This window comes from Bos javanicus, chromosome 13, assembly GCF_032452875.1.
Source record: "Bos javanicus breed banteng chromosome 13, ARS-OSU_banteng_1.0, whole genome shotgun sequence".
In the NCBI taxonomy this organism is placed as follows: domain Eukaryota; kingdom Metazoa; phylum Chordata; class Mammalia; order Artiodactyla; family Bovidae; genus Bos; species Bos javanicus.
In genome coordinates, this window is record NC_083880.1 from 62,786,772 (window position 1) to 63,351,666 (window position 564,895).

The 564,895-nt window shown below is 45.1% G+C and overlaps 10 protein-coding genes, 1 long non-coding RNA gene, 5 other non-coding genes and 2 pseudogenes across 27 annotated transcripts; 7 read left to right on the forward strand and 11 right to left on the reverse strand.

Moving 5' to 3' along the window:
• Positions 1–17,472: 17,472 nt before the first annotated feature.
• Positions 17,473–81,716, reverse strand: CDK5RAP1 (CDK5 regulatory subunit associated protein 1). 3 transcript variants are annotated; one of them, XM_061437286.1, is made up of 15 exons: positions 81,614–81,716; positions 79,111–79,245; positions 78,202–78,532; positions 76,533–76,636; positions 75,999–76,033; positions 74,874–74,974; positions 72,558–72,768; positions 70,910–71,030; positions 69,313–69,543; positions 68,156–68,253; positions 67,438–67,493; positions 60,870–61,000; positions 57,877–58,026; positions 53,634–53,774; positions 17,473–20,644 (listed from the first exon to the last, which is right to left on the reverse strand). In XM_061437286.1, exons 3-15 carry the CDS (start codon positions 78,509–78,511, stop codon positions 20,582–20,584), a joined length of 1,752 nt encoding a protein of 583 aa, XP_061293270.1. In that variant the 5' UTR covers positions 78,512–78,532; positions 79,111–79,245; positions 81,614–81,716; the 3' UTR covers positions 17,473–20,581. The 3 variants fall into 3 exon arrangements, with proteins under 3 accessions (XP_061293270.1, XP_061293268.1, XP_061293269.1); XM_061437284.1 differs by lacking the exon at positions 17,473–20,644 and adding an exon at positions 46,959–47,219 and having other exon boundaries at positions 81,614–81,715; XM_061437285.1 differs by lacking the exons at positions 17,473–20,644; positions 79,111–79,245 and adding an exon at positions 46,959–47,219 and having other exon boundaries at positions 81,614–81,698.
• On the reverse strand, positions 46,004–46,076 carry TRNAG-CCC (transfer RNA glycine (anticodon CCC)). Its single transcript has one exon. It is a non-coding gene; the product is annotated as a tRNA-Gly (tRNA).
• A 39-nt stretch (positions 81,717–81,755) lies between the features above and the next one.
• On the forward strand, positions 81,756–86,525 carry LOC133259606 (uncharacterized). Its single transcript, XR_009740463.1, has 2 exons — positions 81,756–82,055; positions 82,174–86,525. It is a non-coding gene; the product is annotated as an uncharacterized LOC133259606 (long non-coding RNA).
• A 173-nt stretch (positions 86,526–86,698) lies between these two features.
• SNTA1 (syntrophin alpha 1) lies at positions 86,699–112,927 on the reverse strand. Its single transcript, XM_061437287.1, has 8 exons — positions 112,505–112,927; positions 109,361–109,546; positions 94,476–94,680; positions 90,867–91,074; positions 90,581–90,711; positions 88,255–88,451; positions 87,356–87,543; positions 86,699–87,281 (listed from the first exon to the last, which is right to left on the reverse strand). The coding sequence occupies exons 1-8, from the start codon at positions 112,812–112,814 to the stop codon at positions 87,189–87,191; spliced, it is 1,518 nt and encodes a 505-aa protein (XP_061293271.1). The 5' UTR covers positions 112,815–112,927; the 3' UTR covers positions 86,699–87,188.
• Positions 112,928–154,898: 41,971 nt separating this feature from the next.
• CBFA2T2 (CBFA2/RUNX1 partner transcriptional co-repressor 2) lies at positions 154,899–299,448 on the forward strand. 4 transcript variants are annotated; one of them, XR_009740464.1, is made up of 12 exons: positions 154,901–155,252; positions 254,990–255,133; positions 257,848–258,089; positions 269,796–269,885; positions 274,249–274,430; positions 275,331–275,584; positions 279,734–279,819; positions 280,790–280,985; positions 284,835–284,903; positions 288,786–288,976; positions 298,640–298,806; positions 298,983–299,448. XR_009740464.1 is itself a non-coding variant. In XM_061437289.1 (11 exons), exons 1-11 carry the CDS (start codon positions 155,219–155,221, stop codon positions 292,690–292,692), a joined length of 1,785 nt encoding a protein of 594 aa, XP_061293273.1. In that variant the 5' UTR covers positions 154,899–155,218; the 3' UTR covers positions 292,693–297,242. The 4 variants fall into 4 exon arrangements, 3 of the variants coding, with proteins under 3 accessions (XP_061293273.1, XP_061293274.1, XP_061293272.1); XM_061437289.1 differs by lacking the exons at positions 298,640–298,806; positions 298,983–299,448 and adding an exon at positions 292,393–297,242 and having other exon boundaries at positions 154,899–155,252; positions 288,789–288,976; XM_061437288.1 differs by lacking the exons at positions 298,640–298,806; positions 298,983–299,448 and adding an exon at positions 292,393–297,242.
• On the reverse strand, positions 172,687–173,762 carry LOC133259610 (small ribosomal subunit protein uS5-like; annotated as a pseudogene).
• On the reverse strand, positions 215,236–215,307 carry TRNAC-GCA (transfer RNA cysteine (anticodon GCA)). Its single transcript has one exon. It is a non-coding gene; the product is annotated as a tRNA-Cys (tRNA).
• LOC133259613 (large ribosomal subunit protein uL22-like) lies at positions 296,305–298,186 on the reverse strand (annotated as a pseudogene).
• A 6,967-nt stretch (positions 299,449–306,415) lies between the features above and the next one.
• NECAB3 (N-terminal EF-hand calcium binding protein 3) lies at positions 306,416–325,380 on the reverse strand. 2 transcript variants are annotated; one of them, XM_061437301.1, is made up of 13 exons: positions 325,173–325,380; positions 323,184–323,208; positions 321,575–321,683; positions 320,594–320,619; positions 320,323–320,420; positions 309,522–309,658; positions 309,116–309,234; positions 308,915–308,994; positions 308,758–308,811; positions 308,125–308,237; positions 307,877–307,954; positions 307,302–307,393; positions 306,416–307,223 (listed from the first exon to the last, which is right to left on the reverse strand). In XM_061437301.1, the coding sequence occupies exons 1-13, from the start codon at positions 325,287–325,289 to the stop codon at positions 307,195–307,197; spliced, it is 1,077 nt and encodes a 358-aa protein (XP_061293285.1). In that variant the 5' UTR covers positions 325,290–325,380; the 3' UTR covers positions 306,416–307,194. The 2 variants fall into 2 exon arrangements, with proteins under 2 accessions (XP_061293285.1, XP_061293286.1); XM_061437302.1 differs by lacking the exon at positions 307,302–307,393 and having other exon boundaries at positions 325,173–325,371.
• C13H20orf144 (chromosome 13 C20orf144 homolog) lies at positions 311,576–314,849 on the forward strand. The gene is made up of 2 exons (XM_061437306.1): positions 311,576–313,480; positions 314,387–314,849. The coding sequence occupies exons 1-2, from the start codon at positions 313,352–313,354 to the stop codon at positions 314,792–314,794; spliced, it is 537 nt and encodes a 178-aa protein (XP_061293290.1). The 5' UTR covers positions 311,576–313,351; the 3' UTR covers positions 314,795–314,849.
• Positions 317,379–319,357, forward strand: ACTL10 (actin like 10). The gene has a single exon (XM_061437303.1). It carries the CDS (start codon positions 317,959–317,961, stop codon positions 319,108–319,110), a length of 1,152 nt encoding a protein of 383 aa, XP_061293287.1. The 5' UTR covers positions 317,379–317,958; the 3' UTR covers positions 319,111–319,357.
• Positions 325,381–326,748: 1,368 nt separating the features above from the next.
• On the reverse strand, positions 326,749–336,230 carry E2F1 (E2F transcription factor 1). The gene is made up of 7 exons (XM_061437307.1): positions 335,833–336,230; positions 331,067–331,157; positions 330,464–330,683; positions 329,510–329,662; positions 328,498–328,612; positions 328,177–328,402; positions 326,749–328,057 (listed from the first exon to the last, which is right to left on the reverse strand). Exons 1-7 carry the CDS (start codon positions 336,091–336,093, stop codon positions 327,810–327,812), a joined length of 1,314 nt encoding a protein of 437 aa, XP_061293291.1. The 5' UTR covers positions 336,094–336,230; the 3' UTR covers positions 326,749–327,809.
• Positions 331,071–365,681, reverse strand: PXMP4 (peroxisomal membrane protein 4). 3 transcript variants are annotated; one of them, XR_009740466.1, is made up of 5 exons: positions 365,398–365,680; positions 359,880–359,942; positions 353,764–353,962; positions 349,080–349,695; positions 331,071–331,157 (listed from the first exon to the last, which is right to left on the reverse strand). XR_009740466.1 is itself a non-coding variant. In XM_061437304.1 (4 exons), the coding sequence occupies exons 1-4, from the start codon at positions 365,508–365,510 to the stop codon at positions 349,432–349,434; spliced, it is 639 nt and encodes a 212-aa protein (XP_061293288.1). In that variant the 5' UTR covers positions 365,511–365,680; the 3' UTR covers positions 348,642–349,431. The 3 variants fall into 3 exon arrangements, 2 of the variants coding, with proteins under 2 accessions (XP_061293288.1, XP_061293289.1); XM_061437304.1 differs by lacking the exon at positions 331,071–331,157 and having other exon boundaries at positions 348,642–349,695; XM_061437305.1 differs by lacking the exons at positions 331,071–331,157; positions 359,880–359,942 and having other exon boundaries at positions 348,642–349,695; positions 365,398–365,681.
• A 5,968-nt stretch (positions 365,682–371,649) lies between these two features.
• Positions 371,650–412,354, forward strand: ZNF341 (zinc finger protein 341). 4 transcript variants are annotated; one of them, XM_061437309.1, is made up of 15 exons: positions 371,650–372,323; positions 378,606–378,716; positions 380,407–380,603; positions 383,575–383,724; positions 386,705–386,956; positions 390,844–391,039; positions 392,413–392,503; positions 394,790–394,983; positions 395,956–396,146; positions 400,972–401,180; positions 405,548–405,644; positions 407,214–407,346; positions 408,999–409,110; positions 409,346–409,416; positions 411,144–412,354. In XM_061437309.1, the coding sequence occupies exons 1-15, from the start codon at positions 372,293–372,295 to the stop codon at positions 411,671–411,673; spliced, it is 2,565 nt and encodes an 854-aa protein (XP_061293293.1). In that variant the 5' UTR covers positions 371,650–372,292; the 3' UTR covers positions 411,674–412,354. The 4 variants fall into 4 exon arrangements, with proteins under 4 accessions (XP_061293293.1, XP_061293294.1, XP_061293296.1 ...); XM_061437310.1 differs by lacking the exon at positions 371,650–372,323 and adding an exon at positions 377,018–377,843; XM_061437312.1 differs by lacking the exons at positions 371,650–372,323; positions 380,407–380,603 and having other exon boundaries at positions 378,648–378,716.
• TRNAG-GCC (transfer RNA glycine (anticodon GCC)) lies at positions 395,292–395,362 on the forward strand. The gene has a single exon. It is a non-coding gene; the product is annotated as a tRNA-Gly (tRNA).
• Positions 412,355–424,200: 11,846 nt separating the features above from the next.
• CHMP4B (charged multivesicular body protein 4B) lies at positions 424,201–468,847 on the forward strand. Its single transcript, XM_061437313.1, has 5 exons — positions 424,201–424,529; positions 463,565–463,742; positions 465,554–465,668; positions 466,668–466,794; positions 467,974–468,847. The coding sequence occupies exons 1-5, from the start codon at positions 424,340–424,342 to the stop codon at positions 468,036–468,038; spliced, it is 675 nt and encodes a 224-aa protein (XP_061293297.1). The 5' UTR covers positions 424,201–424,339; the 3' UTR covers positions 468,039–468,847.
• A 45,760-nt stretch (positions 468,848–514,607) lies between these two features.
• Positions 514,608–514,680, reverse strand: TRNAG-UCC (transfer RNA glycine (anticodon UCC)). The gene has a single exon. It is a non-coding gene; the product is annotated as a tRNA-Gly (tRNA).
• Positions 514,681–541,062: 26,382 nt separating this feature from the next.
• TRNAF-GAA (transfer RNA phenylalanine (anticodon GAA)) lies at positions 541,063–541,134 on the reverse strand. Its single transcript has one exon. It is a non-coding gene; the product is annotated as a tRNA-Phe (tRNA).
• Positions 541,135–564,895: the final 23,761 nt, after the last annotated feature.

Genomic DNA, 564,895 nt, shown 5'->3' on the forward strand with positions numbered 1-564,895 from the left:
TATACATTTCATAGTGTTTGCTCTGGTGATCTACGATTTTCAAAAATCAACAGAGTACAGATAGTTAAATACAAACACGATAAAGCAAGGGCAGGAAAATGTTAATAGAAGAATCTAGGTACTAAGTATACAAATGTTCTCTATAAAATTCTTTCAACTTTGCTGCATGTGTGAAAATTTTCACATGGTACTTGCCTGGTGGTCCAGTGGCTGGGTGTCCATGCTCCGAATGCAGGGGGCCCAGGTTTGATACCTGGTCAGGGAACTAGATCCTTTATGCCACAACTAAGAGTTTGCAAATTGTAACTAAAGATCCTGTGTGCCATAACTAAAACCTGGTATAGCCAAATAAATAACAATTATTATTTTTTAAAAGAAAGAAAATTTTCACAATAAAACTTTGGCCGGGGGGGGTGGGGGGAATCATTGAAACAGTAATGTCAACCTTTCCATGTAAATCATGGTGAGAAGCCAAATGAATGGCTCCTCCTGTGCTGAGACTGAGTGGTGTGTCGGTGGTACCTTCAGCTGGGGACAATTACATCTCACTGAACCCCACTGACACCCATCCCAGCCCATGAACCTGCTCAGAAAAGATCTGCAGGATTCTAAAGGTCAACGCATATCTTGCCCTTTTTCCAGGCTGCCAACCTCAACCAGCTATTGTCACTGAGCGCACTGGAGCCTGAGCCCAAGGTGGGTGTGTTGCCTGCTTCTCCCCCAACACCTCGGGCAGGATCTCAGGAAAGATTCTAGAACAGAGGACAGGACTGGGCCACACAGGCATGTTGCATTTGGCCAGACGTTTCTACTGTGGACTCTGGAAATCACTGTACCTTCTTCACAAGTGTTTAAAAGGGACAGTTCACTTAGCTCATTGTCCCACCCAGGTGACATGGCCATGTGGCTGTCATTATTCACTACTGAATAAAACCCCAACCCTGCTAAGGCATCCCCAAGCACACGGCAGATAGCAGTGAGCAGAGACTGTGCCAGACCTGCATCAACATAATCCTCGAAAAGCCTGCCCTCTCACCTTTTGACACTTGTGCAAATGAGGCTGAGCAGAGTGACTTCACTTGCCCACGCTCACATTGCTCAGTAAGAGGCAGAACCAGGATTTGTTCTGATCCCAGACTCCACGATCCATGCTCAGCATCCTCTCTCCAAAGGCTCTGAGAACAGGGAACCTGATGAGCACAGAATAATGACAATAACCACGGCAGACAGGGCTTCCCTGGTGGCTCAGATGGTCAAGCATCTTCCTGCCATGCAGGAGACCTGGGTTCGATCCCTGGGTCAGGAAGATACCCTGGAGAAGTGAATGGCAACCCACTTCAGTTTTCTTGCCTGGAGAATCCCATGGACAGAGGAGTTCATGGGATCACAAACAGTCGGACACGACTGAGCGACTAACACACACACACACGATAGATAACAATAGTGCTACCAGATGCAAAGTTCCTTTCTAAGCACTTTACATTAATTTACTCGTTTAATCACCACAACAACCTGATGAGGTAGGTGTGATTATTATCCCCATTTTATTGGGTTGGCCAAAAAGTTCATTCTTTCCAAAAGCTGTTATGGAAAAACCCAAGTGAAATTTTTGGCCAACCCAATGCAAGCATGAAAGTTGAGGCACAGAGAAATTAAGAAAGTTGTCTCAGACCACACAGTTTAGAAGCAGCAGAACTAGACTCTGGCTCCAAAATCTATACTCTTATCTGCTTTGCACACCCAGGAAAAGGGGGATGTCATTTCAGGTCAGAGGAGCTCAGGGAGGGTAAGTGACCTTCCCAAGGTCACACAGCAAGCTGCTACAGAACTAGAGTGAAAACTCAGACACCCTGACTCCTAAGATGGCCTTGTTCCCATCCTTCCCAGCTGGGGGCTAAGGAACACGGTCTTCTGTCCCAGCCGGCACCTTCTCTGCTTTCTCCTTATTTAGACTTCTGATCAGTCTAGAGGGAACGTGGGACTGACCATCAGCATCCCTGACCCTCCCATCGTCCACCTTGATGGCCACACAGCCTCCGTCATCCAGCCGGGCTCCCTGGTGCTGGTGGGGTCCAGCAACACCTCCCCCATCTCAGTTTCCTGGGTGAGTAAGCCTCAAGTTCTTCGTTCCCCAAGGAGCTGGGGGCCATTTGAGGGCCCCTCCAAGGCCAGCTGACTGAGGCAGCATGACAGAGGGCAGTGGCAAACCTCGCCACCATGACATCTGCTAACGTTCCATAGCCATGCCTGTTGCAAGAAAATTAAAATACTTTCACACCTGCTCCCCTAAGTCGAGCCCCCATGCTCCCCAGAGATCTCTTCAGCAACTACAGAGTTTTGCCTCTGATACCCTATTGACTCTCTCTTCTGGACATGGCTGCATTGAAACCCTTGTCCACAAAACTAGGAGAAAACTTAGAGAAACAGAGTTCATGGAGGGCTAAATGTGATTGTATTCTCTGCTCCCCAAGAGCGGGGTGACCCAAGCTAGAGAGGGCTGGACCCTGGAAGGAATTCTGGAAAAGACAGCCCCATCGAAGTTTCAACCCGTCTATCCCGAGCCCCGCTGGTGTTCCTACTTCCCACTCCGCAGACCTTGAAATTGGGAAGGCGCTGTGGGACACGACTTAGCACCTAAACAACAACTGTGGGGCAGAAAGGCCGCCCCACTATACGTGAGCTTAGGGCCATCTGCTGTGTGCAGCTGGGTCCTGGGAACTTAGCTGGCATGATTCTCTGGACCAGACATCAGTCATCTCTGGCTGGCAGTGAAAATTCTGGTTTCTGGTTTAGGAGGTAATCGTGTGAATTATGGAGGCTCAGGGACAACCCCCTCAAAACCAAGGGGTCCTCTGGCTTCCAACTAGCGATTCCACCACAAAATGACTCATTGCAAAAGGCCTTCCCTCCACTGAGCTGAGCTTCCCCCTCCCCTCATATCCAGCTCTTGCCTCCAGGAGCACCCAGCACCCCCCAGTGCTCTCTCCCATGGCAACACCCACATATTCGTGGTCTGAACTCACAGGAGCCAGCAGCTGGAGCTGGGGAGAGGATGGGGTGAGGGGGGCTGGCCCTGGATAATGTAAGGTGTTCAGTTCAGTTCAGTCACTCAGTCGTGTTTGACTCTTTGTGACCCCGTGGACTGCAGCACACCAGGCCTCCCTGTCCATCACCAACTCCCAGAGTTTACTCAAACTCATGTCCATTGAGTCGGTGATGCCATCCAACCATCTCATCCTCTGTTGTCCCCTTATCTTCCCGCCTTCAATCTTTCCAGCACCAGGGTCTTTTCAAATGTAGGGTGGGGGTGCAGGAAACCCCTCCATCTGGAATATGAATTCCTCTCCTGTTCTGACCTAATAATCTCCACTCCTTATAGAAACCCCTTTCAAATGCTGTGTTTTCCTCAAAAAATCAGGAATTAAAACTCCAGTTCACTCCGAAGAGGTAAACATTTTTGTTTGGGATGTTCAGGAAAAAATGAGGGGGTTGACAGGGTGTGTGGAAGGACAGAGTGTGGTTTCGGGGTGCAAGTCTCCCAGCTCACTGTCAGCTGAATGGAGCCGTTGAGAGGAGGTGGGAAGGAAAGGGGCGGGGAGGTGTGTTGTGACATGAAGTCACTGAACAGTGCACCCTTCTCCCACCCCAAGCAACTGCCATGACCTAAAAGGGTGATCTCTTTTCTCTGGTAGCATTACAGTCATCCTGGGCCCTTACCCCGCTGGCCTTGAAAAGCAGGTGAGTCTTTTTCCTCATCCTTGGCCTCTCATGGTTCTGAAGGACCCACCCGCAGGCCTGAAAGAAGGCCCTGAGTCACTGATGTGGGGGTGGGAAGCCTCACTCGCTTTCTGGGTGATCTCATCCTGCCCACGGGGGTGGGGAGAACCCTCAGAATGTCAACTTGTCTGTTTCATTCTTTGATACACTTGACAAGTTGGTCCCCGTGAAACTCTGGCCCTGGGGTTTTCTCTGGCCCAACCGGCTTCCTGGTCTGCCCTGCACAGAAACAAAGAATCTGTGAGGCGACCCTTTTTCATGGCCCCCAATGTTCCCCAGTCCCTTCACGAACCTGGTCGTCTGGCTCCAATGCCCTTTAATAGTGGAGTTCCCAGGACTACTCCTGGTCTCCTGTGGGCACCTGGACACTGGAGTCCCCCCATTCCCATGGTCGGAATCTGCCAAGCCAGCAGAAGTGACCTTCCTGTTCCTCTTTCATTCCTTGTAGAAAGAATGTCTGGAGGCCTTTCTCTTCGAGCTTCTGAACTGGAGGGTCCTGCCCCATCACAACAGTGAGCGCCACTGTCTTTCTACTCAGGCCTGCATACCACGCAGAGAGCCACACCAGCCATGCCTGCAGCCCCACACAGACAGCTGGCTTCCACGCTTGAGAACTGTGGAGACCCTGAAGTCTGGGGGGTGCAGGGGGTGGCAGATGGCGGGTGGGAGAGGGGCCACCTGTGCCCTCCTGTTCTTTGCTCAGGCCGCTGGTGGTAACAAGAGCTCAGAGTGGGGCGAGGAAGGGCTTCATACGGAGGTGGGGGTAACATGACAGAAAGTAAGAAAAGGAGAGGCCCTCAGAGGTGGTGGAGCCCACAGCTCAGAGTTCTACACCTGCAGGGGCCAGGTAAGCAACACACCGAAGGAAGCAGCCCAGATCGGGCCTATGGAGAACACGTCCCACCTTTAGTGGGCAGCTAGCACTCAGCTGGGGCTTCCCAGGTGGCTCAGTGGTAAAAGAACCCACCTGCCAATGCAGGAGACAGAAGAGACTCGGGTTCGATCCCTGGGTCAGGAAGATCTTCTGGAGGAGGACATGGCAACCCACTCCAATATTCCTGCCTGGAGAATTCCATGGACAGAGGAGCCTGGCGGGCTGCAGTCCAGGGGGTCCCAGAGTCAGACACGACTGAGCAGCTGAGCACGCATGAGCACTCAGCTCAAATGAGAGCAGGGAAGATATGTTTTACCTTTGAGAGACTCCAGAAAGCTGAACTTTTTGAGACATCGCCTCCTTCTTAGATAACAGCAACAAAATCAAACTTTCCCAAAACACCCTTGTCTTAGTTTGGGTTTCCTGGGAAGCAGACCCTGAGGCAACAGAGAACAGGCACAGAAAGTGGTCCTGCGAAGATGGAGGGGTGTGGCAAGTGAGTCTTCCAGAAATGCAGCGCGCAGTCAGGCTCTTCTGCCCCGTGGCACTCGCGGCCTCCCTCTCCTCCCACCTCCCCTGATGCGGTCTGTCACCCATCACTGTCTACCTAACACCTGCTGCCCATCTCCAGTCTACCCACGTGATTATTTAGCCATTGCCTATGACCCAGCCAGAGGGTGAGCTGCCGAAGGGCAGGGACCCCTGGTCTTTGTTTTTTGTGTTCCTACACCTTGTCCAGTGCCTCCCACCCAGGAGATCCTCAGGAAGTATTAATACATGTAGGATAAACAGTTCAGACGTCACTCACCTCTGAGAAATCACCTGGCTCAGCCTCCTCCTCTTTCAGAGAGACCCAGAGATGTCCCCCGTGGAATTACCCAAGATCACTCTGCAAGTCTCTGGCAGATCTGAGCCCAGAACCCTGGCTCTTTGTTTCCCTGACATGAGCTTTCCCCTGTGCTCCAACTCCAGGACTCAAGTTAGGACTGCAGAGTAAAGGCAGAGGAGTAGCTACTGCTAGGTCGCTTCAGTCGTGTCCAACCCAGTGCAACCCCATAGACGGCAGCCCACCAGGCTCCCCGTCCCTGGGATTCTGCAGGCAAGAACACTGGAGTGGGTTGCCATTTCCTTCTCCAATGCATGAAAGTGAAAAGTGAAAGTGAAGTTACTTAGTTGTGTCTGACTCTTAGCGACCTCATGGACTGCAGCCTACCAGGCTCCTCCGTCCATGGGATTTTCCAGGCAAGAGTACTGGAGTGGGTTGCCATTGCCTTCTCGGAGAGGAGCAGAGAGAAGCTCAAATGCGAAGCAGGCTGAAGGATTTACCATCTGTTCTGTGGCCCATGGTAGCCAGGGAAGGTTCTGGGCATGAAGTGAGCCAATTCATTTTCAAGAAGGGGAACCAATCGTAGGTGGAGGATTGTAGTTACAGATAGTCCAACAAGGCAGCCAGAGTCCAGGTGGGCAAGTGTTAGTCGTGTCCGACTCTTTGCGACCGCATGGACTGTAGCCTGCCAGACTCCTCTGTCCATGGAATTCTCCAGGCAAGAATACTGGAGTGGGTTGCCATGCTCTTCTCCAGGGAGTCTTCCTGACCCAGGGATCAAACCCAGGTCTCCCGCATTGCAGGCAGTTTCTTTACCATCTGAGCCACCAGGGAAGCCCCAAGGTGGTCAAGGATGCAACTTTATCTGGGATAGCAGAGAGGAGGACACACCCAGCCCCGCAGACACCTGCCCACAGCACACTGAGCTCCCCCGCCCTCCCCTCTTGCAGACCTGCTCAGAGAACAAGGCATCCTGCTGCCCAACATCAAGGGCATCTCCTTCGACCAGGCATGAATGGAGCCCTCCGAGGTAAATGCTGGGAAAAGGAGCTTCCTGGGGCCCACGTGGGAGTTCAGAGCTACAGGAGCCATGGGATCCTACAGGTACTTGTCCCCATTCTGCGGAGGGGGACGCTGAGGCTTGGGCAAAGGGGGCCCTCCCTTGACCTTCCTCATCTCACTGTCTTTCACAGCCATACTGGGTGAGCTGCCCCATTTACAGATGAGGAAGCTGAGGCTCTGGGAGTGGGGGGCTCCATGAATCCCTCCAGGAGCCATACCCATGGCTCTCCGAGAGCTTCTAGGCCTTACACAGGTGATCTTAACAATTAGCTCCATGAATTTGACGCTATTACTTCTCCCATTTTACAAAAGAAAGGTAGAGAAATTTGCCCAGGGCAGCAGAGCCAAGATTCCAACTGGGGTTCATCTGACTTCAAAGCCTGTACCCTTAGCCTGGACCACCCACCGTGCTAGAATTGGGTATCCTGACCCCCAAAAACAGGGCTGCTGCCTCTTGCACCTGCTATCTGAATGCCAGGAAGGGAAGATGCTGCCAGAGACCAGAGGGCAGGGAAAACCAGCAGAGGAACCACGGAGGTGATTCCATCGGCATTTGCCAGCTCTGAATCTGCCCCCAGAGTTGCCTTGCCCCTTCGGCCCTCTGCCCTTCCCTCTGTGGGTGAACATGAGAAGAGGCTGATAGGAAAGGACAGAGCTTAGAGCTGCCCTTCATTTCTTTGTTCCTGCCTTTAAAAGACCCCCACTCTTAAACAGCAGCACAGGAAGGGATATTTGGTGCAAGGCAGAAAGAGAATCACAGAACCTCCTGGCTGTACAACCTCAGGCAAGCCACTAGAGTCTCTCAGCCTGTTGTCTCTGTTTGCGTAATGGAGAGAAAGATAGCTCTCCCCCTGGGCCGGAAGTGAGGGCTCCCCTGACAAATAAGAGCAACCATTAAGGCCAACATTTGACAGAATGTGACCCACCACCCCAGGCATACAGTTCGAGCTTCAGGATCGCCAGTTATGCCCAGTCCTGGACCCAGCACTCCCAGTTCCCAGTCCTGACATTCAGGAAACACTAGGAATCTGCTTTCAAGGACCAGAAGTTACTGAGCAGGAGGCAGGAGGGCACAGCAGCAGTTCCTATCACAAAACCCCAGCTCCTCACCTGTGCTGCTCCCCACCCCCAACCTCAGACTCTGCCCTAGATTCAATCCAGGGTGGCCCTAGTGGGAAGGGTTGGCTCCAGGTGACTCTAGCAGGTCAGGGCTGGAAGGGCTACTAGAGGTAACATAGGGGCCCGCCTGCTCAAAAATGATGCCACAAATCCTGGCTGTTGGGGCCAGAACCCGGAAGAATAATCACGGCACAGCTACCACATAACCAGACCTATAGAGGCAGGGGGACTTCCTAGTGGCTCAGTGGTGAAGAATCTGCCTGCCAATGCAGGAGATGTGGGTTTGATCCTTGGGTCAGGAAGATCCCTTGGAGAAGGAAATAGCAGCCCATTCCAGTATTTTTGCCTGGAAAATCCCATGGACAAGACTATATTCCATGGAGTTGCAAACAGTTGGACATGACTTAGCAACTAAAGAACCATAACAACAACCGAGAGGCAAGGGGAGAAAGTGTGGGTGGGCTCAGTGGCTCACTCATTAATTCACTTCTAGACTGTCCCACGCTGTCAAGTTGATGACATATTGTACAGCTCTAGAACGCACCTATACTATAGTGTACATGAATGGCGCCACCTAGAGTTGAGCAGTGCACAACCTGTGCGTCCTTCCACGGCTGCCCTCATCACTCACTCATTAATTCAGGCAATAAATGTGACTGGCTGCTCTGTGCCTGGCCCTGTGCTGAGTGATGCTGAGATACAGATGAGTTAGACCCAGGGCCTAAACTTTCCAGGAGCTCCTATTCTTGTGGGGGGAAAGGGTGCAGGAAGGGATGGATTCCAGCAACATGGTCAGGTCTGGCAGAGGTTTGAGCATTGTGGGTAGGAACAAGTGAAAGGCTCCAATCCACCTCAGGGTGACCCAAGCAAGACAAACCCCAATGCTACAAAAATACGAGAGTCACCTTGATACGAAGGCTTTCTGGACAAGCCCCAAAGACTGGTCTGCCCCTTCACTCACAAACATTCCCGAGACCCTCCTCCCCCTCCACTCTATCCCCCTGTCCAGTCGGTTCCTGACTGTGCCCTCTGGCCACCAGGGGAAGGCATGTCCTCAGGGCATACAGTCCCTCTCGGGTGTGGCAGGAGAGCTTCGGGGAGAGCTGGCTTTGTGCGCCGTGTGGACTGAAGGGACGCATCTTCCTGCTTCTATCCACAGGACTACCTGCTGCTGACCGTTCCAAAGGAATAACCAGTTCTTACTGAGAGCCAGTCCCTCCCCTCAGCCACAAGTGCTTCAGGCCCTTGAGAGTCCGAGAATGGCTACAGTCACAGTGGAAAATCACAGTTGCAGTAAAGATGATTCTTGCTTGAGGAGTCTGGTTCTGAATTTGTTAAGGGGTTCTGGGAAGTGGCCAGGCTGTTCTGAAATGTTTCAATGAAAGGATTGTCTCCCTGGCCATTCCTGCTTTCCCTTAGCCCCTCAGAGAGGTATTCTGAATTCTGTATTCAGTGTCTTAGATGGTGTAAGTGCCTCAGAAAATGGAAAGGGGGCTTGAACTCCGAAAGCCTAGCCCCTGAGAGGATGGGGTGTGGAAAGGATGGGAGGAACATGCGCACACAGGAAAGCTCCCCTGCTCAAGAGGGAGGAAGAGAAAGGAAGCAGGAAAAAGAGTCCCTAAGAAGAGAGGGACCACAGGAGACAGATGTTTGGGAGGCCCTGAGCAGAGAGGGAAGCAGGCAGACCCCCACGCAGGTGAGTGCTTGTGAGACAGCCACACCTCAGAGCTCCCCTGGCCTCAAAGGTGTGGTGAGCAGCAGAGTGATTTTCATGTGCCCAAGAGCAGAGCCTTCAAGGGAGAGATCCAGAAGCATCGTCACCACCAACCTGCCAGCCCCACGTGGCCCAGGCAGAGCAAAGCAGCGAGCAGAGAAAAGCCAGGCACCAGAGGGTTTTGCAGTCTGAACTGTAAACAGCACCATAGTTGCCAAGGATGGAGGGATGGCCAAGCAGAGGGACGCCCCCTCCCACACCTGGGCACCTGTCAAAGCCCACAGCTGGTTGGGCCCTGCCCCAGAAAAAGGCAGATGGGAGAAAACTTCAGACTCTTATAGAGACTCAAAGCAGGCTCTATCTTAGAATGAATAGGTAGTCAGCCGCCCAGGAACCCCAGCTGGCCTGTGAAACTGGAGAAATTGCTGGGGAGACCGTCCTGGGGGCTGATTCTCTACCATACAGCCCAAATTATGGGGGGAGCTCACCAGTCTGCTGCAGGGTCCCTGATGGTAGGAGGAGGTGGGAGCCCAGAGCAGACCACTTGTGAGTTCTTTACCTGACTCCTCAACCTGTTTTACAAGCCTCACCTTGAAGGAAAAACGTCCCCCACAGGAGCCCCCAGTGCAGGAGCCATCAGGAGGACTTCAGGCAGGAGGGCAGGACTGTCCTGGTCTTGGACCTCACCCTTGATGTGTATATGACACACCTAAGATAAGGTGGAGGCTGGAACACGCTTTCCCAGAGAAGACGCGAATCTTTACCCCCAGCCCAGAATTTTCCCACCTGTGTGTGATCACACTGCCCGGCGCAAGGTAGATACTAAGCGCAAAATGATTGAATGGAGACTTCCTCAGGACCCTGGCTTGCTCGTCAGCAGGAATGACCTGTCCAAGCAGGAGAGAGCCTCTCCCTCGAGCCTTAGAAGATCCTCATTCCTCTCCTATGGCTTTACCAGATGCATGTCACTCTGCAGTCTGCAGACACTGTTATCCCATTAAATCTTGTGATAACACTGGGTGCTCCCTGATAGACTGTGAGATCACTCCCATCAGCCAGCAGGGCAACACCACTTCTGATGCTAGAAGTCAAGACAGGGGCTCCAAAGACCACCCTCCTGCTCCCTCCACCCCTATGGTCCCTCCCGCTGCCACCCCCATCCCAGGCCTCAAAGCTCAGCTAAGGAGCAAACAGCCCAAAACACCTCCTCCGCTCACCTGCTCTGGTGACCTAAGATCTTCCCCAAAAAGATCCCCCCTGAAGGTCTTCTTAAGAAATACATCTTTTTAAGAAGTGATTTTCAATTTTTGAAGGCTCATGATCCATGTCTTCAAAGAAAAGCTTAAAAGAAATCTGATACATAAAACAGATGACAAGGGAGCTCCTCTGATAGAATGAGACAGGGGGCTGGATCTCTGCCCTCTGTTGTTCCACTTTCTAATCCCCAAAGTGGGCACCTCTGAGAAGCCTCTATGCTCCATGGAGTAAAGTCACTGAGTCACCCAGGAGGGAGACCACCGAGAACCAAGAGTGTTGAGGGACATGACACAGGATGGACGTGTTTTGACCAACTGGGATAATAGCCTAAAGAATGGGGAGAGATTTATTGAAAGAAAGAAAGGGGCCCAGAAGGAAGAACATGGAAAGCACTGACTCTTCCCCACCCCGACCACTACTCCCCAGGTAAGGGCTCTGATTCCTCCACACCCAGTCCAATGCCTGGTCCAATCCTGTGGTCCTGACCACAACTCCCCAGGTAAGGGCTCTGATTCCTCCACACCCAGTCCAATGCCTGGTCCAATCCTGTGGTCCTATTTTCTAAATAGTTCTCAGATCCATCAACAGTACCACACTGAACAAGGCTTCCACCATCTTTCACCTGGATTATTCCGGCTGCCTTCCCCCTGGACTCCAAGTAGCAGCCAGAATAGACTTTTCAAAACATAAACCGAATCATGTCACTTCCTGGTTAAAACCCTCTAATGGTTTCCAACTCAGAAGAAAATCCATGGTCTTCACCACGGCCCACGAGGCTCCTCCTGACTGGCCCCAGGTCAGCCCTCCATCCTCCTCAGTTTCGTTGTCCTGTGAGCTGCTCAAACACACCAGATCTTCCCTATAGCAGGCTGACCCAAGCTGTTCCCTCTCCCTCAGCCCCTCACCCTGTCTTGGGTGGTTTCTTCTCATCCTTTAAATCAACTTAGGAACCATCTCCTCTGAGAGGTCCTCAACTACTGCCATCTCAGGCTTCATTTCTTTCAAAACTCTTAACACAACTTGTCCTTTATTTCACTGAATTTTATTGGTCTGTTTACTTGGCCTGTGTCTGTCTCTCTGACTATAAGTCATGAGGGGAGAGACCATGGCTCATTAATGTATTCATGGTGCCTGGTACATAGCTGGTGCTTAATAAATGTCTGAGGAATACATAAATAGATGAACTGATGGATGGATGGATGGCTGAACTCTCCTTGCCTCACATAAGGCTGTCACTTTACACACTCAGAGCCACCGTGTCATCTGACTCCCATAATGCCCCATAAGAGAAGCAGGCAAGGAACTGGTAGCTGATTTGACAGTCAGGGAGAGAAAGTGAGGCTCTGAGAAGTCGATCCATTCATTTATTCGACCATTACTTCGTTTGTTCCATGTTTACTGCACACTGAGTGGAGACAGGGATGTACAAGGTGAGTGAGACATGCCCCAGCCCCCAAGAATCTCACAGACCAGGGGCATGAGAAGACAAACGGCACGTCCTAGGTCAAGGCTTTGGTTTCAGGCACATCTGTGCTTGAATCCCAGCCCTGCCACTTTTGTAGAGGAATAGCAGCTTCTCTGAGCCCCAGTCTCTTCATCTCTAAATGGGGATGTGGGTGATGGTAATGTGCTGCCGCTGCTGCTGAATGCAGGTTGTTGTAAGGATGGAAAGCATTTTTTGAGTGCTTATTAACAGGGGTTTGGTGGTTGTGGTCGCAATCTTCTATCTTTTCAGTGTGATTTCCATGACATGATCCTCTCTCCATCTCAGGCAAAGCCAGATCCATCTACCCACCCCAACCCCTACACCCGTAAAACCCAAGCTGGCTGATATGTAAAATGCCATTAGAGAAACACCTATAGCTATATAGGGAGCCAACTTGTTGCACTTTCAAGCAGCAAAATGTAGCCCATGGATGGTAAAGTCACTCAGTGAGAAAGCAGCAAAAACAATGTGTAGCCCCTCAGGGAATGAATGAAAAACTCCTCTAGGCATAGACACATTCAGCTTTGACCTATTAACAAAGCAGAGACCATAGGCCTAACACATTGACATCTGTGGGGCAATTGGGTGGAAAAGAAACAGAGTCAAAACAAAGACATCTGCAAACATGTCTTAAATATTTAACCTTTTGAAACCACTCATGCATCTGTGACAAGATATATTCACATGTATCATTGTGGTAGGATGTGTCAACAGAACTCTGTCCTCCCATTGAAAGCAAAAACTCTAGTGACATTAAAATGTCTCTATGCCTGCCTTAATTCTGGTAAAAGCATTATAAAGAATCCAATATTTCAGTTAAAAAAAAACCCCAAATCCATATTTTCTTATAGCAAATAAAGTATAAATAGTTGCCAAAGTCTAGGAAAACGGTATAAAATCTGAGAGAAAGGTAGACCAAAAAAAAAAAAAAAAAATTCTGAAAAAAATGATGCAAAATTATATGATGATGATGACGGTAGTAAATTATGGAATACTCATGTATGCCAAGGGGCTTCCCTGGTAGCTCAGACGGTAAAGAATCCACCTGCAATGCAGGAGACTCATGTTCCATTCCTGGGTTGGGAAGATCCCCTGGAGAAGGGCATAGCAACCCATTTCAGTATTCATGCCTGGGAAATCCCATGGACAGAGGAGCCTGGTGGGCTACGGTCCATAGGGTCGCAGAGTCAGACACGACTGAAGTGATTTAGCATGCCCACACGCATATATGCCAAGCATGGTGCTAACTGTTTGATTTATTCACCTCATTTGATCCACAAGGCACCCCTATGAAAGGGACAATATTATCCCTACTTTATGGACAAGGAAACGAAGGCACAAAAAAAGTTGGATGACAGCCCAAGGCCACAGAAGAGTAAGTAGCTGAACCAGGATTCACAGACAGGCCTGTCTGGCCCCAGAGCCTGTGCACAGAAATTTTGCCTCTTTCTAAAACACTAACCTTTCACCTTTGATAAATCACAAAGCTCACTGAAAATCTCATGAAAGATATGTACCCTACAAATGAAAATTAACCCAAATTTTACAAGCAACCGAAGAGTTCAGGGAGGTAAGTTCCCTACAGGAGGCCTCTGTGAATTCCCATTGCTGGCAAAGATCTGAGAGCAAGTGCACAAGAGAAGGAAACTGAGGAAGGAAAGCCACACATGACTGACAAGTCCAGGGGACTAGATGACACAGACAAGCATATATTCAGACAAACATACAAGCATGCACACGGCTCTATGCAGGTCACTAAAAAACACCTATGGGACTTCAGTGGTTAAGAATCTGCCTGCCATCGCAGGGGACATGGGTTCAATCCCTGGTCCAGGAAAATACCACACGCTGCAAGGTAATTAAGCCAGTGCACAACTACTGAGCCCGCAAGCCACAACTACGGGAAGCCCATGTGCCTAGTGCCCCTGCTGTGCAACAAGACACACCGCAATGAGACGCCCAGACATCGCAACTAGAGAGCACCCGCGCTTGCCACAACTAGAGAAAGACCATGCACAGCAATGAAGACACAGCACAGCCATAAAGAAATGAATACATTAAAAAAAAAATACCTCTGAAAGGTCAAAACCCTGATGCCAACCATGGCTCAGCCAGTCCTATTAAGACATCTTCACACAAAGGTCATTAAGAATTGGTCTCTGCCTTATCTTCTGGAACTGTGATCCAGCCAAGACTTGGCCGGACTTGAAAGGGCCCTGCTCTTCAAGAATCAGCAGGTCAAATCACTTAGACCTTGGGAACAAACATGTCCTTGTGTGCAGCCTGATAAACCATACCTGCCTGAAATACTTTCCCCTGAATCCTGGATTAGCAGAATTCAAAGGCTGCCCCACCTCCGAAAGTTCAAGGAGGGAGCGAGACAAAGACCTGGGAGGCCCCCAGGGCCTTCAGAGACTGCGTTCCGGATATGCTCCTTCCAGACCATGGAGTTGGATTCATTCCTTGGCACCAAAGAACCAATGGAAGCACTGATATCAAAGTTCACACCCACCAACAGGCATGACAAATTTCACTGAAAAGATGATTCTGTTTCCCTCAAAGGTCCAAGAAAAATAAGAGCCAGGACAGTCGGCTTTGTCTTCTGCTATCACCAGCTACACGTTCTGCCCTCTGAGAAAAGGTCAGCTGTCACTTGTTCTAGGCATCCATTTCAGCAAAGACAAAAACGGGACCTTTGGCAACTGGAACTGGAGCTGAGGTTCACAGTATGAGAACAGGAAGGTTGGAGAGCCCTGCAGCAAAATGCTGAGCCTGCCTGAAGTCAGGGCCCAGCCCAACCCCCACCCCAGCTCCCACTCCCCACTTAAGACATTAACCACCCCATGAGTCCAAATCACCCCCTCTCCCCGACTCTTACATTGTAAAGCTGTGGGAACACCACAGCATGATCATGCCAGGATGGCACCCCATCACAGAACATGGAGTGCTAGGAACCTAACAAATGACTGGGGCTTCTCTAAAATACAGAAAAAGCCTGAGGCCCACAGGATAGGCTTTAGAATTGAGGGAGCCATTAAATGAGATAATAAGTGAGAAGTCTGGGCTAGAGACTGGAAAATCCTGAATACAGATGAGCTCTACAGCAATCTCCTGATACCCTTTAAGCCTCATTCCTGCATGCTAAGTCACTCAGTTGTGTCTGACTCTTTGCCACCTCCAGGCTCCTCTGTCCATGGGATTCTCCAGACAAGAATTCTGGAGTGGGTTGCCATGCACTCCTCCAGGGGATCTTCCCAACCCAGTGATCAAACCCACATCTCTTAGGTCTCTTGCATTGGCAGGCGGATTCTTTACCACTAGCGCCACCTGGGAAGCCCTCAAGCCTCATTCTGGGGCAATTAGGGAAAGAAAAGGGGGCTGAGCAAATCATGTAACAAGCATGTTTAAAGCCCCCAGGCCTGCTTTCATGCTCTTGCCCACTTAAGACACAGTGTACTTTCATCCTGCACCCATCCTTCTCTCCCAAATCTCTGCATGTTTGGATCCTTCATGTCACACATTTCTGATACAATAATGTCAACTGACGTGGAGGCCATCCCTGAACGCCTTGCCTAAAGGGACCCCACACCCTCTCCCTCAGATCCCCCACTGTAGTGAAGGTCACTCAATGCTGAGTGCCAACTATGACCAAGGCATGCCACTGGCACCATGGAGTGACTCTCCCAGACTTCAGCCGTAACACCTAAAAGCCTGCCAGGGCTCGATAATGTATTCATTTCCATTAAGTCTAATGTACAATCCCTGTGAAGCATTACGGCAATGCCATTTCCTGACCAGTAGGACATGCCCAGCACATGTCCAGACACTCAACAGACAATACCTAGGAAAACAAGAGTGCTGACTCATCCCCCCACCCGTCTCAACCAGCAGGGAATGCAAACCTAGACCGTGAGGGGCACTGAAGAGAGGCGAGGTTTTGGGCCCACTTCTGAGAATCCGTCTGTCCTAATCATCCTAAGAATAGATATATTAAAGCACGCGATGAAATACAGATACTAATGAAGCGGAAAGAAAAAAAAAAATACTAGAAAAAAATAAAAAGGAAATATTCGAGCCAAGTATGAGATCATTAGGGGTTTCCCCAGTGGCTCAGTGGTAAAGAATCTATCTGCAATACAGGAGACTCGGATTCAATCCCTGGGTTGGGAAGATCCCCTGGAGGAGGGCATGGCAACCCACTCCAATATTCTTGCCTGGAGAATCCTATGGACAGAGGAGCCTGGCAGGCTACAGTCCAAGGGGTCACAACGAATCAAACACGACTGAAGCAACTTGGCACACGCACTCGTGAAATCATTAGAAAGTTTTCCAAAATTGTAACGATATACAAAAAATGCTTTTGATGGTACTGCTAATTTTTCAAAAGCAAAATAAAAATTATATTCGGTATGCAAAAAAAAGAAATACCAATGCTGTCACTCAGAATCTCTTTTCCCTTCTTCGTATTTCTCTGAACTTTCAAATTTCCTGCCATGTGCTATTTGCATCTTATAAATAGAGAACACAATGCATATGATAGGAAGAGAAGTTATTCAATGGAGGCCAGAATAGATAACTAGTGGGAAGTTGCTATAATAGCCCTGTGCTCTGTGATAACCTAGAGGAGTGGGATGGGGGTGAAAGGGAGGGAGGCTTAAGAGGGAGGGGATATATATAGTTATGACTGATTCACGTTGTTATATGGCAGTAACCAACACAACAGTGTAAAGCAATTATCCTCCAATTAAACGTAAATAAAATGTTTTTTTAAATTTTAATGGTGAGATCCTGGAGAGAACATCACAGGGTTGTGATGTTGAATTTTGAGAGTTCTTTACATGTCCTTGACACAAGCCCAACTTCAGATTCTCTCCCAATCTGTGCCCACCCCCACCCCACGTGGCCCTGTTTTTCATTCTTTTGCCAAATAAAACTTTGTTGTTCTTTTTCAGAATCGTTCTGGTTATTCTAGTGCTTTGGGTTTTCAATATTAATGATAGAATCAGACTGTCAATTTCTAAGAAAAAGTCTACTGGAATTTTTCTTGGGATTGCAATTTGTAAGGAATGCATTTCTTAACAATATTGCACCTTCCAACCCATGAACACGTGTCTCTCCATTTTTTTTTTAAGGTCTGCTTTGATTTATGTCATCAACTCTGTAGTTTTTGACACAAAGACTATTCAGGAACAGGTTTTGAGGGATTTATACCTAAGTAGCTTATTTTTTGTGCTACTGTAAAATATAGTCTTCATTTTAATATACAGCTCTTACTTGTCAATATACAAATGCAATTGATGTTTGTAGTTTCACCTTCTATCCTATTGTCGACTTAAGAAAAATGCACAACATGAGAGTTGCAAGTTAAGTTTTATTTGGGGCACTATGAGAACTGCAGCCCAGGAGACAGCACCTCAGATAACTCTGAGAGACTGTTCCAAACAGGGTAGGGGGGAAGGACAGTATATGTGTGATTTTGGTAAAGGGGGACTACATGAAATCAAGCACGTCTATTTCTTAGAAAGCTTCTTGTGGCCACCTGTTGCAAAGAGCCAACTCTTTGGAGAAGACCCTGATGCTGGGAAAGACTGAGGGCAGGTGGAGAAAGGGGCGACAGAGGATGAGATGGTTGGATGGCATCACCAACATGGACAATGGACATGAGTTTGAGCAAACTCTGGTAGATAGTGAAGGACAAGGCAGCCTGGCGTGCTGCAGTCCATGGGGCCACAAAGAGTTGGACACGACTTAGCAACTGAACAACAACAGTAATCAAAGAATATACTTTGATTTTTTTAAGTTTGTTTTATGGACCAGAATATAGTCTGTTGGTGAATGCTTCATACAGTCTTGAAAACATTCCATTCTACTGTTGCTGGGTAGATTGTCCTGTACAGGTCAGTTGGTTCAAATTAGTTGGAAGTGTTGTTCAGCTTCTCTATGTGTTTGATTTTCTGTGTACTTTTTCTATCAACTGAAAGAAGAATGTTGGTTAATCATTGGTTAACCTGTTGGTTAATCAAAGAAATCTCCAAATGTAATTGTGGGTTTCTCTATTTCTCTTTTCATTTCTGTCAGATTTTCCTTCATGTGATCTGTTGTTAGATATAGACATGTTTAGGATTACTACGGCTTCTAGGTAAACTGACTCTTCTATTATTATATAATGTCTCTCTTGATCCCTGATACAATACCTTGTTCTAAAATTTACATTGGTTTGATATTAAGATAGCCCCTATAGCCATACATATATATTTCCTAATCTTTCAAATTTTTCTTTTTAATCACACTTATACATGCCCACAGTTTAATGTCCTTCAGACACTGGTTGCATCCCCAAGCTGTTATCTGTGCTTCTGACCAACCAGCTACAAACTGAAGGTTCCCATGACCCCCTTCCTTAGGTTTGATTAACCGGCTAGCACAGCTCACTGAATTTAAAGTAACTCAGTTCATAAACTCAGTTTACAAAAGGATATGATAAAGGATACAGATGAACAGCCAGATGAAGAGATGCAGGGCAAAGTCTGGGATGGTCCCAAGCCCAGGAGCTTCTGTTCCTGTGGATCTGGGGTGCATCAGCCTCCTGATGTAAATCTGTTCACCAACCTAGAAGCTCTCCAAATCCTGTACTTCTGGGATTGTATAGGAGGCTCCTCAATTTGGCATGATCAATCATTAACTTCATTTCCAGTCCATCTCCCTTCTCTAGAGGATGGAAGGTGAGGCTGAAATTTCCAACCTCCTAATCACGGCTTGGTCTTTCTGGTGGCCAACTCCTATCCAGAAACCACCCAGGAGCCACCATCCAGTGTCACTTCATTAGAACAAAAGATGCTCTTATTGCATTTATCACTTAGGAATTTACAAGGGTTTTAGGAGCTCTGTGCCAGGAATTGGAGGCAGAGACCAATATACCTATTTTCTATTATCTCATGAGCTCAAATGAAGCCCATTTATCCAGTCCTCTAGCCAGAATAATGGAGAAGGGAATGGCCACCCACTTCAGTATTCTTGCCTGAAGAATCTCATGGACTGAGGAGCCTGATGGGCTACAATCCATGGGGTCACAAAGAGTTGGACACGACTGAGTGACTAATCCTTTCACTTTCACATGACTTGGCTTCCATGGTGGCTCAGACAGTAAAGTATCTGCCTGCAATGTGGGCGACCAGGTTTGATCCCTGGGTTGGGAAGATCCCCTAGAGAAGGAAATGGCAACCCACTCTAGTATTCTTGCCTGGAGAATTCTATGGACAGTACAGTCCATGGGGTCGCAAAGAGTCAAACACGACTGGGCAACTAACACTGTCACTTTCAGCCAGAATATAGAGGAAATCTTACGGAGATTTTGTAGTCCAATGTGCTGCACACTTTCAGCGCAGGGGCTCCCCAGGAATCAAAGAAGAAAACCTAAGGGAAAAAAGGAAGTTTATGCCTGAAAAACTTTACCTCCTTCCCTTACCTATTATTATTTACTCTCAGAGCTTTGGGGTATTTTCCTTTTATATTCTGTTCAGAGATTTAAATTGTGATTAGTGGGCAATATAGCAGGTGGTTGGCTTACATCATCTTGGCTCATGCATAGCCAAAGAGCTCATGAGTTCTTCGTCAAGACAGACCACATGCTGTGACATAAAACAATACTCAACAAATGCAAAAAGTTTAAATACATAACCACAATATCATTAGTTAAAAATCAGTAACAGATCGATACATTAGGAGACATGAGGATGATTCTAAATTAGACTACAAACCTCTAAATAACTCAAGGGACAATGAAAGCAAAAGGAAAATTGGAAATGTTTAATTTTTTAATTGTTTTATTAATTTATTTTTGGCTGCACTGGGTCTTCGTTGCAGCATCCATGGGCTTCTCTTGTTGCAATGTACAGGCTCAGTAGTTGCAGCACACAGGCTTAGCTGTCCCGAGGCATGTGGGATCTCAGTTTTCTGACCATTGGAAGGTGGATTCTTAACACTGGACCACCAGGGAAATCCCTGGAAATTTTTATAACAGAGTAGTCATGAAAAGACAACATACCAAGAATCAAAGGTAACACTTGCCAATATAGTCCTCCCTTACAGTCATTCTACCCCTCTTCTCTCCTCTAGGACTAGGACTTCTGGGATCCAGTAGAGAAAACAGAGGGAGGTGGCAGCATTTGCATCAGAACTGGGGTCTAAAAAACATTAAATCCAGTGTCATAAGTGAAAACCCCAGAAAAAATAACTCATACAAAAATGAATTGAGAGAGAGAGAGACAATTGGAAACAGGATGCCCCCAAGTTGACCTGGTTCATTGTGACATCTTCATATAGAAGCCGTCAAGGGCTGGCACTTACCCAGCCTCCTGTGGGGCTAAGTCTCGGCCAGACTGGAAAGGGCCTACCCTCCAAGAGTCAGCAGGTCAAATCACTGAGAGCTTGAGAACAACCGCATCCTTGTGTCCCGCCTGATAAACCTCATCTGAGTGAAACACCTCCCATGGATCCTGGATTAGCAGAATTCAAAGACTGCCACATCTCCTAAAGTTCAAGGAGAGAGAGACAAAGACCAGGAGGCCCCATCAGAGGTTGCATTCCAGATATGCCCCTTCCAGAACATGGAGTTGGGTTCATTCTTTGGCTCCAAAGAATCACTGGAAACACTGAAATCAAAGTTCACACCCACCAACAGATGTCACAGATTTTCACGTAAAAGGTGGTTCCATTTCCCTCAAAGGTCCAAGAAAAATAAGAGCCTGGACAGTCGGTTCTGTCTTCTGCTATCATCGGGTACACCTTCTGCCCTCTGAGAAAAGGTCAGCTGTCATTTGTTCTAGGCATCGACATTTCAGCAAAGACGAAAATGGGATCTTTGGCAACTGGAACTGGAGCTGAGGTTCACAGTATGAGAACATACTGTGGAGGTTGGAGGGGCCCTGCAGCAAAATGCTGAGCCTGCCTGAAGGCAGGGCCCCAGCCCAATCCCCACCCCAGCCCCCACTCTCCACTTCAGGCATTGAGTCCAAATCAGCCCCCATCCCATGAGTCCAAATCACCCCCTCTCCCCGACTCTTACATTGTAAAGCTGTGGGAACACCATGGCATGATCATGTCAGGATGCACTCAATCAATCACAGAACATGGAGTGCTAGGCACCTAACAGATGACTGGGGCTTCTCTAAAATACAGAAAAAGCCTGACACCCACGGCATAGGCATAGAATTGAGGGAGCCATTAAATGAGATAATAAGTGAGAAGAAGTCTGGGCTGCTGCTGCTAGAGACTGGCAAATCCTGAATACAGACGAGCAGTACATCAGGCTCTTGACACCCTTCAAGCCTCATTCCTGGGGTAATTAGGGAAAGGAAAGGGAGCTGAGCAAATCATGTCATGACCCTGCTTGAAGTTCCCCTGAAAAAGCAGTTCTAGCTCAGGGTAGCACGGAGCACACCTCTGGGCCGAAGCTCATATTTGTTTCCCTTCACTGGTGTCCAGAGCAGGAGTAAAACCTATACTTGTCTCCCGGGGCAGTTTTCTCTGCCTTCAGCCAGGAATCTTTCCTCCTACCTCTTGAACTAGTCAAGTTCTTACCCATGTCAGGTTCTTTGTACTTTTCCAAGCCCCAGACCTCTGCAGGCCTGGACCCCTCATATTTCCCCCATCAGGGATAAAATGTCACTCATCACCTGACACCCTGTCCAAAGAGAACTCACTCCCTCTCTCCATCTTTTTTTTTTTTTAATATCACTATCAGAAGTCAACCTATTAACAGTGTCCCCCACTAAGGTGTGAGCTCCGTGAAGGAGAACCTGTGTGTCTGGCCCACTACCTAGTCCCCACAGCCTACCGCAGTACATGGCAAAGAGAAAGTACTCAGTGATATCCACCGAATGAACGCAGGCATGAACACAGGCCAAGGGTCACTGAGAGCGTCACACTTTTCTTCAGGGATAGGAAAGAACTCACTGACGATCCCATCTCCCTGGCTCACAGCAGAAAGTAACAGTGGGTTTGGGGGGAGATTTGATATCTATTAATAGCAAGAAGATTTGAGTTCAGATCCTAAATCAGCTGGACTTCTTGGCGTCCTGAGGCACATACATAACCTCCTCTCTAGAACTCAGTGTTCTCATCTGCAAAAAAAAAAAAAAAAGGGCATGGAATGGGCTAGACCAGTGGTTCTCAAACCTGGGCCACTCGCCTGGACCATTTGTGGAGGCTTTTTCAACAAATTTCTTCAACTCAACCCTGACTTATTAAAGTATTTAAGAGTTAGGGAAGGGAGGATCCAAGAATTAAAACTTTTAACAATGACCCCCACCCCCAGGTGATAATGATCCCTGCAGGGACAGCCGGTTTTCTCCACTAGGAAAAGAGGGCAGGGCCAGGCCCACACCTGCCCTGAAGACTCCCAGAGAACCTTCCAGATGCTCTGCCCAATGCAATCCCAACTAGTGAAGCTTCCAGAACCAGCTTCATTTGCTTCAGACCCTGACCCACGATCATCCACTCATCTGTGGGTAGGTTGGCGAGTGTCAGTCTCTCTCACTTGGACCATCAGCTCCATTAGGGCTGGGACCCTGTGAGTTGTACACCCTTCTACCGCCTCCAGGAAGAGTGTATATGTGTTAGTCGCTCAGTCGTGTTTGATTCTTTGCAACCCCATGGACTGTAACAGCCTTCCAGGCTCCTCTGACCATGGAATTCTCCAGGCAAGAATACTGGAATGGGTAGCCATTCCCTTCTCCAGGATCTTCCTGACCCAGGGATCGAACCCAGATCTCCCGCATTGCAGACAGACTCTTTACTGTCTGAGCCACCAGGGAAGCCCCCAGGAACAGTGCCTGGTACAATATATATTTGTGGCAATATAGGAATGAGTGAGCACACAGGTCCTTTATGGTAGACAGCTGAGAGGCCTAGAGAGGCAAATATACTCAGAGAATCTCCAGGAGAGGGCTCACCATGATGTTACTACCCAGCTCAGTTGGACTCAGAGCCCTTTATCATGAAGCAGCAGATAATTAGCATGTTACAGGGGACAAAGACTGCCCAGTGAGGGGCGCGTAAGAGGCAGACAATACTAGATGAGTGCAGGGGAATTTCATGTGGCTGGAGAGCTGCTTAAACCCAAGAGAGAGGGACCATATAATCCCTTTGAACTGAATTCTTAACCCAGACTCTTTTTTTTTTTAATTAAAAAATTTTTTATTTATTTCTTGGTTGTGCTGGGTCTTCACTGCTGCATGTGGGCTTTCAATAGTTGTGGTGAGCAGGGGCCACTCCCTACTTATGGCGCACAGCCTTCTCTGCGGGGGCTCTCTTGTTGAGGAGCACAGGCTCTAGAGTGCAGGCTCAGTAGCTGTGGCCCACGGGCGGGGTTGCGCCGAGGCATGTGATACCTTCTGGGACCAGGGATCAAACCCAAGCTCCCTAGAGCCCCTGCTCCGCAGCAAGAGATGCTACAGCAATGAGCATCCCATGCACTGCCACTAAAGAGTAGCTCCCACTTGCTGCAACCAGAGAAAAGCCCAGACAAAAAAAGATAATTAAATGTAAAAAAATTTTTAAAGCTAACAGGCCTGTGAAGATTAAAAAGAAGGGAACAGTTACTTGGCCTGCAGAACATCTCAGAAAGACACAGACATCAAAACCATTAGCAGGTGCTGATCTTGGAAGTCAGCCTGTATCACATCACCCTTATCAGTAGGCTTGGATGGTGTCCCTACATGTCCAAAGACTTTTCCGAGAGACACTGGTCTATAAAAATGGGATGGCGCTTTTCCTCTGACAGATCGGAGGCAGAAGCAGGAGTAAGGCACCTCCTGAAAACTTGTGCCCACCAACACCAACCGATCGGCACCGGACGAGGTAAGAACTCTCAATAAACAATACACAAGAGAAAAGGTCAAAACTCCAGGAGGGAAACAAGCATAGGCCAGCTCGTCAAAGGATAGATGACTTGGGTTCTGTGTTTTGAATCTCTTTCACCATACCACTTTCCGGCTAAAACGTACATTACTCTGCCTAACGCAGTAGGTGTTAACAGGGGCCTGTTAGGCAACTGCTTTTAAAAAAATGGGAGATTTATTACTAGAATTATCAGCAGGCTCCTCTCAAGACAATGTCTAACAATACTGCCATCAACTCAGTCACAGGCACAGAATTTCTTATTTTTCCCTCACAAGACACTTACATGTTTCCTGAGACACTAATTCTAACTCCTCACTGATGAGGATAAAATTAAAAAATAATGAAGAGGTGAGTTTTTTCAAAAGCCAAACTTATCCAATGTGAAGGATTGTCAGTGGATTCCCATATGTCCTTCCCAACATTTCTGCAATAGCAGTTCTTCCTATGGTGTCAGTAAATAACAGGCAGCTTGACTTGGGCCATGCCGGCACATGGCGAAAGTTGACAAGCCCAATTTTACAAAACTTGACTGATTAGGAAATCCAAACAGAGAGGAGCTCAGAGTCTACTTGCTTCACTGAGGGGAAAGGCCCCAAGACACAAACCTCCATGTTACCTAAAACATGAGCAAAGGAAAAGACAATAGACTCCTGGGAACAGAGGAATCTGACCAGCAGGGGAGGGAAGTAATCTCTACTGGGTCACACAGCTGAGCTCAGAGTCAAACAGGGCTCTCCTGCCTGGGTCTAGACCCTGCCTTCTCATTAGCACTGAGGCTCCTCCGCTGCAGAGGATGATAATAATATTGTCTGGTGCCAGATTCGCTGGGAGAATTGTTGCAGATGAAGGGCTTAACACAACTGACCAGTATGAACATGAACCAATACTCATTAAGGAAATACCTATGGACACATCCCAAGAAGTAGAGTGGAGACTTACGCAGCTTACACATTCAGTCACTAAGGCTGCTCAGCGTCAGCCAAGAGGAAGATGCCCCACAGCCAATGGTCAGCGGGAGCATCCAGTGCCCTGCCCACAGGAGGGCCCCAAGAAGTGGATGAATAGGTTAACTTAGTCATTCAATACACACAGGTGAGCTTCCTACATTATGGCTGCCACCAATATCATAGTGTGGACTGACCAGTGCCACCATCAGACAAAGCCAGCGGCTCTCCCAGAACAAGGGAATGGGCTTTAAAAAGAGAGAAGCCCCGAAATGGTCTCACTCATAGGGAGATGACTCCGGCCTTGGTACACTGAGCTAACACGCTAGGATAGCCCAGTGACCAAGTGAGTGAGACAAAGCCAGCGGCTCTCCCAGAACAAGGGAATGGGCTTTAAAAAGAGAGAAGCCCCGAAATGGTCTCACTCATAGGGAGATGACTCCGGCCTTGGTACACTGAGCTAACACGCTAGGATAGCCCAGTGACCAAGTGAGTGGAGGCTGCCAAGCCGAGGGCTGATTCCTGGGGTGGTTTAGTCCTGATCAGGCAAAACTACCAGCTGGGGGCAGACAGTGGGTAAAGGTGAGCATACTGGCCACTCTGTAAACACGAGTTTCACCAAGTAAAAAATAAGAACACAGGCCTTCCATCTCAGCACTGTGCGGAGTTTAGAGCAACTGACATCCATTCACACTCCACAAAGGGACTGGCATGTGATAAGCTCACATCAACAAGGACACTGCTATACATTAGCTGCCTGAAAACAAGGAGAGACCTTGACTACCACAGGAGTGACAACACTCGCAGCTTGATCATTCAAAACACTTGAGTTCCCCAGCTGGTGACTCAGATCACTGAAAGGCTATCTGAATCCGGAAGACTGGTAGGAGAATGTGGGACCGTACAGTTAAGATCTGGGCAGGGCATGGCCTGTACTTAAAGGGTGCCACCAGCCCATAGACACCTCTGCGCAAAGTTAAATAAGCTGTAGAAAAAGGGGCCCTTCCTCAAGATACTGACTGTCATGGGCTAAAACGCCGTCCCTCGAATACGGTATACTGATCAGAATATTGACAATGTGAGTGGCACCTTCCTATAAGAGCTAGGACCCTGGCATGTGCACAACCAATACAAATATACTGGCAGCCCTGTGGTCCACTGGGAATGTGGTGTCTGACTAAGCCTTCCTTTGCAGGTATCGGCCACAAGATGCTGACCCTGTGGGCCTTGGCCATCATGCTAGCCATCCAGGCAGGAGCGCTTGACCTATCGACCTCACCTTCACAGGTGGGAGCCCCTCCTGACAAAATAACCTCTAGGCTTCCCGTTCATTTCCCGATCAGTGTGCCTGACCCACAAGTCCCCAGAATTTCCTCAATCAGAAAAGGCTCTCTACCTCCAAGACGTGCAGCTGGGACCTCAGGAGCCAGATGTTCACCCGTGGCCAAATACCTTGTGTCTAGCAGCAAACTCAATGACTGTAAGTAAGATTCGTTTTACCTGCACAGCTTTGACTTTCTACCCCTTCACACATGCTTTTCATCTCCAAGCCCAAAGGCTAGTTACACCTTCTGGACAGGTGATTCTGAAATAAGAGGTGATAGCCGTATCACCTTTGGGGCTTATTACCAATCAGCTGCCTGGACCCCACTCACAGACATTCTGGTGCAGCAGTACCGCCGCGGGCCGGAGGGCAGTTCAGACAGTGCTACACGTGACAGTTGTAACCCATCAAACAGCGACTTGGTGGTAGAGGCTGTTAATTTCACTGTCAGACATAAAAAAAAAACCTTAAAAGATATGAATATAGAATTAACACCCTTGTGGGGGCTTCCCTGGTAGCTCAGTGGTAAAGAATCTGCCAGCCAATGCAGGAGATGTGGGTTGGATTCCTGGGTCAGGAAGATCCCCTGGAGAAGGAAACAGCAACCCACTCCAGTATTCTTGAGTCGGAAATCCCATGGACAGAGAAGCCTGCCAGGGTTACATTCCAAGGGGCCTCAAAAGAGTCAGAGAAGACTTAGTGACTAAACAACAGCAACACGCTTGTACCCACCACTGAGACGGAGGAATAAAACGGGTCATAGGACTGAAGACCCCTAGGCTCCTACTGGGGCTGCACTGCTCCACCCTCTATCTCCTCTCCTGAGAAGGCCTCTGGCCTGATTCTTTTCCTCCTGCCATTTCTTTATATTTTATGACGTGGACATTCCTTCTCAAGATAAAAACTTGCACTAAGTGCTATAAAGTTTTCTAAAGGTGACCTGCTTGCACTGTCTCTCAAACCTAAACGTTTCTGAGGTAGTTCATTCGTGCTGTAATGAGAAATTCTGGTCCGTTCACTTTTGCTGCAGTATTGTACCCAGTGAATCCTCCATGATTCATGCAGCTAGTGGATTTCCTTTTAAAAACAAAATTGCAGTATAGTTGATACAATGTTTCAGGTGTACAGAAAAATGATTCAGTTTCTTATATATATATTTTTCATATTCTTTGCTATTATGGTTTATCATAAGGTTTATCATAAGATATTGGCTTCCCTGGTGGCTCAGATGGTAAAGACTCTGTCCGCAATGCAGGAGACCTGGGTTCAATCCCTGGGTTGGAAAGATCCCCCGGAGAAGGAAACAGCTACCCACTCCAGTATTCTGGCCTGGAGAATTCCATGGTCTGTACAGTGCATGCGGTCGCGAAGAATTGGACACAACTGAGCCACGATCATTTTCACTTTCATAAGATATTGAATATAGTTCCCTGTTGTATACAACAAGCACATGTTGTCTATCCTTTCCCCCACCCACTTGGTAACCATAGGTTTGTTTTCTAAGCCTGTAAGTCCAGTTCTTTTTTGTAAATATTAAGTATGTTCACTTGTATCATTTTTTTAGATTCCACATATAAGTGATATCATGCATTTGTCTTTGTCTTACTTCAGTTAGTTTGATAATCTCTAGATCCATCTGTGTTGCTGCAAGTGGCATTATTTCATTCTTTTTTATGGCTAAGATTCCATTGTGTGTGTGTGTGTGTGTGTGTGCACATGTGAACCACATCTTCTTTATTCATCTGTCAATGGACATTAGGGTCACTTCCATGTCTTAGCTATTATAAATATTGCTGCTATGAACATTGGGGTGCATGTGTCTTTTTGGTTTTTTGTTCGCTTGCTTGTTTTAATTTCCATTTCTTATTTATTTGGTTGTGCCAGGCCTTAGCTGTGGCACACGGGATCTTCAGTCTTCACTGCACCATGCACAATCTTTAGTTGCAGCGTGTGACCTCTTAGACACAGCATGTGGGATTTAGTTCCCCAACCAAGGATCAAACCTGGGCCCCCTGCATTGGGACTGGGGAGTCTTAGCCACTGGACCACAGGGAAGTCCCAGCATGTATCTTTTTTAATTAGTGTTTCTGTCTTTTCTGGATATATGCCCAGGAGTAGAACCCATGGGTGAAATGGTAACTCTATTTTTAGTTTCTTAAAGAAACTCCATACTGCTCTCCACAGTGGCTGCATCAATTTACATTCCCACCAACAGTGGAGGAGGATTCCCTTTTCTCTACACCCTCTCCAGCATTTATTATTAAATGTAAAAGTCTACATTTATAAATGTAGACTTTTTGATGCTGGCCATTCTGATTGGTGTGAGGTGCAGAACCACACGGATGGAGAACAGGAGATCCAGATCAGCGAGCTCCATTACCTCCCTAGCCACCTCCTGCCCTACACAGCACTTAAAATCAGTGCTCGCTCACTTGGCCTGCCCCCAGGGAATCGTGCTGCAGGTTCCATCATATACCCCTGGTACCCCTGAGGCAAAACTGGGCCTCAGAAAAGAGAAGAGCCTGCCCCAGGCCACTTGGCCTTCAAGGGGCAGAACCTAGACTATATGTATATACTCTGGGCTGCTAGGCTCAAAAGCTAAACTAGGTCCTTTCATGCCATGCTCAAATTGCTTTAGAGTAACATACTCAATACCAGGTTGGTCTCAGGTAGGTGCTGCTGCTGCTGCTAAGTCGCTTCAGTCGTGTCTGACTCTGTGTGACCCCATAGATGGCAGCCCACCAGGCTTCCTCATCCCTGGGATTCTCCAGGAAGAAACACTGGAGTGGGTTGCCATTTCCTTCTCCAATGCAGGAAAGTGAAAAGTGAAAGTGAGGCCACTCAGTCATGTCTGACTCTTAGTGACCCCATGGACTGCAGCCCACCAGGCTCCTCCATCCATGGGATTTTTCAGGCAAGAGTACTGGAGTGTGCTGTCATTGCCTTCTCTGCAGGTAGGTGCTAGTAGAGGCTAACTCCTAAGAGGGGACAGGTATGTTTCTGGAACACCAGGCTGTCCTTGTGGGGAGCAGTGGCAGGAATTGATATTTCGGGGAGGCATGATATTAAATGCCTATGGGTCCCACAACTCAATGGTGCTGGCTCTCCAGCTGGAAAGCTTCCTCTGGCTGAACCGGCTGGGCAGCTAGCAGCAGGATCATTTCTCTCGACCCTTTTCAGATCTGAATGCCACCCTGACCCCGAAGATAGAGAACATGCTGAAGTGCGAGGAGATAAATCTGGCCGGTGTGTTGGGAGAAGTGATATCCACAGTGTCCAACTCTGGCCTGCTGTCTGTGTTAGATCTTACTTCATCCCTTGATATCCTTGGAGGTGGTGGCCTTGGTGGTATTCTGGGAAAGGGGAGCAGCAACAAGTCCCCAAAGCATCCCCAGTCATTGCTCTCAGAAGCCACTGGTGCTGTCAGTGACCTCGGCCAGGGGGCTCTGGGCAGTCTGCCACTCCTTGGTGGAGAGAATGCTGTCAAAGAACTTGTTGACAGCACTGGTCTCTTGACTGGTGACAAACTCAAAGAAACCACTGAGGGCATACTGAACAGTGTGGTGCCAAAAGACACCAACAGTGCGCTCACTGGCCTGCTGGGAAATATCGACTTGGCAGATCTCTTGTTAGGGTAAGTGCTTCCTTGACCCTAATGTCTGGCACAAGACAAAAGCTACTGTTTGGACATACCAATGTTCAGCCCCCAAAAGGGCAACCACGTTTTCATGAAGCAATATTTTAACTCGGTGCTGAAAGGCTATCCTTTTGGGGGGAAATATGATCAAGATTTGTTGACCTTAAAGAACTGGGCCACCTTTTTTTTGAGAGTGGCAGTGATGTCTGTGGAACTGCCCCCAAGAGCCAGAACTATTACGTTTAAAAAAAAAAAAAAAGGAAGGAGGAAAGAAAGAACCAAGTGGGTAAGGGGGCTGGGGAGTCCCTGAGATAGATGGGTGGGTAGGTTGTTAACTGCCTGCTTCAAAGGTGTTTCTCTTGTTACCCAGACTGATTCCTTGAGCCAGGACTGACACTTATACTTGATGCTGTCACTTTACAGATTAGAGGTTGAAAAAGTGACTGTGGAGAACATGATGTCAACCATGACAGGCAACGGGATCCTTGTCCACGCCGTGACTACTGCCTTCATAGGTGGAAACGGGTGAGCCTATTTCCAAATCAGTCAGCTGGGACAGGCTGGACTAGTGACTTAAGGTCTAGTGTCCAAGAGCCAAGCAGAGACAACAACGAGTAAGGCAGGATGGTTGAGGATGGAGCGAAAGGGGCACCAGGCCCAGCTGCCTCTCTCCTCCAGCCCCGAGGAGCAAGGTGGCAACATAACACCACAGCACCCCACTCTCAAATAGTACTAAAATAAAAGCCAGAAATCCAGATCTCCATGTGAAATCTGCATAATTTGATAGATGAGCAATGAAGACAGAAACCATGGAGAACTCATTTCATATCAACATGTACACTGGTCTTAGGGGAAATTCAGTTTAGTTCAGTCGCTCGGTCGTGTCCGACTCCTTGTGACGCCATGAATTGCAGCATGCCAGGCCTCCCTGTCCATCACCAACTCCCAGAGTTCACTCAAACTCACGTCCATCAAGTCGGTGATGCCATCCAGCCATCTCATTCTCTGTCGTCCCCTTCTCCTCCTGCCCCCAATCCCTCCCAGCATCAGAGTCTTTTCCAATGAGTCAACTCTTCACATGAAGTAGCCAAAGTACTGGAGTTTCAGCTTTAGCATCACTCCTTCCAAAGAACACCCAGGACTGATCTCCTTTAGAATGGACTGGTTGGATCTCCAAATATGCCTTCCAAATAATCTTGACCCTCCAAGGAGAGTCAACTCACTCTACAAACACTTTGCTAGGAAGCTGAGAGGAAACAGAGATGGTTAAAATGCCCTCAGGAAACTAGAGATTTAAACACGCATGTGTATACACATTCACTCATCCACCTAATGGGTAGTTAATAACTGCTGCTCTGTACCAGATGCTGTGTTGGGCAGAGGGAAGACTAAAGGCAGGTGGTCCCTGCCTTCAGTGGATGTCAACATTTGGGGGAGGGACAGGTTAACAGAGGAGGCCCAGGGCACCCAGGAAGATGTGAGAGGGGCAAGGGAATCCACACTGGGAAGGAGATTTCTTGGACTAATACATTCATATCCCTGATACTTATCACTGATTAAGCTCCAGCCAGGCCCTTAACTGAGGTAGTCTGAACTCATGAAGCCTCTTGACAACCTCATCAGGAAAGCAGTCCTGTTTCTAAACTAGAAAACCAGTTTAAACCAGGAAAACCAGTTATAAACCTTGCTCAAAGTCCCTCAACCAAACGACAGCAGTGACAGGATTTGAGCCCAGGTGTTCAGCTTCCAGAGTCCATATCTGTGACCACTACAGTTAACAGTGTCAGGGAGAACCATCTATCTTCTCCAAAATATCTGACTCAAAGAAGACCAGGCTCTGGAAAACTGTGGGTTTTTCCTGTCCATTGTCACCCACACAACAGACAACTGGGAGTGCTGGGCACAAAAGTGAACTTGTAATGGGCATCTTGTTACCAGTCAGCCTGGTGCCACCCAACAAAAAAAGACCCTTGAAGCCTGGTTAGGAGGGTGATTTTGACAATGTTTATTGAATACCTTTGAACCAAGCTCTGAATTCTATGCACAGGAGATTGGCCAATGATGGGGCATACTTATTGGAAAGCACCGAGCTTACCGTCACTCAAATAACCTGGTGATTCCCAAAATGCCTATCACTTGGCTGAGTGACATCTTGCAATGGGACCTGGGTTCACCTGCGTCTTGTTCTCCACAGCCTAGCAGGACCTGTAGTCAGCATACTGGGATTTCAAGTGCATGCAGATGTAACTCTGGAAATTGGAATTTCCAGCAACAACACACAATGTGTCAGCCTCCTAGTCCAGGAGAAGAACATCGAAGTCAAGAACGTCAACCTGCAGATAGCAGAGGTGTATGTGAGACCATTTTTTCTCATTTTCTGGATCAAGTGGCCTATATGTCAGGATATCCTTGCTTGTACCACACCTAGAGACCAGCTCAGCCAACCCAGTGGTTTGAACCATCAATAAAGGAGGCCCAGAGAAGGGCCTCTGCTTGCAAATGGCCCACTGGGCCTGAGCACAGCCTTCTCTCACTCTGCCCGTGTTCTCTTTGCTAAGCATACTTTTGTACTCAGTTCTATTTTCCTGCATAAGCAATCCATTCACCTAGATCAAAATTCAAATGACTCAAAAGCCATGCAGTACACGTCTCCCTCTCACCCATATACACCGGCTAATTATCCTTCCTGGAAGCAACCAATGGATCCAATTTTTCCATTGGCTTTCAGAGATATTATTTGCTATGCAACAAACGTGCATGTGTATACACACACAGAAATGGGCTGGTTTATTATATACACTTTTCTGGCCTCTGCTGATATTTTTAAAAATTGCTTGGAATTGGTCATCAGAATATAAGTAGCTTCTTGATATTTTATGGCTGTCTAGTACTCCATTATGAAGATACACTATCACTTACTTAACAGATCCTTATCAAGGAATAATTGTTTTTTTTTCCAGCTACTAACTTTTGTACTCAACCGGTGAATAAGTTCCCAGACAAGTCTGTTTACCACTGTCATGGTATCTGAAGGATAAATTCCTCCCTGTGAGATTGCTGGGTCAGCCCTCTGGCTTTGGTAGTTTTCTTAGGTATTCTTCCATCTTCCTTAGTGACTAAAACTGAAGGCAAAAGAGCTTAGGGAACAAAGTAAATAGCAGGACATCACTGCCATTGGTTCGTCAATGGATGTTGGGCAAATGTTAAGGATCACACAGGTATACATGTGTGATACGTGTTCTCCACGTGTATCTTCCCCAGGGTCACAGGTGTCTTGCCTCTGCCTCTGCCCTTGGATGATACCATCTCTCAATTGCTGACAGTAACTATGAACGAGAATGTAAGTCGTGGGACGGGGAGGGCACTGCCTCGGAGGTCTATGTTGCTGGGGGACACAGGAAGAGGCCCTTACCTCAGATACAGTCTGGTGCTAGAGGGACATCAGGCCTCAAGAGGCCTGTTTCTACGGAAGCATCCCCTGCCCCACCCCCAGCCCCAAATACCCCAGTAGCAGGATAGGATAATGCTCCAGGTTGGGGCAGGAGTAGGGGAGGATGAGCTCTGGCAAAAAGGAAACCAGGAAGTAGGACAGGGAGAAGAGGAGGACAGACGGAAGGGGACAGGAGGACAGGACTGCTGCTCTCCCTTGGCAAAGCTAACGATGAGCCCTTTAACAGATTGAAGGATCAAAATCATGTGGCATTGAGCTCAGTGACGTCAACGAATGCAAGAACTGTGAGTACAAACACCAGACCCCCACCCTCCCCGGCGGGGCTGCCCAGGTCAATGGAGGGAGGTGGCCCAGGCTCCTTTGGATCCTATAGGTGATAGGAGAGGACGGAGCTGTAAGCTGCATCCCCAAGCACCCAGGCTGGAAATGTGGCAACTTGGCAGCTTCGCTGAACCACAGTGACTCATTCTCCAGGACACAGAGCCCCTCTGGAGTCTCTGGTAGCTCCTCAGTCCCAGTGGTGTGCAAAGTACACAGTGTGGAGCTTGAGCAAGGAGCACCCTCACACCAAGGAAGCTGGGAAGCAGAAATTCCCTCTCACGTCTCCTAACATCCAGGAGACCAAGATAACAGGACGCAGTAGGATGGCAGTTGCCAAGACAGTTCAGGCAGGAACCTGTCGACATTTCCCAGGACCCAGAGCAGATGAAATATGGGGCCTGGGCAGCGAGACTCTTTTAGTTGTCACATCACCTTCCTCTCCATAGTCTCCTCCTAGACACATGTGAAAAGCTAGTGAGGCAGCAGGTTTTTGCCTGGGACCAAGGGAGAGGGAGGCGCCCAGGGCACAGCCTCCAGGGGACTGCGGCGCCTCCACAGGCTCTCTTTCCCTCTCACCTGCAGCTACTGGCTTGTTCAACTACCAAGTCAAAAGTCCCAGGACTTCTGCAGAAGGTCTTTCAATCCTCTACTGTGTAAGTGTTCTTTGTGGTTATGAATGGGTTCTGTAAGAGGGCTGGAGACATCCCTGAACTCACCAAATAAACTCCAAATCATGACAAACCAGTCTTCCTCCCTTCTCCGATCCCCAGACCTCCACCTGGGGCGATCTCCAGGCTTCTACCGTAATAGCTGAGTGCCTGCTACAGGGGCCAGCCGTGTTTTCCCTTCCAGTTACGTCTAATGCACAGTGCCTGAGATGCATACCCAACAACGACAACTTTTTCTTGACCAGTAGGATGTACCCAGCAGCGGTTAGATATTCAACAGACTATATTTAAGGAAAGAAAAAGTGTAGACTCTCCCACCCGCCCTCTCAACCACTGAAGGAATGGAAAACTAGGCCATGAGGAGTACTGAAGAGAGGCAAGGTTTTGGGCCCACTTACTCTACTCGTGGGATCCCTCTGCACAGACTTCCCAAGTACAGATATATTTAAGCACAAAGAAATACAAGTATTAATGACAAGGGGGGAAAAAACTGGAAATGAACTAGAAGGAAATAACTAAGCTAACTATGAGATTATTAGAAATGTTTACAAAGTATGAAGGTACGGTTAATTTTTTAAAGCAAAATACAAGTGATATTATGTACAGGCAAAGAAAGACAATAAGGTGAAATATTAGTGATATCCACTTAAAATCTTTCCCCTTCTTCGTACTTCTCTGGACTTGTCAAACTTCCTGCCATGTGCAATCTGCATTTTATAAACAGGGCACAATGTATACAAAAGGAAGAGGAATCATTCAAAGGAGGCAGAATTCCATAGATAAGATGAGCCTTGAGTGTGCTTGACAAGACAGTCATTGTAAGCTTGGGAGAACTGTGAGTTAGGTACAAACACGCATATACACACACATATTACCTGAGGCAACATTTAAATGGAGGAATTCGCTGGAAAATGAAGACATGTAGCTTCTCTTGGAAAATCGGAGGTCTGGGGGACCGAGGGGCACTGTTTCAGGGCTAATCGGCTGGAGACGGCAGTGCTTCCTCCTCTGTAAGGGGCTCCTCTCTCCCACGACTCCCCTACAGTCCCGCAACAAGGGGGCAGGGAGGTCACCTGTGCTTTGTCTTCATGCTCGTCCACTGTGGGGTTCACACGGGGCCACCTCACTCCTCAGCATCACAGATGGGCCTTCAAAGACCCTGAAATTGATGGCAGTCTCACACGATAACAGGGATGTTTCTCTTGTTCTCTCTCTAGGCCTACTTTAACCAAAATAAATCCCCTGTGCCTGGAAGCCATCTTCCTCCAGATCCTAAAAATGTCAACACAGCCGTGATTTTGTCCCAAATGATGCTCAGGGAGATTGTCACTAAAAGCGCCAAGGAGAGCTCTGTCAAGGTGAGCCTCATCCACATGGCCCTTCGACCCTCCTGTTTGCTTAAGTCTAGCCTATCAACCTCTAAGTGTGAGAAGGTAGAAATGCCAAGTGGGTTCTGGAATGCTCTTCCAGAGATAAAGACGATGAACGCTATGGTATACAGATTTTCCCTTAATGATCGTCTAGTTGTGTATATAATGCACTAGGGGAAAGGAGAGAGCAGGGCACAGGGGGAGCAGGAGCTCTGGGAGGCAGAGCTGCTTCTCTCCATTTTACAGGCAACCAAAGTGAGGGAAGCAACTTAACCAACACTCACAGCATGTGCAAGGGAGTGGGTTTATCTACATAGGAGGTATTCACTTGCTTCCTGCCCAGAAAGTGGTAGAAGGCAGGTAGTTATAACAAAATCATAATCTTCAGTACTCTCTATGTGCCAGGCTCTATTTCAATGCTTCCTTAACACAGTCTCCCAAAATCATCAAGTGCAGAGCTATCTGCTACAAGAGCACAGAAAGAAATGGGCTCTAAAATGGATGAGGAGTAATAGAAACACGCTTCTGTGTCATGGGCCCCACTGTCTTTTCGAGAAAGGAAATAAGATAAAGGGAGATGTCTGGAATGAGATGGTGTCTGTGTGCTCCTATCAGCTGTGGCAGCACCCAGCAAGGTGACCAATGCATACCACAGGATCCATACACATCTGAATGATGGAATCGAGCAATGCATGGATATCTCACCATACAACATCCTGCAGCCCTCTCCCTCTCCATACTCTAAAACGATGACTTCTTTACCACAGATAAACAACCTGGAAGCGGCGATCACCAAAATCGTTTACCACCACCTGCCGAACAACAAAATCAATGCCGCCTACTGGGTCACTATAGTGAAGGATGGTGAGAACATAGCCACTGGGCAGACGGTGAGTGCTGAGTAACAAATCGGGAATGGCTGTGAGGAGGAACAAATAGGAGCAGAGGTCCCATGGAAAGAAGAGTGCTCTGGGGGGGAACTACTACCAAAACTCTGGGGGTCAGAGTGCCTGGGTGTCCCTAGGAGGAGGAGGCCAACCAGGCTGGTGGGCTGTCTCCTAAGACCTGGTCGCCTCCACGCCAGGCCTCACCTGTCACCTTGCTGGTCATATCACACCATGACACGTTTGCTGAGTAGCCTGGTGAAGGTATTTTCAACTCATGTTTGTTTTATATTCATGTAGGAAGTCACCATCTCCCATGCAAGTGAGATTTCAAACAACAAAATCAAAACAACCATCAAGACTGACAGGTACGGTCTATAACTACAAACTCCTCTTGCCATTCATCAGCATAGGATGCAATATCAAGAAACCAATTCAGAAACTACTGTATAGGCACAGGGAGCTCAAGCCGGTGCTCCGTGACAACCCAGAGGGGTGGGATGGGGCGAGGGTGGGGGTGGCTCAAGAGGGAGGGGACATACGTATACTTATGACTCATTCATGTTGTTGTACGGCAGAAGCCAACACAATATTGTAAAGCAATTATCCTCCAATTAAGAAAAAAAGAAGAACCCAATTCAAATCACATGCAAAGAATAATGGACAAGGCCTTTGAGAAATACTTGGATTATTACAGGGAAATCAGAAAGTTTTACTCACATGCTGTTATGCACCTTAAATCTGCTCTTTCTCCTCTGTATTTATTACAACATTTTATAAGTGACTTCAAGAAGGAACTGAGCTAATACCTAAACTCTACTTTAGAATTAGTTAATAATTGTTATTTGGAAATAATTTTTCCTTGTCTTTCCTGACAGTGCTAAACACAGCGTGATACCCCCTGAGGCTGTAAGTCAATCTGATTTTTCAAAATATTTATCTATGATAGGTGAGAAATTATTTTCAAGCCAGGCACTCAGTAAAACAGGACTCTACAAAAAAAAAAAAAAAAGTCACGCAGATTGGATCACAGACACAATGTGGAGCAGGACTGCAGGTTCCAAACCTAGGTTCTCTCTGGGAAGCTCTTAAAACCCGGTTCCCCAAGCTCATTCAGTGATCTCAGTCAATGACCTAAAGGCAGGCCTAGAATCTGTGCTCTTTGTGTTGGGTGATTCGGATACACCAGGAAGTCTTGAGGGTCCACAGAAAGGAAGAAAAGAGGATGTGGATTCTAATTACACCTTGGCTCACCAGAGCATCTCACTACCCCCACCTTTATGACACTTGATCTTCCACACACATAATTATACTTTCATTCAACAAACATTTAGTGAGCGTCACTACATGCTGCTGCTGCTGCTGCTGCTAAGTCGCTTCAGTCGTATCCGACTCTGTGCGACCCCATAGACAGCAGCCCACCAGGCTCCCCGTCCCTGGGATTCTCCAGGCAAGAACACTGGAGTGGGTTGCCATTTCCTTCTCCAATGCATGAAAGTGAAAAGTGAAAGTGAAGTCGCTCAGTCATGTCCGACTCCTAGCGACCCCATGGACTGCAGCCTACCAGGCTCCTCCATCCATGGGATTTTCCAGGCAAGAGTACTGGAGTGGGGTGCCAACATGTATGACCCTAAATCTGTAACATGAAACAATGGTGAGGTCCCAGATTCCAGGAGTGATGCTCTAGTTTAAGCAGGAGGACAGGGACAGATTAAAACCATATATAAATTAAGCCCCATCATTAAGAGTCTGGTAACCACACACTGGCTGGAGGCACACAATATGCACTCAGAGGCGAACAGCCTTATGTCTGTGTCCCAGGTGTCAGCCCTGAGACAGGGGGATGTCAGCTGAGAGGTAGACTTTGGGAGTCAGTGTAAGCCTGGGTTGCTTCACCTTATCTGTACTGGGCCAAGCTCTGTGCAGGGGAAGGATCACAGAAGGCATGAACCCTGACCTCATGTAACTACCCACCTAACAGGGAACAGAGACTGATGCAATAGCTATCAACTGACCATGAAAAAGACAGAGGGCAGAAAGCATGAACTGGTAGGCAGACCATGGGTTCACTGAGAAAATGATGCCTGGACTCAGCCCTGAAGAAGGAGCAGGGGTTTACCAGGGAGCAAAGGTGTAAACCAGGTAGAGGAAACAGGACGTTCAAAGGGTAGGCAGCGTGGACTTCTAGGCCTGTTGAGGGGAATGCAAAAGAAGGGAGGTAAACAGAGCACCAGATCCAAGGGGACTCAGAACAGATCCCGAAGAGTACAGTCCATCCTCCGAAATACTCAAACGGCATTTGGCCTGAGGGCACACAGCTGCATCTCAGTGCCTACAGCAATGTCTGGAACATGACAGGAACCCAAGAAACACTGGCCAAGGAGCCACCCAAGGCATCAAAAACCTACTTGAAAGGCCTTTGAAAATCCCCAAAGAATTAGAGGCCTGAGGGATAGATTGAGATCCACCTCCCCACATAGCCTTGTCGAGTACCAGGAAAAAAAAGAGCCCACATGTCCAGAGGAACCCAAGACCACTTTCCACTATGTGAGGACTAGCTGGGAGGCTAGCAGATGTACTAACAAAAACACTCCACCCATCTCTTTCAGGAGGAGGAAGAAAGAGATGTGCTACGTGAAGTTCTGAAGAAACTTCTATTTGCTGTTACCAGTACGTGGAACTAGTAACATGAACACCAGAAAAGTCAGTGTCACTGAAAGGCAGGGACGGGACAGCACCCTGCAGCCTGTGCCGCAGCAGCGAGCAGAGTATCATCTGGTCATTGCGGGACTGAAGAGCACGTTTTTATTTTCAGATAGGGACCGCAGCATCTTGAGATGGCAAAACGTGAAAACCCAATCAAAATGTTTCTTCTCCCGGTCCAAATGAAATCCAGCCCACTGGGTGTCTTCAGAACAGCATTATGCCACTTAGAGGAAAGAAACATGGGCCTCGTCACCTAGTCACATAGATAACAGAGTTTGAGAAATTTAGGAGTATGAGTTCATAACCCTGATGATCATAAAGAGATAGAGCACAAAATGCCATCTAAGCATATTAATGATGAACTCTAGAGGGGTTGATGTATTGCAAATGAAATTAAAAGAGCAAGGATTAATTCTTCTGGTTTCTTAAGAGAAAGAGGGCAGACATGCCAGCATCTCTCTTGGTATCGATTATACCCATCAGATTTCCAGTTAGCTCTAGGGTCCTTGAGAACTCACCGTCACACACACACAAGACTGGGAGAAACTGTGTCTTAACTCAGATCCCTCTGCTGAAGGGGCGGGGGAGAGATTTCCCCTAGAGCCACACTCTGCCCAGAGACATTCTCCAGTTGACTGTGGCTAAAACAACCCACCCTAGCCATTGTTTCTTTCAACTCACATCATAAGATGTGCCTTCTTTTTTTCAGGAAATGTAAATCAATGGAATATTCCACTAGGAGTAATCCCAAATTCTCTAAACAGTGCCAAGCTTCAAGTGCTTAAATCGGTAAGAGAAAGAAATACAAACATTTTCCTTTCACATTAAAGTCCACTCTGCACCTCAGTCTTCAGAGTAATGAATAAGGCCAGTGGGCCCTGGCATCAACGTCTGTCTGGGCTGCCTTACCAGCTCCATCCAGTCTCCCTAGTCTTTCCTAAGCAGATTCATTGCCTACTGTCCCTTTTGTTACCATGTAAGTTCTAACCCTGAGACTGGAAACACGTGCACACATGCCCAGTCATGTCCAACTCTTTGCAACCCCATGGACTGTAGCCCACCAAGCTCCTCCGTCCATGGGATTTTCCAGGCAAGAATACTGGAATGTGTTGTCATTTCCTCCTCCAACGGCTCTTTCCAAGCCAGGTATCGAACCCATGTCTTCTGCATCGGGAGGCAGATTCTTTACCACTGGGCCATCGGGGAAGCCCTGCATCCCCACTACACATTCCCGATTCCTCCACACCACCGCCTTGGACTGTAAAGCCTCTTGTTCTTTACCACCCTGACTCAGACTTCCCCTTCTTCCCATCTACCTAACCTCACACTTAGGGAAAAGTGAAAAGAGAACTTGCTTTCTGAAAAATAGTTAAAAGGATGGAACCTTTATGTAAATTTGCCACCAGGAAAACAGTGAAAGAGGGATGGAACTAGAGAAGATATACGAGAGAGTAAAGAAGTTTAGAATCTCCATCACCCTTACAATGTTCCATTCTTGATAAACATGTCTAATGAGTATGCCATCTGACTGGGAAAACATTAATTTCTTTCATGTTGGCTCAAATTTCAGAAGCCTTACATTCCAATTTTTACTTAATCCCCCAAAGTCCATGAATCTGTGACCAAATCAATTACTACAGTGTAGAGGCTGGTAAAATCAGCACTTGCCTCAATGTTAGCTTTCTACCTCCTACTCTTACGCTCCGTAACTATGAGGCGCCCGCGCGTATCACTTTGCCTCCCGCATTCCGCCTGAGTTAAGGGACTGGATCAGATGAATGCCAACTGTGTTTCAGCTGCAAGTGACAGGAAGCTCAACCAAAACTGGTTCAAGCAACAACACAGAGTATTGGTCCTAACACCAAGGATGGTGCCAACTTCAGAGGTGGCCCAAATGTGACGCCAGAATCCATCTCTGGACTCCAAGTGCTTTGGGGTGGGCTCTATTTTGGCTCCGCACTGGGGGTCCCTCACTATCAGGAACTTCACCCTATTTCTGGAATAACAAATGAAAGTCATCCAGAAGTAACATCTGGGGCTCCCATTGGCCTGAACTGTTCCATGTCCCCATCCTTAAAGCCAGCGCTGTGGTCAGGGGGATGGAGTCCACTGGCTGGCTCAGCCTGTGCCTGCACCAGCTTATGTATTTAAGAGTATAACTAGCTGTCTTTTGTCTCCCCACAGAATGATTTTCAAGCCACAAACTAAACCCAGCACCGGAAGCCAGGGAATGTTTCAGAATGAAAGCAAAGACACTCTGTAATCCCTCTCTATGAAACACTGTGGAAAAGACATCCTTTGGACTAAGGAATTAAGTAGAGTTAATGTTCTCAACATGTCCAGCTATGCTTTGGAATTTCACCAACAATACCCTGAATTAACAAGTGTAAGAAAGGCAGGAATCCAGGGATAGGGGGGGACTTTTCTAATTATCTCACCAATAAATAACCTGTTTTCATGCAGAAAAAAAAAAAAAAGTGACATGTCTTTAATTCTTACAAACAGGAGTTCCATTGTGTGTTTATGACTAGTAAAAGCACTTCTTACTGGGGACAAAAAATTAGTAATATGAGTGATGAGGCCACAAAACTCAGGATTACTTTACAGAGTGCTCTAGGGAACAATCCTGACAATGATTAAGACTTTTCTTCCCATAGCTCAGGCCTCCCCTCCCCAAACACCAAACGTTCTCTTCTGCCCATTGGCCCAAGATGAAAATCACACAGGGGCTAGGCTCCAACTTCCCCATCGTCACATGTTAAAAACTGAAGGGCACAGTCCAAATGCTAAAAGCTGGGTGGAACAGAGCAGATAAGGGTCCGATAATACCATAAACAGGGCAGCAAAGGATCTAGATCCCAGCTCAGGGACTACAGGCCAGGCCAAGTGGCTGAGAGGAAAGCCAATCAATGTTAGGTCAGTAAATGCAGAGAAACCCAGAAAAATACACAACAGGGATAATGAGAAACACAACTCTGAACTCTATACGAGGCAGAGACTCTCTGCCCTATGCCAGTGTCTTGCACAACTGTGTGCTCCAGAACCAAAACAGCTCAGGTTGTAGACACAAAAGATCAGAAAGCGAAGCAAGGCCAGAGACTGGGCGTGCCTTACAGCAAGGACAGCACCGCACAAGACAAAGACCCAATCACACTCTTAATGGGTATGGGGTTCTATTCTGGAGTGATGGTTTGGAACCAGATAGAGGTTGTAGTTGAACACTGTGCCACTAAACTATCTCCTTTAACTTAGTTACTTTTATGTTATGTGAATTCCACTTCCATTTAAAAACAAAAATGGGACTTCCCTTAGAAGGTGAGGGTTTGATCCCTGGTCAAAGAGCTAAGCTCCCACATGCCACACCAAAAAACCAAAACATAAAACAGAAGCAATACTGTAACGAATTCAATAAAGACTTAAAAAAAAAGGTACACATAAAAAAAATTTTAATAAATAAAAAACAAGAAGCCTTCCAAATCACATTAGCAACAAGTATATCAAGTACCCAGATGTTGATTTCTATACCATTCTAAGACTAGAAACAAAATATGAAAAATGACCCAGAACAGCTCAGATGCAAGGAAGAAGGCACTCATACAAAGGCGGAAGTGTGTCAAAGGGATAGAGGGCCAAAAGAAAGAGCTTCCAGAGCTGAAACAATTTGGCCAATGAAATATATAAAGGAGTATTGGATTATTGATCCTGAATATTCATTAGAAAGGATGCGGAAGCTGAAGCTCTGATACTTTGGCCACCTGATGTGAAGAGCCAACTCACTGGAAAAGACCCTGATGCTAGGAAAGACTGAAGGCAAAAGGAGAAGGGGGAGGCAGAGGATAAGATGGTTAGAGAGCATTACCAACTCAATGGACATGAATCTGAGCAAACTCTGGGAGATAGTGGAGGACAGAGGAGCCTGACATGCTGCAGTCCATGGGGTCACAGAGAATCAGACACGACTTAGTGACTGAACAACTGGATTATAACCCATAGAATAAAAAAAATATCTAGCAGCCTATACTAATATAAATAAATGATTCAGTAAATATACAGGTGAGAACAGGCAAATCTCCTGTGCAGAAGAAGCCAAAATGATTTACACAGCTACTGCACCCTTGAGGAGGGAGGGCATAGCTTCCATTCACTAAGCTTCAGCTGCACATGGCGACTTTTCTCCAAAGTATAGAAAGGGGAAAAAAGAGCAACTGTACAATGAAAAAATCTGACAAACACTACCTGAAGCCAGGTGATCAAGGTTAGTATAAACAGTGATAAATCATATTACTAGTATGTACCCTTATGATGGAATGAGAATGGTATTTTACCTTTGTGGTCTTCCTTCCCAAAACACGTAATTCCAATCTAAACATGAGAAAAACATAACAAATCCCAACAAAGGCACACTGCAAAATATCTGACCAGTTCTCCTCAAAACTATCAATGTCATCAAAATTACAAGTCTGAGTCAAGAGGAACCTAAAGAGACATGATTGTAATGTGGCCTCCCAGATGGGATTCCGGAAAAATAAAAAGAGATTAGGGGAAAACTGAAGCTGTCTGAATACGGTATGGCCTTCAGTAAATAATGCATCACTACTGATTTATTGTTAACAAATGAACCATAATAAAGTATTAGAATAGGGAAAACTGGGTACAGTGTATAGAGAAACTCTCTGCACCATTTCTGCAATAATTCTATAAAACTATTTAAAAATTTAAAGTTTATTTAAAAACATGAAACAAAACATTAACAAAAACTAAGAAAAATCAAAGGGCACAGGAGCAACCTGAAAGAGCTCCCAATGCCCAAACTGGGATCAATTTGAGCAAAATTAAATATCAGAGTATAAACCAAAATATAAACACCCATGAGTCCATTCTGACATAAACGATGGAATAAATACATAAATAGGGGGAAAGAGGCATTTTTCCTATAGAATTCCAAATAATACATATAAATAACCCCCCACTTTGGAGTTTGGGCTTAATCCCCACCATCTAGTAGGTGACAAAAGATTAACTTCAACAATGATGTTATATCATGTACACTCTGGTATGATTTGATAATAAAGGCACTAATCATAAGAAAATAGCAGAAAAATCCAAACAGAACTTGTGACTAGTACTTTCAGAAGCATCAGTGATGAAAAACAAGGGAAGACTGAGTAACTTTCCCAAATCACAAGAGACTAAGGAGACATGACAACTAAATGCAATGTGGTATCTTGAATTGGATACTGGAATAAAAAGGTACATTCATCAGAGGAAAAGCTGGTGAAATCTCAATGAAGTTTTGCTCTTAGTGAATAGCAATGTGCCAATATTAATTTCCTAGCTCTGACAAATGAACACTATGCTGTGTGATGACTTAGGAGAATGCTCTATGAACTCACTTTGCAACTTCTCTGAAAGTCAAAAATATTTAAAAATTAAAAAAATTAAAAACCATCCAATGCCTCCCCACTGTATTTAAATAAAACCCATCAGGCCTCAAAGGTTCTGGACAATGCACCTCAAGCCAACCATTCCCATCTCATCTCATATTAGACCAGTCTGTCCCTCCCTGACAATATTTCATCAACACTAAGCTCCCAGTTTTTTTCAACTCTCCCAACTCACCACCAAACTCTTAAAGATGACACCAAGACCTGCCATCCCACATACTCTTCAGGAACCCAGCCACTTCCTATTAAGAGGAGGAACCTAATTTTCCTTTATTTAAATCTGAGTGCAAATGTGAGTTTCTGAAAATCAATAGTAACTCCTCTTTCTTTACCCTGTAAGATTCAGAAGTGAATTAAGTAAAACAAGAATTATAAATCTATGTTAAGGGGTACACAGTGCATTAAGATGTATTTTAGAACAATAACAACAAAAAGGGATGGGATGGTACCCTTCAATGTTTTTGAATCCTACTGAAACTAAATTAATATTAATTGGGCTATTAATAAATTAAGATATTATAATCCTCAAAGCAACCATTAAGGGCTTCCCAGGTGACACAGTGGTAAAGAATTCGCCGCAGGAGATGCAAGAGATGCAGGTTCAATCCTTGGGTAAGGAAGATACCCTGGAGCAAGAAAGGGCAACCCACTCCAGTATTCTTGCCGGCAAAACTGCAGGGACAGAGGAGCCTGGTGGGCTACAGTCCATGGGGTCCCAGAGAGTTGGACACGACTGAGTAATTAGCAATTTCACTTCTCACTTTCACCTACTATACATTAGGCACCATTCTTTTTTCAATGATTGTCTGTTTATTTATTATTTATTTTGGCTGTACTGGGTTTTAGTTGTGACATGGGAGACTTTAGGATCTAGTTCCCCAACCAGGGATCCAATCCAGGCCCTCTGCATTGTGACTGCAGAGTCTTACCCACTGGACCAGAGAAGTCCCAAATGCTGGCCTTTTCCAATCCAGGAAAAAAGTAAAATACAGATACCTGTTGTATTGTTTGAATTATTTACCACATGTATGACTTACTTTTTCATAAAAAGTAAAATAAAATTTCCAAAAGTTTTTCATGTCTTCTGAATAAAGACTGAGGTGAAGAGCCATAACAAATATTTCTTGAGTAGAAGATGGATTTTTTTTTTAATTATTTATTTATTTTTATTTGGCTGCGACAAATCTTAGTTGCAGCATGCAGGATCTTCAACCTTCATTGTGGCATGTGGGATCTAGTTCCCTGACCAGGGATCGAACCTGGGCCCCCTGCATTGGGAGCTCAGAGTCTTAGCCACTGGACCACCAGGGAAGTCCCAGAAGATGGATCTTGAGGACAGAAATCAACTCCCTCAACCATGCCAACAGATACGGAACAGGTTCCCAGCCTGGGATTCCCAAAGGTTGCCATGCAGGTCAGTGGGAAGGTGTAAAAAGGAGATCATAGCCAGACACACAATAAAGGCCTCGGCATATCCTAATATACACAGTGTGTTTTAGAAGCAAAATCTTTCAATGATCACTCTTCATCTGTTAAGATTTTACTGTGTTCCACAGACAGAGCTAAGTTCCTCCCAAGTACAATCTCACTGAACTCCAGATGAGATAAGCACTGTATTATTATCCCCATGTCACATGAGAAAATCAAGGCACAGATAAATAATAAAATAACTACTCAAGTTCACACAACTCTGAAGCAATGGAGCGGGAACTTAGACCAAAGTCCTTCTGACTCCAAATATTCTATACCACCATCTTTTGGATTTTTTTACATGATCCCCACAGAATGACATAATCTTGGCAGATTAAGGAGCCAAGAATGACTCCTCAGAGCCTACTAGAAGGTAATGATGTTTTCTAAACTCCAAATGCTGTCAGACCTGAAGGCAAAGAATACTCTGACAAGCTTTAAAAAAAAAAAAAAAGGGTCCATGAGGGAATTTCTCAGGTAAAATAGTGAGGAGATAGGTAGCTGAGTCAATGTTATCAGACAAAAATGTTAGAAAGATCTAGAGCAGGTTTTCCTAAGCAAATGGTTCTCTCCACCTTCCCTGCCCCTTTTGTCTCCAATTCCTAGGGTACATGAGAGAAAACCAGAGAAGTGTTACAGTCCACAATAGAAACTGGGTTGGAAAACTAGGGAATATCTCAGAGACACTCACCAAGGCAAAAATGAAGTAAAAGTAGATAAAAATGAACTACATAAGGTAAATTTAATGACTGTAAAAGCTGTTCACAAAGCAGCAAAGAAATGCATTTTCCATTTCATAGAAAGTTGCTTCACCACTTGAGGCTTGGCTCCAAAGCTTCGTCTTTCATTAGTGACCACTCATATTTCTCTTCTGCCAGAAAGGACTGACATCAACCACTCAGGTCAGCAATATGCTATAGAGTCCTTCAGAGTGGTCTTGCAGAGAACATGTCCTTTAAGTGTCTGAGAACTGGCTGAGGTGATCTGAAAGAAAACCAATCAGAAGAAGGCAAGGTAACTGGGACTGAACTACAGGGACTTAATGTGAATGGTCTAAAGGAGAGGTCACCAAATGGAATCTAATGGGAGATGACAGGCCAGCATCTCGAGACTGCACAGTTCCTCTCTGCCCCCAGAGACGTCTGATACAATACTAATGTATATAATTTAAGACACAGCATGGTTCCTCTCTGCCCCCAGAGACGACTGATACAATACTAATGTATATAATTTAAGAAGTCCAAAATAGGTCAGTCCCAAACAGCCACTACTCCCTTTTCTCTTGGGAGATGGTCTTCCCCGGAGGCAACCATAAGGTTCATGTACGAGCTGCCTAACACAGACATGCGTGCATTGTAAGTCACTTCAGTCGTGTCTGACTCTGCGACCCTATGGACTGCCAAAGTCCTCTGTCCATGGGATCCTCCAGGCAAGAATACTGGAGTGGATTCTCATGTACTCCTCCAGGGAATCTTCCAGACCCAGGGATCAAACCCGAGTCTCTTGCATGTCCTGCATTGGCAGGCAGGTTCTTTACCACTAGTGCCACCTAGGAAGCCTACCACAGACGCTGCCCTCCCAACCCAAGGCAGCTGTGATCCAGGCTGTATCAGTCAAACACCTTCCTAAGACATTTATTGTGTCAAGATGCATTACTACGAACAAAGTTAGTGTACATGATGGAATTCCAGTTGAGCTCTTTCAAATCCTGAAAGATGATGCTGTTAAAAAGTGCTGCACTCAATATGCCAGCAAATTTGGAAAACTCAGTAACGGCCACAGAACTGGAAAAGGTCAGTTTTCATTCCAATCCCAAAGACGTGCAATGCCAAAGAATGTTCAAACTACTGTACAATTGCACTCATTTCACATGCTAGCAAGGTAATGCTCAAAATTCCTCAAGCTAGGCTTCAGTAGTATATGAACCATGAACTTCCAGAAGTTCAAGCTAGATTTAGAAAAGGAACCAGAGGAAGAGGGATCCAGAGATCAAATTGCCAACATCTGCTGGATCACTGAAAAAGCAAGGGAGTTCCAGAAAAACATCTATTTCTGCTTTATTGACTATGCCAAAGCCTTTGTGTGGATCACAATAAACTGTGGAAAATTCTGAAAGAGATGGGAATACCAGACCACCTGACCTACCTCTTGAGAAATCTGTATAAAGGTCAGGAAGCAACAGTTAGAACTGGACATGAAACAACAGACTGGTTCCAAATAGAGAAAGGGGTATGTCAAGTCTATATATTGTCACCCTGCTTATTTAACTTATATGCAGAGTACATCATGAGAAATGCTGGGCTGGATGAAGCACAGCTGGAATCAAGATTGCCGGGAATAACCTCAGATATGCAGATGACACCACCTATATGGCAGAAAGTGAAGAAGAACTAAAGAGCCTCTTGATGAAAGTGAAAGAGGAAAGTGAAAAAGTTGGCTTAACGCTCAACATTCAGAAAACAAAGATCATGGCTTCCAGTCCCATCACTTCATGGCAAACAGAAGGGGAAACCATGGAAACAGTGACAGACTTCTTTTTTTTGGTCTCCAAAATCACTGCAGATGGTGACTGCAGCCATGAAATTAAAAGATGCTTATTCCTTGGGAGAAAAGTTATGACCAACCTAGACAGCATATTAAAAAGCAGAGATGTTACTTTGCCAACAAAGGTCTGTCTAGTCAAGGCTACGGTTTTTCCAGTAGTTATGTATGGATGTGAGAGTTGGACTATGAAGAAAGCTGAATGCCAAAGAACTGATGCTTTTGAACTGTGGTGTTGGGAGAAGACTCTTAAGAGTCATGGACTTCAAGGAGATCCAACCAGTCCATCCTAAAGGAAATCAGTCCTGAATATTCATTGGAAGGACTGATGTTGAAGCAGAAACTCCAATACTTTGGGCACCTGATGCAAAGAACTGACTCATTTGAAATGACCCTGATGCTGGGAAAGATTGAAGGTGGAAGGAGAAGGGGAAGACAGAGGGCGAGATGGTTGGATGCCGTCACTGACTCAATGGACATGAGTTTGAGTAAACTCCTGGAGTTGGTGATGGACAAGGAGGCCTCGTGTGCTGCAGTCCATGGGGTCACAAAGAGTCGGACACAACTGAGTGACTGAACTGAATTGATGAAGATAAAATGGGTTAAGGCCCAAACAGTGACAAGAGCAAGGCAGAGGGAAGTTGCTTTCAGCACTAGTGAGCTTTTCAAGGAGGTGACCTTTAAGAGAATTTGGAAGGTTTAAAAGAAGGCAGCCAGGCAAAAATCAAGACCCTCCTAAGTGACACAGCATTTTCAAAGTCCCTAACACTAGAACTAAGTCCGAGAGGCAAAAAAAGAGGCCACCAAGACTAGAGGAAAGAGAATAAAAAGAGGACAGAGGACATGAGGTTGGAAAGGTAGCTGGGAAAGACCATAAAAGGCCCTGGATACCCTGTGGCTCCAATGAGAAACCACTGGAGGGCTTATGCAAATGAGTGAGTGATCTGATTTAGAAAGATCAAACTGACTGCTATGGGGCAGGAAGACTGGAGGAGGGCAAGAATGAAAGCAGGAATACGAAGCCTCTGAAATACTCAGGTACTGTTGGTGGGAGTGCAAAACGGTATAATCATTTTGGCTCTTTCTATTATATATACCCAGTTTCCCAGCAATTTCAAACCATATACCCTATAGAAATGCACTATAACGCATACATAGCAGCTCTATTCATAATAGCTCCAAACTGGAAAACAACCAAAATGGCCATCAAAAGTACAATATATAAATTGTGGTATATTCATATAATATGGATAAATACTATCATAGATGAACTGCACAATATCCGTGTTATCAAAAATCTACACTGTATGATTCAATTTTATATCAAAAATAAGCAAAACTGAACTATGGTATTAAAAATTAGGATGGAGGGAAGAAGAGTACGGTAGGAACATGAAGGGGGTTTTGGAGGTTCTGAAAATATTGTTTTTTGATTCAGGAGCCAGTCACATGGATAGGGTCACTTTGTGATGATTCATCAAGTATTAAGTACACTTTGGAGCAATTTTCTACATTTATGATATGCTTCAATAAAATAATTCACTTTCAAAATACAGAAACAAGAAAACGTGTGAAAAGGCTGCTCTAATCTAAGCTAACCAAGAAGACAGCTTAGAGAAAGAAAGAGACCCAAGATATATTCCATAGGTAGAGCTGAAACAGATGAACTACTGAAGGGGAGTACAAGAAAATAAATATCTAGAATGATTCCTATATATTTGGTTTTAGCAACTGAGTGGTGCTATTTGCTGAGATGGAAGAGGCTTCAAAAGAAGAAAATTGCAGGAAAGTGGGAAGAATTCATTCTATTTTGGCCACATTAAGTTTAGGACACAAGAGAGAGAGAAGAAAAATGCAAATCTGGAGAGGATGTGAAGGCATGGAAGCAAAAAGCACAAGCAGCAGTGTGACAGAAGACGCAGACACTTCCTACACAGCCCACACGAGCAGACCGCAGGGACAGGCGGAGACGCGCCGGAGTGGGTGCAAACAGCAACGAGACGGTGAGACGTCACGCGACTGCATCTATTTTCTCTACACAAGATGAGACAAAGACATAGCTGCGACTAGGATTTAAAGACATGAGTGAAGACTTAGGGAGAATGAAGAGTTCAGATCAGTTCAGTTGCTCAGTCGTGTCCGACTCTTTGTGACCCCATGAACCGTAGCACACAGGCCTCCCTGTCCATCACCAACTCCCAGAGTCCACCCAAACCCATGTCCATTGAGTCAGTGATGCCATCCATCTCATCCTCTGTCGTCCCCTTCTCCTCCTACCCTCAATCTTTCCCAGCATCAGGGTCTTTTCAAATAAGTCAGCTCTTCGCATCAGGTGGCCAAAGTATTAGAGTTTCAGCTTCAAAATCAGTCCTACCAATGAACACCCAATGATCTCCTTTAGAATGGACTGGTTGGATCTCCTTGCAGTCCAAGGGACTCTCAAGAGTCTTCTCCAACACCACAGTTGAAAAGCATCAATTCTTTGGCGCTCAGCTTTCTTCACAGTCCAACTCTCACATCCATACGTGACCCCTGGAAAAACCATAGCCTTGACTAGACGGACCTTTGTTGGCAAAGTATTGTCTCTGCTTTTTAATATGCTGTCTAAGTTGGTCACAACTTTCCTTCCAAGGAGTAAGCGTCTTTTAATTTCATGGCTACAATCACCATCTGCAGTGATTTACTGGGAAAATACTGTAAAATTAGGATTTCAGGGCCATGCTGAGCGTTCAACTAGAACTTCATGGCATAAATGTGAACTGAGTGCAGTTGGTGTCTGTGAAGAGACCGTTTCTCGTCCCCCAACAGTTCTCCTCTTCCTCCTCAGTAACAGAATTACCCATTTTTAACTGGGCATGAGGTCATTCAGAATGAAGACCATACTTCCCAACTACTTTGCAGCCTTTTTGTGCAACTTCTGCAAAGTGTCTTGAAAGGAAGAGGGCAAGCCCTTCACCTCTCTTCTTCTTGCTTCCTACAAGCTAGGATATGGACATGGTTGCTGCAACAGCCATCTTGAATCATAAGATGACCATGAGAATGGAGGCCACACAGAGAAGAGCAAAGGATAGAAGCAGTTGAGACCCTTGGTGATCATGGAGCCATCACAATCACCAGTCCTGGACCTTCATATATCTAGATTTTTATGAGAAAGAGAACTTCTGCTTATTTAAACCAGTGTATTCTGAGTTTTTCAGTCACCATCATCGGACTTAACCTATGTCATACAGATTAACTGGGTGCTCTTCCCCAACAATATTCAGCTGTTTTCACGCAGATACAAAGTAAGCAGATAATCATTTTCACCAAGGTTGGAGACTAGCCAAATAAGCACCACAGAAGAAAGGGCAACAAGAAAACGGAATTTATGAGGAAATGGTTCTAGTACAGCCCAGAGACCTTCTCAGTGGAGAGAGATGAGAAGAGCAGACACGAGTGACAGAAACAGCCAACAGAGCCCTGGTTCCAGTTTCTCCTTTATCTTGCTCCCTCCACTAAATCTTACTCGTCGGGTTTATTATGTCACTTTGGAACAACAACAAGAGTCCCAAGTATCACCTTTCTGTCTTTCTTGACAAATGGAATTTTTCCATTTTACAGAAGAATATCATCATTCTAACATTATAACCCAACCCACTAATGTCATCCCTTTTATCAAGTAACCTTTATCTATAGTAGAAAGAGAATAGGAAGAGGCATGAAAAATCAACTTGAAAATCAAAGAAGCAAAATTCAGAAGATGACGAAGAAAATAAGACACTGTCAAAAAGAAAGAAAGAACAAGTGGAAAAGCCTATGAGAGACTTTCCACATCAATCAGGTGGCTACCTAGTAGGAATTCCTCTCCTGAAGAAACCTCTAGGCAATGCTGAAAGTAAGACAATCCCCTGTCCGAACAAGGCCAGAAAGGAATGAGATCACAGAAGTCCCCCACCTACAAAATCACTGATTTTATCAGATGGACAGAACAGAAAAGTTCTGAGCGCTGGTAAAATTTCCAGGCCAATCTACAGAAGTTACACACCAAGGAAATGAGACTCCGTCTGCTGCATACCATGAACCATGGCTCCTATGATGATTCAAGCAGGAGGTGAAGTAACAAGGACGGAAGAGTAGAGGGTGAGGCACCAAGGAACAGGGCAGAGAATATAACTCTGAATGACATCAGTAGAAGAATCACCCTCTTGCCACCTCTCTTTTGCAGATGCCTCAGAGATCAGTGTTGGAAAAGTACTTGTGCTCCTGCCCACTTCATCAGCACATGTCCTGCCAGCCTGGACACATCAGCCACATGTCCTGGCACTGGGGCAAAGTGGACATGAGGAAAACAAAGGAAGATGGCAGTGGCAGACCTGCGGTAGTAAGAGAAGGAAGAGAAGAGAGAAGAAACTCAGGAAGGGGGAATGTCTTCAGTGAAATGAGAGGAAAAAATCCCACAGCCATTCAACTAGACCTATAGTCCAGAGAAGGGAGGCAGGAAACTTGTAAGTTAGGAACGTCTGGGGCATCAGAGACCTCGAAGGGAATGCTCATCTCTGCCAGAGAGAACTATCAACTCACATAAGAACTTACTCTTCCTGGCCTCTCTCCAGCAGAAAACTACTGGCTACTGTTATTCCAACCTCACTAAATTCCCAGAAATAATCCTTTCAGGGCAGGAGAGAAGAGAATAAAACAGAAGGCCTAGTCAGGAGTAGTCTAAAATTTAATTCAAGTGCCCTTGCATTGGTGGGGTTGAGAAGAGATTTTTATCTTACTAAAGAATTTCTCCAGGAAAAAAAAACTTCATTCCCTCAAATTATCCAATCCAACTCCCATTTCAAAGTGCAAGTCAAAAGCACAAAAAGAACCCCTTACCTTCACTAGCACATAGTCCCCAGGCTGAGCTCGGACCCTGAGCCCAGAGTCAGTGGCATCCTCCATCTCTACATCAGCAAAGATCACCTTAAGGTTTCCATCATTCCGGCCACACAGGTCAGCAGCAGAGCGTTTACTGGGCTGCAAAAGGACAGAGGAGAGGTTACGAATTTGTCAGTCATCAGTTGTTGGTCTGTCTCAGATCCCCAAGGGTCTGAGCCATAGAGCACTTTTTAACCAAGGAACCACCTAAGACTAAGTGCTTCACCACTGCTTTACCAACGAGGTCAGTAAATGGCACATGACAGAAACTCAATAAAGTTTTGCTGACAATATGTCCATTTAATAAATGACTCGATCAATGAGTCTTTGATTACAGAATTACCTTTCACAGGAATGAACCTCCAACAGGCTTGATGCCAATGGCTTTTGGGTGATATATTCGGTAAAATGACTCTCACTTCACAGAGTCTCATAGCAATCACTCGGGAATGTTCTCGGGTTGTCTGGCCTGGGTTACAGGTCTCAGTGAATAGAAGACTGGAAGCCAGAGCCTCCATTATAACACATAAACGACTGGCCCAGGAAAATAATAAAATCAGTATACAGTATGCAGTTCTGGGTATTAATCCCCAGAACATACACAAGCCTTTCTCTTCCAGTCATGAGGAAGTGACAAGAACGAAATTCATCCTCAGGCCTTAAATAACCAGGAAATTGGACAAAATACATGAAAAACCTATTTTCTGATATTGGACAACAGACTGTGTAAAACTATGATCCCCAAGAGAAGGAAAACAAATAGAGAGAATCACCCCTGCGTTCTACCAGAAGACATGTGCCAGACCAGAGAACACAAAGTTGGGAGGGAGACCTCAGGCAGAACATGGTGGTTCTCTCTGAACTGAGGAAAAATGGATCAAAGTCCAGGGAACCTGCAATAGCTAGAAACTGCAGAGCAAGTTCTAGAGAAGAGGGGGTGAAAAGCCATGAAGTCAGACAAAGAATTGGTTGGCTGAGAACTGTTTAGCTCCCAGATCTCACACTGGGCTGGGAATCATTTGATCTAGCAACAAATAGTCCTCATTGATTCTTTGGGACATGCAGCAGCAACTCTAGAACCTACAGCCACATCTAGTACTAAGGCCAAACTTTTCCTAGAATAAAAAAACTTTTCTAGCAAAGATTAAAAACAAACCTTAAAAGGATCAGACAAAACCACGAGTAATGAAACTGCTTTTTAAAACAAAGCCCAACACAAATCCCAGACATTCAAAAATAATGTCCAACAATACACTGTCTAACATCCAATCAAAAGTCACTAGATACGCCCAGAAGCAGAAAAATGTGACTCATAATCAAGAAAAAAGTCAATGAAGCAGACCAAGAAATGATGGCAATGATGGGATTATCACAAAGATATTAAACCAGCTATTATAATTAAGTTCAAATACTAAGTTTCAAAAGAAAACAAGAACGCAGGAGAGAAATACTAGATGTTTTTAGAAAAACCAAATGTAACTTATACAGATGAAATATACATCTGAATGTATTAATTCAATACATAATAGCAAATGAGACACTGTCAAAGAATAACAAAACTGAAGACAGAGTAATAGAAACTGAATTATTCAAAGTGAAGCACAGATATAAAAAAAAAAAAAAGATAGGGAAAAAAAAAACCTGAATAGCCTCAGTGACCTACAACACAATATCAAGTGGCTGGACACATGGGCGATTGGAGGAGAGAAGAAAGGGGAGGCGGTGGGAGAAAGCAGGAGGGGTACAGAAAAATATCTGAAGAGTAATAAACGAAAGTTTTCCAAATCTGATGAAAAGTATAAACCCACAAATTATGTAGCCTTGATATATTCCAAACAAAACACAAACAAAGCCATGCCAAAACACATTAAATTTCAACAAAGTGATACAATGACAACACATGTGATACTGAACTGAATCTTTTTCTTATAAATGACGGGTTCTTAGATAAGTGGAGAAACTTAAGTGAGGTCTAAGGACTGGATGGTAATAATCTAACAAGCTTAATTTTCTGACTCTGATGGTTGTACTATAGTTATTTAGAAGAATGCTCCTGTTCTCACAAAACAAACACTTTAATGTTTGGGGAGTTGGGACCATCAGAGCAACTTATTCTCAAATGCTTCAAAGAAAAAAGTTCTTTGTACTATACTGCTACTTTTCTGCAATGTTTGTGACGGCTTTACAATAAATTTTTTTAAAGAGACAGCATTCATGTTCCATGATTTGAACAAACCAACCACGAACATTTATAAGACAAAGAGGGAAACTAGAACATTGACTAGATATTTGAAAATAATAAGAAACTACTGTTGGGACTTCCCTGGTGGTCCAGGAGCTAAGACTCTGCACTTACAATGCAGGGGGTCCAGCTTCGATCCCTGGCCAGGGAACTAGATCCCATATGCTGCAACTAAGAGTTCACATGTCACAACAAAGATCGAAGAGTCCTGTGCTGCCACTAAAAATCCCGCATGCCACTAAAAAAAGACCCTGCATGCCAGAACAAAGACTGAAGATCCCAACTGAGTCTCCACACAGCCAAATTAATTAATTAAATAAAATTTAATTTAATTTAATTATAAATAAAATAAAGACCAAAAAAAAAAAAAAAAACTTGTTTTGGTTGAAATAATTACCATGTGCTCTCCATGGGGCCAATGACGTCATGGACAAAGATTAGTAACCTGAGTACTTATTCATTCAATCAAATGGCAAGTACACTATTCTGTACCAGATCTTGTATGAGGAGAACTGGGGTTACAGTAAGACCTAATTCCTACTGGACAAAATGAGGACTGCTAATAGACACGTTCATGTACGGAGATCTTCAGAATCATAGCTGATACCCTAAATAGCAAAGCACTTATTAAGGCAAACACTTTGGGGATATTTCACCAGCTCAGTATCATCAACCAACAGCAACTGCTGGACCAGACCATAGGAAGATTCCTAGCCCAAGCTGAGCGGATGAGACTCCCTCTCCTGGAAATTTGAATTGGAGCTGAAAAACACAACGTTGGTCTGTGACTAGCTGGAACTATATACCATGAAACACAGAACTATAGGGCTGCTGTACTCTGCCACACAGATGAAGAATCAGGAAAAGCTGACCTGAGGAGAGAAGCAAGTCTGAGCCTCGGGGCTTCCCAGATTGGGTACGGACGGTACCCTCCAGACACCTGGCAGTATTCTTGCCACTGGGCTCCACAATATCCTCCTGAAGTCTTACACAAAGCAGAATTACTTTTGGCTTGAACAAATTTTCCACAGTTACTCATTACTGGAGAGCCTTAACAAACACAAATAAGCAATTGGTGATTCTGAAGCTGCCATATCCTAAGGCATGGAGCAGGACTCGCTCAACTCAGGACTTGTGAGGAGTCACAGAAAGGGCGCTGCCTCTCTCCTTCCCCTTCTCTTCAAGAGCTGAAACATGCAGCCTCACAGAAGGTCAGGTTCTCTAACACCCCTTCTTATCCTAACTGTTTAGTGCACCAAATGATGGCTAGATTCCCAAGCTTGACCATGGAAGACTACAGAAGCCCAAACTTTCTGAAACGCAGTATATTTCTAAGACAGTGTGATTTTTTTAAAGGACTGAAAACAGACAATAAAATTGGTTCTCAAAATACACACAATACTGCTTCCAGAAAGATGCAGCAGAAAAACTTTTCCCCAATCCTTCCACTAAATACAAAAATATCCTTCAGGAATGAAGAAGAAATCAACATTCTAAGATGAAGGAAAACACAGAGAATCTACTACCAGAATGTCTAAAGGAAGTTCTCTAAGCAAAAGGAAACAATAAAAGAAGGAACCTGGAACAACAGGAAGAAACAAAAAACAAATAATAATATGATAACTTGCTAAGAAAATCCCAAGGAACCTACCCAAAAAACTCCTAGGACTATTGAGTTCAGCAAGATCATGGGCTACAATATAAAAATTATTTTTAAAAAATCAATTATTTCTACATACTAACAGTGAATACATGGTCACCCAAAACGAAAAATACAATAGCAATTACAATAGCTAAAAAAAAAATGTATAAATCTAACAAAACATGTACAGGACCTATATGCTGAAAACTTCAAAAACTGGTAAGATAAATCAAAGATCTAAATAAAGGCAGATATATTGTGCTCTAAAAAACAAAAAGACAAACAAACAAAAAATATACATATACACATAGCCTCACCCCCTCCACCAGCACCAGCTGCGTACAACCCACAAAGGATTTGTTGGCTTTTGTTGCTTCTTCTCTGAAGACAGTGATAAGTTCCTCCAAACGCCTTAATTTTACCTCTTCTGGAATATCATCCTTCAACCTGTGATACGCCCGTGTTTTCTATTTGAAAAAAGAGAGATGGAGGTCACCAAGGACTTGTAGAGTCCATTTTTAAGGCAGACATGCTCATCCAATCTGCAATTTACAGACACATCTACAGGAACTCAAGCCACACCATGACGGTTCTCTAGTTCAGAGGCCTTCTAAGAGAAAAAGGTAACAGTGCAATAGTCATATTTTTACAAGGGTTAAACTCTAAATTTAGCACATGAAAACCATAGACTCAAAAATTGTTCTTGACACTTTTATAGCACACATATATTAAATAATTCATGTACCAGGTTTCTGAGCAGCAGTTTTATAAAGACACAAGATGCAAAGCAAGTAAATGTTTATCAATAAGTAACCTGTGAAATAAATTATGGTTTATCTACACAATGGAATATTACACAGCTGTGAAAAAGAATGAGATAGCTCTGTATATATAGTTATGATTGCTCTCCAAAATATACTCTGAACAGAAATAAGCAAGGTACAGATCATCATGTATAGCGAGTTTGCTGTAGAAACAATACATATAAATATACTTATAAATACACGAAATATCTCCAGAAGGTTACACAGTAAGTGGCTAAGAGCAGTTGCCTTCAGAGAAGGAACTGAAAAACCAGGCAATCTCGGAAGAAAAAACAACTACTTTGCACTGCACACTACTTTGATGTTTTGAATTCTATACCATGCACATGTATTACCTAGTCAAAAGATAAAAGAAAAGTTATCCTTGAAAAACTTTTAAATCATCCAAAATCATAGTGTACATACATCTTTATATATAAATATATACATACACACGTTTACACATATCTTTATTAACACAAGCTCATAATAGAGCTGGAGAACCACAGAACTAAACAAGAGGGAAGTCTATACACCAGAGTCTGGACATTCAAACCAATCTGCCTAACTCTAATGCTCTAAGAGAACTACCAAATCCAGAGGGAAACGAAGAACTGGTAGACAATTCTACAACAGAATTATTTCACAGAGCTTACTCTAATTCTGTCTTATTATTAACAATAATAATTTACCTCTGTTGTGCACTCAACTACTATATAGCACTATTTTAAGTGCTTTATATATATTTAATTGAGCTAATATATTGCTTCAAAATAATCTGATCAGGTTGGTATTAACATTATTCCCTTTCACAGATGAAGAAAGCAAAGACTTTTTCCAAGGTCACATAGCCATTAAATGGTAGAGGCACAATTTGACTGTTTGTTCTTACCCACTATGCTACTTGATGAAGTCTCTATGACTTTCACTCTAATCTAGGAATTATTAAACAGATTCCTAAATCAACATTCATAAGCAATGCCTGTAGGACATGCTTCCACCACACACTGAAAACTCATCTCCAGCTCTAGAGTTAAAGAGAAATTTCTCTTGCATATTTGTGACTTCTGATACGAAGCAAATTGGAAGCCAACAGCTCCTCTGATGCTTTATCCCTGAAACAATCTGTAAGAGGCAACAATACACACACTGGCCCACGTACACTGTCTACAGAACACTTGGCAGTGGGCTTTAAAAGACATGAATTAGCTTGGGTGATGAGAGACAGCTGAATGACATTCACAGCTCAATCATTCATCAGACAGCTTTTCCCTGGCCATGGAAGTCCGTCAGTCTCCAGCCCAAACACAAATCAAGTGACCCCTGAGGTGACTGGGAAGATGATAAGAGACCCAAGCAATTCATTCCTGCTATCAAGAAAATAGCAGGCAACCAAGACTACTCCTCTCTGCAAGAAATACACATTACTCGCCCCTTTCTTTCTCATCTCCTTCTGCTTTGTTTTCCTGGGAATTGTTTTATAAGAGAAACTCTGAAGCAGATATCAGTGGGTTCACTTGGCCTAGAAAAATGGAAATTAAAAATGGCTGAGGATGAGACTTCCCTGGTGGTCCAGTGGTTAAGAATCCTCCCTGCAATGCAACGGACATGGGTTCAATTCCTGGTCAGAGAACTAAGATCCCACACGCCGCAGAGCAACTAAGCCTGAGTGCCACAACTACTGAGCATGTGAGCCACAACGAGAGAGTTCATGTTCCGCAACAAAGATCCCATGTGCCACAACCAAGACCTAACGCAACCAAGTATATAAACACTAATAAATATCTTTTTTAATGGTTGAGTATGGCTGGGAGGGCAACACGGAGCTTCCATAAAACAAATCACATCTGTAGGCCAAAAAAGTTCTGCATGTTAGTAAAGGATTTGCAGTTTCTTTTAAAGAGAATGGTGTCCCTCCTCCTTGCGCTTTCAAATTCTAAACAATACTTCTAAATATTCTAATAAAGGGTGGACTCAGTGATAAAAAATTGCCTGCCAATAAAACAGACACAGGTTCAATCCCTGACCCAAAAGATGCCACATGACACGAGACAACTAAGCCCACGTGTCACAACTACTGAGCCTGTGCTCTGGAACCCGGGGGCTGCAACTGCTGAAGCCCAGACACTCTAGAGGCCATGCTATACAATGAGAAGCCTGTGCACGTCAACCAGGGGGTAGACTCTGCTCGCCACAACTACAGAAAAGCCCGTGCAGCAACAAAGACCCAGCACAGCCAAAAGTTAATTAACCAATTACTTTTTAAAATATTCTAATAAAGAGGAATACTAGCAGAAGCAGTTGTTTTTCATCTCAAATTGCTGAACTATGTAAAAGAGTAAATAGGTTTATTAGAAAAAAAATAATGAATGTAAGATCCCTGTGGTTTCTCAAGCAAAGCCTTGCTGTCACTTTCTTTTCTTCCAGCAGTTCACAATCAATCAGAAACTGGTCAGGAATGATGTCTCAGAATTAGAATGAGCTCTTCCCCCCAGTCCAGGACTCACCTGTCTCATGCTATAGGCAAAGAGGAAGCCTATGTTGTACTGAACTTCCCGAAGCAAGGACACTGTCTGAAGGTGATCTTCCTCAGTCTCACCACAAAAGCCAGCAATGAAATCACTGCTGAGGCTCACACCTGTGACACACGACAAATGACAGCATGTCACTGTCACAGCTTACCTTCGAGAGAGGCCGTGGCACTCGGAGATTTCAGAGGGAGGGCTAGTGACTGTACAGCCTTCCCAGAGCTATTTAACCCACGTGGCAAGTGAAACAGAACAATCAATACAGAGCCAGGAGGGACATGACTGCTCATCGACAAGATTCCAAAGCCAAAGCCTGGCTTCTCAGTCTACATTCCCCTCAGCTTCATATCAGAAAAGGTATTTTTCACTTCAAACATTGGATTGAGGGAGAGGGACACAGTAGGAGTCCATATTTTCAAATCTGTCCTGCTTTTACTTTTTTTTTTTAATCTTTTATATTGGGGTATAGCTGATTTACAATGTTGTCAGCTTTAGGTGTACAGCAAAGTGATTCAGTTATGCACATACATATTTCTACTCTTGTTCAGACTGTTTTCCAATATGGGTTATTACACAATATTGAGATCACTGTGCTATAGAGTGGGTCCTTGTTGCTATCTGTTTTATATATAGTAGTGTGTATATGTTAATCCCAAACTCAGAATAACTCTCCCCACCACTTTTCCTCTTTGGTAAACATAAGTTTGTTTTCAAAGCCTGTGAATCTGTTTCTGTTTCATGAGTTCATCTGTGTCACCTTTTTAGATTCCGTATATAAGTGATATCATATATTTGTCTTTGTCTCTCTGACTTACTTTAGTATGGTAATCTCTCAGACTATCCACGTTGCTGCAAATGGCATTATTTCATTATTTTTATGGCAGAGTAATATTCCAGTATGTGTGTGTGTGCGTTTGTGTGTGTGTGTGTGTATACACACCACATCTTCAGCCATTCCTCCATCAAGGAATGAGACATTTAGGGTGCTTCCATGTCTTGACTATTGTGAATAGTGCTGCAATGAACACTGGGATGCACTTTTCTTTTTGGATTATGTTTTTTTTCCAGATACATGCCCACAAGTAGGATTGCTGGATCATATGATAGTTCTATTGGAGAAGGCAATGGCACCCCACTCCAGTACTCTTGCCTGGAAAACCCCATGGGCGGAGGAGCCTGGTAGGCTGCAGTCCATGGGGTCACAAAGAGTCGGACACGACTGAGCGACTTCACTTTCCCTTTTCATTTTCATGCATTGGAGAAGGAAATGGCAACCCACTCCAGTGTTCTTGCCTGGAGACTCCCAGGGACGGGGGAGCCTGGTAGGCTGCCGTCATGGGATCACACAGAGTCGGACACAACTGAAGCGACTTAATACCTAGTTTTTTAAGGAACCTCCATACTGCTCTCCATAGTAGCTACACCAATTTCCATTCCCATCAACAGTTTAGGAGGGTTCTCTCTTCTCCACACTCTCTTCAAGATTCACTGTTTGAAGACTTTTTGATGATGGCCATTCTGACTAGTGTAAGGCGATACCTCATTGTAGTTTCCCTCTGCATTTCTCTAATAATTAGCGATGTTTGAGCATCTTTTTATATGCTTTCTGGCCATTTGTATGTCCTCTTTGGAGAAATGTCTATTTATGTATTCTGCCCATTTTCTGACTAGGCTGTTTGTTTTTTGATACTGAGCTGCACAAGCGGTTTGTCCATTTTGGAGATTAATCCCCTCTTGGCCGCTTCATTTGCAAATATTTTCTTCCATCCTGTGGGTTGCCTTTTTGTTTTGTTTATGGTTTCCTTTGCTGTGCAAAGGCTTTTAAGTTTAACTAGGTCTCATCTGTTTATTTTTTATTTTCATTACTCTAGGAGGTAGATCCAAAAAGTAGTGCTGTGGGAATTCCCTGGCAGTCCAGTGGTTAGAACTTGGTGCTTTCACTGCAACAGCCCAGGTTCAACCCCTGACTGAGAAACTAAGATCCCGCAGGCCAAGCAGTATGCAAAAAAATATATATATATTGCTGTAATTTATATCACAGAGTGTTCTGCCTATGTTTCCCTCTGTAAGTTTTATAGTATCTGGTCTTACATTTAGATCTTTAATCCATTTTTAGTTTATTTTTATGTATGGTGTTAGAGAATGTTCTAATTTCATTTTTTTATATTAGTTGGTGCAAAAGTAACTGCAGTTTTTGAATTTGCTGTCTGACATGAATACATTCTGTATAAATGTAGATGTTACAAATAATTCTAATGTGCATTTCTTGCTTTATGTTTTTTGGGCTAATGATTTATTATATTTTTTATTTTTTTTATTTTTTTAGACTTAAAAAAGTTTATATTTATATGTTTATATATAAAAATTTTATATTTTAAAAATATAAAAATATATTTTTTAAATAAATTTTTAAATTTAAAAATTTAAATAAATTTTAAATAAATTTAATTTTTTAATATATTTTTATTTTAAATTTTTATATTATATAAAAATTTTATTTATATAAAAGTTTATATTTATTTTAGACTATGGAAATGATGTTAGACCAAAAAACCAATTCAAGCAATTTTCTTATTTGAGTTCAAAATGGCTCATAAAGCAGCAGAGACAACTCACAACATCAACAACGCATTTGGCACAGGAACTGCTAACAAATGTACAAAGGAGTGGTGGTTATGAAGTTCTGCAGAGGCGATGAGAGCCTTGAAGATGAGAAGCATAGTGGATGGCTATCAGAAGTTGACAACGACAACTTAGAGAAATCATCGAAGCTGATCCTCTTACAACTTCATGAGAAGTTGCTGAGGAACTCAGCACTGACCAGTCTATGGTTATTCAGCATTTGAAATTGGAAAGGTGAAAAAGTTCGACAGGTGGGTGCTTCATGAGCTGACCTGAAATTAAAAAACCATTGTTCTGAAGTGTTGTCTTCTCTTATTCTACACAACAATGCCGAACCATTTCTTGATCAGACTGTGATACGTGACAAAAAGTGGATCGTATACAAGAGATGACCAGCTCAGTGGCTGGATCAAAAGGAAGCTCCAAAGCACTTCCCCAAGCCAAACTTGCACCCAAAAAAGTCATGGTCACTGTTTGGTGGTCTGCTGCCAGTCTGATTCACTACAACTTTCTGAAGCCCAGCAAAATCATTACATCTGAGAAGTATGCTCAGCACACTGATGAGATGCACCAAAAACTGCAATGCCTACAGCCGGTATTGGTCAACAGAATGGGCCTGCTTCTTCTCCACAAGAAAACCTAACTGCATACGAGACAACTAACACTTCAAAAGTTGTGCTACAAAGTTTTGCCTAATCTGCCATATTCATGTGACCTCTCGCCAACCAACTACCACTTCTTCAAGCATCTTGACAACTTTGCAGAGAAAACATTTCCAAAACCAACAGGAGGCAGAAAATGCTTTCCAAGAGTTCATCGAATCCTAAAGCATGGATTTTTATGCTATAGGAACAAAGAAACACCTTGTTGGCAAGAATGTGTTGACTGTAATGGTTCCTAATAAATATGTATCTGAGTGTAGCTATGATTTAAAATTCAGTTTATATACTAACATATAGTTGTCCAATACTCCCAGAATCATTTATTGAAGAAATTGTCTTTTCTCCACTGTATATTCTTGCCTCCTTTGTCATACATTAACTGACAAAAGGTGTGTGGGTCTATTTTGGAGTTTTCTGTTCTGTTCCATTGATCTATTATTTCTGTTTTTGTGCCAGTACCATACTGTTTTGATGACTATAGCTTTGTAGTATGGCCTAAAGCCAGGGAGCCTGATTCCTCCAGCTCTGTTTTTCTTTCTCAGGATTGCTTTGGCTATTTGGGGTCTTTCTGTTTCCAAATAAATTTAAAACTATTTGTTCTAGTTCTGTGAAAAATGTCATTGGTAATTTGATAGATTGCACTTTTGATAAGGACTGCACTGAATCTGTAGATCGCCTTGGGTAGTACAGTTGTTTTGACAATACTATTCTTCCAATCTAAGAACATGGTGTATCTTTCCAACTGTTAGTATCACTTCAACTTCTTTCATCAATGTTTTATGCTTTTCAGAGTACAGGTCTTTTGCCTCCTTATGTAGGTTTATTCCTGGGTATTTTCCTCTTTTCAATACAGTGGTAAATGAAATTGTTTCATTTCTCTTTCTGATCTTTTTGTTCTTAGTGTATACAAATGCAAGAGATTTCTGTATATTAATTCTGTATCCTGAAACTTCACTGAATTCACTGATAAGCTCTAGTAGTTTTCTGGTAGCATCTTTAGGATTTTTAATATATAGTATCATGTCATCTGCAAACAGTGACAGTTTTACTTCTTCTTTTCCAATCTGGATTTCTTCTTTTTCCATCTCTGATTGCCACAGCTAGGACTTTCAAAACTATGTCAAATAAAAGTGTTTTGTTCCTGATCTTAGAGGAAATGCTTTCAGCTTTTCACTCTTGAGTATGATATTAGTTCTGGGTTTGTCATATATGGCCTTTGTTATGTTGAGAAAGGTTCTCTCTATGCCCACTTTCTGGAGAGTTTTTATCGTAATAGTTGTTTCAGTTTTGTCAAAAGCTTTTTTTCCACATCTATTGACATAATATGGTTTTTACTCTTCAATTTGTGTGGTGTTTCACACTGATTTGCAGATATTGAAAAATCCTTGCATCCCTGGGATAAATCCGATTTGATCATGGTATATGATCCTTTCAATGTATTACTGGATTCCGTTTGCTCTTATTTTATTGATGATTTCTGCATCTATGTTTGTCAGTGATATTGGCCTATAATTTTCTTTTCTGGTGGTGTCTTTTCTTCTCTGGTTTTGATATCAGGGTGATGGTGGCCTCATAGAATGAGTTTGGGCACATTCCTTCCTCTGCAATTTTTGCACTAGTTTCAGAAGGGTAGGTGTTAATTCTTCTCTTAAATGTGTGATAAAATTCATCTGTGGAGCCATCTGGTCCTGGACTTTAGTTGGAAGTTTTTTAATCTCAGTTCAATTTCACTACTTATGACTGGTCTGTTTATATTTTCTTTCTTTCTGGTTCAGTCTTGGAAGATTTTACCTTTCTAAGAATGTGTCCATTTCTTCTAGGCTGTCCATTTTACTGGTATACAGTTGCTTAAAGAAATCTCTTATGATCCTTTCTATCTCTGTGGTGTCAGCTGTAACTTCTCCTTTTCATTTCTAATTTTTTTTAATGAGCTCTTTCCCTTTTTTCCTTGATAAAGGTTAAAGGTTTATCAATTTTGTTTATCTTTTCAAAGAATCAGCTTTTAGTTTCATTGGTCCTTTCTATTGCTTTCTTTGTCTCTATTTCATTTATTTCTGCTCTGATCTTTATGATTTCTTTCTTTCTAACTTTGGGTTTTGTTTGTTCTTCTTTCTCTAGCTGCTTTTGATATAAGGTTAGGTTATTTCATTGAGATTTTTCTTATTTCTTGAGATAAGATTGTATTGCTACAAACTCCCCTCTTAGAATTGCTTTCACGACGTCCCACAGATTTTGGATCATCATGTTTTCATTTTCATTTGTCTCTAGGAATTTTCTGATTTCCTCTTTGATTTCTTTGGTGATCCACTGGTTGTTTAGTAACATTGTTTAGCCTCCACATGTGTGGGTTTTTTACAATTTTTTTCTTGTAGCTGATTTCTAATTTCATAGAGTTGTGGCTGAAAAAGATGCTTGATATGATTTCAATTTTCTTAAATTTACTGAGGTTTGCTTTGTGGCCCAGTATGTGATCTATCATGCAGAATGTTTTGAGTACCTCATACAAACATATACTTCTGAAATGAAACACAACATTCCAACACACTTTAATTATCCTAATAATCCAATAAGGTGAGTACTATTAGTTCCACATTATAGAAGAGGAAACTACAGCCCAGAGAACCTCCACACTATCCTGTCCCATCCAAATGGAAGTTTTAGTGAAGAACACATTACAGTAATTAGAAATTTGTAAAACAATGTAGACACTGTCAACAGATCTAAAAAACTACAGAGTAAAGGGGTATCCAACAAGGACCTACTGTATAGCACATAGAATTCTGCTCAATGTCCTTGGCAGCCTAGATGGGATGGGTTCGAGGGAGAACACATACATATATACACATACAGCTGAATCCTTCACTGTTCACCAGAAACTACCACAACACTGTTAACTGGCCCCAGTACAAAACAGAAGTTTAAAAAAAAAGATATCAATTGCTCCAAAATCAGAACTAATTTAGACCATAACTTTGCTGCTAACGAGCAGAAACAAGGTCTCTCTCATGTTCAGAAACATAAAAACTCTAGAAAAGGAATCTCTTTAGATTGAGGCCACAATCTAATTCATATCTCTGAGTATTTCTAGCAAGACCAAGATATTTGGTCAGAAAGAAGTAAGAGAAAGAGAGAAATGAAGAACAGTAAAAGAAGTGTTGAAGGCAACACCATGTACTTCCACAAGTGTTGCCTGTATCCAACCAAAAAGACTAGGGGTCACTGGTGAAGTAACATGCCCAGCAAAATATGTTTCTTAAATGTACCTGGGATAGATTCTCTGATATGATGAATTAATTCCACATAAGCTTCTCTTGAATACCTGCAATAAAAAAACAAAAAGAAAAAGCTCAAATGAACCAATCTTCTTTAAATGAATGCTATAAGAAGATAATACTATGAATTACTTCACATAATCACTTTACATTCACACAGGACAGTACAAGAGTAAGTTAAAATATTCTAAAGAGCCCTTCAGATCCAAATCCTGTACTGTAACCTAATCCAGAGCCTATAAAATTTTAATTCAAGAATGCAATTTTAAATAGCCATTTTTATGTAACTAAGAAATGAAGACAAATTAATACTTAATATTTCTAAGATTCTTTGCCAATGTGGAATATACGTGGAATACAAGGTAAATCACTAGTTCTTTACAGTGTCATCTGTCACTTTCTCCTTTCAGTCTTATCTTTGCTATACTATTTCCAGAGTAAGTAAACACACAGAAGCTATAAAGATTAAAAGTCTCAGTGTGCCACACAGTAGGTGCTTAATGAGACACATGTTAAACAAATGAGTGATCCAATCCTCAGTCTATACTTATAGAATGAACAAAGCAAGTTATAAAGTCCATCAGTTTACTCATGTGATAAATCTTTACTGAGCAGCTACCATGTGCCACACACTATCCTAGGTTCTTAGACACTGCTTGGTCCTTAAACATGGATTGGTATGGAACACCCCTCCCCAAGCAAATCTGACCCCCTCCGCATGGCCTCCAATACACGGCTGCTTCCACTCTGGGCTGGTAGGTGGATTTGTTTACAGATGTTGTCCCTCTCACGAATCAGTTGCAGTACCTGGTCAAATATAACACATTAAAGGTCATCAAAATCTCACCAAAGAATCACAGAAAGGAATACCACTCCCACTGTTTCTCCACCAAGGTTAATTTTTAAGAATTAAGAGGCTGACAAAACCAAATATATAAACCACCCAAATTCTTTACTTTTGCTCAAGCCATGTTCCGTCTGTCCCAGACATTTCACCTGATGGTATCTCTCTACTTTTACTACTTTTAAAGAGTGAAGAAAGCAAGCAGAGGTCAGATTCAGGTCACGAGGCTATACAAGGACAGTGCCAACACAGATCAGAAAGGAAAAACAGCATTTGTCTCACCTAGCTTATAAACTAATTAGCCCCTTTAAAAGATACAATCAAGAAACTAAAACTAGGAGAAAATACTTGAAAAAATGTATTGACAAATGATTCTTACCAAGAGTACATAAAGAACGTTCACAACTCAATAAGACAAATATTTCAGAGGGGAAAAAGTAGGGGTGGGGCCAAAAGACAGATATTTCACCAAAACAAAAAACTTTCCCAACAACGCAAAGCAGGCAGTGATTATTAACCATTTTACAAATGAAGATGACAAGTTGAAAAGGTCATCTCTACTGGTAAAGAGTTAGTGACAGACAGGGAAGCCTGGCGTGCTGCCGTTCATGGGGCTGCAAAGACTCGGACAAGACAGCAACTGAACTGAACTGAACTGAACTGGTAAAGCAGTGGAAGAGCCAGGACTGAACTCAGCTCTGTCTGAGGCCAAAGTCTAAACTGTTTGCTGCTGCATCACATTGCCTCCCTACCTGCCCTCCCCATACCATCTTGTAATAAAACCTCTCTGCACAGCCCTCACGGTCCACTGATGGCCTCACTATCGATCCTACACCTTCCTCCACCTTGGTGGACTTCAAATCTTTCCATAAGGGGGTAGATTCAGAGGGCAACACAGTAACACACCTCAGGATCCCCCGACCTCTGAGGACAGATGCCTCTGCCACACCCTACTGCCTCCAACCTTTGGCATTCTTAGGGACACTGATGTCAATCTGGCACAGTAAACTATCAATACTCACCTCATCAGGGAAGTCCTTAGGGTGGGGAGAGGTAAAACGAATCCTCATTTCGGGATCTATTCTGGACACCTGATCCAGAAGGTGAGCAAAACGAAGGCCTCCCTGCTTGGCTTTATAGTTGGTGGAAAAGCCACGGCTGAGGTTGGTGGACACTGCATTGTTGAACTGGACCTCTGAATTGTCCCGAAAACTATTAACATTCTGACCAAGGAGTGTCACTTCTTTCAGCCCCTGAAAAAGGAAATATAAATATATTGGAAGCAATTTTAAAACTTGTATGGCAGCGTTATGCCAAATCTCCAACTAAAATTAGCTAAACCTGCGAAGAGTCATCCATAAATATACTCCCTCTTTAACTCAATAATTTCATCTTGGGCATCGTGTCCAAAGAACTGAACTTCAGGATAAAACCATATGTAAAAATCTTCAAAGCATTTTTAAAAATAGCAAAAAAGCTGGATACAAACCCAATATTCAAAAATAACAGCTAATTTATAACACCAAAAATCAAATTATGATACCATTCTGTCCTTTGAATGTTATATAATCATTATCTATGCAGTACTGTTGCCAAAAATATTTAGTCTAAATCCAATCAAGCTTTTACACCTAACTTTCAGTTTACCAGAATTCAGGGGAATATTTTAAATAACAACATGAGGAAACAAACAAATGGAGATATGTCTAATGCATCGTTTAAGACAAAAAACAAAAAAGTGAAAGGACTGTTTTAGGTTAAGAGAGATTGAAGGTATATTATATACAATCAAATGAAACTATATAAATCTTAATGGGATCTTGGCTTAAAAATAGAACAGTAATAAGACATTTTTGGATAATTAAGATATTTTGAATATGGGCTACATGTTAGAATATACTAGTTAACTGTTTCCTACTTATGATAATGGTATTATGGTTATGAAGGGAAAAATTCTTCCTTCTGAGAAGATGCATACTGACAGATGCAGGGCAAAAGGGCCTGATGACTACTACTTACTCTCAAATGGTTCAGAAAAAAGTATATTTATATATCTGCAGAGATAGGCAGATAAAAAACATACGACAAAATGTCAATAATCATGTTTACTAATCTTTCAACTTGTCTGTTTGAAAATCTACACTGTAAAATTTCAGAAAGTAAAAGAAAAATGGTTGCTATAAAGACTATTTTTTATTATTTTATTTTGACATAATTTCAAACTTACAGAAAAACTGAGATGGTATAAAAAACGCCCATAAACTATTTGCCCAGACTCAGTAATTGTTAACATTGTGCCTCATTTCTTTATCATTCACATTCACACATCTGTTCTCTCTACACACACATCAAGCCAGAGAATGGTGGAGCCCAAATTCAAAATCACTTCATTCATGCTCTCTCCATTCTACCGTACTCCCTCCTAAGGAAACCTCTCTGTGGATCTGCCTAAACTTTGTGGGCAGCAACCCAAGATGTATACCCAGGAATTTCTTTCTGGTCAGGTATGGTTCTAAACATGTACAGCTGAGAGACAGCACAGGCTGTAAAACTACAGAAAAGTTGTCCTCATCCTCCAACAAACACACTCACAGCCAGAAGGGCTGGAAGATTTCTCACCTGCTCAGAAAGCTTCCTCACTTCCTCCAGAATGGAGGCAACAGGCCGACTCCTCTCCCGGCCACGTGTGAAAGGAACGATGCAGTAGCTGCACATGTTGTCACAGCCTCGCATGATCGACCTGGGGAGGAAAGCGCCAGAACTCAGTAAAGGAGCAGGACGATCTGGTCCAACCCAAGGAGAAGGTCACAGCTCCCTTGGCATTTATCCTTTAGCTCTGAATTCTCTTGGCAACATGCTCACACAGGACCAATCTGAGATCTAAGAAGCAACAAAGCAGACATTTTTATCTTTAAAAACTATTAGTTGGGAGTTCCCTGGTGGCCTAGTGGTTAGGATTACAGGCTTTCACTGCCATGGCCTGGGTTCAATCCCTGCTCAGGGAACTGAGATCCCACAAGAAACATGACACGGCCAAAAAAAAAAGTATTATCTGATAATCACAGGATGTAAACCAAACTGTAACTGTACTGTGGTTACCCCAGGGAAGCACAGCAGTGGAGGAAGGGGTACAGAGCTTGCACATTTGGACTTTCTACTGTTCATATTTACATATTTTTGAATTCCTTAAATCCAGACCAGAAAAAATAAATATTACCAAAGAGTACATAACGAGTAGAGACCTGGATTTAAAATGTAAGGTTCTGCATCTCTCACTCATTCCTGATCCAAATGCCAAGTATCTAAGCTACATCACTCTCTTTCATTTGTGTCCTATATATGAAAGCCTCAACTTATCTTAGGGAAACAATTATGGATAGCTATGTATTGAAGATGTTCACTGAAGAACTCGAATAAATATTAGCTATTAATTTTTTTATTAAGCATTCCAACAACAGAGTATTGGATAGCCATTAAAATGAGAGGTTGCAAACTTTTTCTGTAAAAAATCCAGATAGTAAATATTTTAGGTTTTATAAACCATACTAATACTGTAGTGGCAAAAGCAGTCACAGGCAATATGTAAACAAATGAGCATGACTGTATTACAATAAAACTTTATTTACAAGAACAGGCTATAAGCCTATTCGCCAATCTGTTACAGAAAATTTCCTAACAAATGTTCATCATTTTAAATAAGAAAACGTATAAAACCAAGTATATCAAGAGCCAATTTTTATGAATAAATACATACAAAGCATACACACGCAAACACAGAGGAAAGAACAGAATGATATACACCAAAATGATAATAGTGTTTATCATTAGGTGGTAAAACGTGTAAGTAATTCTTACTCACTTCTCTATGTTTTTCTATCTTTCCACATATTCTTCAACAAATATGAACTATTTTGTCATCAGATCTTTTAAGTTAAAAGATTAAGGGATGGACAAAAGGATCAGTTAAGCCCAAAACATTTTCTTAAGTAGAAAAAGTAAGAGACGGGAGGGTAGAAAAGAGTCCATATAATATATATGAATGCATGTGCAAAGAATACTTCTGAAAGGATTATATAAGGAACTACAAACACGGCTGCCTCAGAGTTAGTCTAGGAGACTGAGGATGAGAGTTCTGAGGAGTCTTACTATACCATTTTTTGTCTTTAGTTTTACTATGTGCATTATTTTTTAATGTAATAAAGGTAAGATGTTACTTTAAAAGTAAGGAAAGAGAAGCTGACTCCCCATCTCCTGGTCAGTGACTCACACGAAGGCAGAGGTAGCACTGGGGCTCGTCTGGACTGGCATGACGTCAGCATAGGTCTCATCCAGAGACAGCAGCACATTGGCAGCTTGCTGGCCTGACTCAGCAACAGCCAGCAATCGAGGAAGGTCCCTGTAGGCATCTGGGCCAGCCAAAATATCTACCATTTTCTCCCTGTTGAGGATCTCCTCCTTCAGTCTCTCAGCCATGCAGCCTGGGAGGGAAAACAAATACGCTGAGACCCGTTCCCAAATTCATCTGGTCTCACAACTTCTTTCCAGTACACATTCTCTCCAGGTGGATCAAAGGCGAAAGCATAGAAACTTCTCCAGGAATTTAGCATCACTCCTTAAATTTGCCCAACACTCTATACCTCTGGAACCTGCGTATTTCTATATAAGAAAACCAGGAAAAGGGCTCTACAGCAATTCAATTACGTGCCTGACAAAAATTAAACCACCATCCAAAAACATTTCTAGACATGAACCACCTCTTTTTTCAATTGAAAATTACTTGGTACTATAAATAAAAACTATTTTGTGTCAAAAACTTATTTTTTTAAATAAAATTCACCTATATACAACTGTCCTTACACTCTTTTTCTTTCTTGTTGCCCATGTGTACGTGTGTGCTCAGTCGCTCAGTCGTGTTCAACTCAGTGACTCCATAGACTGTAGCCCACCAAGCTCCTCTGTCCATGGGATTCTCCAGGCAAGAATACTAGAGTGGGTTGTGATGCCCTCCTCCAGGGAATCCTCCCAACCCAGGGATCGAACCCACACCTCTTATATCTCCTACACTGGTAGGTGAGTGCTTTACCCACCTGGGAACTCCTCCTATCACCTGTAATACTTATCAAAACCTGTAAAAAATGAGTTATCATCTATGCTGGCATCTTCTATAACCAAGAAAACCATTGCCATTAGTAAAAAAATAGAATTTGAAAGTCCATTTTCTTAGTAATACCCTTTAAAAACATTTAAGAACAATTCTTGATTGTATAATCATGTTTATAGCAGCATCATTCACAATAGCCAAAGAGTGAAAGCAACCTATGTCCATAAACAGATGTCATACATACAATGGAATATTACTCAGCCTTAAAAAGGAAGGAAATTCTGATACATACTACCACCTGGATGAACTTTGAGGACATTGTGCTAAGCCAGTTACAAAAATACCGTATGATTCCATTTCTATGAAGTACCCAGAGCACTAAAATTCATCAAGGCAGAGAGCAGAATGGCTGTTGCCAGCAAGTGAACTGAGGGAGGAACGGGAGAGTCATTACCTAATTGGTATGGAGTTTCAGCTTGGGAAGAAGAAAAAGTTCTGGAAATGGATGGTGGTAATGTGTGCACAACCATGTGACTATACTGTATACCACTGAACTAACTGTGCCTCTGGAAGAGGTTCAAAAGGTAAACCTTTTTATGTTACATATACTTTACTACAATTTAAAAAACAAACTATTTTGGAGATTTCTAACACTCCAAACAGATATATGTAAGTCCTATGATGAAGGAATTGAAATGGAACAAAACATCCTAGCTAATCCGTCCATCTTTCTGCTTCACTTAGTACATTAATCTGTGTAAAAGAATAAGCTCCAACCTTTGTTTTGATCCATCATCAAGAGGACTTAACTATTCCACAATGGACACAATCTATTTTTAAGGTTAAATACATTGACTAAATTCTGGGACCACGAAGGTACCGAATATTTATTTTTGAAATATGCCTCCCAGCTCTCTAGATCAGAGCTGCCCAATAGAACTGTCTAAAGATGAAGGAAATGTGCTTTATCTATGCTGTTCAAACTGGCAGCTACTAGTCAAGTGTGACTAATAAGCAGTCAATATGTGGCTAGTGAGACTGAAGAAATGCATTTTTAATATTATTTAAGTGTAATTAAATTTAAATGACCACATGTGACTAGTGGCTATCATATTGGTCAGTGCATAGCTGGATCTTCACTTGGGCATGTTTTAGGAGTCAAGATGAAAGAGATCTACCTGATAAATTCAAACTGTCCCTTCAGACTCCAAACTCTCTCCTATCCATTACTCTGTGCTACCACAAGCCACATTAGACTAGGAAGGACAGATCACTTGCTGAGTACCTGTTATTTTCCAGGCACTAAGAAAAGTCCTTTTATGAGCTTCATCTCATTTAATTCTATAGCTTCTGACATAAAGTACAAGGGCTGAATGGGATGTATAAGACTGAGAATCTAGCATCTAAGGGAAACTCTAGCGTATGAAGCTACACAGTGCCCAAGTCTCAAAAAGCTCACAAAACCTGCAAATTACCAGATACCTAGAATCCCAATCCTCAGAGGCACTCGGGAGCGGAGCCGTTTGGACTTCAGGGATTTGAGTTGATGTAAACGATTCCAGATGGTCTGTTCAGCCTTCTCCCTACAAAGATCAAAAAAGGTAGACCTGAACCTGAAAATCAACTACAGAGCAACCTAAAAGAGCATGACAACGGGGGGAATGGGAATTCCCTGGTGGTCCAGGGGCCAGGACTCCAAGCTTTCACTGCCGAGGGCACAGGTTTGATCCCTGGTCAGGAGCTAACATTTCACAAACAGTGCAGCCAAATCCATTCCTAAGATGAGTCCTCCCTACACATCTGCAAAGCCTGATGAGCCTTTAAGCCAAACTTAAAAACAACCTATTTCACAAAGACTTCCCAAACTCTCCTTGGTTGGAGAGTTTGTTCTCCTATCACTTTAACTATTCTTTTCCCTGTACTCAGCAATTTCTCCTTTTTACTGTTTTTTTTTTAGCTAGTGCTTTCTGCCAGATGTTAGAGCTATTTGCGTATGTCTTAGTTCCCATATCAGACTAAGTTCCGTAAAGTCGGGCTCCATGGAGGAAAGGTTCATTTCTGAATCTCCCAAAGCGCCTAGTTCAATGTCCTGCAAGACCCTCAGAACAAAAATGCTGGATTGACTGATAATACAGCCAGCTGAGGAAACAACACTAACATGCCATGTACACAGGAACAAAGTAATAAGCAGGGTATGTTCACTTGTGATGGATGCCACCCATCTCTGTCAGAAGAACTCTGTCCCTAGCCACTGACTGGACCTAGCCCTTATGATGTGAGGTACAGCATAAACATGTGCAAGAAAAACCCCAGGAAATGTTGGGCGACTCAGCACACTCTCGGTTTCCTCATCGATAAAATGAGTTCAATAACAGCACCTACCTCAGAGGGTTGTCATGAGAATCAGTCAGTGCACATACAGTGCTCAGCACAGGACCTGACGCAAGGTATACGCTCAGCAAATGCTGACATTCTATCAGTACTATATTCACTTGGAAAACTGCAAACCTGCTGCCTCATCTCCACGGGTTGGGTCACCCTGGCACTGCTGGCTCTGGCATTTTACACAAGATTTATTCACTCTCTAGGTAAAGAATAAATTCCCACCTGATAGAACATGTGACGAGGAGAATCACATCAGCCTGGGTAGAGAGCAAGGAAAAAAGGAAAATTATGATCTTTAAAATCAGCCTTGTAGAATCACTGCCCACAGTCCATTATTTTCCCCCAGATTATGGTGAAACACACATAACATAAAATTCACCATTTTAACCATTTTTAAGTATACAGTTCAGTAGCATTATGTACACTCACACTGTTGTTCAACCATCACTACCATCAACCTCCAGAACTATTTCACCTTCCCCAACTAAAACCAATAGGCATTAAACACTAACTCCCCATTTGCCTTCTCCTCACAGCCCATTTTCAACCTAGTTCCTTGCCTGAGGTGAGCACCACCATAAAAGTTTCAAAAATAACTGCAACAGAAGTACACCTCAGTCCCATACTCCTCACTTCCCTCAAAGGAACTCATTCTCACAAGGCCACAGCCTGTTCCTGAAACTCCACCTAAGAACCAGCACAAATGCAGAATCTCGCCCAGGCCCAGGAAACAGGGAAAGAGGGAAATGTGTATACCTCCTGAAGGTTACTGGTCCGCAGGTAGCCACTCTTCTGTAAGATGGACCAGGCTATCTCTGTGTCATTCACATTCATCTGGCAGCCATAGGTCTCAAGGTAGACTGCAACAAGAGGGCAATTCCACAGGTAAGAAGACAAAAAGGGACCACATGTCTCAAAAGGCTGCCTCCCCAAACGCCCCAGAAACACCTGAGGCACCTGGTTAGTCGCTTAAGTCCCCTGATGCCTCAATTCAGAGACACCATTAATTGCCAGATGTACCCCCTAACTATTAATAATGAAGCCTTTCAGAACAAAAGAAATACTTCATTATATACACACACCAACTATAAGTCAGATCATTTAAAAGTGGGGAAAACATGCTCCTAAGACTCAGCAAATATAGTTATACAGAATGAGGTTCTCCAGCCTCTAGAGATAACAGCAGTGGCTAGAGGGTCAATAAAGCCACAAAATAAAAATGAGGCAACTTCCTAAAATAACTCCAAACATATCAAAGGAAAGTAAGTATGGCTAACATGACATAAAACACATCTGCACAAAGTTTTAAGAACATCAATTTCACACCCAAGCAAACCCTTTCAAACTAAATCCCTCTATCAATCCCTATCCCACCAACACACTTAATCCACAAACCCAAATAAATTCTAAATGGAGCTAAGAGCTGAAGGACAATCACATGAAAACCAATAGAAAATAGCAGTAATTTAAAAAAAAATAAACAATCAGGAAATTTTCTAAACATTCCTTGGCTCCCTTTCTTTGTCTAAAAAGAGAAAACACCAAACTTATGTCAGCGAGAGACAGAAGGGAATAACAAATTTTAAAGGACTACAAAAATCTGAGAAGTCGTGAAGTATACAGGCTCCTCGATTTACCAATTCAATGCCTAGACATTTACTCTAGAAAAAAAATTTTGAAGAAGCAAAACTATCTCTATACGTGTGAATATGTGTATCTGTGTGTGTATACATACAAAAGCACTTTTAGTAGTGTTATTTATAATATAAAAATTTGTGAAACAACCCAATGTCCCAACAATTGGAAAACATCATGGTACAGCATGTGGTATTTTGCAACAACTTTTTAATTTAATTATGAAGACTGGTATTTGGAGGAATATTAAATGAAAATAGCATATTACAAATAATTTGCACCATATGAATGCAACCAAATCATTAAGAGTTATAAACGGAAGCTTTTTTTTGAAACAGTGCAAAAGGGGAGAGGTCTGGTTGTCTCTTGATGTCTTTTCAAATTTTAACACATTTTAACTGAGTGCATTATGTTTTCTAAGAAAACCTCTGCATAAGCATAATGATTTTCTATAGTACCAATTGCAAAACCTGCCTTGTAACTTAGGATGATCTAAAACTCAGAACAGAGATTGCAGGGTTTCCAAAGGTAACCAAAGAGAGGACTCCTCAGGACTTCCACCCGCAATTTGCGTGTATCAGAACTGTTAAGTTTCTTTATATTATTGCTGCTTGGTAGAGGCTGATGATTCCATAACTTAGCAGCCTTTCTACTCTGTTAACCCAACCTTCTACTGAGTTAACCCTGTTAACTCCAAAGCCAGGTCTATAAAAGATCGGTTAAGAATCAGGCCATGAGCACTGAAAGGGAGTAAAGCAGGAAGTCCAAAGAGAAGTAAAGTTAAACCAACCTCTTCTCTGCCTTCCTAAAAGTTCATCCACCGTGAGATACGGGGGTGGGTCCTCCACTTCTGAAGAGGACGGTTGCTCTGGAGGAACTGAAGCACTTCTTAAAAAATCCTGAAAAGTCGGTCCAGTGGCCAGCCTGGAGCTGAAATCCTTCCAAACTCCATCCTCCTGCTGCCTCTGTGGACTGGGACATGCAGAGCTGGGGACACTGCTGTGTGCCCTGCAGGTCCTGAGCAGCAGCCAGGACACAGAGGCCAAGGGCCCCCGCCTCAGACACCTCCGGGCTCGGAGAACACACTGAAAAGGATGCATGGCACTGAAGGAGCCCACAGTCTGCAAGAGGATGACAGACATCGCTAAAATTATTGAGCACTATTCACAGGGCACTGCTCTAAGCATTTGACATATATTAATACATTCAATCTCATAAAAACCCAAGAACGTACTCTTAATAATACTGTCCTCTTAATAGTATTTTAAAGGTGGAAAAACTGAAGCAACTTGACAAATATCATAAAAAGTGCTAGAGATGAGATGCAAATTCAGGCGGTCTATTTTCAAAAATAGACTCACTCAATACTCTGTAATGATCTATATGGGAAAAGAATTTTAAAAAGAGAGCATATATGTACATGTATAACTGATTCACTTTGCTCTATACCTGAAACTAACACAACATTGTAAATCAACTATATTCCAATAAAAATTAAGAGGAGTGACAGAGATGAAATGAGAAGCCTTGACAAAGGCTTCTTGACAAAGTAGCACCTTGAGCCAGGAACAGTTCCAAGGACTTTAAGTGATTAATTATTTAAATCTTTACAGCAATCTTGAGTAACACAGGCAACAGACACTATTATTATCCCCATTCAGAGAGGAGGAAATAGACACAGAGAGGGTGAAGGACTTACCTAAGCTCCCACAGCCAATAAGCAGCAGGGTGGGGATCCAAATAAAGGTCTGAATTAACATAAAGCTGAAGCTGAAGCTCCAGTATTTTGGTCATCTGATGAGAACAGACAACTCATTGCAAAAAGTCTCTGATGCTGGGAAGGACCAAGGGAAAGGAGAAAAGGGTGTCAGAGGATGAGATGGCTGGATGGCACCACCAATCCAATGAACATGAACTTGGGCAAACTCCAGGAGCTGGTGAGGGACAGGGAGGCCTGGCATGCTGTAGTCCATGTGGTCGCAAAGAGTCTGACATAAATGCCACTGAACAATGACAATTACTACAAAGACTGTGCCCCTAACCACCCTGATACACTGCCTCCCCACACTGTGAAAACTACGTAGCATCTTCCTCTGTCTTCCTTCAAAAGGAAAGTATCTGACATGGGGGCACCATAGGCCTGATCAGTGACTCCTTCTACCCTCCAAGAGTTTCACATTACTGCCTTCAAAATTCCCACCCAGACCCTCTCACACATGGCTGGGAGGCATAGAAGATGGCACAACCTTTACAGTGACCATTTTGCCACCTTCCATCAAAATCACAAACATAACAATTCCTAGATAATTAATAAGGACCTACTGTATAGCACAGGGAACTCCACTCAATACTCTGTAATGATCTATATGGGAAAAGAAATTTAAAAAGAGAGCATATATGTACATGTATAACTGATTCACTTTGCTCTATACCTGAAACTAACACAACATTGTAAATCAACTATATTCCAGTAAAAATTAAGAAAACACACACACAAACCTTTGACCAAGCAGTTCCATTCCTAGGTATTTATCCTACAGATAGACTCTTGCGTATACAAAATAACCTATGCCTAAGGATACTTGATGCAGCAGTGTTTCTAACAGCAAAGAAGTGGAAAAGATCTAAACGTCATCAACAGGGGACTGTTATATAAGTCATACCACATCCATACAATGGAATAAGATGCAACTGTTAGAAAGCGAGGTTGAATGACAAAAGCAGGGAAGTAAAGTGCTATACTAGATACAGTAGGCCATCCACAGATCCGTGTAGGAAAGAAAGCATGAAAATTCAGGTACATATTTGTAATGCACACAGTATCTCGAGAAAGAGTGAGAAACAGTGGGTGCCTGATCTTCACTAGCTTCTAAGCTTTTACACGTGCTGTCTTCTCTGGATGTTACATCTTATCTCGACTGACTTAACCAACTCCTACACTACTTTTAGTTTACTTCCTCTTGGACGCCTTTTCAGGCCATCACAGCCAAAGTCTAGAGGTCCTCCTCTGGGTTCCCAAACACTTCTCACTATCACAAGACTCATCACACCTTGCTGTTAATTGCTGCTTATCCCTTATAAGCCAGAGGTCCCTGAAAGCAGGAAACAAATCTCATTCATTTCTACATCCTTGGTATCTCCCATTCTAGTAACATGGCAGGTGCTGTACATGTAAAATGAGACAGACGGGGCTTGTTAATTCTCCAATCTGATCACCTAATGTACATGCTACCAGCACTTAGGAGCAATGCCAACCTACTTTCAAGTGACAGAGAACAGCAGACTTTCAGTGTGAGCTTTAAAGTTACCTGTTTCTGCCCCTTACTTGTGTGACCCTGGGCAAGTCAAATACCTATCTGAGTCACCAATTCCACCTCTGTTGAGAATTAATGATATCAAAACCTAACTTTGCATACAGTAAGTCTTCAGTAACCGCACCTTCTGCAGCCCACACCTCCTTTGTTGGTGGATATTGTTGTTGTTGTTCACTGTCTGACTCTTTGAAATACCACGGACTGCAGCAAGGCCACTTCCCTGATGGTGGATATAGAACATTGTGATTAAGGTCTTAAGAGTAAGCGTCTGACCCAACTGCTTCACCAGGTAACTTCGGGCACCTGGAATCAAAGTTTTGGGACCTTCCATTTCCTCATATGTAAATGGGAATAACAGTACCTATTACAGCATCTATCTCCATGTCTTTTGTGAGGATGAAATGTGGTAATACAAATAAAATGCTTACATAGCACAATGTAGGCGCCTCTGTGCGGCGCTACATTAATTTGTAGTTGACAAAAACGATGTCGACGATTTCGATAGCCTCTTGTCAACATAAGCTAACAATCAAGCATCCCAAACCTTTTACTGGGTGATTACAACGTGATAGGCGGTGCTAGGCGCTTTCCACGGATTACCGTATTCGATCTTCACAGCAAATGTGAGGCAGGTTCTATCACCCCCACTTTTTCACAGGTGACAAAGCTAAGGTTCAAGGGGAAGAGAGGTGACTTGTCCAAGGTCACAAACGAATAGGCAGCGAAGCTAGGGTGAGAATACTCAGAGTCTGACTCTAGGATCCGCGCCATAACCACCGCCCCATTCTCCCCTTGGACACTGCGCATTCCCGGGGCACCGTGGTCCCTCTAGCCCCAGTCATGGGCCACAGGCGAGGGCGCAGGCCACCTTATACGCACGCCGCTCACCTTCCGCAGCCCAACAACCCAGCTTCCAGCCGCGGATTGTCCTCTTGATCAGCAAGCTCCCGGCTCGTCCGTCTGCGGCTGCGCGCGCATACACGCAACTTCCGTTCCGCCGCAATTTCGGTCCAGAGTGTTCCGTCCGGCAGAAGTGCGTCGTCTACAGCGTCCGGGGTGGGCCTTTTCTGGCTTTGAAAATCCTCCGCTGCTTCCCTGAACCAAGTGGTAACCCCCAACCGGCATATGGCAACGGAGCGCTTGAAACGTAGCGAGTGCGAGTTAGCTATGGTCTAAGTGTAAAACACACTGAATGTCGAAGAAAGACGGCCAACTGTCTCATCAATAATTTTTATTTTGATTCAATTCAGTTCAGTCGCTCAGTCATGTCCGACTCTTTGCGACCCCATGAATTGCGTGCTGAGATAATATTTAGGACCTATTGGGCTAAGTAAGTATATTATTTAAGTTAGTTTCAACTGTTTATTTTTCCTTTTTTTTTTTTTAACTGTGGCTACTGAGAAATTTTTAATTATTTACGTGGCTCACTTTCTTTTTCTGTTGGACAGTGCTGCGCTAAAGACTTCGCAATTCACGTTTCCAGCATAGACCACCCCCTCTTGCCGCCCCTGCTGGAGTCACAGACCCAGAGTTCCACTGTCTATGGGGCACCTCCCCTTTGGGTACGTATCGACCGCCTCTAACTTAATACAGAATTCGTCATTTCTACACACACATCCTCACCCAAAACCTGTGTCTTCCCAGTCTTGCCCATCTCAGACCCAAGCATCCTCCCAGTTGCACTAAGAGAAACTCATTTTTGTTTCTTCCCCCTCAGTCTCTACAGAAAGTTCTGTCAGCTCTAACTCCAAAATGTCTCAAATCTGTCACTTTCTATTCTCCCGTTCTACCCCTGTTGCAACTTGTCTCAGGCAACCATTATCTCATCAGAACCGGCTGTAATAGCCTAACTGGTCCCCTTGCTTCTGCCTTTAACCTAGTCTCCTACTGACTTCCCTGGTGGCTCAGATGGTAAAGCGTCTGTCTACAATGAGGGAGACCTGGGTTTGGTCCCTGGGTCGGGAAGATTTCCTGGAGAAGGAAATGGCAACCCACTCCAGTACTCTTGCCTAGAAAACCCCATGGACGGAGGAGCCTGGTGCAGACTACTGCCCATGGGGTCACAAAGAGTCGGACACGACTGAGCAACTTCACTTTCTTTCTTTCCTACTGACTTATCTCCCACACAGGGCCTAAGGGAATGTATTTGTTTTTATCCTGAGGTCACAGGAATTCGCTGGCAAAAAAAAAAAAAAAAGGAATTCGCTGGCAGTCCAGTGATTAGGGCTCTGCCCTTTCACTGCAATGGGCTAGAGTTTGATCTGGATCCCTGGTAGGGAACTAAGATCCCGAAAGCTGCCCAGCCCCACAGGAAAAAAAAAAAGAAAAGTCAGATCACATCACTCCTCTGCTGAAAATTCCCGGTGGCTTGTCATTGCCTTTGCAATAAAATCCAAATTTCCTACTGTGTCCTAGGACCTGCAAGATCCAGCTACTGCTTTCTTTTACTTCTCCAACCCATTTATTTCTTTCTTTTCCTAGCATGATCTCTCTAGTTGAATATACTTCAACTACATAATTTTATTTTGCTTCTTCAATACCCCAAGCACCTATTTATCTCAGAGCCTTTGTATTTAACTAGCTTCTTTCTGGAATGTTCCCCCAGAATGTTTCAAGGCTGGTGCCTTCTTGTCCTTCATGTCTCAGCTTAAATGCCAGCTCTCCAGAGAGACCCTTTCTGACCATCCCATTTAAAATGCTCCCATTATTATCACATCATTTTCTTTTTTTTTTAATCACATCATTTTCTTCACAATACTTGTCACTATCCATAATGATAGCATTATTTGCTTACTTAGCATTGCCTAGTTCCTAGACGTTCAGCTCCCTGAGAGCAGAAACACAATCTGTCTTGTTCATTGCAATATCCCCAGGATCTAGCACAGATCCTGACTCATTGTATGGCTTAATAAGTATGCGTTGAATGAATAAATGACTGCTTTATGTATTAGTTTGAGTTCCCCAGAAGCAGACCTTGTGTATTTGAGTGCATGCAGGTGATCTCAGAAGACACTGATAAGGTAGTCAGAAAATGAGACAGAGAAGGGGAGACATCCAATAAAGAATGTGTTACCAAGCCAGTTACTGAAGTGGGCATCTGGGTCTTAATTCTGTTGCAGAGATCTAGGAAACAGTAAAACACAGATCTCAGAATTATTTCACCCAAAGGGGTAGTTATATACTAGCAGCCATGGTGGAAGTATACTCCTACATATGTTAATGGGGAGGCTGTGGTTTGGGAGAAAGCCCTCTGACTATAAGATGCAGACAATGGCTCCAGCCACTCTGAATTACTAAGACTCTGGGGGCCCTGACAACCCCTGTTACAACTAATCTCTTTGATACCTGATTAGAAGTCTATGAGACTTGTTGGTCCATTTTTAAGGTGAGAAAACTGAAAAGACAAACAGTCATGTGCTGAAGCTCACACAACTAGTATATGGTGGACTGGAATCCACCCACAGGCCAGTCTGATCCAAAAGCACTGTCATCAGCTGACTAGTTCCAAGTCAGACTGGCTGAGTTCGTATTAAGGCTCCAATGCTTATGATAGCCATGGCCAAGTGAGTCATCCCTGCTGACTTTCACTTTCTTTGCATATAAAGTGGCTGCTGTGTGGGAAATATGCTGCACTGCAGGAAGGAGGGTTCGGAAACAAATAAGTAGATCATTTAGGAGCTGTGGCAGCTGTCCAGGGATTGTGGAGTCCTGGGCCAGTGTGGTGTCTGGGGGCAGTGAGGAAAAAACAAACCCGGATTTTAGAAGTTTGAAACATGCCATAATAAATTTCAGGGGCTTCCCAGGTGGCATTAGTAATAAAGAACCCTCCTGCCAATGCAGGAGATGTAAGAGATGCAGGTTTGATCCCTGGGTTGGGAAGATCCCCAGGAGAAGGGTATGGCAACCCACTCCAGTATTCTGGCCTGGAGAATCCCATGGACAGAGAAGCCTGGCAGGCTACAGTCCATAGGATCACAAAGAGTTTGAAACAACTGAAGTGACTACACACGCACGCATGCATAACAAATTTCGTACTGTCTCATACTGCCCTGGGAGTTGATGCTCATTCATCCTGGGGTCCAAAAGGAAAAACATAGAGTAGACCTGAGCCCAACCCACAGTCCGGACCAAAGCCATCCAGCCAAGCCCAGCTTTGAATAGTCAAACTGCAGTCAACATGCAGCCCCAGAAGTGTGAAAATAAATGCTTGTTTCTGGGGCAACAGAGATTGGGGTTGTCTGATTTTTAGCATGCTCCTTCAGATGCACATCAGCTTCAGGTCTCCTCCTTAGAGAAACCTGCCCTCACCCTCAGAGATCAGGTCCCCTCTGGCCTCTCTGATATTTCCATGTGTCTACCCAATCAGAGTCACACATTTGATTGTGAGAGCTTCTGCTGAATTTCTTTCCCCTGCACATGGGGACCTGTCAGGCTTGCTCCCAGCAAAGCAGCTCCTGGCCCCAAGGATTAGCACAGACTAGGTGTGCACTATATATTTCTTGAATAAACAGTGCATTGACAGTGGGCAGATTGAGGTGGGCAAAGCTGGAATATCTCTGCTTACCTGCATTTCCCCAGGGAAATAATTTCAGTTATGGGAAAACTTTAGTATATTTGGAAATAACTTGATTATGTGAATCTAATTTTTCAACTGTAAATTTTATGAAAATACCAATCGAAGGTTTCTAATGAAAATTTGACCTCTGAATAGAGATGTAGGTATAAAATACACAGATTTCAAAGGCTTACTAAGACAGAAAGAATGTAAAACATTTCATTAATGAATTTGTACATTATGTACTGAAGTTCTAACAGTTTGGCTCTATTAGGTTAAATAAAACATATTATTAAAATTGTTTTCACCTATTTTTTCTTACTTTTTAAAAGGTGGCTACTGGAAAATTAGTAATTACTTACGTGGCTTGCATTATATTTCTAGTGGATAGTGCAGGACCAGAAAGTCTCTAAGGTGAACAAGAGGTCAGAAGTCGGAAAGACATCGTTTGAATCCAAGCTCAGAATTTCATAACTGTGTGACTTTGGGCAAGTGTCTCTCCCCCTCTGAGCCTGTTTTCTTACCTGTGAAATGGAGATTGTTGTGCTTACCACATAGGTATGTGATGAGGACCCCGTAAGGAAATGCATGCACAGTGCTGAGCAGATAGCACGCACTCTCCGAATGTACGCTACAATTACTGATGTCATGGTGGTTTTCTGTGGACAGTGCAAGCAATTAAGGCTCATATGTAGCCAGCTGCCTGGTACAGCTTCCAAAGAAACATTCCAAGAAGAACACGCCAAGCATCCTTTCTTCTGCAGGAAACAGGCCAGAGGCTCTCAATGATGGTTTTTAAATAGGTCCACAAATTCTTTGACATTCCTTTTTTCAAGAGGTAGAGCCTAATTCCTCTCCCCTTGAGAGTGGGCTGGGATTAGTGACTCACTTCTAATGAATAGAGCAAAAATGACAGTATGTGACATCCAAGACTAGGTGATAAGAGGCACAGTGGATTCCTCCTGGTTCTCTCATATGTGTCACTCACTCTGGGGGAAGCCAGCCACACTGTCATAATGAGGTGACTATGGTGAGGAACGAGGGCTTCCTGCCAACAACCATGAGTTAGAAATATTGAAAACAAATCCTCTGACCCCAGTCAAGCCTTCAGATGAGTACAACTGACACCTTGATGATAACCTCATGAAAGATCCTGAGACAGAAACAATCCAGCTTAGCCCCTCTCAAATTTCTAACTCCTCAAACTTGAAAGATAATAAATGTTCATTGTTTCAAGCTGCTAAATTTGGGGGTCATTTGTTCTGCAATAGTAGATAACCAATAGACTCTTTTTCCACCCTACGGTTAAAGGTCTGCTCTTCTCTAAGGAAAGGGACTCCAGTCTTCAGTCTGGTCCATCTTGGGACTACAAGGGCCACCACAGGACCACAGGCCAAGGCACAAACCACAGACACTGGGCCAGGCTGCCTGTGTGCTCACAGGCTGTTTATTTATCCAAGAGTAAGGAGGAGAGAGGATGAAGAGAACCTGATGCCCCAAGGTGGTGGAGCTGAGGGGAGAAATGAATGAAAGGCTTCTCTGTCTCTTGCCATGGGCCCCAGGGAGCTCCAGCTTCAGGTGGGGCCTCTGGGGACAGTTTAGGGGCCTCTAGGAAGGCCAGCAGTTGTTAGCTGGGGTCAGGATCCCCAAAGGGGCACATACTAGGCTCGGAATGGTTTCTGTGTACACAAAATATCTCTCCACGAAAGGCACTGGTTGGGGTGGGGGGAGCTGCAGGGACACTCCCCCATCACTGGTGAGATCCGCTGTGTCCTGAGCTGGGTCTCCGCCTTCTTGCTCTTCTCCTCTCCCTTCCCTCAGCCCAGCGGCAAGCAGGCAATCAGCGGAGGGCCAGGTCAGGCCATGTGGTGGACACTCCCTCTTCAGGGCTAATGCATCTGACCACCTCTAGGCTAAGAGCCCCAGACGGGTGACCTTGGCCGAGAGGAAGGAGTGGATGATGAACACCATGGTTTTGGGGCACGAATGCAGGTCCAGCTGCTACGGGGTGAACAGAGAGAAGGGTCAGGAGACCACCTCCAGGAGAGCATCACCCCTCAACCCCTTCCACTCACAATCTCGCCTTCCGCGCCCCCGAAGTCCAGGAATAGGAGACTGGCACCATCGTCCGAGGACATCTGCAGCTTCTCAAAGGGCTGACGCAGCAGCACGGCTCGGGCCGCACCCGGCTCCGCCGCCCACAGCGTGAAGCCGTTGTCAATGTGCACGGAGAGGCTGCAGGCACGGCCGTTCCACGTACAGGCTGTGGGGAGGGCGTGGGCACGGGCACAGCGACACCTCAGAGATTGCAAGCCCTCCCTCCAGTCCCCACTGGCAGCTCCAAAAGTGGGGCGTGAATGCCACCGGGGGTGGGAAGCTCACTGTCTGTCATGCCATTTGTACACCCACCCTATAGAGAGTCACCCACACTCTAAAACACAGAAGGATGAGTGGACAGAAAACCTATACCCCACTTCCAGACCCACAGCCAGCAGCACCAGAGGAGGAAAGGGGAATCTTCAACTCTGCCTTGGACAGGAGGCCCACTCCCTGTGAAGGTAGGCCCACCAAGCCTGGCCTTTGGAGACTTTAAACGCCTACAGACTTCTTGCCCAGTTAAATGTGAATTTCAGATAAGCAATGGGTAATTTGGATCTCCCTCAATTAAACAATTATTTGCTGTTCACCTGAAATTCAAATCCAAGTGAGTGTCCTGTACTTTTTCTGCCAACCCTACCCCAAGTGCCACCTCTCATATCCTCACCAGTGGAGTCACAAAGCCAGGACAAGAAAACCCCTGGGAAGCGAGTCTCACTACCTTCCAGGACACCTGCACATCCGAAACAGAGGGCCCTCGGAGACCCCAAATCCCACTCTTGATCCCCCTCCTGAAGCATCCTAAAGAAGGAAACGAATGCCCCTGGGGACAAGCAGCTCATTACCAGAAAGGCACTCCCATGTCCACCCAGCCCACCTGTCGACACCTCCTGCACACCCTCAGCGGCCCGGTGACAGCCATCCACCAGCTGGCGGGTCCAGGCAGCCAGCTCCTGCGGTGACTCCACGCTGAACAGGTGAGCGTCCACACCGTGGCGCGTGCCCGTGCGCAGGGCAAAAGAGAGCTCTGCATCGTAGGGCACCGAGCCCTTGGAGGGGCCTGAGTGCACCAGCCTGGGGGCAGGGGGCAGAGGGCTAAGCATGAGGCCTCGCAGCAGGGAAGTAGTTCTGGGCCAAGGGGGCAGTGACCTGGGAAGGGACCCTGCGACTCCTTTTCCACCCAATGGGGGGACAGGACGTCCAGATGGTCACTGATGGAGTCACAGGAGACCATCTCCTGCCACCCTCCTCCTGGCCCCCCTCAGCTCCAGCCACTCTAGCGTCTTCAAACACTCCAAGCACACTCCTGCCTCAGCCCCTCTGCTGTTCCCTCTGCCCAGCAAACTTTTCCCTGATTATCTGCATTGCTTTCTCCCTTACCTCCTTCAGACCTTTGCTCAAATGCCAGCTCCTCTGAGAAGCCTTCCCTGACTTCTCTGCCTAAAATGACACCTCAGGACTTCCCTGGCGGTCCAGTGGTTAAGACTGCACTTCCACCTCAGGGGGCCCAGGTTTGATCCCTGGTTAGGAAACTAAGATCCCACGTGCCACACAGCCAAAAAATAAAAATAAAACAGCGCTCTCCCCTATCACTAGCCGCACTTTTCCTTATGGTACCAGAAATTATACTTACTTTTTACTGTTTCAGTTGGCTTTTGATTGCCTTTTTCTCTAGAATATCATCAAGGGTACAAATGTTTGTCTAGCTTGTTCACCGCTATAGTCCCAGAAACTAAAACAATGCCTGGCACAAAGTAGGTGCTTAGTAAAGATTTGTGGCCTGAATTAATGAATCACTTGATTAGGTAGAACGTTCATGACCTGCTCATCCCTAGTAGGCAGCAGGCTCCTGACACGTGTGCCGGAACGCATTCTGGAGTGAGGAGACGTGAGCAGCAAGGGCCCACACCTCTCAGCTTGACTCCCACTTGCTGTCTAACCTTGGGCAGTTCACCGCCCCTCTCTGGGCAGCAGACCCCAGAGTTCTATACCTTCGCCCTCTTTGGTCCTCACTCCACAAGCTTTCTCTTGTAGCTTCAGTTCCCCCTTGGAGCTGTTTCTGATGCCCAGTCTCCTACTTGGCAGCCCTAAGCAACAAACTCACAAGTTCCCCAGTTTCCTACCCAAGCTCCCTACCTACCCGCCCCCCACCAACACTGTGAACTCGACATCTTGATCCAACCTCCTCCCTTTGCACTCCCACCCCCACTCCTACTGCCCACCCAGACACCAGCTCCAAAACTCCCGTTCATCCATTCATCAGGACGCCTCCCTCACCCTCCCCATCTGGCAAGTATGAAGCCTGGTTAATTTTCCCACCATGTGTTTCCAATGCAAATGCGGCCTTTCTTCCCCATCTGCTGCCTCTACCCACCTCCACTGTCTCTCCAGCATAACTTCTCCCATCCCCCTCCTCCAGTATATTTTCCGCATGGCAGCCACACAGATCTTTTTTAAAACAGGACCCAATGAGACACCTCACTCCCAGGTTAAAGCTCTTCTCACTCTGTCTGCCACAGCTCTTAAGATAAAGCTAACAGCCCTTATCCAGGCAACAGAAGCTCTGCAAGATCGGGGCTGCCAACTCCCTGCCTTGTTTCTCTCCACTTCCCAGACAGAGTCTACACCCTGGTTACGGCACACTCAGAGAGCTCCATGAAGCTGCGACAGCTCTGCATGCTTCTGTCCCTCTGACTATATTGTTCCCTCTGTGTAAGATGCCTCTCCACCCTTCCTTAAATGGCAAATTTCTACCCACCTGCCAAAGTCCAGCTCAGATGTCATCTTCTACCTGAAGCCTTGCCCCACCCCCACCTGCAGGCCAGGTAGAGTTAAGTGGTTCCTACACTCTGCATTGTAAAGGCTGTTCCCAGGCCAGTCTCCTCACCAGGCTGGGTCCTCCCTGAGGACAGAGCCCTCTGGGGAGTGTCTTTCATCTGAACCAGGCAGCACCTGGACATTGCACCTGGACAGAGCAGGTGTCAATGGGTGAGTGACTGATAGGACCTCATATCCTTCTGTTCCAAGTCCCCATTTTACAGATGAGGAAACCAAGGCCCAGACTGGGCAGAGACTCGCTTCAGGCCACCTGGGGAATAACTCAGCATAGAATGGGGCTGGAGTCCCCAGCCTCTGAGGTCCATCTAGAGCATCGCCCCCCAAGCTCTGGGTGGAACACACAGTCCTGCCCTACCCACAGATACCTGGTGGTGATAAGAGGGGCAGTACGCGCCGGCCGGCTCAAGGCCTCACGGGTCTGGGGCAGACAGCTGTAGAGGAGCAGCTCCTTTTCGGTCAGCAGGGCCAAGGTGGGTGCTGTGCCCCCGCTTGGCAGCTGCAGGAGGCAAGGCAGCAGTGATGGGGGATGGGGAGGGGAGAAGAGAGGTGAGAGGGCCAGGGCGGGGTGAGGCAGTGAGGGGAAATGGGAGTGGGGTCGCCTCTGGGAGAGGGGAAGGGAGCGGAGGAGGGGTCCCCAGGCCCGGTAGGCACCTGCTCAGTCAGCCAGCCGATCCGCTTGATGTCCTGACTCCCGGCTGTGCTGGTGGCCGACAGCAGCGCCTGCAGCTCATCCTTGACCCGGGGCATCAGCGTGTTGACCTGGGCTTGGATGGCAGCCGCCCAGGACTTGGCGCTAGCCTCATCCTTGGCCCTCAGGAAGAGGGTATCCCGGCCATCGGCCGAGCAGATCTCCAGATACCTGCAGGCACAAGTGAGGTAGAGGGGAGTCCCATCCACTGGACAGGTGCCCAACCCTGAAACCTGAGCCAAGGGACCCCCATCTACCCCAAAACCAGAGGAAACCACAGGGGATGTCCACGAGAGAATCAGGAGCGACTCCCACTGCAGGGCTCCGGCCACAGTTGTTGGGCCTCATGGGGTTTATCTATCTTATCTTATCTTGGGATAAGAGACTATATCTCTCTCTCCAACACACATACACATACAGGCATATATACACAAATACACACACTCCAAGTGTAGTAGTAGTAGTGTTAGTCGCTGGGTCATGTCTGACTCTTTGAGACCCCATGGACTGTAGCCAGCCAGGCTCCTCTGTCCATGTAATTTTCCAGGCAAGAATACTGGAGTGGGTTGCCATTTCCTACTCGAGGGGATCTTCCCAACCCAGAGATTGAACCTGTGTCTCCTGCATCGGCAGGTCAATTCTTTACCACTGAGCCACCAGGGAAGCCCCGCTACAAGGCACACTGTATGGTTAAAAAAGAAAAAGCCAGGGTATGGCGAAGGGAAAGGGTGGGGAGACAAAAAGCCACACAGGCAAGTGTAAGGGGACGGTCCCAAGGCGTTCCAAGAAGAGTCAGTGTCAGGGAAAGGACCTTCAAATGTTCTGTGGGGCTTTAAAGAATCACTCCCCTTTGGTATTTCCGTAACCAGTGAAGTGGGGCAGAAACTGGAGAATGGCTCACACATATCCATTCCAATGCCTTCACCTCTGCCTTCCTCCACCACAGATCTCCCCTGCTGCTAGCACTGGCCATCAACCCAATTCTGACTGATGAAATAGAAAGCGAAGTCTTTGAGGAAGGCGTCCCTTCCCAACTGAAGCGTTCCTAGCTGTGGCCGTTAGTTTCCAAAGATGGCCTCCACCAAACTCATCTCTCCCTATATGCACAGTGTACCTCCCTCACAAAGAGGTGAAGCTTATTTCTCCTCTCCTTGACCATCTGACTTGGTTTGACAGACAAAATGTGGCAGAAGTGCCATTTTGGCATTCCTAAGTGATCACAAAATCCAACTACCCCAAGGTCACCTATGCTAAGAGGGAAAACAAGCTAGCCACGTGGAAAAGCCCTACAAAAAGAGGAATGCTTAGCCAGCTGCCAGCTGTTCCAACACCCCTGCTGAGGAAGCAGGCACATAGGTGAAGCAGCTATCCTGGATTTGTAGCCCCTGCAGATGGCACAAGGAACAGAAGAACTGCCTGGCTAAGCCAGGCCAGATTACAGAATTGTGAAAAATATTAAACTGCTATCTTCTAAGCCACTAAACTTTAGGATGGCTGTTCATGCAGCAATAGAACAAAATACCAGGGGAACAATTCCTTTGTCTTTTGCCTTCTTCCTGTCTAGAATATGGACACATGCGTAGAGGTGCAGGCACCAAGCTATTTCCAAGAAGAAAATCCATACTAAAAACGGCAGGAGGGGAATTCCCTGCCATTAGGACTCCATGCTTTCACTGCCAAGGGCCTGGGTTCAATGCCTGGTCTGGGAACTAGGATACCATAAGCTTCATGGTGCAACCAAGAAAAAATTTTTTAATAAAAATTATAAAAGATGGCAGAAGAAGAAGCTGGAAGCCTGATGCCTTGAGGGTATTCTTGACCATCAATTGCAGCCTAAATAGCTGACTGCTGGATTTCTTTTTTACGTATGTGTGTATTTATTTTTGGCTGTACTGGGTCTTCATTACTTTGCACTGGTTTTCTTTCTAATTGCGGCAAGCAGGCGCTGCTCTCCATTGTGGTGCTCAGGTTTCTCATGGCGGTGGCTTCTTGTTGCGGAGCACAGGCTCTAGGCACATGGGCTTCAGTAGCTGCAGCACCTGGACTCGCAAGTTGCAGTACACAGGCTTAGTTGCTCCACAGCATGTGGAATTCTCCCAGACCAGGGATGGAACCCAGGTCCCCAGGTCTCCTGCTTTGGCAGACATCTTCTTATCCACGGTGCCGCCAGGGAAGTCTTGGACTTCTTTTTAAACATGTGGAAAATTAACTCCTCATTTATTAAGCCATTGCTTGTTGGGGTTTCTGATGCCTGCACACCAATGTAATCTTAACACTAAGTAAAAGTTCAAAACATCTTTCATTATGCTTTAGTTAGCGAATGGTGCTCCTTTGACTGGGATATTGTGCTGATATGGGACCCCAGTTATATTCAAGTTACACGTGTGTGCACAGGTCAAGCACACGTACATACATGCATATACACATATGGATATTAGCACAAAACATACAAACACATATGCACATCCCTGCCTGTGCAAATGCTCACATATACACACAAACACTTACATTTACATGCCATCCACATGTACACACATATAGAAATACAGGTTCACACATGCTTCAGGTGATGTCTGGGATCAGGCTGGGAACCACAACTAACCTAAAGTTCTGTGAGTCGCAGGAAGGACTGACACCACCTCACCTTCACCCAACACAAAAGGTCCCTAAGTGGAGCACCTGTAAGTAACCTGTGAATCTCTAGTTCTTGCCTCATAGAGGAGGCTGGGGCTAGGGCATCAAGTAGGGATAGGAGGTCTGAATGCTGAACATTAATCAGACCCCCCTGGCCAATTTGGGCATTGACTGGGCATTAAACCTCAGCTGTAATTAGCACCCAGAGCACAGGCCTCTTACCCCCACCCCAATACTGCACACCTCATTTGATCAACATGGACTGCATTCACCACTGCCATCACTCAGGTAGCTTCTGAAGCTGAGAGGGCTACCTGGAATGAGGCAAGCTCCATTCTCTTCCTGGCTGTGTGATCTTGGGCAGGTTACTTCCTCCCTCTGTCCTCATCTATAATAGTGGGGTGAAACAATAGGACTTTGCTCATAGGGCTGCTGTGAGAGTTACATTCAATTGTGCATGATAAGTACTCAATGATGCTGGCTAGTATCAATCTTATCATCAATGTTAGGGCTGCTCAGCTGTGAGGGATGGTAACCTTCCATGGCCCTGAGTGAAAGTTACCAGGTATCTTGGAACCTCGGCAGAGTTAGAAGAGACTTGAGGGGATCACTAAGTCTGATATCCTTCTTTCGTACGGGAGAATCTAAAGGTTAGTGAGAAAAAGGGTCTAGTTCAAGGAGAACCAAGACTGGAATCCAGGACTCCTCTGCAGACCAAGTTCCTCCTCAGATGTGAACTACCCAGAGGAAGAAGAGAGAAGAAAAGCACACCATCATCCCCATAACTTCACTCCTGTCTCCATTCAACAAGCATTTCTTAAGCACCTACTACGTTCGGGCATTGTGCTTGTCACTTGCAACACAAGGGATCTTTCCTTTGGCCCCACCACCTAACACGAGGGCACGTCTGTCTGAGTCGCCCCCTATGCTAGGCTTACCTGGTTTCTGGGTCTGTAGGGGTGCACCTCCTTGACACATATGCCATCTTCAAGGACATGTGTTTGGCATCACGGAGGTCCCGGGGTGGGGGGCCAGGGGAGGAAGGCTGCCGCTGAAGGGGTGAGGCAGGAGGCGAGTCCCAGCCAACCGAGGTCCCGCTGGCAGAGTTCTTGAAATATGGTGAGACCTCTTTCATGTACTTGACTGGTTAGGGGAGAGGTCAGCAGTTACCACCATGGCGTGGGCTCCCATGTAGCACATGTAACAGCTGTCACTGATTCATTAAATTTTAATTTATGTCCACTTCCCTTCCCTGGTGGTTCAGATGATCCACCAGGAATCTGCCTGCAATGCAGGAGACCTAGGTTGGATCCTTGGGTCAGGAAGATCCTCTGGAGAAGGGAATGGCTATCAACTCCAGTATTCTTTTTTTTCAACTCCAATATTCTTGCCTGGAGAATTCTGTGGACAGAGGAGTCTGATGGGCTACAGTCCATGGGGTCACAAAGAGTCGGATACAACTAAGTAACCAACACACACACTTTCACATCACTATCCTCCTCTAGGCTAAAGTCTCTGACAGGGCTGCATGGTAGAAAATTCTGGATGCAGGCCAACATTCATCCTTTTGCCTTTGTTATTCATAGACCCATGGCCACCTGGTGGACTACATTTCACAGCCTCCTTTGCAGCTAGGTATGGCCACAGGACTAAGTTCTAACCCCGTAAGTTTAAGTGTTTAGAGTTTCAGAATGACCGCTTAAAGAGAATGGGCAGCAACCACAACAAGGCAGTGAGGAGCGCCAAGACAGGATGCAGGAGACAGAAGTGCCCCCACTGTCCCCTGTTTGCCTCTCTCTCTTCAGTCTTCTCATCTGCTGAAGGAGGGGCTGCATGAGATAGTCCTGCGGTGGAGGCTGCCAATTTTCCTCCAAAACAGTGATAACCTTCCAACTTAAGACTTCAATTTGCAGGTTCCCTTGCAGCTGTAAGTGCCCACGTGACCAAGTCTGGCCAACAGGATGAGAACAAAAGAGATGTGTTAGGCTACCAAGTCCTGCCCATTAAAAAAGGGGGCACGCCCTTCCTTTCCCTGCCTTTTCCCCTCACAGGGTTGAGCTGGCTGAAACACAGACCGGTAGAGCACCATCTTGACCAGGAGAACATGAGCCACACTCCAAAAGGCTGACCGATAAAACAGAAGTAAATGGATGCTGAGACTTTGGAGATACCACATCAGACTTGAACTGCTACCTGAGAAAGCAAGGAGCTTCTGTTATATTTGTGCCTGTACTTAGTCCTTCAGCCTGACTCTTTGCAAACCCATGGACTGTAGCCCGCCAGGCTCCTCTGTCCATGGTATTTCCCAGGCAAGAATCCTGGAGCAGGTTGCTATTTCCTTCTTCAGGGAATCCTTCCAACTCAGGGACCCAAGCTGCATCTCCTGCACCGGCAGGTGGATTCCTTACCCCTGAGCTACCTGGTAAGTCCATGGTAGCCATTACCAATCAATTAAAGCTGATTGATAATAAAATATTTTGGTCCCTCTTCCTCTATCAATTAGCTGGGTTTGGCTACAAATAATAGAATATATGATACTAGTGCCTTAAGCAAGAAAGATATTTATGATTTCATGTGACAAGAAGTCTAGAGGAAAGCAATGTCAGGGTTGGTTCAATGACTCAATGACACTGGATCCCGGATGGGCATCCCTACCACTCTCCCAGCCTTCCCCTCATGACCACAGGATAGCTGTAACACAGTCCAGCCAATGATCCCTTACCTGACCAAACCAGGAAGGAAGGAGATAGGCAGCAAAAGCTCTGTCAACTCATACCTCCCTCTTATCAGAGAGGTAAATACTTCCATGAAACCTTGTATTTCATTGGCACAATTGGACTGGCATGCCAACTTCTAGCACAATCATTAGTAAGAGGGAGTAGTCATGATTGATTTAGACCAATCACAAGTCAGCCTCTGGGGCTGACTGAACATTAAAGTGAAAGTCACTCAGTCGTGTTTAACACTTTGCAACCCCATGGACTGTAGCCTGCCAGGCTCCTCTGTCCACAGGCTTCTCCAGACCAGAATACTGGAGTGGGTAGCCGTTCCCTTCTCCAGGGGATCTTCACAAGCCAGGGATCGAACCCATATCTCCCACACTGCAGACAGATTCTTTACTGTCTGAGTCACCAGGGAAGCCCTGGGGCTGAGCAAATTAAAGCAGGCTCTGGTAGCATGGAAGAAGGGGAAATGGTTGAAAGGCAGGCAACCAAGGTGTCTACCACATCTGACCCAGCATCTGGACTGTCCCCAATTCTGATGAGCAGCAGTCTCCTTGTCTCTGAAATGAGCTTCTAGGAGGACAATGTATATGTCAAGATGGTTGAAAGTCTTGCCCAAGGGACTTCCCTAGTGGTCCAGTGGCTAAGACTCTGCACTCCTAATGCAGGGGGCCTGGGTTTGATCCTGGTCAGGGTACTAGATCCCACATGCTGCAAGTAAGACCTGGTGCAGCCAAATAAATAAATTATTTTTTTTTAATGTCTTGCCCAAGCACTGGTCTCTCTTCTCCCTGTCAGGCTGTCCCCTCGGCTGCCCTACTGAAGAATGCCTATGCCTGCTAGCCCTGGGACAGCCTCTCTTCCTCTCTTCTCAGCCACCTCTACCTCCACGGCCATCTGGTTTGTTGGCCATCTGATGCCTGCAGTCAAGGCCCAGTCGGTATGCTCTGGCTGTGAGTGGACAGACCAGGAAGTAGGGGGAATGAGTTCTTGGCTCAGCTCCCTGGAAGAACCAGATAAGAAGTTATTTCTGTCACAAGAGACTGCTCAGATAAGATCCAAGGCAAACAAGGGTGAAAGTGAGAGGGACGGTGTTGGAAAAGAAGTTATGCTGAAAATAAGAGCAGAGTTTTTTTGAAAGAACTAAGCCTAGGTCTAAAGACTGGGAACTTAGGCTAAAAATGACTCATCCTCACCATTACAGCAATGACTTTCCCTAAGACTATGTCTCAAGGGGTGATAGAGGTGGGACACATCACAGTCTCTCTGTCAGTTAAACCATTTTTTTTTTTAAATCCTACTTTTTTTTCCTCCTTGCTAACAGAACTCTAAGCCCTAAAGGCTGGGCTTCTCCCCAGCTCAAAGGGAAAATCTTAATTGGTTGAAGCTAATCATGATCATTCCATCCTTTTTAATTGTGATTGGCCTAGAAAGGGGCAGATAATACAATTCTGTCCAATGAGCTGTGAGGGAAAATATACTCCCTTCCCTTCCTCTCCTCTAGCCTTTAGAAGTTGCTGGAAAGCAGGGAGTTTGTTCTAAAGCAACGATAGTCACTTGGACCACAGGATTGGGGTCCACACATTGCAAAGCCGTAAGTTAATCTGGAACCATGCTGACTTTAGGTATTCTGGAAGAAAACCTATTTTCTTCAATGTTTAAACCTCTTTGAATGGGGTTCCTGTTCCTTGCAGACAAAAGCATCCTCACTAATGCAGCACCCACCCATCCCCCACCCCCACTCAGGGTGCAACTGATATATCTCCCTACTATATTTAGCTACTCCCCTCCCTTGCTCAAAGCCATGCTCTGGCTCCCCGCACTCTTCATCCAACTTCAAGGTTTTCCAGGACCTGGGCCCTGCCTACCTTGCTGGCTTCACCTCCAGCCACATCTAGCCCTCTAATCCAATCATACTGACCTGCTCAGAGCTCTCAGAAGGTGTAGGAGCTTCCAAATACCTTTGAAAATGCAGTTCCCCTGTACAGAATGACCTTAGTACATGGTTAGGGGACAGGTATTCTCAGACTTGAATTCCAGCTCTGTCTAGCTGTGTGGCCATTGTTGTTGTTGTTAAGTCACTAAGTAGAGTCCGATTCTTCTGCGACCCCATGGACTGTAGCCCACCAGGCTCCTCTGTCCATGGGATTTCCCAGGCAAGAATACTGGAGTGGATTGCCATTTCCTCCTCCAGGGGATCTTCCCAACCCAGGAACTGAACCCACGTCTCCTGCATTGGCAGGTGGATTCTTTACCACTGAGCCACCACGGAAGCCCCTGAACAAGGTAATTCACCTCCCTGTCCCTCAACCTGAATAACAATGTATACCTTAGAGAGACAGTGAATTAAATGAGATGATGTGAAACACGACACAGGTTCTGCCCACACTCCTTAGAACTCTGCAGTGCTTCTGTGTGTTGGGGCTTTCTTTCTCACCAAACTGGGAGCTCCTAGAGAACAGAAGGGGCTTCCCTGCTGGCTCAGATGCTAAACAATCTGCCTACAGGAGACCCGGGTCTGATCCCTGGGTCAGGAAAATTCCCTGGAGGAGGGAATGGCAACCCACTCCAGGACTCTTGTCTGGAGAATTCCATGGACTGAGGAGTCTGGCAGCCTACAGTCCATGGGGTCACAAAGAGTCAGACAGAACTGAGCAACACACACACACACACACACACACACACACAAACACACACAAAGACGACATAAATGGGGTTTGATTCGAACTCAGAGTCAGTGTTCTGGGAATGGAGAAATGAATGCCAGGACAGAAAAGATTCATTCAACGAGAAGTTGTCACAGCCCAGGAGGTCCCAGCTCAGCCCAGACATTGCCCCTCAAGAAAACCTTCCCGGATGCCCACTAGATCCTGCACACCCACCACCTCTGCAGGTCCCTAGATCCCACTTCCCTATATGTCCATGTGGGAATCTGTGTCCTTCTCCAGGTTGAGAGCATGGGAGGGCAGGGACCTTGACTGACTGGTCTCTGTATCCCTAGAATTACAGCAGGGATCTCTGACGCTATGTACTCAGCAAATGGACATTTGTCAGTTTTGCAACCAAAGAAACTGCTAGAGGCCTTGCTCGCTCAGGCCATCCTGGAAGTGGGTCCTCCTTCTCCTTGCCCACAGGAACACACTATAAATGGACAGCACACCAGCTGATGTCTGAAACAGGGCTGGCATTTCACAAACCAACTGGCCCATCCCAGGGTGGGGGTGGGGTCCTGAGGGCCCCGGAGTGTGGCCGTAAATAGCCCAGCTCTGAGGTCTCCTCCCTGCCTCTGATTTCTGCCTGAGTCACCCGACCAAGCAGGGCGGGGCTGCCCAAAGGCAGTGGCCTGGAGAGCTGAGGGCAGGAACGTGGCCATGTGGCCAGGATTCTTTGAGCCTCCAAGTATAGACCCAGTTGGTGTCCACACCCTCTCCAGCCAAACTCTGGCCCAGGAACCTGGTAAACAGTGACACTTGGGCCCTTCCTCCTCAGGGAAGCAGAAGCAGACACACACAGGACACCCTGCCCTTTCCAGAGGCCCCGACTCCCAACTCTGCCAAGGAGAGAAGCCAGCACTGACCCCAGGGAGCCAGGAACAGATTCCACAAGAAACACAAGGAACTGGGAGTTCCCTGGTAGCCTAGTGGATAGGATTCTAGGCTTTCACTTCTGTGGCTCGGGTTCAATCCCTGGTTGGGGAACTGAGATCCCGCAAGACACATAACATGGCCAAAAAAAAATAAAGAAAGAAAGAAACACAAGGAAGAGAGACAGGGCAGGACCCTTTGCCTGGCCCAGGACAGTTGGGAGGGAACCTATGTGCTGCAGAGAGAATGGGATAAATCCGTTCTGGCTCAACACAGCACACCCAGTGCATATCCTGGTGCTCAATAAAGGTGTATGACTGAATGTCTTGGTTTTGAATCTTGGCTCAAGCCTGTCCTCTAAGCTCAAACTGTTCCTTGTCTGTTCAGTGGGTGGTCACTTACTTGCCCCTGCCTGAAAATACATGATCCATCCACTTGCTTACTGTCAACAGCCTCTCTCCTCAATACAAAATGTAGGTTCCACGAGGGCAGGGGCCTGTTTTCTTCATTTATTAGGATATCCCCAGCATCTAGAATAGTACCTGACATATCCAGGTAATCAGTAAATAAGAAATACATTAAATAAACGAATATTGACGATCCTGAGGCTTCCCAGGCTAGAGATATTGAATTGGGCTCTCAAGTAATGCAGGCTTGTGTTTAACTTCCCTGTTCTGTGACTTTGAACAAGTGACTTGACTTCTGTAAGCCTCTATTTCTGCATCTTTAAAATGAGAGTAAAATATATCTACCTCCTAGCATACTGAGATCCACACTTGTAAAGCACTTTGCCCTGCCTGGCACAGAACAGGTCTTCAGCAAATCGTAACGTGGCTGGTTATTATTTCTGCTGCTGTTCTTAGTACGACAGTATAAGGAGATGAACACAGATGAGAGACAAAGATTTCAGTCCAGATCCTGTCACTTGCATCCTGGCCTTGGCAAGTTCTGATGTCTCTCTGAGCCTCAGTTTGCCTGCCTATATAATTGGCACTGATATGCCAGCTCTCTAAGTAGGGCATTGTGAGGATTCAAGTCCAGGCTGCCCACCTGTCCACTCAGGATATCGTGACATCCCTTGGGAAGGGATGGCCTTTGAGGTCCTGTTAGCCCAGCAAGGCTGGACTATAAATAGTCCCCAGTCATTGGCAGGCCTGCAGCAGAGCCGCCTGGGTTGTCTGGGGCAACACTCTGGGGAATAAAATCTCAACTTCCACACCCTTGTGCAGTCGTGTCCAACTCTTTGCGACCCTATAGGCTGTAGCCTAGCAGGCTCCTCTATCCATGGGATTCTCCAGGCAAGAATACTGGACTGGGTTGCCATGCCCTCCTCCAGGGGATCTTCCCACCCCAGGGATCAAACCCCCATCTCTTACGTCTCCTGCATTGGCAGGCAGATTCTTTACCACTAGCGCCACCTGGGAAGCCCTATATGTGCAGTTTAAGAGGCACTATCTATCAAGATCCTAAAGGCACACGAACACTTTGAACTTGCAATACCCTTTCCAGGAATCCTCTTCAGATAAACGTTCACAGGTGCATGAAGGGGACATGACACCATTGTCTATGGTGCAAGAAGCTAGAAACAACATGAATTCCTTGAATATGGTCTTCCTAAATACAAGAAGTGAGTTCTTTGGCAGATCACTCAGTCCTGTTCACAGCTCTGTCCCCAGTGCCTACATCGAGTCTTGGCATAGAACAGGGCCTCAGGCTATATTGGTTAAATGGACATCTGAATCCCAATAATGGGATATTGTGCAACCATTAAAGAGAATGAAACAGAGCTACATGAGCTGAGTTAGAAAGAGGTCCTCAACTTGCTCAATGATAAAAACAAATATGGAAACTTCTCTCTGGAAGTGTTTGAAAATATTAGCCATGGGTACCACTCCAGTGCTCTTGCCTGGGAAACCCCATGGACGGGGGAGCCTGATGGGCTGCAGTCCATGGGGTCGCTGAGAGTCGGACATGACTGAGTGACTTCACTTTCACTTTTCACTTTCATGCATTGGAGAAGGAAATGGCAACCCACTCCAGTATTCTTGCCTGGAGAATCCCAGGGACAGAGGAGCCTAGTGGGCTGCCGTCTATGGGGTCGCACAGAGTCGGACACGACTGAAGCGACTTAGCAGCAGCAGCAACATTAATCTATGAGAAGACAATTGCTTTGCACTTTCCTGAGGTTTTTTTATTTGTGCTTACTCACTCAGTCGTGTCTGACTCTTTGCGACCCCATGAACTGTAACCTGCCGGGCTCCTCAGTCCATGGAATTCACCAGGCAAGAATACTGGAGTGGGTTGCCATTTTCTTCTCCATTTTTTAATTTAGGTGTATATTATTTTTGACATTTTTAAAATTCTATTTTTCAAAAATATACCACATTCCAAACCATCTTAGCTAGGATTCAAAGACAAGGCCCTCATCAACTCAAGAAGCCTACTAGGATCTTAGTAGTGGGAGAAAGAAGCACTTATTAAGCATCTACTATATACCAAGCATGAAAGCTCAAATCTCACTAACACATCATCACTTAACCACACCAAGTCAATGAGACTGATCCATTGTTAAACTGTTCTATTTAACAGTTGAATAAATTGAGTAAACTGAGTCTCACATGGATGACATGGCTTGCAGTGCAGGATAAACACTGAAGAACATGGGCTTTGACATCTGACAGATCTTACTTCAAATTCCATCTCTGCCTCTGTGTAACTTTGGGCAAGTAGCTTCACCTCTACAAGTTTTAATATTCTTATTTGTACAATGAGATGAATAATGTACCTTGAATCATAGGGGTGGTTTTGAGGATCCAATGAGAAAACATACAGAAGGCATTTAGCACAGTATCCAGGACATTGTAGGTGCTCAATAAAGAGCAGACATACCAACACTATTATTAACATTCTTATCATTACTGTTAGAATTCCCTCCGCTACCATCAGCAACCAGCTCATATTGTAAATGGAGGCCAAAACCTGCCCCCAGAGTCCCACAAGCATTTTAATCAAAGATCCAAGGAACAGGCCAGAGCTGATTAAGCCAAGTTTTGTCTGTGGGGAATCATATGGCCCTAAGCCATGTATGTGCGCAGCCAAATTAACGTTTTCTTGAGAACAATGATTAGAACAACAGGTTTTTGCAGTCATGGAGGGGACTGGACAAGGGCTCCATTCACACCTCTGTTCCCAGGACAAGAGTCCCTCAGGCACCTCTCAGGCACAGCTACACTCACCTAAACTGAACAGGGTGACCTCGGATTAGCTGCATCGGTTAACAACATCCCACTTTTGACAGTGGTGATATATGGAGCCAAATTTCAGGCAGGATATCAGGCAGTACCCATCTGCCAGAGGACAGGCTGGCAGGGACCTGGTCTTGGAGTTCTGAGGACTCATAACGGAAACTCTCAGGAGTCAGTCAAATCCAGCATGAGCCTGGAACCCCCTTTTAAACATTTACGAAAGTCAACTGCAACTGAGCAGGTTAAAGGCAAAGTAGAAAGAGTCAGAGATGTCCCCTCCTAGGGATCACTTCCCCCAAACTCACCAGCATCTAGGCTTGGCGCCAGGTCTGGGGATCTGAGACAAACTACACATGATTCCTGCCCTCAGAGACCTTCAAGTTTACTGGAGAAAACAAAAATTGCTGCTGCTGATACGATGATGACAAAGGTTGACATTGATCAAATGCTTACCATGTGGAAGATACCGTGCCATAAACTTCAAATGCACTGTCTCATCCTTATAAATAGCAAACAAAATAAACATAAATGAGTGCCTACTTATGCACACTGGCCTCAGCACATAACATGCCTTATTTCTTAATCTTGCAAACTACCATGAGAAGTGGGTATTATCCAAGGCAGGGTCAACAGCGGCCTCTGCAGTCAGAGAAACCTAGGTTTGAATTCTTTTTTGTTGTTGTACCGCAGAGCATGCAGGATCTTAGTTCCCTGATCAGGGATTGAACCCCTGCCCCTTGCAATGAAAGCACAGAGTCTTAACTATCAGAATGCCAGGGAAGTCCTTAGGTCTGAATTCTGAGTCTGCCAATTTATTAGTTGTATGACTTAAAGGAAGTTACTTATTTTTAACAAATTTGGTGACTTTGTCTGTAAAATGGGGATTATAGCAATTCCTACTATTCTTTGTATTTTTATGTACATACTATTCTCTGCCTGTATCTTTTTAAAAGCCTGATCTTTATGTGAGGTGAACCTTCTCTTCTTTGTACAAAGTACTAAAATTGACTTTATCCATTTTTGTCCTTTAGCATTATTTTTTAATGCATCAAAGGCTCCCTGTTGCCAGCCTTGCTGGGGGGCTGTGGAGGGAATGGAGGCATTTGACCATCCCTCCCTTTTCCCCCAGGCACAGTCTCCAAGGGCCTGGCTCCAGATCCGTGCACACAATGGGCCTCTCTAAGAAGCAGACAGATGAGTAACTGGCTGCCAGCTTGGGCCCAGACTGTGGTCACAAACACATCCCTGTAACTGAGAATAGGCTCAAGACACTTGTGCAAAATCCTGACCTCACAGAAGAAAAGGTCCAGAAGGCAGGCTGGGGTTGCTGAGTCCCTTAGGCTGGGGGTATAGGGTTCTGGCTGGCAACAACAATTTGCCAGTAACAGTTTTCTTTCTAGGATGTTGTCAGACAGCTCTGTACTCACCAAGCCCCAGACCTCAGGAAAGATGCCCTACTACCCTGCCAAGTTCACATCCAAAGGATAGGCCATGGCTCCTTGGAAAGTGAAAGTGAAAGTTGCTCAGACGTGTCCAACTCTTTGCGACCCCATGGACTATACAGTCCATGGAATTCTCCAGGTCAGAATACTGGAGTGGGTAGCCTATCCCTTCTCCAGGGGATCTTCCCAACCCAGGAATTGAACCTGGGTCCCCTGCATTGCAGGCGGATTCTTTACCAACTGAGCTATCAGGGAAGCCCTTGGCTCCTTGGAGGTGGCCTTAAGGAGTGGGATGAGGGCGGGGAAATTCTGAACAATGTGATCACTGATTGGGTGCTGGGGAGGAACCTAGGCCCAGAGAGGCTTCTAGGAGCTCTGGTTCCAGACTGGGGCAGCTGCCTGTTCTCCACAAACTCCCCCAAGTCTCAAGGACCAGCCACAACCCAGCATCTTAGCTTCCTCACATCTTCCAGGCTCTTCAGATCACCCATGCAATTCAAAGATTCTTGACCCCAGTTTTCAGCCCCAGCCCTTTGCTGCCTTGGGTGGAATTATCTCCTTCTATAAGCCTACTGGAGAGCAGCTGAGACAGACTTCAACTACGAAAAAGCTGGAAAAAAAAAAAAACTAACAAGAAGGCCACAACATCAAGTGCATGTGTGCGTGCTCAGTCATGTCCATCTCCTTGCGACCCTGTGGACTGCAGCCTGCCAGGCTCCTCTGTCCATGGGATTCTCCAGGCAAGAATACTGGAGTGGGTTGCCATGCCCTCATCCAGGGGATCTTCCCGACCCAAGGATCAAAGCCTCAGCCTCCTAAGGCTTCTGCATTCACAGGAGGTTTCTTTAATGCTGAGCCAGTTGGGAAGCCCCACAACCTCGAGACTCTTCTTTTATCCAAGCCTGCTTAGGTCAAACCATCATAATCTCCCTTCTGCTCACGGCCCCAGCCTCCTTGCTGCCATTCTTTTCTCTTTTAATATTTATTTATTTATGTGGCTGCCTCGGATCTTAGTTGGGGCCCACTGAATCTTCACCGCATCAGGAGGGATCTTTCATTCGGTGCACGGACTCTTGTTGCAGCACACAGGCTCAGTAGGTGCCGCGCACAGGTTTAGTTGCTCCGGGTATGTGGGATCTGAATTCCCCGACCAGGGATTGAACCCACATCCCCTGCACTGGAAGGTGGATTTTCAACCACTGGACTGCCAGGGAAGTCCCTCCTTTCTGCCATTCTGCACCTATTGTTGCCTCCTTCCAAACCGGGTTGATGCTGTAAAGCCCAAAGCTGACCATGTGAGCCCCTGCTGAAAAACCCTTGAAATAGCTCTCTGTTTCCCTCCAAATTCCTTTATTCTAGCACTCAAGGCCCTGCAGGATCTGTCAATCTGAATAGCCTCCTCTTTCTCCACCCACTTCCTCACACCTAAGCTCAGATAAAGCTGAATTACTTCCCAGGCAGTTCCCCAGGTAAGTCAAGTCATTTCACCCTTCCCTTTTGCTCAGACAACTTCCATTCCTGGAATGCCCTTTCTCTATCCCATTCACATCTCTGCTTATTGTTCATAAGGTGCCAGCATCCCTCCTCCAGGAAGTCGTTCCTGACCATTTAGAGAGAGGAGACCACTGCTTCCTCCCACCTCTAGGCAGACTCCATCTCAGCACCCATGACAAGATGGTGATCTGGTAGGTTTGCTTAGCTATCTGCTCCATGAGACAGAATCCCCTTGAAACCACTGAGTAAAGCAGTATAAAGGGAGGAGGAGAGAAAGAGAAATCAGGAGAGCGCTTTCATCCAAAAGGGAGGAAAAAATACGCGAAGATTATAAACAACTTTATGCCAAGAAATTTGGCAGCTTAAATGAAATGGACAAATTCCTTGTAAGACATAAACTACCAAAACACATTCAAGGAAAACATAGATCATCTAAATTGTCTTATTAAAGACATCATGACTTCCCTGGCGATCCAGTGGTTAGGACTCTGCACTTCCACTGCAGGGGGTCTGGGTTTGATCCTTGGTGGAGGAGCCTGGTGGGCTGCTGTCTATGGGGTTGCACAGAGTCGGACCTGACTGGACAGCGCGACTCCAGTGACTGGAGAATCCCAGGGACTCATGGGGTCGCACAGAGTCGGACCTGACTGAGGCAACTTAGCAGCAGCAGCAGAGAACTAAGATCTTATATGTTGCAAAGTGTGGCGGGGAAAAAAAAACTTTTCTATAACGGTAACTTCCCTGGAGACTGCTGCTGCTGCTAAGTCCCTTCAGTCGTGTCTGACTCTTCGCAGCCCCATGGACTGCAGCCTACCAGGCTCCTCCGTCCATGGGATTTTCCAGGCAAGAGTACTGGAGTGGGATGCCATCGCCTTCTCCGCTGGAGACTGCTACCAAACATTTAAGCAGGAAATAATACCAATTCTATGTAAATGTAATGGGACAGGAGAGGAGTTACTAACAGAAAAAAGTGAAAATATTAGTCTGACTCTTTGCAACCCCATGGACTGTAGCCTGCCAGGCTCCTCTGTCTGTGGAATTCTCCAGGCAAGAAAACAGGAGTGGGTAGCCATCCCCTTCTCCAGCCTACCATGTGCCAAATCCTATGCTGGCAAGAGACAGGCCAGGCTCCACCCAACAGCCTGCAGCAGGGCTTGCCAAGGAAAGATCTTGCCCAGAGAAAAGTTTTAGAGAACACAAGTTCCAGAGACCCTCAGTCCTGGGACAGTATGTACACTATATCTCTTCCCTTCTCTATCTGCACTAAACATTGCAAATCAATTCTAGCTCCTTTCTGCTGAGTTCAGATAAGACCTCTCAGTGTTTCCAAATATGGAACTCCCAGGAGCCACCAAGGAAACTGACACTCAGAATGAAAGCTGTTGGGTATCTCTGATCTAGCTCAACCCCAGCAGATATGAGATCTGAGGCCCAGAGAAGATGAGGGTCTTGCCCAAGGCCAGATTAATTACAGAGCAGACAGGATTGTAGATGCTGATTTTTAAATGGCTTGTGTGGAATCAGTTCCGTCGTTCAGTCGTGTCCAACCCTTTGCGACCCCATGGACTGCAGCACACCAGGCTTCCCTGTCCATCACCAACTCCTGGAGCTTGCTCAAATTCATGTCCATCAAGTCGGTGGTGCCATCCAACCATCTCATTCTCTGTCATTCCATTTTTAGACAGTGTTCATGTTTTGTACCCCCATTCAATAGAGGGCTCTTTTAGGCAGGCCCTGGGTCCAGTTTACCTTCTACCCCAATGCTCTGCACATCGGGTACATAGTAGGTCTCTGGAAAGGCATCTTGGCTTTAATGAGGAAGGAATGGAATGAATGAGGTGTCAGAGGCATGGGTATTAGCCCCAAAACCAGGAAATGCTTCAAATGTCTAACACTCAGAGACACTACCTTCTCAGAATGACCCACACTAAGAACCCAGAAAGAGACATTCTCTACCTAAAGATGAGGAGGGGAGGGGGACCTCAGTGTAGATTAGAGACGTATCTACAGTAGAAATTTTACCATCTATGAACTAAATTTTCAAACAGCAGAGACTAAAAGAGCTTTTCAAGTCAACCGAAATATGACATTTTGATGAATTTCAACTATTTCAAACTGCATTACTGGCTATAAATATCAAAGTGATGAGGCATGTGGAAAGAAAGTCTCCTATATCCATCTCCTTTATGTGTGATCTCGTTATTTAACTTTGCTGTTAAAATATGATTGATATCCTTAAGCTTTCAGGGATCAATCCCGCAGAGGCAGCTTTAAGTGTATATTTAAAAATGCAACAGCAGCATTTGAATAGACACACAGTACATTTAAATAAATAATAAAATGTAAAAATAAAACGAAATGAGAGAGAATCGAGGTCAGGGCCATAAGAATGCCAAAGATCACCCAGGCATCCAGAGCCTGTTGGTTTCTGTGGCCTCTTGGAGACATCTTTGGCAACCTATCAGGACCTGGGCCTGGGCCTCAGCGAAGCAGCTTCGTTGGCCATGGCATTCTCCATCAGCCCCCGCCACCTCCCTGTGCCTGTTCTGGGCCAGGAGCCAAAGACACATTCCTCGGGCCCCCATGGTTTCCGGAACTGACAGAGTAGAATTTGATGAATGGGCTGAGCAAAGCAGAAACCTCCTGACAGAGATGGCAAAAGGCAGAAGCGGGACCACCCCAGCAAGAGACTATAACAAGTGATGGGAAACCGAGGCCGGGAGAAAGCAAAGGTCTCATCTAAGATGACACAGTGAGGGGAGAGTGGCAGGGAGCCACCAAGTTTCCCTCCCCTCCAAAACACATTCCTCTTGGATCCTAGCTAGAAGTAGCCAATGTCCTGCTACATAAAGGCCAAGTACCCTCCCAAGGCAGGATGGGTCGAAGGGTTCTAGGGCCCCTGGGTGATAGGAGGATTCAGAGTTGAGAGCTCCCCTGGTTTCTCAGGCAAGATTCTAAGTCTCTCCTTCCCTAGTCCCCACCCGATTCTTCCCCTGTGTCACTCACCGAGTGGCAGTTCCTACCATGGATCTTTCATCCTAGTCCCACAACCCAGCAAGGCTGAAGTTATATCCCTGCCCTACAGATGAGAAAACTATGGCTCAGGGAAATGAAGTGACTCATCCAAGGTCAAACAGCTAGGGAGTGGGAGAGAGGAAATGAAGTCCAGATCTGCCTGGCTCTGAAGCAGCTCTATCCCCACCACACCAATATCTCAAGGCAGGTCTCCAAGTTCTGTTTCTGTTTTCAACCCTGCCCACCTCCCAGACCCCACTGGTTGAGGCCTGGGGGGGATGTAGGGAAGAACTGAACACCCCTGGGTCCCCAGTGCTTACCCTCCAGCACCACCTCTTTGCCTGTCTTCTTCAGGACTTGCACCGCCTCGTCATGGGTGGCAGAGGAAAGGTCCTCCCCATTTACAGATAGGATGGCATCCCCCACGAAGAGGGCCTCCGTCTGGTCAGCTGCCAGGCCCTTGAAGATCTTGGAGATGAGAATAGGCATCTTGTTCTCTCGGCCCCCTGGACAAGCACAGAAAGAGGAAGAAATTGAGGCAGACACCCCAACACTTGTGAGTCATGACAAGGCAAAATTATTTCTGAAGGTCTCCCACTGTGTCCAGCCCAGTACTGGGAAAGCAGCAGTGTGGGGCAAAGAGAATCTCAGAAAAGAGCCTTAGAAGTTTGGGGCACTAATGACACCTAAAAGACATTTTCTAAATTTATAGTGTTATAATGGATCTTTTGGGTAAGTGCTTTGGGTGGTCACCAGTGTTTGAAGAACTTACAAGATGCTTCAATAACTTCTTCTTATTTTTTATTTTAAGTGAGTTTCCCATAATGGGGAAACTCACTGATAACCTCTAATTGAGAATAAAGATAGAAGTCAGTTACTGCTATGGCCACAAAGCTGAAAGCTTCACAACCTAGGTCTCAGCATGGAAACCAGGGCTTTAAAGTCTAGAGATTTCAAAAGCCTATCTGAATTGCATCTCTGATGCAAAAAGACAAAAACATTTTACCATGTTGCTTTATTTATAATCTCTTGAATGTCCTTTTAAAATAATAAACAGTGATAACAGTTCACATTAGTTCCACATACCAAGTGCCAAGCACCATGTTAAATGCTTTCAATCTTGTCTCATTGCATCTTCACAACACCCAATCACACAGGCATGCTCAGATTCCTATTGGGAAGGTTGAAGTGTGGAGAGAAACCCCTTGTCCAAGGTCACCCAGCTAATTAGTGGCAAAGACAATATCTGAACCTAGATCTCCAGGCTCCAGAATCAACACTCTTAACCCTCTGGTAGGCTGCAAGTCAGGCCTTCAGATACCACACTATTGCTCCATCCTCAAAGATGAGGAACAAGTGGCCCAGAGAGAGGCGGTCATAATTTCAAGGTCACTCAACAGACTGGTGGCAGAAGTAGGACTGGAATGCCTCTCTGGACCCCCACATAGGCCCAGCAGTTTGCTCACTGCAGTGCGCAGAGCTTGAAGCCTAGGAAAGGAAGGAGTTTCTATTTAAATTGAGTTGGCCAAAATGTTCATTTGAGTTTTTCTATAAGATGATATGGAAAAGCCCGAATGAACTTTTTGGCCAACCCAGTATCTATCTGCCCTCTTCCACCTGAAACTAAGGACTTCAAGTCAGTTTGAATCCATGGCCATTCCTCGATGCCTCGGGCTGGGCTGGACCCTAAAGGAGAGGTCAACACACCAACAGGAGTCCAGTCTCCATCCATAAAGAATTGAATGGAGCTGGTATTCCCCGACACCTCCTAAAAGTCCCTTTACCCCCACCTGGGAGTATGAAGCTAGGGAGTAACTTTATGTGACCTTGAAGAGTCCTCTTCCTCTCCAAGACTCAGTCTATCTACAAAATGGAACGCTATATGAACATTAAGTTCCTTCCTGCTTTAACACAGAGTGTACAATTTCTGCATTGATCTGTTGTCCTATCCCACGCTGGTGTTTGAGGGCAAAACAGGTGTCCACTCCCTGGCTTTCTCATTACCCCGCTTTTAGATCCCTTTGGTTGGTTGCATGGAAGTTTGCCCTTTCCTGGGGAAAAATCAACTTCTCTGAACACTCTTTAGTGACTTGATAATTGAGGTTCAAATCCCAGCTCTGTCACTCACTGACTGTGTGATCCTAGGAAAATCATTTTCCTTTTCCTTTTCATTTTTTTTCCAGTTTTTTACTTTTCCTTTTCAGTTTTTTTTTGTTTGTTTGTTTCCTTTTCATTTTACTTTTACTTTTCAGTTTCCTCACCTGCTAAATGAAGATTATACTTCCTATCTTTTAGTACTTGTTGCCAGGATGAAGTGGATCCTGAGCCTAGAGTACTGGGCATAGCACTCAGCACACGGTGGTAGCCAAGTCACCACCATCCCCACCCCCTCAGGAAGGAATGGTGAACGCAGCGGCTGGGGTGTGCAGACTTTTCAGCACCAGGTTAGTTACTCTGGGAGTCTTTCCTGACCTTCATTTTTCCTCTCATCTAACAGCAATAACTATCTAGGCACCTATTATGTGTTGGCAGAGTGAGTATTTTGGACACCTATTTTCATAGAAACATCCCAATTCTATCACTACTCTCATTATATAGTTGAGGAAACTCAGGGCCAGAGATGGGAAAGGGCTTCCCAGGTGGCACTAGCAGTAAAGAACCCGCTTGCCAATGCAGCAGACATGAGAGACGTGGGTTTTATCCCTGGTTTGGAAGATCCCCTGCAGGAGGAAATGGCAACCCAGTATCCTAGCCTGGAGAATCCCATGGACAGAGGAGCCTACGAAGCTACAGTCCATGGGATCTTACCACACAAGTTCACACAGGTGATTCTGGACTTCAGTCTGGGTTGCACCTTAAAGAAAGCTGTCAGTGCTGGGGCTGAAAGCCCATCTCAGTGCTGTGATGGTGGACACTGAGGACTCTTCACCCACACGTACAGGTTTCCTAGGTGCTCAGATTCCCAGGTCCTTTCCGGCCCCCTGTCTGTGAGCCCAGCCCAGTTGGCACCTCCATCCCAGCCATGCTTCCCACTCCAGACCTTACCCCTCCTTCCCTTCTACTTTGACTGTATCTTGAAGACTTCCTCTTCCTTTCCCTAGTAGCACCCCAGGCCTCAGTCTCCCTTCTCTATCCTTTGCTCTCCTGGGGTCCCTCTTGTCCTTGATACCCATGCAACTCCTGAGAGGCAGTCTCAGACCTCTTTGCCTCGGCACACAACTCCCCACCCACTTGTCCTTGGCGTGCCCCCAAAGCCGTCCACACCTGTGCCTTCTGACTGAGACCTCAAAGCCCTCTCCGACCTTGGTGCTCTGGTGCCCTCGGTTCTGTCCTCCCAGACGCCGTTACCCCGGACAGAAGTCCACCAACTCCACGTCCTCAATACGCTGCCAGCCCCCGCGATCCTTGCGCCTTAGCGGTCCCACAGACACCAAGATCCGTGCCCTCGGTGCCCCCGCGCCCACCTTTGATGCTGATACCCAGCCCGCCGGCGTCGGCCTTGCGCACCGTCACGCGGCGCGGCTGGAGCAGCAGCGCCTCCGGCAGCGGCGGGGACGCGGCGCCAGGTTCGGCGGCGCCGTTGAGCTGCGCGGGCTCCGGCTCCCGCTGGGCACCGGGCTCCGGTCCCGGCTCGCCGTCGGCGGGGCTCACGGTCAGCGCGTCCTCTTCTAGACTGAGCAGCACCCGCTGCCACCGCTCGCCGCCAGCCCCCGAGCCTGCCCCGGCGCGCAGTTCCAGCAGCCCGGTGCGCGGGGCGCGTCTGTCTGACGCCATCTTCGCCTCCGAGCCCCCGGGCCGCCGCGCTCGCCCTGCCCGCGCAGTGCCCGGCCCGCTCCGGCCCAGCGCCCAGAGCTGAGGGCAGCGGGGGCCCAGCTGGGCCAGCCGCCACCCTACCCCAGGCCGCGGGGGTGGAGCCTCGGTGGGCGGGGCTGTATGTGGGTGCGGTTAACAGCGAAGGGCGTGGTCACCCGCAAGCTAGAAGGGGCTGTGGCGGGTTCCAAGAGCCAGAGGATATTCTGTGAGACTGCATGACTTTGCCCACAAAGGTCCATATAGTCAAAGCTATGGTTTTTCCAGTAATCACGTACAGATGTGAGAGTTGGACCATAAAGAAGGCTGAGCGACGAAGAACTGATGCTTTCGAACTGTGATTCTGGAGAAGACTCTTGACAGTCCCTTGGATAGCAAGGAGATCAAACCAGTCAGTCCTAAAGGAAATCAACCCTGAATATTCATTGGAAGGACTGATACTGAAGCTGGAGCTCCAATACTTTGGCCACCCAATGCGAAGACCCGGCTCATTAGAAAAGACACTGATGCTGGGAAAGATTGAGGGCAGGATGAGAGGGGACGACAGATGATGACATGCTTGGATGGCATCACCGATTCGATGGACATGAGTCTGAGCAAAATCTGGGAGATGGTGATGGACGGTGAAGCCTGGCGTGCTGCAGTCCATGGGGTCACAAAGAGTCGGACACGACTGAGCGACTGAACGACAACAACATGGGCATGGGGACATAAGGGTGTCCGGACGGGACCCAAAGTTAAGGCAATGAGAGCGTGAAGTGGGGTGGTCGGGGCCCTGGGGGCCCGGCTTCGTGCCCGGGCTGGACCCTAAGATCCTGGGCAGGAGACAGCCCGGCGAAGCCGTCGAGGGCCGAGGCCGTAGCTCGCAGCCATGGGATCACGAGAAAAAGAGACAGAACCATGGATCGTGGTGCGAGGCTTTGGGCTTTAGAGTGGGGCTGCATATGGCGGAGCGCCGGACTGCAGGGACACGGCTTGAGTTTAAGAGGTAGACCTCGAGCTGCAAGGGACTTCTCAGGCGGGCGGCTAGTGCAGGAGATTTGCCGGTTTCCGACTGTGGGGCGGGAACTCTAGGCCTCAATTACCTCATCTGTGAAATGGGGGTCCTAATAACCCCTATAACCCTCACAGGGACTGTGTCAGGGTTATATCAGTGGGGAAATATATTTTACTCTGTGAATCTTATGCAATCAATATAATCACTTTTATTTGTTGAATCCTTACTTTTACTGAATCCACTTTTTTTATCTGTTGAATTGGCCAGGCCTAGATCTGAGCATTTTCATGTGTTTTCTCAGCTTTACAGTAGCCTCGTGAAGTAGCTACAGTTAAGAATACTCCCATTATACCGAAAGGAAAATTTTGATTCAGAAGATCTAATTGGCCCAGTTCACACATTTGTGAGTAGGGCAGAGCTGGGATTCAAACCTAGTCTTGTCTCACACCAGTGCCTGGGCACTGATCCTGGGCACTAGACAGATGAGGTGTGATCATTACCAGAAAAAACAGACTACCTCACAGACCTCAACCAGCCCTCATATCTGCTCCTTGTTTCCATCTTCCACTCCTACCTGGGATGCTGTTGGACAATAAATAGGGCCACATCCGTGTATAGATTCCCTGCAAGTAGAATCTTCCACATAAGATACTATCAAGGGGAAGAACAAAAAAGCTCACAAGAAAACAGGTGGAGTGGTACAGAGGAGCCTGTTTTCAGGGCAGGAATAGAGACCCAGACAGAGAGAAGAGACATAAGGACACAAGGTGTGAGGGGAAGGAGGGGGTGAGCTGAACTGGGAGCACAGCGCTGACATGCATACACTACCATGTATAAAACAGAGCTCATGGAAAGCAGCTGAATAGCACAGGGAGCTCAGCTCGGGGCTCTGTGATGGCCTACAGGGGTGGGATGGGGGAGAGGAAGGAGGTTCAAGAGGAAGAGGAGATATATATACACATACATACACATATCACTGGTTCACTTTATTGTACAGCAGAAACTAACACAGCATTGTAAAGCAATTATATGATTACTCCAATAAAGAAAGAAAACAGGTACATATACAAGTTGTCCTCATCAAACATCTGTTTGCAAATAACTAGGGATGAACCCAAGTATCCAACAATTTGGGAGTGGCTCTACACCACTGAAAACCTCCTAAGGCTACATGCATAATGCAGATGCATTATATGTGCATGTACATATAAAAATAGATGTCATTTGTGCAGTTTGCTATATACATAGGTACATGAGCTGGCTGATTAATATACACTGTCATTTAAACTTCACATGAATTCTGCTCAGTCTGTATATTATCCCCATTTTATAGGTGAGAAAACTGAGGCACAGCGCTAGTAAGAACAGTTCTCTGTGCAAACCTTGGGTCTGTCTGGCTTCCAAGCTCATATCCCCCCTACTCCTTTCTGCAACACACATAGCAGCAAAGGATGATTTCACAGTTCATTCGTTCAATCAGTAATGCCTATTGACTATCCACTCTATGCCAGACACAGTGGTCGGTGTATAAATAAGTAGTTGTAAACAAGATAGCCAGTGTCTCACCTCGTAGGACATACAGTCCACTGTGTGGAGGGGAGGATCTCATGGTGCTTAAGAGCAGGAGCTTTGGATTCTGATTTTCCGAGTTCAAATCCCTACTGTGCCTTTTCTTCCTATCTTTACTGAGATATAATTGACATGTAACACTGTACCACTTTCCAGCTCTGTGGTCCTGGGTGACTTTTTTAACATATAAGCTTCCATTTCATAATCTATGATATAGGAATATTAAAATTTCTCTACCTTGGATTATTATGAGAAATACATAAAATAATATTCATAAACCACTTAACATAGTTCCTGTACTACATAATTAGCATTCAAAAATATGAGTTATTGGACTTCCCTGGTGGTCCTGTAGTGAAGACTCCATGCTCCCACAGCAGGGAACACAGGTTCAATCCTTGATCATGGAACTAAGATCCCACATTCCTCTAGGGGCAGCCAAAAAACAAAACAAAAAAATGAGTCATAATAATCTCGGAAAACAGGCATCAATCAAATAGCTTTAAGTTAGAGTGATAAGTACCAAAACACCATAGACACAAGTAAAACAAAGAAAACCTAGGGTCTGACATATACCCGATACTCAATAAATATTGGATAAAACCCAAATGAACTTTTTGGCCAACCCAATATATAGAAGAAAGAGACAAAGTGAGAAAGAAAGGAAGAAAGAATGGGAGGAAGATAGAAAGAAATTTAACACTATATATACACACATATTTATAATCATGGAACTAAGATTCCACATTCCTGTGGGATCATATATATATGTGTGTGTGTGTGTGTATGCATTGATATTTTTAAAATATGCTTTTGCTTCAAGATTGTAGAGGAACCTGAGAAAATTGAGGCTAAACAATGATAAAAGAGAACAGCATTTTATTTGGCTTTTGAAAGCTTCATTCTGAAGGAGGGGGGATTGGGGGGAGGGAGGTGGAATCAGGCAGGAGGCAAGAAACCAGAGGGAAGATGAGATTCCTTTCCCAGGACCAAATCCGAAAGCCAGATCCTTAAAAGTCACCCCACGTACTGCCCTGCTTAAAAAAGACTTAATGAGCCCCAGACAAACTTGGTGAGAAAGAGTTCCTCCCCTGGGGGACTGTTTCCTATGGTTATAAAGAGAAAGGAGGAAGGAGAGCGGTGATGTGTATAGAATAAAAGGAGGCTAGCAGAGAAGGAAGAAGGATGTAAAGACAGAGAAAACAGTGGTGTGTGTGCACGTGTATATGCGTGTGTGTATAGATGTGTACATGTATTTTTTCTGTGTATCTGTCAGAGAGAAAGAATGTATGTATGTGTCTCCATGATCATGCAGTATGGGCAATGCCAATCAGCTGTGCCCCCGTCAGTCCACTCACAGCAGTGCTATAGCTGGAGGAATACACTACCCCTCCACTATGTCAGCTGGTGCCACTCTGCTGTGGTTCAGAAATTGACCTTCCAGACACACACAGGCAGGACTGGCTCCTCACCAAACCCCAGGGCAGAGCTCCCAAGAGAAACCAGTTCACTCTCAAGAGATAAGAGAGAGGGACAGGGAAAGGAAGGAGAGAGGAGCAGGTCAGTTCACCAGTCTCAAATTCCCATAGAAGGTTCTGCAGGCTCAGGCTTTTGGACCAAGAACCTCAGGCCCTCATCCAGACAAGGAGGCCTCTGTGCTTCGGCTCCTAGGCAAATAGCAGAGATTCCTACACTCCTGGCCTCCCAGACCCAGTGAAGGCTGTAATAATGAGAGTTTACATAACCAGCATGCTTTTGTGGATCATCTCGTTTAACCTTCAAGCAAATCATAGGTCCTGTTATTATCCCCATTAGGCAGATGAGGAAACTGAGGTTCAGCGACAGGAAGTACTAAGCCCAGCAAGTCTGGCACCAGAGCTCGCTGTGACACCATACTGCACCCAGGGAGACATTTGGATCTCTGGGATCCAAAGAGGGTGGGAGATTTCCAAAATCTAAAACTGTGGTATCTTGTGGGATAGGAATCAAACCAAGTGCTGCCCTTACACACCACGTCTTAATCTTCTTATACTTTGTGAGGCAGGCACTGTCATCTCCATTCTACAGGCCAAGGCTCAGAGACAGAAAGCAATTTGTCCAAGATCATATAGCTAATAAACAACAGAGCCTGGGTATGAACCAAGTTATTTCTGATTCGAAAGTTTTGGCCATTTCTGAGCTACCCTAAGATCCAAGTTAAAATCAGACTCTCAGAATGTTTAGGGAATTCAAATTGTAGGCTTGTGGAATTTAGAATAAAGGAATGTTAGCATCCAAAAAGGAGAAGGCAATGGCACCCCACTCCAGTACTCTTACCTGGAAAATCCTATAGACGGAGGAGCCTGGTGGGCTGCAGTCCATGGGGTCGATAAGAGTCGGACACGACTGAGGGACTTCACTTTCACTTTTCACTTTCATGCATTGGAGAAGGAAGTGGCAACCCACTCCAGTGTTCTTGCCTGGAGAATCCCAGGGATGGGGGAGCCTGGTGGGCTGCTGTCTATGGGGTCGCACAGAGTCAGACATGACTGAAGCGACTTAGCAGCAGCAGCATCCAAAAATCTTGATGTGGGGCTTCCCTGGTAGTCCAATAGCTAAGATTTGGGCTCCTTATCAGTTCATCTATTCACTCATTCAAAAATATTATTAAGTCTCTACTCTGAGCCAGACACTGGCTTTTGAATTTATTCACTCAAAAAATATTTATTAAATCTCTACTCTGAGCCAGTGAGGTGCTGGTCATAGACCATGAACAAGATGTATATAGTCCCTGCCATAATGGAATCTACAGTCTAGTGGGGGAATCTTTATTAAGCAAACATGCGTGCCTGCTAAGTCACTTCAGTCGTGTCTGACTGTTTGCGACCCCATAGACTATAGCCCACCAAGCTTCTCTGTCCATGGGGATTCTCCAGGCAAGAATACTGGAGTAGATTTCCATGCCCTCCTCCAGGGGATCTTCCAGACCCAGCGATCAAACCTGGGTTTCTTAGGTCTCCTGCATTGACAGGCAGGTTCTTTACCACTAGCGCCACCTGGGAAGCCCTTATTAAGCAAGAAAACAAGTCAAATAACTCCCAAAACTGATGCGTGCCTGGAAAAAAACTAACAGGGCACAATGATGGAAAACAGCAAGGAGGACCTATTGGACAGTGGTCAAGGGAAGGGGTATATTCAAACTAAGATGTAAAAGTTAACAAGGATCAAATAATGCTGAGAGGAAACAGCCTGTGTCAAGGCTCTGAGGTATGAAAGACCTTGGCTTCTTTGGGTGGTTGTAGTTTAATGGCCAAGGGAGAAAGTGCAGAGAGGTCATGGGAGCCAGATAATGCAGACCCCATGAGGCAAGGAAGGCATCCAGAGTATTCCAAGCTGTCAGGCACTGGAGGGTTTTCGTAGAGAACTAACATGGTTTGCTTTATGGAGTTACCCTTTATTTTTATTAAGTATTTAAAATATTTAGGGGGGGACTTCCTTAGTGGTCCAGTGGTTAAAAATCTGCCTTCCAATGCAGGGGACCCCAGGTTTGATCCCTGGAGGGGGAACTAAGTTTCACATGCTGCAGGGCAACTAAGCCCGTGTGCTACAACTACTGAGCCCCTGCACTCTAGAGCCTGGACTCTGCAACAGGAGAAGTCCCCAAGCACAGCAACAAAGAGCCCATCAGCCAAACTAAAATATATACATACACATTTATAAAAAATTTAAATATTTAGGAGAATTCCTTGATGATCCAGTGGTTAGGACTCTGCTCTCTCGCTGCCAAAGGCCTGGGTTCAATCCCTGGTCAGGGAATTAAAATCCCCCAAGTCAGACAGCGTGGCCAAAAACTAAAAATAAATAAACTAATAATTAATTAAACATTTAAAATAATGGAGACATCTAGCTAATGTGTAAAGAATAAGAAAACAAGGACTTCCCAGGTGGCTCAGTGGTAAAGAATCCACCTGCCAATGCAGGAAGATGTGGGAGACTCAGGTTTGATCCCTGGTCCAGGAAGATCCCACATGCTGCAGAGCAACTAAGCCCCTTCCCCTCAACTATTGAGCCTGTGCTCTCGGGCCCAGGAGCCGCAACTGCTGAAGTCCCCACACCCTAGAGCCCATGCTCTGCAAAGAGAAGCCACTGCAACAGTTAGAGAGAGTGGCCTGGGCTCATTACAACTAGAGAAAAAAGCACAGCAGTGAAAATTTTGAAAATTAAAAAAAAATTTTTTAATAAGAAAATAATCATGTAAATAGCACCCAGTTTAAAGAATAGAACATAATCAAACCACCTGTGACAAGCACCCCCCTCCTTTATCACATTCCCACATCCAGAGACGATTTGCTCTAATCATGCCCTTATATTTTGTTACAGTGTTAATGTATATGTATGAATCCTAAAAAATCTATTGTTTTACTTTTTTTCTTTTTTTGCCTGTGCTCCTAGCTTGTCGGATCTTGGTTACCTGACCAGGGATTGAATCCAGGCCCTGGAAATGAAAGCACCAAGTCCTAACCACTGAATCACCAGGAAATTCCCTATTTTTTAAACATCTTACAAATGAACATTTCTCCTTCTATTATTTAGAAGTTATATCATCTAATTGTATTCACTCCAATCTCTGATCTTCAGTTACTCTCTTTCAAAGTATTTGCTGAGTTTGTTTAGTGTTTTAATGCTAGTTCTTTCTTAATCCCGCAAATTACATACCATGGTCACTTTATACAGTCAGTGTCTATTCAGCAGTACATACATGTTCACCATTTTCTTTACTCTTCACTCTTTCTTGCATCAAAATTTTCTTTTGGGACTGTTTTCTTTTTTTCCGATTCCAAAGAAAATCTTTGAGAATTTCCCTTAGTGAGAGAGAGAGTATGCTAATGGTAAACTCTCTGTTTTCCTTTACCTGAAAATATTTTTATTTTACGCTTTTATTGAAAGAGAGCTTCATTGAGTAGAAATTCTAGGTTGGCAGGTTTTCCCCCTAGCATTAAGGATACTCTGTCCCTGGTCTTCTGGCTTCCACTGAAGCTATTGAGAAGTCAGCTGTCAATCAAATACTTCTTTCTGTACATAATCTGTCTTTGGGGCTTCCTTTCAAAAACCAGCAACCCAAATTTAATCATGAGAAAAACATCAGACAAATCCCTATGGAGAGACATTCTACAAAATAGCTGACCAGTTCTCAAAACTGTCAAGGTCATCAAAAATAAGGAAAGTCTGAGAAACTGTCAAGAGGCAGGGATCAAGATGATCCCCAAGGAAAAGAAATGCAAAAAGGCAAAATGGTTGTCTGAGGAAGCCTTACAAATAGCTGTGAATAGAAGAGAAGCGGAAGGCAAAGGAAAAAAGGAAAGATATACCCATTTGAATGCAGAGTTCCAAAGAATAGCAAGGAGAGATAAGAAAGCCTTCCTCAGCAATCAATGCAAAGAAATAGAGGGAAATGATAGAATGGGAAAGACTAGAGATCTTTTCAAGAAAATTAGAGATACCAAGGGAATATTTCATGCAAAGATGAGCACAATAAAGGACAGAAATGGTATGGACTTAACAGAAGCAGAAGATATTAAGAAGAGATAGCAAGAACACAAAAAAGAACTATACAAAAAAGATCTTCATGACTCAGATAATCATGATGGTTTGATCACCAGCCTAGAGCCAGACATCCTGGAATGTGAAGTCAAGTGGGCATTAGGAAGCATCACTACGAACAAAGCTAGTGAGGGTGATGGAATTCCAGTTGAGCTATTCCAAATCCTGAAAGATGATGCTGTGAAAGTGTTGCACTCAATATGCCAGCAAATTTGGAAAACTCAGCAGTGGCCACAGGACTGGAAAAGGTCCGTTTTCATTCCAATCCCAAAGAAAGGCAATGCCAAAGAATGCTCAAACTACTGCACAATTGCACTCATCTCACACGCTAGTAAAGTAATGCTCAAAATTCTCCAAGCCAGGCTTCAGCAATATGTGAACCGTGAACTTCCTGTTGTTCAAGCTGGTTTTAGAAAAGGCAGAGGAACTAGAGATTGAATTGCCAACATCCGCTGGATCATGGAAAAAGCAAGAGAGTTCCAGAAAAAATCTATTTCTGCTTTATTGACTATGCCAAAGCCTTTGACTGTGTGGATCACAATCAACTGTGGAAAATTCTGAAAGAGATGGGAATACCAGACCACCTGATCTGCCTCTTGAGAAATCTGTATGCAGGTCAGGAAGCAACAGTTAGAACTGGACATGAAACAACAGACTGGTTCCAAATAGGAAAAGGAGTACATCAAGGCTGTATATTGTCACCCTTCTTATTTAACTTATATGCAGAGTACATCATGAGAAACTCTGGGCTGGATGAAGCACAAGCTGGACCCAAGATTTTCAGGCAGTCAGTTCAGTTCAGTCGCTCAGTCATGTCTGACTCCTTGAACACCCCATGAATCGCAGCACACCAGGCCTCCCTGTCCATCACCAACTCCCAGAGTTTACCCAAACTCATGTCCATTGAGTCAGTGATGCCATCCAGGCATCTCATCCTCTGTTGTCCCCTTCTCCTCCTGCCCCCAATCCCTCCCAACATCAGGGTCTTTTCCAATGAGTCAATTCTTTGCATGAGGTGGCTGGTAGAAATATCAGTAACCTCAGATATGCAGATGATACTACCCTTATAACAGAAAGCCAAGAGGAACTAAAGAGCCTCTTGATGAAAGTGAAAGAGGAGAGTAAAAAAGTTGGCTTAAAACTCAACATTCAGAAACCTAAGATCATGGCATCTGGTCCCATAACTTCATGGCAGATAGATGGGGAAACACTGGAAACAGTAACAGACTTTATTTTGGGGGGCTCAAAAATCACTGCAGATGGTGACAGCAGCCATGAAATTAAAAGACGATTGCTCCTTGGAAGAAAAGTTATGACCAACCTAGACAGCATATTAAAAAGCAGAGACATTGCTTTGCCAACAAAGGTCCATCTAGTCAAAGCTACAGTTTTTCCAGTAGTCATGTATGGATATGAGAGTTGGACTATAAAGAAACCTGAGTGCCAAAGAATTGATGCTTTTGAACTATGGTGTTGGAGAAGACTCTTGAGAGTCCCTTGGACTGCAAGGAGATCCAAGCAGTCCATCCTAAAGGAAATCAGTCCTGAATATTCATTGGAAGGACTGATGCTAAAGCTGAAACTCTAATACTTTGGCTATCTGATGGGAAGAACTGGCTTATTTGAAAAGACCCTGATAATGGGAAAGATTAAAGGCAGGAGGAGAATGGGATAACAGAGGATGAGGTGGCTGGATGGCATCACTAACTCAATGGACATGAGTTTGGGTAAACTCCGGGAGTTGGAGATGGATAGGGAGGCCTGGTGTGCAGCGATTCATGGGGTCGCAAAGAGTCAGACACAACTGAGCGACTGATCTGAACTGAGAAACTGTCAGAGCTAAGAGGAGCCTAAGGAGACAGGACATCTAAAGGAAATGTGGCATCCTGGATGGGATCCTGGAACAGAAAAAAGACATTAGGCAATAAAAACAAAATTTTTTTAATTAAAAAAAAAAAAGAACTTCCCTAGTGGTCCAGTCGTTAACACTATGCTCCCAATGTAGGGGGCACAGGTTTAATCCCTGTTCAGGGAACTAAGATCATGCCATGAGGCAGGGTCGAAAAAGAAAACAAAAAACAAAAACAAGGGGGCTTCCCTGGTGGCTCAGTGGGAAAGAATCTACCTCCCAACGCAGGCGACATGGGCTTGATCCCTGATCCAGATCCCACACACCTCAGAGCAACCAAGCCCATGGGCCACATATGGAGCTTATGCTGTAGAGCCCAGGAGCCACAAGCACTGAGTCACCACACTGAAACTCCTGAAGCCCGTGGGCCCTAGAGACGGTACTCTGAAACAAGAGAAGCCGCTGTGATGAAAAGCCCGCACACTGCAGCTAGAATAGCCCCTGCTGCCTCGACTAGAGAAAGTCCAGGCACAGCCAAGATGACTCAGCACAGCCAAAAACAAGCAAATACAATTATTAAAAAATAAAAATCAAGAAAACCTCTAGCCTATGTCAACATCAAAGAAAACAGTCAAAGTATCCAACAAATGTGTGTGAAGGTCTACTCTTAATTGGTCAAGGAACTGCACCCTCAGATCACAAGACAGAAAAAGGTAAAACCTATATTTTTTTAAAAGTTAAGAGGTTGTTTAACAAAATAATTCCAGGGACTTCCCTGGTGGTCCAGTGGTTAAGAGCATGCCTGCCAACGCAGGGAATATGGGTTCGACTCCTCCAGGAAGATCCCACATGCCGAGGGGCAGCTAAGCCCGTGCTCCACAACTGCTGAGCCCACATGCTGCCGAAGCCCATGCACCCTAGAGTCCGTGCTCTGCAACAAGAAAAGCCACCGCGGTGAGACGCCCACACACCACAGCTGGAGAGCAGCCCTCGCTTGCTGCAAAGAGAGAGAGCTCACTGGCAACAACGAAGACCAAGTGCAGCCAAAAGTAAACTAAGTAAATAAATGTAAAAAAATAAAAACAATTTCAGTTTTAGGGTTAGGCAGTTCCTTAAATGTTATAAAGCATAGTTATCATATGATCCAGCAATTCTATTCTTAGGTATATGCCTGAGAGACATGAAACCAACTGATGAGTAGATAAACAATGTGATATATTCATACAGTAGATTGCTATCAAGCAATAAAAAAAGAACAAGGTACTGATACAGGATACAACAAGAAAGAACCTCAAAAACATTGTACTAAGTGAAAGTCTCTCAATCGTGTCCGACTCTTTGCGACCCCATGGAATTCTCCAGGGCCGGAATACTGGGGTGGGTAGCCTTTCCCTTCTCCAGGGGATCTTTCCAACCCAGGGATCGAACTCAGGTTTCCCATATTGCAGGTGGTTTCTTTACAAGCTGAGTCATAAGGGAAGCCCAAGAATACTGGAGTGAGTAGGCTATCCCTTCTTCAGGGGATCTTCATGCCCAGGAATCAAATCAAAAGACCCTGCATTGCAAGGTCTCCTGCAATGCAGGCAGATTCTTTACCAACTAGCTATCAGGGAAACCCAAGTGAAAGAAGCCGGTCACAAAAGACCGCATACTGAATGATTCCATTTATGTGGAAGGAATAGGCAAATCTATATCACTAGGCAAATTTTTAGAGACTGAAAATAGATGGGCAGCTGCCTAGGCTCGGATTGGGAGAAGAGAGTCTATCAAGAGGTGAAAGGGTTCTTTCTTTCTTTAACTGGGGTGTAGTTGCTTTACAATGTTGTGTTAGTTTCTGCTGTGCAATGAAGTGAGTCAGCTGTATGTATACATATATCCCCTCCCTCTTGGGCCTCTCCCCCTCCCCACCCATCTAGGTCACTGCAGAGCACTGAACTGAGCTCCCTGTGCTATACAGCAGCTTCCCACTAGCTATTTTGCACATGGCAGTGCACACACATCAATTCAAATCTCCCAGTTCATCCCACCCGCTCCCCTCCTCGTGTCCATGTCCATCCTCTAGTCTGTGCATATTGGGTCATCTGTACTATACTAGCAGATTCCACGTATAATGTGTTAATATACGGTATCTGTCTTTCTCTTTCTGACTTACCTCACTTAGTATGACAGACTCTAGGTCCATCCATGTCTACAAATGATCTAGCTTCATTCCTTTTTATAGCTAAGTAACACTATGTGATAAAAATGTAATGAAAATCCATTTAGAGTATGGTGATCGTCACACAACTCTGTAAATATAATAAAAATGATTGAGTTATACATGAGTGAACTTTATGGTAGATGAATTGTATCTTGGGCTTCCCAGGTGGTGCTAGTGGTAAAGAACCCACCTGTCAATGCAGGAGATGTATGAGACACAGATTCGATCCCTGGGTCGGGAAGATCCCCTGGAGGAGGGCATGGCAATCCGTTCCTGTATTCTTGCCTAGAGAATCTCATGGACAGAGGAGCCTGGCGGGCTACAGTCCATGGGGTCCCAAAGAGTTGGACACAACTGAAGTGACTTAGCATGCATGCAAATTGGGTCTCAGTCAAACTGTCTATCCATAGAGTTTCAGTTTAACTACAATTAAAAATTTACAATTTTCAGAACCAAAGATTCTACTGTCATACTTGACTCATATTCTCCAATATGATAGAAAAGGTCTAAAATGGATAATACAATAACTCTTTCCAAAAATGTTTGAGATTTACATGTAACCATCCTTCATGAGTTGATTTTCATGAGTTGATTTTCATGAGTTGATTTATTTTCATAAGTTGTATGACTCAGATGTTGCAGAAATACTTGTGCATGAAAATAGTTTTTGCTCTACCCCTTTCATTCTTAGCTGCTCATAGTGTATTTTTAGGTTTTACCCAGCACTTTTAGATTTTTTTGAGCAAAAGAGTTGTTCAGAAAAAAAAAAAAGAAATAGAGTTGTTCAGAGTTATCTAATCCACTAAACTGCTGGCTGATTTATGCTTTTAAAATAACTCTCTGGCCACCAAATAGAATATGGACAATATGGGGGGAGGGGGGGTGGATTAGAAACAAGGAGAGTATTTCGGGAGGGAGGCCCTAGAGAGCCTCACTAGCCCTGTTTCCGGAGCCCAGTATGGGTCACTCACAAAGGACACTGTCAACAAGCAGGAGCCAGGCTGATGCTGGGGGTCATACGGATTCCACAGCCTAGTGGCACATCTGGCAGGTGCCAGCAGAGGGCAGCAGAGAGCCAGGGCTGCAGAGTCGGCAGGCTGGCCATCCAGCTCTGGCACAACAGAGGGAAATCTAGAAGAGGGTGGGAGGCAGGCATCCTTGAGGTTGCCACTTCTGAAACATTTTCTTCTCTTCTGCAGATCAGAATTACAAATTCACTTCACAGATGGTGGTAATTATTATTGTAACCATATTATACCAGTCACCATTTGTTGAACCCAACCCAACAGCACACTCTCAACCCCCCTCAGTGGAAAGAGAACCCATTTGGGTGTCAGACTGACTTGGCCTCAACCCTGGCTCTTCCATTAACATCGAATGTGCGTGTTAAGTCGCTGCAGTCATGTTCCACTCTTTGCGACCCTATGGACTATAGGCTCCTCTGCCCATGGGATTCTCCAGGCAAGAATACTCGAGTGGGTTGCCATGTCCTCCTCCAGGGGATCTAACTGACCCAGGGATTGAACTCACATCTCTTAACATCTCCTGCATTGGCAGTCGAGTTCTTTACCACTGGTGCCCCACTAACATCATACGACCTCTAATAGCTTTCTCTTCGGAGAAGGCAATGGCACCCCACTCCAGTACTCTTGCCTGGAAAATCCCATGGATGGAGGAGCCTGGTAGGCTGCAGTCCATGGGGTCGCTAGGAGTCAGACACGACTGAGCGACTTCACTTTCACTTTTCACTTTTACGCATTGGAGAAGGAAGTGGCAACCCACTCCAGTATTCTTGCCTGGAGAATCCCAGGGACGGGGGAGCGTGGAGGGCTGCTGTCTATGGGGTCGCCCAGAGTCGGACACGACTGAAGCGACTTAACACCAGCAGCAGCAGCAGCTTTCTCTTTGAGTCTACTTTCCTTGTCTATAAAATGAAGATAATAAAACAAAACGTTGGAGGGCTCTGAGAGAATTAAAGGGGCTCTGTGTAGGTGCCTAGCACATGGGAGGAACTCCATAAATTTCAATCCCTTCTCTGGCTTCTATAGATTATTTTATTTAGATGAACGTTATTGATGTTACTCAATGGACGTTCTCTTGGTGCATACTCTATGCCTAGATCTATCCTGGGTACTTGGGGACACATGGGTGGATCTCCTGGATTGGCAGAAGCCAGGAAAGCACCCACGAAGACTATCTGGATTAAAAGTCAGGGTTCCAAATACCTGTTGCCTTGCATTAAATTAATGTTGCACCCCTCAGTTTATGACCTTGGGCAGGTGATCCTATCTCTCTGAGCCTCAGTTGTATCATCTATAAAATGAGGATAGTTGCAGTACCTAGAGGATCAAGGTGACAATTAAGTGTACAATGTACAGCAAATGCACAAAGTAAGTGCTCAGTAAATTTAAAAACAAAACAGTGTCAGGAATTCCCTGGTGATCCAGTGGTCAGGACTCAGTGCTTTCACTTCTGGTGGCCTGGGTTTGATCTTTGGTTGGGGAACTAAGATTCCTCACGTGGTGGGGAAAGAAGCAAAAACAAAAATTAAAAAACAGAGTTAGCCTCCCTTAAAGTTACCTCTCCTTTTACTGCTCACTTTGGCCACCAAACACCTCCTCAGATTTACCAAAGCAAGATGGCATAAGAGAGGGGAAAAAACCCAGCATCTGAAGACTCATTCTATCACCGACCCACTGTGTGACCTTGCACATTCATTTGGCCTCTCTGTTCTTCAGTTTCCTATCCAAAAATTGGGGTCATAACAGTAGATACCTGTTAGGGTTTTGTGAGGGTTAAATGAAGATAATACTTAGAAATTCTTAACACAGTGTCAGACAGAGTAAGTGCACAATACATGTTCAGTTGCTAGTATTATTATTATCAATATTGTTATTGTTACTACTACTATCCTACCATGCTATCTTCCACATCCACTCTGGCATCAACTCCTATGGTTCAGCTTCCTCAAAGCCTCTCAAAGCAGTCTCCATCCTCAATTCCTGAGCCTAGCCCTGTCTATCATTTCAGGCTTCTATTAGGGGCTTATTAAAACACCAATTGCTGAGCCCCATTCAGCCATTAATAAACCCAGAGTTTTGATTCAGTGGGTCTGCCATAGACTCATTTGCATTTTTAGCAAGTTCCCAGATGACAATGATGCTGTGGTCCAAGAATTATCCGTGGACAACCTTGACTTCTGAGCTCTTCTCAGCTTCTCTGATTCAGGAGTCTCCCACCCAACCCTTCTCCGGCCAATGGTCCCAGAACTGGGGTGACTTGGGGGTGGAGATCATTCAATGAGGGTCAGAGGTTACAGACTAGGCTATGAAAAGGGGATTGGCCTCTGGTTCCCCCATTTGTTCTTCACCCAGCCCCCTCCCCAACACACACACACACACACACACACACACACACACACACAGCTCTTCTCTGCCCCTCCTGAGGAATATGTATACATACAGCTCTTCTTCACCCACTCCAAGAAGAGTTTCAAGCTGTGGAGGGAGCCCCCCTGGGCTCAGAGCTTACCCGTCCTTGTGCTGTGTCCAGAATAACCCTTCCTTCCTCTCCGCACAGATGTTTCATTCTCCCTCCTCTCTGGTCTGAAATTCCCTCAAAAGCACTCACTAGTAATTTTTCCGAATCACAGTAATTACCTCATTACTTTGATATTAATAGACTTCACTTGGCATCAAGGAGCCAGTTGAAACATGCCCAGACCCTGTGTGGGGAGATGGATTCCTGGAGGCAGGACCTCAGGAGGGCCGGCCTGACTGCAGTCCCATGGCTCAGCTCCGCTCACCTCCCTCCCCACTGCCTTCTCCCTTCATGCTCTTGCCCACATCAGAGACTATTCTGGAACCACAGACTTATGAGAAACAGCAGAGGCCAAACCATCCACTCCCCAGAGGCCTAGAGTCTCCCAGCAAAATAGTGGTGCATCCAGAGGAAACCCAGGGCTCTTGATCATCCAGAGCAGCCTGTTCCCTTCCTTCCCTCAGCTACGCCGAAGATCTGACTTGGAGACCCTCTGAAACCCAGCCTGGGTGAGGAGGCAGGGGTGACTCCTAACCTCCTAATAGTAGTAATGAATACTTACTGAATATGGTTCATAAACCTTCCAGGTGATAGCTTATTTCATCTTCATAGCCTCCTAGGAGATAACAGTTCTCATTTAACCCATTTTACAGATAAAGAAACAGAGTCACAGCCAAAAAAAAGGTTGCGCAAGTGTAATTGGGGGCGTCCTTGGGGAGGACTCCAGGACTGAATCAATCACCTACAGATGCTCTGGGATCCTCCTCTCCCCACCCTGAGGCTTTCTCGTCTCTAGCAGCACCTTCAACCTCTTCCTCGTTTCCAGGGACAACAGTGAGATTTAGTTCATATGTATTGAGGACCAACTCTGTACCAGATGCTTTCCTTGCCTTGTCTTCCCTCTCCCTCAGGACTGTTCTCTATGATAAAGATTTAATTAGCCCCATTTCGGATGAGGAATGAAAGTTTAGGTGATCTGCCCAAGGACTCACTCTCAGTAATAGATCTGGATTAATTCAGGTAGGCCTGACTCCCAAGCTTATTCTTCTATCCATGAGACTCTCCTGCAAGCACCCTCCTCTGTAGGCTTCAGCTTCCCCACCTGCAGTAATCAGAGGGGCCATCAGTGAGGGCCTCCTGAGGGCCAGGCACTGGTTTGCCACAATCCCTCCATGGCCCGTTGCACTTGATCTTCTTAGTATATTTGAATTGGTGACCTGTTATAAAAACAGAGCCATACTCAGTCACATCTCCCCACCCTCAGATGGATGGTAAGTGGGTTTCCAAGTTCAAGGCTCTCCAGGAACACTGCTTGGGAAACTTCCTCCACAAATAGCACAGGGGGGAGGGACAGTTTCAGCAGAAAAGCTATGCAGGGCAAGGCAGGCCAAGGCTGAGAATGACTGGGCAGCCAGAGACTAGACTAGCCAAGCTGGTCAGGGAGAGGGGGGGCAGGGAGGCAGTATAGAGGATCCTTTGTCAGACCAGAAGCTACAAGGCTGCCCCATCCCCACCATCTGGCTCCAGCTCCAACCCAGTGATGCATGATGGGGGAAATGGGGGTGGGGTGCTGGGGGCTGCCCACCTGCTCTGCCTCCTGGGATAAACCCAACCCAAGACCTCCCAGGCCCATCTGGCCAACATATCCCCGAGCCCTGACTACCCCTGGGGACTCCTTTCGACAGGCTGGAATTGGCCGGGAGTGTGGCCAGCCTGTCAGGGTCACAGGTCACTGTTAATCTGCTAGAACAAGGGAGGGCAGGCAGGCAGGTGGGCAGGCAGCCAGTGTGGGCAAAGCCCTGGCAGTTCCTGCCTTCTGCTCTGGTGGTCTCGGAGGGAGATTTTCCTCTTCTGAAGTCAGGGAGGTGGGTTAGAAAGAACACAGACTCTAGGAAAGTTGCAAAGGCTCATATCTAGCTACCTAGCAATTCCTCTTCTAGGTAAGGACTCCAGAGAAACTCTCACCTGTATGCTCAAGATGTCATTGCAACACCATGTGTAATAGCTGAACACTGGCAATAACCCAAACACCCATCAATAGGTTCTGGTAAGTCCCCCACATATGAACCTTCAAGTTTCGAACTTTCAAAGATAACAAATGTGCATTGCATCAACGTCAGGCGTGAGTGAAACTGCAGGTTGCCCTCTGTCTCCTATTGTTGATGACCCTTCCATTCTAACATCTCCCACCTCCTCTCCATCCTCCAGTCAGTCACTCTTCTTGCCTGCTCACTCGATGCCAGCCCTGATATGCTAGCTGTTGTTCGGTACTACTGTACTTTTCAAGATACTGTACTATAAGATTTAAAATGTTTATTTGTGTGTGTGTGTTGGTTTGTTAGATATTATTTGTGTAAAAAGTATTATAAACCTATTACAGAGTAGTACTATATAACCAATGGCGTTAGTTGGGTACCTAGGCTAACTCTGTTGGACTGACAAATTGGACTCATGAATGTGCTTCCTGAAAGGAACTTGTTCTTAGGTAGGAGACTTACTGTATAAGAACCTAGACCATTTGCTCACTGTTACTCAGTTATTGGGTCTGAGAACTGAGGTCCCCCTATGTCAACAGGACTTGACCATTTGTTCCAGGAAATTCTTGCCCAGAAAGATAAGACTGTAAACCAGTAAATAACTTTGCTATTTGCCTCAGGAAATTCTTGCTAACCAGTTTGTTTGGGCAAAGTTTGCTCACCTTGGCAAATACCTCTCTTATCAGACGTCAGTTCATTTGTCGAAGTTTCAAGAACCTCTTCTCAGGTGTCCACCAACTCCAAACTGTTTTGTCACAAACTTTGCACAATCGCAGCCAGTTTTCTGCTTTAAAAGACTTCTACTTGGGAATTCCCTGGTGGTCCAATGGTTAGGACTCCTTGCTCTCACTGCTGAGGGCTGAGATTCAATCCCTAGTCAGGAAACTAAAATCACATAAGCTATAAATAACCCTATAAGTGTTCTTCCCTGATCACCCTTTTTTTGAGGCACTAAGACTCCCTGGAGATACTGCTCCCCCTTACTGTTATTTAGTCACTAAGTCGTGTTCAGCTCCTTTGCAACCCCGTGGACTGTAGCCCACCAGGCTCCTCTGACCATGGGATTTTCCAGGCAAGAATACTGTGGTGGGTTACCATTTCCTTCTTCAGGAGATCTTCCAACCCAGGGATGGAACCTGAGTCTCCTGCATTGGCAGGCATATTCTTGACTGCTGAGCCCAAGGGAAACTCACTGCCCTTGCTGCAACAGATTTCATTAACTCAGTTTTACCTAAGAGCAACAGATTTTCCTGGTGGTCTTTCTAGAGAAGTTGACAATAGACAAATAAAATGTGGTCTCTTTATATGACACAATTACTACAGGTAAAGAAATTGAACTAGAAATGGATGGATCTTGAAAAAGATAAGGTGAAAAATTCAAGTTGCAGCAAGATGTGGCAAACAATGTGACAAATTACATAACACTTTTAAAACACACAAATAATATTGTGTATGATTTTAGGACAACTCATAAAAAGGAGTACAATTATAAACAATGCATGGTGCTTGTGGAAACCCAGACTCAAGGCATTTATGAAAACCAAACTCCCCCGTGGAGGGCAGGAAGGGCAGTGGGATAGAGGAGTAGAGGAATGCAATGGAATGGAAGCTCTACTGTTTTATCACTTCTGTAAAAAACGAAAATAAAAAAATTTGAAAAAACTTGTTTAAAATGGTAGTACTTGATTATTTGGGGAAATAGGTACTCATGTGATCATTTCATTTCCAAAAATTGTTCTTTTTTTTTTTTAAACTGTCTACTGGTCAAAAGCTTACTCTTTAAAAAAATTCTAGTAGAACATATAAAACATGAAATTTACCAATTTAATAATTTTCAGTTGTAGAGGTGTGTGGCTCTTTTTTCCTTTTTTGAGAATAATTGCTTTACAATGTTGTGTTATTTTCTGCTGTACAATGAAGTGAATCAGTTATATGTACACACATATCCCCTCCCTCTTGGACCTTTCTCCCACTCCCCCCACCTCCCATCCCACCCATCTACGTCATCATAGAGCACCAAGCTGAGCTTCCTGTGCTATACAGGGGGTTCCCACCAGTTATCAATTTTACGCATGGTGGTGTATATATGTCAATCCTAACCTCTCAATGTGTCCCGACCTCCCCTTCCCCTGCTGTGTCCACATGTCTGTTCTGTAGGTCTGCTTCTCTATTGCAGTTCATTCACATTGTTATGCAAACAGCACCACTATCCATCTCCAGAACTTTTGCATCTTTCCAAATTGAAACTCCATACCTATTAAATAATAACTTCCCACTCTTCCCTCCCCCATCCCTGGCAACCACTATTCTACTTTCCATCTCTATGAATTTGACTACTCTAGGGACCTCATATAAGTGATATCATACCATATTCGTCCTTCTGTGACTGGCTTATTTCACTTTGCATAATGTCTTCAAGATTCATCCATGTTGTGGCATGGGCTAGAATTTCCTTCCTTTCCAAGGCTGAATAATCAGTTCAGTTCAGTTGCTCAGTCATGTCTGACTATTTCTGACCCCATGGACTGCAGCACACACTGTCCATCACATACTCCCGGAGCTTGTTCAAACTCACGTCCATTGAGTCGGTGATGCCCTCCATTGTATTTATAGACCACATTGTGTTTATACATTCATCCATCAATGGACACTCGGCTTGCTTCCACTTTTTCACTCTACTGAATGATGCTGCTATGAACATGGGCGTACAAATACTGTTTGAGATCTTGTTTTCAGTACTTTTAAGTATATACCCAGAAGTGAAATTGCTGTATCATTGGTAATTCTATGTTTGATTTTTCAAGAAATTACCATGCCATTTTCTGTAGCAGCTGCACCATTTTCCATTCCCACCAGCAGCAAGTGCACAAAGGTTTGAATTCCACATCCTCACCAGCCCTTGTTGTTCTCTGTTACTTAACAACAGCCATCTTAGCGGGTGTCTGGGGCTTCCCAGGTAGCTCAGTGGGTAAAGAATATGCCTGCAGTGCAGGAGACACAACAGACACAGATTCCATCCCTGGGTCGAGAAGATCTCCTGGAGAAGAGTATGGCAACTCACGCCAATATTTTTGCCTGGAGAATCCCATGGACCGAGGAGCCTGGTGGGCTAAGTCTATAGGGTTGCAAAGAGTTGAACACGACTGAAGCGACTGAGCACAGCACATTGGGTGTCTGAAGTGGGCTTTTTTTTAAGTGCAAATAATCTTATATGCTTTTCTATATTGAAAAAAAGGGGGGGGGGAGTAAAAAGGAAAGAAAGAAAAAGTAAAAAAGAAAGAAAACATTTCCAAAGTTAAAGAAAGGAGGACAGGTTGGCTCAAATCCATAATCAGTAGTTAGATGAACAGCAATGAACAAACACCACTTCACCTCTCTGAGCCCCAATTCTGTTACCTAGGAAAATGGAGGACTAGTAATCCCACTTCTAGAATTAAGGAAGTAACAGTTGTGAGGATATTCATGCAAAGAACGGAATCTGGCCAGAAAACCAGTACATCTCCCTGCAAAAGTCGGGAACCAGGATCTGCGTGAAGGAAATGGAACCTCACTAGCCCCTTACTGAGGGCCAGGCACTTCCAAACTTTAAAGTTCTCCCCATTGTTCAGAAAAGAAAGTGAAGGTGCAGAGGGTCCAGGGACCTGCCCATAGTCACATATGGCAGAGTGGGGACCTGACCCCAGACTGAAACTCTCAGCCCCTGCTTTGTATGTGACCTGATCCTAATCCCAAGTGTTCACTGGAATAGGGCCCTGTAGATCAGAAAGTTTGAGTACCTCCATAACTGTAACTAATATTTAAAGAGCACTAGTCCTATGCTGGCGGAGAAGGCAATGGCACCCCACTCCAGTACTCTTGCCTGGCAAATCCCATGGACGGAGGAGCCTGGTGGGCTGCAGTCCATGGGATCGCTAAGAGTCGGACACGACTGAGCGACTTCACTCTCGTTTTTCACTTTCATGCACTGGAGAAGGAAATGGCAACCCACTCCAATGTTCTTGCCTGGAGAATCCCAGGGACAGGGGAGCCTGGTGGGCTGCCGTCTATGGGGTCACCCACAGTCAGACACGACTGAAGTGACTTAGAGGCAGCAGCAGTCCTATGCTAGGGCTTCCCGGGTAGCTCAGCTGGTAAAGAATCCAGCCACAATTCAGGAGAGCCCAGTTTGATTCCTGGGTCAGGAAGATCGCCTAAAGAAGGGATAGACAACCCATTCCAGTGTTCTTGGTCTTCTCTCGTGGCTCAGATGGTAAATAATCTGCCTGCAAAGCGGGAGACCTGGGTTCAATCCCCTGAGAGGGGCATGGCAACCCACTCTAGTATTCTTCCCTGGAGAATCCTCATGGACAGAGGAGCCTGGAGGGCTACAGTCCATGGGGTCACAAAGAGTCGGACACGACTGAGCCACTAAACACAGCACAGCAGTCCTGTGCCAAGCACCACTCCAAGCTCTGAATACTCACAATCACCTTGAGTAAGTGTACTTCCTGCTCACTTATTTGGAAATGGAGTCTCAGATAAGTCAGATTTGCCCAAAGTCCCACAGCTAATAATAGTGTCTGGTCTATATGGCTGTAAAGCCACAACTGCCCCACTAAGTGGAAGACTCAGGATTCGAACTCAGAACACATCAGGACTCTAAGCCAGTGCACATTCTTGGTACCCTCTGTCTCCCAGGGAATGAAGTGGCCTCACCTTGCTCCCAGTCCTGGGCAGAATGCAGGGAGAGGCTTCTCCTTCAACTTGGAGGCTGGACCTGCCATAGGTGCTTTTTAGGCCACAAACCGTTTTTTCTTTTTTTGGCCACCCCATGTGGCATGTGAGATCTTACAGAGATCGAACTCACCTCCTCTGCAGTGGGAGTGCAGAGTCTTAACCACCGGATCGCCAGGGAAGTCCCAAGAAACCATTCTTTGAAAGCAGGGGAAAGAGTGCTAGGCTAGAAAGATTATGAATAATTATTAATACAGTCTAAATAAGTAAATATTAAAATAAGAAAACAATAATAGCTGACCTTGAGAAGTTATCTATGTACTAAGCACACATTGTCTCACTTAATCATTTAATTCTGTCAAGAATGCTATTGAGAAAAGAAAAAAAAAAAAGAATGCTATGAGGTAAGGTTGCTCTGTTTGCATTTTGAAGAAGTAAAAACCAAGCTCAGAGCGGGTAGGTACCTTGCCTGACATCACACAGATGTCAGGTGGTAAAGTCTAAAGAGGCCTGGTGACCTAAACCTTACCCTCCCTGATGCTTCCTGGGGGACGTTGGGAAAGTTAAACGCACTCAGAGCCTCAGTTTGCCCAGATGCAGACAGGGAGAAAAGACAGAGAGGACAGGACCATAGAAGCATGGCGCCATGCAGTTCGGTGGACTGGGGCAGAGGGAAGCAGTATGCTAAAGACTGTGAGCGGAATCTAATTAAGCCTAGAGGTAGGAACTTTTCTTAGTCGCATTTCACAGATGAGGACTTAGAGGCACAGAGAGGTTACATAAATGCCCAGTGCCACATAGCTATTGGACACAGATTTGTCAGAATCAAAAGGCCTCACTTTGTGACTGCTAGACCGGAAGTCCGTCAGCACTTTCCTTATCCAAAACCAAAGACCTTAAATGCTGTGTGAGGTTTGGACTTTTTCTCTCAAGATCTGCACTATCCAGTACAGTAACCATTAGCCACCTATGAAGGTGAAGGTGCTTGTCACTCAGTCGTGCCCAACGCTGTGCAACCCCATGGACTGTAGCCCACCAGGCTCCTCTGCCTATGGGATTTTCCAGGCAAGAATATTGGAGTGGGTTGCTATTTCTTTCTCCAGGGGATTTTCCTGACCCAGGGATCAAATCCAGGTCTCCTGCATTGTGGGTAGGCTCCTTACCATCTGAGCCACGAGGGAAGCCTATATAAGCCACAGGTACTTATTTATAATTAAATAAAACTAACAATTCAGTTCCAGTGTAGCATTTGCCATGTTTCAGGTGCCCCGTCTCCATATGTGGCTACTGACTATATAGACCATTCCTGGCAACCCACTCCAGTATTCTTGCTTGGAGAATCCCAGGGACGGTGGAGCATGGTGGGTTGCCGTCTATGGGGTCGCACAGAGTCGGACACGACTAAAACAACTTAGCAGCAGCAGCAGCAGCATCCAAGAAACCTCTGTTGGCAAGTGGTGATCTAGATGTTGCAGAGGGAAGGCATCAACCAGTAGCCGCAGCAGGAATGTCACCAGGGTAGGTCTTTGTGCTGCAACCATCACTAAGGAGTCAGGAAGGGAAACAGGCAGGTACCCAGGAGGTGACAGTGACCAGGTTATGGTGAAGAGCCTGAACCCAGATGGCAGCGGGGATAGAGAAGTGGATGCCAGGAGGGAGAAGGGAGATATTCCCAAGAGTTCAGCTTTCCTGGAATACCCTCCCTGTTACTTGCTGTGTGGCTTTGGGCACTGTGTGCATGCCACTTCTCTGAGCCTCAGTTTCTTCAACTATAAAATGAAAATAATTAAAGTACAAGCTGGGAATTCCCTGGCAATCCAGTGGTTAGGGGCTTCCCAGGTAGCTCAGTAGTAAAGAATCTGCCTGCCAATGCAAGAGACATAGAAGACACGGGTTCAATCCCTGGGTTGGGAAGATCCCCTGAAGGAGGAAATGACAGCCCACTCCAGTATTCTTGCCTGGAGAATCCCATGGACACAGGAGTCTGATGGGCTACAGTCCATGGGGTTGCAAAAGAGTCAGACGTGACTGAGTGACTGAGCATTCTCACACCAATAGTTAGGACTCCACACATCTACTGCAGGGGGCACGGGTTCGATACCTGTTCAGGAAACTAAGATCCCTATGAGCCACATGGCACAGCAAAAAAAAAAAAAAGTACCAGCTGCACAAGGGTTGTTGTGAATTTTGAATGGCTGATGTGAATAAAGCAGAGCTTTTCCTATCTATAATAAGGGACCAGCTTACTGTTTCCAATCCACCTGTGGACTGACATTTTATAAAATACAATGAAAATGAATTATTTGAAAAATAATCACATGCTCGAATGTCAGAGCAATGTCAAATTGCCATAAAACTTCTAGACATTCTTTTCTTACTCATTGTGCAGTAACAAACAGTTTAGGGACTTACAGTAGCAGTGATTATAGATCACTTGGTTTCAAGACTGGCACGGTTAATGGCAGCCATTGCTATCATTAATAATAATACTGATGGAGCAATGAATAATAATTGTGGGGATGGGGAGAAGAAGGGGTCTTGGATGATACCCTATTGTGGCTAATACTCACAAGGGGGAAGGGCAGGACCAGCCCAGATACAAGTCACTCCAGAGTTCTCTCATTCAATGCAGTAGGGAGAAGACTACAGAGGCCACAGGACTGACTGCAGGTGATGTTGTCTTGTCATTCAGTCGCTAAGTCATGTGTGACTCATTGTGACCCCATGAACTGCAGCATGCCAGGCTTCCCTGTCCTTCACTATCTCCCCGAGTTTGCTCAAACTCATGTCCATTGATTCAGTGATGCCATCCAACCATCTCATCCTCTGTTGCCCCCTCCTCCTGCCCTCAATCTTTCCCAGTGTCAGGATCTTCTCCAATGGGTTGGCTCTTCATATCAAGTGGCCAGAGTATTGGAACTTCAATTTCAGCAGCAATCCTTACAAGGAATATTCAGGGTTGATTTCCTTTAAGATTGTCTGGTTGGATCTCCTTGCTGTCCAAGGAACTCTTTAAGAGTCTTCTCCAGCACCACAGTTCAAAAGCAATTGATGCTTTGGCACTCAGCCTTCTTTACGATCCAACTCTCACATCCATACATGACTACTGGAAAAACCATAGCTTTGATTATAGGACTTTTGTAAAGTGATGTCTCTGTTTTTTAATACATTGTCTAGGTTTGTCAGAGCTTTTCTTCCAAGGAGCAAGCATCTTTTAACTTCATGACTTCAGCTACTGTCTGCAGTGATTTTGGAGCCCAAGAAAATAAAGGTAGATGTGGAATTGGGGCCTGGCTCATCGAGAGGTATACCTCTGGGCTTGTTATTTTTACCAGCCTTGCTGCAGATGAAACTCAGGTGTTACGACTCAAAGGTGGAGAAATGGATCCTTTTGCGATAGTCTTTTCAACTGAATGCCTGGGTGAGGGGCAGGTTCCAGATCCCAGCTTTTCCACCTTCCTGGCACAGGACCTTGGTACATGCTGTGCGTCCCCTCCCCCTGAGCATTTTTCCTCCTTTCCCCTGGTTACTCCCACTGATCACTAAGGTTTTGCCACGCCCCCTCCATAGCTGGTTTTACAGGGAGGTTAGGAAATGGCAACCCACTCCAATATTCTTGCCTGGAAAATCCCATGGACGGAGGGATCTGGTAGGCTACAGTCCATGGGGTCGCAAAGAGTCAGACACGACTGAGCGACGTTTACTTTTACTTCCCAATTGATAAGAATTTCAGATTCAGAGTTCTATGAGTTAGAATTTCACAACCAGAGAATTTTATTGACTGGAATTTTATGGCACCAGAAAAGTATTGATTAGCATTCCATGGTCCCAGAATTCTATTACTTAGAATTTCATGACTTAAGAATACCATTGATTCGAATTTCATGGTTAGTGTTCCGGTAATGAATACTTCCCCCAGATACCAACACAGACTGCTCAGCCCTCTGCTCAAACTGTCACCTGTCACCTTCTCAGGAGGGGCCTTCCTTCACCTCCTTATTTCAGATTGTCTGTCTGCCACTTGCTCTGTTTTATTTTTCTGCATGGTGGTGATCACCGCTCAACAGACCAAACTCGTTACTTTCTGCCCCCTGTAATAGAATGTGAGAAGATCCACTGGACAGGGATTTTTGATATGGTTCACTGCAGTATTCCCAGGGCCTAGACCAGTGCCTGATGCCCATTAAATGCTCAATTAATATTTGTTGAATGTTTATAAATGAATCAACTGCAGAATTAATAAACTGTTTTAATTATTACACAGTTATCATATAATAATTTTTAAAAGCGTGACTGCCCATTTATCCACCTTCCTCCTTCAGCATGCTGCCTCTCACTCATTGCCTCAACTTACAATGGAGAGGAGAATGCCTCTCCTTTATCTTCACTGCCTAAGACAGGGTTCTCATTTGAATCAAGATCTATAGGCTTCAAGGAGAGGGGAAGGAATTGAAATGAAGGACAGACAGAGATGAGTCAAAAAGGAGATGTCCTAACATCTGCTGCTGCTGCTAAGTCGCTTCAGTCGTGTCCGACTCTGTGCAACCCCATAGACGGCAGCCCACCAGGCTCCTCTGTCCCTGGGAATCTCCAGGCAAGAATACTGGAGTGGGTTGCCATTTCCTTCTCCAATGCATGAAAGTGAAAAGTGAAAGTGAAGTCGCTCAGTCATGTCCGACTCTTAGCAGCCCCATGGACTGCAGGCTACCAGGCTCCTCATTCCATGGGATTCTCCAGGCAAGAGTACTGGAGTGGGGTGCTATTGCCTTCTCCAATATCAGATCAGATCAGATCAGATCAGTCGCTCAGTCATGTCCGACTCTTTGCAACCCCAAAATCGCAGCACGCCAGGCCTCCCTGTCCATCACCAATTCCCGGAGTTCACTCAGACTCACGTCCATTGAGTCAGTGATGCCATCCAGCCATCTCATCCTCTGTCGTCCCCTTCTCCTCTTGCCCCCAATCCCTCCCAGCATCAGAGTCTTTTCCAATGAGTCAACTCTTCGCATGAGGTGGCCAAAGTACTGGAGTTTCAGCTTTAGCATCATTCCTTCCAAAGAAATCCCAGGGCTGATCTCCTTCAGAATGGACTGGTTGGATCTCCTTGCAGTCCAAGGGACTCTCAAGATTCTTCTCCAACACCACAGTTCAAAAGCATCAATTCTTCGGCGCTCAGCCTTCTTCACAGTCCAACTCTCACATCCATACGTGACCACAGGAAAAACCACAGCCTTGACTAGACGAACCTTTGTTGGCAAAGTAATGTCTCTGCTTTTGAATATGCTATCTAGGTTGGTCATAACTTTCCTTCCAAGGAGTAAGCGTCTTTTAATTTTATGGCTGCAGTCACCATCTGTAGCGATTTTGGAGCCCAGAAAAATAAAGTCTGACACTGTTTCCACTGTTTCCCCATCTATTTCCCATGAAGTGATGGGACCGGATGCCATGATCTTCTTTTTCTGAATGTTGAGCTTTAAGCCAGCTTTTTCACTCTCCACTTTCACTTTCATCAAGAGGCTTTTGAGTTCCTCTTCACTTTCTGCCATAAGGGTGGTGTCATCTGCATATCTGAGGTCATTGATATTTCTCCCGGCGATCTTGATTCCAGCTTGTGTTTCTTCCAGTCCAGCATTTCTCATGATGTACTCTGCATAGAAGTTAAATAAGCAGGGTGACAATATACAGCCTTGATGTACTCCTTTTCCTATTTGAAACCAGTCTGTTGTTCCATGTCCAGTTCTAACTGTTGCTTCCTGACCTGCATACAGATTTCTCAAGAGGCAGATCAGGTGTTTTGGTATTCCCATCTCTTTCAGAATTTTCCACAGTTTATTGTGATCCACACAGTCCAAGGCTTTGGCATAGTCAATAAAGCAGAAATAGATGTTTTTCTGGAACTCTCTTGCTTTTTCCATGATCCAGCAGATGTTGGCAATTCAATCTCTAGTTCCTCTGCCTTTTCTAAAACCAGCTTGAACAACAGGAAGTTCACGGTTCACATATTGCTGAAGCCTGGCTTGGAGAATTTTGAGCATTAATTTACTAGTGTGTGAGATGAGTGCAATTGTGCGGTAGTTTGAGCATTCTTTGGCATTGCCTTTCTTTGGGATTGGAATGAAAACTGACCTTTTCCAGTCCTGTGGCCACTGCTGAGTTTTCCAAATTTGCTGGCATATTGAGTGCAACACTTTCACAGCATCATCTTTCAGGATTTGGAATAGCTCAACTGGAATTCTATCACCTCCACTACATCAGGAACCACTAATTTTTTAGGCCTCGAATGTTACCATCACCTCCTCCAGGAAGTTCTCCCTGATGGCCAAATTAACTTGGCTCACCTGTCAAATGCTCTTCAACTTTCATGCACATTGTCCACAGCACTCTGTACTTAATTTGTATTTCAAGATGTGCTGTGTGATTGATATCTGCAGATAAGGACCACATCTGTTTTTTACCTCATGCGAGGACCAGTGCATAGCACACAGAAGGTGCTTCAACATACTTGTGAAATGAACGTATGAACACCGTATCACACTCCTGCTGGCAGAATGGAAAGTGACATGCTAGGATCAATAGCTGTCAAGGGTCAGGGGATGTCAGAGGAAGAAAGACCCTCAGGAGACCAAAGCTCCCTCTGGAGTTATCTATAGGGTTAAGGGGAGGATAGGGTAAGCAAACTTTTCATATGTCAATGGACAGATAGTAAAACATAGCCTGCCTGCTGTTGTAGCAATCATCCATAAACAATATGTAAACAGTAAGCATGGACGTGTTTCCAAAAACTTTACTTAAGGATGCTATTATATAATATACAATAGAATTTATAAAGCAGACGCTTTACCATCTGAGCCACCGGAGAAGTCAGAATTTATAAACTTCATATAAGTCTCAAATGTCAAAGTAACATCTGACTTTGGTCTGTTCAACAGTTAAAAGGTATAAACAGTACAATACAGCAAGCAGCTATAACATTAAAGTTTTAAGTGGAAAAGGTGGGAGATGGAAGTGAAGAAGGGGCATTTTTGTTTAAATTTGCAAGGTTGAGCAAGTCACTTAACCACTCGCAGCCTCCTGTTCCTCCTTTGGAAAAGGGTGATAATGAAGTCCTTAGTTCCCAAAGCAGTTCTGAGGATTAACTGAGATAACGCCTTCAACCCAGCCAGGCGGGCTCAGCATGAGCCACTGGGCTGCTATTGTTAATAATAATCATTATTATTATTACCAGGGGGACTTTGGGAGGAGCCAACGGAAGGACATATGCAAATCCCACAGCACAAAGTCTGGCACCCAGAAGACCTCCATAGAAGATCCTAACCTCCCCTGGCCTCTACCCCACCTCCACCCAGCCTAGGTCACTGGAGATAGACCTCCCTAGCATCCTCCACCAGCCTCCCAGGCTCTCCTGCTCCCCACAGGCCACTTTGGAGACAGAGAAGGTACCCACGGCAGCTGGCAGGGTGCGGGGAGGAGGGTTCTGACTAGGCCCCCCGCGTATTGTCTGAGCCCGCCGCCCGCCAGCCAGCTGATGTCCTGAGTCCCGACACCAGCTGGCCCGCCCCACCCCCATCCAGTACTCCTTCCTCCCAGGTCCCTCCTTGTCACTCAGCCTCCATCCCCACCCACCCGCAGCCTAGAGTCAGGGTGTGACCAGAGGGTCTGAGCTTTTGTCCCCCAGACCATAGGCTGATTTGCATTCCTGTAGCAATTTGCACACCCTATTCTTTTGTAGAGGCTAGACAACTGCAAAGCCAACAGGGTCCTTGGGTTTATTTTATTTGCGAGGGGTTTTGAGAGCTGACTTTGGGTGTTCCCTTTCAGCATTTAGCACTTTCTCGTTCTGGGACCTTGGCCACTCAGATCCTTAGTTTCCTCATCTGTAAAATGGGTACAATAACACCTTTCTTATTGAGTGGTTGTGGGGAGTAAATAGGGGCTTCCCAGGTGGCTCCGTGGTAAAGAATCTGCCTGCCACGCAGAAGAGGCAGGTTCAATCCCTGGGTCAGGAAGAGAAGGAAATGGTAGCGCACTCCAGTATCCCATGACAGAGGAACCTGGTAGGTATAGTCTGTGGGGTTGCAAAAGAGTCAGACACAACCGAGCAACTAAACAGCAGAGGAGTAAGTAAGGGAATGCATGCAGTGTGCCTGGCATAAAGTATGTGCTCAACATATGACAGTTTTTTAAATATTTATTTATTTGGCTGCATCGAGTTTTAGTTGCTGCCTGGGTTAGGATGCATGGACACTCTAGTTGTGGCACATGGGCTTCTGAGTGCACAGGCTCTGTGGTGCATAGGGTCTTAGTTATCCAACCAGGGATCGAACCTACATCTCCTACATTATAGGGTGGATTCTTAACCAGTAGACCACTAGGGAAGGCCCAACTGTTACTACTTAAACAGAGTAGCACCCTCATGTCTTAAGAGCCAACTGTTAAAACTGGTGCCGTTCCATAAGACAGCCACTAGGCATGTGTGGCTATTTAAAGTTAAACAAGCAGTAAAGAATCTACCTGCAATGCAGGAGACATAAGAGATGCTTGTTCAATCCCTGGGTCGGGAAGATCCCCTGGAGAAGAGAAAGGCAACCCACTCCAGTATTCTTGCCTGGAGAATGCCATGGATAGAGGAGCCTGACGGGCTACAGTCCATGGGGTCCCAAAGAGTCAGACAGGACTGAGCAACTTAACACAATTAAATTATAATTACAGGTAAACTGAAGACCAGAGAAGGGGACAACAGAGGATGAGATGGTTGGATGGCATCTCTGATTCAATGGCCATAACTTTGAACAAACTTCGGGAGATTGTAAAGGACAGGGAAGACTGACGTGCTGCAGTTCATGAGGTTGCAAAGAGTTGTACACGACTGAGTGACTGAACAACAATTAAATTAAATTGGAACTTTAGTTCCTCAGTCTCACTAGCCTTGTGTTCTGGTGGCTGTCGTCTTGAGCAGCACAGATATTAAACATCCCCATTAGCAAAGAAAGGTTAGACTGTGTTGATTCAGGCCCTCTAACTCCCCTGAGCTTTTCTCGCTTTCCCCAAGGGGGCTCTCTCTTCTGCAGTCTTTCTCCCTGCCCCCATCAAGGTAATGACCTTGGTGAGTGGGTGTTCTATTGTTCTCAGCACCTGGGATAGAGGGTGGAGAACAGGTGTGGAGCTGTGCCCTGGAGCACCGAGGGGGTGGGCGCAAACTGTCCTTGTGCTAAAGCAAACAGCTGCACCCAGCTCTGTGCTGGCCACCAGCAGGAGCCTCCACGAGCCCGGATGTCGGTGAGGGAGGGGAGGTTCCGGGTTTCCATCCTCACCATCACCCAGAGGTGGTTTAAGGTCACACAACAGATCAGCGCCTCAGATGAGCAGCTTCCAGCGCAGCTGACACCTGAGGAAGGTGTGCCAGATGGGAGGCCTGGAGTGCAGGGGGAGGGGAAGATTAGCAACCTCTCCAAGCCACGGCTCAGCTGCACCAGAGATTGAAAGGCGGAAATAGGTCACATTCAGACTATTTCAAACCAGGTGGTCCCTGGGGTTTAACAACCATAGCAAGAAATGTACTCAGTTCAGTTCAGTTCAGTCACTCAGTCATGTCCAACTCTTTGCGACCCCATGAACTGCAGCACACCAGGCCTCCCTGTCCATCACCAACTCCCAGAGTCTACTCAAACCCATGTCCATTGAGTCGGTGATGCCATCCAGCCATCTCATCCTCTGTCGTCCCCTTCTCCTCCTGCCCCCAATCCCTCCCAGCATCAGGGTCTTTTCCAATGAGTCAACTCTTCACATGAGGTGCCCAAAGTATTGGAGTTTCAGCTTCAACATCAGTCCTTCCAATGAACACCCAGGACTGATCTCCTTTAGGATGGACTGGTTGGATCTCTTTGTAGTCCAAGGGACTCTCAAGAGTCTTCTCCAACACCACAGTTCAAAAGCATCAATTCTTCAGCACTCAGCTTTCTTCACAGTCCAACTCTCACATCCATACATGACCACTGGAAAAATCATAGCCTTGACTAGACGGACCTTTGTTGACAAAATAATTTCTCTGCTTTTCAATATGCTATCTAGGTTGGTCATAACTTTCCTTCCAAGGAGTAAGCGTCTTTTAATTTCATGGCTGCAATCACCATCTGCAGTGATTTTGGAGCCCAAAAAGATAAAGTCTGACACTGTTTCCACTGTTTCCCCATCTATTTCCCATGAAGTGATGGGACCAGATGCCATGATCTTCATTTTCTGAATGTTGAACTTTAAGCCAACTTTTCACTTTTCTCTTTCACTTTCATCAAGAGGCTTTTTAGTTCTTCTTCACCTTCTGCCATAAGGGTGGTGTCGTCTGTATATCTGAGGTTATTGATATTTCTCCCAGCAACCTTGATTCCAGCTTTTGCTTCTTCCAGCCCAGCGTTTCTCATGATGTACTCTGTATATAAGTTAAATAAGCAGGGTGACAATATACAGCCTTCACATACTCCTTTTCCTATTTGGAAATGTATTGGGTTGGCCCAAAAGCTTGTTTGGGTTTCCATCCTGGCTTACTGAAAAACCCAAACGAACTTCTGGGCCAGCCAAATAAATCTTGATGTGACTGTCAATTGTCATCTCCAAATCAACATCCCTAAAACTGAACTCACCCTTGTCTCCAGGAGGCATCTGTTCATTTTATAGTTGTCTCCAGCTTAGGCAATGGCTGCCCCATCCTTTCAGCTGTCCCAGCCCAAACCTTCAGATCAACCTTGATCCTTCTCTTTCCGCCACCCTACAAAGGAGCCCTGGCTTCCCAGGAGATACCAAGCTGATCCCTGGGTTGGGAAAAACCCCTGAGAAGGAAATGGCAACCCACTCCAGTTCATGCTTGAGAAATCCCATGGACAGAGGAACCTGGTGGGCTACAGTCCATGGGATCGCAAAAGAGCTGAACACAATGACTGACTAATCACACACACAAAGAAGCCATCAGCCAATACTGTTGGCTCTGCTTTCAAAATATACCTTGAATCTGACTCCTTCTCACCTTCTCTGTCTTCTTCGCTGCAGTAACCCCAGTGCTCAGGACAATGCTTGGCACAAAGTCAATGTTCAGTGTATGAAAGAAGGAAACACAGGCTCTGGGCTAGAAACCATGCTAATGCAGTGTTCATTTCTATAGGTATGATGCAGTTCATAATAAAATGTCTAAAAAGAGACCAAAATAAATAAAGAAGTGATGAGAGGACTTTCTGGTAGTCCAACGATTAAGAATCCACCCACCAGTGCAGGGAATGTGGGTTCAAGCCCTGGTCCAGGAAGATGCCACATGCAACAGGGCAATTAAGCCCAGGCAACACAACTATTGAGCCCGACTGAGGTCTGGAGCCCCTAAGCCATAAGAGAAGCACAGCAATGAGAAGTCCATGGACAGCAATGAAGACCTAGCACAAAGTGAAATTGAAGTCGCTCAGTCGTGTCCAACTCTTTGCGACCCCATGGACTGTAGCCTACCATGCTCCTCCATCCGTGGGATTCTCCAGGCAAGAATACTGGAGTGGGTTGCCATTTCCTTCTCCAGGAGGTCTTCCCAACACAGGGATCAAACCCGGGTCTCCCACATTGCAGGCAGACGCTTTACCATCTGAGCCACCAGGGAAGCTCGACCTAGCACAACCAAAAGTAAATAATAAAAACTTAAAAAAAAAAAAAAGAAGTTTTCCACTGTCCACCCTGGACAGTGGAAGCAAGTATAAAGAGGAAGGCATGGACTCAGGGGCATTTACTGGTGATGTCAATGGAATGGTGATTGGTTGTGGATGTTGACAGGAGCAAGCCTTTCTCTCATTGCCTGTCGGGCAGGAGGTGCACTGGTTTGGGGTAGCATCTACTTCTATTGGGCACTTCTGAGTCTTGGGGATTTACTCACTCTCGGGAATGGATATTGGCCATTAGCAATTGTCCGCAGTTTCATCTACAAATTCGGAAATGCTGTAAAATAATTGTAATACCCATTGTTGGATGAGCGTGCTCAAACCCTACAGGTGGAAAAAATGATTTGTTAAAATTGAAAATCCTGCTATTATTTGATCCAATACTTCCACTCTGAAAAACCTACTTTAAGAATCAAAAAAGAGGAAAAGCTAATGCACAGTGGTGTTCAATAAGGCATAATTTGTCATTGAAAAAATTGGATTCTACCACAAGAAGAATATTATGAGACCATCAAAGAATGTTAATGAGTAGTTTCTAGTGACATGAAAAAATGCTGATAGTGACATGAAAAAATACAGATAGAAAAAAAAAGATAATAGTGAAAAAAAGCTGGATGCAGAACACATTAACAGCATGGTCTGAGAAGACTGTACAGTGAAATGGTGAGAAAAATTTAATTCTCAGTGTTGAGAATTGAGTGGTTTTCCTTTTCTTCCAGACTGTGTTATGTAGTATTCAAATTCCTCACCTTGAGTTTGCTCACTTCCTCCTCAATCATAAACAATAGTGAATTTTAATGATATAACTTGCCTTGTTCATCTCTCCCTCAGGGAACTCTTGGGCTCTTCAGCCTCCAATGGAGAAAAAACTTTGCTTATTAGAAAACTCCCAGCCATACCAGGTATTTCTCTGGTGTATAGATAGGCTTTCTAAAGCACCATGAGCATTTCAGACTCCTGTTTACCCAACAAGGATCATATACCTTTAAATTGCTTCCCCTCGTTGACTGTCATCTGGCCAGGCCTTGTGTTTATCCTATGTTAGTGGAAGGGCATGGTCAGGGCAGATGGCAGGCAGCGAATATTTCTCTCTGCCACCCATCTTCATCTTCCTTGTCACCAATTAAAGAAGAATAATTCATTTGGTTTGGACAAGAAATAGGGTCCCCAGCAATTCTTTAGGTTTACTGAGTCTACCATTATATTTACTACTGTGAGCAGGAATCCCTTAGAAGAAATGGAGTAGCCATCATGGTCAACAAAAGAGTCTGAAATGCAGTACTTGGATGTAATCTCAAAAATGACAGAATGATCTCTGTTCGTTTCCAAGTCAAACCATTCAATATCACAGTAATCCAAGTCTATGCCCCAACCAGTAACGCTGAAGAAGCGGAAATTGAATGGTTCTATGAAGACCTACAAGACCTTTTAGAACTAACACCCAAAAAAGATGTCCTTTTCATTATAGGGGACTGGAATGCAAAAGTAGGAAGTCAGGAAACACGTAGAGTAAATTTGGCCCTGGAGTACAGAATGAAGGACGGCAAAGGCTAATAGAGTTTTGCCAAGAGAACGCACTGGTCATAGTAAACACCCTCTTCCAAGAACACAAGAGAAGACTCTACACGTAGACATCATCAGATGGTCAACACCGAAATCAGATTGATTATATTCTTTGCAGCCAAAGATGGAGAAGCTCATACAGTCAGCAAAAACAAGATCGGGAGCTGACTGTGGCTCAGATCATGAACTCCTTATTGCCAAATTCAGACTTAAATTGAAGAAAGTAGGGAAAACTACTAGACCATTCAGGTATGACCTAAATCAAATCCCTTATGATTATACAGTGGAAGTGAGAAATAGATTTAAGGGACTAGATCTGATAGACAGAGTGCCTGATGAACTATGGATGGAGGTTCGTGACATTGTACAGGAGACAGGGATCAAGACCATGCCCATGGAAAAGAAATGCAGAAAAGCAAAATGGCTGTCTGGGGAGGTCTTACAAATAGCTGTGAAAAGAGAAGTGCAAAGCAAAGGAGAAAAGGAAAGATATAAGCATCTGAATGCAGAGTTCCAAAGAATAGCAAGAAGAGATAAGAAAGCCTTCCTCAGTGATCAATGCAAAGAAATAGAGGAAAACAACAGAATGGGAAAGACTAGAGATCTCTTCAAGAAAATCAGAGATACTAAGGGAACATTTCATACAAAGATGGGCTTGATAAAGGACAGAAATGGTATGGACCTAACAGAAGCAGAAGATATTAAGAAGAGGTAGCAAGAATACACAGAAGAACTGTACAAAAAAGATCTTCATGACCCAGATAATCACGATGGTGTGATCACTCACCTAGAGCCAGATATCTTGGAATGTGAAGTCAAGTGGGCCTTAGGAAGCATCACTACAAACAAAGCTAGTGGAGGTGATGGAATTCCAATGGAGCTATTTCAAATCCTGAAAGATGATGCTGTGAAAGTGCTGCACTCAATATGCCAGCAAATATGGAAAACTCAGCAGTGGCCACAGGACCAGGAAAGGTCAGTTTTCATTCCAATCCCAAAGAAAGGCAATGTCAAAGAATGCTCAAACACACAATTGCACTCATCTCACATGCTAGTAAAGTAATGCTCAAAATTCTCCAAGCCAGGCCTCAGCAATAGGTGAACCGTGAACTTCCAGATGTTCAAGCTGGATTTAGAAAAGGCAGAGAAACTAGAGATTGAATTGCCAACATCCGCTGGATCTTGGAAAAAGCAAGAGAGTTCCAGAAAAACATCTATTTCTGCTTTATTGACTATGCCAAAGCCTTTGACTGTGTGGATCACAATAAACGGTGGAAAATTCTGAAAGAGATGGGAATACCAGACCACTTGACTTGTCTCTTGAGAAACCTGTATGCAGGTCAGGAAGCAACAGTTAGAACTGGACATGGAACAACAGACTGGTTCCAAATAGGAAAAGGAGTACGTCAAAGCTGTATATTGTCACCCTGCTTATTCAACTTCCATGCAGAGTACATCATGAGAAACGCTGGACTGGAAGAAGCACAAGCTGGAATCAAGATTGCCGGGAGAAATATCAATAACCTCAGATATGCAGATGACACCACCCTTATGGCAGAAAGTGAAGAGGAACTCAAAAGCCTCTTGATGAAAGTGAAGGAGGAGAGTGAAAAAGTTGGCTTAAAGTTCAACATTCAGAAAATGAAGATCATGGCATCTGGTCCCATCACTTCATGGGAAATAGATGGGGAAACAGTGGAAACAGTGTCAGACTTTATTTTTCTGGGCTTCAAATCACTGCAGATGGTGATTGCAGCCATGAAATTAAGAGACACTTACTCCTTGGAAGGAAAGTTATGACCAACCTAAATAGCATATTGAAAAGCAGAGACATTACTTTTCTGACAAAGGTCCGTCTAGTCAAAGCTATAGTTTTTTTCAGTAGTCATGTATGGATGTGAGAGTTGGACTGTGAAGAAAGCTGAGTGCTGAAGAATTGATGCTTTTGAATTGTGGTGTTGGAGAAGACTCTTGAGAGTCCCTTGGATTGCAAGGAGATTTGGTTCTCATGATCTTAGTTCCCTGGCCAGGGATTGGACTCCTGCACCCTGAAATGGAAGCAGTCTTAACGACTGAACCGCCAGAGAAGTCCCAGAAAGTTGATTTTTTTTAAAAATTCATTTGGCTGTGGCAGGTCTTATTACAGTATATGGAATCTTCATTGTCTTTTGTGGGATCTCTCTTTGCTGCTCATGGGCTCTTTAGTTGCAGCTTGTGGGCTCAGTTGCTCAGCAGCATGTGGAATCCTAGTTCCTGATCAGTGATTGATCCTGTGTCCCCTGCATTGCAAGGCAGATTCTAGACATTGGACCACCAGCGAAGTTCCCCAGAAAGTTGATTTTTTAAAAGCGCAATCATAAGATCTGGAGAGTGCAGGATGGGAAGTGACTGCTATTAAGTATGGGGGCATGTCTCTTTGAGGTAATGAAAATGTTCAAAGCTAGGTACTGGTGATGGTTGTACAACTCTGTGAGTATACTGAAACCATTGAATTATGCCATTTAAATGGGTGAATGTAGGGTATATGAATTATATCTCAATAAAGCTGTTAAGAAACAATCATATAGCTAAAGTGATAGAACAGTGATGATCTCCGGGTGGAGTATTAACTGAAAAGGGACAGTACAGAGCCTTCTAGCGTGGTAGAAATGAACTTTATCTTGGTATAAGTAGTGGTTACAGGGTGTTAAGCCTGAAACAATTCATCAACATGTATGCTTGAGATTTGTGCATATTGGTGTGTATGTACCTTGCACTTCAATGGTTTCACTTTTATTTTTTAACATTTTTTATTTGGCTATGCTAGGCCTTTGTTTCAGCACATGGAATCTTAGATCTTCAATCTTTTTTTTGCAGCATACAGGATCTTAGTTCCCTAACCAGGAATGGAATTCGTGACCCCTTCAGTGGAAGCGTGGATCACCAGACCACAAGGAAAGTCCCTATACAATTTTTTAATATTCTTCTCCATTATGGTTTATCATACAATATTGAATAGTTCCCTGTACTATACAGTAGGACTTTGTTTATCCATTCTATACGTAACAGTTTGCATCTACTAACCCTGAACACTCAGTCCATCCCTCCACTACCGTCATTCACGCTGCTGTGCCTACCAGAAATGTGTCCCTTTTTAATGCTGAATAATGTTTGCTTGAATGATGATTGTACCATAGTTTATCCATTCACTAGGTGAGGAACACTTAGATTTCCAGTTTTTAGTAATTTTGAATAAAACTGCTATTTACAACCATGCACAAGTTTTTGTGTGAACATAAGTTTTTAAATCAGCTTCGAATTTCCAGGATAATCCCAATTAGACCATGATATATTATCCTTTTTGTATGTTGTAGAGTAAAATTTGTTAATATCTGGTTGAGGATTTTTGCATTGTAAATACTTATTAATTTTCCTGTGACTTCTTCTTTGACCCACTGGTTATTTAGAAATACTATATATTTTAGTTTTCAAGTGGTTGGGAATTTTCCAGATGTCTTCTCTTTTATAAATATTTATTTAGTGAATGCATTGATTCTCTCCTTTCCTAACGATGCTTGTATGACTCCCAAGGGCATGTGTTGGGGAAGGGTTTTAAGGGGGCTGACTAGAAAGGCTCTTTGTACTCTCACAGATGCCTGTGCCTACTTCCACTTTAATATTTCCCTTATTTATTTAACAGGTATTTACGGTGGGCCATCTCTGTCCCAGACACTGGAGACATAGTGGAAAACAACAAAAAGGAAATTTTTATGGAGCTTGAGGTCTATAGAGGAAGATGGATAGTAATCCAAGAACGGGAAAAATACATGCAAAATGACAAATGGATTCTGTGCTACGAAGAAGAGCTGCATAGTACTACAGGAGTGGACACTAGGAGGTCTGACGGGTCTGGAGGGTTTCTCTGAGGAAGTACTAGATGAGATGATGCCTAACGGGTGTATAGGTGTAAAGTGGGGGCTGGTAGTGAGGAGGGAAGAAGGGGCTCCCAGAGGCGACGTGAGGCTAGAGACCTGGTACACAATGGGAATCACATCCTGTCTGACCAGCCTCAGAGCAATGGAGAGGCTGCCATAGAAGTAAGCCAGATTTGACTTGGCAACGACAGACAAGACTTTGGGAAGAGTTGAAAGTTTCTCAGTTGCGTCTGACTCTTTGTGACCCCATGGACTGTACAGTTCATGGAATTCTCCAGGCCAGAATACTGGAGTGGGTAGCCTTTCTCTTCTCCAGGGGATCTTCCCAACCCAGGGATCAAACCCAGGTCTCCTGCATTGCAGGTGGCTTCTTTACCAGCTGAGCCACAAGGGAAGCCCAAGAATACTGCAGTGGGTAGCCTTGGAAAGAAGTGGAAGCCCCTTTCCTTTCCTTCTACCTCTGGAGGGGAGCTCTTGTGGTTCCAGACCTGGGGGCTTTGCTGATCAGCAGGGCCTGTGAATGTGTGTTTCTAAATCAGTTTCTCATTTCCAAATGACATTGACAGTAGCCCACTTTGAGAACCACTGAGTTACGGGCTAGTTTCTCACTACATGTTTAGTAAATAAATTCATACTTATCAGCTTGAATGTGATATTGTGGCAGAAAATTCTGTTTAGCCTCTTTGACCAGGCAACCGCTTCATAGTATGTGGTCTTAGGCAAGTTAATTATTGTCCCTACTTCCTTCCTTCGTTCTGCTGAATTTTCCTTTAATTCAGCAAAAATTTCTTAAATATCTACATCATAAAAATACTTCAAATGTTGCTCAGTTATTATATCCAAATAGCTAAGTGCCAAGACAAGGCAAGGCAGTATACAGCAGGATTCAAACGGTAATAGAATGCATTAGCAAGACTTTTTTTGAGCACCTACTTTGTGTTAACAACTTCCAGGCATGAAGGGTAGAGGCTCAGTACTGGGAAGGAAAAGAGATTAACAACAAAAAAAAGAAAGTGCCTATAATAATAAGTATAACATTTAAAAAATGTACCAGGCATTGTACTTTTCATGCAACATCTTTCAAGCTAGGTACTATTGTGAACTACTTTCCTAGGCTTAGAAATGTAGGATGACTTGTCCAGGGCTGTATAGCTGGTAAGTATGGAGCTATAATTTATATCCACTTTGTCTGGCTCTGGCATGTGGGCTTAAATTTAGCACAATTTTAGAGTGTACATAGTATGTAGGTGTTAAGAAAAATTATCCATTTATCCAAAACTTGGAAGTAAAGCAAAAGAATAACTATATGGAACTTGAATTTGCTTTTTCAGTTAACAAGTATGTCTTGGCAACCTTTTATTACAAGTAGATTTACCTACTTTTTAAATGTTGCATATTAGTCTCCATAGTTTGTTTTACTAGTTTTCCACATTGGACATTCTAGTCAATTCCACTTTTTGTTGTTGTAAATAATTCTGGCATAACCTTCTTTCCTACACAATTTTTTGTGCACATGAGCTAGTATTTCTTTGGGATGGAGACCCACAGTGGAATTTACAATCTATTGCATGAAATATGGCAACTCATTGTTTGGTGTTGTCCTGATTATTAGAAAGACTGAGCAGCTTTAAAAAATGTTTATTAGCTATTCAGATTTTATTTTCTGTGCATTGTCTATTTATTGTTTGTCCATTTTTCTATTAAATTGTCTTACTTTTCTTATTGGTTTTAAGAAGCTCTTTATTTATTTTGAATATTGATTTTTTGTTGAGTATGTTGCAACTATTTTATCTCAGTCTTTTGCTTGCAAAAGACAAGTCTAGCTAAAAGAACTTTGCTTTTGGTATCTTTGTATATAGAAGAGTTTGGAAATTTTAATCTCTTGTTTTAATTTAGAGACTTTGGGAGGCAGAATACTTCAGAGTAGTTCAAAGTACTGGGTCTTAAGTCACAAGTTCCTAGCTTCCAATCCCATCTCTGCTATTTGTTAACTGTACCCAGTGAGCAACCTGGTTGGTGGGAAAGCCCTATTCGCTTGTATAGAAGAGGGGGAATAATAATACTTCTCTTGCTCATTGTAAGGATTAACGGGATGGAGTGTATAAAAATAGCTCGGTAATAATAATGACAGCTAACAGTTATTAACATTATGATCATGACATTTTAAATACTTGGAACACTTTCGGGGGAAGTGAGTTGCCTAAAGACAGGCGCAAAGGCGAAAGGACCTTAACCTGGAGAACTCAGGTGAGGCATTGCGCCCTCCCCCCCTAAGCTCCGCCCCCTAGGGCTCCGCCTCTGGGTTCTGGCAGTTGCCTTGGCCACAGCTGGAATCCCTAAGCCTGAAGAGTGGAACTTGCACGTGATGGGCGCGCGTGACGCAAGGGGGCCGGGACTGAGAAGCAGGGTGCTCCGGGATAGGGTAGTAGGTTCGCGCGGAAGGGGCGGAGCAGGTCAGGAGGCGAGGTTTAGCGGGAGTCGGTCTAGGGGCCAGGCTTCCGCGTGCGTTGGTCTGGCGAGCGAGAACGCGCGGCGGGGGCGTGCCCGGCGGGCGGGGCGGGGCCAACTAGGGGGCGGGGCGGCGCGCGGCCTAACGGCGGCGGCGGCGGTGGCGGCAGCAGAGTCTCTGGGGTCGGCTAGCTTGGCGGCTACAGGTCCCGCAGCGGCGCCTGCGGGGGACCCGGGCCGCGAGTGGAGGCGGAGGTGCGCGGCAGCGGCGCTGGGCGATGGTGGGCGTCCCTGGAGCGGCCGCCTTCCAGCGTAAGCGGGGCGGGAAAGCGGGCGGCTGAGGGGGGCGTGTGAAGGCCTGCAGCTCCACAGGCGCGAGCCGGCGCGAGGCCAGGCTGGTAAACTGAGGCCCCAAGAAGGGCGGCAGATCCAAGGTCACCCTGCAGGCCGGGCCTTCCCGGGCTCCTAGGGCCGCCCAGGAGCCTCCTGCACCGCTCGAGAGCTCGGAGCTCGTGGTGTGCGCGAGTCTTTGGGCACCGCGGCCTCGGAGACCCGGCCGGGCCGGCGTCCATCTAACTTGCCGGCGGACAAGGATTGTTTTGTTCTCCTGGCGCCGGGGCCACTAAGTCCGGCCCTAGAGAAATATTACACACATCCAATTTCGAGGGATGTGTGGCGGATGGTGGAAGAAGCGAGGATGGCCCCTCTGAGGGGCCTGTTGAGTGCAGGCTCAGGGGTCTGACTGCCGGGGTTCACATTGCGGCTCCTCCGCTTACAGACGGTGACCTTGGGTCTCTCTGAGCCTCAGTTCCCCCTTCTGCAAAATGAAGGCGAGAAGAACATCTCCAGCCCTTCCCCACCCCGGTTCAGGGTTTTGTGAGGCCAAATAGGAGGCTTGATACGGACTCTGGCACATACAGGCGTGTAAACTGTCATTATTGTAATCGCTGTTAAACCTCATCCAGGGTGAACCTCACTCGGGAAAGCTCGAAATTCAGCTCTGATTGTGTATTTATTTGAGATTTTAATTTTATTTTAGGTTAGTCCTGCTTTATGATCCAGTTGTTTTTCTTACCTTCATTTCTCCTTTTCAGCATTTATTAACTGTACCTCCTAGAAATGTGAGATCTTTGGAGGAGGTGTGGGTCTCTTAATAAAATTTTCATTGTTTCTTGTTAGCAATAATAGCCGTAATAGCCAACATTTTTTGAGCAACAGGCAGTTTGCATTCTATTCATTTGGTACTTATTAAATCATTTATTAAATAAAAAGAACCATTTTGGCCCTGGGAATATAGCAGCAAACTAGATAAACCAGACTCAAGATTTGAGTTTTAGCTGGGGGAAGGGAGAGAGACACGTTCAATGAGGAAACAGATAAATCCGTTTTGCATGTTTTCTGTCATTTAATCCTGGTAACATAGATAAGAATTAAGTATTTGTATATGCCCATTGTGCAGAGGATGAAGCTGAGGACGGGAGGAACCTTGTGGATTTAGCCTCAGAGCTCAGGTTCTTCCACCCATAAAAGGGGGGCTTTACACAACCTCTCTTCTTTGTTTGATGCCCATTAAATGTTGGATTGAAGAAATGCAGAGTAGGTAGGTGGACCCAGCTAATGCCTCTTCATAGTCAAGTCTGCAGTTGCTGCTTTGGAAAGTTTAATCTATTCCTCTTGGAGTTTAACTCAGCAGAGACTAGCAGAGGTGACCTTTAGGTCTGACAAAGTTACACTATCTCTGTATAGTGGAAGGACCTTTAATATGAACTTAGATTTTTTTTTAATGCCCACATCCCTTTTATGCAGTTTTCTGTTTAAGCTCTAAAGTACAATTTTTTGGTTCTGTTATGTAACTGAGGTTTGTTTTTTGTTTGTTTGTTTATAGTCTTCCTAAGAGAATTCTATATAACATTTCTAGGCAATGTGCTTAGTATGTTTTTTTTTTTTTTAATCCAGAAGTATTTATAAGTTGCATTAAAATGTTGAGAGACTTTGTTTTTTTCCTGAAGAGAATTTTTTAAAATGAGGTTCTCATGATACAGTTAGGTTCTCATGATACAATGTATCTCATGATACATTGACCATCTGCTAAGCACCGGGACCTTGAGCTGATGTAGGGCTTCCAAATATAAATAAGAGCAAACTCTTACCTCTCTGAAGTTCACCTATAATCTTGATTGGCTAATGTTTTTTAACTAAAGTGCTAGGCAGAGAGAATGGAGGAACTGAGTCCCTGGAGGAAATAGTCTAGAATAGTGGCCTCAAATGGTTTTAATGTTCTTTGTATCAGTAAATATGGTTGAGTATGCACACACATTATGTGTGTTTAAGTTACTATTACATTGTTGACTGTACTGTCTATTATGTACATTTTATAACATGTGCAAAAATAGACGTTTTACAAAAGGATGAACTGAAACAAATATAAGTAGAAGTTCCAGTGTTTGGCTTTCCACACCCCAATGTGTGAATAGTAACTGTGCTCCCTGTGGTGGAGACCACTGATCTTGTAGTTCGACCTTCCCCTCAACCCATGATGTCTGTTGAAATTCAGTTCTGAAGTTGTGCCTAGATTGAAATCCTGGGGTCTAGTCCTTACTAGCTTTGAGACTTTCAGCACTACTTAACCTTCCTGTGCACTTAATTTTCCTCTCTTGTAAAATTGAGAAGAGAGTTCCTGTCATCTCCTTTTCAGTTTTACTGTGATGACTTACTGTGATGTACATATTAGTAGAATGTATGTGTTAATATATGTAGAATACTTACACTGGGCCTGGCATACTGTTTTGAGTGCTGTTAGTGGCTAAGGATACAGATGACTTGGAATCTCACAATCTAGTAGAAGTGAAGTGAAGTGAAAGTCGCTCAGTCGTGTCCGACTCTTTGCGACCCCAGTCCATGGAATTCTCCAGGCCAGTATACTGGAGTGAGTAGCTTTTCCCTTCTCCAGAGGATCTTCCCAACCCAGGGATTGAACCCAGGTCTCGCACATTGCAGGCAGATTCTTTACCGTCTGAGCCACCAGGGAAGCCCCAATCTAATAGAGGTCCCGTACAAATACATGGATAATGATAAAGTGCTTTAAGTTCTCAAAGTAAAGGCTTTTGGGAATGCAGAGTAGGCACATTGTAATTGTTCTTTGAGGGTCCAAGTAAGGTTCAGGTAAGGAGGTGACATTTGGAAGGAGAGGGACTTTTTCCAGGAGAATGAGGCATGAACCTTATTGGCTGAGGGTGTAGAGTGGAAACTGGGGGCTCTTGAGGGCTTGGTGAGTGGTTCTCCAGATCTGGACCTGTGGGAAACCTTGTTAATAGATAACAGTGAGTTCTGGCTGAAGTTATGCCTGCCAGGGGCTGGATGGCAACGAAACCTGTCCTCGAACTTTTCACAGCACAACAGCTCTTTCCTCTCTGGTGGCACTCATTCTGTCTTCTTACCATATCTTAAGATATGAGTGTAAACTCCTAAGTATTAAGTTCCTTGAGGGTTGTGATAGTATCTGCATTATTGTGATTTAATTTGCCTAGTAGGTAAGTGCAAAATCCACAAATGTGGAGAAAGATACATAAATTCTTGAACCTAAAAGATTTCTGAACAGTTACAAGTGGGATGATAAATGACCATACTCAATTAGTGAAAAACTCACCCATAAATATTTTATGGTAGATAAGCAGTACTCTTCAAAAGGGGTGAGAACTGTCCCATTCAGTAACTCTTTCCTTATCTGGCACTTAGCCATTAGGATGAAAGAAGAGATGTGAAAGTGCACCAGGAAGACTCTCTGAGGTAGAATTAGGTCCCTTCTGTTGGCTCCTCCAGGTCCACTCTCCATCCTTTGCCACCCTGGGAAGCTGACTTACTTAGACTACATCAGCTGGCTTTCTTCCCATCTGAGGATATGGAATTTAATTATCCTGCTCCCTTCCTATGAGTGTTGTCTGTGTCTAGCTGTGTCCCTTGTTATTCTTCTGAAGGTAGTTCTCCCTACATGCATGACTCGCTCCTTCTGGTTTGGAAAGTTGGTATTTCCTTTGTTCTTCAGGCTTAGAGGTACCCTCACTAGTCCTAGGGTACTTATTCGAGCCCAGATCATAGCAGATTTAAAAGCAGCAAATGCACTTGGAGAGGAGAGAGGCTATTCCAGGTAAGAATACTGACAAGGAGAAACTGGGTCTCGTCTTTTCCCCTGGGTCATCACCTGCTGTGGCACACTGGTGTGTTCAGTCAGTTTTCCTCCCGGACTATCATGATATGAAAAGAAAAAATGGAATAAGATTAAAAACATCTATAACCTGTGACCACACAATAAAGACTAGTAAATTGCAGTTAGTAGCCTGTTTAAAACGACAGGGATAGACATGAGATAGGGCTTCCCTGAGAGCTCAGTTGGTAAAGAATTCGCCTGCAATGCTGGAGACCCCGGTTTCATTCCTGGATTGGGAAGATCCGCTGGAGAAGGGATAGGCTACCCACTCCAGTATTCTGGGGCTTCCCTTGTGGCTCAGCTGGTAAAGAATCTGCCTGCAATGCAGGAGACCTGGGTTCAATCCGTGGGTTGGGAAGATGCCTTGGAGAAGGGTACCCACTCCACAATTCGGGCCTGGAGAATTCCATGGATTGTATAGGCCATGGGGTCCCAAAGAGTTGAACACAACTGAGCGACTTTCACTTTCATACATGAGATAGGTTGTTTGGCATAATGGAAAAAGCAGAATTTGGGTTTGAGGTTCCATTCTACTGGGAAGTTACTCTACCTCTGAGACTCAGTTGTTTGTTTATTTGATCTATAAATGAGGTTAACCCTTGCCTCATAATAATGATGACTAATATTGAATGTTTATTTTGGGCCACCTTTTGCCTTTTAATACTTTTGTTTATATATCCTGTTTTACAAACTAGGAAATTGACTCAGATCTCACCTGTGCATGCTAAGTCTATTCAGTCATGTCCGACTCTGTGCAGCCCTGTGAACTAGCCTGCCAAGCTCCTCTGTCCATGGGATTCTCTAGGCAAGAATACTGGAGTGGGTTGCCTTTTCTTCCTCCAGGGGATCTTCCTTACCCAGAGATCGAACCCGCATCCCTTACATCTATCTGCATTGGCAGGTGGGTTCTTTACCACTGGTGCCACCTGGAAATACATAGAGCTAATAAATGAACAGTTTAAAATCTAGATCTTTTGTGACCACAGAGCCTGACTTCTTAACATTAAGGTAGCTGCTGAAAGCTTTTAGACTGGAAAGTGAAAGAAAGTGAAGTCGCTCAGTCGTGTCCGACTCTTTGTAGCCCACCAGGCTCCTCCGTCCATGGGATTCTCCAGGCAAGAATTCTGGAGTGGGTTGCCATTTCCTTCTCCAGGGGATCTTCCCGACCCAGGGATCGAACCCAGGTCTCCTGCATTGCAAGCAGACACTTTAACCTCTGAGCCATCAGGGAAGCCTTTAAACCAGAAAGGTGGTTTAAATAAGAGTACAGTGGATGCATGTAGCACTAGGATAAAGATGAGTTAATTCCCTGAGTTCATACTTCCTCCAGGGTAAGGAAAACAGGAGGAAAGATGAGGAAGTAAAATTTCTTACTGCTGGTTTTAGCCTCAATTCTTAATTTTAGGGTATTGTTTTGAACTTCATAGAAAGTGATCATTCAGTTGTAAAGATTTACTTAAGATCCCTGAAAGTTTAAAGGCTGAGGGAGACTCTCTCCCCTAGTTATCGTTTCTGCTTTAGTAAAATTACAAAGAGGAGGGGTCTTTCTGGCGCTGTATTGACTGGCCCCATGTGCAATATGAGCTAGTATATTTACATGTGACAGAGTCTGTCTCTGGGTTTTATTATGGCTGGTTAAGTAACTTTTGCCTCTGTCTCTGGTTTTTGTCTCAGGCCTCTCCAAGGCCTTGAGGCTATCTGAAATTATAGCAGTTGGGGTATCATAAATTAAACTTGTAAAATGAGTCTATAGCAGATATGTCAACTGAATCTGACTTTAAGTCCAGTTGAATTCTTTAACAAAAAAGTCTTTGCTAGATTTTCTGCTGGGGGGCACTTTTCATATATGTTGTACTCAGTTGTGTCCAACTCTTTTTGAACCCATGGACTGTAGCCTGCCAGACTCCTCTGTCCATGGAATTTTCTATGGCAAGAATACTAGAGCGGGTTGCCATTTCCTACTCCAGGTGATTTTCCCAACACAGGATCAGACCCAAGCCACCTATGTCACCTGCATTGGCAGGCCAATCTTTACCACTATGCCACCTGGGAACCTCCTTTCATGTATGTTATCTCTGTAATTCTTAAAACATCCTTGAGAGGGAGTTAGTATCTCTGTTTTACAGATGAGAAAATAAGTCTCAGAGAAGTTAAATAAATTCCCCTAGGTCACAGAGTTAACCAGTAGCAGACACACTATTCACACTTCTTTCAGTCCTGATAACTGAATTCACTGAGATCTGAGTCCAAAACCCACGTTTTTCACTCTCTGCCATGTGGCTTCTTCTTTTCACTAGCTAAACTATACGTTTTTAGACATATGTTCCCAAGGATCCCAGTGTTCCCTGAAGATACTTGATTTCCCGTCATTTTTCTTCAACACCTTTCTTTCCCTAACATCTTTTCTTATTTAAAAATATCCTGGGAATGGATATGGTTTAAAGAGTGCTGTATTAGATCTTGGTCTTGTTTAGAGGTATTCTGAATTGGCCTTAGCCCTGAATTAAAAACAGAAAACAAAAAGGCAGCAGAAACTCTCAGCAGCCTTTACCAATTCATCCCATATGTTTCCTGATTTTAGCAGTGAAGCACATGATGGCAGTGAACATCAAAAGCCCAAGAAATGTCCATGCTAATTTTGCATGGCCCTGTGAGGATCTGTCAAATATGGATCATCAAATATAGTATATGGACTATACAGTGAACCTTTACTTTGGAATGTGGCTCTTTAAAATATGGTTCTGCCCCTCTATTTTATATTCCTGTAATTAAATGCAGAAATCAAAGTAAAACTCAGAGGTACTCGAAGCTAGGTATCCTTCTGTCTGAATTGATAGCTTTGGAGTTGGCTAGACCTTTCAATTAAATTAGCTGATGGCGACAAATATGTAATCTGACCTCTCCAGCAATTCAAGTGAAATGTTAATACCAGGCATAGCAGAGTTCCCTTGACACACTGCTTTGACCTTTTCCTCTCATACAGATGTTTCCCTTATTCCTTTGTTAACTTAGCCATCTCAATGCAAAGGTCCTGCCTGCTTTTAATTTTTTGAAGCCACATGAGAACAGACATTCAGATAGCACAGATTTATTCATTGTTACCTTATATCCCTAGAGGTTCACTAATCAAAATCACCATTTCCTCTATTTCACATAGTTTTTAGCTGGTTTACTGTCTCCTTACCACTATCCTCTCCCTCTCCCATCCCCCATAGAAGTTAAAACACTAGTGATATTTTTTTCCACCAAAAATCTGGCAGTATTTCTTTGTCCTTAATATTGAGAAAGTGATTATGATTCATTTTGTTTCTCTCTTGAGAAGTTGCATCAACCTTACAGGGCAGAAGCTGGCAGAAAGCAAGTCTTAATGGCCTAAATTAAAAGTAGCAGTGGCTTAGAAGAGGCAGGTTCTGAGGTGGGGAAGAGGAGATGATGGTCTTAGCTCCTCTGGCATTCATTCACTAGCTGCCTGGAGCTGCTAGGAGCTTAGGAGTTCAAGTTTTCATAAGCTCCTCCTTAAGGGCTTTTCTTTAGTTGTGGCTCATGGGCTCAGCAGTTGTTCTTGGGCTCAGCAGTTGCACCTTAGGGGCTTAGTGGCCCCAAAGCATGTGGGATCTTAGTTCCCTCACCAGGCATTGAACCACCATCCCCTGCACTGGAAGCTGGATTCTTAACCACTGGACCACCAGGGAGGTCCCTATATTCTTTTTACCTATGCATATTAATTTTTGAAACTAGAGTAAGTTACAAATATGATACTTCTTTACCCTAAATATGATAATGTATATTTTCAGTAAACTAAGACATTCTCTTATGTAACCACAACAATGTTCTTTCCCAAATCAGGAAATACAGATTGGTTATAATATTATTATCTAATATACTGACTTTATTCAAATTTTGCCATTTGTTTCAGTGTTTTTTATAGGGAAAATTTTTTCTAATCTAGGATCCAATCCAGGATCTGCATAAAATATTTGTTTAATCTCCAGTCTACTTAGTTTGAAAGAACCCTTCAGACTTATCTTTCATGATCTTGTCTTTTTTGAATGGTATAGGTTGTTTATTTCAAAGAGTGTCTCTCAATTTGAATTTGCCTTCCTTATGAATAGATTCAGATTATGCATTTTGATGGGAATATTGCAGAGTAATGTTATATCCTTCCCATTGCATCATATCAGGAAGCATTTGATATCCATTTGTTCAGTACTGATGATGTTAACTTTGATCACTTATTTAAGATGATGTCTGTCAGGTTTTTCCACTATAGAGTTTAATGTTTTCCTTTTTAATTAGTAATGTTATGGGAGACGGTGAGTCCATGTAAATACCTTGATTTCATCAAACTTTTATCCAGTAGTTGTAACATCTGTTGATGTTTGCCTGAGTCAGTTATTACTATGATGGTTGTGCTTTCATATTACAGAACTGTGCTTTCAGTTTTTATTTTTTGCTTTTCAGCTTATCAGTTTTATTCTTTGCTTATTGGTTAATATTCTGCTGGAGAGCGTTTTCTTACCTTTATTTGTATGTATTAATATGGATTCATATTTTATGCAGTAGGTCATAATCTGTTACTGTCATTATTTTTTGTGGTTTTCACATTGTCCCAGATTCGGCAGTGGGAACCCCTTCAAGCTAGCTTTTGACAAGTTCCTAACATTCTTGAACCAGTTCCTTTTTGGCACAAAAAAGATGTTCCAGGCTTATCTTCCTACCTGAACTTTGGAATCAGCTATTTCTCTAAGGTGTTTCTCTCCTAATTTCTGTTAGTGGAGAAAATTATTTAGAAATCAAGATCTAGTTCCTATGTATGCTCATTGCTATAGGTTGTCATTGCTTTCAGATCCTTTCAATGGGCAGAGCTAAGAAATCTATGTCTATATATACACACATATATATATACACACACATATACACATACATATATATACACATATATCTAAGTTTATTTTTATTTTTATCTAAATATAATAAAAACTGAAACTGAGCAGAGAGCTCCTATGCCCGCAGTACTGAAAGCCAAACTCTGACAATAGGAGTTTGCAGCGAAGTATGGATTTCAAACCCACCTGGTCTTTGAGTTAGGGTTATGTTTTAGAGGAAGAACAAAGAGGCTGGGACTAATTGTTATGTGGCATTACTGTGACATTTCTTATTTGTAGTTTTGGGAAGTCAGGATGTCTCTGGTTTATGATTCTCCAGCCAAAGTGGTCCATGGCTCTGGGACCATTCATCTTGTGCTGGAGAAGCAACCTGAGTTTGTACGTTAATGATGATGTTCATAATAGCAATTTTAGTTGCTTAATGATGTTGTCAGTAATAGCAGTTTTAGTCATCTGACTTTTGTTGATTAGTGTTCAGTTAGCACAAGCTTGAGTACTACAAGAGAGGGAATCAAATTTTGGATAGAGAGATTGATCATAAACTTGATAAGGAAACTTGGTTTCAGAATTGTGTGTTCAGACTAACACCTCCAATACCACAAAGTTTATTTAGCCTTTATCTTATTTTTCCTGTATTTTTAAGCCCCTTCTCTTACCTAGGGATTGTAAACCCGACTCACATAATCCATAATGTATTTATTTGTCCAAACCTAGAATATACTGAAAATAGCTCCAAGATTGCTAACCCATGTTACTATGAAATTCAGTTTATAAACCTCTTTGTTTATAGTTTTTTTGTCTTTAGTCTAAGGGTATGTGGTCAGTATATTGAACTCAGAAGTTACTTTGGGATAACTTCTCAGTGATTTAAGAGCATTGAAACATGTATACTATCATATGTGAAACAGATCACCAGTCCAGGTTCGATGCATGAGACAGGGTGCTCAGGGCTGGTGCACTGGGATGACCCAGAGGGATGGGATGAGGAGGGAGTTGGGAGGAGGGTTCAAGATGAGGAACACATGTATACCCATGGCTGATTCATGTCAATGTATGGCAAAAACCACTACAATATTGTAAAGTAATTAGCCTCCAATTAAAATAAATTAAAAAAAAAATTAAATGTAACAAACATACTAAAAAATAGATGTAACTCAACTTATAGAAATTTGATGTATCAGTTCAGTCGCTCAGTCGTGTCGGACTCTGTGACCCCATGAACTGCAGCACGCCAGGCCTCCCTGTCCAACACCAACTCCCGGAGTCTACCCAAACCCATGTCCATCGAGTTGATGATGCCATCCAACCATCTCATCCTCTGTCGTCCCCTTCTCCTCCTGCCCTCAATCTGTCCCAGCATCAGGGTCTTTTCAAATGAGAAGTCAGCTCTTCGCATCAGGTGGCCAGAGTATTGGAGTTTCAGCCTCAACATCAGTCCTTCCAATGAACTCCCAGGACTGATCTCCTTTAGGATGGACTGGTTGGATCTCCTTGCAGTCCAAGGGACTCTCAAGAGTCTTCTTCAACACCACAGTTCAAAAGCATCAATTCTTCGGCGCTCAGCCTTCTTCACAGTCCAACTCTCACATCCATACACGACCACTGGAAAAACCATAGCCTTGACTAGACGGACCTTTGTTGGCAAAGTAATGTCTCTGCTTTTGAATATGCTGTCTAGGTTGGTCATAACTTTCCTTCTAAGGAGTAAGCATCTTTTAATTTCATGGCTGCAATCACCATCTGCAGTGATTTTGGAGCCCAGGAAAATAAAGTCAGCCGCTGTTTCCCTATCTGTCTGCCATGAAGTGATGGGACCAGATGCCATGATCTTCGTTTTCTGAATATTGAGCTTTAAGCCAACTTTTTCACTCTCCTCTTTCACTTTCATCAAGAGGCTTTTTAGTTCTTCTTCACTTTCTGCCATAAGGGTGGTGTCATCTGCATATCTGAGGTTATTGATATTTCTCCTGGCAATCTTGATTCCAGCTTGTGCTTTCTCCAGCCCAGTGTTTCTCATGATGTACTCTGCATAGAAGTTAAATAAGCAGGGTGACAATATACAGCTTTGACGTACTCCTTTTCCTATTTGGAACCAGTCTGTTGTTCCATGTCCAGGTCTGACTGTTGCTTCCTGACCTGCATACAGGTTTCTCAAGAGACAGGTCAGGTGGTCTGGTATTCTCATCTCTTGAAGAATTTTCCACAGTTTATTGTGATTCACACAGTCAAAGGCTTTGGCATAGTCAATAAAGCAGAAATAGATGTTTTTCTGGAAGTCTCTTGCTTTTTTGATCCAGCAGATGTTGGCAATTTGATCTCTGGTTCCTCTGCCTTTTCTAAAACCAGCTTGAACATCTGGAAGTTCACGGTTCACCTATTGCTGAAGCCTGGCTTGGAGAATTTTAAGCATTACTTTACTAGTGTGTGAGATGAGTGCAATTGTGAGGTCGTTTGAGCATTCTTTGACATTGCCTTTCTTTGGGATTGGAATGAAAACTGACCTTTTCCAGTCCTGTGGCCACTGCTGAGTTTTCCAAATTTGCTGGCATATTGAGTGCAGCACTTTCACAGCATCATCTTTCAGGATTTGAAATAGCTCAACTGGAATTCCATCACCTCCACTAGCTTTGTTTGTAGTGATGCTTCCTAAGGCCCACTTGACTTCACACTCCAGGATGTCTGGCTCTAGGTGAGTGATCACACCATCGTGATTATCTGGGTCATGAAGATCTTTTTTGTATAGTTCTTCTGTGTATTCTTGCCACCTCTTCTTAATATCTTCTGCTTCTGTTAGGGCCATACCATTTCTGTCCTTTATCAAGCCCATCTTTGCATGAAATGTTCCCTTGGTATCTCTAATTTTCTTGAAGAGATCTCTAGTCTTTCCCATTCTGTTGTTTTCCTCTATTTCTTTGCATTGCTGAGGAAGGCTTTCTTATCTCTCCTTGCTATTCTTTGGAACTCTGCATTCAAATGAGTATATCTTTCCTTTACTCCTTTGCTTTTTGCTTCCCGTCTTTTGACAGCTATTTGTGTCTATATATATATATATGTATGTTGGAGAAGGCAATGGCAACCCGTTGGAGAAGGCAACGGCACCCCACTCCATTACTCTTGCCTGGAAAATCCCATGGACGGAGGAGCCTAGTAGGCTGCAGTCCATGGGGTCGCTAGGAGTTGGACGCAACTGAGCGGCTTCCCTTTCACTTTTCACTTCCATGCACTGGAGAAGGAAATGGCAACGCACTCCGGTGTTCGTGCCTGGAGAATCCCAGGGACGGGGGAGCCTGGTGGGCTGCCGTCTATGGGGTCGCATGGAGTCGGACACGACTGAAGCGACTTAGCAGCAGCATATATATATGTGACTGGTTGGTTTTGGCACATAGTGAAATTTAAATATTTTTGTCTTGTGAAAAAGGCAGAGTGATTTGCTGTTGAGTGGTTGGCCTTTGAAATTCCAAGTAAGGAATTTAAGAGTGCTCATTTCTCAGATATATTTGTAGGTGAGAACTGTAGGTTGCCTTTTTTGGAGTTTTGGAATGGGGAGAGCATTGGAAGGAAGTAGGTGGCTATGAATGAAAGTCAAGTAGTAGTGACTGCTGGAGTGAGCACTGTCAAAATAATGAAACTAATGATTAAAGAGAGAGAATGGTTTCTCTGAAAACAGGGTATCCCTGTAAAGCCTCCTCAGAGAGGTTTAACCCAGCAGTTGTTAGGTGGTTTAGCTAAAATTTCTTAAGCAAATACTGAACCAAACTGAGCATAAATATTGTGATAATTAACTATTCCTTTTTCCCCCAGATGTGTAAACGGAGTAGTTTAGTTTTTCTTTCTCTTTTAGTCATGTTTTTGAGGTATAATTTACATATAGTAAACTTTATTCTTTTTTAAGGGTACAGTTCTGTGAGTTTTGACAAATAGATGCAATTGTAATCATCACACCATCCAAGATATAGATTATTTCCATCATCCCCAATAGTTACCTCATGCTCCTTTCCCTTCATTTGGCAGCCCCTACTAACTACTATAGGAGAAGGCAATGGCACCCCACTCCAGTACTGTTGCCTGGAAAATCCCATGGACGGAGGAGCCTGGTAGGCTGCAGTCTATGGGGTCTCGAAGAGTTGGACACAACTGAGCAACTTCACTTTCACTTTTCACTTCCATGCATTGGAGAAGGAAATGGCAACCCACTCCAGTGTTCTTGCCTGGAGAATCCCAGGGACGGGGGAGCCTGGTGGGCTTCCGTTATGGGGTCACACGGAGTCGGACATGACTGAAGCGACTTAGCAGCAGCAGCAGCAGCAGCTAACTACTATACTAGTTTTTGCCCCTCTAGTGGTTTCTATCTTTCTCTCTAGTTTTTTGCCTTTTCCATGTCATATGAATGAAACTGTACGATATGTAGCCTTTGTATCTGATATCTTTCACTTACTATAATTGTTTGAAAATCATCCATGTTGTATATATCTGTAGTTCCCTTTTATTGCTGAGAAGCATTCCACTGTATGGATATATTGTAATTTTTTAAATCAGTCTGTCTACTAGTTAATGGACATTTGTGTTGTTTCCTGTTTTGATGATATGAATGAAACTCTAAACATTTATGTCTTTTGCACACATGTCTTCATTTCTCTTGGGTAAATACTTAGGAGTGGGTTTGCTGGGTTCTAGGTAATTTCGTGTTTAACATCTTAAGAAATGCCCAAAGTATTTTTTGAAGTGGCTGCACTGTACCATTTTGCATTTTTACTAGAGATCTATGAGAGTTCCATTTGCTTGTTGGGTGTTTTACTTTTAGAATTAGTTGTTAAAGAAACAGTGTATTTGGGTAAAATCAATTTTGGTTGTCTTGTTTCTACTTAAAGGCATATTCTCTTTTATAATATAGAGTCTGTCTTCTGTTGGAGTCAACACAGTCATTTCTTATTTACATATCATTAACAGAAATAATAGCAACTACCACTTAAATGTCAGAATAGTTTTCACACATCTGATTTTTACAGCAATCAGTGAGTAGTAGTATTCTCATCCTCTTATTTCATATAAAGTTCAGGAGTAAGGTGATTTGGTCACTATCACACAGATAGAATGCAAGGGTGTAGGTTTTTGGGAGTTGAATCTGTGAGGGGACGTTGTTTTCTTTTTGGTTAGATGTATAATAAGTGAAAACATGGGTATCATCCCAGTGCTTCCTTTTATCTTCAGCTCACAAGCAGTGCAACCTTGGACAATTCATATTTGGATTTTGAATGGCTTTTATCATCTGTGAAAAATGGACAGCTATACCATCCCTGTCTACCTGACAAGATGAGAATCAATTGAGGAATTGTAAAAGCATGTTTTAGACACTATTTGTTATTAGATCAATGATTTTGTAATGCATGAATATATTTTAGATGTTTAAACAATACAGATAAAGTAAAAATCCCCTTTATAGTCTTAAGTGAAGCTGTTCATGTAACAACTATATTGTGGAGCCGTTAGCCGCAGGGATGGTTCTAGGTGCTGAGGGGCTTCCCAGGTGGATAAAATTCAGTCCCTGTCTTCAAAGATCTTCCAAAAAAAAAAAAAAAGATCTTCCAGTTTGTCTTGCCCTGTATGTCCTAACATAGATTTTTGTTGATTGCTCTTGTAGTGAAAGCTTTGACAACTGGGTTTTAATTAAGTTCAGACAGTGATTGTCCATCTTTTTCTCTTATAACTGATGCTGTTGGGGAGAGTTGTATTGGGAAATACTGAAGCAAAGATTCTGGTTCAATTGATGGAGGTAGTGAACTTCTTGGGGAGGAGATGGGATGCCAGACATGCCTCCGAGCCACTGAGCACATTAACTGTAGTCATGGATACCAATGCTTGAATTGTTCTGAGCGTCCTATAGGTCTCTAAATAGTCCATGCTAATTTTGTGGCTGTTGGACTCTAAGGAATGATTAGATAAATAAGGAGAGTTTCCATTAAAGCCATGGTTTTTAAATAGAAATTTGAAATCCTAGAATCAGTTGTTGATTATCTTTTTCTTGAGCCTCTTGGTTCTCTTTATTCTGCTAATTGAGTTCAATAAATCATTTATTTCAGGGGCTGAAATGGCAACCCACTCCAGTATTCTTGCCTGGAGAATCCCATGGACAGAGGAGCCTGATAGGCTACAGTCCACGGGGTCGCAAAGAGTCGGACACGACTGAGCGACTTCACTTTCACTAATATCTGTATTCTACTGTGACCCAAGCTAGTTATACTAGAAGGTGAACTTTTTTTAAAAAGATACTTTGTTTATTTAGTGGTGGCATGTGGAATCTAGTTCCCTGACCAGGGGAACGTTTATTAAGCCCCTAGTACAGGACACTGGCAGATATAAAGAGAATTCTAAAGTGCCAGAGAAGTTTAAAAGTTGTTCAGTGGTGGAGGGAGGAACAGATTGATGTTTCATTATCAATGGTAAGCAGTAATAATAGCATGATAAGAACCACCACCGATAGGCATCTGACCTAACGTATGTGCATGTATGTATGGGTGTGTTTCAGAAAAGGCTTCTCCAACAACTGTTTAAAAAATATCAGGTTTTGGTCTGGTAGTATATTTACATAATTCAACAATTAAAAGGTACAAAGGTTATTTAGTGAACTGTCTCCTTCACCTCTGTGCTCCAGCCAACACTTGCCTTCCTTGGAGGCAGCTAGCATTACTAGTTTCTACTGTATCCTTGCAGATATATTCTTGTAGGCCGTATAATACCATAGATAAAAGAACTTCCACTTTCTGCATTGTATTTCATTGTATGGATGCATAATACTTTTTTTTCTACAGTCCACTACTGATGAACATTTTACATGCCAATCTTTTGCTGTTAGAAACAGTGCTGCATAGCTTTGTAAAAGATGCCATTTCATAAATCTGCTGACTAGATTCCTAGAAGTAGAACTGCTTGGACAAAGGGTACAATTTGTATAATTTTGATAGATGTTGCCACATTACTCTCCAGAGATGATATATCAATTGTTTTTACTTCTAACAACAAAGTGTGTGACCCAAGTAAAGAAAGGGTAAGAGATGGGAAAGCTGAGTCTGGACCAGGTTTTGGGGGAGGGATTGAAAATATGTTATTTAAAGTATAAAGTGCTAGGTGAAGAAGGGTAGAAGAAGATGAGAGTAGAGAACCAGGCAGGGAACAGGTTTATGCTTGGATTTTATTCCGTAGCTAATGGAGAACAACAGAAAGGATGAGGGAATGACGTCGTTACAATTGTATTCTAAGTAGAGCACCCTGGTGGCTCTGTGAAGTTGCATTTGAACGGACAAGACAGAAGCAGTTAAAATAATTTTGGTTAATGCAATAGCTTTGTCAGACCATGTGTTTCAGTTTGGGGTTTGGAAACTAGAAGGGATATAGTGTGCTAAGGGAGATAGAGGATATGGATTTAAAAGAGGAAGAGTGTATCTCACTGAAAGTAGCAAGAAAGGCTTCACTGAATATTACTTAGTTGCATTTTGATGGGTGGGTCCATCTTGGATTGGTAAATACAAAGAGGGAGAAATGGAATAAAGAAAATCATGCCAGGGCCTGATACTGGAATAAGCCAGCAATAGGCAAACTTTTTCTATAAAGAGCTTAATAGTAGATATTTTAGGCTTTATGGAACACATAATGGATTCTGTCACATATTCTCCTCCTCTTTTTTTTTTTTAACAACTTTAAAAATATAGAAATTGCTAGCCTATAGCCATTACTGAAATAGGCCATGGGCAAGGTTTGTATAAGAGTGGGATGGGAAATGGCCTTAGTTACTAACTCTTGGTCTGGAAGGTACAGGATGTACTAATACAAGCAAGAGTAAAGGCAGGTTGAGGCAGAACTGTGGGACACTTTGAATATCAAGCTAAAGAATTTGTTCCTAGGTTAGACTCACTGAGGAATCATCTATCATATTGACTCTGAGATGGTGACATTTTGCCTGGTACTGTAAGCTTACTGTATTATCAGCTGTAAAAAGCCTGGCTGGGAGAGCTGTCTCGTGTAGACATTTGTGTTGCATGCATATACTGCTGATGAATTGCCCGATATTAGCATGAAGTACTGAGTGAGGTCTTACCCACTTACTGGGGCTTTCCTGGTGGCTTAGTGGTAGAGAAACTCTCTGCCAATGCAGGAGACATAGGTTCAGTTCCTGGGTCAGGAAGATCCCCTGAAGAAGGAAGTGGTAACCCACTCCAGTCTTCTTGCTGGGAAATCCCATGAACAGAGGAGCTTGGTGGGCTGCAGTCCATGGGGGGTCACAAGGAGTTGGACATGACTCAGTGACTAAACAACAACATCTCATTTTATGAAACTGCTTTTATCAGCACAAAGACCAAGACTAGGTACTCTGCTCTTGCTGCCTCTAAGTCCTTGAACTCATTTTGAGCACCTTATGTGTACACAGTGGGTGTGCAGGTTTTTGTTGAGGCAAAAGAATGCTCTAAATATAGGAAATTCAACAGATAAAGGATCTCTGAGATTCTTCTCATTCCACAGTTTGTGTGTCCATGAATTCAAAGGCAATAAATCCTGAGGAAACCCTCAACATAAAATCCTCAGACCATCCACCAGACATGGTATCTGACAACCTTTAACAACTGCTTCTTTATTCCTTTTGGTGGCCAAAGTGAATAGGATAACTATGCAGACTATTAGGGCATGCAAAGTTTGGAGACAACAATTTATCAGTCATGTTTTTTTTTCTCTAGCTTCATTCACTTTATTCTTCTCATATAAAATTATGTGGTAGCTACAGCTGGAGCCTGGGTCCTCTGCACAGAGACTCTTTACAAGATGGTCAGTGAATTCTGATACAGAGACTTAGTGAATACTGTCTCTTTCTGGAGATCAGGGATGAGGTAACTGTGAGTCTTGGAAATGGTGTCAAAAATGGCCTTGGTGAAGTTGCCCAAGGTGGCAGTGCAGCCCCTGGCAGAGGAGAAGGAGTCATCAATGCCAGCCATCATCAGGAGCTTGGGCACAGGGGCTGAGACAGTACCAGTGCCCCTGGGGGCAGGGATGAGGTGCACCAGCAGAGAGCCACAGCGGCCAGTCACCCTGCAAGGGACCATGTGGGGCTCCAATCTTTTTCCCCCAGTAGCCGTCTCATCACACAGGGATGATGGAGAGCTTGGCCAGGATGATGGCTACCTCCATAGAGTACTTGATGCCCAAACTGACATGCCCTTGAGTAACTCCCGACGGTGACAGATGCCTTGAACCTGGTCTGCTGGTCAGTACAGGTCTGCTTAATTAAGGGATGCTCCCAGGAAAAAGTGAGCGATCTCAGATTCCTTGATAGCAGAGAGAAGAAATAGATCTCCTCCAGGGACTTGATCTTCATTTCTTTGACCAGGCAGCCCAGCTTGGTAATGGGGAGCCACTTGTCCTCTCGGCCTTGCCTCTGCGAGGTCCACGGCCTCTGCCTTGGCCTCAACCCTGGCCCCAGATGCCACTGCCAAAGCCTCCGCAGAAGCTACCATGGCCTCCCATTCCAGGGCCCCCGGGGGCCTCCTCCGGGCCCTCCCACAGCACCAGCGTCATCTGCCATTTGGTGTTTTTACAGAGAAGTGCCATCTTTTCTAATTAAGGCTGTTATTTCCATTTTGAAGCAATTGAAATTTCCCAGTTTTTTAAAGCACATGTTGGTTGTGGCAGTGAAAGCTGTAAATGCAGTAATCAAAGCTTTTTTGATTGTAGCACATTTTCAGATTTGGAACTAAGTCTAACAGGGTTATATGGATGGTTGATAAAGATTATAAACTTAGAAGGATCTATTAAGACTTATTTCAGAAATAAGAAATTGGGATCCCATTAGGGCTTAATTGGTTTCACTTCAGTTTTTACTTGGAGGCTGCTGAAGAGTTAATTTATTGTGCAAGGGTTTGGCCGTGTGTGGAGCACAGATTTATTTTAAGGAAAGGATCTCTTTGTATGTTTATGCATTTGTGAGATCAGTCCTGTTTACATATGAACCCGCTTCTCAATTATAGGGAAAACAGGCAGACAGTTGATGCCAATTAAATATTAGAACATGACACTGATTTTGGTTCCACACATTAAGGGGGAAAACAGGGCTAAAGGTTTTACTAAACTTACCCTGAATGCTGACATTCGAAAATAGAAACCATTGGGGAAAGGTCTGTCAGTAACAGATGAGTAAATTTTTCTCATTTGAATAGGTCCTTGTATCTAGTTAGATATTAACAGTATTGTGTAGTGAGAAAGGATCTTTAGGTTGATTTTCTTAACACTTAGGGGCTTCCCTGGAAGCTTCACGTTCTAGGAATTCTGGTTCTAGGTGAGTGATCACACCACTGTGATTATCTAGGTCGTGAAGATCTTTTTGTATAGTTCTTCTGTGTATTCTTGCCACCTCTTCTTAATATCTTCTGCTTCTGTTAGGGCCATACCATTTCTGTCCTTTATTGAGCCCATCTTTGCGTGAAATGTTCCATTGGTATCTCTCATTTTCTTGAAGAGATCTCTAGTCTTTCCCATTCTATTGTTTTCCTCTTATTCTTTGCGCTGATTGCTGATTAATTGATTAATATATTCAGGTGGTGATTAAGTATTAACTAAGTGTGTTAGCTAGAGAGAAGAGGGTGGTGGGGAGTGCAGTTAGATGCAATGGTTAGGAAAGACTTCTGTGATCAAATGCTATTTGAGCAAAGACCTGGAGAAAATAGGCTGCTGCTGCTGCTGCTAAGTCACTTCAGTCGTGTCCAACTCTCTGGCAGCCCACCAGGCTCCCCCGTCCCTGGGATTCTCCAGGCAAGAACACTGGAGCGGGTTGCCATTTCCTCCTCCAATATGAAAGTGAAAATAGGCTAGCCATGTGGATATCTGGAAGAGGAGCAGTCAGCAAAGGGAAGCAAGTGTCTAAAGCTCTGAGGAGGGGTATGCTCGATAAGTTCATGAAGCAGCAAGGAGGCTGGTTTGCCCAACAAACTGGAAACACTGTAGGGGCCATAGAGGTAGAATGTCAGAAGGTAAAGCGGAATCAGAGCGTGTGGGGTCTGAAGAGTCAGGGAAGGATTTTGGATTTTCTAAATGAGGTAGGAGACTGTTGGAGGGTTTTGAGTAGGGGGAGACCTGATCTCCTTTATCTATCTTTTAAAGAGTTCACTCTGCTCTTGGAGAAAATACTAATGGCAATGGTGGAAGCAGGAATGTAAATTCAAACTATTGTAAATATAAGAACAAGAAAAATTATTGCTATGGGCCAAGAGAGAGAAGTTGATTTGGATCAGAATATTTATTAATGGGGGAGGTAAGGAGAAATCGTTGAATTCAGGATATTTTGAAGGTGCAGCTGATAGAATTTGCCCCAGTGGCTTGGCTAGAATTTGCCTCAGTGGGTGATTGTGTGTCAAGGATGACTCCAAGATTATTGACTTAAACTGCATCTTTACTGATTTGAGAAAAACGAGTGTTGAGAAAGACTGGGGAGATGGTTGAAGCCCCAGGTAAGTTTAGGCTGGGATGGGGAACCAAGAATTTGAAATGGGACATTTTGTATATGGAGAAGGCAATGGCACCCCACTCCACTACTCTTGCCTGGAAAATCCCACGGACGGAGGAGCCTGGAAGGCTGCAGTCCATGGGATCGAGAAGATTTGGATACGACTGAGCGACTTCACTTTCACTTTTCACTTTCATGCATTGGAGAAGGAAATGGCAACCCACTCCAGTGTTCTTGCCTGGAGAATCCCAGGGACGGGGGAGCCTGGTGGGCTGCCGTCTATGGGGTCGCACAGAGTCGGACACAACTGAAGCGACTGAGCAGCAGCAGCAGCATTTTGTATATGAGGTATCTGTTAAATATCCAACTGGAGATGTTGAGTAGACAGCAGGCTATGTGAATAAGATGATGGGGAATTCCCTGGCAGTCTAGTGGATAGGACTCTGTGCTTTTACTGCCTGGGCAGGTTCATTCCCTGGTTGAAGAACTAAGATCCTGCAAGCCACACAGCTCAGTTTAAAAAAATGGTGAATGAAAATAGAGACTGGACCTAACAAGACCTTTGCAGTGAACAGATGAATTCTCTTTATCATATGAATGTTTGTAAAGCAAATTATTTGGAATTTAGATTATGCAGACTTTTCTGGTGTTTTTGTGAGAGCTATTTGACAATGAAGTAATATATTAGGAATTTATTGAGAAAGTTCCTGGGTTCTTCTTTGCAAAATCTGTGGCCGAAATTTATTAGACTTTGTATATATTTAATTGGCAATTCCCAGGTGGCGTCAGTGGGAAAGAATCCACCTGCCATTGCAGGAGATGCAAGAGATATGGGTTTGATCCCTAGGTCTGGAAGATCATCTGGAGGAGGAAATGGCAACCCATTCCAGTTTTCTTGCCTGGAAAATTCCATGGACAGAGGAGCCTGATGGGCTACAATTCGTAGGATCACAAAGAATTGGACACATTTGAGCACGGACTCATTGTAGATTTAATCTACTCTACCATAGTTTATATTGTCGGTTATTCCATGTAAAATGATCATAGTGACCTTAGAAGATCTGTATGATTATTAAGTATATTGTGAATTATTTGAAGGAAGAAAGCTTTAACCATAAACATAAAGCTTTATGTTTTATCACATATTTGTAATTTGTACCTACATTGAAAAATAGTGGTTTACATGAGGATTTCATATAGATTATTTTATTCAATGCTCACAACAGGCTGATTTGTACTGTTGCCATATCCCACTTTACAGTTGAGAAAACAGAGGCTGCATGGATAATGAACTGACACTCAGGGCATGTCTCTCTGTTTAGGTAGTAGAGACAGGACCTGAACTCCTCAGAATTATATAGACTAACTCTGTTAGCTACCATGTTCCATTTCTCTGCTATGCTGAATCTGTGATAATTTATTATAATAAACTATAATTTATTATAATAAATTTTAATTTATTATAATTATATAATGTTTGAAAGAGAGTTTACAAAAGTAACTTGACAGTCTCATAAAAAATTTATAGCAAATTGTAGTCAAAAGTAAAAATACCATTTCACCTCATCACTGAAAGTTTGTATTTCCAGACTTTTTGGAATACCTTTACAGACATCTGTAAGACATATGAATGTATAATTTATTTTATAAATGGAATCATAATATTTTGTGGAGTCTTTCTAATTTCCAGTCAGATGAGCAATCCACAAAACCATTCTGTCAGACCTTTGCTTTAAACAAGAGCAAAGACATTTATCTCTTCTGCTATCTTAAGTACCTTGGAACATATTTTTATGAATGACTGCAGCTTTCAGTATTGATTTGTTCAGTGTTAGTAGTGAGATGTCTTCAAAGTGATCATACCTTTCATCTCAGAGAACTTTGCAAATGCTCTGTGAAAAAGGCAAATATATGACCAATTGCTTCTTGAGGTTGCCAAGAACCGTTCAAATCCTTTTCCCTTTCTCAGAAAGTGCAGGCTGGTCCACTTCGGAGCAGCTGGCTCTTGCAGATGCGCCTGTTACCTGTAGTTGTAGGAGATGATGTCTCTCCATGTGTCTGGTAGTAGAAAAAGGAATTAATGAACTTGTAACTAAAATAGAACAGTGCCAGAAGTGAAAATAGGTCCTTTCTGCTATTGATGACGTAGAGAAGGAAAGCTTCAGGTGGATCAAACTCTCCAGGCCAGTCACAGGAATCTTGCCATTTTTAGCTCATTAATGCCATAAAGGTATTTTGGTGATTATTTTCACCAATGTAAACTAATACATATGACAGATCATGCATTTTGCTTTTTATTTATTTATTGTTTTTTTAACTGAAATACAGTTGATTTACAATGTTGTGTTAGTTTCTTATGTAAAGTGATTCAGCTATACATATATTATTCATTATAGTTTTTTACGAGATAATGAATGTAGCCTCCTCTGCTGACAGTAGGATCTTGTTTGTTTGTTTTATGTATAGTAGTTTGTATCTGCTGACCCCAGACTCCCGATTTATCCTACTGCCACCTTTAAGGCTTCCCAGGTGGAGCTAATGATAAAGAACCCAACTGCCAGTGCAGGAGACATAAGAGACGGGGGTTTGATCCCTGGGTTGGGAAGATCCCCTGGAGGGAGGGCATAGCAACCCACTCCAGTATTCCTGCCTGGAGAATCCCATGGATAGAGGAGCCTGGCAGGCTACAGTCCATAGGGCTGCAAAGAATTGGACACGACTGAAACTGTTGTAGGAAAGGGGACCCCTTCCAGGGCCTGAAACTGGGCTCTTGTCTAACACTCAGAAATGAATTGTCCGAGAAGACGCGTGTGCTGACAAAGCAAGAGATTTTATTGGGAAAGGGTGCCCGGGTGGAGAGCAGGAGGGTAAGGGAACCCAGGAGAACTGCTCTGTCACATGGCTTGCAGTCTTGGTTTTATGGTGATGGGATTAGTTTCTGGGTTGTCCTTAGGCAATCATTCTGACTCAGAGTCCTTCCTGGTGGTGCACGCCTTGTTCAGCCAAGGTAGATGCCAGAGAAGGATTCTGGGAGGTGGTTGGACAGGTGGTGTCTCTTTTTGACCTTTCCCAAACTCTTCTGGTTGATGGAGGCTTATTAGTTCCCTGTTCCTTACCAGGACCTCCTGTTGTAAAACAACTCATGCAAATGGTTACTATAGTGCCTGGCCAGGGTGGGCGGTTTCAGTCAGCATACTTCCCCTAACAAAACAACTTAGCACTCACACATGAGATCTAAGTCAATTTCCTAGTTTGTAAAAGAGGATATATATCTAACTTAAAAGGGAAGGATTAAAGGCAAAAGGTGGATATGATGCTTGTCACGGTTCACTTCAGTTCAACTCAGTCTCTCAGTTGTGTCTGACTCTTTGCGAGCCCATGGACTGCAGCACGCCAGGCCTCCCTGTCCATCACCAACTCCTGGAGTTTACTCAGACTCATGTCCATTGAGTCAGTGATGCCATCCAACCATCTCATCCTCTCTTGTCCCCTTCTCCTGCCTTCCATCTTTCCTAGTATCAGGGTCTTTTCGGATGAGTCAGTTCTTCGCTTCAGGTGGTCAAAGTATTGGAGTTTCAGCTTCAGCATCAGCCCTTCCAATGAATCATGGTATCTGCCCCAAAATTAACATTTCAAATAACTAGTAAATATAGGCTTACTAAAATAATGATTAAGGAGGAAAAAATAACTACGTGCCACGTACGCTTTTGTGTGCATCCCAGGCATCTGGGAAGCTTGTTAAATACAGCTTCTGGGACTTCACCTTCCAGAAATTTAAATTCCAGAATTTAGGATCAGGTCAAGAATCTGCATTTTTTCATCAAACTTCCTCAGTTCTTTTAGGTGGTCTAAAGACTACTTTCAGAAATACTGATTTAGAGTATCTAAACCTGATAAAGACCATCCAAATCTAAATGGAGAAAGCATTAGGGGGAGGAAAAATTATTTTGATATAGGACATTGAAGTAGAGTTAAAGTGAAAGTTGCTCAGCTGTGTCCGACTCTTTGCAACCCCATGGACAGTCCGGTTACAGTCCGTGGGATCACAGAGCTGGACACGACTGAGTGGCTGAGCACATACACACCTAATTTAAAGTCCCATGGGGAGAATAAAAAAATCTCAATTGTAAAGTTTCTTAAGTGTAAAACCAAGAAGAAACTCTCATTTTTCACATGTTTATTTGGCGTTATTTCTTAATTGAGTACATTTACTAGTATTGATACTGCCATTCTTAATATAATGCACTGACTGCTGGGAGATAATGAGCTCATTTTACTAGGATTATCTTCCTTTAAATGCTCTGAATTAAGTAGTTTGTGAAGTGGTTAATGATAACCAAATTTGTAATCTAGGATTTCACACTTTATAACAATTCTTTAGCATTATTACTCTAACTTCTTTGACATTGTTGTATTTGTGTTTTGGATATGAAAAATATATTTTAACATCTTATAGTTAAGATGACGTTGGTCTTCACTTTTGGCAATGAGATGAAAATGCTGCCCTGGGCTTGCCTGATTGGTGACTAGGGTTCTAGCACGCTGCATGTGATGGGTGTGCAGAACCAGGTGTTTCACTCTAAGTGCAGCTGTGCCGTCTGTGGGAGCAGGTGGACAGAGTCTGTGTCATCAGGAAAACACAGCTGGTGAGACTTATGAGACGAGGTAATTGACTGCTTTTCCTCAGCTATAGCTCTCTCCAGTCATCTACACTTAAGCACAGCTTTTACCTGTGCACAGATGTTGCCTTTGGTCAGGAAAACAGCAACAACCCAAGTGAACAAAAAAGTGTACATTTGGCTGCTTGTGTATTTTGGGGATTGGCACTGAGAAGGATAATTTAAGGTTTTATTTTTTTACTTTTTGTTTTTACTTACTTGAGAGTATTTCCAGTTTATCATATTAACTTCTCTGAGAGTTCCTTGTAAGGATAGTTAAATATAGTAATGTTTATATATAGTTTATGCAGGCTCCTTTCTCTGGAGAACTGGGAAGTAAGCAAAATAAAGCAAAATGTCATAGATCTCAAACACTAAATATTGGAAGGGAAATAAAAAGCTCTAGAGTCATAGATTCTTAGAATAGACTTACAAGGAATTATTTCTGTTTCACATGTAACAAAACTATGACTAAGAGAAAATAATTCCTCAGTACCAGAGCCTGATTCCTTAGAGAACTGGATTAAAATTCAAAGTAACTTGTAATTCTGAAAAAGTGGATCAAATCCAGTGGTATTTTACAAAGAGATAGCAAAGTGAATGAGCCAACTGAATATAGGGAGCAACTAGTTATATACATAATTTCAGTTCATCTGAGACTGCAGTCTAAAAATTAGCTTATATTGGTGTTGTTTCGGAAAGAATCATCCCACTGGGTTGCATGAAGGGAGCCAGGACTTTGCTCCTTCCTACCTAAGGTTTAACTTAATATTTATGTACCTCAGTTTAAGAGATCTATGTGAACAGCATTTGAGAGATTCAAAGAAGATCCCTAAATGTGATTAAGAAAAAAGAAACTCCGATTGATGAAGAGCATGCATGGTGGATTGATAGGCCTTTTGCAGAAGCTGGCTGGCTGTATGCCTCTTCACTTCAGACAAGATGGTCAGGCAACATCAACTTTACCTTAGCCATGAGAAAAGTAAATACACGTTGTCTGTGCTGAGGCTAGCAGCATCATTGTCACCTGGGAGCTTTTTAAAAATGTAGAATCTCAGGCTGTGTCACACATCTAGTGAATTTGCATTTAATAAGATTTCCCCAAGTAATTCGTATGTACTTAAATATTTGAGATGTACTGGGTTAGTTCAGTTCAGTTCAGTCGCTCAGTCGTGTCCGACTCTTTGCGACCCCATAAATCGCAGCACGCCAGGCCTCCCTGTCCATCACCAACTCCCAGAGTTCACTCAGACTCACGTCCATCGAGTCAGTGATGCCATCCAGCCATCTCATCCTCTGTCGCCCCCTTCTCCTCCTGCCCCCAATCCCTCCCAGCATCAGAGTCTTTTCCAATGAGTCAACTCTTCGCATGAGGTGGCCAAAGTACTGGAGTTTCAGCTTTAGCATCATTCCTTCCAAAGAACAGCCAGGACTGATCTCCTTTAGAATGGACTGGTTGGATCTCCTTGCAGTCCAAGGGACTCTCAAGAGTCTTCTCCAACACCACAGTTCAAAAGCATCAATTCTTCGGTGCTCAGCCTTCTTCACAGTCCAACTCTCACATCCATACATGACCACAGGAAAACCCATAGTGGAGTCTAGGTAGACAAGGTGACTTTTAGATGACTTTTTAAAAATGTTCCTTCTTTTCTCCTTTTCATAATACTGTGACTTCCTGGAATTCAGAATCAGGGTTTGAACAGAGAAGTGAGTTACTCTGTTGCTTATGTTAACCATCTACATGGATTGGCTTTGGAATATCTAAGGGGTTTTCAGACTGAGTTCTTGAGTAATTGGTAACATTTCTCTCCCTTTGTTGTTGTTTCTTCTGGAACTTGTTTTAGATGGATGTGCTACAAACATGCAAATGTTCTCATTTTCAAATAAAACACTTTTGTTGCAAACTCATTTTTAGGTTTTTTCCCTCTCATCCATAGGCAATGGCCAAAAAAGAGAACAAACAAAAATACCCCAAGGCTCTATCTTAATAGGAAAGAAGTGTGTGCTTAGAGAAGGGCCAGTTTTAGGCTTGCTTTGCTAGAAGTGAACTGGTTAAGTTATACCCAAGTAATTGTATGATAAGGCACAATTTTTCTTTTGGTATTAATTTGAGAAGCAGGTCATAAGCATATTGCTATGCATAAGTCAGAAAATAATACAGGGAATAGTGTTTTTTCATTAACAGCTTTATAATAGATGTAATTCACATACTATACTCTTTTAATGTGTACAGTGTAATGAATTTTAGTATGTATACAAGGTTGTGCAGCTGTTGCCATTGAATACCGGGACATTTTCATAATCCCCAGAAGAAACGCCATACCCATTAACAATCACTCTGCATTTTCCCCCTTTCCCATCCCTTAATCTATTTTCTGTCACTGGATTTGCCTGTGTGAACATTGCATATAAAGTGTTAGAAACAATTTTTGGCTTGTATTATAACTCTTTTCTGAATTACTTGTCAATATTTAGGATTGGGAAAACTACAGTATTTTGTGACTGTCAGTTTTTTGTGACTGACTGCTTTCACTTAGCATGATGTTTTTTGTTTTTCCATGTTGTAGTGCATGTTAGCACTTCATTCCTTTTTATGACTGAATAATATTAATTGTATGATACGCAGTCAGTCCTCATCAATCACAGATTCTGTATGTGTGAAACTGTATACCTGATAAAATGTTTGTATCCAAAAATCAATATGAGGTGGTCATTTTTGGACATGAACAGTGAAAAATTTTGAGTTGCCCAGCACTCAAATTCCCAGTTGAACTTGAACATGCATGATAACACTCTGCCTTCTTTCTTGCTTTAGTTCTCATACTGCAAACAAGTTGTTTTTTTGTGTGTGTTTTTTTACCCAAACAAGTTCTTTTTGTGGTCTATTTAGTGCCACATTTTTCACATTTTTCTGCTGTTGGTAATTTTTCTGTTTAAAATGGCCCCCAAGTGCTGTCTGGTGTTCCTAAGGAAGACTGTGATATGCCTTAAGGGAAATATATGTATGTTAAATAAGCTTTGTTCAGGCATGAGTTATATTGCTGTTGGGAATGAATTCAGTGTTAGTGAATCAACAATATATTAAATCAGATGGCTTTAAACAGAAACACATAAAACAAGGCTATATATTGATCCATTGATGGAAGTGTTTTGACCAGAGACTCGAAGGAACCTAACCCTGTGTTTATTTCCCCTGGGAGCAGTGGTTTGGTATTTGGTAATTCAATGTTTGCAGTAGCTTTACAGAACACAACTACTGTGAAAATGAGTATATGCTGTGTCTCATTTTTACTTAAATCTTTATCAGTTGATGGAATTTGGCTTGTTTCAACTTTCTGGCTAATAAGAATTGAGTTGTTATAAACATTTGTATATGAGTTTTTATATGGACACACATTCTCTGTTCTTTTGGGTATATACCTAGGAGTGAAATTACTGGGTTATATGGTAATTCTGTGTTTAACTTTTTGAGGAACTGCCAGGTCCCTTTGGAAGAGTAGCCAACTATTTTACATTCCCTTTAGCAGTATATTTGGATTCCAGTTTCTCCACATCCTCCCCAATACTTGTTATTATCTGTCTTTTTCTTTATTATAGGCATCTAGTGGGTTGGAAGTGGTGTCACATTGTCATTTTGACTTGCATTTCCCTAATGGCTAACAGTGTTGAGCATCCTTTCATGTGTTTATTCATACATCTTCTTTGAAGAAATTTCTAGTCTTTGCCCCAAAGATAGCTTTTTTGGAGGAGGGGGAATATCCAGGATTCTTGCTTGGAGAATTCCATGGACAGAGAAGCCTGGCAGGCTACAGTTCATGGGGTCATAAAGAGTTGGACAGGACTGAGTGACTAACACACACACAAAATATATATATATATTTGGTTATGCCGACACATCTTGCAGGATCTCAGTTCCCCAACGAGGGATCAGACCCAGGTCATGGCAGTGACAGTGCCGATCGTAACCACTGGGCCACGTGGGACTCCTAAAGATGACTTTTTAATGAAATCAAAACATCTATTTGATGAATAAATTTATGTCAAAGCTGAAAATTTTAAATTGTCAACAACCCAAATTCAGAGTTATAAATTAGCTTTTTGCAAGATATTGATAGATTATTGATTAAAAATTTCAAATTGATTGTAATATAGGAAGTATACCTCTTAAAGCCGTATTTCCATGTGAAAGAGGACTGTGTTTTCAGTATGGTTTTGAGAGGAATTTAGCCCAGTCTGCTTCTTTGTGGTTGGAAGACTTAGAAAGTTCTCCATTTTGCTTTTCTAGCTTGCATTGCAATATTTAGGGTCAGAGTTGGGCCACAGAGCCACATACTCAAGGGAGTACAGATGTGTATTTGAATGGTACACAACTCCACACTTGAATAAGGCAGATTTCCACACTTGCCATATCTGAGTGTGTAATCACCCCAGCGTTTCCTAATTTTGTAAGATCAGTTGGTAGTAAGCTGCTTTCTTGTTCAGGTCTTCAGCTGTGTTATTATTACAAGACTTATGGGACCTTGTTGAGCCACTACCTCTTTGTATGTATATTTGGTAAAGTTTGCTAAATCCAGGAGCCTTTTGAAATTATTCTCCTTTATCTCCTACCTACAGTTATTATAGATCATTTACTTTGTGTGTTTTATAATAAGTGTGTGTTTACTGGTTATTTAAATTTTATTTCTGAGTTTGGGATATTTGTGAGTTGTCCAGATTTTAAAAAGCAAACAAAATATATGTAGCATAGTTTTCATGAAAAGCAGAGAGCTAGGAGTTCTTCAGAAGACAAGCTTTTCAGGTCTTAAGAAACTTGATGCCTTGTGAGAGGTGTATGGCCTGTACACTTAAGTAAATAAGTGCGGTTCAGATGAGGACACATGAATGGAATAAAAGAGATAATCAGTAAAAGTTGCATGTGGAAGATGTCATCTGAATCAAATCTTGAAGGATAGCTTTCAAAGAGCAGATCATGAGTGGAATCCAGGCTTTTTGATTGGCTTGATATGTTCAGTTGGCTGCTTTTCCTTCTGCTTTGAATCAGAGGATTCCCAGATGAGGCCTTTATCAACCTTTGATGCAAGTATTAAGTTTTATTTTTGCCCCCAATACTTGTGTGTAGAATTAAGACTTTATGACTTATAAGTTGCTTCTTAAGTGGTTCTTCAACCTTTTTGCCAGTATTTTGTATATAACTAAGTTCAGTCTTCCTGAACATGTCCACTCTTGAGGAATTTGCTCAAGAACCAAACTTAATTAGCCCGTATTCAATACCAAGGTATTATCCATATCTAGGCTCATGGTGCCACCAGTTGACTGGTGTGAGGAAATGTTTTAATCTTTCTCCCCACCCCCACCCCCGCCCCCTCCACCGCTAACTTGCACTGCCCATGGCCTAGTTATTTTCAGATTATAACATTTCTCTCATATTCATGCTCTTTTTAGTAATCTTCCATTCCTCTGGAAACTCTAGTTTTATTACTGTAGGACATCTTCCCATCTCCCCTGTTTACTTTGTTCTCCTTGCGAGTTAAAAAAAAAGTAAAAGAAAAAAACTAGGCATAAGATTACTGCCACTATCTTTGTATCAAGAAAGAAGAAAGCAGTCATATTAAGGGAGAATGTTAGCAAAGGCTCAGAGGTAGGAAAGCACAAGATATGTGCTTTCTGTACAGAATGACAGAAGCTCTAATTTAGGCCAACATGTATCTCATATACTACCTAGACATATTGTTATTGTATAGCCTCCTGATCTTGTGTCTGGGGATTTCGAAAATGCATTTTCGTTGGATTATTGCCCCACTAGGAAAAAATTTCAGTCTGTTGCAGTTCCACATTTGAACTGCTTCATTCTGGATTCCTCATCCTTGGACCTTTCTAATAATTTCTGTGGTCACACTGGATCTGATCTGTTCCTGTGCTAAGTGAAAGCACACAAGCTGTGTAGGCATAAATGAGAGGCATATGGGAGTGGTGTAAGAGGAACTCTAGGAGTCTTCATATGCCTGGGTGGGGAGGCTAAACTAATAGCTCCCAGCAGTTCTTCTGAATCAGACATTGTGGAGCCAAGAGTCTAGCATTTGGAATTCCACTGCCTGTGCAAAGGGTCTGTCTTTTATCCTCCAAACCAACATTTGTTAAATGGCTAATGACCCAGTGGACCTGTTGACAACAGAGGAAGGAGGCTGGCAAAGATCATATTTAAAGGAAAAAAGAAAGTTCAAAGGTACAAAAGTAAGAGCAAAAAGGATTTGATCCTATCTTCACCTACTCTTTATTATTATTTTTTAACAATGTATTGTGCAGAATTTTGAACATACATTGATAGTAGATAGAATAGTGTAATGAACCTCCATGTACCTTACCCCTCAGCCCCAGTAAGCTGCAATTACCACACTTAATGAGCGGAAACCAGAAAGAACTCTGTTGAGCCTTGGGTTTGGTTTTCAGGCCTCTTTAGGTCTTGTCACCTTTAACCTTAAGCCATCAAACTCCTCTTTTCTCTGTTTTAGCACCTACTCTTTATAGAACACTGAGGAGTAGGGCAGTACTTAATCTCTAATAGCTCAAGGAACTAAGTACTGCTGTTTAAGTATAGTTATGAGGGCAGAATAGTGTGATTAATTCTGTCAAGGGAGGACACTGTGGAGAGGGCTTAGAAAGGCTTTATTGAGAAAGTGGCATTTTGAATTTACTGTAGAAGGTTGAGGCATGGGAGTATGGACTGGATTCCTGATCCCAGATAGCAGTGTAAGCAGTCTATTAGTTCTTTTCACTGGACTGTTCAGAACATGACATTTTTGTTTTATTTCTAACACAAGATATATTTTAGATGAGCTTTTCCTCCTGCTTTAAGCAATTTAGAAATATAAGTCAGTTTCAGATATTTTTTTGATAAACTGTCTGTCTCCTTGAATGCATATTAAGATAAATTATTTAAGGTATGTTAGATTCTTTTGAGAAATACCATTCAAGCAAGCTGAGCCAAGTTGATTGTCTGGACAGGACTTGTGAGAGGATGTGGGCTTTGTCGGGATCTCTTGTTTCAGTTGTATTTATCAGTGAAATAAGCCAGGAGAGCAGTCTGACTTTTGCATTTTGGAAAGCTGACAGGCCAAGGGGAGTGCACCGTAAACAGCGTGTTATAGATGAATGAGGTATGGAGCTAGCCCAGCACCTTCTGCCTTGTGCTCTGTCCTCTGTTGTTTCTCAAGGAATGACTCCTCTTTGTGTTTCATATCCATGTTACTCTCTGCTTGCAGAAGATGTTTGGCTTGTTTCACTGTCTTCTCATATCCAGCTGTTTCTAACTGCATGGAATCCTCAGGGATCTACTCACTCCCTCCTGAACAAACAGTGCTTCTTCCTGACTCTTTTTAAAACTTTTTATTGCTTTTTTCCTTCAGTTCAGTTCAGTCGCTCAGTTGTGTCCGACTCTTTGCGACCCCGTGGACTTTTTTTCTACATATACCTTGTTTTGTTCTTTTACTTTTTAAGAAGTGGAGGTATAATGAACATACAGTCACCAAACATGTTTAAAGTGTACTGTTTGAGTTTTCTTATAGTTATATGTGTGAAACCATCACCACAATCAAGATAGTGAACATATCAGTCACTGTCAAAAGTTTTCTTATGCCTCTTTGTTGAAGAGTAGCTCCTCCTCTAGGCAAATCTGCTTATAGATTAGTTTGCATTTTCTAGAATTTTACATATATTTATATTTTATATAAATGAAATAATACTGCGTATCTTCTCTCTCCCCCTCCTTTTCCTTTCTTTCTTCCTTGTCTGGCTTCATTCATTCAGCATAACTATCTTAATATATTGTTTTATGTATCCGTAGTTTATTTCTTTTTATTGTTTTAGTATTCACTTGTATGGATATATCATTAGTTTGTTTATTCCCCTCTTAATAGATGCTTGAATTGTCCCCAGTTTTTGGCTATTGTAAGTAAGTAAGGCTGCCTTTGTAAATACACAGGAATGGCATGGCTGGATCGTGTGAGTGTTGTCTAACTATTCAAGAAATGGCCCAAACTGTTTTTTCAAAATTTTTTCATGTACATTTACCATCCATATTTTTTCCATGGTGAAATGTCTATTTAAATCTTTTACCCATTTTAACAAATTGAGTTGTTTATTTTCTTATTGAGTTTTGAGTTATTTATGCTGGGTGAAAGTCCTTTATCAGATATATGGTTTGCAGATACTTTCTCCCAGTCCGTAGCTTGTCTTTTTGTTCTCTTGGTAGTGGTATTTAGTTGCTAAGTAGTGTTCAACTCTTTACAACCCCATAGACTATAGCCCTCCAGGCTTCTCTGTCCATGGGATTTCCCGGGGAAGATGACTGGAGTGGGTTGCTAGTCCCTTCCCCAAATTCTGTGGATCTTCCTGACCCAGGGATTGAACCCAAGTCTGTGCATTGGCACACAGATTCTTTACCACTGAGGCATCAGGGAAGCCCTTTGTTCGCTTAGTGATTTTTTTTTTTTTGGAAGAGTAGAAGCTTAGAAATTATTTGAAGTGCAGTTTGTCAATTTTTTCTTTTATGGACTGGGCAATACTTTTGTTGTCATATTTAAGAAATATTTGCCTAACTCAAGATTGCAAAGATTTTCTTTTATGCTTTCTCCTAGCAGTTGTGTAGTTTTGGTTTTCCATTTGGGTCTGTTAATCCTTTTTTAGCTCATTTTTCATATGGTGTGAGGTATACATCAAAGGTCAGTTTTTTGCAGTGAATGTGTAGTTTCAGTGGCAGTTTTGTGAAAAGGCTGAACTTGCTGTGCTGGATTGCCCTTACTCTTCTGTCAAAAATTGTTGTCCAGGGACTTCCCTGGTGGTCCAGTAGCTAAGACTCCGTGCTCCCAGTGATCAGCTGTCCATGTATGTGTGGGTCTATTTCTGGACTCTCTTTATTTATGGCTGCCCTGAGTCTTTGTTGCTGTGCATCGGCTTCTTCTAGTTACAGAGTGCAGGGGCTTCTCCTTGTGGTGGCTTCTCTTGTTGCAGAGCACAAGGCAGTAGGGCATGTGGGCTTCCGTAGTTGCAGCTCTCGGGCTCTAGAGCTCTGGTTCAGTAGTTGTGGTCCAGGGGTTTAGTTGCTCTGCAGCATATGGAATCTTCCTGGACCAGGGATGGAATCCATGTCCCCCTGCCGTGTAGGCAAATTCTTAACCACTGGATCCACCAAGGAAGTCCTCTGTTCTGTTCTACTGATATGCTTGTCTTTATGCCTCTTCCATGGGATTTGATTTACCATAATTTAAAATCAAGTAGTGTTAGTCCTCCAACTGTATTTTTCTTTTGCAAAATTGTTTTGGCTGTTCTAGGTCCTTTGCATTTCCAAATAAATTTCAGGATCAATGTCAGTTTCCACAAAAAAAAAAAAATGCATGCTGGGATTTTGCTTGGGATTACATTGAATTTTTGGGTGGGGAGGGAGGAGAATTGACATCTTAACAATATTGAATCTTCTCATCTGTGAACACAGTATTTAGGTTCTTTTATTTAGGTCTTTGTTAATTTTTCTTAGCAATGTTTTCAAATTTCAAAGTATAGGTCTTACATATCTTTGTCATTTATTGAGTATTTTACAATTTTTGAGACCATTTTTTAAATTTCCGCTTTTGATTGCTCATTGCTACTATGCACAAATTTTTGTATATTGATTTTTGTATATTGATCTTGCATCCTAAACTTTAATAAATAAATTCACTTACTATAATAGCGTTTTTGTAGATTTCATTGGCTTGTCTATACCATCTGCAGCTAAAGAGTTTTGTTCTTAAGTATCATTTGATTGATGACTTGCTTGATTGTTGTATTCTGTACTGTTGTTAATGTTGTTCTCACATCTCAGGGTACCCCTATAGGTTTTCAGGTCCTCTGAATCCTTCCTCATTTTTCAGGGTCAATTAAGTTTGCTTTAGTTACTCATTTCCCTCTGGTCTTTACATCCCCGTTAAGTTGACTTCTTCCTGAACTTAAGGACTGGGACTCCTTTTGAGCATCTTTGTATTCCTCAAAATGCCTTGCTCAGATGTATCATAGGTGCTAAAATGATTAGTTGATTATATGGTTAATTCAGCAATACCTGAACCGTGAACTTCAGATGTTCAAGCTGGTTTTAGAAAAGGCAGAAGAACCAGAGACTGAATTGCCAACATCTGCTGGATCATCGAAAAAGCAAGAGAGTTCCAGAAAAACATCTATTTCTGCTTTATTGACTATGCCAAAGCCTTTGACTGTGTGGATCACAATAAACTGTGGAAAATTCTGAAAGAGATGGGAATCCCAGACCACCTGACCTGCCTCTTGAGAAACCTATATGCAGGTCAGGAAGCAACAGTTAGAACTGGACATGGAACAACAGACTGGTTCCAAATAGGAAAAGGAGTACGTCAAGGCTGCATATTGTCACCCTGCTTATTTAACTTATATGCAGAGTACATCATGAGAAACGCTGGGCTGGAAGAAGCACAAGCTGGAATCAAAATTGCCGGGAGAAATATCAATAACCTCAGATATGCAGATGATACCACCCTTATGGCAGAAAGTAAAGAGGAACTAAAAAAGAGCCTCTTGATGAAAGTGAAAGAGGAGAGTGAAAAAGTTGGCTTAAAGTTCAACATTCAGAAAATGAAGATCATGGCATCTGGTCCCATCACTTCATGGGAAATAGATGGGGAAACAGTGGAAACAGTATCAGACTTTATTTTTCTGGGCTCCAAAATCACAGCAGATGGTGATTGCAGCCATGAAATTAAAAGGAGGGTTATGACCAACCTAGATAGCATATTCAAAAGCAGAGACATTACTTTGCCAACAAAGGTTCATCTAGTCAAGGCTATGGTTTTTCCAGTGGTCATGTATGGATGTGAGAGTTGGATTGTAAAGAAAGCTGAGTGCAGAAGAATTGATGCTTTTGAACTGTGGTGTTGGGGAAGACTCTTGAGAGTCCCATGGACTACAGGGAGATCCAACCAGTCCATTCTAAAGGAGATCAGTCCTGGGATTTCTTTGGAAGGAATGATGCTAAAGCTGAAACTCCAGTACTTTGGCCACCTCATGCGAAGAGTTGACTCATTGGAAAAGACTCTGATGCTGGGAGGGATTGGGGGCAGGAGGAGAAGGGGACGACAGAGGATGAGATGGCTGGATGGCATCACTGACTCAATGGACGTGAGTCTGAGTGAACTCCGGGAGTTCGTGATGGACAGGGAGGCATGGCGTGCTGCAATTCATGGTGTCACAGAGTTGGACACGACTGAGCGACTGAACTGAACTGAAGGATGATGATGAGTTTCTGCTCCTGCCCATTGCTCAAGCACTGATTTGACTGGTAGACAGTATGGCCTGTACATTCTAGTGTAGGCTTATGCCCAACCATTTTGATATATTCACTGCATGAAACCCCCGGCTTTCCCCTAGCCTTAGTTTTTTCCACTCCCCTTGGATATAGATGCATTTCTCCCTACTTAACTGAACTCAGGACCCATCTTTCGTCTCCATGAAGCACTACTTGCTTTTTGCTTAGTTGGAACAGACTTTTCTTGTCATTTTTGGTGATTTTTATTTTATATCTCAGATTATTATATCTGGTGCTATATGTATATTTATTCCCTATTATCTTATAGTCATATTGAAGGCAGGGACTTGCCTTAACTATTTTTGCATCTTAGTGCCATGATATTCTCAAATTTTAGTGTATAGAGGAATCGTCTTGAGAACTTATTAAAGTTTGGATTCTTGACCTGCTCTTCCCCATTCTGATTCATTGGATTTAATATGGGCCTGGGAACATGCATATTAACAGACTCCTTGAGAGAGTTTAGTTAGGCAGGTGGGCTAGGGTCCCCTATGGTTTACAGCATCTGTCAAGCTCAGTACCTTGTCTTGTTCTTCAGAGCATATAATATGATCTGTTGATTGAGTAACTAAATCAGTGGTCAGTCAAAACCAATAATCTACTCATTGGTATGTCTACTAGAAGTGATCTTAAAATCTGTCAAGATTTATTTTATTCCTGGCTACCTAATATTCTATAGATTTTGGTGAGTTGTATGAACTCTTTGGACCCTCAGTTTAAAGTGCCCTTTGACTTATTTTTTTAAATTTCTGATTAGTCACTCAATTATCCTATGCTGAAAGCTGATTATAGACATATATGCATTTGAGTTTTGTTTTTAATCTATGTCTTCTAAAAATAAGCTGTCTTTAGCATAGCTTTCTTACAGAAAACAATACATTCAGACTTTGTAGGAACTAATAGAAGTCTTTATAATTCTTAACTTGCCTAATTAAATAATTTCTATGGATACAATGTGGTATTAGTTATTGGAAAACAAGTATAATTTAAGATTTTTCTGGTGCACTGTGGGTGCTTAAGATAAACATTAAATTAGCAAAGGGAACACATAAGGCAGTATGTGATGTGGGACCAAATGAATTGTCCATGTATAATAGAGGTAAGTAATTACTGGAGTTCAGAGAAGAGAGAGAACCTGGAAAGAGACTTGAGAACCTGAGAAGGTAACAGGAGCTGAACCTGAAGAATTCTGGAATTTGATGAGAGGAGTAGGGCATCCTAAGAGGGAAAAACATACAAAGATTCATTTTTTAGATGAAAAAAAATGGAGGCCCAGAAAAGGAAGTGTCAGGTGAGATACTGGTCTCCCCACCCCACCCCCTACTCTTTCTGTTTGTTCAGCATTGGGATGTTTCCAGTGTTACCAAGTAAAAGACAGGTAGTGTTACGGTAACCAGGTGTCAAAGCACTGAAAGTTCCCAGTTTTAACTGTGATAATCTGAAAGTTTAAAACCAAATTTTTTTTTGTAAAAGAATTATTAATTTGACAGAGTTGATGTTTCATTAGTACATATTTAGTTTGCATTTTCAACAGTACGTTTTCAGAAGTAAAAGAGAAGTTGGAATAATAATTAAATATAATAATTTTGTATTGTATATTCCTTGAAACCATATTTATTGTGATGAGTACATGTCTGAGGATATCTAGTAGTCAATTCTTAGTTCTCATCTTACTAGAAGAATTGACTCAATTGATCATACTATTTGTTTAGTTTCTAGAGTACCACCATACTGTTATTTTTCCTCCTATCTCACTGGGAAACTATTTCTTCTCAGTTTCCCTTGATGGTTCCTTCTTTTCTTCCTGATCTCTTTATGGGCTCCTAGAACCCAGTGCTCAGTCCTTGAATTTCATGTGTTTATCTATATTTATTCCCTTCATGAACTCATGGCTTTAAATACTATGCTGACAATTCCCAGATTTATATATTGAGCCCAGATCCCTTCCCAGAACTCTTGATTGGTTTGTCCACTTGTCTTCATGACATCTCTACTTGGATATCTTATAGCTGTCTCAAACTAAAAAATATCTAAATCTGAACTTCTGACCTTCCTCCTCAAATCACATCTTCCTTCCATCTTCCCTGGCCTTTAATCAGAAACCTTGGAGTTATCTCTGATTTTTAGTATATGTATTAAAATACATTTAACATAAAATTTACCATCTTAACCATTTTTTTTTAAATTGGAGTATCAAAGAAGGCTGGGCACTGAAGAATTGACACTTTCGAATTGTGCTGGAGAAGTCCCTTGGACAGCAAGGAGATCAAACCAGTCAATCTTAAATAAAATCAGTCCTGAATGTTCATTGGAAGGACTGCTGCTGAAGCTGATGCTCCAGTAGTTTGGCCACTTGATGGGAAGAGCTCACTTATTGGAAAAGACACTGATGCTGGGAAAAATCGAAGGCAAAAGGAGAAGGAGGCAGTAGAGGATGATATGGTTATATACCATCACCAACTCAATGGGCATGAATTTGAGCCAACTCTGGAAGATAGTAGAGGACAGAGGAGCCTGGCATGCTGCAGTCCATGGGGTCGCAGGCTTAGTGACTAAACAACAGCAGCAGTAATTACTTTACAATGATGTGTTAGTTTCTGCTGTTTAACAACATGAATCAGCTATATCCCTTCCCTCCCCCTCATCCCACCATCTTAAGCATTTTTAAGCTCGATGTGTTAAATACTTTCACATTGTTGGGCTGCAGTCACCACCATGGAGCCACATAACACTTTTCATCTTGTAAACTGAAACTCTGTACCTTTTAAGCAGTAACTTCCCATTCTCTCCATCCCCTAACTCCTGGCAACTACAATTATACTTTTTGTCTCTAATTTTAACTACTTTTAAGTACCCCATATTGGAGAAGGCAATGGCACCCCACTCCAGTACTCTTGCCTGGAAAATCCCATGGACGGAGGAGCCTGGTAGGCTGCAATCCATGGGGTTGCTAAGAGTCGGACACGACTGAGCGACTTCACTTTGACTTTTCACTTTCATGCACTGGAGGAGGAAATGGCAACCCACTCCAGTGTTCTTGCCTGGAGAATCCCATGGACAGAGGAGCCTGGTGGGCTGCCGTCTATGGGGTCGCACAGAGTCGGACACGACTGAAGCGACTTAGCAGCAGTGGCAGCAGCAAGTACTCCATATAAGTGAAATGCATAGTGTTTGTCTTTTTGTGAGTTCCTTACTTCTCTTAGCATAAAGTCCTTAAGGTTCTTCCATGTTGTAGCATATCACAGAATTTTCTTCCTTTTAAAGGCTGAATGGTATTCCATTGCATGGGTATACCACATTTTGCTTATCCATTCGTCAGTGGACATTTGGATTGCTTCTGTGTTTTTTAGCTCTTGTGAATAATGCTATTATAAACATACGATACACGTATCTTTTCAAGACTCTGCTTTCAATTCTTTTGGGTATATACTCCAAAGTGGAATTAATTGTGGGTTCAAATGGTAATTCTCTTTAATTTTTTAGGAACCTTTACTGTTCTCCACAGTACCATTTCACATTCCCACCCACAGTATATCCTCTTTGGAGAAATGTCAGTTCAAGTCCTTTGCCCATTTTTCAATTGGGTCATTTGTTTTGTTGTTGTTGTTAGGAGTCCTATATATTAATCTGGGTAGTAATCTCTTATCACATATATAATTTGCATACTCCCATGCTGTGGGTTGCCTTTTTACTCTGTGGATAGTGTATTATGTACAAAGTTTTTAATTTTTTATGTTTTTTTGTTACCTAGCTTTTAAACAAAAATGTTCAATTTTCTGTGTAACTTTTATTTTCATTACCCACATTGACTCAGGAGATCATGTTTGCTTCACCTTGAGAATATACGCAGAATCTAAATAACAACTTCAGTCCTGCCATTCTGGTCCAAACCACAAACACATCTGACTTGGCTTAGTAGAGTTGCATGCTAGTTGTTTTCCCTGCTTCCATTCTTGCCCCTCGATAGGTTTTGAACATGGCAGCCAGAGTGATTCAGTTTAGTCAGGTCTTATAAATTCTCTGCTTAGACCCCTGTTAATGACTCCCATTTTACTCAGAATAAAACAAGAGTTTTAAAAAAGACTTTCAAGGACTTCCCTGGTGGCCCAGTGGTTACGACTCAGTGCATCTACTCCAGGGGACATGGCTTCAATCTGTGCTTGGGAAGCTAAGATCCCACAGGCTGTGTGGTGTGGCCAGAAGCAGAGACTTCCAAGCTTTCTGTGTTCTACACCCATGTGTTACTCCCCCTTGATCTCTAGACTCATACCCTACTGTTGATACTTTTCCAGCTCCAGCCACATATCTTCTTGCAGTTCCCTTTTCAATACTCTAGTCCTTGTCTTGTGTTAGGACCTTTACCTAGATTGCGTTTTGTTCACCTGCCCTGTGGTTCATTTCTTCACTTCCTTTCTCAATGAGGCCAACCAAGCTACCCTATTTTAAATTGTATGCCCTTCCCCATGGCCAGCTTATCGCTTTCTATGTATTTTACTTATTTTGTTTATTGTCTGTATCCCCTTTCTAGAATGTAAGTTCCAAAGGGGACAGGGATTTTGTCTGTTTTATTTATTGATATATTTCCATTGCCTAGAACATTGTCAGGCGCATGGGAGGTGTTCGGTAAATATTTGTTGAATGAATGAATGGAAGAGGAAGCAGAGTACCCCGTGTGATCCTTGCTTTCATGCAGTTTTCAGTTTGTGGTTTGCTTTCTCTAAATGAAGTTGACTACATTTTCCTTACTTTTTGGTTTGGCTTAAGTATGTGTAATTCAGAATCTTTGTGAAATTATAGGCATTTAAGCTTTGGGGAGCAGTGTTTGTTAAAGACAATGCTATCTTGAGTTATGTTTTGAATGAAAGGAAAACTGTAAAATATTAAAAAAGTCATGTGCATGCATGTGCCAGGAAAGGTGATGATATGACCAGTTTTTGAAAAATACTGTTAGGTCACTTTGGGTCTTAAATCATTGCTATGGAACTCTTTAATTAGATAATGTTTCATTTCCTTGAAGTAAAAAGCAAATTCTTTGGCTTATAAAGTGGACTCACAAACCAGATTATTTTAGCTCTCGTTAAGATTATTTATCTTCTTGTAATCTACCATAAAAAAATCTTAAATTTCATTGAAACCCAGAATTCTGTGGTAGAAATCACATATGGAAGACTTTTGAACAAATATCCAGTGTTGAAGCAAACGTAAATAGTAGATATCATATTGATGCCAACTGAGGAAATATGATTAGACTTAGTCAATAAATAAATCTGTTAACATAATCTGCCATGTGCCAAATGAAATAATGAAAGTATTACTGTAGGAGGGTGCTTTGTTAAATGTCCTACAAAGGCCTGTGTCTTCTCTGCAAACCTACCATGTGGTAAACACTTAATAATGATTGGGAAATAATAATAAGACCAAATTTCCTATCACTTAAATTGTTTATCTGAGGGAGGGGGTATTTACTTATACATAAAACTTTAATAAGATGGCTAATATATCTTGTCTGTTAGTGGCTGACACTTTTTCTTTTCTTTTTCCTGAATATTTCCAGTGATTCCATAATAGAACATTTATATTTTGATGGTTTTTTAACTTAAAACTTTAAAAGAAATAGCCATACGCTAAAGGAAAAGGAATTTTCAATTGATATGAATTTTGCATTTCTGTTGGTTTACTCTAGAAAACTAGCTCATTGCTGTATTTTCTTTGCAATTAAAAGTTTACAACTTGTAATAGCAGAGGAAAATAAGTTTACATATCTCTCTTTAGTTTCATTTCAGAGCTAGAATTTGTTAAAGATATGAAATACCAGGACTTATTAAGAGAGTTTTCAGGGAATGTGGTAAAAGTAAAATTTTCAATGAAAATGCAAGAGAAAAATGGGATGAACTGAAGAATTTGTAAGGTTTTCCAGCAGAATGTATGAATTATATATTTATCTGTAGATTCTGTAGTTACTTTATAAAAGTAGAAAGCTATCATTAACCTTAGTATTTTGTGTCTCCAACTGAAATATTGATTGTGTGCTTGAAATACCGAATGATTTAAGTTTTCTTATGTTTCATGCTTCCTAAGTTATCAAAAGATAGAAAAAAAAAAGACTACCTGGCAGAAATTCAACTTAGGTGTATATAAAAATGTTATGGTCACTCCCACATTTGAGCAAAAGAATTTGAACAGAACTAGTTGTAAAAAATTTCTCTGAAGTGACTATTTTCTGACTAACTTTTGGTATAAAACCAGAAACACTTTCCTGAAGGGTAAAAAGAAATAATCCCAATGTATCAAGTGGGAAATCATAAGGAAAGTAGCATCTTTGTATTATTCCAGTTGTTGTATAAGTGCTAGACCAGTTGTGAGTTTTAATCTGTACCTTATGTTCACTTTTACCTTGAGAACTGGGAATTTAGATCTCTTTAACTGCTTGTGTGGTTTTTGGACATTAGTTTCCTCTAGGTAGTAATAGGGGCTTCCCTGGTCATGGTAGTTGTAAAGAACCTACCTGCCAGTGTAGGAGACATAGAGATACAGGTTCAATCCCTGGGTTGGAAGATCCCCTGGAGGAGGGCATGGCAGCCCACTCCAGTATTCTTTGCTGGAGAATCCCAGGGACAGAGGAGCCAGAGGAACCCTATAGTCCCCAGGGTTGCAAAGAGTCAGACGTGACTAAAGCGGCTCAGTACATGTACAGGTAATAATAGACAGGCTTCAGCAATAGGTACTTGTCTTAATATTAATAAAACTCATATTTTAGGCTTTTCAACCTCAAATTTGAGTACCTGAAGAATATATAGATGTATTTTTTTAAATCTTTCTAAGTGAAGTGAAAGTCGCTCAGTCGTGTCCAAACCTTTGTGACTCGATGGACTCTACAGTCACAAAGAGTGATTCCATGTACAGTCCATGGAATTCTCCAGGCCAGAATATTGGGGTGGGTAGCTTTTCCCTTCTCCAGGGGATCTTACCAACCCAGGACTTGAACCCAGGTCTCCCACATTAAACATGACATCAAAATCAGGCAAACTTCTTGTAAGAGCATAATCGCCTCAAAATAATCAAGAGAAATTACCATGATATATTTTTAAAAACCTGTTTAAGTGTGAAACTTCCTGAATGGTGGAGTAAGGGGCTTGGCAAATTCCTTCCTCTCAAATTTTTGCAGTTAAATCTGGGCGGAATTGTTAAAAGCAGCCATTCTAAAACTTGTCCTGGCTTGTTCCCAGCAGCATTACTCAACAACCAAAAGCTGGAAATAGTCCAAATATCTATCAGCTAGTAAATATAAAGAATGTGGTACATCCACCAATAGAATACCACTCTGCAGTAAAAAGTAATGAATATTGATACTTGGATGAACCTCAGAAGCATTGTATTTGAGTTACGGTAGTCAGATACAAAAGACAACATATTATGATTCCATTTATTTGAAATGTCCAGGAATGGTTAATTTATAGGAGCAGAGTAAGCAGATTAGTGGTTTCCTAGAACTGTGGGTATAAATGGGATTTCATGTAAAGGACCATAAAGGATCTCTGGGGAGCAATTGAAATGTTCTAAAATGAGATCGTGGTGATGGTTATACAGCTCTATAAATTTACTAAAAATCATTGAATTATACATTTAAAACAGGTAAATTTTATGGTAAGTATGCTATGCCTTGGACTTCCCAGATAGTGCAGTGGTAAAGAGTTCACCTGTCAGGCAGGAGACTGATCCCTGGGTCGGGAAGATCCTCTGGAGAAGGAAATGGCAACCCACTCTGGTATTCTTGCCTGGGAAATCCCATGGACAAAGGAGCCTGGTGGACTGCAGTCCATGGGATGGCAGTGTTGAACTCAACTTAGCAACTCAGCAGCAGCAGCAGCATGCTATACCTCAATAAAACTCTTACATTGGGTTCCCCCTACCTCCACCATTCTAAAGGAGTGGCCCAAGTATAGCACATTTCTGCAAATGGATTGACTTAAATGGCTTTTTTTCGGCCTATTCAATTCAGGTATTCTGAGAGCTTGAGGCCAGCAGGAGATAGAACACTGGCTTTGTTTGATCTTAGGCACCTCAATGACACTAACATTGTATGTTTTAAAATTTATAAAATAGGATTCAGTAAATACCCAACTTTAAAAAACCTGACAAGAATTTGGACATTGAGTTTTGTCATTCACATAAAGTCTTCTGAAAGATAGAGCTGTAGATTGTAGTAACTTGACAACTCTTGTACCTTCTTGCTAGGTATTCACCCCTGGGATGAATGATACCTTATCTGGGACAAGGCAAGGGTAGCAAAAATGGTCAAAATGTTTGGAGAAACCAATTCTAAGCTAGTAGTTTCTCGTAGTTATTAACAAAGTAGTCTTGAAATTATTAAAAGTTTTTGCCATTTCAAAACAGTAGCTTTCCCATAAAAATTCTTGGAGAGAACATAACTTGATTTGACCACAGCATATTTAATAGGAATTTAATCCAACTTTTCAGAACTTATCCTCTCCTTGCTCTATTTTTTAAAACTTTTTTTTTTTTTAATTAATTTTTGGCTGTGCTGGTCTTCATTGCTACAGGGGCTTTCTCTAGTTGCAGCAAGTGAGGCTACTCTTCGTTGCAGTGGACAGGCTTCTCATTGCACTGGCTTCTCTTGTTAGGCAGCACAGGCTCTAGGCACGCGGGCTTCAGTAGTTGTGGCACACAGGCTCAGTAGTTTTGGCTCTCGGGAACTGTGTCCCCTCCGTTGACATGTGGTTTCTTATCCACTGCACCACCAGGGAGTCGCCCTTGCTCTATTTTAGTTAAATGAACGAGTTGGATTTTTGTTTTGTTTTGCTATTTCTTTTTGGCCACATCATGCAGCTTGTGGGATCTTAGTTCTCGGGATTGAACCCAGGCCCACAGCAGTGAAAGCACCACGTCCTTACCAGCAGACCACGCAGGGACTCCCAAAGTGGCAATTGGATTAGATTCTTTCTAACATTGATATTCTGTGGTTCAATCCTGTTAAATTATTTTTGAAGCAATTAGGAAATTTCAGTTTATCTAACAAATAAACATTGAGTATGTTGATCAAAATATACCAGTTGTCCTCAGAGAATAGTAATAGAGACTCAGGTCAACAAAAAACGGAAAATCTTAAGTACTAGTGTGGTATTATGTTAGGCTTCTTGGACAGCACTGTGAGGGGCCGATTGTCAACTCTGCTTGCTTTGAGAATCATCTCTCCATAAGGGAAGGCCTCTAAGATAAATCTTTAAAAGATAAATCCTTTCCCAGGTATGTAGAGAAGAGCTTATTTGAAGTGCTCTTAGTGAAGGAAAATGGTTGGTACTCTGATTTGAGTAGAATACCTGTGTATCATCCCTCGTGCCTTAAAATACAGGGTAATGTGTTGGTTTATTCTAGCAAATGAAAATTCCTGTTTCATTTATTTTCTGTTCCTCTGATCCATCAACTTTAAAAAAATCTACTATCACAATCACATTGAATTCTTGATTTTAAATAATGATCCACAGCTTGTTACAGTCTGATTTGGTCCCAAAAGGGTCGATGATTCAAACATCAAGAGAATTGTTTCAGCTTTGTTTTCAAGATCTCTTGTAAATTTGATTGCTCCTCTGTTTTTTCTTTTAAAGTTGACACAAAATTCTTATAAGCTTTGTAATGGTAACTATGTAAAGCAAATAATCAGGAAATTATGAGATTTTTAATAATAGTAAAACAGGAACCTATACGTAGTCACATAAACTGGAAAGTTAGAATATCTTGTTTCTGGAGAACCTCCAAACATCTCTTTCATTTTCAGGCTATTTTCAGGTTACTAGACTACATGGAAAATAAATTTAAATAAGACATAGAAACAAAGAAGTTTAAGCAAGAAGCAAAGCTATGAGACTTCCTAACACCTAGTTTGATATCTGATTTGACAGATGGAGAGGGTTAATGATTTAGATAATATACTTAGTAGCTGAATTGGCACAGGTACTCCAGGCTATTTTTATAGAATTGTGAGAGAAAATTAGTATCTCTTAAAATGGTTGTAAATAACCTAAAAAAGAGGACACTCCGTAGTCAGATCAGCTGTATATTTCTTTTTTTTTTTTTCAGCTGTATATTTCAAACTTTAAACATCTGTTGTCTCGTCCCATGGAACTGAAGATGAGAGAGACAGCTTTTGTCCATTGAGGTTTTTGCAGGATTGTCTGACATGGAAAAGCTGAGACAAACTGGCCTGTGTTATCTTCTTATTACACCCAATAAAGCTCTGTGTGGTCTAACCCCTTGCTTGTCACACAACTTCAGTCTCCTCCTGCAGATTTAATGCTGTCTAGTCATGCCAACCTCCTTCCACTTCTTCAAACTAGCCATGCATCAGGTTCAGTTCACTCAGTCATGTCCAACTCTGCGACCCCACGGACTGCAACACAGCAGGCTTCCCTCTCCATCACCAACTCCTGGAGCTTAGTCAAACTGATGTCCATCGAGTCGGTAATGCCATCCAACCGTCTCATCCTCTGTCGTCCCCTTCTGCTCCTTCCTTGAATCTTGCCCAGCATCAGGGTCTTTTCAAATGAGTCAGTTCTTCATATCAGGTGGCCAAAGTATTGGAGTTTCAGCTTCAGCATCAGTTCCTTCCAATGAATATTCAGGGTTGATTTCCTTTAGGACTGACTGGTTTTATCTCCTTGCAGTCCAAGAGACTGTCAAGAGTCTTCTCCAGCACCACAGTTCAAAAGCATCAATTCTTTGGTGCTCAGCTTTCTTTATAGTCCAACTCTCATATCCATACATGACTACTGGAAAAACTATAGCTTTGACTAGGTGGACCTTTGTCAGCAAACTAATATCTCTGCTTTTAATGTGCTTTCTTCCAAGGAGCAAGCATCTTTTAATTTCATGGCTGTAGTCACCATCTGCAGTGATTTTGGAGCCCCCCAAAATTAAGTCTGTCATTGTTTCCATTGTTTCCCCATTTATTTGCCATGAAGTGATGGGACAAGATGCCATGATCTTAGTTTTCTGAATGTTGAGTTTTAAGCCAACTTTTTCACTCTCCTCTTTCACTTTCATCAGAAGCTGTTTAGTTCATTGCTTTTTGCCAAAAGTGTGGTGTCGTCTACATATCTGAGGTTATTGATATTTCTCCTGGCAATCTTGATTCCAGCTTGTGCTTCATCCAGCCTGGCATTTCACATGATGTACCCTGCATAGAAGTTAAATAAGCTGGCTGACAATATACAGCCTTGATGTACTCCTTTACCAATTTGAAACCAGTCTGTTGTTCCATGTCTGGTTCTAATTGTTGCTTCTTGACCTGCATACATATTTCTCAAGAGGCAGGTCAGGTGGTCTGGTATTCCCATCTCTTGAAGAATTTTCCACAGTTTGTTGTGATCCACCAGTCAAAGGCTTTGGCATAGTCAATAAAGCAGAGGTAGACGCTTTTCTGGAACTCTGCTTTTTCGGTGATCCACCAGATGTTGGCAATTTGATGTCTGGTTCCTCTTCCTTTTCAAAATCCAGCTTGAACACCTGGAAGTTCTTGGTTCACATACTGTTGAAGCCTGGCTTGGAGAAGTTTGGTCATTACTTTGCTAGTGTGTGAGATGAGGGCAATTGTGTGGTAGTTTAAACATCCTTTGGCATTATCTTTTTTGGGATTGGAATGAAAACTGACCTTTGCTGGTCCTGGGGCCACTGCTGAGTTTTCCAAATTTGCTGGCATATTGAGTGCAGCACTTTCACAGCACCATCTTTTACAATTTGAAATAGCTCAACTGGAGTTCCATCACCTCCACTAGCTTTGTTCGTAGTGATGCTTCCTAAGGCCCACTTGACTTCACATTCCAGGATGTCTGGCTCTACGTGAGTGATCATACCATCGTGATTATCTGGGTCGTGAAGATCTTTTTTGTACAGTTCTCTGTGTATTCTTGCTACCTCTTCTTAATATCTTCTGCTTCTGTTAGTCCATACCATTTCTGTCCTTTATTGAGCTCATCTTTGCATAAAATGTTCCCGTCAGATCAGATCAGTCGCTCAGTCGTGTCCGACTCTTTGCGACCCCATGAATCGCAGCACGCCAGGCCTCCCTGTCCATCATCAACTCCCGGAGTTCACTGAGACTCACGTCCATCGAGTCAGTGATGCCATCCAACCATCTCATCCTCTGTCGTCCCCTTCTCCTCCTGCCCCCAATCCCTCCCAGCATCAGAGTCTTTTCCAATGAGTCAACTCTTCGCATGAGGTGGCCAAAGTACTGGAGTTTCAGCTTTAGCATCATTCCTTCCAAAGAAATCCCAGGACTGATCTCCTTCAGAATGGACTGGTTGGATCTCCTTGTAGTCCAAGGGACTCTCAAGAGTCTTCTCCAACACCAAAGTTTAAAAGCATCAATTCTTTGGCACTCAGCCTTCTTCATAGTCCAACTCTCACATCCATACGTGACCACAGGAAAAACCATAGCCTTGACTAGATGAACTTTTGTTGGCAAAGTAATGTCTCTGCTTTTGAATATGCTATCTAGGTTGGTCATAACTTTCCTTCCAAGGAGTTAGCGTATTTTAATTTCATGACTGTAGTCACCATCTCCCGTAATTTTGGAGTCCAGAAAAATAAAGTCTGACACTGTTTCCACTGTTTCCCCATCTATTTCCCATGAAGTGGTGGGACCGGATGCCATGATCTTCGTTTTCTGAATGTTGAGCTTTAAGCCAACTTTTTCACTCTCCACTTTCACCTTCATCAAGAGGCTTTTGAGTTCCTCTTCACTTTCTGCCATAAGGGTGGTGTCATCTGCATATCTGAGGTTATTGATATTTCTCCCGGCAATCTTGATTCCAGCTTGTGTTTCTTCCAGTCCAGCGTTTCTCATGATGTACTCTGTATAGAAGTTAAATGAACAGGGTGACAGTATACAGCCTGGATGAACTCCTTAATGTTCCCTTGGTATCTCTTAATTTTCCTGAAGAGATCTCTAGCCTTTCCCATTCTATTGTTTTCCTCTGTTTCTTTGCATTGATCAAGAGGAAGGCTTTCTTATCTCTCCTTGCTATTTGGAACTCTGCATTCAAATGGGTATATCTTTTTTTTTTCTCCTTTGCCTTTTGCTTCTGTTCTTTTCTCAGCTATTTGTAAGGCCTCCTCAGACAGCCATTTTGCCTTTTTGTATTTCTTTTTCTTGGAGATGGTCTTGATTGATCACTGCCTCCTGTACAGTGTCACGAACCTCCCTCCATAGTTCTTGAGGCACCCTATCAGATCTAATCCCTTGAATCTGTTTGTCATGCCATGCATGCCTCTTCGCATATATCCCATCCCCTCTGCCTGAAACACTCGAAATACTCTTCATCTCCTTTTGAAAAAGAAGCCTAGTTCACTTCATATCTTTTAATTATTCACTTTATCAGAGAATTCTCACTTCCCTCACTAACTCTCACTTTATCCCCTGATGGGAGGTCCATAGTTCCAGTCTTTTTCTAATTTTTTCCCCTTTATGTTAATAACAGTGGTTCCCACCTTTTTTTGCACCAGGGACAGGTTTTATGAAAGACAGTGTGCCCATGAGTCAGAGCTGGGGGATGCTTTCAGGATGATTCAGGTATATTACATTTGTTGATCAGCACCGCATCAGCTCCGCCTCAGATCATCAGGCATTAGATTCTCGTAAGGACCATGCTATCTATATCCAAATGTCACTGCTGATCTGACAGGAGGTAGAGCTCAGGCCGGAGAAGGCGATGGCACCCCACTCCAGTACTCTTGCCTGGAAAATCCCATGGATGGAGGAGCCTGGTAGGCTGCAGTCCATGGGGTCGCTAAGAGTCGGACACGACTGAGCGACTTCACTTTCATGCATTGGAGAAGGAAATGGCAACCCACTCTCAGTGTTCTTGCCTGGAGAACCCCAGGGATGGGGAGCCTGGTGGCTGCTGTCTATGGGGTCGCACAGAGTTGGACATGACTGAAGTGACTTAGCAGTAGCAGAGCTCAGGCAGTAATGAGAGCAATGGCTGTAAAGACAGAAGAAGCTTCCCTTGTTCGCCGCTCATCTCCTGCTCTTTGGCCTGGTACCTAATAGGCCATGGACTGGTCCTGATCCAATGGCCCAGGGGTTGGGGACTCCTGCTTTATTTACTGTTTATTATATATTTATGTGTATGATAATTAGAATACTTTTCCCTCCAACAGACTGCAAGCTCTTTGTGGACAGAGACTATATTTTTGTTCACTGTTATATCTCCAACATATAGCATAATGCCTGGCCCAAGTAGGTGTCTGAGTCTTTCTAAATCTACTCTGTTGCAATGAGACCATAAAAGCATAGTTTTATGTATAGAGCCAGATAGTAAACATTTTTGGCTTTATGGGCTAATACAATCTCTGTCTCAACTCTGTTGTTGTCATGGAAAACCAGTTATAGATCGACAATACATAGACAAATGAGCTATATAAGTTTTAGTAAAACTTTATTTACCAAAGGAATAAAGAATTTACCAAAACTATAGTCTGCTGATCCCCACTCCGAATAGTCATCTTCTAAATCATTTTTGTGGACCTGAAAGTTCTCTCATTATGCAGTCTTGCAAACTTTCCTGAAAGGTTTTTTAGATGATTTCATTTTTGTATAGTACATGTTAGAGCAGTGATTTTTTAAAAGACTGGTGTTAAAATATTTTTTCTTTCAAAATATAATCTTTAAGATTTGTATTTTCTTATTATTTACTTGTATTATATTTTTTTGCTTTCCCCAATTTAGCAAGTATACTTGTAAATTTAATTTTACATTTCTGTTTAAGTAAAACATTATTCTTTATATTAATTTAAAAATAAAAAACTGGGGGAACTTCCTTGACAATTCAGTGGTTACGCTTCAGGGGCACAGGTTTGAACCCTGGTCAGGGATCTAAGATCTCACATGCTGTGCAGCAAAGTAGAATAGAATAAAGTATTTGGTTTCGGGGTAAAGTGTAGTTTGAAATTTTATAATGTGTTAAATTAAAAAAAATATATAATCTGATGTTTGAGATGAAATATAATATTGTTTTTAAATGACAAAGAAGATTCCAAATATGCAAGTAAATATGATCCACAGTGGGGAATTCCCTGACAGTCTAGTGATAGGACTCCGTGCTTTCACTGCTAATCCCTGCTCAGGGAAATAAAATCCCACAAACTTCATGGTATGGCCAAAAAAAAAAAAAAAAGAAGACCATCCACAATGAAAATGTAGTTGACTGTAAGCATCAGTCTTTATTGTTATTTTTTGACACCATTGTTTTGAGGATCTAGAGTCATCTTTATGTGCTGGATGAGAGATAGTTTTAATCTAATGAGTCCAACTCAAAGGTCTGGATTACAAGCATATTTGTAGTATCATTTTTAGGCTTCTCAATTGTATGTTATATATTTTTTAAAAAACAATTTTAAAATTTACTTATTTTTGTGTGTGCTGGCTCTTCGTTGTGCGGGCTGTCTCTAGCTGTGGCAGGCAGGCTGCTCTAGTTGCGGTGTGCTGACTTCTCATTGCCGTGGCTTCTCTTGTTGCAGAGCAGGGGCTCTAGAGCACGGATTTCAGTAGTTGTCACAGGGACTTTGTTGCCCCTCAGCAAGCGGGATCCTCCCAGACCAGGAATTGAACCCATGTCCCCTGCATTAGCAGGCAGACTCCTAACCACTGGACCACTCGGTGAAATCCCTACTTTGTCTTTCAGCAGTGGCCCATTATAGATATGAAATGAACATTATTACTGATACATCACTAAAAATAACAATTTAAAATAAGTTACTGTTCAGTACCACCACCATGGCAGTAGTTGTGATCAGAGTAAGAAACCAAAGGAGAGACTGTCATGAGCATCTTCGTTAGAACCCTGTGGACTGCTGCACATGTTCACTTAATACCCCAGAGTTTTCAAACTGTTTTGTTGTCAGTGGGGACTTTTTTCCTTTTTGATAAGTGCTTATTTGGTGTTATAGAACATTTATAGTAAGTTGCAAGAATCATAAAACAGACCCTTGTTCACCACTTGTTAACATTTTGTCCCATTTGCTTTATCATCATTGTGTGTGTATTAGGTATATATAATTTTTAAAACCACTCTGAGAATATGTGAAACAATGTCCCTCTTGCCTCCAATACTTAAATGAGACAGTGTCTAGATAATCTTGTTTTTCATCAAGTTTCTATTCACTCGTCTACCATGGTGATTTTCTGCTTCCATCATCCTTTCTGTTTTTATAGGTTGACATCTGCTAGAAGGGATTGCTTTCTTTTCTTCCTTATATATTGATGGATTTTTAAAATTCAATTTTTATTTCACATGTTATGCTTTAATCTATTATTGCCATTTATTTTGATGCTCAGATTGTCTCTCAGTTGACCACAGTAGCCCTTTCTAACTGGCATCAGTATCTTTTTGACATGCCCTCATCATTTCTGAGTAGTCTTTTATTTTCTTACATAAGATGTTGCCTGCTTATTTTGTATTTTCCTGCCCAATCCTGGATCAGCCATTCCTCCAGGAAGCTCTGGTTTTACTAGAAAATGTGGTTTAGATATCAGGATCTGGATTTAAGATATGTTCATCGCTACAAGGTGTCATTGCTTCTAGACTCTGAGTGAACAGGTAGGAAGTATATGTATGAATGTGTTTGTGTGTGTATTCCTATGTCTATATGTTTTTATTATAAAAATTTGTAATATAGTGTGATATATAATATAATAGCCATGTGTTCATATTGATACCTCCAATTCAAATCTAATATCCAGGGGCATATTCTAATTTTCCTATAGGAGGACATTAAAAAAAATGTTTGTTCCTCCCCAAGTTTTTGGTTGCCCTGTGTGGCATTCAGGATCTTAGTTTCCACCACCCACCAGGGATTGAACCCATGTACCCTGCAGTGGAGGCACAGAGTGCTAACCACTGGACAGCCAGGGAAGTCTTGGGAGGACATAAAAAAAATCCTTTGAAAATTTCATTGTAAAGCAACCAACTAGCACCTGTGTTCACTATTCCTGATAGATTGCACTATCATCCTTTATTTTTAAAAGCTGATGACATATCAACTCATGATGTAGTCAGTGAAGTAAATGTTAAACCTCATGTCAGACTTCAATTCATTTTGTCTGAGTTGCTTTAAAAAACTGTCTCTAGACATGGATACCAAGGGGGAAGGTCAGGGGAAGGTGGGATAGGATGAATTGGGAGATGGGGATTGACATACACACACTGTTGGTACTAAGTATAAAACAGATAACTAATGAGAACCTACTGTATTGTACAGGGAACTCTACTCACTGCTCTGTGGTGACCTAAATGGGAAGGAATTTTTTAAAAATGGGGATATCTGTATACATATAGCTGATTCACTTTGCCATACAGTAGAAACTAACACAGCATTGTACAGCAAGCATGCTCCAGTATAACTGTTCAAATCAGCCTGCCCATTTCACCCATCATTGGGCACACTTTAAAAAAAATGCTGTCTTTATTTTTTACTTTGTGTTATGGAAAATATCAAACAGACCTAAAAATGGACCCTCATGTAAGTGAACACCATGCTGCAGTAGTCACCAACTCAGCTTCTCTTGAAGGAAATCTTAGATAGCGTATAAATTTATCAATAACAATTTCTGTAAAACAAAACAAAATTTCTGTATATCTCTTATGAAATACTTTTCTTAAAAATATAAATAATAAAAAATTTAAAACAGTTCTTTAGTATAATTAAATTTCAAATGAGTCTTAACAAATTTCCCAGTCATAGGTTATTTTTTATGGTTCTTTCAAGTCGGAAGCCACATTAAGTCCACATAGTGCGTTTAAGTCTTTTATTTCTCTTTATTTATAGGTTTCTCCTCCAGTTCCCTTCCTCTGTCTCACCCTTTTTTCTATAAATCTAGGTTGTTTGCACTATAGATTTCTTCACATTCTGGACTTTGCTAATTGTACTTCCATGCTGTCATTAACACGTTCCTATATTCTCTCAATGTCCAGCAAATCTGTTGTTAGATCCAAAGGCTTAATCAGCTTCAGACTTTTTTTCTTTGGCTGCACTGGGTCTTCGTTGTTGCGTGCAAGCTTTCTTTAGTTGTGGCGAGCGGGAGCTACTCCAGTTGCGGTGCGTTTTCTTCTCGTGCCAGTGGCTTTTCTTGTTGTGGAGCACAGGCTCTAGTCTGGGTGGGCTTCAGTAGTTGTGGGCACAGGCTTCTTTGCTCCATGGCATGTGGGATCTTCCCAGACCATCTGTCAATCAAACCCATGTCCCTGGCGTTGGCAGGTGGGTTCTTAACCACTGAACCACTAGGGAAGTCCCTGTATTTACTTTTTTTTTTTTAATCATGAATGCTTCACAGGTGATGGTATACTTCCTCTAGGAAGTATTAATGGACCATCAATGTCCATATATCTCTCATCTCATATGAGTGGCAATTGATTTATTACCTAGATTAATTTTTTTCAACACGGATTTGCAAAATGATTGTATTGTAAGTACATACGTACCTCAGAGATAATTTCGGTTCAGTTCTAGACCACTCCCATAAAGTGAGTATCACAATAAAGTGACTCACATGAATTTTTTAGTTCCTTAGTGCATATTAATGTTTACACTAAACAGTAGTCTATTTAAAGTGTGGAGTATCAGGCCTAAAAAATGTACATACCTTAATTAAAAAATAGTTTACACATGTTCCCCATCCTGAACCCCCCCCTCCCACCCATGGCAGATTTATGTTGATGTATGGCAAAACAAATACAATATTGTAATTAGCCTCCAATTAAAATAAATAAATTTAAATTAAAAAAAAAAAAGAGCAGATATAAGTTAAAAAAAATAGTTTATTGCTAAAAATGCTAACATCACCTGACAATGTAAGATTGCCGGTCATTCACTTTGTTTAAAAAAAAAGAGTAGTATATGTAAAGTGCAATAAAATGAGTTATGCCTGTATATAATTTTTTCATTTTAATTGGACTATTTCAATAGGGATCAGCTTTCATTTCCTAGAGGTACAGCTCATATAGGAAAGCAGGTAAAATGCTTGATATATACTGGTTTCAGAATAATGAATTGGTTCCCTAGTATCCTCAAAAAGGTGAAAAATCAGTTTTTTTCTAAGTTCTATTCTAAAGTCATGAATGTAAGTATTTTGCTTTGTTTCAATCCATTGCAGTTATTACTATTTTACTGATGCCCAAATTATCACATTTTAGTTAGTGGGAGTCTCTTCAGGTTGGCTTCTAAGTCCCTTGGACCTAACTCCAAAAGACTTGGATAGCTTAATTGATTTCTGATACGACAAGTTTTGTACATTTCCTGCCCTATACCTGGAGTCAACTGCTTTTCTAAAGAGCTCTGCTTCCTTTTAGTGGGAAATGGTATTTAGGAACTGTAGTCTGGGTGCTAGAAGTGAAAGAACCATCTTTTTTTCCTTTTTAAAATAATACTAGATTTATTTATTCTCTCCTGCACTTATTATAGGTCAAAATTCCAAGGTATTTTAATTGGGTGATTGTGGTTAGTTATATGAACAAGTTAATGCTGGCGTTGGCAAGAGATTTCAGTTCTTTACCATATAGACATCTTAGGGCTGCTGAAGTTTTTATGACGTGGTGGCTGGCTTCTCCCAGAGCTAGTGATCCAGGACAGCCAGTGGCATCTTTTGATTCATTTTTCTACTGGGCAATAGGCTATAGTTTTCTGGCTGTGAATCCAGACTACTTGGTGCTGACACTCGCTTTGTGGGCTAAATAACCAAGTTATGTAACTCTTTGTGCCTTATTTTCCTTAGCTATAACTTTGCGATAATGATAATATTTAGAAACTTTATAATATAGGGTCTTTGTAAAGATTCAGACAATTAAAACTGTCTCTGGCGTTTAATACGCATGGTAAGCACTCAGCCGGCTGCTGTTGCTTCTATTACCACCCCCACTGGGATGGAACTACAGACATGAAACCTAGTCAGTAAGTTGCCCTTGACAGAAATAGTCTTTCTTCTTCTTTGCCCAAAATTGCCATGACTGAAAAATTGTTTACAGATTCCAGATATTCCAAGTATGATAGAAAAGGGTTAGAGAATCATAGCCACACCTGTTTTGATTATGTACATGGAGGATCTTTCATTCTTAATCTGTGTTCATGGAGACTTTAGTGCAGATACGTGTTGATGTAATGTGACCAGGAATCAGCCAAACATTCCCCCTGGTAACTTTTTGTTTTAAAATACTGATTTTCAGGGAGTTTTAAAAAAATGAAAAGGAGGTCCCGTGGACCTTTCACCCAGTTTACCTCAATGGTAATATTTTGTGTGTCAAGTACAATGTCAGTTTTTGATGATCAATTTTCATTTAGCAATAATTGACTAAGCAGCTGTTATATGCTAAGTATTTGGAGGTATAAGTGATTAAACTCTGACCTTGAGCAGCTCAGTCCTCTTTGGGTTCTCATTGTTAATATTTCTAAATGTATGTTTTGTCTTTTCATTGTTGAAGCTTGCATAAGCGGCTCCTTAGTGTTAAGCATTATGTTATTTCTCACATTCATATTTGCCTTGTTTTAAAACAATTTTTTGAATTGTGTCTCCGTCTTTCATTTATAATCTTTACAGCATCAGAACCATGTTGCCTGCATTGTCTTATTTTAATCACGTGCCAGTTTTGCAGTGCTACCAAGTCTGGATCTGAGAGGCGGCTTGTGTGATTCATTTACATATATTTCTGTTAATATAGCTCCCCAAATTAATTTTCAACTTTGCATTTTACATCCAATTACATGTTCGTTTTAAGAAGGAATTTTTCATATGTAGAATTTTAAAACTGGTTCAAAGAGCAGAAGCTATTAAACAATAGCAGAAACCAGACAATATGTAGGACTTTAAATAGTAATTGTTAAACATTTGAATGTTCCCAAAAATATGAGTCTCTGTGTCAGTGTGTGTTTCTACATGTTATTCCACTAGGGACTTGCACAGATAGGTTTTGCATAATATCCTTGCTGTTATTGTCAGCCATAAACAAATTACACGTATTTAACAAGTTAATGTCAGATTGGCCAGGAGCCACTGGGAGGTGTGTACTTAGTGACATCAGCTGGCAAAGAGCCCTGGTAACAGGGAGGGTTGGAAGGGTAGTGGAGGGAGAGGAAGCAGGAGGGAGGGAGAAAAGGAGAGAGACAGAGAGACTGACTGTATCTGGGGATTCTGGCAAGGTGAAGAGCTGGTCTGTTTGGCAGGACCTTCCCATCTGGGATCCATCTGTGTTTCCCTGGAATGGGACAGGCAGCTCTAGTCAGTGAGAAATCGCAGATGTGAGAGAGCTGACACATGTCCAGCTAATGAAAGAAGGAAGAAGGCTGGTCTCACATTGGGCTTTGAAGATTAGGAGGAGAAAAAGAGGAGCTTTTCTGTATCTATCTCAAATAAATTTGGTATATTTTAAGACTCTGGATTGTTACAACCTGGGCATTTGGGGTAAGTACACTCTAGTTTTGGGGGCTAACATGGGCAATTATTTATTTCAGATTATGATGATATGAATCTTTTGATATTTGATGAGAGTTTAGCCTTTAGCTACTGTTATTTTGATACTTCATTTAGTTCATATTTTTACTGTATCATTTTTCACTTCCACCTTTATATTTGAATGCCATGCTTTCTTGAATGGAAACTTTAATCAGATGTTACATATGAATTCTATGGCTAGATATAGTCCCACAAATATTTCTTTAAGGTATTCTACATTGAGTCTTTCTGTGATATTTTGAGGGAAATTTTTTTCTCCTTTAGTATGCATAATACGAATAGTGTTAAAAAAAATGACTCATAAAATACTTTCTTATTGTCACATTTTATTTCAACATATTTGGGTGAATTACAGCTAAAAGATAATTTTAATGTATTTAGCTCTTTGTTTTCCTCTCATAATTTCTTCCTATCTTGTTTTCTTCTGCTTACTTCCTACATGCAAAATAAATAACATCGACAAACCTGATTTGAATTGTAAGTTTGGAGTAGTTTTGTGATGCAGTAAATTCATGTGTAGTTACCTACTGTGTTCTGTAGTCCTTTTTAGTTTGTGATCCATAATTTAATTTTTTTTTGGCTATTTCTGTACATTGTATTCATGTTTTTCCAGGCCCCCTAATTTGGACAACTATGAGAAGAGCATGGGTTTGGGAATTAGACATACTGTACAGCTCTTATTTGCTAGTTCTCTAATCTCAAGCAAGCTACTTATTCTCTTTGAGTCTGTTTTCTGAAATTCCTGCCTTATGTCATTATTGGCGAGATTTGTCTGGCACATAGAAGGCATACAAGTTAGTTTCAGAACTTTCTAGATGTTCATTATTTTGCTGTGATTGTCTCCTAAATCTTCTGCATTTTTAACTTCAGGCTCTTAGACTAAGAATAGATCTTATCTATGTAGTTTTCAGGGTACTTTCCTCTCACTTTACTTACCTTCCAGATCATTTGTTTCTGTTACAAATGTTGTATGCCATCTTTTTTCCTCACTGTGATTATAAATGATTTGGAAAGTATTCTAAATATTGTAATGCAAATGAACCTGTTTTATTATATCAGAACAGAACTTTAAATTGTATTTCTTTTCTTTCAAAATGCAAATAGGAACTTAAAAAAGCACTTTATTCCTTAAAAATTCTTCAGTCTTCACTTACGTTAGTTGGGTAATTATTTTAAGAGCACAGTATTAGTACAATACTGTTCATTTTCTTCTTTCAGTTTTGCAGTCAGATTTCTTTAGCTGGGGGGAGAATTTGTAAATGAACTTTTAAAATGCATATTCTCTTACACCCAGTTGATTAAATGATGTAGTAACAAATTTCGAGTTTCTTTTTTTGATAGGTTCCGGTGTTCAGAGTCTTTGGAGACTTGTTTGAATATTTGAGAGGGTATAGGATTTATATTGAATTTAATTGATACTCTTTCAGTGAGCAAGCTCTTTTCATTGTACTCTAAATGACGTGCTCCTAGGTTGAGTGGAGAGAAAAAGACTTAATGCTGAAGTGTAGTACAGGTTAGGGTCTACTGTGAAGTCATTCTCATACTGCCGCATGTCCTTACCAGGGATGCTTTTGATGCTAGAGTTTCAAGAAGCATATGAAACGATAAATAATATGCATTTTAATATGTGGAGTTACTCTGACTGCAAATAAGGGTGGCTTATTAAATATCCTGCTAGGGCCAACACAGTTCAGGAGGATAGCTGCTTATTACTAAGGCAATAACCAATATTTTTGACTTGAATATTAGAGAAAATTATAGTATTGGGTTGGCCAAAAAGCTCATTTGGGTTTTTCGGTAACATCTTATGGAAGATGTTCATCTTTCTGAAGACTGTGAAAGCTTTCAAGAAACTTTCTTACTGTAAAAAGAGGAAACCACCTAAATTGGCTTCCAGGAATGACCCAAAAGAAAGAAAGAAAGAATACATGTACACCCGTGGTAGATTCATGTTGATGTATGGCAAAACCAATACAATATTGTAAAGTAATTAGCCTCTAATTAAAATAAATAAATTTAAATTAAAAAAAATAAAAATATATATATTGAAAAAAAAAAAGTGAAGTCACTCAGTCATGTCCGACTCTTTGCGACCCTGTGGGCTGGAGCCCGCCAGGCTCCTCTGTCCATGGGATTCTCCAGGCAAGAGTACTGGAGTGGGTTGCCATTTCCTTCTCCAGGGGATCTTCCCAACCCAGGGATCGAACCTGGGTCTCCTGCATTGCAGGCAGACGCTTTATCCTCTGAGCCACCAGGGAAGCCCCGGGAATGACCCAACCAAGGCTTATTTTATAGCAAGGGGCCATGTTGGGTTGAAGGTATTTACAACAATAATGTCAGTAAACTAGAGAAGAAGATAATGACATTTAAATTGCATCTTTGGAACATAAAGAAGAGTGCTTTTAAGTTTGAATGAATATACTTTATACGTAACTGGAAAAATTCAAGTTGATCTGAAAGTCTAGTTGGATCATGCATTGAAGGTTTTTTAAGGCCAGTAATGTTCATAAGTCCCCAGTGAGTACCTATTGAGAATGCTAGGACCGAAAGGGATCTTAAGGATAATCTGGTCAGTTGCATTATTTTATAGATAAGGCAAGTTGAGGAAGGGTGATAGAGTGGTAAAAAGTCAGCCTGGCCCAGCGTTTATTACCCTGGTTGGTAACTGAGCTTGGACTGGCATCGTATCCTGAGTTTCCAGGACATTGATTTTACAGTTTTTCATTGCCCATTGTGTGTGATAATATGGTAAGAGATAAAAAGTCTTCTAGAGGAAGTAAAATGAACTCAAATGAGTAAGTCCTGGAAATTACTGCCAACTCAGGCAATCAAGAGAATCTTCAAGAAGAGTTAGCGTTTGATTAGAATTTAGAAGGACAGGAAGAACTTGGACTCCTCATTTTTTTTTTGGAAGAAGCACAGTGGATAGATGAAAAAGTTCACCTTTCATTAGCTCCAAGTGCATTAACTCAGACTTTGTCAGATACATAACTACACAGTGTTAATTTCTACTGTGTTTTCAATTTGCCTAGCTGTTGTTGCTGCCTTTCCAAATCCAAGAGTAATTGTTTTTTTCTGAGATAATTATCTATATACATGATACCCCCTACCCCCTTTTTAAACTTAAGATTTATACAAGAACTCTATAATTTAAAAGGTTTCTACTTAGGTGGACTGTGTGAGTTGTTTAATTTTCCCTCCAAGTTCAAGTCAATAAATACAGGAATTAGGAGTGGCTGTGTCTTGCAGAAAAACAACCCACTATAACTGGGTTTTTATATTCTCACTGGTTGATGGGCTTTCCAAACAGTGTTTACCTTTTAAGATCTATGTGGCGTCATATTTATGCTGGGAAACTTAAAATGTATATGGATTTACTTTTCTCAAGCATGCCAAAACTTGCAAAAGCCACTCTTTGTGCTTTGTTTAAAGCAATGGCTAGCAGAAATCCTGTTATCATTCAGTCTTGAGCAGCTTGTTAGAGACGCCTGGCAAGGTGGAGTGCAGGTCTATATGGAATATATATGTGCATATGTCTGCAGTTGCTTCTCATAGCTGAAGTTCTGGAGTAATTAGGGTATGTATTTTCATTTGGTTATGCTAGTTAGGAGAGGTGGGGGAAAGTCAGTGAAAAGATATGTAGGCTTTGGCATTAGACTGTGTAACCATGAGCAAATTTAACCATCACTACTGACCCCCAGTTTTTTCCCTTGTAAAATGGGAATAAAGGTAGCTATTATTGTGGGCTGTAAGAATTAAGTTAGAAAGTAGCAAGCATGATACTAGCAGCATAAATACTCAATCAGATTTACCTTACCATGTGATTTTTCTCAGTTCCCCTAACATCGAAGTTGCAGTTAAAATGTGTTTCTTGCATTTTTAATAAGCCTCGCTTCAAGCTGACAGGGAGCCAGCCCTGCTTCCTTAACTAATTCTTAGTCATGGGAGAAGGGTGTGTAGAGAGAATGCATCAGCCTTAACTCAAACCTGTTGCTGTGTGGCAAGCTGTTAGTGCTTAGGGACCTTGGTTACTTGCCCTGCTGGAAGAGCTGGGGGATGGGCCTCTTTGAGGGTGACAGATGTGCCCTCTGCTGCCGGCGGGCGCGTGCCGGCTCTGTCCCTCTGCTCCCAACACCAGGTGCAGCCATTGTTCTGGCTGGTCTCTCTTCATCCGGCCTCGTCTGTTACTCTGCTCTTTCTAGCTCATTGTTTCTGTAGGAAATTAGCATTAAAAACCCATCTGAAACCCCCATGTCCCTCAACTGCAGGTGACTGTTATTGGCCCCAGCTGCCACCCTTGCGCTTGATTACTTCCATATGGGTCTGTGCAAAGAAGTAGTAGCCATTTATTGATTTCCACCACAACCCCCACCTCTATTACTCAAAGTGTAATACCCTGAAATCTATTAGACCCCCAATAGGCTGTATAGCTCAGTTGGCACTACAACTGTGATGAACGTTTTACAAGCAAAACTAATTATGCCCTCTTTCTCCCCCTTTACCACCTCCTACGTAAATATTAAATGTAAAAAACCAGAATGTCATTGTGGAATAGTAAATCTTTTAAATGTCTGGAGAAGAATCTTTCTGAGTAGGAAAGCTTTTAGATTTTGGATGGGCTTTTATGGAAAATTTTAGTCATTGCTTTAAATATTTCATACCACACCCATAACATTCAAGCAAACCATGGCCCAGTAGGCCCCTAGGGTGGGGGTGGGGGGACACAAACATTTTGGTCATCTGCTCTTTGGTTTATTAAATTTAGTCAGGGCAGGCAGGATGTTAGTAAAGGGACCTAGTTTTAAATAATAATATATTTTGTGGAAAACTGCACACATTTAGAACTAGCTAAGTCCTCTAATTTTGTATCATTTTGTTGTTTGCCCCACTATGTTTGCACAAATTTTTATTCCAGTTTATTTACTCCAATAAATACCACAGAGGGGAGATTGGCTTCCTGGGCTTTTCTTCCTTCATCAATAAATTATGTGTTCTATTTTGGTTATTGGACTAAATCAAGATTATAATGTATAACAAGTTACCAGACTTAAAACCCTAAATCAAAATTGTTACATGGACAAAGTCACTACCCTTACCAGTAAAGAGAATCTGGTCCTGGTGGCCTTTACAAGTAGACAACTCAGAAAAATCAAGGTGGGGATAATTGACTAAGGTATTTTGACTGCTGATTATTTAGATGTGTCAACTCAGTCTTAAGGTAAACTCTTGAGTTTATAATATTTCAAATTAAGTTATTTAATCTGATATATAAAGTACCAATTTCAGTGTTTCAAATTTAGCTTTGTGGTGCTTATAACATAAGTAATTACAGAACATAAAGCCATTTCTGTTGGAGAAGTGTCCTTTTGCATTTCTTCCTTTTTTCCTTTTCCTTTCTCTTCAGGAATTTGGAGCTTGAAAAGTTCCTGGAGGCCCTGGCAGCCAACATTTTACCGGATAGCTCCTTTGGAGGCAAGGCTCCAAGTCAAGCTGTATGATTGTGTTTAGAATGGTTTACGATTTGTCATTTTTGAAGAGTCTCTGGAGCGCGTTTAGATTTGTCCCTCACTTAAGGAATGAAGAAATAGAAGGTTAGAGAGATCAAGAAAGGAGAGGATTGAGGTTTGAAACTGAGTCTTCTGACTCCAAATTAAGTGTGGGGCTAGTAAAAGTTAAGGCTGATTGTAAGCATGGCAGATGTTACTGTCTTGGAATGTGCGTATGTATTCTTAGTTTTTCTTCCTTTATTAGTTTTTCTTCTTGATGCTCTGGAAGAACAGAATTTCCCTTTAGTGGCCTTTCTGAAGAGAGAAATATGATTCTTCTTTTACTGTCTTAGAGATTTGCAACCATATGTAGAATAGATAGCCAGCTGGAATTTGCTATATCGCTCAGGAAACTCAAACAGGATCTCTGTATCAACCTGGAGGGGTGGGATGGAGAGGGAGATGGGAAGGAGGTTCAAAAGGGAAGGGATATATGCATACCTATGGCTGATTCATGTTGAGGGTTGACAGAAAACAACAAAATTCTGTAAAGCAATTATCCTTCAATAAAAAAATAAAAGAGATTTGCAATCTAGTATGAGATAAATTTTCTGTTCATCCCTTTTAATGATGTAAATTGTCCTATACCATTCACGGGTCCAATGCCATGATGAAGCTGGCACTGGCTTTGTTTTTGAATGAGAACTGTGATTTCAAAAGCAGTGTTCTTGGGTTGCCCCAAGTAGAAAAGCATGGCAAGTGACCATGTATGCTTGTATTGCTCAGATCACATTTATGATAGAGATTCTTCAACAGGACTGGGATTGGGGTAAGGCAACTGAGATGCCTAGGTGAAGAATATGAGGCACTCTCTAAGGGAGGCACTCAGCTAAGGAACAATCTCTTACACCTAATTTTTAAAAAATGTATCAGGGACTTCCCTGATGGTACAGTGGATAGGAATACACCTGCCAAAGCAGAAGACATGGGTTCGATCCCTGGTCCAGAAGATTCCACATGCCACGGAACAACTAGACCCATGTGCCGCGACTCCTGAGCCCAAGTTCTGCAACTGTTGAAGCCTGGGCTGCCTAGAGCCTGTGCACTGCAACAAGAGAAGCCACTGCAATGAGACGCCTGTGCACCAAAGTGAAGAGTAGCCCCCGCTTGCCATAGCTAGAGAAAGCCCTCACACAGCACCGAAAATCAGTGCAACCAGAATCTTTTTTTTTTTTTTTTTAAAGGTGTATCTGGAAGGGGGGCAAGAGAACCTGTGATTGGCCTTGGGAACTTTAATTTTGGGAGTCTGTTTTAAACACTTTCGTGCACGTTTTTGAAGGTCGTTCAGCTTTCTTGGTTTGTTACATTTTAATGTACCACTTAATTTTTTCCCCTCATATTTTGCATACACAATATATACAGTTAATAGGATAACTGAAATTATGGGCAGTGTGAGGACAGACATGAGAGAATATCCCACACTGCATATTTCCTGCCTTTTTGAGGGTGATTGTTTAATATCCTTTAACTGCATCCTTCTATGTCATCTTCCTGTAGCTTTACTCCCATCTATATGCTGATGACTCCTAAAGTTACACTTTAAGTCATGTTTGTCTTTTGAACTCCAGGATCCTCTCATCTTGCTGCCTCATGACTGTTTCCACATGGCAGACTTGCTGACTGTGTTGCTCAAGTATACTGCAGCTGTAGTAATTTCCCAATTTTATTAGTTTTTAGAAAGATGTGTTAACACTTTCCACTGTGTTTTCAGTTTCTCTTTGCAGTTCTGTCAGATTTTGTTTTTGAACCTGTGTTGTTGTGTACATACTTTGTCCAGGATCATCATATTTTCCTTAGGACTCATTTCTTTATCATTTAGATAATGATCTTTTTTGTCCCCAATAGTGCTTTTTTATTAAAATCTGTTTTCTCCAGTATTAATATTGCTAATTCATTTGTCTTTTTTTAATGATTTTTTCTTAACCTTTCAGTATTATTATGGTTTTAACATGACTCTTATGAATATCAAATATGCAGATTTTGTTTGAATTCAATCTGAAAATATTCTCTTACTTGGTAACGTTGTTCAGTTGCTCGGTTGTGTCTGACTCTTTGGGAGCCCATGGACTGCAACACACCAGGCTTCCTTGTCCCTCACTATTTCCTGAAGTTGGCTCAAACTGACGTCCATTGAATCGGTGATGCCATCCAACCATCTCATCTTCTGTCATCCCCTTCTCCTCCTGCCTTCAATCTATCACCAGCATCAGGGTGTTTTCCAGCGAGTTAACTCTTAGTGAATGAGTTTGATACGTTTAAAGAGTAGAAAAGTGGCCAGTGTAGTTAAAATGGAGTAGATGATAAGAAGGGCTTCCCTAGATGGCTTAGCAATAAAGAATCCGCCTGCAATGCAAGAGACACATGAGACATGGGTTTGGTTTCCGAGTTGAAAGGATCCCCTGGAGAAGGAAATGGCAACCTACTCTGGCATTCTTGCCTGAAAAATCCCATGGACAGAGGAGCCCAGCGGGCTGTAGTCCTTAGGGTTGCAAAGAGTTGGACACAGCTGAGCTACTTACTGAGCATGCACGCACGGATGAAGAGAAAAGGATAAAGAAGTTAGAGAAATAGGGAGACAGCTCCTGTAGAACTTTGTAAATCAGGGTGAGGAATTTGGATCTTGTTGGTAATAGTGAAAGGGCTATCAGTGGGGTTGTAATGTGGTCTGATTTATACTTTATGAGGGTTATTCTTCCTGTGATAAGGAGAAGGAGCTATCTGGGGGGGATGACTGAAAGCAACAAGGCCAGAAGTAAAAAATAAGTTTGGATTATGTTCATGACTTGGGAGATAGACAGGAGATGATTTGATTATGATTTGGATGTAAATTGAGTTTTCTGAATTTGTCAGTGTATTGAATTTTGAGAGAAGAGTGCTTTCAAATAATTGTCACATTTGTTCTCCTTGTTATTCATCCATTCATTTAAATACTTATTAAGTACCCATCGTGTGCCCAGGGACTCTTCTAGGCATTAAAGTTATATCAGTGAATGAAGCAAAGACCCTGCCCTTGTGGAAATTAAATTCTACTGGGAGAGACAAATGGTAAAGTTGTTTAATAAGTAATATATGTGACCTCAACTATATATGTTGTATATATTTAAAATGTCTGAAATATATGTTACAAAAATGGGAAGTGCTAAGGAATAAGGGAAAGAGTTTAAGAAGATCCAGGCTAAGTTGAGGCAGGTGTGTGTGTGTGTGTCAAGGGTAGTTAAGGAGAGTGGGTGTGGGTGTGTGTGTAAAGGGTAGTTAAGGAAGGTCCCTGCTGAGAAGGTAATGGTTTTGAGAATGCAAAGGTAATAAATATAAAAGTTCAGCATTTTTTTGCGGCACGTTGTGCCTCTCACTTTTTGAGTACTTATTATCATGAAGATTGAAGATGATAGTTGTTTATGGAGTACAGTCTTGACTCTGTGAAGTTGTGTTCATCTTTTTGAGCATAGGCAAGGACTCATCAATGGAGAAGGCAACGGCACCCCACTCCAGTACTCTTGCCTGGAAAATCCCATGGACAGAGGAGCCTGGTAGGCTGCAGTCCATGGGGTCGCTAAGAGTCGGACACGACTGAGTGATTTCACTTTCACTTTTTACTTTCATGCATTGGAGAAGGAAATGGCAACCCACTCCAGTATTCTTGCCTGGAGAATCGCAGGGACAGAGGAGCCTAGTGCGCTGCCATCTATGGGGTCGCACAGAGTTGGACACGACTGAAGCGACTTAGCAGCAGCAGCAGCAAGGACTCACCAAATAAGAGCCTAAAGTATTTGGAGTGAGCCTTTAAGAAGTATAGGTCTTGGTGCGTGTGAAACATTCATAAATAGTTGGGGAGTAATTTAATAACAGAAATATACTCTTCTTTAGAAACAACTTGCAATGTCTTTTTGCTTTGACATTCATGTATATCCAAATGGGGTTTGAAGTGGCATACAATGAAAGATTAAAAAGAAGGCAGATTAAGAGCCAAGGATTTTGGACAAGTATCCTAAGTGGAATTAAGTTCTTGCCACTCAGTGCTGCATTAAACGTTTAGCTAAAACGAAAAGGGAAACCCCTAGGTGTTGACTTCTCATCATCTGGATAGAGGATACATGCTTAGGAGAGCCTTTTATCCTGGCTTAGTGAATCTGGGAAGGTGTGTCATGAAAAGATGATACCCAGGTCACTTCTTTTGGAAAAGGTGAAGAGTCCCAGTAAACTTAGAGTTCAGAAGTATATAAGACTGATGTCTAGATTATACAACATAATCTGTAGAAAATGAGATTAAGATTCCTTTAAAAAAATTTTAAAGCAGGAAAGTATAACTTGTTTGTCATTTTTGATGATGGAGACTTCTGGGCAAAAGGTGAATTTCATGAGGGTAATCTTAGGGTTGAGAAGACCATTTTGAGATGATGGGTGTAGTATAGGCAAGAGATGATGAAGGTCTGTATTTTGTTTGTTGTAGTTGGAGTAGAGAGGGCCAGAGGATTTGAACTTGGCAGGGAGTGGGTGGAGGATGCAAAGTAATGATTGGTTTTAAAATATAAATGAAAAGACTGAGCCAATCAGTTGTTGTTTTAAATGCAGCCTATGAAGGGTTTTATGAAAAAGGGAGGTTAGAGTCGCCAGTCCAGGTTCCATGCAGGATACTGGATGCTTGGGGCTGGTGCACTGGGACAACCCAGAGGGAGGGTATGGGGAGGGAGGAGAGAGGAGGGTTCAGGATGGGGAACACAGGTATACCTGTGGTGGATTCATTTTGATATTTGGCAAAACTAATACAATATTGTAAAGTTTAAAAATAAAATAAAAAAAATAAAAATTAAAAAAAAAAAGGAGGTTTAAAAGGGTGAATAAACCTTCGGTACTGTATGTATTTTGTTAGATATTTGGGGGTGGCAAAATAATTTCTAAATATTTCTAGCAACTTTATTTTCAGTTTTTTCCTGCAAGATGAAAAAGTAAATCCTAGAGTTCTTTTTGATTGAATTAGCAGACCATATGGTGTTTACACAGACTGACTGCTACACAAGGTAGCTGCGTTATTTTTCTCTTTCAGGATATAATACTTAACCTGATGCCATGTTCTGAAACATTTATTTTCTAGTGAACAGTATGTGAAGCAATTACTCTAGTAATTGTATTTTTTCTTGATGTCTCAGTTGATGTTACTCTTTGTGTAATGTTTAACCCTACTTGTTTACTTAATCTTTTTAAAAATTAAATCTTTAATCTGTATAGTGCTTTCTAACCTTTTCACATCATAGCACACAGAGAAACTGATCAATTCTGATTGGCCATCCCAGGCTGAGTAAATCATACCTCAGTACACTCATGACCATTCATACCTCTCCAGTGTGCCTTGCCACACAGCTGGGGAAACTGCCTTATAGAAAGATTCTTATACTGCTTTTCTTTCTTTCTTTTTTTGGCTGCTCTGTGTGGCTTGCAGGATCTCAGTTCCCCAACCAGAACTTAAACCCAGGCCATGCCATGGCAGTGAAAACCCAGGATCCTAGGCACCAGGGAACCCTCCTCCCCACCCCCCCGCCAACGCTGCATTTTAGTTAGCTGAAGTTAGGAAAGAGTTATGGTCTATAGCGTGTATCAGATATGACAATGAAGAGCTCAAAAGAACTCACATGGGCTAGTGGAGAGAGATGGGCACACAAAAAAAAGTTAGGTGGTACAGTACAACAAATGACATCTTATCAGTGTTTATAAGGAGTCGTGAGAGTGCAGCTGTGGGAAAGTTTAATTCTGTCAAGTTGCAGTTGAGGAGTATCTGGGAGGACAGAGTTCCTGAGAACAGGGAAGACAGGGCAGTTTAGGGAGAGAGGACAGCCTGTTTGCAGCCTTTATGCATCTTCAATTTCTGTCAGAGATCTTGCTCCTCTTACTGTATAAGAAGATTTTGAAACGTAAGAAGTTTGCTCTAATGGCAGATACAGTTATCTGCCCTGCCAAAATGCCCATTTACTTTCCATTTATGTTGTTTGGATTCAGTCCCTACTCTAATCCAGACTTATATTTGTGTTGTGCTTTTAATTTTCAAAGCTTTTTATCCCCCCATAACAGCTCCCCAGGGGCAGGAAATAAAAAACAGGTGGTAGTCTTTTTATTTTTATGGAGGAGAAAGCTGAGACATCATCATCATATCAGCATTTTTGTTTTCCAGGTCATTAAGAAGCAGGAATAGAATCCTGAAGAGAAATCCCTCTGTGATGACTGTCAGTTCCTAGATACAGTTTTTGTTCTTTGCTTAATTACAGAGGGTGCTGTCCAAGAGGAAGAACCTCTGGGCACAGCTGGAGTGCGGACTGCTAGGGCAGTGACCAGGGGGGAGTCAGCAAAGCAGACGGCATGGTTGCCGATCCCAGAGCTAACAGTCTGACATCTGCAAGCTGCAGCTCTAGTCATTGGTCACAGTGTATTTACGTACCTGCTCACACTTGGTGAGGAATCACTGAGTCTGGAGGAGAAATGGGACTATATAAGAATATACAAGAATATGTCACTAGGACTTCTACTCTGTGTTAGGTAGAGTTGTCCATGAGATTCCATAGTTGGTAGTTGTCCCAGTTCATTTATTGCTATGTTTATTCCATCTTCCTTGTACCAATTTTAGTTTAATGCCAGAATAAGATTGAGCTATCTTAACAGATGAGTAGGTGCTAATTGCATCACTGTGATACTTGCCAAAGAGATTTTGTTTTCTAGTTGCTTTTGATCTGTTCTATCTTTCAGGCTCTCTTGGAAAACACAATACTTGGTTATGTTTTAGGGTATCATTGATAAAAGAGTCATTTCAATGAGTGGTAATGGCTGTTGACCCTTTATATTTGTATCTGAACATTGTATTTATCCATTTTTGTAAAGGTACTTGAAATTTGGGCTTCCCTAGTAGCTCAGATGGTAAAAGCACCCACCTGCAATGCAGGAGACCCAGGTTCGATCCCTGGGATGGGAAGAACCCCTGACGATGGAAATGGCAACCCACTCCAGTATTCTTGCCTGGAAAATCCCATGGACGGAGAAGCCTGGCAGGCTCCAGTCCATGGGGTTGCAAAGAGTCATATAAGACAGAGATTCACACACACACACACACACTTGAATATTTTAGAAAATAGTGAAGAAAAGGGCTTATTGGATTGTTAGTTTTGAGGAGTTGTTTTAGGAGGAAAAGGATGATCTTGGTGTGGAGTTAACAGTTTCAAAATCCTGAAAAAAAATTTTTTTAATGAGATAATCAGTGCATATGTTTTAATCTGCTAAATTTGTGGTAATTTGTTACATGGAAATAAAACAATTTCTTTCCTGTTTTATCATGAGTAGATGTCAGGTAGTACATGAGGGTCTAGGACATTTATTTTTTCTTAATTCTTTGAGCTCTTTTTTTTTGGGTGGGGGGTCGTCTTTTATCAGAAGCCTCTCTGATTTTGGCTGAAGACGTAAATGGGTTCCTACATAATAACTTTTACTTTTCAGTCTCACTTCCCCAGGACCCACTTCAGCTACAGATGCTTTATAGTTACCATCATATAATTGTGAGGATGTCAAGTACTCTAGAAGAATATGAAGTCTGTGTGCTGTGATGAGTGTTCATTTATTGTATTCAATACTTTGTTACAGTGTGCAAAATTCATTGAGCCTTTTAATAATTCGTTCTTCCAGCATCTTTCAGTTTAGATTTCTTATGTTATAGTTATGGTCTCTGGAGTCCAGCAGAGCTATGGTTTCTTTTGGGGTAGGGAGTGGGTAGTGTTCTTGACACACAGCTTGTAGGACTTCAATTCCCCAACCAGGGATTGAACCCAGGCCACAGTCGTGAAAGCCCAGAGTCCTAACCACTAGGCCAGCAGGGAACTCCCAAGCTGTCACTTCCTAACTACTGTATATGGCATTGAGCATAGTGTAACTTCCCCAGAGCCTTAGTTTCTATTGAGTAATGATGATGGTTTTTCCTGTCATTTTGGTGGTGTTGCATAAAGAAAATATTTATAGAATGCTCAGTACAATTCTTTGCACATAATAAATATTATGTTGTCATTTACAAATGAAAATAGAGGGTAATGGGAGATATTATTGTTGCCAAAATTTGCTTCCTGACTTCTCCTTTCGAGCAAGAAAGCCTGGCTGAACTCAATATATTGGATAAATTGGAAACCTGATTCCTTATCAGTATGAATTAAGAAATCAGATGCCCATGAACATGGGCATCTGAAGGCTTTTAAATCAGTTTTCCTTTGTTATCAGTTGCTTATGTTTATATCCATTGTTAAAGTGGATGGCTGCATGATACAGATAACATCAAAATATCACAAGTTAATGTAAGAATAATGCAAACTGTTACAGAAAAAACAAGGTAAGATCAAAAGTACATGACCTCTCTCCTGCCCCACTCCTTTCCTTTATAGCTGACTACTTTGGTGTTCGTACACCTAATTCAGGTTTTTCCACACCTCTAAAACTGTAATGTTTTCAAAGCAGTTTATGTGATTGAATTTACTTAAGAGTATTGCTTTCCTTGGAAATAATTAGTTTTTAAAAATAGATCCTAGGAGAGTAGTAAAGAATTGAGAAGTCACATCTAAGAATAGATAACTGGGGCCTAAGTTGAATTGGAAATGAGATAAACAACAACTATTTACTTGTTAAAAGAACCATAGGGGAATTTTATTAAATGAACTTCTGCGTGCACCCATTTGTTAGTTTCCCTTTGAGCTTTCAGCACTTTATCCATATTGCAAGGCTGTGGAGTTGCTATATTCTGCAGCATCACAAGGCTGGCATAGCAACTCTCTGCTTGCATTGCCTACAGCTATCATCCAAAGGGGCCAAACACATGGCATTGTAGTGTTATTTCCAGATGTCATTTGATGACTTAGAGTTTAAAGAAAGGTATTTGCTCTTGAACAGGAGAAAAAATTGTTACTTTGGCATAAGGTCTATCTTGGCACCATTCCCACATCTGTTATTGATTAGGAGTGAATGCTGGTCAGTCAGAATGCAAGAGTGGCAGCCGATTATCAGGCTCACTCTTCAGGGTGACATACTTAAGGAAATTGCAAGGGTGTCATAAGCTGGCTGAGCAAAAGATGTGAAAGACCCTCTGATAGATGTACAGAGACTTGATGTACAGAGACAGTCTGAGTGGTTTCCACATGCCAAGAAGATATCATAACATCTGCATGCAGAACCTGTCCTTAGAGTGGGCAGTGGAATAGGTAGTAGGATCCTTTCTTGCTGATTTTAAAATAGATTTGATTAACATAAAATGTGCAGATACTGTGTTCAGTCCATTGAGTTTTTAATAGTTGTCTACTCTTGTGTAACTATGCTGCTGCTGCTGCTAAGTCGCTTCAGTCGTATCCAACTCTGTGCGACTCCATAGATGGCAGCCCACCAGGCTCCTCTGTCCCTGGGATTCTCCAGGCAAGAACACTGGAGTGGATTGCCATTTCCTTCTCTAATGTATGCATGCATGCTAAGTCGCTGCAGTCGTGTCCAACTCTGTGCAACCCTGTGGACTGCAGCCCACCAGGCTCTTCTGACCACGGGATTCTCTTGGCAAGAATACTGGAGCGGGTTGACATTTCCTTCTCCATTGTGGAACTATAGTCTTCAATTTTAGAACATTTTAATTTATCAGAAAATTTCTGTGTATCTCCTATAACCAGTATCTCACTTCTTCTCTTGTATTTCCATTAAATGGAGTCATGCAGTGTGTATTCTTCTATGTCTGATTATTCTGGTTTTGAGTTTCATACATGTAATTTCATAAATCAATGGATCATTTGTTTTTAATGTTTAATGTAGTATTCTGTTGGGTAGATTTCAATTAGTTACCTATTGATGGACATTTGAGTTGTCTCCAGTTCTGGCTCCTATAAATGTCTATATAATTTTGTAAATATACTCTTGAGTAGATGTATGCATGTTTGTTGTTGTTTAGTCGCTCAGTCCTGTCTGACTCTTTTGTGACCTCGTGGACTGTAGCCCACAAGGCTCCTCTGTCCATGGGGTTTCCCAGGTGAGAATACTGGAATGGGTTGCCATTTCCTTTTCCAGGGGATCTTCCCAACTCAGGGATCTAACCTGCATTGCAGGCAGATTACCACTGAGCCATCAGGGAAGCCCATTTAACATTATAGGAAACTGCTAAATAGTTCTTTAGTAGTCCAAAGTGGTTGTACCATTTACACTTCGCCCAGCAATTTGTGAGAATTTCATATGGTTCATATCCTTACCATTTCATCTTTTTTAGCAATTTTAGTGAGTTTATTTTTGGTAGCTCCTTGTGATTTTAATGTGCTTTTCCTTGATTAATGATGTTGGCCACATGTATATATTGGACTTTGCTACGTCTCCCTTTGTGAAGATATATTAATCTATTCCATTTGCACAATCTATATTCAAATCCCATTGTCAAAATGTAGATTATTTGTGTCTTTATTGTTAATTTGTCAGAGTTCTGTGTGCATTCTAGATATGAGTCCCTTGTTAGATATGTGAGCTTTAAATAGTTTGTGTTATGCATGGCCCATCTGTCCATTATCTTAATGATGTCTTTTTAAAAAATTCCCTGTTTTTGGTGGTGCTAGGTCTTTGTTGCTGCATTTTGGCTTTCTCTGCTTGCAGAGAACAGAGGCTATTCTTTACTTGTGGTGCATGGGCTTCAGTAGTTGTGGCGCACGGGCGTAGTCGTCCGTCACCCAGCATGTGGCATGCATTGCAAGGCAAATTCTTAACCACTGGACCATCAGTGAAACCCTTAATGACATCTTTTGATGAATAGAAAACCTTGACTTCGTAAAGTCTAATTTATCAATTAAATATTTTTTAATAGTTTTTTTATAGTTTGTGCTTTTTTTCTTTTGTGACCTGCCTAAGGATTCTTTGCTTACCGTATGGTCACCGAGATATTCTTCTGTTCTTTTTCTAGGAACTTTGTGACCCTGGGTGTTAGTCTGAGCTCCATGTTGCACTTGTGTTTGTGAATGGACTGACATAAAATGGAGATTTTATTTTTTTTCCTACTTGGGTGTCCCCCACTGAATTGATTTGGTACCTTTTCTAACAGCCACTTGCCTTTGAGTAGTTTGTCCTCTAACCTTTTTTTTTTTTTTTGAGGTTGTTTTGACTGTTCTAAATGCATAACATATCATGTAAATAAGTTCTTAGTGTCTATCCCTCTTGTCTTTGTTTTTTAATGCAGAGATATTCTTAAATTTCTAAAACTTAAAAAATTGAGAATATACTTTTTATGTGGTTGTAATGAAAAGTTGTAGAGTAATGAATGCTGTTGCACAGTATAATTTCTTTTGTGCTTAAAATATAAAGGCATATGACAAATTATTTTAAAATAGAAGAGTGTTTTGAGTTATCTCCCATTATAAGCAAAGCTAACATTTACCTTGTTTTTATTTGGATTTAAATCCAAGTTGAAAAGTTTGGGTTCTAATTTCCCATCCTGATTTATTTTTTTAACCTAATTGTTCCATTATTAGGAAAATTCAATAATTCTTTGTAACCCACTAACAAATGCCTGAGAGTTGACTTAAACAGGTTTTTAAAAGTTAAATAAGCAAGTGTGTACTGGACTTGGCACTGGGAATATAGCAGTAATTGAGACAGCCATGGGCCCCAACTTTCAAGGGGCTTACTGTATAAGAGACAGAGGCTGGCCTCTTCTGGGGGGGCGGGGGAGACAAATTATGCATTTGGGGACTGTGTGACTGTGAACAGAAGTTTTTTGATGTTCTTTGTTTCAGGCAGCTGATAGAAACATCAAAACCATCACCTAAGGAAGTGATTTTTTTTTTTTTTTGCCATTTGGGTAGAACAATATCCAGCATAGATAACATTGCAGTGTTTTTGTTTTGTTTTTTAATGAAAATAAGGCCTGAAGCCATGGTATACAGCATGAACATTGGAATGAGTGGGTGTGTATGTCTACAATTTTCTTTGTCTATTATGTAGTTACTTAGTGTTTTGCACTTTCTAAATTCTCTTTACAAAGACTTGTTTTATACTGTGATTGGTATTGTATCTCAGGTTCTTTGTTTTTATTTTTTTTAATTTTGGTTTTGTTTTGTTTTAATCCAGAGGAACCAGAGGTGTTAGCCTGTGTTTTAAAACTCAAATTTGATAGTGGTACAAACAGCTGTCACACTGAATAATTGTCAAGTCATTCTGAGGGTTTCTTTTGCTCACTAATCTGTAGGTATAAATCTGGGTTTTAACCACATGTGATTGGTAAAAATTAGTTCTTGGGAGAGTTTATGCTGTGTGAGCCATCTGTTCCCTGTTCTCAAACACTGAATGAAGTTAGCCTTAAGATTTTCAAACCATTGAACTAAGATGTATATTAGGAAGGTAGGCTGAATGAAATCTCTAGAAGAGACACTTGTAATTTGGGATCTATATGTGGACACCACTGGATTTGGTTGTAGAAGCATTAATATATGTGTATATACTCTTCATTTGGTGGACAGAAGTCTTCATTTTTAGCTGATTCTCAGTGGTGACCATGAGCCAAAACAGGATCTTAAGCTGATAGTACAATATGATTTGTGTTTATAAGATTCAGCTAAATCTTCCTTTTTGTGTACATCCCCACTCCATCTTGGACTTCCCTGGTAGCTCAGTTGGTAAAGAATCTGCCTGCAGTGCAGGAGACCCAGGTTTGATCCCTGGGTCAGGAAGATCCCCTGGAGAAGGAAATGGCAACCCATTCAGTATTCTTGCTTGGAAATTCCTTTGGACAGAGGAGCCTGGTGGGCTGTAGTCCAAAGGGTCGCAAAGAGTCTGGCGTGACTTAGCAACTAAACCACCACCCACTCTCTTTCTATTTGAGGTTCCCTCCTTTGATTCTTGTCATCCATGTACACCATGGACTCTTTCTGGGTTAGAAGTGTGACTTCATTTTGTATTCTGAGCACTTAGTACAGTACTTGGGTCATGTTAGCCTTTAGCAGTGATGGATAAGATGAATCATCATGGTAACCTCTTGCTTTAAAAATGGCAGTACTACCTTCAGTTCAGTTCAGTTCAGTTGCTCAGTTGTGTCCGACTCTTTGCGACCCCATGAATCGCAGCACGCCAGGCCTCCCTGTCCATCACCAACTCCTGGAGTTCACTCAAACTCATGTCCATCGAGTCGGTGATGCCATCCAGCCATCTCAACCTCTGTCGTCCCCTTCTCCTCCTGCCCCCAATCCCTCCCAGCATCAGAGTCTTTTCCAATGAGTCAGCTCTTCGCATGAGGTGGTCAAAGTATTGGAGTTTCAGCTTTAGCATCAGTCTTTCCAAAGAACACCCAGGGCTGATCTCCTTCAGAATGGACTGGTTGGATCTCCTTGCAGTCCAAGGGACTCTCAAGAGTCTTCTCCAACACCACAGTTCAAAAGCACCAATTCTTCAGCGCTCAGCTTTCTTCACAGTCCAACTCTCACATCCATACATGACCACAGGAAAAACCATAGCCTTGACTAGATGGACCTTTGTTGACAAAGTAATGTCTCTGCCTTTGAATATGCTATATAGGTTGATCATAACTTTCCAAGGAGTAAGCGTCTTTTAATTTCATGGCTGCAATCACCATCTGCAGTGATTTTGGAGCCCAGAAAAATAAAGTCTGACACTGTTTCCACTGTTTCCCCATCTATTTGCCATGAAGTGATGGGACCAGATGCCATGATCTTAGTTTTCTGAATGTTGAGCTTTAAGCCAACTTTTTCACTCTGCTCTTTCACTTTCATCAAGAGGCTTTTGAGTTCCTCTTCACTTTCTGCCATAAGGGTGGTGTCATCTGCATATCTGAGGTTATTGATATTTCTCCTGGCAATCTTGATTCCAGCTTGTGCTTCTTCCAGCCCAGCATTACCTTTTATTAAAAACAAGTTCTGTTTTTTCCACATTTTCTTCCAGTTTTGCCTACAATTGTATTTATGTTTATTTAAGTTTATGTTACTTCCATAAATACATTATATATTCTCTTTTCCTTTACCTTAAGGCCTTACTATGTTGTCATTATTTCAGTAGAAAAGTATACTCATAATGTGCCTTGTTTTTATCACATATCATTATTTCCATGAAATCTTGTTGCCATTTACCAGTCTTTTATACAAGAATACTATGGTACTAATTTGAGAAGTCTTTTGTTTCAGTTTATTCATTACCATAAAGTTGTTCTAGCCACGTGGTAATAGGCTTTTCCCAGGGTCAGAGCCACAAGCTCCAAAGTCTTGTCTGGGTCTCATTTTCTTTGTCTGGACAGCCTGCCTATATGGCTTTTTAGCTTAAATTTCTTTAATTTTGTACACCTTATTTTGGGAGGGGTAACTATTTTATTGTTGTTGTTTTAGTTGCTAAGTCTTGTCCACCCCCATGGACTATAGCCCACCAGGCTTCTCTGTCTATGGGATTTCCAAGGTAAGAATACTGGAGTGGATTACCACCTCCTTCTCCCCGGGATCTTCACAACCCAGAGGTGAAACCCATGGCTTCTGCACTGCAGGTGAATTCTTTACTGCTGAGCCAAGTCAAGTATAAGAACTATTTTTATGAATCAATAATTTGAATACAATGTTTAATAAGGTTTTAGGATATTTCTTTTTGAGTTGAGTATGTTTATACAATGTCTTCATATTTTATGTTTCATAAAGCATAGTAAATATTTTGAAATCACCTTGTTTCTAAAAAAAGATAAAATTACATATAATTAAGAATGAATTATTTGTTGGATTTAAATAATGAATCATAGAGGGATGTTGATTGGATATATTTAAAGCCCTAAGTCACCTTCTTTGGATTTAGGTGGCAACCAAGTGTTCACCAGCAATGCATTTTGAAACCATTTCATCAGATGTGTTCTTTCTGCAGGAAGTTCTGCTGTAGTATGCATTTATTTCCACCTGCAGAGGACAACTGTGAAAAATGCTATAAGCACTTTGCTGTACTCCTTCCACCAGCCATACCATGCGTTAGTTATGAACTTTCTATTTCCCCTTCTTGATTGTGTACTCTAGTCTTAGTTGTTGTTGTTGTTGTTGTTGTTTTTTGAGGGGAGAGGTGTTTAAGTATCATTTTTGGATTAGAAGATTTCTTCTCAACCCATTAGGTAAACTGTAGCCAGCTTCTTCAGCTGGCTTCTTGGTAGGAACAGTAGAGTTAGTAACAACAATAATAGTGGATGATATTGATGATGACAGTGTTGGTGTTTTTGTAAAATGGTTTGCAATTTAGAACAGGACTACTCACTTCATTGCCTGATGACAAAACAGGTTGTAGAGAGGGGCAGATGTCATTGTCGGTTTTACGTAGACAGTGAACTACTGTTTTAGGTGTGCTTATTTGTTTAAGCGGTTACTGTGTACAGGAAAATGATACCCTGTAAACCCACAGTGAAGTTTTGACAGGTTAACTGGCATGCCTTTGGTCATACAACCAAATTACTGGGATTATAACCTAGGGCAGTTGGTCTGAATTAAGAACCTATTTTTACCCATCTGTGCTGCTCATGTGGAGAAGGACTGGGATCTAGGGCTTCTGACTTTGAAGTCTTGGTTTTCCTGTCATGCTTCCTATTTCAGGTAATCTGTCCCATTGTTCCCTGACCCTAAGTGTTTGTCAAAATTTTTGTTTCTGTAATTAGGTCACTGTAACTAGATCATACTGCTTGTGTGTAAAAGAAGACTTAATATGTTAGGAATGCTTGGCAGCTCATTGGGTATCTTATGATTCCTCTGTAGAAAAGAAAATCTAGTGAGGAGAGTAAATGAAAATATTTCATAAGCAGTGTTCCAAAAGAATTCAAGAAATTGGTATTTACTTGCTGTGCCTGCTATATCCTCTGTTTCATTTTCATGCTCCTTTACATACTCTGTGTCCATGTGAATCAATTTTTAAAATAAATAATTGTAATCATACCGCATATATAACTTTATAGAAGGCTTCCCCCTCCATAGTTTTATTTTGTACTCATGTTCCAAGTGTTGAATGATCTTTATAATTATAATTTGTAATGGCTTCATAATTCACATTGTTTAATTAACCATTCCTCTGTGGCATAGATTGTTTTATCCCTTGAGTTATTTTCTTAAGAACAAATTCCCAGGAGTGGGGTCACACAGTCAAATGGTATGAACATTTTTCTGGCAAAGAAATCATTTTTTAACCCCAGTAGCTGAAGTGGTACTTGGAAATATGTTTATTTCTGTGTTTTTTCTTTCTAGTACATTACTAATCAGATACTGGAACTAGAGGAAGATAACAAGCATATAGATAGTCCAGAAAGCCTTACAGTATGAGCTGGAAATATATCAGTATTTTCTCCCAGCATCACTAGCCATTTTCTTACACTTTGGCAGAGTGATGGAGGACTGGCTGACTGAGGAAATGTGGAAAATTGGCATTAAAACCTTGCCTGTGGCAAATTGAAAGTTAACTTTAGAAGAAAAGCTTAACAATAGAAGAAAGGCATGATTATTCTTCATGGTTAATTATGAAATACAGATTTAATCCTTTCGTCCTTCGTTGCGTGTAAGACTCTATTTGACTATTTGCCCCCTTTCCCTAAAAAGGTCGATATTAATGGGTATCTTACTTTACCATGTGCAGACAGACTGCAGGTATATATACACACACACACACACACACACACACACACACGCTCATGTAATCCTATCAACACTGCAGTTAAGTATTATTATTTTTGTACATATTTTAGAGTAAACTGAGGTTCCTATTGGTATTGGTTCTTTGCCCAAAACAGTGAAAAAATGCTCATCATATCTTTCTCTGAAGGTTTTAAGCAGACACTGGACTCATGAAAGTCATTCATATCTTACAGCAGATCCTTTCATTGGGCATGGATTCAAAATTGTTAAAATCTTAAGATCCTTCATAGTCAGGAGTTTCTAAAATCAAAAGTACTTTGCCATAGGGACTGATATAGAGAAGGAGAAATAGAAAAGATGCTCTGAGTCAGGAAAAAGTCCCCACAGAGTCCTGTCCTGTCCCCACAATGGTATGTATTTTGACTCTTTAAAGTTTTCTTTTCCTTAGAATATTCATAATTAGAGCACAGAAATTTAGGATTATCTCAGTGTGGAAGCTGTGTACTTGATTGCTAGCTTCGTAAAAGTATATGGGATAGTCTCATAGAATTGTCTCTACCTAAGTCTAAACTTCACTACTAAACTGTGATTAATACTCTTTGCCTTTGTTGACTGGAATTAGTTTTAATTACATTCTCTTAAGTGGAACTTGTATGGAAAATATCTTAGATGTTTCCAAGACCTAAAGTTGAATTGTTTTACATGTATTTCATTTTAACTTGTTATGTCTGGGCTGTTTTGGCATTTAAAGCCATTAATCTTAACATTTGTATCCCAAGGCAAATGAGAGGCAGATGCTCACATCTGGACCATTTGTTCCAAACATTGTTTCATTCATGTAGGTTAAATTACACTAGAAATTTTTATAGTGATGAAGTTAGGAATTTAGAGTGAACCATTTTTTCTCATTGAAAGGGAGTGTTGTCTGTAATTTCAATAGAAATCTAGGTGTGAATAAATAGACACACACATATTTTTAAAATATTACCATTGTCATTCAGCTCATATTTCTTTATTGTTCCTTTTTTCTGGCCTGTTTGAAAGGCTTATACTGCCTGATCTTTTTCTTTATTCCTCAGTTTATTATTAAGAACAACACTGTATTTAAGAGTAATAATAGTACACCCTAATCAAGCAAAGTGATTGCATCATGCACGGATGGTTCGACATTAAGGCCTTCAAGGAGGGAAAAAATTCTATAAATAGATCCCTTCCCCACATAAAAAAAGTGTTCGATTAAACTGAAGACCTATTTCTAATAGAAACAAATAAAAAGGAAATTTGTTGTTGATAGAAACTTAAAGGGTGTAAATGTATAATGTATGGCTTTAACTAGAACTGAAACTTAATGATGGTGAAGACAAACATAGGACAGTTTGGGGCCATGGGAAACACACAAATGAATACTGATGTAGAACTTCAGGGTTAGAAGTCAAATGCCCAGACACAAATATCACGAGGAGGCTGAGGAAACACCCCCTTTAGTCTTTATCCTTTGTGGGGCTATTAGTCTTGATTCTGTTTCTGCCAGATGCATTGTAATAAAGCATCTTGTTTATATATATATCTTATTGCATTTTTTTTAAGATTTAGGCCCATAAAATGATCAGTTAATATAAATTCTTTTTATTTTGAGCTTAAAGGAACTAAGAAGGAACAATAAATCAAAACTATCCCCCCTGCCTTTTTTTTTTTTTTTTGGCCATGCTGTGTGGCATGCGGGCTGGAATTGTAGTTCTCCAACCAGGGATCGAACCAGGGAATTCCCAAAACTATCCTGCCCTTAACTGATCAGCCCAAACAGTGCTAGGTCATTATTGTTCAGATTTCTCTCTAATTGAGTTTCTTTTTGTGGCATGCAGTTTGTGCTAGATTTTTCTATTTTTATTTCATTTTCGCTTGTCAGCGGCAGCCCAGCAGCTGGACAGTATTGACAGCATTTTATAAACAAGGAAACGGAGACTTTACAGGAAGAACTATTCCTACTATTAAAGAGTTAGAAAAGTAACAGAACCTCAGTTTGAATATGAATCTGTCTGAATCCACAGACCATGTTTGTTTTTTCTTGGTGTGTCATATTTCTACATCAGAGCTGTCCAGTTGAAATACAATGCACGCCATGTAGGCTTATAATAGGGGGCACATAATGTAAAATTTTCTGGTAACTTCATTAAAAAAAAACATTAAATTTATTTAGTTTCATTTTTTCTTTTTTAAATTATGAGATTATCATAATTATCATATTTTTTAAATATGATAACACATTTACAGGAGACTTGGAAAGTATAGAACAATGTTACATGTAGTTCTACTATATATTACAATTATTTTTTTAAGTAGATAAGTGAAGACTTAGTTTGAGCTTCAATATCAAACTCTCAAAAATTAATAGAATGAGTATACAGAGAAGTAGAAGGATATAGTAGACCTGAAGAGCACTATGAACCAATTTAGCATAATTAAGATTTATACAATTTTCATGCAACAGTAGGATACAAGTTCTATTGAAGTTCTCATAGACTATAAACTCAGAGACACTTGAACATACCCAGGGACATAAAACAAGGTGCAAAAATTTTCTGGTCTAAAGGTATTAAAATCATTCAGTGTCTGTTCTCATATCACTGTGGGATTATGTTAGAAATCAATATCAAAATGTATTTGAACAGAACCCACGTACTTGCAAGTGCAATGTAACATTTACCAAGAAAGATCTTTGACTTAGCCAATTTGAAAGCATCGATTCCTCAGCACTCAGCTTTCGTTATGGTCCAACTCTCACATCCATACATGATTACTAGAAAAACCAGAGCTTTGATCAGATGGACCTTTGTTGGCAAAGTGATGTCTCTGCGTTTTAATATGCTGTCTAGATTTGTCATAGCTTTTCTTCCAAGGAGAAAGTGTCTTTTAATTTCATGGCTGCAGTCACTGTCCATAGTCATTTTGGAGCCCAGGAAACTAAAATCTCACTTTTTCCATTTTTCCCCATCTACTTGCCATGAAGTGATGGGACTGGATGCCATGATCTTAGCTTTTTGAATATTGAGTTTTAAGCCAGCCTTTCACTGTCCTCTTTCACCTTCATCAAGATGCTCTTTAGTTCCTCTTTGCTTTCTTCCATTAGGGTGGTGTCATCTGCATATCTGAGGTTATTAAAATTTCTCCCAAGCAATCTTGATTCCAGCTTGAGAGGTTGAGTTTTAGATTGTATATAGTAGGGGTAACCTTCACCTCAAGGCGTGATGCTGATCAAATGTAATTTTAAGTCATTCTGTTCATGTGAAAAATATTAACTTGATCGAGACTTGAAACAGATGGTGTGCCGTTGAAATAGATAACTTTATTATTCCAAATAAACATTTGTGGAGGCTGAGAAGCAACAATCCATATTTCACTTTTCCTTATTTACATTATCAAGTCAGCTGTGTTGCTGCTACTTTTAACTTGCATTAAGGTTATCAACACAGTTTTGATGTTGGCAGGCAATTAAAACATATCCTTAAATTTTTTAAATCATTAGCATTGGAAGAGACCCTCCAGTTACTTTCAACATGTAGTGGTATAATGGTTGTTAATACATTGCTGATGGATAGCTGTCTAATGATATCTCATACATGAGTCATGTAACGGAGCACTTTCTTAGTTGTTACTTCTTTGGCTTTTCGACACCTCCCTCCCATGTTACAGATGAGGAAAACCGGATTCTGGAGTGAATTGTACAAGGTCCCATGGCTGATAAATTGGCAGAACAATTAGGATTCAAAGCCACATCTTGTAGTTTCATGCCCAGTCTTCTTTCTGCTACAATAGCCTGCTTTTGACTCTACAAAGACTTAAATCTCCAGCTGGTTTGAAATTTGGTCCGTTTGTCAGACTGTCCTTTTCTTCCTACCTTTGCTGCAAACTAGCCTTTTTGTCTTTGTTATATATTCTGATTCAACTAAGAGTCTTAATTTGCGAGAGGAAGGAAGATTATATATTAACTGTTTGATATGGCCTAAAGCACTAACCATTGTGCTTGACTTGTTCCAGTTAAGTTTTGAAATGAGATTTATGTACAGTCTGTTAAAGGCCTTTGTATCTTTGCTACAAATACTACATTAGTTTTAGGCTTCTTTGTAATTTTTTCTTGTTTGTTGATGGTTTGACAAAAGGCGAAGTTTTTAAATACTCGGTTTTGAAAGGTGTTTTCTTTTTTTATTTTTTATTTAAGTCTATTTGAATTATAATGTATTAGTTGCTGCTGTACAGCCAAGTGGCATGTTGATATATACATGCTTTTTCATATTCTTTCCCAGTATGCTTTATCACAGGATAGCGACTGTAGTTCCCAGTGCTATAGGAGGACCTGATTGTTGTCTATTCTGTACCAGTTTGCATCTGCGAATCCCAAACTCCCGATGCAAACCTCTCCCACACCCCTCCCTCTTGGCAACCACCAGTCTACTCTTTATGTCCCCATTTCTATTTCTTAGATTCCACATTTAAGTGCTATCGTATAGTACTTGACTTTCTCTTTCTGACTTACTTCACTTTAATGTGAGAGTCTGTAGTTGCATCCATGTTGCTGTGAATGGCATTATTTGGTTCTTTTTTATGGCTGAGTAGTATTCCATTGTATATATATACCACATCTTTTTTATCCATTCATCTATCACTGAACATTTAGGTTGCTTCCTTGCTTCAGTGGACACAGAGGTGCATGTGTCTTTTTGAATTATAGTTTCGTTTGGATATATGCCTAGGAATGGGATTGCTATATCATATGGTAATTCTGCTCTTAGTTTTCTGAGGAAGCTCCATACTGTTTTTGCACAGCATCTTACATTTGAACTTACATTCCCACCAACAATGTAGGATTCCCTTTTCTCTACACCGTCTCCAGCATTTGTTATTTGTAGACTTTTTAATGAGGGCTCTCTGACTGGAATGAGGTGGCACCTCATTGTAGTTGTGACTTGCATTTCTCTAATAATTAGTTGAGCATCTTTTCATGTGCCTATTGGCCATCTGTGTATTTCTTCTTTGGAGAAATGTCTCTGTAGGTCTTCTGCCCTTTTTTCAGTTAGGTTGTTCTTTTGTTGTCAGATTGTATGAACTGTCTGTATATTTTTGAAATTAATCCCTTATTGGTTTCATTGTTTGCATATATTTTCTTCCATTCTTTGGTTGTGTTTTCAGTTTGCTTAAGTTTTCCTTTGCTATGTATGAGTTTTTAAGTTTGATTAGGACCCTCTTGTTTATTAAAAGAATATATTCCAACATGAGTATTTGTATATTTAATTTTGAAACTCACAGTGTCTACAGTTTGAAGGATTATAGTCTTTACTTGGCTTCTGTGTTTTTCCCATTTCCCTGGCTGCTCATTTTCTTTTTTCTTTTTTTTCTTAATTTTCTTTTCATTTTTATTGAAATATAATCAACATGCAGTTCTGTATAAGTTTAAGGTGTTCTGCAAAATGACAACACAGTGCTGCTCATTTTCTGTCTCCTTTTTTAGTTTCTTCTCATCTTGCATGATCCCCCAAATTAGAATACCTAAAAATCAGTCCTTGAACCTCTGTTCTTTACTCACTCACTCTAATATAACGTTTCAAGCTTTAAACAGCATCTGTGTATCATCAGTTGACAACATTTAATCACGAGCTCACACTTTCCCACTTCATTTTCAGACTTTTATATCCACCTGCCTGTACAGCATCCCCACTTGAATATCTACTAGGCATGTCTAAGTTAGTTATGATCTCAAACTATACCTCCCACCCCGTCTTCTTTTCACATTTTCCCCCTTCTCAGAAAATAGCAACTCCATTCTTCCAGTTGCACAGGCTAAAAATCTCAAAATTGTTCCTTGAGCTTTGTCCTCAGCAGTAGGATATTTTGTGGATAGATACTCACCTATTTTCAAATGAATGAATGAGAGAACACTAAAATTCAGATCAGGAAAAGTTGCTCAACCTCCTCCACTATTAAAGGGCTGAACTGTAAAAATGTATTTGTTGGAGTCCAGACCCCGAGTACTTCAGAACGTGACTGAATTTGGAGGTAGGGTCTTTAAGGAGGTAATTGAGTTAAAATGAGACTATTAAGGTTGTCCCTAATCCAGTATGACTGCTCTCCTTATAAGAAGGGAATTCAGAAACACAGATGTCTTCAGAAAGAACATGTGAAGACACATGGAGAAGAAAGATACAAAGGAGAGGGGCTTCAGAAAAAAACAACCCTGACAAAACCTCAAACTTCTGGCTTCCTGAATTGTGAGAAAGGAAAAATCTCTGTTGTTAAAGCTACCGAGTCTGTGATACTGTGTTATGACAGCCAAACTAACATGCCAAAAAGAACAGTTCCATAAAATTCAGCTATACACTTTTTTTAGGGTCGCACAGAGCCAGACACAACTGAAGTGGCCTAACACACATGCATACGCTTTTTTTTAATATTCCAATGTAGGCAAATAACACCTTTCTTACCACGTCCTTTTTTCTGCCCTCCTTTGTTGTCTTATTCATATTTCCCCTGAGAATCGATTTGCACTGAAAAGGATTTGGTAAATAGAAGATGGACATGGGTGACTAATCGTGGCTGTCCAGAACTGGGAGCTGAAAATATCACCAGAGAAATGCAAAGTAGAATGTTCTGTGAAACAGTATGGACAAATTGCAGAACGTGGGAAATGGTGAGAGTGAGGAGCTTGTAAACATGCTATAAACCTTTGACTTTATGACTAATCCAAAGAAACTGATTAGTAACTTGAAGAAGAGGATGTGCGTAAACTATTAAAGTATGAATGAGTATATAGTGTATAAACAGTCACTGTCCTGTTTTTAAATTTATTTTTCACTGAAGTTTAGGTGATTTATATTGGAGAAGGCAATGGCACCCCACTCCAGTACTTTTGCCTGGAGAATCCCATGGATGGAGGAGCCTGGTAGGCTGCAGTCCATGGGGTCGCTAAGAGTTGGACACGACTGAGCGACTTCACTTTGACTTTTCACTTTCATGCACTGGAGAAGGAAATGGCAACCCACTCCAGGGTTCTTGCCTGGAGAATCTCGGGGACGGGGGAGCCTGGTGGGCTGCCGTCTGTGGGGTCGCACAGAGTCAGACACAACTGAAGCGACTTAGTAGTATAGGTGATTTATAGTGTTGTGTTAGTTTTTGCTATGTAACAGAATGATTCAGTTTTACACATAAATATTTTTTCGTATTCTTATTACAGGATATTGAATATAGTTCCTTGTGCTATACAGTATGACCTTGTTGTGTATCCATTCTCTGTACGGTGGTCTGCCAAACTCCCCATCCACCCCTCCCCCGTATTTCCTCCCTCTTGGCCCCAAGTCTGTGGACTGTGTCTGTGAGTCTGTTTCTGTTTCATAAAAGAGTTCATTTGTGCCATATTTTAGATTCCACGTATAAGTGCTGTCATATGATACTTGTCTAAACAGTCAACAAATCTTATTTATTGTAACTAAATAGTTTTTAAATCCATCCCCATTTTTCCATTCCTACTGCTGCTCCTATCCAAGGCCACAGTCGTCTCCCACTATAATAACCTTGTAAGTTAGTCTCTTCCTGTATCATGATCTCACCATTTCCCCAACTGTAGCTAGTGATCTTTCTTTTCTTAGGACATATTTCAAGTTTACAAAATGGGAAAAAAACAGTATAACAAACACCCATGTACCCACTGTTTGTCAGATTTTAATGTTTTGTCTTATAATTTGCTTCAGATCTTTTAAAGAAGTGAAATGTTAGAACTACAGCTTGTGACTGTACCTGATTCCATACCTTTCCTCCCTTTGCAGTAATCATTATCTTGAATTTGATGTTTATTATTCCCTTGGCTTAAAAAAGTACTTTACTACATATACATATGTAAATGTAAATCAATCCCTTATCACATAATTTTAAATGGTTTTTATAGAAGTATCCTACTATCCCTATTTTTCGTACAACATACTCTTTAGCAAGTATGGCTACACTGTTTGGGGATTTAACTTTTCAATACACAGAGCTTTAATTAGTTCACTTATTTTAACAGTCTTCACTGTTTTTTATGAATAAGCTACAATTGTCTATTCTCTGTTGCTGGACATTTATGTATGTAAATTTTGTATATTTTAGTAATTGCTCATCAGGTTACACCAAAAGTCTTGCGGGCATGTAGTAAGATTTACGTTGAATTTATTAATTAAAGTGAAGTGAAAATATTAGTGAGTTTTCCACCCATAAGTATGACAGATCTTTCCGATTATTTGTCTCCTTTCATGTCTTTCAGTCTACTCATATTCTTTATAAAGATTTTATGTATCTTGAGTTATGTTTATTTCTAAGTGGTTTATAATTGTTGTGTATTCGTATCTTTTTGAAATTACTGTTTATTTGCTGGTACATAGGAATGTAATTTTTAAAGCTGTTCATTTATTTTTGGCTGTTCTGGGTCATCTTCGCTGCACAGTTTTCTCTAGTTGGAGTGAGCGGGGGCTACTCTTGGTTACGGCGCAAAGGCTTCTCTCGTTGCAGACTCCGGGTTCTCGGGCATGCTGGCTTTTGGTAGTTGTAGCATGTGGCTGCAGTAGTTGCGATTCCCAGGCTCCAGAGCACGGGCTCAACAGTTGTGGCATACGAACTTGGTTGCTCTGTTGCACGTGGGATCTTCCTGGTCCAGGGATCAAACCTGTGTTTCTTGCATTGGCAGGCGGATTCTTTACCACTGAGCCACCAGGGAAGCCCAGAAATGCAATTAATTTTTAAAATACTAGGCTTTTATCTAGCACCCTTCCTAAACCTGCATTTTTTTTTCTAATACTGGGTGGTAGAGTCTCTTGGGTCGACATAAAAAGTTATCTTGTGTGTGCAAAAGGATCATTTTATTTATTTCTTTCCAGTCCTTATACCTGTTACGGTTGGCTAACAGTCCTGCTGCCATGACTTGTGGTGGTGGTGTTTTAGTCACTAAGTCATGTATGACTCTTGTGACCCCATGGACTGTAGGTTGCCAGGCTCCTCTATCCATGGGATTTCCCAGGCAAGAATACCAGAGTGGGTTACCATTTCCATTTCCAAGGGATCTTCCTGACCCAGGAATCGAACCCACTTCTCCTGCATGGCAGGTGGCCTCCTGCATTGCAAGTGGATTCTTTACTGCTGAGCCACCAGGGATTCCTACTATGGCTTAACTCTTGAGTAAATATTGAAAAGAAGCATTGATAATGGACATCTTTTTCTTTGAGAGTTGAAAGGTGATGCTTATATTTCACCAATAAGTATATGGGTTTTTAGAGGAGACCCTTTATCAAGTTAAGGAATTGATCTTCTATTTCTAGTTTTATTCATGTTTATAAATGGAATTGGGTTTTATTGACTGGTTTTCTATAATTGTAGAGAGATCTTAAGGTGGATTTATTAAAAGTGATTTTTATTGGAGTATAGTTGATGTATACAGTTGTGTTAGTTTCTGCTATACAGCAGAAAAAATAGTTACATTTATACATCCACTCTTTTTTAGATTCTCTTCCCATCTAGGTTATTACGGAGTATTGAGTAGTTTCCTGTGCTATACTGTAGGTTCCTGTTAGTCATCTGTTTTATGTTTGCTACTGCTAAGTCGCTTCAGTCGTGTCCGACTCTGTGCGACCCCATAGACGGCAGCCCACCAGGCTCCACCGTCCCTGGGATTCTCCAGGCAAGAATACTGGAATGGGTTGCCATTTCCTTCTCCAGTGCAAGAAAGTGAAAACTGAAAGTGAAGTTGCTCAGTCGTGTCCGACTCTTAGAGACCCCATGGACTGCAGTCTACCAGGCTCCTCATTCCATGGGATTCTCCAGGCAAGAGTACTGGAGTGGGGAGCCATTGCCTTCTCCCATAGTTACCTATGCTGTGCTAAGTCACTTCAGTCGTGTCCGACTCTGTGCGACCCCATAGATGGTAGCCACCAGGCTCCGCTGTCCCTGGGATTCTCCAGGCAAGAACACTGGAGTGGGTTGCCATCTCCTTCTCCAGTGCATGAAAGTGAAAAGTGAAGTGAAGTCGCTCAGTCGTGTCCGACCTCAGCAACCCCATGGACCGCAGCCCACCAGGCTCCACCGTCCCTGGGATTCTCCAGGCAAGAACACTGGAGTGGGTTGCCATTGCCTTCTCCAGTGCATGAAAGTGAAAAGTGAAAGTGAAGTCGCTCAGTCGTGTCCGACTCTTATCGACCCCATGGACTGCAGCCAACCAGGCTCCTCCATCCATGGGATTTTCCAGGCAAGAGTACTGGAGTGGGGTGCCATTGTTTTATGTTTAGTAGTGTGTATATGTCAGTTCCAGTATCCCAATTTACCCCATTCCCCCTTGGATACCATAAGTTTGTTTTCTACATCAGTGACTATTTCTATTTTGTAAATATGATCATTTGTGTCATTTTTTAGATTCCACATATAGGTGATATCATGATATTTGACTTCAGTACTGTGACAATCTCTAGGTCTATCCATGTCACTGCAAATTGCATTATTTCATTCTTTTTAAGGTGTTTTTCAAAAATCTGTTAATGTGGTGAATTATTGGACTTTCTAATATTAAATTATCCTTACATTCTTAGATAAACTCAGCTTGATTGTAATTTTTAAAAAATACGTTACTGGATTTGGTTTGCTAATTTTCTTAGCTTTATTGTGAGATAATTTATATATAATAAAATACACTCATTTAATATAAAAAATTTGAGTTTTAGCTATTGTATGTAGTTATTTTAACATTGTTACCATCAAGATGTGGAATATTTCCATCACCATAAAAAGATTTATCATGCCTCCTAATGTGCCCCTTGTGGTCAGTTTCTTCGCATCGGTACCAGGCACTGATCTGTTTTTTGTCACTCGTTCTGTCTTGTCTAAAGTTTCATATAACTAGGATACTATAGTATATAGTTTTGTTGTGTGTCTGGCATCTTTCACTTAGCCTAATGCTTCTGGCATTCGGCCATGTTGTTGGATGGTAGTATGTTCCTTTTCATTGATGTGTTACACTTTGTGTTTCTTTGATGGCTAGTATGTCTTACACCTTTTTATGTCCTCACCAGCCATTTATATATCTTCTTTGAGAATTGTTCCTTCACATCTTTTTGTGCATTCTTAAAATTGGGTTGTTTGTTATCATCAAGTTGTTAGAGTTATTTATATGTTCTGGGTTATCTTTGTTTCTGGTGTCAGATGGCACTAGTTGAAGACAGGGAAAGGTGGGATGTGGGAAGGTGGAAAGGTGGGAAAAGAGGGAAATGAGCATAGTCATGAAGCAAGTGGTCCTTCACAGGTATGCTAGTCATCTTTGAGGTTCTCCATTTAGATCTGTCTGAATTTTGGAAGAACATCAGATAACTAGCCTCCTTTTTGCAGCTCTTCAGCTTCATGTTGTTAGTGTTTTGTCTTTAAATAATTTTTTTTCTGTTTTAAAATAATTTTTATATGTTATTTTCTTTCACTGTCAATAGTAGAAGTCTCTTCACATCCAGGCTTTAGAAAATAAAACATTATTCAGATGAGCCACTTTGGTGGATGTGGTTTTTTACAAAAAGGTTTATAGGCATAAAATAAAAAATAAACTAAGAATTAGGCATTTGAATTTTTCCAGTTTTTTAATCAACCATAGTAGAGATCAGTAAACTGTGGCCCACTGCCTGGTTTTGCAAATAAAGTTTTATTGGAACACAGCCCAGTTCTTTGTATACTGTCTACTGTGCCACCACAGCAGAGTTGAATAGTTGTGACAGAGAGCATATGGCCCAAAATGCCAAAAATATTTACTGTCTTGCCCTTTACAGAAAAAGTTTGCTGATCCCTAACTGTAGAAATGTATTAAATTAATTTTTCAATGTATTTATGAATGTGGAATGGAAACATCTGTTTTTTTTCAATCCTTATCATTAGTATATGGTAAAGCATTTATTTTGTTTCAGTTGGGTTCTGTTTTCAAAGTCCCTTGTAAAATACTTTCTAGTAGTTTCTTTACCTGAATACTTATGCCTCTGTTTTTGTTGAATAATAAATTATCTCTCATTGTAAACAATTATTCCTGGCTATCACTGCATATGAAGCCTGCATGTTGTTAGAAAGTTGAATGTGTTGTCAGGTTTGTGGCAGAGCTACAAGAACGGGAAATGCTTATCCTTATAAAGCCTATAAGTGCGACAGTAATTTTGATATTCTTTCCATGATCTTTAAAAGATTAAAATAGTCAGTTTTGGAGATGCTTCTTACCTGATGGTTACACATTTAGAACATTTACCTATCCTTGACAATTGTTAAAGAGAAATTGTGGTCAAGAAAATCTTTTTCCTGATTTTTCCTTGGTCTGATACCCACTTTTGGGACAGCATTCAAACCGTACACTTCATGCTTTTTGTCCAGATGTGCTGCAGGACAGCCCATGTAGCCTTCCCAGTAAACTACCTAATGGTCTATAAAGACTTCCCTGGCCTTCATGAATTAAGTAATGCTTCTACTTCTTTATTTTCTTAGTATTTTGTACACATTTAAATATATCTGTCTTTCCTGTGACTCAGGGTCCTGTCTTCTTTCTCTCTCTCCCAGAGTCTTGCAGATACAGGGCAGTTGGTATTGTGGAAACTAGAGCACCTCAAAATTCAGCTACAAATGATTGCAAATAGTTCAGTTATATATCAGTAGAGAATTGTTTCAATACAAATGTACTGTGGTACACTCCCACAATGAACTGTCATGAATTGATTTTTTTTTAATTACAGTATAGTTGACTTACAGTGTTGTGTTTCTGTTGTACAGCAAAGTGAATAAGTATACCTATACTTATATACAGTCTTTTTTAGATTCTGTTCCCATATAGATCATTACAGAGTATTGGGTAGAGTTCCTTGTGCTATATATAGTAGGTTCTTATTAGTTATACAGTATATATTTATACTATGCTATATATGTTTACCAGAGAAGGCAATGGCACCCCACTCCAGTACTATTGCCTGGAAAATCCCACGGATGGAGGAGTCTGGAAGGCTGCAGTCCATGGGGTCGCTGAGGGTCGAACATGACTGAGCGACTTCACTTTCACTTTTCACTTTCATGCATTGGAGAAGGAAATGGCAACCCACTCCAGTGTTCTTGCCTGGAGAATCCCAGGGATGGGGAAGCCTGGTGGGCTGCCGTCTATGGGGTCACACAGAGTCGGACACGACTGAAGTGACTTAGCAATATGTATTTACTATATACCATAGATATTTAAATATACTATATATATTTATATATAGTAGTGTGTATATGTCAATCCCAATTTCCTAGTTTATCCCTCCCCCACCCATCATTCATTTGTTTATTTAAAAAAAAAAAAGTTGTGGAATTAGAACTTTCAGGACATGCTGTTAAATTAGAAAATGAAACAAAAAAACAAGGAGCAATACAGTTTGTATGTGGTATAGATCAGTTGCCTGTTGTTTTATGCTACAACAAACCATGCTAAACCTTAGTGGCTTATAAATCCATGAGACAAGAGGTTCTGTTCTTGCTCGTGCTCATTTATTCATATGTCTGAAAGCAGTTAACTACAGATCATACTCATTAGGTTAGGCTCTTAGATGTTTGGGGATCAGCTCATTTGTAGAGAGAAAGAATGGGTGGATATACAAGAAACAGATTTAAGTGGTTTTGAGTGAGATGTGGGGTATATAGGGACAGGAGCAGGGAGTATTTCTTTTTATATCATATATTAATTTTTGAACAATACAAATATATGCTTATTCATACAAAAAAGAAAATTATCTACCTAACCTCTGCCCACCCCACCCCACCCCCATAGTTCTGTTTAAACTATGACAGTTGTTTCTTAGTTAGGAATCTGATTTGTTTTAAAGAACTGGTAATGACTTCCTTGGTTCACCCTGTTTGGAATGATCAGTATTCCTGTGCTATTTATCTGAAAGATCTATCAGTTCAGTTCAGTTCAGTTGCTCAGTCGTGTCCAACTCTTTGCGACTCCATGGACTGCAGCATGCCAGGCCTCCCTGTCCATCACCAACATCATGAGTTTACTCAAACTCATGTCCATTGAGTTGGTGATGGCATCCAACCATTTCATCATCTGTCGTCCCCTTCTCCTGCCTTCAATCATTCCTAGCATCAGGGTCTTTTCAAATGAGTCAGCTCTTCACATCAGGTAGCCAAAGTATTGGAGTTTCAGCTTCAGCATCAGTCCTTCCAATGAATATTCAGGACTGATTTCCTTTAGGATGGACTGGTTGGATCTCCTTGCAGTCCAAGAGACTCGCAAGAATCTTATCGATCACCACAGTTCAAAAGCATCAATTCTTTGGTGCTCAGCTTTCTTTATGGTAAGAAAGTATAACTATAGTATAGTAAGATCTATATTCAGCTTATTTTTCTCAGAGATGATAATCAGGAGCACTTGATCATATCTTCTTCTCTCTAGAACTTAGCATAGATTAACATCTCAATGGCCAAGTAAAATCATTAACAGGGTTATTGGGAGGGTTTATGTCAGAAACCATAGTCACACAGCAAGTAAGTGATAGAGCATCCTTCATATCAAGCTCACCTTCTTTCAGCTAAAGTTCATTCCCCTTTGCAGCTCTGGGGTTTCCACCTCTTTCCAGTTGTTTGTGGGCACTCCTTCCCCTCGCATAGTTGGCATTTGTCTTCTCTCTTATTTATACTTCTTGTATTTGTTGCTCCTTCATCAACCTGAAAGTAATTTTTTTAAAACTGTAATAAAAAAAAAACTAACGGAAAAGCAGTTTATAATGACTTGTAAATGCCCTCATTTGTGGGCAGTTTATCATACAAGATTCTTCCCAAGTAGGACTTAGTTACACAGGATGTTTATGTTTGTGTTTAGCATTACTTTCTCTTAAAGCTACAGAATACTTCTGCCCTTTAGTTTCATGTTTGATTCTTCAGCCTCTTATGTGGGGGATATCACAGTACCCTCACCCAGAGAACTGTTCATCATTTTTTCTTTCTGTCAGTTTTCTGTTTTCGTGACTCGCTTAGCACCTTTCACAGTGGAGGGGTAAAATCATTACCCATACATAGTTTCCCGTGTTTGTCCTTCTTCTTTAGCTTAAGTTGTTTGGCGTTATGTTGTTAGGTGGTGAACCATCAGTGGTTTTGCAAATTCATGTGATCACATTTCCAATATATCCAGATATTTTAAATAATCAAAGCACAAACTCATAGAGTGACTGAATAATTACTTTGAACTTTAGAATCTGTGTTTTAAGATCTAGTTGAACCTTTCTGATAAAACTAAGGGTTAATTTAATTTTCTAGGACTGAATACTTTGTCTCTTTAATGGTTCAGGCAGTGGTGTTTATGGCTCAAGTCAGGCTTAAGAAAATAGAATTTCTTCTGTTTGAACTTTAACGTTCTCTGGAATTGAAAAGAGCTCAAAATATGGTTGATTCTTTCAAGGGATCCAGCTAGATGTTTTATAAAACATCAGTTTTAAAAAAATTCAGAAATGATGTCATTCTAAAAGCGATTGGCCACCAAGCAGAGGGTTAAAGTGCCTACTTTGGAATATACTCCTTATCCACCATCTGAACAACTGTTGCATTTATCAGATTATGAACCAGGATAGAACTCTCATGTTATCAGGTGCAGTCTTGCTGCCCAGCTTCCAACACAATATCATCTTACATTATACTTGGTACTTTTGCAACTGTTAATTCTTAGATTTTTTTTCCATACAATATCACTGAGGTCGCATGGACTGTTGATCGTATGCTCATTTTCTGTGGGGAACAAATGTCAATATTAACTTGGACATAGTCACAAGACGAGTTAAGTGATAAAATCAGGCACTAGTCTTCATGTTTTCTAATCATTATTAGTATTCTTTCTTAAAATAGCTTCTTGATATCCAGCACTAGCATTATCTCTAATCCTTACAACAGAATGAGGCCCAGAAAAGTGAAGTGATTTAATAAAATTCACGCAGGCTGTTAGAATGACGGTTCACACCAAACCCCACCTTTCCGTCTCTGTACCCACACTCTTCCGACTAGACAGTGTTGTTGCTTGAAACCTGAGGCATATCACTAGTGTTGCAGGTTTGGGAGTAGTGATGTGAATAAAGGATAGGTAGTTTTAACCTATAAACAGTACTCTGGAGTTTGGGTTTTTCCCATTGTCTAAGCTTTCACTTGGTATATAATTCAGTGTTCTGCAGTTGGGCTGCTCTGAGTTTTTCGTTCTGCCAAGTGCTTAGTGCTAAAACACATCTCACTGCTAAGCCCTCCTCGGGCCTTTGGCGCCCTTGCTGTAGAGGCAGGTGGTTTGAAGAAAGGCTCCCTCTAGGTTGTTGCACACTGTACACAACACACAACAGTGCGAGACAACTGTCAGCTCCTCCCTTCTTCTCTCCTCTCACCCTCCAGAAAGCTGGGCCCAGATGGAAGAGCTGGAAGCATGTCAACTGCACTCTGAAGGGCATTGAGAAAATACTGTCAGGAAGAAAAAGGCAAACGTGATAGCTAATTAGTCCACTCATCAGACAGGACTACCATCAATTTCATCGTGAAAATGTCCCGGACAGAGAGATGGAAGGGCTGGCAGAGTGTTGCCCACATGGCTCTCAAAGAGGATTTTTTTTGTCAGGGCATTTGTAACTTGGGATTGCTACCCTGATTGACTGTACATACTCATTTTCTCTCTCCCCAAAATGTGGCCACTGCAAACTAAAGTAGAAAAATTCTTTGGAGGGATATTTTCCTCATGAGAACGTGCCCTTCAGTGTACAAAGATTTGCCTTTTTGCCAGGGTCATGAATGCTTTTAGATATACTGTATTTATAACTATGATCTCAGTGAAGGAAAACTTTGATGTAATATTCTCATTTTTCTATTTCTTGTACTTTGAATTTAGCAGTTATTGGAGAATAAGTGCATGGTACTTAAGTGAAAAGCTTGGAGTGGCTGAGAGGAACATAGCTCAACTTAAAGGATATTATGGTAGCCCTGACCCTATTTTAACCAAGTAGGTAACAAGTTTCCTTTAATGGGAAAAATAACCCTCTGAAGGTATTAGAACATTACTCTTCAAGTCCTATTCATATTAGCTCAGACCTAATTCTAATGTCAAGTTTAATCTACCCAATCTGATTTTCTGGGATTTGTTGCCATCGAGTATTGTCAAACAGCTATAAATTGTCCTTGTGGATGAAGTAGCCTGTGTTTAGGATCACCTCTACTTTTATTTTGGAGAAGGCAATGTTACCTCACTCCAGTACTCTTGCCTGGAAAATCCCATGGACAGAGGAGCCTGGTAGGCTACAATCCATGGGGTCGTGAAGAGTCGGACACGAGTGAGCGACTTCCCTTTCACATTTCACTTTCCTGCATTGGAGAAGGAAATGGCAACCCACTCCAGTGTTCTTGCCTGGAGAATCCGAGGGACGGGGGAGCCTGGTAGGCTGCCATCTATGGGGTCACACAGAGTTGGACACGACTGAAGTGACTTAGCAGTAGCAGCAGCTACTTTTATTTTTTGGACACTCATCATAAATGACATGCCTGGTATCAGAGATGTTGTCTGAGACATTGGAGTGGAGACAACATCTCCACTCTTTTTTCATATTTAGAATAGTTGATATATATAAACATGTATTTCATCATCCATAGTAATTTATATAGTCGACTATGATTCTGTTTCCATTCTATTGCAATTGATGTTCACTTGTCTGGATAGTCCCAAATTAGCTATCCACTCCCCACTACTTTGATTAATTTATTAGAAGTCAAGAAAGAATGCAGTTGAGATAAGCTGAATTCATAAGCTGGTTTCTTTCTTTCCCAGCCACTGTTCTCACTGTTAACCCTTGTGTCACATAATCCCTTGACCTCGCTGCCTTGTCTTAGATTCCTAGGATTGCCATAACAAAGTACCACAAACTGAGTGACTTAAAACAACACTATTCTCTTACAGTTCAAGAGGCCAGATGTCCAAAATCAAGGTATCAGCAGGGTTGATTCATTCGTGGCCTCAGAGAAAGAATCTTTTTTATCCTTGTCTTCTAATTTTAGGTAGTTACTGACAATTCTTGGCATTCCTTAGCTTGCAGATGGCACTGTTCCAATCTCTGCCTCCATTGTCACATAGTGTTCTCTCTGTGAGCCTAGGTCTGTCTTCAGGTAGACTTCCCTCTGTCTGTCTTTTCCCTCCTCTTATAAGGACATGGGATTTAGAAACTACTCAGATAATCCAGGATAATCTCCTTCCCTCAAGATCCTTAATTATGTCTTCAAGGACCTTTTTTTCCAAATAAGGAAACATTCACAATCAAGGAATTAAGAGGTGAACATATTTTGGGCAACCACCATTCAGCCTATTATACTAAGTAATCATCTTCATAACTTCTTAGTCCTCTGGGTAGATATGTTGGTATTAGGTTGGCACAAAAGTAAGTACAGATTCAGAACATGAATTATAAATTATTGTAACCAGGCTCAAACACATCTTTATTAATCAAAATAGGAACCATTACAATCAGCACATACTTGCCAAAGAGAAAGAAGTTTGTTTACTCCTGTAGCCGAAAAACCCGTGCTTCGGAATTTGACCAACTCTTGGAAAGCATTTTCTACCTCCTGCTGATTGTGAAAGCATTTTCCCTGCAAAAAGTTGTCGATGTTTGAAGTGGTATTTGGTTGACAAGAGGTCAGTGGAGGATGAGGCAAAACTTTATATCCCAATTCATTCAACTTTTGAAGCACTGGTTGTACAACGTACAGTCGGAAGTTGTAGAGAATTGGGCCCTTTCTGTTGACCAATGCCAGCTGTAGGCATTGCAGTTTTCGGTGCATCTCATCGATTTGTTAATGGTTTGGCTGGGATTCAGGAAGCTGTAATGGATCAGACGGGCAGCAGACCACCAAACAGTGACTATGACATTTTTTGGTGCAAGTTTGGCTTTGAGAAGTGCTTTGGAGCTTCTTGGTCCAACCACTGAGCTGCTCATCACCAGCTGTCATATAAAATCCTCTTTTCGTCACATGTCATAATCCAATCAAGAATGGTTCATTGTTATTGTGTGGAATAAGAGAAGACAACACTTCAAAAAATGACGATTTTTTTGGACTTGGAGTCAGCTCATGAGGAACCTGCTTATCAAGCTTTTTCACCTTTCCAATTTGCTTCAAATGCCAAATGACCATAGAATGGTCGACGTTGAGTTCTTGGGCAACTTCTCATGTAGTTGCAAGAGGATCAGCTTCACTCATTGCTCTTGGTTGTCGTTGTCAGCTTCCAATGGCTGGCCACTGCACTCCTCATCTTCAAGGCTTTCGTCTGCTTTGCAAAACTTGATCCACCCCCGCACTGTGTGTTCATTAATTTAAGAATGTATTCCACTGCTGCTGCTGCTAAGTTACTTCAGTCGTGTCCGACTCTTTGTGACCCCATAGACGGCAGCCCATCAGGCTCCTCCCCCGTCCCTGGGATTCTCCAGGCAAGAACACTGGAGTGGGTTGCCATTTCCTTCTCCAATGCATGAAAGTGAAAAGTGAAAGTGAAGTCGCTCAGTCGTGACCGACTCTTAGCGACCCCATGGACTGCAGCCAACCAGGCTCCTCCATCCATGGGATTTTCCAGGCAAGAGTACTGGAGTGGGGTGCCATTGTATTCCACTATCAAACAGCAAATTTCAACAATGCAAAAATGGCAATTACATTTGCACCAACATAATATTTCAGATTGTTGTCACTGTTTTTATTATTTTATAGAAAATTCTGACTTCCATTCCTTTTATTCTTTACAGTGGGTGCTGACAAAAGGGTGCCAGCGATGCCTGGATCTCCTGTGGAAGTGAAGATACAGTCAAGATCCTCCCCTCCCACCATGCCGCCCCTTCCACCAATAAATCCCGGAGGACCCAGGCCTGTGTCATTCACTCCTACAGCACGTGAGACCTCTTAGTTGCTTGGGTTTGTGGTTTACAGTGACGTTTGGATCTAAATGAATGTCATTAAGTCTTCTATATTCACTGCTCAACATTTTCTTAATGGCTATTAACAATACACACATATATTTGGTGGTTTCTTTTTCCCTCAGAGAATAGTACATAACTCTTTCAGGTACTTGGAAATTTAGTAGTATAAATATTTTGTTTTCATATTTTTGACTTAAAAGTATCTATTTTAATTTCTTTGACTCTAAAAGGATGAATTTTCAATTATTATACTGGTTCATAGGATTCAAAGTAAATTTTATAAAATTATTGAACTACTCCACGAGTGTCATGGTAAGGTTTTTTTACAAAAGAAAATGATTGTTTTATTAGTTTAGTAGGGCTGCTTTCACAAAATTCCAAAGACTGGGTGATTTAAACGACAGAAACTTATTTTTTCACAGGTCTGGAGGTTAGAGGTCTAAGATCAAGATGTCAGCAGATTGGTTTTTTCAGAGGCTCTCTCTCTGTCTTGAAGAGAGCTGCCTTCTTGCTCTGTCATCTCATAGCCTTTCCTTGTGCGTGCGCATCCTTGATGCTTCTTCCTCTTCTTATAAGTACAATAGTCATGTTGGATTACGACCTAGGTTCATGACGTCATTTAACCTTTAAGGTCCCTGTCTCCAAATACAGTCACGTTCTAAGGTACTCTGGTGATCAGAACTTCAACACAGGAATTTGAGAGGGTGATATAATTTAGTCCATAACAATCCTATTAAGACAATAAATGTATAATAAGTTGCTCAGCCTTATTAGTCAAAAAGGAACTAAAACCAATGTAGTATTGTGTACACCCAAGAATGTTCAGAATGAAATAGAACATCAAGTCTTGGTGAGAGTATGTGTGAAGCAACTTGAACAATACATTGTTTATAAGAACGTTTTTTGGTACTATCTACTAAAGCTGAATTTCCCCAAACCCTGTAACAAATTTAGCCCTAAAACCTCAATTTTAAAAAGAAGATTTAATTATTTATAGTCCCAAAACATTTGAAGTTAAGTAACTGGCAACTGGAGCAATTTGAGCCAGAATTTATGATATGAAGTTTGGTATCTTTTCCCCTTAATTTCTGTAATTTTATCTCATAGTTAAACAGCCTTAGATAAAGGTAGTATCTTTGAAGTGAAGCAGATTTAAATCTAGACTATCATTCAGATTTCAAGATACACACTGTAGAATTCTATGTGTATCTGTATGTGTAACTAAATTGAGCCCTTTTGACCTCCATACTTGACTGTTTAGGGGTGAATATGTGTTATTTCAGAAAATGTGATCATGCCAAGTAAGTATCAGAGTGGCCAAAAGCATGGTAATGTATTATATTTATGAGTTGCTTCAAAAGAGGGCAGCTCTCCAGTAGCAGTGGGCCTTTCTGTGAACACCTTTGCAGCTAATTTTCTGAATTGCTGAGGTTGAGTGTTAAACCTTCCTTGCCAGTAGTAGCTCTAATGTCCTTTCCTGGAAGACAGTAGAAAGATCACCATCTTTTTTCTCAGCCTGTTAACCCTCTATGCAGTGAGCGTTTTAGCAACATTTTAATATATGCTTTGATAGCTAATTATGATATACACAGATGTATATTTATCAAGAATTGGACAGTCTTTCAAGGCAGTGCAAATATAGCAAGAACTAAGTATAATTTGGTAAGTAAAATAAGGGGCACATGTACATAGCACAGAAAAGTTATGAAATCTAGTAGGAGCAATATGCATGCGTGCTGAGTCGCTTTTGTTATGTCCAGCTCTTTGCGACCTCATGGACTGTAGCCTGCCAGGCTCCTCTGTCACACAGTCTGTCAAATAATGCTTCTTAATACAGGTGATGTGTTTTTAGACATTGTTTTATTTTGCTAAATTTTCAGGCCTGGAAATGACTAAATAAAAATCTATTGACACTTAGGCATATTTATTTCATTCATCAGGGAAGAAGGGACTTTGCCTCCAAGACCATAGCTCTAGAGCTGTGTTCCAGATTAAAACTACAGGAAATCAGTGTTCAGAACAATGGGCAAATAGGAAAACTAATTAATCACATATATTATCATTAGAGCAGAAATATAGAATGGAAGTATCCCATATGGTGTCTAGAAGACGCTTGGCACTATCAAGGCAGAGAAAAACAGATTTTGATGAACGTGAATATTCTGAATGGTCAAAGAGATACATATATATCTCATTGTAGGAATAAATCAATAAACCTATGGGGTAGGAAAAAAAATATCATATTAACGCAACTCTCTGCTTTCTGATAATCTTGTTCAAATGCTATATATTTAATTGACCGCTTTGCTTCTTTGGGAGTCTGAAGTTGGGATCAATGTCCTGTTGGAAATAGATTCTACCAGATTCTGCTCATGCAACCCACTGCAAGAAGTCTTAAAAGCTACCCTTCCTCCCCACCCCCAACACCTGCAGAAGTTAGATGTCCCTTCTCTTTGCTCTTGTGGCTCTCAACACTCCTCTCAACATGTCTATGTTACTCTGTTACCGTTTTTTATCAGGCAGTCTGTCTCATTGTAAAGCAGTGTTGTTGAGGGCTGAATCAGTGTCTTCTATATGCTTTTATCCTGTGAATTACAAAATTCAAATCAATAAATGAAAGAGAATGCAAAAATAAGAAATTAACAGGGATCATTGTGATTTGCACTTAAACCAAGTTTTTCTTTTAGTGAGCAATGGCATCAACCATTCTCCTCCTACCCTTAACGGCGCCCCATCACCACCACAAAGATTCAGCAATGGTCCTGCCTCTTCCACATCATCTGCACTAACTAACCAACAGTTGCCAGCCACTTGTGGTGCTCGGCAGCTCAGCAAGTTGAAACGCTTCCTCACCACTCTGCAGCAGTTTGGCAATGACATCTCACCTGAGATTGGGGAGAAGGTGCGGACTCTTGTTCTAGCGCTGGTGGTAAGTACGGCATCACTGTCAATGACTGCTTTGAGTATGTGGCTCAGAACTGAAGCCAGCAGAGAAATTTGCGCATACTTCTCCTCATTCCCAAACTTGTAGCAGTGTGGTAAATTCTACAGTCTAGATTAATTTGTAGAATAGTATTGAATCATGGATTTCAGTTGTGGATAATGTTTATCAATTTAATTCCTTTAAGCAACTTTGAATTTGTCTTAAAACTAAGTTTCAAGAGATCCACTGAGGTTCCACTAAGTTTTGTTACTTAATAATATATTCAGTGCCTGGTGCATTGTTTCCTCATACAAATACAGTTTCTTTAGGATTTTCAAGGTACACATAATTTTTTTTTACCTATACTGAGGGACGAATCCATACTATAAGTTAGAGATTTTCTTACATTGACACCTGGGAGGGTTCAACTCTCAGTATATGTAAGAGAAGAGCTACCAGTTCTTAATGTTTGTAAATTGAATTCCTCAAGATTTACCTCAACTAAAAGCACACTGTGCTCCTGCATATTAGCCTCTTATGTAATAAAGATGATTCACACAACTTGGCAGTTCTCAAAGTGTAATTAGTGAGCCCTTGGATTTCTCAAGACCCTTTCAGGAAGCCCAGGAGGTCAAAAGCATTTTCATAATAATATTAAAGTATTACTTACGTTTCGACTCTTAATTCTCTCATGACTGTTCAATGAAATTTTCTAGAGATTATATGATGTAGGATATTGCAACACATTAAATGCAGAAGAATCCAGCTCTCTTTTATTAAGTTATGTAGCAGAGAGGTTTGTATATCTGTATTATACATAATAGTGTGTATCTGTAAACCCCAAATTCTTAATCTGTCCCTCTCCCACTTTCCTCTTTGGTAGACATAGTTTTTAATCATAAACAGATATTGGATTTTATCAGAAGCTTTTTCTGAGTCTATTGAGATGATAATATGGTTTTTATTCTTAAGTTTGTTAATGTCATGTATTACATTGATTGATTTCTGATTATTCATGGTGTATAATCCTTTTAAAGTATTGTTGGAATTGGTTTGCTAGTATTGTTGAGGATTTTTCCATCTATGTTCATCAGTGGTATTAACCTGTAGTTTTCTTTTTTTGTAATATCTTTATCAGGGTGATTGTCACCTAATAGAATGAGTTTGGAAGTATTCGCCCCTCTGCAAGTTTTTGAATAGTTTCAGGAGGATATGTGTTAACTCTTCTCTAAATGTTTGGTATAATTCACCTGTGAAGCCACCTGGTCCTGAACTTTTGTTTGTTGGGAGTTTTTTAATTACGTATTTAATTTCATTACTGGTAATTGGCCCACTCATATTTTCTATTTCTCCATAGTTCACATGGCAGATTGTATGTTTCTAAGAGTTTGTCCATTTCTTCTAGGTTGTCCCTTTTGTTGGCATATAGTTGCTGCTAATAGTCTCTTACAGCCTTTCATTTTTCTGTGGTATTGGTTGTAACTTCTGCTTTTTCATTTCTTATTTTATTGATTTGTGCCATCTCTTTTTTTATTAATCACTAAAGGTTTATCAGTTTTATTTATCTTTTCAAAGAACCAGTTCTTAGTTTCATTGATCATTTTTTAAAATCTCCACTTCATTTATTTCTGCTCTGATCTTTATGCTATTTTCCTTCTGCTAGCTTTGGGATTTGTTTTTTCTTCATTCTCTAGCTGCTTTAGGTGTAAGCTTAGGTTGTTTATTTGAGATTTTTCATATTACCTGAGGTAAATTAGTATCACTGTAAACTTCCCTCTTAGAACTGCTTTTGCTGCAACCCATAGGTTTTGGGGTGTCATATTTTTATTTGTCTCCAGGTATTTTTTTTTTAATTTCCTCTTCGATTTCTTCAGTGATCCATTGGTTGTTTAGTAGCATATTGTTTAACCTCTGTGTGTTTGTGTTTTAAAAGATACTTGATATGATTTCAGTTTTCTGATGCTTTAATTGCCCAGCATGTGATCTGTCCTGCAGAATGTTCCATTAGCACTTGAAAAGAGTGAGTATCCTGCTGCTTTCAGATGGAATGCCCTATAAATATCAATTAAGTCCATCTGGTATAATTTGTCACTTAAGACCTGTATTTCCTTATTGATTTTCTGTCTGGGTGATATGTTCATTGATTAAATAGAGTATTAAGGTTCTTTGTGTCTGTTAACATTTGCCTTTATGTTGCTCCTGTGTTGGGTGCATATATATATTACAATTGTTCTGTCTTCTTGGGTTGATTCTTTGATCGTTATATTTGGTGGGTTTTTTTTTTGGTCGGGGGGAGAGAGGTTTGGCCATGCCACTCAGCTTGTGGAATCTTAGTTCCCCGACCGGAAATTGAACCTGAGCCCTCGACAGTGAGAGCATGGTATCCTAACCACTGGACCACTAGGTAATTCCCAGTCACAGTCTTTAAAGTCTATTTTGTCTGATACGAGTATTGCCACTCTGACTTTATTTTGATTTCTATTTGCTTGGAATACCTTTTCCCATCTCCTCTCCTTCAGTCTATATGTGTCTCGAGATCTGACACATACCTCATGCTCAGTCACTTAGTCCTATCTGACTGTACGCAACCCTTTGGACTGTAGCCCGCCAGGCTTAGGCAGCATATATATGGGTCCTGTTTTTGTGTCCATTCAGCCAGTCTGTCCTTTGGTTGGAGCACTTAGTTCATTTACATTTAAGGTAATTATCAGTATATATGCTTATGTTGCCATTTTGTTCATTGTTTTTTGGATTTGTATTTTAGGTCCTTTTTTTCCTTTCTTCTTTTGTTCTCTTCTGTGATTTGATGACTATCTTTGCTGTTGTGTTTGAATTCCTTTTTTGTGTGTAGATATATTACAGATTTTTGTTTTGCAGTTACCATTAGGTTTTTGTATAGTGGTCTCTCTCTCTCTCTATATATATATATGCACATGCTTGTTTTAAGTTGCTGATTTCTTTCAGAAGAGTTTTAGATACTCTGCATTTTGTACTCTGCTCCCCTCATGATTACTGTTTTGGGTTTTATATTTTACATCTAATTGTTTTATGTGTCCCTTAACTGCTTATTGTGGATATGGAAATGTTGCTACTTTAGTCTACCCCACCCTCCAGGAGCTTTGTGTATGGATGATTTCTTGCCTTTATTTATATTTGCCTTTACCAGTAAGCTTTTCCATTTCCTAATTTTTTCATCACTTTAAGTGTATTGTGCCACTCCTCTTTTTTTAGCAGTTTTTGCTAAAAAATCAGCTGATAGCCTTACTGGAGTTCCTTTGTATGTTATTTGTTACTTTTCCCTTATTGCTTTTAATATTCTCTGTTTATCTTTAATTTTTGTCATTTTGTTTACAAATGTGTCTTGGTGTGTTTTTCTGTAGATTAATCCTGTATAGGACAGTGCTTCCTGGGCTTCCAGGTTAAAGAAGTTTTCAGCTATCAACTCTTAATATTTTCTCAGTCTCTTTCTCTTTCTTCTCCTTCGGTGTCCCCTATAATGCAAACATTACCGCACTTGATGTTGTTCTAGAGGTCTCTTACACTGTCTCCATTTCTGTTCATTCTTTTTTCTGTTTGGTAGCAGTGATTTCCATACTTTGTCATTCAGCTCATTTATCGATAATTCTACCTCATTTAGTCTACTATTGATTCCTTTTAGTGAATTTTTCATTTCAGTTATTGTATTCTTCACCTCTTTTTGGTTGTTTTTTATTATTTTCTAATTGTTTCTTGAAAAGTTCTGCTTTATTGCTCTGTGTATCCATTTTCCTCCCAAATTCTTTGATCATCTTTACAGTCATTATTCTGAACTCTTTCTTGGGTGGATTGCCTATCTCTACATCACCTGTTCTCCTGGGGTTTTATTTTGTTCCTTTGTCTGAAACATTCTTCTGTTGCCTCATTTTGTCTACGTTTCTATTTGTATTTTTTTGTATGTGGTAGGTTAGTTACATTTCCTGATTCTGTAGAAGTAACTCTCTGTAGGAGATATCCTATGCATCCCAGGAGTGCACTCCCCTCTCGTCATCCAAGGAACAGGGGCCAACTGTTCTACGGTAGTGTCTGGCATGCGTTTGCAGACTTGGTTTTTATTTCCTTACAAAAGTTTGTATCCATAACAATTGTTTTTACTTCTCAGTTTTATTTTCAGAGATAGTGATTATTGATAGATGTAACCCACAATAATTAGAGGGTTTACGAGACTATAAAAGTTTATGAACTGCTGCTTTAAAACATTACTCAGTATTGTGTAGAAGAAACCACTTTCATACAAGGCAAAATGTAATAAATGACTTCTTTATCATGCTAGATTCTATCCCTGTTGTTTTGTACAACTGTGGTTATTAGTGGTGGTTCATTATCATTGCTGTATAATGTTTCATTGTAGAAATATACCACAATTTATACTGTATAAAAATATTTATTTGGGGCTGTGTCGGGTTGTCGTTACCACACAAGGACCTCCTTTAGTTTCAGCAGGTGGAGACTACTCTGTATCTGCAATTCATGGGCTCCTCATTGCTGTGATTTCTCTTGTTGCAGAACATGGGGTCTAGAGCAAGGCTTTCAGTAGTTGTCTTGCACAGGCTTAGTTGCTCTGCAGCATGTAGAATCTTCCTGGACCATGAATCGAACCTGTGTCCCCTGCATTGGCAGCTTAACCACAGTTTATAGTTTTCAATGGACATTTGAGTTTCTTACATTTTGAGGCAGCATCATAGGTCCCCCAACACCACTCCCACGTTTCGAGATTTGCTAGAATTCTCGGGATTTGGCATATTGTTGTGCCCAGAGCTGAGATTTAATACAGAAATACAATAAGAATACACAGCTGGATCAGAAAGGTGAGACACAGTCAGGATCTGGAGGAATCCATGTGTAGGCTTCCTTTTTCCCCTGTATCCCATCTGTGAAGATAACAGCAGCATATGTGTGATGTTTCTACCCAAGGAACCCCATTAAACACTCAATGAGTGGGCACATAGGCACTCTGTGCAGCATGTATGAAACTCCAGACTCCTAGAAGGAAAGTTAGTGTTGAGCATAAATCAGAGCTTGTAAAAATAGTACTGTCATCCATTGAGGGAAGGTGTTTTTGTTTCTTTGTTTGGGGTGACGGGGGGGTCTGTTTATTGGTCAGATTTTAGAGTACCATGGAAAAGTCTTTCTGACTCTAGACTAATAAAATTTACCTTAAATGTCAAAATGAGTTTGAACATAATTGGAAGCAAAGTAGACATCAGAATTTGTCTGATGCCATTTCCAGCAGCAAATTACTTTAAGTAGCATCTGCTTAATTTCAAGAGTAAAAGGAAAAAATGACAGCTCATTTGCACATGCATGCACACACAAAACGAATTTTTTCCAGCTATGAGCTATGAAAATATACATTTTGTTTGTTTGTTTGGAGTCTCTATCTCAAGGAGAGCAGAGAAGACTTGAAGAGAAAACATCTTGAGGATACAGTGGAGTGGTTTGCTAGTCCTCGACAGTGAAAGTGTTAGTTGCTCAGTCATGTCCGAATTTGCAAATCCATCAACTGCAGCCTGCCAGGCTCCTCTGTTCATGGGATTCTCCAGGCAAGAATACTGGCGTAGGGTGCCATTCCCTTCTCTAGGGGATCTTCCCGACACAGAGATCGAAACTAGGTCTCCTGAATTGCGGGTAGATTCTTTACCATCTGAGCCAAACGTAGATATAGCCAATTGTCTCTTTTAAATGGTTGTGCTTGGGTTAAAGTTTCATTTTTTTTCTCTTTCAGATTTTTTAATTGTTTGATCATGAGGTGGTAAGATACACATAGCACAAAATTTACCACCTTAACTGTTTTTTTTATCTTAACCATTTTTAAGTGCACAGTTCACTGGTACTAAATATACTCATTGTTGTGCAACATCAACCACCATCTACCTTCAGAAGTTTTTTTATCTTTTGGAACTGTAACTTGTGCCCTTAAGCAACGATTCCCTGTTTCATTCTTTCCTCAGCTCTGTCAGCCATCATTCTACTTGACTACTCTAGGTACCTCATATTAGTGAAAGCACAGTATTTATCTTTTTGTGGCTGGCTTATTTCACTTATATAATATTGTCAAAGTTCACCCTATTAGTCTAGAGTCATGTTGTAGCATGTCTTACAATTTTCTCCCTGTTATGAGTTAATACTTCATTATACACACACTCACACACATACACACTATGTTTTGCTTATGCCTTCATCCATTGATGAATACTTGAGATGCTTTCACTTTTTCAGTTATGAAAAGTTTTGTATCAGTGTAGGAAATTATAAGTTCCTAGACACCAGTCAGTGCCCCAACCTTGCAAGCAGGCTTTCCTAAGGTTAGCAATTGTTGACCAACTATATTGTCTATTCTGTACAAAGGCCATTGTAAATAATGAGCATTTTTATGTATAGTACATGTATGCAAGCATTGCACTGAACAGTGGAATTGTGATTTCATAGGCTATGCTAAGTCACTCCAGTCGTGTCCCACTCTGTGCGACCCCATAGACGGCAGCCCAACAGGCTCCCCGTCCCTGGGATTCTCCAGGCAAGAACACTAGAGTGGGTTGCCATTTCCTTCTCCAATGCATGGAAGTAAAAAGTGAAAGGGAAGTCGCTCAGTTGTGTCCAACTCTTAGCGACCCCATAGACTGCAGCCTACCAGGCTCCTCCATCCAAGGGATTTTCCAGGCAAGAATCATAGGGTATACATGTATGTAAATTTAGTATATAAAGACAAATTGTTTTTCCAAGTTTATGCCAGTTTATATTCTCACATATTGAGATTTTCACTGAGATCAACATCTTGGGGCTTCCCTGGTGGCTCAGTGGTAAAGAATCTACCTGCCCAGTGTAGGAGAGTCGGGTTCAATCCCTAATCTGGGACAATCCCACACACTGCAGAGCAGTTAAGCCCATGTGTCACAACTCTTGCACATATGCCTTGGAGCCTGGGAGCCACAACGTGGCACCCACGTACCACAGCAGCTGAAGCTGGTACATCCTAGAGCCTGTGCTCCACAAGAGAAGCCACTGCAATGAGAAGCCTGTGTACTGCAACTAGAGAATAGCCCCCACTCGCTGCAACCGGAGAAAAGCCCACACAGCAACAAAGACCCAGAATAGCCAAAACTAGATAGATAGATAAATAAAAATAAATAAGCTTATTTAAAAAAAAAAAAAGATCAGCATTTTATGCAGACATAGGCAAATGGATTTGTGGACACAGTGGGGGAAGAAGAGGGTGGGACAAATTTAGTAGCATCGAAATACATACGTTACCATGTGTAAAACAGATAGCTAGTGGGATATTGCTGTATAACACAGGGTGCTCAGCCTGCTGCTCTGTGAAAACCTAGAGGGGTAGGATGGCAGGGGTGGGGAGAGAGCCTCAAGGGTTAGAGGATATATATCTGCTTATGGCTGATTCACATTGTCGGACATTAGAAACCAATACAAGATTATAATGCAGTTATCCTCTAATTAGATTTTTAAAAAGATGAGTGTCTTAGTCCTTTTGGGCTCTTATAATAGAGTATTAAAGAATAGGTGGCTTATAAACAACAAATATTCATTTCTCACAGCTCTCAAGGTTGGTAAGTTCAAGATCAAAGTTCAACATATTAGGTGTCTGGTGAGAGCCCACTTCCTGGTTCATAGATGGTCTTCTCACTGTGTCCTCACAGGGCGGAAGAGGCAAGAGAGCTTTCTGGGATCTTTTTTATAAGAGCTCTAATGCCATTCATTAGGGTTCTGTCCTCCTGACCTAGTCATCTCCCAAAGGCTGTGCTTCCAAATATTGGAAATGAAGTTTCGGTGTAGAAATTTTGAGGGCTTACGGAAACATGTAATCTATAGTAATTGGTATTGAAACTATATTTGGAGACAAATGTTTGTTAAATTTAATATCTATTTGTTGTTAAAAAATGCACACCTAGCAGGAATTTCCTTAATCTGATGACAGTTGTATGTATAAACCGAAAACCTTCAGCAGACCTCTGCTTAATGGTGAAATTTCAAAAGCTTTCCCTCAGATAATAGGAACCAGATAGAAAGTCTATTCTCTGTAAACCTGAACATTATAGCCTAGTAAATAAGATATAAGGATTGGAAAAAGATAAACAAAACTGTCATTATTTGTAAATAAAATGATTGTCTTATGCATGTTGCATTTGAGCTTACCAGTCTGTTCTTTTTCCTGTCTTTTTTTTCCTTTTTCCCTTTTCTTTTTCCTTTTTTCTACCCTCTTGGTGAAAACTTGTCTAATTTGGTAGAAAATTAACACCTTTAGATTATTATATTTCCCCAATCCGTGAAAGCCTTATTTGATCTTCTATTTACGTAAGGAATGGTTAAGATTTTGGCAAGCATGTATAAATGCACAGTCATTCCATGTGGAGAAAGCTTGCTTAGCAAAGTCAGAAAAGATCACATAGGTAGCATAGCCAGAGTTTAGTTCACCTGTGTGCATTTGGTATTTCTGTTGTGTAAGAGGTAAGGTCCTGGTTGTCCTTAACTATACCAGGAAGCAAGGGTGGCAATTTCCACTGCAAGGTAAAGATAAATGTTTTCTACTCTGGCTACTTATCTGGAAAATACACATTCTGGAAGGTAGTTTATGCCTTAAACTAGACAGTTCCTTTGACTTCCCAGTATTTCTCCTTGACATTCATCCTAAGAAAATGACAACCAATGTGCACTAACAGTATTTATAAGGCCAAAAAAAATTAGAACCAGCTAAATGTTCTATAAATGCCTGAGTAAATGACAGTACCTCAGTTTAATGGAATATGATATGGTCATGTCCAGTCTGATTCAGAGATGTAAAAAAAAAGGTGTGTGTAAGTCACTCTGGTTGAGTCCGACTCTGCGAGTCGAACCTGGCTGCTCTGTCCATGGAATTCTCCAGGCAAGAACTCTGGAGTATGTTGTCATTCCCTTCTCCAAGGGATCTTCCCAACCCAGGGATCAAACCCAGGTCTCCCACATTAGCAGGCAGATCCTTTACCATCTGAGCCACCAGGGAAGCTCCAACAGAAAGGTAAAGTATACCTATTCTTCCTGACAAATACAGCAAAAAAAAAAAAGAACAGTTACATAAAGCAAAATTAAGACTCTTGAAGATAGAAGAAAGCAGATTGGCTAGTGATCTTGAGACCCAAGGAAATACATAGCAGTGAGTTCCCTTGGTTTTATGCTTTCATCATATATCCTGGATTGTGGTCTGGAGAAATCAGTAACAAGGAAATGCTGATGAGCACAGACAAAAGCAAACCAAAAACCACCACCACAACAAACCCACCTCTTTCTAGCCAAAGGACTAGGAAAGGATCTTCCAAGTAAGGTAGAAAACTTTTAGACAAAAATCACTCTATTGTAGTCGACCAGCTCAGGAAAAAAAAAAATAATAATGTACAACCTTCCCTCTCCCATAAGAGACCTAGTGGGGAGTCTGAGCTCCCACCACTGCCCATCAGTAAGGAACCCCTCCTTCCTCTTCTGATCAACAGGTTGAGTGGGAAACATGGGATTATACCGCAGCTGGCAGTTTCAGAGATTCTCCTGTTCTCAACGGCACAGTGATGGAGGATGCCTCAAAAACAGAATTTTTTGACAGGGGTTTTGAGTCAGCCATCATAAAAATGCTTCAGTGAGCAGTTACACAAATGAAGAAATACAAAGGTCTCAGCAAGGACATAGAAGGTATAAAGTAGAACTAAATGCAAATTGGAGAACTGACAAATATAACGAAATTATAAAAATTCAGTGATGGACTCAACAGTAGACTGGAAAGAATCAGTAAACTTGAAGCTAGAGCACTTGAAAAAACTACCCAGTCTATACAACATAGAGAAGTTAAAAAAAAATGAATAGAACCTTGGAGATTCGAAAGAGGTCTGAGTCATAGTAGGAGGAAAGAAAGAATGTGGGGCTAAAATAAAGGCTGAAAATATAACAAAAGACCTGTATCTATAGATTCAACAGCTGAGCAGACCTCAAACGAGACATCACATCTGAGGAATTCCCTCGTGGTCCAGTGGTTAGGACTCCATGCTGTCACTGCTGAGCACCCTGGTTCAGTTCCTGGCTGGGGAACTAGAAAACCCCACAAGCTGCATGTCCTGTTCTTTGTGCCCCATGGACTGTAGCCCGCCAGGCTGCTCTGTCCATGGAATTCTCCAGGCAAGAACACTGGAGTGGGTTGCCATTTCCTTCTCCAGGGGACCTTCCTGACCCAGGGATTGAACATGGGTCTCACATATTGCAAGCAGATTCTTTACTGTCTGAGCCACCGGGGAGGCCCTTCTCTTATACTTAATTTTTGTTCCCTGATTGTCAGTAGATTTGGTTGCATTATATACCTGTCATTTACAAAATCAGGCACTCAGGTTTAAAAGGAATTTTTTTATATGAAATGGGATAAGCTGTTGAAACATTTTCATTTAACCTGGTTAAATTTGATACATTCTTTTTTCTAAAGAAATATTTTAGTTTTTACTCAATATTGTATGCTATATTTGGAAAATCAAACATAATTTCACATCTAGAAATAACTACTGTTGTAATTTTCCTTCCAGATACTTAAAATATTATATAAATGTGTGTTTTTTTCAAAAATGTATTATTAGAATATACCTCTATGTTACTGGTTTTTCACTTAGTATATTATAGGTATCTTGCTTCATTTATGCATACAAATCTACCACCCTAAGTGTTCTAATGTATTATGCATTATAATAATGCATTATTAATAATAAATAATAATAAATGCATTATAATTTTTAATGCAGTATTGTGTTGGTGGACCTATATATTTTCCATCTCTTCTTATTAAGAAGCAATACTTTGCTGATGAATAATTTGTGCGGTATATGTTACGTCTTTGAACACTTGATGATTTTATATAAATAAATCCTTGAAGTTGTCATTGTTCTTTTAGGCAAGCAAGAATTCAGATTAATGTTTTGTTTTTAACTTAGTATGCTGTGTTTTAAGGAATTGAAGTAAAAATAAAAATGGTTTGTGAACTTTGAAGAAAATATTTGTATTGTTATATTCCTCTTAGAGAAGCTGAGAATCCTAGTTTAAAGAAAGACTTGAAAAAATACTGGGGAAATGCTGAAAAGTTGCCTGGGAATACTAAAATTTAGCTAGTGGAAGTCTGCTCACTTGGAGGTACTCTGATTTGTAAACAGACCACTTGAAGAGCACCTATTTTTGTTATTAACTTCCAGCTTAGAAGATTTAGGGAACTGATACTAGGAGGTAGGCAGAACCAATGAAGAAATGAACTGAAGAAATGAGGCTCCAAGTCATTAAGTTGATACTGTGGACTAATTTGGGAACTGTTCAACTGGAAACACTGTACCCTTGGTTACTTGTACCTAAGTTGACTTGTGATGAGCCCCTCAAGACAGGGGACCTCAGTGCCATTCTTCACGGGAGGAATGCAATGCCCTATTTTGCCTAGGCTGCTGAACCTTATGGGGAACTTACTAGATTTGGGACAGTTGAGAAGAAAATCAAAGAGGCTGGATTTCTTTCATAAAGGAAACAGAATCTGGTTAACTTTTGAGAGGGATCTGGGTTCACAATAGTGCTCTTGGAATTATCCTCATTATTTCAAAGGGCTCAGCACTGTCAGATTTATGTTAGGATAACACTGTCCAGTTTTTGAAGTTGAACAGTGTTATTTTCTTTTTTCAGAACTCAACAGTAACAATTGAAGAATTCCATTGCAAGCTCCAGGAGGCTACAAACTTTCCTCTTCGTCCTTTTGTTATTCCATTCCTCAAGGTAATTTTTATAACTACTGATTGTAAATTATCTTCAGCATTTCCTCAAAGCTGCTACTGATCCCTCTTCTACGATCTCCATCAGGGCAGCTTGCCACATTTTCATGTCTATGTTTAATTGGAGGCTGCTAGAGAAAATGTGAGTGCCGTTTTCAGATAAGGTTCATGTTTGGTGAGATGAGAGTTGCAAAAGCCTTGAGTTGTGGTTTATATGCAGACACTGTTGATGACACACAGAAGGAGCAGGTGGGAGGTGGGGAACAGGAGTGGGTGGGCTAGAGGTGTGTGCATGACACGGTGGTTGGGCTCTTGGCAGAAGAAGTAACTGAACACTCTCTTGGTTGTGGCCACCGGGTAAAGAGTGTGTGTTATCAGTGGAGGCTGTCAAAACAGAGGCCTTTGCAGTTAGGACTAATCCTAAGGGTATGTGGAAGAGCATGTGGGAAGTCATTATTTGCTTCTCTCTTTCCCCCATTTAGTCTAGTTTCTAATTATGTCCTCTGAAATTAATTGTCCTCTGGATCATACCTTTTGGGGAAATTGTTTAAAATTATTGTGCATCCCTGATATGTGAGTCCGGGTTAAATTTACATATAAAAGATGACAATTTTATTTTGAATTAATTTTGTGCTCACAAAAAAGTTTTAAGATGGTACAGTAAAATTCAGATTCTCTGAATGTTAATATTTTATCACATCATTATTATTCTATAATTTTTTCCACAGAAATGTTTTGGAATAAGCTGCAAGCATGATACATATGAATACTTTAGTATAATTATTGAATCTAGAAAGTAACATTGATACAGTATTATCTATAGATCTTATTCATATTCACCAGATGTCCCACAAATGTCCTTTTTAGCAAAATGTCCTGATTTTTGGTCCCACATCTAATTCAGGAGCACATGTTGGATTACACTGTCATGTCTCCCTTCAGTTCATTTTAATCAGGAACAGCTTCTCAGTCTCTTATGATCTGGATTTTAAAGAGTGTGTGATTTTATAGCATATACTTCAATTTGGGTTTTTCTGATGGTGCTTTATGATTACAACAAGGTTATGCATTTATCACTGCATGCTGTCAGGAGACATAGATGTTCATTTGTCTCGTAATTGGTGGTGTTGATTTTGATTAGTTGGTAAAGGTGGTGTGCCACTGGTGCTATTTTTCCCTATTAAACAGTAATTTTTAAAAGCAAGAGACACATTAATGCATATACATGTATTGATGAACCTGTTTGTAGAGAAGGAATGGAGGTGCACACGTAGAGAACACACTTGTGGACACAGTTGAAGGGAGAGAGTGGGACAAATGGAAAGAGTAGTGTTGATATATATACACTATCATGTTCAAAATAGGTAGATGGTGGAGAGTTGCTGTATAACACAGGGCGCCAAGCCTGATGCTCTGATGACCTCGAATTACAGCTGATTAGAGTGGTTATATAGCAGAAACCAGCACAACATGGTAAAGCAGTTTTCTTCCAATTAAATAATAAATTAAAAAAAGAACAAGTGATACTATAACTCATAAAGATGTTTAAAAACTGAACCTGTGTCTGTGACACAATTTGAATTGTATTTAATTCAACTCATTAATGAGGGAATCTATAAAGTGTTATAACCTGTTCAGGAGAGAAGCCAAAGAATGTACATTATAGATCAGGATTGTTGCTAAGAATATGCAAACAGGGAATTCCCTGGCCGTCCAGTGGTTAGAGCTCTGCCCTTCCACACTGCAGGGGGCACAGTTTCGGTCCCTGGTCCAGAAATTATGATTCTGCATGCCACAAGGTGTGGCCAAAATAAAAATATGCAAACAAAAGTAAAATTGGCTGCTTCTACAGTGGGGCAAGGGAAAAGTCCCTAGAACCTTTGCTGCATGTAATTTTATGCACGTTCACAGACAGCAAGTTTTTGCATTGCCATCGAAAGGTTAAGTTGCAGTGTTATAAAATAGGTCAAAGGCAATGAAAGGCTAGGGTCAGACACCATTGTATTCTAGACCATGCACAGTTTGGAAACTAATGACCTGTATCCAGCCCACTACATGGTTTTACCAAGCGCTAGAAAGAAGAATGATTTTTACAGATGAACATTGGGATCGGTTTGATGATAGGAAATACTTATTTTCAACCCCAAATAAGCTAAAAATGTTATCCTCAGTCCATCGCTAGCAAATGAATTTCATTCTTTTCATTAATAGTAGACTATTAACAAACAAAAAAAAACTGAACTCAAATTTTTTATATTTTGACTTTTGTCAATACAGTATTTGTGGAAATTTAATTTCTCTCCTTTATCACAATGTGAGTACTCACATAATATCAGTTCTTGTCTCGACAAAATAAATATGCCCCTGTACCTTCTTTATTTCCTAAGAAAATGTAATAGCATCAAAAGGTTGAGTCAACTTACTGAAGTACTGATTCTAGTGTTTGGGGTTTTTTAAATGAGAACAATAGAGACACGCAAGGAAATGCACAGGTCTCCATGCACAGCCTGTGTTGGGCTCTTTTCTGATGGCATTGACGCCTTGGGCTCTCAGAGCCGTCTGGGATGCCTTTTTCAGCCTTGAAACAGCTGTGTGAGTTCTATCTTGGTCTCTTTTCTGTATATCAGAGCCAGTAGATAATTATTTCCCCCAAGACTCCAGAATCAGAGAGATTTGGGAAATTTGTGTTAATAGGAAACAACATTTTAAAAAATTCATTAAAGGGCACATGTCACAAGCGTAGAGATCTAACATTGTATATTTTCCAATTAAGTTTTTACAGTTGCTACAAGATTGAAGTTATAAAATAGAGAACTTTAAAAGTGTTTTATATCATCAAATTCTCTATTCTTAACTAGTTATTTTGGAAAACAGCATGAGGTAGGTTGTTCTGGCAGCTTTTTGGCTAGCATTTGGGTTTTTGTCAATTTATTTCTGCTTTAAAACAGTCACTAATTATGGTGCTTGCTAAATTAACTGTTGGTAAAGGGATGAGTACTTGCATGTATTAAACTCTCCTTTCACTTGCTCGTCTGTTTCCCTTGGGATAAAGGCTTATTATGAGCTCAGTCTGAGTTGTTTTAAAATTTGAGGGAAAATATAATTATTTTTTTAATTAAGTATGGGGAAAGTATATTTTATACATGAAGGACTTATAGTTAAGTTTAAAGGTGCACAGGGTTTTTTGTATGATTTGTCTCATTAGAGGTTTAAGTGTGAGGAGAAGGAAAAATAATCAGTACATCAATAATTATCCTTTTACAAAATAAGGGAATGTGCTCAATGGAGCAGCACAGTAAGAAATAGATTCTGCCCGTGGGACACCTGTGTATACTCAGATACTACACTAGTCTAAGGCTTGTTGCCCCATTCCTATCACTCCTGTTACTTTTTTCAAGACCCCATGTTCCAACTAAGCCAGAATAATTGCTGTTTACAGAATTCCATGGCAGCTCTAAGAGAGAACGGGAAGGCAAGGTTTTTGTGCTATCAGAATGTCCTAGGATTCAGAAAAGAGTGAAGTGAAGTCCCTAAGTTGTGTCCAACTTTTGCGACCCCATGGACTGTAGCCTACCAGGCTCCTTGGTCCATGGGATTTTCCAGGCAAGAGTACTGGAGTGGGTTGCCATTTCCTTCTGCAGGGGATCGTCCCAACCCAGGGATCAAACCTGGGTCTCCTGCATTGTAGGAACCAGGACTTAAAATGAGAAAGGAAAGAGTGAGTGCCTCCTATTCCCGTGTATATGCTATGTATATGCTAAGTCGCTTCAGTCGTGTCCGACTCTGTGTGATCCCATAGATGGCAGCCCACCAGGCTCCCCTGTCCCCGGGATTCTCCAGGCAAGAACACTGGAGTGGGTTGCCATCTCCTTCTCCAATGCATGAAAGTAAAAAGTGAAAGTGAAGTCACTCAGTCGTGTCCGACCCTCAGCGACCCCATGGACTGCAGCCTTCCAGGCTCCTCCATCCATGGGATTTTCCAGGCAGGAGTACTGGAGTGGGGTGCCATTGCCTTCTCCATGTAGGCATTACTAATTCTCTAACTGGTCAAAGTGTTCAAAAATGTTTAAGTTTTGCAACTATTATGTTCAACAAACCTTTATTGAGCTTTGACTCTGTACTGGGGCCACAAAGATAAATAAAGCACAGTTTCTTGCTTAAAGGGATTTAGATCTTGTGGGGACAGTAGACAAGTTAATAATTTAAGCTCAGTATGATGGGTGTCATATGAAAATTGGACTAACAAGGAGAGAAGGGCTTTTGTTTTGTGTCATCCTGTTTGTGAAAGCCTTTGGAGGTGCAGAGGCCTATGTGTAGGGCCCAACACTGGGAAAACTGCCTTCCAGCCCCTGCCTCTTCTTTTCAAGGCCAACCTGCCTCTGCTGCAGCGAGAACTGCTGCACTGTGCTCGGGCCGCCAAGCAGACCCCATCCCAGTACCTGGCTCAGCACGAACACCTTCTGCTCAACACAAGTATTGCATCTCCTGCTGACTCTTCTGAGCTGCTCATGGAAGTGCATGGAAATGGAAAAAGGCCCAGTCCAGAAAGGTAAGCCGAGAAGAGCTGCTTTGTCCTTGATTTTCTGGAACGGCTCTGAGCTTTCCCTTTCTTGTGAAAGAAAAAGAACTGGATGACTGTGGTTATATATAGGTATGGACTCAGAATTTCTAAGGCTAGTTTTGCTTTGTCACAGCATCAGGCAGCAGAATGCTTTTCAACTCTTCAAATGACTCTGTACACCCCTGCTGATAAATTCTGCTCTCAAGTATTCTGTGTGTCCACTGCTCCAAAACCATAGAAAATATAATCTTGTTTAAGGCATTTTTTTCTGATGTAAAGTCTTATAAACGTGTAATCACTTTACTTTGAAAATTGAAATTATATTAATTTAATTTATCCTGGAAATTTATGTATGAGTATCTAACACTATTTTCTATGGTTTGTTGAGGAAGCAACATTTTAATAACAGTGGAAAATTTGCTACAATTGAAGCAAATGACTAAAAATCCTACCAAATCACAAGTATATTAATTATGTGAGCTTTTTCCCTCCTATGTGGAGAATTGACTCTTTCCAATACTGACCTCCACAGTAGCAAATTTGACATTGAACAGCATTTCTAAACATAGTTGAACCCATAATCTTCGATAGTCCTGTCAAGTAAGAAAATGTGTCATCTCCTTAATTTCTCCTTTGCTTCATGAGGTTGAGACGTTTCTGCTTGGTGTGGATGGGTTTGACCTCTCCTCTTATGCTGGGATAAATCAGTGGTTGCCTTTATCTGCCTGGCCCCTGAAGACATTTCAGTTCATGCCTCATCTCACACTGTTCTTAACATCTTCCTGTTTGTGAAAATGCACGATACATAGCACACAGTAGGTGCCTAGGAAATGTTTGCACCAACACTCGCTGACAGGCTCAGACGTGTACTTGCCCGTTCTTCTACAGGCGGGAAGAGAGCAGTTTTGAAAGAGACGCAATTGCTCCTGAGCCTCCTGCCAAGAGAGTGTGTACCATTAGCCCTGCTCCCCGGCACAGTCCTGCCCTCACTGTGCCCCTCATGAATCCTGGGGGCCAGTTCCATCCTACTCCTCCGCCTCTTCAGCACTACACCTTAGAAGATATCGCAACTTCCCACCTATATCGTGAGCCCAGCAAGATGATAGAACATCGAGAAGTTCGTGATAGACACCACAATCTTAGTAAGTGGCATAAACAGCACGATAATGATTTAAATTCAGATTGAATTCGTGGTTTTCTTTCCTTCTTAGTGATAAAATACTATCATCATTGCTTTTTTTCCCACTGATAAAACAATATCATACATGAAAAGAATGTTAGAATTACAGTATTCTCATTTGAAATTTATCTCAATTCATACTTTGTTTCTATTATCATTATAGGGTGGAAGTGGGCTAAACATATTTTAGGAAATACACAGTGAAAAGCACTTAAAAATAAAGGGGTATTATTTATTCTGATACATTTCAGAAGGGAAATGGAGAATGGCAAAGTGAGATAAAATTACATTTAGGAAATCTGGGTGAAGGGTATATGAGAATTCTTTACTCTTGCAACATTTCTGTAAGTCTGAGTTTATTACAGAGTGAAATGTTTTAGAAGTTAAACAACAAAGATGTAAAACGTGGTGAAAGGTACAGAGACATTTAGGTCAGAGGTGAGGCATACCTGAAATTAAATCTTGATTCTGCATTATAACTAGCTGTGTGATCTGATGCAAGTTGCATAGGCTTTCTGTGCCTCGGCTTACTCATTTCTAAAATGGAGAGAAAACCACCCCCTGTGCTGGGTCATTGTCATGTGCCAGGAATGCCTGGCATATGCGTCCTCAGCAACCATTAAATTTAAGAAAAAAACAAAAAGTCCCCTAGCAAACCTCACCTGAGATCAGTTTTGGTTTTTTTTTTTTTTTAATTAAATTTTTTTTTCAATTATGAAAGTATGATAACATTTACAAGAGACTCAGAAAATGCAGAGTGAGATCAGTTTTGAACAAACCTCTTTGTCATGTACTCATGTAACTTTACTGCAGAAGGTTCTTTGCAGTTGTTCTGCTGAGGTGTGTCAGAGCAGAGAACCAGAGGGCTACTAGCTTCCAGGATTGCCCATACATTTCCATTTGTAGGTTGCCCTGTGGAGTAAAAAGTTGCGAAACATTTGCCTGTCCCCCTCTGACTTAGACTCACTGTCATCTTTCAGAGACTTGAACCACAGTAGGGCTCTGGCTTCATGCAGTGGTAGCTGAATGGTGAGGGCCGTGACAGCAGTGATGTTCTCAGCCGCCAACATTTACTGAGTCTTAAGTACTTAGATTGTGGTATATGTCGGTTGTCTCAGTTAATCCTCACACATGGGGCTCCATGGAGTTTACATCTTTTTATACATGAAAATAGACAGAACTGTGGCCAGAATCACATAGCTAGAAAGTGGCAAAAACAAGATTCTGACCCCAGTTGTCTGATGCTGAGAGCTTGGCTATATTCCCAGTATGCTATGATGCCTCCCTTTGCAGCTGTTCTGTATGTTTCATTTTGTTAAAAATGAGACTTCCTATTGATTTCTTCTATATTCATACAAGTTTTTTTGCCATTTGAATCCATTAGAGAGAAGTATGCCACAAACTAGCTATAAGTGCATTTTGGTCAGGTTTTCCTTATATTTCTACCAGTTTTAGAAAGAGGTTTTTTTTTTTCATCTTGAAGTGTTCTGCTCGAAAGATCTTTTAATCCTCTACCTTGATGGTTCTGTTTTACAATCAGCCATTTGTCTTCCAATCTGGATATCAGATCAGTCGCTCAGTTGTGTCCAACTCTTTGCAACCCCATGAATCACAGCATGCCAGGCCTCCCTGTCCATCACCAACTCCCGGAGTTCACTGAGACTCACGTCCATCGAGTCAGTGATGCCATCCAGCCATCTCATCCTCTGTCGTCCCCTTCTCCTCTTGCCCCCAATCCCTCCCAGCATCAGAGTCTTTTCCAATGAGTCAACTCTTCGCATGAGGTGGCCAAAGTACTGGAGTTTCAGCTTTAGCATCATTCCTTCCAAAGAAATCCCAGGGCTGATCTCCTTCAGAATGGACTGGTTGGATCTCCTTGCAGTCCAAGGGACTCTCAAGAGTCTTCTCCAACACCACAGTTCAAAAGCATCAATTCTCCGGCGCTCAGCCTTCTTCACAGTCCAACTCTCACATCCATACGTGACCACAGGAAAAACCATAGCCTTGACTAGACGAACCTTTGTTGGCAAAGTAATGTCTCTGCTTTTGAATATGCTATCTAGGTTGGTCATAACTTTCCTTCCAAGGAGTAAGCGTCTTTTCATTTCATGGCTGCAGTCACCATCTGTAGTGATTTTGGAGCCCAGAAAAATAAAGTCTGACACTGTTTCCACTGTTTCCCCATCTATTTCCCATGAAGTGATGGGACCGGATGCCATGATCTTCGTTTTCTGAATGTTGAGCTTTAAGCCAGCTTTTTCACTCTCCACTTTCACTTTCATCAAGAGGCTTTTGAGTTCCTCTTCACTTTCTGCCATAAGGGTGGTGTCATCTGCATATCTGAGGTCATTGATATTTCTCCCGGCAATCTTGATTCCAGCTTGTGTTTCTTCCAGTCCAGCGTTTCTCATGATGTACTCTGCATATAATTTAAACAAACAGGGTGACAATATACAGCCTTGACGTACTCCTTTTCCTATTTGGAACCAGGCTGTTGGTCCATGTCCAGTTCTAACTGTTGCTTCCTGACCTGCATACAAATTTCTCAAGAGGCAGATCAGGTGATCTGGTATTCCCATCTCTTTCAGAATTTTCCACAGTTTATTGTGATCCACACAGTCAAAGGCTTTGGCATAGTCAATAAAGCAGAAATAGATGCTTTTCTGGAACTCTCTTGCTTTTTCCATGATCCAGCGGTTCTTGGCAATTTGATCTCTGGTTCCTCTGCCTTTTCTAAAACCAGCTTGAACATCAGGAAGTTCACGGTTCACATATTGCTGAAGCCTGGCTTGGAGAATTTTGAGCATTACTTTACTAGCGTGTGAGATGAGTGCAATTGTGCGGTAGTTTGAGCATTCTTTGGCATTGCCTTTCTTTGGGATTGGAATGAAAACTGACCTTTTCCAGTCCTGTGGCAGACTCTGTAATTTTCTCCAGTCCTCTTTTGAAAACATATGCCATAATAAAATAGTTCGTACCTAATCATTTCCCACCCCTCATTTTTAAACAAATAAACTGTAACACTCCCCTAATTTATTCTCCTAAAATAAAATTTATGGATACTATCCTATGGACAGAGGAGCCTAGCAGGCTACAGTCCATGGGGTAGCAAGAGACAGACACAACTGCACCACTACTACTACATAGCCTGCCTTAGTGCCATAATTTTAGGATCAGTATTCTAAAGTAGGATATTAATATGTAACAGAGTATTTTATAATATGTTAGTGCTCAGGCATGACTTCACAGAAAGATATGATGAAGTCAGCAGATGGTTGCACAAATGCAGATTCACTATGAACACAACGCCTGTAAATTCAGACTGATGACAGGTCACAAAGTGTTGGGCACACGTGAAGTGACTTAGCATGCACACAGTTGTGCTACATTGATGATTCAGAGACCAGGAGTAGTGGTGACATAGATGACATGATTTTTCAAAATAGTGGATAATTCAGTATACCCTTGATTCACACAGTCATGGCATTCTTGCAAAACCATGCGACAAATAATACTTGGTACAGCACCAACTCTGTTCATGGCGACTAAGTGTATTGTGCCGCAACCTTGCCAGTACTTAGTATGGATGACAATTTTTCCAATAGAGATGTCACATTATCTTCGTGAACATTTTATTTACACTATGTGACTACTACTGTTTGAATATCTTTTCATATGTTTATAAATCATCTCTGCTTTTTTTGTCTGGGACGTAACCATTTATTTCTTTTAACTACTTTTCTTCTGGCCTACTTGTCCTTCATAATTGATTTGTAGGAGTTTTTAATACACTCTGTGTAGTGATTTCTTGTTGGTTTTATGTCATTTTGTGGTTTTAAGTCATCTCTGCTTTTTTTGTCTGGGACGTACCATTTCTTTCTTTTACCTACTTTTCTTTTGGCCTACTTGTCCTTCATAATTGATTTGTAGGAGTTTTTAATATACTCTGCATAGTGATTTCTTGTTGGTTTTATGTCATTTTGTGGTTTTAAGTCATTGTGAATCATTTGCCTTAACAGTGTGCTCATAGCTAGTATGAATCAATGTATTTACTTGGTAGAATTCTGTTTACTGTATTCTTCCCTGTATCTTCTAATTTAATTTCTAATAGGTCTAAATGGAGGCTATCAAGATGAGTTGGTAGACCACCGTTTGACAGAAAGGGAATGGGCTGATGAATGGAAACATCTTGATCATGTAAGAATTCTACAGTGTATAATTTTCCTAACTACTTACTACTTTTCATCCTAAATATTACTGAGAGTAAGAGTGTATATGCTTGAAGTGAACTTAACCAGAGCTCCAATGTCTTTGCAATAGTAGCTGATTTATCTCCTACTCCCCAAGCTAAAGTGTGAAGAATAAGTCCCAAATCTTTGTGGTGGGTTTTCATTTTAGGTCATAATCAAGTGAAACTCTGTAGTATAATGGTAAAAAATATAGGTTTATGAGTGTTAGGTCCCAGCTTTGCCACATCCTACCTTGGCAATGGTAGGAAGATAGAAAAATTAAGTCTAAAAATGGTGAAGGAACTTGCCCATTACCATTTTTAGGCTTAATTTTTATATATTAAAAAAACTAATGCTATGTTTAAATTTACAGGGGAGTTAGAATGATATACAAGGTGCTTGTCACAGGGCCTGGTATAGTAAATGGAGCTTTTCTAAATACAAATGAGAATTAGTACACTGGCACAGAATGTAAACCTAAATTTTCTGCTCCACTGGAAAAGAGAGTTTCCCCTCTCACTTAAAAGTGAAGAGAGGATGTAATAGTTCCTTAAAATATACATACAGTAGCTTCTCCTTTCTGAGTGATGTTGTCTCTGAACCTAATTTCTCTGATTGCTTTCTTACATAAAGCTGCTCTGGGCAAAGATTATACTGTGCTTTCACCATCCTCTGAAGAATCATATTATAATGAGACTGGCTGCTTCAACCATGAAGAATCCAAAAAATACTAGTTTGAAATCTTAAAAAAAAGAAAAGTATGTGTATATATTTAGAGAGAAACAGTAAGATAGGCTTTCCATGTAAACTCTGTTGCTAAATCTGTAAGATTCTCAAGCCTTTACTCTGTGTATTTTGTTTACCTCTCCTCGATATTCAATGTTGATTGTCTGGATGTCCTTCTTCTGTGGCTCCACCTGACCTCCTGCCTGGCTCAGGCCCTCAACTGCATTATGGAAATGGTAGAGAAAACAAGGCGCTCCATGGCAGTCCTGCGGCGCTGTCAAGAATCTGACCGTGAAGAACTCAACTACTGGAAAAGACGATTCAACGAAAACACAGAGATGAGGAAAACAGGGAGTGAGTTGGTCTCCAGGCAGCACAGTCCTGGGAGCGCAGATTCTCTCAGCAATGGTAAGGGGAGAGTCTTTTTAGTTGGCAAGGGAGGCTTTTTATATGTATCTTTTGTTCTTGTTGCTATTTTTTATATTTGAGGCTTTTTATATTTTTCTTTAAAAGGAAGATGGTACTTGATTGTGGAATTATAAAGACCTTGGGAATCATGAACAGTAAATCACAAAATATGTCACGAACTTGGTCAGTATCTGATATGTTCAAGAAATGTTGTCTTCCCCACATAGAATGATTTTATTCTGTTTTATTCTGTTTTCAACTCTATACTGTATATAAGTATGGGGTGATGTTCAGAGAGTGTTTGAACGTTAAATTAAGCCTGCTGCTAAGTCGCTTCAGTCGTGTCTGACTGTGCGACACCATAGACGGCAGCCCACCAGGCTCCCGTCCCTGGGATTCTCCAGGCAAGAACACTGGAGTGGGTTGCCATTTCCTTCTCCAAAGCATGAAAGTGAAAAGTGAGAGTGAAGTCGCTCAGTCGTGTCCGACCCTTCGCGACCCCATGGACTGCAGCCTACCAGGGTCCTCCACCCATGGGATTTTCCAGGCAAGAATACTTACTAGCTGAATGTATTTGGGACATCTCATGTATATCACATTCATTCATTCCTTATAGTAGCCCTCAAGATATTCACCTCAGCTTCCGTCTGCTTTTCCCCATTCCCTGTCTAGAAAAATACCATTTATCAACCTCTGCCTGGACAAAAAACCAAGTAGTTTTACTGTACCAAGCTGGGTCGTCCCTTCCTGCCTTTTCCCATACTCCTGAAGCAGTAGAGATGAAAATTGTTGAGCTCTCAATCCAGGATATATCCAGGATACCACCTGAATCTATTCCTCCAAAAATGTTCCCTTGCATTCACCTAGTGGCTGAAAAAGTGTCCTGTCCAAAGGCATGGCTAAATGAGGGGCCACCTGTGAGCAGACTGTTTCACCTAGAATTCTAACAAAACAATTGTTAGATTGATAACCCACGGTTTAGAGGTGAGGGGGAATCACCTCCCATATGCCTTCATTGTGGTATCTGCCACATCTGGGTAGGATGTGCCTTTAGGCATATGTGTCCTAACACAGGAAATAAACCATAAAGTGGAAAGACATGGAGGAAGGGAATCCCTGGGCTACTTGGGAGGATCCCAAACAACAGTGGGCCTTTCCAGGCTGAAATAGCCTGGAAAGTAGCCAGTTCAGACTAGAATAGCCCAGAAGCTGGTTGGAGATTTCTTCAAGAAAAGGGAATTTATAATGTATTGACACCACAGGAATAGAGTTTGAGATTGAATTTGAAATAATTACAAATTCAATTATAATTATTGATGTAACAGAATTTGAGTATTGGGGGAGGGGAAGAAGGAAATTTTTATTATGTCTGGTGGGCTGAAAAAAGAATGAAATTCCTTCCCACTGAAAAGTTTAATCAATTAATAATGCTTGCAACTGAAAGATCAAGGTGTACCAATATTGAAAGAATCAGCTGAAAAGGACTTTACCATTGTTACAGCAGAAAGTATATATATGTGTACATACATGACCTACAGAGAGGTGATGCTCCTGGTGTGGTTTGGGAGACCTTAACTGTGAACAGTGGGTTCTAGGCCAGGCACTTCTCTTCAGTCATTAATCCTGGATGCCCCTCAGAACCCATCTAAGGACCTTTGGAAAACTCCCGATGCCATGGCCCCAGCTCCAGAGGTTCTGATTTAATTTGGCTGAGATGGGACCTGGTCTCCCACAGTGGAGAACCATTTCTTTTTGTTTGGAGCAACCTCATGAAGTTGTTTTGTTTTTTGTTTTTTAACAGTCAAACTGTATGGCTCATTGTAGAAAATACAGAAACATATAAAGAATTTACTAGTTCATCATCCCACACTGAAGAGCTTTGGAATGTATCTGAGAATTCTGTATTACAACTTTCTGTTGATTTCTTTGAAAACATAACTGCGTATTAAACATGTTTCTCATATTGAAGATTTTATAAACAACATTTTAATGACTACAATATTCCACCATGTAAATATACTATTATTTTTTTAAGCCATTCTTATTGTTGAACTAAAGGTTTTTTGCTTATTTTTTGTTTTATGGTAAGTGATATAATATATAAAATCTTTATAGGTGGGAATTTTTCCTTCAGGATACCCTTAGCTGTAAATTAATGAGTTATGGATACAGGCGTTTTGTTCACTTGATCTTGTTTTGTTTAATGGATGAGATAGTTAATATGGGGTCAAATCTAACATTTTATTTGTAGTTTTTCCTTGAACTTGATCCCTTCCCAGGGCACAATAAATTTCATCTATATTCAACTTTTATGTGTTTGCATATTAGCTATCCAACTTTAAATTCTCCAAATAGTTTAAATTTTCCTACCATCAATTGATACCCATCCTTTACCTGTTAAAATGAAATAACTATCATATGATAATTTTGTTAATACTTAAATATTATACTCTTAAGTATTATAGTTTTTCTGACTATGTTAGTTATCACTTTTGGTAATAATAGTTGTATGGACTCTTACTGTGTTCCTGCCAGTGCTAATAAGCCTTTTATATGTGTTTTCAAGCCTGCCCATGGAGATAATAGGAACTGCCATTAGATTCATCTACAGATGGCAAAACTGAGGCTTAAATAAGTTAGAAACTTGGCAGAAATAGTCCTACAGCTTATTAAGTTTATTCCAGACCAGCATACATGCTTAGCAATTAGGATAGCTTCCCAGTGTAATATCAAACTTAATTATTATAGCTTCAGAATGTGTTTTAATATCTGGTAATATTAGATCCCCTTCACTTTCTTGGGTATATCATTTCTTTTTTTTTTTTTAATGGAATTTAAAAGAATGAACTGCGTTGCAAAAATGTCAAGCAGTACAGAAACATATAGAATGTGGAAATCTTCCCTATCCCACTTTTTACCTCCTCCGCTTATTAGCAAATTAGTGTTCCTAAGAAATTTTGTATGCCTATGCTTAAAGATAATTTGTTTCTCAATTTTTTATTTTGAAGTTTTTTAAACACGTAGAAATACTAAGAGAGCAACAGCACAGTGACCAGGCATGTGCCCTGTGCCTCAGTTCACCATTAGTTCACGTTGGCCATGTTGGCTTTCTCAAGTGCTTCATTCTGTTTCTCCTAAGAACTAGAGCATCCTCTTACAGAACCACAGTTCTTTCTGTCCCGCACTTCTGATCCAAATACTTGCATTCTCTGTCTGACCTTTGATTAATAGCTTCTGAAACTCCAGTTTTCTTAGTAAATGAGCTGAAAATGTTGACTTCTGGAAATACCATGAAGATACCACATATTTATCCATTCATATGTTGATGGACACTTAGGTTGCTTCCATATCTTGGCTATTGTAAATAATGCTGCTATGAACGTTGGGGTGCTTATATCTTTTTGAGTTACTGTATTCATTTTCTTCAGATATGTACCCAGGCATGGAGTAGCTGGATCATATGGCAGTTTTTAGGTTTTTGAGGAACTGCCATACTGTTTCCTATAATGTCTGTACCAGTTTACATTCCCCCCAACAGTGTACAAGGATTCCCTTTTTCCTCACACCTTCACCAACATTTGTTATTTGTAGTCTTTTTGATGATAGCCATTCTGATAGGTGTGAGGTGACATCTCATGGTTTTAATTTGCTTTTCTCCAATGATTAGCAAGTGAGCATTTAAAATTTAAGTGTACTATTATAACCTGATTTTATTTCTTGTCAGAATATTTTTTCCAGTAAATGAGTGTATATGTTTGAATCTAAGTGGTAAATGAGAGTTTTCCACAAAAGTAAAACATGCCAATTATAGACAGTTCTGCGCTATGCTGTTTCTCTCTCTCTCTGTAGATTCTCAGCGGGAATTCAACAGTAGGCCGGGAACAGGATATGTACCTGTGGAGTTTTGGAAAAAGACTGGTATGTCTGTCTGCTTAGGGGTCACATGTACTCACTGATTTGAGTGTAGAGTACATATTTGTGAAAAGGTGATTTTCTCATAACTCCCTCTGCAAAAAGCTCTAGGCCCCTGCTTCTCCCCCTTTAGGTGTCCCCACTTCTGGACTGCCTGTTGTGTTCCTTGCTGGTTGAGAATTTGTAGTGACTCTGTACAGTCCACCCAAGTCCTTTTCACCGCTTCTACTGGGAGGCATTAAGTAACCGACTCTTCCCTATTTATATGCCCGATTTCTGGAAGTATAGCTTAATTCATTTCTGCCTGTCCTCATCACTGTCTTCTCACATTCCCACATTTGGTTCAGTCGGCTCTTCCTTTCACCTTCACTGTCTCTAGCTTCATCAAGACTGTTCTTGCTAGGTGTCATTTTCTACAAGAATAAGGGAGGGTAGGAACTGCTTGTTGTGGAAGGACGGGGATTATGCTAACCTCCTATTACCTTATCCAAATACTAGTCTTTTTTTCCTTCTTGCCTCCCTTTCTCAGTGAATTAATAGTTTTGGGGTTTCTCCCTAAGAAAAAATTTATTTCTACAAAAAGATTAATACCCACTTAATTTTAAGACCATAATATAAACAAATGGACAGACACATCACGTTATGAGAAATACAGATAACTCTATTGCAAAATGTTTATTTTCACTGACAGTCAAGAAAGTACAAGATAATGCAACCCTGACCAATTAGCCCCCAAAGTCTTTAACACCTAATTATTGACAAAATTTTAGAGGACCCTGTTAATTTCACTAAATAATTCTTAATAGATTAATGATTAAAAATTAATGAATAATAATACTTAATGAATTATTAAGTATTACCACCTGTGAACACATGGGTATTTTGAAATCATTTGTCACTTGCATGCTTTTGACTCTTTCCTTTTAGAAGGAAATGATCCAGGGACTTCCCTGGTGGTCCAGTGGTTAAGACTCAGAGCTTCCAGTGCAGAGAGAACAGCTTTGATCCCTGGTTGGGGAACTAAGATTGCACATGCCGCATGGCACAGCCAAAAGAATTAAAACGAATTTAAAAATGATCATAAAAAGGAGACTGACTGGTTTAGCGGTTGAGAAGCGGCCTACCAATCCAAGAGACATGTGTTTGATCCCTGGTCTAGGAAGGTTCCACATGCGGTGGGGGCAGCTAAGTCCGCAGATGGCAACTACGGAGCCCACGCACCCCTGAGCCCATGCTCCACAGCAAGAGAAGTCACTGCAGTCAAAAGCCTACCCACCACAACTGGAGAAAGCCCGTGCACAGCAGCGAAGACCGAGTGCAACCAGAGATAAATAAATAAGTTTTTAAATAACAGTAATGATATGGAATGACTCCCTACAATCCATGGTTGTAAGGAATGATCCAGATTTAGACACAAATTGTTAAAGAAGCAGTGATATAAAAAAGGGCTACACCAAAGCCTTTGACTGTGTGGATCACAACAAACTGTGGAAAATTCTTCAAGAGATGGGAATACCAGACCACCTGACCTGCCTCCTGTGAAATCCGTATGCAGGTCAAGAAGCAACAGTTAGATCTGGATATGGAACAACAGACTGGTTCCAAATAGGAAAAGAAGTACGTCAAGGCTGTTTATGGTCACCCTGCTTATTTAACTTATAGGCAGAGTACATCATGTGAAATGCTGGGCTGAATGAAGCACAAGCTGGAATCAAGATTGCTGGGAGAAGTATCAATAACCTCAGATATGCAGATGACACCACCCTTATGGCAGAAAGCGAAGGAGAACTTGATGAAAGTGAAGGAGAACTTCATGAAAGTGAAAGAAGAGAGTGAAAAGCTTGGCTTAAAACTCAACATTCAGAAAACAAAGATCAGGGCATCTCATCCCATCACTTCAATGCAAATAGATGGGGAAACAATGGAAACAGTGAGAGACTTTTTTGGGCTCCAAAATCACTGCACTGCAGATGGTGACTACAGCCATGAAATTAAAAAACGCTTGCTCCTTGGAAGAAAAGCTGTGACCAACCTAGACAGCATATTAAAAAGCAGAGACATTACTTTTCCGACAACGGTCCATCTAGTCAAAGCTATGGTTTTTCCAGTAGTCACATATGGATATGAGAGTTGGACTATAAAGAAAGCTGAGTGCCGAAGAATTGATGCTTCTGAACTGTGGTGTTGGAGAAGACTCTTGAGAGGCCCTTGGACTGCAAGGAGATCCAACCAGTCCATCCTAAAGGAAATCAGTCCTGAATATTCATTGAAAGGACTGATGCTGAGGCTGAAACTCCAATGCTTTGGCCACCTGATGCAAAGAACTGACTCATTGAAAATCAAGACCCTGATGTTGGGAAAGATTGAAGGCAAGAGGAGAAGGAGACCACAGAGGATAAGATGGTTGGATGGCATCACTGACGCAATGAACATGAGTTTGAGTAGGCTCCAGGAGTTGGTGATGGACAGGGAAGCCTGGCATGCTACAGTCCATGGGGTCACAGAGTCAGACACAGCTGAGCGACTGAACTGAACTGGAGCAAGGGAAAGGCAACCTAGGAAATGCCCACCTGTCAATGAATGATTATGTGAATTTACACTGTGGCACCACGGAATATTATCTTACCATTAAAACTAATTTGGAAAACTACATAGCACTTCAGAAAAATCTTTGCAGTTGGCAGTGGGGAGGTGTATATTATATTACCAAGACATAAAGTAGAATTATGGGAAATGAAAATAGTTATCAGCATCACCCTTGACATTTGGGGTGAAAGCTTTTCTTGGCTGGAGCAATATGATGGAAAGTTCTAGGTTGGCAGCCTAGAACACTGTGTGAACCCCCTTTGAGCCTCGGCTATGTGCAAGAACCAAGCAGTAAGGGAGTTTCCTTAGGCTTCACGGTTGTCCAGTCTTGTGGACTCGGAAGGAACATCATTCACGCTGGGACCCGGGACTGAGGCTCAGGTGCATACCGTATGTCACCTGGAGTATACTTCCTGTGTAAACTAAGCAGGGTTTGATGGGAAGAACTGATCAGGATCCAGCTGGGGTAATGGCAGCTGGGGATTTTGTAGCCCACAGCACCTAGCAACCTTCCCAGAACTATATCTTCAGGCAACATTTCTCCACTGAGTTCAGTCTTCTGTACCTAACTGCCTCCTGGTGATTGGTACCTGGATGCACCTCAGCCTAATTGCTTACCTCCACACCAGCATTTTGCTCATTATCTGTTTCAATGCACAGCACTTCCATCTTCACCTCCAGACCCTTAGGTGCACCAGCCTCATTCTATCTCACCCCCTCCTCTGTGTTACTTGCTCCCACCTACATTCAGAATCTCTACTTATCAGCCAGATTATTGACCAGCTTCTCAGTTGGTGTCTCTGCCCTCACTCTTTTCATTGTGTGTAGATCCCTTTAGGGTTTCACATTTTCTTTAGAAGAAGGGCCAAATTCCTTAGCGTGAAATGCAAGACTAGAAGATTCCTTTCCACCAACCCTCTTAACCGTGACACATTTTCCTGATCCTCCTCTGCCACCTACAGACCTGACCACCTTTCCCCTTGGAATTCTTGTCCCTGGTAATGACAAGTATCATATCCCCTCAGCCACACTTACACTTGATCACGGTTGTGAAAATATGTTACATCTCAGTCGCCAAGGTCTCCTCAGCACCTTGCACAGTGCTGACAAGTGATTGGGTCTGCAGACCCAACAAATGATCGCATGAATAGACAAGTGAAGATAAAAATAAAAGTGAATGCCATTGTCATAAGTATTTTTAGAAGAAAAATCATGTTTCACCTCTGTCCCTTCTTTGAAATGATGTGGAGTAGGAGGGGAGAGATTTCTCGGCCAGTTGATTTTACTGTCACTTTCTTCCAGAAGAAGCTGTGAATAAGGTGAAAATTCAGGCCATGTCAGAAGTACAGAAAGCTGTTGCTGAGGCAGAGCAAAAAGCCTTTGAAGTGATTGCAACCGAGAGAGCTCGAATGGAGCAGACAATAGCAGACGTCAAGCGGCAGGCTGCAGAGGACGCCTTTCTCGTCATAAACGAGCAGGAAGAGTCAACAGAGGTCAGAGCGCTGGGGGCTGGGGCTGAGGGGACCAAGCCCACTGCTTTCCTCTCAGGTGCTGGGCAGTAAGAGCCAACAGTCCTCTCTTGAACTAGAGAATTATAATTTTTATTCAGTTTCAGAGAGGTTTGTTTCTCAATTATTATATTCTTACATAGTGGCTCATTATATGGGTTTAAGTTACGAGAAGTCTCTCTTGAGAAGTCTCTCTCAAGTTTGGGGAACTACGTGACAACAGTGACCACCACTGCCTGAGTGGTGCCACACACAGAGCTCAGCGTGTGTGTGGTCTCTGTGATCCTCACAGGGGGATGTGGGTGTTGTTGGAATCCGGCTTTACCAGTGAGGAAACTGTGATTTTGGGAATTTAACTGACCTAATCCCACATCACTGAAGCCAGAGAAAGGCAGTGCAGGGTCCTGCAGTATCCAGTCTGTTTACAAAGAGGCTAGTTATTTCATGGATTGAGGGGATAGATCCGGAAGGCCTGCCTGACTGCCCTGGGACATGGTGGTGCTTTGTACTACTATGAGGAAAAAAATAATTAAAAGGCACATGACAGAAACATCCTAACAGCCCTTTCAAATGTAATGAAATTTTTCTGTAACTTTGATTTCAGTTACTTTTCAGGTTTAAGGCAAACTTTTAAGTCCTGAAACAAGCCTGTTTCTATAAGTAGGTAAACCCCATGTACTCTCTGGGATATTCCTAAGGTTATAAAGAACTGAGCTTTTTTGTTGGTGGTGGTTTGTTTTTTAAACGACAGAAATTTTATTGTCTCATCCTCCTTAAATCTTTTTCAAAGAACAGTGTTAAGCATGATGATGTGAAGATGAACATGCCTATCATGTGGCCGTTGAGAAAGGATGTGGGCAAGTCCTGTTGCAGCCTTTCCAGCTGAATTGGAAGAAAGTAGTTCCTCTGACTCTCCCCTTTCCCTTCTCCTCTCCTATTTGTTTCTGTTGTGTATTGGATTCATTATAGCCACCCATATCAATATCTATATTCAGGGCACAAAGTGACTTGCAGGTGAGGCACACATTGGCATCCATCCCTGCAAACTTTCCTTCCAAAACAAGGCAGGATAGCAGGGCGTATGCTCTGAGTGAGTTTATGTTGGACCAAGAGGGCTGGTTTCCTCCAGTTCACTCAGAAAGTTCTGCTTGATATCTAGAGGTAACCCCTGGAGTTTTTCGTTCATCCTGTGAGAGGTAGTTCGGTAGAGCAGAAGGAGCCCAGGAGCCCTGAGCACTCGTCCCAGTTCCCCTCACACTAGCAGCGTTCCCTTCAGGGGTCAGCTCCCTCTCTGTATAGTGGGTGGGTAGCAGCCCCTATCCTGCTGGGCTCATACTTTTTAAGGAAGATACAATTAGATCACAGTTGTGGAAGTGTTTTTAAACTGCAGTGCACTGTTCAGACAGAAAGGATTTTATTAACGTTGTTAACACCATCGGTGTGGCAGCTCCTACTCTTGCAGAGCAGCTGCCTCCTCTGAGGCCAGACCCAAGCATCTCCCTTGGAATGACATCTCAGGTAGAGGTCCCCTTCTGTCCCCAGCCTAGATTTCCTGGCAAACGTGATGGGCTAGCAGTTGAGTGTAAGATAAGAATCATTTCTCCTTGGAGCCAGGTTTGAAATAAGGTCAGGAAACTTTGGGATGGGCTCTGGGTCATTCTGATACAGGTGTTCCCCAGGCTACACGTGGAGTAGTAACTGACATAAACTGATGGCCCCTGCTTGTCAAAGGATATCCTGGAATACCATCTCTGACTTCCCTGGCCAGTAACTCAGAAGATTTATAACCTTCCCCCATAAATTATAAGGCCTGTTTGGCCATGTACTTTGCTCCATCTTTGAGGAATGCTGATTTGAAGGGTGATGACCACAGTAAACCTTTCATCATGTTTCTTGGCAAAGCCTTTTGGTAAAGTCAGGGCAAAGCCACAGAGACAGGGAATGCAAATTGTCCTTTTCACCCTGGCTTCTCAGTGGTGGTCAAGGTGAAAGCACCATTGCTTTAATCCTCTGGCCCAGTTTGAGATGTTCTTGCAGACTTGGACAGAGGAAGTAGAGGCCTATGTTTCCACAGCAGCTCCATGAAACACATTCCCCACAAACAATACTGTTTGACCAAAGCATTGTCTGGAGTCAACCTACCAGAGTGTGAAATTTTCAGGAATACAGCTTGCTTAAGAATCTGTGAAGATCCTAAGAATGACTTCTGTCCCTGATTCTGGTTCTCCAGTGTTGGTGTTAGCAAGGTTGGGAAAGTCCCTGGAGTGTATTTCCTGAGAAGCCTGTGGTGTTGGAAGGGATCTTCAGTCCTTTCTGTTGCTCTTTGAAACTAAGTGTGTCCCTTGAGAATAGTAGAGCCAGGAGGCCCAGGTCCCAGGCTTTGCATAGCCACGTGATCATTTTACAAGCTCAGACAAGTCCTGCCCACTGGCCCTCAGTGTCCTGTCTATCTATACAGTGCAAGAGGTGGGGGACCTCAAGGTCCTTGTTTGCTCTTATCATTTGTTTGTTGTTGTTGTTGTTGTTTGTTAGTTGTTTTTACACTTGAGGAAGAGACAGCATCTTCCTTGATCATCAGGCCAGGCCTCATAATTGGCTTCTGCCATCCTGCAGAGCCTGCAGGGGAGGGCGCAGCTGGCTGATCAGATCCATAAGTGGGTCGTGGAGACCTTCGGTGTAAAACACTCGTGTGTCAGGGAGGAGAGTACCCAGGGGCAGGTGTGGGAGCAAAATATAGGAAGAAAACTCCCTGACATAGACCTGGGGCCTTAGGTTCTGAGGTATTACAGGGGCTCCTGTAAACAGACCGGAAGTAGTCCCATGATCCCCAGCCCACCTCTGATGGGATGTATCACTGAACGGAAAATGGGCACAGCGAGTAGCACAGCTTCCCACACTCATGGTCACCCAGCCTAGTACCCACGCAGGTGACCTTTTTTTTTTAAAGATTTCAGGTGTTGTCAGTGAACACAGTCAAGATCATTTCTGCATTGCAAAGGGTAAGAAGGAAAACTGTCCAAGCACATTTGTGGTCTTGGAATAGCCAGCTATGATGTGGGAGCCTGGTTTGGTTTGGTCATTGAGGATTAAAATATGAGTCAAAACGAGGAGTTGTTGCCTTCAGCAGGACTTGCTCCTGCCCTACAGTGCTGTGTGCACATGTCTTCACATCCCCTCATGTCGCTGTCCCCGCAGCCCAGGGCAGGTGGTCTTCCTGTAACACAGAAGAAGTAAACAGCAGCAGCAGCAGCAGGGCAGGCAGCACAGGCACAGGTGTGCGCAGCTCCAGAGCCCACACCCTCCCCACACGGCCCCGCCGCCTCTCCTGCAGAGGAGCTGGCACGTGATGACAGGTGTGCCCCCCAGGATCCCAGCAGCTGACCGATGCCTGTGTCTTGCAGAACTGCTGGAACTGTGGCCGCAAAGCCAGTGAAACCTGCAGTGGCTGCAACATCGCACGATACTGCGGCTCTTTCTGCCAGCATAAGGATTGGGAGCGGCACCACCGCCTCTGTGGCCAGAACCTGCACGGCCAGAGTCCCCACAGCCAAAGCCGGCCCCTGCTTCCTGGAGGGAGGGGCTCCTCAGCCCGGTCCGCCGACTGCAGCGTCCCCAGTCCAGCCCTGGACAAGACCTCGGCAACCACCTCACGCTCCTCCACACCAGCGTCTGTGACAGCCATCGACACCAACGGACTCTGAGCCCCAGACTCACTTCCCCCGGCAATCTCAGAGCATGACAGAACTCCACACGGAAGGCTGGCTATGTGAAGCAGTGCCAGTCGCTGTTGGGTCATCATCCAGAAGAGAAGTGGAGGCAGGCAGACTTGAAGCCCCAGCCTGTCCACACACTTGTCCATTTCCCACCTGTGTGTGCATGGCCGCTGGCTGGACCTGACTCCTCCATAGCTTCCAAGCTTGTTCTTCTCCCAGCTAAAGCTGGCACGGCCAGCCACTTTTCCATGTAGACCGCCAGCTCCTCCCTGCCTTGTGAGCAAGCCGACTGTCAGGTGTGCCCAGTCAGGCTGGAAGCAGCTCACCCCTTCACCGTCTGCTGCTCCAACGTCCTCCCGCAACAGAGGCCTAGAGACTGACAGCAAGCTGGGAAGGAGGGCTCTCTTCCACAGGGAGTGGCTCCTCTTGCCCCTGAACAGTTCCCTGAGCCCATTTCCACCCTCAGCAGGTGCCACTGATTAGTCCCTGGGGACTTGGGCACGCAGAAAGCAGCACTCAGGACACCCTCGTTGGCCCTGCCGTTCAGACGTAAGATTTTCAGAAACCACAGGAAGAAGTCACCATTTCAGTAAAAACACCCATAATAAAAAATAAAACTTCCACCAAGCATCACAGATCATGTTGGACAAGATTGTCCAGCCTGGCTGGCTGTTTTAGTTTGGGACCCATTTTTTTTCTCTCTCTCTTTTTTAATTTTGCTTATGCAGAAAATAGTTTTCAGCGCATGGATTGGTCTGAGGGAGAATGAGACTCAATTATGGATTGTCTCTTCTCTCTGAGCATGTTGGCCAAACTAGTGTCATCACATTATTGAATGGATCATCTGTTGGAAATGCAGAAACTTTTGTCACCACTTGGCTCTTTGCACAGTCGTCTTGTTCCCTGTCCTTTTATTCTCAGACCACGCATGTCCAGATCACTGGGTGGATCTTCTTCCCGTGGTCTCTGTCTGGCGCCTCTGAAGCCATAGTTGACCCATAGGATGTGATGTGGTGTGGCTATGACTTGCCTCACCAGTCAAGGCCTGGTCACTTCTGAGCGAACCTTTTGGACCTGAAAGAATTCTTCAGACTTTGTCATTATGTGTCCTATGTCAGTTTATTATTGGGCATACAATCCTGTTTCCCTTCTCTAATTCTGTTGATACCTACCCTCTTTGAGCTAAGAAAAGTTTCCTGAAATGTGACAACCATTTGTGAGAGCCTGACCAATTTTTCTTCCTGTCTTCAGGGAGTTTTTCCAGCTGCTTACCTGATTCTCCAAACATGACACCACCTGTACTCCCTTTAAAATGTTAGGAATTGCCACACACGTTCTTCCTTGCCATTCAAGTTTTATTGGGAGCCCAAGGACCCTGACCCTCCCCCTGTCCAACTCCAAGCCTTTAGCACCCACTTGCACCAAGGAATGAGTTGGTTGGCCCTGCTCCTGCCGACCCTTGAAAGCTCAACTTTAGATGGCCATTTTCTGCACATTGCCCAGAGTGAATCGAAGGCTCCCAGTAAGGTATCAGCATAGGTACCGTTATCCTTACGTACAGGTATGTCTTACTTTAAACACTAAGTCCCAGGACCTCCCTAGTGGTCTAGTGGCTATGCTTCTGTGCTCCCAATGCAGAGAGCCAGGGTTCAATCCCCGGTCAGGGAACTAGATCCCACAAGCTACAACTAAGACCCAGAGCAGCCAAGTAAATAAATAAATAAAAACGGTAAGTCCCTAATTTATCTTACTCAAGGATTTTCTGTCTTAAACTCAGTATGAGGCACCATTAAAATACCCAGACTTCTGCTGTGTAAAGTAAGGTATACCCAGAGAAAGAATAACAGAATAGTTGCTTTATTGTTCAGCTTTCCTTTAGTTGCAGCAGTCGAGGTATCCTGCCTAACAGATGAAATCAGAACCTCAGACAGGAGTTGCCTGCATTTCCCTGAGAAGAGATGTCCCATGAGAGGCGGTCACTGAGCCTATAAATCTGGTGGCAGCAAGAGGGTGTCTCACAGTGTCCACTGGGTCTGACCTCAGCTCCCTTTTTCGTCAGCAGGTTAGATGAACACCTAGGTGTGTCCTGTAAGTCTTCAGTGGCTGAGCCAGGGTAGCTCAGGTTTTTTCGGGTTGGAATAAAGAGCCAAAGCCAACCGAATACTGTTTGTCAGACTGGATGTCAGTCTCTACAGCTGTGGTTTAGGTTTAGTGTGCAGGTAGGTCCTAGCTGACTTTTGTGGACTGTGGATCCAACGACAGCTTTATTTTCAGAATTTCTGTAATGCTGTTCTAAACTGCTTTAGAACAGCTCACATGCCACCCAGAGGCCAAGCTAAAGATTTCCGCAGTGTTCCACATTGTGGTTCAGATCTCAGGCCTGGTGCTGTATTCATTTTGGTCAGTTTCACATGTCGGTTGCTAGGGCATCTGTCCAGAACTTCCTATTTATATGTGAAGAATCCCTTTCTCCAGCTGCCTCTCTTCTGAAAGTCTCAGCTCTGGTTGGAGTTGGGAGGAGAAGGGACACTGTCTTGGAATGCAGTGAGGGGACTGGAGGGCCAGGGCTGAGTCCAGGTTCCCCACTTGTTTTCCGTGTCTGCTGATAACCATATTGATGGTGCAAATTCAGGCTCCCCCTTTCATCTAGTTAGACTTAAAGTATCTTACTGTAATCAGACTGCTTAGATGACCAACCTTTATAGTTTAAGGGGGCAAAGACAAGACATAGTGGTGGTCCTGAAGGTCTTGCCCAAGTGGTCCTGGGCTCTTCGTGTTATCCTAGGGATCAAAGGCAAGTGTGACAAGCGGTGGCACATCACTCTCCTCTGCCTAGTGAGGAATGGCTGCAGGAGCCAGAGAAGACCGGAAGTAGCCAGCATGGGAGCTGTTTTAAATGTTCTGAGGGAAGCTTTAGGGCCGGATCCTCAGAGCTTCAATCATCCTCTGGGCCCCCACTGCCTGCTCCACCCAGTGGTGAAAACAGACTCAGGTTCATTCCACCTGCTCGGAAGTGAGCAGCCCTCCTCCTGAATGTGAGAGCTTCCCCTGGGGGCATCCTTGCAGCTCTCAGGATGGGGCTCAGTCATGCCACCCTGAGGTCACAGAGCAAATGCACCTTCTCTTGGACAGTGCTGAGTCCTGTGTGTGTCTCAGTGGATTTTAGTCTGGAAACAAGACCCATCACCCTGGCAAAGGTCCATGCCTGGCGCTGGCTGCTGCGGGCCCTCTGCCGTGTAGATGACTTTTGCACATCTGGACCAGTGGCTCCACCTGGAGCTCCTCACTTGTTGGTGTCAACGTGAGCATCTTCAGCTTCTAGACAGAAAATCTACACTTCACTTTGTACAGCCTTGTCCCAAAGTCAGATGGATCCCCAGTGCTGTCTGTCACCTGCTTGCAAAGGGCAGACCTTGTGGGCAGTTCCAGAAGAGATCTCAGCAAGTGGGCTTGAAGTTCCAACAACACAATTAAAATTGTGTGGTCATGAGTTCTTCAGGATGAAAGCATGAATAATGACCACATGGCTGTTTGTCCTGGAAACTGTAGATGAGATTATGGATTGAGTAAATCATTTAAAATAGAACTCATCTTCGAGGCTTTCTTCAGAACTGATTTCCAGGCTCCCAGGACAATAGACTAAGCCAGATTTCTTAGATTTTTTTTTTTCCTTAATCAATTTACAGAGAACTGGGTGGTAGCAGTAAGAAAAACCAAATGTAAGAAAAACCAGAGAGAAATGGACTGTTCCAGCATGGGCCAACCAGCCAGCTGTTGGGACTCCGTCTGGGGTGGGGTGGGGGGTTACTGGGCAAGCTGTTGAATAGGGCCCTTTCCAACTCTGCGTGTCTGTAGTTCTTGTGAAACCAAAATGTTGACTACCTGCCTCTTTGCCCACGTGCATTGACGTGCTCAATTCCAAAGACGATGGTGCAGGCAACCTTTTCCATCATGAGCCAGGAGAAGGTTGAGGCCTGAGGGCGGCCTTTGCCTCCCCGCTTTGCCTCCATAGCCCCAGAGATGGCGCTTCCCCTGCTACCCCATCTGGTCAGACCCACAACTGCCCAGTGTACACTCATTGATGCTTATACCAAATAGGGCATGTGCGGCTGGCGGCTGGCAGGGACAGCCCCGGGCCTGCGTTGGAGTTGGCAGAGAGAAGCGGCAATAAGCATTAGGCGGATGGCTGAAAGTGCTGTTTGGCTCAGAGGCCTTCAGTCCACTTTCACAGCTTTCCAAGTTCCTGATGAGGCTACAAAAGCTCCATCCACAGAGAAAGCCAATAATGTAAATAAATCCAAAACTGAGCTTCCAAGCGTGGTTTTTTTAAGGGGGATGATGAATGTGAAACCACCCACAGGATGCGGTAGAGTTGATTTTTTTCTGTGCTTTGTCATTTTACTCTGATAGGAACTTTTGTTACTTAACTCTGTGCATAACTTATTTAAGGTACTGTATAAATGAACCAAAACTGTTAAATATGTATTTAGTTTGTTCTACTTCAAGTAGTCAATAAAAAGGCTATATTCCTTTTCTGACTCAAGCTGGAATGGGATTAAGAGGGAAGGTGGTGCGTGGACTTGTGTAAGACATCCTGCCCGCAGGTTTCTACATCCCCTCTGCCTTGTTCCTCGATCTGCTAGGAGGTGGTTCCGGCTGCTGGAACTGTGGGAAGCCAAGTGCCAACAACAGCACACAGATCTCCCAGCTCCGTGTCAGCCCTTCACCATTAAGTGATCTTTCAATGAGGAAAATAACCAGAGAACGTTTGAAGAGTAGGATAGTGGCTCTGTAGGTCCTTTTTCTTTTCCAATAACTTTTCCTTAAACATTTTTTTTTTTTAACTTTTATTTGCACTTATTTTTTGCGGCATTTATTCCCGGGCCATAAGAGTTTGTTTCTTCAGTTTCTCCTGGGATAGCTTTTTCTTCTGTGCAACCTCCTCTTCTGGTTTAGGAACAATCTGTTCTTTTTCAATAAGGATCATCTCAATGTGGCAGGGAGAGCTCATGTAGGGGTTGATCCGACCGTGAGCTCTGTAAGTCCTGCGCCACATCTTGGGGGCTTTGTTCACCTGGATGTGCTCAATGACCAGAGAATCTACATCTAAGCCCGTGAGTTCAGCATTACTCTGCATTTTTGAGCACGTGCAGTAAAAATTCAGCACTCTTTTTGGGTCACCGACCCTGCGTCCAGCCCCACTGTTTGGCCTGTGCACACCTACCAGCTCCACCGTTGTAATGACGGAATGGCACACATTGCTTCTTTAAAGTGACATCCTTCAGATACTTGGTAGCTTTTCGGATATGCATACCCTTTATGGCCTGGGCAGTTTCACGAGTGTTCTTAAAGTGAACACGAAGATTTGAACCTCTTGATTTGCATGATTTTGTGGGGTTTTCTGGGTCAAGTGAATAGCGCACCATTTTTAGGGGTCACCTCAGGCCGCTTACTAGAAAAGCTCCTTAAACATTTTTTAACATACCTGGATTTGGGAATATTCCTTTTTACACTGATGTTAAATCATAAATAAGTTCACTGTTGCCTTCATGTTTATTTGCTTACTAGTTGTATGATCTAATCAAGGCCGTGTTTTTGTTTGTCTGATGTGGCCACACCACGCGGCTCACGGAGGATCTGAGTTCTACCCGGGACTGAACCCCGGTGCTCATCTGTGAGCATGGAGTCCTAACCCCCAGACTGCCAGAGAGTTCCCTCAGGGCCATGGTTGTCCTTAACGCCTCACCTCCTGTGGGGCAGTTGGGTTGCTTTCAGGTTTTCCCTCACGTACTAAAGTGAACATTTCCTAAGCATGATTTCCTTCTTTGGGGTAATTTTCCAGTGGGATTTCTGGAACTGGACATTTCTTGGGTGTTTGACTCTGTGTCCAGACTGCTTCCCCTGAAAGCTCACCAGCTTGCTGTGCCTCCAACAGGTCCGATGGCTCTGAGGTGACCTGACTAGCTGAGCCATGAAGGTTGCTGCAGGCACACCTGTGCATGTGAGGTCTTGGGCTGTCCGGTTTCCTGGCCAGAGACCATTTCCCATGGGCCCGACTGGCCCCAGCCTCACTCCTGTCACCCAGATATCCATTTCTGGAAAGTAAGTAGCCCTAGAACTCCTACTGAGCAGCCTCGCCCTAGAGGCTTGTTGGCGCCATCAGCTTCACGGGCCCCCGAAATGCAAAGGGAGGAGTTGGTTACTAGATCTCAGGGTTGGGAAAAGGATTGTCTTGGCCCTAGAAGGCAAGATGGGGGCTTAACTGATCTTTCATGCAGATGGTGCCAACTGCCAGTCTTTCTCATCAGCTGCCCAGCACTGTCCTCCACCACCCAGGGGATCTCAAGCCTGTGATTGTTAAGTTAAAACCACAGTAGTAATTCAGTAGAGGAAAACTGCTCCATGAGGGCAAAAGAAATTCCAAAAAGTCAGAAGTTTAAGGGACTGTGGCACTCGGCTTTGAGTCTGTACAAAATGAAACAAAACCACCGGGACCTCTCCGTGAAGCCAGGGCGCTGGCTTTGGCCTCAGTGAGAAGGCAAGCAGGGGAAACTGACCAGAGCCTCTAATGTCTGCTCTCTCCTGGGGCTAAGGTCAGATTCTCCTTACTCCAGAGGTCAAAGAATACCTGGACTGAAGAATTAAGATGATTCCAGGTTTGTATTTCCTGGGATCTGGCAGAAGCAAAAATGCAAATCCTGTAGAGAAGAATATTAAAACTACAATCATATTATTACATATCAACCAAGTGTAAGTTGTCCATGAACTAAAGTTCGTATCCAAGCAAATGAGCTGTTAGGAGCAACAGCAGCACGAACAATAAACTGATTGAGTGCTCACCCCAGGTGGTGCTAGTGGTAACGAAACCGCCTGCCAATGTAGGAGATGGAGACGTGGGTTCGATCCCTGGGTTGGGAAGACCCCCTGGAGGTGGGTCTGGCAACCCACTTCCTGCCTGGAGAATCCCATGGACAGAGGAGCCTGGTGGGCTACAGCCCATGGGGTTGCAAAGAGTCGGACATGACTAAAGTGACTTAGCACACACGCACACAACTTGGGTTTGACCCAGAGGTGCCCGGGAGAGGACAGCCACCCCAGCAGTGTCTGGACTCTCCTGGCAGGGGCGATGCTCCAGGACATCTGTGCTGAGGCCATTCGTCAAGCTTGTGAGGCCACCTGCTCAGATGTATGGTGTCGAAGGTCACTGCGCCACTGCTCTTTATTCTGCTGCATGTAAACAATAAATCAGAGTGAGTAGCAAAAGAATTGTTGAGATTGTCACAAACCTTGAAGGAACCTGAAAAGGCTGCTTCTATTATGAATCCTTATGTAAAGCGTTACATTAAGGTAAAAAGCCTAAGTGATGCTATAGCAAAAAAGGTTTTCTCCCCTCTCAACCAGTTGGGTCAACTTGCTTGCAGTAAAGGCTTGAACAATCCTCCCTGGAGCCATTGCTACTATGATGAGTCTCCACTGCAGAGAAGGACCTTATACAGTTTCCACTGCAACTCCTTTAGATGAAGCTGCTGCTGCTGCTGCTAAGTCGCTTCAGTCGTGTCCGACTCTGTGTGACCCCATAGAGGGCAGCCCACCAGGCTCCCCCGTCCCTGGGATTCTCCAGGCAAGAACACTGGAGTGGGTTGCCATTTCCTTCTCCAATGCATGAAAGTGAAAAGTGAACGTGAAGTTGCTCAGTCATATCCGACCCTCAGCGACCCCATGGACTGCAGCCCACCAGGCCCCTCCGTCCATGGGATTTTCTAGGCAAGAGTACTGGAGTGGGGTGCCGTTGCCTTAGATGAAGCTACTCTTACTGAATTAAAACCTGTCCTAGGGACTTCCCTAGTGGTCGAGTGTCTAGGAATCTACCTGCCAACTCAGGGGACATGGGTTCCATCCCTGGTTCGGGAAGATTCCTCACGCTTAGGTGCAGCTAGGCATGTGAACCACAACTACTGAGCTGCAACCCCTGAAGCCTGCACACCACCCTCTGCAACAAGAGAAGCCACCGCAGTGAGAAGCCTGCACACCGCTAGAGAGTAGCCCCTGCTCGCTGCAACTAGAGAAAGCCCATGCACAGCAATGAAGACCCAACGTCAGTTCAGTTCAGTCGCTCAGTCGTGTCCGACTCTTTGCAACCCCATGAATCACAGCACGCCAGGCCTCCCTGTCCATCACCAACTCCCGGAGTTCACCCAGACTCACGTCCATTGAGTCAGTGATGCCATCCAGCCATCTCATCCTCTGTCATCTCCTTCTCCTCCTGCCCCCAATCCCTCCCAGCATCAGAGTCTTTTCCAATGAGTCAACTCTTCACATGAGGTGGCCAAAGTACTGGAGTTTCAGCTTTAGCATTACTCCTTCCAAAGAACACCCAGGACTGATCTCCTTCAGAATGGACTGGTTGGATCTCCTTGCAGTCCAGGGGACTCTCAAGAGTCTTCTCCAACACCACAGTTCAAAGGAAAGCATCAATTCTTGGGCGCTCAGCTTTCTTCACAGTCCAACTTCCACATCCATACATGACTACTGGAAAAACCATAGACCCAACATAGCCTAAATTTAAAAAAAGAAGGAAAGGTCCTGAAGAGCTTTCTAAGTAAAGGCCAAGTATTGAAACTGGAAGTTAAGACTGATCCGTCAGTCGTGGGTGGAATGATTGGAGAGAAATATGTCTGCAAAAGTCAACATTCAGAAGTTGAGCAAAGCAATGCAGATTTTCTGTCAGTGGAAATTCTTTTTTTTTTTTTTAATTCTTAATCTTGGAGAAACAATAAAGTGCTTCCTGAACAGAAAAAAAAATTTTTTTATTTAGACCCCTGGGATCTGGGACTTCAGATACTGTTATTATCAGATACAGAATATAAAATAACTATGGAACCTTAAGATCGTGCTGGGAAAAAAATAGCAGAAAGTAAGAGACTGACTAGGTAGATTTGAAGATCAGTTCAGTTCAGTTCAGTCGCTCAGTCGTGTCTGACTCTTTGCAACCCCATGAATCACAGCACACCAGGCCTCCCTGTCCATCACCAATTCCCGGAGTTCACTCAGACTCACGTCCATCAAGTCAGTAGTCTTCTCCAACACCACAGTTCAAAAGCATCAATTCTCCGGCGCTCAACCTTCTTCACAGTCCAACTCTCACATCCATACATGACCACAGGAAAAACCATAGCCTTGACTAGACAGACCTTTGTTGGCAAAGTAATGTCTCTGCTTTTCAATATGCTATCTAGGTTGGTCATAACTTTTCTTCTAAGGAGTAAGTGTCTTTTAATTTCATGGCTTTGAAGATAGGGGAATACAATCATTGAAATAAATACTCTGTGCACTATTGAACAGCAGATTAAATGAATCAAAATGAGTGAAGCATTGCTGTACGTGTCCTTGACAGAGAGAGACAAGGAGATGGAAAAAAGAGTTGTTCCCCTTTTGGAAGGTAGGTTTCAAGGAAACAGCCCTTCCAAATTTTACCAAGAATGCAGCCAAGAACCCTACTGCCTCAGTATAAAGGGAAATAACTGGCCTGAGATGATCCAGTCTCAGAATGAGCAGACATGCATCGATCTAAACCATCCTGTTCGTCTGTGCTTGTTCCTGATGCTGGAATTTCATGGTACTGAGTTGGATGTATCCCCTCCTCCATATCCTCCCTCCCAAGACCGTTGGGGAACCAGCAACAAACCACCCCCACCTTCTCCGGAGCAGCTTCATTGCCTGGTGCCAGGCGCCCCCTTGTGGCTAGAGTCAGATCTGCTACCTCCCTCCACAAGCCGGCCTCCTTTCCAGGGAGCGGATCCCTGCACCCTTCCCCTTCCCCGTTCGCACAAGCCTTTTCTGAGGCTGCCTATCTGCCCCATGAAATTAGCTGACTTTCTCTGGGCACCGCCTAGAGAGTTCCAGAAATGATCAGGACTCGGCACCCCCACCTTCCAAGGGCTGAACTCTGAAAAACCCACATCAGATGCCCCCTCCACCTCGCGCGATATGCTTCCATGGATCTTGCCGTCTCCTCTGCTGTCCTGCAGCCCCAGGGCTTGGCCTCGCTTCCTCGTCAAAGCTGCCACTGTCCTCCAGCCCCAGCCTGATTTCCGTTACCAGAGAAAGTGGGAGATTTCACTCAGCTCAGCGATGTTCACGTTTGACAGCAAGCAGCTCTCCGTGCCAGGGAGCAGACCCAGCTGTGTGACTCACAGCAGGCACTTGCTTGCTCAGCTTCTGGTTCTTCCCGTGTAAATCGGGGAAGCTAATGGTGCCTTCGCCACCAGGCTGTTGTGAGGTGAAATGTGATCAAATGGGAGTCACCCCCAGCTCTCGAAGCTCGTCAGTAAAGAATCTGCAATGCAGGAGACCTGGGTTCTGTTCCTGGGTTGGGAAGATCCTTTGGAGAAGGAAATGGCAACCCACTCCAGCATGCTTGCCTGGAGAATTCCATGGACAGAGGAGTCCACCAGGCTACAGTCCATGGAGTCACAAGTTAGACACAACTTAGTGACTACACCACCACTACCCAGCACAAGGCCCACCACCCAGGAAGCCCCTGTGAATGCTGGCTGCCATCACAACCTGCTCTCTCTGCCAATATGTGACATCCTTGAGGATTCACCTTTGTCCCAGTATCCCTCTTGAAGGCTGATGTCTTTCTCAAGTCGTATTCCTTTCAGGGATAGCATTTTTTGGCCACGCCTCGAGGCATGCAAAGAAATCTTAGTTCATCGAACAGGGATGGAACCCATGCCCCCTGCAGTGGAAGCACAGGGTCCTAACCACTGGGCAGCCAGGGAATTCCTTCTTGAAGGCCTTTTGTTGTGAGCCATCCGAGTCTTTGTTAAGGGGACTTGGTGTGCATGTTTCTCTCTGAAAGCTGGAGGGGAGTGGAAGCCACCCAGACTGCTGCTGTCTCGCCAGCACCTGGCCTGGCCCCGAGCCAGGCCCCAGGTTTTGGTGTGTGAAGGTGAGTCACCACAGGTGGGAGGAAGGTGAGGAGGCAGGTGCAGGGAGTGGGTGAAAGGGTGGGTGTGGCAGCTGGCAGGAGGAGCTGGGATCTCCCAGCTTCACTGCTCTGCCCACTCTTGCCCCGGGTGCTGTCACCAGCCTCGGACATTTCACCATCCCCAAAGCAGGGGCCGAGTGGTTGTTGAAATGAGCTGAAGAGCCAACGAGAGTGGGGCACTGAGGGCCAGGAGTGGGAAAGCAGGTCAGACCTGATGGCTTTGACCTGCTGCTCCAAGGCTAGGGAGGCAGTGGACGGGTAGGGGAGTGGGAGGGAGCAAAGGCCTCGAGGGGAGTGGCTGAGGTTGCAGACAGCCCAGCTCAGCTGGAGTGTTTTAGGGAGAGGAGGCTGCACGTAACGGGAGTGGGTGTTGATTGCTAAGAGCCTTGAATGCCAAGTCGAGACATCAGACTTGATCTGATGCTAAAAGCACTGAAAGGTCTTAGCCAGAAGGGTGTGGTCACCACGGCAATGTCTGAAAACACTTCCCCCCACCCGTCTGTTCCTTTCTGGGGAAGGAACTGCAGAAGGGAAACCCAGAGAAAAACCTGCCACAGTCATCCCAACCAGAGATGAAGGTGGTCAAGACCTGGGGGCCTAGAGGGAGGGCAGGATGGAAATGAATGTGGCCTTTTGAGAGTTCAGTAGACACACGAGAAGGCCTGGGGCCCTCCGTGCCCCCACAGCCCCGGCTCAGAACTTCATTCTCCCTGTAGCTGGAATTCCCAACTCCTCCTGTCCAGCTCCACCCTGCCCACAGCACTCCCCTGTCTGGTGACGCCCAGCTCCCCATTCCCTGAGAGACTGATCATTCGGAGTCCCCCCAGCCTGGTCTCCCTGCCCACCTCCCATCCCTGCTAACCTGGTCTCCCTGCCTGCCCCCCATCCCTGCTAACCTGGTCTCCCTGCCCCCCCACCATCCCTCCTAACCTCGTCTCCCTGCCCCCTCCCATCTCTGCTAACCTGGTCTCCCTGCCCCCCTCCCATCCCTGCTAACCTGGTCTCCCTGCCCCCCTCCCATCCCTGCTAACCTGGTCTCCCTGCCTGCCCCCCATCCCTGCTAACCTGGTCTCCCTGCCTGCCCCCCATCCCTCCTTACCTCGTCTCCCTGCCCCCTCCCATCCCTGCTAACCTGGTCTCCCTGCCCCCCTCCTATCCCTTGCACTCCACTGTTCCTCCTCCTGCTCCCTTTGTCTGGAACATTCTCCCTGCCTGTCTACCCCTCACCTCTGTCTGGAGACCCATACTCATCTTTCACCGCTCTAACCCAACATCACCATTTCCAAGTGGCCTTAGACCCTGCAGGACTGACCCTCCCCTCCCCTGCCAGGACCCTCCCCGCTCCAAACGTTCAGCCACGGAGGAAGGATGCAACCCATCTTTTTCTTGTTTTTAAATTAAAAAGGTGTTAACTTCCGAACTCCATCACAGGGTGAAACAGGCACCCACTTGAGATGTCAGCCTGAGCTGAAGAATTTCAGCATTCTGGTTCAAAGGCAATGAGAAGTTTTTTAGTGTTGAGGGTTTGCTGTTGGTGCCGTTTTCGTGGAGGAAACAGAAGGAATCAGAACTGGGCAGACAGCCAGATTACTTCCTCCTAGATGGGCTTCTCTAACAAGATAGACCCTGACTCTCCTCCAGCCACCCAGACCTGAGTGACTCAGGTGCTGGCAGCACTTTCTAGGAACTGCCAGGAGTCCAGGAAGTGTGGGAGCCTGCTGGCCAGGGGCCCCCAGAGACCCCTGTGCTGGTTCCTGGCCTGGGCAGCTAGGCCAGTGGGAGCAGCTGTCTGTGCCTGCAAGTCTGAACTCCTACAGGGATCCCTGGAGAGAAACCTCCCACCCTAGGGCATCTATCCTGAGCTGGCCGTGCCTCAGTGCCCAGCCACGACTGGCACCAGCAGGGCAGCCAGGTGCCTTGGTGAAATGGCACTCAGCCCACTGGCCAGCCACCCCTTAAAGCCTACCGCAGCTTCCGCAAGATGCAGTGCTTTTGAGGCCCGGCTGCCTCCCTGCCTTGGCCTTGACCTCAGCCCACCTCTGGGCTCCCTTCCGTTCAGTGAGGCAAGCTCTCCCCAGTCTCTGAACCTCAACTTGTACATTTCTTCTGCCTAAATGCTCCTGACCCCACACCCTCCAGACCAGGTCAAGAGGCCAACCTGTGCTCTTGTGCGGCCATGTGCCTCCCCGCTAGAGCCCACGACCTGGATAGCCCTCTCCCACCCCTCTTCATGTCAGTCACCTCCCTCCATGCCCCAAGTCCCTTCCCTCAGGACGGCTCGAAGGAGGTCCACGTGGCTGGAGGACTGACTCATCCAGTATTCTCCCGGAACTGCCCTCTGGCGCTGTCAGGCAGCAGGGCTGGTGACAAGTCCAGCCGGGAAGGGCGGGGGTGGGGGGGTTCTGTCTGGGGACAGGCCTTCTCACAGGGACCAGCCGTGCTCTTTGGGCCTTGAGAGGGCTCTGTGGTCTGTCCCCACCTTCATACCACACCTTGCTGGTAAAGGAAGGGGGTGAAGCTAGAACCCCCAGGATTTTAGGGGGGTTATGGCAGAGCCCATGTCCACTCTCCTTTCCCAGGAAAGATTTCAGAGCTAGGCTTTGTGGAGTGAGAAGGTCCTGAATTGAGGGAACCCGGACTGGCCATGATTAAGCTCCCACTATCCACGGGCACAGGGACCAGGCCGCCTTGCTGAGAGAGAGAGAATGGAAGCAATGCCAGAGGTGACCACTGCCTTTATTGCCTCTGGGCTGGGGTTCAGAGGTATCTGGGGGCAGCAGGTGACTCTGGGCCCAAATTATTGCTACCTAGCAAGGTCACCCTGGGGCTTCCCATAGTGCCCTGAGTAAGGGTGGGAATAAGCATGCAAATAATATGCAAATAACATGCAAACCAATCCAGGATCCTCTGGAGGGCTCTGGTGCAGCCACGGGTGCTGAAAGCGTCAGGAGCTTGCCGGCCCGGGAAGGGGGTGGGGACCCCCAGGTCCTTTGCCCACACAGCAGACTGATCCAGCCCAGTCTTGGGGATCGAGGTCGGGGGCGGGGTGGAGGACAGTTCCTGAGCATCAGTCCTGGCTCTGCTGCTGGCTGGGGAAGAGCAGAAGCCTAGTCCCAAAACAGCAAGAAGAAAGCAGGCACCCACTAGGTAGCCAGACAGCCCCAGGCCAGCTCAGAGAGGGAAGGGACCTGCCCTGGTCACACAGCAAGGCAGGGGCATAGGGGACCAGAATCCAGGCCTCCTGAGGCCAGAGTATCTCAGAGGCCGAAGCTATAAGCAATAAAACACACTGTTAAAGAAAGAGGAAGCAAGCAGCCCAGTCTCTGATCCCTGGGCTGTGAGACTCTCCACCAGCTGGCTCTGGGAGGCTCTGAGAGCCAGGCCCCAATTATGGAGGTGGCAGCATCCTGGTCTTGAGCTGAGTGGAGCTGACCAGTCCAGAAGCTCCAGGAGGAGGCAGGCAGGGCTCTGGGGTCCTTGGCTTGTGCAGATCAGGCTCAGTTGTTATTCATAATCCACCAGGAGGCTGAGGGTCAGAGGTTGGGAGTCAGAGGCCATCAGGTGCCCACTGCCCTTCCTCAGAGGGTTGGTGGCCACTGCCCACCTGGGAAGAACACAGTGGTGAGGGTGTCTGGAGCCCGCAGATGGTCAATGAGGATGCGCTGGAAGGCCTTACTGCAAGCGGACTGCTGGTGCCTGGGGAGGGCCGCAGAGGGGACCGAGGCCGGAGCTGGTCCCAGTGACCGGGACCACGTGGTTAGAAGCGCCCCACTCCCGCCCGGCCCTGCTGCCTGGTTTCAGATCTCGGTCCATCCTCGTAGTGGCTCTGAGCCTCAGTTTTCTCCTCCGTGAAATGGGGTGCAGTGTCCACTCATACCATGAGGATTACATGCAGTCACACACAAGGCACGTGGCGTGGGGTGTGGCGTGGTGGGAGCTGTGTGTATGCACCGAGCACCTACCTGGCACCGGGTACTGTGTTCAGTTCTTTACATGCCAGCTCGTAAGGGTGACAAGAGGATGGACTTAGCATCGCTCCCATTTTCAAAAGGAGGCCACTGGGGCTCAGAGGGCTTAGGTAGCTCTCCTGACGTCACAGAGCCAGTGACTAGGAGAGGACTTGAACCCAGGCGTGGTTCACTCGAGGTCCCACAATAAACGTCAGACCACCGCTCCTACCTTCTCCAGGAAGCCTCGTCCTGCCAGAACTCGTACAGGGTGAAGGAAGCCTTGTCCAGCATCTTCTGGGCAGACACACTGCAGGGCCAAAGAGACGGCCAGGCCAGGCCAGGCCTGGGCTGCCACCACCCCTACCCGCCTCACCAGGGGTGTTTAATGAGAGCCCTGGCCCAGGACACCCAGCCCAGCATTCCTCCCTGCCCGTCCACCCCCCACCTTGGCTGGCCACCACCCAGCTGAGGACTCACTGCAGGCAGTGGCTCTGGGACCCCGTGAAGTCCACGTAGCAGCACAGGGCATGGTGGAAGTCCTGCAGGGCTTCCTCTGCCACCTGCACCTGCCTCTGGGCCACGAGGATGTGCTGGCAAGAAAAGCAGCCTGGTCAGCTGGGGTGGGGCAGGGCAGTGGGTGAGGGCCTGCTGTGGCCTTCAGGAGGGCCCTGCCCTTCTTGGCTTGCACCAGACCCAGCCAGCCCTGAGGTCGGGCTCCTGCCCCCACACAACCCCCAGCATTCCTGGCTCCATCCTCCTCCTGTTGCCAAGGTTACTGCCTCGCTCCAGCCACTGGCCGGCTCTCCTGCAGCACCGCACCGCTTCCAACTGCCCCCTTCAGTTTCTGTCCACACTGCTCCACACACCCAGCTTTCAGAACTGTAGGCAAGGGACGCTGATGCCCATGGAGGGACAGAGTGCTGCAGAGTCACGAAGCAACAACCAGAACCCCGCACCTGCCCGCCAGGCCTGGGGAACAAAGGCTGGGCCAAGCCTGGAGAAGGGGCTGTATGTACAAGACAGAGGCCAGGGGTGGGTAGCCCCATGAACCTCCTTGCTTCACGGCCTCCTCCCAGCCCCACACCAGCTGCCTGCCCCTCCCAGACTCACCGAGCTGGGCCCCTTGGTCAGCTCCTCTTCATGCAGGGGTTCCAGCCGGGGGGCCTGTGAGGGATGCAGAGCGTGGGCCGGGTCCCCTGTGTGAGCCTGCCTTGTGTGGGTTCCAGACAGTTCCCCCACCACAGGGTGGTAGCCGCACAGCGCTCACCTTGCACTCCAGCTGGTCGATGAGCTCCTGGAGGCGGTTGATCTGGAGCCGCCATTGCATCTCAGCCTCGGAGCTCTGCCCTGGGGGTCGGGCACGAGCCCCTCAGGCTGGGGGCTTCTCGGGATGGATTGAGGGCGAGTGGAGGAGCAAACGCTGGGGCCCCGGGGGATACGGTGCCCTCCCACCCCGCCGCAGACACACCTGTGTTGGAGGAGCCAGGAGACCAGGTGGACGACCGACTGACACTCCGCAGGGCCCTGCGCCCTGCCCGCCGGCTGCCTCGGGGCCGGCTTGGCACCTCCACTCTCTCTTCATCTGATCTGAGGGGAGTGGAGGGTCAATCCACTGCTCCCAGACCCGTGGGGCCAAGCACTGGGGCCCCAGAACAGGCCTGGCCCCAAGCTTCAGGACATTGAGGTCCAGCTGCAAAGCCAGCCACGCCTTCTCGCCCTCTCCTGACCTCCTTCCCTAAGAACAAGAACTTGGGCTCTGGGATGCCAGAACTGTGGAATGTGATGGGAGCTGAGGGACCCAATACATGGAGATAACGGACATTCATGAACTGGACCCGCAGGTCCAGGTGCAGGCGGCCGAGCGCCTCACGTACCGCGGGCCATGGGCCTGGGCCTCCAAAGTGTCTGACGCCCCCTCCAGCGAGCTCTGCAGGGCCTGGAGCTGGCTCACCGTCTCCCGCAGTAGGAAGCGTGTCACAAACTGGTCTACCTTGGAGGCCCGCTCATACTCCTGGGGAAGAGGGGGGCATAGTTGGCATTTCCTGGCTCCAAGCATGTATTTCTGAATGGGGAGCTGACCTCTGCGCCCCACCCCCTACCCATCAGAGCACCAGTAGCAACGTAAAGAGCAGAGGCCTGCAGACTTGGCATTAACAGGGCCCGGAGACTCCGGGGGGCAAGCAAACCCCAGACCCCGTCCTTGTCTGGGCCCGGCCTCTCACTAGGAGGGATGAGGCCAATGCCCAGAGAAGCGTGTCCCATTCTCTGGGCCTCAAGGCCCCATCCCTGTTGGGGCCACCACTTTCAGCCAGTAAGGCCCCAGGCATAGCTAGACGGGGTGTGGGTAGGGGCTGGGCCAAGGCAATTTTGACACATGAGGCAAAACGGTGTGATATGGCCCCAGACTCACCAGCTGGCCCCAAGCTCACAATCTTGGCATTCATCCATTCATTCAATCACTCACCCACGCACCCCACATTTACTGAGCACTTCTTACAAGAAGCTGTAGATACAAGACAGCGGGTCACATACCCCAGCGCTGATCCCTGTCTACACTGCCATTTCCCCTAGCCTTTGCCCAGGCAGGCAGAGACAAGGAGGCTGAGCATTGCCAGGCCCTGTGCTGCCCACTCGGAATGCCCAGACTCCCCAGCTACCTTCATCTCCTCGTGCCTTCCTCGCCTATAAAACAGGGGTGGTAACAGCCGTCTCACTGAGCTGCTGAGAGGCTCCAATGAGTTATTTCCTACATAGGGCTCAGCCTGCTATCTGGTACATAAGTTCTTAATAAAGAACTGCTGTCGGGACTTACCTAGTGGTCTGGTGGTTAAGAATCCACCTACCAATTCAGGAAACCCGGGTTTGATCCCTGGTGATTGAACAAAGATCCCACATACTGACGAACAGCTAAATCCATGTGCTTCAGTAACACTGAAGCCCAAGCACCACAACTAGAGAGTCCACGAGCTTTTAACGAAACATCCCACAAGAGGCAACTAAGATCCGACACAGCCAAATAACAATAAAAAAAATAAATAAATACTTTAAAAAAAAAAAAAAAAAAGAACTGCTGTCACGGGACTTCCCTGGTGGTCCAGTGATTAAGAAGCCCTGGTCAGTCGGGGAACTAAGACCCCACATGCCACACTGCCATTGTTTTTAGTCAAACGTAATACTAACAAGAAACCTGCCCACTTGTACATCTAACAGTCATAGATTTCCTGAGGGTCTCCTCACCAACACCTCCCTCAGCCCCATATACACACTCGGTCCAGGGTGGGAGTCCCAGGGAGCTGAGGTGACCCCTCCCCAAGGGGCCTCAGAGGCAGCTTTGTCTCCCGCCTGTGACCTGCCTCAGTTCAGCCGTCAGACGGGCAGACAGAGTGGCGGCAGGGACCTCTCATTCTCACACGGGTCAGTGGTTTCTCCGAGCCACTGGACTTCCTGGCCATTTTTTGAGCTTCCTGAAATCCGTCCGATAAATTCCCTTTCTAGTGCTTACGGTGACTGATCAGTCTCTGTTGCTTACAAAGACCCTGGCTGACACTAGCACCATTGCGTGCCAGGCCCTGTTTCCAAGCAGCTTCATTTAATCCTCATAGTAATTTACAGGAACCATCACTGACCCCCATTTTGCAGATGAAAAGACTGAGGCCTACAGAAGTGGATTACCTTGGCCACGGTCACACGAGTGTCAGAGTACAAACTCAGGTCACAGAAATTCCTCTCTCCTCACCACGAAGCCTTTTCATACTGTTCACAGGGTTCTCAAAGGGAGAATACGAGAGCAGGTTGGCCTTCTCTTCTCCAGTGGACCATGTTTTGTCACAGTGTTATTGAGTTACGCAAGTCCCTTTGCCACGGCAAGGCTGTGATCCATGTGATCATTTTAGTTAGCTTTCTGTGATTGTGGTTTTCGTCCTGGAGGATGTGGGACTGTAGCTCTTGCTTATTCTGTCTGCCAGACATCCTGGAGTGTGAAGTCAAGTGGGCCTTAGGAAGCATTAGTACAAACAAAGCTTGTGGAGGTGATGGAATTCCAGCTGAGCTATTTCAAATCCTAAAAGATGATACTGTTAAAGAGCTGCTGCACTCAACATGCCAGCAAATTTGTAAAACTCGGCAGTGGCCACAGGACTAGAAAAAGTCCAGTTTTCATTCCAATCCCAAAGAAAAGCAATGCCAAAGAATGTTCAAACTACCATACAATCGCACTCATTTCACATGCTAGCAAGGTAATGCTCAAAATCCTTCAAGCTAGGCTTCAACAGTAGATGAGTCAAGAACTTCCAGATGCTGAATTTAGAAAAGGCAGCGGAATAAGAGATCTAATTGCCAACATCCATTGGGTCATAGAAAAACCAAGAGAATTCCAGAAAATTTTCTGCCTCATTGACTACACTGAAGCCTTTGACTGTATGGGTCACAACAAACTGGAAAATTCTTAAAGAGATGGGAATCCAGACTACCTGACCTGTCTCTTGAGAAACCTGTATGAAGGTCAAGAAGCAACAGTTAGAACCAGACATGGAACAACAGACTGGTTCAAAACTGGAAAAGGAGAATGACAAGGCTGTATATTATCATCCTGGTTATTTAACTTATACACAGAATACATCACGTGAAATGCTGGACTGGATGACTCACAAGCTGGAACCAAGATTGCCGGGAGAAATATCAATAACCTCAGATTATACCAATCTAATGGCAGAAAGTGAAGAAGAACTAAAGAGCCTCTTGATGAGGGTGAAAGAGGAGTCTGAAAAAGCTGGCTTAAAACATTCAAAAAACTAAGATCGTGGCATCCAATCCCATCACTTTGTGGCACAGATGGGGAAACAGTAACATTTTATTTTCTTGGGTTCCAAAATCACTGTGGACAGTGACTGCAGCCATGAAATTAAAAGATGCTTGCCCCTTGGAAGAAAAGCTATGACCAACATAGAGAGCACATTAAAAATGAGAGACTTCACTTTACTGACAAAGGTCTGTATGTCAAAGCTATGTTTTTTTTCCAATAGTCATGTATAGATATATAAGAGTTGGACCATAAAGAAGGCTGAGCACCAAAGAACTGATGCTTAGAATTGTGGTGCTGGAGAAGACTCTTGAGAGTCCCTTGGACAACAAGATCAAACCAGTCCATCCTAAAGGAAATCAACCCTTAATATTCATTGGAACAACAGATGCTGAAGCTCCGATACTTTGGTCACCTGATGGGAAGAACTTACTCATTGGAAAAGACCCTGATGCTGGGAAAGATTGAAGGCAGGAGGAGAAGGGGGAGACAGAGGATGAGATGGTTGGATGGCATCACTGACTCGATGGACATGAGTTTGAGCAAGCTCTGGGAGATAGTGATGGACAAGGAAGCCTGGCATGCTGCAGTCCATGGGGTTGCAAAGAGTCGGACATGACTAGTGACTGAACACCACCATCACTAAGCACCTTACCAGCCATCACCTCACTAATCTTTAGCCCAGTTTTACACTGAGAAACCAAGGCCGGAAGTCACAGACAGAGTAAATGGAGTCAAGATTCATCTGTGGGTTCTGGCAGGAGCAGCTCGGAGCCTGGAGCTGATGAGGTCAACCCATGAGGTCACAATGTGGTCCCTGGGACAGAGCCAGGGCAGGGGGCCCCCAGCCAGAGGGCAGGGCAGAGGCAGCACGTGCTGGGGTCCCCAGTGGTGACCAGCCCTGCCATGGGAAACAACAGTTCCCACAAGAGAACCAAAGTGCCCAAGCAGGCCCGCAAGGAGAAGCCACCTGACATGGACAAGGCCCGGCGCAAACGGCAGTTCTTCAACCACCTCAAGTGGAAGAAGCCCAGTGTGAGTCCAGGGAACAAGGGGCAGGGGGGTTTGGCGGACCTGGACAGGTAGGTGGGCAGGAGCGGATGCTGGGGGTCTAGCCACGTAGGGAATTGAAGGGGTTGCATGTGTGTGCTAAGTGGCTTCAGTTGTCTGACTGGTTGCAACCCCACGGACTGTAGCCCACTAGGCTCTTCTGACCATGGGATTTCTTCCCAACCCAGGAATGGAACCCACATCTCTTCTGTCTCCTGCGTTGGCAGGCGGGTTATTTACCACTAGCGCCACCTGGGAGGCCCCTATGGAAGGCATTAGAGAACCCCTGTTGAGGCCGAGGTCTCAGGAACCCACGTGGGTGTGGATGGGGCCCTAATAACCCAGAAGAGAGAACAGGTATCCCAGAAACCAGGAAGTGGATGAGACTTGGGAGCCTAGGAGGGTGTGCAGGAGACGGTTCTCCCAACCCGGGACAGATGGGGGGAAGTCCCAGCATGGTGAATCAGCCCTAGCGGCTGCCACTGGGGCTATGGGCACAGGGAGTTCCCTTATCCCCCGCTTTCCATTCCCCAGCTTCAAAACGTGTTACTTTCCCCTCTCTTCAACTAGGCATGAGGCCCTGGGGTGGGTAAAGGGTCCCAGCATCAAGGCTGGAAGGGCAGACAAGGGAATCTCATAAACTTGATCGGAGTCAGATCTCAGGAAGCCAGCCTGGGGTGGGTGAGGGTTTCCAGGGCGGGAGGCAGGGGTCTTGGGAGATGGAGAAGGGTGCCTGCCTCCCCCACCTCCCCCTACCCAGGCTGGGAGGACAGCGGGTACCCAGGAAACGAGAGAAGGCGGGCTTCTGGGAGACAGGACCCGGGTGGGTGAGGGTCCTCGGGAGGCAGGCGTGCGGAGCTCGTTCCCCTCATGCCCCCGCCCTACCCCCAGACCAAGATCGTGCTGCTCTTCCCCCTGGACAAGCGGCAGCAACTAGCCGAGGCGACGGCGGGGCCCGGAGCGCGGCCCGAGCGGGCGAGCGAGGCTGCGGCGGACACCCCCACCGGGCCCCCGGCGACGGCACCCATGTTGCGAGGAGCTGGCGACGGCGCTGAGCGGCGCGAGAGCGCGCGCGCGCGCGAGATGAAGAAGATCCTCGTCCTGCTGCTGCTGCTGGACGCGCGGCTGCAGGAGGAGGGACGCCGCGCGGCGGGCGGCCCCGGGGGCGGGGCCAAGGCGGCGCAGGGCTGGCAGCGGCTCTACACGCGCCTGCTGACCGAGAGCGAGACCGACTGCGAGGCCGAGGCCGCCGAGGAGCAGCCGCGCAAGCGGCGCCGCTGTCCCCGCCCGCGGCCCTGAGTGCCTGGCCCGGACCCCCGTACCCTGGTCCGGCCCAATAAAGAGCGCATAGCAACGCTGGCGTCTGTAACCCAGTCTGAGGCGTCGGGGCGTCGAGACAGGGTCGGGGAAACTGAGGCCCAGAGCAAGACAGGGAAGAAAAGCGAATGGGGGGCGTTGGGGGGGGAGGGGGCGGGGCGCAGAGTCATGGCCGTGGCCTGGGGCCAAGGCTGGTTTTGCTTTCTTCTTTCTTCTGACCCAAGTGTCAGAGCCCCTGTGCCGCCCTGGAGAGGGAGCACCCTACCACAGTGGAGCGAGGGTTCCCCTCTCCCTGCGACTCCTGGCCGGGGTCAGATCCCGCCACCAGGCCTGCAGATCCGACGGAAGAGAGCTTGGGCAAAGTTAGGCCTGGCCACGCTAGGAGGAGGAGGGGCCTGCTTCCAGCAGAGGCCAGGCAAGTCCAAGAGTCTCCAGCACTCAAATCTTTCCTAACTGAGGGAAAGTCCCAGGCAAAAAGCCACCACCGTGGGGAAGAACTGAGAAGGCCCAGAGTCAGCACAGTTTGAGCCTTAGACTCACATCCTGCCTGTGTGAGCACCCAGGAGGAGAGACGGGTCCCTGGTCCTCTGACCCCTCAATCCTACCCCACTGTGCTTGATGACCCCCAAGGCACCTCAATCACCAATCTCCCCACCTACCCCACCCCATCCTCTTCCCCACACTGCAGCCAAAGAGGCTTCTTCCAAACCACTTATCTATAGGGCAATTCACACTTCTGCTCATAAGCTCACACTGGCTCTCCACTGCCCACAGAGAAACACCCAAACTTATTATTAGAACGTACAGGCCCAGATCCCCAGCCCCAGTCTTCCCCTCTGGGGCTTCTTAATGACTTCCACTCTCACTCCTGCTCTGGCCATACTGCCACTTGTGGTCTTTGATTTAAGGTTCACCTCCCTAGTTCATCCACAAGAGGCCCGGCACGCTTTCTGTGGGCAGGACCCAGCTGCTTCTCACACTCCTGGGTCCCAAACCCAGCACCAGACCCTAGTCATCCTTGTCCCGTCCAGCCATGCCAAACCTGCAGCCTGCTTTCCGCTGGCGATCAATCTCAAAATGCCCCTTTGGGGAGGGGGGCGCGATGCAGAGGGGTGAAGGTCCCAGCTCACTAAAACCACAGGTACAACTTCTCCTGAAGGTACACTTTTGTCAGTGTCAACACCACATCGCCTGCATCAGGCTGGAGGTTGCACTACCCATCACATCTCCCCCGCTGCTCTGTGAGAACTGACCCTTTCCTACCATCCACATGGTTGCAATCAAGGTAACCACCTTCTTCAATGTGGCCACATCTCCTGGCATAAGCAACAGGCCCAAGCCCAGTCCTATCAGTTCCTTCCCTGGGTCTGTAATTCAGGAACTGTTGTTCAGTCGCTCAGTCATGTCCAACTCTTTGCAACCCCATGGGCTGCAGCATGCCAGGTTTACCTGTCCTTCACTATCTCCTGGAGTTTGCTCAAACTCATGTCCATTAAGCCAAGGATGCCATCCAACCATCTCTCACCCTCTGTTGTCCCCTTCTCCTCCTCAGGAAATGTAGGAGACAATTTTTTCTACAGGAACATGCACAGGCTGAAGCCAGCCTTGAGAAGAATATAAACACAATGCAGAGCCCAATGCACCTCTGAGTCCCCCACAGCCTGGCAGCCAGACCCTGCTTCCAGTCTTTCCCTAAAACCTGCTTTCAGTCTTGCCCTTAGTAGATATAAAACATACAAGGCTCTTGTGATAAAATCCGTATTTTAACTTAAGCTCACCTGAATAGGTCTTCAACTTGCAACCATAATGGTCCTAAAGAGAAAAAAGAGACTCTGCAGAGACATGACATGGCCTGTTTCCTGTGTTGGGGGATGACCGCCTTTTAGAGGAAGTAACTGAGCCCAGGGTGAGATTCGGACTCAGTACACAGTGAAGGCAGCCTCAGAATTGAGTCACAAACTCAGACCCATGTTTGTAAGCCCCGAAGGTAGGATCCCTTTGTGGGCTACCTGGGCCCTTGAAAGCTAAGCTCACAGAGATCTTCAGAGTGGCTGGAGATCCATGATTAAGAGCTTGCTCTTGGAGAGAGGCTGCACGTTTGCCCAGAGGTCATCAAAGTGGTTTGGGGAAGCAATTAAATTGGTTGTGCTGGCCCCAGGTGGCTCAGTGGTAAAGTATCCACCTGAGAACGCTGGAAACTCAAGAGATGCAGGTTCAATCCCTGGGTTGGGAAGATCCCCTGGAGTAGGAAATGGCAACCCACTCCAGTATTCTTCCATGGAAAATTCCACGGACACAAGGGCTTGGCAGGCTACAATCCATGAGGTCGCAAAGAGCCGGACACGACTGAGCATAAACACTGAGCACAGCTGGGTGGCTGAGGCCATATCCCTTAATGTCAAAATCATTACCATTGGCCCTGTCCCAGGAGACAGGCTGGGTCTGGGCGTTTTCATCTGGGTAGAGGCTATGGAAGCACAGCAGATGCTGAGAACTGAGGTCACAATGAATCCAATCCAAGTTCTTTTCCTTGCTTCTTTGACCACCCCCTCCCACCTCCACTAGGAACCACAGTACTTCAGTCATGCCCAGTTGAGAAGTGCCAGGAGACCGCTGGAGGCGCAAGGGTCGGGCTGGACTCCTGGGTTCCCAAGGGGAACAGATGTCTGGATAATATTGCCACAAAGGCCTTTTATTCCCAGAGCTGCTCCTGGAGGCTTCTCAAATCTCTTCAAGGATTTGGCCCACCCCTCTCATCATCCGTCTAAGCAAGGGCTTAGGGGGCGGAGCCGCACCCTGAGGCGGGTCCTCAGAGAAAGGGTGGGGCCTTGAGCCGGAAGAGGGGGAAGACGGCCCGAGGCCGCTAGGGCCCAGCGAGGGCGGAATCTGACTCTTGAACCAGAGGCCGGCCCTCAGGCCCAGGGGCGGAGCCAAGTCAAGGGCTGAAGAGACCTCAGGCCAGAAGAGTGGGACCTCGGGACCAGAGGAACTGAGCCCAGAAAGGCGGGGGACGTGGGCCCAGGAGGTAGAGCTGCGAGCTGAAAGGCGGGCCTCCATCGAGGCCAGCTGAGACTCGGTTCTCAGGCCGAGGGCGGGTCCGAGCCTTCGGGGCCGAAGTTTTGACTTCACGGCTTGCCGGCCGGAAGATGGCTTCGCTGTCCAATAGTCGCCGAGTCCGCCGGCTGTCCTCGCTGGGCCACGTCGCGGTGGTCGTGGACCAGGGTTCCGGCTTCACCAAGGCGGGCTTCGCGGGAGAGGAGCAGCCACGCCTGGTACTCAAGAGCTCCAGCCTGGTGCCCAGCTGGGACCGGCCCGTGCTGCCCGGGGCGCCGGGCTGCGAGCTGGCGGGCGGCGTGGCGCGGGCACACCCCATCAAGCACGGCGTGGTGGTGGACTGGGAGGCGTTGGAGGGGTTGTGGGAGCGCCTGCTGGTGGGCGGCCTGCGGGTGTGCCCGGAGGAGTGGCCGGTGCTCGTGAGCGACTCCCCATCGGCGCCGCCCGTGGGCCGCGAGAGGGTGGCCGAGCTGCTGTTCGAGGCCCTGGCAGTGCCCGCGTGCCACCTGGCCAGCACCGCCTTGTTGGCGCTCTGCTCCGTCGGCGCGTTCAGCGGGCTGGCCTTGGAGGCGGGCGCGGGCGTGTGCCATGCCACGCCCGTCTATGCAGGCCACTCGTGGCACAAGGCCACCTTCCGGCTGGATGTGGCTGGCAGCACGCTGTCGCGCTACCTGCGGGACCTGCTGGTGGCAGCAGGGCCTGATCACCGACTGCAGGCCCTGCCCCACAAGATCATCACACAGCTCAAGAAGCGCTGCTGCTACGTGTCGCTAGACTTTGAGGGTGACCTCTGTAATCCTGCCCGCCACCACCCAGTCAGTTTCTCCTTAGGCAGTGGGTGCTCTGTCTGCGTTGGCCGCGAGCGCTTCTGCTGCCCAGAACCCCTCTTCCAGCCGGGTCTGCTAGGCCAGGCTGAGCCGGGACTGCCCATCCTGGCCTTCCGAGCACTGCAGAGGGTGCCCGCGACACTACAGACACGGCTGGCCAACACCATGGTGCTGGCCGGTGGCTCCACGCTTTTCCCTGGCTTCCCTGAGCGCCTGGAGCTGGAGCTGGAGGCCCAATGCCAGCGGCACGGCTGTGGGACACTGCAGCCGCGCCTGGTGGCCAAGCCTGGGCGCGGGACAGCGGTATGGACGGGCGGCTCCATGGTAGCCTCGCTGCGCACCTTCCAGTGCCGCTGGATGACCCGGGCCATGTACCAGGAATGTGGATCCAGGCTGGTGCACGAAGTGTTCCACTGAGTCCTGCTGGACGGGAAGGGTGGTGCCATAAAAGGGGGCGCTGCAGAGGCAGACGCTGGGCAGGCTGAGCGCAGCTGTCCGAGGCATCGAGTGGCAGATAAAAACCTCAGTGATTACAGCTGGCAGAGTCGTGTGGTGATGGGTCACCTTCTACCCCTTTCTGTGCCAGGAAGGGGTGATCAGGAACCCTGGGGCTCTTACTTTGAGCTGCAGTGTGAATTCCCACTAACCAGTGCCAGTTCAGAGAATGCCAGTAGAGCTGCCCACCCCCAGGCCCTGTTTCCATGGCAACAAGGAAGGTGCTGCCCCTACTGGTGTCCAGGCCACAGATATGTAAGTCATCATAGCATACCAACCCCCCATCATGTAGCATTCAGATCCCTATCCTGTGCCAGGCCCCAAAGGTGACCCTTAGAAAACCTACTCGACCCTATGTGAAAGCAACCAGAAGGGGAAGCCCTGTCTCAGCTAATCATTAACTCACAAAGAGCCTCAGTTTCTCCTTCTGTAGAAATGAGGTCAGACACAATCCCAAGCCTGCTCACTGCTCCCTCCTCACCCCCTCACTTAGAGCTACGGGACAAAGAGAGGTGGAGACACCTCTTACAAGGAACACAGAAAGGGAAGGGTAGCTTTCGGTGTTTTTAAAAATACCATCCAAGGGCCTGGAGCCCTGGCTGTGAGCACCGTTTATTCTGTGCACGTGTCCATACTGTACACAAACATGGTGCACACATGCCCGTCTGCTCACGCATGCCCTCAGGCTGTCCCCCACCCCCTGCCACCAAGCTCTACACACCGGCATGGGCCTGGGGATGTGTGTGAGCATGCCCTACCCCCAACCCATCCCTGCTGGGAGCTGGGCTTGACACCCCACAACAGTCAGGTCTGGTCAGTAATAAAAGCAGCAGCAGCTCCACATATGAAGTGACTATTGTGAGCCAGACAGAGAGAGAGCAAGACAGACACAACTCTCTGCCTTCATTCTACTTTAATTGTCACAACGAATGTCTGGAGGTGGGTTCTATTAATATGCCCAGTTTACAGATGAGGAAACTGAGACCCAGAGAGGTAAAGATGCACAGCCAGAAAGTGGAAGCCAGGCCTCCAGCCCCACAGCCCTGAGTCCAATGATGGAGGCTCCCACAGCACAGCAGACACCCCCAGCCCTCATCCTGCCGCCCCCCCGCAATCATCAGCCCCTCCACTCACCAGCTTGGTGGTGTCCATGGCAGTGAGCACAGCACAGTTGAGCGACTCCAGCGCCGCCAGCACAGGCCGGTAGACGCCCAGGTGTTCAGAGAAGTAGTCTGAGGGCAGAGGAGATACTCAAAGCTTCCTGGGGTACATCCCCCCATTTACAACCTAGAATTCCCCAGCAGCCAACCAGGCCTTATGCTCTGAGCCCAGCCCAGTCTGCTCCATCAGAACACCAGCAACACCCACCTGCCCAGGAGACAAACACCCCCATGGGCCTACTCACCGCACAGTTTCTCCGTCTCCAAATTGCTGCAGGGAAAAGAAAAGGCATCCTTCAGACCCTGCTGGTAAACTAGGACTGACTTTGAAGCCAGCGGTCCTTTCCTCTCCCTCCCCAGCTCAGCCTGACACAGAGGCGACTTCTGACTCCACCCCACGTTATGCTGCTCAGTGGACAGAGACAGGGTGCTACCAGCCTACCAAACAGTGTCTAAGGAGGAAAATTCAGTCCCACTCTCAACCTCCAAGCGGATTTCAGGCTGGGGGAGACAGATGTAGACACAGGCCAAAGAGGAGTGGTTAGATCTGGGAAGGAGAAGTCAGGTCTGTGGAAGCACAGAAAAGGCATGGAGCATCTATACGTCAGGGAGGGCTTCCTGGAAGAGAGGCTCCCTGAGCTAGGCTTTGAAGGACAAGGAATTTGACTGGCGTATCTGGTGGTGGTAAGGTAGCAGCAGTGCAGACAAAGGTCTGGCCCAAGCCTCAGAAAATGGGAGTGCATGGGAGCCTAGAATTTCTTTTAAGGAGAGCGGAGTAGGGGGAAGGGAGAGGGAGGGATAGCTGCACACACGTGTGCACCCACGTGAGGAAGCAGGAGAAGGCAAGCAAATTCGCACGAAGGCCTGGACATGTGGGAGCACCTGCATCCATGGGTGGGAGCAGGCAGGGCCCAGCTGTCCCCAGGCATCCGCTGGTCGCTCAGCAGGAAGCGGGAGTATTGGGGGGGGTGCCTGTGGGCTGAACCATAGGTGGTGATTCAGGCCTGGCTATTTTGGGGTCCCAGCTGGAAGCAGTGTGATGGGCAGGACTGGAGCCAAGGAAGGGGTAGGTAGGCGGGTAAAGCTGGCACTTAGCCCTGGCACTCCTTTCCCCGTGCTCCCCCAATCCTCCATAAGGAACCCAAGCAAGAAGGGGACACAGTGGGGCAGGGACAGCCTGGGCTCACATCTACACGCGGCGTGTGCACCCCAACCCCCATACTCACTCAGCAGGATGCCCATCAACACCACTGAACAGCTCTCGCAGCTCCCCGGGACTGAGAACCCCATCGGCAAAGTAATTCTTGAATTCTTCAAATGAGAGCTTCCCGTCATCTGAGGGGTGGGGGTGGGCACAGGGAGCAGAGTCAGTATCTCTGTGCCCTGGCTGCACCCCTGCCACCCAGTGGAGACCCCCTGAAGGCTTCGCAGTATCTCATAACCACCCAGCCAAGTGAAATGGGATTCTGGGCTGCAAAGAAGGCCTGGCTGTTGGGGACCAAAGGGTTGGGGCCCCCAGAGGTGCCCACTTCAAGCAACAGGGCCCACTCTGCAGGCACCCAAGGGACAAGGCAGTGCATATGTGGCACTCGGCAGGGACTCAATGTTTGCCAAATGGAGAAATAAATGAACAACAGCCTGGGGCACAGTCAGATCATGGCAGGGCCTAGATGTCACTTGGAGGAACCAGGACTGGGTCTTTGCCCGCATGGCTCCTGGGTGGAGGGGACCTCCGTGCTCTGGACCCAGGCCCTTCACAGAGAAGCCGCAGGGAGTCAGATGAGATCTTCCTAAGAGCAGGGCCCCAGTAAGAAGCAGCAGATTGGCTCGGGAGGGAAAGACCTCCCCATCACAGAGGCTGCCTCCCCATCACCGAGGCTGAGAGCATAAGAGCACTGGCCAGAGGCACCGGGGATTTGGCCTGTGAGGTCTCTAAGCAGATGGAGTGGGAAAGTGGAGCCTGAGCCTCCCTCCCCAGACGGAATGCTGTGAGCCAAATGAGACCACGTGCCCTGCTCAACCAGCTGAAACAAATTTGAGGAGATCCAGGGAGAAGAGGCAAGAGGTGGGGACCCAGTCCTCTCTCAAGGAGGCCAGGTGAAGGTGAGGTCAAAGCTGACAGGTGGTCTCAGCTCAGACCCTCCACTGGCCCATCAGGGCACCGTGGGCTGCTCTGAGTCATCTGTGGGCAGCAACCTGCCTGCAAGGTCCCCTGATGGCTCATGCTTTAGCTTTCCAGATTTTGCCAGGCCAGCATCTGAGACTGCCCAGGACTCAGGGCATCGGGGGAGCTGACTCCCTGGACCTAGCTCTGTCCCGCCCACGCCCTCCCTGCAACCAGGTGGTTGGTAATATGGAAAGTTACTGAGCTCTCTAAGAATCTGCGATAAAATCCCCCACGGCCCTGGCTCCGTGACCACACCCTTCCAAGCCCCTCACAGAGGAAGCCTGGAAACAGGCATCGCATAGACCAGGGTTCAAGGCCCAGCACCTCCAGCAGCCTGCTGTACCTCTCTGGGCCTCGGCTCCTTTGTCTGTGAAATGGGGTGAAGACTTTGGCAGTGGTGAGGAAAACAGGAGGTCACGCAGGCCAGGACACTGCGTGAAAGTCAGCCCCCACTTCCAGCCTCTGGCTAAACCACATTTCCTCCACTCTCCCTGCTGCCAAACTGGATTCAAACAAAAATTTCCTCTGAGAAGGACACCTGGGTTGATTCTTCTGATTCGGGTCCTCTCAAGATTTCTCTCCATTCTCAACTGTGCCCCAAACCCTCCCCGGAGCCTCTCTGATGCCCCTCAACCCCCAGCATGGGACTCAGGGGAAGCCACACTCACCATTCTTGTCTGCTCGGCGGAAAACCTAGAGGACAAAAGGGCAGAGCTGGGAGCTGGGAGCTGGGAGCCCAGAACCGCCCCCCAGCTCCACAGAGCCCCAGCTGGCCAGACTGCCCCCTGCATCTCCCTTCCTCCTGCCCAGCTTGGTCCCAGCCCCCTGCCCAGCTCAGCCCTCCAGGGCCTTTTCCAACAAGGGGAAGAGCGCACAGCAGGCCCCGCGGCTTGCTCCCTTCTCCCGCCGGGCCTGGCCTTGCGGGGGGTGCTCCAAGCTGGCTCTCCGCACCTTCACCTCCCACACCCCCGAGTCGATCCTGAGTTCTTTCTGATACATCAGCCCTTGGAACGGTCCCAGCTTGAGGCAGGTGGGGAGACGGGCCAAGATGCGGCCGGAAGATCCCGGGCACGCATCCCAGACCTGAACCCCAACTCTGCATGGTTCGTCCCAGACTCTGCCCACTCCAGGCTGGCGGTGGCTAGCCCTTCCTTTGTGGGTGCCTGTTTACTCAGTAACATATCGGGGAACAGCCCAGGGTTAACCCTTCCAGGGCTGGGTCTTCCTATGAGGCCGACTCAGTACAAGGGTCTTGGGCAGGCCCATGTGCATGTGTGTGTTGTACATGCAAGGGGAGTAAGAGGCACAGAAAGCAAGGGCGGACAGATGGTATTTATGGAGAAACAGACAGGAAAGACAACAGAGGTAGCAAAGTGGAGTCCAGACATGGTCCCCGTCTCCCCTAGGGACCAGAGACTCCCTGGTCACCCAACACAACCCAGCAAAGGGCACCAGCAGGTCTGGCAAGGAGGGGCAGGCCAAAGCCTGGACAGAGAGCCCTGGTCTGCTCCAGATTCAGAGTGCCCCTCCCCTCGGGCTGCTTTCTCGGGAATGAATGTACTCCCTGGCCTGAAGCCTGACTCACAGAAGGCTGCCACCAGCTCACTCGGGATCACAGAGCCACCCAGGGTGGCCTGGCCGGGACAGACATACTGGGGGTGGGGGTGGGGGCTGAGAGAGAGGGAGGGGTTCTAAGTGAACACTGAGGACATCAAGGGCCACACCCTAGTGCACCCCTGCCTCCATGTGTGAGCTGGAACACATCCCTAACCCTCCAGGCCTCGGTTTTTCCATCTGGGAAATGGAAGGGTCAGGTCCCTTCCAGCTGAGAGGGCTCTGGCCAAGGTGCTGAGTCACTAGGGACAGTGGGGAGGGGGCAGGAGAACAGCCTTTCCCACCGGAAAGGGACCTCTGGGAGTGGGGACGCAAGAGGAACAGGACAGGCTGTGCACAGGGGTGAAAGGTGGGGAAGGGGTGCAGGTGAGTGACCCAGGCCAGGCCAGGGAGCTCCAGGTAGGTGCTCATAGGGGCTGCAGGGCCACCTGCCAGGCAAGGGGAGGGTGTACAGACCACAAAGGGTGAGTGTGGGCAGCGCCAACCAACTCTGGGATCCCATAGCCCTTGGGTGGGATCTGAGGGGATCCGGGTCAGCACTAGGTCAGGAGTCAGGGGTGGGGGGCTGCTTCCTCTCCCAGGCCCCCTTGCCTGGTCAGTCCAGCCTGGGGCTGCCAGAGACGGGCAACGTGGCCACTCCCGTGACCAAGAGTTGACAGCCCCCACCCGGCCAGACACATACATGGGGTGGTTTGGGGTCGGGGGGGCCGCGGGGGCAGTGGCACTGAACCAGAGGCAAGGAGATATAAGCAGAGAAAAGAGTGAGAGCCAGAAGACGGGACACAAAGGCAGCGAGATAAAGATAAGGGAGACACACGGAAACAGAGAGCAAGAGAGAAATCGTGAGAGACCCAGAGAGGCCGAGGCAGAGACCCCAACAAACCTGGAGGGAGACACATGGACATGGGGACGGGGAAAATCAGAATGAGCGAGGGCAAGGAGAGACAGTGAGAGGCTGTCCACAGAGACCGGGAGCGACCCCGCGGGAGAATGACCACCCCCAGGGCTACAGCGCCGGCACCCCCGGCCCGCTCCCCACTCACGTCCTGGAAAAGCGCGTGTCCGGCGGGCCCGGCGGCTGGCGCGGGCGCGGGGGGTCGCGGGGGCTCGGGCGCGGGCGGCCGGATCAGGCACACGGTGAGCAGCCCCGCGCACGCCATGGTGCCGCCACCCGCTTGGCTCCGGCTCGGCTGCGGCTCCGAGCTCTGGACGCCGCCGCCACCGCCGCCGCCGCGGACTTGGGGGGACGCGCAGGGGGGGCGCCCGCCCATCGGCGCCGGCGCGGAGGCTGAGAGCCCCGCCCCCCGCAGCTCCGCCCCCGCCGGGCGGGCCGCCGACCGCCCCCTCCCCGCCCAGCTCCGGCCAGCGCTAGAGCTCGGCCCTCCGCACGCCCGCACGCCCGCCCGCCCGCCCGCCTCCAAGGCCTCAGCTTCCCCGTCTGGAAAAGGGGAGCAAACTCCAGCCTTTAGGGCGGCAAGAGCCGCGCGATGCAGAACCCCAACACAATGCACCTCTGCGACTCCCCATTCTCCGGGGGTGGCAGCCACTGGGGAGAAGTCACCCAAGGGGTCACTCCCTCCTGGGGACGGGCTGAGCGAATGATGGTCGGTGTGGAATATTACACAGCTACGAACAGGACGGGAAGGGACCCGCTGAGGGCGGGTCCCCACATCTTTACGGGGTCCAGTGAACTGCGGAAGCACCGGTGCGCCACCTGGTGGGCAAAACCCGCAAGCACCTTCCCCTGTGAGTGTATCTTCTGCAAAATGGGAGTAAGGGAAGACATTGTTGTGGGCACTGACAGTGAGGGCTTAAAAAAGGGGTTGGCTCAGAGAAAGCCCACCTAAGAGCATGCTAAATAGATCCGTGTGGACAGTCTGCCAGTCACCCTCCACTCTCAAGCTCAACTTAGACTTCCCTCCCCCACCATGGGGCCCCCTCTTCAATCTATCATCCCCCGCTGCAGCCAGAGGAAGCTTTTAAAATATAAAAAGGGAGCATCACTCCTCTCACACTCACCAGTTCTTTCCCCCTGAATAAAGCCCAAGACTGAATGTCTCTCCACTCTGGCCCTCACCTCAGGGCTCCAGCCACCCTGGTTTCTCTCAGGTCCTGGGCCCATATTGCCTTCTCCTGCTTGGTGTATTCTGCTTCCTTCTTAATTTCTACTATCCTACAGCTCTAGGTCAGACACCACCTTTTCCAGGAAGCTCTCCCTGATTTTCTCATTTGAGTTTCCTCCAGCAGATTCTGAGAGCTCCACAAAGGGAGGGAACACATGTCCCCAGAATCTGACACAGAATCAGCTGGTTGTAATTATCTGCTGCCTGTTTACAAATGTCCAGAAACATCTGGAAGGAGCATAGCCAACTGATCAGGGTGGCCTCTCTGTGGCTGGAAAAAAGGGAATTCATTGCTTACTTTACTGGACCAGTTTTTTAATTAGGGTAAAAAAAAAGGTGATGAAACCGATCATTCTTGGGGCTGTGAGGCTCAAATAAAATGAAGCCAGGCAGGGACAGGGAAACGAAAAGTAGGGAACGGTCACCACGCCAGCAACCTTGACCTCTCCCCGCCACAGACCTGCTCCCAGTACACAGTCCCCAAACTGGGCCCAAACACCATCAATATATTTATTAAAACCAAAGCAGAGGGAACAGAGCTATTAGGAAGGCAAATCAAAGTGCAGATTGGAGGGTGGGGCAGAGCAAGAAGTGGGGTGGAGGGGGCACTTCAAATGCCACAGGAAGGGCCCCTGTGGTCTGGGCTGGGGGGGGGAGGCCCTTCACCCCACCCCTCCCGCCCACCCTGTCAGTGAAGGTCCCCCACTCACCTCTCCCATCTCACATCCATCCTGGGGGCAGCTGGGGCCCTGCAGTGACCCCATGGGGAGGGACCACCCCCTCAATCCACCCATGGCTGTCAGTCAGTCAGTCTGTGTCTCCCTCCCTCACTTTCCGAATAAATAAACCACTCAGGCCTCAGCTCCTTCCGAGTGGGGCAAAAAACAGCTCAAGGACCCCTGCCGTCGCTCAGGGGTAAGGGAGTCGCGGCACCAGTCCCACATCCCTCCTACCCTTTGCTGATGCCCCAAGCTTGCCAAAAAGGCCTTGATAAATAAATAACGCTCCATTAAAGCTTCAATCAGAAAAACCTTTAAGACGATAGAAGTGCTCTCGCTGTCCTGCCAACAAGCAGGCCAAGGCCTCGCCACCTGGCCTGGTCAGCAGACAGGATTCTGGGGGCAGGTGGCCACCCTGGGCCTCGTGGGGCCCCTGGAGCAAGAAGACCAAAAGTGCAGTTAGAGCCCCCACCACGCGCACACATGGACTCATGCACACACACGTGGACACACTGGGGCGTGTTTTCAGTGCACGCACAGATGTGTTCACCTTCATTCCCCGGGACATGCACACACACATGCTCACACACCACTCACCCCATGGACACACACGTCGGGGGTTGGGTGCATGCACAAACACACCACAAACAGAATTCCCTTCCTGGCTTGCTCAGCCTCCTGGCAGGAGCCAGACTCCAGAGCTAGAAGCCACTGGAGGTAGGAGAGAGGGGCATAAATTAAACGTTTCCAATTAGGCTAGGACGGCCAGGGGCGGGGGGCTCCAGGGCTGCAGAGACGGGGTGGGCATCTCAGGAGGCCCTGGTCCCCCTGAGCCCCGTCAGAAATCCAGGGGAGTGAGGTCCCCAAAGTCACAGTCGAAGAGGTCTCTGATGCCCTCACCCTCCTCAAGGCCAAAGTGGTAGTCGAGGGCCTCGTGGGGGGGGGACAGGGTGATGAACTCCTCGGGGAGGAGGCTGGAGAAGTCCTCCTTCACGTGCTCCAGGAGTGAGTCGGCCGCCACGAGCGGGGATAGGCGGTCCTCGTCCACGGGGGCCCGCAGGCCGCCCATCCGGGAAAGCAGAGGTTCTGGGGAGACGGGTGAGCATCACAGGCCGGGGACACCCCCGGCGGGGAGGGGCTGACACACCTGCCCACCCACCCGGGAAAGGGGCCCAGCCTACCCCGCCCACCCAGCCTTCACCAACCTTGCTCCAGGCTGAGCAGGGACTGACTGGGATCTGTGGCAGGGGATGAGCGGGGTGATGATGGTGGTGGTGGCACCGCAGTGGCAAGGTCAGCTGTCCTGTCCTCCTCCCCCGAAGCTGCCCCCTGGGACGGGGTCTTTCCAGGGCTGGTTCCACCCACACTCTCCTCAGGGCACAGGAAAACGTCGATGGGGCCTTGTTTGCTCTTAAGGGAGATCTGAAAGTTCTGGGTGGAGGTAGCAGGCAGGGTAAACTGAGGCTCAGCTGGACTACCAGCCCAGCCCAGTCCACCCTGGTCCAGTCTAGACTCCCAGGTCTCACCTCCGAGGAGTCCACGGCTTGGAGCTGGGTCTCAGGGGGAGCCTTGATCACCATGACCATCTGCTCTGCAGGGTCTGCGATGCTACGAAGGTCCTGGCAGGTCACATAGGCCAGGGTTGGTGGAGTCAAGGACCATATGATCTTTGGCCTTTGGGGGCCACCCACCCAGAACACCTCAGAAGGCAGAGCCCATCCCTGCCTAGTCACTCCTGTCCTCTGCATCGCCCACTCCAGGGCCTGGCACATGGTCTCAAGCAGATCTCATGCCCTTGAGCCTGCTTCTACATCTGTACAATGAGATCACTCTACCTATTGAATCTCAAGGTAATGATAGCTGCCTATAATCATTTCATAAAAATTACTTAAATCCAGGTATAGTCCTAAGAATTTATTCAGACCCATGACCTTGATGTCAATTAGTGTGTGTGTGTGTGTGTTAAGTTGCTCAGTCATGTTTGATTCTGTGACCCCATGGACTATAGCCCACCAGGCTCCTCTCTCCATGGAATTCTCCAGGCAAGAATACTGGAATGGGTTGCCATTCTCTTCTCCAGGGGATCCTCCTGACCCAGGGATGGAACCCGGGTCTCCCACACTGCAGGCAGATTCTTTACCGTCTGAGCCGTTATCTCCAAAATGTATAAACATAACTTCTTTCAAAATAAAGTTTCTATTTTTGCAAATAAAAGCAACTCTAACCTTGAAGCTACAACTAGGTACTGAATCCCTGTATTAAATGTTATCCCTGTGTTAAATAAATCAGTTATTACTGATACTAGCTTTTCTAATTTTAATCTGTACAGCTTTGAAATAGGATTGTTTTTCCCCTTTTCCAGAGGAAGCTGAGACTCAGAGAGGTTAAATAACTTGTCCAGTGTCACACCGTGAGTGAATGCTGAGCCAGGACCAGTATCCAAAGCCAGAACCCTCTCCTAAATCCAGGGCCCAGGGTAAGGCCCTCCACTCCCACTTGGATGGGGCCCTGATGACCCTCCAGGCAGTTCAAGGATATCGTTGGCTGTCAGCATCCTCCGAGAGCAGACGCAGCTGGGTGCTGCAGATGTGGAGCAGGTGATCCAGCTGCTGCTCACTCTCCTGCAGTTGCTGGAGGTCCTGGGTCAATCCTTCAAGCCGCCCGCTGATCCCCACCGTTGCATGGCTGCCTCTGCCGGGAGGCAACAGGAGGGGTCAGCAGCTCCGCAGCCCCTCTTCCCTGGAGCTGTGACCCTCAGCAACCAGTCTGCTGCTGCCCCCTGCCCCTCACGGCCTGGCTCCTCAGCCAGGCTTCCAAGGCAGACTGGCTGGGTTCAGAGTTGGGCCTGAATGTCTGTGAACACCCACGTGGCCCTTGTAGGGGGCTGGGTAAGTACACAAGGATAAGACATGCCGTGGAACACTCTGTAGTTGTGCAAAAAGACATGGATGCGTTAGATACAAAAAATGGAAGCATTTGTAAGACATATCAAGTGAGAAGAAAATAAATAAATAAATCGATGTAGAATGGAATATTTACCCAAAACTGAAAACGCAGACGTGTCAGAGTGGAGTAAGATGACCGGGGAAAGAGGTGAAAACGGGAAAAAAAAAAAAAAACAAACAGCTGTGTTAGCCAAGCTCATCAACGGCAACAGAAGCCAGAGCAGTGGTCACCTGGGTGGTAAGAGGAAGGGACAGTGTCTGGGAAGAGGCACAGGGGAAGTTTCTGGGGTGTTGGAAATGTTCCTTATCCTTATCCAGATGGTGGTTACCCAGGTGAAGAAATGGAAAGTTGAGCTGCGCTAGATATGTAAGATTTGTGTTCTTTCCTGCATCCATCACCTCACGGAAGCCAGCTCTCCTCTCTAAACCTCGGTTTGCCCAGCTGTTAAGATGGGGACGCAGGCAGCCACAGCAGGTATGGCTCTCAGCTCCTCTGGCCCGGCCCACCCTGGGCCTCCGCCTACCCTCCTGTCCGGCCGGTACCTACAGCCACTGGATGTGGTTCTTGGACTTCTTCGCGATGAGGTGGATGCCCTCCAGGACGTTGGTGATGTCGTAGATGCGCCGTTTCTGCACCTTCAGCACCTCTGCCGCCCAGTTCAAGTCGACCACTCCATCAGCCGAGCGGCTCAGTAATTCCAAGAAGCGTTTGGTGGTCAGGTTCAATGATGTTTCGTAGCGTGACTTCTCCCCTGGGGACTTCACACCTGGAGGCCAGGCAGGACAAGGTCCCTTAGCACCACCCCCAGCCACACTGGGCTCCCTGGCAACGGCAGGGCAGGAGGATGGTAGGGTGGGGGTGGGAGGGGGCAGATGGTTCCTTCCCTTTGGTGAGGCCAAGCAGGGAGGCCCCATGACTGCTGCCTGCCAATCACAGAATTCCTCTTCCGGCTGGGGAACTTCCCACCCGCTAGGGCTTGGGGAAGCCATGCCAGGCGGCCACTCCAGCTGCCCCTTGGGGCCCCCTGAGGCCTGGATCAGACCCAGGCCTGACAGACCAGAGCTTACTCTGCAAGCATGCCTGTCTGTCCACGCCCCCTCAATGTGGGTCTGGCCAGGGGGCCTGCCCGAGCCCAAGCCCTGGGGGTACCTTTTCCTGGGTGGCGGCCTCTGCCCCGAGCTGGCCCACTGCTCTCAGCCAGGTATTGATGGTCAGTTTCCAGGTTCAGCCTCCGCTTCACCTATGGCAAAAACAATGGGAGGATGCCCAGTAACCAGGAGAGTGGGGCCACAAGAGACCTGGCTGAAGACCAGGTGCTTCTGGGCAGCCCCCTGCCCCAGTCACTCTACCAGGATGCCCAAGAGTATGAGTGAGGGGGAGGTCCCAGGCAGCATGATCCTACCCCGCAGGACAGAACACTCAACTGGAAGGCAGAAGTTCAAGCCCCAGTTCCGCCACTACCTCCCTGGGGGACCTATGGTAGTCTGCAAACTTTTTTGCTTCTCCTCTTTTCAACAGATGGAGCCTAACGTTCCCTTAAGTATGGGCCCGATCTGGTGACTCGCTTCTAATGGACAGAATGTGGTGGAAGTGACGGTATGTCACTTCTGAGACAGGGTCACACAGGCACTAAAGCTTCCTCCTTGCTCTTTATTTGATCCCTCCCTCGTGGTTGGAGCTAGCGGCCATGTCACGTAGGCACTCAGATAGCCCTAAGGAGGCCCAAGTGGCAAGAAACTAAAGCCCCGCCCCCAACAGCAACACGGGCAGGCTTAGAAGCATATCCTCCAACCCTGGTCATGCCTTCTGATGACTGCAGCCAGGCCAACATTTGGCATTAACCTCAGAAGAGGTCCTCAGCCAGAAGCACCCAGCCAAGTCACGGCTGAATTTCCCACCCTCAGAAACCATATAACAAATGTCTGATGTTTTAAGCCATTGGGATACTGATCCCCTGAGTGAGTAACTACCTCTCTCTGGTTTCTGATTTGTCTGTGAATAAGGCAGCAGAATCATGGCCCCATCTTACAGGTAGGACAACTGAAGCCCAGAAAGACTCAAGGTGATACAGGCAGGAAGTGCCAGAGCCAGGATTCCCGCACGAGAATGGAGACTGCCCTGGGGATTTCACAGGCATCTCTCTCATATCCTGACCCAAACCAGCTATACCTGCCCCTCTGCCACCCACAGGGTTTCCTGAGCTAGAACCTGGTTCAGGCCCACCCACTGCCCTCATCGCATCTAGCTGCCAAAATTCCCGTCACCACAGCCACTGGCACCTCCTATCTGGACCACCCGGCTTGTCTTCCCGCTGGTCTCCCTGCCTCCGTCTGTCCCCTCCACCTTAGTCTCCTCATCTGCCACCACTTCTCCCACAGGAAGTTCTGCGGAGCTTCTGAGTTTCCTCACAGACCTGCACCGCCAAGCCTTAGCCCATGCTGCTCCCTCCCTGGCTGGCCCTCGCCTCCCTCCCTCCCTCCGAGTTCACACCAACGCTTCCCCCTCCAGAGAGGCACCTTACCCATCACCTCAGTCTTTCCAATCAATCGCGCAATAGAAACTGAGCCTCGCAACCGTTTCCCACATGGTCTCTCGCCAGAAATTTCTGCAGGTGTTTGTCTCACCCAGAGGCCAGGGAGCCCCTCAGAGGCAGGCACTGGGTCTGAATAATCTCTGCACGTAAGGTCTGGGCATCAGCATGTTTGCTGAATGAACCGCCCCACATGCTGCCAGACTCAGACACACCCTCTCACGCAGGCACCCATAGATTTTCTCAGGTATCTGCCAATATCAGAGCTAATGCATGCTGAGTGCTTCCTGTGTCCTGAGCACTGCTAGGTAACTGCTTCACCTGCGTGTGATCACCCACAACCTCCAGCCGCCTTGCAGCAGGGGTTCTGATGACTTCCACTTCCTCAGGAGTCTGCACCTCGCAAAGGTCACACAGTGAGAGGTGGAGTCAGGATTCGAACCTTAGTGGGCTGGGCAGAGGCTCATCCGGAAGCCAGGCTCCCACAAGCCAAACCACAATGTACCCGCTCTCCAGCCTCGCCCCAAAGCCCTGAACCCTAGCATGCTCCAGCCAACCGCACCCTTTGCCTCCTTCCTGCTCCCTCAAAAGGGTGCCCAAGCTGAAGGTGGATCCATGCCACACTCAGGCAGACGGATGCCCATCTCTGCTGCTGTTCTCCAGAGATGCGGGCACAGGGACCCAAAAAGCAGGGATGAAAGAAATCCAGATGACTCAAATACCTATCCATGGGAGAGGCCACAAAAACTGGTTCATCCAGCCCTTGGAATACCACACTGCTGTCAAGAAGGATGGGGGCAGGTTGATACAAAACTCTCCCAAAGACATATTGACAAGAAAAACACGGTTATGAAGCAATGCATTTATGTGATCCCTTTTGGGGATTAAAAAGCTCATGAAACCATTTTCTCGGCTTCAGATTGTATTATTATAGAATCCATTTCAGTAGTAACCTTGGTATCAGGGCGAGGACCACGAGGAATTGCTGCCTTGTCTCTAAAGCGGGGATGATGCGCTATTGGCACACAGAAGTAAAGGAAAAACTTCAATTTCTAAAACTTTAGAAAGATGTCATAACCACCTTAAAAAAAGAAAAAAAGCAGACTCTGGAAGAGAAAAAAGGAAAAATGAATGGGGCTGGGGATCTTGTCCCCCTCAACTTTCTCATCTCTTCTTCTATAGTAAATATGTATTATATTCAGTTTGTTTTTAAGAGCCATGACAACGGGGGAGACGTGGACAGAAAGAGCCGGGAGTAATGGGTGAATTGCACAGAGCCTTGAAGGCAGGAGGTACTCAATGAATGCTCACTGTGCAGAAGCTGAGCCTGCAGCTTGTTTCAAGGACTGCCCCCAAACAGATGCTAGTGCAGAGGGAGAGTGGAGGCCACGGCTCAGATAGCCAGCGGCTACTCACAGGCACGTTAGGGGGTGTTGGACAGCAAAAGCTGAGCCCATGTTTCTGAACAGCAGCAAGGTGGTACCAGGCCCTAGCCCTGCTCACGGCAGAAGACACGTACTAGCCCTTAAGTACTGTGATGGCAGAGGCTCTTTACATGCCTCTGTGCCTAGAACCTCAGAGGCACTCAATAACAACTGCTGAATGAATGGAATGCTCAGACCCAATGAGGCTGCCCCTGACACCCCGGGTGTGGAGCAGAGGGCAAACCTCCTGATCCCAGTCCCTGGCTGTCCCTCTAAGCCTGAAGCTCCATTGCCCAAGGGCAGGGCAGCCCTAGGCCTAAGCACCTGTCAATCAGCTAAATAGAGGCTACTGGATCAGGCTCCAAGCTGGTACCTGGAGGGACAGGTTGCTGGGGTATAGGAGACCAATCAGGGGACTGACCCTGTGCAACTTCCCTCCCTCTCACTTATTAGGAGGAAGGGACCCTGGGCTTCCTTCATCTCTAGTAGCATCTCCAGGAAGTAAGGCATGCCAGCAGTTAACCACTCAGGAAATCTGGACTGGTCCCACCACTCATGAGCTGACTCACCAGGGAAGGTTCTAACATCTCTAAGCCTCAGCTTCCCTATCTGTAAAACGGGAAAGTTGTTGACAGGGTTAAACGAGTTAATTGGGTAAAGTGCTTGGCACATGGCCGAACTCACAAAACAGTCTCAAAACAATGGTGCCTCCTATTGTTATTATTAGCATCTCAGTGATTCCGGAAGGACGGACATACTGGGCAGGGGGCCAAAGGGGTCGGGGGAACCTTGTTGGGATGTCTCAGGGACCAGCTGCTACCCAGGCCTCCGTCAGCAGTTGGGCTTCCACCTCCTTGCCCTGGGCCCTGCCTCCCGCCTCAACTTGCTCAGCCAACTGTGCTGAGACCCCATCCTGCCTGCCCATCCATGCCCTAACTCTACCCACAGGCTGCACCAGTCAAACTGGTCTCCACACCCTGTCCTGCAGCCCACAGGACCAAGCTCTAGGCCTCCGCCCCCGCCTTCCCCCCTCCCCCTAATTCAGACACCTCTCTGGGCCCCCTAGTCTCAACTGTCTTTAGCCTCTTGCTGTGCAGGGAGCACTTTATCAAGGGATCTCCCTGGAGCATTTACTCTCTCCTGGCACTGGGGGCCTCCTCTCCAGCTCCCAGAGGCCTAGCCCACCCAGGACTTCCACTGGGGCCCGGGGGTCTGCCTGCCTGATTAATGAGGTTCCATGGCAACCAGGGCCTGGGAGGGTGGAGGGTGGCAGATGGAAGGACAGGCAGAGGGAGGGGATCAGCAGCTGGCCCAGTCACCCCCGCCCCTGCAGAGAAGGCCTCCCAGCCAGGCAGCCTGTCCCCAGAGGCCCAGAGGGCCAGGCCTGCACCTGGCAGTCCCAGAGGCAGGAAGGAGGGTCTCCTCAATGGTTCTTCTATGGTCTGGTCCCAGAACACCCCCCTTTGACCTCCCCAAGCAGCCATGCCCACCACCCAGCCACAAGTTCTGGTCTGAAGCCAGCAGGCCTCAGTTTAAATCCCACTTGCAGCCCTGTGACCAGGGGGCAAGCCACTTCCCCTCTCTGGGCACAGTTCAGATGGGCACAGTGACAACACCGAGCTCACAGCATGGATGTGAGTTTTAGCTGCCTTGAAGTCAGCCAGAGGCCTGGCATGCAGTCAGCGACAGCTGAATACACGTGGACCATTATTATCATTGAGTCTGCTCCGGCGAGGAAGCTGAGGCCCAGAGCACAGAGCAGCAAACAAGGACTGGCCCGAGGTCACCCCGCACCCCAGGGCGGAGCCCTGAGGCCCAACCCAGGCTCGGCACCGCCCAGCCTGGGCGCTTCAGCCCACCCTCCCCCGCCCCCGCTGCCGCCGGGCCAAACATCGTGCCCCGCCCGGGTCTGCGCGGGGGTCCAAGGCATGCACTCGGCCCAGTGTCCCTGGTGTCCGTACCGGCGGGCGGCCGAGCGCGGGGCGCGGCGCGCTGGGTGTGGGCCGGGGCGCCTGCGGCGTGGCGAAGAGCAGCAGGTCAGGGTCCCGGGGGCCGGCGGCGGGTGCGGCGGGGCCGGCGGGGGCCGGCGGGGCGCTGGCGTCCTGCGCGGTGGAGATGATGACGATCTGCGAGGAGTCGAGCAGCCGCAGCGCGCCGGCCCCGAGCAGGGCCTCCAGCGCCGGCGCGCAAGAGCCGCCCGCGGGGGCCCCGGCCACGGCCATGGCGCTCACGGCCCGCGCGGCGCGGGTGGCAGTCGGCGGCGGCGGCGCGGGCCCATGGCGGCAGGTCGAGGCGAGGGCTAGATCCCGCTCCGGATCCCGCTCCGCCCCCGGCCGCCGCTGCCTGCAAAGTCCCGGCCACTTTTACGCGCCAAATCCTTTTTGCCGCGAAAGAGCCACGAGCCGCCGAGCGCTACCACCATTGGCTGCTCGGGCTGTGACGGAGGCGACGGCGACGGTGCCCATTGGCTGCAGCGCACCGTGCCGGCGGCGGAGGGCGGGACGGGGCGGCGGCGCGAGGCAGCACGGCCAATCGGGGGTCGGGGCGCGCGCAAGCTTTGTCGGGGCGGTGCCAGGCGCGTTTGCACTCCCCGCCCTCAGAGGGGACGGCCCCTGTCCGAGGCGTGGTGGCCCCACCCCCTCCCCGACGCACCCCCATCTGCCCGATGCCTCTAAGTGGAGACACTGAGGACAGAATGTGCATTAAGCATATCAACGTCAGCAGACCCCACGTGACTCCGAGAACTCTCACCTGTGGCCCCAACACCCTCGGCCAGATCTCTAGAAACTGCCCCTCCTCTCTTCTGGGTTCTCAGGCCCACCTCCAAGCTCCGGCCCATCTCCCTCAACTTCCTCACCAAAGCCGTTCACTTTCAAATCGTGTGGCCACCCTATTCCTCTCACCCAGAGCCCAAGCAGAAGGGAGCTGTCAGAAAATGGGGAGGAATGTCTGGCCTACTACAGCTCTGGGCTTTTCTACAAGCCCTCCTATAGCTGGAAACTCCAGTACTCTATGCACAATTTCTGCTTGAACTGATCCACTCATTCAACAAACGTTTTGAGAGCCGGCTCTAAGCCCCATTCTTGACTCCTGGCGCTAAGGAACTCACAGTATAGTGAAAAAGGGAAGAGGGAAACAGGTACAAGCATTTACAACATGATGTGGAATTTTCACTATTAATTCCATGTTAGATCTCACAAAGGGAGGAGGTGAGTATGCTGAGCATGAAAATGCATTTAATCCGGAGGCCCTGGGACCTCTCCATCAGCCATTTCTCATTGCTCAGATCAGCTGATTTGAGCAATACTGTCCTCTCCTCTATGCCAGGCTCTGTGCCAGCACTGAGGGCAGAGATGTAAAAGGCTTGATGATTTCTATGAACTTGCCTGCCATCTGGTGGGGACTGACCCATCAGGGGAAAAAAAAAGAAAGCTAAGACGCAATCAAGAATGAGATTCCTAGGCCCCATATAAATATCACTTCTTCCAGGGAGCACTCAGGTATTGAAGTTACTGGCTTCCTCCATTGTCCACCCCAACCTCTGTTCCAGCACTGAGCGGGCACACTGGATCTCTTTATCTGCCTTCCTTATCAGACTGGGAGCTCCAATAGGGCCTCTTCCCAACACTGGCCTGGTCCACAGGAGGTGCTGAGAAGGGCTGTAAAAAGAAACAAGCTCACACTGGAGGCTACCTGGAATGTCCCAGGTTTCAGAATCACCTGGGTGCTTGTTAACTATGGGCCCACCCCATCCCTGCCAATTTAGAATCTAAGCGCCCAGGAGTCATTTTCACAAGCAAACTTCTACCCTCATGCCAGGTGGTTTTCATGTACATTCACACTGGAGAACAAATCAGTGTACTTGTATAACCAAAATGTGTGGGGCAGCCTCAAATAACAGCACCTTGCAGACACTTCATAGCCTCAGTTTCCTCATCTATAAAATGGGCTCACTGCCATTCCCCCACCTCACCTTCCAGGGTTGCCATGTGGATGAAAAGTACAAGGGATCTGAAAGTGTTTCAAAAACCATTAAGATGAGGTGGTTTAGGAACACACCAGGAGTTTCTTAAGCAGTTTGTGAAATTACTCATCGCAAATCCCAGACTATATGAGCACTAGAAGAGATCAGAGAGACTAAATAAGCTTCTTACAGTACAGAAGGGAAAACTGAAGCCCATTCAGGAGTGATACCAGCCAGTGACACAATCTGGCAGGCAATGGATTTCCAGCCCCAGGGTTGGCCTGTCCCCCTCCTCCCTCCTCAGTTCGAGAAGCTCCCACTAGAATGGTAGGTCTCACTCTAAATAGCCAAGCCAGATCCTGACAAGAGGGTGAGAGAAGCCAGCAACATTCCCACTCCAGAGGGAATTCACTTCCTTCACACATTCCCAAAGGGGCTCAACAACAGTAGCATTCATTCTGTGAAGCTCTTTCATCCCCAACAGTCATTCAGCAAACATTTATCAGGTACCTATTATATACCAAGCACTGTACTGGTTGCTGGTGAAGGAAGACAGATACCATTATTATTGCCCCATTTTAGGATGAGGAAACTGAGACCTAAAGGGCATGAGCTTATCTAGCCAATGAAAAAGCTTATTATTCAGACTTAATAAGACCAAAGCCTGGGGATTTTCAACACCCTGCCCTCCCTAAAGTATTCCAGTACACAATCTCCTAGGTCAAAGCAGGTGCCCTCCTTCCCACAAGCTCTCCTGTCCTCCTGTAGCAAAAGGGAGTAGAGCAGAATTTCCAGTGTGAACTCAGAGATAAGGGCCTTCTGCATCTATTAATACCCACTTGAAAGCCGCAAAGGCTTTCTAAGATAGAGCCTCTTAGCCCCAAGCCCGAGGTATCCTGATAAGCCTGTTCTCAACAGTTTTCAGGCTTCAAAAAAAAATCCACAATTACTGGGCAGCCATTTCCACTGATGATCTCCTTTCGACCTGATAAATAAGTGAAGCTCATTTATCTACATGGCTCAGGAAGGAGGCTCAGAGAGGGGCACTCGCTGCTCAAGGTCACACAGCAAAATAGAAGTCTTCCTCTGTAAAACCCAGGGCCTGCCCTTCATGTACAACCCCTCTGTAAATACCTCAGGGTCAGCCTCAGGGCTGTTAAGAGTACAATGTGTGGTTTCCAAAAGGTATTATGTGGACAGTGGCTTAATTAACAGGGGCTCACTGTCCATCTCCACCTTTCTCAAGTCCTAACTCAAGAGAAGTCCAAAGGGGTAGAAGCTCCTGGAGCCACGATCCTTTGCCTGAAGATCTCTTTCCTAGAGGCAGGCTGGTGGAGGAGTGATAGCCTGGGTTTCTAAATCAGGTGGATGTAAACGAGAATCCGAGTCTGTGACCTTGGACAAGTCAATTCACTTCCTCTGAGCCTCACTCATTCATCCACTCCCCAGTCTCCATTCAATATTTACTGAGCCCCTGCTATGTATCCGACATTGTGCCAGGTGCTTGGGGGACAGCTGAAAGCAAAACACTCATCTCTGACTCCTGGAGCTCACCCTCCAATGGGAGAGTCAGATTTCTTTGTATCTGCACAATATGCTCATTAAGAAGTTTGACAAGCGACACAAATAGTTCAAAGCTATTTATTCCGCATACACCAACTCCCCTAAACGTACATTCATAGCTTAAAAAAAAAATCTCCAGACATGAACATCCCATTATTATAAGGAATACATAATTGGGAGAAATGATTCTGTGGGGACTTCATTTTATTAAGAGGCACAGAGACATCCATTGTTGAGTTCTGGCAGAAGGAGGTGGGGAGTTTTATGTCTGCAACATTACATTCGTCTCGAATGATCCCTTGTCACTACGCTGAATGGTTTGACTGACGGTTTACTGTCTCTGGAGATGTTCTGTCACGGTGCCAGTCCTGGCTGTGTCTGAACACAGGCCTCTCACCCATTCGGGAGGCTGTCTCACATAGGAGCAAGCCTTGGGAGTTGGGCAGACCCCTACTGTGTGGCTTGGCCAGATGGGTAAGTGATTTACCCCCATGAAGAGCTCTGATTGCCTCCTTGGTAGAACAAGGGGCAGGGGCTCCTCAACAGAATGGGTGTCCGGGTTCAATGAGAAAACAAGACAAGCAGAGTTTGCAAACTGGCCCGCAGGCCGGATTTAATTTGCTCAGGGTATTCTTCCCCTGAATTATGAATTAGTTTTTAAAACAAATTTTAAATTGGGACATGCTATAGAAAATTTTCACTTTTCACTTTCTTGTATTGGAGAAGGAAATGGCAACCCACTCCAGTGTTCTTGCCTGGAGAATCCCGGGGATGGGGGAGCCTGTTGAGCTGCCGTCTATGGGGTCGCACAGAGTCGGACACGATTGAAGCGACTTAGCAGCAGCAGCAGCATAGAAAATTTTAAATATTTGGATTTTTAAAAATTTTTGGCTGTGTTGCATGGCTTGCAGGATGTTAATTCCCTGACACCTGGAATCCTAACCATTCGATTACAAGGGAACGCCCAAATGTTTGGCTTTAAAAAAAAGTAATATCTGGCAATGCCAGGTAGGCCATCAGGGTACTGAGCAAGTGCTGTCCCCCATTTAGCCAGAGCCTTGGCCCTCCAGGCAACCAGTGTCCCTGCCTGGCTTGCCTCTCATGATGACCTTATTTGCCCTGCCACTCTGAGTTTGCAATCCCTAATGCCTGTGCCCAGCACTGAGTAAGCATCCAATAAATGTTAACTACTCTTAGGAACATTACTAGAGCACCAGCACAGCTCCTCTTTGCGGAAGACGTGGATGTGGAAGGGAAGGGGAGTGGGTGTTCATGGGGCTTCGTGCCAGCCAGCAGTTGCCTGACTATGTGGCCTTGGCTCAGTCTTTGGTCATCAGCCAGTCCAAATGTCCAGCCGGAGGGTCCAAGGTCAGTGGAAGTGGCTAGGCTTCTAGTCCATAAGTGAGCCTCCCTTCCCTTGCACCCCCATTATTCCATGAGCTCCAGCTCTGGGGACCCCCTCTCCTCTCCAAGGCCCACCCAGTGCCTCTTCCTTTCTCTGTATCACGCCAGCCTCTGCAGTGGGATTATGCTTTTCCAAGCAGAAGGAAGAAAACCTGACAGGGTGGCCATGCCTGCCCTGACCAGTGCTGCAGTGAGGGGCTGGGGAGCCCTCAAAGCAGAAGGGCTCTGTTTTCTCACCTGTAAAATGGGGATGGTAATAATAACGATCACAGTGTTCACTTTATAGGCCTGCTGGGACATTAACTGAGTTATGAAAGCGCTTAGGGCAGTAGTTGGCACGTAGAGAGCCCTCAATAAATGTCAGCAGTTACTAAGAATGAAGGCTGAATTATGGGAGCAGCTTGCCTACATCTCCTCCTAATTTTTCCAAATGAGAAAAGAAAAAAACTTCTTGTTAGGCTGCAGAACGAGTTTTCAAGCAGCAATCCATGCACTGCTTCCCAAATTTTATTAGGCTCAGAGACAAGGAGAAAAACACACTTGGACAGCAATAAAGTGTGTAGATGAGACAATCCTATATTCCACTGATTCTCAGACCATTTTCTAAAAATTGATTAATATTTTTTTTGGCTGCACCAGGGGGAAGGTGGGAATCTTAGTTTCCTGACCAAGGATTGAACCCGTGCCTCCTGCAGTAGAAGCACAGAGTCTTAACCACTGGACCGCCAGGGAAGTCCTCTCTCAAACTTTCTTTTTTCGTATTTAACAGCTCTGAAAGTGAGGTGCAGCATACAATCAATGGCATGCCCATTTTTAGTCAGCAGCTCTTCTCCTTCCTAGGGGCTCAAGATAAAACGTTGTGCCTCATTTTGGAGGGTGTCTTGGAAGTTGGAGACAAGGTGGCTGAAAAGCACGGGCCCCGGGGCCTGCCCCGTCAGAGGCCTCATTGTTCTCATCACCTCCAGCCTCCCCAGCACATTTGAGGCCGGCCACGGTGGAGCGAGTCGCTTTTCTCTCATTTTGCTCGTTTTCTTTTCTGACACCTGCTGACCTGCATTTGGTCCCGGGGTTGACAGCACATGGCAAATGCGGTCAGGGAGGGGAGTAGCGAGAGCTCACGAAGAGAAGAGAAAGGCTTTTCATAATATATTAAGATATTCAGAAAGGAGGAGCCTGAGATATTCTCCCTCCCTCTCCTCTTTCTTTTTTTTTTTTTGAACAACAAAAAAAAAAATCCCTGCTGGAAGCCAGAGTTATATATATGCCAAACAGGCCAGGAAACCCAGCAGGCCTCCTGGAGCTGGCAATGAACCGAAACAGGGGCATTGTGTCCAGGCCACTGGCTGGCTGAGGGGCATTGTTAGGGCCTGGCCCTGTCTGGGAAGAGGGGGGCGCAGGGGGCAGGGGGAGTGTGTTCCCATGACTCCCTGGGGAGTGACAACAATCAAGGCCAGCTGCGAAGCTCGCATGCCAGCGGCCCGTGGGCGGGTGGCTGGCCCCAGAGGGGCCGTGGAGGGCTGCAGGGGGCTGAAGAGGCGAGGGGAGGCGGCAAGGCCCAGGTCTGTTTCTCAGCTGGGCGGGGGTGGGGGGGTCATTTGCTATACCCGTCTCTCTCATCCCCACCTCCAGAAAGTCCCGGGCCACTGAGCCACTTTGCAAATGATACCCCAGATCTGCCCACTTCTCTCCACCCCAAGGCCCCACCCTGATCCAGGCTGCCATGGTCTCTCACTGGGACCCCTGCCTGGCCTCCTCACTGGATCCTGGTGCCAGCCTGGCTCTCTACGTTCTGTTCCCCACACATAGCTAGAAGGATCTTTCCAAAATGTAAATCACATCACAGCCACATCACTCTCCTGATTAAACCTGCCAAAGGCTGCCTGTCAAACTGAGAAGAAAACCCAAACCCCTCACTCTGGCCCACAAAGCCGGCCTGATGGGCCCAGCCAGCCTCTGGGACTCCATCTCCGACACTCCAGGAAGCCCCCACCTGCCACTCTGTCCCAGTCTCACAGACCTCCTGCAGGCCCTGGAATGCTGTCAGCTGTTCCCTCCTTAGGGCCTGCGCACTTTGCAGCTCCTATGCCAGGAACAGCCTTCCTCTACCTCTCAGCATGGCTTGATCCCAGAGCGAACAACACCTCCTCAGAGAGGCCTTCCCTGGAAAACAGACCTTGCTGCTCTCTACTGCACTGCGTTCCTGGCACCTACCACTGAACTGTATATTCGTTAGTCTTCCCTCCCTGGCTGGTAAACCCCAGGTGAGCAGGAACTGGTTTTTTCATTGCTAAACCCTAGCCTCCCATATCACCAGGTACATAGTACCTAGCAAGAACTCAGCCAATATTGATTGTTGTTGTTCAGTTGCTAAGTTGTATCCAAGTCTTTGTGACCCCATGGACTGCAGCATGCCAGGCTTCCCTGTTATTCACTATCTCCCAGAGTTCGCTCAGATTCATGTCCATTGAGTCGGTGATGCTATCCAACCATCTTATCCTCTGTCACCCCCTTCTTCTCTTGTCCTCAATCTTTCCCAGCACCAGGGTCTTTTCCAATGAGTCAGCTTTTCGCATCAGGTGGCAAAGTATTGAAACTTCAGCATCAGTCTTTCCAATGAATATTCAGAGTTGATTCCCTTTAGGATTGACTGGTTTGATCTCCTTGAAGTCTAAGGGAGTCTCAAGAGTCTTCTCCAGCACTACAGTTTGAAAGCATCAATTCTTCAGCGCTCAGTTTTCTTTATGGTCCAGTTCTCACACCCATACATGACCACTGGAAAAACCATAGCTTTGCCTATACGGACCTTTGTCGGCAAAGTGATGTCTCTGCTTTTTAATACGTTGTCTAAGTTTGTCATAGCTTTTCAGCCACCCTCAAGCAGTTCTGAAACTGTGATGCATGAACCCAAGTTCCATGAACTTGGACAGGAAAAAAATTACACCTATATTTTCACTAGTCTCTAACTGAAATGTAACATTTCCTTCCATTTTAAATGTAGGCAACAATCCAGAGGCCAATTAGCAGCAACTTGGGACTTTATCACCAAGAGAAATCACAGCTAGTTCCTTATCACAGCTGCCCCAGGGATCCTAAGATACTGTTCATGCTTATGACACCTGTGACATCCTGGTAGCTTTGGACCTGCCACTCCATCTTTTAATCTGATGTGTTTAAAAAAGAACACACAGGGCTTCCCTGGTGCCCTGTACTCTTTCAGTAGTAAAGAGTCTACCTGCCAGTGCAGGAGATACAAGTTGGAGCCCTGACCTGGGAAGATCCCACATGCCTCAGAGCAACTAAGCTATTGTGCCACAATTATTGAGCCTGTGCTCGAGAGTCTGGGCGCCGCAACTACTGAAGCCCGCGCACTGTAGAGCCCATGCTCTGCAACGAGAGAAGCCACCGCAATGAGAAGCCTGCGTGCTGCACCTAGAGAGTAGCCCCCGCTTGCCACAGCTAGAGAAAAGCCCGAGCAGCAGTGAAGACCCAGCACAGCCATAAAAAATATTACTAAGTCACAAATATAAGAAATATTATTATCTCAATATTCAATATAATTATTGTCTCTTATAATTCTATTTATGGTTTAAAAAACAGCATTCTTAAAAAAAAAAAAAAAGAATTCTTGAGAAGGGTCTAGAGGCTTCACCAGATGCCAAAAGGGTTCATGACACACATAAAAAAGACACCCTAAAAAGGAGTGTCGTGAAAGAGCTGAGGTAGGGAGTTCCCTGGCAGTCCAGTGGTTAGGACTCTAAACTTCCACTGCAGGGGGCCCAGGTTCAACTCCTTGTTAGGCAACTAAGATCCCACAAGCTGGGGAGCGTGGGTAAAAAAAAAAGAGCTGATGACGTATGACTTTGATCTCTCTCAGCTGACATCCAGCCCATGAGACGCTGAAGGGAGAGCTCAGAAAAGCAGGAGAGCAAGGCTTCCAACAGGAACCTCATGACCTGCATTTCACTGCTGCCTGGTCCTGTCTTGTTCATGAAATCATGAACACACAGCCCTGCAACAGAAAGCAGGAAGCCCTCTTGAAAATCAGTACTCAGAGGGGAGCCCAGCTTTCCCTCTGTCCTCTAGCTGGGCCCCTGTGGCCTCCAGTCCCAAGAGTGAGTTCTGCAGGAGGCCTCTGGTTAAACTTAACACACTCTCATCCAAGATGTGGGCTTTCCCCATGGCTCAGTGGTAAAAAATCCACCTGCAACGCAGGAGCCACAGGTTCAATCCCTGGGTCAGGAAGATTCCCTGGAGGAGGGCATGGCAAACCACTCCAGTATTCTTGCCTAGAGAATCCCATGGAGAGGGAAGCCTGATGGGCTACAGCCCATAGGGTCACACAGAGCTGGACATGACTCAGCACGCACGCACCCAAAATGCTTTTCAAGACTGCAAAAGACCCTCTCTATCCCTATGAATCTGCAACAAGATAAGGGAAGGAAAACAATTTTTTATAAATACCCTCATAGAAAGCAACCCACCTGCAGTCACAGATTAGTTCCAAGAGGTGGACACAGCACAACGTGCTGGTTTAGGAGAGTGTCAGGTTTAAAGTCTGATTCTCACAAACCCAACACACACTCATGAGAGTGGGAGAAGCGAACAGTGTGGACAGAAACACCATCTCCAGGATCCTTTCTGGAGCCTGCCGTGAGGAAGGCGGCAGTCGTGAGAAGCCGAGGAGGCAGCTTCTTGGAGCCTGGGTTTGTGAATCATCACTCTCACGTGGGTTCCCCGAATAACCTCTAATTTGGGAGAGGAGCAGCAGAAGGGCCCCAAATTCACTTCAACTTTGTCCTTCCCCTTTCAGTTGGAGTTCCGTGGGCATTCATGTTGGGTGTCATCTACGACAAGACTCAGGACATCTAGGATGATTCATCTTCATGCTGATCTGCCCGAGATATTTGGGGACTTGGGGGTGGGGTTGAGGGGGACAGGAACTGCCTCAAAGAAAGGACTCCCTTTTTAAAAAAAAAAATAATACTAACACTGACTTTTTTTTTTGGTCACGCCCCACGGCTTGCAGGATCTTAGGTTTCTGACTAGGGATTGAACCCGTGCCCTTGGCAATGAAAGCACCAAGCCTAACTACTGGACCGCCAGGGAATTCCAGGACTCACTTTTGTATCAGATTATTGATCAAAGAGAAACCAAACATGCAGAGAACAAGGAAGGAGTGTCCAAGAGTTCTTGAGATGACAGTGCAATGTAAAAGCTTCTTAGAGGACAGAGATGGGTGGTTGTGCAGAGAATTTCTCAGGAAGGGTGCACTAGAATGGATGGGGGTGCCCCTGGCTGGGGAGGCGGTGGGTAGGTGGAGCTGAGGTTCAGGGGGAACTTGACTCTTCCTTATTATACCTTTGTGTACCCATTTACATTTTGCACTATTGTGTATGCATTATTGCTTAAAAATTTTTGTTTACAGCTTTGCAAGTTAGAGACCTCATAGGAAAGTAGCAGGTGCTTAGTTGACACATATTAAAACACTGCTATTTCAGGAACTAGCATTTATGGAGCGCCTACTGTGGGCCAAGGGCCTCTGGCAATCCCAGTTTTCCAGGTCTTACAGACACGGAGGCTGGGCCAGGAGGGAGCTGAGTGGGAACTCCTCCCAGGAGCCGGGGCTCTAGTCCTGCCTGAGGACCACACCACCTCCCTCCCTGGAGTGAGCAGTTGGAGGCACCAGATGCTTTGGCAGGATCCAGAGAGATGCCATCTGTGAGGGGAACCTATTCTTAGAGAGCAGAGACAGTGGGTGGGGGAGCCAGCCAACCCCCAGCGGCAGTGGGGGGACGTCGGGAGGAATGGGGGGCAGGCAGCCAAGGCTTTTACCTTCAGCTGAGGGGTGGGGCAGGCCAGGTTCAAAGCAGAGTGTCCGTAGTCTTTGGGGCCAAGCTTCCTTTTACATTTGGAAGATACATTGGAAACAGCAGCAGGCATTTATCGAGTGCTTACTTTATATGCTGTCGTATCATTTAATCCTCCACACCACCCTCCAAGGCATGTGCCGTGAGAATGGCTGTTTAACAGATGACAAGACGGAGGCCCTGAATGGTTAAGTCACTTACAAGGAACCAGTGGAGCCAGAACTGAGCCCAGACACTCTGGGTTCCAAAGCTGATAGCCTTAACCACCAAGCTCTGCTGCCCCTCAACTCGCTGCACCGGGGGCAGTTTTAGTTTGGGTTCCCCCAAGAGCAGACCCCAAGATGAGGATGTTGAATGCAAGCAGTTTCTGTGGGAAGTGGTCCCGGGAAGCAGTGGTAGGGGCACGAGGAAGGAGACAAGGGAGGAGGTGTTATCACGTGAGTGACCGCTGTGGGTGGCCGGAGCTCAGGCTTGCCGGGTGCTCTGGAGCCAGCGTGGAGCAGGCACCTGGGAGTTATCCCACCCAGGGGCAATCGGAGTGCAGGAGTGGGGGTCTCCACCCGTCCCTGGTTGATAGCTGCTCCCAGGATGTATTCATCTCCAGCACTGCAGGTCTGCGGCAGGCTGACAGAGCAGGTGCCGAGAGCAAGGGAAGAGCCCTCAGGCAGAAAGACTCAGGGTGGCAGGAGGATGGCTGGTGTGCACTGAAGTGGTAAGTTAGACAGGATATGGGTGGGGCACTCCAGCATCTGCTTTAAAACCCACTTGCTGTTCGCTACCCTCTCCCCTCCCCACAACCTCAGGGCCTCATTCAGCCTCCACAGAGTGAACTAAGGGAACTTCAAGACTACCTTCTCTAAACTGGCAGTACAACATCGTGCCTGAGAATACACCGTTTAGACTCAGACCCAGTCCCACCTTCATGACCTAACAGTTCTGTGACATAGCTTCCTCATTCATCACATGGACTACTGGCTGGACCCTGTCATTCCCTACCACCTTGTTACTCAAGCTCAGAACAGCAGCAGCCATCACCCAGGAGCCGTGAGAAACCCAGAATCTCAGGCCCCACCCCAAACCCACTGAATCAGAATCTGCATTTTAATAAGATCTCCAGTGACTCATGTGGATATTTCTACTAGTAATTTTAAAAATATAAAAAGAAATTTAAGTATGCCTACTCCAATGTGTTTGATTTGTTCAGCTTGGTGGTTTAAAAAAAAAAAATCAGTTCTGGCACACACACAAGTCTCCAGTTCACCAGGTCCCTGTCCCTCCCGACTGCATAGCACCCAGAACATCATCATTTATGCCTCTTCCCAGGCCCCTATAGGCATTTGAGTGTGCACCCCAATAACTAGCTAATTTTGCATAGCATAGTTTAGGTTTCTAAATTTAAGGCACTGAAAAAAAAAAAAAGAGCTTTGAAATAGCATAGATCTGGTTTGGCTGTCACACGAGTTGTATTGCCTTTGGCAAGTTACTTCTCCGATCCTCAGTTTCCACATCTGTAAAATGGAGATCAAAATATGTACCTGCAAGGTCATTGTATGGGTTAAAAATAATAATGTGCAAAGCACCCAGGAAGGAGGAAGGAGGAGTTCACCAGGTGGATGTCATTAGTAGCTGAAGCAGCCGTCATAGTTACACAAGTCCAATGTAGACACCAGGTATTACTATGATTATCCTCATTTTAGTAGAAACTGAGCCTCTGAGAAGAACCTTCCCCAAGGTTACACAGCAGTCCAGTGGGGACTCAAACCCAGGTCCTCCAGCTCTGTATCTGCACTGTCCACTAGAATTTTCTGCGAGGATAGAACGTTCTAATCTGTGCTGTCCAATACAGCAGCCACTAGCCACATGTGGCTGCTGAGCACTTGAAATGTGACTGGTCCAAATTGAAAAATGCTGAAAGTGTAAAACACACACCTGATTCTGATGACTTAGTATAAGAAAAATAGAATGTAAAATATCTTATTAATTTTTATATTTAATACACATTAAAATGATAACATTTGAGAAATACTGGGTTCAAAGATATAATTAAGGTTAATCTCTGCTTCTTTCTCTCCCCACATTTTTTTTTTTTTTTTTTGGCCATACCTCGTGGCATGTGGGATCTTAGCTTCCCAACCAGGGATAGAACCCATGCCCTTGGCAGTGACAGCGGAGTCCTAACCACTGGACCACCAGGAATTCCCTCCACTTTTTAAAAACTGTGGCTGCTAAAAAAAGCTCAGTCACATATGTCTCACACTGTGTTTCTGTTGGACAGTGGAAACACTGGAGCTTCTACAATAGAACACCCAAGGCAAGGAACTGAGTATTGTCTAAAAATGCATTTTTGCAACCCACTGCCCATCAGCCAGAAGCCCTCTTTTACAGAAGAATGGTCAGAGAACATACCCACCAGAAAGAGACTTCAGTGCCCTCGTCTGGGCTCGATGATCCCTGAGGCCCAGGGTGGGGTGTGACCTTCCCTGGTCTCTCAAGAGTCAGCAGCCATCACCGTGCCCAAGGCTCCTCAGCCTGATTCGATGGCTCGTTTCACTATTCAAGAGTACCTAATGAGAACTGATAATCAGTGCTTCCATTTTGCCAAATGGAGCCCTGGGCTAACAAAAGTTAGTCTGAGACCCCAGATCTTGAAGAAGTAGGAGCCTCTGGGATGGTTAGCAGGTGGAGCCAATCTCAAACCGCGGCTGGATACCTCCGTCACCCGACTGGGGTGCAGGAGCCTTCCTGAGCACCTGGGGGCCCTGTTACTTGGAGGGTTGGCTCTTGTTGTAGATAAAGAAGTCCGAGAGGTCGTGCCACACGTTGCTGTCCTCGTACAGGTAGGTCATGGACGACTGCAGCGAGGGCTGCAGGGTTGGCCGGTGGTACTCGAAGAGCCACAGCACCAGCCCCCACACCAGCCCTGAGAACCATGGAAACGGGTCCAACCTGGGTTCAGGGATGAAGCCCTTCTCCACGCCCAGGCGGCACAGGGCAAATAGGACGCGGGATAGCAGGTACATGCTGATCTGTGGGAGGGAAGGATGGGGTTAGAAGTGGGCCCAGCCACTGGGAACCTTCCACCCACCCCACCCCACCCCACCCCATCCCTTCCCCTTTTCCCCCCATTCTCCTCCCCGACCCCGCCCCACCCTGGAGTGCTGCCTGTGCACTGGATCAGGGTTTTGCAGAGTATGAGCAAGGTGATTTGAAGTGGTTTGCAGCAGGCATTTGAACATTACTGTTTATGTCTTTTTTTGTTAGCAGTATTGCATGGCAAAAAGGATCTTATTTCTTCAACCAGGGATTCAAACTATATCCCCTGCAATGAAAGCACCCAGTTTAAACCTCTGGACTGCCAGGGAAGTCCCACTATTTATGTCTTTTATTATTCTTTTTAATTAAAAATTTTGAACAATGAATATATTTACATGGCTCAAAACTAAAAGGTAGCTTAATGACAAAAAACACAGCCCACAAATGAAAAAAAATTAATAAACTGGATTTCAACAAAATGCAAAATTTTTCAGTTGTGAAAGTCCATGTGAAGAGGTTGAAAAGAAAAGCTACAGACTGAGAGAAAATATTTACAAATACATATCTGACAAAGACTCATGTCTGGAAAATATTTTTAGAAACTCTCAAAACACAACAGTGAAAAAAAAAAGACAATCCAGTTAGAAAATAGGCAAAAGACACAAACAGATATTTCACTGAAGAGGTTAACACAAAAAGAAAATAGACACATGTAAAAAGGTTCAGCTTCATTAGCCATTAGGGAAATGCAAATTAAAACCACAATGAGAGGGACTTCCTGGCAGCCAGTGGTTAAGACTCTAATCATCCCATGCAGGGGGCCCAGGTTCCATCCCTGGTTGGGAAATTAGATCCTGCATGGCACAGCTAAGACCTGGAACAGTAAAATAAATAAATAACTTTTTAAAAACCACAATAAGCACTACACACCTATCAAAATTTCAAAAATCTGAAATGTAACAAACCACATGCCAGCTTGAAGGTGAAGCAACTGGATCACACATATATTCCTGATAGGAATGTAAGATAGGACAATCACTCTGGAAAATACTTCGTCAGTCTCCTCTAAAACTAAATATATATGTACCGTGTGTATGTGCTCAGACCCTGAGTCGTGTCTGACCCTTTACAACCCTTTGGACTGTAGCCCACCAGGCTCCTCTGTCCATGAGATTCTCCAGGCAAGAATACTAGAGTGGGTAGCCATTTCCTCCTCCAGGGGATCTTCCCAACCCAGGGATCAAACCCATGTCTCCTACATTGCAGGCAGATGCTTTATCTCTGAGACATCCGTAAAACCCTTTATGTATCATATGACCCAGGAATTGCACTCCAGGTATTTATCACAGAAGTGAAAACTTAAGTTCACCAAATACATATACAAGAAGGTTCTGAGCAGCTGCATGCCTAATAGCCAAGAGCTAGAAACAACCCAGATGTCCTTCCATAGGTACATCCATACCATGGAACACTACTCAGCAGTGAAAAGGAATGAACAGCTGATACAATAACTTGAAAGAATTGCCAGGAAATTATGCTGAGTGAAAAAAGCCAACCCTCAAAGATTACATACTATAATGACTCCATTTACATAATATTTTTTTTAATTGAAGTATAGTTATTTACAATGTTGTGCTTCAGGTGCATAGCAAAGTGATTAAGCTATACACACACATATATGTACGTATATTCTTTTTCAGATTATAAAAATTTTATATTATAAAGTATAAAATATTGAATATACTTCCCTTACTAATTATTGTTTATCTATTTTATATATAGTAGTATGTGTTAATTCCAAACTCCTAATTTATGCCTCCCACTTTGGTAACCATAAGTTTGTTTTCTATGTCTGTGAGTCTATTTCTGTTTCATAAATAAGTTCATTTGTATCATCTTTTCTAGATTCCACATGTAAGTGATATATTTGCCTTTTTCTGTCCGATTTCACTTAGTATGATAATTTCTAGGTTCGTCCATGTTGCTGCAAATGGCATTATTTCATTCTTTTTTATGGTTGAATAATATTCCTCTGTGTGTGTGTGTGTGTGTGTGTGTGTGTGTGTGTGTGTGTGTGTACACTACATCATCTTTATCTGTTCATCTGTCGATGGTTGCTTCCATGCTTGTAAATAGTGCTGCCATGAACACTGGGGTATATGTCTTTTTGAATTAAGAGTTTTTGTCTTTTCCATATATATGCCTAGGACTGGGATTGCTGGATTGTATGATGACTCTAGTTTTAGTTTTTTAAGGAATCTCGATACTGCTCTCCACAGTGACTGCACCAATTTATATTCCCACCAACAGTACATGAGTATTCCGTTTTCTCCACACCCTCTCCAGCATTTATTATTTGTAGACTTTTTGATGATGGCCATTCTGACTGGTGTGAGGTGACATTTCACTATAGTTCTGATTTCCATTTCTCTAACAATTAGTGAAACTGACCATCTTTTCATGTTCCTTTTCCTGTGCCTGTTGGCCATCTGTATGTCCATCATGTAACATTTTTGAATGGAGATCAGAGCAGCTGTTGCCAGGGGTCAGGGAAAGGAGGGAAGGGGGAAGGAAATGGGTGTATCCAGGATTCCTAGAATTTGGAATTTCATAGACAAGTGAAATTTCTATCAAAAAAAAAAAAAAACTGGGGAAACTTTCCCAAAATACAAAATGCTCATATCCACAGACTCTTCCACTCCACGTCTAGGAACTTACAAACAGACCGACACAAGTGCAGGAAGGTGTCTCAACAAAGATGTAGACTACAGTGGATGTGTGAGGTCAAACGCTGAAGAGCCCCTAAACGTCCATCCAGAGGACACTGTGAAATCAAGGCTGGTCCATGCCATCAGCAGAGAGCTCTGCTCACGTTATAAAGGATGAGGCACTGACAAGAGAGGCCCCTAAGATACACGGTTACATGAAAAAAAAGAAAAACGTACTATGATCTCGTTGGTGGAAAACTGCTGCTATGACCACTGATACAAGCACAGACAAGTTCTGAAAGGCTATACAAAACAGTTAAAATGACCATCTATATACATGTACACCTGATTCACTTTGCTGCATTGCAGAAACTAACACAACACTGTAAATCGACTATTCTCCAATTGTATGTATGTGTGTGTGTGTGCTCAGTCATGTCCAACTCTTTTCGACCCTATGGACTGTAGCCCTCCAGGCTCCTCCGTCCATGGGGTATTCAGGCAAGAATACTGGAGTGGGTTGCCATGCCATCCTCCTCCATGGGACCTTCCTGACCCAGGGATCAAACCCACATCTCCTGCATCTTCCTGAATTGGCAGGCAGATTCTTTACCACTGAGCCACCTGGGAAGCCCAATACTGCAATAAAAATTATTAAAAAAAAAAAAAAAAGTGTTTCTGGGCAGTGGCTGGACAGTTAGAGGGGGAGAGAGACTCTTTTTCAATTTATTTTCTAATTGCATCATGTATCCTAAGCATCCAGAAGTGTGCCAGGCACACAATGAGTGCTTAGTTTGCATTACTTAAAATGTGAAAATAAAACAATTATTTTTATAATTTAAGACTATTTAAGAAATTTGAGGGAGGCAAATTAGAAAGACTGCCAACTTTTCATATAGCTCAAGAAGGATGCTAAAACAGCAGCAGCAGCAACAGTTAGCATTTTATCATTATCTCATTAAAAAATGGAATTTTTAACCAAGAAAAAGGGCAAGTTGCAGAATAAGAGATAATTCTTCAAATGTAGTAAGTTTCGTTTTATGAAAATCTTACTCATTTTTTTTTTCTCATTTCACTGCAGAGTAGTGTTTGGGGGCATGTTTTGTTTTATATTTTTAAATCTTTGCCCCAGAGAGCTGCATGGTACTCCAGCAAGGTACCTGGTTAACAGAGGGGGAAGTTGAGGGGGAAGTGACCTTCCCAAGGTCACACAGGGATTGGTGAACTACAGACCCTCAGATATGGCAGGGAGCCATGAGCTCGTCGTCTTTGACTCCCATCCCCAACTCTATACCTGAATCCTGCCCCATCCCTCAGCCCTCTCCCTGGCCCCCGTTCTGGGAAGACCTTTACCTGGCTGTTGATGTTATTGTTGTTTCCAAACACTAGCAAGCCCCCGATGAAGGCAGACACGAATGAGTGTGCCTGGTAGGTCTTGCCCTGGACGTGGGACTGCAGGGCACAGAGTCCCTTGTAGAGGAACACAAACCTGGCCAGGTTCCAGGAGTGGGTGTACGTGGCCTGCAGGATGGCACGCAGCTTCTCCCGGAGGCTGCACAGACACAAGAAGCCACCGTGAGTGCAGGCCCAGCCGCTCCGGGGCATCCACCCACCTGGCATGCAAAACCGGCCCAGGCAAGGAGCCCACGGGCCCACGCTCATTCAACCCCGGGCCTCTGCCCTCCATGCCCTTAAGGGCTGCTCCCTCCCTGGATACAGGCTTTGACTTCACGCCATCTCCTTGAAGAGGTCTTCCCTGACTACCCCGCCACCTTTTTCAAGAGGTCTTCCCTGACTACTCCACGTATAAGAATGCCCACTGTATTCTGTTCCCTTATCCAACTTTTCTTTTCCTTCAGAGCTCATATCACCACCTGACATTTACATACTTGTTTATTACCTCCCCCCACTCCCACCTCATCCCAGTGGAAGCTCCCAGAGAGTGGTGTCTATACCTCACTCACTCATCCTCAGTGCGCAGAGCAAGGCCTGGCACATAGCGGATGCTTAATACATTTGTTTCTGGAGTGAACATGTGAAGGAATGAATGAGTGAATGAGTGACTACATACTATGTGCTGGATCTGAGGATGTGAGTCTGAGAAAAAGTAGATCTGCTTGCTGCCCTCACAAGGTTTATGATCTAGTGGGAGAGGGAATTACGAAATGAATACTCATAAAACAAAGGTCAAACTTTGCCCTGATAAGCAATGATGCCAGGACGTGAAGGAAGAGGTCAAGAGGGGAGAGGAGTTGTACTGGGATCAACACGAGCAGAGGTCCCGAGGAGGGACAGAGAGTGGGGAGTAAAGGAACAAAGACAGGTCATTAAGCCCTGAGCAGAAAATGTGTGAGGCAAAGGCTGTGAGGGAGAGGTGGGACCATGGTAAGATGCGTCTTTAAAAAAAAAAATTATTTATTTTTGGCTGGACTGGGTCTTTGTTGCTGCTCGAGGGCTTTCTCTAGTTGCAGAGAGCCAGGGCTGCTCTCTAGTTGCAGTGGCTTCTCTTGGGGAGCATGTGCTCTAGGTGTGTGGGCTCAGTAGTTCCTGCACACGGGCTTAGTTGCTCCAAGGCATGTGGAGTCTTCCCAGAGCAGGGACTGAACCCATTGGCAGGCAAATTCTTTTCAAACACCAGGCTGCCAGGGAAGTCCTACGCTTTGTCTTTATCTTGAGAGAAGTGAACCTTTAGTAAGGCACATGGTTTGACTTATCTTTTCACAATCGCTAGGGGGCAGTGAGGAGAGCCAAGGAGAGGAACCAGGAGACCAATTCAGGCCCAGCAACCACATGTGCCCTCGAGGCCTGAGGAGGGCCTTGAAGTGTGTCAGCTGGGGCCTGGGAAGTCTGCCAGGCAAGGGGGGACAGCTAGGAGTCAGCGAGCTCTCATCCCACAGGGACACGGGCCTACCACTGCCAGTTCTAAGGCAAGCTGCATTTCCTACTTTCCAAGTGTAGGCACTAATACTGCCTTGAAAATGTTTCTAGAATCTGAACACTTCTCACCTCTATGCCACCATCAAGGTCTGGGCCACCAGAGTTGCTCAGCTGGATTATTGCCACTGCCTCCTACTTTACACCTATTTCTGCCCTTGACCCCTAGCAGCAAACACTTCACTTTCTCACTATTAAATTTAAGTCAAATAGTGGCATGTCCACAAACAGATTCTTACGACAATTTCCTATTCCATTTAGAGGAAATGCCACAGGGGTAGGAGGAAGGTTCAAGAGGGAGGGGAGACAGATATATATACACACACACATACACATACATATATATATATACACACACACAAATATATAGTATATGCTCAATAAATCTAAGTATATATACATACATACATATACTTATGGCTAATTAGCATTGTTGTGTGGCAGAAACCACCAGAACATTGTAAAGCAATTATCTTCCAATTAAAAATTTAGAAAATTAAACAAAAAGAAGAGGAAAAGGCAAACTCTTCTCTTTGACCTAATGCTGAACAGGATGGGCCCCGGTTCAGTTCAGTTCAGTCACTCAGTTGTGTCCGACTCTCTGCGACCCCATGAATCGCAGCACACCAGGCCTCCCTGTCCATCACCAACTCCCAGAGTTCATTGAGACTCATGTCCATCGAGTCAGTGATGCCATCCAGCAATCTCATCCTCTGTCATCCCCTTCTCCTCTTGCCCCCAATCCCTCCCAGCATCAGAGTCTTTTCCAATGAGTCAACTCTTCGCATGAGGTGGCTAAAGTACTGGAGTTTCAGCTTTAGCATCATTCCTTCCAAAGAAATCCCAGGGCTGATCTCCTTCAAAATGGACTGGTTGGATCTCCTTGCAGTCCAAGGGACTCTCAAGAGTCTTCTCCAACACCACAGTTCAAAAGCATCAATTCTCCGGCACTCAGCCTTCTTCACAGTCCAACTCTCACATCCATACATGACCACAGGAAAAACCATAGCCTTGACTAGACAGACCTTTGTTGGCAAAGTAATGTCTCTGCTTTTGAATATGCTATCTAGCTTGGTCATAACCTTCCTTCCAAGGAGTAAGTGTATTTTCATTTCATGGCTGCAGTCACCATCTGCAGTGATTTTGGAGCCCAAAAAATAAAGTCTGACACTGTTTCCACTATTTCCCCATCTATTTGCCATGAAGTGATGGGACCAGATGCCATGATCTTCATTTTCTGAATGTTGAGCTTTAAGCCAACTTTTTCACTCTCCACTTTCACTTTCATCAAGAGGCTTTTTAGTTCCTCTTCACTTTCTGCCATAAGGGTGGTGTCATCTGCATATCTGAGGTTATTGATATTTCTCCCGGCAATCTTGAGTCCAGCTTGTGTTTCTTCCAGTCCAGCGTTTCTGATGATGTACTCTGCATAGAAGTTAAATAAGCAGGATGACAATATACAGCTTCTTTTCCTATTTGGAACCAGTCTGTTGGTCCATGGCCAGTTCTAACTGTTGCTTCCTGACCTGCATACAAATTTCTCAAGAGGCAGATCAGGTGGTCTGGGATTCCCATCTCTTTCAGAATTTTCCACAGTTTATTGTGATCCACACAGTCAAAGGCTTTGGCATAGTCAATAAAGCAGAAATAGATGCTTTTCTGGAACTCTCTTGCTTTTTTCATGATCCAGCGGATGTTGGCAATTTGATCTCTGGTTCCTCTGCCTTTTCTAAAACCAGCTTGAACATCAGGAAGTTCACGGTTCACATATTGCTGAAGCCTGGCTTGGAGAATTTTGAGCATTACTTTACTAGCGTGTGAGACGAGTGCAATTGTGCGGTAGTTTGAGCATTCTTTGGCATTGCCTTTCTTTGGGATTGGAATGAAAACTGACCTTTTCCAGTCCTGTGGCCACTGCTGAGTTTTCCAAATTTGCTGGCATATTGAGTGCAGCACTTTCACAGCATCATCTTTCAGGATTTGAAAGAGCTCAACTGGAATTCAATCACCTCCACCAGCTTTGTTCGTAGTGATGCTTTCTAAGGCCCACTTGACTTCACATTCCAGGATGTCTGGCTCTAGGTCAGTGATCACACCATCGTGATTATCTGGGTCGTGAAGATCTTTTTTGTACAGTTCTTCTGTGTATTGTTGCCATCTCTTCTTAATATCTTCTGCTTCTGTTAGGTCCATACCATTTCTGTCCTTTATCAAGCCCATCTTTGCATGAAATGTTCCCTTGGTATCTCTAATTTTCTTGAAGAGATCCCTAGTCTTTCCCATTCTGTTGTTTTCCTCTATTTCTTTGCATTGATCGCTGAAGAACGCTTTCTTATCTCTTCTTTCTATTCTTTGGAACTCTGCATTCAGATGCTTATATCTTTCCTTTTCTCCTTAGCTTTTTGCTTCTCTTCTTTTTACAGCTATTTGTAAGGCCTCCTCAGACAGCCATTTTGCTTTTCTGCATTTCTTTTCCATGGGATGGTCTTGATCCCTGTCTCCTGTACAATGTCACGAACCTCCATCCATAGTTCATCAGGCACTCTGTCTATCAGATCTAGTCCCTTAAATCTATTTCTCACTTCCACTGTATAATCATAAGGGATTTGATTTAGGTCATACCTGAATGGTCTAGTGGTTTTCCCTGCTTTCTTCAATTTAAGTCTGAATTTGGCAATAAGGAGTTCATAGTCTGAGCCACAGTCAGCTCCTGGTCTTGTTTTTGCTGACTGTATAGAGCTTCTCCATCTTTGGCTGCAAAGAATATAATCAATCTGATTTCGGTGTTGACCATCTGGTGATGTCCATGTGCAGAGTCTTCTCTTGTGTTGTTGGAAGAGGGTGTTTGCTATGACCAGTGCATTCTCTTGGCAAAACTCTATTAGTCTTTGCCCTGCTTCATTCCGTATTCCAAGGCCAAATTTGCCTGTTATTCCAGGTGTTTCTTGACTTCCTACTTTTGCATTCCAGTCCCCTATAATGAAAAGGACATCTTTTTTGGGTGTTAGTTCTAAAAGGTCTTGTAGGTCTTTGTAGAACCGTTCAACTTCAGCTTCTTCAGCGTTACTGGCTGGGGCATAGACTTGGATTACTGTGATATTGAATGGTTTGCCTTGGAAACGAACAGAGATCATTCTGTCGTTTTTGAGATTGCATCCAAGTACTGCATTTCGGACTCTTTTGTTGACCATGATGGCTACTCCATTTCTTCTGAGGGATTCCTGCCCGCAGTAGTAGATATAATGGTCATCTGAGTTAAATTCACCCATTCCAGTCCATTTTAGTTCACTGGTTCCTAGAATGTCGACATTCACTCTTGCCATCTCTTGTTTGACCACTTCCAACCGGTTACCCCCACAATATTCCTCTCTTTGTTCTCTCCCCTGCAATCCCTCTGCTCCAGCCTCCTCAAACTCACCAGGTATGATCAGCCCTCAGGGCCTTTGCACAGGCTGTTCTGTTGGTATGAAACACTCCTTCCCTTGTTACCCACGTGGCCAACTCTTCCAGCTCCTTCAAGTCTCTACTTAAAATGTCACTTTCTCAATGAGCCCTTCCCTATTTAGCTCTGCAGCCTGCCCTTCCCCCAGCACTCTGGATCCCCTTTCCCTGCTCTACATTTTCTTTCCTACAGCCCATATAATATTCTAACATACCACATACTTTTTAAATTTATTATGTTTATTTTCTGCTACGCCTTTCTGCTAAACTGTCAGCTGTACGAGGGAAGGGATCATTCTCTGTTTTATTCACTGCTGTATCCCCAGCACCTAAAGACAGTGTCTGGCACATATTAGATGCTCAATAAATATTTACTGAAGGAATGAATGAGTTTAATTGAAAAAAAATAATTTGGAGGACAAAAACTAAAACAAAAATAAATTTAAAAAAGAAAAATACATAAAGAAAGCAATCTTCACGACCTGGATTTGAGCAGCAGGCAGTCCATGTGTGATTCTTATAAACTCCAGGTGAAGTTAGATACATTAAAAACTAAAACACAAGTTGGTTTTTGAGAAGCTCCTTGAGGGAAGGTATGGAAGATCAGAGAAAGGCCAAGAAGTTTGAACAAGGAAAGAAAGTAGGTCATGGTGAGTTTTCCTGAGAAAGTGATCCTCAGAGAACTGGTATGGGTTGCTAGGAAGGCATAAAGATGGGGTAGAAGAGGAAAGGGGATTCCTGGTGTGTGTGTGGTGGGTACTCATGAGAAATGTAAAGAGGTGGAACCACCTGTTGCACATGAATGAATGGCAGCGAGTCTTGGTGCCAAGGGCTCCCCATGCTGGGGGTTGGAGAGAGGGGGGAATGTCCCTGAGGTCAGACTGCAGGGGGCCTTGAATGCCACACCTGGAAGCTGGCTTCTCTGGAGAACATCAAGGAGCCAGGAGCTGGCGAATTTTCAAGATGGGATAGTAGAATCAGACTTGTGCTCTAGGAGATGGTGGTGTGGGCAGGTTGGACCCAACCTGGAGGCTACTGGGCAAGTCCTGGCACGATCTTGCCCAGTTTGAAGGGTGTGCAGAGGGGACAGGTACCTGCCACTCCGGAAAAGAAAGGTCATGACCAGCGCGTGAGGGGCCCGGATTTTGGCTCCATAGCTGTAGAAACAAAAGAAAATGGTTAAGGCACCACTGCACCACTGTTTCTTTCTGAGCTCTCTCTTTGACTCCCTGTGCCCCCTCCTCCCCTTCCCTAATCCTAATATCATTTTGGGAGGGAAACTAACGCTGGCTTTTGAGTTAGATCTGGGTTCCAAGTGGGTCATACAAAGTAAATAGTATCTGGTACCAAAGCCTTGCCCTGTTTGGCTCTATGCTGCTGCTGCTAAGTTGATTCAGTTGTGTCCGACTCTGTGCGACCCCATAGACAGCAGCCCACCAGGCTCCCCGTCCCTGGGATTCTCCAGGCAAGAACACTGGAGTGGGTTGCCATTTCCTTCTCCAATGCATGAAAGTGAAAAGTGAAAGTGAAATCACTCAGTCGTGTCCAACTCTCAGCGACCCCATGGACTGCAGCCTACCAGGCTCTTCCGTCCATGGGATTTTCCAGGCAAGAGTACTGGAGTGGGTTGCCATTGTCTTCTCTGGTTTTGCTCTATAAACTTGGGTAAATCATTGAATGTCTGAGTCTCCCTTCTTCCTTTAGTAAAAAGTATTGCCTGTTTCAGAGTTGTTTCTGGCAGTTAAGGACCTAGCACATGGAAAAGTTCCTCATTCAACCAGTACTAATGTCGCTACATTTCTTTTTTTTTCTTTATTGGACTTGCCCTCGTTCCACCAAGTTCTCCAGCTGTCTGGCCCTGACCTTTCCAGGCTACGAGGTCTAACAATCTTTGACAGTCTCCCTCAGACAATGGTCATGAGCCCCATATTGTTGTCATATGAGTATCTGTGAGGCTTGTTTCCCACCGCCCCCCCCAAAGTATTTATTCATTTTGGCTGCACTAGGTTGTAGTTGCAGCATGTGGAGTCTAGTTCCCAGACCAAGGGTCAAACCTGGGCCCCCTGCATTGGGAGCATGCAGTCTTAGCCACTGGACTGCTAGGCAGGTCCTTGTGAGGCTTGTTGGAAGCAGCAAAAGACTGGGAGGAAGCCTGTGTCCATCCACAGGGGGCTACTAGGTAAACACATAATGGACCCATGGCAACCAGTGGCATACACAGAGCTGTACGTGAACCAGGAAGCTCTAGATATGCTGTAGGCTTGGTTAAAGCAAGGTGTGTAAACTTCTAAAAAGCTCTAACTTTTTATGCCTTTTGTGAATATGCTACCTAATTTTGTAAAAAATCAAATAAAAAGTGTGATCAAATGACAGCAGTGTTACTGCATGTGGTGGCCAGGCTGAACGGCTTATTTCCTCACTGCCTAGCGGTGGGTGGGCAGGGCCCTCCTCTGGCCCCCAGCAAGTTTTCTGCCCTGCCTTCTCCAAAGGCATGTCTTCTTACCCTGAATAAAGAGGCCATTGGCCTCCTCCAGCTGGCCAAGGTGAACAGGACCCTGCCTTATACCTCAGACACAAATGGAGCAATGCCCCCAACTGCCTACATGTGCCTGGCCCCCTTCCCAAACTACTCAGACTCTGGTGGGAGCCAGCTACTGCCACTCACAAGATCTCTCTGTGTCCTGAAACACGGAATGCTCTGGATTAAAAAGGACTGAAAGGACATGATAGGGACTTCCCCAGCAGTCCGGTGGTTAAGACTCTGTGCTTCCACTGCAGGAGGTGAGGGTTCGACCCCTGGTTGGAAAACTAAGATCACATGTGCCGTGTGGTGTGGCAAAAACAAAACAAAACAAAATGGTCATGACCAAGGAAACGTCAGAGCAGCTCTGAATACAGACCTTCAGTCCTCTTCCATATAAAAGAGAAGTAAATGAAGGACCATGGCAGATGCAGTATGATATCCTGGAAGATCCCTATCTAGACTATCTTCCTGTAGAGGACATTTAGGGGACAACTGGGACCATCTGCCTATTAACTAGACAGCAGTCAACATTATAGGATTATGATTCATTTCTTTTTTAATCAAAAAAATTGTATACACCTACATTTTTGTACTTTAAAAGAAGTTTTTTAAAAAATTTATTTTTGGCTGTGCTGGGTCTTTGTTGCTGCGTGGGCTTCTCATTGCAGTGGCTTCTCCTGTTGCAGAGCATGGTCTTTTGGGCATATGGGCTCAGTAGTTATATTTCCTGGTTCTAGAGCACAGGCTCAATGGCTGTGGCTCATGGGCTTAGTTACACCACAATATGTGGGATCTTCCCAGACTAGGAATCGCACCTGTGTCTGATGCATTGGCAGGTGGATTCGTTACCACTGAGCTATGAATTTTCCTCTCTGAGCCACAGTCTTCTCATCCAGAAAATGGGTACAGTGGCAATTCCTCCCTTATACGCTTATTCATTCAGTTAATATTTAAAAGCCTACTTATACTAAGGAACAAAACAGATAAAAACTTCTGTCCCCATGAAGCTCATTTTCTAGTGAGAGAGTAGAAAATGCGTAAGTGATGCATAAGGGATGCGTAAGTGAATACTTAAGTGTCAGGTGGTGATAAGGTCTATGGAGGCAAAGTCAGTAGGGAAGGAGGTGGAAGTTCAAAGATTGCCTCATTGAGGAGGTAACAATCAGAAGCCTGAAGGTGAAGGAGTGAGCCAGGCAGATATTCACGCCAGTACAACCATGATTACAGCAGCCAACAGTTATATACATACCAGGCACTATGCTGAGCATTTCACAATACCAGACTACCTGATCTGCCTCTTGAGAAATTTGTATGCAGGTCAGGAAGCAACAGTTAGAACTGGACATGGACCAACAGCCTGGTTCCAAATAGGAAAAGGAGTACATCAAGGCTGTATATTGTCACCCTGCTGATTTAACTTATATGCAGAGTACATCATGAGAAACACTGGACTGGAAGAAACACAAGCTGGACTCAAGATTGCCGGGAGAAATATCAATAACCTCAGATATGCAGATGACACCACCCTTATGGCAGAAAGTGAAGAGGAACTAAAAAGCCTCTTGATGAAAGTGAAAGTGGAGAGTGAAAAAGTTGGCTTAAAGCTCAACATTCAGAAAACGAAGATCATGGCATCTGGTCCCATCACTTCATGGCAAATAGATGGGGAAACAGTGGAAACAGTGTCAGACTTTATTTTTCTGGGCTCCAAAGTCACTGCAGATGGTGACTGCAGCCATGAAATTAAAAGACGCTTACTCCTTGGAAGGAAAGTTATGACCAACCTAGATAGCATATTCAAAAGCAGAGACATTACTTTGCCAGCAAAGGTCCGTCTAGTCAAGGCTATGGTTTTTCCTGTGGTCATGTATGGATGTGAGAGTTGGACTGTGAAGAAGGCTGAGCGCCGAAGAATTGATGCTTTTGAACTGTGGTGTTGGAGAAGACTCTTGAGAGTCCCTTGGACTACAAGGAGATCCAACCAGTCCATTTTGAAGGAGATCAGCCCTGGGATTTCTTTGGAAGGAATGATGCTAAAGCTGAAACTCCAGTACTTTAGCCACCTCATGCGAAGAGTTGACTCATTGGAAAAGACTCTGATGCTGGGAGGGATTGGGGGCAAGAGGAGAAGAGGACGACAGAGGATGAGATGGCTGGATGGCATCACTGACTCTATGGACGTCAGTCTCAGTGAACTCCAGGAGTTGGTGATGGACAGGGAGGCCTGGTGTGCTGCGATTCATGGGGTCGCAAAGAGTCGGACATGACTGAGGGACTGATCTGATCTGATCACACATATTGACTCAATTCTCTCGACAGTATGATGGAAGTCAAAGTGTTCGTTGTTTAGTCTGTCCAATTCTGTGACCCCATAGACTGTAGCCCTCCAGGCTCCTCCGTCCATGGTATTATCCAGGCAACAATAATGAAGTGGGTTGCCATTTCCTTCTCCAGGGGATATTCCCAACCCAGGGATCGCACCTCGGTCTCCTGCATTGCACGCAGATTCTTTACCTTCTGAGCCACCAGGAAAGCCCAACACTATATTGAGAGGGTAACAGGCAGGAAGGCCAGGGGTCCCCAAATGGAGGAGACAGACTACAAGTGTCAGACATTTTAAACTATCTCTTAAGTGGCAGAAGGAAACAAACAAGTGTTAGATTTCTTCCCCTCCTCTATACAAATTTAAAAAGGTTTCTTTTAGAATTCTGTGTTGCCATGACAACACCTGGTTCCACCAGAACTTAACTTTTCTCAAACCTAGATCTAACCGATCCGGTTTTTCTTATGGAAATCTTTGCCTTAAGCTATGTTAATGAACTACGTATCTACCCTAGACTCTGTCTTCCTTGTAGAAAGAAATGGCAACCCACTCCAGTGTTCTTGCCTGGAGAATCCCAGGGACAGGGGAGCCTGGTGGGCTGCCATCTATGGGGTCGCACAGAGTCGGACACGACTGAATCGACTTAGCAGCAGCAGCAGTAGCTACATAACATCCAACTAAAGACTAGCAGGGAGCACTCCTGATGATGATGTCTATGTCAGAAGCTTTCTCTAATTCTTTTATACTTTAAAAAAGCTTTATTACACAAAGGCTCTGAGTGATCAAGCCTCGTCACTGGCCCCGGATTGAATTCCTCTCCTCCGGAGGCCAAGAATCCTGGCGTCTTTCATGGCTCAGCAACAACCTTTCAATATAAGTACTATTATCAGCCCCATTTTATAAATATTGAGGCTTAGAGAGCCTAAATGAGTTGCACAAGATCATGCAGGTAAGGGGCACCAGTACTCAAACTGAGGTGATCACATCCACACCACCACGCCATGCTGCCACTAAAATGCCAAGTCCAAGAACATGCAGATTTTTGTTCCCTTTGTTCTTTGATGCTTCCCCAGTTCTGGCATTGTAGGCTCTCAATAAATGATAGCGTTTATGCATAAAGTTTAAAGGAAAATGAGCTCCAGTCCTGGCGCCAACCAGAGGAAATGACCTCCTCTTCTGCAGGTCTGATGACCAAATTGTAATCAGTTTGCTTGGCAAATACTTGCAGCTTCAGTTACACTGGTCACACCTGCGGCTTATCAGAAGAGGACTTAGCAGTAGAATCTTTTTTTTTTTAGCAGTAGAATCTTACAAAAGAATGAGAAGCGGGATGAAAGTCCAGGGCAGCTTAATGAGGGGAGCATAGAGAGGCAGAGCCGCAAGTCTTGCTAGAAGGCAGAGTCCAGCTTCCCACTGTCCAGATGGAGCCACGGAAGCCAGATAGGCCCAAGGGCACACAGCAGCGGGAGGGGGAAACTGGACCCAAATGAAGGGATACGGGGGCTGGCATGGGAAATAGTCAAGACAATAGGGCCAGGCTGCAAAGCACGGAGTGCCTAGAAAAAGCGTAGTTAGACCCCCGGCTCAGAAGGCGCACAGAACCCAAAATCCAGCGCCCACTGCGCCGACAGTGGACACCAAGACCTAGAGACACACTAGGGCTGCTCAAGGGCGCACAGCGCAGCGGCGCCGGTCCCAGAGGCAGCTTCTCCAACCCCACCAGATCGATCCTTCAGCCCCTGCCCAGCCCGATGACCCCACTCACACTGCCCCGTTCCGGAAGCCCTTAAGCATGGCCAGTGCTGCGTGGTAGCGGCGCTTGCGCAATAGTGCGTTGATCGCAAAGAGCAGAGCCTGCAGCTGCGGTGGGGCGACCATAATGCAGGCGTCGCTGAGGGTGGTAGACACGGAGCAGGACTCACGCCCTGACAGCCGGGGTTGCTATTGCACAACCCTCAGTAGGGCTGGAGGTGCCGGATGGTGCCGGACATTGCAGCCGCGTCTTTGAGCCCATAGGATGTGTCTGCTGTCACTCATACGAGCAGGGCCGATCACAGAGCTCACTCAACTCACCAGGGGAATGGGACGCAAGCACTCTCCCGAAGAGCGGTCTGATTGGAAGAGAGGGAAAGCTCGTAGCCAATTACAATGGGCTCCGTCCAATTCGACCGCAAAAAGGTTAGAAACGTATTCCTGGATTTGTCCAATCAGAAATCAGTTTCCCTGGGACTTAGAAGAGGTGTGTCACCTGTGAGCTTGGAAGTTTTTTGAAAGAGGAGCCACCCTCGGGAGAGTAGGGATGGTGACACGGGGAGGAGCCAGGCCTTAACTGTACACAGGACAATTCTGATTGGTTAACATGGACTACCAATCTTCTCAGACCACAAATGACTTGGCACCTTTACCTTTTTGGTTTCCGTATGTTCTTAAAAACCAAACATTTTCTCATGGTCCGCAGAAGACTGTATGATCTGGCCCCTGTTTTCCTCTCTAATCTCACACCTCCAATCTCCTTTTGTCCCTCTCAGTCACTTCTCTTCGGCCAAACTAGCCTCCTTGCTGTTCCTTGAGCTTGACGCTCCTGCCTGAGCGCTTTTGCCTTTCTTTATCTCCCTGTTTCCTATGCATCACCCCAAGTTCTTCCCATAGCTAACTCCTTCTCAACGTTCAGGCTTCAGCTCAAATGCCATCTCCTCAGAGAGGTCTTCCTAGATATCTCAGAACATTGAGTGGTGACATTTATGTATGATGTCACTGTGTGGAGATGTCATTGGATAGCGGTTACACATGGAGTGGTAGCTGTGACTTATGAGGGTTTCCCCGGGTACTTGGGCCATCTGGTATTTATCTGTGACATTATTGCCTAGGTCAGTGTCAGAGGATGATGTCAGAGGTCAGTGAGAAGGAACTATGCTGGCCCTATTTTACCATTGGGGTTTCCCCTGTGGGTCAGCAGTAAAGAATCTGCCTGTAAAGCAGGAGACAGGCGATGCAGGTTCGATCAGGGAATGTCAACCCACTCCAGTATTCTTGCTAGAAAAATCCCATGGACAGAGGAGCCTGGCAGGCTACAGTACATAGGGATGCAAAGAGTCAGACATGACTGAGCATGCATGCATGCATTATTTTATCACTACAACTGGAGTTTCTTTTTGGATGGGGAGGGGGGGAATGGTGGGCTAATTTATTCAATTAATTTTCCCTCTGAAAATAGCAACATTGGATAAAATATAAAAAAATATGCTCTGAGAAACACCAAATCTGAAAAACCTGGGGGAACTCCTAGGCCAATTATTACGTGAAAGCTGGTAACCAGATATTTAACAGGAAGATTGGAATATTGGAGCACCAAAGCTATTATGACTTGAGGGTTTTTGCCAATGTTGAACCTGTGGATTTCAGTTCTCTAGCCACATAGGGCAAGAGGGACAAAAATAAAAGTCCAGGGCCTATCCGAAGTGGGGAGCCTAACAGAAGACTCTCCTCACATTAGGCTTAAGGGTTTCACCCTTGTGTTTGTGAACATGCTACACATCCTACACCTCCAACCTGAAGGGAGTTAAGAAAAGGTTCCCTTGATACTGAGCAGAACAGGTTTAATTTTTAATATTAATTATTTTCACTTATTTTGGCTGTGCCAGGCTTACTTGCAGCACACAGGATCATCAGTCTTCATTGCAGCTTGTAGAATCTTTTAGTTGTGACTTGCAGGATCTTTAGCAATTGCAGCATGCAAACTCTTAGTTGTGGCATGTGGGAACTAGTTCCCCAAAGACTGGGCCCCCTACAATAGGAGTGCAGAGTCTTAGCCACCAGACCACCAGAGAAGTCCCTGAGCAGAACAGTTGAAGGAAAAGGAGCAGGGAATATTTTAAAAACCCTTCTTTAGGGAGTTGAAAACATTGATGAGTACTTTTGTGTCCCAAGGAATAGAGTCTGGTAGCCCAAGAATTCTCAAGCCATGAACTGGGAAACCAGTTTGAAGTGATAACTGGATTGCCCCTAATTATCACTGGAAGTGATTGGTAATGCCCCCAAACCTTGGACAAAAGCAAATGGGAAGTCTTTCTGAAGAGGGCACATTTATCTTTGCCTTCAGGGAAGCACCACAAATAATTTTTCAAAGTGACACCAGCACACAGTCAGAGATAACCAGGAACCCAAGACTTCATGAAGAAAAATACAAATACAACATATGGGAGGAACAGGTCAACACAAACTTCAGGTATTATAATTCACAGACAGGTTTTAAAAACTTTTGCACACAAGACTTAAAGTTAGATAATAGCTACAGGAAGCAGAAAATTAATTTTTTAAAAAACATAGAAAATTTGGAAAGGAACCAAACAGAACTTCTGGAAATATCACCTGCTACTCCCATGAAGAATCAGCCACTGATCTCTGACACATGCCCAGCAACAGGAGATGCTATTTGGTTGGCAAACTGTTTGGTCCAGCAAATAGACCTTTCTCATAGAGATTAGTAAGTTTCTGCCATCAGGGAGCCTGGGGTAAAGAGTTGCCATATGAGGACACTTATCATTGCCCAGTGACACTTTTTTGGTACGTAACTCTGAGTTCCTCAGGGTTTGTCCTATTTCTTCACCTTTGCTCTGTGAAACTGAATTTATTTAATGAGCACCTGCAGATTATTTGCTGTATGTTAGGAGGTATTTCCTAATGGCTTTATTAACCAATTCATTCTCATCTAATTATGGGAACTGAAACAGAGAAACAAAGTAACTTGCTTAAAATGATTTAGCTAATAAATGATTGGAATCCAGCCCCTTATTCCATTTTTTGATCTTACCTGCTGTATTAGTTTGCTAGGGCTTCCATAACAAAATACCATGAACTGGGTGACTTCAACAAGAGACATTTATTTTCTCACAAATTTGGAGGCTGCAAGTCCAAGATCAAGGTGTCTTTAGATTTCCTTTCTTTCAAGGCCTCTTTCCTTTCCTGAATTCAGTATGCCAGCAAATTTGGAAAACTCAGCAGTGGCCACAGGACTGGAAAAGGTCAGTTTTCATTCCAATCCCAAAGAAAAGCAATGCCAAAGAATGTTCAAACTACTGCACAATTGCACTCATCTCACATGATAGCAAAGTAATGCTCAAAATTCTTGTTGAAGCCAGTCTTCAACAGTATGTGAACCATGCACTTCCAGATGTTCAAGCTGGATTTAGAAAAGGCAGAGGAATCAGAGATCAAATTGCCAACATCCGTTGGATCATAAAAAAAGCAAGAAAATTCCAGAAAAACATCTACTTCTGCTTTATTGATTATGCCAAAGCCCTTAACTGTGTACATCACAACAAATTGTGGAAAATTCTTCAAGAGATGGGAATACCAGACCACCTCACTCTTGAGAAACCTGTATGCAGGTCAAGAAGCAACAGTTAGAACCAGACATGGAACAACAGACTGGTTCCAAATCGGGAAAGGAGTACATCAAAGCTGTATACTGTCACCCTGCTGATTTAACTTATATGCAGAGTACATCATGAGAAACGCTGGGCTGGAAGAAGCACAAGCTGGAATCAAGATTGCCGGGAGAAATAGCAATAACCTCAGATATGCAGATGACACCATCCTTATGGCAGAAAACGAAGAAGAACTAAAGAGCCTCTTGATGAAAGTAAAAGAGGAGAGTGAAAATGCTTAAAATGCAACATTCAAAAAACTGGGATCATGGCATCCAGTCCCATCACTTCATGGCAAACAAATGGGGAAACAATGGAAACAGTGGCTGACTTTATTTGGGGGGCTCCAAAATCACTGCAGATGGTGACTGCCACCATGAAATTAAAAGACACTTGCTGCTTGGAAGAAAAGCTACGACAACCTAGACAGCATATTAAAAAGCATAGACATTACATTGCTGACAAAGTTCTAGTCAAAGCTATGGTTTTTCCAGTAGTCATGTATGGATGTGAGAGTTGGACTATAAAGAGAGCTGAGCACTGAAGAATTGATGCTTTTGAACTGTGGTGTTGGAGAAGACTCTTGAGAATCCCTTGGACTGCAAGAAGGTCCAACCAGTCCATCCTAAATGAGATCAGTCCTGGGTGTTCATTGGAAGGACTGATGCTGAAGCTGAAACTCCAATACTTAAGCCACCTGATGTAAAGAACCAACTCGTTGGAAAAGACCCTGATGCTGGGTCTTTTCTGGCAATTTGATCTCTGGTTCCTCTGCCTTTTCTAAAACCAGCTTGAACATCGGGAAGTTCACGGTTCATGTACTGTTGAAGCCAAGATTGGAGAATTTTGAGCATTACTTTACTAGTGTGTGAGATGAGTGCAATTGTGCGGTAGTTTGAGCATTCTTTGGCATTGCCTTTCTTTGGGATTGGAATGAAAACTGACCTTTTCCAGTCCTGTGGCCACTGCTGAGTTTTCCAAATTTGCTGGCATATTGAGTGCAGCACTTTCACAGCATCATCTTTCAGGATTTGAAATAGCTCAACTGGAATTCCATCACCTCCACTAGCTTTAAGGAAGTCAACCCTGAATATTCATTGGAAGGATTGATACTGAAGCTGAAGCTCCTATACTTTGGCCACCCGACGCAAAGAACTGACACATTGGAAAAGACCCTGAACCTGGGAAAGACTGAGGGCAGGAGAAGAAGAGGGCGACAGAGGATGAGATGGTTGGATGGCATCACTGACTTAATGGACATGAGTTGAGCAAACGCCAGGAGATAGTGAAGGACAGGGAAGTCTGGCATGCTGCAGTCCATGGGGTTGCAAAGAATCAGACATGACTTAGCAACTGAACAACAATATTTAGTGAATATAAGAAAATGAAAACTGTGATTTTTGTGATGATTGCTTTGGATGAGGCTAACATAGGTATTTAAGAAAAAACAAGGAGAATATTTAAAGTGAAATCTATGGTAGTCCACTTGTAGGAACATATGACCATGTTCATGGGAGAGATCGTTTTTTAAATTAATTTTTGGCTGTTCTGGGGCTTTGTTGCTATGTGTGGGCTTTCTGCAGTTGCGGTGAGCGGGGATTACTCTCTACCTGTCCCGCGAGGGCTTCTCATTGTGGTGTCTTGTTGCACAGCACAGGCTCTAGGGAGAGGGGGCTCAGTAGCTGTGGCTCACAGGCTCCAGAGCACAGGCTCAGCAGTTGTGGCGCAGGCTCTTAGTTGCTCCTCGGTATGTAGAATCTTCCTAAACCAGGGATTGAACCTGTGTTCCCCTCATTGGCAGGTGGATTCTTAACCTCTAGACCACCAGGGAAATCCCATGGGAGAGAGAGATCATGATTCTTGGCCACCTCCATGGTTCGCCTCTCCCTCCCAAGCACATCCCAACTCTTTATTGTGACCCAAGTATACTTCTTTGAAACATCATACCTTGTAATTAAATAATCTTTTAAAAGATTTAATGTCTGTTTGCACCCCCTCCACCAACTTAAGGGAAAGGACCACTGTATTCCCCGAGCAATTATAGAACTTCAGTTCAGTTCACTTCAGTTCAGTTGCTCAGTTGTGTCTGACTCTTTGCCACCCCATGGACTGCAGCACGCCAGGCCTCCCTGTCCATCACCAACTCCGGGAGTTTACTCAAACTATGTCCATTGAGTCGGTGATGGCATCCAACCATCTCATCCTCTGTCGTCCCCTTCTTCTCCCGCCGTCAATCTTTCCCAGAATCAGGGTCTTTTCCAATGAGTCAGTTCTTCGCCTCAGGTGGCCAAAGTATTGGAGAACTTGGTACATAATAAGTCTCCAAGGAGGGGCTGATGGAACATAAAGGAAGATGATAGAGAGGTCTGTGTGTGTGATGGGGGATCCAAAGGAGGCAGGAGGATCCCTGGGAGACCAGGATGGGTTTCCTGTGAGGTTGGGCTGGGAGGGTTGCTGAGGTGGGTATTGGGGGTTTCTATAACAGAAATGGGATCCTCCAGAGCCAGGGATGGAGGCCTGTGTGAAGAGAAAATGGAGGTTCCCAAAAAGTGGAAGCAGGGGGTTATGTATCAGCCAAGGGGAATCTCTGAGATGATGCGGGCTTAAGACCAGGCAGAGAGGAGATTCATGTGGGGAGAGGCCAGTGGCTCCCAATACGTAGAGATGGTGGTTAGTGTGGGAAGGGGAATGAGAAGTCTATGACAAGGGACGGGACTCCATGTTGCACAGTTGGCCAGTAGTCCTGTATTAGGTGGAGATGGGGGTCCTTGCAACCAAGTTGCGTGGTCCAGATGGGATAGGAATAGGGGTTGGTGTTGCAAAGGTGGGGATACCGTGTACTATGCAAGTGTTCGGTCCATGTTGCCGAGTTGTGAGGTGGCACGCAGTGGGACAGAGGTCTGTGTCATGAGAGCTGGGAGTCAGTCCAGTGAGGGGGACAGGGGTCTAGAAAACAAGGTTTGGTGGCGCCTCTCTGCGGCAGAAATGGGATTGGGGGGGATCAAGTGAGGCCGGGAGAGAAGTCCATGTGCACCGCTGACAGGGTCATCAAGGCGGGGCTGGGACAGTCCTGGTATCCCGGGGGTACCACGGGTCATTCCCGGCTTTCCGGGATGGTGAGGGGGCTCGGCGGCGGCTACCGGGCGCCCCCTGGCGGATCCGATCCCGCCGCCGCCGCTCCCACAATGCTTGCGTAGCCCGGCTTCGGGCTTCAGTAGCAGCGGCGGCTCCAAAATGGCGCAGACTATCTTCGAGGCCCTGGAGGGTGAGCGGCGGCGGGGCCGGGGGAGGCGGCTGTTCCGCGTTGTGCCCCCTCCCGCCGCGAACCCGCCGCGCCGGGCCCAGGGCGCGTGGCGGCCGCCGGGCGGAGGGCATCGGGACCGGAACAGCCGCGGAGCGGGAGGGGCAGGGACGGGAACAGCCGCGGGAGCCGAGGCCCGGCGCGGGTGGGGGACCGAGGGGCCTGAACAGCCACGGAATTGAGGCTCAGTGGGGCGGGGGGGGGGCGTCTCGGGAATGGAACAGCCGCGGGAGCCGAGGCCCAGCGGAGTGGGGGGCCACGGGACAAGAACAGCGGGAGAGGGAAGGCCGGGGGGGGGGGGGGTGGGCACCGAGACCGGAACAGCCTGGGAGGGCTGGAGCCGCGGGGAGGGGCGGCCCGGACCGGAACAGCTGCAGCCGCCAGGTCCCCGGCGAGCTGGGCGCGGGGAGCAGTGTCCTGGAGGGAACAGCCGGGGGTGGGGTGCAACCAGGCCTGGAACTGTGTGGGGTGAGCTAGGCTGCCCCGTGGATGCGAGGCTTGGGAAGGGCTGCACCCAGTGGGAACATGGGGATTTTCCAGGCAAGAATACTGGAGTGCGTGACTAACACCCTTCTCCGGGGGATCTTCCCCACCCAGGGATCTAATCTGGGTCGCAGAGATTGTGGGCAGATTCTTTACCGACTGAGCCATTAGGGAAGCACCTGAAGAACTTGCGTTGAGCACCAACTGTGTGCTTTGTGCTTTGGCATAGTGCCTCTAATTCGGGCCAGAAAAGGATTGATGCCACCCGAAAGCAGCAAACATTGGGTGCCTACTTTGTGTACCTTTCTGGGGTGCAGGGTCGTAAAAACCCACATCAAGAAAGGATGGATGCCAACGGTGTGGTTGGCCGGGTTACCGAGTTCGCAGACCCAAACCAGCAAACACTGGGCACCTGCTGGTTATCCTGTGCTCTGTCAGATCCTAGCATGTGAATGGCCCTCAGGCTCTGGGAATTGTGAGCTTTGGAGCCAGGCAAAGGCAGAGGTCTCAGACCATAAAGAATCCGCTTGCAAGGGGGGAGACCTGGGTTCACTCCCTAGGCTGGGAAGATCCCCTGGAGGAAAACATGGCAACACATTCTGGTATTCTTGCTTGGAGACTCCCCATGGACAGAGGAGCCTTGGCGGGCTACAGTCCATGGGGTCACAAAAAATCAGACAGGACTGAGCAACTCCACACAGCACAAAGGTAAAGGACCTCCATGTGCACTTGCTGGGAGCTGGAAAGGAAGTCTTGCGGAACTCAGAGCCGGGCACAGAGTTGATGCAGGGGCGATACAGATCCAAGAATGCTCTTAGAGGAATGGGATGAGCACACACGTAATCAGAGTGCAAACTGAAAGTAGGCTGGACTCGTGGTGTTTGGCTGAGGCTTTGAGTCCTACAACTCCTCAGGAAGTCTCAGTCGCGTGTCTTTTAACTTTTGGAGGATCAGAATTCTTTCCCCAAAACCTCCCTAAAAGTTAAGTTTTAGGAATACTCATTGGTGAGGGACCCAGAAATTATATAATTATAGAAAAGATAATCAGTAAAAGAGGACAACCTCAGCTGACCTTCAGTGCTGTGATGGGAGGACCAAGTCAGTGGATGAGAGGCCAGTAGGATGAGGTGAGGTCTACTTCCTCTTTAGGTTCAGGGACTCCCTCAGTGTTTGAATTTTCACTGTAAGAATGTGTGTATTTTTGTGTGTGTTTTTAAAAAAACAATTTTGCTTTTGGCTTTGTTATTTATTACTTTACCTTTGCGCTGGGTCTTTGTTGCTGCACAGGCTTTCTCCCGTTGCAGCAAGCAGGGGCCACTCTAGCTGTGGTGCACATGCTTCTCATTGCCGTGGCTTCTCTTGTTGCAGAGCACAGGCTCTAGAGTGTTCAGGCTTCAGGAGTTGCAGCTCTAGGGCTCAGTAGCTGTGGCTTACCGACTTAGCTGCTCCAGAGCATATGGAATCTTCCCAGACCAGGGGTTGACCCTGTGTCCCCTGCATTGGCAGGTGGATTCTTAACCACTGGACCACCAGGGAAGTCCTGTTTGTGTGTGTGTACTGAGTAATAAAGAAAATAAAGGAAAAATCAGTTCCTTGGACTGTGTGATTATGCTGGGGTTGGAGAAGGGGAGCAGAACTGTGGGGATCCAGAAGTGACCCAGGCAGTGGGAGCTGCAAGTCCAAAACGCCTTGGGGTAAGAGAGGTCTGGGGTTCACAGGTTCATGTGAGCAGCTGGAGATGATGCTTCTGAACTTTATCTTGGCGTCAGTATGGAGCTAAGAAGGAGTTTTCAGCAGGGGGCTGCACAAGCTAATGTATGTTTTATAAAGTTCACCCTGGCTGCCCTGAGAACAGACAGGAGGGGCCAGAGTGGCAGCAGGGAGCTGAGACCACGGCAGCCGTCCTGCTGAGAACTAATGGTGGCCTGGGCCCCGAGGACAGCTGGGGGATGGAGAGAAAGTGGATCTGAGAGATCTTTGGGAGACAGACTAGGCTAGACTTCCTGAAGGGCTAGAAATCAAGGTGGGAAGGGAAATAGGTTAAGGAAAGAATCAGGGGTTGTCCCAGGGGCTTTGACAGGGTGGGCGGTGGTACCCTATTCTTACTGATGAGGATTACTAGGAGAGGAACAGACTTAGGGGTGAGGAACCACACATTTAGTTTGAGTTTTAGATTTGTTGTTCTTCAGTTGCTAAGTTGTGTCGGACTCTTTGCAACCCCATGGACTGCAGCATACCAGGCTTCCATCTCTTTCAGTATCTTCTGAAGTTTGTTTAAACTCATGTCCATTAAGTCAGTAATGCCATCCAACCAACTCATCCTCTGCCCTCTTCCTCTCCTGCCCTCAATCTTTCCCAGCATCAGGGTCTTTTCTAATGAGTCAGCTCTTCGCACCAAGTGGCCATAGTATTGGAACTTCAGCTTCAGCATCAGTCCTTCCAATGAATATTCAGGGTTGATTTCCTTTAAGATTGACTCATTTGATCTCCTCGTTGTCCAAGGGAATCTGAAGAGTCTTCTCCAGCACGGTAGTTCGAAAGCATGAGTTATAGAGGCATAGGTAGGCAGCATTTTTATCAAGCACTTTATTTTTTTAGGGCACTTTTAGGTTTACACAGTTGAGAGGAAGATGCAGAGACTTCTTTGATCTTACACATTCATAACTTCCCCTTTAATCAACATAACTCACCAGAGTGGTACAGTTGTTACCAAGAGTGAACCTGCACTGATACATCGTAAGCACTCAAAGTCCATCATTTATCTTTTTTTTTAAAAAATTATTTATTTTTGGTTCTGCTGGGTCTTCATTGCTGCACGTGGGCTTTTTCTAGTTGCGGCGAGTGGGGGCTGCTCTTCGTTGTGGTGTACAGGCTTCTTATCGTGTTGGCTTCTCTTGTTGCCAGCACAGGCTCTAGGCTCTCAGGCTTCAGTAGTTGTGGGTCATGGCCTCTAGAGCTCCGGCTCAGTAGTTGTGGCCCACAGGCTTGATTTCCCCTTGGCTTGTGGGATCTTCCCGGACCAGGGATTAAACCCATGTCTCCCTCATTGGCAGAGTCTTACCCACTGGACCACCAGGGAAGTTCCTATCATTTATCTTGAGTTTCACTCTTCGTGTTGTACATTCTACTGCACAACTGTATAATGACATATCTACCATTGTTCTATTAGCATATAGAATATTTTCACTGCATTAAAAATTCTCTGTATTCTGCCTGTTCATCTGTCCCCCCACCCCCGCAACCACTGATCTTTTTATTGTCTCCACAGTTTTGACAGGCAGTATTTTTCATTTAATTTTTTAAATTTTGGCTACACGGATCTTCATTGCACTGTGTGGGCTCCTCTAGTTGCCGCCTGTGGGATGTTAGTTCCCCAACCAGGGACTGAACCCACATCCCCTGCATTGGAAGAGGGATTCTTAACCTCTGGTCCACCAGAGACGTCCCAGGCAGTACTTTTTTAAATTAAACTTTTTATTTTGAAATCTTTTTGTTTCTGTAGCTTCACATGCAGATGTAGAAATAATACCGGAGATTCTGTTTATCCTTTACTTGGTTTCCCCCAATGTAACATCCTGTAAAGCTATCCTATAATATTACAACCAGTGGCTCTACAGAACCATCCTTTCACTGCAAGATGTTGCTCTTTTTGTAGCCACATCCACCTCTTCCCCTGCTCCCCATCCCCCATGTCTGGCACCCTGATCTGTTGTTCTCTGTTCTCCATTTCTTTCTTTTTTAAATTGGGGGAAAATTGCTTTACAATGTTGCGTTGGTTTCTGCCCTGTGACAACACAAATCAGCCATGATTATACATATATCTCCGTTTCTAAAATACTATCATTTCAAGAGTGTCATGTAATTAAAATCATAAAGTATATAACCTCTGAGAATGGCTTTTTTCACACATTGTAATTCCATGGGATTCACCCAAGTTGTGTCTTATATCAATAGTTTGGCCCTTTTTACTGAGCGAGGCTCTGTGGTGTGGATGAACTGCAGTTTGTTTAACTATTCACCCCCTGAAGGACATCTGACTTGTTTCCAGTTTTTTACTGTTATGAATAAAACCGCTATAAACGTTCAGGTACAGGTTTGCACACAAATGCTGATGTGCAATTTCACATCATGATCGAAGATTTACTGAACCTCGTTCTGGGGAGGATGGACCCCAAAATGGTTTGACACTCAAGATAATAGGGAGAACTAGATGAGGGTGAGTGAGGATTCTCAGGGAGAGTGGAAGAGTGAGAGGCGAGAGAGAGCCAGACAGAAGGAACCCTTCAAAACAGAAATATGTAGGAGACAGACAGGAGAAGAAAGTGAAGGAGGCAGGGAAGTAGCAAGTGGAAAGATGGGCAAAGACCCAGGAAACTGGCGCCCTGGAGCCTTGGAAGAGGGTGTTTCAAGAAGGAATGTCCAGTGCTGCTGGCTGCTCTTTGGTGATTCTGGTGGACTGTTGGGGGCTTAAGCCCCCCCTGGAGTGGGTGGAGGAGGATTGCAAAGTAGCCAGAGAAGATGGAGGGTGTAGACAACTCTCAGTGGATGCTTGATGTTGAAGGGAAGAGAGATGAGAACATGGGTTCAATGGAGTCTGTCTAGAGAGACCTGAATGTGTGTAGCCGCTGATGAGAAGGAGAGGTTGTGGGCACAGTGTGAGAGGGGCCAGCTGGTGGAGAGTGGCGTCTGCAGGAGCCGGAGAGGATGGAGAGAAGGCTGGCCTCAGGAGGTGCACAGCCCGTACCGTCACAGGGAGAAGTATGGATTCAGTCTGACTGCAGGATCAAATGGTTTTCAGTGAGGGGCTGGGGTAGGTGTCCAGGTCAGAGCTGAGAGGTTGACTGTGAGGATGGAGAGAAAGAGGCAGCCCTCTGGGTTATTTGGGAGGGAGGTAGTATGCCTTGGGGGCCACTTAGGTGTGAGGGGGCCTGTCCTCCAGCTTGTGACTTGGCTGGACAGCGTACTACTGAGAATCGCAACAGTGACAGCTGATTGGAAAACGTAAGTGTAGTCAACTTCTCAAGAACTGCCCCCAACCCCTGACCCAAACCCAGATTGCGCTGTTTATTGAGGACCTGAAAAAATAAGCACACATTAGAAAACAGGAGAAGCCCAAGTACAAACAGACTTGTGGCATTGTGGGGTGTGGTTGGGGAAGACTCAGTAACATGATTTCCAGAGGGGTTATTGCCCTTTGGATTAGATTCATCCATGAGTAAGAGAGAAGCCCAACCTAGCACTGGCTTAAACAGGCTAGAAGTTTATTTCTCTCGTGTGGGAGTCCAGAAAAAGGCCCCCTACAGCTGTGACAGTGGCCGTGTTCTACCAGTCCCCAGAGGCCCAGGATCTAGCCAGTTTTTTGCCCTGCAGTGGCTAGGGCCTGGCCCTTGTCCTCATGATCTGGGATGGCGGCTGGACTTCCCACCATCATCTTCTTGTTCTAGGAAGCAGGATGGAGGATCAGACAAAGAAGGAGGTCTCCTACCAGGTAGTTTTTAAGAAAACTTCCCCAAAACTCCTATTGGCCAGAACTTAGACATTCTCTAGCTGCAAGAGTGGCTGGGAAATGTAATCTTTCTTTTGGGGCCATGTTTCTAGCCCCAAATATTGGGTTCTGTTATAGTAGAAGCAGGAGAGAATGCATATCAGGGCCTGGCCAACCACTTTTGCCATCGGAGCCTTGCAGCGGGTCTGGCTTTTAAGGGTGAAGTCACAGCAGGATGCTGGGTTCACCTTCCAAAAAGACTGCTTTTCTTTCTTCAGGAATGGACAATCAGACTGTCCTGGCCGTCCAGTCATTGTTGGATGGCCAAGGAGCAGTTCCTGATCCAACTGGCCAGAGTGTCAGTGCACCCCCTGCTATCCAGCCACTGGGTAAGTATCTGCTCAGGTTCATCAGTGGGAAGGGTAAGGGGCTTCCTGTGGAAAACAGGTGGGGCTGATGGGGGGTGTGGGAGTGAACTGCCCACTGTGGTCCCCAGGTTGTCCTCCGATGTCTGAACCCTCTCCCTTTCCTCCCAGCCTGGATCTTCAGGCTCAGACCTTTCTCTGCTTAGCTCTGAGGCCACTGGTCCTCAATCCCTTAGTAAGTGTGGGGATCATGACAGAGAATGACTAGGAGCCCTGATGTTTCTGCCTTTGACCCAAAGTAGTTCCTCAGCCTCCTCACTGTGACACTAAACATGAGTCTCTCCAATTTACAACTCAGGCTCTTGAGACAAGAAGAGGGCTTTTGTTAGAGCCCTGTATGAGTCTGTGTGTTCATCTATTCATGCTACAAAGATTTTTGAGTACTTGGGAACCATGCTGGGGAAAGAGAGATATGCACCTAGTTTGAATCCATGCTCCTGAAATTTGGCTCTGTGACCTTGGGCAAATGAGTTAACCTCTCTGAGCCTCAGTTTCCACGTATGTATAATGAGGATGGTAGTCCACCTCATAGTAATCTTGTGAGGGTACTTGGGATTTGGTTTTAGCTGTTGTAAATAAGAAATGCAAGTTTCTTGTAATTTGTGCACGATTAACGTTTCTCTGTGGTATGAAGTCCCAGTGACTCAGACCCCTTCTTCTGTATGGCTCTGCTGCTCTCAGCATGGGTTCCAAGATGGCTGCTCCAACCTCCCACTTTCATTTCCACACTCCAGCCAATAGGAAGGGAGGAAAGAAGGAAGTGGAAGTCACACCCCTTCCTTTTAAGAGAAAATTGTAGGGACAGAATACTTCTTCTCTTATCCTATTGGTCGGAGTTTAGTCACATGATATGTCTAGCTGCAAAGAAGTCTAGGAAATAAGTTCTTTAACTAGATGGCCATGTTTCTCACTAAAATTTATATTGTTTAAGAAGGAAGAGTGAATACTGAAAATTTTGGCACAGTACATAGCCTGTAGTGGGCCTTCTGTTATGGGTGGTGTTAACTGTAGCTAATCTTTCATTTAGTTTTGCATGCATTCAACAGACATCCACTGAAGTCTTCCTATGTGCCCAGAAAATATTGTAGTAATGGTGGTAAATAAGACATATTGCCTTCCCTTGCAAAATATGGTGGTGATGGGGAAAATGTGATGAGAGGTTTGCTCAGAGGAAGGAACTGTGAACATTGCTTTAGGAGGGCTGCCTGGAGGAGGTGACATCTAGGCTGAGCCTTGCAGAATGAGTCATTCTGGGAGAGGCAGCTTGGCAGGGGGAGCAGGGGATACAGAGGCACCCAGGAGTGTGATCATGCAGCCCATTTGGGGACTGGTGAATAAATAAATTCAGGCAGGATAAAGATTCTGACTGTCTCAACCTTGAAGCGAAGCCACCTTACTATTTCCTGATTTCTCATTTTTTTGATACCTGTGTGAACCTGGCTGGATGTTCCTGAAGGTGCTGATGTGATTTGAAAGCTCATGGGAAGCACAGAGTTGATGCTGGACCCTCAAGCACTGAGTGATGGAATGCCATTAGTTTGCCTTTCTCATGGTCCAGCCATGGGCCTCCCATTTCTCACTGATGCCCTCTCCTTTTTTGTTGCTTTTTTCCGTTATTTTTCTCCTTCTGCTACTCTGCGGGTGTGATCCTTAGATGATGAGGATGTCTTTCTCTGCGGGAAGTGTAAGAAGCAGTTCAACTCGCTTCCAGCGTTTATGACCCACAAGAGGGAACAGTGCCAAGGGAGTGCCCTGCCCCTGGCCACAGTCTCACTGGCCACCAACAGCATCTACACACCTTCGGCAGCACCTTCAGCCATCCAGCAGGCCCCGCCTCCTCCCAATCGCCAGGTATTCATTCATTCGTTTCGTTCATTCAGCTTTGAAGTCTTTTTTGAGCACCCACTGTGTGTCATGCTCTTTGTGGGCACCAGGGGTACAGGAGTGGACAGAGAGACCAGGTCACTGCTGCCGTGGCAAAAGGTAAGATAGACACCACCCAAAACACATGTGGAGATGGACTTCTCCCAGGACAAGTGCAGAGGGGGGATACCAGGACAGGGCTGGGAGGTTTTGCCCTTTTGTCTGTGATGCTCAATGGGATGAGCTCTGAGAAAAGGTGACATTTGTGCAGAGACCTTGGGAGGTGAGAAATAGTCATGCAGCATCTTGGGGAAAGAGTGTTCTGGGAGCAGATCAGCAAGTGCAAAAGCCCTGAGGCGGGAGTGTGCTGGATTTATTCCAGGAACAGCAAGGAGGTGAGAGGGGCTGGAGCTGAGTGAGTGAGGAGGAGGGTAAGAAGTGATATGTCAGAGAGGCAAGAGGGAGACCCTGGCAAATCGTGTGGCTTTTACTCTGCATGAGATCCGAGCCATGGGAGGGTTTTGAGCAGGAGAGGGATATAGTCTGATTTATGGAGAAGGAAATGGCAACCCAGTTCAGTATTCTTGCCTGGAGAATCCCATGGACAGAGGAACCTGGCAGACTACAGTCCATGGGGTCACAAGGAGTCGGACACGACTGAGCGACTGACAACAACAGCAACAAATACTTCAGTTAGATCACTGCAGCTGCTGTAGAGACCAGATTTTTTTTGTTGTTCAGGAAATAACTTTTTATTTTATATTGGAGTCCAGTTGATTAACAACATTGTGTTACTTTCAATACAGCAAAGTGATTCAGTTTTACATATATATTTATCTATTCTTTTTCAAATTCTTTCCCCATTTAGGCTGTTATGTAGTACTGAGCAGAGTTCCCTGTGCTATAGGATAGGTCCTTTTTGGTTATCTATTTTAAATATAGCAGTGTGTACATGTCAGTCCCAAACTCCTTAACTGTCCCCAACCCTTACCCCAACAGATTTTGATGAGAGTCAAGAGAAAAGTCCAGAGACCCATTGGGAGACTACTGTATAAATCCAGCAGTGGGCGGTGGTGGGTGGCTTTACCAGGATAGTAGCAGTGGAGTGGAGAGAAGGGATGAGACTTTAGAAATATTTTGAAAGTGGAACTGGCCGAGGCAGTGGCTGGATTGGATGTAGAGTGTGAGATTAAGAGGAGGCAAGTGTGCCCAGAGTTGGAGTTGCCATTAACTGAAGTGGGGAGAATGTGGAGGAGATTTGGAGTTCAGCTGCTCATGTTGAATTTGAGATGCCCACTGGACCTTTAAGTAGAGGTGATGAAAATGCAGACAGATAGACAAATCTAGAGGTCAGGTAACCACGCTGGGGGTATCTGGAGAAGCTTCCAGAGTCCTCAGTCAGGAACACAGTTCTAGAGCAAAGACACCATGGATGGGAGCTCAGAGGGAGTAAAGAATCCCCATAAAGGAGGCTGGGCTTGTCCCAGGATGCCAGGTCATGGGGTTAGATTTCCCTTTAACTTCCTCTTATCTCTTTCTTTCTCTAAAATGAGGGGTCTCCAACTTCCGGGATCTAATGCCTGATGATCTGATTAATAATAATAGAAATAAAGTGCACAATAAATTTAAGGCTCTTGAATCATCCAAAACCACCCCCCTGCTCCGTACCTAGTCTGTGGAAAAATTGTCTTCCATGAAACTGGTCCCTAGTGCCAAAAAGGTTGGGGACTGCTGCTCTAAAACATTAATCTTTCCCCCGTGGTTGTATACACATAATTCTTGCCATCAGGATAAACACTCTCACCCCTAGATCCCTAGGACAGTGTGCACTGAAACTTTTCAAGTTACCACAGACGCTTTCTAACACAGAACATAGTTGTTTTTCTCACTTCTTGATTATGAGTTTCATTTAGTAGAAGATGTTCCTTCTTTCCTGACTCCCTTTCTATTTTCAATAGAAGAGAGGGAAATTCTTCCAGTCCTGGGCAAGGAGAAAACCTTAGCACACAATCAATTGGTTAGGGGCAAACCCAAATCCCTCTGCCTAAGTGAGCTGGATGGACATGGAAATGATTTCCCATTTTTTTTGTCTCAGGCTAATGCATATAGCATTGTAAAAATACGTGTCACTGTCTTTCCTAGCGGTGACATGGGGTGCGTCCCTAACCTGCCCAGGCTGTCCTTGCTTGGTTGAGGGCAAGGACTTCTGTTGGAATTGGGGACTCATTTGCTGCTGTCCCCAGGGGTCCTATAGACAGGTGACTTAAGAAGATGCCAGAAAAGAATGGCAACAAATAAACAGAACACCCTTTGCATTTACAACGGGAAAGTCACTGCATGTTTGACACCTTCTTGTAAGGTCTGCCATTCATCTTTGCTGTTAACCTGAGAGCGTATTAATATATTTTCACATACTTACTGAAGTACCCACAGGAGTTACATAGTAGTATTGTTTGGATTTTTAAAGATGAGAATATATAATGTACCTATTATTATAAAATTTAATTTTCCATGCAGTACCTCTTACTTGCCTTCTGTAGTATTCTATCCATGACTATATTACATGTTTTTAAATCTAGCCTCCTATTGATGGACATCAAGGTTATTTCCAGTTTTTCACTATTAGAAAAAAGGCTGTGCAGGGTACTCTTTTTTGTGTGGACTCCTTGTGGACAGGTATGAATGTTTCTCTAGGACAGAGGTCAGGAAAGATTGTTGCTGGATCATAGGTTATAGACGTTGCAGGGAGGTGTAACTTATTCTCCTCGTTTGATAGATGAGGAAATGCAGATTGAGAGAGGTGGTGTGACTTTCCCAGGGTCATGTGACAGGGAGCAGTAGCAGAGGTGGAGATGGAATCTAGGTCTGTGGGACTCCAGACCCAGATCTTTTCTACCATGCCGTCTGCTTCCTTCCAGAACGTCAGACATGTTCTTTCCGTGTCTCTCTCACTGTCCAGATCTCCACGTACATCACAGTGCCCCCGTCCCCGCTGATCCAGACCCTGGTGCAGGGGAACATCTTGGTAAGCGATGACGTGCTCATGTCCGCCATGTCAGCCTTCACGTCCCTGGACCAGCCCATGCCCCAAGGCCCCCAGCCTGTGCAGGTAAGGAGGTGGCCAGTTTCTCACAGGATCTTGATTTTTGGTCAGCAGGTTGATTCCTGCAGATTCAGACTCTCATAGAAAGAAAGGGGCTTGACCCCAGCTCTTCTTCAAGCTAAGGAGGACTGTCTGCTCTCCCTTGGCCAGCCCTTCTGTGGATGGGGAAGCTGATGTGTTCAGCTGGGACCCACAGCCTGACTTTGGGGTTTCATAGCCATAGTCCAGTTCTTTTGACTCGTACTTTTATTCTTTTTTTTAAAAATTACTATATTTTTTAAAATTTTGTCTGTGTTGGGTCTTCATTGTTGTGCGCACAGGCTTTTCTCCAGTTTGGGAGATTGGGGGCTACTCTTTAGTCGCTGTGTACAGGCTTCTCATTGCAGTGGCTTCTCTTGCTGAAGAGCACAGGCTCTAGGGTGAGCAGGTTTCAGTAGATGTGGCTCGAGGACTCAGTAGTCAAGGCTCCTGGGCTCTAGAGCACAGGCTCAATAATTGGGGCACATGGGTTTAGTTGCTAAGCGGTATGTAAGATCTCCCTGGATAAGGGGTCAAACCCGTGTCCCCTGCGTTAGCAGGTGGATTCTTTACCACTGAGCTACTAGGGAAGCCCTTCTATTTTTATTCTTTGTGGAAGTGTTCCATGTCCATTAGAAAAACACTAGAAAGTACACAAAAGAAAAGTTTTTTTTTTTTTTAAGTTTATTCTTAATATCGAAAGAGACAGGGCAACCGACTGAATTTGCAATTCTTGGTTGGATTCTAGATAGGGTGTGGGGGTTTGCAGTGAGGGAAGCCTTAAAGGCCTTACTGGGACACTTAGGGAGATTAGAATATGGAGGAATTTGAATATTTTAGATAATAGTATTATATCTGTTCAATTTCCTGTGTGTGTTCATCAAATTGTTACATAGGAGGATGTCCTTGTTCTTAGGAGATGCATCTGAGTAGTTTTAAGGAATCAAGTGTCATGATGTTTGTAGCTAACTTTCAAGGGGCTTAACAGAACGCAGGAATATATGTGTGTATATGTACACACACATGTGTACTGCAGATGCGGCAAGATGGTAACAACTGGTGACTTAAATGAGGTAGAAAGAGCATTCATTGTATTCTGTTTGCAGCCTTTCTGTAGGTTTGAAATTCTACAGAATAAAAATTGGAAAGTCAAACAAGCACTCTTACTCCCTCCACTGAGAGAAAACACTACCAAAATTTTGGTGTCTGGGTTTCCTGACCTTCGAATGCAAATAGAGATAGAAATAGCTTTTTATATAAATATGTTTAAAATATACCCATCTATATAAATGGATTTATATGCACTGTTCTGGAACTTGCTTTTCTTACTTTGTTTGTGCACTCAGTTGTATCTGACTCTTTGTGATCCCATGGACTGTAGCCCACCAGGCGCCTCTGTCCATGGAATTTTTCCAGGCAAGAATACTGGAGCCGGTCGCCACTTTCTACTCCAGGAGGTCTTCCTGGCCCAGTGATTGAACCTGAGTCTCTTCTATCTCTTGCGTTAGCAGGCGGATTCTTTACCACTGCACCACCTGGGAAGCCCTTTCTTACTTTGCTTTTTGTTTAACATCGTTTTCTATCTATGCCTACAACCCTGCATCAGTATTTACTGAGGTGTTCCTCGGAACAGTGGCTCCCTGGGATTTTCCAGTAGAAAAAGGATCATTGGTCCAAGCAGCCTGAGGTGGAAGCATTGCACTTCTTCCCTTGCTGTGTCCCTGGGTTTTTCCTTCAGTAAATACTTCAGAAATACTTTTGATTTTGTCAACCCTGATTTTTCCCCCGACATATTTGACCATGGAACCCAAGGAACAGCAATTAAGAGAAGCACCCTTTATTGAATACTGATCAGCACCATCACTGTAACAGCCACAAAGGATTCTGTTCCATTCCAGGTGGGTGGACCATCCTGTCTTTAGCCAAACTTCCAGTGGGAGGACATGTAGTCGTTGCCAGTTTTTGCTATTATAAAAATGAGAAGTAACATCTGTGTATGGTTATCTTTGCCTACCTGGTTGATTTTTTTTGTAGAATCAATTGCTAGAAGTCAGTGGCTGTGTTTCAAGGATCCACAGCCACCCACACATTTCGTGACTCTCTAGAAAGACTCCCAGGACTCAGGATGCTTGTGCTCTTGGCTGGTTTAATGTAGAAGGATACATAGCAGGACCAGCAAGGAAGAAAGACCCAGCAACTGGAGTCTGCAGGAAATCAGCATTCTTCCAAGTCTCCAGCTTTCTTTGCCTCAGGAAAGTGGGGAGAGGCTGCTCGGGGGCATACAGCATCCTCCAGCAGTCAAGAGTGCCCAGAGTTTCTGCCAGGAAAGAACACCTCTGACTCTAAGGCCAGGGCTTCTGTTGAGGATGTCATGTAGGCTTCCAGCCACAGAGCACAATTCCAGATACCCAGGTGGGAAGGAGCTGTTCACCATAAATCACATTGTTGTGCAAACTGTCTAGGTAGTTGGACACTAGGGCCAGTGCCCCAGGTGGGCAGAACAGCCTTAGCAACATAGGGAACCTGCAGGACTTCCCTACAGTCCAGTGAGTAAGACTCCGAACTTCCAAGACAGGGAGCGTGGGTTTAATCCCTGGTCCACATGACACACAGTGCAGCAAAACAAACACAAAAAACCGGGGAACCTTCTACAAGGCAGGTTCTCAGATGCCAGTTCAGAGCCAGACCTACAAGCAAGCCCTTCTAAAGACAGCAACATTAGGCCCGCTCTATGAACTCATTCTGTACTAGCTGGGCCATTTTTGCTGACTTTCATAGAGAAAAAAGACAGCAATACCAGACTGATGGCTCCTTGGAATTCTCCCATGATTTGGTTTCCATGCCTGCTCTCTGCCTTTTCCTCTCTTCTTCCCACATGGCTGGCTAAGGCAAGTGTCCTTCCCTGCTGATAAATCAGACAGCTGGTATCAGGAGGCTGTGACAATTTAATTTTCTCTTGTGATTTCAGAGTAACCTGAATATGCATCCTGCACCAAACTACCTGGCCCAGCCTCCACCTCCTCCTCCGCCCCCTCCACCGCTGCCTCCGCCCCCACCCCCTCAACCCCCACCACCCCCACCCCAGAGCCTGGGCCCCGCTGGGCGTCCGAACCCTGGCGGGAATGGCGTCGTGGAGGTGTACAACGCCACAGCACCCCTCACCGGGAGTGGAACGGTAGAGATCCAAGCACTGGGAATGCAGCCCTACCCACCCCTGGAGGTGAGCAGACGCTGGGGCTCAGGGTGAAGAGGGGAAAGCTGGTCATAGTCGTCACGGATAACCTGAGCCTTTTCTGATGCCAGAGATACTGTGGGGGCAAAACCAGCTCAAGCTATCATACGTGTAAAAGTAAAATGCACCCCATGAGAAGGTGGAATGAAGCAGGGGTTATAGCAGAAATACAAGCTGCCCTCAGGGAGCTCAGGACAGTCAAGAAAATACCTGCCTTTGGGGAAAGGATTCCAAAATTATATATGTGAGTGTCTCATATGTTTTAGCAAGCTAGGTGTATCAGTTAGCTATGGCTGTGTAAGAAATACAGTATATGGGGAAAGGTGTTTATTGTTCTCATGTCTATGGTGGTCAGCTTGGCAACTGCTGATCTTGGCCGGGTGCTCCCACACGTCTGGAGGTTGGCTGACTGGCTGCTGCTCTAGAGTGGCCTGCTGCTGCTGCTAAGTCACTTCAGTCGTGTCTGACTCTGCGCAACCCCATAGACGGCAGCCCACCAGGCTCCCACATCCCTGGGATTCTCCAGGCAAGAACACTGGAGTGGGTTGCCATTTCCTTCTCCAATGCATGAAAGTGAAAAGTGAAAGTGAAGTCGCTCAGTCGTGTCCAACTCTCAGCGACCTCATGGACTACAGCCTACCAGGCTCCTCCATCCATGGGATTTTCCAGGCAAGAGTACTGGAGTGAAGTGCCATTGCCTTCTCCACTAGAGTGGCCTAGGGTGGAATAATCAGGTGGGGTGACCCAGCTCTCCTCCATGCATCTTTCCTTCTCAAGCAGGTTCCCCAGGCATAGTCTCACCACAGTGGTGGACGTGCAGTAATGCAAGCAGAAATGCTCAAGACTTCTTGAGGCTTAGGCTTGTAAGTGACACAGTGTCACTTCTGCTGGTGAAAGCAGGTCACAAGGCCAGCTTAGGTTGAAGGAGTACGGAAATAGATGCCACCTCTCGATGGGAAAAACTGCAGGTCACACTGGAAAGGGCCTGGGTACCAGAAGAAGTAAAGAGTTGAGGCCATTCAGTCAGTGTACAGGATACCTTGCTTCATTGCACTTTGCAGATGTTGTGTTTTTTGTCGAGCAAGTCTACCAGTTCCCTTTGTGTCTCTGTGTCAAAATTTTGGTAATCTTTACAACATTTCAACCTTTTTCATTGTTATTGTATTTGTCATGATGATCTGTGATTTTTGATGTTATTACTATTACTTGCTGAAGGCTCAGATGTGGTGGGCATTTTTTTGGCAATAAAGTCAAAAAATTTTTCTTTAATTAAGATACATACATTTTTTTAGGATGTAATGCTATTGCATACTTAACAGATTACAAGATAGAGTAAACATAACCTTTTTTTGTAAACAACTTTTTTTCATAAACATAACTTTTTTATGCACTGGAAAATAAAAAAAAAAACCTTGTGTGACTTGCTTTATTGTGATATTCACTTTATTGCAGTGGTCTATAACTGAACCCACAATATCTTCAAGGTGTGCCTGTGTCATATATACTATATTAATTCCCAGCTGAAGAGTTTCGAACTATAAGCAGTGTACTCTCAAGGCACTGAGACTTCAGAACCATGCCACGCTCAAGTGCTAGGGGGCATGGTTATGACAGAAGGAGCGTGCCTGCACCTGAGGTCACATTATCTCAGACTCACTCTAGAATCCAGTCGTACAGACATTCTGTTAGGTAGTCTCTCTGAAAAGAGAAATAGACTGGAGGAAAATTCCACCACCAGCCCTGTAATGTTATACCCTGCAGGAGGATTTTCCCTACCCTGGGAGAATAAAGCAAGGACTTGGCTGAATTTTTAAAAAATTAATATATGTGTATGTATGGCTGAGTCCCTTTGCTGTTCACCTGAAACCCTCACAACATTGTTTGTTGATCAGCTATACCCAAATACAAAATAAAAAGTTAAGAATCTAATTGAGTCACCAATTGATCAGTAAAAATGACTTGTAAATTTTGTATTTAAATATTTAAATAAATATTATTTTAAAATTTAAAAATAATTTAGCTAATGAGATGCTGCAAGGGTGACGGTGGCCTCATAGACAGAGGGGCCAGCATAGGGATAGCTGCTGTTACTGACTTTTCATGTAGACAAAAAGTGCTCTCTGAAAACAGCCTAAATCGTCTTTGATTTTGCATCCTTGGCACCTAGCAGAGACCTGGCCTGTGGGACACCCACAGTTGGTATCTGAAACACGGTGCTTTGACCTCAGTTTCAGAGAAGAGACTCTAGAATGGGAACTCCACTTGTAGAGCTGTGAGGATAATGAGAACTAACCCAGTGGCAGTCATATCATTGCTCAGGAATGACCTGGATGGTGGATGAATTCATTCACTGTGACAAATATTGAGTGCTGTATTGGTCAGGAAAATTGAAACCACTCTAGGTATTTCTTTTTTTTTTTTTTTTTTCACTCTAGGTATTTCTAACAGAGGGATTTCATACAGGAAGTTAAATCTGTAGGGCTGATGGAAGGGCTGGAGGAGTAAAAGGCAGCGTTAGCAAGAACCACTCGTTTTCAGGGTCACTGTTGTGGCTTGGCCCTTGTAACCAGGACACTGTACTTGGTGAGAAAACTGTAGGATTCTGTTGCTGAGGTTTCAGCTGCCCTGCCGTCCTCGGGGCTGGTAATCAGGAGGGGAATGTAGGGTTCAGCTTGCCACTCCAAAACTCATGACTGCTAACCTGCCTGTCTCCCAGCATGGCTGCCAAGGAGAACAGTTTCTACCTCCCTTCTGCCTTCAAATCTCATGCAGATGCTTCTCATGGGCAGAACTTAATTTGTGTTCAGAACTGTGCTGGCAGGAGTACTTGAGAATGTGGTTTCAAGCTTGCCACCTGTGCATTTCAGGGGAGAGCATGGGTGCGTATAGGAAGTGCCAGGGGCCAACAGGCAAGACCCGGCAGAAGCACCTAGTGGTTCTGTATTAGATGCCTGAGACCTCCAAAATTGAATTCATTCATTCAGCAAGTGTTTATTGAGTGCCCACTCTGTGCCAGGCATTGCTCTAGGCCTGGGAATAGAGGAAGAAACAAAAGCAGAGCAGAAGTCCCTGCCTGCATGAAACTAGGCAGATAATAGGGTAAGTAAGTAAAATGCATAATTTATTAGATAATGATGCATCTAAGGAGAAAAATGAAACAGAGGAGAGGAAGTGGAATTTTGGGTAGAGCAGCCCAGGAAGACCAATGAATGATAAGTAGATGAAGGAATAAATGAATTCTTTACAATACCCAGTGTCATGATGTGAGCTTAGTGGTCACTGAATTTGGGTGGCTCAGAATTCCTTTGGTAATTTCTCATGGCTTCAGTGTCGATTCCTAGTCAAGGGATGCCTGCTGGTGTGGCATCAGGCAGAGTTGGTTAAGAAGTGGAGTTGCTTGTGAGGGCATAGACCCTTCTGACTTCCTAGTTCTCCTGTGCAAGAAGTCTACTACTAACAACAATAATAATGGCCATCACAACAGCTGATGTTGATTGGGTACTTACTACTTGCCAGGCCCTCTTCTAAGCTCTATCCTCATACGGGGTTGCTATAATTAGCAACCCATTTTACAGATGCAGAAACTGAAACAAGTTAAAAGACTTGCCCAAGGTCACTTAAATGATAAGTGGCAGAATCAGGATTTGAACCCAAGCAGCTGGCTCCAAAGCTCCATCTGGCCTGCTGGCTTCATGGAATTCTATTCAAAGGGGTCTTGGGAGTGACTGGGGGGACTGAGTGAGGTGGAGGAGTTAGGGTGGTGATGTAGCTGTGGTGGCTGAGATCAGCCAGGGCCACAGTGAAGGTCCCACTACCTGGGGCAGCTCTTCCCCTCCCTTCCCAGGGCACTCTCCCTGACTCTGCTGTCCTTGTAGGTGCCAAACCAGTGTGTGGAGGCTCCAGTATACCCCACACCCCAGGTGTACAGTCCTGGCAAACAAGGATTCAAACCAAAAGGACCAAACCCTGCTGCCCCTATGACCAGCGCCACCGGGGGCACAGTGGCCAGCTTTGACTCCCCACCATCACTGAAGACCCGACGGACCAAAGGTCCCAGTGGACTCCCAGAAGGTGGGCACACAGCCCGTCGTGGCATCTCTCCTCAGCATGGATGTACCTGTCCACAGGCTGCTTAGTTCCAGTCTTGCGTTTTGTGAGAGTTAGGATTAAGTTTGGTTGCATGTAGTGGAAAATCCAAAATAGGAATGACTCCAAAATGGTAGAATTTTGTTGTTCTGTGCAAAACAAGTCCAGAGACAGGCAATCTGGAGTTTGTATGCCTATGTAATCACCAGGCACCCACATTTCTTCTATTTTTCTGCTCCATCATTCCTAAAACATGACTTTTGTTCTTAGGTGCCTCATTGTGTAAGATGGCTGCTGAAGCTCCAGTCATCAAATTTCATATTCCAAGCATCTGGAAGAAAGATAAAAGAAGCATCTCCCAGCTCCCAGAAGTTCTAAGCATGATGCTTTTGCTTACATTTCATTACATTTCACATGACCATATCTATCTCCAAAGGAAGCTGGGAAATGTCTCTTTTAGCCAGGAACATTGATGCTCCCATTACGTAGGGGATTTGTGAAGAAAGAAAAAGGGAAGAGTGGGTATTAGGCAGGCAAGCAGCGATGTCTGCCACCCTGTTAGAGATGCTAAGTATATGGTTGGGGACAATGTCAGAAAGTAGTGGTAGTAGGGAAAGGCAGAAGAATTGAGAGTTTTCAGGGGCTTCCAGCCCCTTCCTTCCTTTCGCAAATGTGTTGAGCATCTGTGTGCCAGGCTTGGTGTCAGAACTGGAAATCTAGCATCTTGGGTCATGATTTCCTTACCCTTAATTACTCACAGTTTAATGGGAGAGACAGGGAATAAATAAATATTTATGGGTCACTCTAGAAAGGAGATTAACAGAGTACTGTGATTGAGAATACTGGATAGAGACTGGAAAATGCTGCTGCCTATCTGTCTGGGGATGAGAAGGAAATGGTCTCGTGACTGTCTGAGGGACAAGCATTTTAGGCAAGGAGGACAGCAGGTGCAAAGGCCCTGAGGTGGGACCATGTTTGAGGTCTTTCGAGGTTAGCCAGGAGACCACTGCAACTAGATCATAAGAATAATAGGGATGGTAGGAAGTAGAGGATGCAGAGCCCCATAGGCCACGGCAGAGAGGGTGGATTTTATCCTCCGGCAGAAGGGAGTCTTTGAGGGATTTGCCTTGCTTTCCCAGCCAGAGCATGTCCTGGAATTTCTTCTCCCAGGCCCTGCGAGAGACTGACCTGTGCTTCTTCCCCAGCCTGCCCATGGATGTAGACCTCCTAGGATCTGGGCTGTCTGGCCCTGGGTCTAGGGCTGGAAGTTGCCATTGGTGCCTACAGTTGTGTCGCCAGCCTCACCGTCCCCTTCTTTGTCTTTTTCTGTGTGTGTGTCTTTTTTAATTTTTCATCAGCTGCAGGGAAGCCAAAGGCTCAGAAACTCAAGTGCTCATATTGTGACAAGTCATTCACCAAAAACTTTGACCTGCAGCAGCACATCCGAAGGTAACTGGGCGTGGTGGGGCAGGTGGCCCCTGGGCAGCCCTGGTGGGGAGGTGGGATGGGGAGTCCACAGTGGAAGCAGTGCTCCTTTCCCCTCCCCCTTCGCCTGGTGGTGACCAAGGCCCCAACTGGTCTGTCATGGTTCCTCTGTCCAGCTCAGGATGATTTTGCCCTTTGCTTCCTCAGTGGGAAGGATCTGTGGAGCCTGCCTGCCCTGATGAGGAAGGTCCAAGGTGGGAATGGAGGAGGCAGAATTGACTTGAATGGCTAGGGGGAGGGCTTTATTGGTGGGAGGCGTGCCTCAGCGCTCACTTCTGTAGAAAGGCCTGACCTCGGGGTTAGTGATGCTCTATGAACGTGCCTCTGCAAGTTCTCTGCTCGCTCAGTACTAACCATGACACCCCTTGTCCCAAGAACATGCAAGGAGCCCCTCTGGGCCTCAGGTTTTCCATTGTGAAGTGGAGGGGTGGTCTCGTTCGATGTTTCTCATAGAGTGGAACACTGGGACATAAGATGATTTTAGGTGGTTTGTAAATATGGCTATTGAAAATTTCTGAAAGATAGAGTGAGAAAATTTTTTTCAATTTCTTTCAGTCAGAGGAGAAAGCCTCAATTAGGTGTGGTCTGTCTTTAACACCTCGCACAGTTTTGTTCATCTTTTATTACAGAGAGAGAGGCGGGGAAGGGAGGGAGAGATAGTGCCCAAGATTCCAGCCATGGCAGGCAATAGCTTCTCTGTAGACCAGGGTCTTCCAGCCTATTGAGATTCTCTGTGGGGGCTGCCCTGTGCCTAGAAGAATGTTCAGCAGTATCCCTGACCTCTAACCAGTAGATGCCAATAGCCCCTCCTCACTCCTCAGCTGTGACATCCCAAAATGTCTCCAAACATTTCCAGATGTCCCAGGAGGGAAAATCGATCTCTGTTGAAAACCACTGGTCTACAACCAGTGCTTGTCAGTAGAACTTTCTGCAAAGATGGGGAGACCCCAATAGGCGCTGTCCACAGGGCAGTGGACATATGGCTGTTGAGTACTCGAAATGTGACTGGTATGACTGAGAAACTGCATTTTGGTAACTTGATTTATTTTCGGCCATGCTGGGTTTTGTTGCTGCACAGGTGCACTGGCTTCTCCTTGCAGTGGTTTCTCTTGTTGCAGAGCACAGGCTCTCTAGGGTACCCGGGGTTCAGTAGTTGCAGCTCCCGAGCTCTAGAGCACAGGCTCAATAGCTGTGGCACCCAGGCTTGGTTGTTCCGCAGCATGTGGGATCCTCCTAGATCGGGGATCAAACCCGTGTCTCTTGCACTGGTGGGCAGTTCTTTACTACTGAGCCACCAGGAAAGCCTGAGAAACTGAGTTTTTAACTTGATTTTATTTTAATGAATTTAAATTTAAATAGTCCCACGTGGTTTATGTCTGCCATAAGGATGATGCATCTATAGATATTAATAAGATTGTTTTATGAATAATTGTGTTTTTTGTTACTTGTGTTTATGACAAGCAGTTTTGCATATATAATAACAACAGGAGGCTTCATTTTTAATTATTTTCAGTTCTTAAAAAGTGCATTGATTTGAAGGAAAGTTTTAAATAGTTATACAAGTGCTGTGCTGTGACAGCTAGGACGTTTTCTCCTTCAAGTAACAGAAAATTCTCCACTTAAACAATTGTTGTTCAGTCTCTCAGTTGTGTCAAACTCTTTGCAACCCCATGGACTGCAGAACGCCAGGCTTTCCTGTCCTTCACCATCTCCCAGAGTTTGCTCAAACTCATGTTCACTGAGTTAATGATGCCATCCAACCATCTCATCTTCTATCGTCCCCTTCTCCTCCTGCCGTCAGTCTTTCCCAGCATCAGGGTCTTTTCGCATCAGGTGGCCAAAGTACTGGAGCTTCAGCTTCAGCATCAGTCCTTCCAATGAATATTCAGAGTTGATTTCCTTTAGGATTGACTGGTTTGGTCTCCTTGCTGTCCAAGGGACTCTCAAGAGTCTTTTCTAGCACCACAGTTCGAAAGCATCAATTCTTTGAAACTGTTTTATCTCACAGCTTGAGATGGCCACAGAGAAGGTCTGCTCCAGGGCTGGTTGATTCAGCCACTCAGTCTTGTCACCAGAAGCCCGGGGTGTGTCTGTGCTTGCCTGCCTCAGTAAGAGGGCTTGTCCTCACGGTCTCAGGATGGTGGCCCACAGCCTCCAGATGCTCTGCCTGGGCCTTCCTGGTGGTTCTGAGCTCCTGAACTGAGGTCACAGTCCCTACACGCGGGTGCTGACAAGCCTTGTTTTCCGCAGCCACACTGGTGAGAAGCCCTTCCAGTGCATTGCATGTGGCCGTGCCTTTGCCCAGAAGTCTAACGTCAAGAAACACATGCAAACCCACAAGGTGTGGCCCCCAGGACGCAGCGGTGGCACCGTCTCTCGCAACTCTGTGACGGTGCAGGTCATGGCTCTGAACCCCAGCAGGCAGGAGGACGAGGATAACACAGGTGGGCAGAGGTGACCACTGTACTGGGCAGCGTCTGGCTGGAGCCTCCCTGTGCAGCCCTGGGGATGAGCAGAGCTGGCCACAAGCAGCTCATGGAGGGGGTGTTCTGTGCAAGCAACATATGCCCACTTTTCTCTGGCCTGCCAGTGGGAACTGGCCCTACTGTGTTGAGCTATTCTGTGCGTGCCTTCTGAACTCTTGTGAGCTCTGGAGAAGAACCCATTTCTTTCAAAACTCTTGTAGTGCCTAGCACCTAGGGTTCAACCATTGAGCAAACATTTATGGAGGCTTACTGTGTGCCAGAGGTCTTCCCAGGTGGCTCAATGGTAAAGAATCTGCCTGCCAAGCAGGGGACTCAGGTTCGATCCCTGAGTTGGGAAGATCCCCTGGAGAAGGAAATGGCAACCCACTCCAGTATTCTTGCCTGAGAAATCCCATGAACAGAGGAGCCTGGTGGGCTACAGTCTGTGGGATCACAAAGAGTTGGATACGTCTTAGCGACTAAACCAGCACGACCACCGTGTGCCAGGCCCCTGGGCCTACAAACTTGAGGTCAGAGGCCCCTGTCCTCAGGGAGAGTGAGGGAGGAACAGCTAAACACATGATTGTACAAGGAGCTGGGAGGCATCGTGAGTTCAGCTGGGGGTGGCAGTCAGGGTCGTTAACAACCGCAGGGCGGTCTAGCGTGTCTGAAGGGAAGGCCTGCAAGGGGAGACTCGATGCAGGGCTCTTCATCCATCAGAATGTCAGTGTTCAGTAGTTTGGCCCCTGGAATGGCTGTGTCCCTGTGCCCCAGCTGAGCGTGAGTGCAGGGCCTCGGTACCACGTCCCACACTGAGCCCATGGTTGGTGGCGGGTGAATACAGCACAGCACGGGGAGGTGTCCTGGGCATCTTTCCCGGGTGGCGTGGCCCTCTGCCCTGACCCTTCCTCTGTCTTTCTCAGTGACTTTCCTCCCTGGCTTTCTCCACAGGGTTGGGCCAGACCCTGTCTAGTGCCCCGCAGCCCCAGGCCTTGCCCACAGCCGGCGAGGGGGAGGGGGACAAGCTGGAGGCCAAGCAGGTGGTCCTCATCGATAGCTCCTACCTGTGCCAGTTCTGCCCCAGCAAGTTCAGTACCTACTTCCAGCTCAAGTCCCACATGACCCAGCACAAGAATGAGCAGGTAGGTGAGGGGGTGGGAGCCGGGGTGGGGCACAACCACCCAAGTCATGAGCCTTGGCTGATGCTGGGGTCTTGAACACGGCCTAGAAGGGGACAGGAGTGGGCCTCGGTTGCTCTGAGCGGCCATGTGACCATGATGGGCTAAGCTTCCCCCTCTGTCCTCCCTGGGTGGTGCCAGCTTTTTGGGCCATTACGGTGCTTGCCTGAGGGAGGAAGTCCACCTCTCAAGGGTCATATAATGAAGGAATCAGACACAGGAAGAATTCTTGCCACTTTGAGAAGATCTAGTATGTAAAAACCCGCCTATGGGGATTTGAGACTACAGCCTATTTTTTATTTTTTTCCATTGAGGTGTGATTTACATACCATAAAATTCACCCGTTTTAAAGTGTATGCTTCAGTAGTTTTTAATCTATTCATAATGTTATACAGACATCATCCCTGTATTTCTAGAACATTTTTTTTTCCAAAACATTTTTATCACCCCAGAAACTTTATACCCATTAGTGTTCACTCGCCCCTACTCCCAGACTCAGGCAACCACTAACCTGTTTTCTGTCTCTATCGATTTGCCTATTCTGGACATTTAATATTGGAATCATCTAGTATGTGGCCTTTTGAGATAATATTTGCATTCATGTTATAACAGGTATCAGTACTTTATTCCTTTTTATTTTTGAATCTTTTTATCAGTTGATAGACATTTAGGTTCTTTCTACTTTTTAGGTATTATGAATAATACTTTAGTGATCATTGTGTACAAGTTTCTGTATGAACATGTGTTTTCAGTTCTCTTGGGTATAAACCTAGGAGTGGAATTACTAGGTTATATGGTAACTCTATTCCAGTGTTTATTTTTTAAAAGTAATTTTTGTTAGTTATTTTTTCTCCCTATTAAAGTATCATATACCCAATATAGAATTGGGAAATTCAGAAAAGTCTGAAAAATATATAGATTCACATTTACTATTTATTATATGCTAAGTACCCTGCTAGAGGGCTTCCCTGGTGGCTCAATAGTACAGAACCTGCCTGCAATGCAGGAGATGCTGGTTGGATTCCTGGGTCAGGAAGATCCCTGGAAAAGGAAATAGCAATCCTCTGTAGTCTTCTTGCCTGGGAAATCCCATGGACAGAGGGGCCTGGTGGGCTACAGTCTATGGGGTGGCAGAGTCAGACGCAACTTAGGACCGAGTAACAACCCTACTAAGGTTCCTCGCATTCAGTACTTTACTTACTTCTTATAGCAACCTTAGAGATAGGCATTTTCAGTGTATCCAGATGAAGAAACTGAGGCTGAGAGAGATGAGCGATCCATCCAGAGTCACGATGCCAGTTAAGTAACTGAGGCAGGATTCAAAGCCAGTTCATTTGACTCCAAACCCCTTGTCATAACCAGGTTACAATATATCGTCCCAGGAATCCAGCACTCAGTGCAATACATTTTGTAGATTTCCTTTCCTTCCTTCTCTTTTTTCACTATGCCACATGGCTTGTGTGTTGTTAGTTCTCTGACCAGGGATCAAACTCATGCCCCTTGCAGTGGAAGCATAGAGTCCCATCACTGAACCACCAGAGAAGTCCCAATGGCTGGATTCTTTAAATCCCCTATTATTGAACATTTAGGTTATTTCCTGAGTTTTGCTATTATAAACAAAACCATGATGAATATTGTTGTAATCAAATCTTTGTCCACATTTCTGACTTTTTCCTTATTATAGATTCTTAGCAGAGAGATTGATGGAGTTAAGTTAGACTATCCTTGGGGGGAAAAATCACCAAAAACTTTTACTCAGACTCACTTAAACAATTAGGAAGTTTGTTATCTCACATAATAAGAAAACCCAAGATAGGGCAACTCAGGCCTGAGACAGTCGGTTGACTCAACCCCGCATCAAGGGCCCTATGTCTTTCTAATTCTGTCTCGACAGGGCATGGCCCTGTCCTCTGCTGGTGGTTCACCTGTGGTCCTGTGATGGTGGTCACTTTTTCTAGGCAAAAGACCAGACACAGTATTATCCATGAGCATAAAGGGGTTATATTAATAATACCTTCTGTGTCTTCTTTAGGAGCAAGGAAACCTTGCCCAGAAGCCTTCTGTAGCGCTCTCATTGGTCAGAGCCCATGCACCTGCTCTGTCATTTAGAAATGCATGGTTAGGCTGCAAATAATAGATAACTGGCTTACTGGTTAGGATTTCTTTTCTCTCTCACATCATAAGAGGTCCATAAGTAGGTAATACTGGGCTTATCTAGTAGGATTCTCCTGGCTTTCTGCTCTGCTGTCTTTAGCATGTGGCTTTCATCCTCAAGGTTGCGGAATGGCTGTCACATCTTCAGTCATCACATCTGTATTCCAATTAGGATAAATGCAAAGAACAGAGGGAACTTCTCCTAGGAAGCTTTTGCCTTTGTGTCCAGGGAGTGATGCCCTCCCCAAACATTACTGCCTACATACCATTGGCAAGAAATGGTCGCATGACTGATGTTCGATGTAAGGGAGCCAGGGGATCAGCTGGGCATCTTCCCACTCTGAGCAAATCAGAGTTCACTTTGTTAGGAAGAAGAAGCCTTCTTCCTGCTTTGTTAGGAAGAAGCGTTGGAATTTATAGGCAGCCCTGAGTGTGTCAAGCAACTGTGACTGTTTCACAACCCTATGAGGAAGAGTGTGTGAGTGCATATGTGCTAAGTCACCTCAGTCATGTCCAACTCTTTGCAACCCTGTTGACTGTAGCCTGCCAGGCTCCCTGTCCATGGGATTCTCCAGGCAAGAATATTGGAGTGGGTTGCAATGCCCTCCTCCAAGGGGATCTCCCAACCCAGGGATCAAACGCGCATCTCTTACATCTCCTGCTTTGGCAGACGGCTTCTTTACCACTAGTACCACCTGGGAAGCCCCATGAGGAGTGTGTACTACTTATTAATGTATACCTTTTAAAATGTTAAAAGCATATCTTTCATACAAATAACTTAGTGAACTTGAATCAGAATTTTGCTTAATTCATTAATGGCGGAACTGGAAAAATGACAAAGCTGGTCAAAAGATGGTGCGGAACACTAATACCTATATCTCTGTGTAACTGTGTCAGTAAAAAAAAGGAATCCTGAAATAAATTACTAAGTTAGATACAAATCTGGTTTATGTCCTTCAGGGCAATAAAACCTCTGGAGTTTAAAAAAAAAAAAAACAAAACCCTCTGGAGTTATCTTTTCTACACGACAAAAATAATTTATATTGGATCAGTTTTCAAGTTAACATTTAACTTTAGAGAGTCTAGGTTCTGATCAGTAATAAACAGTCAAAACAAGTGACATCACCCAGAGAGTGAGGTGACCCTTAGCAGCTTAACTGTCTTCACCTAACTGCTTGCCAGACAGCACTTCTCAAAGTGAGGTCCCCAGCCCAGTAGCTTCAGTGTCACCTGGGTGCTTGGCAGGAATGCACGTGTTCAGGCCACCCAGACCTGCTGCGTCAGATTCCCTGGAAGTGGCCAGTCTGCTACTGTGATGCAGGCTCCAGTTGGAGAGCCACCATTCTCGCATAACATTGAAAGGATGGGATGCCATCTTTTCACATCTTTTCAAGATGTTATCATTCCAAGTTTTGGATAATTTTTCTTAAATATGCCCAGTACATACAGTATAAGAGGGTTCCCTTTTCTCCACACCTTTTCCAGAATTTGTTTGTATATTTTTTTGATGATAGCCATTCTGACCAGTGTGAAGTGGTACTTCATTGTGGTTTTAATTTGTGTTTCTTGGAATCTAGAAAAATGGTGCAGATGAACTTATTTGCAGGGCAGAATATAGACGCAAATGTAGAGAACGGGCTTGTAGACACAGCAGGGGAAGAGGAGGGTAGGACAAATCGAGAGGGTAGCACTGACATGTATATGCTGCCGTGTGTGAAATAGACAGCTAGTGGGAAGCACAGGGAGCTCAGCTCGGTGCTCTGTGGTGACTTAGGGGTATGGGGGTGGGGTGGGAGGGAGGCTTAAGAGGGAGGGAACACATGGATATATACATGATGACTTAAAAAGAAATGCACAGTTTGAGAGTTAAGTTTTATTAGGGGCAAAACGAGGGCAGTCCGGGAGGCAGCACCTCACATAGCTTTGAGAAACTGCTCCAAAGAGGCAGGGAGGGAAAGGTCGGTATATATGAGATTTTGGTGAAGAGAGAGTACATGCAGTCAAGCACATATTTTTTCCCAGAAGGTTTCTGCTAGGCTTGTGAAGCTTTTGCTAGTCACGAGGAATAGTCATCACCATGAAGGATTTTAGTGCTTTTCTAGATATAGGGAGATACAAGAATTAGGCTCATAAAATCAGCTCCTAAAAATACCTGAAGACTGTCCTACTAGTTTTTCCTCGAGCATAAAGTGCCTCATTTCTGCTTTCCACCCTGAACTCCTTTCAGGGGGTGGGTCAGCTGTAGCAGCACATGATTTAATCCTTATTAGAAGTAGATGGCAAGTGCCCGTGGCAAGTGCCAATTTGTGGTTGACATACGTATAGCCGATTCACATTGTTGTACAGCAGAAATGAACACAGCATTGTAGCAATTATGCTCCAGTTAAACAATAACTAAATTAAAAAAAAATAATATGTATGGTAGAAGCCAACACAATATTGTAATTATCCTTCAATTAAAAATAAATGAATGAAGAAAAAATAATAATAAATCCAGGGCTCCCACAGCAGGGGAGCAGGGGAACAGCAGTTGAGTCTTCTATGAGCAGTGTTGGAGGTGGATACCGCAGGGCAGGGGACCACAGTGGAGGCGGCTCTCCAGCCTGCCCTCACCTGCCCTGCCTCTTCCCCCAAGGTGTACAAATGTGTGGTCAAGAGCTGTGCGCAGACCTTCCCGAAGCTGGACACGTTCCTGGAGCACATCAAGAGCCACCAGGAGGAGCTGAGCTACCGCTGCCACCTCTGTGGCAAGGACTTCCCCTCGCTGTACGACCTGGGCGTGCATCAGTACTCGCACAGCCTCCTGTCACAGAACAGCCCCAAGAAGGACAGCGCCGTCTACAAGTACGTGATCCCCCTTCCCTCTCCCCGCAGGAAGCCCAGGGGTCCATTCCCTTGGTGGTTCCAACTGTTCAGGTCCAGTGGGACATCTCAAAGGGGAATCTGAGGCTTCAGGGCCCAGCCTGGGGGAGTGGGTTCTGTGCTTTGGCACTGAGGGGGGAGAAAAGGTGGGCCCTCCTTGTATCATTCTTCAACTTGGCAGACATGCAACCTAAAAAAATAAAATCTTAAAAAAGGGAAGCCAATTTTTCCTTGTTCATAGTGGAAAAAAGATTTGTTTTTCCCTAAAGTAAAATATTATGAAAATAGTATTTTGTCTGATAATCTACACAATTTAGATTACATGTAGAACGGTACACTGATTTTTTTTTTTGGCTGCACTTGGTCTTGGTTGCTGAGCACAGGCTTTCTCTAGCTGTGGCAAATGGGGGCTACTCTCTAGTTGCGGTGTTCAGGCTTCTCATTGTGGTGGTTTTTCTTGTTGCAGAGCATGGGCTCTGGGGTGCGGGCTTCAATAGTCGTGGCTCATGGGCTTAGTTGTCCCACGGCATGTGGGATCTTCCTGGACCAAGAAGTGAACCTGAGTCCCTGCATTCATTGGCAGATGGATTCTTAACCACAAGACCGTCTGGGAAATGCTACATCGATTCTTAAATGAAAAAATGCACAAGTGTGTATTTGAAAGCAAAAATCATAAAAATAAGATTGGTATGTTTTATAATTATAAAATTTAGGTTAAAGTTGGAGCTATATGCTGATTCTTAGAATGGGACAAGGAATGAATTAAATGTGTATTTTATTGGGGGTAATTTTTCTGACAACCCTTTACATGGCTGTAGTCTTCTGTTTCAGTCATAAAGAGGGCCCTTTAGCAGAAATGATGAAGGGCTCCCTCTGTTTTGCCATATGCTTTTAGTCCTTAGAACTTCCAATCATTCTCTTTGGATCCATTGATCATGTAATTGTCCTTGTCATTCTTGTTGGAGCTACTGAGCCTGTGTTCATCCTTGTAGAGTTTCCCTTCCTCAAGAGCTTTCTGGCTCCTCCTCCAGAATCCCATTTGCTGATGGTATTGTCCAGCATCACTTCCATGACTTGGAGGAACCCCTCACTGTTGCTCTCCATTCATTTTGCTGTGCATTAGCCTTATGTCATTTGGGAGCAGCTGCCTCACAAAATCTAGCACATGGGGATAGGTATTAGTGGGGGAAAAAAAAATAGGAGTTTTTGTCCAGGGACTTCCAGTTCATTAGTGAATATTTTCATGTTAGAATGGTTTTGCTTCTCTGTTCAGACTTGTATCTGCAGGGAGTTGGCTGATGACCTCTGTTAATGCATGCCCCCCACCCCAACCCTGTCCCACCTCTAGCTCTTGGGGGAGGCTTCTGGGGTTCAGAAATAAGTAAATACAGACTTTGAGTCTAGAATGCATGGACTGCTTAGGGAGACAGGAGTGTATATATTCTTACTATATGCTGTGATAAAATGCTGTCATAGACATATATACCCACGGTGAGAAGTAGGGCAAGGGACAGGATCCCAGGAGCAATGATATCTGAACTGGGTTTTGAAGGATGAGTAGGAGTTTGCAACTGTAAAGATGGGAAATAAAATAGCAAGTGGTTTAGAATAACTGTTCTATAGAATGGAAGTAGGAGGAGATGTTTAGATGGGGCCTGGGAGAGAAAGTGGGGGCCGGAGCCTGAGGATCTTGTAGAAGCCACAGGAGCTTTGAGAAGCTGGCAGGGGAACTGGGCTCAAGAAGTGGGGTAAAGGGCATCCAACCCTGGGGGAGATTGGGAAATGGGACCCCAGGGGCAGGAAAGCCAGGTGAACTCTGACCAGCTAAGGGGTGATTTCTGGATAACGGTGCATAATTCCCATTTGTAGAGAGCATTTGCTTTTGCCCTTCCAATCTGTGGAATTTCTAGGAGTCCCTGTAGCTGTGTGGCTCTCTGGAGCGAGATGCCAAGTAAAAAGAAGTGAGTTACCTGCAAGGTGGCTTGACCTGACTTAGTGACATTGAGTCCTGCCTTCCTGGGAGGTAGGTGGCATCAGTCAGTTCAGGTGGCTGTAACAAAATATTATAGACACATGAGAGAGAGAGGGTGCCCTTTCTCTCTGGTCTTTTGTTTTCTTTCTTTCCTTCTTTAGCTGCAGTGGGTCCTGGTTGTGGCATCAGAATCTTCTGTTGCAGCTTGAGGGTTCTTCATGGTGCCATGTAGGCCTCTCTCTAGTGGCGTGGACCTCTCTCTAGCTGTGGCAGGTGGGCTCCAGAGCACAGGGGCTCGGTAGTTGCAGGGCGTGGGCTTAGTTACCCCTCAGCATGTGGGATCTTAGTTCCCTGACCAGGGACTGAACCCACATTCCCCGCGTTGGAAGGCAGATTCTTAACCACTGGACCATCAAGGAAGTCCCTGCTCTTTTCTTATAAGGGCACTAATCTCATCTGGAGGCTCCCACTCTCATGATCTCAGCTAGACCTAAGCACCTCCTGGAGGCTCCATCTGCAAATACCATTACACTGGGGATCAGGGCTTCACCATATGGATTTTGGAGGAACCTAGTTCAGCCCATAGCTGTGGTATTCTCCCCATTGCAAAGATGAGGACATTGAGGCTCAGAGAGGAGACATTAGCATTCCATTATACATGGATAGGCTGTAATTTATTTAACATGTCCCGTACTACAGGTTAATTGGGTTATTTCCAGTTTGTCATTATTATAAACAACATTACAGGGAACAACTTTGGACCTGTATCTTTGCTCATTTGTAAATAAGTTCCTAGAAGTAATTTTGCAGGTCAGAGATCAAAGAAGGGTTTACAAAAGATTAATTACTACCTGAAAAAATAAATTTATGTGCATACAATGCAGTATTTTAAAACTACGGAAGTGCATAGAATGAAAAGGAATTCCCTATCCATCCTGACCTACTTCCGCATCCCACAGGCAATCACTTTCACGAAGTGTTTCTTTTAAACTTACTTTGAGGGACTTCCCTCGTGTTCCAGTGGCTCAAAGTCCAAGCTCCCAATGCAAGGGCTCCAATCCTTGGTCAGGGAACTAGATCCTATATGCCATAACTAGAGATCCCGCATGCTGCGACTAAGACCTTTGCGGCCAAATAAATAATATTAAAAAAAACCCTTACTTCGACATAATCTCAGACTTCTAAGAAAGTTATATGACTAGTACAAAGAATTCCCATACATATCCTTCACCCACATTTCCCAGGTATTATAATACTAACCACACTGGCTGTATCACTTTCTGAGCTTTTTGAGAATAATTTGCAGACACCATGCTCCTTACCTTTTCTCTTTCATGTGTATTTTCTAAAAACAAGGATAACCTCTTCCATAAAAGCATAGTGTAGTTATCAAAATCAGGAAGTTAAATCAATACAATTCTATTATCGCATTTATAGACCTTATGCAGAAATTTCCAATGGTTCCAATAGCATCTTTTATAGATGAAGAAAAAACTTAAAAAAAAAAAAAAAAACTTTTTTCTGGTCCCAGGGTCCAATCCAGGATCACACGTTGCATTCGGTTGTCCTTGTCTCTTCAGTCCCCTTTTTGCTGAAACAGTCTTTCTGTCTTTGTCTTTATGACCTTAATATTTTGAGAGAGTAGAAGCCAGGTATTTTGTAGAATGTGCTCAGTTTGGATTTGTCTGATTTGACCTCAGGGTTGGTCCAGGATCGACACTTTTGGCAGGAGCATCACGAAGCGACGTTGTGTCTTTCTCAGCACATTGTATCAGGAGACACATGACATGGGTTTGCCCTATTGCTGGGCGTGTTACCTTGCATGACTTAGTTAGGGTGGCATTTCTGGCAGGGAGCTTTCATTTTAATGATCTTGCGAAACTGCCTCCCCAGCAAACCTGTGCCTCCTGCCACCAGAGCCTGAGCCATTCCCATCTTTCTCCCACCAGCTCACAAAGTCTCTGCCCTCCTGGTAGCATGGCTCCCACCCCACCCCTTCCTTCTTTCTTGCCATCTGCAGGCATTTAGCTTGTGGTTTTCAGGCCGTGGCCCGAGGGGGAGTCCCCTGGACCCACCACAGGTGCAGCCTGCCTGTGGGTTTCCCACATGGCCCTGGTGTACAGATGGCAGGGCCCACAGTTCCGTTTTTAGCGTGAATTGCCCACCTGCCTCTAGCTTTGCTCATTGGTACTGCACTGTAAATGGGCCCATTTGCTGGCCAATGTTTTCATGGTGGGAAGACAGTGGGGTCTTTTCTTTAGTGTGGCTTGTGGCCTGAAACTGCTGTTTTGTGGGTATGTTAACCAGTAGGAGGGGTGTGGCTGGTTACCTCCAGCCCCGTGCAAGCTCTCTCACCTCTCTGCTCCTCCCCTTTTAGGTGTGTCAAATGCGTCAACAAGTACTCCACACCTGAAGCGCTGGACCATCACCTGCAGACCGCCACTCACAACTTCCCCTGCCCGCACTGCCAAAAGGTGGGGACCCCTGCCCTTTCTGGCGAGATGAAAGTAGGGGGCAAGAGGTGGTGGAGCGAAGACCCCACTGTCTCCTCCTCTCCTGCCTCAGCATGTGCAGGCCAAGCTTGGGGGTTGTCTCTGCAGACAGCACTTCTTCTTGAGGAGTGAGAGCTCTACCTGGCCTGTCTTACCAGTTGGTCACCCACCCTGGCTGGCCCGGGGTTGCTACTGGGGCCAGGCGGGCCGGCCAGGCTGTGGAGTGAGGACTCTCCTGGGCCCAGGCCCAGCATGCAAACAGCAGCCTTCAACTTCCTGACATCTTATTATCCTGGTTATTACCAGTTCCTTTTTTACAGTGGATCTAGAATCTCTCACTAAAGCCCTTCACACCCATCAAAAATCCAGTCAGGGTTCCATTTTTCACTTTTCCCCAAAACATAATTTTTGTCGAGTTTGTTTGAATCAGGTCCATATACTGTGATTGACTGATCCGACCAAAGTTTCTATTAATCTACAGATTCCCCCATCAGTGCTCTTTTTTTTTTTTCTTTAAATGTGTTTGTTGAAGAAGCTGGGCCTTTGGTCCTGTGGAGTTGCCTGAAGTCTGGATTTTGCTGATTGCACCCCCTGGTGTGTCTAACTGGTTTCTTTGTTCTTCTCATTTTCTTACCACCTTTCATGGCAGATTTCCCAGGACAGACAGTCCTGGTTTCACTTCGGCCTCATTGTACATGTTTCTAATTTTACAGCCTAATTTGGGGATTTGGAATTTGTGGTCTGAATAAAAGGTATCATGAATTAGCAAGAACCCTGTGCCAGATGTGGTTCTGAGGATTCTATCTGAAACTGACTCATTTAACCCTAGGAGGCTGGCATACTATTTTACAGACAGGGAAACTAAGGCACTGAAAGATCATCCAGCTAGGAGATAATGGAGTGAGTAAGTAGTTAGGTCTGTGTCCTTGACCACGAATCTGTATCAGATGAATGAGTACCCTTCCTATGCCTGGGGAGGAAGAAGAATTTGGCTTCCGTGTTTTCTGGCTTTTTTTTACCTTTCCATTTATTTCTTCAGTTACGTGTTCATTTCTTCATTCATTCCCCTGCTTGTCAGTCATTTAACTCAGGCCCTGTGCTGGGAAATGAGAGCTCCTCTCTGCCCTCTGGGAGATCTTGTGTGAGCAAAGAGCTGTTATTCAAATAGGTTAGATGCTAACTTTAAAAGTGTGGGTGGACTTTCGAGGCATTGAGTGTGTGGCATTGAGAAGTCACGGAGGGCTTCATGGAAGCAGTGACCTGAGTTGGGTCTTAAAGTTTGAGTAGGAGTTTGTCCTGCTAAGAGAGAAAGTCTCTCTGGGTAGAAACAACAGCGTGGGCAGAAGCTGAGCCAGCCTGTCTTGACTGGTCTTATGGGTGAGTAGTGGGAGCCATGAGCTTCTAATGACTAAGCTGGGCTCTGTGAGCCTTGACCCCTAGTGGGCAGAAAGAATGGTGTTTCCATAAGAGCTGGTAATGAGGGGCCCCTTGAGCTCGTAATGTGGTGCGAGTGGTGAGTCAGACCTGACACCAACTCCTTTGTCCTGCCAGGTATTTCCTTGTGAACGGTACCTGCGGCGTCATCTGCCTACCCACGGCAGCGGGGGCAGGTTCAAGTGCCAGGTGTGCAAGAAGTTCTTCCGGCGGGAGCACTACCTCAAACTGCATGCTCACATCCACTCAGGTGGGTACCCGCCCCCCGGCAACTTCTGCTCAATCCCCAACTCCCTCCCCTAGACACCTTTTCAGCTCCCCTTTCCATCCCCCTCTGGCCTTCCTTCCCAGCTCCTTCAGCCTGCTTCCTCAGCATCCTCCTGCCCAACCCCTTCCTTCTCTTCATTCCCCACCCCATCTCCTTCCTGGCCCCCTACCCATCTGCCATCTCAAGGGAACAAGAGGTTCCCACCAACACTGTAGTAGAGACGAGCCTATGGAGGCTGGTGGAGGGACTCCTGGCTCTGCCTCTAGGAATCATCCCCTTGAGACCACTCTGAGCCCCTGGGACTGGGCCCGCTGTTCTCGATACAGAATTCCTTCCCACACCTTAACCTTTTTAATGACTACAGACCGTTCCATTGTAATGATCAGAATTACCTCAGTCATTGGATTGGCATTTTTCAAAAGTACTTATTCATCTTAGAGAGGAGGACAGAGAGGAAATAATGGCAGGAAATAAAACAGCCCAATCATAGACCTCTTCCAAAGGGCAGGTTGTGACCCCCGACCCCTGTCAGACGAGAGCTGCTCTCCATGCCCCACCCCCACCAGCCCCACCCATGAAATCTGCAGCAGACGATTTGGGGTGACTGAAGTGGGCCATACTGCTGAGCTATGGAATCTTAGTCCCCCAAACGCTAAGTGTACACCATGAACCTCAGTTTTCTGATCAAGGACTTACCTTATGGTTTGTTGTGAGGATTCAATCAGATAAGATGTAATCGTCCCCTCCTGTGGGCTTCCCTTGTGACTCAGCTGGTAAAGAACCCGCCTGCAATGCAGGAGACCTGGGTTCGATCTCTGGGTTGGGAAGATCACCTGGAGAAGGGAAAAGGCTACCCCACTCCAGTATTCTGGCCTGGAGAAGTCCATGGGGTCACAAAGAGTTGGACACGACTGAGCAACTTTCACTTTCATTTTTCACTTTCTCCCTTCCCGTCGGACCCCATTTCAGTAAACGTCAGGACTGTCCGCCTTGTCACCCGTGCCTCAGGCTCATCCTTGACTCTCTTCCTCTCCTGCCCCACAGCCAGTCCATTGGCAAGGGCTGCCGGTTCTGCTTTCTCAGCATCACCTGTGCTTGGCCACTTCCCATTTCTTGTACCAGCCTCCTTCCTGCCTGAGCCCACACCGCCCTCAGTCTGCTCTCCTACCGCGATCAGATCCTGGCCCTCCTCCGCTCGGCCCCGCTGTGGCTTCTCATTCGGCTCAGAGTAGAAACCTTGGCTTTCAGGCCCTCCCTGTCGGGCCTAGCTGCCTTGACTTCCTCTTCTGCCTCATGTTCCCTTCCCTGCTCCTTCCACTTTGTTCCTCAGACACACCCCGCACCCTGCCTCTCCTCCTGCCTGGACTCACTCCCAGTGTCTGCCAGGCTCACTCCTTCACCACCTCAGGGCTCACCTCAGGTGTTGTCTCATCGGAGAGGCCTTTCCTGCCCCTCCTAACTGAAGCAGCCCCCTCGTCTCCTTGGCAAAGCAAAGTCCTGAGGAAGGAGAGAGAGGTCTTCCCCAGGCCACCTCTCTAAAGGAGTTGCTGCCATCTGGTGGGGACCCCTGTGCCCCAAATTCAGACTCCCTCTCAGGGCACCCTGGGTCCCCCCAACGGGGTTTCCTCCTGCAGGTGAGAAGCCCTACAAATGCTCAGTGTGCGAGTCTGCATTCAACCGCAAGGACAAACTGAAGAGACACATGTTGATCCATGAGCCATTCAAGAAATACAAATGCCCCTTCTCGTGAGTAGAGACGACCCTGGGTAGGAGGGGCAGGTTTACCAGCTGTGGGGTGGAAGGGGCCCGGGGCTGAGGGCGCGAGGCCCACTCACCTTTTGTCCTGTCCCGGGTCCTGCCTGGCTGCCTCACTTCCCGCCCTGCTTCCCTGCCCAGCCCCCAGGGTATGAGGGCTAGCAGAGTGGCCAACAGGAGAGGCCTGGGCTTAGCGCGCTCCCCTGACCAGCGTTTTGGGTTCTAGGACACACACGGGCTGCAGTAAGGAGTTCAACCGGCCAGACAAGCTGAAGGCTCATATCCTCTCTCACTCCGGTAAGTTGCTCCTGCACCTGCTGGGAAAGTCTGGTTCAGCTCGAGCCCCCTGGGCAGGACCCTGGAAAGAGCGGGCATGCCTCATGAGACTTAGTATCCCTGCCTGACACCTTCTAGCCAGCAGACTCTTGCTCCCATGAGCCCCGCCTACGTTTGGGTCCTCAGGGTGCACAGAGGTGAGTCAGCCACAGCCTCCAGGTGGAGAAGGGAGCTGACTCATGAGATGACTGTATCAGAGAAGCACCCACTGTGATAGAGATGGGGTCATGTGGGAGGGAGATCCGATTCTCAGTGGGTCCAAGATAAGGCCAGACGGGTTCCTTGGTCCCCTCAGCAGAGAAGGGCAGCTGGGATGTGGAGTAGGGGTCTTCACGTCACTCCTCAGTTTCCAAGGGGCTCCACGGAGCTCCCCATAAGATTGCTGCTGCCCTGGAGCAGCTTGGCTGGCTTCCCACATCCATGTACCATTTGCTCTGGAACACAGTTTCTCAGTGTCAGCACTATTGCTCTTTTGAATAATTCTTTGTCGTGGATATCTGCCCTGGGCACTGTAGATTGTTTAGCAGCATTTCTGCCTCCAGGGGACAAGCCAAGAAATCCCTGGGTAGTAAAGTCACCCCTGATGAACAGCCACTGGTTTCCAGAAAGGATCTAGTTTGAAATCTGGGAGAGTAGATTGAGGATTTAGAGACAAAGAGGCTAGGTTGGATTCTTGGCATTACCACTGTCCTGCTGGGTGACCTCAGGCAAGTTTCTGCCCCCTCTCTGAGCCAGCATTCTAGGGAAACTGAGGGGGCCGTGGCACAAGCTGTGTGTGGGATGGAGTTGACTTCACAGTGGCCATGGAGGCACCAGTGACTGACCCAGTGAGTGATAGCTGAGAATCTACCACGTGTCAGGCACTGGGGGTGCCATGAGGGAGCCAGGCAGAGCCACACCCCACTCTCCTGGGAAGCTTAGCATTTAGTGGCAGAGATAAAAAGTGAACAGCAAACAGATAAGTATATTACACTAAAATATGCTGAGTTCAAAGATGGAAATAAGCAGAGTGAGAGGGCAGAGAATAAAAGAAGTGGGTGTCAGGGAGGACTTCTTGGAGGAGGTGACAGAAAAGCTGAGTCTGAGAGATGAAAAGAGCCAGGAAATGGCTTCCAGGGTGAGAGAGCAGCAGGGGTGAAGCCTTGAGGCAGGGAAGAGATTGGGGAGTGTTTGAGATGAGGAACGGTGGGCAGGGGTCCTAGAGCTCAGAGAGCAAGTGAGAGGAGTGGAAGGGGCTGAGAGGAGAAGGGGCTGGTCAGCCACACGCAGCTCCGTGGGAAACTTGAGGAATCACTGGAGGGTCTGGAGCAGGGGAGTGTCATGGAGGAGTTTTACCAAGACCTCTCTAGGTGCTCTGTGGGGAGTGAGTGGTGTGAGGGGGCCAGGGTGAGGCAGGCCAGCCAGAGAGGGGAGAGATGATGGCGACCTGGCAAAGTCAGCCACAGTGTGGGGGCTGAGCTTGCTGTTCCGGCAGAAGGAAAGAGCACACGGAGAGGCTCAGAGGCAGGAGGCTAGCACAGGAGAAGTGGCGGGGGGAAGGTGGGAGCTACAACTGGTGGGAGCAGGGCCCAGGTCACACCCCTGCTCACAGGGCAAGCTGAGAAACCGGGTTTTACTCCCAAGTGCCGAGGCAGCCGTGTAGGGTGAAGAGTCTGGGCGCCTCTCACGGCCTTCCCCTCTCTCCCCAGGCATGAAGCTCCACAAGTGCGCCCTGTGCAGTAAGTCCTTCAGCCGCCGCGCCCACCTCGCTGAGCACCAGCGTGCCCACACAGGCAACTACAAGTTCCGCTGCGCTGGCTGCGCCAAGGGCTTTTCCCGCCACAAATACCTCAAGGACCACCGCTGCCGCCTCGGCCCCCAAAAGGACAAGGACCTGCAAGCCCGGCGGCCCCCCCGGAGGCGGGCAGCCCCCCGCAGCGGCAGCGGCGGTGGGCACAAGGTGGTGACCCCCCTGCCTGACCCGCTCGGGCTGGAGGAGCTGAAGGACACAGGGGCCGGGCCCATGCCCGAGGCCGCCCCAGGCAAGCCGCCCTTCTCAGAGCCAGATGCCGTGCTGTCTATCGTAGTGGGGGGTACGGTGGGGGGCGAACCTGAACTGGTAGTGCCTGGGCATGCCGAGGGCCTGGGCTCCAACCTGGCGCTGGCAGAGCTGCAGGCAGGGGCTGAGGGCTCGTGTGCCATGCTCGCTGTGCCTGTCTACATCCAGGCCTCGGAGTGACGGGCCCATGATGTTTGCTCCTGCGTCCTGCCTGATGCTCATCTTTAGGTCCAGAGCCACTGGGAGCAGACCAGAGAGCCTTCCCAGTGGAAGTGAGCCATTGGTCAAAGTCCTTTTGGAACATCATCTGTAAACCCCGGCCCAAGGCCGCCTCTCTGTGTCCCCTGTCCTGCCGGGAAGCCCTGCACCATTCTGGGATCCAAGGCAGCTGAGCCTGAGCGGCCCAGGGTCTGGCTGGTCCAGGCTGGTGGTCGGGCTGCCTAAGAGGGAAGACGGGGCCGTCCCATCCACCCTTCCTCTAGGCTGCCAAGGGGCAGCCTCTAACTAAGCTGCTGAGGCCTGAGATGGTTAGAACCCTTATCTGGTGAACCTTTTCACATGCAGTTCCTCCCAGCATCCCCAGATGACTCTGTAATGTAGGCATGTAGGAGGCACTCGAGTGTCATGGTTAGAGTGGAGCTATCAGCCAGATCTGGCTTCAGATCCAAGCACTGACACTTACTTGCTGTGTGACCTTGGGTAAGTCACTTCCCCTCTCCGAGCCCCACATTCCGTGTCTGTACAATGGGGCTTATGACAGTACTACCTCATAGGGCTGTCATCAGGATCCAGTATGATGAAGTGTGCAAAGAATTTGGCATAGTGCTCAGCACTGAACAAGTGCTCAATAAATGTTTTTTTTATCAAAAGTGACTCAGGCCCTACCTTTGGCAGTTTATTTCTTAGCTCCTAGGTGGCAGCAGCGCCCCCTCCAAAGCACGTAGGGGCTGAGGGGTCCCTTGGCTCCTCACTCACAACTATCCTGCCCCAATAGCCACAGAGAGGTTTGATGCATCCAGAACAGTTATTTTAGATCATGACCCATGGAAACCCCCCTGAGGAAGGGGTTTATAACTCACTTTTGAAAACGCAGAATCCTGGGTCTTAGCCTAAAACCCTCTGTGATCAGAAACTCTAACCAGAGCCAGAGGACCATCTTCCCTGGTGGCTTAGACAGTAAAGCGTCTGTCTACAATGCGGGAGACCTGGGTTCGATCCCTGGGTCGGGAAGATCCCCTGGAGAAGGAAATGGCAATCCACTCTAGTACTATTGCCTGGAAAGTCCCATGGACAGAGGATCCGGGTAGGGACCCTGGTAGGGCTCCATGGGGTCGCAAAGAGTCGGACATGACTGAGCAGCTTCACTTCACCCTCGCGTCCAGCATTGCCTTCCCCGTCTCCAGCTAGCAGGGGGCAAGCACACCAGGCTCCCTGGGAGGCAGGGGGGAGAAAAGGGGCCTTGACCGGTGCTTTCTTATTTATCTTCACCACCAGCTTGCTGGGCCACATTGCCTCAGGTGCAGGAGAGGCCTCTGAGGCTCGAGATGAGACAGGACGGGATTTGAGACGACTGTCGGGCACAATCTAATCACGGAGTTTCCCTGAAGAGGACATCCCTCAGACATCTGTATGTGGGCCTGCGGCTGGAGCTCAGAGCAGGGCTGACTTCCCCACATCCTCAGGAGAGGGTGTGATGCGGTGGGAGGGATGAGTGAGGCAGCCTTGCACAGCAGAGGGGGTGAGGGCAGTAAGTGTACCTGGCCCAGCCGTCAGAAGGGCTAGGGGAGGGACTGGTGGGGACAGGATGTCTCAGAGGAGGAAGTAGCCTTTGACACAGAGTGTTTGATGTATGGGTAGATAGAAGAAGGCATGTCAGGCAGAGCAGGGCATGAGCAAAGACATTGAGGTGTGACAGTGATTGAGGCCTGGGGCTGGTGTGTGGTCCATGGTGACAGAGATTTGGGGGAAATGGGTCAGTCACGATAATCACTAATTGCTTCAAACCTCCATGTGATGGAAGCTGTGTTGTAACCCTTCTGTGTCACATCAGTTCAGCCCCATCAGGTGAGAATTGTCACTTCCCTTATTTCACAGATGAGGTAACAAAGGTCCAGAGAGGCAGAGTTTTGTGCCCAAACACACACAGGAAGTCAGAGTTGGGATTCAAGCTGGGGGGCCTGCTTCCATGTATGCTTAGCCACTGTGCTCTACTGATGGGTCAATTGAAATATGGGTCAATGTCAAATCAGAGAGAGCCTTGGATGTTGGCTTAAGGAATTTTACTCTCTACAATGAATATATTCTCTATTCTCTATAATGAAAGCATCATGGGTGGCATTAAACATTTTTAAAAAAATTGTAACAGTTATAGTAAAAAATGTGAACAACCACATCTCCATCTTAATACAACTGTTTAATTATACTTCTCTTTTTTTCCTGTCAATGTACGCACGCATGCACTTATCAATACTCATGAGGACTAAAGTTGACTAGGCACTTACATCATGCCTGGTGTGCCCTAAGCACTTTAAGGTGAGTGCTACTTTTAATCACATTTTACAGCTAGGATGAGGCAAGGTTAAGCAGCCCCAAGTCACACAGCAGTAACTGGCAGAGCCAGGCCCCCAAACAAGGGCCATATTAAGATCAGGTCTAATACTTAAAAGATGTGGAGTTGGACTGCAGGTGAGGAGGCTGGGGCAATATTGGGGTTCTCGTAGCTAAATCTGTCCTAGGTTGGCATATGGGAGACTGGGGCCCAGAGAGGGGAAGGCCCACGGTCAAGGGTCACTCAAAGTTGATGACAGAGCTTCTGTAGGACAGGGTGTAGTAGAAAGAGGAACTAACCTTGGCATCCAGGGTTGTCAAATCCAGATTGTGGCATCAGGCAGATCTGGGTTTGAATCCTGGCGCTGCCTCTTCCCAGCTGTGTAACTGGCAAGTTACTTCACCTCTCTGAACCTTGGGGTCCTCATATGTCAAATGGGAAGAATGCTATTAATAGTACCTACCCAATGAGATTTTTGTTGCAACTCAGAAAATTGAGCTAAAACAGAGATCACAAACTGGCAGCCTAAAGGCTGATAGACTTTGACTTTCACAGTGTTTGGAAAAAATGTTATGAAATTCGAGACCTACAATCATGAAAAGTAAGAGGCATTCCCTCTGTGTCAGGAACAAGACCATGGTGCCTGCTGTCATGACTTCAACATTATGTAGGAGGCCTAGCCAACAGCAAGACAAATAATATAAAAATTTACTGCATTCCTGTACTCCAGAAGTGATTAGAAAATATAATTTAAATTTGGGAGATTTCACATAAAAATCCACGTTTCTGAGTTCTTTTAAAAAATGGGAGGGAATTCCCCTGAAACCCACTGGTTAACGGACTCTGCACTTTCACTGCTGAGGATGTGGGTTCAATCCCTGGTTGGGGAACTAAGAGCCCTCAAGCCGCAAAGCACAGCCAAAAAAAGAAAAGAAAAATGGGGTATCTGGCCCTAAGGGGCAGCAGTCAAGTGGAGCTCACCCTTTCAGGTGAGCACTTATGTTACATGTGTCTCAAAAGTGGAAAAGCAAGATGGCCAGGCAGGGCCACATGATTTTTCATGTTCCTGGCCCACTTTACTCATTCATCTTATTTATAGACTCTGGGTATATGACTTTGACCCTGGTGGCTCAGATGTAAAGAATCTGCCTGCAATGCAGGAGACCTAGGTTTGATCCCTGGGTTGGAAAGATCCCCTGGAGAAGGGAATGGCAACCCACTCCAGTATTCTTGCCTGGAGAATTCCGTGGACAGAGGAGCCTTGCGGGCTACAGTCCATGGGGTCAAAAAGAGTCAGACATGACTAGACGACTAAGCACACACACATGTGACTTTGAGGAACCCTGGAAATCTTTCTTCCTCTTCCAGTTTTCTCTAAGCCAGAGCTACCCTCAGTTTCTCTATCAATAAACGTGGGGAGTTCAGTCATGGCTTTACTGACTGGTTACTAAGCGCCACACCCTGTGCTCTGTACCTTATTTGCATGTTACTGGAGTCCTTAAGACACCCCTTGGAAGCAAGCTCTCCTGTCATATCCATTTTACAGGTGGGGAAACAAAGGCTCAGAGAGGTATAGCAGCTTGCCCAAGGACTCACTGCTGGAATGTGTAGAGCTGGGTCTCCAGTCTAGGACTGATAGACTCCAGAGCTCCTGCCTAGTCTGAGGATTTCTAAAGGTCTTGCCAGCTCTGATGAGATGATTATTTTTAGAACCACTTCTCTGAGGCTCCAATCAGAGCTCAGCCACACTATCCTCTCCAGGCCACCAGCCTCTCCTGCATGGATGACTGTATCATCAGCCTTCTCTCTGGCATCATCTGCTTTCTCTCTTTCCCCACCACGATCCCCACCAGTTTGACCACAAGAGCCCAAGTGATCTTTCTAGAGCCTGATCAGATTATGGCACTTTCCTGTTGAAAACCCTCCAATGGCTTCCAATCCCATCCAGAATGAACTCTACGGTTTTCCCTGTAGATTTCCAGGTTCTATGATGCAGACCTTGTCCCCTACCACTCTTCTTCTTTCACTCCACTCCAGCCACACCTGCCCTCTAGCTGTTCCTCTCTCATATAAACTGGTTTTGTTGCAGGAAGGTGGACCCCTTCCAGGGCCCAAAAACTGGGCTCTTGTCTAACACTCGGAAATGAATTGTCCAAGGAGACACATGTGCTGACAAAACAAGAGATTTTATTGGGAAAGGACTCCCGGGTGGAGAGCAGTAGGGTAAGGGAACCCAGGAGAACAGCTTTGCCACTTGCAGTCTCGGATTTTATGATGGGATTCATTTCCAGGTTGTCTTTAGCCAATCGTTCTGACTCAGAGCCCTTCCTGGTGGTGCACGCCTTGTTCAGCCTAGATAGATGCCAGAGAGAAGGATTCTGGGATATGGTCAGACATGCGGTGTCTCCTTTTGATCTTTCCTGAACTCTCCGGTTCAGTTCAGTTCATTTGCTCAGTCGTGTCTGACTCTTTGCGACCCCGTGAATTGCAGCCTCCCTGTCCATCACCAACTCCCGGAGTCTACTCAAACTCATGTTCATCGAGTCGGTGATGCCATCCAGCCATCTCATCCTCTGTCGTCCCCTTCTCCTTTTGCCCCCAATCCCTCCCAGCATCAGAGTCTTTTCCAATGAGTCAACTCTTCGCATGAGGTGGCCAAAGTACTGGAGTTTCAGCTTTAGCATCATTCCTTCCAAAGAAATCCCAGGGCTGATCTCCTTCAAAATGGACTGGTTGGATCTCCTTGCAGTCCAAGGGACTCTCAAGACTCTTCTCCAACACCACAGTTCAAAAGCATCAATTCTTCAGCACTCAACTTTCTTCACAGTCCAACTCTCACATCCATACATGACCACTGGAAAAACCATAGCCTTGACTAGACGGACCTTTGTTGGCAAAGTAATGTCTCTGCTTTTCAATATGCTGTCTATGTTGGTCATAACTTTCTTTCCAAGGAGTAAGCATCTTTTAATTTCATGGCTGCAGTCACCATCTGTAGTGATTTTGGAGCCCAGAAAAATAAAGTCTAACACTGTTTCCACTGTTCCCCCATCTATTTCCCATGAATTGATGGGACCAGATGCCATGATCTTCGTTTTCTGAATGTTGAGCTTTAAGTCAACTTGTTCACTCTCCTCTTTCACTTTCATCAAGAGGCTTTTTAGTTCCTCTTCACTGTCTGCCTAAGGGTGGTGTCATCTGCATATCTGAGGTTATTGATATTTCTCCTGGCAATCTTGATTCCAGCTTGTGCTTCCTCCAGCCCAGAGTTTCTCATGATGTACTCTGCATATAAGTTAAATAAGCAGAGTGACAACTCTCCAGTTGGTGGTGGCTTATTAGTTCCGTGTTCCTTAACAGCACCTCCTGTCATAAAACAACTCATGCAAATGGTTACTATGGTGCCTGGCCAGAGTGAGTGGTTTCAGTCAGTGTGCTTCCCCTAACAGTTTCTGCCTTGGGGCCTCTTTCTAGAATGCTCTTTCCCCAGATTTTCCTATAGCTGGCTCCTTCCCTCTATTCACTGTTGTCCAAAAGTCATTTCTGCAGAGAGGTCTTCCCTGGCCAATCTGTTTAAAATAAACCCCACCCACTCCCATTATTCTCTGGTCCCTTACCCTGCTTCATTTTTATTCATCTTTGACATTATATTAGACATTCCTTTATTGTCTGTTCCCCTCATTAGAAGCCCACAAGTTCAAGGACTTTTGTCTGTTTTGTTCACTGGTATATCTACAGTGCCCAGAACTTCCCTGGAATTGCTTGATCAATATTTGTTGAGATACTCTGAGAAAACAAGGTCCCCTCCACAATCCCCTCCTCCCACCTCACAGAGGCCAAGTTTCCCCAGTAAGAATCCTCCATGTAGGCTGAGAGAGAGCTGGGAGGTAATGTCTGATATGAAGGGCTCTTTCCTTTGTCTTAAAAGGGAGCTGAGAATATCTGGGACAAATGAAAAGGCGGTGGCTTGGAAGTCTCAGTTGACAGAGCAGGTATCCTGCCTGGCCCAGGAGAACCGGTTGGACTGATTTTATCACCCCTGGGGAGGAGGGAGTGACAGTAGCAGCTGCAGATGCTCCCAACCCCCAGGGTTGCCAGCAAGTGCCCTGCGGGTTCTCAGGACCTGGAGGGGGTTGGTGTCACGGAGTTTAGCAGCTCTGCATCAGGGGTGGGGGTGACCCCCTCGACTGGCCAAGGGTGGCTGGCGTATGGTTCGTCACAGAAGCTGAGGCAGGAGGTCAAGGCCCAACTTCATTGTGTTGAATCACAGAGAGTGAACTGAAGCCCAGAGAGGGGAAGGGTCTTCTCAGGCTCACTAAGTTCAGATCCAGCTCTCCTGACCTGAAGGATCATAGTGACTCCGGCGAGCCTGAGGTTCTTTGTTGGGAAAGAATTCAGAGACAAGCAGAGAAGTTAAGAAAGTAAAGTGAAAGTTTATTTAAGCAAAGATATACTCTCAGAGGCAGAGGGGGCAGACAGGTGAAGAACTGCTGCCCTAAGCCTCTTTGGCAATCTGGTTACGAGGGGCCTACAAGTGAAGGGGTGGAATATTCACTGGGGAAGGAGGAGTTTGGGGGTTGGCTTCCCTGACTTTCATGGTTGGTGATGCCATCCAACCATCTCATACTCTGTCGCCTCCTTCTCATCCTGCCTCAGTCTTTCCCAGCATCAGGGTCTTTTCTAATGAGTTGGCTCTTTGCAGCAGGTGGCCAAAGTATTGGAGTTTCAGCTTCAGCACCAGTCCTTCCAATGAATATTCAGGACTGATTTCCTTTAGGATTGACTGGTTTGATCTCCTTGCAGTCCAAGGGACTCTCAAGAGTCTTCTTCAGCACCACAATTCAAAGGCATCAAGTCTCCGGTGCTCCATCTTCTTTATGGTCCAACTCTCACATCCATACATGACTACTGGGAAAAACATAACTTTGACTAGACGGATCTTTGTCAGCAAAGTGATGTCTCTGCTTTTTAATACGCTGTCTAGGTTCGTCATAGCTTTTCTTCTAAGGAGCAATAATCTTTTAATTTCATGGCTGCAGTCACCATCCGCAGTATATGTCACCATACGTAGTCACAAATTGTTTTTTTTCTTGTGCTGAAGATATTTTCAAAGAGCAATCCCAGACCCCCCCAAAAAAAACCCTGACCTAAATCTGACTCCCTCACATTGTTATTCATGGGCACCTAGTCCCCCTGAACCACCTGAAACCACGCTGGCAGCTCACCATAGCGGTCGCTTGACTCCCACTCTGAATTGAGGAACGTACACTTGAACTTTAAAACAGATTCTCTTCGGGAAGGAGACCCACAGGGCAACCTGCTTGGCAGAGTGGCTGCCAAGGCATCGTTCGGCGTGAATATTAATGACCCAAGAGCTGCCACTGGTCATGGGACGTTCGGGAGCTTCAGGAGCACTGAGGGCCAGCGCAGGCATCCAGAACATGGGACTAAAAGGTGGGCTCCGAGGCTGAAGGCAGAGACCCTCAGGGAGACAGTGTCGCCAGCACGAGGCATGGGAATGTGTGTCCCTCTGGTCTGTGAGATCCAGGGCCTTATGCACCAGACACACAATGTCACCGTAGGTCAAAGGTTCCAACAAAGGAGCCCGCAGAGGGGCATGGAAGGAGGATGGCCCTATCTCTGGTGGCCATCTTGAAAAGGCCAAGTGTAGGTTTTGCTTTGCCTGTTTTTCTACTTTGTGTAAATGGAATCACGCAGGCTTTTGTGTCTAATTTCTTTCAGTCAGCATAATATATGCAAGCTATTCAAGTGATTGCAAGTCAGGTGGCCCATTCTTTTCACATAGTTCTTAATGAGCTAATACTGAGGTAGGAGGTGGATAGGCCCCTGGGCTGGACAGTTGGTGTTTGTTAAGCAGGGTTAAATTCAAAGTTTGTTCTCAGCCGGACACTCCAAGGACAAAGCTAGTGTCAGAAGCTGAGCTTTGCTTAAGTAGAGATAGAGTGCCCACTCCTGAGGTCAAAGAAGACTTCCCTATCTGCACATGCGCAGGAAGGCTTTTGGGGGGTTGAAAAGGGAGGCAATCCCACCCATAATAAATGTGGGCATGTGCCCAAAGTGTTTTGAGGTAGGATACATCTTAGAGAAAATTTGTGTATGCATCTTGGGGAGGGTGCGTCAACCAGTTAGGTGTGAAGAAGGAAACAAGATAATTGGCCAAATGTAAACAAAGACCTTGAAGCACCGTCTTATATAAGTGACTTGAATATTTATTTGGCTGTGCCGGGTCTACATTGTGGCATGCCATGATCTTTAGTTACGGCATGCGTACTCTTAGTTATGGCAATGTGGGATCTAGTTCCCTGATCAGGGATCCAACTTACGCTCCCTGCATTGGGAGCACAGAATCTTAGCCACTGGACCACCAGGGACCTTCCCTATATGAGTGATTTAAATGACCTTTTTACTGCGCTCCTCGTTCCGGACACCTGTGGGTGTATGTACCTGCCTAGCTTCTGACTTACTGTGCTCCTCCTCTTTGGAGAGAAGACCCATATCCTTTCTCTCTGAGTACGTATTTCTGCCTTGCTTCTGTCTTAAACAAACTGTTTCTCTGTGCGCTCTCCCACATGTTATGCTATGTCTCTAATAATAAACTTTCCTATTTTCACAGTTTTTTGCCTCCTTGAAATAGTCTTGCTTTCAAGCTTGGTAAAGAGTTAGGTCCCCTTTGCTTCTAGCCTCTAGTCCCTGGTGGTCTAATGGATAGGATTCCTGGGTTTTCATCCAGGTTACCCAGTTCAGTTTCTGGGCAGGGAACTAAGATCTCTCTTCAGGACTGCTCACTGCTCACTGCTCTCCCTCTGAGATCAATAACAGTCAGCCTCAGTTTGAAAAAGCTATGCATTTGCCCAAGAGACCAGAGACCAGAAAAAATGAAGACTAGGGAAGCCCAGTATTGCCCTGAGAATCTCTACCAAGGCAGCTGAATCCTCAGCCATGATGGCAGCTACCTTGCCCATGTCACCACCTCCCATCTCAAACACACTAGGCAGACATAATGAATTGATCTCAGCATATTTTTACAAAATATCCTGAAGCAGACTCAGACTTCTTCTCAACCCAATAACCTGAGTGACCCACACCAATTGATTGTGGTTGGTATTAAAGATTAAGTGTTCTGCTATCATATCCCCAAGATGTTTTTCTGGGCTCCCAGAGTTATGACATGAGGGGCTCTGATGGCATCCATGGTTTTCCCCACAGCAATATGAGACTGGTGGTGGTGAGGTCTACAGAGTCTGCTCGTTCATATATTCTCTGGGTCATGGCTCAAACTCAGCAAGTGTTTGCTACCTGTGTGTCTGGTTACAGCATGACTTAGCTAAGAGGGGAGAGGCTGATTGCTTAGATATGGAGGGGTTGCTCTACTCATTAGATGACTTGACGGAAACTTCCCTGTTTCTGTTTTTTATTTTGATAAAAATATTGTCGTTGTTGTTTAGTCGCTCAATAGTGTCTGACTCTTTTGTGACCTGATGCACTGTAGCCCACTAGGCTCCTCTGTCCCTGGGGTTTCCCAGGCAAGAATACTCGAGTGTGTTGCCATTTCCTTCTGCAGGGGATCTTCCAGACCCAGGGATCAAACCCATGTCACCTGAATTGCTGGCAGATTCTTTACAACTGGCAAAGCTCGTTAAAATACTGCAATGTCTCAATTACAAAACAAACTCAAGTCTGGCTTATGTTTCACAATTTATGTTGCTGAGAATTCTTGACAATTCTAGCATGTCTCTTACATTTGAAAAAGTGTTTCCAACCTAGAAAGTTGGGTGAGATGGACTTTCTCATCCTCTGGGAATAGTTACCTGTAGGTGGAGGCTGGGGTTGTAGCAGATTACAGCAACAAAACATCAAGGACCACATTCAAAGCTTGTTTTTGTCTATATGTAGATAATAGTCTGGGGAGGAGACAAGACTCATATGTGAAATAATAGAGGAGAAGTTCCATTAAGCTCTCATTTATCTGAAACTCTGTTCCTAGGCAACAGAGTCCAGCAAGTGATTAAAAAAAAAAAAAAGAAGTTTTTCTTCATAGGCGAGCACTTCAGTTCCTCATTCAGAACAGGTTTACTCAGAACTGGTTTACTAATGCAAAAGACTGGAAGCAGCAAATTAGATTGGTGGGCTTGAGGGAAATATTGGCTACTAGACTCACTGCTAACACACAGAGAAGTGATTCTTGACAGCAACAGACAGAGGAAAACAATGATATGTGAACCCATAACCAGTTGGCCTTTGTAATGAATGGGCAAAAAAATAAAAACAACCCTCAATACTTCTGCTACTTTTGAAAGTTTTGAGTCTTCTTCTGGTTTAATTGCTATTGTGCATAACAGTACTCTTGCCTGGCAAATCCCATGGACAGAGGAGCGTGTAGGCTGCAGTCCATGGGTTCATGAAGAGTCGGACACGACTGAGCGACTTCACTTTCACTTTTCACTTTCATGCATTGGAGAAGGAAATGGCAACCCACTCCAGTGTTCTTGCCTGGAGAATCCCAGGGACAGGGGAGCCTGGTGGGCTGCCATCTCTGGGGTCGCACAGAGTCAGACACGACTGAAGCGACTTAGTAGCAGCAGCAGCAGCATAATGATGACCTAGAATAAAATACACATTTCTGAGCATGTACTGTGCTAGGCCTATGCTAATTAAGCATCTAACACACCCTATCTTACACAAGCTCAGAGGTGGTCCTGTTGTTATCTCCAGTTAACAGTTTTGGAAAGGCACGCACACAGAGGAAGGGAGGTAAAGTGTCCAAGTAAGTATTCAAGGAGGGTTCTGAACCTTTGCAGTCCAGCTTTGCTGTTAGCCTCTACTAGGTTTCAAAGAATCACTTAGGTGAATAAAGCATAGAAAGGCATTGCAGGTAGAGGAACAGCATACGTGAAGACATGGCTAGTAAGTTAAACTAGTCAGTCACTCAATTTCTGAGTCTTGGCTGTTGCTGTTCAGTTGCTAAGTTGTACCCAAATGTTTGAGAACTCCTTGGACCGTAGCCCACCAGGATCTTCTGTCCATGGGATTCTCCAGGCAAGAATGCTAGAGTAGGTTGCCATTTCCTCCTCCAGGGGATCTTCTCTAACCAGTGATCGGCCTTGTCCGTTGTTTAGCAGGTGGATTCTTTACTACTGAGGCATCAGGGAAACGTGAGTCTTGCTGCTGCTGCTGCTGCTAAGTTACTTCAGTCGTGTCCAACTCTGTGTGACCCCGTAGATGGCAGCCCACCAGGCTCCCCTGTCCCTGGGACTCTCCAGGCAAGAACACTGGAGTAGGTTGCCATTTCCTTCTCCAATGCATGAAAATGAAAAGTGAAAGTGAAGTCACTCAGTCGTGTCCGACTCTTAGTGACCCCATAGAGTGCAGCCTACCAGGCTCCTCCGTCCATGGGATTTTCCAGGCAAGAGTATTGGAGTGGGGTGCCAACACTGTTACCCACCTACAAAATAGTAAGTCCTAAAGGAGATCAGTCCTGGGTGTTCATTGGAGGGACTGATGTTGAAGCTGAAATCCCAATACTTTGGCCACCTGATGCGGAGAGCTGATTCATTTGAAAAGACCCTGATGCTGGGAAACATTGAGGGCAGGAGAAGGGTACGACAGAGGATGAGACGGTTGGATGGCATCACCGACACAATGGACATGGGTTTGGGTGGCCTCCGGGAGTTGGTAATGGACAGGGAGGCCTGGTGTGCTGCCCTTCATGGGGTCGCAAAGAGACTAAGCGACTGAACTGAACTGAAAATAGTAAGAGTATTATCTCACACAAGCTTGTGATAATTAAATGTGATAATCCAAGTAAAGCACTTCACAATGCTTGGATCATAGAAAGTGCATAACGTTAATTACTGTTTTATAAAATATTCTTACTTCTCTTCCTGTTTTTCTACCCCCTCCCAACAAAATTAGTTGCAAGGAGACTACATTTCCCAGCATGCCACCCCGCCCTTTGATCCTAGCTAGACCAAAAAGACGCGCCGCCGAGTGTCTTCAGCCGGAAGACTATAGCCTCCCGGCATGCAGCGCGCCTCCTTCCATTAGCTTTGAAGCACGGCCGGCGCGTTGCCCACCGGGAGTTGTAGTCAGCGGCGTGTTTCCCTGACGCCTGCCGGGCCGGGCGTGGGGGCCTGTGGGAGGTGGCGCGGCCGGGCCCAGCTGCGGGGCGGAGGTGGAGGAGAGGCCTGCGACGGCAGGGAGCGGCGGGGAGAGGAGCGGGCGCCCGAGCCAAGCCGAGCCGGAGCGGACGGCGTAGGCCGGCGCGGCTAGCAGCAACCATGTCGGTGTTCGGGAAGCTGTTCGGGGCTGGAGGGGGTAAGGCCGGCAAGGGCGGCCCGACCCCCCAGGAGGCCATCCAGAGGCTTCGGGACACAGAGGAGATGCTAAGTAAGAAGCAGGAATTCCTGGAGAAGAAGATCGAGCAGGAGCTGACGGCTGCCAAGAAGCACGGCACTAAAAACAAGCGCGGTGAGTCGGCCGGGCCCCCTCAGACTCCCTTGGCCGGACTCCACCTTCGTCAGACTTGCTCCAGTGTTTGCTCGGATCCTGGAACTCTTTCTTACCTTGTCAGACTCCCTTCCTTGCCTTTCTGGTTCCGGGACCCCTCCCCATCCGACTGCCTTCAGTGTCTCCCGGAGCCTTGGACTCCTGCATCATCACACTGTCATTCCAGCCCTCTCGTCTCAGGCTCTCCGCACTCTGCCAGGCCCCTTCAGACCCTAATTTCACAGGTCTTCTTCCTCTTCTTCCGCTTGCACTCTGTTCTTTCTCTTCCGCCTTTTCCTCCTCCCTCTTGCCTGCCCTCACCGCCCCCCCCACCCCCCTTCGCAGATACTGCCGTCGCCTCCTTGGCTCCTTTCAGCCCTCCATCCCAACACTTGTGTCCTTCCTGGTCCCACCCCTGCTCTCTCCCGATTCCTCTGTGGAGTCCATGAGCTGTCCCTGGTCTCTCCCCATCTCCTGACTCAGAATTCTCCTTGAGAAGCCTAAATGGAGAGGAAAGGGAACTGGGGGAGAAGAGACTCCCTGGTTCCAGTTCTGTTCACTTGCTGAGTGAACTTGAGCAAGTTACTTTTCTTCTTGAGCCTCATTTCCCCCATCCATCAGCCAGGGTTTGCCCTCTGTAGGCCTAAAGTGCCTTCCAGCTCTTGTGATTCACTTCTTGTTGCTTTATCAGAGTTTCACGTAGCGCAAGCCTTCACCCGGTGACTCACCGCTTCGCGATCCCTGTGTGCCAGAAATAAGGATTCCTTGCCTCCATTGGCCCTGACTCCTCCCCCAGTCCCCACTACTGTGGTTCTGGGCGGGGCTGTTGAACTCTGAGGCACTTTACTTACTGTTGTGTGGCTTTCTGGGCAAGTGGTTTGTATTCCTCTTAAGTCAAGTGAATGTAAAAATGCTTTAGTAACTATGAAGCAATTTAGAAATATTTGATTTTTGTCGTTGTTATGGCAATAGGAGGATGAACCATAGCATGACAACCCTTCCCCTGAGAAGCGGGAAAGGTGAGAGGGGTTTAGGAGCTTTACAAACAAGTATTTAACTGAGAAATCTGCAAGTCACTAGCTTTGTGACCTTGAGCTAGTGAATTTACCTCTGAAAGGAAGATCGTGGATTTACAGTGCCCAGCATATAGTAGGGGTTAATTAGATGTTTTCATCATTCTAACAGAGGAGCAGAATAACACATCCTGAGGATACTCCTTTGCTGATGATAGTCAACAGATAGTCTGGAAATTCTTTTGGGGGGCTTACTACATGCATGGTATTCAGAGGGTGAACAGAACCAGCTTCCACTCTCATGAGGGAGAAGACAGGAATATAGGTGAAGTAAATATTGTCTAGTGGTGGAAAGTGCTAAAAAAAAAAACCAAAAGGGATTGGGAGTGATGGGTAGGAAGGGGTGCCACTTTAGATATGGTGGTCAGGGAAGTCCTCTTGGAAAAGGTCAAGTTTGAACTGAACCTTGAGAAGTTACTAGTTCTGTAGAAGTCTAGGGGAGAAGCCTTCCAGGCAAGCAGACAGCAGTGGAAAAGGCCCAGAGATCAGCCTCTTTTAAGCAACAGAAGACCTCTGTTTATGGAATACAGTGACTGAAGAGAGTGGTATAATGCAAGTGGGTGTGGAGTGGACTTTGAACTTCCTGGTGAAGAGTTTAGATTTTATTCCAAGTGGATGGAAAACTGTTGGAGGGTAATTATGGCTGTCCTAATCATTCACATCATTTTAAAAACACCTTCGGGCCTCTCTCTTTGGAAAATAGACCTGTTGGGGGGGGGGGGGCGGGTGAGAATGGGAGAGGGGAGACGGGTGAGGGCAGAGGCAGCTGGGCATTTGCAGCTTGGACTCCAGTTGTAGTTCCGGAGTTGGAAAGCAGGGTTAGATTTTGCTGTCTTTAGCATTTTTCTTTCATGACTCTCCCTCATTCAGGATCCTCTGTTGTTCACAGAGGTAGTGAGTCGGTGTTTTGCCCAGTCTGCATTTGGGGAGGGCTTTGCCCATTGCTGGGCGGAGGAGGGCATTAGTTTACATCATCTCCCATCTGAGAGGGCAGGTCTCCTGTGGTCTTTCGGTCTGGAGCTAGTTTTGTTTCTGCAGTTCTAGAGGTGATTGCATTGGCTTGCAGGAGGCTTGGAGAGAGATTGCCAGCCAACTATGAGACTACCAGGCTCAGCCAGCTGTGAGAACATTTTGGAAAGCAGTCTGCTTTCTTGAGTTTACCTGAGAGGACAGGAGCTATCTCCCCTTCTTTTTAGTGTCCTCCGGGGGAAAGGCTGTATTTGCTTATAGGGGCAGTGCTGTGAGGTATTAACACCACAACCTGTCATTCATTTAGTCACTGATTGACTCGAACTGAGCTGGGACTTGGAAGAGATGAAAATACACTGTGCCTGCCCTCCTTTTGGAAGTTGTGTGTGGTGGTGTGTGTATGTGTGTTTTTTTTGTTTTTTTTTTTTAGTTTGTGTGTGAGAGAGAGGATGAGGAGGAGAGAGGAGGAAGAGTGGGAAAGGAAGGAGGAAAGAACACTGAAGACTCTTGTCTGGAGGGCAAAGGGCAAAAGCAGCTTGGTTGAGGACGGAAATGTGAAGTGATCAGCAAGGGGATTGGGGAGCCCCAAGTGAGAGCATCCCCTAGTGGGAGTCTGTGGGGCAGGAGAGCAGATGGGTAACCCTTGGGAGTGACCTGTAGCCTTGAGACTTTGACCTGGAGATGGTCAGGAGCATTGGCTGTCTTAAAGCAGAAGAGATCGGTCAGCTTGGATTTCTGAAAGAGCAGTATCAATAAAGGAAGGAGTGTCCGCTGACCAGGAAGGGACCGGGGGCAGGAGTCCAGTAAAGGGTCAGGGTGAATCTCATGGACAGTGCATTTGAGCTAGCTTCACCATGAACCGTGTCTTGGGCAGGTCACTCTGTACCTCAGATTCCTCCTCTTGTCAGTAGGGGTACTAGTATCTACCTTATTGGATTAATTTATGATATGCATGTAAAGTTCTTAGTAGAATGCCTGCCATACAGTGACCAATCAATGGCGGCCATTATTACAAGGAGACTCCAGGTGGGAACAAAGGGCCTAGAGAAGCATGGAGGACCTGACAGGAAGTAATAAACATCAGAGACTTTTCTGAAGGAGAATCAGAAGGCTGGTGCTTGATCACAACTGTGGGCACGATGAAGGAGAGGGAGGAGTTGAAGGTGATTCCTAAGTTGACAGCTCAGACAGTGGGTGGATGGTGATGGCATTAATCAAGTTTGGAAACACAGAGGAGGGGCAGTACTTCCTAACTGAGTCCTTTGACATTTGTGAAACTCCTTTTTCCTCATGAGTCTCATGATATTTCCTTGAGACTGAGCTCCATGAGACAGGATATGTTAGTCATGTTCATTACTGTGTCCACTGGACTGCACGGTGCTTGCAGGTAGTATTTATGCTCAGTAAGTATTTGTTAAATGAATGCAAACAGCCTTGGGGGTATGTTCTGTTAATCCTATTGTCTGGAGAGGAAACCGAGGCTGGAGAGAGGATGTAACTCGACGCAGAGACCAGGTCTGCCGGTGGCCATGGGTATCTTGTGTTCTGTTTACTCCTGTGCTGGCTGCAGGCCTCATCATGACCTTTGTCATCGCTTAGCTCATTAAACACCCACCTGTGCAGGGTGTGGTGCTGAATCGGGGGAAAAAGAAGTGAGACAGGACTAGGCCCTGCCCTGTGAAGTGTGTAACCAAACATGGATGTTATTTTTGTGAAGTACATATTAGAAAGATGACAAATGGTTCTTTGAAACAAACCTCTGCAGTTCAAGTCAATAATTTGCATCAGGCAAGTATGTTCCAATAAGTGGTTTTAGTTAGGGGCATAGAGCAAAGTTTGGATTACATTTTTTTTTTTTTCCAAATTTCTTTTCGTTTTCTTTAGTTATGTATTGATTCTTAGGCATGTGGCAGGCTCTTAAACTGTGTCTTAGGTCCCATGCTTAACATGAGGAGCTTAGTACTGGGAATATAGAGAAAACAGATACATCCAAGGCACTTAAATATTGTCATTTTTCCTTTTCTATTAAGTGGAAATAGTATTCATCTTACATGACTATGGTGTGGATTAGCTAAGATAAGAAAGAGTGTGGCACATTGTAAATATTGAGTAAGTAAACTATCCTTTACTGATAAAGTTGTTATTGATCAAACTTTTTAAAAATTTTATTTTTAATTGGAGGATAATTGCTTTACAATGTTGTGTTGGTTTCTGCCATACATCAATATGAATCAGCCATAGGTCACATATGTCCTCTCCTTCCTGAACCTCCCTCCCATCTCCCACCCCATCCAACCCCTTGATCAAACTTCTTGGGTTCAGTTGTCAAGTGGAAAAGTTCTTTCACTGAGAACTGGATGGGAACCAGAATTGCGGTGCGGGTGAACTGACAGAAATCTCCCCAGCTTAGATCTTTTTTAAACAGTGCCTGGTTGGTTTTCTCCTTAAGAAAGATGATCATATAGCAAACATTGTTTTCTTCTTAAGACATTGTAACTAGTTATGAAATAAGCTACCCTATGTGGCTCAGATTTCTCTGTTTTCCCCTTTTAATAAAAATGAAACCTGACTGTTGAAAGGATCATATTTTTAGTTTAACAAGAGACTTACATGAGATTGGGAAATGGCAGGTTGGATACCTCCGCCTACACTGGTATATTTCTCTTGGATTTATGGATGCAAATCAGTTCATTTATAGGTTCATTTGGGTTCAGTTGAAAATGTCTGGAGGCAGATAGGCCAGACGCTCATGGGAAGTAGATCTTCATTAAGTCCTGTTCATTGCTGGAGCCAAGGTGGCTCTCTCATGTTTAATAAAGTTGCTCTAAAATGTTAGCACGTGGGAAGACATCTTCATAAGTTAAATTTATAGTGATCATGGCTTTTTGGTCCTCTGTAATCAAGATGTCAGGTTGAAAAGTACAGCGTCTTAATGGTACATGTGCCAGCAGGAGCGCCTATCCCAGAGGGCCAGGGATGGAAAACCTGAAACCCACCCAGGGAATTGAGCAATGGGGATTTCCCCTGGTGCTGCTTAAGTTTCTTGTTTAAAGAGATGGTTGGCCAGATTGGCTTTGGTTTATTTCTTAAGACAGATGGAGTGTCAGAGAGGCCTTATGCATTGGCTCTTCAAAACATGCTGGCGCCTTTGATTCAAATTACAAAAAAAAATTTTTTTTTCCCTATTGGGCGGGAAGATTAAATATTTTTAAAGTGCCTGCCAGTGGGTTTCTAGTGTGATTTGAAATTCAAGATAGATTTTGTTTGGAAGTTTAGCTAAACGTGAGGACCTTTGAGCTGGAGTATTTTGCTCAAGGAAGTTCTGAGTTGTTCTGAGTTGGGTGTGAGTGTAGAGAGCTAGGTTCTGGAGAGGAGCTTGTGAAGATGTGTTTGAGCCATATACTTCTGGGGCAGAAAGCCAGGGCCTGATGTTTGCAGTGGTCCAGAGTCCTGAGATGGAGTTCTGGCCTGCGGGGAGGAGACTGGGGTTCTTGGGGCCTTGAGAGATTTCTTTGCATAGAAGTTTGTGAAAACTTGATCCTCTTACCCAGAGTTGTTTTGTGCTCTGCCACTGTCTTTAAAAAATGAAAGAGGATATCCAAAAATTGACAACTTTATATTGGTCACTTTGAGGATTTGTTGCTTAGTCACCCAAGTCGTGTCCGACTCTTCTGCAACCCCATGGATTGAGATTTTCCAGGCAAGAATACTGGAGTGGGTTGCCATTTCCTTTCCTCCTTTGAGGATGGATGGTTATAATTAGAAGGCAAATTTGAGCATAGCAACAGGAAACAACAAGAGACCTAGCTGGATATAGTACTGGCCTGTTTTTAAGGTGTCTGGCTCAAGTCAGCAGACGTTTGTTGAGTTCCTTTTAGGAGGAAGGTAGCATGATGGTGTAGGTAGAAGATTTCCAAACTGAGTGCCGGTTCACCACTCACCAGCAATACCTTGGCAGTTATCCTCCCTGAGTCCGTTTCCCCATCTATAAACACAGAGTAAGAACAATACCTCTTAGGGTTCTTGTGAGGCTGTAGAATAAAGCAACACGTGTAAAGTGCCTAGCAGAGCGCCCAGCACAGAGAAGGCACGTACATTTCCTTGGTTTCCCGGCTATAGTCTCAGGCACACTAAGAGGTAGAAAGATGGATGAGACGCTACAAGGGCACACAGTTCAGTGCAGATGACATGCACACGTACAAGTAGCTGATAAAAGGCAAGCCGTGTACAAATGAAGCGTTAGAGAAAAATCCAGCAGGAAGAGATGAACTCATTTCTGAGGGTTGGCAGGTTCATCTCACACAGCCACCCATCCAGTACCCAGATTCCCTTCGCAGTGTTCCTGCTGAGCGATTAGCCTCTGATTGAACCTCTCTGCCGACAGGATTTGTATTAGGTGCCCTGTCCTCTCACGCTACTGCATAGTCTGCCTTTGGATGGCTCTGACTAGAAAACCACCTTTCTTATTTGAAACTGAGATCTGTCTTCCTCTAGTGCCGACCTCCGCTACAGGCCGGGGTGGTGGCTCCACAGGGAAGCAGCTTGGGCTGGTGGAAAGAATGTGGGATCTGGAGTTAGAAGGTTTAGGGGCGAATGCCACCCCTGACGCTTGTCAGCAGTGAACTGTTTGCTTCAGCTGGAAGAACAGGTGGTGAATTCTGCCTCAGAAAACAGGTCTCATCCCCCTTTGGGAAGATAGATCAAGGCAAATGGGTTTACGTCTCAACCTGCACCTCTCTTGGACAGGTCTTCTGTGTTCCATTGACTGTTCCTGGCCTGGTGTTTTTGTTCTTTCCTTGTTACCCTCCTGTAGGTGGGCTCCTGTTCATCAGTGTCGCTCTTAAGGTGTGAAGTGGGCAGAGCTGACCACTCGGTGACTTTGCCAGCTGAGGTCTGAGCACTGCAGCCCAGAACACGGAGGACTGGCTGTCTGTTAGGAATTAATTTAGTTCTGTGTGCTGTATGGCCCTGATAATTCCCATATCACTGAGAATTTTTCTTGTTTTTTTTTTTTTTTACACTTGATTGATTACACTTTCCCGTGGTCTTTCATTAGTGAAGGAGCAAGCATTTAGGAGCCCCTAAAATTTGTTCCAGGTGGCACAGTGGTAAAGAATCCCAAGAGACACTGGTTTGATCCCTGGGTCAGAAAGATCCTTTGGAAGAGGAAATGGAACCCATGCTAGTATTCTTCTTCTTTTTTTTTTTTTTTTAATATTTATTAGTTTTATTTATTTGGGTGCACTGGGTCTGGGTTGCAGCTTTGGAATCTTCCATGTTCATTGCAGCATGCAGGATCTTTAGCTGTGGCATGTGAACTCTTAGTTGCAGCATATGGGATCTAGTTTCCCCACCAGGGATCGAACCAGGGCCACCTGCATTAGGAGTACAGAGTCTTAGCCCCTAAACTGCCAGGGAAGTTCCCTCCAGTATTCTTGCCTGGGAAATTCCATGGAGAGAGGAGCCTGGTGGGCTATGCTCCATGGGTTCTCAAAGAGTAGGACACACACACACACACACACTCACACACTCACACACAGTTTGTTTGATCCTTCTTAAGGAGCCTTAGCTGAAGGATTGAATGGTTTAAGTTCTTAACACGAGCATCTGGCTGGCTTGATTCTCCCATAGCTTCTATTTCTAGCTTTCCCTCTTCCCTCTACGTTACATGGCAGAGCTGGCGGGAGGGCTAACTTGAGGGATGCGGGAAAGCTATATGTCTTCATGGTCCTGGATATTTAGTTCAGGAGGATAGTGATATGGTCTAGTAAAAAAAGCTCTAAGTTTGGGATCAGGTGACCTGATTTCACATTCCACCTCTGCTTGCTGGTAAAAGTATCCTCCTGTCCCTGACCATCAGCTTCTTCAGCTGCAAACACAGGATACAGTATTTACTATACAACTTTGCTTCGCATGCAGAGAATAAACAGGTGGTTGCTGGAGGAGGGCAGGAGTGTGGGGATGTGAATGACATAGGTGAGGGAGATTAGGAGGTACAGACTTTTAGTTCTAAAAATAAATGAGTTAGACTTCCCCGGTGGTCCAGAGTTAGGAACCCACCTGCCAATGCAGGGGACACGGGTTTGATCCCTGGCCTGGGAAGGTTCCATGTGCCACAGGACAGCCAAGCCTGTGCCACCACTACTGAGCCCACACGCGGCAATGACTGAAGCCTGCGCTCCTAGAGCCCGTGCTCCACAAGAGAAGCCACCGTCATGAGAAGCCTGCACAGCACAACTAGAGAAAGCCCGAGCACAGCATCAAAGACCCAGTGCAGCCCAAAATAAAACAATATTAAAAAAAAAAAAGAGGAAATGTGCACAGCATGGGGAGTATAGTCAGTAATAGTGTAATAACTTTGTATAGTGACAGATGCTAGCTCAGCTTATCAGGGTGCTTGTTTTGTATGGAAATGTTGAGTCACTCTGTGGGCACCTGAAATTAACATAGTGCTGTGGGTCAGTTATACTTCAATCAAAACAGAAAACACCAGTGTTGTAAATTGACTATGCTTCAGTTTTTAAAAAGTTGAAAACAATAGCAATAACAACAGAACTTTGCTACTGAAAGTGTGGTCTGTGGGCACACCGTGAAACTTTTAGACCTGCTGATGCGAAAGCCCCGCCCAGTGAAGCTGAGCCTGCACTTCTATGAGATCTTCAGGTGGTGTGTATGCTCGTAAAAGAGACGCCTCTCTATAGTTACATAGCTTTCCCTCCTCCCTCTTCCTCACGTTGTAGTGATTACGTGAGAATGTTGGGCATTTTTCACATGTCCATGCCAGTATTCTTTCTTTTCCTGGACACTCAGGAATTCTGTGTACCTGGCTAATTTGCTCACTCGTTCTGCGGCTTTAATGATTGAACTCTTATCCAGCTCAGCCTGTCCCAGCTACCTTCAGTCAGAAGCCTGCCATCTAGATAACTGACATGCATTCAGTAAAGCTGTTGGCCATGAGGACCCACTGACTAGCAGGCGCCAGCAACCCCGGCTGGTGTTGCTCATAAGTTAGAGGTAGTTGCTGATACGTTAAAGGTAGTTCCCTTCCTCAGTGAGCATCACTCCCTGGATGGAGGACCAGGGGGTAAAGAAAGAACTTTCTTTCGCCCAGTGAGCTTGTGTAGAGCACTAGAAGGACCCCAGGTGCAGAGATAACTCCACCTGGAGTGGGTTAGGAAGTGAGTTTTTTAAAGTCATATTTTTTTTCCACCAGAAATCATTTTTCAGTGAGTTCTGATTTCTTGGTTCAGTGGCTTTATGACTGTTTCCTCTTCTGTTCATCTGGCACTGATACTGTTCTGGTCCACCAGTTTTCTGCATCAGGAGGAACAGATGTTCTCCGAGTGCCTGTTCTGTGTTGGGAGCCGTCTGAGATGCTGTGTGGATTTCCAGGCAGTGAAAAAGACACAGCCTGGCCCAGTGGATCCTAGCATTGGACAGATCTGTGGCTTTCTCAGAGAAAGAAGTTATCACAACTAAATAGCGCATACGTTTTCTGACTGGAGTCTTAGAACCATCCTAGGTAAAGTGTCTTTTTCAGGAGTTTTTGGATAAAGTAAAGCTAGAAAAATCCAAGGAGTTTCTCAGCTAGGCGAGAGGGAGTGAGGTGGGATGATGAAATGGGGAATTCCAGCATTAAACTTGCCCTATTTGATTCTGTAAAATGACATCTTTTCTAGATTTTAAGGCGTTAGTGAGTTTTTGAGCAGGGATTCCTGATTGGGTTTAAAATCCAGCAAAAAGCTTTGTCATCTCTTTTTCACCCTCAAAATAAAACAACAACATACTAAAAAACACAACACAACAAAACAGAAAGCCCCAGCGTCAAGCATCAGGTTGTTTAGGAGTCTTGGCCTGGAGCTTGGCGCAACCTGCTGAGGTAAGTTTTTTCCCATTGAAAAATCAGGGCAGTTGAGTTTGCTCAGAGCCAGGAGGCTCTGTGGTCCCAAAGCAGGAGTTCAGGCCTTCACCCAATCAAGGTTTCCTGCTGAAATGTGGGGTCCTGCCTTATAGTCCTGCTCCCAGGAAGCCCAACTCCTGGTGAAGGGATAAACCCTGGACAGCAGTAATTAAAGTCCAAAATTGGCCATGGGTACCACCCACGAGAACACCCTAAATGTAGCTTGGTGGAGATTTGAGTTTGGGAGACTGGCCCCAGTTTAGGATTGGGGATGGCAATGTGATCTTTTGCATTAGGCTGGTGGCTCAGACGGTAAGAAGCCTCCTGCAGTGTGGGAGACCTGGGTTTGATCCCTGGGTTGGGAAGATCCCCTGGAGAAGGGAACGGCTACCCACTCCAGTATTCTGGGCTAGAGAATTCCATTTACTGTATATTCCATAGTGTCGCAAAGAGTCGGACACGACCAAGCGACTTGCACTGTAAAGGAGTAGGTAGCTGCGAGGTGGGGCAGGGTGAGGTGGGGGTTGGGTGTAAGCCTTTCATGTTTGGTATATGACACCACCTCAGTTACAACGGAGAGAACTTTTGCTTTCATCTGGCTTTTTGAGGAGAGTGTATTTGAGGAAGGGGGTTTTGAAATGAACTTAGAGATTGTGCACTGTTTCGGGACTCTGCTGTTGAGACCCCAAATCTTTTCTGTCTTCGTTCTGCATAGGTAAGACATTTGCATTTTGTTTCAGATGGTCCGTTTTATTTTTTTTAATTTATTTTTATTTATTTACTGATCGTACCACATGGCAGGCATGTGGATCTTAGTTCCCTGACCAGGGATCAAACCTGTATCCCTTGCATTAGCAGTGTGGAATCTTGACTGCCAGGCAAGTCCTGAGATAGTCCATTATGAAAGAAGGTTGCTAGAAACTTTTGTTTCATTCATGTACCCATTTGATAAATATATGTGAACTTGAGCTTTGTGCCAGATACTGTCCTAGTTTACTGGGTAAATGCAGATGGAGTCAGGTCATTGCCAATGAAGTGCTCACAATCTAGCCAGAGTGACAGACAAGTAAACAGATGTAATCAAGGTACAGTGTGATCTGTTCTAGAAGCATATTTAGATTTCACAGTACAGGATATGCAGTGGAGGGAGTCAAAACAGCTCTGTGTGTGTGTGTTACTTGAATCTGTGTTTTGTTAAATAGTTATTTTGGAGAGTAGTAGAATGTTAAAGCAGTAGGGAACTCAAATCGTATGAGTGCTTGAAACTTTGAATTAAATGGAAAAGTTTTGAGAAGGGAAAACCAGGAGCATGGTAATATATAATAATGTGCCATGTGCTCAGTCGTGTCCAGTTCTTTGTGACCCCAGGGACTGTAGCCCACTAGGCTCCTCTGTCCATGGGATTTTCCAGGCAGGAACACTGGAGTGGGTTGTCATTTCCTCCTCCAGGGGATCTTTCTGACCCAGGGACTGAACCTGTATCTCCCGTGGCTCCTGCATTGCAGGCGGATTCTTTACCCACTGAGCCATCAGGGAAGTCCTATAGTAATATATGTAGTACTTTGAAAAAGTACCTTATTTGAATCAGAAGCCCCTTTGGCGGGGACGTAAGAATGGATAAATGTTTAACTTAGTTGGGTGATAAAAATAATTAGCTTTAGAATACTTCCTATAAAAGGAAATAATAACTAATAAACTTGAGGAATGGCTTCTTTACTGTCTGCTAAAGCAGGAACTGTAAGTTCTTTGTAATCTGTGTAAGACCTGTAATATGTGTAGATTTGGTAGTTGTAAAACCAAACATAAGACGTGTACACATGAGTAGCCTGGCTGCTGTTCTCTGCAGAGGCTTGCAGAGGAGCTGCCACTCAGATGAAGCCATCTGAAAGGCTCCCCATTTGGGTGAGGAGTTTGATTAGCTCAGTGTCCCCAGAGTTCATGAGACTAGTTTCTTAATTTTCCGTTAGCTGGATCAGTTGCTTTCACCTCCCCAGAGCAGTTTCTCCTTTTAGAATCTTGCACAAGGGCAGTCAGTGGTTGTAGATTGCTTGGCAGGTCTGGAGTTAAAAGCTTTAGGTGTTGAGTTGTAGTGGGTGCTGATAGCCCTGTGTGGCCTCCCAGGAGGGAGTTGGTATCAACCTGGCATTCAGCTTGTTGCTCTTAGGAGTCAGGGCTGCTGGGCTTGCAGCTGCGACAACCCCCCACCCCATCCCATCCCCTTCTTTTGGCCACATCATCGGCATGTGGGATCTTAGTTCTCAACCAGGGATCCAGACTATGCTCACTGCAGTGGAAGCGTGGCGTTTTAACCACAGGACCACCAGGGAAGTCCCTGACCACTCTTCTTATGCTTAGATTTTAGAGGTAATTTCAGAGGTGTAAAGGACAAATAACACTATAAAAACACCTTAAGTTATTTTCGTCATTCTAAAAAAAGTTTTTTGAAGCAAAAAATTATTTTTTCAGGGGAAAAATCAGAAAATGAAAATATTCCCCCCATCTTTGGGAAATGGCATGGACTCTACAAACTTGATCACATTTGACCTTTTCAAACAACCTTGTATATGAAGTGGTATTACCTTCCCACTTTCAGAGATGAGAAAGCCAAAGTTCAGAGTACTTGAATCACTGGGCTGACCCAGGAACCTTGGGCATCCTGAGATGGGCTGCATTATGGGGGGCTGTAGTATCTTTGGTGTTCCATAGGACCAGGACTCTATAACCTTGAGTGCTTATAACTTACCAGTGGATAAAGTCTTGTCATTGGAAATTAATTTTTACAATATTCCCTCTAGAGTATGAGCACCTGTTACTCTGCAGGAGAGTGCTTCACATTTGTGCTGGGTCTGTGGCTTCCAAAACCCTTTCCACATCCATGATCTTATTTTGAAACCCAGAGAAAATTCTATAAGGCGGATGGGACAAAGTGATTTTAACCCGTTTTGCAGAGAGAGAAACTAAAAGCTCAAAGCAATTAAGTGGCTTCTTTAGGGCTTGAGCCAAGGCTAGCCTTCATGACGCCCCAAGTCTCGTGCTTTCCTGCCACATCTTGCACCATCCTGACTCCCTCTCATTTATGCTCAATCTCGAAAGCTGTGTGTCAGTAATGGGCATGGGTCAGGTTGAGGAGGAACAAGGTTGTGGGTTCTTAGAGTGACTGACAGAGAAGGCAATGGCACCCCTCTCCAGTACTCTTGCCTGGAAAATCCCATGGATGGAGGAGCCTGGTAGGCTGCTGTCCATGGGGTCGCTGAGAGTCAGACACGACTGAGCGACTTCACTTTCACTTCTCACTTTCATGCATTGGAGAAGGAAATGGCAACCCACTCCAGTGTTCTTGCCTGGAGAATCCCAGGGACGGGGGAGCCTGGTGGGCTGCCATCTCTGGGGTCGCACAGAGTCGGACATGACTGAAGCAACTTAGCAGCAGCAGCAGCAGAGTGACTGAATCATCTTAACACAGTGGGACTAGTGCCAGAGAGAAGATGGACAGGAGATTGTTCTTACGTGTCTGGAATGGTTTGAGAGCTTTTTTGTTCACTGTATTCATTCATTCCCAGTCTGCTACAACATCAGCATTGTGCATTTCCCAGCCTGGTTTCCATTTCTTCTACAGCAGTAAGCTCCTTCTCTCAGTGGTCTCTAGTTTCTCTGCCTCAGCACTGTTGACATTTTGGGCTGGATGGGGAGTGGTCCTGTGCATTGCAGGCTGGTTAGCAGCACCCTTGGCTTCTGCTCACTAGATGTCCATAGCACACCCCCACCCCAAATTGTGGCCACCAAAAATCTCTGCAAACACTGCTGAATGTCCTAAGAGACAAAAGCTCCTAGAGTTGAGGACCACTATTCTAGGACTGGTGAAGCCACACAGGTACAGCTCTAAAGCTTTAGAGGTTGGCCTAGGGGGAGGGATCTTAAAGAGCAGAGCCGGGAACACCTGTTAGAGTGTTTTTTTTTTTCATTTTAAAATTTATTTTGTTGAAGTATGGTTGATTTACAGTGTTTATTCGTTTCTGCTGTACAGCAAAGTGATTGATACCTATATACATTCCTTTTCATATTCTTTTCCATTATGCTTTATCACAGGGTATTGAATGAAAGGAGGGCTTCCCAGGTGTCTCAGTGGGTAAAGAATCTGCCTGCAGTGAAGGAGCCACAGGAGACACGGGTTCAATCCCTGGTCGGGAACATCCCCTGGAGAAGGAAATGTCAACCCACTCCAGGATTCTTGCCTAGAAAATCCCATGGATAGAGGAGCCTGGTGGGCTACAGTCCATGGGGTCACAAAGAGTTGGTTTGTGATAGTTGATTTACAGCGTTTATTAGTTTCTGCTGTACAGAAAAGTGATTGATACATTTATACATACATTCTTTTTTATATTCTTTTCCATTATGTCTTTTCACAGGGTATTGAATGTAGTTCCCTGTGCTATGCAGTAGGATCTTGTTTATGCATCCTGTATACAATACTTCGCGTCCACTAGTTCCAACTCCCAGTCCTTGCCTCCCACCCCCCCCCCCCCCCCGCACTGTTTTGGCACCCGTAAGTCTGTTCTCTAGGTCCGTAAGTCTTTTTTGTTTCGTAGATAAGTTCCTTTGGGTCATATTTTAGGTCCCACGTATGAGTGATACTGTATGGTATTTGTCTTCGTCCTGCTTCATTTCCTATGATGATCCCTAGGTCCATCCATGTTGTGTATACGTATATACCACATCTTTACCCATTCATCTGTTGACAGACCTTTAGGTTGCATCCTTGTCTTGGCTATTGTAAATAGTGCTGTTGAACACAGGGGTGCGTGTATCTTTTTGGATTATAGTCTGGTCTGGGTATATACCCAGGAGTGGGATTCCTGGATCATATGGCCCCTCTATTTGTAGTTTTTCGAGAAACAACCGAACTGTTTGCATTAGTGGCTGCACCAATTTACATTCCCACCAACAGTGCAGGAGGCTTTCCTTTTCTCCGCATTCTGTCCAGCACTTGTTGTTTGTAGATGTGTGTGTATGTGTGTGTGTGTCTGTAGATTTTTAACGATGGTCATTCTGAATCATTGTAGTTTTCGTTTGCCTTTCCTGTTAGACTATCTTTTTGTTGTTCTGCTGAGGAAACCGAGGTTTGGAGATGGCTCAGGGCCTCCTGGCTCTGCTTTCTGGGAGTGTAGTTAGTATCAGGATCTGGACCTGAATCCTTCCCCACCAGGACTCTTTCATCATCCCAGAGACCCTCAGTCTTTTCAGATTGGAGGACCCTTATCTAGTTCCAAAAAATATTTGGTACGGTCATGTGATAATAGTTGTGCTTTTAGTACCCATTAATTAAGAAGGTACATTATTCCCTTCAACTAGTATTTATTGAATACCGGCTGTTTTGTGTCTTTATCCTAGGACTGTGTCTGAGATGAATGGTAGAAGGTGGGGAGGTGGTGGTTGCTTTAGTTATTGTGCAATATATCCATCGTTCAGTGTGCAGAGAGTGCTGGGTCGGCGCATTCACAGAGCAGCGGAGTGATACCTGTCAACCCCACGGGCCCACACCCGTAGGCCGGGAGCCAGTTGACGCATTATACTGTGCGATTTGAGAGAACAGCAGGCCTCAGACTCCAGGCTCTTCTGAAACCATGAGTTGATAGCCACACTTGAGCTGGAAATCTCACACTCTGCGGAAATAAAAAGCGAGCGGCTACCCAGTGTCCTCATTGCAGCCCTCTCACAGCTCTCCGTGGGGCATTGGTGACACTAGAAGGGGCTTTGGCTGGAGACAAGCTTTAAGTTCTTAGCATTAGTTGGTCAATGGGGCGTGGGCCTAAGGGGCCTTTAAAATAATGGCCTTGTACTTGAGAATGTGTGTTTCCAAAGCCTCTCATCTCAGGCACTCAGCTTCTCTGACAAGAATTATTGCTCTTATTTCAGAGATAAGAGGCAGAGAGGCCAGGCCACACAAATGGTCCCTACTCCCAGATTTAGGAGCTGGCACTCTAGTTGGCATCCCAGGATGTAGCTGTTTGTTTCTGTCAGATGATGATGGAAAAGGGTAGTTAAATTAAGTTCCACCCAATTTGGCCAACATTTTGAGTGTTCTGTGAAAGACTCCATGTGAAGGGACTCTACAGGACCCAGCTGAATGGGGCACAGATGAAGGGCTTGGGGACAGGGAGGGGGTTAGGGTCATTCCAGGCAGAGGGTATTGTGGGATCCAGGGTCCTGAGATTAGCCTATGCCATGTGAGGGGTGGGAGGGGTAGGAGGATTATGGGGTATGGGTGGGGGGTGGGGGGTGGGGGTGGCCCCGGGTGGAGTAAGAGTTGGAAAGGTAAGCTGTGGCTTCCCTGAGGAGACCCTGGATGCCAAGCTGAGGAATCTGTGTTATTGACTTTAGTGGGGCAGATACCCTAGAGACACATTCTGTCTGGAGAGCAGTTTGGTGGGGCCTAGCAGTCCGTGGGGTTGCAAAGAGTCGGACACGACTGAGCAACTGAACTGAGAACTGAGCGGCCATGTTTCCCCAGCACCTGGCGAGGTTTCCCACCAGTAGACTTTCTGCCCATTATTACTTGAGAGAATGAGGCAGGTAGAGCGGCTGTTGCCTTATAGCAGGGGACACATGGCTCACCACCCTTTTTCTCCGTTAACTTCTTCCTGGTTTCCCTTCTGCTTTTCCCGAAGCCCAGCACACCCTAGGCAGCTGGATAGAGGCAGAATAGCAACTTTTTATTCCACTCTGAGCGAATCTCAGGTTACATGCCGAAGGTAAGCAGGCACATAAATATTTCCTGCCTAAACTAGCTCAACCCAGCCTCCTTTATTTAATCAGGTCGTTTGCTGCTTCATATAGTGCATTTCACCCTAGCTGCCTGGCTGGCTCACTCAGTTAGTTGTGATCTTTGCTATTATTTAATCTTCTCTGTATATTTATCTTTGAGCTAAAAGAGAGCTGGTGACTCCCTTGGCTGATGACAAGGACCTCTGTTTATGAGGCCATATACTTCAAGTTCAGCCTGGACTCTTCTCTCCTAGTCACAAAAATCTGAGAACTAACTGTTTTTTTCCCCCTTTTGTTTGCTGAGCTCCTGGACTTCTGTTAGTTTTCCTGTTCCCTGGGTGCTGCCTTCGTGCAGGATGGTCGAACTGAGCCCTAGGACTTAAAGCAGCCTGGTTCTAGTTTTGACTCTGTCAGCTGGTATCTTTGGGCGAGTCCTGCCCAACTCTCGGCCTTTGTTTTCTCAACAATAAAACTAGAAGGACAGATTAAATGAATGCTAAGGTTCTTTCCTGCTCTAACATTCTCTGAGTCAACAAGTGCCGTATTACAGCAATCCTCCAGAGAACCAGATGTTCCAAGCAGTTTTGCTGTGTAAAAAGATGGAGTAGCTCAGCATTCGTTTCATGTGTTAACAGCGTGCGTTCCTCCCTGCTCATTGTAAAAGTTGGGGAAGCTATAGACTATTTTGTAAAAGGTCATTTTCCATTTCAGTTCTCTAGTTCAGACACCAGAGCTGCATAATGGCATTTAGCTGCTCCCCTGAGACTCCATCCAGGCAATAGGCACAGACGCCGGAGGGCATCTCTCCTCGTCTGGATCAGTAGCCTCCCTCTGACTAGACTGCCAGCTTTTGGGCAAATCAGAGCCACAGGTTTCTTCTGGGGCTTAAGCAGGTTCAAGTTCGGCTGGACAAAAACTCGGCGCTGACCAGTTAAGCATATTGAGAGTGCTCCCTTGCAGTAGGACTTGACTTCCTCACTGACCCAGCTTTGAGGCCATGGAATGTAGGGGACTTGTCTCCTGTGTGAGGGGAGTGGAGAGAAGAACCAGCTACCAAGAGTGGCCTGACTTGACTCACTTAAATTAAATCTGCTCTTGAGGATTGCAGTTGTAGATGATGCTGGGGGTCTTGGGAAGAGCCATGGCCTTCTCTGCAAAGGCGTTCTGTGCTTAGTGTAAATCTGCTACCGCCACAAGCAGCTACGCCTCTTAGGAATATGGAAGACATTTACTTACCTGGTTCTAAATTAAGGCCTTCAAAACCTCAAGTCTCTACCAGTGCCCATTAAAACAGTTCTCTCCCTTTTATTAACTTCCACACTACATTCCTGTCTCCTAAACAGCTCTGGAGGATCACACAACTTTAGAACTCTTCTGTCTTGTATACAGAGGGGCGTCCCAGGCCCAGAGAGTTTGGTGACCAGTTGAAAGTGACGTCGCTCTTGAAAGCCCACCCGGGACTGGAATCCACAGCTTCTGTCTCCTCGTTGCAGTGAGTTGTGCCTCACTGCTTCTCAGCAAATGCTGTGGTGGCATGTGCCCAGCCCTGCCAGAATGATCCTGAAAATAAAGTTGCCATGCAAGAAAGCCAGCTAACAGGCACGGTGGAGCAGACAGCTGCTATTTTGAAGGGTTTTTTTCTTTTGAGTTATAACTGGCTGTTGGTGGTTTTGTGGGCTGCCTGGAGGATCCAGATCTCAGGGTCTTGTTGCTACATTCCTGACACTCTGTGTAGCCCCGCTGTCTTTCCTGCCTCTCAGGGTGCTCCTGTGCAAGGGGTCTGAACAGTCCCTACCTCTGGCCCATTTTGCAGACTCTGGAGGACTAGGAAGTCTATAAAGAGACCTAGGAAAGAGTTGGCATACAAATAGCAATTTTTGGTGCTTCTTGACTTTTTTTTTCTTTTGATTGAGGTATAATTTATTTATGGTGAAGTGACAGGTCTGAAGTGGACTGCTTAGTGAATTTTTACACACGTATGTGCCCATGTGACCACCACCCAGATCAAGATACTGAACACTCAGCACTCAGGCAGTCTCGCTCTCATAGGGTCTCAGGACCTGAGACGAGAGCGGTGTCTGTTTACCTGCAGGAGTCTCGGAGGCCGTTCTGTTTTCCTTCTGCTGCTCACTCGGCGTCTGTTTTCCTAAGCACCTGGTAGGGCAGGGTTCTGTGCTGGGAGTATAGACAGCAGTAAGTGTGGTCCTGTCTCGGCTCACAACCCGTCAGGGGTTATAGAATCCAAGGGACAGAGAGAAAGGCTGTGAGAGACAGTGGAGGAGGGAGGCTGACGCTTGCTGCGGGGGGAGAGGTTGTGTGTATTCTGTAGATGCAGATGGTTACCCACTTCCCTTACTATCTAGAAATACAGGAAAGGGGCCAGATTATAGACTTTCAGTCTCTTCTCACCCAGTTGTTTACATTCTCAGGCCATGCTGGGAACTTGGAGAGGTGCAGGCTCAGCTGAAAATCCCCGTCTGTGGGGTTTGCTCAGCTTTACCTTCTCTGCTGAGAAGCAGGGGAGAGTTCAGCAGTGTGGAAGAAAGCAAAACCAAGAGGGACCCCCACCCCTGCCCGCCGACTTCTTTGGCCTTAGGCTCTTTAGGAGCTGACTTCCCTTCTCTCTTCGGTTTTAAGACTCGTAAGGCCACAAGTCTTACGTGAGTTAATGTTGATTTTGACCTGAATTTCTCTGCCCACTTTGGTTGAATAGTTAAAACATAGACATTTTCTGTCTCTTAAACAGACTTTTCTGATCTTTTTTCATGTGTGAGGAACAAGTTTTTGTTCTGTCTTAATTATTAGTAAAGGCGTATGGCTCTGGTTGACAGGAAGGCAGAAGGTCATTCCAAAGTAGACACAAGGTGATTCTTTTCTTTAAAGAGTTCTTGAAGCAGTGAAGACCAACACCTGAGACATGGTCATCATGACGAGATAACACGTTAGGACATCTGCATGTGACGGGGCTGTATCTTGGTCCATGTGTAAACAGTAGGGAAGAAGGAGGGCAGAAGCCTTAGTCTGACTGAAACTTGTTCAGGTTCTGATGAATTACTGTGTCTTGGAAATATAAGAGACTTGGATCAGGGGTCCCCAGCCCCCAGGCCACGGACCTGGTACCAGTCCGAGGTCTGTTAGGAACTAGGCCACACAGCGGGAGGAGAGCAAGCAAACGAAGCTCCATCTGTGTATACAGCCACTCCCCATTGCTTGCATTACCACCTGAGCTCTGCCTCTGGTCAGATCAGTGTCGTGGGCATTGGATTCTCATCGAAGCACAAACCCTACTGTACTTGAATCATCCCAAAACCACCCCACCCTACTGTCCATGGAAAAATTGCCTTCCGTGAAACCAGTTCCTGGTGCCAAAAAGGTTAGGAACCTTTGACTTAGATCATCTGTGTCTTTTCTGCACCCTCATTTTAAAGATGGAGAAACTAATTTGACCAGAGCTGGAACCAGAGCCAGGTTTCATATCTGGTGGCATACGAAGATGTTCTCGAGGAGTGAGTGTTCAGCAGGACTTGAAAGAAAGCTTGGCTGAAAGAGGGTGGCAGTGATGCAGTGAACAGAGTGGCAGGAGCATTGGGTGGTTCCCCACATTTGGAGTCAGAGAACCAAAGTGCCGAGGCCGATGGGAGGTAAGAGTGAAGAGGCAGCCGGCCATCTCTGGGGAGGGCCCAGGAGCCCCATAGCATGGGGACTTGGGGCTATGGTGGTCGTGATTAAGGATATTAATTGGCTGGAGAATCTCTAGTGTTTCTCCTTCTTACCTTTTTGTTTTCTGAGTGACTACTTGGGGACACTTGAGGTACATATTGCTTTCCTTGACAGGAAGCTTGCTTTTTGACATTCCTTTCTTTGCATTCTTTTCTAAATAATCAGACTATAATCTAGAACTGTCATATATTTTTCAGGGAATAGAAATGATCTTCAGGTTCTGCTAATTCTGTGCACTTTAGAGTAGATCCTCCAGTTTTGTTATTCTCAGTCATATGTATGGTTACAAGCTACAGTGTTGAAGAGAGAAGACCAGATAGCAAACCCAGGAACCTTTTTTGGTGGTAAATTATACGTAACATAAAATTTACCATGTAGACCATTTTCAAGTGTACTGATTTGTGGCATTAAGTACATTGACTTTGTTGCGGCAGGTCTGTTTTTACTTTTCAAATTTTGGTTGGCCAGGATTAACCATTCAACAGAAAGGTGCTCAAATTTGATGTCTGCCATTAAGAGAAGCTCTCTGAGTATCTGTGTCCTTATCTATAAAATTGAAGGAATAATGATAGTAATAAGAACTTTGGAGTCAGACAAACTGTGTTTCAATTCAGGCTTCATTACTGTCTTTTTTTTTTTTTTAAATACAGTTATTTGTTTATTTTGGCTCTGTTGGGTCTTCATTGCTGTGCAGGCTTTTCTCTATTTTCAGAGAGTGGCGGGTACTCTCCTTGCATTACTCGGGCTTTTCACTGCGATGGCTTCTCTTGTTGTACAACATGGGCTCTAAGGCTTATAGACTTCCGTAGATGCAGCCCGTGGGCTCGTAGTTGTGATGCAGGGGCCCAGTTGCTCTGTGGCATGTGGGATCCTCCTGGAACAGGGATTGAGTCTGTGTCCCCTGCATTGGCAGGGGGACTCAACCCTTGGACTACCATGGAAGCCCTCAGGTTCCCTTATTTTCTAAGTGCAGTCTTGGGGAAGGTACTTAGCTTTCTGAGTCTCTTGTTTCCACTCTGTCCATTTTGAAGGGGAAAGGAAGGAAGGTTTACTGAACATCCACTATAAAGTATCATGCTACACAAGTATCTTGTATGTGCTGCCTCGGTGCCCAGTTAGATGCACATGTTACTATTCTCATTTGACGCATATGGACTGTGAACCTCAGAGAGGTTAAGTGACTTGCCCAAGGTCACCTGCTTAATCAGTCTTAGAAAGAGCCTTTTAGAAGTGATTGTCATGGTACTTTCTGAAATGGGATTTTTTTTCCTCATACAGATTCCGATTCAGTTCATTTTTGCTGAGTCTCTCTCAGGTGATAGGCATGGTTGGTTCATGCCAGGATTATTTTATTGTCTTATTACCATTTTATAAATGAGGAAATGAAGGCTCACCCAGGGTCACTCAGACTGTAAATGATGGAGCCATGCCTTACTCCTACTACGAGCCCATGGGCCGCATCTACTGAAGTCTATGCACCCTAGAGCCTGTGCTCTACAAGAGAAGCCACTACAACAAAAAGCTCGAGTACTGCAAGTAGAGAATAGTCCCCCACTCTCTGAAAAGCCCACACAGCAATGAAGACCAGGCACAGCCAAAAATAAATAAATAAATATGTCTAAAAAAAAAGAGCGAGAGAGAAAGTGATGAAGCCTGTACTCAGGATGGCCTGACTGTGGCCCAGTTGCTTCAAGCAGTTGTTGATAAAAGTGAATTTCATTCCAGCATTAGAAATTGGCTTGTCCCAAGAAGTTAATTGCAATGAGATTTGACTTGAGTCACAAAATAATAAAAGGTGTTGGAGTGGGGCTGGGTATAAGGAAGAGGCCTTCTCAGCCGTTATTAGCGTGTCTGTTCAGAAGCTTTGCAAAGAACAGAAGTAGAGAAGCTATCATTCTTTGTCTTATATTCTCAGGAGGTTGGAACTAGAGACAGATTCCTTCTTTCCTCTCTCACTGACCTTGGGAGGTAAACCTCTGGGGGTCTGGCAAGGATAAAATTCGTATTAGAGCTTGCTCCCAAAGTTTTCAAGATCTCAGGCTGTCGTTAGGGGTTTTAGGGCTTCCCTTGTGACTCAGCTGGTAAAGAATCCACCTGCAATGCTGGAGACCTGGGTTTGATGCCTGGGTTGGGCAGATCCCCTGGAGAAGGGAAAGGCTACCCACTCCAGTATTCTGGGCTGGAGAATTCCATGGGCTCTATAGTCCATGGGGTCACAATGAGTCGAACATGACTGAGTGACTTTCACTTCACTTCACTGAGTCCTTTGAGGTAGTTCTCAATTTTTTTTTAGCAACTGGACATCATTCAAATAAACTCTTATGGAGAAGCAATGATGGCAGGTCCTTGGGCAGTTTAAATCCTGGCTTGGTAGAAAATATTTGGTTGTTTGACAAGCTTCTAAACATTTTCCTTAAGCCCAGGGGTCCTAGAAAACCACCGACGGAGGCAGAGTAACTGCCCAGACTGCAGGCATTGCTTCCTCGTCATTCATTGAAATGACACATGGGCTTGAATACCTCTCCTATGCCAGGGGCTGTGCCCAGGAGGTTCATTGGGCTGTCTAGGGGCATGTCAGCTATAGCACAGTGTTAGGGATTTTGAGCAGCCTTCAGCAAGAGTCTGTGCAGGAGCATGCAGGGGAAGGGTCCTAGCCTGGCTGGAGCGAGGGCATGGGGGCATTGGTGGTTGGGTGACAAACTAGTGCCTGGGGGCTTCCCTGGTGGCTCAGTGGTAAAGAATCCTCCTGCCAATGCAGGAGACATGGGTTTGATCCCTGGTCTGGGAAGATCCCATATGCTGCAGAGCAGCTAAGCCCATGTGCCACAACTACTGAGCCTGCGCTCTAGAGCCCGGGAGCCACAACTGCTGGAGCCCATGCGCCCTAGAGCCCATACTCTGCAACAAGAGAAGCCACCGCAATGAGAAGCCTGCATGCCGCAACTAGAGAGTAGCTCCTGCTCACTGCAACCAAAGGAAAGCCCACAGAGCAGTGAAGACCCAGTACAGCCAAAAATAAATAAATTAATTAATTAAAAAAAAAGAAGAAGCTGCTGCTGCCTGGACAGTACTGTAAGACCAGTGGAGGATAGCCAGATGATGCATGAGAAGAGCATCTGGGGAGAACTGGAAGCCTAAGGAGGCTGCAGAGAATGAAAGTCAGTATCATGTTTTCTTGGCAGGGGAGTGAAATGCTAGAGTCTGTGTTTGGCAAGGCCACTGGTGACAAGTGATGAAGGGACCAGTGAGGGGCACAGCCTGGCAACCCCTAATCCCACAGGGTCCTGCCCTGGACACAGTGCTCTTGCTCTTGGGTCTTCATTGCTCCAGCTGCTGGGGACGGGGATGGGGGTGAGGGCCTTCCCTCGGTATGCTGAGGAGCCAGGAGCTGTGGCTTAGGCCAATGATCTGTGTGTGGGCAGAGGGGCTTTCTGAGTCCCTAAGGAGGGAGAAGCTGAAGTTGCCTTCTGTGTTCTGGCCTTGATTCAGGTTGGCTCGAATTGGGAGGGGTGGCAAGTGACTATGGGAGAGGAGGTGGGGACTGCTGACCAACTAGCTTCTTAGTTAGGGAGAGTGAGTGTAGAAATAAGAGGCAGGAGACAGGTCTTTAATCAAATTCTAGCCATATCCCTGTGACCCAGGTGGCTGGCAGGTTGCATGTAGGGGAAGAAATGGCCCTGTCTTCTTGAGATGCACTTCAACTCCACTTCCCTTTTGCCCTGAGATCCTCAGAATCTTCACTGTATGCATCTCCCCACCATAGGACAGGATCTGTGATTGAAAGAAAAGAGAGGAGGGAGGTTCCCATCCTGGAAGGTAAGGTGAAAGTGAAGTCGCTCAGTCGTGTCCGACTCTTTGCAACCCCATGGACAATAGCCTACCAGGCTCCGCCGTCCATGGGATTTTCCAGGCAAGAATACTGGAGTGGGCTGACCTTATATCATCCAAACAGAACACTTATGAGAGTGGAAGGGGATGCCATTAATATTTACTGTGGTACAACAGATATAAACTGGGACTGTCCCAGGAAAGCCAGAAACTTATGATAACCTAGTTCTCTCTCTCTCTCTCTCTCTCTCTCTCTCTCTCACACACACACACACACACACATATGTTCCTGAGGGCAGAGGAGAGCTAGAAGAAAATGTCAGTTCTGTTGTTATCTTTATGGAGGCAATAAGATCTGTGCAGAGACTATTGCAGTGGTAAAGGTATGGAGGAAATTCAGGGCAGTAGGGCTGGGAGGTGAAATAGTAAGGAAGTTGACCTACAGAACTTGGTGGCCCAGGGGTTCTGCTTTGGGAATATCTGTCTCTTTTTGCTCTAGCTCCCTCATATTAACTCTTTGGGAGTCATGGGTCCTTTCAAAAATATAGTAAGTGCCTCAGAAAACTGTGCATACAATATATATGGGAAATTTTGCATGTTGTGTTAGGGATTCTGGAATCTAGGTTGAGAATAGAATCCCTGTTCCAGCTTCTCTCCCCTTGCTTTTTTTCTGTTCTACTTCATTTTTTGAGTGGGCCAGTCAGTTTTTAGTTGCTGGTGAGGGGGAACTTGTTGAGTTATGACTGTGGGGAAGGGCAGGATGGACCTGGTCTCTTTCTGCTGATTATTGATTTACTGACTGATTTTCTGTGAATCTGGGCCATGGCCGAAGGCTGCTCTGGCTTATCTCTTTGGATCCTGGGTGTAAAAGAATCTCTACCTGCATTCTACCTTTGTTTCTCTCCTTTGGAATCTCTTAGCAGATTTTGGAAAAGGAATCTGATTGGCTGCTTGGGTCATGTGCTCATGACTAGATCAATCTCTGTTTTGGAGGCCGGGGCTGTTCTGCAGCCCAGTTTGCATCACAAACCTATGCCATGCCTATGGCCAGGGAGGCAGGGTCTGTTTGCAAAGGCTTGGAGTTTGAGGGGGTTGGTCTTTAGGAAAATAACCACACCTGCACTTTTCTCGCGGTCCCTGGTAGAGCTCACTGCTGGTCCTCATCCATTTTTTCCCCAGCCCCAGTAGGGCTTGTGGAGGACTGAAGACCTGGGTTCTGGTCCTAGGCCCGCCCCTGCACCAGGCTTGGGTTCAGCAGGGGTTTACTAAGTACTTACTCTGTGCCTAAATATCCCTTGGCCTTAGTTTCCTCCTCTGTGCAAACAAGGTTGGATTTATTCCCCAAGAATGTGTTTGTCCAGCCATCAATCCCTCACTGAACACCTACTGTGTACCAAGAATACTGAGGTGACAAGAGACAGTCCCTCCTCCCAGGGACTAGTTGAATAACAGGCAGTTTGAGGGACTTCCTTGGTGGTTCAGAGGTGGAGAATCCGCCCTCCAATGCAGGGGACTTGGGCTCGATCCCTGCTTGGAAAACTAAGATCCCACAGGCCTCAGGCAACTAAGGCTGTGTGCCACAACGAGAGAAGGCCGCGTGTCACAAGGCAGAGCCTGCGTGCCACAGTGAAGACCCAGCGCAGCCCCCCCAAAAAAATTACAGGGAGCATACAAATGGAGATATTTTCATAGGGTTCCAGGACTCTGAGGTTCTGTGCCCCTGAGATTGTCTTTTTCCAGAAAGGCATCAGCTTCCTGTGGCTCCCCTTGCCCTCCATCCCTTGCTGTCATTTGGGTAAGAAAAGTGGTTTGTCTTTATAACCGTCTTGTGTGCCTCTGATTCTAAAAGGAGAAAAAGCTGGTTTGGTGTTCTCTCTTGCTTGGGAGAAACCCTGAAAAGTGGTTTTCTGTTGGCATTCCCTCCCTCCCCACACAGCCCCCTCACTGTCCCACTAAAGCCCCCAGCCCTCTGTTGTCATCTCAGTTGCCAGGGTGCCATCATGCTTGCTCCAACAGAAGGGGCTCTTGTTGGCATGGGTCCAGCTGGAAGCAAAGGAAAAAAAGCCAGCTGGAAAAGAAACATTTCATTCTGGCCTGGGAAAGGAAACCAAGGGCAGGCTCTGCTTCCCCCCTGTCCCAGCCAAGAACCTGGTCCCCCAGAGTAAGCCCACCTGGTGGATACTGGGAGGAGCTCCACAGTGAGTGCCTTCACTCCACTGACTGGACCAGACCACAGTGGCAGTGCTGGGCATCATGAAGTTGTTCTTAGCAAGTGTCTACTATTTTAAATATATCTGCCTTTCCACATCTGTGGGTGAGGAGGAAACTGGCCATTTTATTTAAGTTACTTCTTTTTGTTTATTTTGATTAGATAGTCATGTAAATGGTATATAGTTTTTAAAGTGCATCCTCTGCCCCAGCCATGCAGTGCCCCTCCATGAGGCAACTGATTTAAAAAAAGCCCAGAAATAGTCTGGGCAAATTATAAGCATATACCTGTATTTATAATTTTCCTGACACATATGCACAAATGGTAGCAATTCAGGTTACCTTGGAATCTTGTGCTCTTTACAATTTTGTAGAAAATGACTTAGATTTGACCCACCCAGGTGCCCCTGAACTTTTTTCCCTTCATCATAAGGATTTAGAGAATGTTATTCAAATTTCAGGTGCTAATTTGAATTTAAGTTCATATCTCCACAGAAAGACTTGCTGAGAATGATCCTTCCCTTCCTGCCTCATCTTCTCTTCCCTGAGTCACTAGATTCCCTGAGAAATGGTATCTGAGTCACCTGGTTGCCCCTGCCAGGAGCCTGAAAGTCATTCCTGACTCCTTCTCCAAGTCCTTCCCCTGTACATTCAAACAAGTGTTAAAGGCCCATGGAGTCTTCCTTCCTGTCATCTCTCAAGTTCATCCTCTCCTAGTCAGTCCCTCAGCTGTGGCCTTAGTTCAGGCCCTGAAATCCAAACCCTCTACATTATTATAGTGGGTTGCTAGTCCTTTTTCCCCCAGCAGCCTGGGCTGGCCTCTCTGAAATGCAAATCTGATCACGTTCCTGGTCTGCTTTGACTCTTTCAATGGCTTTCCTCTAACTCTGGGATAAAGTCCAGCAATTCCTTAATAAGACATAAAGCCTGTTCTTGAGTTTCTCTCTTGGGTGTTTCTCTTCCTCCCTCATTCTCTCCGGCCCTCCCTTCCCCTTGCCTGGCTGGGATATGTCCCTCTTGGCTATCTCTTATCATTCTTTAAAATTCAATAACTCCAAAGGTTGGGTTCTCCTCCCTGGGGCTCCCACAGTGCTTATTTCTTACCATATCACATTGTCCATCTGTCTTTTGGGTTGTGAGCGCCCTCAGCCTTGGGGCTATATCATTTTTGTCCCTGCTTTCAGAGCAAAGCGTCATTTACAAAGTGTAATTCTTGGCATAGTAGAAGGAGCATAGATTTGGGTTGTACAAGGTATTCGTCATTCTGAGCTGTCAAAATTATTGGCATGAATTTGTTCATATTCCCTTCTTTTCCTTTTAATATCTGTGGAATCTATAGTGACGTTACACCTGTCACTCCTGATGTTGGTAACTTTTTTTCCCTAGTCTGGCTAGAAGTTCAGTTTTATTCATCTCAAAGAGCCAAGGTTTTTCATTGGTATCTACTGTTTCTGTTTTATTTATTTAATTTTTAATTGAGATGTAATTGTCATATAACATTACATTAGTTTTAGGTGTACAGCATACTGATTGGTGTGTATATATAATCGCCATAATAAGTGGTGACCCAATAAATAATCACTATACCAAGTCTTCCCAGGGTGGAGCTAATGGTAACGAACCTGCCTGCCATTGCAGGAGACCTAAAAGAGGTGAGTTTGATCCCTGAGTTGGGAAGATCCCCTGGAGGAGGTCAAATGGATGTTGGCAATTTGATCTCTGGTTCCTCTGCCTTTTCTAAATCCACCCTGTACATCTGGAAATTCTCAGTTCATGTACTGTTGAAGCCTAGCTTGAAGAATTAGCGCAGTACGCAGCAAATACTAGTCCGCTGCTGCTGCTAAGTTGCTTCAGTCGTGTCCGACTCTGTGCGACCCCATAGACGGCAGCCCACCAGGCTCCCCCATCCCTGGGATTCTCCAGGCAAGAACACTGGAGTGGATTGCCATTTCCTTCTCCAATGCATGAAAGTGAAAAGTGAAAGTGAAGTCGCTCGGTCGGTCGTGTCTGACCCTCAGCGACCCCATGGACTGCAGCCTTCCAGGCTCTCCATCCATGGGAGCCTCTTCCAGGCAAGAGTACTGGAGTGGGGTGCCATTGCCTTCTCCGAAATACTAGTCTAGATAACATCTATTTTCTTTTTTAGTGATTTTCACTCTCTTTTTTCTACTTTCTTTGGATTTTCACTTGTTCTTCGGTTTCTGATTTCTTAAGGTTGAAGCTGAGGTAGCTGATTTAAGGTCTTTCTTCTTTTCTAACATAGGCATTTAGTGCTATAAAATTTCTCCTAAGTGCTGCTTTCATGGCATCCCATGAATCTTGATATGTTGTGTTTTCATTTTCATTCAGTTCAAAATACTTTGTAATTTCTTGTTTTATTTCTTTTTTGACCCATGGGTTATTTAGCAATAGTTATTTAGTTTCCAGTCCCAAAGAAAGGCAGTGCCAAAAGACTGTTCAAACCACCATACAGTTGCGATCATTTCATATGCTAGTAAGTTAAGCTAAGCTAAGCTAAGTCACTTCAGTCGTGTGGAGTGGGTTGCCATTTCCTTCTCTAGTGCATGAAAGTGAAAAGTGAAAGTGAAGTTGCTCAGTCGTGTCCAACCCTCAGCAACCCCATGGACTGCAGCCTTCCAGACTCCTCCATCCATGGGATTTTCCAGGCAAGAGTACTGGAGTGGGGTGCCATGCTCAAAATTCTTCAAGCTAGGCTTCAACAGTACATGAACTGAGAATTTCCAGATGTACAAGGTGAATTTAGAAAAGGCAGAGGAACCAGAGATCTGGTTAGGAAGACCTTAGGATCCATTCTTCTCATATCCTTGATGAGGAGTCTGAGGCCCTAAAAAAGGAAGGTCCTTGCTAAGTGACGTAACTTGGTCTTGGCAGAGTTAGATCACAGGACCCGGGTTGCAGTTCTGCCTAGTTAGGAGTTTCCCTAGGAAGTCGAAGGGGCGTGGCCCACGAGTAGGGCGCCTGGCTTGGGTTCTTCCTTTCCTGTTACCTCTAACCACGTGACCTTGAGCAGTTTTGAACCTTTGTGACTTCCATTGCCTGTCTTCAAATTTTGCGTGGTCAGTCACTCAGTTGTGTCCGACTCTCTGTGATCCCATGAACGGAAGCCCTCCAGCCTCCTCTGTCCATGGGATTCTCCAGGCAAGAATACTGGAGCGGGTTGCCCTCCTCCAGGGCGTCTTCCTGACTCAGGGATTAAATCCACGTCTCCTGTATGGGCAAGTGAATTCGTGACCACTAGTGCCACCTGGCCGAAGGCAAAGGATTGTTCTCCAGAACTAAGATGTTATGGTGTGGTCAGGTGTAAGGTGGTGGGTCGTTTTGGGTTCTGAGGTCAGTATGTGCCCCTTCTAAAAGGACGGCTGCTCCTTGGCTCCACTCGATTGTTGCCAGACAGCAGTGTGGGCTGTGTTGCCAGATAATCTGCATTTTCAAAAGGAAGCCAGAAATCGGGACTTCTGTGTGAAATGTGCATTCAAATCAGATTTATGCATTACGACATGGTACAACTAAGACGAATCTGTGGGCTGTGCTGCTGCTGCTGCTAAGTCACTTCAGTCGTGTCTGACTCTGTGTGATCCCATAGACGGCAGCCACGAGGCTCCCCCGTCCCTGGGATTCTCCAGGCAAGAACACTGGAGTGGATTGCCATTTCCTTCTCCAATGCATGAAAGTGAAAAGTGAAAGTGAAGTCGCTCAGTTGTGTCCAACTCTTAGCGACCCCATGGACTGCAGCCTACCAGGCTCCTCCATCCATGGGACTTTCCAGGCAAAGTACTGGAGTGGGGTGCCATTGCCTTCTCCATCTGTGGGCTGTATGTGTGTGCAATTTTAGCCTCTGATAATTGTTTAAGGGAAGTTCTGTGACCTGGTGCCATACAGGAAAGAGTCTGGCCTAAATCCCAGAACATAGGTTATCTGACTGTGGCCCTCAGTAACCAAGGGCAGATCACTTTCCTTCCTGGGATCCTAGGGCCCCAGCCTGGCCTTGAGTTCCCTTATCACAAAGAGGTAATTCCTGGATGCCTGCTGTTCGTGAGAAGTGAAACATCTCTTCTTCCTTCCCGAGTTGAAGCCAGCTTAAGTAGAGCCAGGGAAAGCCATCATCTGCCCTTTCGGGAACGAGGACAGAGCCACACAGGCCTTTGCACTGTTCCCCTGGGTGAGCCCGAGTCCCCTTGGCCATTTCCTTTTCCTGCTATGGCCCTGGCCACTCAGACTGGCTCACTCTGGAATAATCTGTTGATCTCTGTCACTTCCTTACATAGTCACAGGGAGGTCCTAGGCTCATTGTCCCTTAAACAAGCCCCAGACCCCTTGGGTTTTGTGTGTGTGTGTCTGTATTTTTTTCAGCCATGCCACGTGGCATGTGGGATCTTAGTTCCCCAACCAGGGATTGACCTCGGCCAGGGATTACAGTGGAAGCACAGAGTCTTAATGACTGCCAGACAAGTCCTGGACCCTTTGGTTTTAAAGTCCTAGGCATTCCAATGGGGATTAGTTAACATGGACAAAAAAAGTGGACAAGTGACAGGAATTTGAGAAGCTTTACCAAGTTCTTATAGCTGTGGCCTCTAGGTCTTCTAGAAAAAGAGGGAAGGTCATTTTAGGTCTTGGAAAAGATCTGGAGGCCATTACAGAGTGAGAAGACAGAGGGCTCAGCCCACTGGCCTCAGAAGAAATGACTGGGTATTTTGGAGTGCCCCCTGCTCGCCTTATCTCAGTACTGTTAGGGCCTCAGAGATGCAGATTCCACCCTTGAGAACCTTGTGGTCTAGCGAAGAGATAGGGCAGACACAAGGAAAGAAGGCATTTATTCTTTAACTACAAACTCCCTAACTATGTAGAACTGTCATCCTAAATGCAGAGGGGCCGATTAAATGGTTATGTTTTATCACTTGTACGTCTAGCCAATTTAAAATCCACTAGAAAATTTTTTTTCTTTTTTTTTTTTTTAGTCAGAGGCTTTTATTGCCTGCTTGCATGGATTACCAATTAGTCAAGAGTTTCTGGGCAGACTGAGCTGCCCCGTGGTGCCAGACTGCTGGCTTGGAGCCTCAGTTGGGTGAGGAGGCACAGAGGCACTCAGATCCCCAGACTCAGGCAGGAGCAGGCCAGCTGGAGCAGGGTCGACTTTCCTCCGTGGAGTAAAAACATGCCCTCTGCAGATAGGCTGCCTGGCACTGATCCCATGCTTGCCACTGCTTAACTATAACTCCAGCAGGCGATAAACTCTTTGAGCCTCAATTTCCTGATCCTGAGATGGGACACTACTGTACCTACCTATGGCGTAGGGTTTTCTGGGGGGAGGCCAGTCAACACGTAAAGCACAAGCTGTGGTGCCTGGCGGCCAAGAAACCTCTCATAAGTGTTAGCTGCTGTTATGTATCTCTCTCACTGGGCCACAGCTGTATACTCTTTCTTGAAGAGACATGCTGGGCTGGGGGAAGGACACGAAGATACAGAGCTCATCAGAATTCAGGACACAGGCAAGGAGAGAGGGGAGCCGATGAGGAAAAAATGGGCAAGATGGAGAGAATGCTCACAATTGTCAAGCATTTCCTTTTCTTTTTTTAAAAAATGTTTGTTTGTTTGCACCAGATCTTGGTTGCAGCACGGGAGATCTTCGCTCTTTCTTGCACCACACTAACTCTTAATTGTTGCGTGTGGGATCTAGTTCCCTGACCAGGGATTGAATCCAGACCCCTGTGTGGGGAGCGAGGAGTCTTAGCCACTGGACCACCAGGGAAGTCCCTCAAGTAGTTTCAAAGGGTTTATCTTTCTTACCTGTCCTTGGGGTAGCCATATTGCTCCTGTTTATTAATGTTTGATGAAGAGGTGAAATAACTTACCCACGGCCAGGATTCTGACACCAAGCCCTGTGCTCTTTCCTCTGTGCCTCGGTGCTGGTACAAGTCAACCAAGGTTGTTGATATTTGTGTTGACTGCATCATCAAGGTGGCTTGAAACTGTTTTTTTCCCAAGCTGTTTTTGGGGCGGAGGGCAGGGAGTCATAATGGTATTGATTCTTTTTCTACTAAGATAGGCTCTGAGAAGTCCTGCAGTTAGTAATACCAGCGATGGACATGGACTAAACATGTACACATGTCTGGCCCAGTGCCAGGAGCTTCACATACGTGTCTCATTTTCATCCTCACAGTAACTGTGAGGTGAGTTTATTATTATCTGAGGATTAATGAGGTGGATTTGCTTAGGGTTTACTTGATAGTGGAGCTGAAACTCATAGCTGGACAACTGGGACTCCCTTAGTGACCACTGTAATTTGATGTGACCTTGTGTTTCCTGGGCTTATATGAACTTGTCTTATCTTCCTTTTACAGAACGTACATCCTGTGTGTTGTTTAAATGATTTTGGAGCAGTTTGTCATTCTGTTAGATTGTTAACTGAGTGGGGGCTTATTTCTTTCAGCTTTGTCCGTGTTAACAGATAAGAGGCTTTTTTTTTCTTTCTCTCTAGCATTTTCCCTCACGAGGAGTGCTGTACTCCCTGTGTGTTTGCTGATGAAGTCAGCAGGGTTTCAGACTCTGCTTTCCTGGTCATACACAAGTACTTATTTTACCATCGCTAAATGGAGTGCATTAGCTCCAGGCCACGGAGAGCAAATTAGAGGAACTGGGAGATAGATCACAGAGAAGGAGGCTGCTCTGAAAAATGCCGTTCTGCACCTCCAGCCTGAACGCTCCAGCTGTGGGGGGTGAACACAGCACGTCAGGGACCGCAGTCCAAGGCTGCGGCAGGTGAGGCCCTCTCTTCTGCAGGTGAGCCTGGGACACTGAGTAACGGTGAGCACAAGACCAACCGTCTGGGCTTAAAGGTCCTTTGTAGTTTGGAAGCCCTTCCTGTAGGTTCCTGCCACCTTTATACAGAGTAGAAAACTGAGAGCCCAGCCCACCCCTGCCTTCTGAAGCTGCAGGCAACTGTTCTAGGGAATGTCCTCTGGAACAAAAGCACCTCTTTTCCATTCATTTTTTTCTTCCATCTGGGGACTTAGGAAAGCATATTGGGTAGCTTCCTGGTTCTTTTGTGCATTAGTGTGAGCTTTTAATGGAGTTTGCAAAAGGGAGAGTTTGAGATCGGCTGAAAGAGCATTAGGAGACTGTTTTCCTAATGGCAAATGAACTGCTGGTTTATTTATAATGACTTACTTTGGAGATAACAGAGTTGAGGTGGTGGAAAGAGCCCTGGGCTGCAGACCGGGGTTCTAGTCCTGATTCTTCCTCTAACTCACTGTGGGGTCCTGGCAGGCTGTGTCGCCTTTTCTGGGCATCGTTTTTTCTCAGTTTCTAATGAAATAGATTGGAGTTTAGGGTCTCAGAGTCCTTCGGGCCCCTCAGCCTTTGATGCTAAGATTGTAACTCTTATTTGGTCAGGATTTGGTGGGACGTCCAGTGCCATGTGGTGCAAGGATGCGTGTGAATAGCCATCCCTCCAGGAGGATGGTTTCTTTGACATTGGTGGGCTTGTAGTTTTGACTTGGGTCTTTTCTTGCCCACATACACAGGGCGGATGACAGGCAACCCCAGCAAAGCAACTAGTGGCTTGAGGGCTGGGTGTGCTTCTCTTGGCTGAGGGTACCTTGAACGTATGAGGTTTACTCATGGGCAAAAAGAGCAGGGAGTGAGCATCTGACTAATTGCTGGAGGTGGGCAAGGCAGGGTTTCTGCAGCTTCACCAGCTCGCTGCCCACCAGTAGCCCTGCCATGACCGAGCTGCTGAGGGTTCTTCAGAATTCTCACTTAGCATTACATGTGTGGCTACTGGTTTACGTTTGTGTTTTTTGTGTAGTTCATGCTGAGAGTGGGAAAGGACCAGCCCTCGCCTCCTCTCCCAGCTCTTGGACCTTCTGCTGCATGAATTCAGTTGTGGAATTTTGAGTCTTTGAAAGGACTCTAAAAATCATCATTCATTCAGTGAGAGGCTATCACCGCACCCTCCTTCTCCCCAGTGCCTGAATCTCAGTGTACTAATCTCAGTCATTAGTATACAGTTATGACATCTTAGCATCTGTTGAGATACCCTGGGCTAATGGCCCCGATTCTGAATGCCCCCAGATCAGGGCAGGCAAACTTTCCCTCCTTGGCAACTCTTCAAAGAGAAGTCGTGTCTGCCTTTGTTGAGGAGAAAGGAACATCCCACCTGGTGGTTGTGTTGAACTGATGTGTTCTTTGAGAATGGTTTCTGTCCAGTCACTAACAGATGCCTTGCAGAAGGAGTTTCTTGTCCTGGGTGAATGTCTTTTCCACTGATCTCTGCTTCTTTGGGTATCTCTTCTGTATTTTTTCTTCAAATAGCTGTCTTTAGAGTGTCTAATGAAGCAACTGTCTGGAGACCAATGTTTATTTCAACATGGTTGGAGTTGTTTTTGCTTCAGCTTTCAGAGCCAATAAAGCTGGTTATTAGATTCTGTAATTGCTGCTGTAATTACTCTCTTGGAACCAGCAAAGGCATAATTAAATATGGAGATTCCAAAGACTATTTTTTTCCAGCTAAAAGCAGCCTTTTAAACTTCTGTTGGCCTGGGTTAGATTTCAGTCATTAAAGCATCGTGTTTATGAATGACATGGGGTGCGGGTTCTTTGGCAGAAAAGGGTCTATTTGGATACCTCTTCTTTGAACACTTGGTTTGGATGTTGACCTTGTTAACTCCCTGTACTTGTTTTTATCTTTTTTTCCCCTTTTACCCCAGTTTTATTGAGATATAATTGACATATAATATTATGTTATTTTTAGGTGCACAACCCAGTGATTTAATATATGTGTATATTGTGAAATAATTTTCAAAATACACTTAGTTAACGTGCATCACCTCACATGATTACGTTTTTTTAAACCTCGTAATGAGAACTCAGTACTTGTTTTTTTAACTCAGGAATTTGGAGAAGTATAAGTAAGGCAAGACATATGTAAAACATTGAGTCTGACCCTTTAGGCTTTGGCTCTATAGAAGCAAATTTTTGTGGTCAGCAATAAGCTTGGAGTGGAGATTGTTTACTTGAAGTGGAACGGTGTGCAGGAAGTGTGGCATGTTACTCGTTTATTTTGCCCTGAGTTACACTTCACCATGTGCCACACGTTTAGACATGGGGCAGATGGTGAAGGAGGGCTGGGTCGAGTGCTGTGAATATTTATGTTTACACATAATCTTGCAGCCCAAAGGCTGGCCCCATGTCTCATTTCAAGGTTACTCTGCTGGTGAACCATGTATGGAGGGGGAAATTAATCACATACCCTTTCTTTTTAGGGTTGAGAAATAGAACAGGAGTTACATTGGGGTAAACAAATGGACTGTCTCTGCCAGAAACCATTCTGGAGATTTCTGTGCAAAGAGGTGGAGAGACCATGTGAACCCTGCAGGTTGGAGGGGAAGCCCTAGAGGCTTCTAGCTCAGAACCTTTTCCTCCTTTCAGGGCACACCTCTTGGCAAGGACAGAGGGGAAGGGCAAGCACTTGCCAAAGTCCTGTTTCATGGGTCAGGACAAATGCAGGGAAAGAATCCTGCCAGATGACTGTTATCTTTTCTCTGTTGAATCAGAGATTCACAGGAGATAAAATATGGGTGTACCCTATATGAGGAACCTTGCAGAGAATATATGAAGAACTTAAAATAGATGAAATTGGAGATTCAGTTTAATATAATTAAGCATAGTGTGTCCCAGGCATTGTGCTGGATGATGGCTTGTAAAGATGCATAATATAAACATTATTTCATTCATGGGGGTCTCTGGCTTACCCCCCTGATATGTTTGGGTATTTGCTTCCAGATAATTTATTGCCTGGGGGATTTTAGCAGTGGGGTGCAGATAAGAGAAATGGAAGACTGGCTTACAAGGAGTCCCTGCCAATTGAAAATGTATTAGAGAAAAAGTTAAAGCAGTTCTAAATATGCTGTGATGTTAACAGGGAAAGAATAAATTTGGTTTTAAAAGTCAGAACACAGCTGACTGTAAAATCACGGCTCCTACTGTACTCAGGACACTGAGAAACAGAGCAGATGTCATCTCGCTGTTTGTTCTTAAGAACCATCCCCGTGTCGCTTACCATCATCTGGAGCCTGTGTGGGAAGCAGGGTCCTGGGGGTTCACACAGGCCAGTGGTTGAGCCCTCTGCTCCTCTCATACCAGCCGGCTGACTCGGTTGAGCCACTCCACCTTTCTGATCTGTCTGATCTGTGTCCCAGGACTTTGCGGAAGGATTAAATGAGGAGGCGGATGGTATTACACAGCAGGCGCTCAGAACACCTGTTGAATTTCAACTGATGAACAAGTTCTAGGCTGGGCTATGTGAAGGTGGTGAGGGCAGCTGTGGAGGGCCTGGGAAGGGGGCACGTATGGGGTGTTGACCTGAGAAGGTTTGAGAATCACTTGTTGATTGGGGTGTGTCTGAGCCAGTTTCAGCACCAGGGAGTCAGGAGGAAGCAATGACAGGCCCTGACCTGGCATTGTACAACAGGACACTCCCAGGGTATCGTCCCTGTGCCTCGATGGTCAGTGGCAAAGGGATCCGAACCTGGGTCTGGGGCTTCCAGAACCTGTTCCAAGGCGAGCATCCAAGTCCATTGCCGGCCTCGTTAAACCACTCAGAGGCTTTGTCCTGCAGGCAGAGGGAGCGATTGAGGGTTCTTAAGCAGAGGAATGACATGATTGGATTTGTGTTCCCTCTTCTGTGATCCCCAGTTCCCTTGACGCTCCCTGCTAGACTGGACTGCGCCTCCGCGGCAGGGTCCTGCCCGGTTTGTTCAGTGGGGGCGTAGCAGTTAGCGTGGCAGCCCATGACTGTGGAGTTCCATACCTGGCTTAATCTACTCTCTGCCGACTACCACCTGGTAACCTGAGTTACCTCTCTGAACCTGTTTCCTCCTCTGATAAAGAGTGGTCATTTCTGCTTTAAAGGGTTGCTGTTGTGAGGTAATTACTTGGCAGGCGTGGCTTAGTACTAGCAGAAGGCGCAGGCATTCAGTAAAGGGTCTTGGGGACATCTAGATGTGACTGCAGGTTGAATTTCTTACCGTCATAGGCTGTTCTGACCATTCACACCAGGATAGAGAAGTAACAAGTGGAATGGCTTTTCAGCTTTTAATGAGGCACATTTCATTGTTCTTTGGATTTTTTGCAGTGTTTCTTTAGCCTGCTTTATCCTTTGGCTGGAGGAATTTTCCTGGGGGTTTTGTCTGCTGCTTTTGGAAGAACTGTGGACTTAAGGATTGCTTACATGCAAACCAAGGCCCTTTTCCCTTGGCAGATGGTTTTCAGGGGGCAGTCCTAGGCTCACAGGGCACTTTAGTGGAAGGAGTGCAGGACCAATTCAGGTGACATGTGGAGAAACCACAGCCCTGTTGGGCAGGTGATTAGCCGTGGCCAGCAGCCTGCAGAGCTTGGGGACACAGCGGGCACAAGTGCACGAGTGTATGTGTCTACATACATATGTGAGGCTGGTGCTGTCCAGGCCAAGGCAGGTGCCAGGCAGCTTCCCTGACCCATCATTCCGTCTGCTTGAGTCTGTGCAGAGCCTCCTTCCTGCGCTTTATGCTCCGCTAAGATACTTTTCAGCGTAAAGAGGGGAACTAAAATAGTAAGGAGAGGGAAGCCTGGGCTTTGAGTAGGGAGGTGTGGTTTGGCCCTTGCTCTGCTACCAGTTTGCCTTGACCAAAGTGCTCACCCTGACTGGATCTTAAGACAAGGTGATCGCTGCAGCCTTAACACGCTGGGAGGCCAAGAGAGGTGGTGGCATTGATTTGACCCAGTGGTCAGACTCTAGATGAGGCCCCGACAGGGAATTCTGTCTTTATTTCAGTTGCTCAGTCCTTTCTATGATAGAGAATGCTGTAGTTACCATCTTCAGGCATGGGGTCTTTGCTCTTGTTGAATACATTTCCAGAAGGAAATTACTGGGTCAGAGGGCAGGAACAGCATTCTGGCTGTTGCTGTGTGTTGCCACGTTACTTTTCAGAAGCACTATAACAATGTACAGTTGTGGGCTGTGTGTGAAATAGCGTTTTAACCCCGAATGATCCAGTATTTGCTATAGTCATTATTTATTATTTTGTAATTTAGTTGACATAAAATGATACCTTAAAGCTGCTTTATAATAATTAGAGGGGTTTGGGGGTGTCCACCATGTTAAATGCTGTGCTAAGTGTTTGCATATATGTTATCTCATTCATATCAACCTATCAGGGAGCTTCAGCAGCTCACTGCGGCTGAGAGCTGGGGTTTCAACCTAAGAGACTTCAAAGCAGTCTCTTGTTTGGGGTGCCTTCCATGCTTTGATTTATGCGTGTGGTTACCAGAGAGAGTGAACTTTGGCTTAGTGCCTGGCTGCATTTTGAAGAATGTGAATTTTGTATAGTTTTCCCAGAATATTGAATATGCTGTTTGTGAAGAAGAGAGTATTAGCCCTCTGTTGTAGTGAAGCAGAAACTGAAGTGCATCCATCCCAATTAGGAAGACGACTCAGTGAACTCTAGGACGCTGCCCTGTGTCCGGGCTCTCTGAAACCCTGTTTTCTTCCCCCAATGCAGCGGCACTCCAGGCCCTGAAGCGCAAGAAGAGGTATGAAAAGCAGCTGGCGCAGATCGATGGCACGCTGTCAACAATCGAGTTCCAGCGAGAGGCCCTGGAGAATGCCAACACCAACACCGAGGTGCTCAAGAACATGGGCTATGCCGCCAAGGCCATGAAGGCTGCCCACGACAACATGTACGTGGCGCCCGCTGGTGGAGGGGGCACACGTGCGCAAGGGCATGCTGGCTGTGCAAGGCCTCAGTCCCAGACCCCTCCACTTATCCATTCAGGCACCCAAGTTTGTTCTAATTTTCATCTTTTCTGGAACTCTTCTGAAATGGATTATGGTGCCCTGCTACCCCTAGAAGCAGATCTGATGGAATGAAACTGTTTTCTGAGTAATTCAGGGTTATTGGAATGAATGTAGAGTTTTAAGCTGGAAAGCTTTGGCTTCTTAGAAGGTTCTCTTACCCAGGCCTCTGATCATCTAGGTGGAGAAGTTTGTCCCAGGGAGGGGAGGTGACTTGCCCTGGGCTATGGGGAAACTTGAATAGAACTGGGATTAGAATCAGTTCCGTGACTTTCTTCTGAAGCTGTCAGGGGCCCTGAAAGGTGTGGTACAGTTGAGGGCTTTAGCTCTTTCTTTTCCTGGGTCTGTTTTTGATGGAATTTTCCCTCCTCGTCACTCTTGGGCTTTGGCTCTCATATTGACAAGTGTTCTTGACCTCTGCATTACTTCCTTTATGTAGCTGCTCTCACATCCTGTGGCCTAAAAAACCAGATAACTGAGCTGTTACATTTGTAATTAAAGGCCAGGTTGACATTAAGCCCCAAATGAGGACTTCTTCCAAATAGAACAGAATTCTGCATTTGTTTTAGTGCTTGAACTTGGCATCATATATTTGGGGGTGCTGGGAGCCCCTTTTTGCTCCTTTTGGTTCCTCAGCCATGCTGTAAAACGGGTTGGCAGAATGTGGCCTGTGGGCCCCAGGCAAGTCCCCTGCTGCCAATTTCTGTGAATAAAATTTTGTTGAAACACAGTTGTGTCCCTTAATACATACCGTCTGTGGCTGCTTTTGTGGCACACAGCAGGCTTGAATTTTTGCAACAGAGATCGTGTGGCCCACAGATTCTAAAACATTTATTACTCTTTGGGGCCCTTTACGGGAAAAGCTTGCTGATCCCTGCCCTAGAAGTGTGGGATTGTGGGAAAAGTAGCCTTCAGATAACTGAGCTACTGTCTGAGGGGATGTTCATCAGACTGAGCTTCCTGAGAGAGGTGCGTGTCCCCTTCGGGCCATGTTCTCCACAGCACAACACCTCCTAGTAAATACTGTGCTTGGAGATAACATGTGTGTATATGATATTGACTGACTGTAAGTGTTTTGGCATTAGTGACAGCGCATAGGGAATAGTCTGCATTGTTTGCTTTTCCTTTGGGGCCTCGTGCAGGAGCCATAGTGGATTTGTGTAGATGGGAAGGGCTGGTCACGTTGCATGGTTCTGTTGTAGGATTTGTGATTTTACCTATTGCTGTGCAGAGTTGCCCTTGAACTTGAAGAGCTGTTGATCCAGGAGTTCCCAAGTCCCACAGTCTCATCTAATATGTTTACCAGCTTGCATGAGAGACTCTCACGATGGCATCTAACTTTGCCAGCTTTATTTCCTCAGGGTGTTAGACCGGGTGACGTCTAGGGATGCTTTTGTCCTCTTGATTCTGTGATTCTCTAGTTTAAAAGAGGGGGAAGAAGACAAAGACAAAAAAGGAATTCCACGAGACTTCCCTGGTGGTCCAATGGTTAAGACACCATGCTTCCACTGCAGGGGGCTTGGGTTCGATACCTGGTCGGGGAACTAAGATTCCACACGCCACTCAGCGCAGCCAAAAAAAAAATGGAATTCCTCAGAGGGAGTGATTGTGGGGCTGGGGCTGGGCAACAGATCCTTTTTTCTGCCTCACAGAGCCTGTGTACATAGACTTAACACAACACTCGTTTCATTTAAAGGGACATCGACAAAGTTGATGAGTTAATGCAGGACATTGCTGACCAGCAGGAACTTGCAGAAGAGATTTCAACAGCTATTTCAAAACCCGTAGGGTTTGGAGAAGAGTTTGACGAGGTGAGTGATTTCATGCCGACCACACCAGCTTCTCAGCTGATGCCCAGGCTGCCTCTGATGTGCAGTTGAGTCTTCTCCAGCAGGGAGTATGTGGTCTGGAAATCACCAGGTCTCCTCCCTCCAGAAACCTGAATGTAGACATAAGGTATGGCATGCACCCTCCCGAATTCTGGGTTTTTAGGGATGCTTTCAGTTTTGGGGGGAGCTAAGGTGGAGTAAAGGGACCTTCGTCAGGACATCTCAGCGGACTTCAGGTCAATACTGATTTCAGCAAGCAATGACCCTGCACCCTTCCATGGTGGGCCCCTGGGCTCAGAGCTGGGGCAGCCGAGGTCACCATGCCCTGAGGAATTTACAGGGTTTGCCCTCAGACAGCTCTGCTGGGAGATAAAGGTAAAACCAAGGAAGGAATGTTTGCAACTGATCCCTGAAGGATTCATCTGGAACTTGGTCAGCTACCAATTTCTGCCATAGCAATTGGAACCTTGAAGCTCTTAGGTTTTTAAAATACAGTTACAGGCTCTGTACCTCATTCTGCCTTAGATTTGAGTCCACTGAAGGTCAGGGCCTCTCCACCGAACCTAATTCTTTGTGCTGATTGCCGCCGTATAGCTGAGAAGTGCCAGAGTTTCCATGTTTTCAGACTGGAGTTCGATGGACTATTCAAGTTCATTTCAATTCAGCAGACGTTCCTGAACATTCACTCAGTGCACCCAGTTCTGAGATAGAGATAGAAATGAAAACATACGACCCCTTTTCTCAAGATGCTCCCTGCCTGGTGCAGGGACCCCACATAGACATCAGTAATTGCTTGATAGTGTGCTCCGTTCACCAGTAGAAGTGTGTTTAGGATGAGTCACAGAGTGTGCACTTGGAGTCCATCAGCCCTGACCTTCTCAGAAGGGATATGTGTCCCCTGAGCCATCGGGTAGGAGGCACCACAGGAGGGGCTAGGGTTCCCCAGGGTGTCGCTCTCATTTTTGTGTTTGTGTTTCCCAGGATGAGCTCATGGCAGAATTAGAAGAACTAGAACAGGAGGAACTAGACAAGAATTTGCTGGAAATCAGTGGACCGGAAACAGTCCCTCTACCGAGTGTTCCCTCTATATCCCTACCATCAAAACCCGGTGAGTACTTCTTATCCATGGTCATGACACAGCCACGACCCATGGGGTAGGTGATCCTGTGGTCAGTTGGCTTCAGTGTGGGTCCTGAGTTGCCCAGAGTTGAGAGCCAGGTGGCATCTGTTGTGACAGCCCTGAAGACAGTGCCACCCGCTCTTTCCTCGTCTCCTAACCTTGGCGCTATTGACATAGCCAAATCATTCTTTTAGTGGGGACTAGGAGGGAGCCTGTGCTGTGCCCTGTGGATGGTGAGCAGCACCTATGGCCTCTGCCCTCTAGATGCCAGTGGCATCCGCCTCCGCAGGTTTTAACAACCAAACATGTCACCGGATTTTGCAAGATGTCTGAGGGCTGTGGGGTGGGGGAGGGGAGAAATCTCATCCGGTTGAGAGCCGCTATTTTAGAATCGCTTTCCCTGTTGTCACCAAGCAAGGTGAGAGTCCACGTCCAGGACGGCGCTTTCTCCCCGTCTGGTGTCTCGTGCAGTGCACAGCTGGGGCTCATAGGTAGCCAAAACAGCTTTGGGTTTTTTAGAGACCTTGTTTATAAATCCTTCATTTCCTTCTTTGAGCCCCTCCTCCCCCATTATTTTACCTTTGGGTAGAAGTATTCCACCCAGAACTTCTAGAAAAGGTGAAGCAGCTTGATTTGGCACGGAGAGAGAACCCAGGGAGCAGGGTGTGACCAGGCTGTGTCCTCTCATCCTCCCATAGGTCAAGGGGAAGTGGATCCTCTGGTTGAGTCTGCTGCCCAGGGTGGGGTGCGGGTCTGAAAGCTGTCCGGCCAACTGCCTGTGGTGGAGAGGCGGCTTAGGCCCTTGAGGTGGAGAGGAGTGGCTTAGACTAGAGCTCTTCTGGGTTCTTCCCACTCTCTCCCACGTTGGATGCTCTGGCCGGAGGCCACGCGTGGATCCTGATGGACTCAGTGTTGAATCCTCCCCGTTTTGTCTGGCTCTGGTGTCGGGGAGGGGAGGTGCTGGAAAAGCTGTGCCTGGTTATCTGGAGTTCTGCGTTGCAGCTTTTAGGCACAGAGAGGCAGTCTGCTGATAGCCTGGAGACGCGGCGGGCTGCACGGGCAGGGCCGTTTTGTAGACACGGGGTAGCACAGCCCTGGCATCCAGCCAGAACGTGTGGAGAACACAGCGACCAGCCTTCCTAAACAGCCTTTTCTGTCTTCACACAGCCAAGAAGAAGGAAGAGGAAGACGAGGACATGAAGGAATTAGAGACCTGGGCTGGAACCATTTAACCGGTCCAGTGCGGGCTGAGCCCAGACAGACTCTGGTGGCCTGCGCAGCGGGCAGGCGCGTGCGTGTGCGGGGCAGGCCGGATGTGGTGCAGGCAGGTTCCATCGCTCTCAAATCTCCCTCCAAAGCAGTAGGGCCGCATCACTGCTCACTCCGCATAGCATGGTCTGCACCCAGCGGGACAGGTCGGGGGGAGGGGGTGGGGTGGGGTGGGGGGGAGGTGCCTGCTGTTTATAATGTTGAATTTCTGTAAAATAAACTGTATTTGCAAATCCAACATTGAGCTTCTGGACTACGCTAACTCCACTGCTGAACCTCAATGGCAAGGGTCGACCGTTTGCAGTCAGAATGACCTGAAAATGTAGCCTCTGTCCTTTTAAGTCAGCTGACTTGTCGCACATCTCTTTGTAAGACGTGTATGGTACTGGCAGAAGAGTCGTTTTTTAAAAGCCATAGGCTTTTCCTTGTCCTTAGCTGTAATAATGCATCTATTTTGGTTTCCTCGAGAGCTGTATTTCTGTCCATCACCTGTGTACTGGCCCCTGTGTTCCCCACCCTGGCCCACTCCTCACTCCCACCCCCCTGGTCTTTCTGGAGTTTGTGACACTGATTTGAAATGGATGGTGTTCTCTTGAGAGTGTGTGAGATTGTTTGAGTTAAATTCCAGCTATACATTTTTCTAACATAGCTCTAAGGTCCTTGTTGCTGTTTGTGATAACTGATAGATAACCCATTGGAAACATGTGCATACATTTATATTCAGATGAAATTATGGTTTGCACTGTCTATTAAATATCTCGATTAATTTTCATACTTTGCCTTTGTCTTTAATCAATCGATCATTGGCTTTGGGAGGTGACCCTTTCCGGGCCAGTGTGGTGTCCAGGGGAGTCTGGAAACATGGAAGACCCAAGCGTGATGTGTATCAACAATCTGAACTGAGAGCAGAGTGTGTCTTACTGGAAACATGTTTAGGTTCCAGAAGCCCTCACCTTGTTTGGGGACCCCCTGGGCACAGTTCAGGAGTAGTTGGTGCTTGTGGGGCTCCAGGATCTTCTCTCGTTCTTCTCTGTCACGTCCATGGGCAGTGCCCGCAGGACCACAGACCCTCCACCTGTTGGAAGCATTGGTGTGCCCACTGACGAGGCCCATCTGTGTATTGAAGAAAATAGTCTTTCCTGTGGGGTGGAAGGTGTAGGGCAGTGACCGAGAATTGAGGACACAGATGCTAGTCTCAGGTCCACTGTGACCTGCCCTGTGATTTTGACCCGGCCTCTTCCACTGTTTCTGGTCTTCTGTAGTCTTACGCTGTCTTAAGAATCTGATGAAGGGCTTCCCTGATGGCTCAGTGGTAAAGAATCCACCTGCCAATGCAGGAAACACGGGTTCAGTCCTTGGTCCGGGAAAATCCCACATGCTGCGGAGCAACTAAGCCTGTGCACCACAACTATTGAGTCTGTGCTCTAGAGCCCGTGCTCCGCAACGAGGGAAGCCACGGCAATGAGAAGTCTGCACACCGCAGCCAGAGAGTAGCCCCCGGCTCGCCCCAACTAGAGAAAAGCCCATGCAGCAATGAAGACCAGCCCAGCCAAAAATCAATCAATCAAAAAAAAGAATCTGATAAACACTATGGACCCTCTCCTTCAAAAAATTTGATCTATGCACATTAATCCTTTATTCTGCATGCAAATTGGCAGAGTCAAGAGGATCCCCTTCCAGTGCCCATCCCTACACCTTTTGAGATTAAAACCAACCTGATAAACAAGGTCCTGCATATAGCACAGGGATATCTGCATAGCATATACTGTATAGCACATGCAGTATATATATGTATAGGATATACTGGGTAGCACAGTATCCTTGGGTAAACTGTAATGGAAAAGACTAAAAAAATGTATATATGTGTGTGAATGAATCACTTAACTGCAGAGCAGAAATTTGCACAGCATTGTAAATCAACTATACTTCAATTAAAAAAAATTTTTTTAAATGTCATTAAAAACCCCAATCTGAGTTCACAGTTAAACATGCCATTGCTCACTGGGTGCCCTGTGGCAAGCTGCCCACCTGTCCTAAATGTCATTTTCCCACCTGTGAAACAGCCAGGCTGGACCAGATCATTTCAGATGTCCCGTCTGCGAAGCTATTCCTGCCCTGCTCCTCACCCTTCACTGCTCCTCCACCCAAGCCGCCACACTTAGAATCGGGACTTCACCACAGTGGCTTGAAGATTTATGGCTCGAGTGGATGTTGCCTGCGGTGTTCTCAGAAGTTCTTTCCACCTTAAGAAGAATCTAATGGCAGTGTTTGCTGCCAGATTCCCCCTTCTCAGCTGCAGTTGGTGTTTGGCAGGCATCATCTGGTGTGGGAAATGCACAGTGGACATTACACTTTTCTCATCAGCTGCTTCAGGGGCATCTCACCCTGGGATTTGGAGAGAGGAGCTGGCAGACCCAAGCATCCAGCTCTGGCAGGCCTGCAGCTAATTCCTGGGCAGTGTCTGGGGCCCCTGTGAGAAACAGCTGCTTATTCCTACTTGATGTGGGCTTTGTGCCAGGCCTGTGGGATGCTGTGTTCAGTAATGCCCAGCCCCCTTCCTGCTCTCTGGAGGTTCTCAGGATGGAGAGAGAAGTGACCATGTCAGGATTCCTTGGCTATAAGCTCCAGAAGATTTCAACTGGTACAAACAGTAAAGACATTGACTTAACCATTCAAAACTTACTCAACAAATATTTATTGAGTGCACAGGTACCTTAAAACTATAGAAATTTATTCTCTTACAGTTCAAGAAGTCATAAGTACAAAATCGAGGTATCAGCAGGGCCACACTCCAGAGGCCTAGTAGGGAGGATCCTTCCTTGCCTCTTCTATCTTCGGGGAGCTCCTAGCATTCCTTGGCTTGTAGCTCCATCACTTCAGTCTATACCTCCATCTTCACATGACTTTCTTCCCTGTCTCTGTGTGTCCTTTTCTGTCACTTATAAAGACACCTCTCATTATGTGTTAGGGTCCCTAATTCAATGTGATCTCATCTTGATCCTTAATTACATCTGCAACGACCCCCATTTCCAAGCAAAGTGACATTGTAGGGTTCCAGGTGGACATTAGTTTGGGGGACACTAGTCAGTGCACGATGGTGCCTCACACAGCTGTGAGGTCAAGGCCTGCAAGCACCCATCAGGGCTTTGGCAGCTCTGTGAGGTGGGTAGAGGTGGGAAGAACAGGTTATTATGAGCCCCATTTGCTAGAGGTGAAAACTATGGCTTAGACAAGCTTCTGGTTCCATGCTAATAAGCGACAGAAGCAGCTAATGAGTTTCTTGTCCTATGAAGGCCATTTATCCAACATCTGTATTTTGGGCAGCTTTGTGCCAGCTCTCACAAGGCTCTTGGTGAGGAAATTAGGCCATCGCCATCCTCCTCCTCATCATCATTGCCACCACAGGCTGGGTAATCAATGCAGTTAAACCAGTTAAGGAGACTGGACTTTGGCGGTCCAATGGTTAAGACACTACCTTCCAATGCAGGGGGCATGGGTTCAATTCCTGGTCAGGAACTAAGGTCCCATGTGCCTTGAAGTGTGGTCAGAATTTTTAAAAAAGGAGGCACCCGATTGAGGAGGGCTTGTGGGAAGAAGTGCTCTCTCAACCAAGATTGAGGGGTGCTAAGGACTCAGCAAGGGAAAAGTTGTGAAAGACTTGGAACTAGGAGGATAGTTTTCAACAGCACGTGCAAAGGCCTGGAGGCCATCTTGGGCTTTCTTGTGGGTCTGAGCAGGACAATGACACAGAATCAATAGACCTTTGATAAGTATTTATTCAGTGAATGACAGGTGAGGAAACTGAGGTGCCAAGGTACGTCAAGTCCCATAGTAAGTAGAGGCCGAGCTTGAGTCCCTGTCTCTCCAACCAGATCTCTTCTTGTCTGCCCTGGGTACCCACCTTGCAGAAAGAGCTTCCCTCCTTCCTGCTAAGCTGCATTCTGACCTTACCCAGTAAACAGAGGAAGCAGGTGGAGCTGGGAGAGACACATAAACCTTTGGGTCCTGCAGCCCAGGCTCTGCACCAAGCCCAGGCTAGATTTCTGTGAGGCTCTGGCTAACCTGGGCCCAAATTCCCACAGGGCAATGTAGGCCACAGCAGGAGAAAGCAAATATGTGTACGCTTGCTCACAGTGATGTTACTTGCCTGGACTTTTTGGTTTTCAACAAGAACAACAGTCTCAAAAGAATGGCAAACGTTAAGGGAGCATTTACTAAGACCAGGTGCTTAATCTGCCTTCATCTCATCTCATTTAATCCACACAAGAACTGTTTCAGGGGTGGACCACTCACTGCCCTATTTTACAGCTGAGAAAACAGGTTCAGAGGGATAAAGTGACTGGGGGCCCAGGTCACTGAACTGGTGAGCAGCAGAGCCACGAGAATCCAGCCCCAAGCCCTTCCCTGCTGTGGTGATGGCGGGAGGGCTAGGTTCACAGACTCCTGTCTCCCTTAGAAGGTGCCAACCCTGAATGTGACCAAGTGCGGAGGCCCAAAGAGGAGGCCAACTCTCTTGGAAATCCTACTGAGAGTAGAAAGGCCACAGGCAACAGGATCTGGAATCATCCAGCTGACCTGGAATGGAGCTATGAGTCAGAGTCATACAGTGGAGTTGGGCTCCTCACTCCTTCCCCAATGGGCTTTTTTTAAATTAATTTTTATAGGAGTATAGTTGCTTTACAATGTTGTATTAGTTTCTACTGCCCAGAAAAGTGAGTCAGCTGTACGAATACACATATCCCTTCTTTTTTGAGTGGATTTCCTTCCCACGTAGGTCACCACACAGCACTGAGTATAGAGTTCCCTGAGCTACAAAGTAGGTTCCCACAGGGGCTTTGAAGATGGGACTCCTTTGGGGCTGGTTTCCCCTTCCCACCCGAAGGCCTGACCTTTTTCCCCTAGACCATCTCACGGGGACTACCTGGTTTCCTTCTCTCCCTCCTCTGCTTGGGCAGCTACATGTGGGCACTTGGTTCCCTCGCAGAAAGCGTGGACAAAGACACAGTGGTATACACTACGGCAGTTCCGCTTACCTATTGCTTCACAATAAACCGCCCTGAAACTTAGTTGTGAAATGCAACTATTTCCTTATGCTCATAGATTCTGTGTTCAGAAACTCAGAAAGGACCCAAAGGGTATGACTTATCTCTGTTCCATGGTAATTAGGGCCTCCCCTGCCAAGCCCTGGAAGGCTGGTGACGTCATCAGTTGGAACATTCGGAGACCTCTTCAGTTGCATGCTATGTGTGGCTATGGGTGCTGGTGGGGGCTGGGACCTCCCGTGGGGGCTCAGCAGGAACACATGACTTCTCCATGTGGCTTGAGCCTCCTCACAGCATGCAGCCCTTGGTGTTGTCCAAGGTCAGGGCTCTAAAATTGATGGTTCCAGCCAATATTGTTGATGATGTATCTATCACCTTTATGACCTAGCCTTGGAAGTCATGTGAAGTCACACTGCTGTGTTTTACTGGTTATATTAGTTGCAGATTCAAGGGGAGGGGAATTAGACTCCACCTCCTGATGAGGGCAGGGTTAGTTCTAAAAGAGCATGGGATGTGGGGAAGGATAAATTGGGAGATTGGGACTGACATATACACACTACTTTAGACATATAGTGGGCTTAACCATTGGCTAAGCAGGTAAGGAATCCACCCGAATGGCAGGAGACACAGGAGACATGGGTTTGATCCCTGGGTCGGGAATATCCCCTGGAGGAAGACATGGCAATCCACTCCAGTAATCTTGCTTGGAAAATCCTATGGACAGAGGAGCTTGGTGGGCTACAGTCCATGAGGTCTCAAAGAGTTGGATATGACTGATGAGAGGGTAACAGGCAGGAAGGCCAGGGGTCTCCAAATAGAAGAAATAGCCTGCAAGTGTCAGACATTTTTCTCTCTCTTAAGCGGCAGGAGGAAACAAACTAGCAATATTTTTTCCTTCTCTATACAAATTTAAAGGGAGGTTTCTCTTAAAATATTGTGTTGCCATAATGACACCCGGCTTCGCCTGAAGTTAGCTATTCTCGAGTCTAGAGATAACCGATGCCTTTTTCTTATGGAAATGTTTGTCTTAAGCTATGCTAATGTACTATGCCTTTACCCCAAACTCTGTCTCCAAGTCGGTTCCGCCTCTTGGCCCAGAACCTACTTGACAAACCAGTATAGATATTGTTCCCCTAATCTATGTAAATGAAACTATTTGTATGGTGGTCTGCCCTTCTTCAAGATTCAAGTTAATCATTTTATGGCCCAGGATAAACCATTTGGTGCCAAGATTATCCCAAAATGCATCTTATGGGTGAGGGGCCTGGTGCCATTCTGAATTTTAAGACATTCCTTTCTTTCATTAACAGACTGCTAGTGACTATATAACATCCAGCTAAAGACTAGCAGGGGGGTACTCTTCCTGCCCCCTTCTGATGCCTATGTCAGAAGCTTTCTCTATCTCCTTTATACTTTAATAAAACTTTATTACACAAAAGCTCTGAGCGATCAAGCCTCGTCTCTGGCCCCGGATTGAATTCTTCTCCTCCGGGGGCCAAGAATCCTGGTGTATTCGCGTGATTCAACAACAACCTTTCACTGAGTGACTAACACTCACTCACTTATTGACATAAAGAAGACACATGCACAGTGCAAGGAGATCCAACCAATCCATTCTGAAGGAGATCAGCCCTGGGATTTCTTTGGAAGGACTGATGCTAAAGCTGAAAGTAGTTTGGCCACCTCATGCGAAGAGTTGACTCAGTGGAAAAGACTCTGATGCTGGGAGGGATTGGGGGCAGGAGGAGAAGGGGACGACAGAGGATGAGATGGCTGGATGGCATCACTGACTCGATGGACGTGAGTCTGAGTGAACTCCGGGAGTTGGTGATGGACAGGGAGGCCTGGCGTGCTGCGATTCATGGGGTCGCAAAGAGTTGGACACAACTGAGCAACTGATCTGATCTGATCTGATATAAAATAGATAACAAATAAGGACCTACTGTATAGTACAGGGAACTCTACTCAATACTCCGTAAAGACCTATATGGGAAAAGAATCTAAAAAAGAGTGGATATATGTGTATGTATAACTGATTCACTTTGCCATACACCTGAAACTAACACAAAACTTCAAATCAACTGTACTCCAATAAAACTTTTTTTAAAAGAAAAGAAAAAAGAGCATGGGGGACAGGAGATATCATTGGGGCCATATTTGGGAGGCACAATCTGCCGTGAGAGCCGACACAGAATGCTTAGTATGTGCCAGGTATTGAATTAACTCATCTGGTCTCTGATACACCATCCAGAGAAATTTTTTGAATCCATGCCACATCTATATCTGAATCTGTATCTCTACCATCTGTATATCTATATATACACACTCACACAGAGTGGTATATTGTGCACATAATACATACACAACCCCTTTAAGTTTTAAAACGCTGGGATAAGAATATAATCAGCAATTCTAATCTATTCTTCTTGTGTTCGAAAGGAGGCAAAAGATTTACCTCTGAAATCTGTCCCCCTTTCCTCCCCTCCACTTGGTCCAGGACACCACTGAATCTCATCTGGGCAACTTCAGCAGTTACCTCTCTGAGGTCGTTGCCACCACCATGATGGACCCTTACCAACTCTCTCTTCATAGTAGCCAGAGCCAGTGTGATCATTCTAAAAAGCTGTCACTCTTGCATGCCTTGCTGCACAGAATGTAGCAAGCTCCCATGGCTTACAATAGCTCTCATGGCTTCTATTTGGCTTCCCAGGTGACTCAGCGGTAAAGAATTTGCCTGTTAGGCAGGAGATGCAGAAGACATGGGTTCGATCCCTGGGTTGGGAAGATGCCCTAGATGGGGAAATGGCGACCCACTCCAGTATTCTTGCCCAGAAAATTCCATGGACAAAGGAGCCTGGCTGGCTACATACAGTCCATGGGGTCGCCAAGAGTCGGACACCACTGAAGGAACTGAGCACACACACAGCTTCCACCGCCTTCTGTGCAGTCACAGCGTCCACATTCAAGGTGTGCTCCGGCAGGCCGCTGCCGGCTTTTCCAGCTTCCTGGAGGCTCATTCCTTCGGCAGTGTTTCCCACGCTGGGGTAGACAGACCATCTGCATCAGAATCTCTGATTCTAACTGAACACGCAAGCTCCTGCATGGATCAGAATTTCTTGGAGTTCTGGATTTTGCATTTTAAACACGCCTCCAAATGATTCTCTTTTCATGAAAGTTTGAGAATTCCACCAAGCCTTTGAGATAATCTCTTCTAACCCTCACCCCCATGCTGCATTTGAGGAAACTGAAGAATGACTTTCCCATGGCCTCAGCATTCATGTTCCGGGAACTGAAGGGTTAACTCAAGTCGGACTTCAGGGCAAATGTCCACGGAGCATCTCCAGGGGGCGTTTTCCAAGCATCTCATCAGCGTGTGTAGGTTCCACCGGACACTTGATGGGAAACGCGGTCCACTGCTCCAGCCAGCAGGCGGGGTGACCCTGTGGACCAGGGCGGGAGCCCAGGCCCCGGGGGTGAGGAGCCGACGCCGCAGCGCGCCCGGGTGCCTGAAGGTGGCGCCATTTCCCCGGAAGTGAGGCCCCGTGCAGCGCTGGAGCCTCGGGGCGGGGATTGAGGGGTGGGGAATGGGGGTTGGGGGGCGGCTCTTCAGGAGGGTCTGCGCTCCGGGAGGGAAGGGCGAGAGGAGGAGGGGTGGGGAAGATGGGATAGGAATGGGCTTAGAATCCCCACCCCCAGCCATCCCAACTTGCCTGCTTTCTGGGGTCTGATGAGACAGACACGGGGCCGGGGACAGGGTGTTTGGGGCCGGATGAGATTGATGTATGTGTGGAGGTCCTGGCTCCTGCCAGAGTGGGGATGAGAGGTAAGGCTGTAACAGAATGGAGGGAAGCCAGCCAGGAGGTAGGGCCATTATAGCCACAACATTCGTAATATAATAGTCATTATCTACTGAGCGCCAGGGGCTGGGCGGGTGAGGAGAGGGGGGCTGGTGTGTGCTGCTCCTGCGTGGTCTAGGAGGGCTCTGTATTGGTCCCGTGTTCGCCCCAGGAGTCCCGCAAAGTGGGCAACCTTGTGGGTGATGTCTCCCCTATGGGCTCAGCCTCCACGTGGGAGGGTGAGGTTGGGTCCCAGGCCCAGAACTTCAGTTTTTGACCCCAAGCAGGACGCCCCCACACTCTCACTCCACAAATCCGGTTTTTTCTAGCCCTCCGTCCTATGAAGCGTGTAGACTCTGTGGTGGGCCCCAGCCTTCCTGCGCTGGCCCTGCAGCCTCAGGGGGCTTTGGCATCACCTAGAAACTATATTTTTAGCACACTACTCAAGTGTGGCCTTGGACACACTCTGGGAAATGCTGATGAAGAAATGTCTTTGAAAAAATAAGACTGACTTGTAATGTTAGCTGATTTCCATGGTGTAAGTACTCCCACCAAGGCCAATTTCAGGCTACTAACAGGACAACAAAATTCCTCAAAGTTGGCTCTCAGAGATGGTACAAGCCCTATTACAGTGCACCGGTGCAAAAAGGTTTATGATTTTGAGTGTTTAAGAAAGATCCTTTCTCTGCTTTCCTCGGCCCTCTATTTAATTTGTAGGGGCCAGGGCAACATGAAAACACAGGGCCCCTTCTTCAAAAATTATTAGCAATTTCAAGACAGTGACAAGTATTAAACCAAGTGGGGGCCCTTCTGGATGAAGGCCCTGTGTGGTTGCACAGGTTGCACACCCATGAACTTGCCTTGGCTCTGATTCTGGCCACCCTCATTCCTTTGCTTGTCATGGCCTCCTCACTGGTTTCCCTGTCTCCCTGATCCCCTATAAAACCATTCTCCACTCAGCTGCCAGGGGTACCTCTTAATATCTAGGCCAGGTGTTGTAGGTTCCCTGCCTGCCTTTTATCCTTAACAGCAGAGAGGCCCTTCTGCCTGGCTTGCTCTCCCATCCCTGACTCCCCAGCTCCATATTCTCACAGCTCCACGCATAGCCCTGTCTCATTCTCATCACCTTAGAGGCCCTCCATTTCCTTGTCGGACGTCTGTTTCTCTCTCCCGGCCCTAAATTCCATGACAGCTTAGGCTATTGTATTCCTGTGCTCAGCACCCCTGTGTGCCTGCACTTAGAGGTGCTCAGTACGTGCTAGCTGAAGAAATGAATTATTTGAGGAAAAGGATAATTTCATCAAATTATCCGTGGACATTTGCTTTCATCAAAACAGCCTGCAGGGAGGACCAGAGCCCTGACCTTGGACCCTACATGATCAAGTCTCTGCAGAACAATGATAATTCAATGGATCTGGTTTGGTGACAATGTTGTCACTTCCCTTCTCTTCCTGCATTTAACCTTAGCCAACCCTTCATGGTTAACACTAAGGTTTGTTTATATTGGCCAGACTCTGAACTCTTAGCTGTCACATTGGTTATAAATCTAGGTGATGTTCTCATGAGGACGGAGAGGAAGTCACTGAGGCTGCCTCTTCTGAGCGCCTACTGCACACTGCCAGGAAAGATGGGCTTGTGTCAGTGCGGGGAGCCTGCCTTCTCCCTGTCCCTGGCCATGCAGACCCTCCTTGCTACCTCTCAGCTCTCAGAACAGCGGCTGGGCTGTCATGAGCAGAGGACTGGGTGTGCTCTGGGGAGGATGCTCGTGGTGAGCATAGGCTCACAGCCACGGCCCCATCTGTCAGGGCACCAGCCTGCCTTGGCCCACTAGGCTGTCATCCTGGCCACACATTGGCCGTAAAGTGACCTTCCGTGGCCAGAGGCTATGTGCTCCCTCTCTCTGGCCTCTAAGCTCACCCTAACACCAGCCAGCACTTACTGAGTAATCAGTGTACTGCTTAGGGCTCTGTGAGGTCTTTTTTCAACAATTATTCACTTTGTTTTATTTTATATTATTTATTGGAGTGCTTTTGGGGTTTTTTTTTCCCATCAGTCCTCTCAATAACCCTAGGAGTGGCTGTTATTATGTCCCCCATTTCACAGATGAGAAGATGGAGTCTCAGAGGTACAGAGTGACTTGGCCAAGGTCACACAGTGGGTGAATCAAACAATCTACCCACTCTGACCCGGGCTGCTGAGCCACAGACCAGCCCTTTATCACCTTCCTCTCCACATGTGTCATCTGTGGTCTCTTGTAAGACATTGGATTTAGGGCCCACTTGGGAATCTAGGATATCATCTTAAGGTCTTTCATTTAATTACACCAGCAAAGACCCTTTTCCCAAAGAAGGTCACATTCACAGGTTCTGGGGATTTGGATGTGGGTATATCTTTGGGGGAATCACCCTTCACCCCACTATGGGGGTCAGCACAGTCAGCACACCTCACAAGCGCCTGGCCAGAAACACAAACATGGAGAGAAGAGGGTGTCTCTGATGGCAGTGCTGCATGCAGCAAGCTCGATAAATGTGAGCCCAAAGAAAACTCGAGACACAGGGAGGAAAACAGCCATGGGGAGAGCCTTTCCCTTCAGCCTTGTCTCGGCAGGGGTCAAGCTTGTCCTCCTGGGCCGGGGCAGAGGTGCACTTGCAGCTCCAAGGCCTGTCTCCTGGCTGAGCTCCAGGCAGGATGGGGCATCTCTGCACCCCGTTCTGGCAGAGCACTACCCAGAAACATATTTTACCTGTAAACGGGCCAATTAAGAAGGCAAATGTTTTCAAACAGGAGGATTTATTGGCATAGAATGTGCCATCCCTCCAAGCGGGAGGAGTGGGTGTGCGTGCGGAGCCATCTGGAGGGGAGTTGTTTATCATATTTATTTAGTTACGAGTTGCTGGTTTGGAACTGGCAGGGCTTCATTAGGTGTGAGCGTGGATCCCCGGGAGGGTGCCCGGAGTCAGGCGGCGGTGGGGATGTACGTGGGCCTGCGTCTGTGCAGACACTACGTCTTTGTGCCTGAGTAGGTGTGTCCACACGCGTACGTGTGTGTTTGCATGCCCGCTTGTGTGTGCACACCTCTTCATCACACTCTTCTTGGTGTGTGTGCATATGTGTCTCTTTGCCCTTGGACATGGGGTATCTTTTTTTGGTGGGATCCAACATTCCCCTGTTAACAGTTGTTCAGCAGCGAGTTGTAATTTTGGAGTTCTCGAAGAAGAAGATGAGCGCATGTCCTTCTACTCCGCCATCTTGGAGGTCCAAGGGCAAAGGGTGCTGCTGCTGCTGCTGCTAAGTCGCTTCAGTCGTGTCCGACTCTGTGTGACCCCATAGACGGCGGCCCACCAGGCTCCCCGTCCCTGGGATTCTCCAGGCAAGAACACTGGAGTGGGTTCCCATTTCCTTCTCCAATGCAGGAAAGTGAAAAGTGAAAGTGAAGTCGCTCAGTCGTGTCCGACTCTCAGCGACCCCATGGACTGCAGCCCACCAGGCTCCTCCATCCATGGGATTTTCCAGGCAAGAGTACTGGAGTGGGGTGCCATTGAGCCCCAGCAAAATGGTAGTGGGGGGTGAAATCGCATTTAGAGTCAAACCCCATACCCACCAGAGATGCTCAGAGGGCTCAAACAAACTTTGTGTGCAAAAGAACCCAGAGACCCCACAGAGACTGAGCCAGAACTGTGTTTGAGTGTCTCCTGTGGAGGTAAGGTAGTTTGAGCATTCTTTGGTATTGCCTTTCTTTGGGATTGGAATGAAAAGTGACCTTTTCCATTCCTGTGGCCACTGCTGAGTTTTCCAAATTTGCTGGTATATTGAGTGCAGCACTTTCACAGCATCATCTTTCAGGATTTGAAAGAGCTCAACTGGAATTCCATCACCTCCACTAGCTTTGTTCCTAGTGATGCTTTCTAAGGCCCACTTGACTTCTCATTCCAGGATGTCTGGCTCTAGATGAGTGATCACACCATCGTGATTATCTGGGTCGTGAAGATCTTTTTTGTACAGTTCTTCTGTGTATTCTTGCCATCTCTTCTTAATATCTTCTGCTTCTGTTAGGTCCATACTATTTCTGTCCTTTATCGAGCCCATCTTTGCATGAAATGTTCCCTTGGTATCTCTAATTTTCTTGAAGAGATCTCTAGTCTTTCCCATTCTGTTGTTTTCCTCTATTTCTTTGCATTGATGGCTGAAGAAGGCTTTCTTATCTCTTCTTGCTATTCTTTGGAACTCTGAATTCAGATGCTTATGTCTTTCCTTTTCTCCTTAGCTTTTCACTTCTCTTCTTTTCACAGCTATTTGTAAGGCCTCCCCAGACAGCCATTTTGCTTTTTTGCATTTCTTTTCCATGGGATGGTCTTGATCCCTGTCTCCTGTACAATGTCACGAACCTCTGTCCATAATTCATCAGGCACTCTGTCTATCAGATCTAGTCCCTTAAATCTATTTCTCATTTCAACTGTATAATCATAAGGGATTTGATTTAGGTCATACCTGAATGGTCTAGTGGTTTTCCTACTTTCTTCTATTTAAGTCTGAATTTGGCAATAAGGAGTTCATGATCTGAGCCACAGTCAGCTCCTGGTCTTGTTTTTGTTGACTGTATAGAGCTTCTCCATCTTTGGCTGCAAAGAATATAATCAGTCTGATTTTGGTGTTGACCATCTGGTGATGTCCATGTGCAGAGTCTTCTCTTGTGTTGTTGGAAGAGGGTGTTTGCTATGACCAGTGCATTTTCTTGGCAAAACTCTATTAGTCTTTGCCCTGCTTCATCCCGTATTCCAAGGCCAAATTTGCCTGTTACTCCAGGTGTTTCTTGACTTCCTACTTTTGCATTCCAGTCCCCTATAATGAAAAGGGTATCTTTTTTGGGTGTTAGCTCTAGAAGGTCTTGTAGGTCTTCATAGAACCGTTCAACTTCAGCTTCTTCAGCGTTACTGGCTGGGGCATAGACTTGGATTACTGTGATATTGAATGGTTTGCCTTGGAAACGAACAGAGATCATTCTGTCGTTTTTGAGATTGCATCCGAGTACTGCATTTCGGACTCTTTTGTTGACCATGATGGCTACTCCATTTCTTCTGAGGGATTCCTGCCCGCAGTAGTAGATATAATGGTCATCTGAGTTAAATTCACCCATTCCAGTCCATTTTAGTTCGCTGATTCCTAGAATGTCAACATTCACTCTTGCCATCTCCTGTTTGACCTCTTCCAATTTGCCTTGATTCATGGACCTGACATTCCAGGTTCCAAAATCACTGCAGATGGTGACTGCAGCATGAAATTAAAAGACGCTTACTCCTTGGAAGAAAAGTTATGACCAACCTAGATAACATATTGAAGAGCAGAGAGATTACTTTGGCAACAAATGTCCGTCTAGTCAAGGCTATGGTTTTTCCTGTGGTCATGTATGGATGTGAGAGTTGGATTGTGAAGAAAGCTGAGTGCCGAAGAATTGATGCTTTTGAACTGTGGTGTTGGAGAAGACTCTTGAGAGTCCCTTGGACTGCAAGGAGATCCAACCAATCCATTCTGAAGGAGATCAGCCCTGGGATTTCTTTGGAAGGAATGATGCTAAGGCTGAAACTCCAGTACTTTGGCCACCTCATGTGAAGAGTTGACTCAGTGGAAAAGACTCTGATGCTGGGAGGGATTGGGGGCAGGAGGAGAAGGGGACGACAGAGGATGAGATGGCTGGATGGCATCACTAACTTGATAGACATGAGTCTGAGTGAACTCTGGGAGTTGGTGATGGACAGGGAGGCCTGGAGTGCTGCGATTCATGGAGTCGTGAAGAGTCGGACACGACTGAGCGACTGAACTGACTCCACTGTGGAGGTACTCAACTCACTATAGTGGCCTGCTGCAGGGGCAGGGCTCTGGGTACAGTAGACCTGGGTATGGCATAAGCCCTCTTGGAGGAGGTTGCCATTAACCCCATCATAGAGCCACCAGAACTTACACAGGACTGGGGAAACAGACTCTTGGAGGGCACAAACAAAACCTTGTGCACACCAAGACCCAGGAGAAAGGAGCAGTGACTCCGCAAGAGACTGACCCAGACTTGCCACAAGTGTCCAGGGGTCTCTGACAGAGGCGTGGGTCGGCGGTGGCCTGCTGCACTGAGTGCAGCAGTGCCTGCATGGGACCTTTTGAAGGAGGTCCCCATTATCTTCACTACCTCCACCATAGTTTGGCCTCAGGTCAAACAAGGAGGGAACACAACCCTGCCCATCAACAGAAAATTGGATTAAAGATTTACTGAGCATAGCCCTGCCCTTCAGAACAAGACCCATTTTCCCCCGCAGTCAGTCTCTCCCACCTGGAAGCTTCCATAAGCCTCTTATCCTTCTCCATCAGAGGGCAGACAGAATGAAAACCACAATCATGGAAAACTAACCAATCTGATCACATGGACCACAGCCTTGTCTACCTCAATGAAACTATGAGCCATACTGTGTAGCACCCAAGACGATGGGTCATGGTGGAGAGTTCTGACAAAATTTGGGGAACTCTTGGTGATGGACAGGGAAGCCTGGTGTGCTGCAGTCCATGGGGTCACGAAGAGTCAGACACAACTGAGCAACTAACTGAACATGTGTCTCTGTGTGTGCAGAGGCAGGTATACTGGGAGTGTAAATGGCCTGTGTGCTTGCTCTTGTGTATGTGTGTATATACATGTGCCTGTGTGTACATGGGCGTGTGCACTCATTTTTACATGTGGATGCATGTGTGGCCTTGTGTGCACAAACTCTTGTCACAAATGAGCCATGCCTGTCTAACTCAACTTCCGTCAGCGCTGGATATTGCTGATCACTCTCTCCTTAAAAGTCTATTTCCTGGTGATGCCCCCTGTCGCCCTCCCTGTCTGATTACTCTCTCCCTGTGTCCCTCTTCTCTTTTCCCTCTAGGCCACGGATTGCTAGCAAGACCTGTGGATGAGAGAAGAGCGTCTGTCCTGGCTTAGGCTTTTGACACAGACTCGTTTTGCATATTAAAGGCAAAGGAATTGTCTTGGTGTCTGCAAAGATATATGCGCTCCTGTTTTACTTGAAACACTGAACTTCAACTCTCTGAGACTATCCTTTATGATAAAAGTGTGGGATGTTGAAGTCATTGCAAGTGCAGTAACTGACAACAGAACTACTTAGCCTCGGATTCTACGAGACCATAGGGAATGGTGGGGACTGTGGTGAATGAAAGAGCATGTATTCTGACTTAACTACCTAGTTCTGAACTACTCCTTTTCTTTTAATATTTATTTTTATTAATCTGGCTGCACCAGGTCGTAGTTGCGGCACATGGGATCTTTGTTGCAGCATACAGGGTAATTTCAGTTGCAGTATGTAGGATCTTGCAGCATGCGAACTCTTAGTTGTGACATGTGGGATCTAGTTCTCCAATCAGGGATTGAACCCCGGGCCCCCTGCATTGGGAGAGCAGAGTCTTAGCCACTGGAACACCAGGGAAGTCCTATTAGCTATCCAGCTTCTTAGCTTTGTTGTTGTGTAGTCACTAACTCCTGTCTTAGACCACACAGACTATAGCCCACCATTCTTCTCTGTCCATGGGATTTCCTAGGCAAGAATACTGGAGTGGGTTGCCATTTCCTTCTTCAGGGAGATCTTCTCAACCCAGGGATTGAACCTGCGTCTCCTGCATTGGCAGGCAGATTCTTTACCACTGAGCCACCAGGGAAGCTCAACTTCTTAGCTACTTCTCAGCAATGGTTGCCCTCATGGGATTCTAGCCCATGTGGCCAAATCTTCTGATTTTCCAAGAGAAGACAAATGTTTGTGTTTTAACTGAGCATGCCTTGTTTTCTAAACATGGACTCATATTTTAAACACAGTGCAGGTCAAACTGAACTAGGGGAGCCCTGCTGCTCTGTGGCTTCAGGGATCATTGCCAAGCTGACAATCAACAGCTATGCCTCTGAGTTGGGCCCAGGCCACACATAGGCCAGACCCTCTCATCTTGGGCTCTTGTCTTTTGATTGCCAAGAGCTGAGCATGTCCACGGTGCATTGCTACATTATTCCCCAGGTCTGCCTTGGGTCCCTGAGTCGGGCAGCCCCACCATCAGCTCTGCAGACAGAAATCTGGACATCATCCTTGGGTCCTCTCCTCCCCTCAGCCTCCTTAGGTATCCAGTCCAATCAGCCACCCAGTCCTGCTATCTATGCCTCCGTGAGTTTCTCTAACTCCCTCATCTCTTGCCTTGATGACTCTGACAGCCACTCCAGAGTCTCCCAGCTTCTGGCTCCTGCCTCCCAGTCCCTGCCCCATCCAGCAAGGTCCATGAAACTGTCATCTGTTCCCACCCACAACTCTAGCCTCATCATTTTCCTCTCACTGTTGGCACTTTAAGCCTCAGCAATACCAAACTGCTTTTCTTTTTATATACTGCCTCTTGCCTTTGCACGTACTGTTTCCTCTGGGTAATTCCTTTCCAGGGCCCTCCTCTTCTCCTAGCTAACTCCTCTTCCACCTTTGAGACCTCACAGGAAGTGCCCTTTGCAAGAGGGTGATAATAAATCTCACCTCTCAGAGTTGTTCTCAGGAGTCCATGAGGTTGTGCCTTGCACAAGACCCGGCACACAGGAAATGCCCCAGTTTTGCCTGTTTGTTTTTTGTGGTTTGTTTTGTTTGTGTTTTGTGGGGGGTTTTTGGCTATGTGTTGGGTCTTTGTTGTGGCCTACAGGCTTTCTCTAATTGTGGCAAACAGGGGCTTCTCTCGTTGTGGAGCACAGGCTCTAGAGTACTTGGGCTCAGTAGTTGCGGCACACAGGCTTAGTTCGCCACGGCATGTGGGATCTTAACTCCCCGACCAGGGATTAAACCTGAGTCCCCTGACTTTGAAGGTGGATTCTTAACCATGGGACCACCAGGCATGTCCCAGGAAGTGACCAGCTGACATGAGTGCCTCCCTCTGTCTGCCTCCATGGGGTGCCACTCCCTGTGGGAGGGGGACTATGGGTATCTCCTGGAACTGGAGACATTGGACAGCTTGGCCCCTGGACTGATGAGCTCCGTGTCTTTTCCAGGCGTGGACCCCATATGACATCAGTCACAGAACTTCACCAGCACATGGATTTTTTCAATCAGCCTTCTCCCATTAAATGGGCATTTTAATACTTTCATTGGACACACATTAGTCACGGAGCATTCTGACATTTACCGTGTGTGTTTTAGAGTGTGGCGTTCTGGGCTGTAAAGATATTCTCGGCTCTCATAAGAGCTGGTTTCTTGGGTGCTAAAGGCGGGGGGGAGCATGGAACAGCGTGATTGGAACTCTAAGTGTCTAAAGTGACTGTCGCAAGTCCCCAGAGCCTCAATTCAATCAACCGCTGCAAACGGGAACTCAACAACGAGTATTAAAAAGACGGGAGATGATGAAAATGAGAAAAGAGAAACATTCAAGAGGGAATTGAATTCTGAAGTCATTTGATAGAAGTTTTTAAAATGAACAATAACAGCCCCCAAAGTGCATCTTTCTCACCCGGCTGAAGGGAGAAGGGTTTGCTTTCTGGGATCCTGCAAGACCCTTTGAACGCTTTGCTCCCCTCGCTCTCTCCTTCCTTTCCTCCTTTCACAAATGTTTGCTGAGCACCTACTATGTGCCAGGCACCACATTAGGCACTGAGGGTATAACAGCTGAGGGTTAGGCAGGTGTTGCCCCTGCTCTTATTGTGTTTATGACCCTCCCCTACTGATAGTCGCTGGAGTTGTTGCCAGTTTTTATAATTGCCGGCAATGGTGCAGTGAATGCTTTTGCACATGCGCCAGGATGAGGCATGGAACAGGGTTTCCTGTTGGCCCAACAATAACGACTGAGACCAACATGCGTGCTAGGTTGTTTCAGTCATGTCGACTCTTTGAAACCCTAAGGATGATAGCCTGCTAGGCTCCTCTGTCCGTGGGATTCTCCAGGCAAGAATACTGGAGTGGGTTGCCGTGCCCTCCTCTAGGGGATCTTCCTGACCCAGGGATTGAACCTGGATCTCGTGCACTGCAGGCAGATTCTTTCCCATCTGAGCCACTAGGGAAGCCCAACTGAAACTATAGCTACAGACAAAGGCAGCAAGTCTCATACATCCTCAAGAGTGCAGTTAAGGGACTTCCCTGGTGGTCTAGTGGTTGACTCCATGGTCCCAATGTAGGGGGCCTGGGTTCGATCCCTGGTCAGGGAACTAGGTCCCTCATGCTGCAACTAAGAGTTCACGTGCCACAACTAAGACCTGGCACAACCAAATAAATACATTTTAAGAAAGAGTGCACTTAGGGACTTCCCTGGTGGTCCAGGGGTTAAGACTCCGAGCTTCCAGTGCAAGGGGTGCAGGTTTGATCTCTGGTCGGGAAACTAAGATCCCACATGCTGCATGGCATGGCCGATAATAATAATAATAAATAAAGAGTGCGGTTTAACATAAATAAGAAGAAAAAAATAACAACAACAACAAAAAGAGTGCAGTTAAAATTGGGGCCAGATATAACCTTCAGAACTTATAAAAGATAGTCCAGCAAGTTCCGTTATCTTGCCTCTCCACCCCCCCAGCCCCTACTGCCTTGTCCCGTCTCTATAAGCACAAAATTAGCGAGAGACAGAGAAGAGAATTATTGGATTGTAAATTGTCAGCCCTGGGGGTGGGGGGGTTCGCAGGTTCTCTCTGTGGGAGGGGGGAGGGGATCTCTAAGGGAGCACTTGCAGAGAGGGGGCCCATCAGAAGGTCAGGCAGGCATCCTGTGCCACGTTAGGGGCTGTGGATGGCTTCTGCCTAGACATTCACATGCCTTCTCCACTCTGAACAAGATACAGGCAGGTAGGGAAGGGCTGTACAGAGGAGGCTGCGGCCAGACTGCAGACCCTGAGTGGGTGGCTGGAGCTGTCTGCTGGGACAGGACTCAAGGGGCATCGGGCAGTCTGGGAGGGGCTGCCAGGGAGCTGGAGGGCAGAAGGGGCCAAAGCCACATCCCACATCAGTACCCCCGAGGCCTGCAGGCCTGCCCCCACCCAGGGATCAGCACCTGGCTGGGGAGCATCTTTGCACTCACTCTTCCTCTTCCTGGCGCTCTGTCCCCGGAAGCTGTCTCTGTTTGCTCTCTCCCTTCCCCCATACCCACCAGGCTGGGACCCCCCCAGGGGTCTCAGCACCAGCCCTTCAGGCTTGTCTCTGCCTAGGATGTGTCTGTCTCTGGCTGACAGTGCGGCCTTTATTGACTTGTTTACCCCTCATACTCAGCTGCAGCCAAGCGCTGGGCACAGGGCTGGTAAACAGTAAGTGCTCACTGCGTGCTTGTAGGCAGCACCCTTTTGGAGGAGCATCAAGTCAGGGGAGCTGCTGGCTCAGGTCCCCGGGGCTGGAGAATGCCCGTCCTCTGCCTGCCTCTTTATTATCCCTTCTTTCCTCTTTATGCCCAACCCCAACCTGGCTTTTACTTTACAACCAAATAAATAAATCTCTGTCCCCAGAGAGTTCTTTCCTCTTGGCAGTGCTCCAAAGACCTGGAAACACTCCCAGCCCAAGTTACAGCAAAGGAGCCACGGGAGAGGATCTCGTAAGGCCCCCAGGACTTTTTGGAGGCTGTGCTCTCTGCCCATCATGCTGTCCCTTCCATCTCTGCTGGCTGAACACCTCCTCCTCTTCTAGGCCTGACTCAAATCTCACCTCTCCCAGGAAGCCTTCTTTGATTTCTTTGGCTACGTTAGGTGGGTTTTTTTGTATTTTTTAAAATAATTTTATTTCTTTATTTTTGACTGTGCTTGGTCTTTGTTGCTGTTTGGACTTCAGTTGTGGCAAGCAGGGGCTACTCTTCAGTTGCAGGGTGCAGGCTTCTCGCTGTTGTGGCTTCTCTTGTGGAGCACAGGCTCTAGGCATGTGGCCTTCAGTAGCTGAGGCACATGGGCTCAGTAGTTGCGGTTCCCAGGCTCTAGGGCACAGGTTCAGTAGTTGTGACACATGGGCTTAGTTGCTCCAAGGCCTGTGGGATCTCCCCTGATCAGGAAATGAACCTGTGTCTCCTGCACTGGCAGGCGGATTCTTTACCTCTGAGCTACCAGGGAAGCCCTATGTTATGTCCAGGCTTGGAGTCATGAGTGAGGGGTCTGGAGAGACCCAGGATCTCAGGGTCTGAGAGTATTGATGTTGGTGTTCAGGTGGATATTGTCCTGGGGTCCTCAGAGCCAGTGAAAGTGTTTCAGCGGCAGGAGGGAGGGCGGATCAGATGTTGTGTCTAGAAAGCTCACTCCAGCTGGGCAACAACCAGGAAGGGGATGAGCCATGATGGAGCCTGAACTCGGGAGGGGGCAGCAGACCTAGATAGCAGGGGACAGACTCCAGCATGGTTCCAGAGGTAGAATCAATGTGGTTGGCATTGTCGGAGTAGAAGGGGAAGTCAGGAGCCCCCAGGATCCGGGCCCTTGCAGCTGGGGTTGGGCGTAGACAATGGGAGCAGATGTGGCCCCCTGTGTGGGAGGCAGACAGAACCCCCAGGAGGCGAGTGGCTTTGCCTCAGGGTTACTGCTCCTCTGATAAATTAATCATCAACATTACTGAAAATAGAAATATTCATTTTTAAGATAAACATATTTGAAATTTTAAAATTTGATTAAGAAACATTTCAAATAAAGAACAAGGACTCGATATAGCAGTCAGTTATGCGTTGTTTTTTCCCCAAATATATTTAAATGAAAACAAACGAAAAACCTTCTCTGTGCTGCTCCTACCACCTCCATCCCGCTCCCCAGAGAGTAAGCGGCATTTGCTCCAAAGGGGATTTTCGGTTGTTTGCTGCGATGTGGGTGATATAAACCCCCCCTTCCCCACCTCGTGGAGGTCTCACTGCTCACAGTGATGTTTTAGAGTAAACGCTTTTGTGGAGGGCTTCCCTGGGACTCTGCACTCCCACTGCTGAACATGGGGTTCAATCCCTCATGGTGCCTGGCATGGCCAAAAAAACAAACAAAAAACACATTTGTGGAAAAAGAAGAGGAGCCTGGGCCTGTGCACTGGGAGTTCACCTGGGTGGGGTACGGGGGTTTGGATCCCAGAGCCAAGAAGATGATGCAGCCTGACATCTAGATTACACAGTCACTCTGGGGGCCATGTACTGTTGTTCCCATTGTACGGAGGTAGAGACGGAGGCTCAGAGCGGTGAGTTGCCTAAGGCCATGAAGCTAAAAAGTGTCTGCTCTGGGATTCAAAGCCGGCACTGCCTGGCTCCAGAGCCCAGGTTCTTACCCATATTCGTAGGTGAAGACAAAGACCAAGTTTGTTTTACACTGGGTGAATCCAGAGGGATCCCAGAGCTCTTGTGCCCATTTCACAGGTGGAGAGACTGAGGCCCTGAGAGCAGTTACCCAGCAAGTCCACAGCAGAAAGGACAGTAGAAGTCAGGTCTGTTGCCCCCGAGTCTGATGTGCTCACCACCAGCTATCACTTGGCAGAAGATGGACTGAGTGGCACAGAGCAAGTGGCTGGAAGGCAGGAAAGATGCCAGTTTGACAGGGCCAGGGTTCGAATGTTGTGCAACAAGGCTTTCGGAACCTTCCCATTGGTCCTGTCACTGCCCCTTCCCCTGCCCCCGCAGCCCCCCCACACACACCCCGCCATCACAGCAAGGCCCCACGTGACACTTGGTCCTCTGTGAGCCTACAGCTCCTACTGAGAGCTGGTGGCCAACCCGTGTTTTGCTGCAAGTGAGGGAGAGAGCTGTTCAATGAAGAATCATGTCCTTCATCTTGTCCCCTACATTTTACACCACCATGTAAAATTTTCCATTAATTCCTCAGAATAAAATGTAGTGGCTGTTAATTTTTGATGCCAGCTGAATGCTTTTTTATGCCTGAAACTATTTTCCACCATTAGGGAAGTATAATAAAAAGTTTTCTTTCTCTCTTTGATTTTATTTTTTAATTAGGCCGGAGGGTTTTCGTGGCTCTGCCGGCAGAGCTGTGGCCAGCAGCTGGGAGCCTAGGAAGTCGCAGAGAAAGGACACAAATCCTCACTCTTGCAACGCCATCCTCGCAGCCAGGCCCTGCCTCCCTGAAAACCCCAATCAGAGTAAATCCCCAGTCTTCACTGTTTTTTAGAAAGGATGTTTGTGAGCAGTTAACATGGACCAGTAAAAAGTTTCTGTTCTCTGTTTGTTTGTTTTTTTTAAAGCCTCAACTTTTTTTTTAATGTGGACCATTTTTGGTCTTTGTTGAATTTGTTACACTGTTGCTTTTGTTTTATGTTTTGTTTTTTTGACCAAGAAGCATGTGGGATCTTAGCTTCCTGAGCAGGGAGCAAACCTGTATCCCCTGTGATGGAAGGCTGTCTTAACCGCTGGACCAGAGGGAAGTCCTCGTTCTCTGCTTCTTTAAATTTTCTTCTTCAGAGCTTCCTTCTGGACTAATCAAGTTTTCTTTATTTAGCTGTTTTCGTCTATTTGTTTGGAAGTTGTTTATATACATATGTATTATTTTTATTGTTTCAGGTATCCTTTGCAGCATAAGTCATCCCACATGAGTGGCTTAAAACAACAATTTATTATCAATTCTTCTGCTTCAGGTGACTGAGGTATTGAGACAACAAAAAAGCCTCTCTACCCCTAACATGACTGGCAATTGTGTTCACCCCTGGCTGGGAGTTTGATTGAAGCTGTTGGCTGAGGGACTTGCTTTTTCTTTGCTGGTCTTTTTCACATTGAATTTCCTCACAGCTTGTGGGATCTTAGGTCCCTGCTATTGCTAAGTCACGTCAGTCGTGTCCAACTCTGTGCCACCCCATAGACGGCGGCCCACCAGGCTCCTGTCCCTGGGATTCTCCAGGCAAGAACACTGGAGTGGGTTGCCATTTCCTTCTCCAATTTATCCCACTAGCTATCATTAATCGCTGTCTGTAATCATTTCCAGATTCTACTATGGAGAGCACTTAGCATTCTGTGGAATCACAGAATCTGGAGCTGGAAATAATCAACTAGCTCAAATCCTCAAAACCTAGACTTCAGTTGGGCTCTGCTGCTGCTAAGTCACTTCAGTCGTGTCCGACTCTGTGCAACCCCATAGACGGCAGCGCACCAGGCTCCCCCGTCCCTGGGATTCTCCAGGCAAGAACACTGGAGTGGGTTGAAGTGAAAGTGCCAAGTCCTAACAGCTGGACCATCAGGGAATTCCCTTAACTTATCTTTTATTTTCCGTATCTCTTTATTCTTCGGTGTGTTTTATTCTGGGCAGTAGCCTGAGTGTACCTAGATCTAAATAACTGCTGTGCCCAGGCTACTGTCAAACTCATCTATGAAGTTTACTTTAATTTCAATTTATCTTAGATGACTTTTTTCCTTCCATGGTTCAGGGTAGGAAATTTGTTTCTAGGCTGTTTTGTTTAGTTGCTCAGTCGTGTCTGACTCTCTGAGACCCCGTGGACTGTAGTACTCCAGGCTTCCCTGTTCATCACCAACTCCTGGAGCTTACTCAAACTCATGTCCATCGAGTTGGTGATGCCATTGAATCATCATCCTCTGTCGTCCCCTTCTCTTCCCACCTTTAATCATTCTCAACATCAGGGTCTTTTCAAATGAGTCAGTTCTTTGCATCAGGTGATCAAAGTATTGGAGCTTCAGCTTCAGCATCAGTCCTTCCAACGAATATTCAGGACTGATTTCCTCTAGGATGGACTGGTTGGATCTCCTTGCAGTCTGAGGGACTCTCTCCGACACCACAGTTCATGCAGAGCTATTGGGCAGTTTTTATCCAGTCATCATTCAAGGAAGAAATTTAATTTCCAACTTCTACTTTATATGGGAAACCTAATTCCAGCTCCTAGACTTTCACAGAGTCTAGAGCTTCATCTTCCACCCTTACAGAGGTGGAAACCTTAAAACCCTAAAACCCCAACACTTTCCAATTGGAAGTCCAGATGTGGCAGCCCTGGTCTTGTGTGGTCTTCAGTTCCATGAAGCTGCTGGAACTCATTCACCTTTTTAAAAAATAATTAACTTTATGTATTTGTTTCTGACTGCCCTGAGTCTTTGTTGCTGTGCTTGGGCTTTCTCCAGCTGCGGTGAACCGGGGCTACTGTTCGTTGTGGTACAAGGGGTTTCTCATCGTGGTGGCTTCTCTAGTGGAGCACAGGCTCTGGGAACTCAAGCTCCAGTAGTTGTGGCATGTGGGTTTAGTTGCTCTGAGACGTGTGGGATCTTCCCAGACCAGGGATAAAACTCATGTCCCCTGATTGGCAGGTAGATTCTCAACCACTGGACCACAAGGGAAGCCCCTCGTTCACCTTAGATTTTCCCACTGCATCACCTCAGAGGATGGTGTTTTCCCCCTTGTCTTCCAGGCATCCATCTTCGAAATGCCCCCGTGGATTCTCACCTCACTGTCCAGAACTGGGTCATGTGGTGACCTCTACCTGCAAGGGGAGCTGAAGGAGTAAGTACCTTTCCTTCCCACCATGCAACAATTGTGGTTCTCTTAGGAAGGTGGTAGAGCAAGTGGGTATGGAGTGGCTAACTTGTAACGTCTGCCACAGAGAATGTTATCCTTGTTTAGGTGAGAGAGATGTGATGTCCACAGTCCAGATTAACTGTTATGGGCCCTTTGTCTTTCTCTGAGTCCTCCCCACTCTCACCCTGCTCTGACTCAGAGATCCTGGTCTGGATCTTGGCTGCTGGGTTTTCCCTGGTCACAATGTACTGGCTATGCATGACGGATGGCCAGGCAGCCTCATTAAACACAGGTTTGATTTTTTTTTTTTTTTTTGGTTTCCAAAGCCCACAGGAGCAGCAGGGCCCGGGGATCTGGGTGAAGGGGAGCTGAACCGGACTCCATCTGTCCTGTTCCCTCCCTCCCCCAGCTCTTGCTCAGACAGGCATCTGTCACATGGCAAGAGGGCAGCTTCAGTCACTTCATCTCTCAGCAGTGAGGGGGACGCACAGGGGATGAGTAATGCTGGCCACTGGGGAGGGAATGGGTGTTTATCAGGGGCCACTACAGTTGTAGGGAGCTCGGGATTTGACATTCACATCTCTTCTGAGAGGGAAGGAGCTGGCTGACACCTCCCTGGCCCACAGGGGAGGCCTCCTTAACTTCGCCTTTTGGTTTTTCTACCATGTGTTCCTCCCCGCCCAACCTATTTCTCTCTGATTGTCCCTCTCTGCTTGGACTCCCTTGCCTGCCCTGGATCTCTGCCCTGGATCAGTGGCCATGCACCGATCTTCCAGCTCTGGTCTTTTTTTTTTTTTTTTTTTGGCTGTGCTGAGTCATCACTGTGATGTGTAGGCTCTTCCTAGCTGCTTGCAGGCTCTCTTTAGCTGCAGTGAGCAGGGGTTACTCTCTACTGTGGTACGCAGGCTTCTCACTGTGGTGGCTTCTCTCATTGTGGAGCATAGGCTCTAGGGTGTGAGGGCTTCAGCAGTTGTGGCTCGCAGGCTGTAGAGCAAGGGCTCAGTCATTGTTTGGCACAGGCCCCATTGTCCCACAGCATGTAAGATCTTAGTTTCCAGACTAGGGATTGAACCCATGTCCCCTGCATTGCAAGGTGGATTCTCAACCACTGGACCACCAGGGAAGTCCCCTAGCTCTCTGTCAACCACCTTCTGGGCTGACCCTTCCAAGTCTGGTTGGATCACACTCATTTCCTCCTCCTTTTATACATCCTTCTATGGCTCCCAGAAAAGTTATGACCAACCTAGACAGCATATTAAAAAGCGGAAACATTATTTTGCCAACAAAGGTCCATCTAGTCAAGGCTATGGTTTTTCCAGTAGTCATGTATGGATGTGAGAGTTGGACTATAAAGAAAGCTGAGCGCTGAAGAATCAATGCTTTTGAACTGTGGTATCGGAAAAGACTCTTGAGAGTCCCTTGGACTGCAAGGAGATCCAACCAGTCCATCCTAAAGGAAATCAGTCCTGAATATTCATTGGAAGGACTGATGTTGAAGCTGAAACTCCAGTACTTTGGCCACCTGATGCGAAGAACTGACTCATTGGAAAAGACCCTGATGCTGGGAAAGATTGAAGGTGGAAGGAGAAGGGGACAACAGAGGATGAGATGGTTGGATGGCATCACTGACTCAATGGGCATGAGTTTGAGTAAACTCCGGGAGTTGGTGATGGACAGGGAGGTCTGGCGTGCTGCAGTCCATGGGCTTGCAGAGTCAGATACGACTGAGCGACTGAAATGAACTGAACTGATGGCTCCCTACTGCCTGCATAAAAAACAGTAAACTCAGCCCTGCTGACCTCAGCTCTTGTCCCTCATTCTCTGTACTTTTGCTCTGTTTGCTGTTCAACTTTTTGGAAAGGGTTATTGTGATGTTATGAAATACATCTTTGGTCTTTATCCTGTTCTTGGCACAGAGCTCCTTGGTCTTTATGCTATTCCTGGCACAGAGCTCCTAAAACTCTTGAAATTTTCTAAGTGATAAGCTCAATGAAAGTGTCTTTTGCTGTTTTTAACAAGCCCCTTTCAACCACACCTGAGTTTATTACATTAATGAGGTGACTTGGAAAGTCCCATAGGATGAGCTGGTCACAGAAGGCCAAGTGATTAGAGGGTTGGAACTTTCAGCTCCACCCCACCGACCTCTGGGAAGTGGATGGAGCCAGAAGTTAAGCTCTCTGAAAACATTCGCACAGGATTTGATGATCTTCCAGGTTGGTGAGTGCATTCATATGGGAATGGAGAAAGCCCAAGCACAGCAACAAAGACTCAGGGCAGCTCCATGGGGACAGAAGCTCCTATGCTCAGCGCCCTCCTGGACCTCGCTCTGTGTATCCCTTCTAATATCTTTTATAATAAGCTGGCAAATACAAGTAAATGTTTCCCTGAGTCAATTTCTCTAGCAGATTAATGGAACCTGAGGAGGGAGTCATGGGCCCCTCCATTTTATCGCCAGCTGGTCAGAAGCACAGATGACAGCCTGAACTTGAGGCTGGTGACTAACCTGGGGGCAGTTTGTGTGACTGAGCTCTTAACCTGTGGGGTCTGATGCCATCTCTAGGTACCTAGTGTCAGAGTTGAGCTAAATTTTAGGACGCTGGCCAGTGCCCACTGAGAATTGGAGAATCACTAGGTGATACTGGAAAAACACTCCAGAGACATACAATTACAGATTTCACAAACCAAATTAAAAAGGGCACAGTGAAAAAAATTCTAACTCCCACATCTCTTAACTACCCAGCTCTCATCACCCACTGTATTGCTCAGTTTCTTGTGTCTCTTTCCAGAGTTTCTTCATGTAAATGTAAAAACATTTGGTTTCTTTACATTTTTACATATGACTACCAAATAAGTAGTCATATTTGTCTATCCCCCACACACCTTTTTACATAAATGGTAGCTTTGGGCAATGCATCCTCAAGTCACAAACCCAGTGGCCCTGCAGGAGACTGAGAACACCTTGAGCAGAGCTAGTGCTCTGGGCTCCCAGGGACACAGTCACATTGGATGAGGAGTCCATGCTACTCCACTGTGACTTCATCTCAGTTAATTGCATTTCCCCAACCAGGGATTGAACCTGGGCCATGCCAGTGAAAGCCCATAATCCTAACTATTAGGCCACCAGAGAACTCCCTCTCACATCTGAAAGATATTTTTCTTGGGCATAGTATTTGGGGTTCATGGGTTTATTGTTTTTTCTTTCAGCTTTTTAAAGATGCCACTCCACTCCAAACTTAAAAAATGAAAGTTTCTTCAGCACTTTAAAGATACCTGTTCTGGGACTTCCCTGGTGGTCCAATGGTTAAGAATCCACCTTCCAGTGCTGGGGACGTGGGTTTGACCCCTGGTCAAGGAACTAAGATCCCACATGCCAAAGGGCAATGGAGCATGTGTGCCAAAACTAAGACCTGAAGCAGCCAAAAAGAAAGAAAGAAAGATACCTGCTCTGCATAGTTTCTGACAAGAAGTCTGCTGCAATTCTTACTTTTATTCCTCTGACTGTGAGGTACCTTTTTTCCTTTGGCTGCCTTCAAGATTTCAAGATTTTCTCTTTATTTTGGCTTTCATCAGCTTGAATATGATGTGTTCAGGGTTGTGTGTTTTTTGTTTGTCTACTTTCTTCCCCCTTCCTTCCTTCTTTTCTTCCTTTTTAGTTTTGTTTATTGTTCTCTGAACTTCTTGGATCTGTGGTTAGGTGTCCATCATTAATTTTGGAAGATTCTCCACCATTAATCTCTTCAAATATTTCTTCTGTCCCATTCTTTCTCTTCTCTTACTGGGATTCAGAGTATATGTATGTTATATTGTTCCATATTCCATAATATTATCCCACACCTTTTGGATATCCTGCTTTAGTTTTTTTCCCAACTCTTTTCTTTTTGTGTTTTAATTTTTTATATTAAATATATTTATTTTTAATTGAAGAATAATTGCTTTATAATTTTGTATTTGTTTCTGCCAAAAGTCAACATGAATCAGCCATAGGTGTACCTATGTCCCCCTCCCATCCCTTTTGTGTTTTAATTTGGGTAATTCCTACCGGCCTGTCTTCAAGTCCACTGATTCTTTCCTTTCTATATTAAATCTACTAATGTGCCCATTGAAGATAATTTGTTACTGTGCCTTTTACTTGGAGCATTTCCACTAGACCCTTTTGCTATAGTTTCTGTCTCTCTGTGGAAATTTCCTGTCTGTTCATGCATATTGCCTACATTTTCCACTGGAGACTTGAACCGAGTAATCATAGTTATTGAATCATAATTGTTTATCCTTGTGTAATTAGTTCCAATATCTGTGTGGTATCTAAGTCTGATTGTTGACTATTTCATCTCTTGACTGTAGGTTATTTTTTCTTGCTTCCTGTGTCTTTTTTTTGCTGTAAGTTAGACATCATATGTCAGAGAAGGCGATGGCACCCCACTCCAGTACTCTTGCTGGGAAAACCCCATGGACGGAGGAGCCTGATGGGCTGCCTTCCATGGGGTCGCTGAGAGTCGGACACGACTGAGCGACTTCACTTCCACTTTTCACTTTCATGCATTGGAGAAGGAAATGGCAACCCACTCCAGTATTTTTGCCTGGAGAATCCCAGGGACGGGGAGCCTGGTGGGCTGCCGTCTATGGGGTCGCACAGAGTCGGACACGACTGAAGCGACTTAGCAGCAGCAGCAGTAGCAGACATCATATGTAGTACAGTAGAGGTTGAAGGAAGTAGTATTCATGCCTGGAGATGATTGTGCTTTTTCTTTTGCCAAGTTTTTAACATAGAGGGTTCGATCTATGTGGGCAGTAGTTGAGCTGGGTTTAGGTTTTGTTGTGACCATAGTTCTCTTCAGTGCACCACAGGCTTCCCATTCCTCTGACATTAGGATGGGAGCTGGGTTGCTGGGTGGTGTTTTCCTCAATGATCTTGCCCTACCCTCAGATTTAGGCTTTGCCCACAGTCTTGCAGACGGAGGCTGCAGCCATGAAATTAAAAGATGCTTGCTCCTTGGAAGGAAAACTTGGAATGACAAATCTAGACAGTGTATTAGAAAACAGAGACATCACTGCCAACAAAGGTCCGTCTAGTCAAAGCTATGGTTTTTCCAGTAGTCATGTATGGATGTGAGAGTTGGACCATAAGGAAGGCTGAGTGCCGAAGAATTAACGCTTTCGAACTGTGGTGTTGGAGAAGACTCTTGAGAGTCCTTTGGAGTTAAAGGAGAGAAAACCAGTCAACCCCAAAGGAAATCAACCCTGAATATTCATTGGAAGGACTGATGCTGAAGCTGAAGCTCCAATACTTTGGCCAGTTGATGCAAAGAGCCAACTCATTGGAAAAGACCCTGATGATAGAAAAGATTGAAGGCAAAAGGAGAAGGGAGCAGCAGAGGATGAGATGGTTAGATAGCATCACTGACTCAATGACATGAATTTGAGCAAACTCTGGGAGATACTGGAGGACAGAGGAGCCTGGTGTGCTGCAGTCCATGGGGTTGCAAAGAGTCCAGTGTGACTTAGGGACTGATTGACAACAAGTTTATGTTGCATCCTTGGGCTATATCATTCTTTTAAAGGTCGTGCCCTGTCCCCTTCCCTCCTGTTTCAGAACCCGATCCTGGTTCCCACAGCGTGGTAGCGAAGAGGTCCCAGCGACGCGGAGAGCTGTGGGTGTAATTCCATGTGAAATCTCAGGCCTGAGAACTGAGCGGGTGGCTGATGGTCTGAGTCCCAACGTGTCTGAATGCCTAAGAACCAAGAGTGGTGATGCGTGAGGACAGGTCTCAGTTCCAGCAGAGAAATTTACCCCTCCTCCCCCTTTTTGTTTTATCCAGGCCCTCAACAGATTGGGTGATGCCCGCCCCTCCTTTGGGAAGGGCTGTCTGCTCTACTCAGTTTACCAATTCAAATGCTAATCACTTCCAGAAACACTCTGATAGACACACCCAGAAACAGTGTTTTTCTTTTATTTTAATTAATTTCTTTATTTTGGCCCTACCAGGTGTCTTGTGGGACCCAACCAGGGATTGAACTCTGGTTCAGGGTTTGAACCCTCTCCCTCATCAGTAAAAGTAGAGCCCTAACCACTGGACTGCCAGAGAATCCCCAACAATATTTTTTTTTCTTTTCTTTTCTTTTTTGGCTACTTAATGTGGCTTTTGGGATCTTAGTTTCCTGACCATGGATCTAACACATGCCCTCTGCAATGGAAATGTGGAGCCCTAGTCACTGAACCTTCAGGGAATTCCCCAGAAGCTGTTTTATCAGTTATCTGGGCATCCCCTAGTCCAAGAAAGTAAAAGTCACTCAGTCGTGTTCAACTCTTTGTGACCCCATGGACCATGCAGTCCATGGCATTCTCCAGGCCAGAACACTGGAGTGGGTAGCCTTTCCCTTCTCCAGGGGATCTTCCCAACCCAGGGATCAAACCCAGGTCTCCTGCATTGCAGGCAGATTCTTTACTGACTGAGCCACAAGGGAAGCCCAAGAATACTGAAGTTGGGTAGCCTATCCCTTTTCCAGGCGATCTTCCAGACCCAGGAATTGAACTGGCGTCTCCTGCATTGCAGGAGGATTCTTTACCACCTGAGCTATAAGGGAAGCCCCAGTCCAATAAAGCTGACACATAAAACTCACTGTCATAGCCAGTCTTGACTGGGCTTCTGTTGATTTTTCTGGGTAATAAACATACTGTTACCCAAAAAACTGGTTTGCCTCTTGGTGGCTGCTGTGCCAAAAGAGACAATCAAGGCAAAGAGTGAAAGAAGGAAGGAAGGACTTATTACTTGCAGCAAGGAGAACATAGGGGATCTTTCTCAAAGCTGTCTCCCTGAACAGCAAAATTGGGGAAGTTTTAAGCTAAGTATGCATGCATATTCATGAACAAGCTTGATCAAAAGAGAATTCATCACAGAATTGGGGCCAAGGTCAACTGAGTCCAAGCTTTAGTTGATTGAAGTCACTGAGGGTCAATATCATCATTCCATCCTCCACCTGGCTGGGGGCCTTTGTTCCTGCAGAACTCAAAGACTGTATCAGATTGTTACGTTTATCCCAAGAGGAGGAACTGTTTTGTGCTGAGCTATTGATTTGTGACAGTTTTCTGTTTGTTCCTGCATTCCCTTACTTCCCTTAAGATCAGTAATTACTGAGACCTGTTCAAGGGCAAGCGTTGTGGCCAGGCTTAGATTACAAAATGGTTTAAATGGCCAAAAAAAAGTGGGGGGGGGGCCTTCTGTTATGCCAAGAAAGCCATGCCTGGAATTTCCCTAGTGGTCCAGGGGTTAAGAATCCACCTTCTAATGCAGGAGGTGCGGGTTCGATCCCTGGTCAGGGAACTTATCCTACAGGCCAAGGAGCAACTAAACCTGTGTAACACAACTAGAGAAGCCCCTGTGTGCCACAAAGAAGACCCAGCAGAGCCAAAGTAAAAAAAAAAAAAGCTTATTTCTCTTTCTCTGGGGACCCCCTACCCTATCTGCTTGCATTACTGGCTATGGCTGAGGGGGAATGTGAGGTCCTAAGGAAGGGGCTGAGGGGTGGTGCTAGCTAAACTGTAGTGTGCTGTCCCTGTGTGCTGGGACCTTCTCCTTATGGGCTTCCCTGGTGGCTCAGGCGGTAAAGAGCCTGCCTGCAATATGGGAGACCTGGGTTCAATCCCTGGGTCAGGAAGATCCCTTGGAGGAAGAAATGGTAACCCACTCCAGTATCCTTGTCTGGGAAGTCCCATGGACAGAGGAGCCTGGTGGGCTACAGGCCACAGGGTCACCAAGCGTCTTATATGACTGAGCAACTTAACACACACACTTCTTCTTATGGAGCCCAAAGACAGAGCTGTATTCATCCTGTCCCTGAGACCTGGGCTTCAGATGAACAGACCCTCTGCACAAGGGGAAGTTGAGGCAGGACAGAGTCATGCCGCTTACCCTAAAAAATACCTGCTACTGAAACCTGCTCAGTAAGTTTAAGAGCCCACACTCAGGGCCCCTCCCTTCGCCAGAAGAGACTCCAGGATGGAAAGCCTAAAGCACCTGGGCATCCCAGGTCACTCCTGCTCCCAGGCTGGAAGGACCCTGACCCTTCAAGTTTCCCAGTCTGAGCAAAAACATCTCCCTGGCCACCTTGCCCTGCTGCCTGAGATTCTACCATTGTCCACTCACACTTGCCCACCTTCTCAGGTTGGAGACATTCCTCATCTGTTCTAATCCTCTTTCAGATACTTGAATCTCTTCTATGACACCACTGACAAGGAATCATCCAGTCTCTGCTTGAATGCCCCAGCCACGAGGTGCTCCCTTGCTCCTGGGACAGCTTGCTCCACCAGAGGACAACTCTGTCCCTCTGGGGTTCCTCCTAATAATCAGCTGTCATCTGCCTCTCTGAGGTCCCCTCCCGGCTTCTCTCCCCATCCACCACATCGGTCCTTGGTCTGCTCCCAGGAATCATCCAGAAGTGATCTGCTCCTCCCACAAGGATAAATTTGTTCCTTATGTAGGACAGGGTATCTGTCATTTCTTTATTTTAAATTCCCTTTTAAAAATATGCCTTCTTTTTAAAAGTAGAAAAGTAATCCGTATACATTATGGAAGGTTTTGGAAATGTATAGCAGAGTAGAAAGAAGATAAGAATTACCTATAATTCCTCTTCCTAGAAACAACCACTATTAACTTTTACTTCTGTCTTTCCTATTCATTTTTTCCCCATAATTGAGTGCAGAGTGAATATATAATATTTCCACACTATTAAAAAAGCTCCTTGCAAACATGATTTTTACTTGTAATGATTGTGTAATACACCATTGTCTAAGAAATGTATTGATCATTCCCAATTAGACATTTGGGTTGTTTTGCATTTTTTACCATTGCATCACAATGCTGTGATTAAAACAAACCTTGTGTGTAAAGTGTTTTTTGCTGTATTTCAAATTATTTCCTTAGACTCACATCCTAGAAGTGTAACTACTGAGTTCAAGGGTTGTAAACATTTTAGAGATAATAGCTCTTATTTTTGAAGACATTAAATTTTTTGATGAAATTGATAAATGCAGATTGATAAATATATTGGCCTCAGCATGTCAGACTGATAGCCAGGCTATAATAATGTATGCAGTGTCTATTTATAATTTTTTTTTCTTTTGGCTGCACCGTTTATGGGATCTTAGTTGCCCGACCAGGTATCAAACTCCCAGTCTTTGACAGTGAAAGCATGGAGTCCTAACCACTGGACTGCCTCCTTTTATAAATTTTTGCATTTGTTTTCAATTTTTTTACAAAGAGCCCATACCATAACATCACTTATTACTAGTCATATAACAGCTGTAGAGACCCCAAGGGTAACATCTAGGACTGAGGTGTCCCATGAAGAACAGAGGGGAAGTCAAAAAATCTATACAAGCAATCCACTTTTTTAAAATAAATTTTTACTCACGCTAATATTGTATTAGAACGTCCATTACATGTACCTTTTCCAACATTGTGTTATTTATTTGAAATATTTTCTAACTTGATGGGTAAAAAGGATTATTACATTTTTTATTTTCTTCAAATTTCTTATGTTTTAGTAGGACTGGACATTTTAAATCTAATATTTATTGGTCATGCTTTCTTGATGGCTCATTGGTAAAGAATCTGCCTGCAATGCAGTGCAGGAGACACAGGAGATTCAGGCTCAATTCCTGGGTTGGGAAGATCCCTTGGAGGAGGAAATGACAACCCACTCTAGTATTCTTGCCTAGAGAAGCCTATGGACAGAGGGGCCTGGTGGGCTACAGTCCATAGAGTTAACAAAGAGTCAGACACGATGGAGCATGCACACACTACTTATTGGTCATTTATATTTTTTCTTGTATCCACTGTGAATGCTCTTTGTCCATGTATCTGTTGGAGTCTTGGTGTTTTACTTGTGATTTGTAAGAACTCTCTCTAATTACCAAGGATGTTTCTGCCACCAACATCCCAATCTGTTGTTTGCCTGTATGTTTCACTTGAGAGTTTCTGTGAAGGTGGTTTTTCATGAATCAAATCTATCAGTCTTTACCTTTGTGATTTCCCACCCTCCCCCAACTGCTTTCGAATTTAGGATGTCTTTCCCCATTTGATGAATATCTATTTCTATTTTCTCCTAGGTTTTAAATGTTTGTGGATTAATTGTATCCTACCTGGAATTTTTTTGTGTATATTTTTTGAGGAGAGGATCTAAGTGGATCATTAAACTTTTTTCCAAATGGTAAGCCAATTAATCACACACAGATGGTTTGGAGTACTTGTGCCAGCTTCATTACCCATGCGACAAGTTCCAGTGATTTCTTGTGTCTCTGAAGGTGTAGGGACCAGCGCAGGAACAAATAATTTCTGAAAAACAGAAGGAAAACTCAAGCCAGATACTTTTCAAGCCTTCTTCTAGGAACCCAGGGAAGGAGATTTATTGTCGTCCCCATGTTACAAATGAAAAGCTGAGGCTCAGAGCGGTAAAGGAACTTGCCTACAGTGACACAGCTAATCCGATCCAGGATTCCAACCCAGATTGTTTGGCTACTTATTCCAGAGCTATCCTCTCAGGCTTGATATTTTCTAGCAAGCAATTATTGGGAGCAAATATCTCATGGGTGCTGCAGTTAGCAGAGTGGGCGCTGTTGGTGTCCCACCAAACGCCCTCAGGTCTGACTTGCCCCTTTCTGCACACCCATCCCTAACTTCTGGGGGCTTTCTTCTGACAGAAGAAAGACTGTGAGACTTTCTTTTCTTTCTTTTTTTTTTTTTTGGCCGTGCCACTGCAAGACACGTGGAATTTTAGTTCCCCAATCAGGGATTGAACCCATGCCCTCTACAATGGAAGCACGGAGTCTCAACCTCTGGATCTCCAGGGAAACCAAGACTTTCTCACCTGGAGGGATCTAGAAGTGTCTGGGGGTTTTTCCTCTGGGTGGCCCTTGGCCTTAGACCACCTGGTGCAGGAGTGTGAAAGCCCAGCTCCCACGACTCCAGGTGCAAACCCTGAGGTGTAACTCACATTCCTTGGCTCCTGTGAGATTAGGCTGATGCTGAGACTCCCCTGAAATCCCACTCTTGCTTGCCATTTTCTCCTCCCTTCTTTCCTTCCACATCACCTATCCAGCTCCTATAGGAGCACTCCCTTAAAAAGCTACTTGCAGGGAATCCTCGTCTTTGGAGCTGTTTCTAAGACAGTCCTCTATGAAGGGGTCAGTGGCTGTAGCAACATTTAACATCCAGAAGCAAAGTAGGGTGTTAGCGTCTGATTCTTTCTTCAGCTCATGCTTTGGGGAGCCTAGATTCCCCGCCCCCCACTCTTGGATGGATGCCCTAAATCGATATGACTTCAACTTTTCAGATAGTCTTTATGTTCAATAGGAAAGTATAACCCAATGTACTGAGTATTTACTTTTTACATTTAAAAATTATGTTTAGGGCTTCCCTGGTGGCTCAGTGGTAAAGAATCTGCCTGCCAGTGCAGGAGACATGGGTTCAATCCCTGATCCAGGAAGATCCCACATGCTGCGGAGCGAATGAACCTGTGTGCCGCAACTCTTGAGCCTGTACTCTAGAGCTGGGGAACAGCTGAACCCATGTGCTACAGCTACTAGAGCCTGTGCTCCGCAACAAGAGAAGCCACTGCAGTGAGAAACCTGTGCACCACACCCAGAGTGTGCCTGCTCACTGCAGCTAGAGAAAAGCCCTTGCAGCAACAAAGACCCAACACAGCCAAAAATAATAAACGCATAAAACTAAAAATTATGTTAAAACTTACATAAAGTTAGACTCACTCTTTTTGGTATATAATTCTTCAGTTCAGTTCAGTTCAGTTGCTCAGTCGGGTCCAACTCTTTGCGACCTCACGGACTGCAGCACGCCAGGCCTCCCTGTCTATCACCAACTCCTGGAGTTCACTCAGACTCACGTCCATTGAGTCGGTGATGCCATCCTTAGAATTGATTTATTTGCTTGTTTGTGTTTTAAAACTTTACACAGACTTTTTAAATTTATTTTTAATTTTTATTTTATTTATTTTAAAATTTTTTGGCTGCACTACGTGACGTGGAATCTTAGTTCCTTGACCAGAGTTTGAACCTGTACCCCCTGCATTGGAAGCATAGTCTTAACCATTGGCCCACCAGAGAAGTCCCTCTTAGAATTTTTTAAAGTATATGCAATTGGCAACTACTACCACAGTCAAGATACAGAACAGTTCCATTATGCCCCCTCAATTCTCTCAGCTGCCCCCTTGTAGTCAAATCCTCCCCCTCCCCGCAACCCCTGACAACCACTGTTTTTCATCACCAGAATCTATTTGCCTTTTCCAGAATGTCTTACAAATGGGATCACACAATAGGTTATTCGTGTCTTTTCTTTCACTTAACACAGTACATTTGAGATCCATCCAAGTTGTTGCAGGTATGAATTGCTTGTTGCTTCTTAGTGCTGAGTCTATTGTGTGGCTATATACTACAGTTTGTTTATCCATTCGTCAGCTGAGGACATTTAGGTATTTAGGTTGCCTCTAGTTTTTTCATGATTGTAAATAAAGCTAATAGAAACATTTGCATACGGGTCTTTGCTTTAAAGTAGTCTTTCATTTCATTTGGGTAAATACCAAAGAGAGGGATTTCTGGGTACCCTGATAAGTGTATATTTTTGTCAAAAATGGTCCAAGTGTTCTCCAGAGAGGCTCCACCGCTTTACATTGCTGTCAGCAACGTGTGTGAGCTCCTATTGCTCGAAATTCTCACCAACTTGGTAGTATCAGGGTTTGTTTTTTGTTTTCCAATTCTGCTAGGTGTGTGGCCTCAGTTTTTAAAATAAGGTCATGTCATTCCTCTACTTACACCCTCCAGTGGCCTATGTCACACCTAGGATAAAACCCAAGCCCTTCCTTGGCCTCCAGGGCACTTCCTGACCAGGTCCTGACCGCCCCTCTGGCCCCTGCTTCCATTGCCCTCTCTCTCCAGCCATTCCGGGCCCCTCCATGCTTTTCCTGAGACTTCCCATGACCCCCCCACCTCAGGGCCTTCACTCTTGCTGGAATGCTCTTCTGAAATGTTCTTTCCTCAGATTTTCATGGGCAGCCTCCTTGCTGACATTCTGGTCTCAGATTTAAGCCCCCTCTGGTCTCTGCACCCATTATTGCTCACACCTTACTCCCACCTTCAAGTAATTCTCCGTGTTATCCGGTTTTATTTTCTTCATGTCTCTCGTTGTTATGTGAAATTAATTGAAACTATCATTTAAATTCTTTCTCTTCTCTCATTCTCTCTTTTAAAAGTTTGTCTTAGTTGATGCATGATATGCACATGGTAAAGCATACACATCTCAAGTGTACAGCTCAATGAATTTTTACAAATGTTATACAAATAACCCCTTCCCGTATCAGGGCACAGCTTATTTCCAACACTCTAGTTAGTTCCTTCTGCCTCTTCTCCCTAAAGGTAACCACTCTTCTAATTTCTATCTGATTTATCATATTGCCTGTTTTGAAATTCATATTAATGGAATCAGATGTTTGCACTCTTTGTGTCCAAATTCTTTCATTCATCTCTGTGAGATTCATCCATGTTTTTGTACATGGATGCACACAATGGCAGTTCGCTGTTTTTTATTGCTATAAAGTATTCCATTAGGCTTCCCTTGTGGCTCAGCTGGTAAAGAATCCGCCTGCAATGCAGGAGAACTGGGTTCAATCCCTGAGTCAGGAAGATCCCCTGGAGAAGGGAAAGGCTGCCCACTCCTGTATTCTGGCCTGGAGAATTCAGTGGACGGTATATTCCATGGGGTAGCAAACAGTCAGACACAACTGAGCGATGTTCACTGTTACTTTTCTTTTTCTATTCCATTATGTAAGTAGACCACATTTTACTTACCCATTCTGCCGATGGCAGATCTGACAGTTGTTCCTGTCAGATTTGGAACTCCTGAGTAACAAGCGCTGCTATGAAAATGTTTATGCATATCTTTTGGGAGATATGCACTCGTGTCTCTTGGGTTATGCCTGGGAGTGGAATTGCTAGATCATAAACTAAGAATATGCTTATCAGCTATTTACTCTTTTACTTGTTTGTATTATTTTCCTCCCGTTAGACTCTAAGTTCTGGAAGGTAGGAACAGCCTGTCTTATTCACCATTGGACTCCCAGCGTGTAGCACAGTGCTTGGCACATTGTAGGTGCTCGATCAAAATCTGTTGAATAAATGAAAGAACAAACCTAAGCTACCATCAGCTCAAAGTAAGTAATGGCTGGACTTCCCTGGTGGTCCAGTGGTTGGGAGTTCACCTGCCAATGCAGGGGACGTGGGCTTGATCCCTGGTTCAGGCAGAGTCCACATGCCAAGGGACAACCATCACATGCCAAGTATCACAACCATTGAACCCTGTGGGCTCTAGAGCCTGTGCTCTGCAACAAGAGAAGACACTGCAAGGAGAAGCATGTGCCCTGCAGCTAGAGAGAAGCCCCCACTCTCTGCAACCAGAGAAAGCCTGTGAACTGCAATGAAGACCCTGAATAGCCAAAAATAAGTAAATAATAAATTTAAAACAAAATTTTAAGTAAGTTACGGTGGAGCTAGGACTAGATCCAAATGCTCCTGACTTCCACCGTCTGCAAGCTGAGATTCTGAAGCCCAGCTGACTTGGAAAGAGACAGAGATGCAGGTGTTGGGTTGATTTCTGCATCCCGTTATTCTTTGAAGAAAAAGTGGCTCCCTCTCCCCTTCTTGGCCTGCATTGTCACAGCTTGAAATATTCTTTTGATTATGAGAACATTTTCCATTAAGTGTGCTTCTCCAGCTCCCCACCCCCCCAGTATTTATGAGCTCATAACTCCAGGATATGTCACAATCAGTGTTGCAAAAGTGTATCTGAATGTAATGAAATAATTCGATGAGAAACATGGCAAGGAGACAGTTGGAATTTTCTCTTGCCTTACAAACCATCCCCAGGGGATGGGTGTATATAAATCAGCTCCTCCCTTAATTAAGTAAAACATTTTAAGGAAAAAAACAAATTAATTACCACTTCATGGCACCACCCCAACCGATTACCCAAACGGTTCACGTTCCATAAACCTCGCTTGAGTTTAGAGCTAATTATCGCTCTTTAGGTTTGCTTATACTTCTCAATATGGCAAAGATCTGTATTAAAAGTGGGTGGTGTGGGATAGTTTTCTCTGCCACTTTCAAGATGTAAGTTGTCATATGAATCAGGAAGTAAGCCTTTTTGGTTTTTTTAAAGCTGAAAACACAGCGTATGTAAAATGTAGAGCACCCAAATGGTCAAATAGACATGATCTTGGGGTATTGCTAGGGTGATTCGGAGAAGCCCATAGGGTGCAGAATGTGTGGAGTCTTAGCCTGGGTCAGTCGCTCTCTTGCTGTGTAAGCTTGAGCAGGACGGGATGTTTCTGGTCTCTATCTGGGCCAGCTGAGCATCTTCCATCCAACCAACTGCCTCTCTTGCCTCCTGGCATGTGGTCCCAATAGGAGAGGAGAATCCTATTATCTCTGAGCTGTTGTGCAACTTGACCTGATGTACTTTCTAACTCTCCTGCCTGCTCTGGCCTCACCATTGCCAACTGGGACTGACCCATTATTGTCTTTGATCCAGAAAGGTCCCCGTGGCCAGAGCATCTGTTGACTAACGCTTCACCTATTCCCATCCTAAGTGACCCTTGGACTTCTCTGGTGGTCCAGTGGCTGGGGCTTCATGCTTCTACTGCAGGAGGTGTGGATTTGGTCTGTAGTTGGGGAACTGGGATCCCACACACTGTGTGGTGTGACCAGAAAAAAAAAGTGACCCTAAGTCATCCTGGCCTCCAGCATCGGGCTACCTTCTGTTTGGTCCTGTTGCCTGATGGAGCAGGCTGCCCAGGCCTGGTCGTGGCTTCTTAGGCATGTGTGTGTGGGAGTGAGGTTCTCAATGGCATCAGATACAATTGGTCCTGGGTAGCAATGAGCCTTGCTCTAACTGCAGAGCCACGTGCCAGCTCCTTGGGGATAGAAAGTCAATCCCTAACCTTCCTTTACTTCTGCTACTTCTCTCATATGCGTGGCTGTGTACACTGTAGGCCCTCAGTCAGTACTGATTCATCATCTGAACTTCAGTGAAAGACATGGATCGCCAGGAAGAAACAACAATCTAACTCTTCAAAACATTTGTATTAAGGTTTGAGTTATACACAGTAAAGTGCATACATTATAAATGTATAACCCAATGAATCTTTACTTTGTGTCCATCCCCTTAATCCCCATCTAGGTCAAGACACAGGATATTTCCAGCCCCTCAGAAGTTTCCCTCTTAGTCAATACCCTCCAAAGATAACCATTATCCTGACTTTTATCACCACAGGTTAATTTTATTCTTGAATTTCATATAAATGCAATCACCTGGTATCTAAAGTTTTTTTCTGTCTGGCCTCTTTCACTCATCTGCTTTGTCTATGAGATTTATCCTGTGTACATATAGAAGTGTTTCTGAGCTCTTCTTTAGGTTAAAAATGGTGAAAAGTGGTTAGTGAACTGTTTGTTGGTATTTAGTTTGATAGTATGCTGTCCTTTCAAAAAATAACCAAATGCCAGGATATCTGGGGATCTAATACTAATATGATAGTGTGCACTCCCACTCCCTTAAGAAAAAGTGGAATAATTTAATTCTTGAGTGTTTGAGTGGACTTCCCAGGTGGCTCAAGTAGTAAGAATCCACCTGCAAATGCAGGAGTTGTAGGTTCGATCCTTGGGTTGGAAAGATCCCCCGGAGGAGGAAATGGCAACTCTCCAGCATTCTTGCCTGGAAAATCCCATGGACAGAGAGCTTGCTCCATGGGGTCGCAAAGAGCTGGACAGGACTTAGCGACTGAGCACGCCTGCACAGTGTTCGAGTACATTCAAATTCCAAATCGAGGAGGGACGAGTTTATTTGGAGGTATCTGACCACATTGGCCCCTTCTTGAGAATCTTCCAAGGCATCTCCTTGTTGCTTTAATTCTCATTTCCTGGGTTACTAGAGAGGTTGAGTATCTTTTTCTTAGGATTATTTGTATTCCCTTACATCCTGTAAGAACCCGGTCACACACTGGGGGTGGAGGTGGTGGCTATAGTCTTCAGGGAAGGAGTCTTCTGAAGGTTTACAGAGCTGAGAGCGGGCATTCGTCTTGCACCCACCACAGCATTCCCCTGTCCTCCTTCTCACCCTTGAAGGGAACCAGCTTTTCCTACTTTTTGTGATGGGAGAGCTGGTAAGATCTGAGCCATCTCTGGATTTCTAAAATTACAACGCATATCTTGTCACCATTACTAGATCCCTCCAATTCTTCCTCTAGAACGTCTCTGGAATCCAAGCCCTGGGCCACATCTGAGACTAGGCTACTCTCCTCTTATGCCTGGACATCTGTACCACTGCCGCCCTGGTCTCCCTGATGCCACCTGCTGCTCACCATACCATTCTAGAATCACCCAACACCGATCTTTGTTCTGAATCACAGACCAAATTGGGTCACCATCCTTAAAACCCTCCAAGGTATGCCTGAGTAAAGAAAATGCAGTATATACATACAATGGGATATTGTTCAGCCTTCAAAAGGAAGAAATACCTGTCACCTGAGAGAGTACAGATAAAGCTTGAGTGAAATAAGCCAGTCTCAAAAGTAATAGGTACAGAATGAAGGGGCAAAATAGGTGATTAAATAGTTAATCTGACTAGGGGATTGTAAGTAAAAAAAAATACATATATATGTATGGGAGGCCCCTGTAAGTTAACGATTACTCAAGAAAGCAGGCTTTCTTAACCACAAAACCCAAGCAGGTTTGCTTAGCAACCAAGCCATGCAACTGGAGCATGGGACATGACCCACAACAATAAAACAATGGTAGCATTAGCCCCACATCCTGCCCCGTGAACTCAGTAAATCAAGTCTCCCTAAGACGTGCTCCCTGCACACATAGAAAACAATACTTTGTGGACGTAGCTTGACCACACAGACACAAGAAAACTCCCCTGCTCAACCTGGAGGAGAAACTCAGGATGAAAATGAAGGAGGAAATAGAACAGGCTCGTATCTTGAAAGCAGGACTCTGTCTTGGGCCGGACTGTGGACTTTGAGCTAGATGCCCAGTATCTATGGAAACGACATCCCAACTGGAAAACCAGGCCCCCAGAAGGAAGAGCCCCAGGGCTCTCTGTTGCCCAGAAGAATCGAATCATACATTCTATTATGCTTATTGGGGTATGACCACAGGCCTATTGATAATTGTCCACTGTTAACTACCTAGGCTTAAGGCATATGATCGCAGGTTAATTTTGATTGTATCTTTCTTTTTCCTTTGTTTAGACTAGTTTCAGGGAACCTTATACACTTAGGGTATATAAGGTTTTTACAAAAACTGGTCAGGGTCCTTGGCTAAGAGGAGACTCTGCCTTGCGCCCTCCCGTGTAATAAACTGCACTCCACTAGCTGCATTGTCCTTCTGAGTTGAGTTTGTTTCCCGGAACACGTGGCTACAATAAAAACATGACATCTACTCAGGAAAGACAAGGAAGGTCTTCTCCCCCTCCCGCCTTATCCTTTGATTATAAAGCTGTAGTCCACTTGTTCTCAGGATGTGGTATTTCTCACCCGCCCACATGTACGTCTCACAGCATCCTATCCTGATAAATCACTTCTTAGCTACCACTTTGCTCTCACTCAGCTCATCTCCGCACAGAGACATAAACAAGTGTGGTACTAGAGCTCTTTGGAGCCCCCATGGAAACGACACCAATAGTTTCAGAAGGACAAATACTGTATGATTCCACTTATATGAGGCCTCTCAAGTAGTCAGACTCATAGAAACAGAATCGAGTGAGGGTTACCTGGTGTTCTAGTGAGAGGACATCGGGGATTTGTTGTTTGATGGATATAAAGTTTCAGTTTTGCAAGATGAAAATGTTTTAGAGGTTTTTTTTGCACAACAACATGCATATATTTAACATCACCAAACTATATGGTTAAGAGTAGTTAAGATGGTAAATTTTATGCTTCATGGGTCTTTTCCTGCCTCTAGTGAAACAACAACAAGAACTTTCAAGGCTCCCCATAGCGTTTTGGGTGAAGCCAGACCCTTTGGCCTGGTCTCCTGGATCTCTGCACCATCATCCGACCCTCCTTTGTAGCCACCTCCTACCCATCCCCACTGTATTCTCTGCCCCCAACAAGCTCTCCAGCTTTCCCCAAAGCTCATGCTTGCTCACCAAGCTGTTTCTCCCTGGCTGTTTTCTCTGCCTGGACTGTCCTTCCTTTCAGCTGTCAGCCTTCTGAGATTCTAATCATCCTTCAAGACCCAGCTCAAAAGTATCCCCTTCTGTGAAAGCTTCTCATTCCCTCTCCAAAAGAATGATGCTCAGTGTTTGCCCCAGACACTTTTAACATCACCACCAGCAACCCCTGAGCTACTATTAAACAAATGCTTAATGTGTGCTGAGCATTGGGCCAAAACAGCTCTATGCATCAGTGTCTCAGTTAATCTTTTGATAACCCTCTATTATCCCCATTTTACAGACGAGGAAACTGATCTCAGAGAGGGAAAGTATCATGCCCACGATCATTAAGTTGTGGCACTGAGAGTTATACCTTCCTAATTCCAGAGGAAAGCTTTTAACCACTCAAATCCTCTCCCCTTATACAACCAAATTACTGCATTGTCAATATATTGTTTATTTTTCTGCTTCCCCTGTTAGGGGAGGGTCGTGCCTTTGTCATCCTGCCTTTGCTGCACCATGTGTGGCCCAGGGCCTGGCACAGAGCTGGAGTTCATTTCGTGGGCGTTTCGTCACACACCCTCCAGTAAGTCAGTGTCAATGCTGCTGCTGCTGCTGCTGCTGTGTCGCTTCAGTCGTGTCCGACTCTGTGCGTGGTTCCCCCAATTCCACCACTTCTATTTCCCCTCCAGGAATTGGCAGATCGGTGATGGCAAAAGAAACATCCCCACCAATCAATAAATAATAATGTTGGAGAATTTGAAATAAGAATCTGGATTATTAAAGTTACAAATCTTTGGTCTTTATACCTTAATAAAACATGCATCTATTAATAATGGATACTGATTCTGGCCTGCTTATGCTGAAAAGGGGAAAAAAATGACCAGTCGAAAGATGCTAATATTTTTTCTCCTTATCCGGCTTGGCTGCCAAGCACTTCCCTGACAAACTGCTCATCATTTAAAAAGGTTTAAAATTTTTAACAGCACGAAAGGGTAATTGAAGAGGGGATGCTCAGCCCTGTGGCCCCTTCGCGAGAGATCACTCCTCTTGGAGACATCTGTCTCGTGGGCTGTGGTGGACCCATCTCTGCTGGCTCCTAGCTTAGTCCTCTGGCTGCGGCTTCTCAGACTCACTGTTTTTCTTCAACCTCTTCCCTGAGCCCCTTCCTTTCCTCCTCCATTCTTCCTCTTCCTCTCCCCTCCCTTCCCCTCTTCATTTATTGTTTTTAGTTGCACTGGGTCTCCACTGCTGTGCTCTGGCTTTCTCTAGTTGCAGTGAGTGGGGCCACTCTTCATTGCGGTGCACGGGTTTCTCATTACAATGGCTTCTCTTAGTATGGAGCACAGGCTCAAGGTGTGTGAGTTCAGCCGGGCTCAGAGGTTGTAGCATGTGGGTTTAGTTGCTCCTGGGCATGTGAGATCTTTCTGGCCCAGGGGTCAAACCCATGTACCCTGCATTGACAGGTGGATCAACCACTGGACCACCAGGGAAGCCCCCTTTCCCCTCTTCTCTCTGAACACCCTTACCCTGAGTGACCTCACCGCTCCTGAGATAAGTAGTCATCATCTTTGCACCAAGGTGTGTCAATAGGATACTGATTGTCAATTGATACTGGTGTGTCAATTGAGAAGTCACTCAATAGGAGAGAAAGTCAAAGAGGAAACAAGGGGACTGACCATGACAGTCCTTTGTAGACTGTGGAGGCCACGTGTGTACTTTGGCTTTTACTCTAAGCATAATGGTGCCATTACAGGAGCAGAGGAAGGTGTGATAGGACCTACGGCTTGAAAGAGATATCTTTGGAAATTGTGATTGAAATTGACTGGAGGGTGATAGGGCAGAAGCAGGAAAACCACTTAGAAGACTATTGTCATAATCCAGGCAAGAGACGATGACAGTTTGGGATAGAGTAGAAGCAGAGAGGAGGTAAGAAGTGATCGGGTACAGGATATATTTTATTTTATTTTTTCTTCTTTTTTTTTGGCTGCATTGCACAGCTTTTGGGATCCTAATTCCCTGACCAGGGATTGAACCTGGGCCTTCAGCAGTGGAAGTGCTGAGTCCCAACCACTGGACCACCAGGCAGTTCCCCAGGATATATTTTAAAGGTGGAGATGGTAGGATTTGCTTATGGATTGGAGGTGGGTATGAAAAAAGAGAAAGGAATCAAGGATGTCCCCAAGGTTTTTGTCTTGAGCAACTAAAAGGTATGAGTTTTCATTTCCTGAGACAAGAAAGATTGTGGGTGGAGCAGGCTTGGGGAGAACAGATTTAATCTCATATGTGTTTAGTTTGAGAAGCCTGTTGGATATAATGTTATGGATTGAATTGTGTCCCCTTAAAATCCATATGTTGAGGCCTTAACCCCCAGTGTGACAGTACTGGAGTTAGGATTGCTAAGGAGGCAATTAAGGTTAAATGAGACAGAAAAGATGGGACCCTAATCTGATAGTTTGCTGTTGTTATAGGAAGAAACACCCAGAGATCTCTCTCTCTAGGTACACACAGATGAAAGGCCATGTGGGGACATAGTGAGTGACTATCAACAACCAGGAAGAGAGGCCTCACCAGAAACCAACCCTGGAGGCACCTTGATCTTGGACTTTCAGCCTCCAGAACTGTAAGAAAATAAATGTCTGTTGTTTTAGCCACCCACTCTGTGGCATCTTATTATGGCAGCCTGAGCTGACTAATATGGATGTCTAAAAAGAGACGTGGGGGGACTTCCCTGGTAGTTCAGTAGTTAAGAATCTGCCTGCCAGTGCAGGGAACATGGGTTTGATCTCTGGTCGGGGAAGATCCCACAGGCTGCAGTGTGCAGTCAAAAAAGAGAGAGAGATGAAATTGGCGTTGGACATATGAGCCCAAGATCAGGGAGGCTACAAGATACAAATCTGTCTGGGATACAGATAAAAATCTGGGCATCATCGTCAGAGAGATGGTATTTGAAGTCAGGAGGTGATATGAGATTGCCAGTGGAGGGAATGTGATAGAGATGGACATGACAAGGGACCAGACCCTATGACCTTCCTCTGTTTAAATGTTGAGGAGATGAGAAGGAATCAGTGAAAGAAGACTGAGCAGTGGCCAGGGATATAGGAGAAAAATCAAGAAAATAAAATGTCCTGGAAGCCAAATGAAGAAAGGATATTAAGGAGAAGAGAGCGGTCATCTATGTACAGTGATGCTAATGGGATAAATAAGGTAAGAACTGAGGACTGATCACTTGCTTTAGCAACATGGAGGTCACTGGTGATGTTGACAAAAGCATTTGATTAGCTTTGAGAGCCTTGGAGGTGAAAACAAAAAGGAGACTCAATATACTCAATAATTCTCATTATCTTCCAGGAGGAAATCTACCGGTTGTTTAAGACACCCCATCTTTTTTTCCTGGGAATTCTTAATGTGAGTTCTTACAAAGAAGGCATTGGGTAAACAATGAATCTTGTCAATAGCAATTGCAGGTATTTTCTTCTCTTCCTTCTGACAGTTTAACCTGTGAACAAGTGGCAACCTTATGTATCCATTTCAGTCCAGTTATGAAGGGGCTCAGAGTGAAATGTGTATAGAGAAGCTTCACACATCAACACGCCAAGGGGGTATTGGGAAAGGAGTGACTAACTCTGCCTTGGGACTTGGGAAAGAGGAGATGCCCTTGAGGTGGGCTTTGAGAAGATAAACAAAAAATTATCTAAGGGAAAAAGAGCACAAATGACTTTTTTATGTATAGGAAACAGCATGTACTAATTGTGGCATGTACTTTCACTATAAAGTGATTTCTCTTTTTTCTCTGCCTTTATGAGTTTGTTTCTCTCCCTCTCTTTCTCACACCCCCGTATTCACAAACACAGCATGTAACTGCACATAGATGACCAACCGCTCTCATCTCCTTAAAATCCCTTCCTCATTTGACTTCCAGGACATTTTATTTTCTTGATTTTTCTCCTATATCACTGGCCACTGCTCAGTCTTCTTTCACTGATTCCTTCTCATCTCCCCAAGCTTTAAACAGAGGAAAGTCAAGTAGTAGTCTTGTTCGCAAATGACAGAAAACTCACCTCAAAATGGCTTAAAATAATAAAGGAAACTTTTTGGTTCATGTGATTGAAAACTCCAAGCATAAATTTAAGATGTCACTGAACTCAGGGGCCCAAACACCTGGTACCCATGCTTGGTCTCTCTCCATCGTCTAGTTCAGCCTTGCTCCACGCTAGAGCATTCACACTGAACACGGTGCCAAAAGAGCTGCCTGCAATCCTGGGCCTAAGTCATCCTAGTGGAACTGCATGGAGAGTCCCTCTCTCTGCTGTGTCTCATTGGCTCTAATTGTGTGAGGTGACCATCCATGAACAAATCACTGTGGTCAGGGGACTAAGATGCTCTGATTACTATAGCTGAGACACAAGCCCATCGTAGCGCCAAGGAATCAATTCTGACTACAGCACAGGGACTGAGAACCAGGAGGGAGAGCTCTCCTAAAGGAAAATCTTGTTGCCAAAGAAGGCTGAGTGGATCTTTAGCCATGAAAGCTTTGTATGTCCACTTCCAAGGAGTGATATGCTAAGGGTCTCCCTATGGTGAAAGAGTTAGGCCTTGACCTAAGAATTCTTGAGGGTTGAATAGCCCTCAGAGCAGTGGAGCTGCAAGAGGATGGAGCTTTTGAGAGGGAGCAGAAAGGGAATATCTGAGAAATGTAGCTGGGCCAGGGCTTAGAGGTTATCCAGCCTTAGAGGTCATCATCTAGGCAGATGACTGTAGAAGACCAGCGAGGGTGAGGAACTTGTCTGAGGCCACAGCAAACTGAAGCAGCGTTGGGATTCAAAGCAGCTGATGTTAAGGCTGGAACCAGGCTTGGTCTGTGTGTCTGGCAGCTGTCACATTCATTAGCTCCCTGACATCTCCTTGTTTCCTTGTGTATTTTTACAAGGCTGTTAATTACCAGCCATAAAGCTCAGCAAACATTTTGATCGGCTTTAAGAGCTCATGAAAACAACATTACATTTTAAGGCATGGTTTCCTAATTAATCTAATTAACTGTCAGCCTCGCATCCTGCTGGTTTCCAGACAAGGCGAGCTGCGCCTCTTAGCTTCTGATTCGGCCCCGGTGGACAGGGCTGCAGGCTTTCACAGTCACAATCTCCATGCCAAGAAACTAGCCAACCTGTGATCTGAGGTTTGGGTTGTCCGAGGCAGTGTCTAGATGCTCAGCCTTCTGTTGATTTATTTTCCCCAATGTTCTTTTTCTAGGACAAAGACACAGTAGTTTGAAGATGACCCAGATTAAAGCAAGTATGTGGATGACTGGCCACACCAGCCTAGTGCCATTCCAGAAGGCCAAGGCACATCTGGTGCCTCCTCCAATGATGTTCCCTTTCTCATTCACAGTCCTTGCTGTGCAATCCTGCTCCCCCTAATGACTAGATGGACTCAGATGGACACCTGACCCAGGGATGTTTCAGTCATTTCTGACCCATCAGACAGTTCAGTAGCTCAGTCATGTCTAACTCTCTGCTACCCCATGGACTGCAGCACACCAAGCTTCCCTGCCCTTCACCAATTCCCAGAGCTTGCTCCAACTCACGTCCATCAAGCTGGTGATGCCCTGCACATGGCCTGGCTCAAAAAGATGAGCTGGGTCAACCAGAGGCAACTTGGCTGGGCCAACTGGGGATGGAGAAACAGATCCTTGGAAGGGTGTATTACTTTACTACAGCTGCCATAACAAAGTACCACAGACCAGGTAGTTCAACCAACAGAAATTTACTTCTCAAGATTCTGGTGGCTAAAAGTCTAAGATCAAGGTACTAGCAGGGTTGGTTCCTGCTGAGATTTTAGCTCCTTGGTTTGCAGATAGTTGGTTTGTAGATAGTTGCCTCCTCCCTGCGTCCTCATATGGTCTTTTCTCTGTGTGTGAGCATCCCTGGAGTCTCTCTGCGTGTCCAATGTCCCCTTCTAGTAAGGATGGCAATCAGATTGGATTAGGGCTCACCCTAAAAGCCTCCTTTTAACTTAATCACCTCTTTAAAGACCATTTCTTCAAATAGTGTCTTTTGGAGGTACTGGGGGTTAGGCTGCAACATACCAATTGTGGGAAGACATCATTTAGCCCATAACAAAAGGGGAAGAACAGACTTTCCTGGCAGCCCAGTGGTTAAGACTTCTGCTTCCACTTCAGGGGACACAGGTTTGATCCCTCATTGGGGAAGATCCTGTGTGCTGTGGCCAAAAAAAAAAAAAAAAGCAAAGAGCAAGAACTAGTGATGAAAACTTGTACAGCATCTGGGCTGGGGTAAGGAGGCAGCCAGGGCCAATGCACCACCCCTAACTGTGAGACCCTCTGCTGGACACTCTGAACACCGTTTACTAAAAACACCTGGGACCTGCCATCTTCCACCTGAGGACTTTAATCTATCCACTTTCCGCTGGGGGCACAGTCACCTGCACACAAGGAACGCTAGAGTGTTAGAGGGTTAGTGGTGGCACAGCGTTAAAGAATCTACCTGCATTGCAGGATACACAAGAGATGTGGGTTCAGTCCCTTGTTTGGTAAGATCCCCTGGAGTAGGAAATGGCGACCCACTCCAGTATTCTTGCCTGGAAAATCCCTTGGACAGAGCCCTGGCAGGCTACACTCCATGGGGTCACAAAAGAATCGGACACAACATTTGCGACTAAACATTAAAGAGGGTTAATACCCGGGGAGCAGCCCTCCCTCCATCAACGACTGATGGAAGTCGCAGGGAGGGGGAATGAGTATCCCAGCTCTCTAACCCATTGGGTGGGATAATTCTGTGTGTGTGTGTGTGTATACGCTCAGTTGTGTCCAACCCTTGGCAACCCCATAGACTGTAGCCTGCCATGCTCCTCTGTCCATAGAATTTTCCAGGCAAGAATGCTGGAGTGGGTTGACATCCACTTCTGGGCATCTTCTCCAGGGCATCTTCCTGACCCAGAGATCGAACCCATGTGTCTTGCATCTCTTGTGTTGGCAGGCAGATTCTTTACCACTAGCGCCATCCAGGAAGCCCCTGTCCCTGGGATAACTCTGACCCATGTTCTACACTGTCTCTGGTGCTCTTTGGAAGGCTCAGTGGTAACTGGCACCATTCCTTTCCTTGGCCTGTCCCACTCACTGATCAGTATTTTCAGGGATCAACTCCTAAATAAACTAATTGCATTTGAATCTGTGTCTCCAGGTCTGCTTCTGAGGGAACCCAAACAAAGTTAGGTGGCATGCAGACTTAATGCGGGCAAAGAAGCAGAGGAAGCTGGGGAGAGAGAAAGACTGGGTCCTAAGAGAGGGAAAGTGTTCCTGTGCTTTATAGGCTCTAGTTTCGTACCTGGGAGCGCTGTCCTGGATTTCTCGCCCATAGCTCTCCAAGTTGCTGTTGCTCATTCGCTAAGTCATGTCCAGCACTTTGTGACCCCATAAACTGCAGCACACCAGGCTTCCCTGTCCGTCACTGTCTCCCAGAGTTTGCTCAAAATCATGTCCATTGAGTCGGTGATGTCATCCAACCACCTCATCCTCTTGTGGCCCCTTCTCCTCTTGCCCTCAACCTTTCCCAGCATCAGAATCTTCTCCTCTTCATACCAGGTGGTCAAAGTATTGGAGCTTCAGTTTCAGCATCAGTCCTTCCAATGAATATTCAGGGTTGATTTCCTTTAGATTTGACTGGTTTGATCTCCTTACTGTCCTTGTAAATTAGGACGTTGGGTGTTCTGGAACACAAAATGATTTAGCCATTTCCCTATCCAGATGCAGCAGATTCTCTTGAACTCTTCTGGAAACTTCCCTCTGAAATGTGCAATAATATGGAGAATTGATACCTATTGCCCCTGGGAAAGGTGTCACAGGGTATGTTCCATGGCTTCATCAACATGTGCCTCCAAGTAGACCCTTGATTTTCAGAGCTGAAGCTGGGGATGAATTTGGCAAACTTGCATGTGAGCCAGAAGCTACATGGAGGATCAGGAATCAAGACTCCTGCACCCTTTCCTTCTGAGATAAAACATGGTCACAACTTTTCTGGTTGACTCGGATAAGTCCAGTTGAAATTCCTGAAAGAAATGACGTAAAGAGACACAGAAAAAATGGCCATAACAGTGAAGGGAGTGTGCACTGGTAACTTGTCTTCAACAAGAGCACTTTTTCTAGCACAGTTAAAAGCTGATGTTAGGGAGGTGCTTAGTTTTTGATCTTTAAAATGAAAAGACCAGTTCCCATATTTTCCCCTTGGCTTAGGACCTGCCTTTAGAAATTCACTGGCCTTCTCCCTGGTGGCTCAGATGGCAAAGAATCCGCCTGCAATGCTGGAGATCCAGGTTCAATCCCTGGGTTGGGAAGATCCCCTGGAGAAGGGAATGGCTTCACCATTGGCTTCACCAATACCCATACTCCATTGGGTATTGGTGGGTTGCCTGGAGAATCCCATGGACTGAGGAACCTGGCGGGCTACAGTCCACGGGGCACAAAGAGTCGGACATGACTGAGCGACTGATACTTTTCACTTCACTTTCATAGAAATTCATTAGACTTCTCAACATTTGGTGGGATGAGTATGTGGGGTTTATACTGCATTGCATGCAGAGGGAGAGAGAGAGGAATAGAAGCTAGTAGGGGTAGGGTCTGGAATCTGAAAGAAGTGGGTGGGAGCAGTTGGCTTCTGTGCTCGAGGGGTTCTCAATATACAGCCACAAAGGAAGTGTGCCCCAGGCGATGAGGGAAGTCTCAAGCACAGGATCTGGGCCTTGGGTCAGGGAGAGCGTAATAAATACAGTGACTCTGATGGTGAATGGGACCATTGGCATTACATCTCCTGTTTATAGGTGAAGAAACTCACAGCTCTCACCAGGGTGTAGTATCAGGTCCAAAGAATAACATCAGACCCTGAAAAATATGATTCAATGGGCAGAAAGTAGGATGATAGAGTGGGCAATGGAGTCCTATTTGGGGCAGGATGAGCTGTGTGGGACCAAGCCTGTGAACACTTTGAGGACGTCAGAAGCCAACTTGGAAGTGGGGTACCTTTAAGAAAGGGCTGGGTCTGGTGACCTGAGGCTAAAAGGACCGAGCAGGATTGTCCTTCAAAGTGGCTTCCGTTCTTCACCATCCAGTACGTCCTGGCCTCTACCCTACTTGACACTCCCTAGATGGATTTATTTACTTTTTTTTTTTTTGACATCAGTAAAAAGTATTTTTATTGAAAAAGTACAAATGCAAAGAAATGAATAGAGGAAAATTTAGTCTTGCAACTTTTACTCTATTTTTTTCTTTTTGCTTTTCTATTTTGACCTTGCTATTTCGTCTCAGTCATTTAACCTGAGACTTTGGTTCAGCTATTTTTTTAACTGCAAAAATAGTCTGAATCTCTGCCTATTAAATCCTTGAAATCAGAAATATATGAAAGAGTAAAAATATTTTTTGAGAACTTATTTTTCAGAGGTAATAATAAGACTTTTTAATTCCTTGGTCAATTTTTTTTAAGATAGCAGAGTGAAGAAAAATCTAGTTTATCCACTTTTGCTTTTAATTCACTGAAGTTATTTCCATCAAAATCAATTATTTTTATGTAAATGACACTTTCATTCATATCTTATCATATTGACTATAGATGCTCTAGTATTTTAAGTTTTAAGTGTTGTTATTTTTACCATCAACTATCTTGAATCATTATGTATTTCAAAAAAATTTTTCCCAGTTTTCCAAGACATAATTCATGTAAGGCACTGTATAATTTTAAGGTGTAGAGCATAATGATTTAATTAACATATATTGTGAAATGATTGCCACAACAAGTTTAGTTCACATTCATTACCTCATGTAGATTTTTTAATGGAAAAGATAAACAAAAGATTTTTTTCGTGTGATGAAAGCTCTAAGGATTTACGTTCCTCCCCAGGTGGATTTAAATTGATACCCTCAAAACTGCAAAACCAGATCAGATTCTCCCTCCCCTCTGTCCACTCACCTTCAAAAATTTAATGAGCTTGTCTAGGTTAAAGTGTTTTATTCAAGCCCAATGCCAGCACTATCACTGAGGAAGTAAATCCTAAACTAATAGAAGTTGAGTGTAATGTAAAATAACAATTAATCTCTGTTGCAGAGAGTAAGAAAAATGAACGAACAGCTGGTCAAATATTTATTAGCAGGAGAGACTGGACAGATGTCTTTATTCTGTGACTGAGGTCAACTGAAACTTTAGGAAGTATCTTGTCCTTACATCACGGGGGAGTTGGGCTCAGAAATGATGTCAGGGGGGGAGTTGGGGGCTAGGGATGGTTAGTGGACCAGAGCCATCCTTGGGAAGGGTGAGTCCTGTGACAGGTCAGAATAGGGGGGCCTAAATCCCCCAAATGCTGCTTCTCCCCTCCCCCAACTAAAATCAGATTGTGGATGTTGATTCTGACATGACAGACACCAGCTCACCTCTGACACATGTAAGGAGAATTCCTCCACCATCCAGGGCCTGGTCCTGAAAACCTCAGCCTTGACCCTCCTACTGTTGCCATGGCTCTATATTCTCTTCAACTGTGCACAGCCCCCCATCCCCCCACCCCCGCCTTTTGATGGCCTAGGCAGTTCTTGACCACTCTAGATTTTTCCCTACAAACATTGGTCCTCTCCCATACGCATCACAAATCATCCATCTTCTCCCATCTGTCCCCTACCTAAGCTCTAGATAAGGTGACTATAAACTCTGGCACCTGAAAGAAGAGGTCCAGAATTTCTTTCCAAAAGTGGGACAAAAGACAGCCGCTAACAATGCCTCCCAGCCTTGGACGTGGGCGCTGTTCTTCCTGTAAAGAGGCGGTGCTGTGCCTCCTTCCTGGAATCTGGGCTGGCCTTGTAACTTGGCTTTGACCTCCTGCTGTGTCAATTTCCTGCCTAGCCCTTAAGGGACCTGACAGCTTCTGTTCTCTTGGAGCACAGAGCCACTGAGAAAGAAGTCCAACTAACCTACTGAAGAGTAAGGCCCAGCCACCGCAGCTGCCATCTTGAATGTTTCAGCCCCAGCAGAATTCATGAGTGACCCCAGCAAACATGCCATGGAAGAATTGCCCAGGTGTGTCTGGCCATCCCTTGAAATCATAAGAAACAGTAAATTGTTTTAAGCCACAGAGGTGTGCAGTGGCTTGTGAAATAGTGATAGATATTTGAGACACTAATCTTTCTAGGATTTAAGTCTGCCTTCCACCTGCCATTTTGGATGTTGCAAAAACTCTACCTTGTCAACTTCAGAACCCCTATAGACACACATGTTGGACACCCTGATGCCAGCCACTTGCCGGGGCTGTCCTGTTGCCCTGCCCATCAAACTCCAAGCCCAAGTTCATTGGTTATTCATTAAAGACTGATTGTACCTAAAGCTTGAATTAAGCCCTATTTGGCCCCGGAGAATTCAGACATACTCCCAGACTTCAAAGAGTTCACAGGTCAAGGGGGAGATAGACAGGAAGATAACATGCTAAACTTCAGGGTGCGCGTATTGAAATAGTAGCAGGGCATAGCTCCATGAGAGTAGGAGAGGTGGGGTGTGGGGCGGATAGTCGTGTTCAGGTAGACTTCACAGGGATGCATTTTTAAAAGGTAGCTTGCAAAATCAGTGTCAGAATTTGGTTCCAATCTACTCATTTTTTAAATTAGGGAATGTGAGATGTATTTTTCAGGAAAAAAATTACCCTATGAAATAAACTACCAGTAATAATTTACTAATTTGTGTGTGTGTGTGACACAAACATGCATTTGTTTTATTTACAAAACACTCTGTTTTCCTAAAACAATACAACCAGCATATTCATCAGCAGGAAGCTGACCATGGGCAAGGGGGGCCCAGGCCACTGGGAGAACCCTGGGCACCCATCCTTACCAGCAGATGGCCACCCAGGGAAACCCTTTCTTTTGTTGCCATCAGCGAGGCCAGAAAAAAAAAAAGAACTTATTTTCCATAAGGGAAGTAGCCAGGATGAGAAATATCACGACATGGGCTCCCCAGCTCTCAATGGATAAACAAACAGAACTTCCATTTTTGCAAAATTATCACTGTTAGGGTGTGGGGAGTGGGGTCCTATTCTGGGGTGCTGAGCCACTGGCTGGGTCTCAGGGGTCAGTGGGCTGCTCCCTCCAGCTCTGTGAGCTCCTCGCTGCAGCACCACACTGGTTGATGGACATAGAGGGGCTTCCGCACAGCGCCATCAACATTCTATTTACAACCCTGAGTGGATTCTCCAGGCACACGAAAACTGTGCAGTATTTCATGATTGGAAAGAGTCAAAGGATTTCCAAATCAAACGTTTCCCAGACTCAGGCATTTGGGAGCTATTTTCACATTTGCTGTGTGTGTGTATCACTACAACTAATTTACTTAGTATTTTACTGTAAGTCAACTCCTATTTTATAAACCTAAAAACTTTTATTATAAAAGATTACTGTATATACCACTAAAAATGAAAACCATAAATACTTGTGATAAACACATAACTATTAAAAATAAAACACAGTTACTTTTTGTCCTTCCTAAAATGATCTCGTTTACCACCATTGATATGTTTCCTGTATTTGGGAAAACAGTTATAAATATTAAATTTAAAAGATTGGGAATTCCCTGGCAGTCCAGTGCTTAAGACTCTGTGTTTCCACTATAGGGGGTATGAGTTTGATCCCTGGTCTGGAAACTAAGATCCTGCAAGACACAGCACAGCCAAAAAAAAAAAAAAAATTCAACTTGGATGTGGTTCAGAGGGGTTTGTTATGAATATCAAAAGATGCTTCCTTCACTTTTATAGCTCTTATCACTTGGAAATTCCTCAGGTTTTAGGAGCTCTGTGCCAGAAATAGGGATGAAAACCAAATATATATTTCTTATTATAAATCATAATGTCACAATTAGTGACAGAAAAAGAGAGCCCAGAGAGGGGATGTGCATTCCCCACGTAACCCTACTCTCAAAAATAACTGACATAAAGAGGACAGGGTTGCTTTGCTCTTTGGAACTTGGAAGCCTCAAAAGTAAACACAGATGGGCAAGGCCTAGCTGAACAATCTCTGGATGGAGAATGCTCCTGATCTCTGCAATATCTCTTCCAGAACAAGGAGCCAGGGAAGCCCAAGTTCTCTGTCTGATCAGATCACAGGAAACTGAAGGAGCCAGTTTCAAGTTTCTCAGGTGCTGGGAGAAAACGTGTTATTTTATAAGACGTCTGCGCTTATGTTCTCTACAGACAGATGTTAGAGTTCTTCCTTGAAAGAGAATTGCTCTTCTCCTTGGGAAAGTATTTCAAGAGACCTATTGATTATGCAAAGGACTCCTGCTGAGAGTCCAGCCTTGTTCTGCTGTTTGTGATTAAGCAACAGGGATATGCACTTTAATCTAAGTATTGTCTTTTGTATTTGCCTCTTATCTTTCCCTTATCATCAACCTTTATTTAGCACTGTTTTAACAGATTTTTGTAGTAATATACAAAGGGGAGATGGGGGAAGAGGTAACTTGGCAATAGGCCAGGGCAAACAGAGTCAGGCACCCAGTAAGATGTGCCCAGATCAGATCAGATCAGATCAGTCGCTCAGTCGTGTCCGACTCTTTGCAACCCCATAAATTGCAGCATGCCAGGCCTCCCTGTCCATCACCAACTCCCGGAGTTCACTCAGACTCACGTCCATTGAGTCAGTGATGCCATCCAGCCATCTCATCCTCTGTCGTCCCCTTCTCCTCCTGCCCCCAATCCCTCCCAGCATCAGAATCTTTTCCAATGAGTCAACTCTTCACATGAGGTGGCCAAAGTACTGGAGTTTCAGCTTTAGCATCATTCCCTCCAAAGAAATCCCAGGGCTGATCTCCTTCAGAATGGACTGGTTGGATCTCCTTGCAGTCCAAGGGACTCTCAAGAGTCTTCTCCAACACCACAGTTCAAAAGCATCAATTCTTTGGCGCTCAGCCTTCTTCACAGTCCAACTCTCACATCCATACATGACCACAGGAAAAACCATAGCCTTGACTAGACGGACCTTTGTGGGCAAAGTAATGTCTCTGCTTTTGAATATGCTATCTAGGTTGGTCATAATTTCCTTCCAAGGAGTAAGCGTCTTTTAATTTCATGGCTGCAGTCACCATCTGTAGTGATTTTGGAGCCCAGAAAAATAAAGTCTGACACTGTTTCCACTGTTTCCCCATCTATTTCCCATGAAGTGATGGGACCGGATGCCATGATCTTCATAAGATGTGCCCAGGTGGGGAACTAATGCTTGACTTAAACACATTGTTCATTCTGCGATGACATCTCCTTTTCTTTGTTTTGGTAAAAAACAAGACAACAGGGAATTCCTTGGTGGTCCAGTGGTTAGGAATCCACACTTCCACTGCAGGGGACACAGATTTGATCCCTGGTCAGGGAACTAAGCGGAGAAGGCAATGGCAACCCACTCCAGCACTCTTGCCTGGAAAATCCCATGAACGGAGGAGCCTGGTGGGCTGCAGTCCATGGGATCGTTAAGAGTCAGGCATGACTGAGCGACTTCACTTTCACTTTTCACTTTCATGCATTGGAGAAGGAAATGGCAACCCACTCCAGTGTTCTTGCCTGGAGAATCCCAGAAATGGGGGAGCCTGGTGGGCTGCCGTCTATGGAGTTGCACAGAGTCGGACACAACTGAAGCGACTGAGCAGCAGCAGCAGCAGGAAACTAAGCTGCAAGACACAGCCTGAAAAACACCCAAACAAACAAAAACAAAAAAACAAAAAAGAACACAAAATGGAGTCGCTTATGCTAAGCCCCAAGTACCTAAGAGTTAAAACAAGAGTTAACTTAGAGTTTTGACTCTCCCAGGAACGAAATCTTTGAACCGAGTCAATTAAGAATCGCCTGATAGATGCCTGCCATCCTATAAACCACAGTGACCTTGCCATAATCAACCCATTGTTTGCCTCATATAACTTTGTTTCTTTTAAAAATTGTTTATTTGTTTATTTTTGGCTGTGCTGGGTCTTTGTTGCTGTGCTCAGGCTTTGTCTAGTTGCAGAAAGTGGAGGCTGCTCTTCGTTGCAGTGCTTGGGCTTCTCACTGCAGTGGCTTCTCTTTACAGCACGGGCTTAGTTGTTCCGCGGATGTGGGATCTTCCCAGATTAGGAATTGAACCTGTATCCCTGGCATCAGGGCGTGGCAACCCACTCCAGTATTTTTGCCTGGAGAATCCCATGGACAGAGGAGTCTGGCGAACTACAGTCCATAGGGTCGCAAAGAGTTGAATACAGTTGAAGCAAATGAGCACGCACGCATCCCTGCATCAGCAGGCAGATTCTTCACCATTGAGCCACCAGGAAAGCCCCAGCCTCTTATAACTTTCTTGCTCCTGCTCACTCTGCCTATAAAATTCTTTCATTTTGTACAGCTCCTCGGAGTTCCTTTCTGTTAGATTGGATGCTGCCCGATTCATGAACCATGAAAGAAAGCCAATAAGACCTTCAAAATTTACTCAGTTCAATTTTGTTTTTTTAAACAGTTCCCAAATCTTCAGTATCAGCTGTTACCCCGCAAAAGAGTTGAACTGTGGCTCACCTAAAAAGACATGTTCACTTTCTAATCCACAGCCCCTGTGCATGTGACCTAGTGGGAAAAAGGTTTTTGCAGGTATAATTAAGGATTTTGCGTGAGATTATCCTGGATCATTGGGGTGAGACCTAAATCCAATGATTAGTATCTTTATCAGAAACAGAAGAGACAACATAGGGGAGAAGGCAAGAAAATGGAGATGGAGATGGAGGCAGAGATTGGAGTGATGTGGCCACAAGCCAAGAACACCTGTGGCCACCAGAAGCCAGAAGAGGTAAGGAAGGATGCTCCCCTATGGCCTTTAGGAGGAGTAAAGTCCTGATGACACCTTGGTTTTGGACTTCTGGCCCCTGGACCTGTGACAGAATAAATTTCTGTTGTTTTAAGGCACCAAGTTGATGGTGATTTTTCTATGGTAACCCTAGGGAAGAAATACAGTCTCCAACAGCCTTGCATTGGTAGAGCTTTGGAAATGAAGGAGCTTTGGAAAGGCACAGGACGTTAATGAGAAAGATGTTTTACTGAAGATTTCATGGGAGACAGAGAAGAGAGTTGCCTCTTACATCACAGAACAAGCGCTAATGAGAATTCCTGGTGTCTACCCTCCCACTCTGGACCTGTAACTTTCCTTCTGTTCCTCAATAATTCTCTGAGTTTCAAGAGAATTTCCCTGTCTTTCAACCTATTCAGCCTCTTCTCAGCTGAACATAAGTGCCATAGTTATCTGACTAGAGATTATCTTTGTTGCCTCACAGGAGCCCTTGTGAGTCTCATTTTTTAAGTTGTTTTCTGTCCCTTATAATCAACAGTCTTTCTTAACACATGAGGTATGAAAGGATCCAGGCAGGAAGGAGAATAGAAAGAGAATGGTCTCTACTGACAATCCCCAGTCTTGGGTGGGCTCCTCTGGAGGCATCTCTTTGAGCTTCTCTCTGTCTCCATACTCCCCACCCCTCACCCAGGAGCTCTATCTAGAAACTAACGAGGTATAAACAAATGTGAAATACACAGAATAAACCGGGGTATTTCCTGTTATTTAATACTTTTGGAATGGAATGAAATAGTGGATGCAGTGAGGTATAAACAGGCCCCGGGATGCAGGGGCCTGCTCTCCATCTCAGGTGATCTGGAATCTATTGGAAAGGAGTGGAGTGATGCCTTGCAATCTGGGAGTAATTACTCTAGGAGCACCTTAACAGGCAATGCACCATGGCCTCTCAGATTTCCAATTTGTCTCCATCCAGTACCTGGCCCTTAGCAGGGGCTCCGTGAATGGGAACGTGTCGAGCTGAACTGTGAATCTGGTTTCTTGGCTACCTCCCACTCAGTACTGCCCTGAGACCCAGGCAAGCCCTGCTCCAGGCTCACACCTCAGGGGCCCTGCACTTTGGAGGGCCTTTCTCAAAGGAAGCCTCCTTTGGGGTCTGAGACCACATGGAGCTGGCAGTAATATTCAGGCCTGATGCCATAAGCCCAGATCTCGTTGTGTGCTTTGTTTCATTTTAAACCTTAAACATTTTTTTCATTGTTGTTTTTTTTATTATTTGTTTGTTTTTGATTGTGTTGAATCTTCGTTGCTGCACTGCGTGAGCTTTCTCTGATTGCGGTGAGCAGGGGCTGCTGTCTAGTTGTAATTGTGGGGGCTTCTCATTGCCGTGACTTCTCTTGTTGTGGCCGAAGAATTGATGCTTTTGAACTGTGGTGTTGGAGAAGACTCTTGAGAGTCCCTTGGCCTGCAAGGAGATCCAACCAGTCCATTCTGAAGGAGATCAGCCCTGGGATTTCTTTGGAAGGAATGATGCTAAAGCTGAAACTCCAGTACTTTGGCCACCTCATGGGAAGAGTTGACTCATTGGAAAAGACTCTGATGCTGGGAGGGATTGGGGGCAGGAGGAGAAGGGGACGACAGAGGATGAGATGGCTGGATGGCATCACTGACTCAACGGATGTGAGTCTCAGTGAACTCTGGGAGTTGGTGTTGGACAAGAAGGCCTGGCGTGCTGCGATTCATGGGGTCACAAAGAGTCAGATACAACTGAGCGACTGACCTGATCTGATCTGATCTCTTGTGGAGCACAGGCTTTAGGGCACATGGGTTTCAGTAGCTGTGGCGCACAGCTTAGTTGCTCTATGGCATGTGGGGTCTTCCTAGACCAGGGATTGAATCCATGTCCCCTGCACTGGTAGGTGGATTCTTTTTGACTATACCACCAGGGAAGTCCCAGACCCGGTTCTATATTAAGTCCTGGTTGCCAGAAATATACCAGAACATTTTCTAAGAATTTCTCCAGGGGCTAGGACTGGCTAGGGTGGGTAGTGCCATCTGTTTGGGGCTCCCTGAGCCTGAACTGGGGTCCATGTGGGTTCCTGTTCCTACTTCTCTCATTTGAAAGTGGTCTCTAACCCTCTCCCTGATGTGTGGAGTCGAATGGATGATCTGAGGAGCTCCAGGATTGTGCTTGTAGGGTAGTCCTGTGACCTTGCAGTGGGATCTGCTTCAGGAGGGTGTCACAGGAGCAGAAAACCAGCCTCTGGCTGGTCTGGCATTACTTTTGTGGTAGTGCTTGAGACTGAGTTACTAGAATGATGCTCACACACAGATTTTGAGTGACTGACAGCAGACACAGGAGGGATTTGGAGCTCTGGTCCATTAATGGCCTACCACTGACCCTTGGGCTTGATGCATATACTTGGGCCTGGGGTGGCCCTCACTGTCTGTGTTCAGACCATAGTGCCACCTCCGGTCTGCCCCGCCCACGGCTGCTGGGGGGCAACAGGTGTTCTTTCCCAGCGCTTTCTGCCGCTGGACCTCGACCCCTCTGCCGGGCTTGGTTCAGGTGTCCGTCCTCTAGAGATGGCTGTGTCTACTCATTGTTCTGCTGTGCCCACAAGCCTATCAGTGCTCTTTCTTGCCTCTGATTGATAAAGCAAGTCCTGTTCTTCTGGCCTTAAGCTATGCTAGATGAATACTGGATATGAACACTGGAATATGCTGGATGAATACTCCACTAATACTGGAGTGGATCACCTTTCCCTTCTCCAGAGGATCTTCCCAACCCAGGCCTCCTGCGTTGTGGGTGGATTCTTTACCAGCTGAGCCACAAGGGAAGCCCAAGAATACTGGAGTGGGTAGCCTATCCCTTTTCCAGTGGATCTTCCTGACCCAGGAATTGAACCAGGGTCTCCTGCATTGCAGCTGTATTCTTTACCAACTGAGCTATCAGGGAAGCCCATGCTGGATGGGGACAATCTCTGCGTGTACGGAACCGTTCTTGCTCCAATGGCTCCTCACCTATGCTCCCCACGGGTCGTGGGGTATAGTAGGCAGGAATGAGGTCAGCATTCAAACAGATCCCATTTTAGGAATGCAGTGATGGGGGCTCAAAGTGTTCAAGAGAAGACATGGTTAGAAGATGTGTGTGTGTGTTAGTGGCTTAGTTGTGTCTGACTCTTTGTGACCCCATGGGTTGTAGCCTGCCAGGCTCCTCTGTCCATGACATTCTCCAGGCAAGAATACTGGACTGGGTAGCCATTCCCTTCTCCAGGCAATCTTCCTGATCCAGGGATTGAACCCGGGTCTCCCACATTGCAGGCAGATTCCTTACCATCTGAGGCAACAGGGAAGCTCATGTTGTTCTATATTTACATTAAAAATTCCAGTGATAAACTTAACATGGTCAGAAAATGAATGATCATTCACAGGTTCTCCATACTCTGGGTAAGACCTCTCTCAGTTCAGTTCAATCGCTCAGTCTTGTCTGACTCTTTGCAGTCCCATGGACTGCAGCATGCCAGGCCTCCCTGTCCATCACCAACTCCCAGAGTTTACTCAAACTCATGTCCATTGAATCGGTGATGCCATTCAACCATCTCATCCTCTGTCCTCCCCTTCTCCTCCTGCCTTCAATCTTTCCCAGCATCAGGATCTTTTCCAACGAGTCAGTTCTTCGCATCAGGTGGCCAAAGTGTTGGAGTTTCAGCTTCAGCATCAGTCCTTCCAAGGAATAGTCAGGACTGATTTCCTTTAGGATGGACTGGTTGGATCTCCTTGCAGTCCAAGAAACTCTCAAGAGCCTTCTCTAACACCACAGTTCAAAAGCATCAATTCTTCGGTGCTCAGCTTTCTTTATAGACCTCTTTCAGTGGTCATCATCAAGGAAGCATGACTTTTGAGGGTTAACGGAAGCCAGTATTCACTGGCAGCACGATAGACCATGCAGCCTCATGACTAATGGTGTAGGCAGCATTAAATAAATGGTCTTAGAGAAAGGCAGAGGCAGATGTATATTGTTTCAATATAAACAGAGTGTGAGAAACATGGCATTGTAAACAATAAAGTGTTACTGCCTTTTTCTTGGAGTGGGAGATAGGACATTAGCCCAGAACAGCACATTAGACCATAAAGTACAGGAAGTGATGGGTACCACAAGGAATCTTCATGTGTGCTGATTGAGCAATAAACACACAAGCACCTCTTCTGTACCCATTACTCTAAATCTTCTCAATAAATCCTTATACCTCACATGGGCCCAGGAATTCTATAATTCTGATCAAATTGTTTACATAGGCAGTGCATGCATGCTAAGTCACTTCAGTCATGTCTGACTATTTGCGACCCTATGGACCATAGCCCTCAGGCTCCTCTGTCCATGGGATTCTCCAGGCAAGAATCCTGGTGTAGGTTGCTCTGCCCTCCGTCAGGGGATCTTACCAACTCAAGGATTGTCTCTTGCGTCTCCTGCATTGGCAGGTGGGTTCTTTACCACTAGCACCACCTACAAAGCCCTTACATAGGTAAGGGGCTCCCCGAAACATATTGATCCAGGGCTTATGCACTTTAAGGACAGTCCTGTTCCCACTTCCAGATACAGTGTCTTCCTGGAGCTCACAGATGGACCCCACATCCATTCATCCTTCTTCTAGTATTCAGACCCCAGTTTCCTCAGAGAGAACATTCTGTCCCATAGTCCACAAGGAATCTGATGAAACTGAAATCAACCTCCATTTTGGGGGTGAAACTCGTCACTCATCACATTTTTTCCCATCCCATAGCCTACTCAGCTTTTTCAGTGTATAACCCTACTCACGAGCTCTAAGGTCTCAGTTCAAGTCATGTGCCTGAGATTTTTTAAACTGGAATCATCAGAATGACACACTTTTCCAGCTTGTGGCACAAATATGACTACTTTATAAATTTTTTTTTACTCATTCGAGTCCTCACGTGCCAATATTTATAAAAGTGAAACAGTCACTCAGTCGTGTCCAACTCTTTGCAACACCATGGACTATACGGTCCATGGAATTCTCCAGGCCAGAATACTGGAGTGGGTAGTTTTTCCCTTTTCCAGGGGATCTTCCCAACCCAGGGGTAGAACCCAGGTCTCCCACATTGCAGGTGGATTCTTTACCAGCTGAGCCACAAGGGAAGCCCATATTTATAAAAGGGCCCAAATCTTCCATTTTCAGGCCTCCACTGATGCCTAGATTTTCAAAGCCTAGGGGACAATTTGGTCTTAAGGCTTCAGTAGGGTTCCAATGCCATCTGTTGAAGGAACTAGAAAGAAGTCTGATCAGTTCGCTGTAGCCATTGCTCCTCACTATCACCTGGTGTGTCTGTTGAAGAATGAGTCTGTGTAGTCCCCTGGATGCTTGTCCATAGCTGATGAGTATTTTTGCTGAGTTCCTGCACAGTCGCAGTAGCGCCCCCTTTGGGCTCCTTCGTAGCGTTTGCTCACATTTTATCTTATTATTTTTAAAACATTTATCTATTTGGCTGCACTAGGTCTTGGTTGTGACCTAAGGGATCTCCCTTCGTTGCAGCTTGGGGGATCTAGTTTCCTGACCAGGGATCAAACCCAAGTTCCTGCAGTGGGTGTGCAGAGTCTTAGCCACTGGACCGCCAGGGAAATCCCCATTCTATCACATTTTAATTACATATGTGTTTGTATACCTACTGATTGTCTGACTCCCCCATGGAACATACATTCCATGGGTGCAGTTTCCATATCTTCTTTATTCATCAATACTGTATTTAGAGCAGAAGAGCGACTTAATAAATGTAGCTTAAATCCATGTGAGAATGAAGAAATGTATGCACGCATGCGTGAGTAAATGAAATAAGTTTCTGAAGCAATGGAAAGACAAGACAGAGAAAGGTTTTCCAGAGACAGAATCTGGACCCACCACTTGAGAGATGAATGGCAAACGCTTGGCACGTATGCTTCCGCTGTCCACCCTTTGTCCACAGAGTCAGTGATCAATCACACCTTCTTCCTTTCCTACTGAAGCTAAAGACAATGTCTGAATCCTCAGTACAGTAGTCTAGCTAGCTCCCAAGGAAGACAAAAATAATACTTTAAAATTTTTATTTATTTTTGGATTTTAAAATTTTTTTGGCTGTGTTGAGTCTTCATTGCTGTGTGTGTTTTTCTCTTGTTGTGGCAAGTGGGCTTCAGTGTTGCCGTGGCTTCCCTTGTTGCAGAGCATGGGTCGTAGGCACACGGGCTTCAGTAGTTGTGGCACAGTAGCTTAGTTGCTCTGCAGGGATCTTCCCAGACCAGGGATCAAAGTGGTCTCCCCTGCATTGCAAGGCAGATTCTTTACCACTGGATCACTAGGGAAGCTCCCCACATAAACTTTCTGCCACGCTTTTCCTATGATAATAGGATACAAGAGAAAGTTCTCATACTGGCAGTTTAAAAAATACAGCCCTAAGCGTCTTTGCTTCTCCTGCTAGTGAATGATGGGATCTATGTCCCCTTCCGTTTTGTCTGGGCTCTGTGAATACTTAACCACTGAATATGGTAGAAATGATGTTGTACCGGTTTCCAGGCACAGGCCTTAAGAAACTAGCAGGCTCCACTTTCTGTCTCTTGGAAATCTCTTTCTTGAAACCCTGCTGCCATGCTGTGAGGAAGCCCAAGCAGCTTTGAGAAGAGTCGTACCTGGAGAAGAGCAAGAAACCAGCACCAATTTGCCAATCACACAGGTGAGCCATCTTGGAAACAGACCCACTGGCCTTAGTAGAGCTGTCCTCCTGTAGAGGATTGCTTAGCCTGTGACCACCTGGCCTTTCTGGGAGCTCATGCCGAGCCCTTGGATGTTTCCTGGTAGACTGTGGCTTTTAAACTTGGAAATGAAACATGAGTTTATTTCAGGCCAGTCCCCAAGCCCTTTCATTCCCGTGGCTGTATTTGTCAACTCCTGAGCACAGAACTTAGAAGAAGTTAGCAGAGGTTGTTTATTAGTTGGGAAAGCTGTGTGCCATGAACAATTCACAGCTTTCCCGTCATGCCCCGTCACTCTCTGTGGATGCTAGACTCCAGACTCGGGGGAACCGTCTCTGAAGCCTCTGTTAAGTGCTTCTGTAACATGTTTGGATGGCATTTAGCTGCTTGGATGAGCCAGTGACTGCCTCATTAATCTGACAAACTCTTGGAAAAAACTGGCTTCCTTCTTCCTCCTGGCATTAGGCACCAGCAGCCTGCTCACCTTGAAGGTACTTTAGGAGGCTAAGGGAGCTTGCTTTGGAGCTAGACAGTAGCTGCGGTTCTTGGGCTTCTTTAGTTGTGTCACGGGCTTAGTTTCTTTAAGGCATGTGGAATCTTAGTTCCCTGCAGGTCTTAGGACCTGCATCCCCCACATTGGTAGGCAGATTCTTTTATTACTTTATACTTTTTATATCTATTTATTTGGCTGTGTTGGGGTCTTAGTTGCGGCATAGCATTCCGGATCTCTGCTGTGTCAAGCGAGATCTTTACTTGCCACACACCGGTCTCTCTTACTATGGTGTTTGGGCTTGGTGGTTCCAGCATGCGGACGTCGTTGCCCTGCAGCATGTAGGATCTTAGCTCCCCAACCAGGGATTGAACCCACATCCCCTGCATTGGAAGGAGTATTCTTAACCACTTAACCACCAGGCAAGTCCTGTCAACCCAATGGTTTTTAAACTGTGCCTGATGGAAGTTCAAGGTCTGCCTTAGGTAGAAAGGGGTGGCTTTATTCTGTGAGGTTTGCTGTACCCATCCCTGCTTCAACCGGAGCAGTTTCACTGATGTCTCTTTTACAACTTATCCTTCTCCCTCATGAGATTTGCTTCACGGAAAGGGTTCTGTAGCAAAAAATTGTAAGGAAAGAAACTACAATGAAATAAAAGGGAAAAAAAAAGGACAATCAGATGAGGTATCTGACTGCTATCACACAGCTCTCCCTTACTCTCACAGAATCCCATGATGCTAATGTGTTGTTAGCCCTTGTTTCACTGCTGCTTCAAGGGACTTTGTTCTCCGTGGCTTCCCCAGCGTCTGGCCGGAGGAGATCCTCTACAAATGTGGAAAAAAGAAAGCATGTCAGAATTTCCACTCGCCTGGTTAACCCAGGAAACCTGCTTGGTAGAGACTTGGAAGAAGGGTTCTGTCCATGGAGTATGGGCTGGTTTCTGCCCCTGGAAGCCCTTGCCATACCAAAAGAATAAAGGTCCGTTGCTGGTTCATTATATTTACCTAAAAGGGAAAACATGCTCTGCCTCTGGAAAATCCTTAATTGCAGCTTTATAAAGGGCCTCCACATGTAGAAAAGGGGGGGAATTAATTGGTCTTCCAGGGAGCAGCTGAACTGAGGTCTGGTAATTGAATTTCACAATGGATGCCTCCCTCTGGGTGGCCTGTGTGTGATCTGGAATAGATATTTGAAGTTTTTCTCAAATAGGAGCTTTGAGTTCCTCAAGATTTACATTTTTCGGTGCATATTATTCATTTACACTTTCATCTCGGACAAGAGGAAGAGAAACTTATATCATCTTACAAATTCTAAAATGATAGAAGGGAAGGACAAAGGGGTAGGAGAAACTGACTTTATCTTGAGATGCATTTGGCACATCCTTTGCAAAGATTGACGAGCCAGTTCAGGGAATAAATTATTACTCAGATGCAGGCTGCCTAAGAGTGAAGCTGCAGACCCAGCCAGGAGGTACTAGAGCTTGGGGACCTTGTTCCAAAAAGAGATGAAATCAGGAGAGGCGAGGAACACATCAGGTCATGAGGATAATTGATACCTTGAACTCGTAGATATATACTGACATGCCCCACAGAAGATTTACCTAGCACAGTGACCTGGTGGGGACTTAATTTGTGTCTTTTCTGCCAACAAAACATTTACCAGAAAATTACTGTGTCCTTGGGAAGGCGAAAGAAGTAATCCCCTAAACACTGTCGCTGCCAGGTGAGTATCAGACCTTTTGGGTTTCTAAAGTCTAGGTCAACGCTGGAAATGTAAAATACATTTCTAGAAATATATAGAGTAAGTAGAAACATAACATACGCCACAAATGCAAGCCACATATATAATTAAAATTTTTCTAGGGAATTCCTTGGTGGTCCAGTGGTTAGGACACCATTACTCCATTGCAGGGAGCATGGGTTTGATCCCTGGTCGAGGAACTAAGATCCTGCAAGCTGTGTGGTGTGGCCAAAACAAAACAAACAAAAAACTTCTGGTAACCACATTTAAAAAAATACAAAGGAATAGGTGATATTAATTTAATAATATGTTTTATTTGACCTTATATAAAAACATAATTTCAACATGTTATCAATATAATATTATTAAATGCAAATGTACATTTAAAATCTTTAATTTATTTTTATTTACTATTTTAACTCAAATATAGTTGATTTACAATACTGTGTTAGTTTCAGGTGTACAGCATAGTGATTCAGTTTTTTTGCAGATTATATTTTATTACAGGTTATTGATTATACAGTAAATCCCGGTTGCTTATCTATTTTGTATATATTAGTTTGTGTCTGTTAAACTTATACCCTTAATTTTTCCTTCCCCCATCTCTTATTTTTCATTTGTATGATTTCTTATTTTGTACTGTCTTCGAATCCAATGTGTATTTTAGCTAATGTGTGCATGCTCACTCACTTGCTGCTGCTGCTGCTGTGTCATTTCAGTCGTGTCCGACTCTGTGTGACCCCAGAGACGGCAGTCCACCAGGCTCCCCCGTCCCTAGGATTCTCCACACAAGAACACTGGAGTGGGCTGCCATTTCCTTCTCCAATGCACGAAAGTGAAAAGTGAAAGTGAAGTCGCTCAGTCATGTCCGACTCCTAGCGACCCCTTGGACGGCAGCCCACCAGGCTCCCCGTCCCTGGGATTCTCCAGGCAAGAATGCTGGAGCGGGTTGCATTTCCTTCTCCAGCTTACTCACTTAGTTGTGTCCAGTTCTTTGTAACCCCATGACCTGTAGCCTGCCAGGCTTCTCCGTCCACGAAATTTTCCCAGCAAGAACACTGGAATGGGTTGCCATTTCCTACTCCAGGGGGATCTTCCTGATCAAACTCGCATCTCTTGTGGCTTGGTAGGGGGATTCTTTACCATTGTGCCACCCGGAGAGCTATCTTAACTTATAGTACATCTCAGTTCACACTAGATACATCTCAAGTGCTCAATAGCCCCATGTAGCAAGTGGCTACAAATTGGACAGTACAGACATAGTTCTTCCTAAAGGCAATGAATCCAAGGAGTGGGGTGAACACTTTCTGATTCAAGAGTTTCAAAGGAAACTGAAGAAACTTCTAGTTAAGAAAGGATATTGAAATGTCCTAATAGTTTGTCCTTTCTTTATACTTAAGCATATGGGCAAGAAATACTAAAAGCAGGGAAAAAAGGCCAAACCACAACCTGGCAAACTAAACAAAACCAATAACTGTTAAAAAGTTGAATTGTGACTCACAAAATTCATATGTTGAAGGTCTAACCCCAGGACTTCAGAATGTGACCTTATTTGGAGATAGGGTCTTTGCAGAGGTAATCAAGTTAAAACGAAGCAACTAGGGTAGCCCAAACCACTACTGATCGACATCCTTATATTGGCTTGGCCAAAAAGTTGGTTCAGATTTTTCTGAACCATTGTATGGAAAAACACGAACAAACTTTTTGGGCAATCCAATAAATAAAAGGAAATTTGATACAGAGACAAGCATAGAGGGAAGACCAGATGAAGAGACAGAGGTAGAAGACAGCCAGGAGAGAGGCCTGGAACATGTGCACAAGCATGAAGTTAGATCCTATCTCACATCAGGTACAAAAAAGTATCAAGGGCTTCCCTGGTGGCTCAGCTGGTAAAGAATCCACCTGCAATGCAGGAGACCTGGGTTCAATCCCTGAGTTGGGAAGATCCTCTGGAGAAAGGAAAGGCTACCCACTCCAGTATTCTGGCCTGGAGAAATCCATGGACTGTATAGTTCATGGGGTCACAAAGAATCAGACATGACTGAACAACTTTCACTTAATCACTTATATCTATCATTATAACATCATACAGAATAGTTTCAGTATCCTTAAAAAAAAAAGTATCAAGCAGTGTATTATTATCTAAACATAAGAGCTAATAAGTATAAAACTCCTAGAAAGGAAACAGGTGAAAATCTTTGTAACTTTTATTTCAGCAGTAGTTTCTATACATAATATCAAAAGCACAAACAAGAAAAGGAAAAGTAGATTACTTGGACTTAGTTCAGATTTTAAAACTTTTGTGCCACAATAGGGAAAAAACAACCTACAGAATGGAAGAAAATATTTGTAAATCATACATCCGTTGAGTCTAATAGCCAGAACATATAAAGAATTCTTGTTGTTGTTGTTTAGTCACTGAGTTGTCTCCAATTCTTTGCTACCCCATGGGCTGTAGCCCGCCAGGCTCCTCTGTGCTTTGGATTCTCCAGGCAAGAATGCTGGAGTGGGTTGCCATTTCCTTCTCCAGAGGATCTTCCCGACCCAGGGATCAAACCTCCATCTCCTGCCTTGGCAGGCAGATTCTTTACTGCTTAGCCACCAGGGAAGCCCAACGACAGCAAAGAATTCTTATAACTCAGCAATTTTAAAAGCCTAATTAAAAAACAGACAAAGTATTTGAATGAACATTTCTCCAAAGAAGAAACACAAATTGCTAAGAAGCACGTGAAAAGATGCTCAACACCATTAGCTATTAGGAAACACAAAGCAAAACCACAGTGAGAAACTACTTCATGCTTACGAGAAGGGCTATAAAAGAAAGGGAAAAAATGGCTAATAAGTGTTGGGGTGAATGGGGAGAAATTGGAACCCTCATTAGCAAAGTGAAGAGCATTTTTTCACTGCTCATGTAATTTATACAATAGGACCAGCTTACCACTGGTCTTATTGTCAGGGTAACAATTAATACGTGTAACCAGATGTCCTCTTGTGTTTCTCGCTGTGAGTGATCTCAGTAAGATGGAGTCAGATTCCAGGTCCACGGTCTATATACATCCACAAAGCGCTCTTCAAGAATCCAGCATCCAGGGGTCCACAGGCTCAGTAACATCCGCCTCCAGGGACTGGTTCTGGCACGGATCTGTGACCCAGATGTGAAACTCACACACAGATAAATAAACTACCCAAATCTCAAAAAGCATTCGTGGGTAAAATTGAATTTCTTTCTCAGTTGATAAAATTTTAAAATACAGAACAGAGGAGAGAGTAATCTAACAAATACCCATGTCCTCCAACTGTCAGAATTTAATGCTATTATTTTATAGTTTTTGCCCCTGATTTTATAAATCTAGTAAGGTTAAAAGTGAAATCTCCCATGTATATTTTCCTCCCCAGAAGAATTCACCATCAGGAATCTGGTGTCTGCCCTTCCAAGTGGTTTTTATATTTTCACTGCATATACTGTATTCATAAATGCTTGTAACACTATTTAGTGTAATTTTAAGATGTACAAAAATGGTATCATATTTTATTTTCTGCAACTTGCTTTTTCAGGCAATCATGTATTTTTTTATTTGTCTTTGATGATATATATAGCTAGATATAAATACACATGTAGTTCATCCATGGAATTTTCCAGGCAAGAGTACTGGAGTGGGTTGCCATTTCCTTCTCCAGGGGATCTTCCCAACCCAGGGATTGAACCCGGGTCTCCTGCATTTCAGGCAGACGCTTTACCATCTGAGCCACCAGGGAAGCCTCCATAATAACTTACATAGTGTTTTATCATATGAATATTTACAAATTTATCTATCTAAAGCTCTACTTGTAGACAATTAAAGCTTTTCCAAATTTCCTCTATTACAGACAATGCAACATTCTTGTACACGTTTCCTGATGCACATGCACAAGGATTTCTCTATAAAAATCTAGGAGTGGAGGGACTTCCCTGGCAGTCCAGTGGTTAAGACTCTAAGCTCCCAAAGCAGGGGCCATGGTCAGGGAACTAGGATCCCATATACTGCATGGGGCAGCCAAAAAGTAAAAAAAAAAAAAAAAAAAATCTAGAAGTGGAATTGCTCATCAAAGAGCATGTGCATTTTGGACTGCACTAGATAAATACCACCAGTTGCTTTCCAAAGTGGGTGTCCTGCTTTTCCACCAGCAGAGTGGAAGAATCTCTGTTTTGTATAAGATTTTTCTGAAGATCAGATGGGTTGCAAATAAACAGAGAAGTGATTACATCAATGAAATGCAAAGAAATTCAAAATAACTATTAGGCTCATCTGTGCTTAAATGTCCTTCTGCCATCTCATCTCCATGCGTACAGACCCACGCCCATTAGAGGATTCCACCTGCTGCTTCAACCCATATTGTTCCCAGTCACGTACCTTCATGCAAACAACTCTCTCCTCCTCCTTACTTACTTTTTATGCCTCCACCCCTAGTCTCATCTCTCTACCCGCTTCACTGGGGCAAAAAATAAATTCCTTCCATTTTCTCATGGAAACTTGCTCAATCATCTCTTGTGTCACTTGGGGCCTGATTCTCTTGCCCCAGTTTTACTTTCTATCTTTTCAAGACAGTTTCTCAAATACAGTTCTCTCCTGTAGCTGTTAGGAATTGCTACAAAACTACCCAACATTTAACTGGATTAAAACAACATTATTGATTAGCTCATGGTTCTCTGGGTCAACAGTTTGGGCTAGGCTCAGCTAGGCAGTATGTCTAGTCTTGGCTAAGTTCATTCATACATTGTGGTCAGCTAGGTAGCTTTGCTTCAGGAAAATGGTTGCCTATTAGCTGAGGAATAGCTGCTATTTGGCCACATATCTTTTAGCTAGCACAAGCAAGCTAGCTTGTGTTTATTCTTTTTAAATATACTTTTATTTATTTACTTATTTTTGGCTGTGCTGAGCCTTCATTGCTGCACTTGGGCTTTCTCTAGTTGCAGCTAGCGGGGACTACTCACAGTTGTGGTACACAGGCTTCTTATTGCCGCAGCTTCTCTTCTGTTGCCGAGCACAGGCTCTAGAGCACAGGCTCAACAGTTGTGGTGTATGGGCTTAGTTGCTCCTTGGCTGTGGGATCCTCCCAGACCAGGGATCGAACCCATGTCTCCGGCATTGGCAGGCAGATTCTCTACCACTGAGCCACAAGGGAAGCCCAGGCTTATTCTTATGGCAGGCTCCAAGAATGAAAGCAGAAGCAGGCAAGGCTTCTGGAGGTTCCAGCTCAGAACTGGTACAGTATAACTTTGGCCTCATTCTATTGACCGAAACAAGTTACGAGGCCAGTCTAGATTCAAGGAGGGGAGAAACAGATCCTCTCTCTTGAATGGAGAAGCTGCAAAATCACATTCCAATGAGCGTGGACACAGGGGTGTGTTTGTGTGTATGCGTGGAGGATTGCAGGTTGAGTTCTCTGGGAAGTAAACTCCAAGATGGAGATTAGCATGCAGGAAATTATTTGGAGAGTGCTCTGTGGAAGAAAGAGAAAGGAATAGGAGGAAGTCAAACCACGATGTCAGAACAAAAGCCTCTGATTCCATGGCGGACTCTAAGGCTGGCTAAGACGGTAAAGAATCCGCCTGCAATGCAAGACACTCAGGTTCAATACCAGAGGGACGATCTCCTGGAGGAGGGTATCCACTCCAGTATTCTTGCCTGGAGAACTCCATGGACAGAGGAACCTGGCGGACTACAGTCCATGGGGTCGCAAGAGTTGGACATGAGTGAGCAACTAACTCTTTTGCACTAAAGCTGGGATAAATCTTCAAGGGGATCAGGTCTCTTCCCTCTCAAGTGGGTCAATCATTGTATGCAGGCTGCCTCAAAAAGACAGCTGCCAAGGAAATTCTCATAGAAGGCTCACAGCTAAGAGTCACCTGACAACAGTACTTGCAGTAGCTGGTGGAACAAGTCCTCCATTCCTCAAGATGGTTGGGCTGTCTGTGTGGAATATCAGAGTTCACAACACAGCCACATCTCCCCAAGAATTGTGGCGCTAATTTTTTTTTAATAATATGATTGTCGCTTGTTATTGTGTACATTAAACATTTGTAATCATGTATTTACTGTGTTGTCTTAACTGTGCCCAGATTTTATATGATCACAGTGCTAAGCATCACTTGTTTCAGCTCAGTCTTCATAGTGTCATTGCTCACTTGTCTAGGTCATCCACTCAAAACTTTAAAGAATAAGGACAAACTTGACTTTGGCCACCAGAAACATAGGCAAGAACAGTTTAAAACCATGCTGGCAATGGAATCACTAAAATGTAATTAAGGTAGAGATGTGATGTTGTTCTTTGCAGGAACAGGAGAGAGAGGCTAAAATCTGGATCATAGAGAAATGAGCACTTGAAGAGAAGGTGGGAAGCCAGGATGGGAATTTGCTGGAGGATCAAGTTATGAGAGGAAGATGGGAATGTGAGAGGCACTAAAGGATAAAGAAACAGCTCCAACCAGGCAGCTATTGAGATCTGGGCAGACGTTTTATAACTTAGACCAGTGGCTCCATGTGGAGAAATTGCAGAGGAGTCACCAAGTCAGGATTTGGGGAGTAGCATAGAGAATTGTTTCCACCTGCAGCAAAGGAGAATCCCTGTGACCACACAGAAAAGACTCTACATTTTGGAAACAAAAGGCATTGACTTTGGGGACTTCCCTGGTGGTCCAGTGGTTAAGCATTCACCTTCCAATGCCGGTGGTATGTGTTGATCCCTGATCAGAGACCTAAGATTCCACATGCTGCTGCTGCTGCTGCTGCTAAGTAGCTTCAGTCGTGTCTGACTCTGTGCGACCCCATAGACGGCAGCCCACCAGGCTCCCCCGTCCCTGGGATTCTCCAGGCAAGAACGCTGGAGTGGGTTGCCATTTCCTTCTACAATGTGTGAAAGTGAAGTCGCTCAGTCGTGTCCGACTCTCATGGAGAAGCCCAATCTGGTGTCAGTGGCCATGCTGCTGCTGCTGCTGCTGCTGCTAAGTCGCTTCAGTCGTGTCCAACTCTGTGCGACCCCATAGACCGCAGCCCACCAGGCTCCCCCATCCCTGGGATTCTCCAGGCAAGAACGCTGGAGTGGGTTGCCATTTCCTTCTCCAATGTATGAAAGTAAAAAGTGAAAGTGAAGTCGCTCAGTCGTGCCCGACTCTTAGCGACCCCATGGACTGCAGCCTACCAGGCTCCTCCGTCCTTGGGATTTTCCAGGCAAGAGTACTGGAGTGGGGTGCCATTGCCTTCTCCGGTTAGTGGCCATAGAGACAGCAATATTCAGTCTCTGGGGCAGCCCAGGCCGGAGCGCCAGTGGCTGTGCCTAGCATCAGGTGTAAAGTTTTAGCAGGGTTAAAGGGGAGGCTGAAGGGTCTGACATTCTGTGGTTGGGTCATCAGGGTCCTTACCAGACTAGCTCTGTGCTTCTGCCACCCTGATGGCCATTCTTGTTCTCCAGCCTTCCCAGCAATTCTGAAAACTCTCCAATGTCTATTTCACTGATTCCTCTTCTGTTGAAATCTACCAGTTTGTTTCTGTTGCTTGCATATATGAATTCCAACTGGTGGAAGTTTCTTTGTGTGGAGTGCATCCAAGCTTCACGAGGAACCAGAAAACAGCCAGGGTCCACAGCGGCCATTCTTTGCCTCCCACTCTGATATCTGTTTCTTCCACTCTGTCTGCACATATGCCGTGTCCTTCTCTGTCTATTTGTCTTAATTCATGAGAAGGTAGCTGTAATCTATTGGTTGGGAAGCACCCACTCTGAGGTCAGAATGCTTGGATTTGAATCCCAGATATATTGCTTTCTAACTGTGAGGCTTTGGTCAAGTTACTGCACCTCTTTCCTCTTCTGTACAGGGAAGATCCTCTGGAGTAAGGAATGGTAACCCACTCCAGTGTTCTTGCCTGGACAATTCCATGGACAGAGAAGTCTGGAGGGCTACAGTCTGCACAGTCAAAGAACTGGACACCTCAGAGCGACTGAACACACACACACACACACACACACACATGGTGATCATAGTAGGGGTCTTCTTGTTTTGAGGACTAAATAAGATAATATATGCAGAGCCCTCCCTAAACTACTTGGCTCATAATAGTCATCAATAATTGTTGCTATTGTTATCTTCACCAGCAGCATTATTATCATTATCATGATTCGAAGGCCTTATGGTGACTAATTAGAGCAGATGTTGTAAACTCCAGTGCCAAAAGGAGCCAGGCAGGCAACAGGAATAAGTGGCATGGATGTGGAGTAACACACTGGGACAAAGTGAGGACTATGGAATATGGAAGAGCATGTGCCCATCTGGAGGGAATTGCCACTTCTCACCAGCAGCCATTTATTACTCCATGGAATGTGAACCCAGTGATGCCAAACTTTCACTATTTCAAGAGAAGCCAGAGATCCAGATTTTTATTGGAAATGATGTTTCTAATATCAAAAACCAAAAACACTATGTGTGCTATGTCGCTGCAGTTGTGTCCAACTCCTTGCGACCCCATAGACTATAGCCCACCAGGATCCTCCATCCATGGGGATTCTCCAGGCAAGAATACTGGAGTGGGTTGCCATGCCCTCCTCCAGGGGATCTTCCCGATCCAGGGATCGAACCCAAGTCTCTTATGTCTCCTGCATTTGCATGCGGGTTCTTTACCACTGGCACTACCTGGAAAGCACAGGACAAAACACTATACAGGAAAAATAAAACCACCCCAGGGTCATTATGGGCTGTTGGTGCCAGTGTGTGTTCTAAGTACAAATCTCTGGGCTCAGTTGAAATTCTCAGGAAGGGAATCTGGTTGGGTTGGGTTTAGTCCACTGACTCCATCAACTCTGGCCATGGTCCACTGCTTACCCAGCAGGGAATGTGGTGAGAACTCTCTGAGAAGCAGGTGTGGGCAACCATGTGGCGATGAGCACATTTCAGAGAAGAGAAGCAAGGACTGAGGATATTCCCTAAGAGCTGCTTCTCTGTGGATGACAGAGATACTGAAGGCAAATGTATCCGAAATGTGATAAACCCCAGTGACTGCAAATAAGTCTGGTAGACTGCAAATAAGATGGTAGCTTATTTATCTTATGTAAAAATGTGTCTGAAAGAAGCAGAATAAGGCTGGTAGAAAGGCTCAGATACAGCCACATGATTCCAGATTTCTTCCACCTTTCCATACCTCCATCTCAGTTTGTAGGCTTTCATTTTGAAGCTTGTTACCTCATGGCTGCAAGATGGCTGCAGCTGAAACCATTATGACTGTGTTCCAGGCAGAGAGAAAAGGAGTCAAGAAGTGAGGGACAGCCCTTATGTAAGGATTTCCCACAAATGCCCAGCATATTTCTTCTTCCGTCTCGTTGGCCAGAACTGACTCAATACCCATTATCTAGCCACAAAGATATTATGAAGGTGAATATTTTTAGCTTGATACATTGCAGCCCCAAACAATATAAGGGTTCTGTTCATTGGAAACAAGGAGAAAATAGACCTCGGGTAGACAATCAGCAACCTCTGCCACCTCCTCAGAATAGGTACTATGGACCAGACCTTGGCTGAGCGCTGGACACAACAGGCTGATTGCCACAGCCCGCACGGCAGAAAGCTACAAAAGTGGTTGTGAAACCCAGCACAGCTGGGCTGGTTCCAAAGTATGAAAATCAGCCTCTGGTTCCTCATAGCTCCTCTAGGCCTCCCATCCTTCCTGACCCCTCCTTGGCCCTCCTGCTGTCGGTGTGGCCCCGCCAGGGCCCAGGCGTGGTGGGAAGAATGTGTGATTAACACCAGTAGCAGTTTCAGGAGGCACCCAAGAGACATTCCAGAGAGAAATATGTAACTGGCGCATCTGGTTTATAATGTATATTAATCCCTGACATGTAATTTGAGTAATATATGTAAAGCAAAAAGTCCAAGTGCTGATTTAGGAGCCTTGTTATTACCCTGTCAGCAGAATTCATGTTCTATTTGCACAGTGCTCTGGGTCCAGCATCTCATCGAGGGCAGCAGGAAGGAGAAGGCTTTCTGATGGATGCCAGCTGATGGCAGAGGCCCCCCGCTGATGGGGCTGGGGCATCAGTCAAGTGCTTGGAGCCCGTAGGAAGGTTGGCAGGAGCTCTTCTTGGCAAGGAGGACTGTGGAACTAGACCAAATTACAGTTGGAGCTTGGGGCAGATCCATCCCCACCCCTCAAAAAGGAAGAAGCCTAGAAAACTGAGGGGCTTGGGGGTTCAAAACCAGCTCTGCCACTATCTCACCTTGTGAATTTTCATAAGTGGCTTCAGCTCTTTGAGCCTCAATTTCCCCCTTTGCAAATGGGAATCATAATAGCACTTATTTAATAGGATTGTTGTGAGATTTAAATAAAAACAATAAATGACAAGAAATCAACCAAGTACTGAGCTAATGCTCTGGGCCAGTTAATACTGTGGACCAGTAATATTCCAAGTGTAGTACATGTATGATCTCGTTGAGTCCTCACAGCAACCTCATGAGGTAGATACTAGTATGACTTCCAATTTACAGTTGAAGAAAATGAAGCTCAGAGAGGTGAAATAACTTGCTCAAGGCCACACAGCTAGTAGGATTCAAACCCAGGCAGCCTGGCCCCTAAGCACGCCCTTTGAGATGCTTTAACACAGTGCTCTGTTTTGTGTGAAGCACGGAGTAAAGGGTGATTCTTGAGAGTTCCGTGGTAGTCCAAGTGGTTAGGACTTGGCACTTTCACTGCCGTGGCCATGGGTTCAATCCCTGGTCAAGGAAGTAAGATCCTGCAAGCTGTGTGATCAAGAAAAAAAAAGAAAAGAAAAGTAGGGGGAGTGTAATTCTCTAGACTGTGACCCTCAGTAGATCTTCCTATGATGATGGAAATATTTTCTAATTCTGTGGTGTCAGATACAGTGGCCACTAGCCACAGACGGCTGTTGAGCATTTGAAATGTGGCTAGCTTGATCAAAGATCTGAATTTTCATTGAATTTAATTTTAATTAGTTTAAATTTACTCATTTGCGGCTAGAGGCTACTGTGTGGGACATGCGGTTCTAGGCTCACCCACCTACTCTCAGTCCTGCAGGAGGGGTTTAACCCCTTACATCTGTTAGAAGCACAGGGAGATTAGTGGCTTGCTAGATAGGAGTCCCGGAGAAGGCAATGGCAACCCACTCCAGTACTCTTGCCTGGAAAATCCCATGGATGGAGGAGCCTAGTAGGCTTCAGTCCATGGGGTCGCTAGGAGTCGGACATGACTGAGCGACTTCACTTTCACTTTCATGCTTTGGAGAAGGAAATGGCAACACACTCCAGTGTTCTTGCCTAGAGAATCCCAGGGATGGGGGAGCCTGGTGGGCTGCCATCTCTGGGGTCGCACAGAGTCGGACCCGACTGAAGCGACTTAGCAGCAGCAGCAGCAGATAGGAGTCCAATCATAGGCTTGATTGGAGCCTATGAGCCGAACAAGGAGGTGACAGTTCAGTCCTTTCCAGTGCCAATTAGAACATGCTCTGGGCATCACCATTCAGAATACTGCTCCTTTAATAGAATGGGGGCTCAAGGGAGCTCCCTGGAAGTTCAGTGGTTAGCACTGCGTGCCTTCCACTGCAGGGGTCACAGGTTCGATCCCTGGTTTGGGAACTAAGATCCCACATGTCTGGTGGCACAGCTGAAAAAAAAAAGAGAGAGAGAAAGTGGAGGCTCACGATCCCAAGCCTTTCCGAGAACCCCTTAGCTGTAAGCTCCAGGGTCCTAGATACTGCCTCAGTCAGTAAGATTATTTGACAGACTTGGTCCCTACCCTCCTGGAATTGGCAGTCTAGCTGGGAAGAAGGTTATTAAGCAAATGACCACTCAGTTAATTATTTAAAAACAATTAATTAAACTCACACCTGAGTGTATGCCAATGTCACAAGGGATAAAATGGCAGTTAGTCAACAGAGAGCAATTCATTGCTTATGGGACTTTAGGAGATGGATGGGTCAGAAAAGCCTCCAAGGGCAGAGAACCTTGAATTTGGTCTTAAGGAGCTGGAGATTGTAAGGATGATGTATACCTGAAGGCCATTCCAGGCAGAAGGAACAGCATGCGCAAAGGCACAGAGGTGTGACAATACTTCCAGTATTCAGATAAAAAGAACATCATGATTCAAGGGGTGGTGAGAGAGGATGAGCCTGGGAAGATCAGCTGGGAATCACATTGTGAAATGTCTTCAGTGTCATGCTGGGCTGCTGTTCCTAATCCTGTGGGTGAAAAACCTTTCTAAGCGGGGGCCAACAGATTTGTTTTAAAAGGCAGGTTATAGGACTTCCCTGGTGGTCCAGTGGTTAAGACTCTGAGCTTCCAGAGCTTCCAATGTAGAGAGTGTAGGTGCAATCCCTGGTCGGGGAAATAAAATCTCACATGCCATGCTGTGCAGCCAAAAGATTTAAAAAAAGAAAAAGGCCCATAGGGACTTCCCTGGAGATCTAGTGTATAAGAATCTGCCTGTCAATGCAGGGGACATAGGTTTGATCCGTAGTCCGGGAAGATCACACATACCATGGGGAAACTAAGCCTGTGTGCAACAATTACTGAGCCCAAGGGCTGCAAATACTGAAGCCTTCGCACCCTGGAGCCCATGCTCCGCAACAAGAGAAACCACTATAAATAAGAAGCCCGCGGACCACAACGAAGACCCAGCACAACCAAAAATAGATAAATAAATTAAATTAAAAAAAAAGAAAACCCCACAAAAGTCAGATTATGCTGCATTGAAGAGTGTGCTATTGAAGAACTCTGCTGTTCTCTAGCTAGGTGAAGCCTTTCTGGCTTTTTCACGTCTCCCCGTGGTCCCTCTAAATCTACTCTCTGTATGGCAGCTAGAAGAATCTTTTTTTGTTGTTTGTTTTTCTTGTTTTTCACATGGCTCCAAAGCTAAAAGGGCGAACATTATCAAAATGGATATAATTCTCCTACCTGCTCCCTTCAGCATCCATCTCTCCCCACCCTTGGGGATTCCTCAGGGAATCACTTGAATTAGTTTTGTATGTATCCTCCAGATTTCTCTATGCAAGCAAACACTCTCTTCTGATCCTTTTTTTTCTTTTGCTTAACAGGGAGATCTTATTACAACAGTAAAGAAAATGTTTCCATTCTCTCTCTCGTTTAACACAAAACCTTCATAGATTTACATGCAAGTATAAGAAATAATACTGAAAGATTCCATGTACCATTTATCCAGTTTCCCCAAATGGTAACATCTTGCAAAGCTGTGGTGTGAAGCCACCACCAGCATATGGACGTTGACGCAGTCAATGTGCAGAACAGTTCCATCTCCACAAGGATCTTGTGTGTTGCCCTTTACAACCACACCACCTCCCCCTCCTCGTCTTTCCTTGCTCCTGGCAACCACTATTCTGTTTCACACATCTATAATTTTGTCATCTGAAGAATGCTATACAAATAGAATCATACAGTATGTAACCTTTTCGGGCTGACCTTTTAACTCAGCCTAATTCCCAGAGGTTCATCCTGGTTGTTGTGTGCATCAATAGTCTGTTCCTTCGCTGACTAGTATGCCATGACATGGACACACCACAGCTTCTTTTTTTTTTTGACTATTCACCCACTGAAAGACATCTGGGCTGTTTCAAGTGTGGGACTCTTCCAAACAGTTTGGATTGTATGATAATTGTATATTTAGTTTTGTAAGCAACTACCAAAATAACTTCAGAGTAGTTGTACCATTTTACATTTCAACCAACAACGCTGATCTGATTTCTCTGCACCCTAACCAGAATTTGCCATTGTCACTTCTTTTTTTTAATCTTTATTTTTTCAGTTTTTATTTTTGGCTCTGCTGGGTCTTCATCACTCTGTGTGGGCTTTTTCTAGCTGCAGTGAGTGGGACTACTTTCTAGTTGCAGCGTGCAGACTTCTCATCGCAGTGGCTTCTCTTATTGTGGAGCACAGGCTCTGGGCGCATGGACTTCAGTCGTTGTGGGCTCAGTAGTTGTGACCCATGGGCTTAGTTCCCCTGCAGCATGTGGAATCTTCCCAGACCAGGGATTGAACCTGCATCATTGGCTGGCAGATTCTTAACCACTGGACCACCCAGGGAAGTCCACTCTTTTTCATTTTAGCTATTCTGACAGGCACGTCTTATTACAGTTTTGACTTACAATTCCCCATGGCTAATGCTGTTGAACATCTTTCACGTGCTTATTTGCCGTCGGTTTACCTTCTTCGGTGAAATGTCTATTCATGTCTTTTGCCCATTTCCTTATTGGATTTTTTTTCACTGTTGAGTATTGAAATTCTTATGTATTCTGCATAGTCCCTTGTCAGATATGTGAATTGCAACAATTTTCTCCCAGTCTGTAGCTTGTGCCTTCATCCTCTTAACAAGGTCTTTCCCAGAGCAAGGTTTTAATAAGTCCAGTTTATCTATTTTACCTTTTATGGATCATGCTGTTAGTGTCACATCTAAGATCTCTTTGCTTTGCTCTAGACTCCTGTATTAGTTCGGTAGGGCTGTCACAACAAAGTGTCACAGACTGAGTGGTTTAAACAATAGAAATTTATTATAATTCCGGAGGCTAAAGGTATGAGATCAAGGTGTTGGTGGGATTCATTTCTTTTGAGGATTTTCTCCTTGGCTCAGAGATGGGCTTCTTGTGTCTTCACATGTGAGCCTGTGTTCTAATCTCCTCTTCTTGTAAGAACTTCAGTTATATTGAATTAGGATTTATCTTAATGACCTCTCCTAGGGGTTGCTCTTGAAGCCCTGAGCCACTATGCGAGATGTTTGACTACCCTGAATCTGCCACTCTATAAGGAAGCCCAAGCAACGTAGAGGAGCTATGTGTAGGTGCTCTGGTCAAGAGTCCTTACTGATTCCAGCCTTTAAATAATTCCAGCCTGACTTAAATATACTTTTAGCCTTGCCTATCCCTGGTGCTGGGAAAGATTGAAGGCAAAAGAAGAAGAGGATGAGATAGTTATATAACATCACTGACTCAATGGACATAAATTTTAGCATACTCCAGAAGATAGTAAAGGACAGAGAAGCCTGGTGCATGGAGTCACAAAGAGTCAGACACAAATTAATGACTGAACAAAAACTTATATTTCTGTTAATCTATTTTTTTGTTTAAATATGTCTTTCAAGAGGAATACTTTGAAGTGTTTTTCTTATGCATATTATAAACAAGTGCTTCTGAAATTTAAAATCATGCTCTTTCACATATCATCTAAAATCAACTCGTGACCCACAAGGGTACATCCTACCTTCTGGAAATCATTGCGCTAAGCTTTTTTGCTGATCACAATGGTCCCTTCTAACTTTTGCATTTGAGAATTTATGAAGTTCTCTTTCCCAAGTTGGTGCTGAAAAGTTGTCCTGGGTGGGAGGGATCCTGCTCTCTGAAGGAGTTCACAAACTTTATTCCTGTGTAGAACTTTGGGACAATTAACATTCATGAGAGATGACTCAAGTCAGGAGCCGTGAAGGGTCTGCGAATTTACCCTACCTACAAGCAGTGAAGCTAGACTGCTTCCTAGGTGCTAAAAACAGAGTCCTCGGGCAGAGCCGGGACTGCTGTACTTCCAGAGAAAGTGTAGCCAGACAGTCAGGCTTTACTCTGATTCCCCATGTCTCCCAAGGCCCGAGGAAGTGACACAGGTGGGCCTGCACACACAGATAAGTTCTTTCACAGTGGGGACTACTGAGCTTGGAGAATCTACCACTTTTATCGTCAACAGTAATGAGTCAACTCTTTGTCTGGGGAAAATATTATTTCACTCTGTAAGGTTGCTTCCTACAAACACAATCCTGAGAAATGGCCTGGGTAGAGGGCAGTCAGCGCCTTGCATTCTTCGCATATCCAGCAAGAATATGCATGGAAGCATAGGGCCAACTGTGGGTTGCCTCTCCCAACAAACCACATCCATGGATATGCTGGCTTCAAACTCCATGACATGGGTCAGATAGGCGAAATTGTGTTGTGAGGTCACAGGGCTAAAACTCCATCATTCTCTCCCCAACCCCTGATTCCACTTCCACCAGTGATAATAAAAGGTAAAAGGGTCACTCATCTCAGGAGTTTAACTTTTGTTAGTAAAATAACCCAAAAGTTGGCAGTCTTCACTAGTTTTCCAGTTCAAGGGAAATCACACTAATGCGTTATATCCATTAGCTATTGCGCTGGTTATACCACAAAACTATCAACCTCAAACTCTAGGCGTGATACAACAGCATTTGGTTTGGGGTTATGAGTTTCTTGGTAACTGGGTGACTCTGCTCCATGTTTTCCTCATTCTCCTCCTCGAACCAGTGGGCTAACCAGAACAGGATTTTCTCCTGATGATGGCTGAATTGTAAGAGATGGTGTCCAGCTGCACAAGTACACCTCAAACCCTTTGGCCACAGCAAGTCTCATGGCCAAGCCCAAAGCCAAGGGGCAAGGAAGTATACTCCATCCATGGAGGTAGAGGGGAAGGGAAGATATACTCCTGAAAGCAAGCTAATCTTTCCATTTATCAAAAGCCCATGGTGTCTCTTCTCAGCATTTTTTACTCATACAAGACCTCAAGCCCTCTTTACAAAGCCTCCTCCATATTTTCCCTTCAATCCCAAAGTGTTAAAGAACAGTTCAGCCTCAAATGATGACTCTTCACACAATGAACTCCTCCCCTTGCTCCAAGAACAGGGCTTTAGAAAAACTTACACTCATTTTTCTTAATTAACTAACATTTCTTCCCAAGAATAAAAAAGAAATAAAACATGGATCCCAAGTTCATTTTTCTAAGCTCCCTCCTCTTCCCAGCAGGCTGAGGCCTACTCTTGGATTGACAAATAACCCCAGTGCTTTATGTTCCAGCTTTTACATGCACATGAGGCCTTCTGTTTGAGAAGAGATACGAATTGTGCCATTCCTCATACAGAATGGATCTGTTCTAGCGTTTATGGTTATATAAGGTTATAAAAGGTAATAAATTAATTTAGAAATGATTCAGGAAAGAGAGAGAGAGTAAGAGTCAGAATAATAGCTAAAGTGTATATTTTCTTTGCTGCCTTATAGAGTGAGAGAGAATACAGTGAGGGGCTGGGCATTACAAGGAGGTTAAATAATAAGTACCTGATTCAAGGACTTCCCTGGAGGTTCTGTGGTTAAGAATCTGCCTTCTAATGCAGGGGATACAGGTTCGATCCCTCTTTGGGGAACTAAGATCCCACATGCCACAGGGCAACTAAGCTCAGCCGTCACAGCTAGAGCATGCTGCAATAAACAGCCTGCACACTGAAACGAAGACCCAGCATGACACCCCCCCCCCAAAAAAAATAACAGCTAGAGACAAAAAATGACTGTCATTAGAGAAAATGGATACAGATAAAAAGAAAGAAAACAGTTGAAAAAAAAAAAAAAGTACCTGACTTAAGAGTGTTGTGTTATAACTATCTTTTCCTCAAGGCTCTTTTTCCCCTTTATTTCTGGTGTGTGTTTGTGTGTGTGTGTGTGAAAAGAATTAAGCAGGGGTATATGTATTCCTAGGAGTCCCCAGAAGGTATTTCCTATGTGCAGTCTCTCTGTGGCTCTTCCTCTCTTGTCCCAGCTCCTGCCTGTGAACATCTGTTGCCTGGAGGCCTTTTGAAGGCTCCTCATCTTTGCTATCACTGAGAATATCTGTGTCAGTCAAAGACTCTTTGTTTGAAGCAATAGAAACTCAACTCTAACTACTTTGAGCATGAAAAGGGGATGTATTGGCTCACGTAACCAAACCATGGACAGTACAGAGCGGAGCTGACCCCAGCATGGACTGGATTTAGACATGCAAACACTGTCAGGCTTTTCTCTCTCTCTTCTCTCTGTTGCTCTTTGCTTGTTGGAGTCATTCCTGCCTCTCACAGATGGTCTTTCTCTACTTGGAGGGGAATGTGGCCTCTGGCAACTCCAGCATCATAGCCTTCCAGCTTTAGTAGCTCCTGGAGGATAGAGAACATCTATTTCTCAGCTCTGATAGGAAAAATTCCAGATATCACTAACTGGCCTGGCTTGAGTCACATAATCATGGCTCCATTTCCAGAATAAAAATGGGGAGCACTAGAAGGGCCATGGGGAAAATCATTAGGAACCATGAAACCACTTTAAGTAGTGTGAATTATTGTGCTCCTTTTGTTGTTATTGTTGTTTAATCACTAAGTTGTTATTGTTTAGTAGCTAAGTCACGTCTGACTTTGCAGCCCCATGGACTGTAACCCGCCAGGCTCCTATGTCCATGGGATTTTCCAGGCAAGAATACTGGATGGGTTACCATTTCCTTCTCCAGGGGATCTCCCCAACTCAGGGATTGAACCCATGTCTTCTGCATTGGCAGGTGGATTCTTTACCACTGAGCTACCAGGAAAGCCCTTTATCCTCCTTATGAGAAATATAAAATTTGTCCCAAGCCTTTTCTCCACTTTGCTCCATAGGAGGGCCATCCATACAATGGCTGGAGGTGGGGCGATCTGACAAAACCTCCCACATAGATGTCCTGTGACCCTGCCATAAAGTAACATACTATTCCAGGAGGCAGCTCCCTCTCACCCTCTTTGGGAGCCCTCTGAATTTTGTCTCTGTGGGTGAGTCAGGTTCAATTCCTGCAGAGTAGCTGGCTTGCGATGTGACACTACACAGCAGTTGCCCACCTCTTTGGAGTAGTGTTGCTGGGAAACATGACTGAACTCCTGGAAAGGCTGGTGACTAGCCAGTTTCATTGCAATTTTGACTCCATTTAAAGCGTGGGGCATTCTCCTTTGACATGCCTTGGTCTTACAAGCCTCCAGACTTGAAAGCCTTGAGTTCTAGAATTGGCTGTGCTATGCCACTGATCAATTCCCTTCGCCTTTCCAAGCTCTCCCCAAGCATATCTGCACTCACTTCTGCGCTCAGAAGCCTTAGTGAGCAATGCAGGATTTTCTGAAGATTAGCTCTGTGTCAAAAAGTTGTCACCTAACTGTACATTTACTTATTTTAAATTAGACTAAAGTGTTTTCAACCCTGAATATTCATTGGAAGGACTGATGCTGAAGCTGAAGCTCCAAACCTTGGCCACTTGATGACTTTTCCAGCTGACTCACTGGAAAAGACACTGATACTGGGAAAGATTGAAGGTGGGAGGAGAAGGGGATGACAGAGCATGAGATAGTTGGATTCAATGGACATGAGTTTAAGCAAACTCTCGGAGATAGTGAAGGACAGGGAAGCCTGGCGTGCTGCAATCCATGATGTCACAAAGAGTTGGACACGACTTGGCGACCGAACAAGAACAACAAAATGTTTAAGATATGCATGCATCATATGTTATGATTATCACTAGACCACTAGAGAAGTCCCTGAATTAATATTTTTAATGCACTGATCAAATATCTAACTTGATAACATAAGCTAAAAGAGCTTCTATCATATTTGTTTATTATTTATCATCTCCCAAGAAAATATATAATGAATACGACATTTAAAAAAATATTAAATGGACGATGTCTCAGGGTTCCCTCAGATGCAGATCCTGGGTCCAGATTTGAGACCAATTAGTTTATTTGGTGGGGCGTGGGGGATGATCCCAGGAAGTGCTGATAGTAGAGTGGGGAGTGAGACAGAGAAGGAAAGGCTGCCAATAAAATCATGTGTGGTCAAATAATTACCACTGAGGCGGCTGGAGCCTAATTCCACTGGGGAACTCTGAGAGGCAATTAAGAACACCCCTCAGAGTTATTCTATACAATGGGTGAAGATGCTGGCTGGTCATTGGTTGAAGGGTATTTTTGTGGGCATTATATCACCAGTACTATTGCCTTGTACAGCACATGCGCCAAGCATGCTCCGGTGGCCAGGTCCTTTGGATTATAGCTGCAGTAATTATCCTTGGAGCATGGCTGGAGTGCTGAGGAGATATGGCTAGGGCTCTGCCAGCTGGCTGCAGTTGGGTTTTCCTTTCCCCAAACCAAGATATCCTAGGGTTTTCCACCCTACTGCTGAATCAATGAGGGGTGTGAAGGGTGGTCCACATAGGTCCAGGTGCTGTCCCGTGACCTCTGAGGTCACAGTTCAAGGACAGCACAAGGATACGTATGTGTGGACTGGTCGAAACCTACACAATGTCTTGAATAAAGGAAGGGGTAGAGGCACAGAAAGAGGAACGTTTTACTCAAAAAATACTAAGTACTAACTCATCTGAGACTTTTAAACTGGAAGACTAAATTACTATTAATAATCAGGTTCGTATTTTGTCTTATTAGTAAATAGATGAGGCACAAGAAAAAAAAACCTGTCATATAAAAAATAAAGAACCTATACTTTTTTTGTGCCTGTGAGTTATAGAGGCTAGATTTCCATCCTCCCACAAACACCATCTCCATGAGGACAGGGCCTTTCACCTGCTTTGGTTGTGGTCATATTCATAGCTCATAGCACTATGCCTGGCACATAAAAGATGCTGAACAAATATTTGGTGAATGAACACGTGTTCTATATTTTCCTATGAGTGACCTCCTTCCCTGCAAAGATTCAAGCCATTTAGTTTCAGTTAGTTTATTGCAGCTTCACCCAGAGCTGGGCAGGAGTGCTGGGTGTTTTCTCTCAGACAATTAAACACTTTAGTAAAGAGCCAGGGAGTGAGGGGCTGCTCTATGTGCCCGCCACAAGCCCGGCTGGATTCACAGAGGGTGGTGAGGTACATCAGTTACTGGCTGGTAACTGATGGCAGGCGTGTGTCCCTTCAATTTAATGTTCTCTTAATGAATATAAGTAATGGTTAGGTTGTCCTTCACTGCTGATATGTTTCTGTCTCTAAGGGTTATTGCAATCAGGGATGAACATTGCTCCTCAAGCCACTTATGTCCCCACTGTGGTGGAGTAGAGTGGGATTCCTGGCCCATCGCAGCCCTCTTTTAGTTGGGTGAGTTGTGTTTCCTCTCTGAGCCTCAGATTCTTCATCTGGATAAGGCAGCAGCCTTGAGGATAACTCTAGGCTTTTATTTCTGCAGAGCCTTGCCTCACAGTGGAAATACATGTGACTTTTCAACATGGCAGGCCACATACTTCTTCACCCACAGGGATTCCCTTCATGATATGGGTCTTGAGTTAGCCAGTCCTGGGTCCAAATCCTGGGTTCAATTTCACCACCTCTTTTTGGCTGTATGACTATTTTATTTAACTTTTTTTTTTTTTTTAAGATTTTTTAATGTGGACCATTTTTTTTTTAAGTCTTCATTGAGTTTGTTACAACATGGCTTCTATTTTATGTTTTGGCTTTTTGGCCATGGGGCATGTGGGATCTTAGCTCCTAGACCAGAGATCGAACCTCCACTCCTTGCACTGGAAGGCAAAGTCTTAACCACTGGACCGCCAGGGAAGTCCCTTGGCTGTACGGCTTTAGACAAGTCGCTACACATCTATGAGCTACACACATTTTTACTTTGTTTAAAAAACTGTTTATTTATTTGGCTGCCTTGGTTGCAACACGTGGGATCTTTGTTGCATCATGCAGGACCTTCTCTTACAGTGCCTGGACTCTTTAGTTGAGGCACATGGGCTTAGTTTCAGCTCATAAACTTCGCTATTCCTTGACATGTGGAATCTTAGTTACCCGACCAGGTATCAAAATTGCATCCCCTGCATTCCTGCTGCTGCTGCTGCAAAGTCGCTTCAGTTGTGTCCGACTCTGTGCAACCCCATAGACGACAGCCCGCCAGGCTCCCCTGTCCCTGGGATTCTCCAGGTAAGAACACTGGAGTGGGTTGCCACTTCCTTCTCCAATGCATGAAAGTGAAAAGTGAAAGTGAAGTCTCTCAGTTGTGTCCGACTCTTCTTAACCCCTTGGACTGCAGCCTACCAGGCTCCTCTGTCCATGGGATTTTCCAGGTAAGAGTACTGGAGTGGATTGCCATTGCCTGCATTCCTAGGCAGATTCTTAAGCCCTGGACTACTAGAGAAGAGCCTCTTGATGAGAGTGAAAGAGGAGGGTGGAAAAAGTTGGCTTACAGCTCAACATTCAGAAAACTAAGATCATGGCATCTGGTCCCATCACTTAATGGCAAATAGATGGGGAAACAGTGGAAACAGTGTCAGACTTCATTTTTCTGGGCTCCAAAATCACTGCAGATGGTGATTGCAGCCATGAAATTAAAAGACGCTTGCTCCTTGGAAGAAGAGCTATGACCAACCTAGATAGCATATTAAAAAGCAGAGACATTACTTTGTCAACAAAGGTCTGTCTAGTCAAGGCTATGGTTTTTCCAGTGGTCATGTATGGATGTGAGAGTTGGACTATAAAGAAAGCTGAGCGCCAAAGAATTGATGCTTTTGAACTGTGGTGTTGGAGAAGACCCTTGAGAGTCCCTTGGACTGCAAGGAGATCCAACCGGTCCATCCTAAAGGAGATCAGTCCTGGGTGTTCATTGGAAGGACTGATATTGAATCTAAAACTTCAATACTTTGGCCACCTGATGCGAAGAGCTGACTCATTGGAAAAGACTCTGATGCTGGGAGGGATTGGGGGCAGGAGGAGAAGGGGACGACAGACGATAAGATGGTTAGATGGCATCACCGACTCGATGGACATGGGTTTGGGTGGACTCCAGGAGTTGGTGATGGATACAGAGGCATGGTGTGCTGCGGTTCATGGGGTCACAAAGAGTCGGATATGACTGAGCAACTGAACTGAACTGAACCAGAGAAGTCCCTGTAGTCCTTTTTTTTTTTTTTTTTAATTAAACACACATACACATGCCAGACACAGTCCCAAGACTGTAGAGTTCAAGTCCTGAATCTAGAGCTTGCTAGGTATATGACCTTGCAAATCATTTAACCTCTCTGAATCTGTTTCCTCATCTTTTAAGTGGGAATAAAAGTGTTTTTGTCCAGGGTTGCTGTAAGAAGTAACTGAGTTAAGATATGTGAAACACTTAGAACTGTGCTAGCAACATAGCTAGCAAGGATAAATGTTTGCTGTTATTATGGCTGCCCATCTCGTTGAAACTTTACAACCCACTCTGGGAAGAAGTTTGACTTCCTCCACTTCTAAACTAAGGGTGATAACACCCACAGCACAATCACCCACTCATGGTTATGATTATGGAAAGTAACACAGGCAAAATAACAATAGCTAATATTTATTGAGTATTACAGATATTATATTGTATGAGTCAGAAATGTGCTTGGCAGCAAGTAGCACAGATGAAAATTAACAGCGGCACATACTTTTTATGGAACTTTTTTCATCTCACATAAGAAGTCTGGAGGGATCCAGGCTCTTTCTTCTTTAACATTCTTATCAAGTCAATTTTTGTTCCCAAGATTTCAAGAAGGCTGCTGTGCCTCTGTCCATCACATCTGTGTTCCAGGCAGAACATGAAGGTAAATGCAAAAGGCTGAAGAATATCAGCTGAGTCTATCTCTTTAAAAAAAAAAAAGAAGAAGAATTTTTCTGGTAAGTAACATCAAGAGACTCCCTCTTGCATATTATTAGACAGAACTCTATCACCTGCCAAAGACTGGCAGGCTCTGGTAAGGAAGGCATTGGGAGGGAAGATGTGCAATGATTTACTCCCTACTTAAAGGCCATATTTTAAAGAGGCCAGCCTGTCTACTGTTTTATTAAAAAAAAAAAAAAACACTTATTTGGGGATTTCCCTGGTGGTCCAGTGACTAAGACTAAGGGCCCACATGCCACAACTAAGTCTCAGCACAGCCAAATAAACATTTTTAAAAACCTAATTTGGAGACCAAGTAGTAAGGTAGAGAGGAGAGACAAGGCTCTGAGGGCTGAGCCAGTGAGAAAGGACACACACACAACCTTGCAGTGACCTTCGAGAGCTTCCTCCATAACCTAGAGCTGTCACGAACAGGTGTTCCAAACCTGCCGTCTACTGTCGTGGGAGTCTCCTCATTCTGTCACATGCACTTCCTTCCCTCCCAGCTAGCGTGTCTCAAAGCTGGTGGTCTCACACCAGTGTGTGTGACCTGAGTTCAGCAGGGCAGTGGGCTGGAGCAGTCTGGAGTAGGGGAAACAGAGCAAGGTTCAGGGAGAGGCAGAGACAGTCATAGCCTGCCAACTCTTCTTCTTTCTCTTCCTAACAAAGGGATTTCCTTTGTTCCCTTCCAAAGGGAATTTGCTTGGGATAGAGAAGATACGGAATCATGTCTTCCAAGAGACCAACCTCAGGGATGATTCTCTTCCCTTTGAGAAGAAGGGCTCTTGTTTTTCATTTTCTTTGTCATCAATAACAATCATTAGAAGACATTACCATTTCTTGAGGAACTTCCATGTGTTGGGGACAATGTATACATTATTTCCAGTCTTCCTAGCAAGTGTCAAGGTAAATATAACTTATGCCCATTTTATAGAGGTGCAATTTGGGATTTAGCTTCAGGAGCTTGTTCAGTAAGAGACAGGTTTGGGGTTGGAACTGAGTCCTGATTATTAGATTTCTGGTTCTGATGTCAGCACTGACTGAATACTTTGGAGGTCCAGCCTCCTAAGATTTGCCAGCAAGTGCATCCAAAATGAGAAATGTCTTCTCTTCAGGTCTCAGACGCCCAAATGGGCAAGGATTAAACTTACACAGTTTTAACCTGTACTAGAGTAGAAATCAAGGTAAGAGGGCTCCAGCCCTAGTTCGGCAACTTTCCTCCTTTCAGTGTACATGATGTGTGCGGTCCCCTCTCTAGGCCTATTGTCCGATCTGTAAAATGGACAAGTGGGACTAAATGTCTCCAAGTCAGTTCAGTCCATCCTAACCTGACAGCTCACTAGGGGTTCTTGTTTGTGCTGGAAGGATGCAAAAGTGGACAAGACAGGCCTCCATCCCCTAGCCAAGCAGAATGCATGCTTTAATAGTTATAAAGAAAGGGCAACAAATGTTGGAGAGTGAATCATTTCGTTTACGCTTAGCAAACGGCAAGTGTGTCTGGCAAAGGAGATAAGATAGGCTTCTTGGAGGAGGGAAATTCTTCTTCCCTTCTCTGACCATATGGTTCCAACGGGTGTTGCTATCTCCTTATTCACGCCACCTCCCTATTCATGATAATTGGTTAAAGAGTAGGCACCTGGCTCAAGGTGGGCCAGTCACAGTACCTGGCCCTGCACCCATGCTGCTGCTACTGCTAAGTCACTTCAGTCATCTCCAACTCTTAGTGACCCCATGGACTGCAGCTCACCAGGCTCCTCCGTCCATGGGATTCTCCAGGCAAGAGTACTGGAGTGGGGTGCCATTGCCCTTCTCTGCCTGCACCCATAGATAACTGGTAAAGGGATGAGCACCCATTCATGTTGGACCAATCCAAGTCCTTCCCTTAAGGAAGGCTTTAAATCCTGTCAAGAGCAGAAGCAGAAAGCTTTGGTCTCACTAGTGGAGCAGCTGAGAGTTCTGAGGGCTGAGAGCTGCTTCAGCCAACTGTCCAGCTTTGAGGAGGAAAGCTTACATGCAGACAAGGGCTGAGGAAAGAGTCCTAGTAATATCCAAGTCCCTGATCCCATCGTTTCAATTCTCTGAGCTTGGTTGTCCAGCCTTCCCATCAGTTCTGGGAGCTCCTTGATACGCTCTTGATAAATTCCTTTTCTCTTTCTGTTAGCCTGAGAACTGAGAACCCCGGCTATATCCTGGGGCTCTGGGGCAATGTGAGTGGGGCTACTCCTCACCTGAGAGGGTTCATTCTCAAGCAGGTGGACCAGAAGGAGAGTGTCATTCCAGTTGAGAAGTGCATTAGCCTGGGAAGCAGGAATCCCTCCCTGTTACTGAATCTTGGGCAAATCATTGCACCTTTCTGAACTTCGGTTTTCTTCTTTGTGAAATGGACCTGGCATAGAATAGGCACGTGTGTGCTAAGCCATTTGTTGTGTCTGACTCTGTGCAATGCTATGGACTGCATCCTGCCAGGCTCCTCTATCCATGGGATTCTCCAGGCAAGAATACTGGAATAGGTTGCCATGCCCTCCTCCAGGGGATCTTTCTGACCCAGGGCTCGAACCCATGCCTCTTATGTCTCCTGCATTGGCAAGTTCTTCACCACTAGCACCACCTGGCATAGAATGATGATTCTCAAAGTTGGTTCTGCAACACCCCATGGAGCGACCACTGTTTAAGAAGGACGGTTGGTGGTTGGGGTGGGGAAGCCTAGAAGGCAGCACTCTGGGTTCCCTGCCCAAACTTCAAACAAAGCCAACTCCTCTCTCTCATCCATTTATGCGTTGCGTTTCTGTGAAAGGTCTGGCTTAACAGAGGGCTCTGTAGCTTAACAGGTTTAAAGATCCCTGGATAAGATGTCTTTGGAGATCTTTCCTGTTCTACTAGTTTGTGAGTTTATAAGTTATAGGAGAAAGAATAACTTTCACACTGATGATAAAACCATTCTGGGTGTTTTGCTCTATGTCAGGCACTGAATGCTAAGTGCTCTACATACATTTATCTTGTTAAAAAAAAATCAGTATAGCAACCCTATAGTGTGGGGAATTTTAAAAAATTATTTACTTGGCTGCACTGGGTCTTAATTGCAGCATGTTGGATCTTTGATCTTTGTTGCAGCATGCAGGATTTTGTTCCTTGATCAGGCATTGAATCCATCCCCCCTGCATTGGGAGCTCAGAGCCTTAGCCACTGGACCACCAGGTAAGTCCAGGATGTAGGGAATTTATTATCTCCATTTTGCAGATAAGAACCTGGGACTTATTGGTGCAGCCATTATGAAAAACAGTATGGAGTTTCCTCAAAAAACTAAAAACAGGGTTACCACATGATCCAGCAATCTTACTCCTGGGCATATATCCAGAGAAAACTACAAGTTGAAAAGATATATGCACCCCTATGTTCATAGTAGCACTATTCTCAATAGCCAAGACCTGGAAAGAAACTAAATGTCCATTAACAGATAAATGGATAAAGAAGATGTGAGATTTTATATATATTAAAAAGTAAAGGCATCACTTTGCTGACAAAGGTCTGTCTAGTCAAAGTAATGGTTTTCCAGTAGTCATGTATGGATGTGAGTTTGGGACGTAAAGAAGGCTGAGTGCCGAAGAACTGATACCTTTGAATTGTGATGCTGGAGAAGGTTCTTGAGAGTTCCTTGGACAGCAAAGAGATCAAACCAGTCAATCTTAAAGGAAATCAATCCTGAATATTCATTGGAAGAACTGATGCTGAAGCTGAAGCTCCAATACTTTGGCCACCTGATGTGAAGACCCACTGGAGAAGACCCTGATTCTGGGCAAGACTGAAGGCAAAAGGAGAAGAGGGCAGAAGAGGATGAGATGGTTAGATAGCATCACTGACTCAATGGACATGAATCTGAGCTAACTCTGGTACATAGTGAAGGACAGGGAAGCCTGGTGTGCTGCAGTCCATGTGGTCACAAAGAGTCAGACATGCTTTAGTGACTGAACAACAACAACAACATATATATATATATGTGAAGGAATATTACTCAGCCATAAAAAGGAATGAAATAATGCTATTTGCAGCAATATAGATGGACCTAGAGATTATCATACTAAGTAAGTCATAAAGAGAAAGACAAGTACCATGTG

Excerpts from the sequence above, each read along its gene's own strand:
- CDK5RAP1 (XM_061437284.1), bottom strand. The coding sequence starts at position 78,511 with ATGCATCCTTTTCAGTGTGTTCTCCGAGCCCGGAGGTGTCTGAGGCGG. Across the intron at positions 76,034-76,532 it reads GGACCAGTAACCTTCAGGAG|GCTGATGTGATTCTCCTCGT; the intron begins GTATACACATTT and ends CTCTCTACCCAG. Across the intron at positions 71,031-72,557 it reads AGTGCTACCTCTGCCTTCGT|GTCGATCATGCGAGGCTGTG; the intron begins GTGAGTCACTGA and ends TTTCCTCCCCAG.
- PXMP4 (XM_061437304.1), bottom strand. The coding sequence starts at position 365,510 with ATGGTCGCCCCACCGCAGCTGCAGGCTCTGCTCTTTGCGATCAACGCA. Across the intron at positions 359,943-365,397 it reads GGCTTCCGGAACGGGGCAGT|CTATGGAGCCAAAATCCGGG; the intron begins GTGAGTGGGGTC and ends TTGTTTCTACAG. Across the intron at positions 349,696-353,763 it reads ACAATAACATCAACAGCCAG|ATCAGCATGTACCTGCTATC; the intron begins GTAAAGGTCTTC and ends TCCCTCCCACAG.
- E2F1 (XM_061437307.1), bottom strand. The coding sequence starts at position 336,093 with ATGGCCGTGGCCGGGGCCCCCGCGGGCGGCTCTTGCGCGCCGGCGCTG. Across the intron at positions 330,684-331,066 it reads AGGCCGCCACCCAGGAAAAG|GTGTGAAGTCCCCAGGGGAG; the intron begins GTACCCCCAGGG and ends CCTGGCCTCCAG. Across the intron at positions 328,613-329,509 it reads GAGGATGCTGACAGCCAACG|CCTGGCCTATGTGACCTGCC; the intron begins ATATCCTTGAAC and ends GACTCCACCAAC.
- SNTA1 (XM_061437287.1), bottom strand. The coding sequence starts at position 112,814 with ATGGCGTCAGACAGACGCGCCCCGCGCACCGGGCTGCTGGAACTGCGC. Across the intron at positions 91,075-94,475 it reads CCTACAGACCCAGAAACCAG|GTATCTGGAGATCTGCTCGG; the intron begins GTAAGCCTAGCA and ends TTGTGCCTGCAG. Across the intron at positions 87,544-88,254 it reads TGTGCAGGAGGTGTCGACAG|CCTGTACGTGGAACGGCCGT; the intron begins GTGGGCTGGGTG and ends CCCTCCCCACAG.
- CBFA2T2 (XM_061437288.1), top strand. The coding sequence starts at position 155,219 with ATGGTGGGCGTCCCTGGAGCGGCCGCCTTCCAGC. Across the intron at positions 155,253-254,989 it reads TGGAGCGGCCGCCTTCCAGC|TGGGTGCTGACAAAAGGGTG; the intron begins GTAAGCGGGGCG and ends TATTCTTTACAG. Across the intron at positions 284,904-288,785 it reads GGAGTTTTGGAAAAAGACTG|AAGAAGCTGTGAATAAGGTG; the intron begins GTATGTCTGTCT and ends ACTTTCTTCCAG.
- NECAB3 (XM_061437301.1), bottom strand. The coding sequence starts at position 325,289 with ATGGCGTGCGCGGGGCTGCTCACCGTGTGCCTGATCCGGCCGCCCGCG. Across the intron at positions 321,684-323,183 it reads CCGCCGAGCAGACAAGAATG|ATGACGGGAAGCTCTCATTT; the intron begins GTGAGTGTGGCT and ends CCCACCCCTCAG. Across the intron at positions 307,955-308,124 it reads TCCCAGAGCCACTGCCTGCA|TGTGTCTGCCCAGAAGATGC; the intron begins GTGAGTCCTCAG and ends TTGGCCCTGCAG.
- C13H20orf144 (XM_061437306.1), top strand. The coding sequence starts at position 313,352 with ATGGGAAACAACAGTTCCCACAAGAGAACCAAAGTGCCCAAGCAGGCC. Across the intron at positions 313,481-314,386 it reads TCAAGTGGAAGAAGCCCAGT|ACCAAGATCGTGCTGCTCTT; the intron begins GTGAGTCCAGGG and ends CCCTACCCCCAG.
- CHMP4B (XM_061437313.1), top strand. The coding sequence starts at position 424,340 with ATGTCGGTGTTCGGGAAGCTGTTCGGGGCTGGAGGGGGTAAGGCCGGC. Across the intron at positions 465,669-466,667 it reads TTGGAGAAGAGTTTGACGAG|GATGAGCTCATGGCAGAATT; the intron begins GTGAGTGATTTC and ends TGTGTTTCCCAG. Across the intron at positions 466,795-467,973 it reads ATCCCTACCATCAAAACCCG|CCAAGAAGAAGGAAGAGGAA; the intron begins GTGAGTACTTCT and ends GTCTTCACACAG.
- ZNF341 (XM_061437309.1), top strand. The coding sequence starts at position 372,293 with ATGGCGCAGACTATCTTCGAGGCCCTGGAGG. Across the intron at positions 372,324-378,605 it reads TATCTTCGAGGCCCTGGAGG|GAATGGACAATCAGACTGTC; the intron begins GTGAGCGGCGGC and ends TTCTTTCTTCAG. Across the intron at positions 380,604-383,574 it reads CGCCTCCTCCCAATCGCCAG|ATCTCCACGTACATCACAGT; the intron begins GTATTCATTCAT and ends CTCACTGTCCAG.
- ACTL10 (XM_061437303.1), top strand. The coding sequence starts at position 317,959 with ATGGCTTCGCTGTCCAATAGTCGCCGAGTCCGCCGGCTGTCCTCGCTG.